The 498761-nt window shown below is 39.7% G+C and overlaps 13 protein-coding genes, 6 non-coding genes and 3 pseudogenes across 49 annotated transcripts; 16 read left to right on the top strand and 6 right to left on the bottom strand.

Moving 5' to 3' along the window:
• Positions 1-5930: 5930 nt before the first annotated feature.
• Positions 5931-10481, top strand: OR4E1 (olfactory receptor family 4 subfamily E member 1). The gene is made up of 2 exons (XM_037039795.1): positions 5931-6277; positions 9519-10481. Exon 2 carries the CDS (start codon positions 9534-9536, stop codon positions 10479-10481), a length of 948 nt encoding a protein of 315 aa, XP_036895690.1. The 5' UTR covers positions 5931-6277; positions 9519-9533.
• A 7258-nt stretch (positions 10482-17739) lies between these two features.
• OR4E2 (olfactory receptor family 4 subfamily E member 2) lies at positions 17740-25620 on the bottom strand. The gene is made up of 3 exons (XM_037039760.1): positions 25542-25620; positions 23650-23721; positions 17740-19194 (listed from the first exon to the last, which is right to left on the bottom strand). Exon 3 carries the CDS (start codon positions 19171-19173, stop codon positions 18232-18234), a length of 942 nt encoding a protein of 313 aa, XP_036895655.1. The 5' UTR covers positions 19174-19194; positions 23650-23721; positions 25542-25620; the 3' UTR covers positions 17740-18231.
• Positions 25621-49162: 23542 nt separating this feature from the next.
• On the top strand, positions 49163-50119 carry OR10G2 (olfactory receptor family 10 subfamily G member 2). The gene has a single exon (XM_037039798.1). It carries the CDS (start codon positions 49163-49165, stop codon positions 50117-50119), a length of 957 nt encoding a protein of 318 aa, XP_036895693.1.
• A 13277-nt stretch (positions 50120-63396) lies between these two features.
• OR10G3 (olfactory receptor family 10 subfamily G member 3) lies at positions 63397-64341 on the top strand. Its single transcript, XM_037039804.1, has one exon. The coding sequence runs from the start codon at positions 63400-63402 to the stop codon at positions 64339-64341; it is 942 nt and encodes a 313-aa protein (XP_036895699.1). The 5' UTR covers positions 63397-63399.
• Positions 64342-99730: 35389 nt separating this feature from the next.
• Positions 99731-105081, top strand: SALL2 (spalt like transcription factor 2). The gene is made up of 2 exons (XM_037039762.1): positions 99731-100064; positions 100466-105081. The coding sequence occupies exons 1-2, from the start codon at positions 99998-100000 to the stop codon at positions 103444-103446; spliced, it is 3048 nt and encodes a 1015-aa protein (XP_036895657.1). The 5' UTR covers positions 99731-99997; the 3' UTR covers positions 103447-105081.
• A 7475-nt stretch (positions 105082-112556) lies between these two features.
• Positions 112557-127200, top strand: METTL3 (methyltransferase 3, N6-adenosine-methyltransferase complex catalytic subunit). Of its 2 annotated transcripts, none has more exons than XM_037039811.1 (11): positions 112557-112759; positions 121866-122083; positions 122174-122245; positions 123762-123937; positions 124525-124741; positions 124966-125153; positions 125525-125563; positions 125723-125831; positions 125950-126015; positions 126184-126296; positions 126967-127200. In XM_037039811.1, exons 1-11 carry the CDS (start codon positions 112660-112662, stop codon positions 127076-127078), a joined length of 1410 nt encoding a protein of 469 aa, XP_036895706.1. In that variant the 5' UTR covers positions 112557-112659; the 3' UTR covers positions 127079-127200. The 2 variants fall into 2 exon arrangements, with proteins under 2 accessions (XP_036895706.1, XP_036895705.1); XM_037039810.1 differs by having other exon boundaries at positions 112558-112759; positions 122174-122578.
• Positions 127201-127928: 728 nt separating this feature from the next.
• On the bottom strand, positions 127929-142713 carry TOX4 (TOX high mobility group box family member 4). The gene is made up of 9 exons (XM_037039809.1): positions 142513-142713; positions 142217-142285; positions 135300-135542; positions 134155-134415; positions 133576-133806; positions 132666-132746; positions 130466-131209; positions 129046-129209; positions 127929-128365 (listed from the first exon to the last, which is right to left on the bottom strand). Exons 1-9 carry the CDS (start codon positions 142516-142518, stop codon positions 128305-128307), a joined length of 1860 nt encoding a protein of 619 aa, XP_036895704.1. The 5' UTR covers positions 142519-142713; the 3' UTR covers positions 127929-128304.
• Positions 136484-136587, top strand: LOC118982696 (U6 spliceosomal RNA). The gene has a single exon (XR_005065584.1). It is a non-coding gene; the product is annotated as a U6 spliceosomal RNA (small nuclear RNA).
• Positions 142714-142771: 58 nt separating the features above from the next.
• RAB2B (RAB2B, member RAS oncogene family) lies at positions 142772-161570 on the top strand. 2 transcript variants are annotated; one of them, XM_037039812.1, is made up of 9 exons: positions 142772-142960; positions 143184-143255; positions 145581-145648; positions 153391-153455; positions 154323-154361; positions 154547-154639; positions 158444-158555; positions 159177-159245; positions 159930-161570. In XM_037039812.1, exons 1-9 carry the CDS (start codon positions 142915-142917, stop codon positions 160035-160037), a joined length of 672 nt encoding a protein of 223 aa, XP_036895707.1. In that variant the 5' UTR covers positions 142772-142914; the 3' UTR covers positions 160038-161570. The 2 variants fall into 2 exon arrangements, with proteins under 2 accessions (XP_036895707.1, XP_036895708.1); XM_037039813.1 differs by lacking the exon at positions 153391-153455 and having other exon boundaries at positions 142779-142960; positions 154279-154361.
• Positions 149945-153380, top strand: LOC118982664 (josephin-1-like; annotated as a pseudogene).
• On the top strand, positions 155735-155838 carry LOC118982691 (uncharacterized; annotated as a pseudogene).
• A 2581-nt stretch (positions 161571-164151) lies between the features above and the next one.
• CHD8 (chromodomain helicase DNA binding protein 8) lies at positions 164152-232178 on the top strand. 6 transcript variants are annotated; one of them, XM_037039839.1, is made up of 38 exons: positions 164152-164269; positions 184973-186029; positions 186855-187223; positions 187948-188333; positions 189358-189472; positions 199855-200037; positions 200122-200190; positions 200843-200898; positions 201557-201674; positions 203446-203529; positions 206264-206401; positions 207831-207952; positions 208096-208339; positions 209360-209536; positions 210683-210826; positions 211073-211328; positions 212073-212283; positions 212525-212720; positions 213241-213408; positions 213606-213785; positions 214574-214684; positions 215012-215208; positions 215458-215657; positions 215762-215918; positions 216009-216098; positions 217512-217615; positions 219150-219279; positions 220341-220416; positions 220869-220923; positions 221106-221313; positions 223971-224179; positions 224273-224992; positions 225206-225357; positions 225637-225942; positions 227329-227442; positions 227636-227815; positions 228211-228327; positions 231201-232178. In XM_037039839.1, exons 2-38 carry the CDS (start codon positions 185184-185186, stop codon positions 231765-231767), a joined length of 7755 nt encoding a protein of 2584 aa, XP_036895734.1. In that variant the 5' UTR covers positions 164152-164269; positions 184973-185183; the 3' UTR covers positions 231768-232178. The 6 variants fall into 6 exon arrangements, with proteins under 6 accessions (XP_036895734.1, XP_036895731.1, XP_036895735.1 ...); XM_037039836.1 differs by having other exon boundaries at positions 215738-215918; XM_037039841.1 differs by having other exon boundaries at positions 164153-164269; positions 184973-185020; positions 215738-215918.
• LOC118982694 (uncharacterized) lies at positions 206871-206960 on the bottom strand (annotated as a pseudogene).
• LOC118982688 (small nucleolar RNA U6-53/MBII-28) lies at positions 219713-219822 on the top strand. Its single transcript, XR_005065578.1, has one exon. It is a non-coding gene; the product is annotated as a small nucleolar RNA U6-53/MBII-28 (small nucleolar RNA).
• LOC118982689 (small nucleolar RNA U6-53/MBII-28) lies at positions 227019-227127 on the top strand. Its single transcript, XR_005065579.1, has one exon. It is a non-coding gene; the product is annotated as a small nucleolar RNA U6-53/MBII-28 (small nucleolar RNA).
• Positions 232179-233156: 978 nt separating the features above from the next.
• Positions 233157-284945, top strand: SUPT16H (SPT16 homolog, facilitates chromatin remodeling subunit). The gene is made up of 26 exons (XM_037039856.1): positions 233157-233391; positions 251061-251153; positions 252140-252310; positions 253008-253160; positions 253677-253823; positions 254224-254375; positions 255102-255274; positions 261774-261864; positions 263538-263611; positions 263975-264087; positions 269571-269636; positions 269764-269859; positions 269944-270059; positions 270142-270295; positions 270813-270940; positions 271654-271789; positions 271893-272019; positions 272261-272379; positions 272868-272993; positions 273322-273434; positions 273710-273785; positions 274410-274579; positions 281861-281990; positions 282678-282807; positions 282947-283024; positions 283638-284945. Exons 1-26 carry the CDS (start codon positions 233326-233328, stop codon positions 283781-283783), a joined length of 3144 nt encoding a protein of 1047 aa, XP_036895751.1. The 5' UTR covers positions 233157-233325; the 3' UTR covers positions 283784-284945.
• A 97-nt stretch (positions 284946-285042) lies between these two features.
• Positions 285043-359753, bottom strand: RPGRIP1 (RPGR interacting protein 1). Of its 13 annotated transcripts, none has more exons than XM_037039846.1 (26): positions 359067-359751; positions 356178-356265; positions 350894-351016; positions 339401-339533; positions 336636-336892; positions 335384-335483; positions 334752-334883; positions 332927-333032; positions 328420-328443; positions 327404-327550; positions 326860-326933; positions 324855-325000; positions 322158-322318; positions 321549-321692; positions 320935-321085; positions 318409-318861; positions 318099-318250; positions 317308-317689; positions 315849-316033; positions 315325-315528; positions 314616-314751; positions 297031-297131; positions 291752-291944; positions 289063-289147; positions 287816-287946; positions 285043-285307 (listed from the first exon to the last, which is right to left on the bottom strand). In XM_037039846.1, exons 3-26 carry the CDS (start codon positions 350910-350912, stop codon positions 285192-285194), a joined length of 3732 nt encoding a protein of 1243 aa, XP_036895741.1. In that variant the 5' UTR covers positions 350913-351016; positions 356178-356265; positions 359067-359751; the 3' UTR covers positions 285043-285191. The 13 variants fall into 13 exon arrangements, with proteins under 13 accessions (XP_036895741.1, XP_036895737.1, XP_036895742.1 ...); XM_037039842.1 differs by having other exon boundaries at positions 314616-314754; positions 359067-359750; XM_037039847.1 differs by having other exon boundaries at positions 297031-297128; positions 359067-359750.
• Positions 302185-302326, bottom strand: LOC118982690 (small nucleolar RNA SNORA4). Its single transcript, XR_005065580.1, has one exon. It is a non-coding gene; the product is annotated as a small nucleolar RNA SNORA4 (small nucleolar RNA).
• On the top strand, positions 309664-309736 carry TRNAS-GGA (transfer RNA serine (anticodon GGA)). The gene has a single exon. It is a non-coding gene; the product is annotated as a tRNA-Ser (tRNA).
• Positions 314226-314332, bottom strand: LOC118982695 (U6 spliceosomal RNA). The gene has a single exon (XR_005065583.1). It is a non-coding gene; the product is annotated as a U6 spliceosomal RNA (small nuclear RNA).
• Positions 359754-374599: 14846 nt separating the features above from the next.
• HNRNPC (heterogeneous nuclear ribonucleoprotein C) lies at positions 374600-442022 on the top strand. Of its 12 annotated transcripts, none has more exons than XM_037039775.1 (12): positions 374600-374746; positions 375361-375404; positions 379523-379696; positions 380022-380047; positions 380655-380752; positions 406345-406620; positions 411993-412068; positions 412690-412737; positions 439569-439729; positions 440248-440361; positions 440605-440762; positions 440862-442022. In XM_037039775.1, exons 6-12 carry the CDS (start codon positions 406380-406382, stop codon positions 440943-440945), a joined length of 882 nt encoding a protein of 293 aa, XP_036895670.1. In that variant the 5' UTR covers positions 374600-374746; positions 375361-375404; positions 379523-379696; positions 380022-380047; positions 380655-380752; positions 406345-406379; the 3' UTR covers positions 440946-442022. The 12 variants fall into 12 exon arrangements, with proteins under 12 accessions (XP_036895670.1, XP_036895666.1, XP_036895669.1 ...); XM_037039771.1 differs by having other exon boundaries at positions 411993-412107; positions 439542-439729; XM_037039774.1 differs by having other exon boundaries at positions 374601-374746; positions 440602-440762.
• A 33609-nt stretch (positions 442023-475631) lies between these two features.
• Positions 475632-476708, top strand: OR5AU1 (olfactory receptor family 5 subfamily AU member 1). The gene has a single exon (XM_037039742.1). It carries the CDS (start codon positions 475773-475775, stop codon positions 476706-476708), a length of 936 nt encoding a protein of 311 aa, XP_036895637.1. The 5' UTR covers positions 475632-475772.
• Positions 476709-498761: the final 22053 nt, after the last annotated feature.

The following is a 498761-nucleotide window of genomic DNA, read 5'->3' as shown; positions in this document are numbered from 1 at the left end:
TCTTGGCTAATGTAATTATGATGTGCCTTGGTGTGTTCCTTCTTGGGTCCAACTTCTTTGGGACTCTCTGAGCTTCCTGGATTTCCTGGAAGTCTATTTCCTTTGCCAGACTGGGGAAGTTCTCCTTTATTATTTGTTCAAATAAGTGTTCCACTCGTGGCTGTTTCTTTCCCCCTTCTGGTACCCCTATAATCCGGATGTTGGAACGTTTAAAGATGTCCTGGAGGTTCCTAAGCCTCTCCTCATTTTTCTGAAGTCTCATTTCTTCATTCCTTTCTGGTTGGATGTTTTCTTCTTCCTTCTGGGCCATTCCATTGACTTGAGTCCCAGTTTCCTTTCCATCACTATTGGTTTCCTGGACATCTCCCTTCATTTCAATTAGTTTAGCCTTCATATGTTCCTCTAATTTGTGACTATAATCAACCAGTTCTGTGAGCATCCTGATAAATAGTGTTTTGAATTGTGCTTCTGAGAGGCTGGCAATTTCTTGGTCGCTGAGAGTTATTGACTCTGGGACTTTGAGTTCTTGCGCCATCTTTTGGGCTGTTCATGCCTGTTCCATAGCAGGATTGGAGCCCTAGGTGTTCACTAGAGCAGGGCAACTAAGTTGCTGGATTGTGACGTTCTATGTGGGGGCAGGGTCAAAGAGGAACAATGGCGTCCCGTCGGCTGTCTGCTGCCTGCCAGCTCCCACCACTGCAGCTACAGGTGCCGCAGCTGCCACCGTCACCAGGCCCACGCGTTTCGTCCCACTACATGCGAGTGTGCCACCGCCGTCAGCCCTCGCCCCCTGGGGCCTGTGTGGTCCGTCTCACTGTGCTCGAATGTGCCACCGCGGGCAGTCTGCCCCACACCCTGACTGGGTCCAGACCGCTTGCGCACCTAGGTCGGGGGATCTGTCCTGCCCAACCCTGTTCCGCTGCTGGCTCCGCCCCTCTTACCATCCCGATTGCATGGTTAGAAGTAGTTGGACTTCCATATAATTCAATTTTCTGTCCTTTGGCCATGTCTTTGTTCTCCAAACCTTTGTTGTATTCAAACTTGGTTGTGGGAGAAGGCACAGTGTTTCCACCTATGCTTCCATCTTGGCGGAAGTTATTTTTGCTTTTCTGTTTCCTTTAAATTACCCATTCATTTAACAACAACTTCATTTTCACCTACAACCTAGAGCTAGACATTGAAAAACATAAAATAAAACTCATGCTTTAAAAATATGAGTAATTGTTATGTGGTTCAAAACTCCAAAAGTATTTAAAAAATGTAGACTCTCCTTCCTACTCTTGCCTCCCAGGTGGCCAATTTCTATCCTCCTTATCAATGCATAAAGGTCCTATACAGGTGTTCTGATCACAAATTTCAGTGAGGAGATGGGGGCGGTTCTCCACACTAACAAACAATGGTCAGGACACCAGCTGCCTATCCTATGATTCAGCTCAGTTCTGACACTACTTACCTGGAGATAGTGTCAGATTCACAGGTTAAGGGTTCAGTTCTACAAGACCTTCCCACCTCACCATCTCTACCACTTCAGATGTCAGGCAAAAGACCAAACCCAGATTATCATGTGTTCTTCTGACCCACCAGCTATAGATTGGAAGTTCCACCAACCCTTTCCTTGGACTTCCTATGCCACTTGAAAGTTCTGGTTGTTACTTACACTATTGACTAACAGCCTATAAATCACAGATTCTCATGACTGCCCTCCACCACACACACACAACTTGGCCTTCATTAATTTGCTAGAGCAGCTCACAAAACTCAATAAATATATTACTTACTAAATTACTGGTTTATTATAAAAGGAAGTACCTCAGGAATGGTGAGATGGGAGAAATACATAAGGAAAGGTATGGAGAAAGGGTATGGAGCATAGGTTATTCTTCTGAAAATTTTGCTCTAAGGAAGAACAAAGAAATTAAGTTATGTGCTGGTTGAAGAGAAATGTGGAGTCAAAGAACGGCTTTTCAGTACTGGAGTTATTACTGCATGTTTGTAGTCCTGGAAGTAATTATTCAACGCTGGCAGAAAATTGATTATGCAGATGACAGACAATAGCAGAAGCAAAGTCCTTGAGAGACAAGAAAAAAAAACACCCAAAACAAACAAAGGATGGCATTCAAAGTACAAATGGAAGAGTTGGCCTTAGATATAAGAGGATGTCCATTATAAGAATGGGCAGAGTTTACAGGTCTAAATGCAAATCTGTGGATGATTAAACAAGTCTTTAGCTGCACCTAAGAAAGCAGGAGCTACTAAGAATTTGAGTAAAGGCAATGTAAAACAATCACCATGGAGGAGAAGAAAGTAAATTGAGTATGGAAAATGTAGAATTGCCTATGTAAAGTTATGGTCAAAAGTTATAAAAATAATAAATTCAGAGCAGAAATAACTTAAATGGAGTCTTAAAATGATACAAAACAGCAATGGATCCAAGAACTAGTTTTTCAAAAAGGTAAACAAGATTGACAAACCTTTAACCAAATTCATCAAGAAAAAAGACAAAGGACCCAAATAATTAAAATTAGAAATGAAATAAGAAAAATAACAGCTAACAGCATAGAAATACACAGAATTAAAGAAAATATTATGATTAACCCTATGCCAACAAATTGGACAACCTGGTTGAAATGGGTAAATTCCTAGAAATGCACAACCTTCCAATACTAAATCAGGAAGAATCATAGAATATGAATACACTGATGACACCCAGTGAAATTGAAGCACTAATCAAAACAATCCCAACTTACAAAAGCCCTGGACTGGATGGCTTCACAGGTGAATTTTACCAAGAACTAGTACTTTTCCTTCTCAAACTGTTTCATAATATTGAAAAGGAGGAAAGCCTCCTCAGCTCATTTGACAAGGTAATCAATATCTTAATTCCAAAACCAGATAAAGACACTAAAAAGAAAGAAAATTCTAGGACAATATTTCTTATGAACACAGGTAATAAGCTCCGCAACAAGATGTTAGTGAACAGAATACAGCAATGCATCAAAAAGATCATGCAGATGTCCAGCCAAGATGGAGGTGTAGGTAGATATACTTGGCCTCCTCACAAAACCAAAAGAAAGACAATAAATTTAAAACAAAATAAATACCCAGAACTGCCAGAAAATTGAACTGTGTGGAAGTCTAACAACCAAAGTGTTAAAGAAGGAACAGTAATCCAGACCAGTAAGAGGAGTGAAGATGGGCAGCCAGGGCAGAGAGGACTTGTGGCAAGGCAGCAGCTGGAGGACAGGGCTGTCGAGGCAGAGGCTGGAGGAATGGGTGTCCCTCCACTTGCATGCAGATGAACGAGGAGAAATAACTGCAGAGAGAAACAAACCATGCAACCCAGGATTCCAGTGCATGGAAATACAGCCTCAAAAACTCTGGCTGTAAAAACCTGTGGCATTGAGGAGGCAGGAGAAAGTCCAGTCTTATAGCAGAGTTTGTTGGAGAGACCCACAGGGTCATAGAATCAAACCCACCCACCCAGGAATACACACCAGAAGGTCCCAATTTGCTCATGGGAAGGGGAGAAAGTGACTGAAAGCTGGTAGATAGCTGGGCAAGTGGCATCGTTCCCTCTCAGACACCTCACACACATACAGCACCAAACACAGCAATGTGGGTGCTCTGCCCTGGCAAATAGCTAAGGCTCCGCCACTTACTACAAAACAAGCCTGCTGAAACAAAAAAATATATGAAGGAACAGATCACAGCTCCAGAAAAAAAAATAAAACTAAGCAATGAAGAGATAGCCAACCTATAAGATGCAGGGTTCAAAATACTGGTAATCAGGATAGTCACAGAAATGGTTGAGTATGGTAGCAAAACGAAGGAAAAAGTGAAAGCTGTGAAAAATGAAACAAAGGAAAATGTACAGTGAACCAACAGTGACAGGAAGGAAACCAAGACTCAAATCAATGGTTTGCACCAGAAGGAAGAAATAAACGTTCAACTTGAACTGAATGAAGAAACACTAATTCAAAAAAATGAGGAGAGGCTTAGGAACCTTCAGGATATCTTTAAACATTCCAACATCTAAATGAGAAGAGTACCAGAAGGAGAAGAGGAAGAGCAAGAAATTGAAAACTTATTTGACAACATAATGAAAAAGAACTTCCCCAATGTGGCAAAGGAAATAGACTGTCAGAAAGTCCAGGAAGCTCAGAGAGTCCCCAAAAAGTTGGACCCAAAGAAGAACATACCAAGGCACATCATCATGCCATTACCCAAGATTAAAGATAAGGAGAGAATCTTAAAAGAAGTAAGAGAAAGGAAACAGTTATCTACAAAGGAGTTCTCATAAGACTATCAGCTGATTTCTCAAAAGAAACCTTATAGGCAAGAAGGGGTTGGAAAGAAGTATTCAAAGTCATGAGAGGTGAGGACCTACATCCAAGATTACTCTATCAGAAAAATCATCATCAAGGAGTGATGATTAAGGAGTTCATCATCACCAAGTCCTTATTACATGAAATGTTGAAGAAACTTATCTAAGAAAAAGAAGAGGATCAAAAATGTGAACAGTGAAATGACAACTCAGAACTATCAACAACTGAATCTAAAAAGGCTAAAACTAAAACAAACAACTAGAACAGAAACAGAATCACAGAAATGTAGATCACATAGAGGGTTATGAGCAGGGAGAGGGAGGGGAGAATGGGGGAAAAGGCACAGGGAATAAGAGGCATAACTGGTAGCTGCAGATAGACAGGAGGAAGTTAAGAATAGGAAATGTAGAAGCCAAAGGACTTATGTGTACGACCCATGGACATGAATGAAGGGCAGGGGTAATGATGGTATGAGGGGGTGTGGAGGGGAATTAAGGAGGGAAAATGGGACACCTGTAATATCATAATCCATAAAATATATTTTTGAAGTGTTAGCCTCTGCTGATCAATGATAATAAACCCAAAAAGAAAACTGAGGGAATAGGAACCTAAAGCAGAGTCCTGGGAGCAAGACCTTTTGGCAACTTCTGATTCTTTTCCTCTATTACCATCTTCCTTCTCCCTACTGTCACATGGAGAAGAATCAGCTATGAGACTTGCTTCCAGCTCTACACCCTCTGTTTAGAATATCCTAATCACTCCACAGAACTATTCAGTACAGTAATTTGAACTCAAAGCATAATCTCCATCTCTCTCCTTTGAGTTCTCTCACAAACTTAAAACAATGAACTCATATATCTAAACAGAGAAAGTGCAAGGGGCATTCACACATGAAGTTCTACATTTTCATGGTTATCCAAAATAATGAATAAGTGATGCTAAAAAAGTCAGCTGGTAGTTGGTGGTGGCTTGTTTGTTCGCTTGCTTGCTTGTTTGAATGCATGTTACAAAATTATATTAATACCATAACACATTGACTAAGTGCCACACGCTTTGCAAAGAGTTCTAAAATTTTTACCAGTTTCATTCATGTTTTATGGGTAAGAAAACTGAGGCCCAAAGAAGCTAAATAAATTGCTAAAATTTACATATCTAGGACACTGAAATTCCCAGTTAGACAATCTAACTCTAGAGTCCAAACATTTGTCCTCTCTGGCAGGAAAATGATTAAAGTCTTAACTCCATTAACCTTCTCTCATCTCTGTGTTTTTATTTGAATTAAAAAAAGAAAACATGAAACCCCCTAACCTTATACTTAATACATAGTTAACAGTCACTAAATTATAGTTTATTTAATCACATGCAAATGCATCCTAAAGATTTAGATGTCAAAGTCTCACTTTTTCATTACTTTTCCTTAATGATATTTGCAAAGTCTATAACTGCAGTCCCCATAGAATTTACTTTTTCTACCTAGTTACTAAGGCAAGCTGATGTCATTGCTTGAAAGTTCCCAAGGACACAAAGCCTATATAATTCAGCAGAAAAATACCAGTGCTGCAGCTGCATTGGTCCTAATCAATTTGTTCAAGTTTGGCATTTGAAGTGTCCTGGTAAACTAGCATGGCCTGCAAAAGTGTTTGGTAGTGGCTTTTCATCCTTTCTACTCGTCACAGCAGTCTAACAAAGTACAAAAAATAAACCCTTCCTATACCACATTGGGAAATTCACTGGAAACCAAATCTAAAAAAGCTTAGTGCACAGTTACATACTCCACATATTGGAAAAAAACTCTGACAATAATATAGGTACAAAGATGTGGTTTTTGCAAAAACCCTGAAGTACCTCTGGTAAAATATCACCAAATATAGCTACTGTGACTTATTACAAAAATTGTGAACAAGACCAAAAGGAACTTCAAGGACTTTGACCTTCTTTATAGAAAAATCAAGGTAAGTGGGGGTATTTGATTTGTCCAACTTTAAATAAATTGCTATTTCTACTGGAAAATAATACTCTTGAATTTAAGCTATGAGATTGTGACAGTTCACTTTCCTTTGGAGGTGCTGAAGCATCAGGAACAACTCATGGTGAGTTTTAAAGACATTTTAGTTTTATTATGTTTTTGCTCCTGTTTTCCCCCATTTTCTGACAAATATGAGAGAGACACTAGGTTTTCTGTTTCTGCACAATATTCTCGACATAAACTAACACCAAATTTCTATTGCAGTTGGACACACCTCCCTTTATCAAAGTATTTTTCCATGGTTCCACAGAAATAGAAAAAATTATGATAATAGAACAAAAGTCTTTATGTCAGACCTACTTCTCACTCTTCATACCCTTTCCTATCTGTGCAACTAGAATTTCTCATATTGGATTACAAAGCCATGGCTCCATTCTTGGTCAGTTTTTCAGCTTTCAATTTTGTACTCATTCTTATTGGAACTTTATATATTACAAAGGTAACAGATGTAAATCATTAAATATTTAAAAGTGTTCTCTGGAGCAACAGATTTAGGTGGACACACTAGGAAAAATGTTTAAATGGCAGAATTAATCAATACTTCACATTAACTGTTACTATAAATATGAAACTAAACACTGGACACCATGAGTTTAACTGGTTAACTGAAAGAGTTCTCCTTTCCCCCAAATTCCTTCTTTGTCACAGACAAAGAACTAGAACCTTTTCTAGTTCACTGATATTACACTACCATTAGTCTTTCTCCTAATATGAGCAACAAGGGCCATTGTCTGCAGAAGTTTGGGATGATGAAATACAGGAAATATTTGAGAAGAAAGGGAGAACTAGGAGCGGAAGAGAAGTGTTGTCTTTTTTCATAAGCAATGTGGAGTTGATTTATTTATATGTAGACTTGATATCTGTGTCTTGAGAGAAGATATAAAACATGAGTCATGATAAAGATGGGAAGAAGGTAGCACCAGATGATAGGACCCAAGGAACAAACACGGGTAGCCTGCTTGGGTGGACCACCCCTGAAAGACCGTGCATCAAGGCAGCAGCATGGAGGAGGCAAGCTACATAAGAGAGGCTCCCCACAGACGCCCACCCAAGCTGCCCAGGACATCCAGGAAAGGAAGTGGGAGGTCACAGACCCACTTTACTTAACACCTCAATTATGCCTATCACCACCAAAAGGCAGGTAAGAGTACTGGTAGAGTGGAGAAAGCCTGGACTAGGAATTAGGAGACCTGAGCTTTAAACCCAGCTATTATTCCAATTCTCTGTGAACTTGGGCCAGTTGCTTTACCTCTCTGTGCCTCATTTTCTCTATTTGTAAAATTAAAAAAAAAAAAAATAGAGCCCTGGCTGGTGTAGCTCAGTGGATTGAGTGTGGGCCTGCAAACCAAAGTGTAACTGGTTCAATTTCCAGTCAGGGCACATGCCTGGATTATGGGCCAGGTCCCCAATAGCAGAGCACAAGAGGCAACAACACATTGATGTTTCATTCCCTCTCTTTCTCCTTGCGTTCCCCCTCCCTAAAAATAAATAAATAAAATCTAAAAAATAGATTTGGTAAATTCTCAAGTCCATTTAAGGGCTAAGATGTTGTGATCTATACTATATACACATATATATTTCTTATTAAAAATAATGAGCCTTGAGTCAAAGATAGATGAATATAAAAGAAAAGAAAACAACTACTTTTGTTTTACTTGTGGCCAAGCAACAGAACCAGATTTTTTAAACATCTGAGGATAAAGATCTGAGGATATACTCAAGACAGTGATGCTATTGGACCTGAAACTTGACCTCCAACTTAAGGATGAGTAAGTCAATCCTCATCTGAAGGGTGGGAGAAAAGCAAGCCTTCCTCACCCTCTCCAGAGTTTTCAAGGTTTCCAGGATTTTATCTATGTTCCTCTGCAGAATTGTTTTCAAAATGCCCAGCCACATTGCCAGTTGGCCAGTAGCTTGGAGAAAAACTTCTGTCTTCTGAAAACTAGATCACTGAAATTGCTGTCTCAGGGCATCCTGACAGAGCCAAGAGGGTAGCAAGTAATTAGGGCTAGTAGAAAATGTAGGCACAGGATTGTAAAGAAAAGTGTGCTCAAGGCCAATATTTATGTGACCTTGCACAAATTACTTACTTGGAGTAAAGGGAATTTTAATTTCTTTTTTTTTAATTTTTTAAAATTTAATTATTGTTCAAGTACAGTTTTCCATCCCCCACTCCCATTCCAACCCACCACCCACTGGATGGTATTTGTCTTTCAACCCACCGCCCTGTGCTCCCCACCTCCCTCCTATTTCCACCCCCTTTAGTTGTTCTCCATGTGTCCTTTATACTAGTTTCTGTGAATCCTTCCCCTTTTCCCCTGAATTCTCTCCCCTCTCCCCTCTGGTCCCTGACAGCCTGTTCTGAATTTCAGTGTCTTTGGTTATATTTTGCTTGCTTGTTTTGTTTAGGTTCCTGCTAAAGGTGAGATCATATGGTATTTGTCTTTCAACACCTGGCTTATTTCACTCAGCATAATGCTTTCCAGTTCCATCTATGCTGTTGCAAAGGGTAGGAGCTCCTTCTTTCTTTCTGCTGCATAGAATCCCATTGTGTATATGTACCATACTTTTTTGATCCAGTCATTTACCGATGGGCATCTAGGATGCTTCTAACTCTTGGCTATCATAAATTGTGCTGCTATGAGCATCGGGGTGCAAGGGTTCTTTTGGATTGGTATTTCAGGGTTCTTAGGATATAATCCCAGCAGTGGAATTGCTGGGTCAAAAGGCAGGTCCATTTTTAGTTTTCTGAGAAAATTCCATACTGTTTTCCATAGTGGTTGTATCAGTCTGCAATCCCACCAACATAATTTCTTGTCCTGTAAAAATCTATAACTTAAATCCAAGCACTGATATCTCACAATAGTGAAGGAGAAATAACTTGTTCTCTGTCTTCCTGTCCAAGGTTGCTTTATATATCTTTGTAAATCAAGATTCTCCATTCTGTTATTCAAAAAGAAGTGTGCACTTAGCATTTACTATATGCAAATACTTACTTAAGTAAATACTTAGCATTTACTTAAGTCCAGCATGACTTAAGATGCTGAATGGGGTTTTAAAATAAGATACTTTACCATAAATTCTAGATGCAGAGGGAAGTCATGGGCATAAAAGAAATTAAATGACCAAATAATTGATTCAGATCTATTTTTTTTAATTCTTGACAGGAGTCCAACTAAGAAATGCAACAGGCTGGCCTGCCCAATCAAACTACTCTAGTGACATATTTTCAGCTTCAAGGTTTATTTGTAAATCAGAAGGTGCAGGTGGCCATGTTTGTCATAGTCCTCATTCTCTATGTCCTGACACTGATTGGGAACATCCTCGTTGTCATAACTATTACCTATGACCGCAGGCTCCACACCCCCATGTATTTCTTCCTCAGCAACCTGTCCTTTATTGATGTCTGCCACTCCACGGTCACTGTCCCCAAGATGCTGATAGATACCTGGTCAGAGAAGAAGCTCATCTCCTTTGATGCCTGTGTAACTCAGATGTTCTTCCTGCACCTATTTGCCTGCACAGAGATCTTTCTCCTCACTGTCATGGCCTATGATCGCTATGTGGCCATTTGCAAACCCCTGCAGTACATGACAGTGATAAACTGGAAGGTATGTGTGCTGCTGGCTGTGACCCTCTGGACAGGGGGGACCATTCACTCCATAGCCCTGATCTCCCTCACCATCAGGCTGCCCTACTGTGGGCCTGATGAGATTGACAACTTCTTCTGTGATGTACCTCAGGTGGTCAAACTGGCCTGCACTGATACCCACATCATTGAGATTCTCATCATCTCCAACAGTGGGCTTATTTCCGTGGTCTGTTTTGTGGTTCTCGTGGTGTCCTACACCGTCATCCTGGTGAGTCTGAGGCAGCAGGTCCACAAGGGCAGGTGGAAAGCCCTGTCTACCTGTGCAGCCCACCTCACCGTAGTCACACTATTCCTAGGACATTGCATCTTCATTTATTCTCGTCCATCCATCAGCCTCCCAGAGGACAAGGTGTTCTCTATGTTTTTCACTGCCGTCACCCCCCTGCTGAATCCCATCATCTACACCCTAAGGAATAAAGACATGAAGAATGCCTTGAACAAGTTAATGTGTAAAAAGGAGAGGGAAGAAACAAAATAAAAATGTCTATGTCCATAAGACGTTTTGTGCTCCATTTTAAAAATGCCTGACTAAGGATAAGGTTCTTACCACATTGATCAGATTACTGTGATGTGCCACATAGCAAGCAACCCTTGGGTGGATGATGGACTGCATACAACAGTGGTCCCATAAGATTACAGTTTCCCCTAAAAAATGGAAGGTATGTGGTTCAGGAAGGCTTTTCTTCTCTGATGGAAGCAGTACTGTGGGGTTTGGTAATAGATTCCCTCACTCACAGCACCTCACTTTTGAGAGCACAGATTACATCCCAATCAGTCAGCCACTGACCCGGTTCAGCCCAGAGGTGCTGTCCCCCAACACTAAATATTCAGAGGGCACTACAGCCCCATAGAGCCAGCTTGATGGTCTTCAGAGCACATTGCTGTAGAGTCTTCACTGAGGAACTCAGGTCCTGTACGACACACAGGTCCACGGCAACTACCTTACCAAGTGTCAAGTATCACTGCCACTCTAGTGAAAGCACTCTGTGATAGGGTGCAGCCAGCCTGTCCCAGATTCCAGAAATATTTTAGGTTACAATTCTGCAAAGAGTACATTAATTTTATTTCTTTCATCAAGTCAATGCCAGAAAGGGCCTTTTGTGCTAGATAGGCTCAAAGTAACAGAAAGCAAATTTCCATAGTCAAATTACTGACTCCTCAGTTCTACAGCCTCTCTGTGTTAAACACCCTCTTTCTTTATGAATGACACAAAGTTCCTTAATATGACCCTGCACCAGCCTGTAATAGTAAAAACCACACTGCCATGACAGTGCCTGTGTTCCTTCATCTCTCCGTCTTGATTTCTTACTCCTAGTGATCCCCAGGCCACCTTTCACTCTCTCCCGACAGAGACTGTTGTTATGGTGATCTATGCTTTATCCAGACAGTTTCTCCTCAGTATCTCCAATGCAGCCCACATCCCTGTTCATGGAGCAGCATTGACAGCTTTAATGTTCAATTTCAGACCCTTTGAGAAGGAAGCAGGGGAGGCTTATGGGACAGTGCTTACAAAATTCACAGTAGTCGAAGCAGTAATGTCCTTCACCTTCACACACCACTCACTTACTGACTTACACAGAACAACGTCTGGTCCTGCAAGCTCCATTCGTGGGCAAGTGCCTGATACAGTAGTACCATTCTTTTATCTTTTTAAGCATATTTTACGGTACCTTTTTTATGTTTAGATATGTTTAAATACAAAAATACCATTGTGTTTATAGTTTTCAGTACAATAACCTGTATACAGGTTTGTAGCCTGGGAGCGGTAGCCTGTACCACAGAGCCGAGATGTGTAAGGAGGCTGCACCATCCGTGTTTGTGCAAGTGTACTCTGTGATGTTTGCATGATGAAATCACCTAACAATGAATTTTTCAGAATGTATCCCCGTTGTTAAATGACACATGACTATGTAACATTTATAACATTATCTCCTGGCCCAACATTTGACAATCATATCAAAGCTATGATTTTTAACATTTTTCATATGCTGGAAATTGTTTTAGGCACTCTGCACTTACTTTATTCTCACAATAGCCCTGTGAGATAGGTATTATACTTATTTATACATGAAGGAATCACAGCTGAAAGAAAGCTAATAGCATGTTCAAGGTCAACAGGTAGGGTGTGATGGAAGCAGGATGTTAGGCTAACAGTATCAACAAAAACTCATGCTACTTTTATTTTACTATGTCATCTCTCCCTTATTTTGTCTTAGGGAAATAACTGAAGTCTAAAGAAACCTTCAGATTTCTAGGCAGCACTTGCCTACATCAGTCATTCAGAAACTTTCCTAAACAGCCTAGCAAACACTGGCAAATCAGGCAAACTGAGTTTGCATATGACTTTGGTGACTTCAGTGGTGAACCACTGAAATTATTGATATCCTCCAGTGTTCACGAAAAGTCTGCTCTCAGAGCAATGAAATAGGGATGTCTTATTATTCTTTCATTTGACAAATATTTACCGATCATCTATTATGTACTAAGTACTAGGTTTATAGTCATAAATAAAACATACATATACATCCTTCTTCATGTAGTTTAGAGTCTCATAAATATAGAAAACAAAAATATAAATAAAATTTAATTACAGATGGTGACAAATGCTGAGAAAGGGGATAGCAGGATGCTGTCAGAGAGTTAAAGGAGAGACTTTCTTTATAGGACTTGGTCAAGAAGCACCTCTCTAAGGAAATGATCTTTCAGCTAAGGTCTGAAAGATGAAAAGCAGCTAACCATAAGAACAGAGAGGTGATGAACATTCTAGGCAGAGGAAATCACAGGTGTGAAGACCTATGCTGTGAAAGATCTTGGCTTGGTTCCAGAACTGGAAGACCAATGTGGTTGCAGCTCAGACTGGGAGGCAGCGAATGGTGAGAGACAATACTGGAGAGGTATAAACACACTCTCCTGTCCTCTCAAGATGTTTAGAATCTATTTCAGTACAGTTGGAAGTCACCAAAATGGTTTGAGTACAGAAAAGGCATGATGTAACTTATGTTCTAATGAAAGTATTCCAGTTATTATGTAGAGAATTCTTCCAACTAAGCATTTATTACTAAACACTTAATAGTCACCGAGTCTTGTATTAATTTCTGGAAGAAAATACCAAATAGAATAAAACATAGCCTATAATCCAGTATATTCAATCTACCTGTAGGAACACACATTGCAACATTGTGGAAAGTGCTCTAAGAGCACTAAATATACTGGGTCAATAGGAGATGTGAAAAGGCTAGTCCAGGCGGCAGTGTCTCGCATACCATATACCAAACACAGGACATATTGGGATCCAACCGCTCACTCTAACTCACTCAGAGAGAACGGCATGCTTAGATGCAGCTGAGATTCCCTCAGCAGTCAGTGAAGGTGTTCACAATAAGCCTATGATTAATAAACCTGTGAGTCACAAGACCCATTTCATATTTTATAGTACTTTTGCCAGGGAATGTGTTAGGAAGGAAAGTCATGCCATGCAAACCATTCCAGTTGTACAGAGACATGGTTAGAAAAGCATCCTTGAGGGTTTCTGGGTAGCACAAGTTAACTTCCAATACACAAATTTTAAAATTAAGGGTGTAGTCTCCCAAAGATGATTATTTGCATAGGATAAAGCTACATCCATTGGAACTTGTTGGTGGAATACTGACCTGAATTAGAGAATCTGTATGAAATACTTTAGTTAGAGGCAATGGCAGGCAATACAACACACAGCCTCTCGAAGAGCCCAGATAGAACCACTTTGTTCAGGAATCAGCCATGCAGAGTCACACGTGCAATGGGGCAGACAAGATGATGCTTTGTGGCAGTCCTCACAGTGGCTGCTGGTTAAACTACCATAGAATGACAATGTCCTGCTTGTTTGTTTTCCATAGTTGCAAGCAAATTTCTAATACTGCCCATTTCCCTTTGCATTAGTCCTCACTGCTCTCTGGGGAGGTAAAATAGAACACTTAGTTTCCTTTTCACACAAAAAGCTTTTAAGACTCAGAAAAAATAAAGTGTGCTTAGCTACTGGCTGAATGAATAGAAGAAGAACATGGAAATATCTTGACTCTTGGTTCTCTCGTTCACTTATTTTAAAGGAGAGACAGGGATCATTATCCATATAAAAATCTGTTCTGCAACTTTCTCTTCAACAGTTATACAAATTCCTCTGGCTACGACCATCTTCTGTGCAATAGAGTAACTAATATTGCCATAATACAAATAAACAAATAAAGTGTTGGTGATTTATTTCTGCATAAAAGATACTAATGGATACAAAAATCCATCAGTATAAAAGTCCAGAAGTAAAGGCACAATTATTTCATTTTTCTAAGTTTTTCAAGTGTGTATAACAGTGATATCTTGGCTTCATTTTAACATGAATATATAAAACTCTGATTTTGACTTTGATTTCATATAAAAATTATAAGGGGTTGACATGCTGCACTTATCTATCAATTTTTAAGCAATGGTATTTAGACATTTTTATGAACATCTTCTGGTTTATTTAATAAACCACCTCTATTTTTTCACCCTTTTGAGTACTTTCTGACATTTCAACTGTTTATTACCTCTTAGCCAGAGTTAGTGAGTCACTCATTCTCTGTTGTATATGCAGATGTCCAGTTCTCCAGAGTGCTCACAAGCATTATTTCTACAAGTTAACAGAACTTGGTAGAATAGTGACCCAAAAGCCCCAATCAATTCTCAACTTCTTTCAGAATAAGCAAAGAAAGATTTGATATATTTCTAGTATTAACTGTGCTCTATACCATTTTGTTGCCTCATTAAAGCTGGTGTTATATTAACTTTATATGGCAGCTCTCTGACCACGTGTAATGGGATCTGATCCTACTCTCTTTGGCCACAGTACATCATCATCCTCTTTACTAAGCGATGTGTCACGCACTCTTCTTGATATAGACTTGCCCATTCCACCATAAACTGATACATTTTAGTTTAATGAGTGATACTAGTTAATTCAGTAAATCAACAGCTCAAAAATTATGTAAATCCACATATCTTCTTAACCAGTTTCACCTGTTTATTTCTTCAAATGAACTTTATATATTACTGAAAAACTTATTCAAAAAATCTTGTGCTTTCTTACAAGTATATTAAATTATAAATTGTTTAAGAAGGTCCATTGTATTAACACTGTTTTTAATATCTTAATAAAATTTTATTTATTTTTATCAAATTTATTCGGGTGACATTGGTTAATAAAATTATATAGGTTTCAAGCATACAATTCTGTAACCCATAATCTGTATTCCCTTTTTTTATTTCATTGTTGTTCAAGTACAGTTTTCTGTCTCTTACTCCCATCCCAGCCCACCCCCCTCAGTGCTCCCCACCTCCCTTCCATTTTCACCCCCCTTAGTTGTGGTTCATGTGTCCTTTATACTAGTTCCTGCAAATCCTTCCCCTTTGTCCCCTAAAATTCCCTCCCCGCCCCCACCGGTCACCATCCCCCTGTTCTCTATTTCAGTGTCTTTGGTTATATTTTGCTTGCTTGTTTGTTTTATTGTTTAGCTTCCTGTTAAAAGTGAGATCATATGGTATTTGTCTTTCAATGCCTGGCTTATTTCACTCAGCATGATGCCTTCCATTTCCATCCATGCTGTTACAAAGGGTAGGAGTGCCTTCTTTCTTTCTGCTGCATAAAATTCCATTGTGTAAATGTACCATAATCTGTATTTCATACTGGGTGTTTACCGCCCCAAGTCTCCTTTCATCACCATTTATCTCCCTCTATGGTCTCGCAGCCTCCCACCACCACCCTTAACAACGTTTCTGTGCCTATGGAGGAGCATGTGTAAATCTCTATCACTCCAGGTTTCCCAGCAGAACTTTGTAGTTTTTTTCCTTCATAAGGCACATATGCTTCCCTTATTGGACAAAACTATCCCATATAAATGATCTGAATTAATTTCCTTTTCGTGCTCTAATAACAAACCACAAATTGAGAACCTTAAAAATACACAAATTTATTATCTTACAGTTCTGTTAGTTAAAAATTCAATATGAATTTCAACGCACTAAATTCAAGGAATTTCAAACAAGATGGATATAAAGAGGACCACACCAAGGCACATCATAATTAAAATGCCAAAAGATAAAAATAGAGAATCTTAAAAGCAGCAAGAGAAATGCAGATGATTACCTAAAAAGGAGTTCCTATAAGACTGTCAACTGACTTCTCAAAAGAAACTTTGCAGACCAGAAGGGACTGGTAAGAAGTATTTTTCATGACTTTTCATGACTTTTTTTCATAAAAGTCACGAAAAGCAGGGACCTACAATGAAGATGACTCTATCTGACAAAGCTATCATTTAGAATGGAAGGGCAGATAAAGTGCTTCCCAGATAAGGTAAAGCTAAAGGAGTTCATCATCACCAAGCCTTTATTATATAAAATGTTAAAGGGACTTATTTAGAAAGAGAAGATCAAAACTATGAACATTAAAATGCCAATAAAGATATAACTATCAACAATTTAACCTAAAAATCAAACTAAGCATACTAGCAGAACAGAAGCAGAATCATAGATATGGAGAACATTAGGATGGTGGCCACTTGGGAGGGGAATCTGGGAGAGTGGGGGAAAAGGTAAAGGGATAAAGAAGTACAAATTGGTATTCACAGAATAGTCACAGGGATGTAAAGTACAGCATAGGAAATATAGTCAACAATGTTGCAATAACTATAGATAGTGTCAAATAGGTACTAAATTTCTTGGAGTGATTACATTTTATCAATTATAAGAATATTTGTTTTTACATTATATAAATGTCCAAACAAGGAGCTATATACCTGAAACTAATATAATATTGTATGTTGACTGTAATTTAAAAATAAAAAAGTAGGAAAAAACTGGAACCACCCAAATGTCCATCAATATAGGAATGAATTAACAAATTGTGGTATACCCAGGCAATAAAATGTTACTCAACAATAAAAAAGAACAAACTACTGACACCACAAAAACACAGACTGACCTCAGAAACAGCATGCAGAGCAAAAAGTAAAGGAACAGAAGAGTACATTTTGTACAATATAATTTAAATGCCACTCTAGAAAAGACAAATGTAATGCTTACTGGCAAAAATCAGATCCTTGGATGCTTGTGTGGAATGGAAAGATTGGCTGAGAAGGGGTGAAGGAACTTTGTGGAGTATTGGAAATGTTCTGTATCTTTTTTTTCTAAGATTTTATTTATTTATCTTCAGAGGGGAAGGGAAGGAGAGAAAGAGAGAAACATCAATGTGTGGTTGCCTCTCGTGAGTCCCCTGCTGGGAACTGGCCTGCAACCCAGGCATGTGCCCTGACTGGGAATCAAACGATCGTGTGGTTCGCAGGCCTGCGCTCAATCCACTGAGGTACACCAGCCAGGGCCTGGAACTGTTCTGTATCTTGATTAGGGAGGTGGTTATATGGGTGTATATATGCCTTTGTAAAAACTTGTCAAAATTTACAATGAAAATTGGTGTCTTTTATGTAACTAAATTTTACCTTGATTAGGTTTATTTTAAAATGCATACTTTATATATATATATATCAACCTTGAAGTTAACCTTGAAGTTATCAAAATAAAATTACTATGAAAAGTATAAGAATGCAAAGCAGTATAAATAAGTAAAGGCTTAAACATGTTGAAAATATATTTGAGAACAAGTAACCAGAAAGAAGGGGGAGGGGGATGATGGGGGAAAGAAGGTGAAGGGTCATCAGGGAACTTATATAAAGGACCCAGGGACAAAGCCAAAGAGGAGTAGGATTGAATGTGGGCAGTGGGGATGGATAGGGTGGGGGAGATGGTGGGAAGAAAGTGGGGACAAAGTTAGTTGAATAACAATAAAATTTTTTAAAGATTGAAATCACTAAACTGTATAATATACATGAGTAATTTATAGCTTCTTAGAGTCAATAACCCACAGAACAGTACAAATCAACAAAATAGGCCCTCTCTCAATTATACCAGTTCTTTAAAATGAGTCTATGCCACAAATTGTGTTTTTTTATTTGTGAAATCAGAAGTCTTCTTTAAATGTTTCCAAGTTCTTTCTCCTTACATGTCCTACCATGGGTTTTTATTTTTCCCCATTAAATAATAGATAACAGTCCCTCTCTCTGATGCAAAACCTGCCCTACCACCTGCCATTTCACCTGTTTTTGTTTCTTTACTTTTGCTCTCTGATTCAAGATTTGGCCACAATTATATCTGCAATCCCAAGACCATCATGTACATATTTTCATGAGAAAAACTTGTCTCTGTCTGAGATGCTTCATGGCAGTTTTTACTTCCTCATTCCTCAAGCTGTAAATGAGGGGATTCAGCAAAGGGGTGACCACTGTGTAAAAGACAGATACCACCTTGTCCAGGGGGAAGCTGGTGTCAGGTCGAGTATAGATGAAGATACATGGTCCAAAGAAGAAGACGACCACCATAAAGTGAGCTGAGCAGGTAGACAGGGCTTTTCGGCGCCCTTCAGCAGACTGTTTTCTAAGAGAAACTAAGATGACTGTGTAGGAGGTGACCAAAGCCAGGAAACAGGTGAGGGAGATGGTCCCACTATTGGACACCATCAGCACTCCTGTGAGGTATGTATCTGCACAGGCTAGCTTGATGACAGGAGGCACATCACAAAAGTAGCTGTCGATAACGTTAGGGCCACAGTAAGGCAGACGAATGGTCAGGAAAGTCTGCACGAGAGAATGAACAGTGCCCCCCACCCAGAGCGCAAGGACCAGCTGTGTGCAGACTCTCATGTTCATCGCATTGGGGTAATGCAGTGGAGTGCAGATGGCCACATACCGATCATAGGCCATAATGGTCAGCAGAAAGATCTCAGCACAGGCAAAGAGATGCAGAAAGAAGAGCTGTGCAATGCAGTTGTCAAAGGAAATGGTTTTTCGCTCTAAAAGAAAACCCTCCAGCATCTTGGGCACAGTGACAGATGAGTGGCAGATGTCAATAAATGACAAATTGCTCAGGAAGAAATACATGGGGACATGGAGACGTTCAGTAAAGACTATGGTAACCATGATGAGAATGTTCCCCCATAGAGTTAGCACATACGTGGCTGTAAATGCTATGAAAAACAATATCTCCAGTACCCAGTTATCAGCAAGTCCCAAGAAGACAAATTCAGTCACTCTTGTTTGGTTTAATGTATCCATCCACTGAGTTTTCCAAAGGACCTTGGGGTGGGGGTAGAGAATAAAAACTAATTTAGCTTTAATATTACAAGAATGGAACTAACTGAAGTGATTTTTTATGCCTATCTGAATTATTTATATATATTTTAGAGTTTATGTAATTAAGACCAATCTAATAATAATTGTTGCTATGTACCCACCATGTATCAGGAGCCATACCAGGCACTTTACATCCACCATGCTATTTAACCAAACTACATTATGGCACAGGCATGAATGAGCCTGTCTCATAGATGAGATAAGTGGGTCTTATGAGAATACACCCTGGCTCGTTTGTCTCAGTGGATTGATCCTTGGCCTGCAAATCAGAAGGTCACTGGTTCAATTCCCAGTCAAGTCCCATGCCTTGGTTGTGGGCCAGGTTCCCAGTTGGGAGCATGGGACAGGCAACCAATTGACATCTCTCACACCAAAGTTTCTCTCACTCTCTTTCTCCCTCCCTTCCCCCGTCTCTAAAATAAATAAATAAAATCTTTTATTTTTAAGAATAAATAAGTTGCCAAAGCCCTTGGCCACTAACTAGTTAGCTGGCTCTTTTCATTTCAGTCTAATCCACAGATATCACTAAATTAATATTCCAAAATACAATTCCTAATAAAAATCATTTCCTGTTTGACTCTTTCTATCAAATTAAATGTACCTTCAAAGCCTGCAACAGTCTGCTGCACATTCATTTTTTCTCATGCATTCTTTTCTCCAGCCAAACAACTTACCATTCTTCAGCCATACTACCTCCACTTACTTTCCGAAATCTTTGTCTCTATCTATTCTGTTTCCTCAGCTCAGAGGAAACTCTCTAATCAAGTATACTCTTTTCACCTCATCAATGACTATTTATGTACTGTTCATTTTTCAAGTCTGTCTCAAAGATGCTCTTCCTTCAGAAAACTTCCTGACACAAGCAAATTCTATCTCTGCCCTTTTTATTTGGAACTTACCTTCAAAGGAAAATGAAATATTTGGTTTTGCTCTCCAGTAAATTGAAATTTCCTTTAAAAGCAATAACCACATATGACTTATTCCTTATAGCACATAGCATGTTTCCTTGCAAACAATAGGTATGCAAAAAATATTTTTATTTGAACTGAAGTAACCTGAAAAAGAATCCAATCCTTCCTGCACAATAGAGATAACAAGTGACTAAAGACACATCATTTTTTAAATTTTGTAATACGATTTGTCCCTGAAGACATATTATTGTATGAATACTAAAGTTATATTACCTTTAATTCTCTATACTGATTAGGTGGCTAAAAACTGCAACAGAGTTCAGGAATTAATTATGACAAATTATAAGAAATATTGATGTTCTTGATTCAGTTATTTCGCTTGTAGCAATCCTCTTAAGTATCCAAACTATGAAGAAAACTAAATGCAAGAAAATATCAATGCCCTGACCAATGTGGCTCAATTGGTTGGGCAGCATCCTGCATAGCAAGACGTTACTGGTTCAATTTTGGCTCAGGAAATGTATCTGGGTTGCAGGTTCAGTCCTAGGCCAGGGTGTGTACCAGAGGCAAACAATTGATAATTTTCTTGCACATCAGTGTTTCTCTCCCTCTCTTCCTTCCTCCTTTACCCTCTCTCTGAAAACAAATAAGTAAAATCTTTAGAAAAAAAGGGAAAAAACAGAAAATATTAATTACAGCATTATTTAAAATAACAGTCTTGCAGCTTTTCTATTTCTCATCAAAATCCCAATGGCATTTTTTTTGAAATCTGAACAAATATAGTGGAACTTGAATAGAACTATTTGCAGCTAATATTGAAATATTATGAAAAATGAAAATTGAGATAAACTTGTTTACACATTCTCAACAATTTAAAATGTATATAATGCCATGTGTGTTTTCAAAATACATATAGTAGACTAAGAGAAAATATTGCAGCCCATCTGACCAAAAAGGAACAATATCTTATTATTCAGAGACCTCTTAAAATTTGGCAAGGAAGGAGAGATGACAATTAAACATGGGGGAAAATATAAGTAGGCAAATCAGGAAAAATGCAAATGAGAAATAAGTATGCATGAAAAGATGCTTAACTTCAGAAATAAGTAAACAAACAACCAAATACTTTTGTCTCTCTTCAGACCAGCAAAGGTGAACGCAGGCTGTAGACTGCTACCGGAAGAAGGTATTACTAAGACGTTTTTGGCAGATAATCTGGCAGTACCTCTCAAAATTTTAAATGCTTATAGCTCCAACCCAGGAATCCCCCTTCTAGGACTGTACAGGGTGGGACAAAAGTACATTTACAGTTGTGAGTATGCAAAATGTAGAGTTTATTCTTATATTATTGTTTATCAATTATTGTATTACTTTCCATACAAATCAGTATAAAGCTAGTTTTGACCCACTCTGTATTTCACAGAAATAAAGAAATTGGCAATTAGGGCTATATGTTTTAAATATTTCTAGCAAACCGTGGTACTAAAAATAAACTAAATGTTTATCAATAGAGAAATAGGTAAATTGTTTTATCATAGCCTCAATATTATGTAGCCATTAATAAGAATAAGTTAGGTCTATACATATTGAAGCAGTGATTTTTAATGCTTGAGGCAGGTGGTTGTAAATTTTGCTGCCCAGTCCTCACTCCAAACAATTAATCCAGACCCATGAGTACTTTTAAAGCTCCTTTTGATTCCAATGTACAGCCAAGATTGCAAGCTATTTTCATGGAATGTCAACAATATATTCAGTAAATAGACCATATTATAGGTGGGGAGCACCTGGGGGGTGGGCTGGGATGGGAGTAAAAGACAGAAAACTGTACTTGAACAACAATTAAATTAAAAATGTTTTAAAAGTCCATATTATGAATATATTGTGAACCAGAAAAGAAGGAAGGGAGGGAGAGAGAAAGGTAGGGAAGAAAGAGAGAAAAAACAAAGAAACAGAGAAAGGAAGGGATCAAAAGAGTTTTTAACCTGGCTGGTATGGCTCAGTGGACTGAGTGCCGGCCTGCAAACCAAGGTGTGGTAGGTTCAATTCCCAGTCGGGGCATATGCCTCGGTTGTGGGTCAGGTCCCCAGTAGGATGTGCATGAGAAGCAACCACACTTTGATCTTTCTCTTCCTCTCTTTATCCCTCCCTTCCCCTCTCTAAAACTAAATAAATAAATGAATATTTTTTTTAAAGAAACCCTGCCTGGTGTGGCTCAGTGGATTGAGTGCCAGCCTGTGAACCAAAGGGTTGCCAGTTCAATTCCCAGTCAGGGCACATGCTTGGGTTGCAGGCCAGGTCCCCAGAAGTGGGAGTGCAAGAGGCAAATATACATTGATGTTTCTTGACCTCCCTTTGTCTCTCTAACAATACATAAATAAAACTTAAAAATAAAATTAAAAAAGAAAGAAAGATGCTCTGAGGTCTTAAAGAGGAGGATTGTTTGATTTTTTGTAAGATTTTATTTATTTATTCATTTTTAGAAAGAAAGAAAGTGACTTAGAAGAGAGGGAGAGAAACATCAGTATGTGCTGGCTTCTTGCACACCCCACACCTGGAACCTGGCATGCAACCCAGGCATGTGCTCTGACTGAGACTCACACCAGTGACCCTTAGGCTGGTGCTCAATCCACTGAGCCACAGCAGCCAGTGCTGTTTTTAAGCTAAGAGCTAAAATGGTGTCCTCTTCTCTGCATACAGAGCATGTACTCAACAGCATCTCTCCCACATGTTCCAAGAAAGCAGTCATGGTGAGTTATGTCCCAGAGAGTGACACAGAGTAAGGAAGCCCAGGAGAGCAGAGCTCTTGTAACTCAGCTGTGGTCTTCCATTTCTTCTCCAGAAAGGCACAGATCTAATCTGTATGCCGGCTTTCAGAGCACAGAGACCACACGCTTTCTTTGGTGGTAATAATTACAGCCTTGCTTAAACAAATAAACAAACACTGAATGACCATCTGCTAGTAGGAGAGACTTGTTCTTTCTTCAGAAGGTTGTGTCGTATTTAACATTTGCTCTATAAAGATGTGTGAGTGCTTAGCCAGAAACTGTGCTGGGGATCCAAATGCAAAGAGAAAGGAGGAAGTGCTGATCCCTCCCAACCCCCAAACCCCATAACTCTATGACTTTTTTAATAAGTAGAAAAAAAGAAACAGGTGCTATGGCAAAATCTAAAAGGTGACAAGTCAGAACCCTGGGCATTTTGAAGAATCTTGGAGAATGTGTGTATATGTGGTGTTCATTTATAGGTGCCCTCATAGAAAGCAGCAAAATGAAAAAGTACAGTGAGTTGGAAGACAAAGGAGAGGTTAAAATACTTCTCATAAGTTAAAAGGCCTTCTATTAAACTTCTAAACACCGCACATTCATGTAACATTTCAGACAAGTGGTTAAGATGGGGTCTTGCTGAACACCATGAGCATACATGCACACATGTGCAAGCCCACAACAAACATGGCAGGCAAAGCAGGTAATGAGGTGGTAAAACTTACTAGTTTTCCCCTATTATGCAGGGATAATTCAGCTGATTGATATTCTTTAACCCAAGTATTTCATAATTTCTCCTGAAATGAAATAAGGAAAACAAAATACTTTTAAATACAAAATTTTAAAAACTCCGCTTTGGACATTTGTAACTGGTTTTCTATTTAAATATCTGCACGTTTTTAATGTTGGTCCTTGGATTTTTTTAATCCTTTCATTCTCTGTAATTTTGCTTGTGTCCTTTTCAATACCTTTGTCATTCTCTGCCAAGAATGGCAGAACTAAGCCTACTTGCCATTTCTATTTTAATCAGTAATTACCATGGCACTTTAGAACTGTACTTGAACTGATTCCAAAAACACACTTATTATAGAAGAGAAGTATTTTTGTTATATAAATAAATGGCATACTTGAAGACATATGACCTGATACTAACTTTAAGCTTAAATTTCGTATCATGAAAATAAAAAAGTATTTTGAATGTGGTAAACATGTCACAATGTACACATACATCAAATCATCACACTTTTATCTTAAATATATTCAATTTTTATTTGTTAGCTGTATCTCAATAAAGTTGGGGAGAAAAGAAAATATACAAGTTTCTAAGGAGTTGTGTCAAATCAAAGCAAGTTAGTCTTCGGTTCTATTGCTCTCCTGCTGAAGTAATATATAATATTGAGTGAAGACCTATTTTGTGAGTTGACATATCTAAAATTTTGGATTCTGCTTCTTCTTCTCCTTTAATGAATACATCTATCATATCTCTGAGTACACTTGAGCAAGTCACCTGATTTTATTTTCATTAGAAAGTAGTAATAATTTTATCCCTGTAATTATGGTGATGGTTCATTTTCTTTGTCAACTTGACTAAGCCATGGTATTTAATTGTGTGACCAAATACCAGCCTAGGTACTGTTGTAAGGGTGTTTTTTCAAATGTGAAAACATTTAAATCAGCAGACTTTGAGTAAAGCAGAATACCCTACACAATGTGGGTAGGCCTAATACAATCAGTGGAAGGCCTTAAAAGAAAAGACTGAGGTTTCCAGAAGAAGGAATTCTGCCTCCATACTATATTCCGATTCACTACTGTAAGACTAACTCCTGCCAGTGTTTCCAGTCTGCCAGCCTGCTCTCAAAACTTCAGGTTAACCAGGCCTCACAATCTCATGAGCCCATTCCTTAAAATAAATCTCTCTTTCTCTCTCTCTCTCTCTTTCTCTTTCCCTATACATATAATTTATTTTGATCAATAGATTACATGATAGATAGATATAGATAGAGACATGCATAAATGATAGAGAGATAGAGAGATGATAGATAGATAGATAGATAGATAGATCCCATTCATTACCTTTCTCTGGAGAACCCTGATTACTAAAATTACCTTCTTTGTAATGATCTTAAATATAGGAATGTGGTTTAGGGTTAGGAAAGTTTAGGTATATAAGAAGACCATTGCTCTGCCCTGGCTGATGTAGCTCAGTGGATTGAGTGTGGGCCTGCAAACCAGAGGACTGAGGTTCAACTCCCAGTCAGGGCACATGCCTGGGTTGCAGGGGACCCACGAGAGGCAACCATATATTGATATTCTCTTTCTCTCTCTCTCTCTCTCTTCTTCCCTTCCCCTCTAAAGATAAATAAATAAAATCTTTTAAAAAAAGAAGACCACTTCTCCTTTATCACTCTCAAGAAATAAACTTCCTTTGAAGATTTCACTCTGTCCTCTCCCCCTCCCTCAACACCTACTTTCAATAACTAACAAAGGAGGGGAGGCAGAAAGAAGATAGGAAAATTCCTATAATCCAATCAACTTGAGCTAGTAACTATTATACTCTGGCTCACTTTTAAAGGTTTGCTTGTTGCAAGTAGATTTTCCGCTGACTTCAAACACTTACCATAAACTCCCATGCCTCCTCTAATGATTTATTTCTCCTCTTACAACATGTTACAGAAGCTTAGACTGTGAAATCGTGGAGCACAAAATTCTGCATGTGGCGGATTTCAGGCTTGAAAGCTTCAGGATTTTTATCTACCTGACCTAAGAGTTTGAATTGATCATCCAATGACTATAATTGAATTTGCCATCAATGAATACTCAGGGGTATTATTAAAAGTTTTCTGTTTCACTGAATTTCCAGTGATTAATTTCATACATTTAGCTATTTAATAAGTGGACAATAAAACCAGCAGCCTCCAATTATGGAAGAGTTCCAAACTTTGGCAATTAGCATGACATCAGTTTGCTTAACCACTGTACTAACCACTGCAATATGCCCCAGGGATTCACAGGCCAGTGGCAAGTGAAACCTTGCCCAGAAATATTCAGTAAATTGGTACCAAGCTATGAACTTCCAAAATACCAAATCTATACCCTAGAACTCACTTAATGTCCAGAAATATCTGACTAGACCCCTCCTCATTTGCCTTTTGTACAGACTGGATAAAAGTTCAAAGCAAAAAATATGTGTAATCCACACTCTACAGGCTGTTTGCATAGGGTAACCTCTTTCACTAAGGCAAAAGTATAAGGAGGTTTGTAACCAGTCAGGTTTTTTTAATTTTATTTATTTATTTTGAGAGAGGGAGGAAGGAAGAGAGAGGAGAGAAACATCGATGTTTGAGAGATACATCAATTGGTTGCCTCTCACTCACCTCCAACTGGGGACCTGGCCCGCAACCCAGGCATGTGCCCTGACTGGAATCGAACCAGAGACCTGTCAGTTTTTAAGCTGGTGCTCAATTCACTGAGCCAAACCAGCCAAAGCAAGCTTTTAAACCTCCTTAAAAGAATTTTGACGATTTAAAGCAAAAAATAATAATAATCAGTTGTGGAATTTATTTTTTAAAGATTTGTTTATTTTTAGACAAAGGGGAAGGGAGGAAGAGAGGAAAACATCACTGTGTAGTTGCCTCTCATGCACCCCTTACTGGGGACCTGACCCACAACCCAGGCATGTGCCCTGACTAGGAATCGAAGTGGCAATCCTTTGGCTCACAGGCCTTTGGTTTGCAGGCTTGCACTCAATCCACTGAGCTACACCAGCCAGGGCAAGCTTTTAAATCTCCTTGAAAGAATTTTCACCACTTAAAGCAAAAATAATAATAATAATAATACATAGTGGAATTTATAACATGCAGGAGTAAAATATATAAAAATAATTTTTAAAAGGTTGGAAAAATACTACTTTGAAAGATTCTTATATTACACTGCCGGGGTCCAGCCTCAGCAGGTCTCAGGGTCCCCGAAGGATGGACGGCTGAGGCAACGAATGAAGAGTCAGACACCCAATTGGATGCTGGAAAACAGCCTGCCTCTGTGGGTCTGCCCGAGCTCCCAGAGTTTGATTTAAGCATTATTTTTATAGAGATTGTTATATAACATTAAAGGAACAGGTGTATGGCATTATCAGTTAAGCAGAAAGAATCAATACAGAGGTAACTAGGAAAAGTACAGGAAATTCCATAGATTCAGTTATGTTAAACAAAGGTTATTTTGATCAGGAAAGTCATTAATCAGACAACTAGAAACAGCTGTATGCACAGCGTGTTAAATCTCTTATTGATGAATAGATGTTTATTAAAGTTCTTAGAATTTGGCATGGGTCAAAAGGATACGCCAGAGTGAAAAGCGGTTATAGGAAATTTATTATAAGGCCTTTGTGGTGTCTAACTTAACTATCTATCTTTTGGCCTAAAATCTTAGTTTATGTACTTTGGACTCTAACTCCTTAGCAATTGTTTTTACCTGCTCAGTCTGTAATAGTTAACTAGCTTCTCCTGCTTCTTTACCCATCTAATTCCATTGACATATATTCCTGTTCAAGGTAGAGGAGGGGCTGTTACTCCCTCAACATTTAGACATTCAGGGGCTACCCCATCAGGGGGGACTTTTGTTCTATGGCCAAGAAATCATTTTGTACAACTGTATTGGAATTCTGCAGATCATTGGGCCTGAAATACAGGTGTCTAAAAATCCCACCACCTATTAATTACAAAGACAAACATGCAAGGAGAGATAGACAAGAAATCCAGCCACAGTCGCCTCTGCTGTGCAGATGCATCTCATCCATCCCAACTGTGTCAAGGGATGGGTGTTGGTTGGCTCCCGACATTACACAGGTATGACATTATTTGATGGTATACTACGTTAAAGATATATACATGTCTGTCCAGAAGGTATCCAACCATGTAATATGAAAAAATAGAGACACTGATTGAGGAAGATACAAGATAGAAGAGACATTGCAAATAGAAAAATGACACCTCGGTCCCTTCAAAGTAGGCCCCTTGGAACCTCACACAGTTCTCCCAATCACCATCAGCTGTCCCATTGCATTTTCCTGAATCTCATTGATGTTCTGAAATCTCTTCCCTTTCAAAGGTAATTTTAGTTTGGGGAAAAGCTAGAAGTCACAGATTGCCAAATCTGGGCTGTAGGGGGGCCAAGTCACCTGCGTGATTTCATGTTTTGTTAAAAAAACTCTGTACGAGACTTGACACATGAGTGGGCACATTGTCCCTCTCATTGGCAACTCAACGAAGTTGCCAATCGTCAGTTGCCCATAGCTGAAGCCACCTGAATCATTGGAATAGTTTCTGCAGAGCACTGTTCAAGCTTAATGCAAAATTTGATGTACATTTATTGCTCTCCTCAGTCATTTTGAATGCAGGGCCACACAGTACACATGCTCACTCAGCAACGTCTATTGCCCCCACTGACTAGTACAGTGAAGTCATCATTGTTCACCCACACACATTCCTGTCCACTCTCCAGTCTGCCAGGTTATGTCAATGTCACACAAACTGTTCTGGTTATATTAATAATGGCTTGACTTTTTCAGACAGACATCAGATTCTAAATGCTAGAGAAATAGCTAAAATAAAGTGGCATAGCTAACAAGGTAATAGTAAAGATAAAATGTTTTTAAAACTTAATCCAATTAAAAAAGGAAGAAAACATACAAAAAAGATCACTTACAACTCAATGATAAAAAGACAAATAATCCAACTTTAAAATGGGCAATAGGGAGGTGGCGATGGAGTAGGATGGAGTGGATTCCATTTCCCGTACACATGGGAGAAAATCCTGGCCCATCTACAGAGGAACAGCACAAACACCCAACAGTTCCCCACCATATATGAAAATAAGAGACCAGAAATTGTAAGAGACACTGAAAAACCAGATGGTAAGGAGACAGCTGCAGGTCAGTAGGTTCTCAGGGACTGAAGAAAAGACAAGAGCAGCAGCCTCAGTCAGCGACCAGCGCCCGGTGTGTCTGCCACGGACTCTTCAGAAGCCCCAGCACCCCACGGGTCTACAGCAAACTCTTTGGGATCTTTGGGCCTGCTGCAGGGTCCTTGGGAGAGAGCCAGGTCATCAGCTTCTTCCCTCCCCATCTAAGCAAGGCTGGGCAACACCGGGGAGAGACCTTTCTGCTTGAGTTTACAGAGAGGGTAACAAGGACAAAGGGATGTGTTCAACTGCGGACTCTGTGGTCGCCAGCCCAGGAGAATTGACAGGTGCATTGTCGGGCTCTGACTCTGATAGTCACCAGTCTGGCTGGGGGTTAGGCTGTGCTGAGAGGCAGGCTTTCTCGAGAAATTTTTTGGAAAGTAAACTGAAGGATTCTCCTGCAACAGCCACTTGTCTTGCTTCCCCCCACCCCCAGCCTGGCAGCAATCCAGAGGATGGGTAGAAGCCCTTGAGTTCCCCCACAGAACTGGGAAGGACCACGCCAGGTCCTGCAGGACCCAGACAGCCTGGCTGGCGTGTGTGCGCCCACACCCCAGCCCACAGTGAGGACCCCCAGGGAAAGTGCCCTGAAAAGAACCTAGATTGCCTTTGTGGGGTGCTGGGCAGAGGCACTGGGCTAGCTCTTGGGAGAGTGCTTGCAGAAAGACCATACCAATCAACCCTCAGCTTGCTGCAGCCAGAAAAACCGGTTTGGCCAGTTTCAAACCAGCAATAGATTTTTTAAAAGTGATCTTGTATCTTTTAAATTTTATTATTGTTTTATCTTTCAGTACTTTTTTCCCCTCCTTTCTTCTTTCCTGTTTTATTCCTTCTTCCTTTCTTTCCAAACTTATCACTTTTTCCTCCCTTCTCCTGCCTTTTTTGTTTGTTTGTTTGTTTCTTTTCTTTTCTTTTACGTACAAGTGACACAAACAACTTGGAACTGAGAAAAGACCAGAGTTGGACAAAAAGAGGAGGCATCCCAACAATAGAGACAGAGAGACAAATTTCACTTTGCTATAGCAGAGAAGCCACAAGTTGCTGCATATTTGTATTATTATTTTGTTCATTATTCTCACTTCTTTTATATTTTAATAGTATCTTTGTATTCCTCCTCTTTCTGTATAGGCTTCTTTGTCTTGGCTGGTTATATTGTATCATTTGATAGGCTTCCCTGTTCTCTCCTCCACAGTGTATTGCTAATTTTCTATACTTCATGCCACTTGTGTTCCTTTAGCACACTACTGAAAGTTCTATACCCCCTATTCCTGTTATCTAGATCACATAGAGTCTGTCATATGATTGTTGCTCTAATATTATTGTAAATAACAGCTGTTCTATACCACTGTAAATACTTCACAACACATCTCCCTGATCTTAGCCCACTTTACAGTTTTCTGAATTCTATTACTATAGTGATTAACTCTATTTGCTCACATGCTACACCTAGTTACTATTCTTTACTCTCACCTTACCTCAAAATCAGACCACCCACAACCTCACTGCTTTCTAGATCCAACTCACAAGCCTTCCCTTCCCAACAAGAGATTTATCTTTTGTCCATCCTTTCTTAAAAGTGGCAAGTTGGGTTGAAGATTATGGTTAACACTATATATAGCCTAAAGGTCTTCTATCTCTTCTCTACTGGCTGTGACTGTACATATCAGAAAATACTCTCCCACTGTCACAAACAATTTAGCCTCCCCCTCCAACTGATCGCACACACACACACAAAGGAATAGGTGGAAGCAGAGAGCACCAGGATACCTGAAAAAGACTGCACCACTGAATTTCACAGGTATTCTACCACAGAAGTTCACACCATAAACCCAAGGAGTCAGAACAGATCAATTTAAGAAGCTGAGGACAACAAGAAGAGTCTCACAAACAATGGGAAGACAAAGAAACAATCCTCAAATGAAAGGAAATGAGGAAGCCTCATAAAGAATGTTACATGAAATAGAGGCAAGTCAACTATCAGATACTGAATTCAAAGCACTGGTTATCAGGAAGTTCAAAGAGCTCACAATGAGCTACCAGAAACTACATGGGAGCTACAATGAACTCACTGCAAACTATATCAACATGAAAAATGAAATAGAAACTATCAGCAAAGGCCAAGAGGAAATGAAGAATACAATTTCTGAACTGAAGAACACAGAAGAAGGAATCAAAAACAGGATTGATGAAGCAAAAGATCAGTTCAGCAAGTTGGAGGACAAAGTAGAAAAAAACTCCCAGAAAGAGCAAGAAAAGTAAAAGAGGCTCATAAAGAATGAAGAGGGATTAAGAAAATGCAAGACAATATGAAACATAATGATATCCAGATAATAGAGATATCAGAAGGAGAAGAGAAAAACGAGGGATAGAAAACCTATTTTAAAAAGTAATGAGGGAAAACTTCCCTAATTTGATGAGCGAAAAAGTCACACAAATCCAGGAATCACAGAGTCCCAATCAAGAGGAACCCAAAGAGGCCCACTTCAAGACACATCATCATTAAAATGGCAAAATTCCAAGATAAAGAGAGAATCTTAAAGGCAGTAAGGGAGAAAAGGGAAGTAACATACAAGGGAGATCCAATAAGGTTAGCTACTGACTTCTCAATGGAAACACCCCAAGCAAGAGGAGAATGACAAGAAATATTCCAAGTAATGAGAAACAGAGGCCTACAACCAACGCTACTTTACCCAGCAAGGCTCTCAATCAAGATAGAAGGGCAAATAAACAGCTTCCAAGACAAGAGAAGTCTAAAAGAATACACCTCCACCAAAAAAGCTCTGCAAGACTTGCTGAAAGAACTGCTTCAAAGAAAGGAAGGAAAAGAGAGAGACAGAGAGGAACAAAGGTACAAAAATGGCAATGAATAAGTACCTATAAATAATAACCTGAAACATAAATGGATTAAATGCTCCAATCAAAAGAAATAAAATAGCTTCTGGCCAAGATGAAGGTGTAGGTGGAAACACTGTGCCCCCCCTCACAACTAAATTTAAAGACAGCAAAGTTTTAGAAACAAAAAAGCAGCCAAAACAGTGAAAATTGAACTGTACGGAAGTCCAACAACAACAAACCACTCAGCCAGACCAGTAAGAAGGGCAAAGTCAGTGGCAGAGTGGGGTCTGGCTGAAAAGATCGTTCTGTCCCGACGACCCAGGAGCAGAGGCGGAGGCGGTTGGTGGATCCGAGGAGTGGGGTGGCGATGGGCAGACCCAGTGAGGGTGCAGGGCAGCTGGCTGACTGCAGTCACACATTTGCGCGCAGATAAACCAAGCAAAGGAGAAAATAGTGAGACAGACGGCTCAGGCTAGGGCCCCAGTGGGAATCAGAGCCTGAAAGCACCACTGGAAAGACTTTCTTGGGGTCAAAGGGCTGGGAGAGGCTCCCAGGCCGACAGAGTTTTTTGGAGAGACCCACAGGGTCCTGGAGAGTACACAGGCCCAAACACCTGGAAACCAGCAGCAGAGGGGCCCAATTTGCTTGTGGGAAGCTGCAGAGGGGAGAGAAATCTGAGAGAGAGCAGAGCGGAGAAAAGCGCCATTTTTTTTCTCTCTCTGATCCCGTCCCCAAATATAGCATCACAACCCAGCAACTGGGTTGCCGGTCCTGGTGAACACCTAAGGTTCCACCCCTCAAACATAACAGGTGCAAACAGACCAAACATTATGACTCAAGAACAGCTCAAAGCCCCAGAGCCTATAATTCTAAGTGACCAAGAAATAGCCAGACTTTCAGATGCACGGTTAAACACTGGTGATCAGGATGCTCACAGAAATGGTTGATTTTTAGCCATAAATTAGAGGAACATATGAAGGCTAAACTAATTGAAATGAAGGGAAATGCACAGGAAACCAATAGTGATGGAAAGGAAACTGGGACTCAAATCAAGGAAGTGGACCAGAAGAAAGAAAGGAACAACCAAACAGAAAAGAAGGAAGAAACAAGAATTCAAAAACAGGAGGAGAAACTTAGGAACCTCCAGGACATCTTTAAATGTTCCAACATCCGAATTATACGAGTACCATAAGGGGAAGAGGAACAGCCACGAGTGGAAAACTTATTTGATCAAATAATAAAAAAAGAACTTCCCCAGTCCGGCAAAGGAAATAGACTTCCAGGAAGTCCAGGAAGCTCCGAGAGTCCCAAAGAACTTGGACCCAAGAAGGAACACACCAAGGCACATCACAATTACATTAGCCAAGATTAAAATGAAGGAGAGAATTCAGCAGTAGCAAGAGATAAGGGGACAGTCACCTACAAAGGAGTTCCCATCAGACTGTCAGCTGATTCTCCAAAAAAGACCTTACAGGCAAGAAGAGGATGGGAAGAAGTATTCCAAGTCATGAAATCCAAAGACCTACATCCAAGATGGCTCTATCCAGCAAAGCTTTCATTTAGAATGGAAGGGCAGATAACGTGCTTCTCAGATAAGGTCAAATTCAAGGAGTTCATTATCACCAAGCCCTTATTATATGAAATGCTAAAGGGACTTATCTAAGTAAAAGAAGATAAAAAACACATGAACAGTGAAAGGACAGCAAACTCACAGTTATTAACAACCACACCTAAAACAAAAGCAAACTAAGAGGACAGCTAGATCAGGACCGAAACCATAGAAATGGAGATCACATGGAGGGGTAGCAACAGGGGGGTGGGAGGAAGAGAAGGGGGGAGAAGGTACAGAAAATAGCATAGACAGTAGGTAGAAAATAGATTGGGGTGAGGGCAAGAATAGTAGGGGAAATATAGAATCTAAAGAACTCGAGACATGTGGTTATAAACTAAGGGGAGGAGAATGGTGGGGGAGGGAGTGTGCAGGTGGAGGGGAATGAAGGGGGGGAATAGAACAACTGTAATGGTATAATCAATAAAATATATTTTTTAAAAAAAGAAATACAATAGCTGAATGGATAAGAAAGCATGACCCATACATATGCTGCCTACAAGAGACCTGCCTAAGGACAAAAGAGCAAAACAGACTAAAAGTGAAGGGCTGGAAACAAATTTTCCAAGCAAATAGACAGAAAAATAAAAGGCGGGATAGCAATACTCATATCAAACAAAATAGACTTCAAAAAGGGGGCCATAAAGAGAGACCCAGAAGTGCATTTCATAATACTCAAGGAAGAATCCACCAAAAAGACATTAACATTGTAAATATATATGCACCCAAAATAGAAGCAACCAAATATATAAAGAAAATCCTAGTGGACTTTAAGAAACATATTGACAGCAACACAATTATAGGAGGAGATTTTAACACCCCACTGTCAAAAATGGACAGATCTTCCAAACAAAATATCAACAAAGATATTGTGGCATTGAATAATGCCCTAGATGAAATGGACCTTACTGATATATATAGAGCCCTTCATCCCAAATAAGCTAAATACACATTCTTTTCAAATGCACGTGGAATATTTTCAAAGATAGACCACATGATAGGGCACAAAACGAGTCTCAACAATTTCAGGAAAATAGAAATCATACCAAGCATTTTCTCTGATCACAAGGGACTGAAACTGAAAACCAATCCCCCCCCCAAAAAAAACCCAAAACACCCACAATCATAGAGATTGAATGACATGCTATTAAACAACGAATGGGTCAAGAATGAAATTAGGGAAGAAATCAAAAAGTTTCTGTAAATAAATGAAAATGAACTCACAACAACCAAAGAATTATGCGACACAGCAAAGGCAGTCCTGAGAAGGACATTCATAGGCCTATCTAAAAAAGATAGAAACATTTCAAACAAGCAACCTAAATCTACTCCTACAAGAACTGGAGGAACAACAAAGACAGCCCAGAGCAAGTAGAAGTAAGGAAATGACCAAGATCAGAGCAGAATTAAATGCCATAGAGATTACAAGCACAATTCTAAGGATCAATGAATTGAGGAGCTGTTTTTTGAAAAGATAAACAAAATTGACAAGCCATTAATCAGGCTCATCAAAAACAGAAGAAAGAGGACCCACATAAACACAATCAGAAATGGAAGAGGAGAGATTACACCTGATGCGACAGAAATAGAAGGGATTGTAAGAAATTACTATGCAGAACTGCTTGCCAAGAAATTTGAAAACCTAGGAGAAATGGACAAATTTCTAGGAAAATATAATCAAGCTTCTTCAAAACTTTTTCAAAACTCAATGAAGAAGAAGCAGAAAACCTGAACACACCAATAACAGTAGATGAAATTGAAGCAGAAATCAAAAAACTCCGTCACACAAAAGCCCTGGACTAGATGGTTTCACAGGAGAATTCTACAAAGCATTTAAAGGAACAGATAACCCCTATACTTCACAGAATATTCCAAAATATTCAAAATGATGAAAAACTCCCGAACTCTTTTTATGAAGCTAGCATCATCCTAATTCCAAAACCAGATAGAGACACAACAAAGAAAGAAAACTTCAGGCCAATATCGCTGATGAACATAGATGCTAAAATCCTCAACAAAATATTGGCAAATCACATTCAACAATACATCAAAAACATCATACACCATGACCAAGTGGGATTCATCCCAGGGATGCAAGGATGGTTCAATATCTGCAAATCAGTAAATGTAATACATCACATAAACAAAAGCAAAGACAAAAACCACATGATCATATCAAGAGATACGGAAAAAGCTTTTGATAAGGTGCAACACCCATTTATGATAAAGGTCCTCAGAAAAATGAGAATAGAGGGAGCATTCCTCAATATAATAAAGGCCATATATGAGAGACCTACAGCCAACATCATACTCAATGGGCAAAAACTAAAAGCTTTTCCACTAAGATCAAGAACAAGACAAGGTTGTCCACTTTCACCATTTCTACTTAATATAGTATCAGAAGTTTTAGCCTCAGCAATCAGGCAACAAAAGGAAATTAAAGGCATCCAAATCGGAAAGGAGGAAACAAAACTGTCATTGTTTGCAGAGGACATGATAGTGTACAGGGAAAATCCTATAGCCTCTACCAAAAAACTGCTCAACCTAATAAATGAATTTGGCAAAACAGCAGGATACAAAGTCAATATCTAGAAATCAAAGGCATTTTTGTATACCAACAATGAATCAGCAGAAGCAGAAATCAAGAAAAAAATCCCATTCAATATAGCAAAAACAAAAATAAAATATCTGGCAATAAACCTAACCAAGGAGGTTAAAGACCTGTATGCAGAAAACTACACAACACTGAAGAAAGAAATCAAGGAAGACACAAACAAATGGAAACATATTCCATGTTCATGGATTGGAAGAATTAACATCATCAAAATGTCCATACTACCCAAAGCAATTTACAGATTCAATGCAATACCTATTAAAGTACCAATGGCATATTTCACAGACATAGAACAAACACTTTAAAAATTTATATGGAACCATAAACGACCCCTGATAGCAGTCAAAATTTTGACAAAGAAGAACAAAGTAGGAGAAATCACAGTACCTGATATCACACTGTATTACAAGGCCACTGTAATCAAAACAGCCTGGTACTGGCATAAAAACAGGCACATAGACCAATGGGATAGAACAGAGAGCCCAAAAATAAATCAAAGTCTCTAAGATCAATTAATATTCGACAAAGAGGGCAGTAATATAAAATGGAGTAAAAATAGCCTCTTCAACAAGTGGTGTTGGGAGAAAAGGACAGCTACATGCAAAAAAAAATGAAACTCAAGCACCAGCTTACACCATACACCAAAATTAATTCAAGGTGGATAAAAGACTTAAATATAAGCCATGAAACTATTAAAGCCCTAGAGGAGAGCATTGGCAGGAAAATCTCAGATAGTCCACACAGCAATATTTTCACTGATAAGTCCCCTAGAGCAAGGGACATAAAGGAAAGAATAAACAAATGGGATCTCATCAAAATTAAAACCTTCTGCATGGCTAAGGAAAACAGTATCAAGACAAAAAGAGAAGCAACAGTTTGGGAAAACATATTTGCCAATGACACCTCAGACAAAGGTTTAATCTCCAAAATATACAAAGAACTCACTCGACTCCACTCAAAGAAAATGAGCAACCCAATTGAAAAATGGGCAAAGGACTTGAACACACACTTCTCCAAGGAGGACACACAGAGGATCCAGAGACACATGAAAAGATGCTCAATATCGCTAGCTATCAGAGAGATGCAAATCAAAACCACAATGAGATACCACTTTTCACCAGTCAGAATGGCCATCATAAACAAAGAAACAAACAACAAGTGCTGGAGAGGTTGTGGGGAAAAGGGGGCCCTAGTTCACTGTTGGTGGGATTGCAGACTGGTGCAACCACTGTGGAAAACAGTATGGAACTTTCTAAGAAAACTAAAAATGAACGTGCCTTTTGACCCAGCAATTCCACTGTTAGGAATATATCCTAAGAACCCTGAAACACCAATCCAAAAGAACCTATGCACCCCGATGTTCATAGCAGCACAATTTACGATAGCCAAGAGTTGGAAGCAACCTAAATGCCCATCAGTAAATGACTGGATCAAAAAACTGTGGTACATTTACACAATGGAATTCTATGCTGCAGAAAGGAAGAAGGAGCTCCTACCCTTCGCAACATCATGGATGGAGCTGGAAAGCATTATGCTGAGTAAAATAGGCCAGGCAGTGAAAGAGAAATACCATATGATATCACTGTAATCAGGAATCTAAACAACAAAACAAACAAGCAAGCAAAATATGACCAAAGACACTGAAATACAGAACGTGCTGACAGGGTCCAGAGGGGAGGGTGGAGAGAATCACAGGAGAAAAGGGGAAGGACTCACATGAACAAGTAAAAGGACACATGGACAATAACTAAGGTGGGGGGCAGAAATGGAGGGAGGTGGGGAGCACTGGGGGTGGGGCAGGGCTGGGAATATAAGACAGAAAACTGTACTTGAACAAGAATTAAATTAAATTTTTAAAAAATTTAAAAAAATAAATAAAATAAAATAATTTTGTAACTAGAAAAAAAATGGGGAAAGGACTTGCACACACAATTCCCCAGGGAGAACATACAAAGAATACAGAGACACATGAAAAGATGCTCAATATAGCTAGCTATTAGAGAGATGCAAATTAAAACCACAATGAGATACCACTTCACACTGGTCAGAATGGCCAGCATAAACACAGGAACAAACAACAAATGTTGGAGAGGTTGTGGGGAAAAGGGGAGCCTAGTTCACTGTCAGTGGGATTGCAGACTGGTACAATCATTATAGAAAACAGAACAGAATATTCTCAGAAAACTAAAAATGGCCCTGCCTTTTGACCCAGCAATTCCACTGCTGGGATTATATCCTAAGAACCCTAAAACACCAATCCAAAAGAACCTATGCATCCCAATGTTCATAGCAGCACAATTTACAATAGCCAAGAGCTGGAAGCAACCTAGGTGCCCATCAGTAAGTGAATGGATCAAAAATAATGGTACATATACACAATGGAATTCTATGCAGCAGAAAGAAAGAAGGAGTTCCTACCCTTTCAACAGCATGGATGGGACTGGAAAGCATTATGTTGAGTGAAATAAGCCAGGTGGTGAAAGACAAATACCATATGATCTCACCTTTAAGGGGAAGCTAAGCAACAAAACAAACAAGCAAGCAAAATATAACCAAACACGTGAAATAGAGAACAGGCTGACAGGGACCAGAGGGGAGAGAGGAGGGAATTTGGGCGGGGATAGTGGAAGGGTTCACAGGGTCAAGTGTAAAGGATACATGGACCACAACTAAGGGGAGTGGAATGGGAGGGATGCGGGAAGCACTGGGGCTGGGGTGGGGGGTGGACTGAGATGGGAGTAAAAGACAGAAAACTGTACTTGAACAATAATTACATTTTAAATAAATAAAAATACAAATAAAAATCAGCAATAAATGCATGAATGTATTTTCAAAACAACTGGCCTTTAGGGAAGTCAAAATCAAAATTACAATGAGACACCACTTCACATTTTTTGTAATGACTTAACTGAAAAAACAGACAATGACAAGTGTCAAAGAGAATGTGAAGAAATTAGAACCCTCATATATTACTGACAGGAATGTAAGATGGCGCAATTTGGCAGTTTCTCAAAATGTTAAACACAGAGTTACCATAACTCAGAAAATTCACTCATGTACTCAAGAAAACTGAGCACATGTCTACACAAAAATTTGTAAACACCCTGGTTGGTATGGCTTAATGGACTGAGTGCTGGCCTGAGAACCAAAGGGTTGTAGGTCCGATTCCCAATCAGGGCACATGCCTGGGTTGTGAACCAGGTCCCCAGTAGGGGACATTCAACAGGCAACTACACATTGATGTTTCTTTCCCTCTCTTTCTCCTTCCCTATCCTCTCTCTCTAAAAGTAAATAAATACAATCTTTAAAAAAAACTTGCACACAAATATTTATTGCAGCATTATTCATAGTAGACAGAAAGTAGAAACAACTAAAATGTCTATCAATTGTCAAATGGATAAACAGAACATAGTATACCCACAAAATGAAATATTATTAAGTAATAAAGGAATGAAGTACTGAAATGTAATACAACCTGTATCCATCCACCTTTGTGGGGTAAGAGATGGAGAGAGCGTGTGTGGAGTTTGATGTCGAGGAGAAAAGGGTATGGGGGCAGCAAATGTTATAGGCCCTGGCGGGATTCCACCAATGCAAGGCAATAAATATGCAGCAGGCTCTAACCATTATAAATGCTACCAACATAACAAAGGTCCATCACACAATTATTAGAACCACAGAACAAAGACAGTAGGCAAAACAAAAAAAAAATAAGGAATGGGAAAGAGATCCCAAAGGCCAGGCTCAACAGCTCCAGCCACTGTTAATGGCTTGCTTGGGTGGGCTTAAAAGTTGGGTGGGGCAGAGCCTCAGGGAATCACCAGGGTGGAGCAAACACTGTTAGCCAGGTTGAAGAAATCTCAGATATGGCACCTGCCTGCCTGCTCCACGGCTTCCTGGGGAAAGATTCAGAAAAAGGACAATGGCCTCTCCTCGCCATTCTATCTGGGAGAAAGCTGTTCTCCAGCTCTTGTCTTGATGCCAGACACTTCACTTCTTCCCTTTATGCTACTGGTGCCTTTCAAGCTGCTACCCCAGTTCTGGAGCTCGGAGGGAGCAAATCTGAATAAGTCCAAGTGTGGGTTCTTTAAGAGGAACTGCTTGGGGCTCTGGAAGTTTCTTCCACCAACTCAGGCCCTGCTGGTTTTTGTAGCCAGAAAGTATGGGGACTCATTTTTCTGGCACTGGAATGGGGCTGGGGGGGCCTTGGGTGGGGCTGGAACCCCTCCCTCCCAAGATACCCCACCCAAATTTGTATCCATCACACATGACTGTAGCACTAGCCCATTCCATGTCTCCACCCCTCCTTCCAGTCTGAATGGATGTGTTTCCTATAACTCCGTAGTTGTCAGACATCCATTCAACTTGATTTATGAAGGTTCTGAGTGATGGTTGCTCTATACTTCAGTTGTAATTTTCATGTGGTTATGTGAGGAGGTGAGCCATATTTACCTATACCTCCACCTTGACTAGAAGCCCACACATGAGATTTTAAATGTACGTGAATTGTCTCTGTCTGTCACAGAGGAAGAAGGCAGAAGATGAAGCCAAAAGATTCTAAACACGAGAAATATTTGAAGTGCTGTTGCTACTTGAAAGATGTAGGGGGTTGCACGAGAAAGAATGCAGGTGACCTTAGGAAGCTGAAGATGCCCCAAGCCCACAAACAGCAAGAAAATGGTGACCTGAGTCCTACAAGCACAAGAAACTGAATTCTGACAATAATAGAAATGAACTTGGGCAAAGGCCCTGAGTTCCAGATAAGAACTCAGCCAGCCAACCCCTTGACTTGTGATATCCTATACAGCTGAAACTATCTGAACTTCTAACCTACAGATCTAAGTAAATATACGGGTGCTGTGATCATTTGTTACCCAGCAGTAAACTAACATACTTTAAAATGTTCCACTGATTATAACTTACTTAACACTGTTGCACATATTTTACCCTAAAAAATAATGGTACTGTACAAGCACTCCAAAGTCCAAAGCCTCTAACACTAACCCTCTTTTCTAACCTGCCTCTCTTTAAGTGGAGTTCAAAAATAGGATCATCCAGTAAACAGAATATGAATGCTTTAATGGCTTTGATTCACAACATTAGATTGCTTCTTAACACAATTATGTCCATCCAAATTCTATCTCAAAAAGTTTACCCAAAGAGTCCTGGCTGGGTGCCTCAGCTGGTTGGAGGATCATCTGGTAGAACAAAAAGTTGCAAGTTCGATCCCCATAGTAGCATGTATTGAGTAAACAGATGGATGTTTCTCTCTCACATCAATGTTTCTCTCTTTTTAGAATCAATAAAAAAAGACCTCTAATGAGGATTAAGAAAAAAGTTCACTCAAAGATAATTTTGTTTAATCTTCGATACCAAACAAATTACATATCACATGACTAACTATATCTTATTTTAACCTGAGGAGCCCTCAAGGTATCAATTGTGATACCCAAATATCCTACAATTTGACCTTCTAAGCTTTGGTCAGCTTTGTCTTGGGTGAGAACAAAGTCACAATAATAATTATTCATTCTCTAAACCTACTAGCCAGTAAGGATGTAATGTTTAATGAACATCACTGAAAATTTGAAGACAATATAAGAGAATTAGAATGCAAGAAAGGGTACTCTTAAAATAGACTGTAAATCCAAGCAGTCTCGTTCTAAAATCCCCCGTCTTAACCCAGAGCAGGCATACACTCAGGAAATATAACTTCTCACTGCCTGGCTGCCTTTGAATTTTGGTGCAGCTGAAGGGGCCTCACAGTCTCTGTGTCACTCACAGCACAGAGGTAAGAGGTAGAGTCTTTCAACTGCAGCTCCTTCAGAAGAAGGTAACTGTATGTATCAGAGCGACTAAGGAATGAGGAAAAATGACCTCTTCTCTGCAAACCATCCAGAACATGGTAAGAGAGAAACATGGGTGTTCCACCATCACGTTGTTGGTACCAGAACAGCCCGTTGAACGCAGATGTCTGGTAGCTGCAGTTGACCTGGACAGAGGCTCCTTCCATAGCTGTCACCTCGAGGGGCTGCTGAACGCTTTGTCCCACTGTGCCTATGAGAAGACACATGACTGTTACCAAGGCAGTACTCCTGGAAGCTACATCAGTATTTAAAAGGTTTGTTCCCATGTAATCACAAAAAACTGCCTTTGGTAGAAGAGTTCCTTAGATAGAAACAAACAGTGCTAAAAAAAGAGCAGGAAAAGGATAAGGACAGTGACGAGGACCAAGACAGCACCACATAAGGAAAATGTATATGGGGAAAGATTCTTTCATTAAAAGTGTGAGAAGTGACAACCATTTAATTTAGCTGTAAGAAAGTGATTTTGAAAATTTCCAGCTATGTTGCCTATTTAACTTGAGACTTACCTCCCATTGTCAGAAAGACATAAAGAAGGAAAACTCCCCACATCGGAGGCAGGACACCAGGAGCCAGACACTGCATCACGGCACATACACAAGGGGAGGAGCTCCTTTCCTGAGTGGGTGACTTTGAGCTGCCCCCTAAGCTGCTCTGGGTTCCCTTATTCAAGTGTATCTACATGCATATTTTACAGATGAATGCACAGGTTTTAGTCCAAGTGATTCTGTGAACATTGAACAACAGAATTGTGTGCAAAGAACAGAGATGAGAAATGGGAAAATGGCATAAAGCAAGGGCAGCAGTGATCAATTTGTCTATAATGACTTTCCCTTTCTACACACATTGTGTGTGTGTGTGTGTGTGTGTGTGTGTGTGTGTGTGTGTGTGCTAGTGATGATGGTGGTGATTTTTGTGACATTACTGAAGAGATGGGAAAGGTTTTCTACCACCTAAATGTATCTCCCAACAGTCAATGAGATTTTTTTATAATCTTTTAAAGATTTTACCTATTCACTTTTAGAGAGAGAGGAGAGGTGGGGAAGGACAGGGAGAGAAACATCAATGTGGGGTTGCCTCTTGTGTGCCTTTTACTGGGTACCTGGCCCACAACCCAGGCATGTGCCCTGACTGGGAATCAAACCCATGACCCTTCTGTTCACAGGCTGGCACTCAATCTACTGACCACACTAGCCAGGACAAGATATTTTTAAATATCTAAAGAAATACAATATATTTGTGGATATAGAGGAATAAATGTGAAACATCAAAGAAAACCATTAACTTTAATTACTTCAGAAGGTTGAGATTTAAAGAAAATGGGGGAAACGTCTAATCTTTTCTCACATCTCTGTTTCATTTAAGAAGTCTATTTCCTTTGCCAGGTTGGGAAGTTCTCCTTTATTATTTGTTCAAATAAGTTTTCTACTTGCTCTTCCTCTTCTCCTTCTGGTACCCCTATAATTTGGATGTTGGAACGTTTAAAGATGTCTTGGAAGTTCCTAAGCCTCTCCTCATTTTTTCTTGAATTCTTGCTTCTTCATTCTTCTCTGTTTTGTTGTTTCTTTCTTCCTTCTGGCCCACTCCATTGGTTTGAGTCACAGTTTTCTGTCACATCTTTCATTTCACTTAGTGTAGCCTTCATTTTTTCATCTAATTTGTGACCAAAATCAACCAGTTCTGTGAGCATCCTGATCACCAGTGCTTTGAACTGAGCATCTGATAGATTGGCTATCTCTTGGTCACTTAGAAGTATTGGCTCTGGGGCTTTGATCTGTTCTTCCATTTGAGCCATTTTTGGGGGTCTGGTCATGCCTGTTTTGTAATGAGGGGTAGAGTCGCAGGTGTTCAGCAGGGCAGGGTAACCCAGTGGCTGCCTTGTGACACTGTATGTTGGGGCAGGGTCACAGGGGGAACATGGTGCTTGCTCTGCTCTCTCTTGCATTTTGGTCCTCTCTGCTGCTTCCCACAAGCAAATTCGGCTTTTCTGGTGCTGTTTTCCAGGCGGGTGGGCTTGAGTACATTTTTTAAATATTCCATTTATTTATCTTTAGAGGGGAAGGGGAAGAGAGAGGAAGAGAAATATCAATGTATGGTTGCTTCTTGTGCATCCCCTGCTGGGAACTAGCCCCTGCCGGGAACTGGCCCGCAACCCAGGCATGTGCCCTGACTGGGAATCGAGCCACGATCATCTGGTTCACAGGCCCACGCTCAGTCCACTGAGCTACAGCAGCTAGGGCGATTGAGTACATTTTAATAACCTGTGGGTCTCTCCAACAAACTCTCCTATGAGGCTGGGAGTCTCTCCCAGCATCTCAACCCACAAGTTTTTCCAGTCGGTGTTTTTAGACTTTATTCCCCATCGCTGGGGCCCTAGGTTGCGCAGTTTGTCTCACCGCCTGTTTTTTGCCTGGTTTACCTGCGCACGAATGTGTGTCCGAGATCAGCCAACAGCCTTGGGTGCCTCACTGGATTTGCTCGTTTGCTCCCCAAGCCTGGGTCTGCCAACCACCGCCTTTTCCCACCGGGACCCCTCTCCACTGGCTGCCAACTCTGCCTCTCTTACTGGTTGGATGAATAATTTCATCATTGTCAGACTTTGGTACAGTTCAATTTTCTGTCTGTTCTGGTTGTGATTTTATTTCTAAATCTTTGTTGTCCTTAAATTTGATGTGCAAGGAGGTACAGTATTTCCACCTATGTCTCCATCTAGGCCGGCTCATTTACAGTATTTTTGCTACAGGAATTTATATACCTCATGGGCCCTCTGGATTGATTACTTCTATTTGCTACATACAGCACACACAGTGTAGTGCTTGGTTGTAACACAGATCATACTGCCATCTTGTGGCCAGACATAGCTTTGCAGTGTTAAACACACACACCCTCCAAATGATGGTCATCCTTTTTAGTAATTTTGAATTAAAAGGATTCATGTACTCTTTTTCCAGTTCCATTATCTTACTGTAGAGGCTCCTGAAGCTTATATCACACTCCAGGTTTAATTTCTTCACTTCTAGTCAGTTCCCCATTATTACTCAGATTAACATTAACTTTTTCTTTTGTCCTCACCTGAGGACATTTTGTTCATTGCTTTCAAAGAGAGAGGGAGAGAGGGAAACATCTACTGACCACTTTCTCATACACATCCTGACTGAGGATGGAACCCAAAACCTGGCTATGTGCCCTGACCAGGAATCAAACCTGCGAGCTTTCAGTCGACCACATGACACTCCAACAAACTGAGCCACGCTGGGCAGGGCAGACTAACATTAATTTTTATTAACATAAATAAATGAATACCCAAAGCTACTGACACTGTATGTGCACATGGATATGAGAATCAGTTTGATATCAACTTGACTCCTGGTAATTTTAAATTGTAGGTTCATATTTGAAAGCACAGCTTTTTATTTTCTGCCCACAGTGTTTGATACGTTTGGTAATTCCTCTTACTCATTTACCCACGTTGTTCTTGAGACCCTGCTCTGTGCCAGGCAAGGTACTAGTGTGGGGGATTCCACAGAGAGCAAACCGACCTCCTCTGGTGAAGCCTACACTCCAGTAAAGGGAAACAAATAATAAACGAGGTTACTCCCCACGGCCTAACTTCCAGGGATCTACTAGAAACATTCTCTCTCAAAACAAAATAATGATGATTTGGGCAGGGAAGATCTCATTAAGGAAATACTTTGGAGCAGAATTTCTCCTGAGATTAGAATTATTCTTCAAATCTCTTGACAGTGGGTTTTTTTTTTCTTTTATTCAAAGCAACAGAGGTAACGGGTGATGAAAACAAATGTCAAATATGACTCAAGCAATATAAAAGTCACTCTCTTCAAAGACCCCTGACAGACAGACACTCTCAGAGATTCTGAATATTTATTTGCCAGGTAGACTACTAAAAGCATTCTTTTTTTAATTCTTTTATTTTTAGAGAGCGGAAAGGGGGGAAAAGAGGGAAAGAAACATCAATGCAAGGTTGCCTCTCATGCACCCCCCCATTGCAGACCTGGCCTGCAACCCAGGCCTGTGCCCTGACTGGAAACCGAACTGGTGATCCTTTGGTTCCCAGGGCGGCACCCAATCCACTGAGCTGCACCAGCCAGTACCTAAAGAATTCTAAAGCCTTCCCAAAACAAACATAGGAGCCCTTCACAATACGCTAAGCTGAATCTCAAGGACATCTCTCTCTGCTGGACCATCCCTTCAAGGTAAGCCAACTTTCTACATGATTTCCCAGCTCTGTGTATAGGAGTCTAAGATGATGGAAAAACAATCCTAAGACCAGCACCTTTCAGAATGAGGTCACTAATTTTGAACCTTTAAAAATTTCTGTTATTTGGTTCAAATGTTAATTTAACCAGTCTCTTTCTTTCATCCTCTTCCTCAACTCCTTACCAAACTGCTAGAATTAATGTTCTTCCTTCAAAATGTATAGAATTTCTTTTTTCACATTGAGAAAATGACTCAAAGAAATCTTAACACTATTTTATTTTTAGTTCCTCTCGCTTTTTTTCTCTAGTGCAATGATAAAGGGCAAGACTGGGCAGTGATACAGTCATAGAGGTTGTGAAGAAGATTCTTTGGTAATTCTGTAAACACAAGCCAAATGGGTAACCTTTTCTTTCTCCAGTGAAAAGGATACTAAGTGTTTTTTCTTATGCAAGCTCTTTTTTCAAACTTGGTAGAAAGACAAGAATATCCTATAGTGGAAAGAGATAAAATGTGTCTAAGCCACCCCAAACACTGTCCATTTTCCTAACTCTGCCCTAGCTCCACCAGGATGTCTAACAATCAATGAACGTGACGGAAAAGGAATATTTCTAGCAACAGGTTTGGGTTGGATCTTCTCCTGAGAGTAAATAGCAGTCCTATCCTCGTTTGTCTCACACAACACTGGGCCAGTCTTTATCCCTCACCTTCAGGATCTCATAACTGCTCACTGATGGCCCAGATCACACAGTTCATTATAGAAATCAAACGTTTCGAATGGCTGGATGTTCTTACACCAAACTGGCCTAGATTGGGAGGGTCCGGGTGCACAGAAAGCAGCCTGTTCCATCACCCCACCACTCTACACAGTTCTCTAAACAGCATGCTTGGAGAACCAACTAAAAACCAACTTGTCCTCATCCTCTCAGCACCACCTTTCACCCTGTCCCCACAGCCTCTGCCCAGCACATCTGGGATAATTGCTTTCTAAACATGTATTGTTTATTCTCTAATGTCACTGGGCCCTTGTTTTCAGATCGTTTCTATATTGAATTGTAACCGTGGCTATTTTTGTGAGCTTTTATATTTAAATTCCAACTATTTTACATGATTTTAGCAACATCAAATAGTCTAAAACTGGGAAATTTTTAAAATACTTTGCCCTGACTGGGTGGCTCAGTTGATGAGAACATCATCTCATACACCAAAAGATTGTGGGGTCAATTCTCATTCAGGGCACAAACTTAGGTTGTAGGTTCAATATATTATGCATAATCTTAATCTCAACTCTTTCTCTTTTCTATAGCCTAGCTAAAGAAATAGGAACTAGTCTTCCCATCTATCTTCAGATAAACTGTGTTCTGAAATTCTGAATCTCAGGCAGTAAAACTCTGGTATTTCTTCTATCCTTGCAGACTAAGGGCATGCTTCACATTTTCATTTTCAATGGACCCTGAAGAGACAGTTATACTAAGTATTATCAATACTATTAATATCTGTTAAATATTAGTATAGGAATTAAGTAATCTTAGAAAATAACCAATATAAAATCTCTCAGAATTTTCTGATGGAGACTAAATTGGCAAACATGTGAATACTTACATTTTATTTGTATTTACTCTGTTACCATTTTAATTGCTTCCTAAAAATAGCCATTTAAATTGAAAAGATATTTTATAGTTAAATGACAGTGACTGTATCTCAAACCCTAGTGTGTGGATATTCAACAAAAAGAATGAAATAAGCACATTTTATTCCTCTATCTTTTCTTATCTGAATTAGGTATTTTAAATTCTTTCAAGGCATATACATCACACAAACTAAAGATCAAGGCCTGCATTAATCAATGCTTTTATAATAAACAATAATAATTCATCTGTAACTCCATACCAGAAAATACAATCTAAACCATTGGTCCACATAAATCTATCAATCAATATAAACAATATCCTGAAGCAATAAGAAAGCATTAATGTCCATTTCATTTGTTATAATAAAACTAGACACGTATTGCATAAGAATCAGATAGTCCCTTGCCAGCCAGGTGAGCCAGGAGTCTGGTGAAAAACATCAAGCAGAGAAAGAAGCACTGTGTCAGATCAGTGCAATGTGGCAACATCAGCCTTTCAGTCATTCAGAAAATAATTATCACTTATACAGTGCAAGGTGGATGACTAATGAAGGATACATTAAGAATTTAGGCAATGGCAAAAGAATGTGATACATGCTCTGGAAAGCATAAGCATGGTTCTTGGGAATCGGGAAAGCCTTTTTAAAAGAAATGTGGTGAACGAAGCATTATGTAGGTGAGGAAGCAGAGGAGGCAGCCTGTTCACACGAGAATGCTACTGAGAAAGCCCGCAGGAGTCCTGTGCCATTTAACAATGACAAAGTATTGTAAGGGGTGAGATTGATAAGTAAAAGTGATGTTCTGGAGTGGTAATGACCAGATAATGAATATTTTTGCACGCTATTGTGAAGAGATGCAATTTTATTTTATTTTATTTTATTTTATTTTATTTTATTAGATTTTATTTGTTTATTTTTAAAGAGGGGAAGGGAAGGAGAAAGAGAGGGAGAGAAACATCAATGTATGGTGGCCTGGCTTGCAACCCAGGCATGTGCCCTGAGTGGGAATTGAACCCATGACCCTTTGGTTTGCAGGCTGGCACTCCATCCACTGGGCCACACCAGTTGGGCAAGAAGAAGGGATTTTAGCTCAGGGCACAGAGGAGAAATTGCAATGATGGTAAGTGGAGGGAAAGTAGATGTAGTAATTGTGGGATACACATTCCACACTGCTCAGCCTCAACATTAGCCCCTCTTTGCTGAACACTTTTTGGTTGGAATTCTATTCCTTCTCACTCAGTTCTTTAATCTGTCAAATTCCACTTTTAACCATTTCCGCATAGATAAGTTTCCATCCATCTAGGAAACAAACTAGCCTCTTCACTGTTTCTCTCATCAAGTAAACCAAAATAACTAATGATAACACCCTCTTCTTTAAAGAAATTGTTTTAATACTATTCATTTTCTCTCAGAACTCTTAGGCATATTCATCAGACAGAAGCACTCTCTCACCACCCCCCCGTGTTGTCTTTCCCTTGTCTGACCTCACCCTTCATCTTAGCAGACTACGGAAAGACATGGGAGAGATGATGAATACATCCCTGGACACTGTGGTGACACATTTCGTCCTCTTGGGCTTATCTCATCCCCCAAATCTGAGGACCCTCCTCTTCCTCGTCTTCTTCCTCATTTACATCCTGACTCAGCTGGGAAACCTGCTCATTCTGCTCACCGTGTGGGCTGACCCAATGCTGCATGCTCGCCCCATGTATATTCTCCTCAGTGTGCTCTCATTCTTGGACATGTGGCTCTCCTCAGTCATTGTTCCTCGTCTGATATTGGATTTTACTCCTGCCAACAAAGCAATCCCATTTGGTGGCTGTGTGGCTCAGTTGTATTTCTTTCACTTTCTGGGTAGCACCGAGTGCTTCCTCTACACCGTGATGGCCTATGACAGGTACCTGGCAATATGCCGGCCCCTGCACTACCCCATGCTCATGAATGGTAAGCTATGCACCATTCTTGTGGCTGGAGTTTGGGTGGCTGGCTCCATCCATGGATCTATTCAAACTGTTCTGACTTTCCGCCTGCCCTATTGTGGGCCCAACCAAGTGGATTACTTTTTGTGTGACATTCCTGCAGTATTGAGGCTGGCCTGTGCTGACACAACTGTCAACAAGCTCGTGACCTTTGTGGATATTGGGATAGTGGCTGCCAGTTGCTTCATGTTAATTCTACTCTCCTATGCCAACATAGTCCATGCCATCCTGAAGATACGCACTGCGGATGGGCGGCGACGGGCCTTCTCCACCTGCAGCTCCCATTTAACTGTGGTCGCAGTCTTCTACGTCCCCTGTATTTTCATCTACCTCAGGCCAGGCTCCAAGAGTGCCTTCGATGGGGCAGTGGCTGTATTTTACACTGTTGTCACTCCATTACTGAACCCAGTCATCTACACACTGAGGAACCAAGAAGTGAAGTCTGCTCTGAAGAGAATAACAGCAGGTCGAGGGGCTACAAGTGAAAATAAGTAACTGCAGCCTGAGGACCTACCTACATCTCCATTGCTATGCTCTTCTTGACTAATGCTGCCATGTGGCGAACACTCAACAAGTAGATGTTAGTTTCAGCTTAATTTGAATGTAATTTTACTATGAAGACACTTCTTGCCCTGGCTGGTGTGGCTCAGTCCATTGAATGCCAGCCTGTGAACCAAAGGGTTGCCTGTTCGATTTCTAGTCAGGGCACATGCCTGGGTTGTGGGCCAGGTCCCCAGTAATGGGTGAATGAGAGGCAACCACTCATTGATATTTCACTCCCTCTCTTTCTTCCTCTTTTCCCCTCTCTCTAAAAATAAATAAATAAAATATATTTTTAAAGAAGAAGCTTCTAGCCCTGGCTGGTGTAGCTCAGTAGACTGAGCATGGGTCTGTGAACCAAAAAACCATGGTTCAGTTCCCAGTCAGGGCACATGCCTGGGTTGCAGGCCAGTTCCCAGCAGGGGACACACAAGAGGCAACCATACATTGATATTTCCCTCCCTCTCTCCTTCCCTTCCTCTCTAAAGATAAATAAATAAAATCTTTTTAAAAAGAAGAAGCTTCTGTTGTTATATTTATTCACAATAAATTGGCCAAAACTGTTTTACACTTTCTCACCCATCTCTTGGTAGAAAGCACATTCTACACAAATGTCAACTAGGAAGAATAAATGCTCTATCTAGGGGGTTACTCCACGCGAATTTGATGCTGTCTCATCTCTCTTCATCCATTTGCTTCACACCTAATTTCCCAAGCCCCTAGACATTCAGGATTGCTTTGCCCACAACAAGGAAAAACACCTGGTGTGAATTTGTGTGTGGATTGTCTATGTTTCCTTCCAGGCCCTCTCTATCCCCCGTACAGTAGTTAACCAAATTCTACTCAGGAATGTCTCTCTGGCTTCCTAAGCACTCCCCTTGACATCACCATCATCATCCATATCGCTATCAGATTTTTTTTCTGAAAACAGTGAATACTCACTGGCTCTCCACCGAATTAGGTAGATAAAGCCAGACCTCCTAGTTTGGAATTCAAAGTCCTGCATAGTCAGATCCTAATATACTTTATCTCCTAAGATATCATCTCTACCTCTTGCTTCCCTCCTAGCCCCATTAATTTACCTGCCAATTTTATTTTTTTCTCCAATTTTTTTATTTAATTATTTTTCAACTACAGTTTTCTGTCTATTACTCCCATCCCATCCCACCCCCCATGCTGCGCCCTCCCATTTCCACCCTTCTCAGTTGTTGTCCATGTATCCTTTATATAGGTTCCTCTAAATCCCTCCCTTATTTCCCCTGAAATTCCCTCCCCTCTACCCTCTGGTCACTGTCAGCCTGTTCTCTATTTCAGTGTCTTTGGTTATATTTTGCTTGCTTGTTTGTTTTGTTGTTTAGATTCCTGTTAATGGTGACATCATATGGTATTTGTCCTTCAACACCTGGCTTATTTCACTCAGCATAATGCTCTCCAGTTCCATCCATGATGTTGCAAAGGGTAGGAGCTCCTTCTTCCTTTCTGCAGCATAGAATTCCATTGTGTAAATGTACCATAGCTTTTTGATCCAGTCATTTACTGACGGGCATCTAGGTTGCTTCCAACTCTTGGCTATGGTAAATTGTGCTGCTATGAACATCAGGGTGCATAGGTTCTTTGGGATTGGTGTTTCAGGGTTCTTAGGATATACTCCTAATAGTGGAATTGCTGGGTCAAAAGGCACGTCCATTTTTAGTTTTCTTAGAAAGTTCCATACTGTTTTCCACAGTGGTTGCACCAGTCTGCAATCCCACCAACAGTGAACTAGGGTCCCCTTTTCCCCACAACCTCTCCAGCACTTGTTTGTTTCTTCGTTTATGATAGCCATTCTGACTGGTGTAAAGTGGTATCTCATTGTGGTTTTGATTTGCATCTCTCTGATAGCTAGCCATATCGAGCATCTTTTCATGTGTCTCTGGATCCTCTATATGTCCTCCTTGGAGAAAGGTCTGTTCAAGTCCTTTGCCCGTTGTTTAATTGGGTTGCTCATCTTCTTTGAGTGGAATCCTGTGAGTTCTTTGTATATTTTGGAGATTAAACCTTTGTCTGAGGTGTCATTGGCAAATATGTTTTCCCAAACTGTTGCTTCTCTTTTTATCTTGATACTGTTCTCCCTGACCATGCAGAAGCTTTTAAGTTTGATGAGATCCCATTTGTTTATTCTTTCCTTTATGTCCCTTGCTCTAGGGGATGTATTAGTAAAAATATTGCTGTGTGGAATATCTGAGATTTTCCTGCCAATGTTCTCCTCTAGGGTTTTAATGGTTTCACGGCTTATATTTAAGTCTTTTATTCACCTTGAATTTATTTTGGTGTATGGTGTAAGTTGGTGCTCAAGTTTCATTTTTTTGCATGTAGCTGTCCAGTTCTCCCAACACCATTTGTTGAAGAGGCTATCTTTACTCCATTTTATGTTATTGCCCCCTTTGTTGAATATTAATTGACTGTAGAGATTTGGGTTTATTTCTGGGCTCTCTGTTCTATTCCATTGGTCTATGTGCCTGTTTTTATGCCAGTACCAGGCTGTTTTGATTATAGTGGCCTTGTAATACAGTTTGATATCAGGTATTGTAATCCCTCCTACTTTGTCCTTCTTTCTCAACATTGCAGCTGCTATTCGGGGTCTTCTATAGTTCCATATAAAATTTTGAAGTGTTTGTTCTATGTCTGTGAAACATGCCATTGGCACTTTAATACATATTGCATTAAATCTGTAAATTGTTTTGGGAGCCCTGGCTGGTGTAGCTCAGTGGATTGAGCACGGGCCTGCGAACCAGACTATCGCGGTTCGATTCCCAGTCAGGGCATATGCTTGGGTTGCAGGCCAGTTTCCGGCAGGGACCAGTTCTCTGCAGGGGATGCATGAGAGGCAACCATACATTGATGTTTCCTTTCTCTCTCCTTCCCTTCCCCTCTAAAGATAAATAAATAAAAATATTTTTTTAAAAATCTGTAAATTGTTTTGGGTAGCATAGACATTTTGATGATGTTAATTCTTCCAATCCATGAACACAGTATATGTTTCCATTTGTTTGTGTCTTCCTTGATTTCTTTCTTCAGTGTTGTGTAGTTTTCTGCATACAGGTCTTTTACCTCCTTGGTTAGGTTTATTCCCAGATATTTTATTTTTGTTTTTGCTATATCGAATGGGATTTTTTTCTTGATTTCTGCTTCTGCTGTTTCATTGTTGGTATACAAAAATGCCTTTGATTTCTAGATATTGACTCTGTATCCCGCTGTTTTGCCAAATTCATTTATTAGTTCCAGCAGTTTTTTGGTAGAGGCTATAGGATTTTCCATGTACACTATCATGTCATCTGCAAACAATGACAGTTTTGTTTCCTCCTTTCCAATGTGGATGCCTTTTATTTCCTTTTCTTGTCTGATTGCTGTGGCTAGAACTTCCAATACCATATTGAATAGCAGTGGTGAAAGTGGACAACCTTGCCTTGTTCCTGATCTTAGTGGAAAAGTTTTAGTTTTTGCCCATTGAGTATGATGTTGGCTGTAGGTCTTTCATATATGGCCTTTATTATATTGAGGAATGCTCCCTCTATTCCCATTTTTCTGAGTACCTTTATCATAAATGGGTGTTGTACCTTATCAAAAGCTTTTCTGAGTCTATTGATATGATCATGTGGTTTTTGTCTTTGCTTTTGTTTACGTGATGTATTACATTTACTGATATACGAATATTGAGCCATCCTTGCATCCCTGGGATGAATCCCACTTGGTCATGCTGTATGATCTTTTTGATGTATTGTTGGATGTGATTTGTTCATGGATTGGAAGGATTAACATCATCAAAATGTCTATACTACCCAAAACAATTTACAGATTCAATGTAATACCTATTAAAGTACCAATGGCATATTCACAGACATAGAACAAGCACTTCAAAAATTTATATGGAACCATAAAAGACCCCAAATAGCAGCAATTTTGAGAAATAAGAACAAAGTAGGAGAGATCAAAATACCTGGTATCAAACTGTATTACAAGGCCACTGTAATCAAAACAGCCTGGTACTGGCATAAAAACAGGCACATAGACCAATGGAATAGAACAGAGAGCCCAGAAATAAACCCAAATCTCTACAGTCAATTAATATTCAACAAAGGGGGCAATAACATAAAATGGAGTAAAGATAGCCTCTTCAACAAATGATGTTGGGAGAACTGGACAGCTACATGCAAAAAAATGAAACTTGAGCACCAACTTACACCATACACCAAAATAAATTCAAGGTGAATAAAAGACTTAAATATAAGCCGTGAAACCATTAAAGCCCTAGAGGAGAACATTGGCAGGAAAATCTCAGATATTCCACACAGCAATATTTTTACTAATACATCCCCTAGAGCAAGGGACATAAAGGAAAGAATAAACAAATGGGATCTCATCAAAATTAAAAGCTTCTGTATGGCTAAGGAAAACGGTATCAAGATAAAAAGAGAAGTAACAGCTTGGGAAAACACATTTGCCAATGATACCTCAGACAAAGGTTTAATCTCCAAAATATACAAAGAACTCACAGGATTCCACTCAAAGAAGATGAGCAACCCAATTAAACAACGGGCAAAGGTCTTGAACAGAACTTTCTCCAAGGAGGACATACAGAGGATCCAGAGACACATGAAAAGATGCTCGATATGGCTAGCTATCAGAGAGATGCAAATCAAAACCACAATGAGATACCACTTTACACCAGTCAGAATGGCTATCATAAACGAAGAAACAAACAAGTGCTGGAGAGGTTGTGGGGAAAAGGGGACCCTAGTTCACTGTTGGTGGGATTGCAGACTGGTGCAACCACTGTGGAAAACAGTATGGAACTTTCTAAGAAAACTAAAAATGGACGTGCCTTTTGACCCAGCAATTCCACTATTAGGAGTATATCCTAAGAACCCTGAAACACCAATCCCAAAGAACCTATGCACCCTGATGTTCATAGCAGCACAATTTACCATAGCCAAGAGTTGGAAGCAACCTAGATGCCCGTCAGTAAATGACTGGATCAAAAAGCTATGGTACATTTACACAATGGAATTCTATGCTGCAGAAAGGAAGAAGGAGCTCCTACCCTTTGCAACATCATGGATGGAACTGGAGAGCATTATGCTGAGTGAAATAAGCCAGGTGTTGAAGGACAAATACCATATGATGTCACCATTAACAGGAATCTAAACAACAAAACAAACAAGCAAGCAAAATATGACCAATGACACTCAAATACGGAACAGGCTGACAGGGTCCAGAGGGGAGAGAATCATAGGGGAAAAGGGCATGGACCTACATGAACAAGTATAAAGGACACTAACTAAGGTGGGGGGTGTAAATGGGAGGGAGGTGGGGAGCACTGAGCGGGGCCTGGGCTGGGAATGTAAGACAGAAAACTACTTGAACAAGAATTAAATAAAAATAAAAATATTTTAAATAATAAATAAAATCTTTATCTAGTATATTTTCAAGAACAGTTTTAATTGGCTTATTATTTTTTGAATACACCATATTTCCCTGGGTTTTTATATCTCATTATTTTTTTTAACACTGGACATTTTAATCTAATAATGTGGTAACTCTGGAAATCAGAGTCTTTCCCTACCCAGGGCTTGCCAGGTTTTTTTATTGGTTTTGAGATATTTTGTTGTTGTTATTTTTGGTTTTGATTGTTGGGGAGGTTATGTGTGCGCACACACACACACTCTCTCTCTCTCTCTCTCTCTCTCTACCAAGGATCAGCCTGAAATGCAAACTTAGGTATTCTCATGCCTTTTTTGAGCCTTTCCCTGGGCATGCATGGTCATTTTCTAATTTTCCCTATGTGTGCAATTGCTTTTTAACATTCTTGTCTTAATGTCTGTCTCTTGAAAGTGTGAAAAGGAAAAAGATGAAGGTAGAAAGAAAGGCACAAGATCTTCAAATCCCCAGGAAGTTACCTCAATTGCAGAGGGAGAGGTTTGCAAATGGGGGGAGGGGCAACAACAATAGCTGCCCATTTCTGTATCTCCATGTATCTCATCAGAAACAATAAAATTGCTAATTGTGACATGAGTAAAATAATATTAGATAGGAACTAAAGTTAATGGGTATGTCTTTTGCTTATCACTGAACCTTGAGGACCTCATTATTGTTGCCAGAGGACATGAGATGCTGCGGAGCCTGTAAGATTTGGGGATTCTGTGCACATTTAATCTATAAGCCCTAACTGCACTACTAGGGATACGTGTATCATTACTAATTTAGCCAATAAACAGAACTACTAGTTTGGAAGATTTCATGGAACAGATCCAGAAGGATGTCAACTGAAACAGTGAAACTGCAGGGTCTGGCAGAAGTAAGGCCTGCTTGAGTGTGGTTGGTAGGGTAATAACTTATAGCTCTAATTTGAATATTTCACCTAAAATGTCATATGGTGAGATTGAGTGTGATATTGTTATGTTACAGAATTACATGCTTATGGCTTTATAATGAAAGATTTTATAATAAAAAGGGGGCATTGTTTGTGCTGGACCCTGTAGGTTAACTTATCAACAATTTACGAAATTATGAACCTGTACCTTTGCAGTCCTATTTCACAGAGTGCTTCCTCACACACATTCTGGTTGCAATATACAAACCTAGACCCACAAAATTCAACAGTTTCCTTTCTCAAACCTATTTCAACTGAAATTGTGCTTTCTGGAATAGTAGAATCAGCAAAATACACAAAAAGACCAGGCTGTGAAAGCTGAAACAACCTTTTCACCTGGCTCCATCTACTCACACACACACTTTTTTGGCCAGTTCTCGCTAGTTAGTCATAAGCAAGTTTTGTTTCTCCCCCTGATCACTTGTAATCCAAATTTAAATTGCTACTTGTTTTTTGTAAACCTGCAAACTAAGAAAGGGTTTTACATTTTTCTAAACAATCGAAAAAAAAGCGAAAGAAGACTAACCTTTATAAAACATGGAATTCATGTAAAGTTCAAAATTTGATGCCTACAAATCAAGTTTTATTATAACACAGCCATGCCCATTTTTAAATGTACTGTTTTTGGATGCTCTCATGTACAATGGCAGATTTGAATACATGCAACAGAGACTGTATGGTCTTCAAGGACATAAATAGTTATTATCTGTACTTTATACAAAAAGCATTCCAAGCTCCGCACTAGACACTTCAATGTCAAGATGACTTGAGAGCTATAAAGCTCACCACAAAACTTTGGGGGCAGGAGGAACAGATCATATTCAAGGTATTCTCTTAAAGAGTACCTTGAGCCCAGGCTGGTGTAGCTCAGTGGATTGAGCACGGGCCAGTGAAGCAATGGGTTGCCGGTTCAACTCCCAGTTAGGGCACATGCCTGGGTTGCAGCCAGGTCCCCAGTAGGAGACACATGGGAGGCAACCACACACTGATGTTTCTCTCCCACTCTTTCTCCTTCCCTTCGCCTCTCTCTAAAAATTAATAAATACTTTTTTTAAATGAATACTTCAACATTTGAAGAAAGTCGGGAAAGAAAGGTTCATACAGTTTCAAGCAGAAAAGAAGTCAGAACAATCTCAAAGCATTCAAAGAAACAGAACTAAGAAATATTAATACAAATCACTGCCCTGGGAGCATGACAAAATATTGTACAGGATAGTTGAATTGAATAACTTCTCCTGTCCCTCTAACACTGAGATTCTACGTTTCTCCTGGTCCATGCAGATCTATGTTAGTACCTTAGTCATTCAAAGAAATAGGAGATTTGTGAAATGTGAATGTGCCAGTTAAAGAAACACCTTTTGACCAATAACAACCACCTTAGCTTTTCCTTCCTTTTTTCCAAATGTGCTTTTGGAAGGTAAAAGAAAGCACAGACATGCCATCGTCAATAAGCCTTGTTAAGCCCCACAAACGATTATACAAAATTTAAAAAAGCTATAAATAAGGAAATTTCCCAGAAAACAAACCATAAAGATTGGTCTTGTCTTATCACAAGGGTGCTATTAGTATACTCCCCAAGCTAAATCCTCACACGTCATAATTGCCTCTGGGAAAAATAAAAGTAACAGAACACAGGAGAGGCCAGCCTAAGTAGTTATCTTCAGTGGAAGCCATAACTCTTTTTTCAGTTTGTAAGGACATTGGAAGAGAGCATCACAAATAAGCCAGCAAATAATAAATTAAGCGTCATTAGTTTGGTCCTTCATCCAGAACTGACTAATTGGATCTTCTGCCATCAGCTCTTCATAATCACTACCACTGACCCCGTGAGACCCACTGAAATTTTTCTAGGAACAGATTTATATCTCTTCTCTCAGATTGCAAAAGGATTCTGTGTGGATACTGACAACCAGGTGAAGGTGATTCTCTCTCCTCCAAGTAACATTTGCCATTGTCCTGTCCCATTTTCCAGAGTTAAATATCATCTGCAGGACTTGATCACTGATGTGGAAAGGTGCTGAAAAGAGGGACATACTCCCAAATACAGATGACCACAGAGTAAATTTCAGATATAGATAAATGTTGGGTCCAAACACTGTGCAAAGGTTTTCTTCATTCTCAGTCACTTTACCTCTCAACGTCTTTTCTTGTTTAATTATTCAATATATTTCTTTCTGCTCTCACAGAAATTTTCCTCACTGTTCTGCTGAGTCTAACAATGCAGCTGCCATTGGGCCATTTTATACTGGGATAATATATCTCCCAAGCCTTTCATTGGCCACATTTTCCTCTAAGGCTGCCCTTCTTCAGATATTCATCCACTGCCTAAGAAGGTAAGAATATCTTGGAGCTCTGCAGTGGTTCCATCTTCACTACTTGCCATTTGGTCCTTATCAGGTCCTTTCTCCCACATGTAACACAGGTTCTCTTCCCAAAATATGAAGGATAGATGTGAGTAAAACTGTAATCTGATTTCTGTGTTAATGAATATTTTAAACAGACAGTTCATTGCTAATAAGGGTTTTGTTGTTTTTTACTCCTCACCTGAGGATATGTTCATTGGTTTTAGAGAGAGAGGAGGGGGAAAGAGAGAAACATTGATGTGAGAGAGGAACATCAATCAGTCATCTTCCATACACGCCAACTCCAGGGATCAAACCTGGAACCTAAGTGTGTGCCTTTGCCTGGCAATCAAACCCACCATCTTTTGGCGTATGGAACGATGCTCCAAACAGTTGAGCCACCCACCTAGGGCATAGTTTTATATTTTAATGGAAATTATAATCTCATTTCTCAGACTTAGTAACTCAAACTTTCCTCATCTCATTGTATATATGTATATATTAATTCCAAAGGTACTTCTCTTTAGATTATCTTTGGTTTTACAAGTCTTATTGTAAAATTCAAAAAATGGTAATAGATTATATGTTTTCTGAATATTTAACATGTTTTTTATAAATTAAAGGAAAGTACTTTGAGTTAATTTTTTTTATTTTATTTATTTATGTATCTTTAAAGAGGGGAAGGAGAGAGGGAGAGAAATATCAATGTATGGTTGCCTTTCATGCGTCCCCTGCTTGGAGTTGGCCTGCAGGGAACAGGCCTGCAACCCAGGCATGTGCCCTGACTGGGAATTGAACCTCGATCCTCTGGTTCTCAGGCCTGTGCTCACTCCACTGAGCTACACCAACCAGGGCCTGAGTTAATTTTTAAAAAAATATTTAATTTCCTTCATGGCCTTTGAGATATGGATCACTAGAGTTAGGTGTTTAATTTGGGATCAGAATTAAGCAAAATTCATCTACTGAAATAGGGTCAAGCCTGCCCATGCCTCATTAGAAAAGGTGCCAAATACCCTGGCCAAACCAGTCATGAACCATTTTTAATGGTCACCATTATAGATTTATAATTTTTTGTGGTCCACTAATGATTCCCATATCTCTCTCAAACATGCTTGTACTAGATGACCATTTGTATCTGATGGAAGATCACAATTCAAAAACATACAGCACCAATACCTTCACAGTCTAAGTCCCCGTAAAACAAAAGTACAGCTAAGCACTCAGGCAATTGTCTACTTTCTAAAGAAATGAATTGGTGTGGCAGTAGAAGACAGGCCACTTCACAGAGCCATGGTAACAAAACTTCTCTGATTTTAGAACATGCACTTAGTTCTATTACGTCTAGGTTTAGAGGTAGAACAGCAACACCAGTTTAGAATCTTTGACAGAATGAACCACCAAACTCTTAAAATAATTATCAGATCATAGACAAAGCTATGACTTCAGGACACTGGTGATTAATGTTGTCAATTATTTTTTTTAAAACTTCTAACTATTTGGCAACCTAAAATAACATGATTTACTCAATTATTTTGGCTTATTTGTGAGAAGGAATGTTAACTAAAATATAAAAAGACTCCTAGACTGGAAATCGTAAAACCTAGAGGTAGTGCTAACTCTAGCACTGTGCAGCTATGGGACTCCTTTGTCATTTAACTTCTGTAAGGATCATGAGAACACTATGCATGTAAAATAGCATCACTATTTTGTGAGTTCATATCACCCTAGTCCACTGAGGTTTCATCAGTGCCCTGTTTTCTTTTTCTGCCATTCTCTCTCTCCCCATTCCCCCACCCGCCAACCACCACCACCCTATTTTTCTGCAGTTTTGTCATTGAAAGGAACTAAGTCATCTCAGAGTTACACCTAGGTTATCAATGAATCAGAGTAAGGAGAGGGGTGTTCACCCAGTGAATATTAAGTTTCATGCCTGGAGGTCTATGATAATAGCAGTGACACATGGAAGATGGTCACAGATCAAAGGTAAAAGAAATTTGCCTTGTTAATATTCATATTAAATGGGGAAGAAATTTTTTTAAAAATAAGTAGAGGCCCTGGGCTGCATAGCTCAGTGGATTGAGCACAGGCTGAGAACCAAAGTGTTGCTGGTTCCATTCCCAGTCAGGGCACATGCCTGAGTTGCAGGCCGAGTCCCCACTTTGGGGCACACGAGAGGCAACCACACAATGATGTTTCTCTCCTTCCCTTCCTCTCCCTCTAAATATAAATAAAGATAAAAATCTTTAAACAATAAGTAGAGAAAAACTTAATTGCAACTGAAATGAAATCACACCTAGTAAAGACAGTATTATAAACAGGTCTACATGCCTTCTCTCACCCTTTAAGGTGGTTTTTCTTGGGTTGAATAAAACAGGACTCAGCATATACAATCATTGAATCATTGTGTTATACATGTGAAACTAATATAATGTTAGATATTGATTATACCTGAATATTAAAAAATTAATTTCAAAAAATTTGAAGTTCAGATTCTATGAGGTAACATGTTAACATTGCAGATTTTTTTGGTAGAAAATTTATCTTCAAAGGCTTTGATTTCATTGTACTGTAATCAGTTTGACAATGCTCTAGTAACTTTATGCCAATGGTCTTTTTTTCTTTAGTATATACAAATACCCTGCTCTTCAAATGCTCTTTGAAACTTTATATTCTAATAATTTGCTCATTCTTGAGATAATAAATATTTGACATATCTTTAAAAAAAACAGATTCAGCACACTGTGTGTGGACTGGAAGTCCCTATCTACAGGAAATTTCCCCCAGAAAATAATAGTTTCTAGAGAGTAATTCAGAGAACATAGAATGCTCCCTAATGCAAATAATAAAACAGAATAAAACAATGGGAAAAATAATTAAGAAAACCCTAAAAAGTTAAGTAATGTGATGGAAAAAAAAGAAAGCCATTGGCAATAATAAAGGTATAGTAATAAAAGAAATACAGACTCAGGAAAAAATACTTAGTGTAACACTTTGTGAAGGTATCTTCACTCCTGTCCAGAAGAAAGAAAAAACATCCTATCTGAAGGAAAGATTGAAATATAAAAATACTTGTAATTTACCAGGCATAATTCATTGAGAACACTGAAGCTGAAATTCTGTGCTCTATCAAATTCCCTTTGCTCTGATTCAAAACTCAGAAATATATATCTGATTCCTAATTTGATTTCCAAGGACCTTGAAATTAGTAAATGGTTGCCCTGAGTAGTAGGCTTAACAGTTCAGTCATGGGAGTGAAATCTCCTGCTGTAGATTAACAAATTGGTTGTTTGGTTTACAAGTCATTCTCTCAGGTATTTGAATAGTGTGAACTGATTTCCCAATGGCTAATTCCTTAGAGAAACCTGACCAAATCAACATTCTAAATCTACAGAACTTAACAACAGACCTCTTCTGGTCTGCAGGACCACAGCAGCTGCCTGACTTCTCACTATGGCCATCACTCTTCACTTCCTCCCATTCTCTCTTCCTTTACCATGTCCCAAGACAAAATTATTATATACAAAGGAACCAAAATACATAGCATCAGGTAGCAACCAAACTTTACTTATACACTTACAGCCTCCAGGGCATTATTTTCTTTTAATTATGAAGAATTTGGCCCTGGCTGGTGTAGCTCAGTGGATTGAGCATGGGCCTGTGAACCAAAGAATCGTGGTTCAATTCCCAGTCAGGGCACATGCCTGGGTTGCAGGCCAGTTCCCAGCAGGGGGAGGCACAAGAGGCAACCATACATTGATATTTCTCTCCCTCTCTCCTTCCCTTCCTCTCTAAAGATCAATAAATAAAAATATTAAAAACAAACAAAAAAAACACCAATAAAAAAAAGAATTTGGAGAGTACACTTATATAGCATCAAGCACTGTCATACAAAACTAGCCATTTAATCAAAATTCTATTCCATTTTGTTTACTACAAAAAGGGAAAGGAATTTTTTCGTATCCTATCTGCATACTCCCCACTGTATATAAGTTTATGTCTTGACAGAGATAAAAATGAACCGGTGTGCTCTGGAAGTTTCCAAACTGGCAGGACATCTAACAAAACAAATACCCTTTCTCACTCATGTCATTTCCAGTAAGTCCTTGATCTTTGGCCAAGTTTGTTCTTTAGGTACAAACTTCTAAGTGCCAACGTTTTCTGTAAACGTCCAGAGAGTGAATGTTTTAAGATTGCCAGAATAAATGCAATGACTCCACTCTGCCATCATAGTACCAAAACAGCTACAGACAATACATAAGTAAATGAGTATGGCTGTGTTCCAGTAAAACTTTATTTACAAAACAGGCCAACCCTGACCATAAAACTTACTTCCTCCCTACTTGTCACTTTGCCACATAAGAGAGAAACTTCTCTGCCACTGTCCTGGATTTTTACAATCTCTTTCTCTAGTCCCTCCTCACTTTCCTCTCACCTCCATGCTAAGCCCTGCCTTGTCCATTCTCTAGGTAACAACTCTCCAGAAGATGGAAAGTGTCAACAGCACAGTGTTGACTGAGTTCATCCTGACAGGAATTCCCTACCCACCCAGGCTAAGAACGTTTCTTTTTGTGTTCTTTTTGCTGACCTACATTCTGACTCAGCTGGGGAACCTGCTTATTCTAATCACTGTCTGGGTAGATGTGCAACTCCATTCCCATCCCATGTACATCTTCCTTGGTGTTCTCTCCATCATCGACATGGCCATCTCCACCACCATTGTTCCTCGCCTCATGATGAATTTCACTTTAGGCATCAAGCCCATCTCATTTGGTGCCTGTGTCACTCAGCTCTATTTCTATCACTTCCTGGGCAGCACCCAGTGCTTCCTCTACACCCTAATGGCCTATGACAGGTACCTGGCAATATGTCGGCCCCTGCACTACCCCGTGCTCATGAATGCTAAGCTGACTACCTTACTTGTGGCTGGAGCTTGGGTGGCAGGATCCATCCATGGGCTTCTCCAGGCCATCCTAACCTTCCGTCTGCCTTACTGTGGGCCCAACCAGGTGGACTACTTTTTTTGTGACATCCCAGCAGTTTTAAAGTTGGCCTGTGCTGATACAACAGTCAATGAGCTGGTGACCTTTGTGGACATTGGGGTGGTGATTGCCAGTTGCTTCATCCTGATTCTCCTCTCCTACATACAGATCATTCAGGCTATCCTGAGAATACGTACAACTGATGGGCAGCGCCGGGCTTTTTCAACCTGTGGAGCCCATGTAACTGTGGTAACTGTGCACTATGTGCCTTGTGCCTTCATCTACCTGAGACCTGAAACAAACAGCCCCCTCGATGGGGCAGGGACTCTGTTCCCCACAACCATCACTCCTTTTCTCAACCCCCTCATCTACACTCTGCGGAACCAAGAGGTGAAGCTGGCCCTGAAGAGAATGATAGGAGGCCTGAGGACTAAGAGTCAGGTTTGAAAGTGTCTGTTACCACCTGGGGAAACCTTCATCTTTACAATTTTGTCTAATGTTTAGGTATCAATGAGGGTTTTTTCTTCTTGCTTTTCCTCTTTTAGTAGCCATATAATATCAATGCATCAAGATCAAACACAGTTGAAGGGAAAATGCTACTTTCTAGCACTTCTTTAGTATCCCTTCCACTTAAACAATTCAGTTGCTCCAAGTATGGAGAATGAAATTAAAGCCACTCAAAAGACAGCAAAATCTGGCACACATGACATCTAGAAGACTGCATACCAGAACATCCAATAGGCTTTTTAATCTCTACATTGACATTGGTCAAGACTTTATAGGATGGACTGTGTTTCTTTTGATGAGAGAATATTCTTCAATTCTGGTTCAACTAGATGTATACATTAGAGCTAGTGCTAGAAGAGAAACCATACATGCTTTGCTGTGTGCATTTTAACAGGCCTGGATTGGAGAGATTCCTGCGGCTACTATGTGCTGTGGAAAGGAACTAAAGTACTTACTCTACCATGCCTGCTGAACAAATAAAGCTTCTCTTTTTTATTATTATATTTTATTGATTATGCTATTACAGTTGTTTTGATTTTCCCCCTTTGTCCTCCTCCACCCAGCACCCCCTGCTCCCTCAGGCAATCCTTTCACCATTGTTCACATTTATGGGTCACTCGTTTAAGTGCTTTGGCTTCTCCATTTCCTATACTGTACTTTACATCTCTATGGCTATTCTGTAACTACCTTCTTAGTCCTCTCACCTCTTTACCCATTCTCTTCCTCCCCCCTCCCATCTGGCAACCTTCCAGTAATTAACTTCTTTTCTCTTGCTTTTAAGAGTTTCCTTTTATGTTTAACCTTTGGCCTTTTAATAATGATGTGTCTTGGAGTGGGCCTCTTTGCATCCATCATAATTAGGACTCTCTGTGCTTCCTGGACTTGTATGTCTATTTCCTTCACCAAATTAGGGAAGTTTCCTTCACTATTTTTTCAGAGAAATTTCCAACTTCTTATTCTTTTTCTTCTCCTTCTGGCACCCCTATCAGGCTAATGTTGGACCTTTTAAAGTTGTCCCAGAGGCTGTTTATATCATCCTCATTTTTTTTATTCTTTTTTTATTCTTGTTGTTCTGCATAGTTGTTTTTTACTTCCTTATGTTCCAAAGCATTGATTTGATTCTTGGCTTTATCCATTCTACTGTTGTTTCCCCATAAATCGTTCTTTATTTCAATTAGTATATCCTTCCTTTCTGACTGGGTTAAAGCTTCTTGTAACTGGTGATTTCACAAACTAAACCAAATTAAACAACTCAAAAAAGAGAATGCAATAAGATCATTCAAATGTCTCAATTATGAATTCCTCCACACCAGAAAGTAAAGCCTCGTATAAAGTAAAGCCTCCCATTACAATAGGACAGTTAATCAAGGCACCAGGATAATTTATCCAAATTAGTATTTCATATCAATATAGACTCATGAGATTGACAGCCTTTCAACTGAGTTAGTCCAAAACCTAAATAATGTGGGCAAATTTTGTGCAATATATCTCTATACATCCAATCTTAACCTATTATGCTTCTGTCTCATTCTCAGCTTTTTATATTAAATGCTTGCTTTATACATGGATTAAATTATGTTATCAATAAAGTCAAGTCTCCCAATCATAGCAGACCGCCAAGAGTTTACTCATATGTATGTTCACCTCCACAGAGACTCACAAGTCCACCTAATCAGTATAGAAAACAAAACACTAACCATTCTCAATTTCTCAATATCCCATTCATAAAAATCTACTGGAAGTCTACTCGCTCAACCTAAACAATTATTTATTGAATAATTTTACCATACTTAGCAAATAAAATAGTTGAATAATGAATTATAAAAATAAGCATCAATTTATAGTTGTTGAAACAAAAAAAAATTTCCAGAGGCTATCATATATCTTGTTCCTGTTTCCCCAGGTTCTTACCACAATTATTATCATAGCTCTTTTCCTAAGAATTAATAAAAAATATTAATACATGTCTATTCAATTCCATGGGTGGAGTGTTTTGGGGTTCCCGGGCTAAAGCCATAGTGATCAATTCAAACCAAAAGAATAGGATTTTGATAAACCACATAGTCTTATCTAAGAGGTACAAAAGAGGGAAGCAGTAAGAGACAAAGAAAGACTGTTGACCCTTGACAAATGTGGCTCAGTAGCTTGGGTGTCATCCTGAGAAGGAAAGCACTGTTGGTTGGATTTTCCCAGTTGGGGCACATGCCTGAGTTGAGGATTCACTACGCAGTCTGGGCACCTGCAGAAGGCAACCAGTCAATGTTTCTCCCTCACATTGGTGTTTCTCTCCCTCTATTTCTCCCTCCCTTCCCCTCTTTCTAAAAATAATTTTTTAAAAAAACATTTTTAAATGGTTATAAAAATGCTCAAGGAATTTAGTGAGAACTAGAAGAAACATAGTGAGAATTACATAGTATAGAAAAAGACATATAAACCATAAAAAAGAACCAGTCTGAAAAGAAGAATACAATAAATGAATGAAGCATACATTAGAAGAAATAAACAGAAGGTTAAATGGAGCAGAGGATCAAATCAGTGGTTTGGAAGACAAGGTAGCAGAAAACACCCAATTAGAAGAGCAAAAAGGAAAAATAATTTTTTAATGTGTATAGTTTAAGGGACCTTTGGAACAACATGAAGTGTCACAATCACAACATCACATCATAGGGTAACAGAAGGAGAAAAGAGAGGGCAAAGAATTGAGAATGTATTTGAAGAAATAATGACCAAAAACTTCCCTAACCTGGTGAAGAAAAAAGAGACACAAGTTCAAGAAGTGCAGAGAGTCCCAAACAAGATGAACTCAAAGAGGCTCACACAAAAGTACATCATAATTAATATGGCAAAATTAAAGACAAAGAGAGAATTTTAAAAGCTGCAAGAAAAAAACAGTTACCTACAAGAGAGCTCCCATAAGACTGTCAGCTGGTCCGGCCAAGATGGAGGCATAGGTGGAAACACTATTTCTCCTCGCACAACCAAGTTTAAAGACAACAAAGATTTAGTAACAAAAATGCAACCAAAACAGACAGAAAATTGAACTGTAGGGAAGTCCAACAACAAACCATTCTGCCAGACTGATAAACCAGGCAGAGGAGTGAGCAGTGAGACAGACCACACAAACCAGGGCCCCAGCGACAGGAATTAAAGCCTAAAAGCACCAACTGGAAAAACTTTCAGGGGTCACAGTGCCAGGAGAGGCTCCCAGGCTCACAGAGAGTTCGTTGGAGAGACCTACCAGGTCCTGCAGAGTGCACAAGCTCACACACCTGGGAACCAGCACCAAAAGGGCCCAATTTGCTTGCAGGAAGCAGTGGAGGGGACCAAAATCTGAGACAGAGCAGAACAAGTGCCATTGCCCCTCTCTGACCCTGCCCACACACGTAGCATCACAACCCAGAGACTGGGTCACCCCACCCTGTTGAATACCTAAGGTTCTGCCCCTCATACATAACAGGCACAAACAGACCAAAATATTATGGCTCAAGCAGAAGAACAGCTCAAAGCCCCAGAGCCAATACTTCTAAGCAACCAAGAGATAGCCAATCTATCAGATCCACAGTTCAAAGCACTGGTGATCAGGATGCTCACAGAACTGGTTGATTTTAGTCACAAATTAGAGGAATAAATGAAGGCTAAACTAAGGGAAATGCACAAAAACCAATAATGATGGGAAGGAAACTGAGACTCAAATCAATGGAGTGGACCAGAAGAAAGAAAAAAACTACCAAACAAAAAAGAATGAAGAAACAAGAATTCAAAAAAATGAGGAGAAAAAAAAATGAGGAGAAGCTTAGGAACCTCCAGGACATCTTTAAACATTCTAACATCCCAATTATGGGGGTACCAGAAGGGGAAGAGGAAAAGCAACAAGTGAAAAAGTTATTTGAACAAATAATAAAGGAGAACTTTCCCAATCTGGCAAAGGAAATAGACTTCCAGGAACTCCAGGAAGCTCAGAGAGTCCCAAAGAAGTTGGACCCAAGAAGGAACACACCAAGGCACATCATAATTACATTACCCAAGATTAAAATGAAGGAGAGAATCCTAGAAGCAGCAAGAGATAAGGGGACAGTCACCTACAAAGGAGTGCCCATCAGACTGTCAGCGGATTTCTCAAGAGACCTTACAGGCAAGAAGGGGCTGGAAAGAAGTATTCCAAGTCATGAAATCCAAAGACCTACAGCCAAGATTGCTTTATCCAGCAAAACTTTCATTTAGCATGGAAGGACAGATAAAGTGCTTCTCAGATAAGGTCAAGTTCAAGGAGTTCGTCATCACTAAGCCCTTATTATATGAAATGTTAAAAGGACTTATCTAAGAAAAAAAGATAAAAATAAGAAAAAGAAGATAAAAATATGAACAGTGGAAGGACAGCAAACTCACAGTTATTAACAACCACACCTAAAACAAAAGCAAACTCAGAGGACTGCTAGATCAGGAGTGGATCCATAGAAATGGAGATCACATGGAGGGTTAGCAACAGGGGAGTGGGAGGAGGAGAAGGGGGGAGAAGTTACAGAGAATAAGTAGCATAGATGGTAGGTAGAAAATAGACAGGTGGAGGGCAAGAATAGTATGGGAAATATAGAATCTAAAGAACTTGTGACACATGGACATAAACTAAAGGGGGGATGGTGGGGGAGGGGTGTGCAGGGTGGAGGGTAATGAGGGGGGAAATGGGACAACTGTAATGGCATAATCAATAAAATATATTTTTAAAAATAGACTGTCAGCTGATTTCTCACCAGAAACATTTCAGGCTAGAAGAGATTGGCATGAAATGTTCAACGTGATGAAAAGCAAAAACCTGCAACCAAGACTATGTAACCCAGCAAGGCTATCATTTAAAATTAGAGGAGAAATAAAGAGCTTCCCATACAAGAGAAAGGTAAAGGAGTTTGTTACCACTGAAGCAGTATTAGTGGGAAGAAATGTTAGTGGGAGGAGGAGGAGAAACAAATAAATAAAATCAGAATAGAAAAGGAAGAAGTAACAAATGACACCAGAAAAATACAAAGGATTGTAAGAAAGTATTACAGGTAACTATATGCCAACAAATTGGACAATACGGATAAATTCCTAGAAATAATCTTCCAAAACTAACCTAACCAGAGGCCCCAGTTAGGTAGCTCAGTTGGTTAGAACATTGTTCCAATATGGCAGGTTGAAGGTTTGATCCCCATTGAGGGCACCTAGAAGAAGCAACCAATGAATACATAAATAAATGAAACAACAAACTGATCTCTCTCTCTCTCTCTCTCTCACATGCCTGTGTTGTGGGCCAGGTCCCCAGCAGGGGGCACACAAGAGGCAACCACACATTGATGTTTCTCTCCCTCTCTTTCTCCCTCCCTTCCTTTCTCTAAAAATAAATAAAATCTTTTTTAAAAATAAAATAAATTCCTGCTTTGGTAATTCCAACATCCTTGCAATGACTGACTCTGATTTTAATGTTTGTATTGTCTTCAAACTGTGTTTTGTTTGTTTATTTGTTTGTGGGGTTCTTTGTCCTTGTCTTGTTTTGTTTTGTTTTTTCTTTTAGTGTATTTTGTACTTTTTTCTTGATAACTGGGTATAATATACTTAGTAAAAAGAACTACCATAAATATGGCTTTAGTAATATAGTAGTGAGGGATGGGGAGACGGTAAGCATTCTATAATCTTATAATTAGGTCTGAGTCTTTTACTCAGCCTGGGCCTGTGGGCTATGAACTTTACATGTGCTTCTCAGTGCCTTCTCAAAAAGACAGGGACAAGATGGCTAGAAGGGGCTGGAGTTGAGTATTTCCCTTCTCCCAGGTCAGTTAGGCTATGATAATTACCCAGCAGGTTAGGCTCTGGTTAAATAGTTTCCCCTAAAGGCAGGATTTGTAAGGAAGAGAAAGCTCTGCCTTATTTCGAAATGGTTTCATTTTCCCTCCTCCTGCTGGAAGCATGAGGGATTTTTCTCTGATATACTTTAGGAGACCAAGGTAGAGCTTCCTGGAGGTAAAACTCACAGAATTTGGGGGGACCCCATAACTAGATCTCCTGAAGTTTTTCTTTCTTTTTTCGAACAACAATTTAAAACACACTTATTTATTTCTTTATTTTTAGAGAGAGAAGAAGGGAGAGAAGCATCAAAGTATGTGTGCAAACCCATAATGTGTGATCCCCTAATGGGGATCTGGCCTGCAGCCCAGGTATGTGCCCCGAATGGGAATCAAACCGGCAATCCTTTGGTTCACAAGCCAGTGCTCTATCCAGTCAGCCACCCCAGCCAGGGCAGAAGTGTCTTTTTCTAATGTTAAATACACCAATTGTTTGGAGGGGTTGGGAAACAACTTGAAATGAATCAGAAAACATCTTCATATTAATCACTCCTTTCATATACTTCAAATTTGAATTTAATCCCCTTTTCCTCCTGGACACCAGAAAGAACACCTGGGTATTCTGGGAGACGTTTATATCTCTCCAAATCAATTTCTGGAAAAAATGTGTCACTTTCAAATTCCTGCATGATCCTTGTCACAAATAGTCTAACATGGCCTAGTGCTTCCCCATTATCAACGTTCCCTCTTAACTAGTGGAGTGAAATAACCAGTTTTTTGTTCCCTCTTAACTAGTGGAGTGAAATAACCAGTTTTTTGTTCCCTCTTAACTAGTGGAGTGAAATAACCAGTTTTTTTGTACAAATGTACAAAAAAAATGTACTGGTTATTTCACTCCACTAGTTAAGAGGGAACGTTGATAATGGGGAAGCTACGGATGGGGACAAGGTGTATATTAGACAACTCTGTACCTTATGCTCAATTGTGCTGTAAATCTAAAACTGGTCTAAAAAACAAAACGTATCTTTTAAGGTCCAGAGAAAAGATCCAGGGAAGACCCAAAGATATAAATAAAAGTTGTGGAAGTAGAATTTCAGCGGCAGCGGGAAGGTAAAAAAGAGCGATTAGCTCTGACCAGCGTGGCTCAGCTGGTTGGGTGTTATTCCTCAAAGGGAAAGGTCACAGGTTGATTCCCAGTCAGGGCACATGCCGGGGCTGCAGGTCAGCCCCTGGTCAGGGCACATATGGCAACAGCAATGATTTGGTGTTTCTCTCTCGATGTTTCTCTCCGTCTTTCTCCCTCCCTTCCACTCTCTCTGAAAATAAATAAATAAAATCTTTTTAAAATAAGGAGCAATTAGTCAATATATTATGGTTTTATTTCATCTTATACAGAATACTAAGATGAGACAACTGCAATTTTGTATTGTTTTATTTTTTTAATTTTAATGTGTTTATTGATTTTAGAGAGAGGAAGGGGGAGAAATATCAATATGAGAGAGAAACATCAACTGGATGCCTCCCATATGTACCCCGACCAGGGATTGAACCCTCAACCTAGGTATGCGCTCTTGTTACAGAATGGACGGGGACAGGGGAACAAGACACTATTACTGAATGGACCCCTCCCTTCTCCCGGGGTCCCTCTGTACTACGTTCGCCTTGCCTGCCACAAGGAAATTATAGCTCTCAGTGTCAGAGACTGGTGAAAAGGAAAGGCATAATTTATCAGAAGATTATACAGACTTAAGAGTAATGACTTAGTGTCTTCATTAAAATCCCAAAGTTTCTTAGAATACCCATAAACGCACACAGTACTTCCTCCCCAACTTTGCCCAGTCCAGCCAATCAGGGGTACTATATCTCAGGGGGAAAAAATAGAAGTCTGTGCCTCAGGTAGCTCCTGGTTCTTCCAGTAATCCACGCTCAACTGGCAGGCCAGCCACATTCCCAGCACCACCAGCTGTGTCACCGCTGCAACCTCCAGCTCTTAATCCAAATCCACCTGGCACCTTCTCATGGCCCAGCAGCAAGAGTCCTTTCACCCCTTTCCTTCCCGCAATGTCTCTCCTGCATTCTTCCAACCTGCTAAGAGAGCTCTACATTGCTGCTACATCTTGCTTTCCAGCTTCCTCAGCTGCATCGCAAAGGGAGCCCCAAAGCCATGTGGTTCTCCCCCTCTCACCAAAGCTGCGTGGGTCTCCCACCCTTCACAGGGCTGCCACGCCTGGGTTTAAATCCCAGCGCCAATCTTCTTCTGCATCCCATTTCCAATTCCTCCAACAATCGGCCACATCTGCCAGCATTCCCATATTTTCCAGCTTTTCTGGGCTGCCATTGTAAGTCTGGGCAGGTGTGGCCCAATGGTGTGGAGCCAATCATCTGCAAGCTCTCAGGCAGGCGCTGTAACCAGGGCTTCTGCCTCCCAGGGTAGAAGTCACTCCCATCTCCCTGGCTCAAAGCATGGCCACAGCTATTCAACATACCCATGAAACCAATTAAAAGCTACAGATGTATTAAATGATTGTGCCTGAGGTTATTTGCAAAACTGTTTCTATGCAGAACAACTCAATGGCCCTGCTCCATGTATCCCATCCCCCAGTTCAGACTTGTGGGGGTGAGGACATCATATATTTCTTAATATTTCCTGGACACCCTGAATTCTGGACCCCATTACAAATCCCTATTTGGGGGCCCCCTGGCTGCACCCTGTTACATCCTGACCTGGAAGCAAACCCCCAACATTTTGGTGTATGGAAGTCTACAGGGCCCAGAGTGTGTCCTGAGATGACCTATGGTGAGTATCCTTGACTGAAGAGTTTTTGAAGATTTTAATGTCTCCAATTTTACTTAAATTAGAAACATTTAAGTAAATGTTTAGTCTGCTCTATACATTCCTCTGTGCAACCCACTCCAAGGTCCACCCCATCACTCCTCCTCTACCTGTCCTCAGCTTTTGCTATCCAGATTTACCAAATAAATCTTCTTTCCACCCATTCCAACTCCTGCTGCTCGTCACAGCTAGTCTCTGGGCTCAGCCCCAAACCTTAAGGGGTAGTAAATGGATTCAGAGTTGGTACTCAAGCACAGATCCCCAAACACATTCCAACCAACTTCACCAGCAGGGGCAAGCCAAATGCAATTTGAAAGATTTATAGAAGAAAGTATTCCACTCTGAAGATAATGTGGATCGTGTCTTATACCTTCTTCCTGTGATAAGCCCCATAATTGCCCTCATGGGTCTGGCTATGTATTAAGGTAAGGTAATAGCTATGACAAGGGGATGGGATTGTTGTAATCTAATAGCTCTCTTAGAAGAACCCTCTAGCCTAGGTAACAGTCTCTCTTGCTGAGACAGTGTTGACCCTGAGAAAGAAAATACCCACCAAGGACTCCTTATGATTTATCTGCTCCAAACTTAAAAACAGATCTTTTTATTTTTATTTTTATTTAATTCTTGTTCAAGTACAGTTTTCTGTCTTATATTCCCAGCCCTGCCCCACCCAGTGCTCCCCACCTTCCCCCCATTTCCACCCTCCACCTTAGTTATTGTCCATGTGTCCTTTATACTTGTTCATGTGAGTCCATCCCCTTTTCCCCTATGATTCTCTCCCCTCTCCCCTCTGGACCCTGTCAGCCTGTTCCGTATTTGAGTGTCATTGGTCATATTTTGCTTGCTTGTTTGTTTTGTTGTTTAGATTCCTGTTAATGGTGATATCGTATGGTATTTGTCTTTCATCGCCTGGCTTATTTCGCTCAGCATAATGCTTTCCAGTTCCATCCACGATGTTGCAAAGGGTAGGAGTTCCTTCTTCCTTTCTGCAGCATAGAATTTCATTGTGTAAATGTACCACAGCTTTTAAAAACAGATCTTAACAGCCACTGCTAAACTGGAGCTTCTCACGCACATCAAGCTTCAGGAGAAGCCCCCTGCTTGCCTGCACTGTGTTCCTGCCATCTGAGCCAACACTTATAAAGGAGTTTCTGGGATTATATTTCAACCAGAAAGACTGAGACTTTCCCCATCCAATCGGAGCTGTTCAGCTATATCCTCTTTGCATTTTCACTGACCAATCAGAGTGTCTCCAATTATGACCAATCAAGATGGTGCTATTTGAACCAATCAAACTGAGAATAGCTCTCTTAGAAGAACTCTCTAGCCTAGGTAACAGTCTCTCTTGCTGAGACAGTGTTGACCCTGAGAAAGAAAATACCCACCAAGGACTCCTTGTTGGGTATTTCAAACTGAGAATTTGGAGTTCTCATTTGTACAGAAATGGACCAATCAGGGACCAGGGGAGGGACTTCTCTCTACCTGAGTCAGCTCCCCTCTGGCTCAGAAAGCACACTTACTTGTTTCCACCAAAGTTTGTGTTTCCCCGTGTAGTGCAGGAGACCCAAACCAGGGATATGCCTAAGTGTTTGTGATATGCCAAAACTACCACCCACAGGACTAGCAGAGGTTTTCATGCTGTTTATCACTCACACTACAAGGTAGCATGCACCAATGACATTCGGTCGGTGCAAGAGAAACCATACCTCCGGCAGTCTGAGGCTCATTATAAGGGACCCCAGACAAAGAAGGCACATGTCCTATGTGAGACTCTAAACTACATTACCTCAGTGTGTAAAAGATCAAGAAGCTGTCACAGGACAAGAAGCCACTCCCAAAAGAGGTAAAGGAAGGAGTTACAATCCATTCCCAAAATGATACTCATTCCTTCTGGCCAGGGGCCCCCTGGTCAGCCCTCAGTAGGAGTGGTAGGAGAGCCTGAAAGGTTTTCTTAGGCTCCACCGAGAAAGAAATGCCAATCAGCCATAAAATAGGCAATAAATTGCTTTATTGGGGTTTGCACACCCGGGTGAGATTCCACAGTCTGCAGGATGAGGCCGTGGAAGTCACACCCGAGCAGGGAATGTAGTGGGGTTTTATTTTCGTTGGCTCCCCGTGGGAGCTGGGGATTGGTGCCCTCTGAACAAAGAAGCAGTACAGCATTGGTGGTCTCTTCCTGGGACTCAGGTTACTGTGAGGATGTCCGTCTTGACAAAGTCCAGCCGGAGCTTCCTCCTATCCCCGCCCACCCTAACAGAGCCATGTACTGACCCCTCACCTGGGCTGAAACTGTAACACTGAAACTGGCCTAATTAGAGTTGGTTCACTGGACTGGAGTAAAGCAGAGCTATCTCACCAGAGAGGGACTGAGCTTCAACACAGGGGCCAGAGCCACCTTGCCCCAGGGCTTGCTCATAGCTGTGCTGTTCCAGGATTGAGCTATTTTCACTGAATCAAGTCTCCCTTCACCACATCCCAAATTGGAGAGTCCTGTTGGTGTCAACAACTGTCTATTGACAAAGGCTACCCCACCCCCCAATAATACCACGTAGGGAAGGCATTGGCGTCCTGCATGATAGCTACAGGAGTGCAAGGACAGCAGTACAGTCTCATGCCTGACACAGCCTGAACTTCTGCTCCCATGATGGGGCAGTAAGAATGTTAGCACTTAACTCTCGGATACATCAACAAGACTGTGGAGTAAATCTGGTTTCCCTTTGCCAGCTTACAAAGTCTGACCTCTGGAAGGGAAAGAAAGAGAAGAGACAAGCCAGCTCCAGAGTTATGCTGAATTTGTGGTTACAACAAGGTGTTTGGGTAGAAAATACCTACTATGAAGGTAGGAGATTTGAGACAACCTGATGAACCCATATTTGGGTTGGATGCAAAAAAACAAAAAACAACTGAATCATCAACATAAAGATGATATTTAAGTATTTTAAATATATCTGAGAAAGAGTAAATATTAAATGTATCACAGCTAGACACTTTCCTGGGAGAATTTCCTGCTTGTTACATCTTTTCACCCTCTTCCTTTTGCCTGCCTGCACTACAGGCTCTCACTCACCAATCTCTCCTTGGCGGTAATTTGGAATTTTACCACCAGGTGGAGATGTCTCACTGCTCTTCACTTACAATCAAAGAAAAGCTAGGTTCTTGACATTTGAAGGTTTGGGCTGGGGTCAGGTTATTTCACTCCACTAGTTAAGTGCCTTCACCCCCGGAAAGTGAAAAGAATTTGAAGAGTGAGCCTAAAAGGTCAGTCAGGACTTCCTCACATTGTTTTCTTAGTCCTTTGGTTTCCATGGGGATCTGTGTTTGAGTACCAACTCTGAATCCATTTACTACCCCTTAAGGTTTGGGGCTGAGCCCAGAGACTAGCTGTGAAGAGCAGCAGGAGTTGGAATGGGTGGAAAGAAGATTTATTTGGTAAATCTGGATAGCAAAAGCTGAGGACAGGTAGAGGAGGAGTGATGGGGTGGACCTTGGAGTGGGTTGCACAGAGGAATGTATAGAGCAGACTAAACATTTACTTAAATGTTTCTAATTTAAGTAAAATTGGAGACATTAAAATCTTCAAAAACTCTTCAGTCAAGGATACTCACCATAGGTCATCTCAGGACACACTCTGGGCCCTGTAGACTTCCAGCTGTGTTCCCACTGCTACCCAAACATATCAGTAGACAAGTGTCAGAACCTGCCTGTAGTTCTCCTGACGTGCACCTCGGTTCCAAAAGCCCTCCATAGCAAGCAATGAGAACTCCAAGGAAGGACCATCCCCTGTATTCCCTAGGCATGGCATAGTGCCTGGCACATAGTAAGCTCTCAGTAAAATATTTGTTGAATGAATGAATGAGTGAGTGAATGAATGATCCCTAGAACAGGATGACCTTAACTATCTTACTTAGTTCTAGCTTGAGATAAGACAAAGAAAGGGGTTTTTTTCTGTCTTAATATTATAAAAAGGTAAATGTCTTCATTCACAGATTAATTCAAAGATTGATTAGGGTGTTTTGTTGTTCTGCTTCAGTCAGAGGGTTTTTTTTCATACTTGCATTACTAATAGCCCCTGTTTCTAAGAATATTTGCATTTCTGTCTGTTTGGGCTATTCATTGAAGTATACATTCACAAATTGCAAATTGATCTACATATGAACAGCATTCTACCTGGAAATGGAATCCAGTCTTCTCTCTTAGTCCCTGACTCACCAGACCCACCATTCCTCCTCACTTTCTCTCCCATTATCGTGTTTAATGACTACTCTTTGTAACTACCTAACTTATTTCCTTGCATTTTTATTGCTTGTCTCCTCCCACAGGCAACAAGCTTCTTGCTGCCTTCCTCACAGAGCCTTCTACTCTAAAATTTACAGTCTAAATGTTAAAGTCTTAATTTTTTTTTTTGAAAACTCCATTTTAAGTGAATTCTTCATGGTCCTCCTTTAGCCTACTCACCCTCCCACCTTCCAATTGGAAGTGATCTTTCCTTCCCTTAAATGTGTACATATTTCATCTGCCTCTCCATTGCACTCACTCACCATTGCTGTCTATACAGGACAGCATAATAATATTAGCCAGCAAATGTAGTGAGCTTGAAAGACTGGCCAGGCACTGGGCCAAATGCTTTAACTGAGTTTTGCTAAATCTCCATCACAATCCTATGAAGTAGAAACAATTCATCTCATTTTTATATGAGAAAATCTCCCTTGGAGAAGTTAAGTAAAATGTCCGAAATTTTGCAGTCGATAAGTGGAGAAGGCAATTTAAACCCCAAAACCCACATCCCAGAATACACACAGTCGGGGGATCAGAGACTTTGTTCTAAGCTAAATGCATGAGAACTTCACTTTCATAATTCATAGCTGCACAGTCCTCAGCAAATTACTAACCTCTCTAAACCTCAATTTCCTAACTGGTAAGGTGGAGATAATCATGTCTACCTCACAAGATTACTGTAAGAAAGAATGTAATTAAAGAGCCTCATATGGCCTTGTCACAAAGAATTGGCCCATAAAGAGTGGCTATTCATATTACCTGCTTACCTGTTTTACCTCCTATATCAAAGTAATGTTTCTTCAAGAAGGATCTGGTTTTATTCTCCATGCATTTATAACATCTGGCACCGTGTTTTATACATAGTAACTAACTACGGACACTTGTTTAACAGAAAGATGGAGGAAGGGATGGGGGGTGGATTTATTGCCAGTGGACAATCAGTCAAGTTTCCCTCCTTCCCATGGAACTTTATGCATGCCTCTATGAAATTTTCTCACATCATATTATATATATGTTTTGTTTAACATTGCCCTTCTCAGGGAGAGGCAGGATCTGTGTCCTATTAACCTTTGTAACCCCGGCGTCTCAGTTCCTTTAATATGAGCATAAATATGACTTTGTGTTGAGAAATGTATTTTTTTTAATTCTACATTCCTCCTACATGCAGGTCCAGTGAGTGAAATAGGAAGTGCATTTGATAAATGTTTGTTGAGAGTACCTGATTTGAAGACCTGGCACGGTCCTTATGTCCAAAGGAAGGAAAGGATTTCTCTGGTCTGCACTTGGTTTTAAATCCTGAGGTGATTCTGCCAACTGGAGATACAGAATCATGAACCGGTAAGCTGCTTTGGGGTTTTTTTGTTTGTTTGTTCATTTGTTTTGTTTAATTTAATCTTTATTGCATTTTTTTTACATTACCTTTTAGTCCCCGTAAATCCCCTCCCCCCAGTAATTGCCACATTGTTATCCATGTCCACGAGTCCTTTTTCCTTCTCCCTCAATTCCTCCACCCCTTAACCTTCCCCCCCTAGCTGTCATCCTGCTCTCCATCTACAAATCTGTCCCCATGCTTTGGTTTTTGACTGGACTTCTTTCTGGAAGTCACAAAGATCGTCAGCAGGCCTGAGGGGTGTTGATAGACTATAATATTTTAATTAATTAAATTTCAATATACAAATTATAATTACATTAAGGTCTGCAAAAGAAAGGGAGAGATGACAATGTCAAGAATGTAGTCAATCCCACCCCGGCATTCCATTCAATGAGTACAGAGTTAGTCAGCTTTCTTGTCCCCTCTCTAATGTATGAGTGTGATTCTATAATGAGAAGTGCATATTTTTCAATTCTACCTACCCCCTAATGCAGACCAATTACATCATCTGATATGTAGCCAAAGAAATGATCTTGTGCTCCAATACCAGAGCAAAACTGGTCTCTGGTATGTTCCTTTCTCAGGGATTTTCAACTTTGACTCTAGGTGACTTTTGTTGTGAGTGATGCCTTTAGAAGCTGACCCCTACGAATTAATTATTGCAGGACCCTATGTAGAAATTGTTGCAATAGACACATTGTGTTGATCAATATATTCACATGCAAAGTGCAGAGGTCAAAGCTGGGTGAGAAAGTCATCTGGTCTAACTTAATCAGTGCAAACGAGAAAACTGAGATCTGGAGAGGTAAAGATATTTTCCAAGACAATTTAACTGGGAAGTAGAAGAGCCTGACTGGAATCTGTCAATGATTTCACCACTAAAAATGGAAATGTGTGCCCTGGCTGGTGTGGCTCAGTAGATTGAGCACTGGTCTGCTAAACAAAGGGTCACTGGTTCAATTCCCAGGCATGGTATATGCTTGGGTTGTAGGCCAGATCCCCAGTAAGGGGAGCATGAGAGGCAACCACACATTGATGTTTCTCTCCCTCTCTTTCTCCTTCCCTTCCCCTCTCTCTAAAAATAAATAAACAAAATATTTTTTTTTAAATAAATATGTGTCTAGTTGTTAAGTTGACTTTCAGTATAAGGTCTGAGAGGATAGAAACAGCATGAGGTTATGTTTACATATAATTCATTGTGCCCAGCTAGCAAAGAGTGAATACCCAATGTTTATGAAAGGATGGACAAACTATGATTTCATATAAATGTGCTTTTTATTTTGAAAAAGATATATTTTGAGAATATTATACTAAGTAAAATAAGCCAGTCAAGTAAAAGACAAATACCATATGATCTCTCCTATAACAGGAATCTAATGAACAAAATGGAACCACAGACATAGAAACAAGAAACAGACTCACAGTGACCAGAGGGGAGGCGGGAGGGGAATAATGGTGGAAAGAAGGGGAAGGGACAAGTCAAAGACCCATGACCCACGGACATGGACAACAGTGAGAGAATTGACCGTGGGAGCAGGGAGTGGGGTGGGCAGAGGAGGGCAAAGGGGGATAAGTTGGGACAACCATAATAGAATAATAAAAAATGACTAAAAAGGAAATTATATATTTTTCAAGCTCTTAGTTTTATAAGATCTTAAATTTAGCCCTGGCTGGGTAGTTCAGTTGGTTGGATCCTCATCCCAAAGCACCAAGGTTGAGAATGCAATCCTGGGTTAGGACACATATGAGAATCAATCAGTGAATTCATAAATAAATAGAACAACAAATCACTGTTTTTCTCTCTCTCTCCCCCTTCCTCTTTCTCTCTAAAATCAATAATTTTTTTCTATCCTCACTCAAGGACATGCTTATTTATTTTAGAGAAAGGAGAAAGGAGGGAGAAGAAGAGAAACATCAGTGTCAGAGAAAAACATCAATTGGCTAACTCTCATAGGCGCCCCTACCAGGGATCAAACCCACAACCCAGGCATGTTCCTTGATCAGGAACCAAACTTTCTACCTTTCAATTTACAGGACAGCACACCAACCAACTGAGCTACACCAGCCAGGGCCAAAAATTTTTTTAAAGTTAATTAAAATAAAATAAAAGATCTTACATTTAGAAGGGGTTTCATAGTGTTGCAATAGTTCTGACTGTTGTGTTTTCTAAGACTTTGAATTATGTAATGTGATTTTATTGAGCTTATTTTTTCTTTTATTAATTGATTTTTAGAGAGAGAGAAGGGAGGGAAGGAGAGAGAGAGACAAAGAGAAACACTAATTTGTTGTTCCACTTACCCGTGCATTATTGGTTGACTCTTGCATGTGCCCTGCTGGGGGATTGAACCTGCAACTTTGGTGTATTGGGAGGATGCTCTAACCAACTGAGATACCCAGCCAGGCCAGGGCTGAGTTTATTTTCCAAGGCTATTTTTCAGGTACCTTGGCCAGTGAGGGGAAGTGTTCTTCCATTCCAAGAAAATAAGGTTAATACTGGCATTTCAAGCTGACTAAATAAAGATGGACAGCTTAGAAATGATGTATGCCAAAGGATGGCTGAGCTTTCCAGTATAAAGATGGGGTAGATGATAGAAAGAGTAACTCTTCTTGAGTAATAGCTCTATTTCTCCCAAGTTTCCCTCTTTACCCTCTTTTTTCTTTCACACTTTCATCTGATTTTTTGCAAACATATACATATACATAATGGTAACATTTATTCTTTGATCTAAAGATGGTAACAGAGGTCATTAAACCAGATAGGGCAAAAAAAGATCTAAACCTCATAGAATAGAATTTGGTCATTCGAGTCACACCTCCATCATCCTCAATATCTGCTCTAAATCCAGTGATCCCCTCTCTTCAACTTTTGTATAAACATTTTTTAAAATATTTTTATTTATTTATTTGTAGGCAGAGAGGGAGAGAAACATCAATATGTGGTTGCCTCTTGAGTGCCCGCAACTAGGGACCTGGCCTGCAACCCAGGCACATGCCCTGACTGGGATTTGAACTGGCAACCCTTTGGTTCACAGACTGTTGCTCTATCCACTGAGCCACACCACCAGTCAGACAAGTCATATACACTATGGCCCTTACCATGCATTTTGATCTTCCATATATAAGCCAGTTGCCATTTACCTCAAACCCACAAGTCCAATAAAGTCAATAGTCACAGTAACCCTTCCAGTTCTTAACTCCTTTAACCATTAACTTGTTTGCCATCCTATTCCAGCATCTTTGCACGTTTAGGCTACCTGTGGGATCTTCAGGTCCTCCTGGTTCTCCTCAAGGATTCTGGTATTGATTTACCCCATCGGCTTTTCTTACTTTGAACTATCTCCTGTCATAGTAAACTTGCTCTAATCAGTTCCATGGGAACCATGTGTCCTAACTCATTTTGAGGCCATAAGACCAGTTCCAGGACTGATGAAGAGGAGCCACATCAGAAGTCCCTGAGAGTCCTGGCACAAATTATCCCAACTAGCTGATGAAGAAAGCAGCATCATTGTTTGGAAATGGAAATATCTATAATATAAAACAACAACAGAGATATCACCAAAAGACTGAAGTCCACCTTCAGCTGGTGTGGCTCAGTGGGTAGAGCACCAGCCTGTGAACTGAAAGGTCATTGGTTGGATTACCAGTCAGGGCACATGCCAGGGTTGCAGGCCAGGTCCCCAGTAGGGGGCATGCAAGAGGCAACCAACTGATTTGATGTTTCTCTCCCACTCTTCCTCCCTTACCCTTTCTTTTAAAATAAATAAATAAATATTTTTTTAAAAGATTGAAGTCCAAAAAATCTACATAATAATAATCTGGACAGCATGTATTTTATTTTCTGTTGTGTAGATATTTGTTGAACAAATGAATGTGAATGAATAAACTCTACTAAGGGCAGACTTAAAGGATCTGCACTTAAAATATAAGTAGTAATCAGCTAGGCATCCAAGAACTTTCTCAGTACTTAGTCCCTAAAGACTCCTGTTCCTGGGAGAATAGCTTCTAAAGTGGGAAAGAAATTATCTGACTGAAACAGTTTAAGGTATGAAGTTATTGAAATGGAATTAGCTTCTAAAGTACAATGGTCCCCACAAGAAAAAAAATGTTTATAATTTCCAGAGAGGAGGAAAAATTAATTTAAGATCTATTTTTAAAATTATTTATTCATGGATTTGAGAGAGAGAGAGAGAAACATCAACTTGTTGTTTTACCCATTTATATATTCATTAGTTGATTCTTACATGTGCCCTGACTGGGGATTGAACCCACTACCTTGGTGTACCTGGATGATGCTCTAACCAACTGAGCTACCCGGCCAGGGCTAAGATCTTTTTTTTTTTTTTAGTTTTTCCTTATGCTTGGTTTCCCACTCATTTTTGCCTGTTTCTTCTCCAGTTCCATAGTGTAGGAGAAAGGGGAATTCCCTGAGATAAGGTATGGTTCTAGAGAATAATCTTTTGAAAAGTCACTTAAACTCTCTTGTTTTTAGTTTCCTTATGTGAAAAGTGAGAGACTTAAAGATGATTCCTATAGCCCCTTTTGGCTCCAAAGTCTTTGGGAGTCCACTTGTTCTTTTTCATAAAGGTTCTTTCTGAAGGCTCTGTCCATGTTTCTATTATATGTTATCTATTATTCATATTTTCTAACATACTTCAATCCATATGTTCCTATTCCTCCAAAGATTTGCCTCTGTGACTTAACTCTTTTGCATCACTCTGAATTTATTTTCCTTTCTCATGGCTTGGTTTCTCTCTCTCCTAAAGTTTTTATTTGCTTATGGACTTCCGGTCAAGATGGAGGCATAGGTAGACATACTGTGCCTCCCCGCACAAACAAAATAAGGACAACAACAATTTAGAAACAACAACCAGAACTGACAGAAAATTGAACCGTATGGAAGTCTGACAATCAAGGAGTTATTTTAACTCCTCTGCACACATTCATCCAGACTGGTAGGAGAGGTAGAGTTGAGCGGCCAGGTGGAGAGGAGTCGCGGCAAAAAAAGCAGCGGCACCAGGAGTGCAAGGCAGCAGCGGGTGGACCCTGGGTGCGCAGGCGGTGGCTGGCAGACCCCGAGCACGGGGTGGCAATGGGCAGACCCAGCAAGGTGGCAACTGTGAAGCAGGGTACTGTGTGCAAGGTGGCTGGCTGACCTGGCAGTCCCACATTCACGGGCAGATAAACCAGGAGAAACTGTGGAGCGAGACAGACCGCACAACCCAGGGTCCCAGTGCTGGGAAATAAAGCCTTAAAACACCAATTGAAAACACCTGTAAGGGTTGAGATAGCGGGAGAGACTCCCAGCCTTACAGGAGAGTTTGTTGGAGAGACCCACAGGATCCTAGAACATACACAAGCCCACCCACCCAGGAATCAGCACCAGAAAAGCCCAGGTTGCTTGGGGGAAGCAGCGGAAGTGACTGAAATCCAGTAGCAGAGAGCAGAACAAGCACCATTGTTTCCTCTCAGACCCCACCCCCACATACGGCATCACAATCCAGCCACTGGGTCGACCCACCCTGGTGAACACCTCAGGCTCCTCCCCTCAATGTAACAGATGTGACCAAAAAAAAAAATGGCCCAAACAGAAGAACAGCTCAAACTCCAGAAATAATACAACTAAGTGACAAAGAGATAGCCAACCTATCAGATGCATAGTTCAAAGCACTGGTGATCAGGATGCTCACAGAATTGGTTGATTTTGGTCGCAAATCAGATGAAAAAATGAAGGCTACACTAAGTGAAATGAAAAAAAATGCGTGGGGAACCAATAGTGGTGGGAAGAAAACTGGGACTCAAATCAATGGAGTAGACCATAAGGAAGAAAGAAACAACCAAACAGAAAAGAAGGAAGAAACAACAATTCAAAAAATAAAGAGAGGCTTAGGAACCTCCAGGACATCTTTAAACATTCCAACATCAGAATTATAGGAGTGCCAGAAGGGGAAGAGGAAAACCAACAAGTGGAAAACTTATTTGAACAAATAATAAAGGAGAACTTCCCCAGTCTGGCAAAGAAAATAGACTTACAGGAAGTCCAGGAAGTTTAGAGAGTCCCAAAGAAGTTGGACCCAAGGAGGAACACACCAAGGCACATCATAATTACATTAGCCAACATTAAAATGAAGGAGAGAATTCTAGAAGCAACAAGAGATAAGGGGACAGTCACCCACAAAGGTGTTCCCATCAGACTGTCAGCTGGTTTCTCAAAAGAAACCTTGCAGGCAAGAAGGGGCTGGAAAGAAGTATTCCAAGTCATGAAAGGCAAGGACCTACATCCAAGATTGCTCTATCCAGCAAAGCTTTCATTTAGAATGGAAGGGCAGATAAAGTGCTTCTCAGATAAGGTCAAATTCAAGGAGTTCATCATCACCAAGTCTTTATTATTTGAGATGCTAAAGGGACTTATCTATGAAAAAGAAGATAAAAAACCATGAACAGTGAAAGAACAGCAAACACAGTTATTAACAACCACACCTAAAACAAAAGCAATCTAAGCAGACAGCTAGATCATGAGCAGAACCATAGAAATGGAGATCACATGGAGGGTTAGCAACAAGAGGAGTGGGAGGAGGAAAGAGGGGAAGAATTTACAGAGAATAAGTAGCATAGATTGTAGGTAGAAAATGGGGGAAAGGTAAGAATAGTATGGGAAATGTAGAAGCTAAAGAACTTGAGACACATGGACATAAACTAAAAGGGGAGGGGAATGGTGGGGGAAGGAGTGTGCAGGGTGGAGAAGAATGAAGGGGGCAGAAATGGAACAACAAAGCATAATAGCATAATCAATAAAATATAAAAATATTTTATTTACTTTTTTTTAGAGAGGAGAAAGGAAGGAGAAAGAGAGAGGAACATCAATATATAGTTACCTCTCATGTGCCCCCAACCCTGACTGGGGACCTAGCTCACAACCCAGACATGTGCCCTGCCTGGGAATCGAACCAGCAACCCTTAGGTTCTCAGGCAGACACTCAATCCACCGAGCCACACCAGCCATTGCCTCTCTCTCCCTCCCTCCCTCCCTCTCTCTCTTTTTTTTCCCCTTGGCCTTTCTCATCATGCCCCACTCACCCTCACTGTTTGTCCCTAATTTCCCATCCTTCGTTGATTTGTTATTTTTCTTTCAAATGACCGGCCTCAGGACCTCCAGAACTTTAACAAATTGTTCCTATAATGTCTCCCTTGAAAACAGACACACAGACACACACAGACACACACACGCATATACGCACTCTCTCCTCCCCACCCCATCCTAGCCTTCTCCCACTGCCAGCCGGGGTCATGGCCCTCCCCTGTGACAACCTTCGATTCCTTTTCCATTATCTTGTCCTCTTCACAAACTCTGTTTCCCCCTTTATGTAACATAAGTAACATGGAGAAATGAAGGCAAGCAAAAAGAATAAGTTCTATTTGTCCTCTTATGAATGTTTAAATTTCTACCATCCTTTGCAGAATCAACTCTGAAAAGAAACACCAGACGAGACTCAGTCTGAATGACCCTCCTTGATCTTCACTCCCTCCCTCTGCCCTGGAAACACCATGGCAACTGCCACCTGAAAGAGGCCAGGCGGAAAATCATCTAATAAGCCCATGGATTGTTTGCCAGTGCTTCCTTATTTAGTGAAGTTTTGAAAAGGGCACTTTTTCCTTACTCTTTATTGCCTTACTCTTTTAATGGGAGAAGACAAAAAACATGTGGTAGTGTATGGCATTAGAAGAAACATAGTTTGTTGCAGATATTAATTGAAGTTCTTCAAATTTTCTTTGGAAGTTGACAGTTTGTGTCACTCTCCAGGTCTCTAGCCCAAAAGTGAGGCATATAACAGAAGCAGAAATCAGCAGAATGGCAATAAGGTGCCACATTGTGGTGAAAAAACAGAAGCAAAATCAAAAGCACACAAACTGTCCAAACAGGCATTGCTTGGGCAAATTTTAACCAGCAATTTATCACCTATGAGACCATGAACAAGAATGCTGCTTTGCTTCTCTAAGTCTCAGTTTTCTCACTTGTAAAGTGGGGTGTTCTGCAAGTCTAAGGTAAGGATTGCACAATGCTTCTTTTGCAAAGCTATTTTTTAAATAGCTATTTTTTGGGTGAAGACCCAAGGATAAATCTATTCATTTTAGAGAGAGAGAGAGAGAGAGTTGGGAAGAAAGAGAGAGAGAGAAACATTGATGTGAAAGAAAAACATGGATAGGTTGCCTCCCATACCCACCCCAACGTAGGACCTGGGACAAACCCGAAACCTAGGTATGTGCCCTAACCAGGAATTGAACTTGCGACATTTTGGTGCACAGAACATTGCTCCAACCAACTGAGCCACACCAGGCAGGGTGCGAAACTATTTTTTTTATTTTTTTAAAATTTTATTCATTTATTCTTTTAGAGGGGAAGGGAAGGAGAGAAGGGGAGAAATATCAATGTATGGTTGTTTCTCGTGAGTCCCCTGCTGGGAACTGGCCTGAAACCCAGGCATGTGCCCTGACTGGGAATCGAACCACAATCATCTGGCTCACAGGCCTGCGCTCAATCCACTGAGCTACACCAGCCAGGGCATGCAAAACTATTTTAAAGATTAAATTAGATCATGTGTTGAAAGGACACACAGAACATACTTGTACCTAAGCTATGGTTACATGTGTTTCTAGATTCCTCGTTTAGTTCTTTTGCAGTTAAAATCAAACTTCTCATAGGATGCTAACTCTTTCAGAGGTAGAAGAAATGCCTCCACAATGCCGACACTTCTATAAATAGTAAAAGAGGAATGCTAAGAGCAGAGTATTGTCCTGAGAGAAGAGGCCTTGAATGAAATGCCAAAAAATGTGCTGGATCCCCATACGACTATAGTTGTATTTTTAGGGCAAAAGCCATTAGGAATTTAGAAACTTTTTAAATGAGTTAAAAGTGTATTAATCTAAACAACATCAACAAACATTCGGCCAACAGGAGTATAGTATATACATTTGAGAGGCATGTTATGTATTTGGGCTGCATGCCAGGCTTATTCCATGTGTGGCTGGATTTCCTCTGGACAGCGCCGCAGCCTCTGGGAGTCTAGAGCCCACGGTTTAGAAACCACCAGTCAAGTGCAGCTGTCTCAAACAACTGCAAAGAATCGTTTAAGAGCTTGTTTAGATGTCTTAGGCCCCACTCCCAGAGATTATGATTAAAAAGAACTGGGGCGAAGGCCAGGAATGTGAATTCTGGATAAATTCCCCTTATGATTTACTGTGGATCTAGAGGAGGGTATAGAACCCTGAGAATTAGCATTCCCTACTAGCTCTTCATCTCTCTCTTCCAAAGATCTCATTCCAATCACTTTCTCTTTGTTCCTCTTGATTCTGGGCTTCTGTATGGAGTTCTGGGCTGACATCACAAGACAATGTGCAGGAAAATCACTGAAAGTCAAACATAATGACTGGCATTCTTTTAAACAGCAACAACGTATCTCTGCTTTTTAAGGACTTAATGTTGACACTAAAAATACCTTAACATCCATTTTAAGTAATTCAGAGGCAACTGGTGCTCACAAATGAAGGATACAGACATTATGCATAAGCGGTCTGGCTTGAAAGTACTTTAAGCCATTCCTGAAGAGAGAAAATATCATTAGGCCAAAGCCAATATGGAAGCCAAGATACAAATTGTTGCTGATATTAGAAAATATACGAAGCCACAAAGCCAGAAGAAATAGTTCATCTTTACCACTAGCTCCCTGCATGTAGAATATTTTCCCTAGAGTCTCTCAGGTTCCCACACATGTGGGAAGAAACTGGGGGTAGGGTGCCAGGATCGGTCCCCTTTTCACATCCTTTATTATCTTCACTGCCCTTAAGTGTCTTTTTACCTTCTTGGGAATGAAAGTGCTTCATTTACAAGGTCAAAAGACCATGGAACATTTTCCAAAATTTAAATCACCAAATCAATTGAAACAAGTAAAGTGTTGTTTCAATATTTTCTTCTGCTATTAAGTTTCTCTCTCCCTCCCTCCCCCTCTTGCTCTCTTTCTCTCTCTATCTCTCTCCTCCCCCCTCCCTCTCATTCTCTCCTTCTCTCCTTCTCTTTCTCTGTCTCCCTTCTTTTCTCTCTCACCCTCCCTCTCTCTCCTTCCCCTCCCCTCTCCACTTCACCACACACAGAAACCCCTTTTCAAAGGGGCTTTTTTCCAACTCAGTGAAGTAAAGTCTTTGCCCCTTTGTGGTGAAGGCTCATTAACATTCCCACAGCAGCATCTCTTCAAGGATTTTACTTTTGTAACTCTGTGGAGAGGTCAAGAGGCCACAGTGGAAAGAGGTAAAAGGGGGGAAAATGGTAAATGGGGGAGGACGGAAGAAAGGAGAGGAAGGGAAGAGCCAGCCCTTCCTTTCAAAATAAGGCCAGCAAGAAGGAGGGTGGAAAAAATAGGAAAAGACAAGACAGATAAGGCCCAGGAAAGATACTGATATTGGACCCCCAAACCTACCCCTAGAGACTTCATAGACTCCTGAGAAAAAAACAGAAAACTGTATTCCTTCTCTCCTTTTTCTCAAAAAAAAAAAAAAAAGAAGTACAGTAGGATAAGAGAGTGATAATCAATTCCACTGAGAAATTCTAAGCCTCCTGGCCTCAGTGTTCCCATTTCTCCTCCAATAATAGCTTAGTGACAACTGTACCTATTTACCACAGGAAAGTTAACAGGATGAATAAAACAATGTCAGCAAGAGTTCCAAGGGTGGAATGTGAGGGAGCCACCAGGGTCCTGACCCCAAAGGACTGGGAAAATAATGGAGATTCAGTGAACTCCAAAGCAAAGATCAGAGTGCTTCCCAAATCGCTTGCAATGTGGGGACCTGCTTCATTTATCACCAGCAATCCTTCTACCATCTGTTGTCTCTCTCCCTTTCTTAGTATCTCCAGGCTGGCGTGGACTTGTGTAAGTGAAGAAATGAAAGGAACTTCAAATTTGCACCCAACACTGTGAGTTGAGCTGTGCTTTGCTTTTCTCTGAAGACGCGGCCATCAGAGATTTACATCATTCAACTCCAAAGGGGGAAATAATTCCCACTGTCTCCTGATGGTGTTTCAAATGCTCTCTCATCTCAGCCAGAAGATGGGTAAAAGGGTAAATAAGGTTAAAAGAAAAAGACCCTAGGCATCATGGCTAGAACATAGGGCCTATCTGGATATTCTATGCTCAGTGGCACGGTATTATTACAGTTCCGGCAGGAAGAGCATGGCCGGAAGTTAAAGAACAAAAAAACGAATCACCTTTAAGTGTGCAGGCAGAACAAGAGGGACTTGGTTAGCTGCCAAAGGATGTATTTTAGAAATGGAAGATATTCTTAAAAGTCCAACTTCATATCCAAAAGGACATTCTTCCCACAGACTCATTGATAATTGTTTTCAGGCTCTGTGAGAACATATTACAGAGAGCTCACAAATTCACTGGAGAGTCCATGACTCTATGAGAAAGTTCCTTTATATTGAGCTCAAGGTGCCTCATTGTTGCTTCCACCCATCTACATAATCTTCTCAGAGGTGGCCTCCCTGCAAGCTGAACAGAAATGGGAGAGACAGAAAAGCCACCCACCTCAGTTGTTATTTTAAATGAGATTCTTGAAAATCAATCACTTTAGCCCTGGCTGGTGTAGCTCAGTGGGTCGAGCGTGGGCCTGAGAACCAAAAGGTTGCTGGTTCAATTCCCAGTCAGGGCACATGACTGGGTTGCAGGCCAGGTCCCCAGTGGCAGGGTGGCAGTGTGCCAGAGGCAACCACACATTGATGTTTCTCTACCTCTCTTTCTCTCTCCCTTCCCCTCTCACTAAAAATAAATTTAAAAAAATTTTTTAAATCAATCACTTTTTTGTGTGCTAGAAATGTGTTGGCACAGTGTACCTTTAGCAGTATTGGGTTGGGGCAGGGGAATGCTACACCTACTCTCAGATGTACCTGGCTTCCAGGCCCATCTCTGTTACCTCATAGCTGTGCAATCTTGGATAGATTACTTACCTTCACTGAGCCTTTTGGTTCATCTAAAGAGAATCATCTATAAATGGGAGTGCTAAAACCTGCCACACTAATCTCAGAGTTGTAATAATCAAAAAATGGCATGTGCATGGAACATTCTAGAAATTTATAAAGAGCTCTACATACATTAGTTATTGTTATATCGACTGTTCATCTTTACTCTTTTTGCCAAATTTGTATACACCCATGGTTGACTGGAGGTATCTGACTTCTTGGCCTCATTATCAGGATACACCAGAAAGTTCATATTTCAATTTATACCCCAGAAGTAGTCACATTATCAAACAAGGTGATAGAGAATCATGAAAGAACCAGACACACTGTGAAGAGCTTGGAAGAAGAGTTAGAAAAATAAGTGAGGGACATTTTCTAAACAGACAGCATGGGGAGAGTCCCAGGCCCTGGCAGGGAGGAGAGGGTTAAATCCTTTCCTCTGCAGTACAAAAGAAAAGAGTGTGCGGAAAGATTAGGATTTTTGCTTTTACAATGGGAGCTGCAGAACCGTAGGGAAGAAGCTGAAGAAAAAAAAAGGGGGCGTCTCCCCTTTAAAGACTTGCAGAGATTGAGAAAGAGAGTCAGAGACAGAGAACCAGAGAGAGAGAGAGAGAGAGAGAGAGAGAGAGAGAGAGGGAGAGAGAGAGAGGGAGAGACAGAAGGGGAGAGAGAGAGAGAGAGAGGTGAGTCTGTCTATCTCTGGGAAGAGAGAACATCTCTGCTTCACAGTGATTTGCACTGGGGGAGAGGCATCAGTTGGCTTCAGACCCAAGGGGGAGACCAGACCAGGTCACCTCAGTTAAGACTAAGTGAGCGTCGCCCCTCCCTCTCCCACTTCTCTGTACCCGGGAATGTCTAGGCGAAAGCAGCGGAAACCCCAACAGTTAATCTCGGACTGCGAAGGTCCCAGCGCATCTGACAACGGTGGGTGCCTGGGGAGGGAGTGCGGGTGGGAGCTGTGTGTCCAAGCCTGTGTGGGTCAGACCAGGGCAAGGGGAGGGCCCCAGGGCCATGGGAAAAAAATGAGGGGAGGACATAGTCCCTGGGGGTGTTTGAAGGAGTCGAGATGTGGAGACTAAGGAGATGACCTGTGCTGGGGAGAAGCCCCACTTGGCTTTTCTCAAGATTGATTCTGTTTGTGTTTTCCTTGTTGTTTTTCTTTGGTTGAAATGGAGTTTTCAAACTGGCTCTGTCTCCCCACCCAAGAGTTTTCTCCCCAGGTCCCCCCTTTGCTCACTGGTCTTTGTGCCGTTGCTAAGTAACCTCCTCAGACCTGAAGACTGTCTCTTAGGGGTGGGATTTTCCCCCTTTTCTTTCTGGAGAGTTGGGTTGCAAGAGAATGAATTGGATAAACGTGAAGGTTCCCCTGAGGGAGAAGAGAAAAAAGTTTCTCATTGTTGAGCCTGAGCTGAGAGCAGATCAGAGCTCCCAGAGGAGCGAGCTAATGTCGGTCAGATGAAGCCAGGTTTGGGATGAGTATCCATGTCACCTGGGGTAGAGACTGAGGTCTGGGTGAGGGACTTAGGTCTGGGCTTCAAGGGAGACCAAGCTAAGAAAAATAGTATGTGTTAATACACCTGTTCATACATGCATATCATTTTGTATGGATATTATCATTTATTTTTTTAAGTAACAGATTTTCTTCAGGGGGGAAGGAGAGATTTCATATATTCTTATAACATTCCAGTAAATGACAGTAGAGGACTAGGGTACTGAGTAGTGACACTGCCCAAAGCCTCAGAAACAGAGGCATAATCGAGACAAAAACCTAGGTTTCCTGATATCCAGAGCTGGTGCTGCTCTCACTCAACTGAATCAGTTTCCAAACTTGCTTGATGGGTAGATCTGGGCTAGAGTGTGAGAATCTATATCTTCGTAAACATCCAGGTAATTCTTCGGATCAAGCTAGTATACAGGTTAGTGATATGGCTGCATATGTGCTCACTGTGACGGTCCAGAAGTCGTGGCTCAGGGGTAAACTATTTACTTAGCAAACAGTTGATTCACCCAACAATATAGTGTAGAATTAAGCACAAGGGTTCTGAAGCCAGACTTTCAGTATTCAAATCCTGACTCCACTGCGTGGTTAGCTGTGCAATCTTACTCGGTTTACTTTGCTACTTTGTGCCTCAGTTTCTTCACCAGTAAAATGGGGATGAATATACTAGCTACCTCCTTAGGTTATTGGGAGAATCAAAGTAAGTTAATACATGTACAGTGCTTGGAAAAATAACTAACATAAATAAGGAGTAAACGAATGTGAGCACTGTTATTAGCATTCTAGGTTAGGACAGTGGCACTTCCTGCAAGCGCTGAAATACAACCTAAGATCAGGAATCTCTCGGTGAAATTCAGCATTTCTTTATGAGATGTGCACCATGGAAAGCTCTAGGAGAATGTATCTGAAGTAACCAAAACTAAGTCATGAATTTGGTTTTCCACTGTTGCGGAAAAAAATGACTCGAGATCACATCAGTGCTCCATGTATTATGGAACAACCTTAACAGACATACTGTGCTTTGGGTAGAACACCTCCTCCTCAGAGTCACTGCTTTGCTGGGATCCCACTGTGTCCATATTTAGAGGCTCATGGTGGTGACATTATTCCCTCCTGGGATACATTAGCCCTTCTTAATGCCTCGGCAGGCAGGATGTTTCCTCCTCCTGCTCTACAGGAAACCTCTCAGACCCTCAGCGTTTCTTCACAGTCCTGCTCCCCTGCTGGCTTGATTATGGAACGAGGCTGAATCTCCCCCAACCCAAGAGGCATCCTCTCTCTTCTCCCAAGTCTGCTCATCCATTCTCATACTACAGCTGAGGAAAAATCTGTGAGGGAGTCAAAAGGAATCTTTAGCAACTGCCTGAGCAGTTTCTCAAGCCCCTTGAATTGTATCGCTCCCACTTGGGGCTGTGAACGCTTGGGGGCGTGGAGATGCTGCTCCAAAGCCATCCCCATAGAAATAGTGTAGGCTTAAATCCAATGTCAGAAACAAATTTCAGTTGAAATATTGCCTTTGAGCCATGTAAGTCAGAAACATAAATGTAAGGAGCAAGAAAGTAGTAGTGACATGCCCCAGTCAGGTGGCTCAGTTGGTTGGAGCATCATCATCCTGTACACCAAAAGGTTGTAGGTTCAATTCCTGGTCAGAAGGACACACACCTAGGTTGCTGGTTTGGTCCCAGTTGGGGTGCATATAGGAGGCAACCAATGGATGTTTCTCTCTCACCTTGATGTATCTCTCTGTCTCTCCCTCTCTCTCCCCTCTTTCTCTTCCTCTCTCACTAAAGTCAATAAACATATCCTCGAAAAAGTAATACTTAAGAAAAAGTACATAGTAGTAACCTCGTAAGATCTGCCTTTAAGAAAGCTTAAAGTCTTTCTGATCAGCACGGTCCTGAAGGTGAAAGGTCCTGGGGTTACATGGAGTATTGCTGGGTCTCATCTCTAAGATGTGATAGCTGTGTTTGATGAAAGCAAAAGTTCTTTCCTGCTCTTATGAGATATGTACATTTCTCATTTCCTCCTTTTCCACAGAAAGTTTCTATTTGCAAATGTGATCTTCAGGCTTCTGGCTTTTCCTTTGATCTTAGAGACATTTTCTTGTTAATTAGGTAGGGAAGGCTCTTGTTTGTGGGCTCTTCTATGTGTTCCTTGGTGCACCTGTGAAGCTATGGCCATCATTATGAGCATCAGCAGACATTTATTTACAGGCTAGGGTGCCACTGAGGTTTTCAGGAGTCTTTTGCCTTTTAGCAATGTTGCTGCTCTGTGATAAGCAAATGCTGAGCCTTTGTTGCACATTGTAAAAGCCTTGTCTCTGCAGTGACCTAAGATGTCACCAAGAAACAGTCTGTAAAACCTGTTACCCAGCCCTGTTTTTGCTCAGCTTCTTTGACCAGAACACCAAAAGTTAACAGAATACTTATTGCACATAAGTGATGAGAAGGAAATAGTCTATTTACTTAACAGCTCTGGAGAGAAAGAAAAAAACTCTCCCCTACAGAGTCTAGAAATCTGGATTAGAGAACATAAGGGACATGAATAGGGGAAATGTAAACTAGTGCATCTGGGAAATAAAGGAAACAATCAGAAACCCAGATATTTAGTGAGAAGGAGAAACCAGGACAACAGCCAAACAGATCTAGAGGGAGAAATGGAAGCCAGCTGACATCAAGAGCAGTAAAAGGGGAAGAAAGCAAAATTAGAGTTTTAAGGGCTCGGCTTTCTTTATATCTAGAAGTAAAGAGCATCATCTCTCAGGCTGTTAAGCTGTAAGCCTTTCAGCCCTAGGTACCCCTGGGTCAAAAACAGAACATTTCTAAGGGCATAGAAGTAACTCAGGCATGATGTAACAGAGAACCGGAGAAGGAAGCAGAAAGCCTGATTTTCAATCCATCTGGTACTTTGAAGCTATGTGACCTTGGGCAAGTTCTTCCTTCTCCCAGGGCTTTAGCTTTTGGCCTGTAATTAATATCACTCATCAGTAATATTTGTGGAGCATTTACTATTTGTCAGGTACTATGCTAGGCTCTTGATGTATTTCCTCTTGTTTAATACTCCCAACGACTCTATCATTACCTCCATTTAAAAAAACATTTTATTGTGGTAAAATATACATAACAAAATTTACCATTTTAACTACTTAAAGTATAAAACTCAGTGGCCTTAAGCATATTCACAATGTTGTACAACAATCACCACCATCATCTCCAGAGCTCTTTCATCCTGCAAAACAGAAACTCTATACCCACTAAACACTAACTCCCTCTTTCCTTCTCCCCCCAGTCCCTCCCTGACAACCACTATTCTACTTGCAGTCTCTACGCATTTACCAATTCTAGGTAACTCATATAATGGAAGCATTTAAAATTCGTCCTTTTGTGTCTGGCCTATCTCATTCAACATGTTTTCACGCTTCACCCATGTTGTAGCATGTGTCAGCATTTCATTCTCTTTTTTTACAGCTGTACCTCTATTTTTTTAAGATTTTTTATTTATTTATCTTTAGAGGGGAAGTGAAGGAGAGTAAATATCAATGTATGGTTGCCTCTCATGAGTCCCCTGCCAGGAACTGGCCTGCAACCCAGGCATGTGCCCTGACTGGGAATCAAACCACGATCGCGTGGTTTGCAGGCCCGCGCTCAATCCACTGAGCTATACCAGCCAGGGCTATACCTCTATTTTAAAGAAGAGAAATCCAAGCCTAAGATAAATGAAGAAATTTTCCCAAGGTCACAAAGATTAGAAGTGCTAAAACTGAGGCTTTAACTCAGGTCTTTCCCAAGGTCACAAAGATTAGAAGTGCTAAAACTGAGGCTTTAACTCAGGTCTGTTTGATTCATTGCCTGATGGAGCTCAACAAATGGGTAGGATCTCTAAGTCCCTTTCAGCTCCAAAATGGTATGAATTCTGTGGTTACTTCTGAGTCTTTTGATGTCAGAAAAAATATCCACTTAAAAAAACTTTTTGATGTTTGACCTAAGATATTCCTAGGTTGGAAACAAATATATTTGTCTCACTTAGCACCAGATGTACAAATGATGGTGCCTGTTTATCTACTGTGTTGCACAGGCCAGGGGTGCAAAGGAGTATCTGTGTGTATTTGTGAGAGAGAGGTGAGGAAGAGAAGATGGGGTGGTATCCCTTAGAAATAGTCCGTAGTAGCAGTTACAGAATCAACTCATAGTTGTGGACACTACCAGATCATGGTGGTCCAACGTTAACAGGAGCTTCAGGCAGGTGCTTACATGCTTAGCATGTTTTGTTTCTTTCGTGGCTGGAAAATTCTCAAACTCTTTGCAGAACCAAAGCCTTTCATCTTAAAGTTAGAAATGTGGTTCAAGATGCACATTTTGAAAGGCAATGCAGTCGCTAAATTTAAAGTGAGGTTTAAATCATCAAGTTTTGTTCACGGGAGCAGGATATGAGAGAGCTAAAGCACGGCTGTGGGCAGAGCAGAGCCGGTGCCTGACAGGAAGACTTACCAGTTAGCAGTTCATTGTGCCAATGTCCTCATTTTGGCCAGGCTGAGCACAGATAAGGGTAGAAGGTTTGATGGGAAGGGCAGTACTCTGATAGGCAGTGTGGTTCTCATCCTTGTCTGGGCAGTGGAATCACCTGAGGAGCTTTACAAACATCCTGATGCCCGGGTCCCACCCTCAGGGATTCTAAACTGGTCTAGGGTGTGGCCTGGCTATAGATATTTTTGAAAGCTCTCCCAGTAATTCTGATGGGCAGCAAAGTTCGAGAACCACTCTGCAATTAGACCACTCTGCTGAGCACTTTACCCACCTGTTTTTCTCTTTTTTCTCCCCAGCCTTCTCTCCCTAACCAAAAGTAGCAGTTTGATGGGCCACCAGGTTTAGAGAGCCACCTAGTTTCCCTTTCCCTTATCATTTCATCTCTTTATAGATTGAAACCATCATGTCCAGGTCTTAGGGCTTCATCCATCCCAGATTTTACATGTGACCCAGAATAGCTTACTGCACCTTATCTGCTATCTAGACACCATTACCAGCTTAGTTTATTCCAGTTTTTCTGACTTCATTCGTGTCTGCCTAAGAATCCTGCTCCCCTTTTCAAGATAGGTGGTGAGTGCAAAGTGCTGAGAAATAGAGGATTCCTCTTACAGGTGGCTGTTGATCCGTCACCTTTCACCAGGGACTAAATTTACCTTAAAGAAGAGTGCAGATCAAATTACGCATCAGAAAGCAAGTTTCATTAAAGAGCAAGAAAGGGGACAGTGTTTCCCAGGAGAAGATGAAAAGAAAAGGATTTCTTTTCTTGTCAGAAGAGCTGACAAAACAGCAACTTGATATCAAATGTTCAATGCTAATTAACAAATGCTCAGTAGAAAGCTTCCACCTGACTCCCTCGCCCTTACTGAGGCCAGAGAGCAAATGGCAGGTATGAGCCGCACAGGGCCCTTTCTGCAGCATTAGGGAAGCCACACAATGTTGCTGTGCTTCAGAAAGCACAGGGCGGGAGTCAAACCTCTGAATGCTCCCTTCACTGAATTACCATGTGGACTTGAAAAAGTCACTTAATCTCTCCAAGCTTCAATTTCCTTATGTGTAAAAATAAACAACATTGGACTAACCTGTGACTTGCGGTAATTGCAATAGACCTTCCCATTCCCTCACTGTAAACGTCAGGCTGGGAAGCACTTAGCTCATCTTTTTCAGAGCCATCATTTCCAACATTACAATCCTTATGATTATCTAATGTCTGAAAACATAATTCAGTGAGGTGTTTTCAATTTTAAAAGATAGCAGCCCTGGCTGATGTGGTTCAGTGGATTGAGTGCCAGCCTGTGAACCAAAGTATCGCTGGTTCAATTCCCAGTCAGGGCACATGCCTGGGATGTGGGCCAGGTTCCCAGTAGGAGGCGTGCAAGTGGCAATCACACATTAGTGTTTCTCTCCCTCTCTTTTGCCCTCCCTTCCCCTCTCTTAAAAAAAGGGGGGGATAGCAAAATTTCTTTTGAAAAATAGGTAGCTGAAAAGATTGTTTCAGCTCCTTCCAAAAAAGACTCCCTATCCTTGACATACGCCAATGATATTAGCCAACAGCTTACCTCTGAAATTAATTATTAATAAGCAACATGACAATCAGATCTAATTTTAGTATATGTGTATTTCAGTTACATCGTTTTGCCACTGACAATATACATTCTCTAATCCATAATATTTGGGACTTCCTCCAAATCTTAAAGTCCCTATGTAAATACTAAGAGTTTCTCAAGTTTTTGTCCCCATGATACTTTCCTGAGGGAGATAGCATAGCTACAATATTACCACTTTACAAAAAGGGAAATGATGGTACAGTGCGGAGCGACTGAGCACCATGCCTCAATTTACCAGTCAGGCAAGAATAGAACTGGGATTAGAACAACATGGGTTTACTGGTGCTCAGGCAACCACAAAACTAAAAACTTGCAGTCACCTCTTCGAAGTGCCATAAATTCTTTCAGGAAGTGGGAACTCCATTAAGACTCAAGGTAGAAAGAGAATGCAGAGTACCGGATCAAGGAGGTATTTCGTCCCTACTTGTGTTTCTCTGAGTAGGAGGCCGGGAGGTAGCCTCTGTGGCAGGGAACAGGTGTTGTCATTTCTAGGGCATTCAAACATGGGTGGAGCTGAAAGGGGCTTTAAACACTGAGAAGCTGCCCGCCTGGCAGCCGCTGCGGCATTGTTTCAGGAGGAGCTCCACCCGCCGCCCCCCACCCCCCCGCCCGGAAGTTAGAGCTAGGTGGGCCTCAGTAGGCCAGCATCTCTCCAACACCAATTGTCCTGAATAGCAACAGTGTGATTGCAGGAGAAGGACGGTGAAGGAAGAAGGGTAGAGAAGATGGTTCAGTGAGGAGATGGCTCCTTCAATGAGCACGAACTTTGTAAGTTATGTGTAAGGTGGGTGATCTGTGGAGCAACTTGCATTCAGCTACTATTCTGCAGAAGGGGCAGGGTGTGAATCGGCTTAGTGTTGTAAGCCAGGAGTCCTGGAATGACTTCCTTGAAAATTCTATCTGCAGCCTCCCACCCTAAGACATTTATTTTGTGGAGGGAGGCGAGGGTAGGGTGGTAATGGAGGTGAGGAAGACAGGGCAAAACTTGGGGTGTTTGGGGGTGGGTGTGTTGGTGATGGGAGGATGTCCCAGTTTCCCCGCTCTGCTCTGGCCTCAGAGTCTCCTCTGAGACCAGACCACCCTCTCTGGAGTCCATGTTTTCCAGGCTCAGCGGATCCTTTATGCAAAGAAAAATAGGAGAAGCCTATCGCTTTGCTCCATTGAACAGGGTTGTGTTTCCCACTGTGCCCCCTTGAGCTTGCTGGGGGGAGGGGGCAGGCCTGGGCAAAGACATCTGGAGATGGGGGGGAGCTGGCAGAGGGCAAGGAAAGGTGGACCCCCATCACGACCCACAACACCTGTTCCTGGGCCTCCGGAAACACTCCAGGGCTCCAGTTCCCGCCCCCACACACCCACCTCCGCTCCCGCCTGCTCCTCTGCCACCTCCCGCCAGCCTCACCAGCAGTCCCTCCCCACAAACTCTCCTCCCCGGCAGCTCCACCCCATCTCCCCTCTCCCAGTTCTCTCGCTCCTGCTCCTCCCACCTCTGCACTGCCTTGCTCCCCTCCCCCTTCTCCCCAGCTCCCTGCCCCCGCTGCCTTCACCGATCTCCATCTCTGCAGTCTGGGCCACTGGGTGCAGTGGCTGCCGCAGCCCCAGCGGCCACCGCCACCTCCCCCACCCCCCATCCCTTTTGTCTCCCACTCCACCCGGCCCTCCACCTCCCCTAACACCATGGCGCAGGAAGCTGGGAGAAGCTCTCTTCTCAGGGGTCCCTGCGGGGAGCCAGCGGAGCTTGGAGGTGCGGTAGGGCCCGGCCTGGGCAGCGATGGGGTGGAAGGGACACGCTGGGGGAGGGGAGCTTTCGGTGGACGGGATCAAATGCACGTTTCTCTGCATAGACCCTTCTTCATGTCCTCACAACCCATTCCTTGCGTTCGCAGGTGGCTTGCGCCGGGTTGGTCGAGGGGGGTAAAGGGAGGATTGGACAGGGGAGGGCAGAAGCTTACACGTGCCCCCCACACCCCCGTGCGGGGATTCTAGTGCCCAGGAGGGTCAAGACTGACTTCTAGCCTTTTGCATGGCCTGATGGTGAGCTCATCTCCCCACCCCCAACTCGCAGTTACTGGGCGCATAGTTAATTAGAGCCTCCATACCCATTCCAGCCGCACCACCCACGCTTTTTTCTCTTCTTGTCCTCAGGTGATGCTAGCGAGGAGGACCACCCCCAAGTCTGTGCCAAGTGCTGCGCACAATTCACTGACCCAACTGAATTCCTTGCTCACCAGAATGCATGTTCTACCGAACCCCCTGTAATGGTGATAATTGGGGGCCAGGAGAATCCCAACAACTCGTCGACCTCTTCTGAGCCCCGGCCTGAGAGCCACAATAGTCCACAGGTCATGGAGGCAGAGCACAGCAACCCTTCAGATTCTGGGTCCTCAGTGCCCACAGATCCCACCTGGGGCACAGAGCGGAGAGGAGAGGAGTCTGCAGGGCACTTCCTGGTCGCTGCCACAGGTACAGCAGCTGGGGGAGGAGGGGGCCTGATCTTGGCTAGTCCCAAGCTGGGAGCAACCCCATTACCTCCAGAATCCACCCCTGCACCCCCACCTCCTCCTCCTCCTCCACCTCCACCCCCAGGTGTAGGCAGCGGCCACTTGAACATCCCTCTGATCTTGGAAGAGCTCCGGGTGCTGCAGCAGCGCCAGATCCATCAGATGCAGATGACTGAGCAAATCTGCAGGCAGGTACTACTGCTTGGCTCTTTAGGCCAAACGGTAGGCCCCTCTGCCAGTCCATCAGAATTACCTGGGACAGGGACTGCCTCCTCCACCAAGCCCCTGCTTCCCCTCTTCAGCCCCATCAAGCCTGTCCAAACTGGGAAGACATTGGCACCTTCTTCCTCGTCCACCTCATCCTCTGCAGGGGCAGACACGCCCAAGCAGGCTTTTTTCCACCTTTATCATCCACTAGGGTCACAGCACCCTTTTTCTGCTGGAGGGGTTGCGAGAAGCCACAAACCCACACCTGCCCCTTCCCCAGCCCTGCCAGGCAACACAGATCAGCTTATCTCCTCACCTCATCTGGCATTTCCAGGCACCACGGGACTGCTGGCAGCACAGTGTCTTGGGGCAGCCCGAGGCCTAGAGGCTACTGCCTCCCCAGGGCTCTTAAAGCCAAAGAACGGAAGCGGTGAACTGAGTTATGGGGAAGTGATGGGTCCCTTGGAGAAACCCGGTGGACGGCACAAATGCCGCTTTTGTGCCAAAGTATTTGGCAGTGACAGCGCCCTACAGATCCACCTGCGTTCACACACAGGTGAGAGGCCCTATAAGTGTAATGTCTGTGGCAACCGCTTTACCACCCGTGGCAACCTCAAAGTGCATTTTCACCGGCATCGTGAGAAGTACCCGCACGTGCAGATGAACCCTCACCCAGTGCCAGAGCACCTAGACTACGTCATCACCAGCAGCGGCCTGCCCTATGGTATGTCTGTGCCACCAGAGAAGGCTGAGGAGGAGGCCACCATGCCAGGTGGGGGTGTGGAACGTAAGCCTCTGGTGGCCTCCACCACAGCACTCAGTGCCACAGAGAGCCTGACGCTGCTCTCCACTGGTGCAGGCACAGCTGCGGCTCCTGCCCTCCCTGCTTTTAATAAGTTTGTGCTCATGAAAGCAGTAGAGCCAAAGAGTAAAGCTGATGAAAATACTCCTCCAGGAACTGAGGCCTCTGCCATCGCAGGGGTGACAGAAAGTGGCACAGCAACTCGCATGCAGCTAAGTAAGTTGGTGACTTCACTTCCCAGCTGGGCACTGCTTACTAACCACTTTAAGTCCACAGGGAGCTTCCCCTTCCCCTATGTGTTAGAGCCCTTGGGCGCCTCACCCTCTGAGACTTCAAAGCTGCAGCAACTAGTAGAAAAGATTGACCGACAGGGAACCGTCGCAGTGGCCTCTACTTCCTCAGGAGTCGCCACCACCTCTGCCCCTGCAGCTTCAGCTTCAGCTTCATCTGGACCTAACCAGTGTGTCATCTGCCTCCGGGTGCTGAGCTGTCCTCGAGCACTGCGCCTGCATTATGGTCAGCATGGAGGCGAGCGGCCCTTCAAATGCAAAGTGTGTGGCAGAGCTTTTTCCACCCGGGGCAATCTGCGTGCACATTTCGTGGGCCACAAGGCCAGTCCAGCTGCTCGGGCCCAGAACTCCTGCCCCATCTGCCAGAAGAAGTTCACCAATGCAGTTTCTCTGCAGCAGCATGTTCGGATGCACCTGGGGGGCCAGATCCCCAACGGCAGTACCACGCTCCCTGAAGGTGGGGGAGCTGCCCAGGAGAATGGCTCTGAGCAATCTACAGTCTCTGGAGCAGGGAGCTTCCCCCAACAGCCATCCCAGCAGCCGTCCCCAGAAGAGGAGTTGTCTGAAGAGGATGAGGAGGATGAAGAAGAAGAGGAAGATGTAACTGATGAAGATTCTCTGGCAGGGAGAGGCTCAGAGAGTGGAGGCGAGAAAGCAATATCAGTGCGAGGTGATTCTGAAGAGGCATCCGGGGCAGAAGAGGAAGTGGGGATGGTAGTGGCAGCAGCCACAGCTGGGAAGGAGCTGGACAGTAATGAGAAAGTGATTCAACCTCCTTCTCTGCCACCCCCACCACCACTACCACCACCACCACCACCACCACCATCGTCAGGCAGCCTGGATCAAACACAGCCAATGGAGCAGGGAGGCAGTGATGTTGCAGGAGGCACTGAAGAGGGGGGCAAACCAGAGAGGACCTCGAGCCCAACATCAGCATTCACCCTCGAAGGAGAAGGCAGCAGCACCACCTTGGTGGAGGAATTGAGCATACAGGAAGTGATGAGAAAGGAGCCAGGGGAGAGCAGTAGCAGAAAGGCCTGTGAGGTGTGTGGCCAGACCTTTCCCACCCAGGCAGCTCTGGAGGAGCATCAGAAGACACACCCCAAGGAGGGGCCCCTCCTCACTTGTGTTTTCTGTAGGCAGGGCTTTCTCGAGCGGGCTACTCTCAAGAAGCATATGCTGCTGGCTCACCACCAGGTACAGCCCTTTGCCCCTCATGGCCCTCAGAATATTGCTGCTCTTTCGTTGGTCCCAGGCTGTTCACCCTCTATCACTTCCCCAGGGCTCTCCCCTTTTCCCCGAAAAGATGACCCTACAATCCCATAGACCTGTTTTTTTTTTAAAATACTTGCTGCCCTTTGACCTAGGTTGCAGAAACAGCTTTGTAGAACAGGACCTCCAAGATTTTATGAGCCCTTATTTGTCTTTTTCTTTGAGTTCTTACATGATACGTCCTAAGTGGTTTTTCTTTAGTCTCTGAACTTAGACATTGTTGTGCTCAAGCGGGGGTGGCCCTGTGAGGAATTTTTCTTCTCCATTCATTGTTCCTGAGGAAAATAGATTCTCTAGTTTTCACATTCCCAAGGGAAACCCTCTCCAGCACCCCTGGGGTGACTTCTCCCCTCTCTTCCTTTCCTCGTCCTATCCCTCTGGCAAGTGCATTGGAACACCCACATTTGGAATTACAGCACAGCCCAAAGGGGCTGGCTGCTGCGCCTGGAGGGCCCAATGCCACTCCTCTCTGGTGAGTTCTTATCCCAAGACATTCCTGCCCAGGTGGTGAGTGCGAGTCCCTTGTCATTCTGGAACCAGTGCACGGCTTTCCTGTCAAAAAGCTGAACATAACGGTGCACGGCTTTCCCACCAAGCTTGGAAGTTTCAGCTCCACCTCCACTACCTGGCACCGCCAGGGCTGTTCAGCCTAAGAACTGCGGCTGGGAATGAGCCTCCAGCAGAGGAATCCAGAGGGGCTAAGGGAAAAAGATCCCTGTTATTGCAGCCTCCTGCATCCAAGGCAGTGCCTGAGCAGCTTATAGAAGTAGCAAACTATATTCCTTCTCCTTCCCCCTCTCCACAAGGTGCTAGCAATGATGCTGCAGCAATATCTGTATCTGTAACTCAGTCCTAGGGGGTAGGGAGAAGTGAAGGGAAGACTCTTGCCAGTAAGCTCCTTGATAATCACATTAAGGCAAAGGTGGATTTGCCAAGACATCTCCGGCTTCCCATATTCCTTCATCATTCCCTTTCAAACTTAGGAAACAAGTGTATCTCTTGCCAAGAGGTCTTCTGTGGAATGTTTTGCAAACTGCGAAGTTAGTTCATATCTTTAACAAGCACTGTTGGTGAGGGTAGTTGAAGTAATGATGGACAGTTGAGTGTTGCTAAAGTATGAGGCTTTATACTGGGAACCTGAGTGATTAAGAAAGGGACGTGATGTAAGGGAGCGGACCTCGAATTCTTGATTGAGTGGATCTCATGAATGTTCTTTTGGACTAATAGTGACTTAGTGTGCAGCAGTGCACCACAGACCATGGGAGATTTCCTAGCACTAGTGTGCTTTTAGTTTTAGATAACTCCCTCCTTTATTCCCTGGCCCCTTGTATTTTTCCCATCTTTCTCTCTCAAGGCCCATTTCCTCCCCATTTTGCTTGTCCATGGACCAGGGCTTATGTCTTTGCTACTGTCTGGGCCTTAGAGTCATCCCAGACTTTAGGAGATGAGCTCTAGGTGATGTCCTCCCTGCCTCTGTCTTATAATGAGATGTAGTATTTACTCTTAACATAGGATCATTTGGAACAGTTCTGAGGAGGAGAAAGTATTGGTTCTGCTAGTAACTGACTTGAATAATGGCTTCTTCTCAGAAGGTATAGGCGTCAGAGCTTCCTAACATAGTAAAATGTGAAGAGCAGACAAGGGAGATGTTAGTGTCTTTCCCTTTTCATTAAAGGTGTTTTAACCAAATATTTGTGTGTTTCTCCTTATTTTATGACTAAATAGCCAGCTGGGGTGTGATACAGCACTCCCTAACATTGAAATTCCCTTCCCACCTACATGGCCTGCCAAAAGCTGAACATATGGTGTTAAAATATTTAATTTAGTCGGCCTTGTTTTAAAACAACCTCCAGTGATGTAATTTCCCTTTGGAAATGGACGTTGTATTCTCACAAGATAGGGAATTTGCCCACTACGTAGTTATTGCTTAGGTTTTCTCTTTGCCTAGAACTTTCCACCACCACGCTTTTGTGTTTTATTTTTTGGGGGGGTATCTTGTTTTGTTTTGTTTAAAGGTTGGGAGCTGTTTATCAGTTTTTCCTCAACTTCAGGACAGCCTGGCTGACACCAGCTAATCTGCAGAATCAAGATGAATTAATCTGTATTATCCTTGAGATCTGATATAATAAACATAGAGTAATTCAACCCTAATAATTTTTACAAACAATAAAGGAGGATTCTTAGAGGAAGTGCATTGGGGGTGGGAAGGTTCAGATTTGACTCCAAAACTGTAATTTCATAAAGAAAAGATGCTCCAGCCCTGGCTGGTGTGGCTCAGTGAATTGAGGGTGGGCCTGTGGAGCAAAGGGTTGCTGGTTCGATTCCCGGCCAGGGCACCGGCCTGGGTTGTGGGCCAGGTCCCCAGTAGGGGACACATGGGAGGCAACCACACATGGATGTTTCTCTCCCACTCTTTCTTCTTCCCTTCCCCTCTCTCTAAAAATAAATAAATAAAATATTGAAAAAGAAAAGATGCTCCAGACTTTTTTCCCTAAGACTACAATATCACTAAATCTTAGTGCTAAAGAGGTGGAACTGGTAAAATGATTTGCCCAAAGTCACTCGACCAGTTAGTGGCAGAGTTGGATGAGAACTCAAGTTGACAGAATCACAGTCTTAGTGCTACCACCTGTGGTCAGAGGCGGTGCTGGCTTCCTGCCACATCATTAAGGACTCCTGACAAGGCTGGGTAGAAGACGGAAGGGAGGAGGTAAGTCAACCTGTTCTTGGCTTGTTCAAGGTAAAGAATGATGTTTGATTCTAGTTGCCCCTACCAGAACAGTACAGGCCCTTTTAAAAGGTACTGATGAGCCCTGACTGGTGTGGCTGTTTTGGAGCTTTGTCCTGTAACAAGGGTTGCAGGGTTGATTCCCTGTCAGTGTGCTGTGTAAGTTGTGGGTTCAATCCCCATTCGGGCATGTACAACCCCGTTTCAGGAGGCAGCCAATTGATATTTCTCTCTTTTTCTCTCCCTTCCTCTGTCTCTAAAAAGCAATGATAAAATGTCCTCAGGTGAGGATTAAAAAAATAAACTAAAAATGCCCCCCTGATGAATAGGAACAGATGGGAATCTCAGGAACTTGATTTGGTGAAAAAATAGCTCCTGTCTCTCTAATTCCTGGCAAAGCTTTATAAATCTGTTTTATCTGTTAGCCTGATGGAAGGAGATGGGTCACCAATCCTTGTCATTTTCTTTACCTTCCTTACTCCTATTGGATGTAGATAATGCCATTTAACTAATTAAACTAGACTTGCCCTCTCTTTAGACGCCAGTTTTCATTATGATAACAGCTGTCAGTGAGGCTGCAGCTGATGTGTGCTTCCTTGGGCAGGTCAGCACTGAGTCTAACTTTTCACCCCCCTCTTTCTGTTTCCTTTCTATTATTTTTCCTCCCTATCCTGCTTTTTCTTTCATAGACCTCTCTTACCTGACAGCTTTTATTACTTTTCTTTTCTCCACTTTAAATTTCTTCCTTCCCTTCCTTTTTCTTTTCCATCTTTTCTTTCTTTACCTTTAGTTTCCCTTACTGCATTCTCCCTTATCACTTTTAAAAAAATCCTCAGCCAAGGGCATATTTTCATTGCTTATAGAAAGGAAAACAATTGGTTGCCTCCTATATGTGCCATGACTGGGGGGTTGAGCCTACAACCTAGGTGTGTGCCTCCACAGGGGATCAAATCTGACCTTTCGGTCTGCAAGACGACACTCCAAACCACTGAGCCACAACCCCCAGGGCATTTCTCACTCTAAATCATTTAGTCATCTTTTTGGGAGATGAATTAATTCTAACCTGCTGGAATAATTGTGTAAATAAATGCAGCTCACAAAACACTACATGAAATAAACGGTGGGTAGAATTCAAACTGGATGGATAAAAAACATCACAAACGTGAGACAGTTTCTTTGCTTATTCATTCAGTTATTTCTGAGAATTTATTTCAGAGACCAAGTTTTGAGTAGGTACAAAAGTCAAGATACACCTATGAAAGCTCAGGCTAGGAAGAGGAGAAATGTAAACATTTTTACATGGTGGTAGTAAATACTGTAATAGACAAACTGGCCTGTGAGTTCCCAGAGGGAAATAAATCAACTCGGTGGAAAGGGAAGGGTGGGAGGGCATACAGTTCTCTAGAATTTATCTTTCATAATAACCACTTTATAATATACCAACTAAACACTTACAAGAACCTAAGGACCAATGCAGTGACCATTTAAGAACCTCTACAAGCACCCTAGCTGGTGTGGCTCAGGGACTGAGTGCTGCCTTGTGAACCAAAAGGTTGCTGGTACTATTCCTAGTCAGGGCACATGCCTGGGTTGTGGTCCAGGTCCCCAGTAGGGGGCGTGTGAGAGGCAACTGCACATTGATGTTTCTCTCTTAAAGATTTTATATAGAGAGATGGAAGAAGGGAAGGAGAAAAAACAGTGTGTGGTTGCCTCTCACACATCCCTTATTGGGGACCTGGCCCCACAACTGAGGCTTGTGTCCTGATGGGAATTGAACCAGTGACCCTTTGGTTCACTGAGCTGAGTCTCCTTTGGCAGACATGGTGATGTGCTGCTTCAGAGGCATCCCTTCAGGAATAAAATGGCTACCTGCCTACAAAAAGCGTAGTTAGCTGACAGCTTCCAACTGTCCCACTCCTCACCGATCTCTGGCCAGTGTCAGAACAAGGTGGTGAGTGGTACAAGGGCCTAGCCATTCCCATAGAACATGGGACTCTAATGAACAATTTTTTTTCAGCAACTCCCCATTGGGTGGCAGAGACTTTGTCAGGTCTTCATCATAGTTTGATAGCTCTCCCTGTCCAATTTTACTCCCCACCCCTTTTTTACAACTGTTATTCCCCAATAACACTTGGACTCATTCTGTCTCAGCATCTGCTTCTCAGAGATTTCAACTTTTGTCACCCCTAGAATGGCCTATAATCTACTGACCCATTTTCTTTTCTTTTTTTTTTTAAGATTTTTTTTTAAGAGAGGGGAAGGGAGGGAGAAAGAGAGGGAAACATCAGTGTGTGAGAGATATCGGTTGCCTCTCACAGGCCTCCAACTGGGAACCTGGCCTGCAACCCAGGCATATGCCCTGACTGGGAATTGAACCAGCAACCTTCAAATGCACAGGCAGGTGATTAATCTACTGAACCATCCCAGTCAGGGCCTGACACATTTTCATCTCACACAAACCCCTGCTTCTTGCACTCTGGTTACCATCCCCAGAACTTCTCTGTAAACCAAGAAACATCTGTCTCCTGATTTCCAAAACATTTCACTGGTGTTACTCTCAATTAGGCCCAAGTTTGACTTTCCTTTACATGTCCTTTCTTGGCTTTTCTAATGTCTAATTCAATAACATTGAATTAGTGAACATTAACCCTAACCCTAGTGAACATTTTGCTTTGGATCATAAAATAAAAAATTGAGAACAAAAACTTAGGAAAAATACCCATTTGGCCAAAGAGCCTTTACTTAGTACTGCTGGTTTCAGTAATTCATTGCTATGTAACAAACCATCCCAAAACGGCCCTGGCTGGCTTAGCTCAGTGGATTGAGCGCAGGCCTGTGAACCAGACGATCGCGGTTCGATTCCCAGTCAGGGCACATGCCTGGGTTGCAAACCGGTTCCTTGCAGTTCCTTGCAGGCTAACTACCAGCAGGGGATGCACAAAAAGGCAACCATACATTGATGTTTCTCTCCATCTCTCCTTCCCCTCTTAAAATAAATAAATAAATAAAATCTAAAAAAAAAAAAAACATCCCAAAACTTAGGGTCTTAATAATTATTTGCTATAATTCCATGGATTTCAGCAGGCCTCAGCTAGGATGGTTTGTCTTAAGTTCCACATGGTGAGAGCTGAGCTCACCTGGGCAGCAGTGATTTGGGCTGGAGGATCCAAGTTGGCCTTACTTCTGGCCCCTCAGCTGAATGTCTGGAATGTTGGAGCCTTCTTCATAGATTCATCCTCCCATCATCTCCTTCCCTTCAAGGTCTTTCAATTCTAGGATCCCTTTTCTCTCTCTCTCTCTCTCTCTCCAAATGGTTTATCTATCAGGATAACGGGACATCCATGAAGGCCCATGTCTCTAAAAAGACAAAAGCAGAAGCTACAAGGCCTCGTAAGGCCTAAGCTCTGAAACTCAATCTGTCACATTCTGTTGGCCAAAGTTGGTCCAGAAAGCCATCTCAGATTGAAGAGGAGAGGAAATGAGCTTTACCTATTAACAGGAAGAGTGATAAAGTTACACTGCAGAAGGACATGTGGGATTGGAGGCATTGTGGCTAACTTGGGAAAGTCTACCACAGCAGATGTGAGGAAAAGTTAAGAAATGTAGTATATGCAGCATTCATCTGCTCATAACTAGGCTTACACTCTGGACTTGAAGAGGTCTAGATGAGGTTCCTTCCTCTCTGCAGTGCTTAGGGCTGTATATAGGCTAAGATTGGATAAGAAAGGAGCAGAAAACTGGTCATGAGGAGTCTAGAATGAATCTATGTCAAAATAAGTGGCCCTCCCGTGCTCCTAAATATTCCTAATTTACTACTGTAATAATTTACCCAAAGTGGATATGAAAGCAAAGACTTCTGGGGACTGCCCTTGATCTGGTTGTTTTTCAGAAGTTCCTGTGCTATTTTTTTGGCTTCATCTGTAGGTGAGAGAAGGCAATCCAGGACTTAGAAATCCCAAATTCTACCAGAGACTGAATTTCTTGTACTAGACAAATTCTCCTCCTAGACAAAAATGCTTATACTGTTTAGGGGTTGACCTGCAGAATTCTGACTTTAAGGTGAATCAACCCCCTTCATCTTCTGGAAGGATATATCCAGTACTCTCTTCCTCCCCCCAAGACTAGTTTTACTGCTATATAAACTTATATTTCATTTCTATATGTTCAGGACCTTGAAAGCTGTAACAAAGGAGAAATTCAGATTTGTGAACAATTAAATGTTAATTTAACAATTCTATAATATAGCAAGAATAGGGCTATCTTACTTTAGTAATAATATGTTTGTCTAAACAGAGCCATCCAGAATACATTATGAATATAAGTACAAAAGCATTCCTGGTTAACTTTTTTGAAGGTAGTTGCTAGACCAAGAGTATTAAGGAAGCAAAATCCCTTTGGTAGAGCAGTGTCCTTGAGCAGTCTTTCATGATCTCACATTAGCTAGCTTTCTCAAGACTATTACAGCTAGGGCCCTGGCTGGTGTAGCTCAGTGGATTGAGTGTGGGCCTGCAAACCAAAGGATCACGGTTTGATTCCCGGTTGGGGGCCGTGTGTGGGTTGCAGGCCAGCCCCTGGCAGGGGATGCACAAGAGGCAGACATACATCGGTATTTCTCTCCCTCTCTCTTTCCTTTCTCCTTTAAAGATAAATAAATAAATAAAATCTTTTTAAAAAAAGAGTATTTCAGCTAGGAAGATAGCATTTTTGCTTCTCATTAAATGTAATCCTGAGAACTAAATGTCCAGAGATGCTCATGTGTGTGCATATTCACTTGTGTCCTCTACTTCTAAGTTCATACAAAGCTATACATCTCAAAAGACAGTGTAAATTACATACTATATAACTTAAATTCAGAAAATAAGGTGGGAATGAATGTTTTAATCACTACTAAAACTCTACAGTATCTAGCACATACTAGTCTCTCAATGAATATTTACTGAATGGATATAACTGCCACATTTTCCCACACATCCATGTTTTTTCTCAGTAGCCTCTGTTCCTATTCACCTGATCCTTTCCATTACTATCTATAACCAGATTATCAGCTAATTGAAATTCCTGTTATCAAACACTTAGTTACAATAGGCTACTAACCTATAAGGAAGGGAACAGAGTAGGCAGCTCCCCAGAGGGCCCTGGGTCCTTTGTCTTGAGCCTTTAGATGTCTCTTACAGGCAAAAGCCTTAGGGAAGGTTTTAGGGGAGGGTTTCAGCAGAATATTCTTCAGTTTTCCAAGTGTACTCTTTCAGAGTCATGATTGCTACTGGTCAGTGCCACGGCAGGAGGTCCTTAGTCATTGCAGCTGGACCTGTCGTCACCCACCTGGTTTTGCTACTTTTCTGGCCCTGGAGTTGATACACAACTGAGGCCTAGATAGTGGTTGGCCAGTTTGTTCAGCTATCTGTCTCAGTCTCCCTATTCCACTTGCCAGGGAATTTATCTAGCTTCTTGCCTCACATCACTTACATCACCTTCAGTGGAAACAGTATGTATCAAACTATCACGAGAACTAATGATCCTTCATTAAAAAACAAAACAAAGTACATTTTTTAGATAAAGGGGGAAAGAGAGAGGAAGAGAGGGAGAGAAATGTCTGTCGTCCTGTTACAGAAAACAACTCAGCAGCTTTCGGGTGTACAGAGTGGGCGTTTATTTCAGGCACGCGGACCCAGAGGAGTCAGTTTCCAAATTCTGAGCCTTGAACAATGGGAAAGCAGTTATTCTTATAGAGCGAGGGAGGGCCCGTCCTTTGGACCGAAAGCAGGAGGCAAGTTACGGAAGCAGAAAGCAGAACGTTTCATTATCTCTGGTATGTAGATGATAAGCTAAAAGAAACAAGGTGAATCATTGGGCTGTAAAAAAAAAAAAACCTGGGCAGTAAAACATCCCCCTAATTGCTGTGCTGTGTAGCGAGTCACTCCCTAGGCACCATGCTGTATTTTAAAAGAGCTTTCAATTTCCCCTATCAGTCCTTCTATGCACCCCAATCCCTAAACCAGGAATGGAACCCACAACCTAGGCATGGGCCTTGACCAGGAGTTGAACCAATAACCTTTCTGGAGGACGTCCAACGGCTGTGCCTAAGAGCCACACTGATTAGCGCAGTGATCCTTCACTTTAAACATCTGTACTACACGTACTGTTTTACAGCACGATCTTTTCCTTCACCTGGAGACTCATCTTATATTCAACATGGCCGCATGCGCGCCTATAAGCAACATGGCCACTCTGCCAGACACCAACATGGCAACCACAGTCTCATTGCGCCCAAAAGCACTAGAGAGCGTCAAACAAACAAATCCTCCACCCTGCCAACACCTAAGATGGCTCCCGTTTCAGCGTCAAGGGAGCGCAAAACCGGAAATGGCTTTCCCTTTTAGCGCATCTGCCGACCACTTTCCGGTTAGCCTTTGGGTGTGCGTGTGAAAATTGTGTGTGTGTGTGTGTGAGTGGTTTTTTTTTTTTTTTTCTAGAGCTCCAGCTGGGAGGTGCTAGTCAGCCGCGCCTGATTCGAGACTTGTCCAGGCTGGGAAACCAGGATGTCGGACACGTGGAGCTCTATTCAGGCTCACAAAAAGCAACTGGACTCGCTGCGGGAGAGGCTGCAGCGAAGGCGGAAGCAGGACTCGGGGCACTTGGGTGAGGCGCGGGTGGCGGTCCACTAGGGTTGGTGGGAGGGAGGGAGGGAGCCCCGGAGAAAAAGATCTCAAGAGGACGCCCTCCTCCAGGTAGCTTTTTTTTTTTTAAAAAAACGCCTCGTGCATTGGTACTTGGTTTCTCCGCCCAGCAGCCCAGACGTTTTGCCTTACTGCAAGTAGTAGAGGTTCGGTCCCACTCCGGGCCTTGGTTCTGTCTGTTCATTTTCCCGGGACTAACGCCCGGGCACCACCCCGGTCCCCAGGCCGATTCTTAAGTCTCCAGGAACGTCGCGTTTGCGAGGTCTCTCAGCCTCGTTCTGCAAGCCCTGTTTCTTTTTTCCTCCCGTGGCGGTTTGTTATCCCCTAGGTTCTGGTGCTGGTTTGTAAGTGGGCTTTTCTTTGCGACTGGGCACCGTGAGAGCAAGCCCCTTACTTACTATTCACATTGCCCATCTCAGTGGCCCTAACGGAATTGGCACTCATTGTTGCTAAGTGAGTTGAGGAACTGGCATTGTTTCAGACATTTACATACCGAGTAAGAATCTGAAAACATTTGTTTTTTGTTTTTAAATTACCGGTCCTTACCACCTGTGTCACAGTCTTAAGCAAGAAACCTCAAAAGATTTTCAAGTCTTACCCACCACCTATTCCCAGCACAATCCTTGAATTATTTAAGGCAAAGCAATTATAAAGATCTTCAAGAATAGTGAATCTCTATACCACTATTGTAGTAACTTGGGTTTACTTCGTACCCAAGCTACGTGTTTCTCCGTATATTTGAATCCATCATTAAATCTTTTTTTGATACATTTCAGGTCCATGCCCGTATTTTAGCCTGTGGAACTGGAAGATGTCCTGGCAGGACTCTCATACTATAATAAACAAACAAACACAAATAAATAAATGCCTACTGCGTTTCTACAGTGTGCGTGATGAGTCTGGTTAGATGAAAATAAGCATGACATTGAGCCTACCCTCAAGGAGTTTGAAATTTATTTGGGGGTAAAGGATTGATGCTTATAAAAACTTAGCTACAATATGATGCATGTAAAATGCCAAATGTGTGAGTCCACAATGAGTACAGTGAAAGGAGTAGTAACAAAAGTTGGTTTAGTCAGGGAAAGCATTATGGAGGACTTGGCACTTGGAATTTTGTTTTGAGGGCTGTCTAGGACTTAGATAATTAAAAAGAAGGGCAGGAAGAAGTGCAGGCAAGTCCTATAATCAAGGATTAATTAGTAGACAAGCATTGGAGAAGTTACTGAATTACTCAAGAAGAATTTTTTTCTCGATATCTAAACTTCAGTTTCTTTGACCTCTTGTAGATCCAGTTTTCTCTGTTTTTCTTGTTTTTTGGTTTCCTTTGTTTCAGGGCATTTTATTTATGCATATCAATTTTAGATGGAATATGTAACAATTATATCACTGTCATAGACGCATGACCTAATTGCTTTTTTAAAAAAATTTATTGATTTTAGAGCGGGGAGGAAGAGAGAGAGAGAGAAAAACATTGATTTGTTGTTTCACATATTTATGCATTCATTGGTTGATTCTTGTACGCGCCCTGACTGTGCCCTGACGGGATGAAGTCCGCAACCTTGGTGTATGGGTGTAATACTCTAACCAACTGAGCTAGTGGGCCAGGACCCCCAATTACTTCTTAATATATCATAGGTTTATCTTACTGGGCTTAAGTATTTCATCAACTTTTTCAAGAACAACATTCTGAAAGGGTACGATTAGAGGCATTTCTGCTATATATAGGTGTGTGTTCCTGAAAAACTTTGTTGTTTGCAAAAGCCTGCATTAAAAATGGCTGGGTTTGGGTGGTGAAAAACAAACCAGTATACAGATGATGTATTGTAGAATTGTACACCTAAAACTGACATAATTTTACTATCCAATGGCACCACAATAAATTCAATAAAAAGTAAAAAATAATTAAGTCCTGGCCAGATAGTTCACTTGGTTAGAGCATCATCCCAATATGCCAAGGTTCTGGGTTCAATACCTGGTCAGGGCACTTACGAGAATCAACCAATGAATTTATGAATGGGTGGAACAACAAGTCGATGTTTCTAAAAGAAAAAAATAAGTAACAGAATTAAAAAATAAAAGTAGAGCTTAAAGAAGAAATAGGTTTAGAGCCCTTATAATATTTTACTAAAAATGTTAGCATAGTTAAATTTCCCTTGGTGTTTTGACCTATAATGAAAGTCATCCCATCCTTACAGCCTGTACTCTGGGGCTCCTACTTTTGCTTCTGTTCATCAGTCTTTTTGTTTAATCAAGAGAAATCCCTTTGTAGTTTCTTCCTCTAGACTAGTAAGTCTTCCTCTAGACAGTTAAGCTAGCTTCTCAGATAGCTTAACATTCTGCAAAATGCAGCACTTCTTTTTAAAAGATTTTATTTGTTTATTTTAGAGAGGGGAAGGAAGGGAGAAAGGAGGGAGAAAAACATCAATATGTGGTTGCCTCTCCTGCACCCCGTGAGCCACACCAGCCCGGGCAAGTGTAGTACTTCTGGAAACCATCAAATCAGCCACTTAATTTTTTAAAAAGGCATTTCTGTAGGTTTTGAGACCTTTTTTCCTTAAGGTGTTTGTATTTTGCCAATTTTTTCTTTAACTATTAGAATATTTGCTCGTGACCACTTCAAAACATAAATATGGTGAGAAAAATCATGTGTGAATCAACAAGTGTTTTTTAAAGATTTTACTTATTTATTTTTAGAGAGAGGGAAAGGGAGGGAGAAAGAGAGGGAGAGAAACATCAATCTGTTGCCCCTCTTAATGCACCCAGATGGGGGACCAAACCTGCAACCCAGGCATGTGCCCTGCCTGGGAATCTAACCAGGGACCCCTCACTTTAGGGAACAATACCAGCCAACTGAGCCACATGGGCCAGGGCTGAACCAACGACTAGTGTTATTCTGACATTGCCTTATTTACCCATTGCATATGAGCTGTTTTGCATTGAATAAGTACATTGTAGCAAAACAGATTACATTTGGGTAATGTTTGAGAGATGTGTGAAAAACATTTGTTCTGTGGAGCCTGTTGAGGATGTCCTTCAGGTGGTCATTAGGAAAGCAGCAATGGGATGTGGGCCATCCTAGTGAGTTGCTCAAACAGCAAAAAAGTAGAGAGGCTAATGGTTCTATTTTATAACTAGAAACTTGTCAGTTACTACTTTTGGACACTAGGTTATTGAGTTTTCAATGTACGTATTTCAGTAAGAGGTAATGTATGTAGTTCTGTCACCGCCCCGTTCCCTGCCCCCCACCGCCAAATTGTACATATGGATAGTCTGTTACTCTATTTTAAGTCCCCTGGGCCTTGTTTGCCATGTAGAAAGATGTGACAGCCTTGTAAGCACATTTCTTGTAGGGATAATTTTTTAATTTTAGTATAGAAAAATTTGTTTTTACATCAGCAGCAATCTGAAAGGGGGACCTGAGGATTCAAGTAGTTGTTTCCTTTAACAAAGTGATCTACAAAATTTTTCAAAAATCATGACACCAGTGTACTGCATCATTGACTACTTTGTGTTCAGCTTTATCTTTGTCATTTTTGTGACAAATGACATCTGTAGTTTTGTTAGTTTTGGTATATAATTGTTCCTCACCATACTTCTTTACACTTCATTTCTTTTTTTTTTTTTTAAGATTTTATTTATTTTACCTTTAGAGGGGAAGGAGAGAGGGAGAGAAACATCAATGTATGGTTGCCTTTTGTGTGTCCCCTGCTGGGAGTTGGCCTGCAGGGAACTGGACTACAACCCAGGCATGTGCCCTGACTGGGAATCGAACCTCGATCCTCTGGTTGTCAGGCCCGTGCTCAATCCACTGAGCTACACCAGCCAGGGCTACACTTCATTTCTAAATTCGTATTCTCTAAATGGATGATTCTAATTGCTCTTGGTCATTTTAATTTCCACTTCACTTTTTCATAGTACTAACCACACTTTGGTATTAACCAAACTTTGTGCCACATGGAGACCTAACCACTGGAGCCTTAATTTCATCCATGTCCTTGCTAAGCATGTTTAATAATTTTGATGAGATTATATTCACTCTTGAATGTAATTTTCTCTTTTTGGATATAAATACTTTTGGGCTTGTATTATATGTGGTCAAGAATCCTAATACATCCACCTAATAATATAGTTATAACTCCTATAAAAGTATTTTCAGATTGTGATTAAATATATGTTGTCTTCTGTCCCAGAGCTTTGGCTGGCCCATTTGGTACAATGAGAACAGGCAGAGATGAAACAAATTAATCCAGCCTGTCACTGCTCTTTCAGTTATTTTGATTATTCCAAAGAATAGATTTCTTTCATTAGGAATCTTAGGAAAATGTTGTGATATATATTTTATTAGTTTATTAATCAAGTTGGTATGTAAGATAACTCAAAAGATGTGCTTAAAGTTCAGATCATTCTGTTTTTTTTTTCTCACGGAAAATAAAAATTTTCCTACCACACTAGTTTTTATAGCGTTACCGAAATATCATACTTAAAATTGTTTACTACTGAGCTCAATGTTAAAAGACAAGGATATAAAGTGACTAAAATGTATCCATGTCATAAATGAATGCAAAATAGTGCAGCCAAAGAATCATTGGAAGACCTTTGTTAACTTATTTTAAAGTGCAACTTTTAAAAATTGTGTCAAAATATGCATAATATACAATTTACCATCTTAACCATTTGTAATTATGCAATTCTGTAGTTTGAAGTACAGTCACATTGTTGGGCAACCAGTCTTCAGAATATTTTTATCTTGTGAACTGAAACTCTGTACCTATTCAGCAATAACTCTATTCTTCCTGCCTGCTAGTTTGTGGCAACCTACCATTCTATGTTTTGTTTCTGTGAGTTTGACTACTCTAGATAGCTATAAGTAGAATTGTAAAGTATTTGTCTTTTTATGACTGCCTTATTTCACTTAGCAAAATGTCATCAAGGTTCATCTGTGTTGTATATGTCAGAATTTCCTTTTTAAGGCTAAATAATATTCCATTGCATGTTTATACCGCATTTTGTTTATTTATTTAGTCATTGGTAGACACTTGGTTGCTTCTGCCTTTTAGTGATTGTGAATAATGCTGCTGTCAGAATGAGTGTACAAGTATGTTTTTGATACATTTTTCAAATCTTGAAGGTATATACCCAGAATTAGAAATGCTGGATCGTATGGTACAAGTTTCTCCATTATCTGAAAGTAGCATGTTCCTATGAAACCTTTTATCAGGCAAAATGGCTTAAAGCAAAGAAGCAATTACCTTAGAACGTATCACGCCACATTCACTTTTCACCTTTTTTCATAAAAGCAAAAATCTTCTTTGGATTTCTTTTTGTTAGCAAAATAAGTACTAATGTAGGTCTTTCAAAAAAATCAAGTGGTATAAAGCAAACTTTCAAACAGCAGGGCAGCCCTGGTCAGGTGGCTCAGTTGATTGGAGCATCCCCCTTACACCAAAAGGTTGAGGGTTCAGTCCCCCATTAGGGTACATACCTAGGTTGTGGGTTTGGTCTTTGGTTGGAGCATGTGAAGGAGGCAGCCAATCAATATGTCTCTTTTACATGATGTTTCTCTCTAAAATCAATAAACATATCCTCGAGGAGGATTTTTTAAAAAATGGGGCATAACTGTAACTCTATTTTCATTTTTTTTGAGGAACCACTATACTGTTTTCCATAGAGATAAAGTATAGCTTTTTGAAATGAAGATTATTACTTTTAATAAATCTTTATTTTAATTGAAAAAAAATAGATTTGGCAAAGCTTAGCACAGGTAAATATGTGAACTGCTCAATATACTTATTTTATTAATGAGATTGAAGATTGCATGTAGATGTTGATATATTACAGGAGTCAGCAAATTAGTGGACTGACTTTGTTTTTATATCTTTAAGCTAGTGCTTTGTTTATATTGCAGTGGAGCTCGTAACCAAAGCATGAAATCAAGTATTATGTATTACTTTGCTGAACACAACACATACAGTTTTCATTAGAAGCAGAGTGTCGCCATAGTAGAAATAGTCAGTAAATACACTGAATTAATCATGAACAAATCCCTTTTGGAGTTGGAACCCAGCTGTTCTTGTTCATGTTCTGGACATTACCCCATTTTTTAAAGGATTTTAGTTATTTATTTTTAGAGAGAGGGGAAGGAAGGAAGAAAGAAAGGGAGAGAAACGTCAATGTGTGGTTGCCTCTTTTGCACCCCCTACTGGGCACCTGTCTTGCAACCCAGGCATGTGCCCTGACTGGGAATTGATGGTGACCCTTTGCTTCACAGGCCCACACTCAGTCCACTGAGCTGCATCAACCAGGGCTAGACATACTTTAAGAATGATAAAACATTGGAATGATTTCCCCAAATGTATATATACATACATATTATTATTCATGTACACACAAACATACAAAAATTTGCATGTGGCTTCATGGAATTCATAGAGTTGCTAAAGCCCATTCATAAATTGCAGCTGCATTAATTAGCTGTTAAATTTTGTTCACAACATTGAACAAGATCCCTTTCCTCCCACTAGCCTTAAAAGAGATGTTTTAAAGAGCAGTATTAAAACAAGTGATTAGACAAATTACAAAAGAGAAAAAAAGTCGATATCTGCCTATAGAGATTGGAAATGTATGTTAAAGTGGTTCATTTTATAGACTTCTTGTTCACTTTAAGAAAAATAATACATTACTCAAAGAACATCTAAATTTGGTCACTAATTGGAGAAAGTATAATGTTTATGTGATTACATCCTTAATAGAATGAGTAGGTTAATTATAAAAACACATTTTCTTGAACACACAATGAACTATACAGATCTATCTTGTATTATAAAGTTGTATACCTGAGATACAATGTTATTAACCTATGTTACCTTAATAAATTTAATTTCTTAAAACACATTTTCAATTTATTGACCCTAAACTTGGAGTAAAATCAGTATTTTTTCTCACTAAAATAATATTTGATAGGGTGTATAAAGTCTAGATTAAGAAGTATAATTTGTTTTACAAATAGCAAAATAACATTTTTATGAAAAGTTGGTAGGAAAGAAATTGAAAGCATTAATATCTGACCAAATTTACATAGTTATTTTAAATATCATAACAACAGATATAATCATGTCAAATGAATTGCTTTTTCCCCTTGAACTATTTGCTCCTGACTTCATTTAAAATAAAGTTAATGGAGAAAACATTTACCAAAAAATAATGTGGTATCATTGCATATTTAAGCCAAGTGTCTCAAGAACCAGGTGTGTGTGTGTGTGTGTGTGTATGTGACAGTAATGAAAAATAATATGGTAGTGAATAAATATGTTCCCAAACAGAATTTTGATTAGGTTATATAAATAAGAATATTTTTGAAACACTGAAAATTTGAAATCTTGGAATAACTTGGCATTTATTTTAATCAATGACACTTTCATTATTTTCTTTTAAGTTACATGGGCAAGAAACAAGCAAAATCAGTTGTGATAGGTCTTCAAAAAAGACATATAGATAGATAGACATATAGGTATATGAAAAGATATTCACCATTACTAATCATTAGGGAAATGCAAATCAAAACCATAATAAGATAATAGCTCATAATTCTTAGGATGACTATTATTAAAAAATCAAAAGATAACAAATTTTGGTAAAGAGAAAAGGGGACCCTGATTCACTACTGGTGGGAATATAAATTAGGGTAGCCATTATGGAAGACAATATAGAGGTTCCTCAAAAAATAAAAATATAGTTGCTATAAGCTCCAGCAATTCCACTTCTGGGTAATTAAAATAATTGAAATCAGGATCCTGGATCTTGGAAGATACCTGCACAGTCATGTTCATTTCAGCATTATTTCCAATGGTCAAGGTGTGAAACCACCTAAATGTTGTCACTTGTATTTAATACATATTTTTTGCTTAAGTCAGTTGCTCTCAAACTTTCTCCCCCTCACCTTCAGAGTACTTCCGTGACCCTTCTGTGTTTATAACACCTCTTTGCCAGAACAAAACAAGGAATTTTTATGAGTTCATCTGAGTTCTGGCCTCTTTAAGATTCAGCAGAACATAGAAGAATCATAAGGTGAAGAAAGTTATGTCAGTTACTTAACATTCCAGGTAATAAGGAATTTTGAAGTCTATTTTCCAAATAGGGTGTAACTTATTTTTATAAAATGTAACTATTCCAGCAAGGTGTTTGGTGTAGTTCAGCTCCATTATCCTTGGAATTTCTGAGTCAAATTTTATTAAAATCAGTTTCATTAGAGTTGAAATTTCCAAGTAACCAGAATATTTCTAAATGTAAACTAATGGCTCATTTTTATCTTATAATATTTAATTTAACAGAAACCCAGGATAGGTCCTGAGTTTAATATTTTATTTATATTTTCACTAAATAATCGTAGGTATTAAGCTTTCCTAAAGGCAATGTTTTATCTTAATTTTAGTTTCTTAAGTCTTACTAAGGTTATTATGGCTACCCAACTTATAAATTAGAAGAGTAGGTGATACAAATGCAGTCAGGGAATATTATTTTGTGACCAGGCTTCAGCAAAGTTTTGTAAGATTTTTGTGTTTCATGTTAAAGGACACATCATTTTAACCTCTAACTCTGTTATTTGATGTACCTTCTAATGACAAGAGGCTTTAATTCATAAAAATTCAAACTCCATTCCTCAAAAAGATTTAATTGCAGCTTAGGTTGTTGAAAATATTTTTAGCTTATAAATTCAGGTTGATTATATCAGTTGTCATTTAGAGTGACTTGAATGGGGATGGTATGGATATTTCAATCTACCATGCTTCTAATTTATTTCCTTTGAAGCACAGCAAGGAAAAGGAATTAGGAAAACTCTTATCCAATAAAGAAAAGACCAGCTGCTCCCACAAAATTGAGGATTATCCTGGCAAAGCAGTGAATGCTTGAACATGTTTGAGGAAAAGTTATGTAGTGTTAAATTTGGTCAGAGGATTTCCTGCATGAAATTAAAGAATGGTGTGTTGTAAATGCTGGAAAATTTGATTCCTGCGGAATATATAGACTGACAGTAATTGCCCTTTTTCAGTTTCCATTCTCTTTGTTACTAGATCTACGGAATCCAGAGGCAGCACTGTCTCCAACCTTCCGCAGTGACAGCCCAGTGCCTACTGTGCCCACTTCTGGTGGCTCTAAGCCCAGCACAGCTTCAGCAGTTCCTGAATTAGCTACAGACCCTGAATTGGAGAAGAAGTTGCTACACCACCTCTCTGATCTAGCCCTAACGTTGCCCACCGATGCTGTGTCCATCTGTCTTGCCATATCTACGGTAATGACATGATAAGACAAGAGTTGGGATTTACTATTTCCTTTCTCTAGTTCATATTCACTGTCTTATTGCCCTCTTCTCCTTCCCTAGCCAGATGCCCCTGCTACTCAAGATGGGGTGGAAAGCCTCCTACAGAAGTTTGCAGCTCAGGAGTTGATTGAGGTAAAGCGAGGTCTCCTACAAGATGATGCACATCCTACTGTTGTGACCTATGCTGATCATTCCAAGCTCTCTGCCATGATGGGTGCTGTGGCAGAAAAGAAAGGCCCTGGGGAGGTAACAGGGACTATCACAGGGCAGAAGCGGCGTGCAGAACAGGATTTGACCACAGTAGCTGCCTTTGCTAGCTCTTTAGCCTCTGGTCTGGCCTCTTCAGCGTCAGAAGCAGCCAAGGAGCCAACGAAAAAATCAAGGAAACATGCTGCCTCAGATGTTGATCTGGAGATAGAAAGCCTTCTGAACCAGCAGTCTACTAAGGAACAACAGAGCAAGAAGGTAGGGGCAGGTAGAAATGCTTTCACACGTAGACTTTGAGTTATAGCTTTGTTTGAAAGGAATTCACCTATAGGGCAAGGAGCAATTCTTAAAATTGAAGGCTTAGAGCAGTGGTTCTCAACTGGGGATCATTTTGTCCTCCCTCCTTGAAGAGGATGTGGCAATGTCTGGAGATGTTTTTTGGTTGTCACAACACAGGGGAGTGCTGTAGGCATCTAATGGGTGAGAAACAAGGGATATTGCTGAACATCCTACAGTCGTAGTAGGACAACTCCCACACAACAAAGAGTTATCAAGCCCAAAATGTCAGTAATCCCAGTGTTGAGAAACTGATTTAGAGAGTTCTTGTCATTGGAACTGTTTGGAAAAATCATGAAATCAAGAGAAGAGGAATCCAGCCCTGGCTGGGTAGCTCAGTTGGTTAGAGCATTGTTCCAATACTCTTAAGATTTCAGATTCGATCCTCAATCAGGGCGCATAGAAGAATCAGCCAATGAATGTATAAACAAATGGAACAACAAATTGCTATATTTTTTCTCTCTCTCTCTACCCCTTCCATTCTCTCTAAAAATCAATAAATAAAATTGAAAAAAAGAGAAGAATCCAAATATAGGAGTCATGGAAGGAGATGAATGGCAATGAATACTAAAAGGTAGTCATATGGACCAATAATTATGAACATTGATTAAACAATGTGAATTGACAGTACAGCAAGTCCTCAAATACAGTCTTTTCCTTTAATGCTCTTTTGTCATAGCATTGATGAGAGGCCTTAGGAACTTAACTTTTGTATATATCAATAATCCTGTGGTAAAATTGGTTTTGTTACACACCAGTTCACTTAGTCAAAGAACCTGTCGATGGTGTTGACAGCTTAACTGTATAGTGGTTCTCAGTGTAAATATTGGACCTGTGAGTTCTCTTCCATTTGCTGCTTCTAACTGGGTTACTTTGATAAGTTAATTAACTTCTTTTGAGCCTTAGTAGTCTTATCTGTAGTGTGTGGATAACCAGCGTATTCTCCTTTATAAATTTGTTGCTAAACAGTAAAGTGCTCTACATTGTGCCTTGGTTCAATACCTAAGTGGTTTTTGTAGGCATTATTGTCAAGTAGAATTTAGAGAGGTGATTTAAAGCTAATTTTATCTACAAACCCTGTTAACTCTAAGGCTTCTTGTCACAGGTCAGTCAGGAGATCCTAGAGCTATTAAATACTACAACAGCCAAGGAACAATCCATTGTTGAAAAGTTTCGGTCACGAGGTCGAGCCCAAGTGCAAGAATTCTGTGACTATGGAACCAAGGAGGAGTGCATGAAAGCCAGTGATGCTGATCGGCCCTGTCGCAAGCTTCACTTCAGGTCTTTTGGGAGGGAAATGGGTGGGGTAGGTCTCTGGGAGCTGTCATTCCTTTTCAGCACATTGTTTCCAGTCATTGGGGTTATGCTTTAACCCTGTTATTAAATGGTTTCAACGTGATTTGTCTAAGACCTCCAGACTCTGAAGTATACTTCTAGAAGTAGCGTTCTGTGGGAGTACAAGTAAATAAATGGACTTCCAAATAAATGCCAGCTGTCTTTTTTTCTAATGCCATCTCTGTGTCTGAGCCCCAATGGAAGTTAAAGCTCTTTGGAAGGAAGATAATCTTAGGAGAAACAGGACTCTGGATTCTTAGGCCAGTGTTACACTGCTATAACCAGCAAGCCATTCCTTCCGTAAGTGAGTTATATATTTGCTTAGAGAATGATTAAAACTCTTGTTCAGTATGAATTATAGATTTCCATGTCACCTGCCTTCCCCTTCTCTGAAAACTCTTAGAGGAATTTCTAAAGGTAGAAAATTAGGAGAGGGGAAAAGATAGGAAACTTTGAACCAATTTGGATTTGAACTGTGGGCTCTAACTCTGGAATACCATCTTGATCCTGGTTCTCCATTTTTATTTCCTCAGACGAATCATCAATAAACACACTGATGAATCATTAGGTGACTGCTCTTTCCTTAACACATGTTTCCACATGGATACCTGCAAATATGTTCATTATGAGATTGATGCTTGCATGGATTCTGAGGCTCCTGGGAGCAAAGACCATACACCTAGCCAGGAGCTTGCACTTACACAGAGTGTTGGAGGTGACTCCAGTGCAGATCGACTCTTCCCACCTCAGGTACCTGTCAGCTCAGAAACTTACCCCAGCTTATGGACTTAATCTAATAGGGCAGCCATACATGTAGGAAGCAGGGCATAATTAGTAATCTTATCTTGCTGATTGGGAATGGAGTGGGGTAAATATGCTTAAAAGGGAGTAGGAAAATCAAATGAAAAAGAGGGACTGGGGCCATGAATCTGAGAGTGGAGGAAGGGAAGATGACCAAATACCACCTCATGCAGTGGATCTGTTGTGATATCCGCTACCTGGACGTCAGTATCTTGGGCAAGTTTGCAGTTGTGATGGCTGACCCACCCTGGGATATTCACATGGAGCTGCCCTATGGGACCCTGACAGATGATGAGATGCGCAGGCTCAACATACCAGTACTGCAGGATGATGGCTTTCTCTTCCTCTGGGTCACAGGCAGGTAATACAGTTCAAAGATATGTAGTTATGGGCAGATATAGTACAGAGTGAGTACTGGGTGGGGATAAAATCTTGGGTTTTCCTGTATGTGCTGTTAAATATATGATTGGGTCAGCCTACTGAGACCTAATGCCTATTTATAACAAATCGTAACTTGAGTTCTACTTAACTTTTCATTTGTTCATTGAGAAAGGTAAGGCCATTAAGAATAGTTACTGTTTTATCTTTATATTCTTAGGTTGATCCTGTTGCCCTAATGGTGTTGTGCATGTAAATGTTCACTGAAGGTCTCCTGAAAACAGTATTTAACATGTATCTTGGAGAGAAAAATACAGGCATGGAAGTAGCTATGTAACTCTTCTTTCTTTCTAGGGCCATGGAGTTGGGCAGAGAATGTCTGAACCTCTGGGGGTAAGTAGCAATTGTGTTGCTTTCTTCCAAGGGAAATACATACCTGCTATAGTTGAGATGTGTGTTTATTTCTCCTATGATTCCTTGCCTCTGTAGATGGTACTACTCCTAAACTGGAAGTGTGATTAAAGCTCTAGTTCTCTTTCTTATGTCCCACAGTTATGAACGGGTAGATGAAATTATCTGGGTGAAGACAAATCAGCTGCAGCGCATCATTCGGACAGGCCGTACAGGTCACTGGTTAAACCATGGGAAGGAACACTGCTTGGTGAGCAGCAGTGGGGTTCAATTCATTAGGTGGACCAAAAAGAGAAACTGTTTTGATTTTTTGAGAAAAAGTTCAAATGCTGGATTTCCTAAGGTAATCTGTTCTCTGTGGTGAGCAGGTTGGTGTCAAAGGAAATCCCCAAGGCTTCAACCAGGGTCTGGATTGTGACGTGATTGTAGCTGAGGTATGTGGTTCCTCGGGCATCCAAAGCTTCCACATTTTAATTAGTATTAGTTATTGAGGTCAGAGGTATTCTTGTCCCATGTTTTGTCATTTGGATCTTAAACATAAATGGAAAGGGCTAGAATTGCATTCTTGGGTAACTTAGAAGCAGCTGGACTCTGTTTCCTAGGTTCGTTCCACCAGTCATAAACCAGATGAAATCTATGGCATGATTGAAAGACTGTCCCCTGGCACTCGCAAGATTGAATTATTTGGACGACCTCACAATGTGCAACCCAACTGGTAAGGTGACCAGAGAACTTGCTAGCCCTTGCGGGCAAAACTGTTAATAGTCAAGGACATAAGTTCATAGAGCTTCATATTATATTCCAGTATTCTGTAAGTGAGCTTTGGAGGGTTCATAAATCATCTAAGCTTGTATTTTAGTCTGTTTCATAGAATTCTGTAACATTCATTGGAAACCCTACAGGTTTTAGGATTCAAATCAGTATTCTCTGGGTTCCACTCTCTTACAAGCTAAAGATACTCTTCAGTTACTCTATGGATGTTTTCAGTCTGTCCCCTTGTGGTTACTAAGAATCTAATCTGTCAACAATTTTAACCTCTTTCATCCTGTTATTAGAGCTTTAACAGACAGTCTGTACTGCTAGGATTTTACTTATCCAATATTCACTGGCAGCAACAACTTTGTGAAGTAGGGCCTGGTTAGCCATCAGTTATTAACCCTTTAGTAATACAGATCCTGCCTGTTTTGACCCCAAAATCTGTGCCCAATTTCTAACTAGTCATGCTACCCCATATACTATTCTAATATTAAGGTCTTTTAAAAGAATTGGCATGAATATTTGATTAAATGATGGGCAGTCTTAATAAAAGGTATGTACCTTTTGATAATACTAAGGCCTTTTAATTCCAGGAATTTTGATTTGCTTTATCTTTCCCTTTGCTTCAGGATCACCCTTGGAAACCAACTGGATGGGATCCACCTACTAGACCCTGATGTGGTTGCCAGGTTCAAGCAGAGGTATCCAGATGGTATCATCTCCAAACCTAAAAATCTATAGAAGCACTTCCTCATAGAACTAAGCATCCATAGCTCTGGCTCTGCAGGCTGCATCTGAAGAGTTGTATTTTATACAATAGCTGTTTTCCTTATTTAAATAAAAGTTTGTATTGTAGACTTTGAGATCAAATTTTGGTTTTGCCACTTAACAGTGTGTAATCTCTTGTAACTCATCTCTCAGTATGATTCCTGATATGTGAACAGGAAATACTACCTACCTCATTGGGTTTGTAAGGGTTCAAACTAAATGAATGCTTGGAAAGCATTAAAATGTTGATTATACAGTATAGGAGGAAAGTGATTAGCAATTAGAACTACACAGAGTAACGAAGGGGATGGAGTCTCTGGGATAGCACTTCTCAAGGTAAGCTCTGAGCTTCACTTCAGATTATCATCACTAAAGCTACCAATCTTTAAACACTTTCTTATTCTATTACAGCTATGTGGCTTTGCTAGACTATTATTCTTTGGCTTATTTCCAAGAACAGTGAAGAAAGTACATTTTAGATTAAATTTTAAGTAATTGTCTAGGGTGTGCAAAGAATTAGTTTCTATATATTATGTAAGTGAAAACACCTCTGACCTATCTTTTAAAAGGTATTTCATCAAACACAAGTGAAACACAACTTCAGACTTTGTCGAGTTCTGCCTTTTACATTCAGAAACTGTGATAACTGAGATGACAGGACATTGACTACAGAAGTAATATTTGTAAAGAGGAATAAATAAGAAACTCCTGGGTGATGTATTTTCTCTACAGTCCAGTGTGCCTGTGTTCTAAAAGCAATGTATCTGTTTAATCAACCTTTTATCCCCTTTAAAATGTATGCATACAGTCATGGGCTCAAAGATGATGTGTATTTCATAATTTTAATAGTCTTTTAGACAGACTTTGGTATGACAATTATACCAAGAGGTTTCCTCAAACAACCCCCCACCACCACCCCTATGTTCTGCTTGTCCATATTCCCTTCACCTTTTCCTCTGCTATTATTACTGGCATCTCTGCTTGTACTTAAAAGTAAAAAGCAATTCCAGATTACAGCAAACTCAATGGCCGTGCTCCAAGGCCTGGCCCCTTGCTGAAGAGAGAAAAGGGGAGAAGCATGAAGGGACCATCATGGGTTGAGATCAGGCACTATCAGAAGCACAGCTTGAGTTCTAAAAGCAGGGTCTTGGACATGTTCCTGGCGGATAAATCTTCACTGGCTTGGAGAATAGGAAGGACTATTTTACAAACACCACTGTATTTGAATTTCTAGAGGCTAGCCAGGCCAAGAAGACATCCCTAAGAGAGAAAAAAGACACAAAGAATTATAATTTAGATGTAATCTTGTTTAACTGTCTTAAACAAACAGGTTCCCAGTTAATGTCCTATAGCTTCGAGGTTAGATGGAATCACTCAGTAAAAATAATAGGCAATGGGCCTGAAAGTCAGCAGTAAAAGCAATCCTAGTTTACTGAAGCAGACTTGGAACAGGAAATACCAATGCCTTGTTTCATGAATGTAGATAAATCCCAGAAAATGTAGAGAGATGGGCAAAATCTTCAGGACCCCCCCAACCCCTGCCATACTTAGTACCTTATTGTGCTAGAACCTTTGAGGTTATATTCCTTCTCAAATTGTAACTCCCTCAGTGGTGAGATTTGTACTAAGGAGGTAAGTGAAGCTATATTCTGAGTCACTAACTGCTTAATGTGTCAGCAGTTAAAAAGCATACATAAACATAAATGTAGCAGCTGAAAAGCATGAACTGCTAATTATGTGCTCTTGGCGGCAAAGTAAGCTCTATTTAAGCAGGGGAACTTTTCTGATAGCCTCTACAATCATACGTAGGTACAGCAACCTACCCTACTTAGGGTAAGGTATACCTTATCTAAGGTAACACCAGTATGCTCTGGGTTACCATGTTTTTCAAGAGTTAATTTAGCAATACCTGAATTGTAAGAATAGAAACTATAACTCACCTGCAGTGCTTCACCACACACTCATTGCTGCAGTACTCATTGTCCCAGTCCTTACTTGCAACAGGAGGGTTCTCACAACCAGACCTCACACACCGAGGCTGGGGTGAGAGTGCCACAGGAGACCCACTCACCAATTCAACATCCATTTGAGAAGGAGACTCAACCTATGAGAGGAAGAGCACCAAAAATGGATTAGATTTGCTACCTACCTTGCCAGCCACTGGTCAATTTAACTCTGGGACCCAATGGAGCAACAGGTGTTAAAATCCCTCACATATATGTTAACATTAAAAAAGAAGATGAGTTTTTGTTCTTATCCAGTTTTAGAACTTTGCCAAGCAGACTGATATGAGGATTCTTCCCATCAGAAGAATGCCGGCCATATGCTAGCATAGTTGACCCTTCAACAACCCGGGTTTGAACTGCATGGGCCCACTCAAGCATATGCATATTTACTTACACAGTTAAAGCACCATTATTTTTGATACCTAGTTGGGAATCTATGTATGTGGAGGGCCAACTAGTAGTTTTACTTGTGCATGGTGGGTCACTGTACTCTTTAATTTTAATCTCAGCCATCACTGACTATTCCACATTTGAATAATACCCCTCTGAAAATATCAAATCAAAAGTAACATGTAAATAGAGGTTAGGTCACCTCACCTCAGCTAAGACTGTGAGGGCTAACAAAAGACAATGTGCCATTACAAAGAGGGAAAAAACCTGGGAGATTCAGTTATTTCTCTTTACAGCTACTGCTTCGTCAGTTGTTGAGTTAGTCTCAAATCCATATTTTAAAATGACCACTGGTCATGACCACTGGTTAAAACTAGGGTAATGGGCATCTGTTTATGTTGCTTTGGACTCAGTGATATGAACCAACTAAATTTTTCCAGCTAGACCCTCCCATCTATCTCCACATTAAAAACATCAAGCCAAGCAGTCCAGATACAGGAGAAATAGAAACACTTAAATCTCCAAAGTTTATGATTCTTGGATAGATAACTCCAAAAAAATAACTCTAGGCTTAGGTTGGATCCTCTGGGATACCAGCCAGGCCCTCTAGAGGATGCTTCTCACCAAGGATACTGGAGTATCATGGACGGGACAAGTCAGAGTTGCAAGGAACTGTCCTTCATAGAAGCAGTCCCCAACCTTTTTGGCACCAGGGACCAGTTTCGTGGAAGACAATTTTTCCATGAACTGGGATTGGGAGGATGGCTTCTGGATGATTCAAGCACATTATGTTCAGGCTCACCTCCTGCTGTGCAGCCCAGTTCGTAATAAGCCCACAGGATGGAGACCTCTGCTTTTGGTTGCCAGGCATTAAGTGCTAGTAGCAACCCTACTTTAACATATCAACCAAAAATATTATACTTGTTTCTACTTGTCTCTAGAAAAGAATTTAAAACAGTCTCACCTCAGGAACTACGTCTGTGATCATCTCACAGATTGTATCAGGAGAGGTTTCCTCCACTGTATGGGCCTCGGGGCTGGTATTCATAGGCCGCTCGGGGCTACTTTCCACAGCTGGTGGGACTAACGTGGTCTGCATTTTCAGAGTTGGTCCAGGCACAATCTTGATCTGCAGAGGAGGTGGTTGCTGCTGTAAATTGATTCGAGCTTTCTGAGGTGGAGGCTGTTGCATAGCCTGGAGTGGGGGAGGCTGCTGCAGAATGGTCACTTGCTGCTGAGTAGGGGGCTGAGGCATCTGTTGCAAAGGAGGGGGTTGTAGTCGGGGTGGAGGCAATTGCATGGAAGCAGCAGCAGCTGCTGCTGCCTGCAACACAGACCGAGTGACAATCTGGGCTTGTTGACTGGGCTGGATGGTAGCTGTGCTGGTCTGGCCTAGTTGTATCCCCCGGGAGGTCACCACTGTGGCTGGGATAACAGTAACCATCCCTCCTTGAGACATGGTAATAGATGAGGGCAACATCTGTTTGGTAATAATCAACTTGGTGATATTAGGCTGACCCCCAGCACCAGAAGATGCCTGGTTTGCCACATAGGATGAAAGAGTGGAGTTAACAACAATGGAAGGGGACAGGGCAGGGGGCTCTGCTGAAGCTGGTGCTGGAGATGCTGGGTCAACAGTAGCCACAGGAGGTGGAGAAGGAGTCTGTGATGACGGCACTGGATCCAACTCCACTGTTTCTACAGTGGCCTAAAAGAAAACAAAAAGTCAGTTGGGAAATTTACTCTTTTCTGCAGCCTATATTCACTTTAATCACCTCCCCAAAGATACAATACATCATAGATTAGAGATTTAAAAAAGGGAGGGGGAACAGCAGCTGTAGGTCCTACCCTGGCTAAAGCAAACAACAAAATAAACTCAGGTTGTTTAGCAAGGTTCATGATGGAAACAGGAAATCATGTTATATGTAAGGTCTGTCCAGAAGGTACCCAGTCATATAATATGAAAATTAGACATTTATTGAAGATACAAATACAGGGAACGTTGTATATAGGATAATCTCACATCAGTCCCCTTCAAAGTAGGCACCTTGGGACCTCACACAGTTCTCCCAATTGCTATCAGCTGCCCTGTTGTATTTTCCTGATCATCTACAGTCTGAAATCTCCTGCTTTCAAAGGGAATTGTAGTTTTGGGAAAAGCCAGAAGTCTCAGGTCACCAAATCTGAGCTGTAGAGGGGTTGAGTCACCTGGGTGATTTGATGTTTTGAAAAAAACCCTTCCTAACACATGATGCAGGAGCAGGTGCGTTGTGATGAAGCTGCCTGCCAGTCACCAGTTGCCCATAGCTGCAGCCTTCTGAGTCATTCTAATAGTTTCCACAGAGGAATGTTCAAGTTTTATGGAAAATGTGATGTAGATTTGTTGCTCTACTCAGCCATTTTGAACACCACGGCCACACAGTATACATGCTCACCCAACAGTGCCTACTACCCCCACTGACTAGTACAGTGAAGTCATCATTGTACAGGCATGTGCATTCCAGCCCTCTCCTTTGCTGACAGGTTACATCAATGTCAGGCAAACTGTTATTGTTGTATCAACAATGGCTGGACTTTTTCTGGACAGACGTCGTATTTCTAAGCTTTTAATTCTATATACAACACTTAAGAGGTTTCAGATTCTTGGTGGCATCCTTCTAATTACTAATAAACAGCTTCAAAATTTTTTTTAATTTTACTTATTTATTTTTAGAGAGAGGGGAAAGGAAGGAGAAAGACAGGAAAAGAAACATCAATGTGTGGCTGTCTCTGGAATGTCCGCTACTGGGGACCTAGCCCACAACCCAGGCATGTGCCCTGACTGGGAATCGAACCACAACCTTCTGGTTTGCAGCCCATGCTCAATCTACTGAGCTATACCGGCCAGGGCTCAAAAAAATCTTTTTATTGGCTTAATATTCATCTACACTAACCCTCTTACCTGACATTCTTTTTTTAAAGATTTTTATTTATTTATTTTTAAAGAGGGAGAAAGGGAGTGAGACAGAGAGGGAGAGAAACATCAGTGTGTGGTTGCCTCTCACAGTACCCCCAATGGGGACCTCGCCCTCAACCCAGACATGTGCCCTGACAGGGAATCAACCGGCAACCCTTTGATTTGCAGTCCTCGCTCAATCCACTGAGCTACACCAGCCAGGGCTTACCTGACATTCTTGATTGTCTTTATAAGCAGCCAGAGCTTTCAGATACTCCTTCTTGGCAGCCTCAGTTTTTCTCTTATATACCTGAAGGAAAGAGAATATGTTTAAGAAGTCCCTATACTTCTAGAAAAGACTGATAAATCTATTCATCAATGAATGACAAGCCGTCTGAATATTAACTCCTTTAGTGAATATATTTCTGAAAGCTAGCAATCAAGACAGCCTTTATGTCAGACTTCTAAGAATCTGAAAGCTAGCCAGTCAACAAGAATATTGCCAAAATAACCCCACTTCTAAAGCTGACAGCGACCCATGCCTACTTCTATTAGCAAAACAAATCCTAACCTCAAAACGATTTAAGATAGTTTGCTTAGACTGGGACAGTGCCTAACCAGTATACTCTCCCTTAAAGAATGTGTTAAAAAAAATGTGTTAAATTATTATTTATTTATTTTTAAAGATTTTTAATCATTTATCTTTAGAGGGGAAGGGAAGGAGATAGTGAGAGTGAGAGAGAGAGGGAGAGAGTGATTGATAAGAACTACTTATCAATGTATGGTTGCCTCTTGTGTGTCCCCCACTGGGAACTGGCCTGCAACCCAGGCATGTGCCCTGACTGGGAATCGAACCTCAATCATGTGGTTTGCAGGCCCACGCTCAGTCCACTGAGCTACACCAGCCAGAGCAAAATTAGTGTTTTTATAATAATTATTAATAATTTTGATGAGTATTCTAGACTTGGTGTATGGGTGCAGCTTCTTAGACAAAGGATAATCTGCGAATGCCACTGACAAAGACCTGATATTACATAAGACCATGTAAGAAAGTTAAAAGAAAACTTAAAAGTTTTTACCCCCTTACTTAAAAACTTCTAGAACATTCATTATCCACTAGTTCCTCATTATCTGCTCACCTGTTTTTGCTCCTCTCCAAGACTGTCCCACATGGAGGCCACAATTTTTGAAACTTCCCCAAAAGTGGCATTGGGATTCTGTCCCTTGATGGCAGCCTGTGTGTCACGGAAGAACAAAGCATATGCTGAAACTGGTTTCTGCGGTTCGTTAGGATCTTTCTTTTTCCTCTTCTTTGGGGTCTTCTGCTTTTTCCCTGCTTCCACCACAATTGTCTTCTGGCTAGGGAGTTGCTGTAGGGGAGAAAAGAGAATTACAAGAAGGAAGAAGGAAAGTATCATGTCTGGAGAACTGTAAGAAAAGGACTTTTATATGGGGGAAACTAGCTACATGAGTGGAATTTTCAGAAATGCTAAAAATAGAGGCAACAGGATTAAGGTATTAGTAAAGTATGTGAGAACCAATAAAAATGGAGATTGGGAGGAGCATTATAAACTGTAAATTGAGAGGCAGGACCCCATACCCAGAAAAGAGCAGAGGAGATGGCAGGACAGGAGTAAAGATACTGAGTAGTTCTGTGTGCCAAGAGTTTTATTCCAGAATATCATGGCAGATTTGACTTTTGGCAGGGAATGCCTCACCCTCCGGAAATCCTCAACACCATCCTCATGAAGTGAACTAGTAGGTGAAGGGGTGGTTGAAAGACGATCCTCAGGTGACTGGGCAGGTGGCAGGATGGTGCCACCCCCTAAGCTCAAACCAAGTTGAGAACTCAGTTCTGACTGATCAATGGTGGTCAACTGGCTATGCCCCATCAAGCCAGATGTCATGTCTGTCATTGGTACATCAATTGTAACAGGTGGGTTGGCGCTATACTGAGTTCCTATAGAATGGTCCAAGTCCTGAGAGAAGCAGAAGGACTAATTAAACACTAAATATAAAGAACACCACTCGTCCCCCCCAACCCTGACAGGACAGCGTATAAACCCTCTACTCATCCACATTTTAGCACTGTTTAAACTTTAAATATCAAATAACTTGTCTACATATGAAATATATTAAGCTTTTCAATAAAATACAGAAACTAGTAAAGTCACTTCTTTGTATCCAAAGACCTATTCTAAAACAACTAAAAACAATGAGAGAAGTCCTACTTTGGGACAAGTTAAAGAGTAAATAAATTATTTGATAATCTGGAGGTAGTGATGACTCAAGGAGTAAAGAAAAACTCTCCCTACACCCTGCTAAAATAATGGCTTTTAAAGTTGCAATACACAGGCAATCAGAGTAAATTAGTCCAAAGCTGAGATGTTTGGCATCAACTATAAGGTGTGGAGATGTACTACTGATGAGATGTGCTGAAAGCTCAATATACTGATTTATAACACATACTAACCCACAATTAGTACATTTGGTTCAGACTGTTTTGGAATAAATCTCTCAATGTGCCTGCTGTCACACTCACATTTGAATCCTAGGATGCGAAGTCCATGTTAGAGGAGGGGGTAAAAACCCTTTTCTTTTTTCAAAAATCACAATAAATCATTTTCAATTCAGTGTTAACACTGGACATTTTACAATTATAAACCATTTTTCAAGTAAAACTGATCCAGATGATAAATTTCATTTTTCGGGGGAAATTAAGTCTTTGATGATGAGCCTTCATCGACAAGAATGAGAAATAAGTAATACCCAAGTACAGTAGGGAATAAAGAGTCACTTCTGTTTTAACTAATACCACCATGCCCATGAGCTTGGGTAAGCTTGAAAATGTCTTGCCCCTTACCATGGTCAAGCCCCCACTCAGGAGCCCCCCGCCCTGCTCCATCAAGCCATGGGTCATGCCCACGGGCATGTCCAATGTCTGGACCCCATATTGGGCTGAAAAGCTGCCATCCTGAGATGAGGAAGGGTCTGCCAGGTCATCAAAGTGGCCAACCACATCTGAGACAGCCAGTGAGGGATCAGAATCCAAGGAGATAGGTGGGATTTCAAATTCCTCATCACCCAAGCTTGGTGTATGGAATGTCTGTAGGGGGAAAAAAAGAAGACAGATAATTAGTGGGAAGAGAAGGCACTGCATACTGCTAAGGGAAGAACATGCTGGGTACTGGAGATTCGCTGGGAAGAGGAAAGTGTACTTCTTTCCATCTTGAATCCTGTTTTCATTATCAATTTCTTAGGACCTATTTAATTTTACAAATAAACCTCTTTTGGTCATATGGCCCATATAGGCAGCCAACATAAATCACAGTTCTTAATTCTTTTATCTCTTTTCTACCTTTACAATCTCAGTTATCCTCAACTATTATGCCTATTATTCCCCTGAGTGATTCTTTCAGCACCACTAGTAAGGACCCAGACTTTATAACCTGTTTAGCTATGATATTTAAAGTCTCTCTAGCCCTGGCTGGCGTAGCTCAGTGGATTGAGCACAGGCCTGTGAACCAGAGGATCATGGTTCAATTCCCAGTCAGGGCACATGCCTGGGTTGCAGGCTAGTTCCCTGCAGGCCAACTCCCAGCAGGGGATGCACGAAAGGCAACCATACATTGATGTTTCTCCCCCTCTCTCCTTCCCCTCTAAAGATAAATAAATAAATAAAATCTTAAAAATAAATAAATAAAGTCTCTCTAAAGATTCTGATAGCAGTGATTTCATGCCTACTACACCTGAGCTCTTAGACCACAGAAATTCATTGTCAACCACACAATTATACTTTGTTGTCTTAGGTTCCCTAAAAGCTTATCCCATTATGCGTACCTTATCCCCCTGTAAAGTGTATGCACTTAAGAGTTTCCTACCTCTTTTTCATTTTAGAAATCATGATGTTAACAACAACAAAACAAAACAACAACAACAACACCAAATAAGATTTCCATTTGCATAGTATTTTTGGAAAACTCACAATACCAAATAATAATAATAGTGGGAAGAAAAATGTAACAGCTACAGTCGAAAGGCAAACTGGTGCTTGTTTCGGCAGCACATATACTAAAACTGCAACTATACAGAGATTAGCACGGCCCCTGAGCAAGGATGACAGGCAACTTTGTGAAGCATTCCATATTTTAAAAAAATATTGGCAAAATGGTTTTCTAACAGTTGCTGAACATATTCCTGGTCTTGCTCTGACCAAGCCTTTCTGTAAGTGAGGAAGAAAAAGATTACTCCAGCTGGCTAAAGACTCAACTCCTTTCTCTGAATCCAAAACAAAAATAATACTCCTTCTATTCTAAATGGGGCCACCATTCATGGAGCTAACAGACTAATGGCTGACAAAGATATGTTAAACACTATGATTTCTTTTGACACTAAAAAACTAAAATCGCATCTGCAAGTAGGTTTAAAGTTGTGAGTGTGCGAAACAGGGTTTATTCTTGTACTATTATTTATTATTGTATTATTTTACATATGAACTGTAAATCTACTTTTGCCCAAACCTGTAATGCCCTCTTAATGCTCTCTCTCTCTCTCAAGAGAGACAGCATTAAGAGAGGTCTTAGATTCAAGTCCCAGCTCTACCCGTTACTACATGAGTTTAAATGATGTTTTTGCATCTATAAAATGGGAGTTGTAATGGTAATCTCCTTATATGCTTTTTACGAGGATTACTGGGATTTAATACACAAAAGGTTATAATCACACTGCTTGATACGTATACACACATTTGCTAAAGAACTGTTATTAACTGATGTTATTAATGATAATATCAATACCTGAGTTATTATGAACTTGTCAGCTGCCCCAACCAATTATCATAGGTAGTTAAAATTTTGGAAACTTTAAAGTCTATCGACCAGTCACATGGTACAGTTAATGTCAACTGATTCAAATCAAATTCAATAGACATTCCCATTTTTTTTAACAATTAATGCATTCTAAGAGGTCCTCGAGGCTTTACTAGACCCAGAAAGGGTCTCACTAATATCATTTTTATATTAATGAAAACATTGCTAGAATACTTCCAGCTAGAAGAAACTAGGAGGGAAAAGATAGATCTCTAAAATATCCAAACTCTCTGAATCACATTGGCAAACAGAAATAAGTTTCCTAGAAGACAAAAGGACATATATATATAGTTTCATTTCTAAATTTTTCTCCTCTAAGATCCTTACTATTTTACTTAGCATGGTAAAAATTTCATAGTTATTTGGGCTATGTCATGACTGTAATATAAGGAGCATAGGGGCAGGCAGTTCTTGATAGAAAAACTAAAACTCTCCCCCAAGAACTAAACTTTTCTCAGTATGCAACTCAAAATTTTTGTTATGATGTGGGAATTTTGCTTTTTTAAAAAAGATTTTATTTATTTATTTTAGACAGAGGGGAAGGGAGGGAGAAAGTGAGGGAGAGAAACATCAGTGTGTAGGTGCCTCTAGTGTGCCCGCTCAGGAGGACCCAGCCTGAATCGAACCAGCAGCCCTTTGGTTTGCAGGCTGGCACTCAATCCACTGAACCACACCAGCCAGGGCTTTATGTGGAAGCTCTTAATTTTAGGTCCATGGCACTGAAATTTCAGTTTAGATTCATGTGAGCACTTTTCTGGAAGGGGGTACAAAGATTTTTTACCAAATTCTCACACAAACAAACAAGCTACAAGGACAGGAAAAAGGATTGGAGAAGCGTTTAATGTACTAGATCAATTGTTACATGATAGTGGTTTTTCAATTTTTTTTAAAGATGCATATTGCTTTGGCAAAGTAAAAGATGCCTATTCACAACAAAAGATATTTACCACACCAATAAAAAAGCAACTCTGCTGACTTATGAAAATGATACTATTTGTTAGTGAGAACTGAAAAAGAACAAAAATTCATACCCCAAACAAGAAACCAGTGTTCTACAAAGAATCAGCCCTCACAACCTATCTGGAGTGCTCTCATGTACTAGGCTAAAAAACCAGACACACAGAGATTCCACTGTACCGAATTAACAAGGCATTCTTTCTAAGTACCATCTCCTGGAAACAGCTTTGTTAATCACTACCTGTGGGTTTAATGGTAGGGCGTTTTGTTCTTTTTTTTTTTTTTGGTGGGAGGAAGGTAGTTGTTTTATTTGTTTGTTTTTTTTCCTTAAGTATGAAGAGTAAAATAATTGCAATGGTTAAAAATAAAGGGTAGCCCTGGCTGGTGTAGCTCAGTGGATTGAGCGCAGGCCTGTGAACCACAGGATGGCGGTTCGATTTCCAGTCAGGGCACATGCCTGGGTTGCAGACCAGCTCCCAGCAGGGGACTCATGAGAGGCAACCATAGATTGATATTTCTCTCCTTCTCTCCTTCCCCTCCCCTCTAAAGATAAATAAATAAAATCTTAAAAAAAATACGGAAGGGTAAATAAGGTACAGGCTAGAATGTAAACAGATTCACTCTAAATCCCTTTCACTACAAGTGATCTGTCTGTATGATTATGGTTAAAATACAATAACGAAAATCTAAATTTATTTTATTTTAGTCAATCTACTACATAACCAGATCATACCCTAGACTGTCAAATATAAAACAAAGATAAAATTGGCAAATATTAAATACAAATGATGTAGACACAGAAGGAGAAAACACAAACATAATGGGGCTATCTTCTCACTCAGCTTTCTTTTCCTTCTCCATTAAATTCCTGGGTCTTTTAGGGAAGGAAGCAGTTTGGGAATTACAGTTTATAAACTAAGGGTACTTACCTACTGAGAGAACCAAAAAATTTAAAATATCATTTTCCTACCATTTCACATTCTCCCCCTCACCAAAACACATACCCCAGTATTTCTTTAGTTTCTTGTGTAAATTATTAATTAAAAACATGTAATCCAACATCTATTTATTCAACAGTACATTGGAACTTTGAGTTATTAAGATAACTTATTCTTAGAAACTGACACAGTAATAAAATGAACTATTCAGCCTGAAATCATTAACTGGTTCTAATGTTACAAATACTTTTTCTAATTAAGCATAGGTATATTTAAAACTTATAATTCTCCCAAAGTGCTAAAAGCATAATATCATAAGAGCCACCTTGAATGAAACAAAAAGCTTAAACTTCCTTTATATTACAGAGCTTTCCTATTTAAAGCAATGTTATAATAAATGCTAAGCTTGCCTCTCTAGACATCTACTCTTAAAAAATTATTTCTTACTTTACTTAGGTATAATTTATGTACACAAATTCTAAGTGTACAGTTTAATAATATTTTTTTTACATGTCAACATCCATTGACCCACCAGTGAGATCAAAGGTATGGAACTTTCTATCACTCCAAAAGATTTTCTCATGCTTTTTCCTAGTCAATGATCCCTCCCTTCGACAACAGATATCACTATTCTGATTTCTATCACTGCAGTTTGGTATTGTATATTCTTGATCTTCATTTAAAAATAAACTCATCTTGGCCCTTGCTGGTGTGGCTCAGTGGATTGAGTTCAGTGGCCTGTGAACCGGGGATCCCTGGTTCGATTCCCAGTCAGGGCACATGCCTGGATTGTGGGACAGGTTCCCAGTAGGGGGCTTGTGAAAGGCAACCACCCATTGATGTCTCTCTCTCTCTCTCTCTTTCTCCTTCCCTCTCCCCCTCTCTAAAACTAACTAAATAAAATCTTTTAAAAAGCCCCAAACTCATATTGTGTCTGCTCTTTTATACCTGGCTTCGGTTATGCAATGATCTATTTTTGAGGTCATCAAAGTTGCATTTGTTAGTTTGTTCTTTTTTATCACTATGTATTTCTTTTTTTTATCAATGTACCAGTTTATAGACACTTTGGTTGTTTCCAGTTTAAGTACTATGAGTAAAGTTATTGCGCACATACATGTTTTTGGTGCGCACATACATGTTTTTGGCACTCGTTTCTCTCATGTATATTATCAAAGAATGGAACTACTAGGTCACAGGGTATCCTTAGTAGATGCTGCCCATTTTCCAAAGTGGTTGAATCAATTTATACTCTCACCAGCAAAAAAAGAATTATTTATATGCTTGTTAACTCTTAGAATTGTCAGTCTTCTTAATTGTCAGTCTTCTCTTTAACCATTCTGCTGAATGTGTAATGGTATCTCCTTATGATTTTAATAGGTATTTAAAATCACCCGATGAGTGATGATGACCCTTTTTCAGATGCTTAATGGCAATTTGGATACCTTCTTTTATGAAGTATGTGTTCAAATCTTTTGCCCATACTAGACTTACTGGGGTCATCATTTCGTAAGTTATATAGGGCAGTGTAATCATTATGTTGTACACTTGATACTAACACAATATTCTATGTCAACTGTAATTTTAAAAAAAAGGAACAGAGGTCTCTCCACCACCATGTACTGCCTCCCATCATAACATATTTGGAAAGAACTCAGCACCTAGAAAGCACTAAAAAAAAAAATCCTTGCCCTGGCTGGTGTAGCTCAGTGGATTGAGCGCGGGCCTGCGAACCACACGATCCCGGTTCGATTCCCAGTCAGGGCACATGCCTGGGTTGCAGGCCAGTTCCCGGTTCCCAGCAGGGGACGAATGAGAGGCAACCATACATTGATATTTCTCTCTCTCTCCTTCCCTTCCCCTCTAAGATAAATAAATAAAAAAAAAATCCTTAACATCCACTAAAAAAAAAAAAATCTTGCCTATTTTTAAATTGGATTCTTTTACTTTGCAAAAGTATTTGACATATTCTTTTTAAAAATATTTTATTTATTTATCTTTAGAGGGGAAGGGAAGGAGAGAGGAAGAGAAATATCAATGTATGGTTGCCTCTGGTGTGTCCCCTGCCGGGAACTGGCCTGCAACCCAGGCGTGTGCCCTGACTGGGAATCGAACCGCGATCCTGTGGTTCACAGGCCTACGCTCAATCCACTGAGCTACACCACCCAGGGCAAAAAAATTAAAGTCTCAAAAGACCATAGAAAGCTCAAGACTTCAGTTTCCCAAAGACAAAGACCAAGAAATTTATTCTTGTCTATTCCATCTTTTTCTTTGCCTTACTTAAGTGATACATATCTATATTATGACAATATTTCAACCAAAACTTTTCCACGAATACTAAAAGACCTCACCATAACCATTACTTCTACTTCTCCACATCACAAGCAACTATTATTACAGCCATCTGGAGAAACTGTGACATACAAAGGTGAAGCAACCTGCTCAAACTAAGTCAGAAACACATGTTCCATTCAATTCCCTTCATGCTTTTTGGCATCTATTTCCTTTCATCCCGTCACTAGCAAAACAGGCTAACACCATATATGTAAAAATAACTATTAACTTTTTAATTTTTATCAATGAATAGCAAATTTAAATGAAACAAAGACCCCTTCAACAGAGTTTCAAGAACAAACACATGCCCATGGTTAACCCCTAATTAGCTGTACTCCTTTCCTCACCCCAATTTTTTAGCTGAAATATTCGCTTCCCTCTGTGATCCCCTAAGATCGTCGCAGTTACTTCTCGACAACTAAAGGAGACAACTCCCCTGTCATCCAATCCAGAATCACTCTGAAATAGATTAGACTTTTCCAAACTCCCACTTTTCTGATGACAGCAGCTTCCCCGGCCTCCCCTGAGACCTCATAAGCTCCAGAAGCAGCTGCCACTTTTCTCTCAATACCAATAGCGGCCTCTGGTTCCCAGCCCCGGGTCCCAGGGGTCCTCTCCTCCCCACCACCGTACCCCACCGCTGCCTCACGCGCCCCCTCCCCCCAGCATCAGCAGCTCGTGCTCACCTCGGCCCCTGACAGGAAGGGGTGCGACGGCCCTGTGATCGTCAGGTAATTGTCATTTCCTCCGGGAAACTGGAAACCAAAAGAAAGCCACGGGGATAAGTTAGGGCGAGCAGGGAGTCAGCTAGGAACGACGTATTCTCACCCCGACATTCAAACACTCCCCAAACCCCACTCTTTTTGCCGTCCTGTCAATTGCTTCTCCGCCCTGTCAACTGCTTCTCCGCCCAGCTTCCCGCCTCTGCTTCAACCAGTCAGCTGCGATCTCTTGCCAGCCTCTTCAGCGCTCAGGTTCCTACCTCCATCTTCACACAACGACTACCACCGTCTCAGTCCCCTCATCCTTCCCACCGCCCCTACAGGACTCGGCACTGCCGTCACTTCCGTAAGGATGTGCGTCCCTCTCCGCTGATTGGAAGGGGCTGGTGTGAGTTGGATTTGGAAAGGTCAAGAGGATGGAAAGACTAGCTATCGCCCCCTGGAGCTTGGTGGGATAATGGCGCGTAGTTGTGCCAGAGGGGTCCCTGGAGGCGGTGTCTGGGTACTACGGTCGCTCCAACACAGAGAGGAAATCTGGGGAGAGCAATAGAGACGTCACCTGGGCTAGAGAGGCCGGAGATGGGCGGGTTGAGTGGCTAGAGAGGCCGGAGGTAAGTGGCTGTTGAAGTCGGGCGGACCCGGAATCCAGAGGAAACAGGACCATGACTTATGCTTATCTCTTCAAATACATTATCATCGGGGACACAGGTAATCCGCGGGCGACTGCCCTCATTGCTGGGGCAGAGATCCCAAGCTCCAAAAGCAGGTCTTGGGGGCGGGGCATTTAGTAGACTGGGCGGTTAAGTGTAGTGCGGCCGGGGGCGGGGCGGCCGGGGGCGGGGCTCGGGGGCTCCTGGTCCTTAGTCCCGGACGACCAGACTCTGTACTGCTCACAGGCCTCGCGAATGCTAGAATGTGCGTCCTCTTTTAGGTGTGGGGAAGTCATGTCTCCTCCTGCAGTTTACAGACAAGCGGTTCCAGCCTGTCCACGACCTCACAATAGGTAATTGCATCCACCCTTCTGAGAACAGTAAGGAAACCTGATTGGCTAAAGTGGAAAGTTAGCAGCCTTCAGGGTTTGAGGTAAAAAGTTAGCTCTCCCTTCTTTAAAACTAGTCCAAAGTTATGTTAAATGAAAGTGACCAGTCAAATGCTGTAAATGGGGTGTAGTGTAATGGGGAGTAAATAATTGAAAGGAAACTTTAGAAATGAGGTGAGATATGAATTAATTGCTCTAGGATTTTTTTCCAAATGGAGTTTGAATGTTTATGAAAAATCCCACGAAAACATAATTACTTACTTTAGAACTCACTTTGCGGTAAGTTAGGGCCAGCCTCACATATATTTTCAAAGGTAATCATCAATATGTAGTTTTTGTGGGGGAGGGAGAAGCAAATTAAAGAGCCATCCCAGTCTTAAAATTAAAAGGTAGATTAATCTAGTAACTTCTAAGTGTATGTTAGAGTTCTAAAAACACACTGGTGATCCTGGAAAGTATGAACATCTCCCTCACATGTGTGGTAGGGCATGGCCTGCTAGGGCCTTAGCAGCCCTTCCCCATAATCTCCATAACTTCAGCTCAAACAAAGAAATACTACATAAAACCAGCCTTCTTGCCATGCAAATGCAGTGTTTGAATAAAATCTCTGACTCCCACTCTTACCATAGCACCACCTCCAAGCCCCACATTATGAAAATCTGGAGCTACTACTGCTTCTAAAGGACTTATTCAGAGCCAAGTAACTAACGTGGTTACAAAAGGATTAGAGGATAGTATCACCAGGAAAATATTTTTGGAAATGAACATTAAGTGGACACCCACACTGTGATAGGTGCCAGTGATACGGCACTTCGTTAACAAGGCAAACATTGCCTGCCCTTAAGTGGTAATTTAAAGTCTTCCAATGTAGAAGGTGGAGCTGGGGATAGATACTGTGTGGTGACAAATTTCCATTGAAAAAGGGGAGGAAAGACTGCTACCTCTATCAGGAAAGCCTGGAAATTGAAGAATGAACAGGAGTTAGGCAAAGGGGTTGAAGAGACAAAGGAAAAGTGATTGGAGAAGAGGAAATAACATGGAAAGGCTCAGGAATGACAGATCAGGCTACCTTTGGAAAACAAAGTAATTTAATGTCTAGAGCCATATTAAAGTGAAGAGTGGTAAAAGGTAAAGCTAGAGAATAAATTAGGGACCAAGTTTTGAAACACTTGAAGGAAATAGTAAATGACAAGTTTTAAGTCAGAGAAATGATGTGATCAATCATTTTTTCCCTCTGTGCCAAGATAAATAAGGCAGTTGGATAGAAAATATGTACAAAATATAAGAGTCTTTGAGGGCATAACTAGAAAAAGTTGCATAAAAGGAGACGAAGTTTTATTTTTTGATTCTTCCCCATTGAAATTCCATTCCTATTTTCCAGAAGGGGAAAAAAAGCATTAGGGACGTTTTTCACTAGCTGTCACTATTCTTGATGAAGCGGTAAAGAGCAGTAAGAAACACTTTTTTAATCTTATTGACTGTAGCACCTTAGAGTAGAGAGAGAGATTCCAAGAGTATGTATATTGTGGAATACTGAATAGGCCCATTAACAAGCTAGATCAGTGCTCTTTTTTTACTTGGAAATAACTCCTTCAGTAAAGTACTGTATAAAAATAGAAAATAGGACAAATTGTTTGACTTATGATCAAGTGTTTTAATGTAAATGACTTTCAGTTTCTAAGTTTTGTCTTGACATTACCTTGAAAGAAGATGAATGCCAGGTAAACCAAAACCTTTATTCATACTGTCAGTTTCCATATTCCTCTAAGGAGTATCAGAATTATTGGAGGTGTGAAGTATATCATTCTTGAGAATCTATTTCTTAGGTATGTTGTTTTTTTCCTCAAAAAATTCTAGGATTGAAAAAATAGAAATACTGTTTTATGTAGAGGACTAAAGAGTGACATTAAGAAAATGCTAGGAAATATTTTCAAAAAGTTTAGAAGTTGTCTAAAAAGCTATGAAATTAAATATTATCTAATCAAATTTAAACATTAACTAACATTGGTAAAAATTTATTCACCTTTTCTAATTGACTTAATTTGTTTTATCTCTCTCTCTGCTTTTGGTTACATTCCTGATATTATCACCTAGCACACAGTTTTTAATTTTAGAAAAGAAATGAAACTACAAGGAACACAAAATTAATTGGAACAAATAGGCAGTGATAATGGACTTAGTGGCACTGAGGGCAGACAAAGGACAAGTCATTAGCATAGTGGAGAAAGCCTGTCACTCAACATGGTTGTTCATGAGAATCACATTTTTTCTCTTGGTCTTCACTGACAGGTGTGGAGTTTGGGGCCCGTATGGTCAACATTGATGGAAAACAAATCAAACTACAAATCTGGGATACGGTGAGAGAGGACAAAATAGTTTACTCCCTAACTAAGATCCAACTATAACACTAAAGGCTGAATGCAGGGGAAAAGGACTTTTTGGGTGGGGCTGATGGTGGAGATGAAACTAGGGGACGAGTGAAATCAGAGAGATAGGGAGCTTTCATTTTCTTATGTCACAGTTACAAATTCAGAATGCCATATTTTTTAATTTTAATTTTAAATAACTCACATAATATGTACCACATATGATTGAGTGTTCTAGTAAAAACAAAAGCCAATAATGTGTGTAGAATAAAAAGTGATTGTTACTTTTTATACACATAAACCTCTGTCCCTCCCAAAATTGGTTTCTACTTTGCCAGAGTAAACCACTATTAATGATTCAGACTTTTGCTCTGTATTTAGATTCAGAAATAGAAACAGGAGCAAATGTATGGTAGTGGTTTTGTTTTTTTTTTTTTAGAATTGGGACAAAGTAGACCTAGCTTTGTGACTCAGGTATTTTTAGCGATTTCTATGTTGTGCAGACATCAGTGTTAATACAAATAGATCTACCTCATCTAGTTCAGCCACTTCATAGAATCATATAATGTCTCTACCATAATTAATTTAACCATCTGCCTGTTGATGGAAATTTAGGTGGTTTCCAGTTTTTTACCATTGCAGTTTCATTGCTCATTCTTTTTTTTTAATTTTTAATTCTGATTAATTTTATTTATGTTTAAAGAGAGGGGGAGGGAGGATGAAAGACAGGGAGAGAAACATCAGTGTGTGATTGCCTCTCATGTGCCCCCCACTAGGGACCTGGCTGGCAACCCAGGCTTGTGCCCTGACTGGGAATTGAACTGGTGACCCTCTGCTTCGCAGTCCAGTGCTCAATCCACTGAGCCACACTAGCCAGGGCTGACCATTTTTATTTGCCACATCTTTATGCAGGTGTTTGAAAATTTCTGTGGAATGCCTGCCCAGAAATGGAATTCTGGGTCAAGGGTTATGCATATTTTGAAATTTGACAAATGTAGTACTGCCAAAATTTAGCTTGACTTAGTGTGATTTTATCTCAATAAAATTGCTTTCATGTGCATTGTCTCTTTTGGTTTGTACTTTCCTTTTCCCTAAGAAAAATAATATTCTAGTCTCTCTTTTTAAGTTAAAGGAAGCAGACACATACTTCCAAATATTCAGCTAAAATTTTTGTTTTTATTTACTTATTATTTGATTCTGTATTTTTTCAGAACTGAGGGCTGAAGCAGTTCACAAATTTTTTCCTTTTTTCTCCCTTTTCTGTCCTCCACCCAACATCCCCCAACAGATGTCTTTGTTTTCTTTTTAATTGATTTTTTTAAAGGTTTTATTTATTTATTTTTAGAGGGGAAGGAGAGAGGGAGAGAAACATCAATGTATGGATGCCTTTTGTGCATCCCCTGCTGGTAGTTGGCCTGCAAGGAACCGGTTTGCAACCCAGGCATGTGCCCTGACTGGGAATCGAACCGCGATCGTCTGGTTTGCAGGCCCGCGCTCAATCCACTGAGCTACGCCAGCCAGGGCCTTTTTAATTGATTTTTTTAAGAAAGAGAGAGAAGGGAGAGAGAAAGAAAAAAAAAAACCCATCAATTTGAGATCAAACCTGTAGCCTTGGTATATTGGGACGATGCTCTAACCAGCTGAGCTACCTGGACAGGGCAAATGTCTGTCTTAAAAATAGTTACTTGATGCTCTGAGCCTTTTTTGCCCTGAGCCCTTCTCTGGTGGTTTCCAAGGTTGTTACCACTTTTTGGATACACTGATTGATGTGTATCCAAAACTGTGATGATATTCTGTACAGTTGATGGTTGCATTCACAAGCATTTTATTAACCTTTTGCCCTTCTGATTAGATTTTTCATTTTACTCTATCCATTTGTCCTTATTATAGGAACATGAATCACTTCACATCCGTGATAGTGGTAGCACTAGCTAGATAACCTCTAAAACTTACAGCTTCTTTGAACAGTTTTGTCTCTAGCCTTTTTCTCTCAGTGAAGCCTGAAAGGTGCTATTCTATATCTGTAGTCAAATTTAAGTTTATATATTCCTTAGACAGCTTCCAGTTGTTCCCTTCTCTTTTTATTGTAGGGGTTCTTTTTCACTATTAATGGAAGTAAGTATTGCAACTTCCCTGTTATTATCCCTGGTTTTTGTATTTCCCACAAAGATAGACTTGCCCACCTAAAGCGGCCACAGGACAGTTCTTTGGAGGTGACAAAGAATGAAAAGTCTGTAGGTCTGGTATTAGCTAGACTCTGTTTTCAACTTAAACCTCTATAATTTCCAAAACTGGCTCTTTTGATGCCAAAACACCCAGTAGCTGCCAGTTGGTGTTATGGTTGTGGTCACAAGAATGTCTTAATGTTGGCTTACTGGCACTTTCTTTTTTTCCTTAGAAAGTTGAGAGCCACTGCTCTGTTGACAGGATCCTCGAGAACCACATGGCCTGATAGTCACTTGTGATGCAGCTGGCCAAGTTCTTTTCTGCTCCCCCCGCCCCCTTTTTTTAATTCCCACCCGAGGACATATTTATTGATTTTAGAGAGAGAAGAAGGGAGAGAGAGAGAGAGAAACATCAGTTGGTTGTCTCCCACATGCACCCCCAACAAGGGATTGAACCTGAGACCTCAGTATGCACTCTGACGGGGGATCAAACTTGCAGCCTTTTGGTGTACAGGATGGCACTTAACCAGCCGAGCCACCCAGCCACAGCTCTGCTCCCTTTTAGTAATTGTTTTGAGATTAGACTAATCTTTGTTGAATTATTAAAAGATACTAGGTTTCAGAATCCTGGAGTTTCCTATTTATTTTGAAATTTTTAAGAGATTCCTACTACCTTCACCAGTATGGCTCAGTTGGTTGGACGTTGTCCTGGCAAGCAAAGTCTCCAGTTTGATTCCCAGTCGGGGCACACGTCTGAGTTACAGATGGTTGGGGTCCATATGAGAGGCAACCAATTGATGCTTCTCTTTTACATCAAAGTTTCTCTCTCTCTTTCTTCTCCCTCCCTTCCCCATAAATAAAAATAAATAATAAATGAAAACACACACACAGAGGGTCCAGCATAAATAACACCCCCTTTTTATCACAAAATCTTTTATTACAAAATCATAAGCATGTAATTCTATAACATAACTATCACACACAAGCACACCATATGACATTTTAGGTGAAATGTTCAAATTAAAACTATGAATTATGACACCATATTATTACTCTACCAACCACACTCAAGCAAGCCTTTCTTCTGCTGGACCCTGTGTGTGTGTGTGTGTGTGTGTGTGTGTGTGTGTGTGTGTATATACACACACACACACACACATAATAATTGTATATAATTATATATATATATATAATTTAAAAGAATACTCCTACCTTTAATGTGGTATCTGTCTCCTCTGCCACTCTCCAGGTAAACCTGGTATTTCTCCTTTATTGCCCCTGATTTCCTGTCCATATTCATCCCCTCCCTTGGCCTCCCACTTTGTTGACCCCATTCCTTCACTCCCAAAGCCATCCTTCATGCAAGCGTTTAGGGATTACCAGTAGGGTATTTTTAAAGAGAACAAATTATCCAAAGTAATCTGTTGTCACTGTTCTGGTTATTGATAAGGATTTAGAGAGCCATATTACTTTTTATCTTTCTTCATTCTGTATCTGTAGTTCCCCAAATAACTGTGCTAACTGAAGAGGCATTGTACTGTAGCTAATATAAAATATTTGAGTAATCTCAAATTCACTTGTATTTTATTTTGGAATGCATTTTGACTCTTAGAAAATGAGTGTATCAGACTTTGGAGGAATTGATACTTCTAAGTATATATTTTGAAATTACAATATGACCCTTCCACTTGGGAGAAATTAGAAAACTATTAATTCTCCTATTGCACTTCTATCTTAGTCTTTGCTGCTTCAGATTTTTTTATTGGAAATGGACAGAGGTACCTTCCACTGATGGCAGAGCAGCCTAAATCCAACCAGTCACTCTTTCTAGCTTATTGGCTCACAAACTTTGGTTCATGAACTAGACTGAGGAATAGGTAAAGTGATTTGATTTTAAAAGGCATCCTGGCTGGTGTGGCACAGTGGATTGAGTGCCAGCCTGTGAACCAAAGGGTCATCTGTTCGATTCCCAGTCAGGGCACATGCCTGGGTTGCAGGCCAGGTCTCCACTACGGAGTGTGTGAGAGGCAGTCACACATTGATATTTCTCTCCCTCTCTTTCTCCCTCCTTCCCCTCTGTCTAAAAACAAATAAATAAAATCTTTTTTTTAAAGGCCTTTTCTGGTGACCCACTTTAGCTGCTAAAGTTAAATGCTACTGTATAATTCAACCATCATGTGGGTCTTCCTCAAACTTTCCCTGTTCCCAGTGGGCCACGGGAAAGGAGGGTCTTTAAATGATAGAGGGGAGGAGTGCTGCCCAGATGGGGGCCCACAGCTCCAGCCTGCAGTAGGCCGCAGCAAGGAGGTGAGAGTCCACGCTTTCTGAAGGAGCTGCACCTGTGGCCTGTGTCCATGTCCTGCCAGGCCCCACTGCAACAGAATGAATATAGAGCTGCCTCAGAGGCTCCAGCAATGCCTGCAATCCCACGGTGCGGCCCTAGATAGCTGCTACAATTTTGCATTTTTATCCACCATGTAGGCCTTGTCTTCTGAGCCAGTGGTGTTGTGGTTTGAAAGAAAAGAAGCAATGTGGCCAGTTCTCTTCGGTCCTCCTGCAATGAGACCTGGTTGGCTTTCCCAGAGAGGAAAATGCAGCAAGAAAATCGTGGGGTTTTCTGGAGGGTGGTAAAAGGGAACAAGGTCTTTGGTTTTATTAGGTTTTTCAAATTCTACATTTTGATAGTGGTGGTGAAATACACTAATCCAAAAGTTATTTTTCTATTGAGAAGAGATGAATTTTTTCCTTTTTGATTCCAATCTTTTCTCCCCTTGAAAAAGCATAAATCATGGACACCAGAAAATAAGCTGGACCTCAGGAATACCTGAACGGAGTAAGAAGCTTACATTCTTCCTTAGAAGGGAAAGGTGGGGTATTTTTAGCCCTCTCTGGAAAACTAAAATGAAAAACGTGAGTTGCGTGCTATGGAAAGGAGACAAGGCCAAATCTGTGTTGGAGCTGCCCCAGGCTGCACTCCCACGAATCTACCATGAGAAACCATGTAAGGGGCCCAGGGCCCATCTTTGTGCCCTGCATGCCCTCAATAACATCTTCCAGTATAGCAGTGCGTTCACCTGGGAAATGCTGCAAGAGATTTTTCCAGAGATTGTCTCCAAACACCATGGTTACTCCTCATAAGAAGAGGAGGGATAACTGGGATCTGGCTAGCTCCTCAGTCTAGGAATCGTACTGAGTTTTTCCATAAGAAGAGCATGCTGGGAAATGGGAACTATGACATTAATCCCATTATGGCCAAAGGCTATGAAGCTGTTTGGGGGGACAAATGCAGGGATGTCATTACCATTGCTCTTACTAATGTCATGGGCTTCATCATGAATCTACCCTCTAGCCTTTGCTGGGGTCTGTTGAAGCTGCCTCTCAAAAGGCAGCACTGGATCTGTGTTCAAGAAGTGGACAGTGCCTACTACAACCTTGACTCCAAACTGAAGATGACCAAGTGGATTGGAGGTGTGAGTGAGCTCAGGAAATTTCTAAAACATCATTTGCAAGGAAAGAACTGTGAACTCCTGCTGGTGGTACCAGAAGAGGTGGAGACCCATCAGAGTTGGAGGGCTGATGTGTAACAGTTCTGCCCAACCTTCCCTCATCTCCATCCCCTAAATCCTCTGTGATGACCTCTGCCCTATACAGTGGGTCTGCCCTTGTCACTTCCCTAGACATCTCATGGGCTTTTTCTTCTCAGCTTTGACAGGTCAGTAGGATATATATGTGAAACAGTATTGTGAAAAGAATAGGTAGAATCAGAAACCCTAGGCTCAGAGTCACTGTAATAACAAGCAGAGTCCTCAGGTTAGGTGGTTATGTGCATTATGTTATAGGGACTAGGATTGTTACCTTTTTGTAGTTTCTTTCACAAATCAATAAAATATTGACTACCCCATTCCTCTTTAAATAGTTGTAGGCCACTTTTCTCCTCTAGCTTTAGAATACAGAGGGAAAGGAGAGAACTATGTGTCATACCACACTGTCACCTAAGTGGTTGTAGTTACCTCAAGGCAGGTAGACAGATGGCCTGTGTAGCCCTTACAGGTCAGTGGTCATGGCAGGCCTGAGAGCTGCCCTGCTGGCCAGACTTCTCTTCAGCAGCAAAGCCAACCTGGGGTTTGCATGTCAAACTTGACCAAGCTAAATGTATGAAGCTGAGGCTTTCTCCTCTCCACTGTGACTGGAGTGCATGTTTACACCAGCACTTTTTTCTGCACATGTATCTTCAATCCAACAAGGCCATATTTTTTGTTGAGTAATAGAGTCCACCAAGCGGCTACTGCATTACACCATCTAAGCAACTGACTTCAGTCTGTTTTGCACTATTTTCTACATCAGACCTCCTTGGCACCACAGAGAACTCTACCTTATCTCTGCAAAATATCATTCCAACCATCACCAGCCAGAAGTTTCAGCCAACCTTGTTGATTGTCACAAGTACTTTGGGCCCATTGGCACCGCCAGTGATAGATAGTAAGCCATCTCCTGGGAAGAGGAGGAAACCCTTCTCCGATCTGGTTGGGGCTGTGCAAATGGCAATCCAAAGGAGTCCCCATGTACTTGGAGTCCATAAGCCAATGGGATATGCAAAGACACTTAAACAATTTCAGGGCTAGTTTCTTTGTTCATGTCCGATTCTGGTGGTTAGGAAAGATGACCCATGCTGATGCCTGAGGGCAAAAAGCCCCATTTCCTTTCAGGAAGGGGGCAGATCTGATCCTGATGCCCAGTAAGGGATGACCCTAAGCTTTTTGTTTTTCTTGCTTTTATTCCCCACCCCCTTCTTTTTTGTTGGTCTTGTGCTTTACTGCCTATTGTTTACAAAAGCTGTATTTTGTTTAACCAAATTATTAAAAATGGAAAACTCCATATGTTAAAAAACCGTAGAAAAAAGTCAATAAGAGATAAAAGCAAAATAGGAATCAATTTAAGACATAAAACTATTAGGGAATAAATACAACTTTAAGTGAGTTCTTGGAGGGAAAACATATTTTAAATCTTAAAGTATTACTAGTATTACCAACAAGTTCTTTAGAATTATTTTTGGACTCTGAATTTCTAACAGGTAGGCAACCCAAAACATTTGCATAATTCTTTTGGGAAGAGATTCTTGGGTTGGAATAGTAACCTTAGAACTGGGTACTGGAATTCTTGTCTTCAAACTGGGGTTTAGAATATATGATATAACGACCAAGAAAACAAACTTGTGTGTGAGGATCCTAAGTTTAAGCTATGGATTCAGAATTCATAAACTGCGTGACTTTTGGCCAGTTAGTGAACTTACCGCTTTGAACCCCATTTTTTCCATTTGTGGTGTTATTAGTGTCATCACTATTATTGTTATTATACTATGAGAAATCCATTTATTTTCCCACATTCACATTTTAGTTTTCTCATCTTTAGAATATGAATGACAACCTTCCTTCCCAATCCAAATGTTAGGGGTATGAGATTAGTTGATTTCAAGAAGGTGGAAACTTTCCTAATAGGATAGATGCAATGTCCAGGGTATTCATATATTCAAAATACTATTATTTAAAAGATGCTTTTGCTTCCCCTAAGGCACAGAGAGGTGGGGAGAACTGTTCCATCAAGAAAGCAAAATTACCCATTGTGCCGGGGCATTGGTAAATTGCTTAGTTATAAATAAAACTTAATATCTTGACCTAAACTGGAAATGAGATTAGAGTGTGAACAGTTGGATTTTTCTTTTAAAGGAAAATTCTGTTCTGGACTGTGGGCTTCTTTCCCTGTGCCTTATTCTTATTTGCCATGACAAAATCCCAGCAAGGGACATTTTGGTAGTCCTGCCTTTGTTAGTAAAATATTAAAGGTCATCAGCATATGCCCAATTTAAGTGCTTTGCATCTGACTAATTTTCTACATCGATTCATTGAAATGAAACATCCATTAGACAGGGTGTTGGCATTCTAAGGTAATTTTCCTTTTTTACAGATAAAGGAATAGAAACAAGAGTAATGCTAGTGTGATGTGTTCGACATCACATTTGCACTGATGGTACAACATGCACTGAGTTTCTAGTCCTATTTCCAGTTCTCTCCTAGGGGATATTGGGAAATGTATGGAAATGTGTTTGACTGTCACACTGACAGGGATGATAGTCAGCAATTTGATAGGTGGTCTCACAGGAAGAGTTGGCCCACCCAAAATATCCATTGCATTCCCTTTCAAAAATACTGATTTCCCACCTGGGTTTCTCCCTGGGCAATCATACTTCCTTTCCAAATTCTCTTTCCTTAATCGAAACTATTTAAAAAATTAAGTCCTATTGATTTCCCTCTGGGTTTCTCCCTGGGCAGTCATGCTTCCTTTTGATAATTCCTTTTTCTTATAGAAATTAAGAAAAAATTATGGCATGTGATCAAGTCAGTTCTCTGGAAATAACCTGGTTTTGTTGGGATATTTTTTGTTGCCGTGTTGGTGGGAAAGGCTGGGCAAGAATCCTTCCGTTCTATCACCCGTTCCTACTACAGGGGAGCAGCCGGAGCACTGCTGGTGTACGACATCACCAGGTGGGTCAGAGCTGGTGGGCAGGAGGGAGGCTCCTCTCTGTGTTCTCAAAATCAGAATGCTAAGGAAGAATGGCGTCTTATTTTTTATTTACACGTGTAGCTTTTCTCCTTTTCCCGTACATTTGGAATTTCTTTGGCATTTTGAAATGGGCCTCAGACCCACTTTCTAAACTTTTCTGCTATAGGCGTGAAACCTTCAACCACCTGACCTCATGGTTAGAGGATGCCCGGCAACACTCTAGCTCCAACATGGTTATCATGCTGATTGGGAATAAGAGGTAAAATTCTATTTGAATAAATAATAAGTACCAACAGTCATCTGGGTACTCTATGGACATTGAATCACTTGGTCCCCAAACTTTTTTAGTTTATGGTGCTCTTAATATCTCTGTAAAAAATTATTGTGGCCCTGGCTGGTATAGCTCGGTGGATTGAGCACAGGCCTGTGAACCAGACAATCGCAGTTTGATTCCCAGTCAGGGCACATGCCTGGGTTGCAGGCCGGTTCCCAGCAGGGGACCCACGAGAGGCAACCATACACTGATATTTCTCTCCCTCTCTCCTTCCCTTCCCCTCTAAAGATAAATAAACAAAATCTTTAAAAAAAACTATTAAAAAGTTATCATGGTGAAATATGTATAACATAAATTTTACACTTTTAATTGTTTTTAAGTGTACAGTTCTGTGGTATTAAGTATGTTCATGTTGTTCTGCATCCATCACCACCATCCATCTCCAGAACTTTTTCATTTTCCCAAACTGAAGCTCTGTTCCCATAAAACACTAGTCTGGGTTTGACTACCCTAGGCACCTCGTATAAGTGAAATCTATAGTATTTGTCCTTTTGTGGCAGTGGCTTATTTCATTTAGCATAGTGTACTCCAGGTGCATCCATATTGTAGCATGCGTCAGAATTTCATTCCTTTTTAAGGCTGAATAGTTTTCCATTGAATGTAATTACTGCCCTTTGTTTAGCCATCCACTGATGGATCCTTGTGTTGCTTCCACCTTTTGGCTATTGTGAATAATACTGCTGTCAACATGGGCATACAAATATCTGTGTGGGTACCTGCTTTTGATTCTTTTGGGTATGCCTGGAAGTGGAATTGCTGGATCTCATGGTAATTCTTTGTTTAATTTTTTGAGGTACTTCCATACTGTTCTCCATAATGGCTATACCATTTTACATTGCTACCAGCAATGTACAAGGGTTCTAATTTTTCCACATCTTCCCCCAAACTTGTTATTCTCAGTAAATGTTCTGTGGTACCCGTAAGTCAAAAGAAATACCTAACTATTTTGTCATTAAATACTTGGATCTAAACAACATAAGTGTTTTTGTTATAACCTAGTAACTGAGGAATGAACATACATGGCACCTAAAGAGGCTAACATAGAAAGGTGTTGAGTAAGTCTCCATAAAACCCAGAGAAGAGATGGTAAAAATCCTCTTTGGATCCTATCTGGAGTCACAGCTGAACAAAAACATAAAAATAAAGAAAAATATAAATTAAAACAATTTTAAAAAATTAGTTTTTTTAGAGAGAGGGGAAGGAAGAGAGAAAGAGAGAGAGAGAGAAACACCAATGTGTGGTTGCCTCTTACGTGCCCCCCAAATGGGGACCAGGCCCGCAACCCAGGCACATGCCCTGACAGGGAATCGAACTGGCAATCCCTTGGTTTACAGCACATGCTCAATCCACTGAGCTACCCCAGCCCAGGTAAAACAATTTTTAAAACATTTTTAATTTATTGACTTTAGAGAGGGGAGGAAAGAGAGAAAAAGAGAAACATCAACTTGTTGTTCCACCCCTTTGTGCATTTATTGGTTGCTTGTTATATGAGGCCTGACCAGGGGTCAATCCTGCAACTGTGGTGTGTAATGATGCTCTAACCGACTGAAGCTACTGGACCAGGGCTAAAAGAAAACAATTTTTACTAAAAGTTTCATTCTTAAATAGCCATAATTACTTATTAATAACCTGTATGTGTCTGTTGGGTACTGCATAGCTTCTCAGACTGCGGAATCAAGATTGGGTACCGTCACTCTCACTTCTTGTTCCAAATTGATTTCTCATGGTACTCGCTTTTTATCACAGCAGCTGCCAAAAACAGCTTCCAAAGATATGAAGATACTAAATGGCAACTGTTGTGATCTAATGTTGACACTGTGAAGTATCTTAAGCTTGTAGTGAATGTGTTCTGATGTTGAATGTTGCTGTGTTTCCCTAGAAAATTTGAAGCATCCTGTGGCACCTTTAGGAGTTTATAGTAGTCCCTAAGTTGTATCATTTGAGAAATGGCCACAGATTAACTGTACTCATTTATTGGGTTAGTCAATTTTATGTACAACCTATGTCCTAGACACTATGCCAGACCTCAAGTGTACAAGGTGAAACAAAAGTAATCCATATCTCTGCTCCTATGGAGTTAGTGAGGACAAAAGATATTAAATATAAATTATTTGTATCTAATTATAAACTATGGTAAATGCAGTGAAAGAAAAAAGACTGCTATGAAAGAGTAACAAGATACTCATTTTTGATTGAGAGTGATATTTAAGCTGGAATCTGAAGGGTGGGTAAGAGTTTGGTGGGCAAAGGTTTAAAAAAAAAACACCCAGATATTAGATAGGGAGAACAAACTGTGTGAAAGCCTCTGGAAGAAGGTAAGGAAGTTATGGTACTGAGAGACACCTGGTATGGTTGGACTGAATCAGAGGGGCTGGTGCTAGGTGGGGTTGCTGATTAGTCAGGGGCCAGATCACTTGGCACTTACAGGTCTTAGTAAGGAGTTTGGGTATTATTCTAAGCACAGTGGGAAGCATTTAAAAGTCAGGCAGAAGGGTGGCTTGATCAGATTTTAAAAGGTGTCTCTGGAGGGGAGCAAAGATTGAAGTGGGATCCCAGTTGCAGTACTCCAAATGAAAGAAAATGGTGGCTTGGACTACAATGATGACACTGGAGAGAGAGAGAAAAGGATAATTTTAAGGTACATTCTGGAAGAACCTCACGGTAGGATGGATTGGGTGTTTGGAGGGAAGGAGGGAAAGGTGTTAACAATGATATCTTGGTTTTTGGCTTGTACCATTTACTGAGATGTGGAAGCTTGGGGCAGAAGCAAGTTGGGAGGAAAAGATAAAGTTTGATTTTGATGCAAGTTTGAGGTGCCTTTTACACATCAAAGAAGAAATGAAGGACAGGCAAATGGACAAACATCTGGAGCCTAGACGAGTATCTGGACTAGAAGAACAACTTTGGAGTATTGACATTTAGATGGATAGTTCTTCCCTGGTCTGCACACAGCTGATGAATAATAAATTACATTTTGTAGATTTGTTGTTCTTTAATGGACTTACTCCTTGATTTTTTTTTCATGTTTGAAAAATTAGAAGCCTCCCAAATGAAAATTTCTGATTTGAAAGGTGAAAAATCAAACAGTCCATCCTTAACATATTTTATAGCCTTTTAGCCTGTCTTTCATAAAGTTTTCCTATGCCACTCTTTATTCCCTCCCTCAGTCCTTGGCTCTATTCTCCTGACCCCATAACACCTGACTTTATAATTTTTCCTGAATCCTTCATTTACCTGATGGCAAGCTGCTATTATACACACTATAAATGAGACTACTGAAAGTGAAGTCAGCTGCCCTCCTCTCCTTGTGGGTTGATTCCAGTAGAGGAGGAAGACATCACGATGGGATGAGACTCTGACTTTTTTCCTTTTCTAATAACTGGAATTTCCCTTCAATCTTCTTTCTTTTGCTGTCACTGCATCTCATTTGAAAAAGCAGCACAGGGCATAAGCCTTGAGCCACAATGGGGCTTGCCTAACACTTTATAAACCCTGTTCTCTGTAATAGAGTAAGGTGTTATCCTCAACCCTGCAGCATCTTTCAGGGATCTGAAGGATACTTTCCAAGAGAATATAGAAATCATTAACCTTACATAAGAGAATATCATGCAGGATCTACATTCTTTATGGATTAACTGACAGTTGAAATAGCTATAGGACTCTTTCAGAAGAGTTTCTTCTTTCACTTGAATTTTACTTTAGTTTTCTCTCCAAATTAATCTCTTGCAGTGACTTAGAGTCCCGCAGGGATGTGAAGAGAGAAGAAGGAGAGGCCTTTGCTCGTGAACATGGACTTATATTCATGGAAACTTCAGCCAAAACAGCCTGCAATGTTGAAGAGGTATTATTTGAAAAAAAAAAAAAAGTAAGGAAAGCTTTTCAGAGGTTACATCACTTATCTTTGTCCTTCTATTCAGAGACGTGGGTAAGCAATGGATGTCTTGTGGTCAGAGTGACCATATGCCTTTAAAAGAATTGCCCCATTTTTTTTACCTTGATTTCTAAGGTTATATGTTTGCTTTGGGTAACGTTAATTGTAAGTTTTTAGATACCACCCAAAATATCAATTGCATTCCCTTTCAAAAATACTAATTTCTCATCTGGGAGGGAAATCAGTAACTTACTTGGGTGGAGAGTGTAATGGGTTCTGCTGTGGTCATTTCTCAGCCTGGGGTTGACTGTATCTTCAGTACCTGATTCAGAAGAAAGCCTTTCTGTTTTATATGAAGAGGGTGCCCATCTAGGAACATATGGGGCAGTACCATAATGCCATGTAATTCCTTTTTCCTTTCTGAACCTACTTTTCATGGTGTTTACAAGGACTTTGGGGGACCTTTTGCATTTTCACTTGGTTCTCCTAATGGTTCCCAATTTACTTAAAAAATTCAAATAGGAGTAACATTTGTATTCTCTTTTCCTAATTTATGTACCTAAACTTGAGTCTAATTTATGTCTCCTTTAGGCTTTCATTAATACAGCCAAAGAAATATATAGGAAGATCCAGCAAGGTTTATTTGATGTTCACAATGAGGTGAGAAAGGGTGGGGCTGGCAATTAACTTTGCTTTGTCTTAAAGAGCATGGGGAGCTCCCTGGAATGTAAGCATCCCCTAACAGTATACTATTTGAAACCATGTGGGTTCAGAGTTGGTTTTTGCATGTGCGTGCACAGAAACCTGCCCTTATTTCTTTTTTTCTCAATTCTGATATCTAGAATGCTTAACATGATTGTTACTTGGTGATCTAAAAGGCTTATACAGTATGGGAGGTTTTCTTCTCAACTTTAGTTCTTTACCATTCCAGAGCTTGGGAGAGTTGTAATTCTTAATTACTCAGCAGGGCAAATTCTGGGGCAAAACGAAAAATAATTGTATACTAATATACTACTACTACTCTTTTGCCTGCTCCTACCCTTTCTTAATCACATCCTGATTCTCCACATAGCTATGAACGTTAATTACAACAGTCATCTTAAAAAGGGCACAAAAGCCATTTCTAGTCATCTGTAATACTTACACCACAGCCCATCCTCAGATCTTCACCATCCCAGATTCTTGTTCCACAACAGTCTGGTTAGAACACATGGGTGCTTGCCAAGGTCACATCTGCTTCTAGAAAGTGTAGTTAATGCTTTTTCCTTTCATCTCTCTTCTTTCTCCCATTTACTTTAGCACTTGAGGTGGGAATGTTGCTTCTTTTTTTTTTTTTTTTTACAGGCAAATGGCATCAAGATCGGTCCTCAACAGTGTATTTCAACATCAGTGGGACCCAGCACCACCCAGCGGAACTCTGGTGACATAGAGTCCAACTCTGGCTGCTGCTGAGCACCTGGCCTGGACTCCTTTTTTTCCTTCCTGGAACAGCTTCAGATCAATAGGCTTAAAGAAAGAGGTCTTACTTTGGCTGAGAAAAGCCTATTTTCAAGGTGTGATGTTTTGCCTTTCCACTTAATGACCAGGGGAGAATTTGGGTCCTTAATGAACTGTCCCTTCTTCAGGGATGTGAGCATTACCTATAGCCTAGGGCTCTTCTTAGCCTCCTGTTTTAATTTCTAAAATGTTAGGATAAAAGTTGATTGTCATGGCAATTCAAAATAAAGTATTTTAGAAGTATACATAATCTGCTCCCCACCAGGACTTAGTAACAAGAGTCTGGGACATTCTGCGTGAGCACTTGAGATAACTGGGATCTGGCTAGCTCCTCAGTCTAGGAATCGTACTGAGTTTTTCCATATGCCACTTCGTATGAGTTCTTGCAGAAGGCAATTCCTTCTGCTTCAACTACTCAAGGATGCTGAATACTTCTCTACCATTCTATTGCTAGTTGCCCTAAGAGTAACTACGAAACTTTTGAGAATGGTGGAGTTGTTCCTGGACCTGTGGCCACTTAACTATCATTACCTAAAGAAAACATGGTTCTCTGTTTATTTGGTTTTAGGGTCCAGACCTAACATTGCAGTGTCTCTAACTGAATAGACCCCTACTGTCTCATCACACTCACTTTTTAATGAGATCTGTTGAGACTTTTTATTCTAATCAAGCTAATCTGCTTACTTACTGGACATCATATTTACTTCTACTTCTCTGCCCTTGCACATGCACTACTCTCTGCTAACATTATACTCAAAGTCCAAAACTGTTTCCTTCAGAAAGTTTTTGACTGACCTAGGAATTTCTAAACAATTATTGACACAGGACCCCTTAGCTTTCATATGTTGTTTATTCATATGTATATTTGTTTGTATTTATGTTGCTTTGTAAATATGTTTTATAGTTGTTTTGTGTGTGGAATTTGTCTCCTCACATAAGTTGTAAGCTCCTCGAGAGTAGGGACCACGTTATTCCTATACTTTTGTAAACCACTCCCTCCACCACTTCACAGTGCCTAGTGCTATTTATGTGGTCATTGACTTTAACTGACATACTTAAAGACTTGGACAAGTCTATTTTAAACTTCAGAGGAAACAGAAGTCATCTATTTGTAACTCTATCTCAGTCTCTTCCATCTGCGTACCCTCGGTTATTCTATATTGCTCTTTTCCCTCTCCTCTCTTTCCCTTCTCTAGCTCTTTGCTTCCATTCCATGCATTGTACAGTAAAGCTGCCTGCTTCTAAGCAGTCTAGTACTAAGGTGGGTGTTTCTCCAGGCATTCTCCTTTTCAAGAGCATATATAATACTATCCTAGCCAAATTTGCCTTGGCTTCCCTCATCATTCAGTCTTCTGGGTCAGTTGCTGAATCTTTTTGCTGTGATGTCCCATAGTACTACACAGTACTGAGGTCTCATGACTTTTTCTAATTTTTTTGTTGTTGGTGGTGAATTGTTTCATTATTAAATATATGCATGTATCCAAGCCACTCATATTTCATGTGTCATTTCTGATTGTATCCCAAACATAAGTGGATACTCTCCTTCTAGGAAATTATATCAAAGGTTGTTAGAAGAAGTACTCCTTGAGATACATCCATTCTGTACTGGATTCTACCCCCACTACTAGTGGTAACAGTTAACACTGCACCATAGGAAGTTGGAAGACATTTTGGGTATTGCTTTGATTATGCTTTTATTTTTTAAAAAAATACTACTTCGCCCTGGCTGTTATAGCTCAGTGGATTGAGCACAGGCCTGCAAACCAGATGATCACGGTTTGATTCCAGTCAGGGCACATGCCTGGGTTGCAGGCCAGTTCCCAGGAGGGGACACATGAGAGGCAACCATACATTGATATTTGTCTCCCTCTCTCCTTCCCTTCCCCTCTAAAGATAAATAAATAAAATCTTTTAAAAAATACTTCATTCCAAAAGGACTTTATTTGAAACTGTTGAATTTGGGGTTAGTGTATACCCTCACACATGGGACAACACTAAATATAACCCTACAGTTTCTGTACAGTTTTTCTTTACCAACCAAAAAAAAATCTTGAGTGATTGTAGGCATCACAGCATTGATCAAAGAGCATTCTGTCTAGAGCTGCTGCTTTCAGAGGTTTTAAAGTATATCATTTTGATATTTTGGAGCCTATCTCTTTAATCCAAGAATCCTACATCAACTTCTATTCTCCAAACCATTCATAACCTTCTATACTTGAGTATTTGACCAATTGTAAAATAAACATGAGAAACAAAAGTATCTGGACAAATTCATCATCTGTGTTACTTGTTACTGATGTTCTGAGTGAAATGGACACAAACTATAGAAAATGGATCTCCCACCCCTGATGAAGAATAGTAGTTATGAGATGATATGGGTGTTGGTTGGTTTTTGAAGGCCAAGACCATTGGAAATCATATAATTTAAAGCAGTCTAAATCATACTGTTATAGATCATTGCAGATAGCAGAAATTATTAGTCCAGACACATCCTTTTTTCTTTCTATAATGCTTATAACCTGTTCCTTTGATAGCAAATTCATTTACTTTTTTAAAGGATTTTATTTATTTTTAGAGAGAGGGGAAGTGAGGGAGAAAGAGAAGAAGAGAAACATCAATGTGTGGTTGCCTCTGGCACACCCCCAGCTGGGGACCTGGCCTGCAACCCTGGCATGTGCCCTGACCAGAATCGTAACAGCTACTTTTTGGGTTCTGGGGTGATGCCCAATGCACTGAGCCATAATACTCAGGCCAGCAAGTTTGTTTTGTATTAAATAAGCAGAATTAAAATAGGTTCTAATTCTAAAATCTAGTAATAATTAAGATTATATCTGCCTTACAGACAAACACATTGTTCTGGTAAATCCTAATACCCCAAATTTGATATAATGATAGGGGAGATATTTGCCAACAGATTGTTCAATATACAGGGAAATGTATGCAGCCAAGTCTTACTACTTCTGTGATAAAATTTTGACTCATGACTTTTTAAAAAAGTCTCTGTGTGACAATGCAAATATGTTATTCCTTGAGAAATCCCTTTCATGATTTGTAACGACTACTTTCACTCCCTAGTTCAAAAAACAAAAACTTGTAGCAAGTGGTTTAGACTAGGAAACAAAGGAAAATCTCATTTAGCACAAAAAGATTTCAGCCACTATAAAATTATTTCCCTTCCAATTTAATTGCAGTTATTAGAAAATTACTCTGCAGCCAATATTTTAAGGCTGTCTCATAATTGGCTTCCATCATTTGCTCCATCTGTAATCACCATACAGATAATTTGTGTCTATTGATGAATTTAGGCCTTTACAAAAATGAAATTCTATCCTGAATCCTGTTTGTTTACTTCCCATTGATTCCCAGTCCTCCGTACTGCCAAAGTCAAAACACTGGGTCAGAAGCATGCAGAATAGATAAATAACCTATGTTCATCTTCTGCTGATATCCTGAGGAATAAGGTTACCATAAAGGATTACTCCAGGAACTGGGAAAACCCACTATCTTTCTAAGAACTCACTCTTGCTTCTGTTATTTGGTAAGATCACTTCACTCCTATGTGAAGGGGTGGTGGTTGCTTGTAACCGCATTCAGCATTATTCCAGAGTTTCTCTCCATCTGCTTCTATAAAGGAGATTATGTTGGAGCTGGACCTAAGCAGTTCGACAGAACGCCAAAAAGAGCTCCAATTTCTTAAAGCATTCCCACCTCCCTCTCCCCAAGGCACCAGCCCAATCCAAGATGGCTTCCCAGAAACAGGTAACTAAATGATTTAACTTAGAGCGCCCCCAAGGGCGGGGGTTAAAAGAAATGCCAAGAATTCGGAATGCCTGTGAACTGAGCCTTCAGAGGCCAGGTACGCCAGATTTTATTTTCAGTCAGGCATATCTGAGGTTACCTATGTACACTTCCGAGCCTTTTAGGACCTCCCACCCTCGAGAGACTTCCTGGATGGCACTCACACAACCCTGCTAGAAGAGACGAGGGGTCGGCCCTGCTATTGGTGGGTGGGAGAGTCGGTGGGCGGAGCCTAGCGAGAAGGGACTACTAGCAAGCTAGATTGAGGCGAGGGCTGGCCATGCTCCGCCGGAAGGCCCCTTGTTCTCCAAAAGGGTGAGTGGAAAGGCTGGCTGGAAGGGAGGCATCGGGAAACGCTGGCTGGAAAGGAAGCATCGGGACTGGTTCAGGTAGGTTTCCCGTTCCTGCCTCTTCCGCAGTGCTGGTTGAACGGACTTTGCATAAAACTAAGCCTCTTAGAATTGGTCTTAATAACTCCTCCTCCTCCGCGATCTACCGTCCCCTGCCCGTCCGCCAGTTGTTGAGGGATCAGGTGCAGGGTGATGCTCTGGACTGAACCACTCTCCTTTGTGAGAGGCTGGGGGAAGAGGCCGGCCGCTGGCCGCGGGGCCGAGCCGCGCTGAGCCGCGAAGGGATCTGCCCTGACCGCGGTGGAGTTTTAGGGCTTGTCACTGCATTCCTGGGCGTGGCGTAGGTTTAGGGGCAGCTCCTTGTTCTCCTTGTTCTTTCCAAGGAGGGAAAACTCCCCGGCTCCTTTTGGTTACTCCGTACTTTGGACTCAGAAGCGGGAGGTTAGGGTTTTTGGTTTTTTCCCCCATTTTTGGCTTGTGTTTTTGTATTTTAATAATAAAGTTGTGTAGGAGCGTTTGGGGTAACCGTGTGCAGACCGTTATACATTATTAGGTGTTGATTTCCGTGGATCTTTGGAAGAGTAGAGAAGGCTTTTGGAGAGTATTTAGAGGTGGTGGGAAAAGAGGAGCTCAAGCCTTGGATCTCCATGGGCAGGCCTGCAGAGCTTTTTGGTTTTCAGTTGCATTATGTAAACTCTTCACTGGCAGAAGAACCCTCTCCTTCTATTTCGGAGCGAATACAATTTCTTTATTTACCTGTCTCTAGTGTCGCGGGGAATTTTCCTGCCATTGCAGCAGCGGTGCAAATGCAGCAGCTCCTACCCTTTAAGGGGCAGCCCTGAAGTGATCAAAAGTCTTCAAAGAAAAGGTGTGTAGTGGAGGAATATATATGTACAGATGTTTAGCGGACCATTCTTTTCAGTAACTGAGCAAAGTTGGGTCAAAAGTCAAAGACTTAGTACTCGATGTGTTTTTCTTTTAAAGAATGTCTCAAACCCAAGTCAGAGGAGCTGCATAATTGGTGACTACTGCATCCTAGCATCACACCAACAGCACAGATTATTTAGTTTTCTGTTCTTCTGAGCCCGTCAGTTCAGTCGGGGGGTTCTCTGACTGGGTTATTCTTACTGTCAGCTGAGGGCCCATCTGGTGTGGGACACTTTAGATACTAGGAGATGAGTTTGTGATGTGAATAATATCCTCTGTTAGTTAATTAGATAATGTCTTTTGCTGAAGAATTTCTTTTGTGTTGGTCACCGAATAGGTTGCAGAACCAATTGTCAACCTCTTAGGGTCAGAACATGAGAAGCTTCTCTTCCAAGTATTTTGGAATTGTCCCACCCCGTAAAAGAAAAGAAGAGTTATGATAAGGAAAACAACATTTCCCATTTAAGAAGACCTGGGTTGCAAGAGAGACATCCCAGCAGGTCTGCAAGGCACTGGCCAAAGACAGGGTAGGCGTGTGTGTGAAGAGACAGGCTTGGTGGGAGGTTTAAAACTGACCTAGCAAAGCAGTAATAGTTTGGGATAATGGATTTGATGGGGCATCTTGCACAATTCACCCTTCCCTAGTGTTTGATCTATCCTGTACATCTGGGCTTTTGATTTTGTCAGTTCTCAAATTGACAGCTTCTTTTAGACATGGATAGAAAATGATAGAAATCTTCTGAGCTGGTTGTGAATCACTGGGAAACAGATCTTGTAATTCTCAAGACAGCCTTCTCTGCAGCACCGCTGGGTGTTAGGGTGGGAGAATCTTGGCATTGTATTAACCACCACTGCAGAGTTTTAGTTGTAAAAGGAAATTTTGACATTGTATATGAAAGTTTGAGTTCCTAATAGGTAAGGTAGGATGGTGAGGGGGATCCGTGTTTAAAGGAAACCATTGCCCATTTCCTTTCAAAATCCCTGGCCGTATAGCTGGTTGGTTAGAGCTCTATGCTCTATGCTATATGCTCTATATGCTCTGTCGGTCATCTCCATATGCCAAAGCTGTGCATTTGATCCCTTGTCAGGGCACATAGAATCAACCAATGAATGCATAAATAAGTGAAACAACAAATCCATATTTCCCTCTCTCTATCTCTCTCTCTCAAATCAATAAATTTTTTAAAGGAGAGATTTTTCTAAGCAAAACTGTCATTTGAGATTAATTTGCAGTTGCCAAGAACTGTGCTTGCTTACTGAAAGAGATTTGATATTCTCATCTCCTGAAAGAGAAACATTTTCAGAGCTTTCAGAGAGATGCCAAATGTTTTGAAGGAACAGTTTGTCCAAAGCCCTGCAAGAGTTAAGCTATCTTCTGAGCTTACATGGAGCCTAATACCTCAGGGATAAACAGAAGACAAGTATATTTCTGGACCTTTCACCCTCACCCCTAGAAGTCAGTTCTCTTCTGGAGTTGCATTTGAGCAAATCCCTAATCTGCAGGTCTTTGCATAGCGTATCCTTATTCTACTGTGACCAACCTGTAAGTACTGTACTTGCTATTTTACCTCTAACATTGGATTCTTTGACAGGCTACTGTTTCAAGTTACTCAGTTAAACTGAGTAACAGTTTAACTTTATAGATATCTTTTATATTCTTTTCCTCACAGAGTTGGTGGTCTTCCTTTCATCCTCCCGTTATGATTTTGCTCGCTTCACTTATTTTTATTCACTGACTTTGTGCCTTATTGCTTCTGTCTTGCTGAGGCCTTTTAAGAAATGTAAAGAAATACTGATACTGAGAAATACTAAGTTCCTTTGGTACTTAGTACGCAAGTGATAATTGTATTTCTGTATAAAGCTGTTGAATGAACTGTGTACTGTTGCCGAAGCATTTATTTAACTAGTTATTACATTCTACATTTTATCCTGAATAAACCTTTTCTTCTTTTAACCTCTCAGTCATGTGTGCATATGTATGAAGTTGTAATTTAGCTCTTTTTTGTACTTTATAACTTGTTTATATTGCCTTTAAGATGTTTGTTGTATTTGTGTTGCAAAATAAGTCTGCCTCTTTGTAGTTACTGAATGTTTTAAATTTAAACCACAAAGTGTGTTAGTCTCTGAGATTTCTCATTACACTGTTCTGTAGTGTGTGTGTGTGCGTCCCTTTTACTATTCATTACTTTTTGTCCCTCACCAGGCTCTTGGTTGTTTAATGAAGCAAAATGGTCAATTTTAAAGTATCTTCATTCTTACCTTCATGGTATAGCAGGTGACTTTTAAAAGTAAAATACTTCATTTTATACCCCTAATGTATGTTACATGATAATCAAAGTCCAGCAGGCATAAACAGAAACTAGACTGGCACAGATAATTGCTGTACCTTCACTTTCAGCAGGGATGCATCCGGGAATATATTCTAAACAGTGCAACCTAGACAACGCTCCAGCCTCTTTAATTTCACACTGTCTAAATATATTCTTATTAATTTGTTTGTAAAGAGTTCCCAGAACATTAGACTCACTCCTATTCAAATAAAGATACACAAAAAAACTTCAAAGGCAAATCAAGGATTTTTCTAAAAGTACTACTCTTAAGCATAATTATTAAGAAATTACCTGGTTTGTCATTGAAAGAATGAAACATCCCTGGTTTTATTTCCTCTGTATATTTCCAGAGGAGTTCATTGTGTATGACTTCATTTTATTTGGCATTTTTGGACATTATTTCATTTAAAAAAGGTAATTAAGTGGCATGCTACTGAAATTACTAAGTAATAATTGGACTGTGCTTCTTTTCTCCCCTGTATGTTAGTACAGTAAGTGTGATAGTTCTAATTCTTTTGATAATGTCCCAATATGTTAGTAATTAGCAATTTTGTAATAACAGCTCTCTGTTTTGAGAGTCTGTAATTCTCCTAAAACTATGTCAGTAGTTTTCTGAGAAAGGAAGTATACTAACTTAATTCTTTTTAAAAAGATTTTATTTACTTTTAGAAGGGAAGGGAGGGAGAAAGAGAGGGAGAGAAACATCAGTGTGTGGTTGCCTTTTGAATACTTCTTACTGGGGACCTTGCCCACAACCCAGGCATATGCCCTGACTGGGACTCAAACCGGAGATCCTTTGGTTCACAGGCTGGTGTTCAATCCACTGAGCCACGCCAACTGGGGCAGACTTTTTTTTAAATCTGTTTCTTTTCAGAGAGAGGGAAAGGAGGGAGAAAGAGAGAAACATCCATGCGTGGTTACCTCTTGGTGCCCCCTACTGGGGGCCTGACCCTCACCCCCAGGCATGTGCTGAAATTGGGAATCAAATGGGTGATCCTTTGGTTCACAGGTTGTCACTCAACACACTGAGCCACACCAGCTAGGGCTTAATTCTTAATTTCATCTGAGAGAAAGAATTTCAAGAGCTTTAAAGTCTCAGGTTTCTCAAATTGTCTTTCACTCATTATAGAAACTTTTGGGATATCCACAGGTTTTTTTTCTCCCACTACGTACTTTGGGAATCCACTACTTCTTTGGGAATTATTCCTTTGGAACATGAGTTTTCAGAAGTACCTTGTCCCCTTAATGATATAGAAATTTCTTTTTGGTAAGTTCTAGAAGAAACCAGTGATTTCAGTAGTTGGGTTGCCTATTGAGAGCCCAAATCATAGCAGGATTTTATAATAGAACGTTTTTGTCAGATATATATCTGCCTAAATAAACTGAATGACTGGGAACATTTTTCTGGATTTTTGAATAGGGGCTACCAAGTTACATGAATACCGAACTTTTTACTCAGTGTTTTCTTCTTCATTGTTTCTACTCAGTACTCAGTTATTCTCTTTTTTTACCCCATGTCTGGGGAGTGGGGCACATGAGACTGCTGTTTATTAATGCATCAATTTTCCTGTCAAATGTAGTGCTTTTGTCTGTTTTCTGGTATGTCTCCTGTAGGGGCAATCTTTCTCATGAGGCCTTATATATAGGTAATGGTCACTTCCACTCACTGCTCTCCTGAACGCCATGGGAGTCAAAAGTTGAGGCAGCCGAATCTGGGCAGTATGAACTACCAAGGGGCAGCCTGGTTAGTTGGGAAACTGTAGGTTCCCACGAGCAGGTATTGTGAAGTAAATGGAGTAGTATGAGCTAGACACTGGCATCATTCCTGCAAAGATGAAAAATGACTAACTGAATTACCTGGATGTTGCCCTAGACACCAGGGCTGGTTGAAATCTTTTTCATGGTTTTGAGGTTAAAGGGTTGTACTACTCTCTCAGCACAGTATTGCTGGAGTTCTTTCGTCCTGCCCAGCAGTACTGCATTTGTCATTGTGAAGCTTTCACGTCTGTTTCAGTATCCCACCATTCTGTGTAGCAGATCAGCTCAGCCAAGTCTTCAAGGAATAATTTTTATTTGCCTACTGTGTGCCAAACATTGTACATTGTCTTTTAATCTTCAGAATAATCCTGAAATATATGTGATGTTAGCTTCATTTTACGGAAGAGAAGAAAATAAGACAGTGAGGGCAGGTAACTTAACTAGGAATAGGAGGACCCTGGTCTGTTGGACTCTAAGCTCCATCCATTATCCTGCCTCCCCCTACATAAAAGTTCAGTGCTGACCCCTGTGCAGAAGTGTCTTTGTCCACAACACGAGACAAGTGAGCATCCAGTAGCCTGTTAAAACTGTAACTGTGGCAGTTGTAGAAGCTTGAGAATGTAAAATTTTTTGTCTTTGTATCTTTATTAAAAGGCAAAAATAATCATTTGTTTCTCTTATTTAACTTAATTATCTTGAAGGTAAGATTATGTGAAATACTTTATGCTCCACAGAGGAAAATCACTTGGTCAGGCTTGCAAATAACTACTTTTTAACCAATGCACATCAAACTGGCACACTAAATTTTCATTAGTCCCATGTCACTAGGGTCATTTTTGTGTCTTGAGGCACAAGTGTGGTAACAGTGCTTTATGTTTCTCCTTCTGCAGCCACACACACCTTTTTAACATAAATGTTGCAAGGAACACAATCCCTCCTAAATAAAATATTTATATTTTTCTGTTAGAGTGAACAAATGTATGTATGTGGCCCAGTTAAAGGAGAGCATGTAAGAGTGGTATGCAAGGGCATAAAGAGGACCAGGATTTATGCCAGATGACCAAAAGCATCATCGTATACAAGGATATATGGATCCAGCGAGATGCTCCTCATCTGGAACCCAGAGTATTATGTTCACCTTGGTGACCATGTGCCAGAGAAGAGGAACTTCTCCAGATCCAGTCTAACTTGTCCTAAGGCCATAAGGATTAGGCTCTTATTTTCTGTTTCAGACTTAGACCAAAATTCTGAAGTTTTACTGGGGGAAAAAATCAATAATGAGTCTGACTTAAAAATAAATGCATGCTCTATTTTCAAGTCATGTGGATATAGTGTCATCCATTTGCTTCTTGCCACAGCTTGAAATTGGCCACCACTGAAGCTTTATGGGCCCAAGCCTAAAGAAGATGACTGAAATTTCCTTGCTTCCAACAGTGATTATCTCACTATAGAAAATAGTTTTTAAGTGTATTACCTGTAGCCCCTTTTGCTATATGTAAAAGCTGTGTCTGCTGTAGGTTCTAAAAAATGAAGATGCTGATGATTTTATAGTACCTCTTCTCAGTGTCCCTGGTAAGAAATTTGCCACTGCCCTTTGTTACTATGTCTGCAGTCTGGGAGAAGCCCTTACTTTTGCTCAGAAACCTCCCCATTATCTCTCCACAGCCTCACTCCCACAAACCTTTGGTTGAAAGTTGAGAATGCATCCCTTCAACAAATGTACACTGAATGTCCAGTACCACCTCATAACAAAGGGCATGTTGTAGTGAACCAGTCACACACAGCTCTTGCCCACGTGGAACTTGCATTCTGTTGTACTATGCCGGGGGGTAGGGCATCAAACAATTAGTTACTCCATAATCAATCTCTACTACAAAAAAGAAGTTATGGATGTTACAAGACAATTTATAATAGGGGCATGTAACCTATAGCCCTAATATAGAGAGGTTAAGATTGTGACTTCTGAAGCCCCACTGCCTAAATTTGAATCTGGCACCACTATTCACTAGCTGTGGGATGTTGGGCAAATTACTTATCTTTCTATGCCTCCATTTCCTCATGTATAAAATACAGATAGTTATTTCAGGCTTAAGAAAGTGAAATAGGTTTATGTACAGGATCTGGCACAAATAACGCCCCCTTGAATTACAAAATCTTTTATATTTTTATTTTTAGATTTTATTTATTTTTAGAGATAGGGGGAGAGAGGGAGCGAAACATCAATGTGCAGTTGCCTCTCTTGTGCCCCCAACTGGAGACCTGGCCTGCAACCTTGGCATGTGCCCTGACAGGGAATCAATCTGGCGACCCCCCAGTTCACAGGCCAGTTCACTCAATCCACTGAGCCACACCAGCCAGGGCACAAAATCTTTCATTACAAAATCGTAAGTATATAATTCTGTCCCATAACAGTATCGCCAGTACACCATTTGACATTTTTGGTGAAATGTTCAAATTAAAACTGCAAATTATGACATCCATATTATTTCCCTACCAACCACACTCAAGCAGGCATTACCTCTGCTGGACTCTGTTATTTGTATTGTTTAGAAGAGTAGAAGAATACCTGACATGTAATGCAAACTGCATGAATTTTGTTGTGTTTTGTATGGGAAATCATGGAAAGCTTTTTTTTGAAATGTTGAAATGACTGTTGAAGGATAAGTAAAAATTAAATAGGCAGGAATGAAAGGGAACCAGTAGAAGGTAATTGTACTAGTTCGGGGAAATGAGGATGGTAAATTGATCCAGAATGGCAATAGAGGCAGAAATGGATAGATTGGAGGGATATTTAGGAGGTAAAGGTAGGATTTACAGATATTGGATATAGGTGGTAAGGAAGAAGGTCTCTGGTCCCTGCAGCCATGACTGAATAGGAGATGCTGGAGGGTGATTACCACCTTTGTGTATATGTGTGCCTGGTGGTGGGGACGGAGGAAGTGAGACAGACTACCAAGGAATCGAACTTCCTGAGGTCATGAGTCCCTTGTAGGGAGAGCTGGACAAGTAGGTCAACCAAGGAGACTGGACAGACTACCAAGAAGAACTATTGAGTAAGTAAATGGATACATAGGTCTGGAAATACAAATGAGAGATACAAGTATATAGATAATTTGATGGAAAAAATAACAATAATTGAGATAATGAGTCTGAATTAGACATTCTTGAAAAGTATAGAATGAGAACTAAAAAGGGCTCTAGGACCAAAGTTTCATGAATTTCAACAGTTAAAGCCTGGAAGAGGAAGAGAATAGCAAAGGAGAAGTGGCCACAGAGGTAGAAGGAAAACCAGAAAAGTATGTCCTGGAAGCCACCCCAAAAAAGTGTTTGAAGGTGTGGCTGCTTTTTCTAAAATCATTATAGCCCTTCCTTGGGTCCCTGAGAATCTTTATTTAGGTCTCTTACCACTCAAAGTTGTATACTAGTGATCTAGAACATCTATAGCAGGTTCAGACTGATCAAAGCCAGTTAGGTGAGCATGATCTTTAGACTCTCGAATCTATAGTGCAGTTTTCCCGTGTGCCTTAAATTAGATTTAATATAAAGGAAGAGAGCGAGAATGTATACTTAAGTTTGTAGGAATTAGCCTGCTGAAATTAACAAATTATTTCGGAGACCATTAATCTGAGAAGTGATCCCCAATAAAGCTGATTAGGTGGACACACTGGCAAAAATTTTTTCCCAGCTGTCTATCTGGCAATATTTGTTGAGTACCTCCTAGGGCATAGTAGTTTTATGCCAAATATTGTGTTAGGTGTTTCATTAATCCTAATTAGTGGCCCTGTAACATAAGCCTCCTTTGTAGAGAGGAATGAACTGGAATCAAAAAGGTTAATACACTTGGTGGGATAAAGGTCTGAATGCACATCCCTCTGACTTGAAAGCCCATAGTACCTCCATATGCAAATATATATAAAATACAAAATAGAAGATAATTATTCTTTTTTTAAACAAAGGTTTTATTTAGTTATTTTTAGAGAGAGGAGGAGGGATGGAGAAAGGGAGAGAAACATGGAAGTAAAAGGAACACATTGATAAGACTGCCTCTTGCAAGCGCCCAACTGGGGTCCTGGCCTGCAACCCAGGCTCATGCCTGACTGGGAATCGGGCCAGCAACCTTTTAGTTTACAGCATGACACCCAGCCCACTGAGCCACACCAGTCAGGGCAAAGATGAGTATTATTTTTTTATTTCTAATAATACAGTTTATTTAGCCCAGTATACCCAGAATATTACAAATTCTTCTTTTTCGCCTTTTCATATTTTTATTTTTAATATATTTGTTGATTATGCTATTATAGTTGTCCCTTTTTTGCCTCCCCTTTATTCCCTTCCACCCTGTACCCCACTTCCACCCGCATTTTCCACCTTAGTTCATGTCCATGGATTGTACATGGAAGTTCTTTGACTTCTTCGTTTCCCATATTATTCTTAACCTCCCCTGTCTATTTTGTACCTACCATTTATGCTTCTTATTTCCCGTAGCTTTTCCCCCATTCACCTCCCTCGTCTTCCCTGCTGATAACCCTCCATGTGATGTCCATTTCTGTGATTCAGTTCCTGTTCTAGTTGTTTGCTTAGTTTAGTTGATTATTTAGGTTAAGTTGTTGATAGTTGTGAGTTTGTTGTCATTTTATTGTTCGTATTTTCGATCATCTTTTTCTTAGATAAGTCCCTTTAACATTTCATACAGTAAGGGCTTGGTGATGAACTCCTTTAACTTAACCTATCTGGGAAGCACTTTATCTGCCCTCCAATTCTAAGTGTTAACTTTGCTGGGTAGAGTAATCTTGGATATAAGTCTTTGCTTTTCATGACTTGGAATACTTCTTTTTACCCTTTCTTGGCTGTAAGGTTTCTTTTGAGCAATCTGCCCACAGTCTTATGGGAACTCCTTTGTAGGTAACTGTCTCCTTTTCTCTTGCTGCTTTTAAGATTCTCTCCTTCTCTTTAATCTTGGGTGATGTAATTATGATGTGCCTTGGTGTGTGCTTCCTTGGGTCCAACTTGTTTGGGATTCTGTGAGCTTCCTGAACTTCCTAGAAATCTATTTCCTTTACCAGATTTGGGAAGTTCTCCTTCATTATTCCTTCAAATAAGTTTTCAATTTCTTGCCCTTCCTCTTCTCCTTCTGGCACCCTTATGATTTGGATGTTGGGACGTTTAAAGTTGTCCTGAGATTCCTAAGCCTCTCCTCATTTTTTTGAATTATTGTTTCTTCCTTCTGTTCTGGTTGGATGTTTATTTCTTTGTTCTGCTCCAAATTGTTGATTTGAGTCAAGGTTTCCTTCCCATCACTGTTGGTTCCCTGTACTTTTTCCTTTATTTCACTTTTCATAGCCTTCACTTTTTCCTCTATTTTGCTACCATACTCAACCATTTCTGTGAGCATCCTAATTATGAGTGCTTTGAACTCTGTATCTGATACCTTGGCTATCTCTTCACCGCTCAGTTCTGTGTTTGAAGCTCTGATCTGTTCTTTCATTTGGACCATATTTTTTGTCTTGGCAGGCCTGTTACATAGTTAGGGGCAGAGCCTTAGGTATTTGTCATGTTGGGGCAACCTCCATGGCTGTGTTGTGGTGCTGTATGTGGGGGAGGGGTCTGAGAGGAAACAGTGCCACTTGCTGAGCTCTCCACAGCTTTCACTCACTTCCCCCACTATCCACTAGCAGGTTGGGCCCTTCTGGTGCTGATTCCCGTGTGGGTGGGCTTGTGTACATTCTAGGACCCTGTGGGTGTCTCCAGTGAACTTGCCTACGGAGCTGGCACTTTCTCCCACTGCTGCAACCCCCGCAGGTTTTTTCAGTCAGAGGTTTTGAGGCTTTATTTCTCTGCACTGGAACCCTGGTTTTCGTGGTCTGTCTCATTCCCCAGTTGTTCCTACCGGTTCATCCGCATGCAAGTGTGGGACAACCAGGTCTGCTAACCACCGCCTGGCCTGGTCCGCCAGCTGCTGCCTCGCTGGCCCCAGTCCTCCAACCACTACCTTGCTGCGAGTCCTCTCCACCTGGCTGCCAGTCTCCGACCCTCCTACCGGTCTGGATGGATGTTTCTTCTTTAAAGCCTTGGTTGTCAGACTTCCATATAGTTCAATTTTCTAGCAGTTATGGCTGTTTTTTGCTTTTAAATTTGTTGTCCTTTTTGGTTGTACAAGGAGGCAAAGTGTATCCACCTACGCTGCCATCTTGGCTGGAAGACTAATTATTCTTAAAAAGTTCTTTAAAATGCTATGAAAACTCATATCAGACTGATAACATTTGGCTTGACAATGAAAAGTAGGATCAAGAAGGTTTTCAACTATTAAATACAATGGGGGAAAAGAAAGAAAAAAGAAATCCAATAGATATTTAAAATTCTTATATTATTAGACATTTTGCTTTGTTCAATATGATTGATCACTCTTTCCCCCTGCAATGTTCTACTCTCTTTGCCTCTGTGACATCACCCCCTCTGCTTCTCTAGCTTTTCCTTCTCTAGCTGCTTGGTAGGTGTATCTTATTCTGATTCTTAAATCCTGATGTTCTCCTGGCTTCTTCCTTAGCTTTTCTCAACATGAAAAAATCTCAACAATTTGGGGTTCCAGCTAAGTGTTTTGTGTAGTCTTTATAGCATTTAAAACATTCTTTTTGATTTTTTTATTATGCAGTGTACATTTAAAACCTAGAAGATTTGCATAAAACTCTTACTTCTGGCTTTTGAAAAATCTGAAGTTCTTGCTCAACCTTAGATGTGTATTTCCATATGGCAACACTTAACTGCAGCTGATACGCAGCAACTCTTTGGAATGGACTTGGGTTCTCCAGTTCTTCGCAGACCCCAGCATTCTCTCTTGTCTCCCCAACAGTATTAATGCAGTTTTTGTATACTTGCTTTGCTCTTCACACTCCCTGGGTAACCTTTACTCTCAGAACTACCATTTAGACACTGGCGACTCTAAGCCTGTCATCAGTCAATTAGAGTTCTACACCTAACCTCCTGTTAGGTATCACGACTTAGCATAGTATAGGTAACTCACACTTGACATGGTCGAAGTCATCTTTGCCTCTAAACTCCAAATTCTACAGTTTTTATCCCATAAGTATACTTGGTTCAGTCCCTTCCTTCTCATCAATACCTTTTGAACCACATTGCTATGATTCAGGCTCTAATCATCTTGTTAGGATCCTTGTTTGCAAACCACAACAATCATCTTTTGGCTAACTCAAGCAGAAAGGGAATTTATTAGAAGGATATTGTATGGTTCACAAAATCAACAGGAATGCTAGAGTACCTGGTTTATAAAATGACCTAAAATCAAGAGAGATTAGAGAAATGAAGAACATAGTCAAGGTCACACCAGTGAACATTCTGTTTTAGAAGCTGAATGTTGCCTAACTCCTTGGTTCTGGGTCTTTGCATTACCTCTTCAAAGTCAAAGTTCCCCTAAGAAGTGTCCAGTCTAAGTAGCCTAGGTCATGTGTATACTTTGTTTCTGCCAGGAAGAGAAGGTGGGACCTCCTCCTCCACCCTCCCATCCCCTAACCCCCTGGCTCTATAGTGGGAGGTAGTATCTAGCCTCCCATTGAAGACTCTTACTGGGCCACCCCAGTATAGGTGCTTTTGGTTGCTGGGCAGAAAGAAAATCAGCAAATATCTAGTATACAACCCTTCTTGAGACTACCATAGCAGCCTCCTAACTGCTGTGTCCTCTGTCCCCTCACCCTCCAAATCTATTCGGTATCTAACAGCCACAGTTAGCTAACCAAAATGCAATTCTGGTCACGTCATTCCCTGTTTCACTGGCTCCTCATCTACCTTTAAGGAAATCCTTTGCTGTGACTGGTGTGGCTCAGTGGGTTGGGCATCATCCTGCAAATGGGATGGTTGTTGAATGGTTGCAGGTTGATTCCCAAGTCATGGCACATGCTTGGGTTGCTGGCCAGTCTCCAGTTGGGGGCCAGTCACTGCTTATCTCCTGCTCTTTCTCTCTCCCTTCCCTTCTGTCTAAAATAAATAAAGTCTCTTTTTAAAGAAAGAAAAATGCTTCAACATTGTATTCAAGACCCTCGTTGCAGGGTCTAGCCTTTACCTATCCTTTCAGTCTCATCTCTCTCTGATTTCTTCTTTATGATCTATAATTTGCAAGACTGAACTATATTAGAGCATCTGCTACATGTTTCATGTTATTTCTCACTGCTGTGCTTTGGTTTGTCTTTCCTCTTACCATGTTTGCTGTCTGAATACCCTTTCCTGTAGCTGACTTACCTTCCCTGGTAACTCTTCATCCATTAAGAAACTACTTCCTTGTTACCTTATCTTATTAAGTTATTAAGTTCCTTTCATCTGGTTCTGTGATAGCCCCCTGCTTAATTCATTGCATCTATCACCCAGTATTGTAATTGTTTACATTTGTCACTACTGTCATGATCCCTACTCTTTACCCTCTCCCCACATATACTCAAATATACTCCTACATATTGTGAGTTCTTTGAGGGTAGAGATCATGTCTATTCATCTTTGATTCTAATACTACCTCATTATTTGGTATATCACATGCTTAGTAAATGATGAAATAATAAAGAGTAAGTTGCCTTTTTCCCTAGTTTATAAGTGTATGTGTGGAAGAATCGTGGAAAATAAGACTGGAAAGGCAAAATGTGTTCTTAAGATTTATGTGTTAAGTGAAAGGGAACCTTTGAAAGTTTTTGAGACTGGTTTGGCCCTACTGTATTTTAGGAAATTAATCTGGTAACAGAATGGATTAGTTATGAGGCGCTTACACAAACAACTAAATGAATAAAGAGGAGGCAGGCAGCAGAAGCAGAAGAGTCAGAATATATGAATCCTAACTTCGCCACCTAACTTCATAGTTGAATCATTCTACTCTCTAAGCGTCAGTTTTCTCATCTGTACAAGAGGGCAGACTTCAAATGATTGCTGAAGTCTTTGCCAGCTCCAAAGTTTGGCCCCGACATATTGCAAGCATCAATGGGACTTGACAAATGACTGGATGGTGGATACAGAAGAAGGTTTCAGAGACACCTTTGAGGTTTTGAGCCTGAGTGAGTAGGAAAACAGTGTTGCAGTTTACAGGAGTGGTAATTGAATGTTCCTAGCAATAGTGGTAATACTAGGATGTTTCAAAATAGGAGCTCTACAGCCAAGTTGATCTGCTTCCTCGTTGGTGTTACAAAGTACAGAACATAGGATTTCAATGTTGAGAATGGTTACATTTCAGGGGAAACATGGTCGGGAAGTCAGCAACTGTTTTTAATAACAGTTTACTTCGGGGAATTTAAGTATGCATCATTCTGGAGTTGACTAGTCTCATTGGGAATGAGTGGTGTCAAGTGGCATTGCGAAGTGGACACTAGCTAGTATGTCAAAGAGACTGAGTTTCACCGGAAATGAGGTGGGGGGCAGACCACCAGGTTTTGAGGTGGGGAATTGGGTGTGTGTTTTGGAGGGGTGGGGGCTGAGAATTGTTAGAGGGCTCTTGGAAAGAGGTAACTGCTGCCCCCGGGTTGGAGTGTCAAGAATGCAAACCAGTATTTGGAGTTGTGGTGAGTGCTTTATCTTTTAAGAGTAAGAAGGCGCCATGTTCGTCAACTGGGCAGCCTCACCCCCATGATGAAGGGAAGATTTGGCCCCTTTCAATGGATGGGTTAAGGTGTAGTCACTACAGCAGAGGGTTTGACAGGGCTGCTAGAAGGCACAGAATTCAGGGGGAGGTAGAGTTGGCCTAGTGTGGAATCCTCCTTCCTGAGTTTATACTCTTTGGTATGCAGAATAAAGTGTAGGTGGTAGAGAATTTAATCCCTAGGACTAGTTTCTTGCAGTATGAGACCGTTCCTCTGGCCAGGCCCCCTTTTTTTTTCAAGCAAGCTGCAGGCTTGCCTCGGCCCTAGAAACCGGATAGGCCTCTCCGTGCGCTCTCAAACTAACTCGCGGTGGCGGGGGAGGGGGAAGCTCTCCCAAGTCCCACCCTTTGCGCTGTTTTGCGTTTGTGCTTTTCTCGTGATTGGCAGTGTAGTTTAGCCAATCAGGGTGTGGGGCGGGCTGGCACAGCAAGTTAGGTTGAGCAGGAGGAGGGGGAACTGGTGCTGGAGAGACAGCGAGAGGGGCGAACTGACCCCCCCCCACGCCGCTGCAGGTAAAGGCACCTCTCTTCCCCCATAGGGGTGAGGCACAGCTCCTTTTCTCCTTCAGGGCTTGTTGGCCTTCCAGTCTGTAGCTTCCGCCCTAACATTGCTCCCACCCGGGCATCCACACCCCCCACCCCCCCGCATCTTTCCGTCTTGGCCATCCCCACTCTGGAGGGCACCCCGCTAGCTCCCTCCTTCAAGTGCATGTACCTCATCTCCATCTTGGGGCGCCAGTTGCCAGAAATTACCCATCTCTGCTGTATGGGCCTTACTGGCACCAACCCCGGCAGTATGAGCAGGTAATGTACCCGGGTCCCCGCCACCCCCACCCCCCAGTCGCGTTTCTCTGTTCAAAGCCCTTGGCTTCCTTACCTTGCCCCTTCCTTTATTTCATATAAGTACATAATTTCTGTAGTTTCTTCTTTACCCCCTGAACATACGTATATGCTTTTAGTTTTCATAATTGACTGTTTTGTTTTTCTTGTTTATTCAGAAGGGCTCACTTTATCAGCCATGTTTGCCCCCAAATGTCCATACCCCTGATTGAGGTGTACTTTTGCCATAAGTAATTGGGAAAACAAAAACATGGTAGCCACATTTAGCAGTGAGAATGATGAAGATAGAGGGGATGGCCTGGGAGCTCAGTCTTGGGGGAAATCTTCTGATTTCCAAGTGGCTCCAAGTTAAAAGCTCCATTTCTAATGGTATATGTCCTTCCATCCTGATCCCTAGCTGACCCTAAATTGTGATTACATTCTCCTTGCGTGTTTGTTTCCCATTTCTTTGTAAGGTAGGATACCCTTTGGGTCTCACAAATGTCTCCACAGTACAGTTTTTAAATCCTCTTTTAAAACTATGTTGGTGATTTTCATTTTAGACCTTTTGATTATTTTCAAGGGATTTCTTGTTTAAGCTGCTTCTGAGCATCTTATGTTTCAATAACGTGTTTCTGTCTATCTGCAGCTGATCCCTCTTGAAAGGATACAGTTTCCAATAACGATTTATACTTTGAAGTAAAATAGTTTGTTATTTTCTGAATCTTTGAGCAGATAGAGGTTAAATGGTCATGGGTGGTACTTTGAAAAAGTACATATTACCAAAAAAGACCTGCATTTGTCAATATGGCATTTGTTCATTATCTTCCAAGAGGATGGGCAGTACAGAGAAATCTCTAAATGGACAATGGATGTCTGTAGTTCAGTTTATATAGATTTACCCATTAGACAACTGGATTAATCTCTATTGCAGTGCTTCTCGTCCATCATAAACAGTAACTGCTACATTTCCCTCTGAGAGTCCATAAGAAATTGTATTCCACCACAGAGCTGCTGATAATCCTTCCAAGCCAGGAATGCTGCTGCTTTCTCTGCTCCCCCATGCACCTTGTCTTTATGCATCCTCACTAGCCAAGAAGACTTTGTCCAGTGTTACTGACTATACACATAACCAAAACAATGAGGTGTGTTTTCCCTTTCCATTTGAAAAATATAAAATTATGGTATTGAATACACATTTCAAACTGCCATTCCTCCAATTCTCCAGTTGAGAATCATTGCTTTGTTGACAAGTATGGGAAGATTGAGATGGAAAAGTATATAGACTTGAATTAAAATAAAGTCTTTCATGATTAGACCAAAAAGTTGTTGAAATCAGGAAGGGTGAGGAGACATGTAAAATAAAAAAGGGAGAGTTGGAACTCTAGATTAAAAACAAAACAAAACAAGAGCTATATTGAAGGTGATAAAACTGTAGAAGAATAGCAAATTAGACTTACATGGAAGGGAAAGAGTAGTTACCCCTTTAAGAAGGAGGTGAGCCCTGGCTGGTGTGGGCTCAGTGGATTGAGCGCAGGCTTTCGAACCAAAGCACCGCGGGTTTGATTCCCAGTCAGGGCACATGCCTGGGTTGCAGGCCAGTTCCCTAGTATGGGTGTACTAGAGGCAACCATACATTGTTGTTTTACTCCTTCTCTTTCTCCCTCCCTTCCCCATCTCTCTAAAAAAAATAAATGAATAAAATCTTTTTTTAAAAAGGGGAAGTGAGATGTGGGGCAATTATATAAAGTATTTCTTAGTGTTAGCTGGCTTGTTATTTGGAGAATATAGGTAAGGTTTTGGATTTTAACCATAACTGACTAGTTTGTTCCACTTCTCTCTAACTCCTAACCCTAAAGGTTTCTGTCAGTAGTTTGGAATTAGTGAAAGTGATTAATTGCAGTCATTAAACTATTTCCTTTTGAGCATATACATATGTTTCTCTTTTGGACAGTGATATGATTCTTTATCTAGGCACTTCATTTGGGGTATCTAAGTGCTTCATGTATCTGAATGGTTAAACTCCATTTTTACTACAAAAGTTTGAAGCATGGGATAGAAGAGTGTGGTAGGATAGGCCAGATGTAGGTGGACAGAGCTAAGGTGACCCATAAGTAAGAATAGGAGGAGGAGTGAAGAAAGTTGGAGGTATGCTGAGAGAGATTTAATCTTTTGAGAGGCAAGGACAGTTTCAAGGTGGGAATTAGAAAGGAGCAGGAGACTAGGACTTAAAAATATGTACAAGACGAATGAGGTCAGTAGAAGTGAGTTGATGGGGTGAGACTGAAAAGCTGTAAAACTGGGTGGTGGGCTTTAAGTCAGTGGTGAGATTTTTTAAATTGCTGGGCCCAGACTGAACCAGGAGAAGCAGAAATTTGACCCAAAAACTGGGAAGGGAGAAAAATGATAATTACATTGATCTTTAGGAATGTATAGTGCTTGAGTCAGATTGGGAGTAGGGGGGAAATAAGGAAATATTTCAGAAACTTATCTCATTTTTTAGTGGAGAAACAAAGCTCTGTCAACATGGCTGGGTGGCTTAGTTGGTTGGTTGCTGTGTCATCCCGCACATCAAAAGATTGTGGGTTTGATCCCCAGCTGATCCCCTGTCTGTGCAGGAGGCAACCAGTGGATGGTTCTCTCTCACATTGGTGTTTCTCTCATCTCTTCCCCCAACCCCCCTCCTCCCTCCTTCTCTCCTCTCTCCTCTCTCCTCTCTGTCTCTCTCTGTCTCTCTGTCTGTCTCTGTCTCTAAAGTCAATAAACATAACCTCAGGTGAGGATTTAAAAAAAGTTTGTTCTCTGAATGAGATTGGGCTGTTGTTGAGGGAAGAAAGAGCATTTGGATAAATAAATAGCCGTGGAAAGAGCAAAATACCCCATGGAAGAAAAAGCAAGTTATAAATTGTTATCAGCATAAACTTCTAGTCAGTGGAAACTTTCATTGTAGTTTTTATGTGACACCTAACTGTTAGATATTTAGTGTAGCTTTTCTTGGATAGTGTAGCTTCTCTGCCGTTGAATAGGACGTGAAAGATACTAAGTAGCAGAGCAAGGGCATAACTAGAAAAAAGTTGATGGTAGTGTTCAGGAAGTTCATAAAATTATTGAGTCGACTTTTACTTAGTGAAGAAACATTGATAACTTTTCTGATCATCATTTTGAGTAGCTGGGGCAGGGAATTAGATAGGAGAGGCTGGAATGAGCTGATGGAATAGTTTACCCAGGAGAGGGAAGTGATAGGGATCCTTGGTAACATGTGAAGGGTACACAGTTACTGAAGCAAGGGAGATCTTGTTTAACACTGGTGGAGATGCCATGTATGCTTTGTAATTTTGACTGATGTGCCAGCTACTGATGAGTCTGGGTTTTTTTTAATCTGTTTCTGAGATATTTGCCCACATTGCTATATTGTTTTATCAGGATAACTGGAGTGGGTTAAGGAAGAAAAAAAATTTGGGAATTGTGTGGAAAACTTTCTTGAGTCAAGTCTATACTGTGTCGATTACAAGTTTCTTCTCTGGTGTCTTCTAAAAGTTAGGAGAAACAGTTTTATCAAGCAAAGCTTTCTTGGATTGTCATATTCTGATATCATATTACAAAGAACAGATAAAACATTTTTATATAGTTTAATTATTGCTGTTGTAATTCCTTTTATTTGTTTTTCCTTTTTCCAACATTTTCATGAACTTGATGCCCTAGACGTGGATTTATTAAACATACTTGCAACTATTGTAGAATAGTTTTTCAAGATGGAAAGCTTTCTACTGTCTCATCTTAGAATCAGGGAATACCATGCAGGGGTGTCCAACCTTTTGACCACACTGGAAGAAGAAGAGTTGTCTTGGATCATGCATTAAATATGCGAACACTAACAAAAACTGATGAGGGGGAAAAAAGGTTTTAAGGAAATTTATGATTTTGTGTTGGGTCACATTCATAGCCATCTGGGCCACTTGTGGGCTGAGGGTTAGACACCCCTGATTCGTGTGTGTAAGGTCTGCATGGTTCATTCCCGATACTGCAAGCAAATATATTAACCCATTAAATTTTTTTAAGTAGCTACTATATATGATACCCTGCTTGTTCTTTAGGGATCCACAGATAAATAATACATGGTCCCCCATCATCAGGAACTTTTTTGTCTCTTTTGGAAGGAGGAGCTGGGCCACCGTGTAGGATTGTGCAGGACGTGCATTGTACATACTCATTATCCTCATAGATAGTGTGACAGATTTCCAGCAGGGGGCAGACAAGTATCTTGAGCAGGCAGCTTTTTAAGATTTGCGTGAAGGAACCATTTGGGCCATCAGAGGTTATGGACAAGACACTTACGTTAGTATAATATAAATACAAGTGCTCTCGATAAGGTGCACACAGTGCTGTGCTGTTTAAAGGTGAAGGGACCAAGTCATCACAAATTGCTGTGTTAAAGGCCCTCACCTTGTAGAGGAGAAGACCTTTGAGGGTGGGAAAGATTTTACCTGGAAGAGATGTGGGGTTATGGTGGAGGTGTTCAGACAGAAGCCACGGCATAATAGGCAAAGACATACAGAGAAGAATCATATTAAGGGAACTGTGTTGTTTAGTCAGAATGAAATACAGGGTATATATAGGAAGTGATGAGAAAGTTTATATTCCCAACTTTAAACTGGAACTAAAATACATAATTCTTTGAATCCCTTGCAAGGGAAGTTTTTTTTACCTTAAATATGAGAATGGGGAGGAGATTGAGAACAGAAATACTATCTATAGATTAATATGTTAACTAGAATAAAGTTTACAAAAACTTCCTGGGTAGTTATATTATTAGCTTAGGAAGATTGTACTATGACCTTGATTAAAGATATAAGGGAAATTTATAAAATACAATATATTCAGAAACCTTTACCTACAGTCACTGAAATGCTGCTGACAAACTTAGTTCTGTCAACTTAAGAAATTTTAATAGAAGGTGAATGACCGTTAAATTACCTGATCTCTACCTAAGAACTATAATTGTAAAAAGAAATGGACAAAGATAGCTGCATGATGTTGACAGAAGCTTCCGAGTATAGAGGTGTAAGGATCTCAAAAGGGGGTTGGTTTATTTTATTACTACTTTTTTAGTTTCAGTTTTGAAGCAGAAATGTATTTTCTTCTTTGTCTCTATCCTCAGATTATTTCATATTTCCCAATTTCTTTTATTATTTTGATATAATTTGATCATAGGGTTGCACCTAAGAAGGAGGAATTTTTTCTGAGCTCACCTACTTTGCTTATTTTTCATTTGTCTTCCCAAAACAGGAGTTCCACCATCTTCCTCTGAAGACCTAGCCATCTTGCTCCATGAAGGTCAGGACAATCTGACATGCACTTGTTTCTTGCCTCTTAACCTGAAGAGTAGTCTTCCACTGTGTACATTTTTTCTTAATAGGGGAGGGGAGGGGAGAGCCAGTACCCCCCCTCCCCTTCCCTTCCTAGACCTTGGGGAAGTACCCTCCATTGCTGTCTCAAGATGGCAGACCCCATCATGGATCTGTTTGATGACCCAAATTTATTTGGCCTGGACTCTCTGACTGATGACAGCTTCAACCAGGTCACACAAGACCCGATTGAGGAAGCCCTTGGACTGCCAAGCTCTCTGGACTCCTTGGATCAGATGAACCAAGATGGTGGAGGTGGTGATGTGGGGAATCCATCAGCAAGTGACCTGGTCCCCCCACCGGGGGAAACCGCCTCCACAGAACTTCCCAAGGAATCAACAGCTCCAACTCCAGAATCTTTAACTTTGCATGATTATACCACTCAGCCTGTCAGCCAGGAGCAGCCAGCCCAACCTGTCTTACAGACATCAACGCCACCATCAGGACTTTTGCAGGTCTCCAAGAACCAGGAGATTCTGAGCCAAGGGAATCCTTTCATGGGTGTCTCTGCCACAGCTGTGTCCTCCAGTAGTGCTGGAGGGCAACCACCTCAGTCAGCCCCTAAGATTGTTATCCTTAAAGCCCCACCAAGCTCCTCAGTCACTGGTGCCCATGTGGCACAAATTCAGGCCCAAGGTATCACCAGCACAGCTCAGCCCTTGGTGGCTGGCACAGCCAATGGTGGAAAAGTCACTTTTACCAAAGTGCTGACCGGCACTCCCCTTCGACCAGGTGTTTCCATTGTCTCTGGTAATACAGTGTTGGCCGCCAAGGTCCCTGGGAACCAGGCTACTACTGTTCAGCGCATTGTCCAGCCCAGCCGACCAGTAAAGCAGCTGGTCCTACAACCAGTTAAGGGTTCAGCTCCTGCTGGAAACCCTGGGGCCACAGGGCCCCCACTGAAGCCTGCAGTTACACTGACCTCTACACCTACTCAGGTGACTTGAGTGAAAGGGGGAGGTGAATTTTGGTTTAGTAGAGGGTCCAGCAACTCTTGAGAGAACACATAAGCGCTAGCTGTTGGAAATCCTGTTTAAGTCCCATCTTTGCTTTTTAACAGTTAATATTGACATCCACATACTTACTGCTTACCAGGTGGAAACAGTTAGTGTTAACATAGTTTTTTGAATTCTTGCTGGTGCTGATGCTGATCCAGACAGCCACAGCTCCTCTGCTTATAGAGCTTTGGTCTGCCAGGCAGGATAGACGGAAATTCATAGTAACGGATGCCAGAAAGTTTTATGAGAAACATAGGATGTTGTGGGAACAAAGAATCATTTTGGGGGGAAAATATTTGTAAGGCTGAGAGAAGCTATGTGTACCTTTGCCCTATTCTTATTACTAAGATTGTTGTCCAGTTTTGCTCAGTGAAAAGGCACTCCTGTTCTAAGAAAATAGAGGCACTCACCTCTGAATAGGGAGTTTGGGAGTGATGGCAGCAGTATCGAGATAAGTAGAATTAGTAGAAATAAAGAGGTGGATTTCAGTTCAGTAAAAACTTTTGTTCTAATAGAATTCCAAAAAATGAAATGACTGTCTTAGAAGATACCCTCCCATTAGGAATTTTTCAAAGGTAGGCTTGATACCCATGGGGCAGAGGTGTTGTAGAAAAGATTCTATCAAGATAGAAAGGAGGATGAGCAAAATGAATTATATTGCCTAATCCCCCTCAGTTTTTATTTTTCAAGGATGAGGAAAACTGGTGTAAATATGTAAGGTGTATACCATCTTTTAATGTGCCTCTTGCAATTTCCTTTCTTTAGGGTGAATCAAAGCGCATCACCCTGGTCCTCCAGCAGCCACAGTCTGGAGGTCCCCAAGGACATCGGGTCGTGCTAGGGAGTCTACCAGGGAAGATAGTGTTACAGGGCAACCAGCTAGCAGCCCTGACTCAAGCCAAGAATGCCCAGGGGCAGCCTGCCAAAGTAGTAACTATCCAGCTGCAGGTGCAGCAGCCACAACAGAAAATCCAGATTGTACCACAGCCTCCGTCATCACAGCCACAGCCCCAGCAGCCACCCTCAGCCCAGCCAGTGACACTCTCCTCCGTGCAGCAGGCTCAGATAATGGGGCCAGGGCAGAGCCCAGGACAAAGACTTTCGGTACCACTCAAGGTGGTGCTGCAGCCACAGGTGAGACCTACCCAGGAGGGAAGATAGACCTCGGCTCCCTGTTACTGCCCTCAGCCACCACTCATTGTTGACTGTGGGGCCTCTGTAGATTTATACCTCTCAACTCGCATGTAGACTTATTTTTCCCCCCATGGAAATCTTGTTTTAATTATATCATGAAAAGATTTAAGGGTTTTTATTGGGTTGGGATAAGAGGTCTTTGTCTTTGAACCCCATTTATAATCTCGTGAAATAAAAATGGTTCTAAATATCCTCATTTGCAAGATAACTAGTCTTAAAGAAGTCAAGTGATTATTACTCCTCCCACCCCCCATCCCTAGGGAGGTAAAGGTAAGCTAAGAGGAGAATGAGTTTTTTTAATTTTCAGTCCAGAGAACAGTACTATATTGGTTATCTTTGGAATTTTTCTAGAATGATGAGGACGGGTATTGACATTAGGAGCATGGTTAAAGGATATTGAAGTTTAATTTGGCACAATTACTGCCCTTTTTTACCCCTTCCCACCAAATGGGGGCTCAGATAATGGGAAATAAAATACCCATTTCAGATAAAATACCCCTAAAAGCCTTGTTTTTTAAAAAATGTGTGCATGTTTAGTGAGATTTGGGCCTGATTGTTAAGGAATTAGTAAACTAAAGTTTCAAGCCAACCTGCTTCAGAGCTGGGTTTTATTTAGGCCAGTTACCTACCACATATTGACAATTTAGTATTTTCATTTCTGTAGGCTGGCTCTTCCCAAGGGGCCTCTTCTGGACTTTCTGTAGTTAAAGTCCTAAGTGCCAGTGAAGTGGCAGCTCTGTCCTCACCGGCAAGCTCTGCTCCTCATACTGGGGGCAAGACAGGAATGGAGGAAAACCGCAGGCTGGAGCACCAGAAGAAACAAGAGAAAGCGAATCGGATTGTAGCAGAGGCCATTGCTAGGGCCCGTGCTCGGGGTGAACAGAACATACCTCGAGTCCTGAATGAGGATGAGTTGCCCAGCGTTCGGCCTGAGGAGGAAGGTGAAAAGAAACGCAGGAAAAAGAGCAGTGGGGAGAGACTCAAGGAAGAAAAGCCAAAGAAGAGCAAAACATCTGGTACCTCCAAAACCAAGGGCAAGAGTAAGTTAAAGTAAGTACTACCCTTTGCTATTCTGATGGCACATTAGAGGGTAGTGTATTCATTTTTAAGTTAGCGTTGAGAGGAAATATTTGTATTTAGCAGCAATACAGTTCAAAGTGATCTGTCAGGGATGACAATAAGGCCTTTCTGTGTCAGTGCTTACTTTATTTGTTAAATAAAAATTTGCAAGATTGCATATTTTGAAAGAATCTCTAAGGCACAGGAAAAGATCATTGTGTTGGGGTTACATTTAAAAGCTATGGGTGTGTTTTTATTTTATTCTTCCTAATTTGGCATCACTGTAGCGTGAAAGGTTTCTCACTACTTTCCTATCACCCACCCTAGTAAGAGAGCTGCTGGAGACATCGCTGCCCTGTTCTTGCATCTCATCTGGGAACTAGAGATTTCAGCAACCACTGTCTATCTTAAGCAGGGCTGACAGAACCCATGGCTTGCCACGTAATTCTTGTCACAACTGAGGGTTCTCTCTTTCCCTTTCATGTCTTACAGCTTCACTCCTTTCTCCCTAGCTTCTATTCCCTAGGACTTCTCAGCATTTGTGGTGTAATTACAATAATGCTTTATATTGGTATAGGATTTTTTAGCTTTCTAAAAACAAATTTCATATCAATTATCTTATTTGATCCTTAACAACTGTCAGGCCAGGTATCTTCAGTGTTTACAAAAAAGGAAACTACTGCCCAGCTAGTGACAGAACGGGGACTAAGATAAGATCTAGTAGTTCTTAGTGTAGTATTCATTCTGCTCTCTTAACTTACCTTCCTGCAGGTCCTTGTGAATCCAGCGGTAGTAAGGTTTTGACAAATCTGGGGTAAAGGTCACCCAGTGGTTTAGGAACCTCAGTACCTTTTTTTCAAACACCCTCCTCAGTAGCTGTATATTCTACAGGTTGAAGTCTAGACACTTCTGTCTGCTTGGAAACTTCATCTGTAATGCTTTAGATTAATTACATTTTTTACTCCTAAATTTTCCTTTCAGTCATTGAAAATGGTTGTGTTTTCTTCCATTTTAGCACCATTACTCCTGTGGTGGGTAAGAAGAGAAAGCGTAATACCTCATCTGATAATTCAGATGTGGAAATCATGCCTGCACAATCACCCCGGGAAGATGAAGAAAGCAGCATTCAGGTAAAAGAATCTGTAGAGAACTTAGTAGAAAAATCAGAATAAATTCTGAGAGACAAACCAGGAGAGACTGAGAGGCTATAAGCTGATACATATTTCATCGGTTTTTCTAATTTAGAAGTCGGTCTAAAAGGTAAAAGAGGTACGATGTGGTCATGGCCATGTCTTTTAAATCTTTTTTTTCTTTTCTTTTTTTTTTTTTTAGTAAAAAAAAAAATATTACTGTAAAAACAGCAGTATTCATTTTCCTAAGTTCTAGTGATTCAGACACTAAACAAACATGAAATTATGCTGCATGATTATTGTCATGGCAATCAATGTTAGTACTTTGGTTTCTCTTAGAATTATCCAGCTATTCCTTTTTCCTACACTTCAGGGTTCTGATTCTGAACTGGGGTGCTTAAGCACAGTGTTTTTTCTTACTTTTTGAAGATGAGGGACACTGGAAGTGTGAATAAAAGAAGCCAGACCAGAAGAACTTCAGTTGTCTGTCTGGAATTGTTGCCTTAGGATACTATCTTTGGCTCAAATTTCCAACCATAGATAGAACCTGGTATAAAGATTCGAGAGACTCATGGTACTTCTGAATAGCTCCGTGGGCCTAGTCCATTTACTTAACTTTGCTGTGTCTGAATTGCTCACCTGTAAATCGAGATTTGGACTAAACAAATATTAAGTACCTCTCTAGCTAATAATGTATATGCTTCCCCTCTTTCTTAATATATGTTCAATATATTGACAAACTGATGGTTGAGTTCTTCTGGGGGAAATTAACATGTAAGAATAGCCAAGACACTTATGAAAAGGAAAATGAGGAAAAAGCTAGATTAAACAGATTATATTATGAAATAATAATTACTAAGAATTTGTAATTAGAGAAAATATAACATTAATAAAAGGTAATAGACTCTAGAAATATACATATAGTTATAAGAATTTAGTTTATGAATTAAGGTCTGATTTTAAAGTAGTGGAGACAAAGATTATTAATAAATTATGTCAAAACAGCTGGCTACCCACTTAGGAAAAATAAACAAAACAATTTCTTGTGTCACTCATTAAACAAAAACATTCTAGTGGGTAGCTTAAAGATCTAAAAATAAAAATTGAAATAAGACATGGATGAATTTTTAAAAAAATTATCAAGTGGAGTAGATCCTTCTAAGAAAGGATTTAAATTCAGAAGTCATAAAGGGAAACATTGATTCATTTGGCTATAAAAATTAGGCATGTATAACAAAATTCATAAACAGCATAGTGGTTCAAAGCATAGGCTCTGGAGCAAGATTCCTTGGGTTCTCATCTTAACTCTGCAGTTTGCTAACATTGTCACTTCAGGCAAGTTTACTTAACCTCTTGGTGCCCCAGTTTCCTCATCTCTGAAAAGGTGATCGTAATACCTATCCAGTAGGGTTATTAGGAATATTAAATATAAAATTTATAAAGCACATAGATAGAACAATATTTATAGCTCATGCCAAGAGGGTACAGTAAAAGTTACATATGTTTGTTAAATAAGTAAATACAGGATTAAATAAGGTCTTGAATTATCAAAATAAAACTGAAGGCAAATCTTTGTAATACAGGAAATGCAAAGATTAGTAAAATTTTTTAAATGGTGTATTACTTTGTTAGGGCCGCCATAACAAAACACTGCAGATTGGGTGGCTTAAACAGTGGAAATTTATTTTCTCACAGTTTTGAAGTCCAAGATCAAGAGGTCAGCAGTTAAGTTACATCTGGGACTTCTTTCCTTAAGCTGCAGATGGCCACCTTCTTGCTCTGTCGCCACATGGTCTTTCCTCAGTGCATATATCCCTAGTGTCTTTCTGTGTGCCCAGATTTTCTCTTATAATGGCACCAGTCAGATTGAATTAGAGCCTACTCTGACAGCCTCATTTTAATCACCTCTTTATTTTTATTACTATTTTTTAATTCTCACCCAAGAATATGTTTATTGATTTCAGAGGTTGAGAAAGGGAGAAAGAGAGAAACATCAATTGGTTGCCTCCCGTTTATGCCCCAGCTGGAAACCGAACGGCAACTTAGGTATGTGCCCTGACTGTGAATCAAACCCGCAACCTTTTGGTGCATGGGTCGTCGCTCCAACTAACCGAGCCACCCAGCCAGGGCTTAATCACCTTTTTAAAGCCCTCTCTGTCTTCAGCCTTAAAAAAGATTGACATCTGCCCTGGCCTATGTGGCTCAGTTGGTCTGAAAAGTCATGGGTTCAATTGCTAGTCAGGGCATTTGGCTAGGTTGCAGCTGTGGTCCCCTGTTGGGGCACTTTCTGGAAGCAAACATTCCATGTTTCTCTCACATCAATGTCTTCTTCTGTTTCCCTTTCCCTCCCTCCTTCTCCCTCTTTCTCCCTCCCCCACTACCTGTCCTGTCTTCTCTCTGGATATCCTCTAATGAGGATTTAAAAAAAAGAATGATATATTACCATTTGCAACAGTATAGATGGACCTAGAGTCTAGAGGGTATTATGCCAAGCGAAGTAAGTCAGAAGAAGACAAGTACTATATGATTTCATTTCTGTATGGAATCCAAAGAAAAAATAAAGTTGAACACTCATAGGTACAGAGAATAGACTGATGGTTGCCAGAGTAGAGGGAGGTTGGGGACTGGGTAGAAAAGGTGACAGGGTTAGTAAGTACAAATTGGTCGTTACAGAGTACTCACAGGGGCATAAATTACGGCATAGGGAACATAGTAATACTCTATGGTGCCAGGTGGGTACTGGAAATACGGAGGGTAATCACTTTGCAGAGTACGATATATGATGGTCTAACCAGTATATGATATACCTGAAAGTAAATACTTCAGTAATAATAATTTAAAACTGTAAATGAAAAATAAATTTTTTAAAGGCTAGTATTAAATTTTTTAATGAAATTGAAGCTATTCAGCAACAAAATAAAAATGAATAAAGGCCCTGTCTCCAAATACAGTTGCCTTCTGAGATGCTAGGGGTTAGGGCTTCAGTATAAGATTTTTAGGAGGGGGATACATTTCAGCCACAAAAAAATGGTATTGCCAATGTTGGCAATGGACTTTTAAGGAACAGACACTTTATACACAGTTATTGGAAGTGTTGAGACAATATTTTTGGGAAATAAGTATGTATCAAAATTTAAAATGTTACTACCCTTCAACTCATTAAGTCTACACGTAGGAAACTACTTTATTAATATATTCTCAAAAGTATGCAGTAGGTATGTATTGCAGCAATATTTTTAAATATATTTTATTGATTATGCCATTACACTTGTCCCATTCCCCCCTTCACTCCCCTCCACCCTGCACACCCCTCCCCCACCTTCCCCCCTTATGTTTATGTCCATGTGTCACAAGTTCTTTAGATTCTATATTTCCCACACTATTCTTGCCCTCCCCCTGTCTATTTTCCACCTACCATCTATGCTACTTATTCTCTGTACCTTCTCCCCCCTTCTCCTCCTCCCACTCCCCTATTGCTAACCCTCCATGTGATCTCCATTTCTATGGTTCCGCTCCTGATCTAGCTGTCCTCTTAGTTTGCTTTTGTTTTAGGTGTGGTTGTTAATAACTGTGAGTTTGCTGTCCTTTCACTGTTCATATTTTTTATCTTCTTTTTCTTAGATAAGTCCCTTTAACATTTCATATAATAAGGGCTTGGTGATGATGAACTCCTTGAATTTGACCTTATCTGAGAAGCACTTTATCTGTCCTTCCATTCTAAATGAAAGCTTTGCTGGATAAAGCAATCTTGGCTGTAGGTCTTTGGATTTCATGACTTGGAATACTTCTTTCCAGCCCCTTCTTGCCTGTAAGGTCTCTTTTGAGAAATCAGCTGACAGTCTGATGGGAACCCCTTTGTAGGTGACTGTCCCCTTATCTCTTGCTGCTTCTAGAATTCCCTCCTTCATTTTATAATCTTGGCTAATGTAATTATGATGTGCCTTGGTGTGTTCCTTCTTGGGTCCAACTTCTTTGGGACTCTCTGAGCTTCCTGGATTTCCTGGAAGTCTACTTCCTTTGCCAGACTGGGGAAGTTCTCCTTTATTATTTGTTCAAATAAGTGTTCTACTTGTTGCTGTTCCTCTTCCCTTTCTGGTACCCCTATAATTAGGATATTGGAACGTTTAAAGATATCCTGGAGGTTCCTAAGCCTTTCCTCATTTGTTTGAGTTCTTGTTTCTTCCTTTTTAGTTTGGTTGTTTCTTCCTTCTGGTCCACTCCCTTGATTTGAGTCCCAGTTTCCTTTCCATCACTATTGGTTTCCTGTGCATTTCCCTTCAGTTCAATTAGTTTAGCCTTCATTTGTTTCTTTAATTTGTGACTAAAATCAAGCAGTTCTGTGAGCATCCTGATCACCAGTGTTTTGAACTGTGCATGTGAAAGGTTGGCTATTTCTTGGTCATTTAGAATTATAGGCTCTGGGGCTTTGAGCTGTTCTTGAGTCATAATGTTTAGTCTGTTCGCACCTGTTATGTATGAGGGGTGGAGCCTTAGGTGTTCACCAGGGTGGGGCGACCCAGTCGCTGAGTTGTGATGCTGTATGTGGGGGTGGGGTCAGAGGGGGGAAAAATGGCACTTTGCTTCGCTCCGTCCTCTCTCAGATTTCTGTCCCCTCTGAGGCTTCCCACAAGCAAATTGATCCCCTCTGGTGCTGGTTCCCAGGTGTCTGGGCCTGTGTACTCTCCAGGACCCTGTGGGTCTCTCCAACAAACTCTGTGTGAGCCTGGGAGCCTCTCTCGGCCCCTTGACCCCAAGAAAGTCTTTTCAGTTGGTGCTTTCAGGCTCTAATTCCCGTCACTGGGGCCCTAGCCTAAGTGGTCTGTCTCACTGTTCGCTCCTTCACTTGGTTTATCTGTGCGTGTATGTGTGACCGCAGTCAGCCAGCCGCCCTTCGCCCTCGCTGGGTCCGCCCATTGTCACCCCATGCCTGGGATCCACCAACCACCTCCGCTCCTGGGTTGGTGGAACCGAAAGATCTTTCTAGCCCAACCCCACTCTGCCACTGACTCCACCCCTCTTACCGGTCTGGCTGGGTGGTTGGTTGTTGTCGGACTTGGGAACAGTTCAGTTTTCACTCTTTTGGCTGCTTTTTTGTTTCTAAAACTTTGCTGTCTTTAAATTTAGTTGTGGGAGAGGGCACATTGTTTCCACCTATGCCTCCGTCTTGGCCGCAGGTCGTATTGCAGCAATATTTGCAGTAACAAAAATATACAAAAAACAAGTGTCTATTTGTGGAGAAATAGTTAAGTAAAATTGTGAAAATCCTTGTAATAGACTACTACATGACAATTAAAAGCAGTGACATAGAGTAAGTAAGCTAATCTGGAAAACACTCCATATTAAATGAAAAAAGCTAGGTGTAGTAGAATAGTGTATGTAATATATGCATACCCTTTTTTTTAAAGATTTTATTTATTTTTAAGTTTTGTGTTTTTTAAAAGATTTTACTTATTTATTTTGTATAGGGGAAAGGAAGGAGAGAGGGAGAGAAATATCAATGTATGGTGGCCTTTCATGTGTCTGTTGGCCTGCAACCCAGGCATGTGCCCTGACCGGGAATTGAACCTTGATCCTTTGGTTCGCAGACCTGAGCTCAATCCACTGAGCTACACCAGAAGGGCAGATTTTGTTTATTTTTAAGAGGGAGAAAAACATCAATCTGGTTGCCTCTCACACGCCCCCTACTGGGGACCTGTCCTGCAGCCCAGGCATGTCCCCTGACTCAGGCTGGCGCTCAATCCCCTGAGCCACACCAGTCAGGGCAGCCTACCTAGTTTTAATGCACCTTGCTCTTTTGTACTCCACATATATTGCATCTTTTACAAATTGGAGCTAAGTCTCTCCACCAGAAAAAAGATGATGATGACTTGCTGAAAATTTGGGTGATAGTTAGCATTTTTTAAGCAATGGGGCATTATTTTAAATTAAGGAAGTCTACATTGTTCCTTTTTTTTAAAAAAGACATAATGGTATTGTACTTACACAATATACATGCATATATATCCATATTTTTTTCTGGAAGGATACACAAAATAAGAGTACCTATCTTTGAGGGGAGGGGTTAAAGAATAAGTGGGTCATGATTACTGTAGCTTCTTTTTTAATTTACTTTTAATCCTAATCCAAGGATATGCTTATTGATTTGAGAGAGAGAGAGAAACATCGATTGCTTCCCAAATGTGCCCTGATGGGGAATGGAACCACAATGTAGTCCATCATGTATACCCTGTTCAGGAATCAAACTCGCATCCTTTTTACTGGATAACGTTCCAGGCAACTGAGCCACCCAGCCAGGGCTGTAGTTTGATTTTTGTTTTGTTTTTTTGAATCATGAGGGTTTTTGTAAACTCCTTGACCATTTATTATTTTTTTAGGTTAAAAAATACATACATGTATGTGAGAAAAACGACAACAATGCAAAAAAGCAGACACTGAAAAGTTTCCCCGTCTAGATCCCAACCTCACAATCCCACAATTCCCTTCCCCAGAAGTTCTGTTACCATTTTGTGTGTGTGTTCTTTCAGAAATATTCTTCACTTTCATGAACACTCTACTTCTACCTGCATTCAGTATTAATATTCTATACCTGCTCTTCTGTACTGTGATTTTTTCCCCCAATAGTATATCTTAGAGGTTGATCTTTATCAGAAAAAGTAGATCTGGCCCATTCTTCCCTCCACCGTCATTTTATAATGTAACTTTTGAAACATACACAAAAATGGAGAGATTATTTAATGAAGTTTCATGTTCCATCACTCCAGAAAGTTCCCTTGTGCCCTCCTATAGTCAGTCCATACCTCCCATCATAGGCAACCAGTATTCTGATTTCTATTAACATAAATTAACAGCCTGTTTTTGAACTTTATGTAAATGGAAACATATTTACCGCTGAGTCTCACTTGTTTCAGCATAATGTTTTTGAGATTCATTAATGTTGTTGAATGTGTCCGTATTTTTTTTCCTTGAGAAATATTTTAGTTTATGAATATACCACAGTGTTTATCCATTCTTCTACTGATGGACATTTGGGTTGTTTCCAGTTTGGAGGTATTACAAATAAGGCTTCCATGAACAGTGTTAGTGTAAGAATTTTGTGGATATAAATTTGCATATCCACAGCTAAATAACCAGGAATGGAATTGGTAGATTGTAGGGTAGTTAAATACATAAACATAAGACTTTATAAGAGTCTGCCACCTTCCAAAACTTAATGTAGTTTTAAACTTCTGCCACTAATGATACAAGTTTCAGTTCCACATCCTCAACATTTGGTATTGTCAATGTACCACGTTTCTTTGATTTTTATTTTTTTAAAAGATCTGATTTATTTATTTTTAGAGAGGAAGATAGGAAGAGAAACATCAGTTGGTTGCCTCTTGTATGTCCCCAACCAGGGATGTGGCCCATAACTCAGGCATGTGCCTTGACCTGGAATTGAACCTCCAGTGTTTTGATGTGCAGGATAATGCCCAACCCACTGAGCCCACTTAGGGTTACTTCATTCTTTTTTTTTTTAATTTATTTTTAGAAGGGAAGGGAAGGAAAGAGGGAGAGAAACATCAGTGTGTGGTTGCCTCTTGTGTGCCCCCTACTGGGCACCTGACCTACAACCCATGCATGTGCCCTAGACTGGGAATCAGAATGGTGACCCTTTGCTTCTCAGGCTAACACTCAATCCACTGAGCCACACCAGCCAGGACATACTGTATTCTTTTTTTAATAGTTTGGTAGTATTCCATTTTTTATTACATTGTAGTTTGTTTAAACAATTCTCTGGGCATTTAGATTTTCTCTGGTCTTCTACTATTACAGAGATTTATACACTTGTACATATTTATCTGTAGGATAGTATTTTTGAAGTGGAATTGCTGAATCAAAGGGTGTTGTCAAATTTTCATCTGTAAAGGTCATGCTCATGTGTACTCTCACCAACTGCGTACGAGTTCCTGTTCAAATATTTGATCAAAACTCTCTAATTATTGCCACTCTGTTATGTGCAAAACAATTGGTTTCAGTTTAGTGTGCAGTTGCAATTATTTTATTGTGAGTGTAACTATTTTATTAGCATCATTTTACATTTAAAAGCCATTTGTGTTTTTTCTGTGATTTATCTATTCATGTTATTTGCCCATACTATAGTATTATTGATCTTCTTCTTAGTTCAGAAAAATTCTTTTTCTTAGGAAATGTATCAGATAGCATTTTCTGCATCAGTTTTATTATTTGTCTCACTTGTTTAGAATGGATTATGCAGATATCTTAATTTTTTAAGGTGAAATTGATCAATTTATTAGAAATATATTTTCTATTCCAGGATTATAAAAAATGCTTCCACATTTTCATTTGGAAATATGTCTCTGTCAACTGGCCAGGTTGCTCAGTTCGTTGGAGCATTGTCCCACAACCAAAAGGTTGTGGGTTTGATTCCCAGTCAGGGCATATACCTAGATTGTGGGTTCAATCCTTGGGTCTGGGTGTGTATAGGAGAAAACTGATTGATGTTTCTCTCTCTCAAAAAAAATCAATAAGAATATCCTCAGGTGAGAATTTAAGAAAAAAAGAAAGGTCGTATCCTATGTCCTGTGTCTCTGTATTACTTTTAAATCTTTGATTCTTTTGTAATATTTTTCTTTGATCCTCTAGATGACTAGCCATTTGTTTTCAATCCCGTTTATAGAATATCTACTTTTTAAATACTGATTAGAGGGGCTATTTTTTTATCCATGTTTTTAATACTTAGTCTATATTTGGGTGCTATTTCATTGACTTGTCTCTCTCTCTTTGGAAAGGTAACAGCTGTGTTAATTAGTAAGTATAGCTTTATATTGTTTTTAATATCTGCTAAGGCTCATATTTTTTCTCACATTTTTCCTGGTTATCCTTAGATGTTTATTTCTCCATTTAAATTTCAGAAACAGCTTATCCAATTAAAAATTTTACTAATCTTGTCTTATCAAATTTACGTAATTAGGGAAAACTAAGTCTGCTTATTCCAGAACAATATGTATTACTATTTATTCAAGTCTTCTCTGTGTCTGTGGATAGTGTTTTAAAGTTTTCATCATATAGATTTTATATATATTTTTTTTTCTTACTAAATTTAATCCTTTAGATAATCTCTTTGTTTTCATAGACTCATTATATTTTCTGGTTGAGTCTACGTAGGCGTACTCTTTAATTTTTTTAAAATTTATTTTATGCCATGCAGCTTCGCTTGATTTTAATAGTTCTGCTTATAATAATTCACTTGATTTTTTTCAGGTGATAAAATAATGATAAAAAAATAATTTTATTTCTCCATTTTTCCTAATTTCTTATGGTCTCCAAGTGTTACTTAAATTAAAAAATTATATCAACCACATAAAAGAATGCTGTAGATCCTAAAATATATCAATATGGAAAACATCTCCAAGAAACATTATTAACTTAAAAACTAAGCAGAAGAATGGTACATATAGGCTGATTCTATTTACTGAAACAAAAAAAACCTTGAAAACTAAAACAAGGAAACAAAATGCTTTTCCTACACCTTTGCACTTTAGGGTTGCTCCTGGTGTGAAGTAATCACATACCCTATGGGCCAGCAGTTTTGTTTCATTTCCCATAGCTTCCTGCCAGTGGTACCCAGGTTTCTTTCAGATGGATTATGGTTCTTTGATATAACAGTTCAGCAAAATAATATACAGGTTGGGACAAAAATAGGTTTACAGTTGTTTATATGGAAAAGAATACCATAATAAATAAATAATAACTAGAATAAGCTGTGTTTCACATATTCAAAACTATAAGCCTACTTTTGCCCTACCCTGTATATATATTCAGTACATAGAATAAATTACATGGTTTGACATAATATAGTTGATAAATAAGCTTTTTTTATTCCAACTTCCTTTTTTTCCAAGATTTTATTTATTTACTTTTAGGGGAAGGGAGGGAGAGAGAGAAAGAGAGAGAGAGAGACATCAATGTTGAGAGACACATTGATCGGTTGGTTGCCTTTCATATGCCCCCAACTTGTGGACTTGGCCTGAGATCCAGGCATGTGTCCTGACCAGGAATTGAACTGATGACCTTTTGGTTCGCAGGCTTGTGCTCAATCCACTGAGCCACACCAGTGAGGGCGATAAATGAGCTTTTTGTCCTTGTTTGGTTTAATTTTTTTTTCATAGGGATTTTAAAATAAAATCTCAGTATATAATAATAGGCAAATATATTTTTTAATGATTTTATTTATTTATTTTTAGAAAGGAGAAGGGACAAGAGAAACATTGATCAGTAGGCTCTTGCATGCCCCTAACTGGGGACCTGGAATAGGCAAATAGTTATAAAGGTATTCTCTTTGAGAGAGTAGGCAGTTATTTTAACAGTTTTTGCCCTTACAGAAGAGACGCTCAAACCGTCAAGTTAAGCGAAAAAAATATACAGAGGATTTGGATATAAAAATCACAGATGATGAGGAAGAAGAAGAAGTGGATGTAACTGGTCCAATAAAAACTGAGCCTATCCTTCCAGAACCAGTGCAGGAACCAGATGGCGAAACTTTGCCTTCCATGCAGTTCTTTGTGGTAAGCTGAGAACTTAAACAATTTGATAGGTTTGCCCAGAATTTGCTCACAATCTCTATTGACTGACTGCATCTCTTGCTATAGGAGAATCCCAGTGAAGAAGATGCAGCCATTGTGGACAAAGTGCTTTCTATGCGGATTGTGAAGAAGGAGGTGAGACCTTTATCTTCTTTTTTTTAGATTAAATCTATTAGAGTGACATTGTGTAAGTTTCAGGTGTACAGTTCTGTATCATTTGTATATTGCATGTTATGCTCACTGCCCAAAGTCTAGTCGCTTTCTGTCACCATATATTTGATCCCCTTCACACTCTTCAGCCTCCCCCTACCTTCTTCTCATCATATTGTGTCTGTGACTTAGTTTGTTGACTTCTGTTTCATATCCCACATATGAGGGAAATTACGTGTTTTTTGCCCTTTTCCATCTGACTTATTTTGCTTTGCGTGATATCCTTAAGATCTGTCCATGTTATTGCATATGGAAGCCTCTATCTTTATGTCAGCCCATAATGCTACATTCACAGGTTTTATTTAATGAGCACCTTTGGTTGTCAGGATAATTGCTACAGTGTTACAAAAGATGATGGAGGAAGGTTAACTAGAAAATAGGGACTGTCTCATTTCCTCTTATTTTGCTTATCTGTTTAAAATGGGTAAAGACTTATTTTCTCCTATCAGGCCTCATTTAATCCCTCAGTTAATAGTATATTCTGGGAGCATTGGTATGAACCTCTATGTATGGTTAAAATGAAATACTCTTTCTTTGACACATAAATTATTAGTAACTATAGTTCTTTCCTTCTTAGCTTCCGTCTGGACAATATACTGAAGCAGAAGAATTCTTTGTCAAGTACAAGAACTAGTATGTGATCTGTGCAAAAAACTTTTCACCCTAAACTCCGCAGGGTTGTAAAAAGTTCTCCTGTATAGTCTGTCCCGGGGTGGAAATGTGTCCTTTTTATAGTTTAAGCCCAAATTATTGTTTTCAGTGAGGAAAATGTCTATTCAGAGAGGTTCAGGAATTGGCATGGCCATTCCTGCAGGAAAGTGGAATGAGGGTGATTTCTGATAAAATCCCTTGTGATCCTCTAGACCTAGGCCTAACATTAATGATGCTAATTTTGGGCCAGCAGAATTAGCATCATTTGGGTGCTCATGTGAACTTTAAAAAAAAGATTTTATTATTTTTTAGAGAGAGTGGAAGGGAGGGAGATAGAGGGAGAGAAACATCAATGTTCAAGAGAAGTATTGGTTGGGTTGCCTCTTGCACACCTCCAACTGGAGACCGGGCTGGTGACCCAGGTTTGTTTTCTGACCCAGAAAGGAACTGGCAGCCTTAAGCCCAACCCAGACCAGGTGGTTTATGTGCAAATTCAAGTTTAAGAATTACTAATTGAAGAGATTATGTCCCCATTTAAGCATGTAGTCATTACGTCTGCCTCTGGGTAATCCCCATACCTCAAACACAGCCCCGTAGTCCCCTTCCCTACACCATGATTGACTGTTTTCATCCCTTTTAGCTCATATCTGCACTGTGAATGGGCTACCATCTCCCAACTAGAGAAAGATAAGAGGATCCATCAAAAACTAAAGCGCTTCAAAACCAAAATGGCTCAGATGAGACACTTCTTCCATGAGGTAATTAGGAATAGCTGTTGCCTGTCCTGTTTCATAGAAACATAAATTACTGGGGTTATCAGCCTTGTCTGATTCTTCAAGAGACTTACAGTTGTTTTGTATACATGGGTATATACACTGGACATTGGACTTTTCTTAATTGCCCCATGCTTAGTTTTGCCAGGTCTAAATAGTCTTTTTAAAATAAATTATAGTGTATTTTGATACTGATTTGCTCAGTATTCATGAAGTGTTTTCACAATGGGTGACAACCCAGCCTCTGGTTCACTTGAGGCGTTCTTCTTGTAATTTTAGCAGTTGTGATGGTAACTGTAGCCAAAAGCAACCATATCTTTTAAGAGACAGCATTTATTTTCTCAAATTTCTAACCCAGCGTAACTAGAAATGGTGTTAAATGAACTTTAATTTCTTATATCTAGTGTTACTACTAAACACTAGTGCATGCATAAGGGTCTCTTGAGTCATATTTAGCTCTCCATTTTGCTTTGAAAGCTTTCACCTTCATGTACTTTATGAGTGCTAAGTACCTAGAGAAGAAGGATTATTTTTCAAAGCTTCTTAGAGGTAAAGGGAAAAGGTCTAGTAAAAAAGATTGAGAGATGTAATAGTGTGTAACTTTTGCAAAATAACAGTTCTGGCTGAAAACACCTTGATAAAGTTACCTTTATACAACCAGGTTTGCCCATAAATGAATTATTTTCTACATTTCCTGGAGAAGGCAAGTAGGACCATGTAGACTTTATCATTTCATTCCTATGAAAATAATGGCAGTTGGGTTGCATTTTCATCCGTGTTCTTTTAAGGCCTAATTTGTGAATGTACCATGAAACTGTAATTGTATTCCTGCTGTTGTTAGGTGTACAATTTGTGACCGTTAAGCTAATCTCTACTAAATCATGTCATTTATTTTTTTTAAAATGACTGGTGCAAACCACTACCTTTTCAATTAATTAATTTATTTTTAATCCTCACCTGAGGGATACGTTTGTTGATTTTAGGCCAGGTGGGGGCAGGGAGAGGCAGAGAGAGAGAAGGGAATATTAATCAGTTGCCTCTCGTACACGCCCCCACAGGGGATTGAATTTGCAACCTAGGTATATAGCCTGACTGGGAATCTGTTCCACAACCTTTTGGTGTGTGTGATGATGTTCCAAACAACTGAGCCAGCTGGCCAGGGACTCTCATGTCATTTAAATCTGCCTTTATAAATAGACATTTAACCAAATTAATTATTCATTTATTCATTATGCATTATATGCTAAGTCACTGTGGTTGACAAACTAGGTGAGGTCTGTGCTTGCATGTCTCACTGTCTATGGAGGGTGATTAAAAAATAATTCAAATTGTGATAAGTGCCAGGAAATGAAGGTGGTGACGAAATGGAAACTGTATATTTACAACTCTTAGGAAAGTTTGAGTGTGAAACAACAAAAAATAGTTGTGGGGGGGAGGGGTATAGAATCAAGAGTGGTGGTTTTAAAATCTGAAGTAGAGCTATTTGTATGTTTATGGGAATGATACAGTAGAAAGGGATTCCCAAAAAGGTGAGAAGGGATGGTATCCAGAGCATATATGGAGATAATGGTCTATGTTAGGGAGAAGAGACACTTTCTCTGGTAGCAGGCAAGATGTATGCAGATGTAGATAGGTTTGTAGGATTTGGTATTATGAAAATGTGGAACTTTCTTTTGATGGTTTCTGATTTCTTGATAAATAGGTTCATCACACAGTGGTCTTTTGATCTTATGGTTGGGTTTTATAACTCCTATAGGATGAAGAGCCCTTCAACCCAGACTACGTAGAGGTGGACAGGATATTGGATGAGTCTCACAGTATTGACAAGGACAATGGGGAGGTGAGTTGGGTCTTGGAGAAACATGAAGGGCCTCTATAGGTTTCTGCTGGTCTGCTTGCCCTTCCTTTATTTTTCAGATATGGCTGAAAAATCCCTAGGATGGAAAAGGTATTTTTAATTTTTTCTGAGGTTATTCTTAGAGTGATACTGGGAAGGTAAAGGAGTAAGGAGAATGTCTAAATGGAAAGATTCCCATAACATTAAACATATGGGAGCTATATGTTTATGAGCATTGAGAGTTACGTTTGCAAGTACTCATTCACCTTGGTCTCATTTTCTCTCAGATTTTATATGGGAAACCTTGACATTCATTTGGAGGTGAGAAATGGGGCCGGGAGGGAATACTTCACAAATACCTAAATTTATGAATATAAAAATATTTGTACTGACATATAGCTTTCTCTATGTTGTTGAGAGTTATTTATTTCCTGAACTTAATATCAGTTAAAAACATTTTCATTTATTATTAAAATAGATCTACTGCATTTAAATCTGTTCTCTTAAACAGATAGCAAGGTCTCAGTGCCATAGATTTCAGATTCACTAGGTCTAGGGTGGGGTACAGAGATCTGTATTTTTAAGTTGGTTTGCCAGTGGGTTCTTACATATAGCTTGATTTGGGAATCACTGCATTAATGCTTTCTTAGATTGGGGAACAGATTTTATTTTTATTTATTTATTTTTTATTTTTTAAAAGATTTTATTTATTTATCTTTGGAGGGGACGGGAAGGAGAGAGGGAGAGAAATATCAATGTATGGTTGCCTCTTATGCATCCCCTGCTGGAAATTGGCCTGAACCAAGGCATGTACCCTGACTGGGAATCGAACCGTGATCATCTGGTTCGCAGGCCCGAGCTCAATCCACTGAGCTACACCAGCCAGGGCTTAGATTTTAAATATCCTAAAACACTTATTAATACAGTTTCTTAATCCCTTTTTTCACTTTCCAAGTAGCAGCCATATAGATCTAAGCTACCAGTGAATTCAACATTCTTTCCTTTGGTAAATTTACTTCAAATTCACTTAGGCTGTGAATTAAAGAAGTGGTTAGGCTAACCATTTTTTATAACTCTTTGTATTCTTTTCACTTTAAGTAGTTGTTGGTTTAGCTTTGCAGGGTCATATTTCATAAAAATTTTTAGTCACTTCTGACATTTACGACTTAAACAGTGACAAGCAGAAAACAACAAAGTCTTATTAAGATGTTAGTGCTAAGTGGTAAATTGGGCTTACTCAAGAGCTAAGTGACTTTCCCACGTACATCATCCTGATGGGACCTAAGAGTCGAAGTCTTCCCTCTGTAAAACCCAAAGTTTATCTAAAAGCCTGCAGGGTCACTCAGATAGAATCTTAGATGTCCAGAGCCTATTACAATTCAACATGTCTTCAAATACTAACAAGCATGTCTCAGATATCATATATTCTGCTTTGGGGTTTAGGGGTGGGAGTTACTGTTTATTTTTATTTGTCAGAGGTCAGTGGGCAATGGGCCAGTTATTAGTCAGAATGGGTTAGTTAGTGTTATCATTTTAAGGATTTCAGTCTTCTTGGCCTTGTCCTCTGCCACCATGGGCTTTTGATTAGGTCCCCGGGTAAAGTATTACAATGGGTATGACATAAAAATGTTTTAATATGCAGATACTGAAATTTATGCCCCCAACATTGAATAATAACATCATGTGTATACATTTCCTCCTCCAAATTTAATTTATTATCGTTTTTAACATCTGATCGTGGAAATAATTATTATAATAATTATTAAAGTTCATGGAAAAGTAAGTTATGATGTTGGAAATGTGTCACCTGAACAAATGACTTTATGTAGAAAGTGACATATGTCACTGCAATAAAGAAAAATGTACAGGTGCAGTTAGATTAATCCTAGGGATCCTTGATCTGTGATTGTGAAAACTTCCTGCTGGCTGTTCTATGAATGTATAGTTAGAGGCTTCTGTTGATTACACTAGGCCCAATCTAATCCCTCTTGATTCATATCAGCCAAAAATGGAAATGCAGTTTATGAAGTAGTCACTATGAGTAGTAAGAATAGGAGCCATTTGCCATTGGTCACTGCCCCCTCCCTTGTAGTGGCTTGCCTACAGAGAGCACAAGACTGTGGTTAGAACTTCAGCATTTCTGCTTTTTCTTCACTCTTATTATCTCTCTTCAGTTAAACCTCTCAGAGTTATCTCCTGGCTTTCTGGGGCTCTCAAGGAAATCGACCATCCTGTGCCTGCTCTTTGAAGTAGCATCTGCACTCAGAGCTCTAAGAACTCAGAATTCCAGTGATTGCACCCTTCTCTGATCCTATGAGTTTAACTTGTTTTCTGCTTCTAAAAATAGGGTGGTTTCTACTCTTAATCAAATTTAGTGCTAGAGGAATGGTATGGAACAGAGTAATATCTTTTAATTTCAACTTAATTCAACACAATTAGGAAAATAATTTTTTTCTCATCTTTGGTTGATGAGCATGTTTCAGTGCTTATTGTTCTAGAAACTATGGGGCAGAAATTTTACTTTTAGAACAAATTCTAGTAAATTGTCTGGAAGAATGATAAAAGCCGTATTGTATCAACAGGTAAGCCTATGGTTGGTGTTTTCAGCCTGACTTTTTCTGTACCTTTTTTAGGTGTGGACATTTTGTGATCTGATTCTGTAGTCAAATTCTTACCCTTTTACAATAGGAGATAACACAGAATCAGTGTATAAAGGCTTTGGCTTCTTCTCTCCTAGCCTGTAATTTACTACCTGGTGAAATGGTGCTCTCTGCCCTATGAGGATAGTACATGGGAACTGAAAGAGGATGTTGATGAGGGCAAGATTCGAGAATTTAAACGGATCCAGTCAAGGCACCCAGAACTCAAAAGAGTGGTAAGTACATTTGCATTTAGAGTTTAAAGTCCATGTAGGTGGTAACTTAATTTTTTTCCTATAGAAGTTTATGTTTTAGCTTTTTATTATGGAATTTTCAAACATATACAAAAGTTGAAAAAGTAGTATAATATACCCTTCACTTACCTTCAGTAATAACAAATATCCAGTCCTTTTTTTTGTTGTATTTTTTCCATTACCATTTATCCCTGCTATACCCTCTGCAACTTCCACCCACTCCCTCCCCCAGCTATCACCACATTCTTGTCTGTGTACATAGCCAATCTTGTTTCATGTATTTCTCTACACGCTCACTTCTGTTTCCCCTAATTATTTTAAAACAAATACCAGCTTTCTTTATTTTATTTGTATATATTTCAGTATTTATACCTAAAGATTATTAATTCCATTATTATACCTGAAAAAAATTAAGCATTCCTAAATATTAAAAAACTGATTTACTGTATATATTTTCCTGACTCTCTTCTAACTTTTCCTAAATTGTTTGAGTTGGATTCTAGTAACAAACTATAGAAATGATCCCTGAAAGTATAGTCTTTGAGTTGGATTCTAGATAAGGCCCATATATTGTTAGTTAACGTCTCAAATTTCTTTTAATTATAGATTTCTCTGGTTTCCTTTCTCTCCTTTACCATTTTTCTCTGAAATAAACCAGGTCATTTGTTTTCTAGGGTTTTTCGTAGTCTGAAGTTTACCAATTTGCATTTCTCTTGGAACCTCTTAACACATTCTCTGTCCCTTGTATTTCATATGATGGTTACATGTAGGGCAGCCCTGTTCATTAGCACATTGTAGAGCTCTGCTGTCCATTGTAGTAGCCACTAGCTACATTTCAAATGCAGCTCAACAGTTACATGTGGCTAGTAGTAAAACATTTATTGTAGACCATTCCATTAGATATCACTGTTCTAGAGGCTTGATCAGATAAGAGAGGGAAGCCACTAAATCTGCTTCGTAGGTGGTTCTTCTAAGTTATCTTTTGTGATATTATCAGCCATTTATCATCATTGCCTAGATCTATGTAAAGGCTTTAAAATGATGATATTTTAATTCTATCATCCTTCATTTATTAGCCAAAATCTTCTGTGAAAAGAAAGATGTTTCAGCTACTGTTTGGTTATCCTAAGGTATAGATTGTATGGGAAAGGAGAAAAAATACTTTCTTCTTTTTTTTCCCCCTAGTTTTCAAAATAATGAAGTACTTTCCTAGCATCATCCAAAAGTGACCAGTGGGCTTTTCCTCTTTTTTAAAAAATGCATTATGAACTCATGATTTTGAATATATTTAACATGTTTTAATCCAAGAAATAATGATTTTGAATTGACTTCAACTACTAGAACTACCTTGTAAGTTTGCCTAATTTTGTTAACGTCTCCACCCCATTTATTCAAATTTCCTATTTTTAAGAATCGTCCGCAGGCAAGTGCCTGGAAGAAGTTGGAGCTGTCACATGAGTATAAAAACAGAAACCAGTTACGGGAGTATCAATTGGAAGGGGTCAATTGGCTGCTCTTTAATTGGTATAACAGGTAAAGAAAAAAGTGGGCCTATAGATGGAGGCTTAGTCTGGGGTTATTTTTAGTTTCTCTTTAAATAGGTTTTTTTTTCTTAAATCATACTTTTAAAAAGATAGCTTTTGACATGCTTTTCATTTTTCACGTTGAATTTGCAGGCAGAATTGCATCCTGGCTGATGAGATGGGATTGGGCAAAACTATTCAGTCCATTGCCTTCTTGCAGGAGGTATATAATGTAGGCATTCACGGTCCCTTCCTTGTCATTGCCCCACTGTCCACAATTACTAACTGGGAGCGGGAATTCAATACATGGACAGAGATGAACACTATTGTGTACCATGGCAGTCTGGCCAGCCGGCAGATGATTCAACAATATGAAATGTACTGCAAAGATTCACGGGTGAGTTGTATTTCATAGAAATGGTACAGTTTAGAGATAGCGGGCCAAAGTACCTGGTATTTTAGAGGCTTTAATATAAAAAGAGAATTGTGGCTCTCTTGCATGAGTCATTTTTGTCTAGATTCTGCAGGGCATTTTTTTGACTTAGCTATTTTGATCAAGTGGACATTTTGAATCAGTGGATGTTTTGACTTTATGAATACATACATTTTAAATAGAATTTTACCAGAATTGATACAATTTCATCAAAAAGTACTTTTCAGAATAAAATTTATTTAGCCACTTTAATTCCTTGATCCATACAGTGATGAACTTAAACCATTTCCTTTCCTTTCTTTTCTTTTTTTGAAAGTCTATTAAAATTTTTTATCAAGATCAGTTTCTTTTTTATGTAAATCTGAAAATAAAAATTTTTAATCTTTTTTAACATCAGATTTTACAAATTGTTTTTCTGCCATTAGTTTTCTGTGATTGTTGGTTCTGCTGATCTGAGTTTATTGAAGTTATATTTTGCAGCTTTTCATTTTGAGATGATTAAATTTTTCTGTACACTTTTAGACTGTGATAAGTGCTGTGACATACTGTGTCAGTGATTTTTCACTTTGAGTTTTGCCTTGATGTCTTATCAATGCCTAGCATTTGTGGATTTCACAGTTAAATAACAAAAGATCTAGGGCTGAGGTACAAGAGCTGGACATGCCAGAGTTGAAAGTGTCCAACTTTATTTGTTGAGTCTGTCATTTTTCCAAGAAGCTGAATATGTTGAGGAGTCAGTATATCTTAGATTGAGTATTTTGGCACTGTTTATCGGGAAGATAAACAGCAGCAGAAGAGGGTGGTGGTGCAATTTTTATTTCCTAGTAAACCTTTCTGAATATAGAAAAGGGAATGTATAATTCTGAAGAGCTTCTTTTATTCTTTTCCTTTTTTAATTTTTAGCTCAAGTTTAATAGAAACAGAAGAGCTTCTTATTTGGGTACGTTTTAGGCCTTTTTTGACTTTACTACCTTCATGCCTTAGGGGCGCCTCATCCCAGGTGCATACAAGTTTGATGCCCTGATCACCACTTTTGAAATGATATTGTCAGACTGTCCTGAACTTCGTGAGATTGAATGGCGCTGTGTTATCATTGATGAGGCCCATCGACTAAAGAATCGTAACTGCAAGCTGCTCGATAGTCTCAAGCACATGGACCTGGTGAGTTCCTCAAACTGGCTTTTGGGTAGAAATGCCTGGAATGAAAATAAGCCTAATTTTCTGTGAAATTACTATACCCCTAATTCAGCAGAAAATAGAAAGGAATGAGAAATTGATATTGGGTGCTGTGGGAATGGTAGCCTGAAAGTCATGAAAATTTTAGGATTGGAAGGCAACTGTAGGTTAGTGGTTCTCAAGCAGGTGGAGAGGTGGGATACTGTTTTAGTTACTAAAACAACTATGTTTTTCATGATACTGTAGCTCAGCAACCTGGGCTGGGCTCAACTAGGTCATCATTTTGGTAGTCATGTCTGGAGTCAGTAATGCAGCTGCAGCTAGCAGTTGGTACTGGTTGTTGGCTGGAGCGCCTGGGTCATTTTCCACACGGCCTATTATCATCCAGTTGGTCAGGCTTTACTGCTTTAAATGGTGGAGTCAGGGCAGTGTTCCAAGAGGGCAAAGGCAGAAGCTGCAGTGCCTTTGAGGTGTAGGCTCTGAAACTTACGCAGTATCACTCTGCTACACAGAGCAAGTTACAAGGCAAGCCCAGATTCGAGGGGTGAACCTTGATAGGAGGGGCTACAAGAATTAATGGCGTATTTAGCCCTGGCTGGTGGAGCTCAGTGGATTGAGCGTGGGCCTGCGAACCAGATGATTGTGGTTCGATTCCCAGTCAGGGCACATGCCTGGGTTGCAGGCCAGTTCCCAGAAGGGGACGCATGAGAGGCAACCATACATTGATATTTCTCTCCCTCTCTCCTTCTCTTCCTCTCTAAAGATAAGTAAATAAAATATTTGAAAAGAATTAATGGCGTATTTAATCCAGCACAGGTACTGTCCCTAGAGGGGGACATTAGTATATCTGTGGGGAGTTGAGTGTGGAGAGGCATATGTAGTTGAAAAAACACATAGTCTCATATTCTGAATATGTCTTTGTTTATAATTTATAATATTCAAGTTAATTCAATGTGTTAAATAACATCAAAGGTTTTCTTGAATGTTTTATGTTTATTGAAAGAACAAGCAAGCTAAAGAAAAGTTAAGACAATAATCTGGTCCATTCCCATAATTTTATGGGTAAAGAAAACCCGAAAAGTCCTTTGTGATTTTTGAGTCTTCTCGGTCTTCTGTTTTCTCCATTTCTAGGAACACAAAGTGCTGCTCACAGGAACACCATTGCAAAATACTGTGGAGGAGCTGTTCAGTTTGCTTCATTTCTTGGAACCATCACAGTTTCCCTCAGAATCAGAGTTCCTCAAGGACTTTGGGGATCTCAAGACAGAGGAACAGGTAGGAAAACCTGTATCTGATGAGGTGCTAACCCCAGACAAAAAAGGTAAAGTTTGTACAAGATGGGTGTCTATTGCCATAGGCATCAAGGGCTTTTGTGATCTTATAACCTGTGCCTACATCATTTGTGGCATTGTCCAAAAATCTGTATTTTTCAGACAGTGGAAAACTTGTGTTTCTCAGTGTTTACACGTAATGTTAGAATGTTTGTCCTCATGTTATTGAATTCTTTTCTTCCTGTTTTAGGTTCAGAAGCTACAGGCCATTCTCAAGCCAATGATGCTGAGAAGACTGAAAGAGGATGTTGAAAAAAACCTGGCACCCAAACAGGAAACTATTATTGAAGTAGAACTGACCAACATCCAGAAGAAATACTACCGGGCTATTTTGGAGAAGAATTTCTCCTTTCTTTCCAAAGGGGCAGGTCATACTAATATGCCTAATCTACTCAATACAATGATGGAGTTGCGTAAATGCTGCAACCACCCATATCTCATCAATGGTGAGGAAATTTCTGTAAAATACCTGCCATTTCTGTATTAGCTTTTTACTTTCTAAATTATATTTCCCAGGAACAGTGGATACGTTGATGGATTCAGCCTAATTTGGGAGTGGAGGGAAGTTTTCCTTTTGAAACAACTCTTATGTGAAACATTTTTCTCTAGTTCTTTCTACCCTCTTGATCCTGCATAATCTCCGAAATTAAATAGGATTTGCTGTTTGGAATTTCATGAATAACCACTCAAGTCATTTTTTTCTCTGGATAAATGTCCTTACTGATATTTCTGTTTTGCTGTTTTTGTTTTGGATGCCAGTGGGGTAGTAATAGTGGCTTGCATGTCTTCATCCACACATGTACATATTTTTAAATTAATTAATTAATTATTTTTAGAGAGGGGATGGGAAGGAGAACGAGTGGGAGAGAAACATCAATGTGTGGTTGCCTCTCATGTGTCCCCTACTGGGGATCTGGCCTGCTTCCCAGGCCCACGCTCAATCCACAGAGCTACACCAGCCAGGGCTTACATATTTTTTTACCCTATTAATAATTTTAATCCTTACTTATTTGAAATATTTTGTATAACACAGTTGAAGATGACTTAGGATTTTTTGGGTGCTGAATTCTGTGTGTGTGGTATGTTGTATCAAGTCAGATTTCTCTTTGCTTCTTTATCCTGGTTAAATAACATATAGTCTTAGTATGTTTTTCTGGATCTCACCATCAAGTTTGATTTTTCTTTGACAGGTGCAGAAGAAAAAATCCTAACAGAATTTCGAGAAGCTTGCCATATTATACCTCATGACTTCCACTTGCAGGCCATGGTTCGTTCAGCTGGCAAATTGGTTCTTATTGACAAGTTACTTCCAAAACTTAAAGCTGGTGGCCATAAGGTTCTGATCTTCTCTCAGATGGTACGCTGCCTAGATATCCTAGAGGATTATCTAATCCAGAGGAGGTAAGCAAAGAGTCGTCCCTTGCTTTCTGTTTACTATATCCACACAAGGCTGAAAAAAGTAGGAACATTTAATTTTGATCAGTACTGGGATAAGAGAAGTATTTAAGACTCTCATTGTCAACTTTCTGTTAATGTTTTGGTCAGATAAAGATAGGGAGGTACTGGTATTGATTCTACTCTGCTCTTATGCTCTATGTTTCATCTCAGTCGGTTAAAATGTTTTCCTGTGACTCCCATACAGGTACTTATATGAGCGTATTGATGGGCGAGTTAGAGGTAACCTTCGACAGGCAGCTATTGACCGCTTCAGCAAGCCTGACTCAGACCGCTTTGTCTTCTTGCTATGCACCCGGGCTGGTGGACTTGGCATTAATCTCACAGCTGCTGATACCTGCATCATCTTTGACTCAGACTGGAATCCACAAAATGACCTGCAGGTAAAGGGAATCATTGTCTTAGGGACTACCTAACTTGGGAGGTTTTTTAACAGGATCAGGATCTCTTTGAAAGACTTGTCCCTCAGAGAGTATGGAATTGTTTACTTAGTTAAAGGGGGCAGTCTAGAGTCAGCAAGGAGGTCAGCAAGCTTTCTTGCAAAGACTTGTTACTAAATGTTTTAGGCTTTGTGGAACATATACTGTCTGTTGTAACTATTCACCTCTGCTCTTAAAGCACAAAAGCAGCCATAGACAATATGTAAATGAATATAAATGAATCAGTAGGGCTATGTTCCACTAAAACTTTATTTACAGAAATGGGTGGTCAAGCAGACCATAGTTTGCTAACCCCCATTTACGTGATGGGGTAAATTTTATCTTTAAATTGACTTTTGCTTTTGCGTTGATATCATGGAAACTTTATAGATGTGAAATTGGTATTTTGAGATTTCTCCTCTCCCTCCTTGTCACCCTTATTTTATGTTATTTTTGCCCTTTCCTTCCATTGTTTTATAACTAGGCCCAGGCACGTTGTCATCGAATTGGGCAGAGCAAAGCTGTGAAAGTTTACCGTCTCATTACTCGGAATTCTTATGAGAGAGAGATGTTTGATAAGGCTAGCCTCAAGCTGGGATTGGATAAAGCTGTGCTTCAGTCCATGAGTGGTCGGGACGGCAACATTACTGGAGTGAGTCCTCTTAGTCTGTTGCTAATGTTTATAGCAGGTCCTAGAGATAGATGGAGTCAAAAACTCTTTTTGTACTAGAATCTGACCACCTTATTTTGAGTCTCAATTTTTACCTCTTAAAATATAAGAAACTAAAATGTGATATGGTTAGAATATATTATTTTGTAGTCTTTTCATCTTGCTACTGGATTTTGTAGATCCAGCAATTCTCAAAGAAGGAAATTGAAGATCTCTTACGAAAAGGAGCTTACGCAGCCATAATGGAGGAAGATGATGAGGGCTCCAAATTTTGTGAAGAAGACATTGACCAGATCTTGTTAAGACGAACCACAACCATCACCATTGAGTCTGAAGGAAAAGGTTCTACTTTTGCCAAGGTGTGTTCTCTCTGTGTGCCTGTCAGAGGCTAGAGAAGCAGGGATAGACACAGGGATCTCTAGAACATTTATATATATACATAAACTTTTTAAAAACTTTTATTAGCATTTATTTTATGCTGAACTTAGCCCTGAGCGAAAAGTTTTTGTTTCTTCAGTTTCTTCTGGAATATCTTTTTCTTCTGTACAACCTCCTCTTCTGGTTTAGGAACAGTCCACTCTTCTTCAGTAAGGATCCTCATAATATGACAGGGAGAGCTTGTGTGTGGGTTAGTCCACCCATGAGCTCTCTTTAAGTTCTGCGCTGCTGTTCACCTGCATGTGCTAATGACCAGATAATCTGTATCTAGACCCTTAAGTTCAACATTACTCTGCATTTTTAAGCATGTGCAGCAAAAATTCAGCAACTCTTTTTGGGCCACCAACCCTGTGTCTGGCCCCTCTGTTTGGCCTGGGCACGCCTACCAACCCCACCATTGTAACAAAGGCATGGCAGACATTGCTTCTGTAAAGTGACATCTACCAGATACTTGGTGGCTTTTCAGATATGCATATCCTTAGCAGTTTGATGAGTGGTCTTAAAGTGAATGTGAAGATTTGAACCTCTGGATTTGCATGATTTTGTGGGGTTTTCTGGGTTGAGGGAACCATTTTCAGAGGTCACCACTGGCTGCTTTTCGGAAGGGCTAAATAGTTTTTTTGTTTGTTTGTTTTTAAGTAATTACTGTTTTCCCTCACTCAAAACAGTGGTATTGTTAACTTTACTCTGTTCCTTTGTTTCTCACTAGGCAAGCTTTGTTGCTTCTGAAAATAGGACAGATATTTCTCTGGATGACCCCAACTTTTGGCAAAAGTGGGCCAAAAAGGCTGACCTCGATATGGACCTCCTCAATAGCAAGGTGAGCTTCCTTTTTCTAGAGAGAGGAAATAGTGCAAAAGGCACAGTACTCTCAGGAATCTTTATAGCTGCTCTGATTCTTAGAGGCTGACCTTGATTTATGATGGTGTGTTATATGTAAGGGCCATTGTGAAAACTTTACCTAGTAGGCCCCAGAAAACTGCTTAGATAGTTTGCTTCCTGAGTTCTTATATTATTTTGTATGGTCTAAAAATATATATCTTTGAGTACCTACAGATATTACATCCAAGGCTATTTCAATCTATGATTATCTTAATGCCTTTCCCATGATCATATTATAGAGTTACTTCTTCTGTTCTTTGCATAGAATAACTTGGTGATTGACACACCTAGAGTACGAAAACAGACTCGCCACTTCAGCACTCTGAAAGATGACGACTTGGTAGAATTCTCTGATTTGGAAAGTGAAGACGACGAGAGACCACGCTCTCGCCGGCATGACCGTCATCATACCTATGGGCGAACTGATTGCTTTCGAGTGGAAAAGCACCTACTTGTGTATGGGTAAGAACCCACCTTGCCATCAGAGGTCGTGCATCTTCATCCTGTCAGATACTTTGTTTGCCTTTCAAATTGGAGATTTCAAAGGGGGGGATAATGGGAAAAACTTTACTCCATTGTTTTGTTACCATGTTTTCTCAAGATCTTTTTGTCTTCCACCTTTTGGGAGATGTGATTTTGGGTGACTGGGGAGTGTCACTGAGTTAGAGTCTCATGGAATATATTAATACAATTTCCTTTCTGTTTTTCTAGTTGGGGACGATGGCGAGATATCTTGTCTCATGGACGCTTCAAGCGACGTATGACTGAACGAGATGTGGAGACAATTTGCCGAGCCATCCTCGTGTACTGTCTTCTGCACTATCGTGGGGACGAAAATATCAAAGGCTTCATTTGGGACTTGATTAGCCCTGCTGAAAATGGCAAGACAAAAGAATTGCAGAATCATTCAGGTAATTATCAACTCTTTACTTTTCATCTTTCTGTAGGTTATCTAATCATTTTCAGGTCCAAAGGGTTTTCTCAATCCAAGTCTTCAATGTCTCCCCTTCCCCAGGTCTATCTATCCCTGTGCCCCGTGGACGCAAGGGGAAAAAAGTAAAGTCACAAAGCACTTTTGATATTCATAAGGCAGATTGGATCCGGAAATATAACCCTGATACTCTGTTCCAAGATGAAAGTTATAAGAAGCACTTGAAACATCAGTGTAATAAGTAAGGATAGAATTTAGCAAAGACTAAATCATTTTTCACCTCAAATTTTCTACACCCTTATTGAGCCAGCTCTTCCTTTCTCCTTTATAGGGTGCTATTACGGGTTCGAATGCTATATTATCTGAGGCAGGAGGTGATTGGAGACCAAGCAGAGAAGGTGTTAGGGGGTGCCATTGCAAGGTAAAGTTCTGGTGTATTTTTCTTCATGCCATGCCTTATTGAAGAAAAGATTACTTTGCTTATATTCGTCTACTGTTGGGTTGGCCAAAAAGTCTGTTACGTTTTTTCTATAAAATAAAAGACACATTTTTCATTTTCACCAATAATTTTATTGATTTGGATATTTTGAGTATACCAGCTATCTTGCTATTGGCTTCTGGTGGGTAGAGGCCAGGGGTGCCGCTAACCATCTTCTAATGCAAAGACAGCTTCACAGCAAAGCATTATTTGGCCAGATGTTGATACTACCAAGAAAGTTTGCAAACCACTTTTGACAAGTTCAAGCAGTCACAGCACCTTCTCCATGCACTGCACAAATCCATTTTCATTTCAGTTACATTTTTACCTCTCGAAGTAATAAAGCATAATACGCCAAAAATGTTGTACATTTTCTTCCATCTTTAATATTAAAAAGGCGGAAAAATTTACTAATTTTGGTAAGTTTTTTTTTTAACTATGCTGATATGACAGCTGTCAAAATACAGTCTAACAAAATTGTTTCAAATGAAGCTAAAGACAACTAAGCACTAGTAGAGCCACCTTATAGGAAAAATGTAATGGACTTTTTGGCCAACCCAATGTCTTGGGATTACCTGGTAATTAAAATTTATATACTAGGTTTTTAATTCTGTACCTGATACCAGTAGAAGGAAATAGGTAACTGCTTGAGCATTTAAATTAACAATAAAAGATGGTGCTTGCAGTAATCTCTCCAAGGATTTTCATTTTCCTATATTGGTGTGCTCACTCCTACCCTGTTACACCTTTTTTCCCTCAAAGGAAAAATGTTTAATTAAAAATTCAGGATTCAGCCCTGGCTGGTGTAGCTCAGTGGATTGAACCACAGGCCTGCGAACCAGAGGATCACGGTTCGATTCCCAGTCAAGGCACATGCCTGGGTTGCAGGCCAGTTCCTAGCAGGGGACACACGAGAGGCAACCATACATTGATATTTCTCTCCCTCTCTTCTTCCCTTCCCCTCTAAAGATAAATAAATAAAATCTTTTTAAAAATTCAGGATTTACATTATGATTAATGATAAGTGAAATATCCTTCTCTTGATAGTTAGAGTTCAACTTTTGCATAATTTTTATGTAACTAATTCTGCTATCTTGTTTTCTAGGCTTTTTAATTACTCCTTTCATCCTTTTTCTTGCCTATGGTAACATTAATAGATTCCCTCCCTCACAAGTTAGGATTATTATCATTAATATTTTTAATACACCCTTTAACTTTACCAGCATCTAGGTAATATCTATAATTTTCCTTCTCCCAGGTATACTGTTAGTTGTCTGTCTTCTTGGATAGAAATGTGGCATTTTATTTTTCAGTTTCCTTTTTGATTTTTTTGGTGTTACCCTCTTATACCTTTAGTGAGATTGACATATGGTTCCCAGTAGTGGATCAGCTGGAGGTTCCAACAACGTGGTGGGACAGTGAGGCTGACAAGTCCCTGCTCATTGGTGTGTTTAAGCACGGTAGGTTCCTTCTCAGAGTGTTTCTTTCCTGTTGTATGTAGATTTATGTCCACAGATAGAACATTTAGAAAAATGCTCATGACCAGTAATTGAGTTTTGTGATTGATCTTCAATAGAGTTAAATTTTAATGGGAATCTAGTTCTTAAATATCCAAAGCAGAGCAATTCATCTCTATAAAGAGGTGTTCAAGAAAGACCAGATGGATAGTTAAGTCCGCATGTAGGGAGTCTTCCATCTGTTCTCTAATAAAGTGTTACCAATCTATATATTGTGGCCTCTAGGTTAAGGCTCCACAAATCAGGGGAGGTAGTAATGTGCTGACTGTCATTAACTATGCTTAATTTATATGATTTTCCTGTGGCTTGCTGAAGGTGTTAGTTATACTTGTATAACATCTCATTTGTTTACATGTTTAGCAGTCACTCTGATGTAGGTACAAACAATAGTTTGCGTGAAATAAAAATAGAATATAAAAATGGAGAATACTCCCTGTTCATTCTTACCTAATAAATCCCAGTCATTAAAAGCAGTGAATGCTAAATTCCAGCACAATTATTTAGTGAATTGAAATATCATTTCTTTTTTTAAAATAATTTTCTGCCCTAGCTGCTGTGGTTCACTTGGTTGGAGTGTCTTCTAATAACCAGAAAGTTGTGATTTTTTTTTTTTTAAATTTTAATTTTTATTTAATTCTTTTTCAAGTACAGTTTTCTGTCNTGTGGGAGAAGGCACAGTGTTTCCACCTATGCCTCCATCTTGGCGGAAGTCCAGAAAGTTGTGATTTTGATTGAAGCTGACCTGGAGGTCAGCTAGGCTGACCTAGGCTGCGGCTTCAATCCCTGGTCTGTGCATGTACAGGAGGCAATCAGTCAATGGCTTCTCTCTCTCACATAAATATTTCTCTCTCTCCCTTCCTCTCCAAAAGCAACTAAAGTGCTGTTGGGTGAGGATTTTAAAAAAAGATAGTTTTCTGTTTACTTCTGTAAAGTAAAAGTAATGGCACTGATCCACGTGTTCTTGAAAAATATAATGGGATAAGAAAAAGCATTAGCATTTGTGGTCGTAGATTTACTTATCAGACACAGAGGTTCAGAAGAATACAAACATCCTGAAGTATGTTCATTCATTTACCATTAATCAAAAGTTCACTGTCTGCAGTACAAGTTTTTTATCCTTTGTTTGACAGTACATGACTATTCCTTAAATTGTTTTTTTTTTAGTTTCCCATCTGTGTAGTAAGAATAGTAGAAAGACTACCAGTTAAATGCTTATATATTTCTATTACCATTTTACACAAACATTAAATTCCTATCTTCAATAATTGGTATTAAAGCACTTTATAACTCTAAATTCAAATAGAAAAGTTAAATATAATAATATAACCCAACAACTGTCCAAGTTAACACTTAAACTATATTTTGCATTGCTAGCTAAGTAGCCCATACGCTCTTACTTATTCCAGCAGCATACAAAATAAGCATAAAGGCAAAACGAATCCATAATTTTCTTCAGTTTATGGCCCTTTTTTTCTAGGCTATGAAAAATATAACACCATGAGAGCAGACCCAGCTTTATGCTTCCTGGAAAAGGCTGGCCGACCAGATGACAAAGCTATCGCAGCAGAACATCGTGTGCTGGATAATTTCTCTGACATAGTAGAAGGGTGAGCATTGGTGTTTAGTTCTTTTAAAGTCCTGAGTCTGTCCTATAAAGGCTATTGGGTGCTTGTGCTAAGAGATCACACTAGCCTTGACTGGACCCATTGGTATTCTTAATGGTGGTTATACTTATGAGTGATAAACTCTTAATAAAGAGTGAGACCAGCAGAAAGGACTCCATAAACTGGCCTAAAACCATACATTGCCATAAGATGAAACTAAGGTGAAAATTAATGTTAATCATAAATGGCTTATTTGTTGTTCTATCCATTTTTCTTTGGATAGAAAAGCAGTGCTTTTCTGTACAGCCGCAGTAGTTGAGAGGATGGCTGGTTTTCTTTTGTGACTCTTATGTGGTAGAGATTCAGGAAATTTGAGCTCTGGTTCATCATCTGTCAAGGATGGTTGACCCATAAAGCATTACTCTGCCTCTACATGCCTCAGTGATGAGTTGCCATGCTAATACTGAGCCACCAGGTAGGGCAGTCTTGCCCTGGTTTGGGTGCCAGTGAGTTGAACAAAACTTCTCATATGGAGACCTGAGGGGCATGTGAAGGACTTGGCTTAAAACCCACACACCTTCATGATTGAGAGGTTTCTCTTTGATGATCACAAACTCAGTTTGCTTAGTGAAGGACCTGCAAAGGAAAGTGGGCCATTTATTCATTGCAAATCATTTATTGTGTCACCCTTCTGCTCAGTAGGCAAAGTAATAAAAATAAGTGTGGGCCATTCAAGTGAAATAATAAAAATAAATAGTTGGGAAGGAGGTGGGAAATGGGTTAAGTAATAAAAAGGGCTATGAAAAGACAGCAGGTGTGTTGGTCAGTGTTTCGTTTTCAGTTAAAGCAATTTAGAGTCCGCTTCAGTTTTCCCTGTTCTTTGTTCTGTTGATGCTATACCTAACTTACTCAGAGCTTAGGATCTGGCCTGCCATTCCTTCCAGCACAAAAAGAAAAAACTGTTCGATGCTAGAGTGTGTATTTGGCTAACTCTTCATCCTACGTTTCTCTTAGTGAAAGAAGATATATTGCTAACATTTGCTAATGCCTCTGGATAATTTCAGGGTTGACTTTGATAAGGATTGTGAAGATCCTGAATATAAACCACTCCAGGGTCCCCCAAAGGACCAAGATGATGAGGTGAGGATTGTCATTTAAGTCTATTTTCTCTGTGACTGAATAGTTAAACATTCTCCCATTCCTTAAACACTGAAGTATGTTGATTAATTTATAATACAAAATGTAATTGTCATTTGAGAATATAAAGTATTAATGGAAAGGATTATAATGCCAGCTGGGGGAGATCAGGGATGACTTTGTGGAAGAGGTGGGACCCAAGCTGGTCATTGGAAAATGTTTTTTAAATAAATTCCTTAGTCTTGTTTTCTTTAAGCCATTAGTAAGGATTGATTTTTCAGGATCTTCTTTCTTATTCTATGACTTGGTTGCTTCCAATTTTTTGTGAGGGTTCCTCAGATTTTTCTTGATCCCTTGGTGCCATAGAAGGACACACATGAGAGAGTGATTTCAGAGTACCAACTTCCCCCCCTTTCCCTCCCCCTCCATCCTGTGGGGTGGATCTCCTTCTCTAGGGTGATCCCTTGATGATGATGGATGAGGAGATCTCAGTGATTGATGGAGATGAAGGTAAACTTCTAGGTGAACTAGTACAATTTATGTGGGGTGGTGGGTTTGGGGTATTATTGACTAAATTCTGTCCTATCCTGGGATTTGCAAGAGCTTTGCCTTTGGGTGGGTTGAAATATGAGCATTATCTCTACTACTTTTCCTATACTTTCTTTCTGTTCATTTAATTTTGGTTCCCACAGCCCAGGTAACCCAACAGCCAGGCCATCTATTCTGGCCTCCAGGCTCTGCTCTGACAGCTAGGCTTCGGCGCCTAGTTACAGCCTATCAGCGCAGCTACAAGAGAGAACAGATGAAGATAGAGGCGGCAGAACGTGGGGACCGGAGAAGGAGGCGTTGTGAGGCAGCATTCAAGCTGAAAGAAATTGCACGGCGGGAAAAACAGCAACGGTAAAATATGACTGGGGATTTGGGCTGAACTGTAAGCTTGTCTGCAACTGTAGGCTCTATATTGAAAACTATCTTAGGAAGAAATTATTTGGAATTCACTACAGAGGGACCATCTTCTTTGCCCATAATTGTTACACCTCTGTGACAAAACCCTCACTTTCTGCATAATCATAACTCCCAGGAAGATCTCTTGTATAGTCATTCTCATTATTTACTCACATCATTTTTCCCCTTAGCTTGCTTATTCTTCCATGTTACGGAATACATCCTACTACATCTTCTGCTATATCCTGGGCCTCTGCTTTCACTTTTTGTGTATTCAGATGCCATATTTTGCTGTGTATAATGCACATTTTTTGCGGGAAAAATAGGATGTGCATTATACATGGGTGGTACCCGAAATACTTTGTATCTGTTCTTATTTTGTAATTGTTCCATAAAATTTCTTGTACCATAATATATTCAAAAATAAATGCTAAACTTCCTTTATAATACAAAAAACAGGTATCTAAGTATAAATAATTGAATTTAAAAATTAAAAAGAAAGATATTTTTTCCTGAAAGTTTGGACCAAAAATGTGGGTGTGCATTATACACAGCAAAATACTTTATTTTTTAATATATATTTTATTGATTATGCCATTACAGTTGTCTTATTCCCTCCCTTCATTGTCCTCCACCCTGCACACCCCTCCCCCACCATTCCCCCCCTTTACTTTGTGTTCATGTGTCACAAGTTCTTTAGATTCTACACTTCTCATACTAATCCTGCCCTCCCCCCTGTCTATTTTCTGCCTACCTCTATGCTACTTATTCTCTGTACCTTCTCCCCCCTTCTCCTCCTCCCACTCCCCTGTTGCTAACCCTCCGTGTGATCTCCATTTCTATGTTTCTGCTCCCAATCTCGCTGTCCTCTTAGTTTGCTTTTGTTTTGGGTCTGGTTGTTAATAACTGTGAGTTTGCTATCCTTTCACTGTTCATGTTTTTTTATCTTCTTTTTCTTAGATAAGTCCCTTTAACATTTCATATAATAAGGGCTTGGTGTGATGATGAACTCCTTGAATTTGATCTTATCTGAGAAGCACTTTATCTGCCCTTGCATTCTAAATGAAAGCTTTGCAGGATAGAGCAATCTTGGCTGTAGGTCTTTGGATTTCATGACTTGGAATACTTCTTTCCAACCCCTTCTTGCCTGTAAGGTCTCTTTTGAGAAATCCACTGACAGTCTGATGGGAACCCCTTTGTAGGTGACTGTCCCCTTATCTCTTGCTGCTTCTAGAATTCCCTCCATCATTTTAATCTTGACTAATGTAATTATGATGTGCCTTGGTGTGTTCCTTCTTGGGTCCAACTTCTTTGGGACTCTCTGAGCTTCCTGGATTTCCTGGAAGTCTATTGCCTTTGCTAGATTGGGGAAGTTCTCCTTTATTATTTGTTCAAGTAAGTTTTCCACTTGCTCTTCCTCTTCCCCTTCTGGTATCCCTATAATTCTGATGTTAGAATGTTTAAAGATGTCCTGGAGGTTCCTAAGCCTTTCCTCATTTTTTTTGAGTTCTTGTTTCTTCATTCTTTTCTGTTTGGTCATTTTTTTCTTCCTTCTGGTCCACTCCCTTGATTTGAGTCCCAGTTTCCTTTCCATCACTATTGGTTTCCTGTGCATTTCCCTTCATTTCAATTAGTTTAGCCTTCATTTGTTCCTTTAATTTGTGACTAAAATCAAGCAGTTCTGTGAGCATCCTGATCACCAGTGTTTTGAACTGTGCATGTGAAAGGTTGGCTACCTCTTGGTCGCTTAGAATTATTGGCTCCAGGGGTTTGAGCTGTTCTTGAGCCATAATGTTTTGATCTGTTCCCACCTGTTCGGTATGAGGGGCAGATCCTTAGGTGTTCACCAGGGTGGGGTGACCCAGTCACTGGGCTGTAATGCTCTATGTGGGGTCAGAGAGGGGCAATGGCATTTGTTCCACTCTCTCTCAGATTTCGCTCCCTTCTGCTGCTTCCCACAAGCAAACCAGGCCCCCCTGGTGCCGGCTCCTGAGTGTGTGGGCCTGTGCACCCTCCAGGACCTTGTGGGTCTCTCCAATAAACTCTCTGTGATTCTGGAATCCTCTCCCAGCACCTTGACCCCGAAAGTCTTTCCAATTGGTGCTTTCAGGCTCTGATTCCCATCCCTAGGGCCCTAGCCCGAGCAGTCTGTCTCACTGCTCACTCCTTCGCTTGGTTTATCTGCACGCAAATGTGTGACTGCTGTCAGCCAGCCGTCTTGTGCCCTCAGTGGGTACGCCTGTTCCCACCCTATGCCTGGGATCCACCAACCACAGCCTAGGCTCCTGGGTTGGTCCAGCTGATCTTTCCTGCCGGACCCTGCTCTGCCGGTGACTCCACTCTGCCGCTGACTCCGCCCCTCTTACCAGTCTGGCTGAATGGTTCGTTGTTGGATGTCCGTACAGTTCGATTTTCTGTGTTTTGGCTGCATTTTTGTTACTAAAACTTTGTTTTCTTTAAACTTGGTTGTTTGAGGAAGCACAGTGTTTCCACCTACACCTCCATCTGGGCCAGAAGTCGCCACAGCAAAAATACTTCAAATTGCACTAAGAAGTAACCAGTTTCCATGTGTTCTTCTAATCACTGTTGTCTGATTCCTCTTCCCTTTGTAGATGGACAAGGCGTGAACAGACTGATTTCTATCGAGTAGTGTCTACCTTTGGTGTGGAGTATGACCCTGACACCATGCAGTTCCATTGGGATCGCTTCCGCACTTTTGCTCGACTGGATAAAAAGACAGATGAAAGCCTTACCAAGTATTTCCATGGCTTTGTGGCCATGTGCCGCCAAGTGTGCCGCCTTCCCCCAGCAGCTGGAGATGGTGAGTGAGATTGAAGATTTGGGGATGAGTGGGGATGGATGGTGACAGAACCAGCTCTTGGTTCACTTCTCCTTCCACTGCTATCTCTTACAGAGCCTCCGGACCCTAATCTGTTTATTGAGCCCATCACTGAGGAGAGGGCTTCACGGACTCTCTACCGTATTGAATTGCTTCGGCGTCTACGGGAACAAGTTTTATGCCACCCCCTTTTAGAAGACCGGTTGGCATTATGTCAGCCTCCAGGTCCTGAATTGCCGAAGTGGTGGGAGCCTGTTCGACATGATGGGGAGCTTCTAAGAGGGGCAGCCCGCCATGGGGTGAGCCAAACAGACTGCAACATCATGCAGGACCCAGACTTCTCTTTTCTGGCTGCCCGAATGAATTACATGCAGAACCATCAGGCAGGAGCACCAGCTCCCTCCCTGTCACGCTGTTCTACGCCACTGCTACACCAGCAGTATACTTCATGCACTGCCTCACCACTGCCCCTGCGCCCAGAAGCTCCTGTTGAAAGGCCACCCGAGGAGACGGCTGCACAGGACCCCGGTCTGGACAGTCTAACTTTAAAGCTAGAGCATGAAGTGGTGGCCAGGAGCCGAGCAACCCCTCAAGTCTATGAGATGCGAGTAGCCCCCTCTGATACTACCCCTCTGGTTTCCCGGAGTGTCCCACCAGTCAAACTGGAGGATGAGGATGATTCAGACTCTGAGCTAGACTTGAGTAAGCTGTCACCATCATCCTCTTCTTCCTCATCTTCATCCAGCTCCAGCTCCAGCACTGATGAGAGTGAGGATGAGAAGGAAGAAAAGCTAAGTGAGTGCATGTGACAGTCTGTTGGGAGTTCTTCCCTATTATTCCTCTCTGCACTTTTTCCCTTCTTTTCTACATACATCCTCTGAGGGAGATTAGGATTTTGATTTGATAGAATATTGGAATTCTTTGGGTATTTATTTAAAGCCTATATAATACCATTTCTATATAACTCTGTTTTTTCGTGTTTACTCACATATTCTGTGTGATCTCTAGCTGCTGACCGGTCCCACTCAAAGCTCTATGATGAAGAGAGTCTCCTGTCCCTCACTATGTCCCAAGATGGATTCCCAAATGAAGATGGAGAACAAATGACCCCTGAGCTTCTGCTGCTACAAGAAAGACAAAGAGCTTCTGAGTGGCCCAAGGTAACAGCCTCATTCCTTGAAATGTAGAGTTTAGAAATACAGTGTAACGCAAGGGAACAAGAAACAGCTGTCTCTAGTTTTCTCTGGTTGTGTTTTAGTGCTAAAAGTTTTTTTACGAAACTCTTTCCAGTTGATTTAGGAATATGATACTGTTAACCTCCCTCTTTCTGCCTTATGGTTGTACCCATCCTGATAATGATGGCATTATTGTTTGTCACAGGATCACGTAGCTAGTACTTGGGCCCTAAAACTGGTATTGATTTCTTTTTCCCCACTCAGGATCGTGTCCTGATAAACCGCATTGACCTCGTCTGCCAGGCTGTACTCTCAGGGAAGTGGCCTTCTAGCCGCCGGAGCCAAGAAATGATAACAGGAGGAATTTTGGAGCCAGGCAACCACTTGCTAGATAGTCCCTTATTGACTCCAGGAGAATATGGCGACTCTCCAGTCCCCACACCACGAAGTAGCAGTGCAGCTTCCATGGCAGAGGAGGAAGTGTCTGCAGTCACCACCACAGCCGCAGCTCAGTTCACCAAACTGCGCCGAGGCATGGATGAGAAGGAGTTTACAGTTCAGATCAAAGATGTAAGCTTAGTATTTAGGTATTGGGAAGTGGGAAAGGAGGCTCCAGTTCTTGCTAACTAGTTTCACTAAAGTCATTTGGTTACCTAACTTTAAAAATGAGAGGAGAAAAAAAAAATTAGAGCTCACAAAGATCCGTGTAGGAATAGTCATTGCAGTAAAGAAAGGGATCTTCTGGTTTGTATCTCCTAGTCCTGAGGACTAGATTAAAAGAAACTGTACTTTTTAAAGAAGTTTAATTGACAGTGGCTTCAATTGAGTGGCTTGTTTCTAGATCCTAGATCCTAGAAACCTCGTTTTTAAAAATTTAAATTGTGGGAAAGCTAATAAAATGACACTTAAATATTATGGGCCTACTAAGTTAAAAAAGACTCATTTGTACTGAAATTAAGTGTTACTCTGTAGATGGAAATTTTGTATTTTTCCTGATCCTCTTCCATTAATGAACTCTACTAGCTGATTATTAAGTATGCAACAAGAAAAATTTCTTAAATTATTGGGTTGGTCAAAAAGTCTGTTACATTTTTTCTGTATAATGGTTCTAGTAGGGCTTATGTGTCTTTAACTTCATTTGAAATAATTTTGTTAGATTATATTGTGACAGCTGTCATACCAGCATACATTTTTTTAAAAAACATTATCATTGGTGAATTTTTGTGTAGCCAGTTTAATATTGAAGATGAAAGAAAATGTGCAACATTTTTGGTGTGTTATGCTTTATTAGTTCAAGAAAGGTAAAAATGCAACTGAAATGCAAAAAAAAGGATTTGTGCAGTATATGGAGAAGGTGCTATGACTAATCAGAATTGTCAAAAGTGATTTGCAAAGTTTCATGCTACTATTGACATTTTGGCCAAATAACGCTTTGCTGTGGGGCTTTCTTATGCATTAGAAGATGTTCAGCAGCACCCCTAGCCACTACCCACTAGAAGCCAATAGCAGGATATGGCTGGCATACTTAAAAAAATCTAAATCAATAAAGTTACTGGTGAAAGTGAAAAATGTGTCTTTTTACAGAAAAAAAATGTATCAGACTTTTGGTCAACCCAGTAGTATATGACAGGAATAACAGGATTTTGCCCCTGTAATGAGTTTCCATTGCTAGTACTGAAATACCAGGTAGGGGGTTTCACCCTGCATCGATGTCGTTGAGATACATTCTGCTTCTCTTAAAGCCACCTAATGGGCACTAGGTCAAGAAATGAAACATTTCTAAAGAAAAAGTATATATCTTTTGTTATATCTCTAATTTCTACCCTTTAGTGCCCTCTCACCATCATTGAGCCAGAAGATGACTTACCCCAGGTCCCCCAAAGCTTAATCTTTACTTTAAAAACATGTGCTGTGTGGTGCCATATGATGTCTTATGTGGGTGGGCTGTCTTCCTAGGAGGAAGGATTGAAACTAACATTCCAGAAGCACAAATTGATGGCTAATGGAGTAATGGGAGATGGACATCCTCTGTTTCATAAGAAGAAGGGGAACAGAAAGAAGCTAGTTGAGGTGAGTGGCAGAGAAAGTCTTTAATGTAATGAGTAGATAAGAGCTTTTTATTCTCAGTAATTGATGACGGCAGTTGGGATTGAGGGTCTAGAAGATGTTATAGCTACTTTATGGCTACCATTGGCTCTGCTCCCCCTCCCTTCCTGCCCCAAAAAAGAGTATCTGCTTATGGGGGTGGATTCTGGGTTTGCAGCTGGAGGAGGAATGCATGGAAGAGCCTAATCACCTTGATGTGGACCTGGAGACTCGGATCCCTGTCATCAATAAGGTGGATGGTACTTTGCTGGTGGGTGAGGATGCTCCTCGCCGGGCTGAACTGGAGATGTGGTTACAGGGTCATCCAGAGTTTGCTGTCGATCCCCGATTTCTAGCGGTGAGTGGCAGTTCCATCCAGCAAAATTTAAAAGTCATTCCCTTAATTTTTAAGCTGCGTGAGAGGGAGGAAGCATGCCATATTATGTCATTGTTTCTACATCTGCAAAATGGTAGTAGTAGTACCTGCCAGTCATCCTACCTCACAGAATTGTGAGGATCAAAATAAAATGTTAAAGTAGTTGTTAAACTGCTAGGCAAATATTTACTACTAAACTATTATACAACCACCTAAAATTTTGGAGAGATACGCTTAATGGCAGTTTTTTACTAGGACTAATGTTTTGTTTACCAATGAAATAAGCGCTTATTATTAAACTAGACACAAATACCTTAGTAATTATTCCACAGAATATTTTTATTCCTCTAGGGTAATTGATACTTTTTCTATTGCAGTACATGGAGGATCGTAGAAAACAAAAGTGGCAGAGATGTAAAAAAAATAACAAGGTAGAATTGAACTGTTTGGGAATGGAACCAGTACAGACCGCCAACTCTAGGAATGGAAAAAAGGTGAGTGAGACCTGAGGTATTACTGCTCTGTTCCCACACTAGATGTAATCAAAGAAATTATTTAATGCTATTTACCTTTTTCCAATGTATGTTTGAGAAAATGTGTCATCAGTTCACAAACAAATAAGCCAGAGTACTTTTATTGGTATATTTTTGTTTTATAGCATCATCATCTCCAGAAGGGGATTAAATTCTGAAAATTAATTTTAGCATCTTAAACGTTAAAATGCAAGAATTTGTAAAATGTGTTAGAACATTCAAGGCCTTACCTACTCTACTATTTACTGAGGGTTTTTTGGCAAATTCTTTTTTTTTTTTTTTAAGATTTTATTTATTTATTTATTTTTAGAGGGGCAGGAGAGAGGGAGAGAAACATCAATAATGTATGGTTGCCTTTTGTGCATCCCCTGCTGGTAGTTAGCCTGCAAGGAACCAGTTTGCAACCCAGGCATGTGCCCTGACTGGGAATCGAACCGCGATCGTCCGGTTCGCAGGCCCACGCTCAATCCACTGAGCTATGCCAGCCAGGGCTTCAAATTCTTTAATCTCAGTTTACACATCCTGAAAAGTGAGGGGTTTGGAGCAGATAATATCTAAAAGTCTTCTTGTGTTTTTAAATATTTTATTTATTTATTTTTAGAGAAAGGGCAAGGGAGGGAGGAAGAGAGGGAGAGAAACATCGATGTGTTAGAGATACATCCATCAGTTAGTTGCCTCTTACACGCCCCATGCCCCCAGAGACCCAGACTGCAACCCAGGCATGTGCCCCTACTGGGAAACAAACCAGCAACCTCTTGGTTCACAGGCTGGTACCCAATCTACTGAGCCACACCATCCAGAGCTAAAAGTTCTATGATTGTCTATTTTAGAAGTGATTTGGAGGCCTACTATGGAAAACAGTCATGGCATTTCACAACATATGAGGTTGAGAATCACTGATAATACACCAGTAATGGAAAAATGCAGGAAATCATGTTTTATAGTTTATCATAACAATTTTGTTGGTCAGTAAGTTATTTTATTATTTTCAGGTATACCTATGTTTTATCATGGTTATAGATAATCTGGTAGATTAAGTATTCATAATCCCTTCCACCAAAATACAGTGCAGAAAGTTTCTTAGTTATGTGTGCCTCACTTCAAGCAATAGTTGTATTTTTGAAACATATAAATCATGGTTTGGTTTGGTAAGCAATCATTTATAACGGATTAGCACTTTTGTATACTCGTTTTACCTAATCATTCCTCATTTGATCTTTTATATCCATCTTTTTACATGATTTCTCTTTTAACAAAATTGATTTCCAAATGAACAATAACTATCTTTTGTACTTAACAAATTCTGGGAATATTATTTTGCACATAATAGTATTTATTTGTGATGTGAATCTATGAGGTTTATTTTATATTAGTGAAAGTGGTTTCATGTAAATTTTGTTACCATAGAAAAATGTTTTAATTTTCCCTCTTAGCTTCTATGGGACCAAATGGGTAGTAAGCAGAATGGTTGATAAGGGAAGCTGAAGACTAGAAGGCTAGTACCTTCTCTGTCTTGAATTTATCATTCTAGAGCAGCCTGTAAAAAAGGCTTTTCCTCCTTTAATCCTAAAACTAATATTACCTGTTTTTACCTCAAGAACTTTTGCTGCCACTTTATAGTCAGTTGATAACTCTAAGAAAGGGTCATAGGAAATCACAGAAAATTATGACTAGTACAGAATTCATAATGCAGAATTGATATTGTATCTAGCACTACATACTTTATTACTGAGATCTACAGGAGTTTAGGTGCTATTATAATATTTTAAAAGTCTTTACAAATAGTTTCGAGGTGTTTGGTTTTTGCAAGATACAAAGGTATATTCTCATGTTAGGTGTTAGGCTTAGACTGGACAATGTCCAGAAACACAGGAGCCAGTTGTCTGAGTTTAATACAATGCCAGTTTACTCAGCATTATATACTTATGTCTAGCAACGCAGAGGCACTAACAGTAATAATTTCTAGCAACAGTGAACTTAACCAAAATTTAGTCAGAACATCCAAAAGAAGCAATTTAAAATTGAGCAGATATGTAAGGTTTTTTATTTTTTTTAAGATTTTTTATTTGTTTATCTTTAGAGGGGAAGGGAAGGAGAGAGGGAGAGAAATATCAATGTATGGTTGCGTCTTGTGCGTCCCCTGCTGAGAACTGGCCTGCAACCCAGGCATGTGCCCTGACTGGGAATCAAACCATGATTCTTTGGTTCGCAGGCCCGCACTCAATCCACTGAGCTACGCCAGCCAGCACCCAGATATGTAAGGTTTTTATCATTGTGAAAACTTAATTCTGTTAAATTGGGTAAGGAGCTAGCCCCAATCTTTTTGGTGTTCAGACATCCAAAAGTGTAATCTGACCTTTCTTCAGTTTACCCACTATGACTCGATAATGAAGGACAGTATTGTGAATATCAATATAGTTGTGAGGCACTTTCACATGGTAAGATCATGTGAACAACCTGCTGTCAGTAAAGTTTACTGTGCAAGTACCAATTCATTCTGTGTCTTACTTAGGCACCTCATTAACAAAGGTAAGCATTTGTGAAGTGCTTGGCTAGAATAAAAGTATAATGTAGTCATGGAAAAAGCAAAACTCTGGCTCATACAAGTATCAGTATCAATTCCTTGATCTTAGCATCAGAATTCTCCAACCAGCTACGTCCAGCATCTCCTCCCCATTACCATTAAGCCTCCTGTGACTATCCTCATATCTTGTCCCTCCTAAAGATAGCTTCAATGAAAAAGCTTTTGCAAGCTAGGACTCTGTTTATCTAGGACTCTGTTTGTTTCATTTTTTCCTTTCTTTTTATTGTCTTTTTCTGTTCCTTCCTCCCAGGGTCACCCTGCTGAAAATGTGTTCAACCGGGTTTTGCCAGGGCCTATTGCACCAGACAACAGTAAGAAGCGAGCCCGCAGGATGCGACCAGACCTTTCGAAGATGATGGCCCTGATGCAGGGTGGAGGCACTGGGTCCCTATCTCTGCATAATAGCTTCCAGCACAGCAATAGTGGCCTGCAGTCTGTGTCATCTCTGGGTCATAGCAGTGCCACTTCTGCATCTTTGCCTTTTATGCCATTTATGATGGGTGGTGCAACATCATCCCCTCATGTAGACTCCAGCACCATGCTTCATCACCACCACCACCACCACCCCCACCCCCATCATCACCATCACCATCTAGGCCTGAGAGCCACTGGTTACCCTTCTTCACCAGCCACTACCACCTCTGGTACTGCCTTGAGGTTGCCACAACTGCAACCTGAGGAGGACGAGGACGATGAGGATGAAGATGATGATGATGATTTATCTCAGGGCTATGATAGCTCAGAAAGGGACTTCTCACTCATTGATGATCCTATGATGCCAGCCAACTCAGACTCCAGCGAAGATGCGGATGACTGAAGCCTCAGCTTGGTCCCCATTGCTTGGGTGGCTGCTGTATTTTCATTTACTCTGGCCCTTGGACTATGGAAAAGTGGGAGGGGCAGGGGAGATGTGGGGAGACCCAGGACTCCCACTCCAGGAGGTGAAAAAGAAATCTTGTACCTGACTGCTTCCAAATTTGAGTGGATTGGGTGGGCAGGGGAACTCCTAAAATAATACATGACCACTTCCTCATTTCTGGGGAAGGAAAGGAGACTAGAGCAACTGAGGCGCTCACCCCTCCCTAGACACCTCCATTAACCACAGACTATGTAGCGCTGGCCCTTGCCTCTGGCAGAGCCTGTTCCTGGCCGAACTGTGGATACAGTGGGAGGGTCAGGAACTGTTACTTTCCTTCCCTTGGCATTAATAAATTTAAGTTAATCCTTTTCCACTCTTCCCTGTTCTACATTTGCTCAAATCCAATATAAATATTAATTTTAAAAGTTGCTGTTCAAGATGGGTAATTTCAACACCACTTAACTGAAGTTCGGTACTGTTCATGCAAAGTTAACTTGGATAGGGCAGAGAAGTCATTTGCACACCTTTAAGTGCAGGGTGTCCAGTTTGCTAAAGGCAAGGGATTTAAGCTAAACAGGCAAAATGCGCCATTCAAACAGGTTCTTAGAAGAGAAGGAAGAATGTCGGCAAGAACCACGAACATTGTTTCGGATTAACTGAAGTATCCATGCATTACTGGTGTTACTTTATGAACTATGGCAAGGGCACTGACGACGATGTCATGACTTGGCCCCGGGTGCGGGTTGACTGAATCATTTTAAGCCATTTGTTTCTTACGACCCTTCCCTTAACATTCCAGCGATCAGATGAAGTCTGGACATTTTATCTACCTTTCCAAGGCGAAGTCCTTCCCCCACTGCTTGGGTGGTAGGTTTGTCAGGAGATGGGTTCCCTCTCCCTGGTCTGAACACACTGCGCAGAGCCCCTGACTTAGAGTTCTGACATGGAGGGTTCTTTCGGTTCTTTTGCTTAACCATTTCTACGAGGGAAATGAGCCCACTTACGTTGTAGTCTTCCCACTTCCATCCTACGCCAGATCCCGCTCTTTGGGCTTCCCCTTCCTTTGCCGATGGGTGGGGCCGTTACACCCGCGTATGGTAGCTGTGGGGGGCGGAGCCTGCATGCTAAAGCCTCCCGCCTCAGGATTGCCTGGCCCCTGCAGCCTGGGTAGAAACAGCTACTGGAAACTGCGGCCCTCCGGCGAGTATGGGCGGAGGCAAAGCGTCACGTGATGACGTGGACTTGCGTGCGGTTGTTACTAAGTTAAGAAACCCCGCGAAAATAGACTGCACAATTTGTTCATTTCCCCTTTTTCTTCCCTCTAACCTTCCGAGGGAGGAGTTAAAAAAAAAATAGCAAAACCCAGCGCTGTGGGGACCCGGAAGCGGAAATGGCACCTTTGAGGTCGATACTTCCGGGTCACTGAAAGAGTGCGGGATTCCGGGGCCCAGAGAGGGTGGTGGAGCCGGGACCTCGCGTGATTCTCGGGAACCGAGGCGGAGCGGCGACTGTGGCTATGGCTGTGACTCTGGACAAAGATGCTTATTACCGGAGAGTGAAGAGACTGTACAGCAATTGGCGGGTGAGATAGATCCGTAATTTTCCCAAGGGAGCCCCTCTCTTACATCCCATAATAACCCCGTTTCTCGGCGCCCTACATTTCCTTTCCTTCGAGAATTCCCGGTTTCAGTGTCGCGCCCCTTTGGTTGCTCCAGGATCACTCACCAAACGCGGCCTGGAGCGCCGCTTGTTACAGGGAGTCCCCCTGCCCTGCGGCCACCACCATCTTACCCGCGTGCCGGCCGCCGTCATGCATAACAGCCACCTTTCGTAGTCTCTTCCCGCCCTAGAAGAGGCATCATCATTCCCTCCCACTTCGTGATCACGTCTTGCTGCCCGCTCCAGCAGTTCGCACACACCCACGCAGTCGCTCTCCCCTTCCAGGACCTGAGTATTCCATCCAGGTCCCGCCAAAATTACAACCATCTTCGTAAAGGGTGGATGGAGGGGCTAGGAGACTGTAAATTGGGCTCTTCACGTTAATTCTTTGCGGGGCTTTTGCTAGAGTTAAAGAATACTGTTCAACGCGCAACCGCCTCATGTTCTAGGCCCTGCCTTGGGTAACAGAAACCTAACGCTGAAAACCTGCAGGCATTAGTAGTGCAAAAAGATGTGATGCATGAAACGTGATTAGTTTTCCTGCCTGGTAGTGTCTGGGGCGTGAGTACAGAAAAAGAGCTGTTGCAGTTTCCAGTCTTTTAAAGATTGGGCAGTTTTGTTGCTTGAAAAACGTCCGCTGTTAAAATTTCTTATGGTAATTTGTCAGTTGAGACACTTGGTTGCATGCTGTGATGCAGCCTAAGCTGTCTATGATAAGTCTGGCCTCTCAACTCTGTCATCCAGGGAAGATAAGCGAATAAAGATTCTTTAAAACCTGAAAAACGTCCTGCCAAAAATGTTTAATTCTGATTTCAGCATTGTAAGTTGCCTTTCAAATTGATCTACTGAAAACTAAGCTATTAAAATTGGTCATTTCCCTGCTATTCACATTAAAGTTTCCTGTGCATGTTTCTTCTTTTGAGTGTAAATGTATTAGATAATTGAAAATAAAGTGGATTCCAAGTAACATTTCATGAAAAGCAAAAATAAGGACTCTATGCTACACAAGTGCTGAACATAAAATTTTATTTTCAAAAGTTTTTATTGGTTAATTTCTACCAAATGTTTTTAGAGCTTCTTTCACTATCACATTTTAAAATTTAAACATTATCCATGTTACAGATCCTCTAAAAGTTCTGACACTGTTCAAAGAGTATACATGCTGATGTATGGGAAATAATCAGAAGTCCTCTCTTCCACCCAAAGACCCTGAAATTATATACCTTTGATGTGGAGGTTACTTTTAGTCTTGGTGATTCAGAGTTCATCAACTTATTCATCCTCTCAAAACCATTCATGAAAGCTAAGATTTAGAGCTCAGTGTTCCCCTACGTGATAATTAAATATAAAACATGAAACTAGGGAGAACTTGGGGGCCTGAAGACAAATTGGCAACCTTAATCTCAAGTAAGTCTTTAAGTGCACAAAAACTCATTTATTAGCCCTCATTTTTAATTTCTCAGAAGTCTTTAAAATTTATGTTGGCTCTCCTTTTTAACTTGACATTTGAAGGGGGTATGTTAGATGTTGGTTAAGACCCTGGCATTATAAAATTGAGCCAAGTCATAAAATTAGCAAAATTTGTGTCTAATTACAAAAAAATTATTTGAATGGCCTTTTAAAAATAATTACATTTTAATAACTATGCCCAGAACTGACCTGTAGAATTACTTTCTGTATGCACCATCTTTTCCAGTAGAGTACTTTCATTCCGACCTGCTTAAGCAGAGATCATCATTTTCTGGGATAATTTCTGGTTGATTATCCTCTTAGCTGTTTAGAAAGAGAGTGGTATATGTAGGTACATGCTATACTGTTTTTCTTTTACACTTTTTTCCTTTAATAAGAAAAGTAGCATTGAAGAGAACTTGAAGTTAATTAACAAGTCTCTGTTCTGACAAAAGTCAACTAACTAAGAAATTAGTTTAGGCTTTACATCACTTTATATAGTCTTGGATACCTTTGAGCATGTTTCGGAACTCTGGTTGCACAAGCTAACACAAGGTAGGTCATACTCTCTTCAACTACAGAAAGTTGTAAAAAACCAGAAAGCTGCTACCATTCTCTCCACCTTTTAAAAACAAGACTGGAAGCTAATGCGGCTCCTAATCTCAACCTATCTGCAAATTGAGTTTGGGTTAGGTACATATTTTTGTGAGGCTACTGCAAATAAGATATATTATTTCTTATAATTTTCATAACCTGGCCTAAAAGCAGTTGCAGTATCACACAGTTCAATTGTTTGAGTAGAAATTTCTAAAACCTCATACCTGAAAAAATAGACTCAACCAAAAATCAAACGCGACCTCATAGTAACTAGAATTTATTGTTTTATGATTCCTGGATGTTTGAGTCTAGTATAGACCTGCCTCTTATTTTTAAATTAGAACTGCTATGAGCAGAAAGTGTTTGCAACATCTTTGTATTTCTGCATCAGGAAACCCCAGGTGGTAGTAGTGGTGGGTCATGAGAGGGGCTCTGGGCTTCTCTCCTCTGTCCTCTCACTTCAGGGCTTTCAAGCCTTTTCATGACCTTTTCGATCTTTTCTTTTGTTCTTTTCCTTTCAAATCCTCACCTGGAGATGTGTTTATTGATTTTAGAAAGGGAAGAGAAGAGAGAGAGACATCAATCAGTTGCCTCTCGTGTGTGTCCCGACTAGGGATTGAACCCACAACCTAGGTATGTGACCTGGAATCCAACAGAACCAGCAACCTTTTGGTGTAAGGGATGACACCATAACCAACTAAGCTACCCAGCCAGGGTGTGATTACTTTTAACCAAGTAATGGGATTGTGATTGCTTTTAACCAAGTAATGGGATTAGTACTGAACAGGGTACCAGAAGGGAGGTTCCACCATTCTGGGGTCTTAGCTGCTTCGAAAGCTGAGGGATACAGTATACGGGCACAACTGTAACTCTTGAGATCTACAAGTACCTATTAGGATATCCAGCTATGAGTGAATTTTGACTTCTGTCATCTGCCTTTTATCCCAAATGAATTCTGTAGAATATCAGAATAGCAGCTGTTTTCAAAAGGAATGCTGATCCAATGCATTCATTCATGTAGCTCTACCTGTCAGGACCCAGGTAATGGGTGGCTGCAACGCTAAAAAAAATTTATGTCCTTGGAGAAAACTAAGCTATAGTGTCAGTGCTTTTCTCAAGTGCTGCTCTCTGGCTGTTTGCTGATTTTTTCCAGGGACAAATTTTTTGCTCTGGATTGCTCTCCAAAACTAGACAGTTGCCTTTGGTGGATTAGGAAATATAGGCAATTCCCATGCTACTTTCAGCGAGATAAAGCTCATCTCAGTTCTTTACAGCTCCTTTATCTTTGGAGGGAGATAGGGAAAGGTTTAAATAATGCTTTGGTCTCTTGAGTAAAGAAAGAGGAGTCAGGATGGAAGTAAAATGCCTGGACAGGTTGGGATTCATTTATTCTTGCTTGACCATAAATCTTGTCTTTCCTGAAACTTCACCTTTTGTCCTTATGTAATTGTTAATGGTATACCCTTTTATTCTCAGAATTGCCTCAGTTTGGCTGGTAAGCTATGTGGGTATTCTAGCTAAAACCAGACTTCAAGGATGTTTTCTCTTTTAATGCAGTACCCATTTGGGTACTTAAAGGGATGATGTGTGCTATAGTATTTCCCCAAATTTTATCATTCATATATTACCTTCACAATTTTTGCTGATTCCTTAACCACCTATATTATTTACCTTGCACTTTAAAAATTATTTTTATCAAGTAATACATACATAGGTTTTAAAAAACCAAAGCTTTGAAAGCCTTAAGTCACCTCCCCCAGAAACCACCACTTTTAATTCTTCTCTTTCATATTTTGAAGTAATATCTACTGTCTATACTGCTAGTTCTTAATTTGTTGGTCTATTATGTTAACTGTTGTGGTAAATTAGGGTTTAAATCAAACTCATCTATGCCATCACACCTATTTTAACTTCCTCACCTCCTGATACTTTTACAATTTCTTCTTGGCACATTGTTATGAAAGATTTCAAACATACAGAAAGGTGAAAGAATTTTACAGTGAATACCCATGTACCTACCACCTAGATTATACAATTAGCATTTTATTATACATGCTTTATCACATATCCACCCTTCTTGATAAAATTTTTTTCACAATTTTTAGTAAAATCAGTAGTCAGTTTACATTGTTAATGTAAATAGTTTCACTGGTGGGTAAAGTAACAGAACAATGACCTTTTTTCCTTTTCCTCTGTAGTTTTTATTTTTCCTGACATTAATTGCCTCAATTTTTCTCCCTTTTTAAACATTGCTAACCCTAATTTTTTCCTGTAGGTTTGTCATAATCTCATCAATCTTTTATTCTAAAATTCTCACATCTCTATATATTTTATTTATTATGTCTTTGTTTTTAAAAAACCACCACCACCTCCTGCACCCTCCCAACCTTACATTATACTGCTCTATCTGTATAGGTTGCTCTCCAGATCTCTTGAACCTTGGGACTTTCCACTGTTGAGTCCCCTATGTACTATACCCATGTCTTGATTTTCTTTGTTTTGTTAGAGCATTTTCTCTTAAGAAATTCTTAAGGAGGGATACAGATATGTATTTCTTGATCCCTTGTGTTTCTTGGAAAGTTTTATTCATCATTACTTTTAGTTAATAATACGGTTCAGTGAGTATGAAATTCCAGGGTGAAAATCACTCAGAATTCTGCTCAGAATTGAAGCTATTGTTTGTCGGTCTTCAAGCTTACAGTATTACTCTTGTGAAGGCTGACATGATTCTATTTCCTATTCCACTATATATGACCTATTCTCTCTGAAACATTTAGAATCATCTCTTTATTTCTTTGTATTTTGAAATTTTACTACATTGAGTTAGGAAGAGGAGGGCCCTTTTAGTCTTGACTTGGATCCTGTGGTGCTGGAATCTTTCTTTGATGATTTTCTCCCCTTCATTTCCTGAGTGTTCTTTCTCTCTTTAAATCTGAAATGCATACTTAGTAAAGTTTAGATCTCTTGGCTTAAATTTGTTATCTTTTCCTTTTATTTTCTAGCCTTCTGTTACTGTTTATTTTACAACTTTTTAATTTTTTAATGCATCAACTTTTATTTTTAAAAATATATCTTATGGATTATGTTATTACAGTTACCCCATTTTTCCCTCTCCTTTATTTCCCTACACCCCATCCTCACCCCATTATTATTCCCCCACCCTTTGTATATGTCCATGGGTCGTACATAAAAGTTCTTTGGCCTCTCCATTTCCTATACTATTCTTAATCTCTCCCTGTCTATTTTGTACGTATCATTTGTGCTTCTTATTCCCTCTACCTTTTCTCCCATTCTCCCCACTCCCCACTGATAACCCTCCATGTGATCTCCATTTCTATGAATCTGTTCCTGTTCTAGTTGTTTGCTTAGGTTTTTTTTTAGGTTTGTTTGTTGATAGTTGTCAGTTTGTTGTCATTTTACTGTTCATAGTTTTGCTCTTTTTCTTAGGTAAGTCCCTTTAACATTTCATACAGTAAGGGCTTGACATCTGGGAAGTACTTTATCTGCCCTTCCAGTCTAAATGAAAGTTTTGCTGGATAGAGCAATCTTGGCTGTAGGTGCTTCCCTTTCATGACTTTGAATACTTCTCAGACCCTTCTTGCCTGCAAGGTTTCTTTTGAGAAATAAGCTGATAGTCTTATGGGAACTCCTTTGTAGGTGACTGTCTCCTTTTGCAGCTTTCAAGATTCTCTCCTTATCTTTAATTTTAGTATTGTAATTATGATATGCCTTGGTGTGTGCTTCCTTAGGTCCAACTGTTTTGGACTGAGCTTCTTGGACTTCCTGGAAGTCTGTTTCCTTTGCCAGATTAGGGAAGTTCTCCTTATTTATGTTTCCAATTTCTTGCTCCTTCTGGCACCCCTTTGATTTGATGTTTGAAGATGTTCTGGAGATTCCTAAGCCTTTCCTCATTTTTTTGAATTCTTGTTTCTTCATTCTGTTTCAGTTGAATGTTTATTTCTTCTTTCAGTTCCAGACTGTTGATTTGAGTCCTTCTCTTCACTGTTGATTCCCGTACAGTTCTCTTCATTTCACTTTGCATAGCCTTCACTTTTTCCTTTTATTTTGCTACCATACTCAACCATTTCTGTGAGCATCCTGATTACCAGTGTTTTGAACTTTGCATTTGGTAGATTGACTCTCTCTTTATCACTTAGTTGTATTTTTTTCTGAAGCTTTGATCTGTTCTTTCATTTGAGCCATATTTTATTGTCTCAGCATGCCTGTTACATAGTAGGGGGTGGAGCCTTAGTTATTGGCCGGGGCAGGGCAACTCATATGGCATGTAGGTTGGGGAGGAGTCCGAGAGGGAACAGTGCCGCTTGCTCAGCTCTCTGCAGGTTTTCACTCAGTCACATCCTCTGCTACCCACAGGCAAATTGGTCCCTTCTGGTGCTGATTCCCAGGTGGGCAGGCTTGTGTACATTTTAGGAGACAGGTGGAAAACAAGGCCCATGGACTGAATCTGGCCCTCCACCTTGTTTTTTTCAGCTTCGCATCTTGTTTCTACCCAGCCGCTGAGCTCCTTGCCCCTAGTTAAGGAGAAGTTACATTTATACAGTCCTAAAATTACATTTGGCCCTTTGAAGGCACCCTCAAGGCTTATGTGGCCCCTGGTGAAAATGAGTTTGACACCCCTGTTCTAGGATCCTGTGGGTCTCTCCAATGAACTCTGGTGAGAGTGAGAGTTTCTCCTGCTGCTGCAGCCCCTACAGGTTTTTTTTAGTCAGAGGTTATGAGGTTTTATTTCCCCATGCTGGAAGCCTGAGTGGCACTGTTTGTCTTGCTCCCCAGTTGTTCCTCCCAGTTTATCTGCACTCAAATGTGGAACTGCCTGATCCACCAGCCACTGCCTTGCCAAGCATCCTCTGCATCCTGGCTGCCAGTCTCTACCCCTCCTACCCATCTGGATGAATCTTTCTTCTTTAACTCTTTGGTTGTTGGACTTCCATACAGTTCAATTTCTTGGCAGTTCTCGTTGTTTTTTGTTTTAAATTTGTTTTTGTCCTTTTTTTTGGTTGTGCAAGAAGGCAAAGTGTATCTACCTATGTCTCCATCTTGGCTGGAAATGTATATCAGCTATTTTAAATTTCTAAGAGTTCTTTCTTATTCCCTGTTTTCTTGTTTCATGGATGTACTTTATTTGTCTCATGGGGTTGTGTAATTTTTATATTCCTCTGCCTTGTCTGTTTCCTTGGGTTTATTAGCTTTCTCTCTTACCTGTTGGATACCTAACAATTCAAAATGTAGCTTCCTTATAAAGAAAAAGGCATTAAGAAACTGGTCAGAAGCTCTGCATGAATGGGGTGTCAACTAGTAGGGTTTAGTCTAGAGTGAATAGGCTGGCTTATTCTATTGAGGACTCATCCTGAGTGTCAATATCTGAAGTGTTTTCTCTGAATTCAGTGAAGGTGCACAGGGAAAAATCCTCTAATTCTTTTCTTTGGGTCTTTTGTTCCCAAATGTCATTCAAAATACAGACTTTTATTTAATTCCCCAACATTTAGCCATTGCCTTGTGCTGAGCCTAATATCTGAACCTAGAGCCTTTCTGAGTTCAGTTCTCCAGAGAATAAAGCAAGTCCTTTGTTAAAAGATTTGTTGTCTGATGGTTTCCAAGAACTGGCAGGGTCCATCTCTTAAGCTTTCTGACCAGATCGTCTCTTTTTATCACTGAACTCATTCATGTACAATAAACCTCATCCCCCTTCTGTGATACTTGGTGCTTCCTGAATTCTGAGCCCATTTACCTTGCCAATGAGAAGACTTGTCAAGCACTTAGGGTGTTGCTACCCCAATTCTGCTTAGTTACTTGCCACTCTCTCCTTTTCCGCTTCCAAAACTATTCAACTCTTCAAACCTAAATACATTCAGAGAGGATGCTTCACTGTAAGTGAAAAATTGCATCACTTTCCAAAAATAAAACATAGCTGTTAAAAAATAAAGATAGTGTAAGCACAGCTGCATCATTAAATTATAGCAGGTGTTAAGGGTTAGCATTACATTATATTCTTCGTGTAATCAAGTATGTTAAAAGAGAATTTAAAAGTATGTAACTTTTTTGCTCTGTAATTGGATATTTAAAGCCATATCTGAATCACCTAAAGTCATCTCTTGTGTGGATTGTACAGTTTCAGAAAGTCTGTTGTACTGTACATATTCTGTATTGATAATGTATAATCAACAGCTAATCTTTGATGTCAGTAACAGTGGTGTGCTACAAAGTAAATTTTTAACAAATGGCCGTTTCAGTCTTTAGTGATACAGGCAAACAGCAGTTACCATGAGATTAGTACTGTCCTAAGCACTTTTTATACATAGCACTTTATACACACTTAACGGTCAAGGAGACCAACACAGAGGTTCATGGTGGGTCAAGGATTCAAAACCAGGCAGTCTGTCTTCAGAGTGAGCCCTTGGTAGGTATTACTGTCTCTAAATACAGAATGACTTGATACCTTTTGCCTACAGTTGCTGGAAAAAATTTTTCTGGTAAATTTAAGAAGTCATCAATACTAACATCTTACCTAAAAAGTTTGTCAAAGACCCGAAGTCTTTTTACCTTACAGATAAAAATCAGCCTTCCAAAGGAATTTACTTTTATCTTTAGGACCTTAATGAAAGCATTCCCTTATCTGACTTGTTAACTGATAAACTTAGAAATGGTAGGAAAAGTATAACTTTACCTGTTATTCTATAGTAATGATATTCTAATGAAAAATAGCTATTTTATTTATTTTTTAATATATTTTATCGATTATACCATTACAGTTGTTCTATTCCCCACCTTCATTCCCTTCCACCCGCGCATTCCTTCCCCCACCATTCTCCCCCCCTTAGTTTATAACCACGTGTCTCAAGTTCTTTAGATTCCATATTTCCCCTACCATTCTTGCCCTCCCCCCTATCTGTTTTCTACCTACTGTCCATCCTATTTTCTGTACCTTTTCCCCACTTCTCCTCCTCCCACTCCCTTGTTGCTAACCCTCCCTGTGTTCTTCATTTCTATGGTTCCACTTCTGATCTAGCTGTCCTCTTGGTTTGCTTTTGTTTTAGGTGTGGTTGTTGATAACTGTGAGTTTGCTGTCCTTTCCCTGTTCATATTTTTCATCTTCTTTTTCTTAGATAAGTCCCTTTAGCATTTCATATACTAAGGGCTTGGTGATGATGAACTCCTTGAATTTGACCTTATCTGAGAAGCACTGTATCTGTCCTTCCATTCTAAATGAAAGCTTTGCTGGATAAAGCCATCTTGGCTGTAGGTCTTTGGATTTCATGACTTGGAATACTTCTTTCCAGCCCCTTCTTGCCTGTAAGGTCTCTTTTGAGAAATCCGCTGACAGTCTGATGGGTACTCCTTTGTAGGTGACTGTCCCCTTATCTCTTGCTGCTTCTAGGATTCTCTCCTTCATTTTCATCTTGGCTCATGTAATTATGATGTGCCTTGGTGTGTTCCTTCTTGGGTCCAGCTTCTTTGGGACTCTGTGAGCTTCCTGGATTTCCTGGAAGTCTATTTCCTTTGCCAGACTGGGGAAGTTCTCCTTTATTATTTGTTCAAATACGTTTTCCACTCGTGGCTGTTTCTTTCCCCCTTCTGGTACCCCTATAATCCAGATGTTGGAACGTTTAAAGATGTCCTGGAGGTTCCTAAGCCTCTCCTCATTTTTTGAATTCTCATTTCTTCATTCCTTTCTGGTCGGATGTTTCGTTCTTCCTTCTGGTCCATTCCATTGATTTGAGTCCCCGTTTCCTTTCCATCACTATTGGTTTCCTGTGCATCTCCCTTCGTTTCAATTAGTTTAGCCTTCATATGTTCCTCTAATTTGTGACTATAATCAACCAGTTCTGTGAGCATCCAGATAAACAGTGTCTTGAACTGTGCTTCTGAGAGGCTGGCAATCTGTTGGTCGCTTAGAGTTATCGGCTCTGGGACTTTGAGTTGTTCTTGCGCCATCTTTTGGGCTGTTCGTGCCTGTTACATAGCAGGATCGGAGCCCTGGGTGTTGGCAAGAGCAGGGCAACTCAGTTGCTGGGTTGTGACGTTGTATGTGGGGGCGAGGCCAAAGAGGAGCACTGGTGGTCCCGTCTTTGCCTCTCTCCGCTGCTGCCGCAGGTGCCACCTTCATCAGGACCCATGCATTTCGTCCCACTGCACGCGAGTGTGCCACCGCTGTCAGCCCTCCACCACTGGGTTCACCCCCTGAGGCCTGCGTGTCCTCTCTCACTGTTCGCAAACGTGCGACCTCAGTCAGTCTGCCCCTCACCCTGACTGGGTCCGGGCTACTTGCGAGCCTAGGTCTGGGGATCTTTCCTGCCCGACCCTGCTCCGCTGCTGGCTCGGCCCCTCTTACCAGCCCTGTTGAACGGTTCGTTGTTGTAGGACTTCCATATAATTCAATTTTCTGTTCTTTGGCCATGTCTTTTTTCTCCAAACCTTTATTGTATTCAAACTTGGTTGTGGGAGAAGGCACAGTGTTTCCACCTATGCCTCCATCTTGGTGGAAGTCCCTCAAAAATAGCTATTTTAAATGTAATATGTGCATTTTAATTAGACATAGTATCTTTGTTTTTTCTGCCTAAATCATGAGTGAGAGGTCTGCCTATATATTTTTGTGGGGCTTTTGGTATTTTGGTGGCTTGTTTTGGCATTTTGAATATGATGACGTATACTACACCTGAAGTTTTATTGTAAGAATAACATAATTGCAAGAAGGCACATGCAGAAAGGAGCTTCTCGATAAATACTGTTATTCCCATCTGAAACACCTGTTTCAGTTAGACTTGGGTGTCAGGTGGGCTGGACAGACTGGAGGGTGGCAGAATTTGGAGACAGAAAGCAATTAGTGGATGTCGAGAGTCTATGCATAACAGGGGTCACTACGACAAGGTATCTCATCTAGAAAGGGGATTACAGGGCTGCACGTCCAGATTTGATAAGGACTCCAGTCTGAGTCCTGAAGACCAGCCTAAGTGGAAGAGATCAGGTTGGAATCTGGGGCCTTCTGAGCAGCAGAGTTGAGCCCCAACCTCTTTGAATAGCTGGGCTGGCATTTGAAGGTGGCTGTAGAGCTGGTCCTGGGACAAAGGCTGCAATGCTAGCCTTGGCACTTTATTTTTTAAACTGGTCCCTTCCACTCCAGTATTTCAAAACAAATTGTAGGTATTTAATCAAAATATGGTAGTAATAGGTAAGTTTCACATACAGATTATTTACAATCTCCCAGAGTTGAAGAAGACTTTTTAAATGTAGTCTATATAAGGCATTTATACACTGCATAAGGTTTGAAAATACAAAATATTACCAGTGTGTAAATGAGTAGAACAACAAATCAGTGTTTGTCTTTTCCAATTTCTTCTCTCTTTCTAAACTCAATAAATAAAAAATTAAAAAACAAAACAAAATACTGTTTCTGATTTTGTTGTCAAAATATTTGGTTTAATTGTAATCTTTTTCACTGACTTAACATTTTAAGAAAAAATTTATCCAAATTCATTATCTTTAGATACTCTAAATTCTGGTGTTATTATATTTCTTTCTTTTAGGGTTAGAGTCCATCAGTTTTTGTAAAGAATCAACCAAAAATACTCTATGAACTGGTTGGAGCAGCTGGGTTTCAAGAATGCACATATGTGCATTTCATTAAAATGCACATATTACATTTAAAATAGCTATTTTTTAGGGACTTCCGCCAAGATGGAGGCATAGGTGGAAACACTGTGCCTTCTCCCACAACCAAGTTTGACTACAACAAAGGTTTGGAGAAAAAAGACACGGCCAAAGAACAGAAAATTGTATTATATGGAAGTCCGACAACAACGAACCGTTCAAATTGTTTTAAGATCCCTTTGGATGATTTTCCCATATTATTAATAATTAAGTTACATGATTGTACTCTGTATACTTTTCAAAAATGTATTACTGTGTGTTTTGACTTTGTTGAAAAATTTTGACTTGACCAAGATTACAAGTGTCAAAAAATAGTAAAAGAGACCTTTTGGTTAGAGTCAGTGGTGTTTTTTATGTCTACGACACATAAGCATTAACTATTAGGAAGTGCCTGTTGCTAATTTTGAGACATTATCAAGGTAACATTAATATTATTGGCATAAAATTCATGTTAAAGAATTGGAGTGTACAGCCCTGGCTGGTGTGGCTCAGTGGATTGAGTGCCAGCCTGCGAACCAAAGGGTCGTGAGTTCAATTCCCAGTCAGGGCACATGCCTGAGTTGCAGGCCAGTTCCCAGCAGGGGACTCAAGAGAGGCAACCATACATTGAATATTTCTCTCCTCTCCTTCCCTTCCCCTCTAAAGATAAATAAATAAAATCTTTAAAAAAAAAAGAATTGAAGTGTACATAGCAAAACTTCGGGGAGAAGAGAATGTTTGATGCCAAAGTTAATGTGGATAAAAATATGTCACGGGAATTATATAGCACAGTGGTTCTCAAGCTCTTGGATATCTAGACCCTTTACATTCGTATTCTTAGATTATTCAGAACCCTGAAGAACCTTTCTTCCCATAGGTTATATCAAGTGTGTAGAGGAAGTACGCCTTCGTATACATGCAACTGGAAAGGGTGGGATATTTAATAGTCTTTTAAATGATTATCAGTATTCTTTATTACTCCACTAAAACTCAAGAAGTGGTAATCTCTTAAAAAGATAGTTGTAGTGTGGAGTCTGAAACCACAGCAATGCCTTTTTCATACTTAAGTTTTGGGTCTGTATTGCACCTTGGATCCTTTACCCATGGAAGATGACTTTGTGACATCAGGTAGTGTTTATTTGGAAAGTAGTGGTTTCCTTGGTTGTACAGATCTTCTGAATGTTACATATCTCATTTACAGTGTACAAGAATCATACATGTTAATATCACTATTGGTCTCATCAGAAAAGTCAGGTAGGGAAGCTGTCAGTTCACAGTGGTGGGTATAATTTTTTAATATTTGCCTGAAAACTCAAATTTTATCATTGACAGACATATTTGTCACTTATTTTCTTGAAGTAACAGACTCATTTCAGTTATTTTCAAGAAAATGTATGCCAGATACCCAGGTCTGTTAAATGGCTAATTCAGCTTTTTAGTCAAATAATTGTACAGGTCCTCTTCCTTGAGACAACCGTCATACTTCAGTGTGCGTAGAGCAGTGCTTTGTACTTCCCACATTTTACACAGAACATTTGTTAAAAAACGCATATACTCAAGAGTTGAAATTTCATGATATTAATCATTTTTACTGCATCAAGGATGTTCTTTAGTGAGATTGGCTTTTTTTTTCTTTCTTTCCATAAGCATGTTTTAGTGAAAAACTAGTTTGGTGCCACTGCCTTGATTCCTGATAAGAAACTACTAGTGTTAACTACTAGTTAATAACTAAATAGTACTGAACTACTACTAATAGTTAAACAGATGATAAAATTTTACCTACATGAAGAAAGACATTTTCTCACTGATAATGGTGAGATACGTACAGTTTCTGTGTAGTAACTTTGGGTTATATGTTAATGTTGTAGAGAAACTCAACAGAATCCTCGGTTGCTATTATTTGGATTCTTTGGCAGCTAGAACCCTTAGAATGTGGAGAGCCGCCCTGGCTGGTGTGGCTGGGTGGATTGAGTGCCCGCCCGCCTGAGAACCAAAGTGTTGCCAGTTCAAATCCCAGTTAGGGCACTTGCCTGGGTTGCAGGCCAGGTCCCCAGTAGGTGGCGCTTGAGAGGCAACCGCATATTGATGTTTCCCTCTTTTTCTCCCTCCCCCACCTCTAAAAAATAAATAAACAAATATAAAAATTTTTTGCTGTGGAGAGGAGTGGTTTTGTTTTTCGTTTTTTTTTCTTTTTTTTTAAATATATTTTATTGATTATACCATTACAGTTGTTCTATTCCCCCCATTCATTCCCCTCCACCCGCACACTCCCTCCCCCACTATTCTCCCCTCCTTAGTTTATAACCACATGTCTCAATTTCTTTAGATTCTATATTTCCCCCACTATTCTCGCCCTCCCCCCTATCTATTTTCTACCTACCATCTATGCTATTTTCTGTGCCGCCTTCCCCCTTCTCCTCCTCCCACCCCCCTGTTTCTAACCCTCCATGTGTTCTTCATTTCTGTGGTTCCACTCCTGATCTAGCTGTCCTCTTGGTTTGCTTTTGTGTTATGTGTGGTTGTTGATAACTGTGAGTTTGCTGTCCTTTCACTGTTCATATTTTTCATCTTCTTTTTCTTATATAAGTCCCTTTAGCATTTCATATAATAAGGGCTTGGTGATGATGAACTCCTTGAACTTGACCTTATCTGAGAAGCACTTTATCTGTCCTTCCATTCTAAATGAAAGTTTTGCTGGATAAAGCAATCTTGGCTGTAGGTCTTTGGATTTCATGACTTGGAATACTTCTTTCCAGCCCCTTCTTGCCTGTAAGGTCTCTTTTGAGAAATCCGCTGACAGTCTGATGGGTACTCCTTTGTAGGTGACTGTCCCCTTATCTCTTGCTGCTTCTAGGATTCTCTCCTTCATTTTAGTCTTGGCTAATGTAATTATGATGTGCCTTGGTGTGTTCCTTCTTGGGTCCAACTTCTTTGGGACTCTCTGAGCTTCCTGGATTTCCTGGAAGTCTATTTCCTTTGCCAGACTGGGGAAGTTCTCCTTTATTATTTGTTCAAATAAGTTTTCCACTCGTGGCTGTTTCTTTCCCCCTTCTGGTACCCCTATAATCCGGATGTTGGAACGTTTAAAGATGTCCTGGAGGTTCCTAAGCCTCTCCTCATTTTTTTGAATTCTCATTTCTTCATTCCTTTCTGGTCGGATGTTTCGTTCTTCCTTCTGGTCCATTCCATTGATTTGAGTCCCATTTTCCTTTCCATCGCTATTGGATTCCTGGACATCTCCCTTCATTTCAATTAGTTTAGCCTTCATATGTTCTTCTAATTTGTGACTATAATCAACCAGTTCTGTGAGCATCCTGATAAACAGTGTCTTGAACTGTGCTTCTAAGAGGCTGGCAGTCTGTTGGTCGCTTAAGAGTTATTGCCTCTGGGACTTTGAGTTCCTCTTGCGCCATCTTTTGGGCTTTTCGTGCCTGTTAGGTAGCAGGATCGGAGCCCTAGGTTTTCACCAGAGCAGGGCAACTCAGTTGCTGGGTTGTGACGTTGTATGTGGGGGCGGGGTCAAAGAGGACCAATGGCAACCCGCCTGCCACCTCCCCCTGTGGCCCCTACCGGTGCCGCAGCTGCCACCGTCACCAGGGCCCACGCATTTCATTCCACTGCACGTGAGTGTGCCACTGCCGTCAGCCCTCCACCACTGGGTTCATCCCCTGGGGCCTGCGTGGTCCGTCTCACTGCGCGGGAATGTGCGACCTTGGTCAGTCTGCCCCGCCCCCCTACTGGCTTCGGGCTGCCCGTGAGCCTAGCGCCTAGGTCAGGGGATCTGTCCTGCCCGACCCAGCTCCGCTGCTGGCTCCGCCCCTCTTACCGTCCCCATTGAACGGTTCGTAGCTGTTGGACTTCTGTATAATTCCGTTTTCTGGTCTTTGGGTGTGTCCTAGTTGTCCAAAACTTTTGTTGTAGTCAAACTTGGTTGTGGGAGAAGGCACAGTGTTTCCACCTATGCCTCCATCTTGGCGGAAGTCTCCGAGGAGTGGTTTTGGAAATGTTTTTCTTGACTTCATAGAAGTCAGAGGTTTGACCTTATAACCAACAAATGATTACTAGTCTCTTGGTCTTATATTGCTGTTCAAAAGTGCTTAATGGTTAGAGGACTCACATTTAAACTCCAATTTCAAAAGGTATACAAAGCTGCAGTCACTAAAACAATATGGTACTACTCTAAGGGTAGACATGCAGATCTCTAGAACAGAACTGAGAATCCAGAAATAAACCCTTACATTTACATCATTTGGTTTTTGACTATGGTGCCAAGACAATTCAGTGGGGAAAGAATACTCTTATTCAACTTATGGTGCTGAAAAACACTACTTATCCACATTCAACAGAGTGAAATTAAGCCCCTTGCTCACATCATACAGAAAATTAACAAGACAAACCATAGATCTTAATATAAGAGCTAAAACTATAAAACTTATAAAGTATAATGTATGTAAGTCTTTATCTCCTTGGTTTGGATAAAGTCTTAGATGTGACAGCAAAAGCATAAGAAAATAATTTGGATTTCTTCAAAATTAAAACTTACTTCAAAGAATATCATTAAGCCCTGGCTGCTCTAGCTCAGTGGATTGAGCGCGGGCCTGCGAACCACACAATTGCCATTTGATTCCTAGTCATGGCACATGCCTGGGTTGCAGGCTAGTTCCCAGCAGGAGGTGCATGAGAGGCAACTGTACATTGTTATTTCTCTCCCTCTCTCCTTCCTTCCCCTCTAAAGATAAATAAATAAAATCTTTTAAAAAAAGAACATCATTAAGAAAGTGAAATAACTATGTCTGATAAGAGGCATATCTAGAATATAAAAAGAACAATTGCAATTTAATAGTAAAGCAATAACCTAGTTACAGAATGGGCAAAAGATCTGAATAGGCACCTCTCCAAAAAAATATACAGTGGTCAGTAAGCACGTGAAAAGGTGCCAGACATCATTATCCATCTGGGAAATTCAACTCAAAACTACAATGAGATACTATAATACTTCACCCAATTGGATGGCTATAATAAAAAAGGCAACAATGTTAAGCATATGGAGAAGTTGGAAATCTCAAACGTTACTGTTGGGAATGCAAAATGGTTGCATTTTGCAGTCACTTTTGAAAACAATCTGGTGATTCCTTAAAAAGTTAAACGTAGAGCCCTAACCAGTGTGGCTCTGTTGGTTGGGCATCATCCTACAAACAGAAAGTTGCCAGTTTGATTCCCAGTCAGGGCGCGTGCCTGAATTTCAGGCCAGGTCCTTGGCTGGGGGCATGTGAAAGGCAACAGATGTTTCTCTCCCTCCCTAAATAAATAAAAACTTACTAAAAGTTAAACAGAGTTGCCGTGAAACCCAGCACTTTCTCACTTAGGCATGTACTCGTGAGAAATAAGTCCACACAGAAACATATGAGTGTTCACGGAAGCATTATTTATAATTGCCAAAAAAATGGAAATAACCCAAATGTGCAGCTGTTAATGAATGGATATAATGTGGTATATACATATAATAAAATTTTTTGGCAATAAATAGGGAGCACTGAAACTTGCTACAACATGAATGAACCTTGAGAGCATGTTAAGTAAAAGAAGCCAGACACAGAGGCAGCATGGTTTTTGTTCCATTTATATGAAATGTCCAGAATAGACAGAACCATCGAGACAAATTAGATTAGTTGTTGCCTAGGGCTAGGGGAGATGGATAATGATTGCCATGGGTTTGTTTTGGGAAGGGGAAAATGTTTCAGGGTGTGGCAATAGCTGCATAGCGTAAGTAATCAATGGTTGTGAGGTTATCAAGTAAATATGTACCTTAAACTTGGAATTTCTTTGAGGAAAATTAAAGTTTCTTCCTATTTTGCTAGTGTAAAAAAGAAAATGACCAAATTACCTAACTTTATTTTTCAGAAAGGAGAAGATGAGTATGCTAATGTTGATGCCATTGTTGTATCTGTGGGCGTTGATGAAGAAATTGTTTATGCCAAGTCAACTGCCTTACAGGTGAGGGGTCACAACAACTCTTAGCCCTGACAGCCTTTGAATCCTCAACTGCACTGTTCAGTAGAGTAGCCACTAACCACATTCAAAAGTTAATTCCAGAGTCCCAAGTCTCAAGTACTCTGTTTTGGCTACCATATTAGAGTAGATACAGAATATTTTTTTTATTGGCACAAAAAGTTCAGTAGACAGTACTGATTTAGAACAAAAGGAAAAGAAGTACATAAACTGGGATGGTATTAACTGTGTATATCAAAAGAATCTAAACAGTGGGTTACACAAATTTTTTCCTTTTCTCTTTGATAGCCTTCAGGGATCTAATTTTATTTTCCATGTCTCTCCTCTAACATTCATAGAGTTTAGCCGTTGTACTCACAGTACAAAAATTGCTAGAGCTGTAGTCGTTACATTTGCATTCTCAGCGAGAAGAATGGAGAAAGGGAAGAAAATGAGAGCTCTTCCCTTTTTAGGGAGACTTGTTTGAAGAGCCACAGAATACTTCCGCTTATAACTTACTGGCCAAAATTTTATCTGTCAGCCATATGTAGTTGCAAGAAAGGATGGGAATAAGTCTTCATGCTGAGCAGTATACCCAGCTAAAAACCCCGTCCTTTTGAGAGAGAAAAAATGAATAACTGGTGCACAACTACAGTCTTTGGCAGAGGTAGAATGCACAGTTTTCTAGGGTGCGCTTCTGTTCTGGACAGCTTGACAGTTTCTGTAAACACAAATTGTCCAAATGATTTGATGGTCTATGTTATGAAACACTTCAAACATACAAAAGGTGATAAAACAATAATATTTAACTCGCATTTACCCATCATTTAATTTCAGTAAATTGTTAGCTGGGTAAAACTCATTTGTCCACATTCAGGCTTCCCCACCCCAAATTATTTTGAAGTTAATTCAACGTAATCTTACAAATATTTCTATATAAGTACATTACATTTTTTTTCTGGGAATACTGTTGTCATTGTCTTTCCCCATAGACATGGCTCTTTGGTTATGAACTAACGGATACTATCATGGTCTTCTGCGACGACAAAATCATTTTTATGGCCAGCAAGAAAAAAGTGGAGTTCTTAAAACAGATTGCCAACACCAAGGGCAATGAGAATGCTAACGGAGCCCCTGCCATCACACTGCTGATTCGAGAAAAGGTTAGAACTAATAAAGAATGTCGTAAATGTGAAGAAATATTTCAAAGTGATAAACAGAAATGCCTTCTAGGAATTTAAAAGAATATGCGGGGAAGATTTTAGCCAATGGTGGCTATAATTACAAAGTTTTGTCGCATCTTCATTGTTAGGAAGAAAAGAGTTCAATAACCCTATCAATTTTCTGGCAAAACAAATAGATTGTGGAATTCTGGTGTATGCTAACTTAATCTGTCCATTCTCAAGGACACTGTCTGCTTAATGTTTGTTTCCATTTGAGTACCTTAATTGGAACAAATAACTTTAAATATCTGTAAGGAAATTTAGACATGCCTCAGTTCGGGTTTTTACTAAATGTGATGTGTTTTTTTGTTTTGTTTTTTTGTCATACTGCTCACCTGACAAAGGTTTCTTTTTCTCGTAATATTGTTTATCTATGTGTTTGAGTTTCTTAGCTGCTCGGGGGGGGGGGGGGGGAATGTTGTCAGCTTGTAGCACTCCCTTAAGCATACTAAAATATCCAAAGATATTTTGTATGTTAGAATCTCCCCCAAAGAAGTAAGTAGGTAGGGTGAAAGGGTAGAATTGATTCTTTCTAGGGTTAGAATATGTGTTTCTGCCTGTTTGTTACTGGCAGAACGTAGATGTCTAATTCTAAAACCAATTGACAAACCCCTCTTCTTCCCTCTGACATTGGTAGAATGAAAGCAATAAGAGCAGCTTTGACAAAATGATTGAAGCCATTAAAGAAAGCAAGAATGGCAAGAAGATCGGAGTGTTCAGCAAAGACAAATTCCCTGGAGAATTCATGAAGAACTGGAATGACTGCCTCAACAAAGAGGGCTTTGACAAAGTAAGAACACTCCTGGTAACAAGGCAGATTGAGAGTTGAGAAGGTGAAAGCGTGATGGGCTTCCATTAACAGATAGTGCAGAGAATATAGGAAAACTACATTCATTCACATTTCCAGTTTTCACTCCTTTTAGCTGAGCAGTAAGCCAGTTGTACTTCTCTGTCAGGAGTGAGGCATTCAGGAGATGGTTCGGCTACTTGGAAAAGTCATTTGTCCCCCCAAAATTTTGTTTTTTCCTTGATCTCGTGCCTTTCTTCGGCCTTTACAAAAACCTCTGGAGAGGAATATTTACATTAAAAATGGTACATTAGTTTAGCGCCTCTTAAAATATTCACAATGACCTGGTAAAGAGCTGTTTCGGATCTTTATTCAATCCAAGAAAATATTTAGTTCTGCAGACTACTGATTATTTGCTAAGTAACCTAATATGACTTAACAACATTCACATTGGGAGAGATGCATTTCTTTTGCAAGTCTGTATCTGCATGTTAGAAGCTCTTATCACTTTGACTGCAGATAGATATCAGTGCAGTGGTGGCCTATACCATTGCTGTGAAGGAAGACGGGGAGCTCAACCTAATGAAGAAAGCAGCCAGCATCACCTCTGAGGTCTTCAACAAATTCTTCAAGGAAAGAGTCATGGAAATAGTTGATGCAGATGAGGTAAATGGAGAGGGGAAAGTCTTTACCATTTAAATGAAGCAGAAATCAGTCCCTACCATGCAGTGTTTTGATATGTGTTCAGCCTCCTTTGAAATTAATTAAGCCTTTGACGATTAAGTTGGTGGTGTGTCATTGTGCCACAACTTCTCTTTTAAAATAACTATAAGCCTGCACTACAGTCTCTTGAGGTTACCTGGCATTTTACTTGAAAATTCCTTGAATAGCTGTGAATTCCACATACTATTCTCTAAATTTGCTTTAGATGTATACCATATATTCTCTGGTACATAAATCATTTCTTCAGACTTTTATAGCATCTTAAGTGATACCAGGATAAATCGAAGCACCCCTTTTTGCCACCCTTTAGTAAGTGTTGTTTCATTTCTGGGTATGCTTACAGAAAGTTCGACACAGTAAACTAGCTGAGTCTGTGGAAAAGGCCATTGAAGAGAAAAAATACCTAGCTGGGGCAGACCCCTCTACTGTGGAAATGTGTTATCCTCCTATCATTCAGAGTGGTGGCAACTATAATCTCAAATTCAGTGTGGTGAGGTAAGTATGAGAACCTCAAAATAAAACAACAGCCAGAGTATTTCAGCCTTTATCCTATTTTTCCTTTCACTCATTCTGGAATTCAGAAAAGTTGGAGGAGACAAAATAACTATTAGTCTGCCTCGTGCATTGTCTTCTTGTCATACTCCATGCATATTTCTATTTTATTTCACATAGTTACTCATTTCTTGAGCGTTTGATTGTAAGCATTTTTCCAGGTGATTAAAAAGGCCTGGCAAAAAATTGCAAAACACACCACCGTCTGAAAAATAAAAATCTTTATATTTATAAAGATTGTAATTATAAAACCTACTAAGATTTTATAATTTAATTCCCCTTTTAATTTGTAAAAATACTGTAAAAAATGCTTGTTTTCTTGGTTAGTCTGAAGGGACTAATTCAGAGTGAATACTGCAGTTCCTAGTGCACTGGTGGATAAGTGACTCCTCACTACCTCACTGTTAGAGTATCAGTAAAATGTAGTGTTTCCTTGGCACATTTAGGACACAACTCAACTTTTCTCTGAATTTTTATGCTGAAAATTTGGGTGTCTAATTTTACTCCAGAGCCTTTATAAATTGATTTATTTTTTAAAAAAATGTGTCCTTCTGGTTCAGCTTTGGGATATAGCAGGGGAAGTCAGAGTACAAATGTTCTATGTCAGTGATACTCGGGACTTCCCTAGTTTGGGTAATGAATGAAATGTTTTCTTCCCTTGGTCTCTAGTGACAAGAATCACATGCATTTTGGGGCCATAACCTGTGCCATGGGTATTCGCTTCAAATCTTACTGCTCCAACCTTGTTCGCACTTTGATGGTTGACCCTTCTCAGGAAGTTCAAGAAAATTACAACTTTTTGCTCCAGCTTCAGGAGGAGCTGCTAAAGGAATTAAGACATGGTGAGGTACCTTATAAAAGGTTTGGAAAATGTTATTAGTGTTTATGTGAGCTTATATCCCTGAGGCTCTCATACTAAAAATAGAATTAGATTTTACTAACGTCTGATTATCCTAGCATTTAGTTCTTGAATCTACTTTTCTTTTAGGCATGAGTGGATATGTTTTTACACTGATGTTTAAAAAAACCCTTTAACTGGTTACACTTCTGTGTCCAGATCTTCATAAAATATTGTGGCCTTATTACTCTTTAGAACTTTAGAAAGTTTTTTAATTGAGGCATAATTAACATACAAAATTATATTAGTTTCAGGTGTACAACATAATGATTCAGTATTCATATATATTGCAAGTGCTCACCACAGCAAGTTTAGTTAACATTTGTCACCTTACACAGTTTTTTTTTGTGATAAGTGGGAACCTTTAAGATTTACTCTCAGCAACTTTCAAATATGCAATACAGTATTATTAACTGTGGTTGCCACACTGTACATTACATCTCTATGATTGACTTACTTTATAACTGGAAGTTTGTACCTTTTGACTCTCTTCACCCTTTTCACCCACTTCCCACCCCTGCCTGTGTCAACCTCCAATCTGTTTTCTCTGTGAGCTTGGCTGGTTGATTGATTTACTAGGGATGGCTCAGTGGATTGACCTCTGGTCTGAGAACTGAAAGGTTGCTAGTTCAATTCCCAGTTAGGGTACATGCCTGGGTTGCAGGCCAGGGCCCTAGTTGAGGGTGTGCAAGAGGCAAACAATTGATGTTTCCCTCCCTCTCTTTATCCCCCTCCCTTCTTCTCTCTCTGAAATAAATAAATAAATAAAATCTTAAAAAATATATAGATTCCACATATAACAGGGATTATATGGTGTTTGATTTACTCTCTGTCTCACTTAGTATAATGCCCTAAGGTCTATCCATGTTGTTGCAGATGGCAAGATTTCATTTTTCTTTTACCCCTTAATACTATTCCTCTGTGTGTGTGTGTGTGTGTGTGTACACATAAACAATTGATCCTTGAAGAACTCGGGGTTTAGGGGCACTGACTTCTTTCAAAGTCAAAAATCCACATACAACTTTGGGCTCCCCAAAATTTAACTAATAGCCTGCTGTTTACCAGAAGCCTTATCAGTAACATAAACACATATTTTGTATGTTATGTACTGTATTTTTCCAATAAATTAAAGCTAGTGAAAAAATGTTATGAAGAAAATCATAATGAAAGTACATTTGTAGTAGTATTTATTGAAAAATTCACATGTAAGTGGACCCATGCAGTTCAAACTGGTTTTGTTCAAAGGTCAACTGACCACATTTACTTTATCCACTCATCTGCTGGTGGATACTTAGGCTGTTCCCACATCTTGACTTTGTAAATAATGCTGCAGTGAACCTGGGAGTGCATATATTTTATCCCCTTAGCGTTTTCATGGTTTGTTTGTTTGTTTGAGTAAATACCCAGAAGTGGACTTGCTGACTCATATGGCAGCTCTATGTTTAATTCTTTGTGGACCTTCCATATTGTTTTCCATGGTGGCTGCACCAACTTAAAATCCCACCAACAGCACTCAAGGGCTTCCTTTTCCCCACATCCTTGCCAATACTCGTTATTTCTTGTCTTTTTGTTAATAGCTATTCTAACAGGTATGAGATGATATTATGGTTTTGGTTTGCATTTCCCTGATGTTTAGGGATGTTGAGCATCATTTCATGCACCTGTTGGCCCTTTGTATATTTTCGTTGGGAAAATGTTCAGATTTTCTGCTCATTTTTTAATAGGATTATTTTATTACTATTGAGTTTTATGAGTTCTTTGTATATTTGGGATATTAACTCTTATTAGATATGTGATTTGCAAATATTTTCTCCTGTTCAGTTGGTCACCTTTTCATTTTGTTAATGGTTTCCTTAGATATTCAGAAACTTTTTATTGTGACAAAGTCCCACTTACTGATTTCTGCTCTTAGTGTCAAATCTAAATAGTCACTGCCAAGTCTGATGCCAAGATGCTCACTGCCAGTCCTGGCTGGGGTGGGGTACTCAGTTGGTGAGAGTCTCATCCTGGTACACTAGGGTTCTTTGGTTCAGGTTTTGCATTCAAGTCTGTAGTCCATTTTGAATTAATTTTTTTGTGTGTGGTGTAAGATACTGGTCCAGGTTGACTTTTCTGAATGTTACAGCTCAGTTTTCCCATCACCATCTAGTAAAGAGAGGTTCTTTCTCCATTTTATATTTTTGATTCCATTATCATAAAATAATTGATCGTGTGTGTGTAGATTTCTTGGCTTTCTTTTTTTTAAATATATTTTATTGATTATACCATTACAGTTGTTCTATTCTCCCCCTTCGTTCCCCTCCACCCGCATACTCCCTCCCCCACCATTCTCCCCCCCTTAGTTTATGACCACGTGTCTCAAGTTCTTTAGATTCTATATTTCCCCCACTATTCTCGCCCTCCCCATATCTATTTTCTACCTACCATCTATGCTATTTTCTGTGCCTTCTCCCCCCTTCTCCTCCTCCCACTCCCCTGTTGCTAACCCTCCATGTGTTCTTCATTTCTATGGTTCCACTCCTGATCTAGCTGTCCTCTTGGTTTGCTTTTGTTTTAGGTGTGGTTGTTAATAACTGTGTGTTTGCTGTCCTTTCACTGTTCATATTTTTCATCTTCTTTTTCTTATATAAGTCCCTTTAGCATTTCATATAATAAGGGCTTGGTGATGATGAACTCCTTGAACTTGACCTTATCTGAGAAGCACTTTATCTGTCCTTCCATTCTAAATGAAAGTTTTGCTGGATAAAGCAATCTTGGCTGTAGGTCTTTGGATTTCATGACTTGGAATACTTCTTTCCAGCCCCTTCTTGCCTGTAAGGTCTCTTTTGAGAAATCCGCTGACAGTCTGATGGGTACTCCTTTGTAGGTGACTGTCCCCTTATCTCTTGCTGCTTCTAGGATTCTCTCCTTCATTTTAGTCTTGGCTAATGTAATTATGATGTGCCTTGGTGTGTTCCTTCTTGGGTCCAACTTCTTTGGGACTCTCTGAGCTTCCTGGATTTCCTGGAAGTCTATTTCCTTTGCCAGACTGGGGAAGTTCTCCTTTATTATTTGTTCAAATAAGTTTTCCACTCGTGGCTGTTTCTTTCCCCCTTCTGGTACCCCTATAATTCAGATGTTGGAACATTTAAAGCTGTCCTGGAGGTTCCTAAGCCTCTCCTCGTTGTTTTGAATTCTCATTTTTTCATTCCTTTCTGGTGGGATGTTTCGTTCTTCCTTCTGGTCCATTCCATTGATTTGAGTCCCAGTTTCCTTTCCATCGCTATTGGATTCCTGGACATCTCCCTTCATTTCAATTAGTTTAGCCTTCATGTGTTCCTCTAATTTGTGACTGTAATCTACCAATTCTGTGAGCATCCTGATAAACAGTGTCTTGAACTGTGCTTCTGAGAGGCTGGCAATCTGTTGGTCGCTTAGAGTTATTGGCTCTGGGACTTTGAGTTCCTCTTGCGCCATCTTTTGGGCTTTTCGTGCCTGTTAAGTAGCAGGATCGGAGCCCTAGGTTTTCACCAGAGCAGGGCAACTCAGTTGCTGGGTTGTGACGTTGTATGTGGGGGCGGGGTCAAAGAGGAACAATGGCATCCCGTCTGCCGCCTGCCACCTCCCACCGCCGCAGCTACAGGTGCCGCAGCTGCCACCTTCACTGGGCCCATGAGTTTCGTCCCACTGCATGCAAGTGTGCCACCCCCGTCAGCCCTCGCCCCCTGAGGCCTGTGTGGTCCATCTCACTGTGCACGAATGTGCGACCGTGGTCACTCTGCCCCGCACCCTGACTGGGTCTGGGCCACTTGCGCGCCTAGGTCAGGGGATCTGTCCTGCCCGACCCTGCTCGCTGCTGGCTCCGCCTCTCTTACCATCCCCGTTGAATGGTTAGATGTAGTCGGACTTCCATTAATTCAATTTTCTGTCCACGCCCAATTTTCAATTTTGGGTGTGTCTTTGTTCTCCAAACCTTAGTTGTATTCAAACTTGGTTGTGGGAGAAGGCACAGTCCACCTGTGCCTCCATCTTGGCGGAAGTCCAATTTCTTGGCTTTCTGTTACATTGATTTTTGTGTTTGTTTTTAATGAAAATGCCTTGCTGTTTGATTACTGTAGCTTTGTAATACAGTTTGAAATCAAGGAGTGTCACGCCTTTGGGTTTGTTCTTTTTTCTCAGGATTGCTTTAGCTGTTTTGGGTCTTCTATAGTGACATACAAATTTTGGAATTTTTTTCTTCTAATTCTCTGTACGATTATTGGAACTTTGATAGGGATTATGTTGAATTTGTAGATTTCTTTGGTTGTATAGACATTCTTCCAATCTACGAGCATGGAATATTTTTCCATTTCTTTGTGTCTTCACTTTGTTCATCAGTGTCTTACAGTTTTCAGTACATAGGTCTTTCACATCCTTGGTTAAATTTCTTCCTGGGTATTTTATTCTTTTTGATGCAGTTGTAAAATGGGACTATTTTCTTAATTCTGATAGTTTTTTATTAGTATTTATAAACTCCATAGATTTCTGTATATTAATTTTATGCCCCACAACTTTACTGACTTTATTTATTCTAACAGGTTTTTGGATTTTCTATATATAATATGTCATCTTCAAATAGTGATAGTTTTGCCTTTTTTCTTTCCAGTTTGGATAATTTTTATTTCTTTTTTTGCCTAATTGCTTTGGGTGAGACTTTTAATACTATGTTGAATGAATGTGGGAGAGAGGATATCCTCATCTTCGTGATCTTACAGGAAAAGCTTTCAGCTTTTCACCATTAAGTATGGTGTTAGGTGTGGGCTTGTCATATATGACCTTCATCGTATTGAGGTGCATTTCTTCTGTACCCACTTTCTTGAGAGTTTGTTGTAAGTGGGTGTTGATTTTTTTTAATCCTCACCTGAGGATATGTTTATTGATTGGGGGGAGGAGAGAGTGAGAGAAACATGAATGTGAAAGAGAAACATCAATCTGTTGCCTCCCCTATGTGCCTCCACTACTCACAGCCTAGCTATGTGCTCTGACTGGGGCTCAAACCCACAGCCCTTTGATGCACTGGATGATGCTCCAACAAACTAAGCCACCCAGCCAGGGTTAGGTGTTCAATTTTGCCAAGTACTTTTCCTGCATCTATTGAGATGATATATGATTTTTATCCTTTATATTTTAATGTGGTGTATCATTGATTGACTTATGTGCGTTGACTCATCCTCACATTCCTGGAATAAATCCCACTTGATTTCAGTGTATGATCCTTTTAATGTAGTTTTGAATTTGGAAGAATCTTAGAGTGTTCTGAGAACTAGTAGTGTCTCTACCAACAAAATGTATAATGTTAATTCTACATTGAATGGATAGAAATAATCTTAGTGTAAGAGCAGAACTAATAGCAACCCTGCTCAACAAGAAACCACGTCTTGCTAACTGGCTAAATGGAACTTTCTATTTACCACCATGAACCCACTTGGTAAGCCCATTCGTGTTGCCCAAAGCTTCCAGACATCATTTCTTCATGATATCTCAAGTCAGTTTTGAGAAATCCTGCTGGTCATGGCTTGTTTAATGAGGGTAATGATCCCTCTGAGGCTACCATATCTAGACTACTCTGGCTTGAAATATCTATTTATACCTAAATTCTGAAAAATCAATGCCAGAGTACTTCTGTAGTCCTGTTTTTAAAATGTATAATAACTTGAATGTGTTGCCATTTACCCATACTTTAAAAACTTTCTTTTTTTAAAAAAAGTATATTTTGTCGATTATGCTATTACATTGTCCCACCTTTTTCCTCCCCTTTATTCCCCTGCAACCCGCCTCTCACCAGCATCTCCCCCACCTTAGTTCATGTCCATGGGTTGTACATATAACTTCTTTGGCTTCTCCATTTCCTACACTATTCTTAACCTTCCCCTGTCTATTTCGTACGTACAATTTATGCTTCTTATTCCCTGTACGCTTTCACCATTCTCACATAAAAACTTTCACTGAGACCACCTGGTATTCCAGTCTTTCAGGTCAGTGATTCTCAAATAGCATAGTTGAGAATGACAGGGTGGATTGTTTTTAAAAATACTAATTTCTAAGCCTTCACATTTCTGAAAGGAACTGTATTCCTTACTTTACACCTTGAGAAACACTGCTTTAGGAAATATAATAAGGGGAGTGGAAATGTTCATTTAAAAATATACTTTGGGCCCTGGCTGGTGTAGCTCAGTGGATTGAGCGCAGGCCTGTGAACCAGAGGATTGAGGTTCGAGTCCCAGTCAGGGCACACGCCTGGGTTGCAGACAAGGTCCCAGCAGGGGACTCACAAGAGGCAACCATACATTGATATTCTCTCCCTCTTTCCTTCCCTTTCCTTCTAAAGATAAATAAATAAAATCTTTAAAAATATATATATATATATAGTTTTGTTTTTTAATTTTCTGGAAGATACTCATGTTCTCTTTCTGGATTGTCATTAGGTGTGAAGATATGTGATGTATATAATGCTGTCATGGATGTTGTTAAAAAGCAGAAGCCCGAACTGCTGAACAAAATTACCAAAAACCTAGGGTAAGATGCCATGGATATACGTTGTTGCTCTGAGTCATATTTCATGACTGGCTGTGGTCAGGCAGAATATTCTTAGATTGATTCAACCAACATTTATGGACTGTTACGGACTAGTACACTTAACTGTGTGCCAGGCACACAATGTTACCTGAAAATGTGAGACAGATTTAAGTTCTGCAACGAGGAATGGGGTGGAGATTTCTCTAGACTGATATAGTAGATGCCAGTAGGTATTCTAGGCTTCAGTTACAAATGTTAGAAAGCATTACATGCTATATTTCCTCTCTCGGAGCATCTCACCTCACATTTGAAAATTAAATGCTATGAGCCTTATAACCCTGTGATTGCTCTTCTGGGCATATATCTGAAGAAACCCAAAACACTGCTTTGAATATACTCACCCCTATGTTCATTGAATAGCCAAGCTATGAAAACAGCCCAAGTGCCCATCACTGTACAAGTCAATTAAAAAACTATGGTACCTACATAAAATGGAATATTACTTGTCTGTATAAAAGAAAAAATCTTACCATTGGCCATAGCATGGATGGACCTAGAGAGTATTATGCTAAATGAAATGAGTGAGTTAGAGGAAAACAAATACCATGTGATTTTACTTATACATCGTCTCTAACAAACATGAAAACAGACACAGACTCATAGATACAGAGGATAGACTGATGGTTGCCAGAGGGGAGGGCAGTGAGGAATTGAGAAGTGCAGATTGGTAGTTAAAAATAATCATGGGGACACAAAGTACAGCATGGGAAGTAGGAAATATAGTTAGTAATATCGTAAGTGTATAGTGTCAGTTGGATACTGGAAATAGAGGGAACACTTTGTAAAGTATGTGATTGTCTAATCACTATGCTGTACTTGTTTAAATTTTTATTTCATCCAGTGTTTTGCAAGTGTATTTGACCATTAAACACTTAGAAATAACTGGTAACATCTTAATAGAACCAAAGACATTTTGGGAAACAAAAGCTCTAGGCAACCTCCTTAGATGGAAATTAGCGTGGGGTATACAGTTACTTTCGGGATTCTCTAATGGACAAGAGGAAATGTATTGATTTGATACTAGGTCTTGGCCCAGGTGACTTAAGGAGTCTGGTTATCAGCATTCCACTACAATAACCTCTCTCTTTACCCAGTTATTACTGTGTTAATAATGTGCCCCTTAATAGTCTCTGCTAAGCGGAAAGGAAAACTCCCTAACTTGATTTCAAGGTGGAGATTAAAATTTAAATGTGAGTGTATAAGCTAAAATAAATAACACGATATAATAAATGTTAAGTGGAGTACTTAATTAGGATATTATTTTCAACTTAAAGTGCAAAGACTTCTCTAATCTTCCTTAACTGACTGATGAGCAACAGCAAATCACTCAACATGTTTGCCTGCCTTCTCTTTAAAATTAAAATAGGATGTATTTTGGGAGCATTTAAGATCTTGCTCCCTGGCATTTCTTGTCAGTTTGGCTCAAATAAACTCTTACTGGGGAAAAAAAAAAGATTGCTCTGTCTGTGTTGTTGCTCCTCCTTGTCCTACTGCTTTACTAGTAAACTCTTCCACTTTAAACTAAAAAAAAAAGGAAAGAAAGAAATAGCATATATTGCACGTGACCTGTGTACAAGATATAGCCGATTGCTGAAGTGTCTCTTCTTTTTTAGGTTTGGAATGGGAATTGAATTCCGTGAAGGCTCTTTAGTAATTAATAGTAAGAATCAGTACAAACTGAAGAAAGGTAAGTTACATTCATGCAATAGGAAAATACTGTTTTGTTTTAATTTTTTCTTTATTTTATTTATTTTATTTTTAGACAGGGAAGGAGAGAGAGAGGGAGAGAAACATCAGTGTGTCATTGCCTCCCATGCACACCCTAGTGGGGACTCAGCCTGCAACCCAGGCATGTGCCCCGACTGGGAATCAAACCAGCGACCCTCTGGTTCACAGGTCTGCACTCAGTCCACTTAGCCACACAAGACACGGCAGAAAAATACTGTTTTGAATAATTTCCTTTAGCTTTGTCTCTCCCTCTTTTCTACATAAAATCTACATTTTTCTGTCCTTTCACAGTCATGGTCTGATTCCTGTTTTGCTATTTTAGGGATGGTTTTCAGCATCAATTTGGGATTCTCAGACCTGACTAACAAGGAAGGGAAGAAACCAGAAGAGAAAACGTATGCCCTATTCATTGGTGACACAGTGCTTGTGGATGAGGTATGTATGCTTCTTAAACTTTTGAGTGCTCATGAATTGACTTTTGAGGGACATTTTGTACTTCTTAAAGGTCTTTGAGGGGAGATGACCTAGCCAAAGGAACAAATGCATGTGAAAGCCTGACCGAATACAGCTAGGAGTAGAGATTGTACTTCAAGTACAGGGAATGATTTAAACCAAATTTACACATTGTGGCTTGAACCGTGATGGTATCAGCTAATTCTAATAATGGAACTGATTTCTTTTTTAAGTAATAGTTTTACTGAGTTTCAATTTATATACCTTATAATTCACCCACTTAAAGTGTACAGTCTAGCCCTGGCTGGTTTGGCTGAGTGGATTGAGTGCCAGCCTGTGAACCAAAGGGTCACTGGTTCAATTCCCAGTTGGGGCACATGCCTGGGTTGTGAGCCAGTCACCAATGGGGAGTGCATTAGAAGCAACCACACATTGATATTTCTCTCCCTCTCTTTCTCCTTCCCTTCTGTATCCAAAAATAAATAAAATCTTTTGTGTGTGTGTCCAGTCTAGTGATTTTTATTATATTCACAATTGTTCAGTCATCACCGCAATCTAATTTAGGAACATTTTCACCTCAGAAAGAAACTCTGTACCCATTAGCAGTCATTCCCTGTATTCCCTTCCAAGTCCTCTAGGCTTAGACAATGACCAAACCGCTTTCTGCCTTGAAGTATTTTCCTGTTCTGATTATTCGTGGTCTTCTGCGACTGTTTGTTTTTGTTTTGTTATGTTTCGGTTTTTTTGCTTAGCTGGAAGTGATTCTTGATGATGGTGGTGGGATGATGATACCAAAAATTTCATTGTTCTTAAAGAACACATGGACAACAACTAAGGGGGGTAGAAATGGGAGGGAGGTGGGGAGCACTGCGGCGTGGGCTGGGATGGGAGTAAAAAACAGAAAGCAGTACTTGAACAATAATTAAATTAAAAAATTAAAAAACTTTTTTTCATTGTTCTTATAAGCTAAGCACTTTGATTCATTAATTTATTGATGCATTAATAGGGTTATCCTGACAGCTGTAATCCTATTAAGTAGATACTCTCTTTTTTCTTTTCAATATATTTTATTGATTATGCTATTACAGTTGTCCCATGCCCCCTCTCCCTGCACACCACCTCCCTCACCATTCACCCCTCCTCCTTAGTTTATGTCCATGTGTCACAAGTTCTTTAGATTCTATATTTCCCATACCATTCTTGGCCTCCCCCAGTCTATTTTCTGCCTACTGTCTATGCTACTTATTCTCTGTACCTTCTCCCCTCACCTACTCTTCCCACTCCCCTGTTGCTAACCCTTCATGTGATCTCCATTTCTGTGGTTCTGCTCCTGATCTAGCTGTCCTCTTAGTTTGCTTTTGGTTTAGTTGTGGTTGTTAATAACTGTGAGTTTGCTATCCTTTCACTGTTCATATTTTTCATCTTCTTTTTCTTAGGTAAGTCCCTTTAACATTTCATATAATAAGGGCTTGGTGATGATGAACTCCTTGAATTTGACCTTATCTGAGAAGCACTTTATCTGCCCTTCCATTCTAAATGAATGCTTTGCTGGATAGAGCAATCTTGGATGTAGGTCTTTGGATTTCATGACTTGGAATACTTCTTTCCAGCCCCTTCTTGCCTGTAAGGTCTCTTTTGAGAAATCCACTGACATTCTGATGGGTCCTCCTTTGTAGGTGACAGTCCCCTTATCTCTTGTTGCTTCCAGGATTCTCTCCTTCATTTTAATCTTGGCTCATGTAATTATGATGTGCCTTGGTGTGTTCCTTCTTGGGTCCAACTTCTTTGGGACTCTCTGAGCTTCCTGGATTTCCTGGAAGTCTATTTCCTTTGCCAGATTGGGGAAATTCTCCTTTATTATTTGTTCAAATAAGTTTTTCATTCATGCTGTTCCTCTTCCCCTTCTGGTATCCCTATAATTCAGATGTTGGAACGTTTAAAGATGTCCTGGAGGTTCCTAAGCCTCTCCTCATTGTTTTTGAATTCTTATTTCTCCATTCTTTTCTGTTTGGTCATTTTTTTCTTCCTTCTGGTCCACTTCCTTGATTTGAGTCCCAGTTTCCTCTCCATCACTATTGGTTTCCTGTGCATTTACCTTGATTTCACTTAGCATAGCCTTCATTTGTTCCTCTAATTTGTGACTAAAATCATCCAGTTCTGTGAGCATCCTGATCACCACTGCTTTGAACTGTGCATCTGGAAGGTTGGCTATCTCTTGGTCGCTTAGAAGTATTGGCTGTGGGGCTTTGAGCTGTTCCTTTTTTTTTTTTGAATTTTATGAACAATGGATATTTTATTTTTTTTATTTAGCTCTTGTTCAAGTACAGTTTTCTTTCTTGTATTCCCAGCCCTCCCCCCGCCCGCCCCGCCCCCCCCCTCCCCCAGTGCTCCCCACCTCCCTCCCATGAGCTGTTCTTGAGCCATAGTGTTTTGGTCTGCTTGCACCTGTTATGTATGAGGGGCAGAGCCTCAGGTGTTCACCAGGGTGGGGCAACCCAGTTGCTGGGTTGTGACGCTATATGTGGGGGTGGGGTCAGAGAGGAGCAGTGGTGTTTGTTCGCTCTCAATGGGATTTCTGATCCCCTCTGCTGCTTCCCACAAGCAAACCAGGCCCCTTGGTGCCGGCTCCTGGGTGTGTGGGCCTGTGCACCCTCCAGGACCCCGTGGGTCTCTCCAACAAACTCTGTGAGCCTGGGAGCTTCTTCTGGCACCTTGACCCTGAAAGTTTTTCCAGTTGGTGCTTTTAGGCTTTAATTCCCGTTGCTGGGGTCCTAGCATACATGGTCTGTCTCAGTGCTCGCTCCTTCACCTGGTTTATCTGAGTGTGAATGTGTGGCTGTGGTCACCAGCCGCCTTGCGCCCTCACTGGGTCTGCCTGTTGCCACTCCACACCTGGGATCTGCCAACTTCCACCTATGTGCCTGGGTCAGCTGGCCACTTTTTCCTTTACAACCCGACCCGGCTACGAGAGCCACTGACTCCGCCCCTCTTACCAATCTGGCCGAATGGTTTGTTGTTGTCAGATTTCCGTACAGTTCAATTTTCTGTATTTTGGTTGCGTTTTTGTTACTAAAACTTTGTTGTCTTTAAACTTCATTGTGCAAGGAGGCACAGTGCTTCCACCTACGCCTCCATCTTAGCAGGAAGTTAAAGTAGATATTCTTACCCTCGCATACAGAAAAGGAAACTGAAGCAGAGAGAAGTTTAATTAATTTGTCAAATGTTACATGGCTAGATAGTCATTGTGCCAGGTTTCAAATCAGGCCTGTATTCTTAGTCATTATTCTGATGTTGCCTCACAAATTATAGTTCCTACTGAAAGGTTGGGACCTCAGAACTGTATTTACTATTTTTTAACAAATACATTTTATTGATCATGATATTACAGTTGTCCTATTTTCCCCCCTTCACTCCCCTCCACCTTGCACACCCCCTCCCACCCACATTCCCTCTCTTTAGTTTGTGTCCATGTGTTGTACATATAAGTTCTTTAGCTTCTACATTTCCCATAGTATTCTTGCCCTCCCCCCTATCTATTTTCTACCTACCATCTATGCTATTTATTTTCTGTACCTTTTTCCCCTCTCTCCTCCTCCCACTCCCCTGTTGATAGCCCTCCATGTGATCTCCATTTCTGTGGTTCTTTTCCTGTTCCAGTTGTTTGCTTAGGGTTTGTTGTTGTTGTTGTTTTAGGTGTAGTTGTTAATAATTGTGAGTTTGCTGTCATTTTACTGTACATGTTTTTTATCTTCTTTTTTTTAGATAAACCCCTTTAACATTTCATATAATAAGGGCTTGGTGATGATGAAATCCTTTAACTTGACCTTATCTGGGAAGTATTTTATCTGCCCTTCCATTCTAAGTGAAAGCTTTGCTGGATAGAGCAATCTTGGATGTAGGTCCTTGCCTTTCATGACTTGGAATACTTCTTTCTAGCCCCTTCTTGCCTGTAAGGTCTCTCTTGAGAAATCAGCTGACTGTCTGAAGGGAACTCCTTTGTAGATGACTGTCCCCTTATCTCTTGCTGCTTCTAGAATTCTTCATTTTAATTTTGGGTGATGTGATTATGATGTGCCTTGTTGTGTTCCTCCTTGGATCCAAGTTCTTTCGGACTCTCTGAGCTTCTTGGACTTCCTGGAAGTCTATTTCCTTTTCCAGGTTGGGGAAGTTCTCCTTTATTATTTGTTCAAATAAGTTTTCCACTTGTTCCTCTTCCCCTTTCCCTTCTGCCCCCCCCCCCCCCATAATTCCAATGTTGGAATGTTTAAAGATGTCCTGGAGGTTCCTAAGCCTCTCATTTTTTTGAATTAAGTTTCTTCATTCTTTTCTGATTCGATATTTTTTTCTTTCATCTGGTCCATTCCATTGATTTGAGTTCCAGTGTCCTTCCCATCACTCTTGGTTCCCTGTACATTTTCCTTCATTTCACTTAGCGTAGCCTTCATTTTTTCATCTAATTTGCAACCAAATTCCACCAGTTCTGTGAGCACCCTGATTCCCAGTGTTTTGAATTGTGCATCTGATAGGTTGGCTATCTCTTTGTTGCTTAGTTGTATTTTTTCTAGAGCTTTGATCTGTTCTTTAGTTTGGGCCTTTTTTTTTTTTTTGTCTTGATGCGCCTATGTAGTGAGGGGCAGAGCCTTAGGTATTCTCCAGGGCGGGGCAACCCAGTTCCTGGGTTGTGACACTATATTTGGGACAAGGGTCCAAGTGGGAACAGTGGTGTCTGCTCCGCTCTCTGCCAGATTTCAGTCACTTTCCCTGCTTCCTACAAGCAAATTGGGCTCTTCTGGTGCTGATTCCCGTGTGGGTGGGTTCATGCATGTTCTGGGACCCTGTGGGTCTCTCCAATGAACTCTCCTGTGAGGCTGGGAGTTTCTCCAGGCACTTCAACCACTGTTTTCACTCAGTGGTTTGAGGCTTTATTTCCCTGCACTGGAACCCTGGCTACTGCAGTCTGCCTCACTCCCCAGTTTCTCCTGGTTTATCTGCAAGTGAATGTAGGACCACCCAGCCTGCCAGCCACCATGTGCACTGCACCCCTTCACAATCTGCTGCCTTGTTGGGTCCCCCAGCTGCTGCCCTGCACTCCCAGGCCCACGCTAGCTGCCACTTTGCCCTTAGCCCTCTTTGTCCCAGAGCCCAACTCCACCCCTCCTACCAGTCTGGATGAATGTGTCTAACTCCTTGGTTGTCAGACTTCTATACAGTTCAATTTTCTATCAGTACTGGTTGTTTTTTGTTTTTAAATTGTTGTTGTCCTTATTTTGGTTGTGCAAGGAGGCACAGTATATCTATCTACCTATGCTTCCATCTTGGCTGGAAGTCCAGAACTGTATTTATTCTTTATTATCTTTGATAAAGATACCGGTCCGAAGCATTGCTGAGGTACGTACTACTTTAAAAGGCGAAAGTGTTTCATTTAAGAGTTCTTATAGATATCTGACTTCTCCCTATTACTCTAGGATGGCCCAGCCACTGTTCTCACTTCTGTGAAGAAGAAAGTAAAGAATGTGGGCATTTTTCTAAAGGTAGGTGGCATAGGAAGGTTGGGTACAGTGATGAAGATAAACAATAATTAAAATTAAAAAATTTTTAATTTAGATTTTTGCTGAAAAATTAAAACCCAAATTTCTGATTATAACATTTTCCCCAAAGAATGAGGATGAAGAAGAAGAGGAAGAGGAGAAAGACGAGGCTGAAGACCTGTTGGGAAGAGGTTCTCGGGCAGCATTGCTTACAGAGAGAACACGAGTGAGTTTGCTGTTTTAGACTGCATTGATCTGATGTCTGTCATGTGGTTCACATGTTCTGACAGTTTGGGGTTTTCTTCTCCAGAATGAGATGACTGCAGAAGAGAAGCGAAGAGCACATCAAAAAGAACTAGCAGCTCAACTCAATGAGGAAGCAAAGAGGCGACTGACTGAACAGAAAGGAGAACAGCAGATTCAGAAGTAAGTTTGCATTGAGCGGTGAGGTGGTCTCAGGATTATGTACGTGATTGAAATTTCTCATAAAATTTTATCTCTACTCCAGAGCTCGCAAATCTAACGTGTCCTATAAAAACCCATCTTTGATGCCTAAGGAACCACATATTCGGGAAATGAAGATCTATATTGATAAGAAATATGAGACTGTAATAATGCCTGTGTTTGGCATAGCAACACCTTTTCATATTGCCACGATCAAGGTACTAACATTGAATTAGGTTTTCTACATGCTGGTTCTTAAAGTAGATTATTGTTCTGTCTAAATGATCTGTCCCACTCTTCTTCAGACTCTGCCCTTCTCACTTATCTCCTGCTCTCACTTTCCTTTCTTTCCAGTTTTCATCTTTGTAGAAATTTAAATGATCTAGTCTAGAAACATAACTTTTCTCTCTTTCCTTGAACATTTTTTAAGCATTTTTTAACCTGTAGTTTTACACATAGCATAAGGTACTTGGAGAACTTGTGATTCTTTTGGAAGCACATTTGGTCATGTGAGAAGATACGTGAAATATGTAGTTTATTAGATTGATTGAATTTATTGGGGTGACATTGGTTCACAAAACCATACAGGTTTCATGTGTTTATTACATTTACGTTAAGGTTTACAGGCAGGTTTAGCAGTCAGCTTGTAACTCCTAACTTGATTTTAGCATTCTAATTTTTATCAAGAAAATAATCCTGTTTGTTTATTTCAATGGTTTTTCTTTTCTTCAACAGAATATAAGTATGTCGGTGGAGGGAGATTATACTTACTTGCGAATTAACTTCTATTGCCCAGGCAGTGCTTTGGGCAGGAATGAGGGCAACATTTTTCCTAATCCAGAAGCCACTTTTGTCAAGGAAATGTGAGTCCCCAGGGAAACAACCATCCCCAAATTCCTGCTGGCTGGGGCAGCTCTCTCAGAAATACCTCCTTTTCTGTGCTGTGTCCACCCCTTCTACTGAATGGCACAGCGTCCCTCAGTGGCACTTGTTTAGGATCACCTTGCTGTGTACTCTCTTGAGAATAGTACATAATTTAGAACCCTCATGAGATGGGTACAGGATTTATCTAGATGGTCACTTAGTAAGTTATTTAATGTCTAATCACTGGGGTATACATCTGAAAGTAATTTAATATTGTATGTTGAAATATATTGAAACATAAAAAACGATTAAAAAATAAACTTCTAAAACTCAATTTACAAAAAACATACTGTCCTCATGAAAATATTTTATACTAACTGCATATATTTTGCAGTAGAATTTCAAGGAAATGTGTGCCATGTTGGAGTCTTTTCTCTTGTGGTGTGGAATGGGATAATTTGGAAGGTTATGCCAGGTTTGAAAAATAAGTGTGATTGCCCCATCCAGCGGATTAGCCATTCAGAACATTCTCTGTTTAAGAGAGAAGGAAGGGAGAGTTATTTATTTATTTAGCTTGCCAGGTGTTGTCTCACCCACCATTCAGTGGTACTGTTTTCTTCTAAAAGCATTAAGCCAGTTACAAAATACATAATGAGTGCAGGTCACCCATCCCAATGAAGAAACTTACATAAATGCTTCCCCCTGTCTACAGTACATACCGAGCTTCAAATATGAAGGCACCTGGAGAACAGACAGTACCAGCCTTGAACCTTCAGAATGCTTTCCGAATTATAAAAGAAGTACAGAAGCGTTATAAGACTCGGGAAGCAGAAGAGAAAGAGAAGGAGGTAAGCCTGGACGTAGAAAAAGCACCTTTCTGCAAAAGAGTACATGGGTTTTGGGGACATGTAAAGATACATGAATGTTCACATTGATTTTCATTCTGCTTAGGGCATTGTGAAACAAGACTCCCTGGTGATCAATCTAAATCGGAGTAACCCCAAACTGAAAGATTTATACATTCGCCCTAACATTGCCCAGAAAAGGATGCAAGGTTCACTGGAGGCCCATGTCAATGGTATGGATGATCTCTCACGGGCCTGGGACATCAGGGACACATGTGTAGGAATGACAGATCAGACAGTCCAGTATGAGAGTCTGGGAGGAATCTACTTAAATTGCTGTATGCACAGAATGAAAGGAAAGCTCTCTGTACAGTTGTTGGTATTTCCTTTGACCTTGTTCAAATCAGTCAGGAAAGCTTCAGTGACTTTTGGCCAAACTGTTGGTGCTGCTTGGTAATTAGCTGCTTCCCCCAGGCTTCCGCTTCACATCTGTTCGAGGAGACAAAGTGGATATCCTGTACAATAACATCAAGCATGCGTTGTTTCAGCCCTGTGATGGAGAAATGATTATTGTCTTGCACTTTCACCTCAAGGTATACCTTTCTACTTACCAGCTCTGTGATCTCTGTGATCTCTGTGATCTTTCTGTTAGCCTCTGTCCTTTAAAGTAGTGATGAAATTGTCGCCGATCACATAAGGTCATTAAGAAGATTGAGTAAAATAATGTTTATAAAGTTCATGGTGCCTAACATCTAGAAGGTGCTAAGCATGGTGTGATATATAAAGACCACGAAAATAGAAGGTTTCCAAATTCCTCTTTCTGAAATAGAAAGTTTTTGCTTTAGAGACAATTATTTACCAACATAATCTCCAAAGTTCATTTTAATAAGTAGGGGTACTTTTTATACCTTACACTCTTTCACATTCTCCAATATTATTTTATGGTGATTGCAGGAATGGTTTAACTACTTAAATGTTGTTGTTTATATATTTTCACATTTTGTTTGTTATCTGGCCTCCTCGTATGTAATGTAGACTAAGTCTTCTGACTTTTTTCTTATTCTTTACCTTATGCCCTCAGAACGCCATCATGTTTGGTAAGAAGCGGCACACAGATGTACAGTTTTACACAGAAGTGGGAGAGATCACCACGGACTTGGGGAAACATCAGCATATGCATGACCGAGATGACCTCTACGCTGAGCAGGTCAGTGAAATTCAGTATTTTATTTGTGGGGTAGTGAGCTAGGATGTGGTTCAAATCTAAGCTCAGTAATTGTTTTATTTTGTAAGCAACCCCTGAATCTGTCTACAGAATAACTCAGATACCTGCTGAGCTGGTGCGGTCCAGTGGTTTATGGATTAGACTTAGGTTGCAGACTCAGCTCTACAGTTAATGGTATGGTGGCCTTTAATTAGGTGTACCTATTAGTATCACAGGTGTGACTGCCAAAGCACTTCAGACTTTTTGAAAGGATATACTATTAACAAGTAAAGTGATGGCTATAATTAACTTGAATTTATTTCTTCTGCAGATGGAACGAGAAATGAGGCACAAACTGAAAACCGCCTTTAAAAATTTCATTGAGAAAGTAGAGGCTCTAACTAAGGAAGAACTGGAATTTGAAGTGCCTTTTAGGGACTTGGGGTAACATATCCCAACTTTTGGGGGGGCCTGGAAAGTTTCACTTTTAGAAAAATGGTTATTCTTCCTTTTTCATGTAACTGATAACATTTCTTTCCTCTTAAAGCTTTAAGGGGATGGGGTGAGTGGCTAAGACTGAGAGGCATCTGCTAGAAATAAGTCTATACCGAGTATGCTGGAGTTGTTGGGAATGGGAAAAGGAAGTACGTTTATTGGTGGCAGTAGCAGTTTCTCTTGCATTGAGTTTAGTCTTGAGTTTCTTTTCTTTTCTGTTTCAGATTTAATGGAGCTCCCTATAGGAGTACCTGCCTCCTTCAGCCCACTAGTAGTGCACTAGTAAATACTACAGAATGGGTAAGTATTTCTACCTCCTTTTAGTAAGAAAAGTATTAGAGAAAAAGGGAAGTGGGTATTCTGAGAACTAGATCCTTGTTATTTCTTATGATTTTCACTTTTGATATTCACTTATCTTAGATATAATACTTAATGAACAAATGGTTCTTTAAAAGCCTTTCTAAATAGCCCTGGCTGGTGTAGCTCAGTGGATTGAGCTCGGGCCTGTGAACCAGAGGATTGCAGTTCGATTCCCAGTCAGAGCACATGCCTGGGTTGCCGGCCAGTTCCCTGCAGGCCAACTCCCAGCAGGGGACCCACGAAAGGCAACCATACATTGATGTTTCTCTCCACCTTCTTCCCCTCTAAAGATAAATAAATAAATTAAATCTTTAAAAAAAAGCCTTTCTAAATAGTTTTTTTTTTCATAGTTTCTTTACATTGTTTCCTTAAATTCTCTTGAGAGCAGATTTTGATCTTGCATTTTTTTTACTGGAGTTTCTTAATATGTTTTACTACTGTTGGTCTTTCTAAAAAACCAGTTTAATTATTTTTTATGTAGTGATTCAGAGTCTGAAAGTATTTGAAAATGCTAATGCTTAGGAAAAGTATTTATATGATAACGATCCATTTCTTCCTTGACAGCCACCATTTGTGGTGACACTGGATGAAGTGGAGCTGATTCACTTTGAGCGGGTTCAGTTTCACCTGAAGAACTTTGATATGGTAATTGTGTACAAGGACTACAGCAAGAAAGTGACAATGATCAACGCCATTCCTGTAGCCTCTCTTGACCCTATCAAGGAATGGTTGAAGTAAGTAAATCTGCCGGCAATGTCCCATTTACCCCATGAGCCCTATATAAGTATGGTTTCTTGTACATAAAAATCTGATATACTAAAAACGAGACTGTCATTGGGTTAGGGTATAGAAAAATTTGGGATCAGAGCTCTGGACTGTTTCTGAATACCCAGGAATAATTTATAGATACTACTTAACACAAGGAAAATCAAGGTCAGGTCTTTTCTGACCCTGTATGAGATCATACATACATACATACATATATACATACAATTTTCTATACACATTTATAATAATCTTTACAAAAAGTGGGGCCCTGGCTGGTATAGCTCAGTGGATTGAGCACAGGCCTGCAAACCAGAGGATCGCAGTTCGATTCCCAGTCAGGGCACATGCCTGGGTTGCAGTCCAGTTCTCTGCAGGCCAACTCCCAGCAGGGGACACACAGAAGGCAACCATACATTGATGTTTCTCTCCCTCTCTCCTTCCCCTCTAAAGATAAATAAATAAATAAAATCTTTTAAAAAAAAAAGTGGGGAGTGTTTCTTCTATCTTTTTACTGAGTTGACAGATAAAATTTTTTTAAAAATTTTTAGCTAATGCCCTGACTGGTATGGCTCAAAGGATCGAGTGCTGGCCTCTGAACCCAAAGATTTCTGGTTCAATTCTCAGTCAGGGCACATACCTAAGTTGCAGGCCAGGTCCCCAAGTGGGGGTGTGTGGGAGGCAACTGATCAATGTATCGCTCACACATTGGTGTTTCTCTCCCTCTCTTACTCTCTCCCTTCCCCTCTATCTAAAAATAAATAACATCTTTAAAATAAAAATAAAATGAAGTTTTAGCTGTTGACACCATATACTCACACATTAGCTAAAAGTATTTCTAATGGAGGTACTAGAACCCCAATAAATGAGATGTCCGTTACTCCACAGGTAAAGGGTGAAGCTTGAAAAGCCATGAGTATAGTTTGCTCTGCCCCTAAACTTCCCCCCACCTCTTATACTCCTGGAAAAGTAGGTGCTATAATTGTAGTTTCCTCTTAAATATTTTGAGAGCTTAGAAATAAAATGAGAAAAACAGAAATTTATGGTTTTCAAAATGATTTTCCTGAGAAACATGTAGAGGTAGGTGGTATAGGACCACAATGTGTGTGAGTGCATATGACTTTTTCAAATTGGCTTTATTGAGGTATAAGTTGTAATAAAATTTAGCAATATAAGTATATGATTTGATGATTTTTAAAAGATTTTATTTATTTTTTAGAGACAGGGGAGGGAGGGAGGGAGGAAGAGAAACATCCTTGTGCAGGAGAGGGACATCGATCTGTTGCCTCTCTCACACCCCTAACTAGGCCCCTGGCCTGCAACCCAGGTATGTGCCCTGACTAGGAATCAAACTGGCAACCTTTTGGTTAGCAGGTGGGCTCTCAGTCCCCTGAGCCACACAAGCCAGGGCTGATTTGATGAATTCTAAGAAACGTATACAGACTCATATCTACCATCATAATCAGGATAGAGAACATTTCCTTCACTCCTAAAAAGTGCTCATACCTTTTTATAGTCGATTCCTTAACCCCATTCTTGGTTTCTGTCACTGTACATTTTTCAGAAGAATCTAGAATTCTACATAAATGGAAATATACAGTATGTAATCTTTTGTATCTTGCATTCTTATCATAATGCTTTTGAAATTTATCCAAGTTACTGTGTAACAATACTATATTCCTATTTTATTACTAAGGAGTATTCCACTGTGGATAATCCGTATTTAACCCATTACCAGTTAATAGACAACCAGTTAATGGTTGTTTCCATTTGGGGACTATTATGAATAGCTACTGTAATAACATGTCTTTGTATAGACATATGTTTTCATTTCTCTTGGGTAAGTCACCTAAGATTGGGATTGCTGATAATATGGTTTAAATGTATGTTTAATTTTATAAAAATTATAAAGTCACTTTTTAGAGTGCTAGAAATCCCGCAGTGTATAAGGATTGTAATTGTTCCATATCCTCACCAGCACTTGTTGATACAACAATCTTTTTAATATTAGCTATTACAGTGTGTGTGTGGTGCTATCAATTTCATTGTGGTTTCACTTTGCATTTCCATGACTAATCATGTTGAGCATTTTTTCATATGCTTATGTGTCATTCTATACCTTTGATTATCTTCATAGTTTTTGCCCACGTTCAAAATCAGTTACTGATTTGGAAGAACTCTTTATTTTTTTCCTTCAAAACAATATAAATGTATTCTTTCACAGTTCTGAAGTCTGGAAGTCGAAAGTCATGGTGTCATCAGGGTGTGTTCCTTCTAGAGGATTTGAAAGAGAATCTGTTCCATGACGTTGTCCCAAGTTCTGATGGCTACAGGCAATTCTTGGTGTTGGCTTATAGACGCATCTGTGAGGGAAGAAAAATAAATTTCCTTCTATCCTTCTAAGTTTTTCTGGCTGTCCTAAATCAAATTGACATGAGACAGATTAATAGGAGAAAATTGCCAAATTGATTTTATATGTGCATGTAAAGTATATACAGGGCTCCATAAGAATATGAGACCCTGGAACAAATGGGATACTTACATCTTTTTTCGTTTATTTTAAAATATAGTTTATTGATGATGCTATTACAGTTATCACAATCTTCCCCCCATGCCTCCTCTGCCTGCCACCCCCATTCCCTCCAGTAGTCCCTTAGTTCATGTCCATGGGTAATGCATTTTTTTTGGCTATTCCATTACTCTTATTGTTCTTATCATATCCCTGTCTATTTTGTATCAGATTAGTTGTTGATAGTTGTGCATTTGTTGCCATTTTAATGTTCATAGTTCTAAACTTCTTTTTCTTATATAGTTCCCTTTAACATTTCATATAATAATGGCTTGGTGATGATGAACTCCTTTAGTTTTACCTTGTCTGGGAAGCACTTTATCTGCCCTTCCTTTCTAAATGATAGCTTTGCTGGATAGAGTCATCTAAGTTGTAGGACCTTATTTTTCATCACTTTGAATGCTGCTTGTCTGTTCCTCTTAGTCTGCAAAGTATCTTTTGAGAAATCAGCTGAAGGCCTTATGGGAACTCCTTTGTAGGTAACTCTCTGCTTTTCTCTTGCTGCCTGTAAGATTCTCTCTTTATCTGTAACCTTTAGCATTTTAATTATAATGTGTCTTGGAGTGGGTTTGTTTGGGACACTCTGTGCTTCCTGGGCTTGTATGTCTATTTCCTTCACCAAATTAGGGACATTTTCTTTCATTATTTTTTTTCAAATAAGTTTTCAATGTCTTTCTCAGAAGAAGGAGCTTCTTCTGGCACACCTATGATTCGGATGTTGGTATGTTTATAGATGTCTCCTAAGCTCTTTATTCTGTTCTCAGTATTTTAAATTCTTTTTCTTTATGCTGTTCTGATTGAATGCTTTTTTTCTTCCTTATGTTCCAAATTGTTGATTTGAATCTTGGCTCTATCCCTTCTATTGTTGGTTCCCTGTAAATTTTTCTTTATTTCACTTACTGCAACCTTCATTTCTGCCTGGGTCCTTTTATGCTGTTGCAATACCCAGTGAGTTCCTGCAGTATCCTGATAACCAGTGTTTTGAACCCTGCTTATCTCCATTTCATTTAGTTCTTTTCCTGGAGTTTTGTTCTGTTCTTGTGTTTGGGCAATATTCTTTGTCTCCTTAATTTGGCAGCCTCCCTGTGTTTTTTTATGTGTGTTAGGTACAGCTGCTTTGGACTCCATCTTAGTAGTGTGGTCTATTGTAGAAAAGGTAACTGTAAATTGTGTGGGGCGGAGCCTTAGGTAATTTCCCATTTCACCACTTTGTGGATCTGTATAGAGGAGGGCTCAGAGAGGAGACAGTGCTACTTCCTGGCCTCTGGAGGTTGCCTCGGAGGAAGCTCTCATGGCACTCACCCGCTTGCCAGTCATTTCACTTTCTCCCTGTATGCTGCCTGTGCCCTTCCAGCTATTGCCATGGTGCTGAATCTCAGAGAGAGTGGGTCTGTGTAAGTTCTAAATCTGTGTGGGCCCTTTAAGAGGAATCTCCTGAAAATCTGGCAGTTTCTTCTACTGCCCCAATCTCAACTGTTTTTTATAGCCAGAAGTTATGGGGATTTATCTTCCTGGCACTGGAATCCTGGGCTATGTGTTCTGGGGTAGGGCTGGGATTGCTCACTCCCAAGGTATTTCTCCCAGTGTTTATCCACCACCAATTACACCACCTCGCCACGCCTGTCAGTGCCTCTGCATCTCTGCCCTTCCTAACCGTCGGGATGACTGTGGCTTCTCTAAATCCTTGGTTGTTGGACTTCCATACAGCTTGATTTTCTGACAAATCTGGGTGTTACTTGTTTTGCAGTCTAGTTGTAATTTTTGCTGTAGTTATACATGGAGGTGAAGCATGTTCACCTATGCCTTCATCTTGAGTTGGAAGAATTCTTTAGGCTGGATACAAGTCCTTCATCAAATACTGGGTTTTGCATATATTTTCTTCCAGTAGTTTCTTTGACTTTTCATTTTCTTAAATGTCTTGTAGAAACTGAAAATATAACATTTTCATGAAACGTTGAGTCAACTCTTTCTTTATAACTGTGCCTTTATATCTTATCTAGTAAATTTTCTTAACCTAAGACAATAAAAATTCTTCTGTTTTCTTCTAGAGTTCTGTAGGTTTAGACCTTATATTTAGGTTTGTGATTCATGTTAATTTTTTACTGTGGTATAAGCATTGATTCATACTTTGTATGTGTATATGAACATATGGAACATATCTCTCCAATTCCAGTGTGAATTGTTGAAATTATCCCTTACCCATTCATTGAATTACCTTGACATCTTTGTCCAAAATATTTTTAAAAAGACCATGTAGGAGAGGGTCTATTTCTGAATTGTGTTCTATTCGTCTGGTATGTGTGTGTCTTTATACTGATACCATACTGCCTTGTTTATTGTAGCCTTACAGGTAAGTGTTGAACTCAAATAGGCAGTCCTCCAACTTTGTTCAAAGTTGACTATTATTATTTTAGTTGTTCCATATAAATTTTAGAATTATCTTGTGTCTTTGAACAACCTGGTCTGTTTCATCTGAGTTACGAACTTTAGTATTTGTATAATCTATAATGCTGTCCCATTTCATTCCTAGTATCGATCATTTGTTTTCTTTTTGTATTGGTCAATCAGACTACAGGCGTGTGAATTTTATTGATTGTTTTTATCATCATGAAATGTCCTTCCTTATCCTAGAAATGTTTCTTATTTTGCAACCAGCTTGGTGTAATATTACTTTAGACGTTTAGCTTTGGTTAGCCCAGCCCGTCTTTCTTCTATCCTTTTAACTTACTTTATATTAAAGTGGCTTACTTGTAGAGAGCATACATCTGGGTCTCAGTTTTTTTAATTCATTCTGAAGATGTTTATATTTAATGTAATTATCAGTGTGGGTGGGTTTAAATCTACCATTTTGCTATTTGTTTTCTTGTCTGTGTTACGTTGCTTTTCTCCTTTTTATGATTTCTTTTAGATTCATTTTTTGACTGTATTTTCATAGTTGGTGACTAACTACACCTCTTTGTTTTACTTTTATAGTATTCGTTCTAAGGTTTACATACATGTCTTATTACAATCTGCTTTCAAATAATACATCACTGCTGTTGGAAAGTTCTTATGCTTGTTTCTTCTGTCGTTTCTGCTATGTGGCATTCTATGAATGCCACAATTTGTTGTCATTGTTTTAGCTTTAAAACAGTTATCTTTTAATTTACAAAATAAGGGTGAAAGTCTTTTGTGTGACTCATACTTATCATTCTCAGTGCCCTCCATTCCATTGTGTAGTTCCAATCTTCTATCTATAGCCTTTTGCCATAATTTTCCTTTCCCTCATAAACCTTTAGCATGGTTTTCTGTGTAAATTGCCTCAGCTTATTTCTTGAAAGTATTTGGCTTTCATTCAGAAGGTATTTTCACTGGATATAGAATTCTAAGTTGATGGCCTTTTCTTTGAATATTTAAGATGTTGCTTCTTGTCTTTCAGCTTTCAGGATTTCTGATGAGATACCTGCTGTCATTCTTTGTCCTTCTCTTTTTTTCTCAGGCTGCTTTAAGATTTTCTTTGTCATTGGTTTTAAGCAGTTTGATGAGTAGGTGTTTTTTGGTGTGGTTTTCTTTATGATTACTCTGCTTGGTGTGCATTGGGCTTCTTAGGTCTGTGCGCTTTATTGTTTTCATCATATTTGGAAATGTTCTGGCCATGAATATTCAAATATTTTTGCTGTTTCCTCAGTCCCTCCTTTTTTTTTTTCAGAGAGTAAGTACACAATTTTTTTAACTCATCTTCAATTTCCCTCTTCTTTCTTGAACATATGGAATATATTTATAATTGCTTTTTAACATCTTTATTTGCTACTTCATCCATCATCTTTGTACTTTCTGGATCTGTTTTTGTTGGTTGAATTTTCTCCTGCTCCTTTTTATGCCTGGTAATTTGTGATTGGTTCCCAGACATTGTGACTCTATGTTTTGGGGTGCTAAGTTTTGTTATTTTAATTTTTTATACTCTATTCTAAGGTACAGTTGTTACTTGGATTCTGTTTGATCTTTCAAGAGTTGTTCTCAAATGTCACGAGTGCTGGACCAGAACAGCCCTGAGTCTGGGGCTAATTGGTCCCGTTGCTAAGGTAACAATCTTCTGAGAACTTGACTGGGTTCCCTGTGTGTCATGAGGTCTTTGCACTGAAGCTGATGGGAGCAAGAATTATCTCCTCCTCTGTGTGAGATCTGGGAAGTGTGTGGCCTATCGCTTCCTGGTGCTTTTTTGCCCAATTCTGATTAGTGCAGATCATGCTTGTGCAGAACAGTCCTCAGCCATAGAATTGAGGGAATCCCTCAGCAGATATCCAGAGCTTTCCCTGTCACTCTGTGCTACCCACACATTCTAGCTGTGTCAGCTTCCCCACACCCTCCTATCTTTCCCTCAATTCCAACAGCTTACCAGGTTCTAGTTAGGTTCTTCTTCCCTGAAGAAAATGGAAAAGAGGGGGATGAACTCAGACTTACTTAGTTGAGAGACAGAATTTGCTTCAGTTGGAATGCTGCTTTGATGTGAGGGCTAGTGCTCTGGGAGCCCAAATACCAGCTGTCTGGGGCATAGTCTGGTGGTACAGTGCAGAGAGTACCTGTTCCCATTCATTTAAGAAACGGTTATTTGCTCTTCAGAGATCTAACCACCAATCTGACACTGGTCCTTCTCAGAAAATGTACAGGATTGATTTTGACTTTGTAATGTCATTTCTCCCAGTTCTTGTGACATAAAGTATACAGAAGGCGTACAGTCCCTCAACTGGACTAAAATCATGAAGACTATTGTTGATGACCCTGAGGGCTTCTTCGAACAAGGCGGCTGGTCTTTCTTGGAGCCTGAGGGTGAGGTGCGTGAGTGTGGGGTTTCTCTTCTGCTATGTAGTTGCCCATTATTATTTGGGCAGTTAGAATAATGCCATATAAGTAGTACCTCAGAGACCAGAACAAGTGGGAAAATCTCTGAACACATCTTGGTATTATTGTTTCTCCAAATTAGATTTACATGTAAATGATAAATTAATTATTGGTAGCCATTGACAAGATTTCCTTGAAATTACAAAAACTGTTCTTTCAGTGAATTTCTTAGTATTTAGAGAAAATCTTTAAGAAAATTTTATGAGAATTGTTTTCCAAAAAATGGTCCTCTTACCTCTGTGTAATGCATTATTACTAAGAGTGTCTCTGCAGTTAATATTCCTGGGCAAGGAAGAATGAAGTGAATCTGTAAGAAATATTACTTATGAACTAGCCCTGGCTGGTGTAGCTCAGGAGATTGAGTTGCTGGCCTGTGAACCAAGAGGTTGCTGGTTCGATTCCCAGTCAGGGCACATTCCTGGGTTGCTGACTGGGTCCCCCATTGGGGGCGAGCAGAAGACAGCCAATCGATGTATCACTCGCACATTGATGTTTCTCTTTCTCCCCCTCTCTAAAAGTACATAAGTAAAATCTTTAAAAAATAAATACTAATTATGAGTTAGATATTTAGGGTATCTAATAAAACAGGAAATAATATTATTCTTTTTCTAATTCCCCAGGGTAGTGATGCTGAGGAAGGGGATTCAGAGTCTGAAATCGAAGATGAGACTTTTAATCCTTCAGAGGATGACTATGAAGAAGAAGAAGAGGACAGTGATGAAGATTATTCATCAGAAGCTGAAGAATCAGGTTAGTCTTCACAGAGAAAAGTTTTCTGTGGCTTCCTAATCTAATGTCATTTCTAGAGACTACTTTTTCAGAAGGGAAATATTCTATCATTTCATTTCATTTTAGTCTAATGACAAATGCTTAATCAATTTTATTCCAGACTATTCCAAGGAATCATTGGGCAGTGAAGAAGAGAGTGGAAAGGATTGGGATGAACTAGAGGAAGAAGCCCGAAAAGGTAATTTTTTTTTTTTAATTTTTAAACTTTTTTTTTGTTTTTTGAGGCACAGATTTCTAACATTTTAGTCCTTACCTACCAGAGGAAAAACAAGGCCTGGAATGTGTGTATATTCTCCAAGAGGCGTGACTGCATAAATGGATGCTTTTTTGATCTCCTCATGCCCCCAATGGGCCATTGCCATGACTGCCACAAGTCTTAGAAGGCCCCAGAATTAGGCCACTCAGTTTCTAAATCTAAGTCCTATAGTAGTTTAACGTTCCAGGCCTCTCCAAAGTTAGGAAAGTTTTTATAGTGCCAGTTTAATTACTGTGAAACCAAATGTCAAATGCAAGGCAAAGATGAAAGGAAATATTATCTACTGTATTCTAAGTATTAATGGGTACTTTGCATAGATTACTATACTTAATCCTAAAACAATTTTTCATTTTGTAAAAAAAACCAAGGCTCAGAAATGTTAAGGACTTGCCCAAGGTCACACAGCTGGTAAGTGACTAAGTAAAGATTAAAATCTTGGACTAACTCCAGACATGTTGTATTCCATGCTATCTAGTAGCATTTAGCTACCTAAAGCTAACATATCCAACTAGGAATACCTCTTTCTTCTATTCAGCGGACCGTGAAAGTCGTTATGAGGAAGAAGAAGAACAGAGTCGAAGTATGAGCCGGAAGAGGAAGGCATCTGTGCATAGTTCAGGCCGTGGCTCTAACCGTGGTTCCAGACACAGCTCTGCACCCCCCAAGAAAAAGAGGAAGTAACTTCTGAACTTTGGCCCTCAGTTCCATTCTTCCTCCAGCCAACCCCTGAAAATTTTACTGACAGAAACTGTATTTTTCCTTTATTTTCTTCTGAAGTTTTGCCATTTGTGTTTATGGGTTTAGGGGCCATTTGTGTGGACCAATTTACTCGGGGAATTCCAGGCCCACCAGGACACGTGCCAATGGCCCCATCCAGCTGGCAAGACAGTTGTTGTTCTTGAAGAAGGGCAGAGGCTTCCGCTGTTAATAAATACCGTTTCATTCCTCTCTCTTCCTGTCGCCTTCTGCCAGGATATCAGTGGCTTCTGACATCTTACTCTTTGATGTCTCAAAGCTATATATTTCCAAGATGTTGGTACAAGGTGACTCTTAACTAATTGTACCACGGTTCTTGACCAGCAGATTCGATCCTCCACCCTACGCTACTGCTATGACCTTCCTCATATCTCTTTAAGTTCCATCTTTTCAGTACTCAAGAACAGGTTCTTAGAATTTGCTAATGATTGTGATAAACCATCAACTTCAGTTAGTGAGGGAGGTCAGGTGGTACTTCTGTCTGGGTTTTCCTGCTTTCTTGTCACATGCAGATTCTGGGATATTTCTGCTGCCTTGGAAGACATAAGAAGCAGTGACACTTGTGGGTTGGTTTCATCCTCCTTTCAAATTCACACATGATACATTGGTAGAAACAAAATTATTGTTTGTTTTCTGATATACCTGAGTAAGATGGTGTATACTGCTTCTAGTAAAATCTAGAAGGAGGCTCAAAAGAATCAACATGTAAATCTGGAAGGGGCAAGAGTCATGCCTTGGGCCTAGAACACCCTGATGAGAAAAGAAAAAAGGAAGGGAGGCCACACCCAGAACATGACCCCTCTTCACTGCTGCTTCTTATTTTATTTGTCTTGCATTGTCCTGTATTTATCACAGGTTCTGTTGAACAGCTTTTTAAGTATTTGGGGAGTTTATCTTGCCATCCTCCCCCTCCTGGTTCTCTGCATCCACCTGTTCCACTGCAGTTCATTCTGTGTTCTGTGACTTTAAGAGAGGAGGGGGGAGGGGACTCCGATTTTGTTTGTTTGTTTGTTTTTTCTCCTTAGCAGTAGAACTTGATATTTTCAATTTTGGAAGAACTAAAAGATAAATAAACTGTGGTTTTTTTTGTTGTTGTTTTGTTTTTGTATAATTTAGCTTTTGTTCTTTTATAGTTCTTTTATAGTTCCTGCTAAGGCATTAGAAGGTAATGCCTTTATTCATCTAGTATCATAAAAACAAACTTTCATATTCTAAACTTTCATGATTAGATTGAGAGATCACAGTAAACCAAATTCAAGGTATAACAAGTTACTTTATAAGAGACTTTTTACAGTGGTTCCCTCACAGAGTTTAGAATGGAATAGCACTTGTTCTATCGCGAAGACAAATCTGTAGTCATCTCCTCGTAAATAGCACGGAGTGCAGCAGCAGCTTGAAGGGACACCTTCAGACTTCCTATTGGGGTAGCCTGATCTGCGGGGCTAACAACTGTTGGGAAAGGAAAAAGAACTGTCAGGCAGGCGACACCATTATTCAATGAAAAAGTCCCATGTTGCATGTTAGGAACACTTAAGGATTTACTTCATTTCTTAGGGGGACTCAGTCTAGTGGAAGACAGGAAAACATAGTTATTACAGTATAGTAAGTGCTATGATGAAAACTCAAGGTGCTTTGGGAACTCATAGAAGCAGCACCTAACCCACAATGGAGGAATTTGAAAAGGCTTTGTAGAGAAAATCCCTGAACAGTCTTTAAAATATAAAAGATTTTAAATGTACCAAGACATGAGAACACAGCAAGTTGAAAATTGCAAGGAGTGACGGCAATGAAGCTATGCAGATAAGCAAGGGCCAGATCATAAAGGGCCTGGTTTATCTTCCAAGGAATTTGGTTTTAACTGATGGTATTAGTGATGATTTTTATTTTCAGTTCTAGAAAAATGGCTCCATTATTTGGGTAGTATATACAAGGGTACAAATAGATCAGGAAGGGCAGTTAGGATGCTGTTGTGGTCATTCAGGAGAGAAATTAAGGGGTCTGAAGTATAACAGTAGTGAGGTAGGGACAGTTTCAGAATATTTAAAGAGGTAACATACAATAGAATTTTGTGATTGAATGTTGGGGAGTGAGGGGAAGGTTGGAATCAAGAATGACCATTTTAAAAGCCCTGGCTGGTGTAGCTCAGTGGATTGACTGTGGGCCTGCGAACCAGACAGTTGTTCGATTCCCAGTCAGGGCACATGCCTGGGTTGCAGGCCAGTTCCCGGCAGGGGACACACCAGAGGTAACCATACATTGATATTTCTCTCCCTCTTTCCTTCCCTTCCCCTATAAAGATAAATAAATAAAATATTTAAAAATTAAAAAAAGAATGACCATTTTAATTAGAATTAGGATAACAAGGTGAATGGTGGGTTAAGAGGGAACATTAAGGGACAAGGTTGTAGTGGTGGGTGAAGTCCTAAGGGCATTCAAGTAGTGACTGTTTGCCTTTAAGTCTAAATTGTATTAAAAACCTGGTATAGAAACCTGGATTCAAGATCATTTCTAGGTTGAAATTAAAATCCTGAGAGTGGATGCAAACACCTAGGAAAGGGTATGTGGAGAAAGAAAGGCCAAGACGACCCAGGGGAATCCAACATTCAAACTCAGGAAGAGCCTGCAAAGGAAACATCTCCAGGGAGTGCTATGGACCATCAAAATGGCCTAAAAACCAAGGGAGATGAGTTTAAAGAATGAGAAATTTCAAGTAGGATGACTAGAAAACCAGCTGGATTTGGCAGTAAGGTAAATTGGTAAGAACAGAATCCACAATGTTTGGATGGAAACTTGATCTTAATAGAATATAGGAGATACCAAAATAAAAGTATTGTGGACTGACCGACCATTCAGCAAGCATTTCATGGAGCTGAGTTTTGAAGGGATAAGAGAATCTAGTTGCAGAGCTAGAAGAGTGGAAGCCTGAAAGGAAGGGAAACCATAACAAGGAAATTACTGTGAAATTTTCTTTTGATTAAAAGGAAAATTGAGCAGCATTCATTGGCTCTAGGGATTGTGAGGTCACTAGAAAAGGCTTAAGAATATTTCCTTGGTGTACAAAGGCATGGAAACCAGGAAGAGCATGGCACATTTAGGAAATGGGAACAGGAATAGAAATTGGGAGCAAGAGTTGGAAAAGTAACAGACTTGCCATGTGCCAAGCATGTTCATAAGCACTTTAATTATTCTTCCCTTAACCCTTCACTGAAGTGCTCCCTTAATCCTCATGGCACCTGTTGTGAGACAGGAGCCGCTATTACTCTATAGTTGAGGAAACAGGCACAGAGTGGTTAAGTAACTGGCCCAATATCACAGTTAACTAGGGGGATTTAATGGAGAATCTTGTGTACTAGTGAAAGCTTGAACTTTGTAGGCTTTAGTCTGGAGAGTTTCCCTTGAAATTCAGTATAGTTAGTAATAATTTTATGTCTCAAGCATGTACATAAGTTTCACAAAATATTTACTCTGTGCAATGTACTTTGATATTTGGAGGGTTTTTCCCTTCAAATTCTGACTGAATTTAATTAAACTACCCCCTAAAGGGTTAACTTTTAGTGAATGACTGGCAGTTCAAAAATCACTGGTCTAGTGGATAGTCTTTTTTTTTTCCCCCTCCTGCCCGCCTCCTCTCTAGTGGATAGTCTTAAATGCGTGCCTCTTACAACCTAGCAGCTAAGGTAAGTGTGTAAAGTACCAGGTGTATAAGGTAATGGAGCCGTGAGGACTGGACAGAGCAGGCTCACCTAAAGGCATTCAAATGCAAATATTTTTAAAATCTGTTGGTCTTATAACAAACAGTCTTAAAAAAAGATTTGAGAAGCATATAGTGATCAAATGTATAGAAACACTGTAGTAGATGGAAATGGGATGGGAGGAAAACATGAGAAGTATTCATCATTAGGATGATTTCCTTAGAAATAAGTGGAACTGAGGACCACAAAAGAACGGATTACTCACTGTCCAGCTCTTGCTCTAGACTGTCTCTTCCTGATTCCATGATCGGCCACAGTTCCAGATATGCATATCCTACTTCTTGACATTCATTCTTTTCATCTTCCATAGGATCACTCACCACTATAAACTTTAAACTAAGGAGGTGGGGAGCAGAAATTACATTTAACTTAGTGCTGCTGATACCTTTAGGCCTAAAAAAAAAAGTAATGCTAAAAGTAATCAAAACTTAGACAGTGTCTTCCTTGAATCATTTTTTTGCCTGCATTTTACAAAACTGTAACAGCAAAGCAGGAGGACTTGGTGTAATTTAAACTAGCAACTGGCTTGAGAAGGGACTATAAGACTCAAGACATACACACATGGAAAGGAGACAGGGTTGCCAGATTTTGGAAAGGAAGGAAAGAAGGAGGGAGAGTGGGAGAAAACCAAAACAGATGACTACTTAAATTTTAACTTTAAATTTCAGCTAAGCAATGAATAGTATTTTAGGTATAAGTATATCCATGTGTTTCAGCTAGAACCTCTCAAAGGAGGCCTCCTCAGATTACAGGAATAATGATGATTGACTTCTCTAAAATTTACAGTAGACCTAGAATTTACTTTAGTTTTACCAAAGTATTTCTTGTAAAGAAATAATATTTAAAATCTAAATACAAAATTAATATTATAAAGGCATAATATTTGGTAAGCTGGCAATGGTTCTGTGTTTGTGAGAAATAAATAAATTATCTCAAAATGCTGAAGCAGTTTGTCCATTCCCTATAGTGCACTGTCAGTAATTAAATAAATTGCTGCCCCATAAAAAAAAAGTACTTAGGTGCTAGTATGGGAGAGAAATGAACTAAACCTATGAGATTTTATACTTTATCAAATAGTTAGCCATGGCCCTGGCTGGTGTAGCTCAGTGGATTGAGCACGGGCCTGTGAAGCAAAGGGTCGCAGGTTCAATTCCCAGTCAGGGCACATGCCTGGGTTGCAGGCCAGGTTCCCAGTGGGGGACCCATGAGAGGCAACCATACATTGATGTCTCTCTCCCACTCTCCTTCCTGTCACCTCTCTCTAAAAATAAATAAATAAATAAATAGTTAGCCATGAACACAAATTAGACTCAAGTAGATGTGAAATTCATTAAGAGTAAATTAATGTAAAAGAAGTTGTTCAAAATATTCAATATCAGCACAAAAGCAAGCAAACACTTGGGTTCCCATGGGAATATCCCCTGCCTTCCAAAGTGGAAAGTAAATGCTCACCGTCCTTGCTGAGGACCTTGTCTATTCAGCATGGCGAACAGAAACTGCCTTCGGCCTTTCTGCTCCACTGGGTCCAGGTCTATCACTGTGTTAGTGTAAGAGGAAAAAAAGTAAATATTGTACACTTTTGCTATTTAGACACTAAGGCTTCCATAATTAATACATATAAAACAAAAGTTGGAAAACTAGGGCCCATCGGCTGGCCACCATTTTCATAAATATGATTTCATTGAACATAGCCATGCGTATTTATTTAAATATTATCTGTGGTCGCTTTCTAACTACAATGATAGAGTTAAATAGTTGTAATAGAGACAGTTTGGCTTACAAAGTCTAAAATACTATCTGTCCCTTTAAGAAATAGTTTGTCAACCTTTGATATAAAGGAAGCCATACAATCTGCACTGAAAACCAAGACAGATGTGCTCCCATCACTTCACTGGCAGAAAAATTCTGGGGGATATTTTCTTTAAACCATCTCGAGATCTGGGTTTTGCAGCAATTCAACTTAAGGTGCTTGTCTGAACATCCATTCCTCCCTTTCCTCCTCATTTTTATATGGGAATGTTGCAGCCTCCAATAAACTGGTCTATGTATTCCAGCCTCTTCTCCGGCTAGGTTTGGCCACATGATTAAGTTCCAACCATTATGTTGTATGAAACCTGCCTAATGGTTCAGCTGGGAGGCCTTTTTTCCTTTCACCAGCAGCCATTAAAGACTGTGGAGAAACTGAGTAACTAAAAGTATGGAGGACAGGCACCTGGATGGTAAGAAGGCACGAGAAGTTTGGACACCTGATGGTAGCACAGAGCCTCAGCCCTGAACTGCCTGTGTCTGAACTCACTTGACACAAGTGTGAAATAAACTTCTATCTGGTATTAAGGAGAGGATATACTTTTTTAAAAAAAAGGTACAGAGAATAAGAAACAGTTCTTGTAAATTTAAAATATCCAGTCAATGACTAGAAGATAAAATTAAGGAAATCTCTCAAAACGTTGAAAAAACAGAGGTAGAATTATAGGAAGAAAATGATAAAATTAAAGGATCAATTTGGAAGATCCAAATTCTAAGAAAATGAGAAAATGTTAGAGACAAAATTATCTAAGAAGTGCAATAATACTTCCCAGAACTAAAAACCACGAGCTTCCAGATTAAAAGAGTGCACAAAATGGCCAGAACAATTAAATAAAAAATATGCACATTACTCTAAATTTTAAAACACTAGCAGTAAAGAGAAAATGTTAAAACCTTTTGGGGAGGAAGGGGATAGTTTTCGTATAAAGGTTGCATGGCTAGAAAACCATGGACCAGCTGTTTTGAAATTCATAATAAAAATATTTTCAATATAGATGTCTATACTAGGTCCAATTATCAACTAAATATATAGGTAAAATAAAGAAATGTCAAGCATGACTGTCTCAGAGTATTTACTGGAAAGTATGATCCATTAAAAAAAGGAATTAAACCCTGGCTGGTGTAGCTCAGTGGATTGAGCGCGGGCCTGTGAACCACACAATCGCGGTTCAATTCCCAGTCAGGGCACATGCCTGGGTTGCAGGCCAGTTCCTGGTTCCCGGCAGGGGACGCACAAGAGGCAACTATACATTGATATTTCTCTCCCTCTCTTCTTCCCTTCCCCGCTAAAGATAAATAAATAAAATCTTTAAATTTTTTTTAAAAGCAATGAAATCAGATGAGATGAAAAAGGATACAGGAGACAGGACATCCAACAATGGAGAGAACTGAATAAATGTTCTAAATGGCAGCAGTGGTAGTAGCCAAACTGTAGGCTAGAAAGGAACAAGAGAGTGAAGAGAAGTCTTCTGGAAAAAATAGATAAATTATTTGACAAGTCTAATTATTGCAACATTTGGAAAGGCTGATGGAGGATATGAAAAGAATTACAACAGTTATAATAAAAATAAGGCAAATGAAAAGTGGGGGCAAGTAAAAAACTAAACAAGAAGGAAATATAATCATGGTGTACCCCTTGGTTCTGCAAGAATTAATATTTATATATCTATAATAAGGGAGACAATTAACATTTAATTAAATAAAAAGTATGATCCAATTATATGGGAGGAAGGGGACATAGGTGTGATGTGACAGAAATTTTATGTTCTAAGATAGGAAGCCAGAAGATAATCTCTAAAGTTGGTGAATCAGGAAACTGCAATGGAAACATCACTCAGAAATATGGAGTCAAATAGCAGAAGAAATAACAGAAAAAGTGAAAAGTGGTATGGTGGACTGAGGGCTGAGGGCTGAGGGAGTGATTTTTAGAGGAGTAAGGTGATGGACTGTTTACTTAAAAAAAATATTTTATTTATTTATTTTTAGAGAGAGGAGAAGGAAGGGAGAAAGAGAAAGAAACATCAATAGGTTGCCTTTGCACTCACCCAGTGGGGACCTGGCCCGCATCCCAGCCAGGTGCCCTAACAGGGAATCGAACCAACAACCTTTCTGTTCACAGGCCATACTCAATCCACTGAGCCACACCAGCTAGATCTGTTTACTTTTCATTTACAATCTTTTAAATCTATTTGATATGTTTAAATATATGCAAATACCATTTTGATTAAGGAAAAGTAGTTGGATTCACCCCCATCAGAAGTCCAGAATAGTTCTGACTCCTTGGTCTCAACGTCTATCAACCCCCTCTTTCTGCAGACCACAGGGGATGCCTCACCCTTGCTAAAGTGGAAGTAGATCTCTTCTCCTGCCCTTGGTTTCCTCAGGGATACTGGAGTCTCTGTCTCTGACAAGGGTAGATCGTAGAACTTGTACTCCACATACACCTGTTTTACATTCTCATCAGACATCACTTCAGCTTCTGAGTAGAAGGCCAGGCTGATAATTTCAATGCACATTTTCTCTGAACCCTGATAAAAAGACATTTATTTCTCATATGTTAGTGATGCTCCAAGGAAATATATTCAACTTAACTAATACATTACTCTCTATCAATCACAGGCATTGTCCATCTACTCTATTACTCTTTGAGAATCAATTTATAGGTAAAACTTGGACCAAGACAACTTGACTGAATTGTCCCCTAATGTGTCATTCTATCCCTAATCCAGTGACTCATGTCCTCAGACCAGCCTTTCTCAGCCATCTCCACAGACAGAAAGAATCAAGAAACTTTCTAAGCAGATAGCTTTCCTTCAATTTTCTTAATGAAGACCAATCCAGCATTCTCCCAAGATTAGCTCCTAGGAGATCTGCTGGCTGATACTGGAGATTTAATAGCTGTTTTAGCCACTATAGCAAAGTGCTTCCTAAGTGCAGGCCACAGAGGAGGCTATCAGACCATGCTGCTCTCCCGCAGCAACTCCAGTACTTTCAGTTCCACTTCAGGGTCACAACCACCACCATTGTCCTCCCTTTTAATGATCCCTGTGTCTACTTTCACATTAGAGATGCCAGGAGGGGGCTGACATCTCTTTAATTTCAGGAAGCTGAGGCCAGTGTAAATCCTTTCCTCCTACAGTGTTGCAGCAAAGATCCTTGGCTCTGAATTCTTTAAGGGAGAGGGGTGTAGGGTCTCTTCTGTGCCTGCTTCCTGCTGAAGAGGATCAGCGATTTCCTTCAGAGCTAAGTGATCCTTGCTCTCTGTCACAGGGACAATGAGGCCTGGGGACAAAAGGAAGTTGCCAGGGTGTATAAAGTGGGCAATGGGCACTATTTCCAGAGTATGAGTGCGGCTTATAGCACTTTCAAAAGACACACTTCTAATGAAGTATGGCATTCATTAAGAGCCCCAAATCTACTTTTTAGTTCCTCCATTGCCCAATTTATACTGGGGCCAGGCTGTGTTGCAAAAGATTAGCCTTTTTTTTTTTTTTCTTGAGGGACTCAGGGTCAAATTTCTCCCATTTGGCAAGTGTTGCAATTATTTTTAAGGTGTGAATCCAGTGCTGTAGTCTCAAGAAAAGTTAAGCAGAATTTCTCAAGGTGTGTCTGAGGAATAGGTATTTTACAAATAAATGGTTCTGTGATCTCTATCTTACCAAAAAAAAACCCTCCCATAATTAATAGGGATGAACATTTTCCCTATAGTTCATAATGAACAACCACAAGACTTTAAGTTTCAGTGTATGTGTATCTGCATGTGTGTGTATAAAGATCACTGAAATTAAAGTATCCTGAAACAATTCTTAACCTTACTGTGTGTGATGTAAACTGTTCTTCTGTATTCTAATCTATATATCGGGGTTTTGTTTTTCTTTAGTGCTGGCTGGGACCCCACTTATTTTGATTACATTCCCTGTTAATAGATGCCAGTTCACAGTTGAAAAACATTGCACCAGGGTTATGGGATATAACACTATAGCCATTTGCCACATGTGGCTATTGAGCACTTGAAATGTGGCTAATCTGAATTGTGATTGGCTGTCAGTGTGAAATTCACACAGGATTTTGAAGACTTTGCATGAAAAAAAATGAATGTAAGATATATCAATAATTTTTCCTATTGATTTTATATTGAAATGACAATACCTTAGATATTTAGGTTATATAAAATATATTTTTAAATTTATATATTTAAATTTTTTGTTTCTTTTTACACTTTCAATATGGCCACTAGAAAAATTTTAATTACATTTGCAGCTCTCATTATAATTCTGTTGGAAAGCACTTTGTAGACTGTATTTGGAGATGGAGCCTTTGAGAGGTAATTAGATCATGAAAGTGGAGCCCTCGTGAGTGGGATTAGTGCCCTTACAAGAAGAGGTCAGAGCTGGCTTGTTCTCTTTCTGCCATGTGAAGGTACAGTGAAAAGTTGACAGTCTGCAACCTGGAAGAGGGTTCTCACCACAATCTGATCATGCTGGCACCCGGATTTTGGATTTCAAGCCTTGAGAACTATGAGAAATAAATTACTGGGTTGGTTTTTTTTTTTTAAGAAGCAACCCAGACTTTGGCACTTCATTGTAACAACACAAGTTGGCTAAGATACAGTTTGATGTTTCAGTTTGATCCAGAATCCTTTACATGAGCTAGTTCCATTACGTAATTTTATTGGGACTGACTAACAACAAAAAAAGTATACAATTAGTAATATTCAATCACACTAACTATTGTATATACTAACTCGTTTGACCTTGATGGCAGAAACCCTAATAGCAGTTAGTTATGCAGCATTAGTGCCAGACAGACAGCTCCCTTCAGCTCGTTAGTTCAGGATGCTAGCTTATGTGGCTGGGGGATGGAGTTGCTAAAATTCATTAACTAGCATATATAAGGGGTCAGGACATCCTTCATATGTGAAATTAAGAGTATAAGAAAAGAGAACAAACTTTAAGGTTCTTGATACACACTAGAGCTAAAAGACAGTAACCTGAAGCCATAGAGCAAGTGGAAATGATTGCTCCCTTACCATTAGAAGCTGTTAAGAAGGGGAGGCAAATGTTTTCTACGGTCCACTCAGAATGGGAGATTGATTCCTGGGACCAGGAATTGGACTTCATCTGGAGGAAACCATGTTTGGACTGAGAGAATTTCTTGGGGATTCTTAGAGGGAAGATAAGCACAGAAGGCCTTTAGGAACCCTGTGCTGATGAATAGGGCCTCCAGAATGGTCCTACACACATCCTATGAACACAGGAACTGTCCTAAATAAGGACTCAAAGAAAGGCTGTTAAAGATTGATATGTATTGTCATTGTGTAACTTTACTATCAGTATAAGAGAAAAGCATTTTTGAAGGATCTTTTTGAAGTTATACTGCTCAACTTATTCAATTGACCTGGCAGGCAAAAGAGAAATGAAGCCTGCCCAAGTTTCAATCCCCTTCCCTTAGGGCCTGGACCTTCTTGTAGGGATTACCACCAGATTATAAAAGCTTGACCTTGAGAACTAGAATATTTCAGAGAGGATAGAATGTTGCCATCATCAACATTGTCATCACTATCACTTAGGGCTTAAATTGTCTCCGGCATTGTACTAAACCCTTACCACACATTACCTTATTTATTTATTTATTTATTTATAAAGATTTTATTTATTTATTTATTTTTAGAGGGGAAGGAGAGAGGGAGAGAAACATCAATGTATGGTTGCCTTTTTGTGCATCCCCTGCTGGTAGTTAGCCTGCAAGGAACTGGTTTGCAACCCAGGCATGTGCCCTGACTNTCTTGTAGGGATTACCACCAGATTATAAAAGCTTGACCTTGAGAACTAGAATATTTCAGAGAGGATAGAATATTGCCATCATCAACATTGTCATCACTATCACTTAGGGCTTAAATTGTCTCCGGCATTGTACTAAACCCTTACCACACATTACCTTATTTAAATCTTGCCTCATCACTGTAAGGTAGACACACTTAACATTAGTGCTTTACAGATGAGGAAACAAAGCCTAAGAGACAGTAAGTAGCAGAGCTGGATCTAAACCACTTCTGCCTGAACCAAATCTCCATGCCCTTAAACCTACCCTGCTTTGCCTCTCCTATTGTCTGGGCTGACTCAAGGCAGAAGTAACAACAGAGCTGAAGAGTTGTATCTGGGCCGTCAGCTCCTTTAACCTTTCATGCCAATTTTGAAATACAATCATGATTGAGTGTATACATGTCTGTCTTTTTTTTTTACTTTCCTTTATTGATGTTCAAATAGAGTCGTCTCCATTTTAACATGTCTGTCTTGTAAGTTTAATTTGATAATAATAACACTAATTTTTTGCTAAGTAGGCTTAGTTTTCATAGTTTCTCAGGTAACATTTTTGGGCACACATAGGTTTTCTAAAATTAGATCTTAGTTAGCTACCTTTAATTTAGAATAATATTTTTAATGTAATCTGTCTACCTTCTAGTTGAAAAATTTGCTGACCAGCTGGCTGGGTTTTTTTTTGAGTTGGTCTGAGGCGGCATGGTTTAGAAAACTTGATTGGAGTTCCAGCTCCTTCACTAACTAGCTCTGTAATCCCAGACACATCATTTAATCTTTTTCACCTTTATGATCTCTAAGGTGTTATTGTCTAGTTCTTACATTCAGTGGCTCTGCTCTGTCTTGTAAACATTTCTCGATATTACTTACATGTCTAAAAAAGATATGACTGGTAAATTTTCAAAAATTAACTATTTGCCATATTAACTGTTTAAGTCTACCGATTTTGAGTTGTTTCTCCCACTCCAATATCCTTCATTTTCCTGCAAATCCTCAGTACAGATTCTGACTTTCAAAGAAGAGTTTTTTTCCTCTACAAAAACAACAATAATTTCCCTTTTCTGAATTATTAAAAACCTTAGAATTTATATCACATTACCTGCCCACGTGATTCTAGGTCACCTGTGCATTTCTTTATTGTTTCTAATAAAGTTCATAATTCTCAATTATATTTTAACCTTCCATTCAGTCACTCACACAACAAATATTTACTGAGCACCTACAAACCTGCAGGGAGCATTTTAGTGGCTTGAGAGGATGATTGTTTTCCACAGCATTTATAACCTCACAAGATCTAATACAACGACTGTTGAATATACCTGTGAATATTTATTCATATATATTTAGGTATGTATCCCCTATTAGTTCCAAAAAAGAGCTGAGGGTGAAATGTTTAACAAATAATTGTAAAGACAGGTTTTAAAGGTTGGGTCAAAAGCTTCAGAAACTGAATGCTCCCTCTGAGCCTTCCCAGGAAGAATCCTTTCCTCTCTTCCAGCCTCTACTTCTTCAAATAAACCTGCTCTCCTTACACAATGAAGAAGGCAAGTAAGGAATCCAAACAGGAGAGAGAAGTGTTGAAGCAAGTCCTCACTTTTACCACATCAAGAAAATGATCCTTTCATCAGACTACATCGACAGACTTCTATTCACTCTCAATGTGTATTTAACTAAATTAATTTGAATTTCCCACCAGGTTCATTAAATTTGGATTTGAACTTCACATACATGGTCATTAAGCACACTGTTATTATTTACATTCTTGTCACAAGCTTAATAATCACACCAATGTACTTACTGCCTTAGGACTTTTCTGAGGTGCCGGTATCACTATGTCATCACTGTCTGTAGTTTGTGCTTCACTGACTTCAGAAGCCTGTTCACAGGATTCTTGATCTGCTCAGGAAGAGGCTGGAGTTACAGAACTGTTTCAGACTGCCCTGTCTAGCCCAAGAAAAGACCCAGTACCTACGTCCTCAATCTACTGTCTGATCACTAGTTCTGAGTACTTAGATTCTGGCTGCATTTATCAAGAATCAAACCCTCCTTTTCAAAGGTTCACTTATTCTGAAGCTTGCTGAACACTCAGTGTTCACTTGAAAAAAGGGGAAAGAAGGAAGAGTGGAAGGAAGGAAGGAGGGAAGGGAGGAAAGGAAGAAGGAAGGGAGGGAGGGAGTGAGGGAAGAAGGAAGGAAGGAAAGAAGGAAAAAAAGAAGGGAGGAAGGAAGTTAATGCATCCTTTTGTAGAAGCTGAAGAAAATGACCAAGCCAAGGAAAAGAAGAGCAATCAAAGTGTGGAAGATTGCATTTTCCAAAGACAGCTTCAAACAATACCTTCTATCCCACATGGTCTCTTTACAATGTGATTCTTGACACATTTGGTGGGACATTTGAATTTCCTCTTTGTAGAGAGCATTTCAAATCTTTTGCTCTTTTTCTGCTAGCTTGTTTGTCTTTTTTTCTTATTGATTTGTAGGAGTTCTGTATATTTTCTGAATATGAGCCCTTTGTTGGTTACATGTGTTGCAAATGTCTTTTTCATTCTGTAGCTTGCCTATTTAATTGTTTACTGAACGGAAATTCTTTTCTTAACTTTTAAATATATTTTATTGATTATGGTATTATTGTTGTCCTATTTTTTCTCCCCTTTATTCCCCTCTGCCCTGTACACCCCTCCCTCCACCACTTCCCTCACCTTAATTCACATCCATGGATCATACATATAAGTTCTTTGGCTTCTCCACTTTCTATACTATTCTAAACCTCCTCCTATTTTGTACCTACCAATTATGTTTCTTATTCCTTGTGCCTTTTCCCCATCCTCCTCCCACCCCCTCCACAATGATAACCCTCCATGTGATCTCCATTTCTATGGTTCTGTTCATGTTCTATCTGTTCACAGTTTGTTTATGCCTTTGGTTTTTTTTTAGGTTCAGTTGTTGATAGTTGTGAGTTTGTTGTCATTTTACTGTTCATATTTTTAATCATCTTCTTTTTCTTAGATAAGTTCCTTTAACATTTCATATAGTAAGGGCTTGATGATGATAAACTCCTTCAACTTGACCTTATCTGGGAAGCACTTTATCTGCCCTTCCTTCTAAATGATAGCTTTGCTGGATAGAGCAATCTTGGATGTAGGTCCTTGACTTTCATGACTTTGAATACTTCTTTCCACCTACTTCTTGCCTGTAAAGTTTCTTTTGAGAAATCAGCTGATAGTCTTATGGGAACTCCTTTGTAGATAATGGTCTCCTTTTCTCTTGCTGCTTTTAAGATTCTCTCCTTCTCTTTAATCTTGGGTAATGTAATTATGATGTGCCTTGTTGTATGCTTCCTCAGGTCCCACTTCTTTGAGACTCTCTGAGTTTCCTGGACTGCCTGAAAGTCTACTTCCTTTACCAGGTTAGGGAAATTCTCCTTCATTATTTGTTCAAGTAAGTTTTCAATTTCTTGCTCTTCCTCTTCTTTTGACACCCATATGATTCAGATGTTAGAATGTTTAAAGTTGTCCCAGAGGTTCTCAAGCCTCTCCTCAGTTTTTTTGGTTTCTTCTTTCTTCCTTCTGTTCTGGTTAAATGTTTATTTCTTCCTTCTGCTCCAAATCATTGATTTGAGTCAAGGTTTCCTTCCCATCACTGTTGGTTCCCTGTAGATTTTCCTTTATTTCACTGTGCATACCCTTCACTTTTTCCTCTGTTTTGCTACCATACTCAGCCTTTTCTGTGAGCATCCTGATTACCAGTGTTTTGAACTCTGCATCTGATAGGCTGGCTATTACTTAGTTGTATTTTTTCTGGAGCTTTGATCTATTCTTTCTTTTGAGCCATATATCTTTGTCTCAGCGTGCCTGTTACATAGTAAGGGGTAGAACCCTAGGTATTCGTCAGGGCGGAGCAACCCACTTGGCTGTGTCATGCTGCCGTCAGTGGAAGAGGGGTCTGAGAGGGAACGATGCTACTTGCTCAGCTCTTGGCTGGCTTTCAGTCATTTCTGCCACTACCCACAAGCAAATTGGGCCCTTCTGGTGCTGATTCCTGGGTAAGTGGTTTTGTTTACACCCTAGCACCCTGTGGTTCCTTCCAATGAACTCTCCTGTGAGGCTGGTAGTTTCTTCTGTTGCAGCAACCACCACAGGTTTTTTTCAGCCAGAGGTTTGAGGCTTTATTTCCCTGCACTGGAATCCTGGGTTGTGTGGTCTGTCTCGCTCCCTAGTTGTTCCTCCCAGTTTATCTGCCTGTAAATGTGGGACTACCCATTCTGCCAGCCACCACGTCACCCACCCAGGTCCTCTAGGTCCTCCAGGCACTGCCTTGCCCTGTGTCCTCTCTGCCCCTTCTGCCCATTTCCATCCTTCCTACTGATCTGAATGAATATTTCTTCTTAAACTCCTTGGTTGTTGAACTTCCATACAGTTCTATTTTCTGACAGTTTTGTTTATTTTTTGTTTTTAACTTTGTTGTTTTCATTCTTTTGGTTGTGTGAGGAGGCACAGTGTATCTAGCTATGCCTCCACCTTGGCCAGAAGTCCCAGAAATTCTTACTTTTAAGGTAGTCTGATTTATCAATATTTTCTTTTATTTTTTAAAAGATTTTATTTATTTACTTTCAAAAAAATATATTTTATTGCCCTGGCTGGTGTAGCTCAGTGGATTGAGTGCGGGTCTGCAAACCATACGATTGTGGTTCGATTCCCAGTCAGGGCACATGCCTGGGTTGCAGGCCAGTTCCCAGCAGGGGACTCATGAGGGGCAACCATACATTGATATTTCTCTCCTTCTCTCCTTCCCTTCCCCTCTAAAGATAAATAAATAAAATCTTTAAAATATATATATATTTTTTTATTGATTATACCATTACAGTTGTTCTATTCCCCGCCTTCATTCCCCTCCACCCTGCACACCACTCCCCCACCATTCCTCCCCTTCGGTTTATGACCAGGTGTCTCAAGTTCTTTAGATTCTATATTTCCCCCACTATTCTTGCCCTCCCCCTATCTATTTTCTACCTACTGTCTATGCTATTTTCTGTACCTTCTCCCCACTTCTCCTTCTCCCATTCCCCTGTTGCTAACCCTCCATGTGTTCTTCACTTCTATGGTTCCACTCCTGATCTAGCTGTCCTCTTGGTTTGCTTTTGTTTTAGGTGTGGTTGTTAATAACTATGAGTTTGCTGTCCTTTCACTGTTAATATTTTTCATCTTCTTTTTCTTAGATAAGTCCCTTTAGCATTTCATATAATAAGGGCTTGGTGATGATGAACTCCTTGAATTTGACCTTATCTGAGAAGCACTGTATCTGCCTTTCCATTCTAAATGAAAGCTTTGCTGGATAAAGCAATCTTGGATGTAGGTCTTTGGATTTCATGACTTGGAATACTTCTTTCCAGCCCCTTCTTGCCTGTAAGGTCTCTTTTGAGAAATCCGCTGACAGTCTGATGGGTACTCCTTTGTAGGTGACTGTCCCCTTACCCCTTGCTGCTTCTAGGATTCTCTCCTTCATTTTAATCTTGGCTAATGTAATTATGATGTGTCTTGGTCTGTTCTTTCTTGGGTCCAACTTCTTTGGGACTCTCTGAGCTTCCTGGATTTCCTGGAAGTCTATTTCCTTTGCTAGACTGGGGAATTTCTCCTTTATTATTTGTTCAAAAAAGTTTTCCGCTCATGGCTATTTCTTTTCCTTTTCTGGTACCCTTATAATTCGGATGTTGTAATGTTTAAAGCTGTCCTGGAGGTTCCTAAGCCTCTCCTCATTTTTCTGAATTCTTGTTTCTTCATTCTTCTGGTTGGACGTTTTGTTCTTCCTTCTGGTCCACTCCCTTTATTTGAATCCCAGTTTCCTTTCCATCACTATTGGTTTCCTGTGCATTTCCCTTCATTTCAATTAGTTTAGCCTTCATATGTTCCTCTAATTTGTGACTATAATCAACTAGTTCTGTGAGCATCCTGATCACCAGTATTTTGAACTGTGCATCTGAGAGGTGTGCTATTTCTTTTTTTCTTAGAGTTATCGGCTCTGGGGCATTGAGTTCTTCTTGAGCCATATTTTGGACTGTTTGTGCCTGTTACGTATGAGGAGCGGAGCCCTAGGTGTTCACCAGGGAGGGGCAACTCAGTCACTGGGTTGTGACGCTGTATGTGGGGGCGAGGGTCACAGGAAAGCAATGGCAGTCCCCTCTGCCACCTCCTGCTGCCGGGACCATGAGGTCCTTCCCACTGCTCACTCCTCTGCTGGTTTATCTTTGTGGAAATGTGTGACCGCGGTCAGCCTGCCCCGCACCCTCACTTGGTCCATGCTGCTACTCCAGCTGTCTGGGTGCCTAGGGTTGGGGGGTCTTTCCGGCCGACCCTGCTCCGCTGCTGGCTCCACCCCTCTTACCCATCCCAGTTGAACGGTTGGTTGTTGTCAGACTTCCGTATAGTTCAATTTTCTGTTGTTTGGCTGCAACTTTGTTTACTAAACCTTTGTTGTATTCAAACTTGGTTGTGGAAGAAGGCACAGTGTTTCCACCTACACCTCCATCTTGGTGGAAATCTATTTATTTACTTTTTATTAGAGAGAGAGGAAGGGAGGGTGAAAGAGAGGGAGAGACACACCAGTGTGCAAGATATACATCAGTTCATTGCCTCTTATGTGCTCCCAACTGGGCAACCTGACCCACGACCCAGGCATGTACCCTGACTGAGAATGAAACTGGTGACCCTTTGGTTTGCAGGCCAGAGCTCAATCCACTGAGCCATACCAGCCAGGGCTCAATGTTTTTCTTTATGATTCATGCATTTTATTTCTAATTAAAACTTTCCTTATTCTGAATGATGAGTAATGCTATTATGAGTATTTGTGTACAAGTCTTTGAGTACAGAAATGTTTTCATTTCTCTTGCGTAGATACCTAAGAGTAGAGCTGCTGGGTTGTAAACTCTTTGTTAGCATTTTTTCTTTTTCTGTTTTCTATGTAATGCAGGCTACAAAATAGTAGTGAATTATATGTTTAGTGATATAGCCCACTGTGGAATGTGGTTCTCTTTAACCTCCCAAATAGCCTAAGCTGGTAAAAGTTCTTTAAAAATCCTCCAAAAAACTCTTTAACTTTTCAAGGAACAGCCAAATATTTTTAAAAGCGTTTGTACTATTTTACATTCTCACCAGTAATGTGAGATTCCAATTTTTCCACATCTTCACTAACACTTGTACAGTCAGCTTCTGGAACATATCAGTTCTAGTTGGTTTGTACTTATGTCTTGTTGTGGTATTATTTTATATTTTTTCCTAATGACTAATGTTGTTGAGCATCTTTTTGTATGCTTATTAGCTATTCATCTGTCCTCTCTAGTGAGAGTCTATTCAAATCTGTTTATGATTTAAAATTATATTATCTTATTATTGAGTTGTAAGAGTACTTTATAGATGATAGATTTAAGTTCTTTATCAGAAAGATTTGCAAATATCTATTCCTTGTCTGTAACTTATCTTTTCATTTTATTAATGGTGTCTATTGAAGAGCAAGCATACATTTTTACTTTGCTGAAGTCCAATTTATCAATTTTTATCTTGTGGATCATGCTTCTGCTGTCATGCCTAAGAAATCTTTGTCTAGTCTAAGGTCAAATGTATTATCCTATGTCTTCTTTTAGTAATATTATAGTTTTGGTTCTAATATTTAGATTTATGATTTATTTTTATTAATTTTGTATATAATGTGAGGTGAGAGTCTAAGTTTTTGTTTTCTTTCTGTATGTGGATATCTGATTTCAGTACCATTTATGGGAAAGATTAGATTTCCTCACTGAATTGCCTTGGAATCTTCATGGAAAATAATTTGACCATAAATTTAAGGTTTTTCCCTGGCTGGTGTAGCTCAGTGAATTGAGTGCAGGCTTGCAAACTAAAAGGTTACAGGTTTGATTCCTAGCCAGGCCACATGCCTGGGTTGCAGGCTAGGTCCCTGGTTGGGGGCTCATGAAAGGCAATCAAATATTGATGTTTCCCTCCTTCTCTTTCTCCCTCCTTTCCCCTCTCTCTAAAAATAAATAAAGTGTTTTTAAAATAAAATAAAATCAGTTAATATAAAAACATCAACTTTGTTCTTCTTTCACACAATTGTTTTTGGCTATTCCAGGTATTTTGCATTTCTATATAAATTATGAATTTTCCAATTCATACACATGGTATATTTCTCCATTTGTTTGAATCTTTCTTAATTTTTCTTTGCAGTGTTCAGTATACAGGCCTTTCGTTAAATTTATTCTCATTAAATATTTTATTGTTTTGGATAATATTGTGAATAACATTGTTTTCTTGATTTCATTTTTAGGTTGTTCATTGGTAGCATACGGAAGAACAATTGATTTTGAAGTACTGATTTACAACCTGCATCTTGTTCACTTGCTTTCGGTTCTAAGGGTTTTTTTCAATTTTTGTAGATTTCTTATGATTTTCTAAATACAGGATGATGTCAATTGCAAATAAAGACAGCACTACTTTATTTCCAATCTGTATGATTAATCCTTGCAACCTTATTGCAATGATTAAAACCTTCACTACAATGTTCAACAGGAGCACTGAAAGCAGTCACCCTTTCTTTGTTCTCAGTCTCAAGGGAAAAACATTCAGTCTTTTACTACTAAGTAGGTTAGCTACAGCCTTTTTTGTCCTTTATTAGTCTAAAGCAATTTCCTTTTATTCCTACTTTACTGAGAACTCTTATCAAGAATGGGAGTTAGCCATGGCTGGTGTGGCTGGGTCAGATGGAGCATCATGCCATATATCAAAAGGCTGCAAGAATCAAACCAGCAACAATGCCCAACCAACTAAGCCACACCAGCCAGGCCATAATCTTTATTTTTTTATAGGTAACTATTGATCTTCTATTTCTTCTTGATTCAGTTTTGGTAATTTGCATCTTTCTAGGATTTTTCTGTCCCATCTAAATTGCAAAAAGTTGTTCATAATATAATTTTATAATCCTTTTAGTTGTAGGATCTTTAGCAGCTGTACATTCATTCCCGATTTTGTTAACTACTGTCTTACCTCTTTTTTTCTTGATTAACACACCAGTTATCAATTTATTGCTTCTCAGCTCAAAATAAAAACTTCACTGTCTGCTCTGCAATAATGGAGGTGGACCCTGTAAATATTTCTTCTTTGCCAGCTGGCACTGTGTTAAGTTTTGTCAGTAGAGGGCATTGAAGGATCACTGGAGAAGAGATAGATTTCTCTTCCTGGTTCTGTTGTGCTCACTTGGGCAGGTTCCTGCAGCAGGTGTGGACTCAGCAGACCAGGCTCCTGCAACTGAGGGCCTGGCTCCAGCAGCACACATGGTTTCCTGGAGAACACAGTTCTAGTAGCACATGGGTTCTGCAATACCCAGTTCCAGCAATTCCCAGTGGCCAGTAGCACATGAGGTTCACAGTGAAATGCCACTGGCTTGACACCCATCTGTGAGTGGTTTACTGCCAACTTTCCAGAGGGAACTTGACAGTTCGTCTGAATTCTGATGTGGAGCCACAGCAAACTTCTCATGACTTCATTTCCTCCGGTGAGATCTGGATTTCAGCCCTGAAGGAGGTTTTCTACCAGATCCATATGTTATTTGGTACTGTATTTCAGCTCCCAAGGAGAATCAGGGATTTGTGGATGCTTTTTACATTGGCTATTTGGGTATTCTTTGGAGTTCTCTGTACTTCTTACTAGTCAGTCCTCATCCCTCCAGTTCAGTCCTCTGTTGTGGTTTAAAATTCTTTATATTAAACTCTTGTTCAAATTACTATGCAGTTTCTGTCTCATGGTTGGATCAAAATTAGTGTGGTCATTCTAGATAAAGACATATCAAGTTTGTCGATATTCCCAAACAACTTTGGCTTCATTGATTTTCTGTCTCTTTTTTTTTCTGTATTCTATTTCACTGATTTCTGTTCTGATCTTCATTGTTTTCTTCTTTGGATTTGACTTTATTTTTTCCCCTAGCTCCTTGAAGTACAAGCTAGGCTATTGACTTTAGATCTTTTTTTTCTATTTTTATAAGCATTTCAAGCTATAAAAATTACCTCACAAGCACTCTTTTGGCTGCATTCCATAAGTTGTGGTATATTGTGTTTTCATTTTTATTCAGTTAATATATCTTCTAATTTTCCTTAGCAGTTCTTCTTTGATGCAAGTGTTATTTAGAAGCATGTTGGTTAATTGTGAAATATTATTTAATTCCTGAATTACTTTTCTATGGCTGCTGTCAGAAAATGCCACAAATTTGGTAGGTTAAAACAATAGAAGTTTGTGAGAAATTTTTGTCCTGGAGCCAGTGAAAATGTCCATACTGTCACCCAGGGATATGAGACACTGATCCCATTCTGTAATCCTAAAATGTTTGCAAGGCAATTTCCACACACAGTGGAGTTGTACAGCCCTGCAGGCACTGGGAAAATCACCCTGGCCAAGAAGTTACTGCTGGACAGGCTACAGGGAAATCTCATAAAGACATTCAATTCCACCTTCTATCTCAGCTGCAAAGAACTGGGCCACAATGGGTCATGCACTTTTGTAGAGTGGTTCTCTAAGAACCAGCCCAAATTTCAGGATGGTATTCCAGAGATCCTAGCCCAAGTACAGAAAATCCTGTTCATTATTGATGGTTTCAAAGGGCTGAGAGTCCCCTTGGGGGCACTTATCAATGCCCTTTGATATGGTGAACAAGAGAAGCAGAAGCTGGTGCCTGTCCTCTTGCATAGTTTTCTGAGGACACAATTGTTACCCAACACCATTTTACTGATCACCACATGACGACGGCTCAGAGATCACCGACTCTTGGTTAAACAACTCCTCTTGATAGAAATGAAGGGGTTCTTAGGGCTGGACAGGAAGTCATAGTTCTTGAAATACTTTAAAGATGAGGATCAAGCATTCTGAGCTTTCAACTTGATGAGGAACAGTGCATCCATGGTCCATATGGGTCTGGCTCCCTCCACATGCTGGATCACTTGCACCTGTCTAAAGCTGCACATGGAGAAGTGGAAAGGATTCTGCCCTGACTTGCCAAACCACTACTTTGCTCTCGCTGTTTCCTCTGCAGCTGGTTCATGCAAGCACCTGGCAGCTGTCTCAGTCAGTACCTCCAACATCCAGTGAAGGCTCTGTGTCTCCTGGCTGCTGAGGGCATGAGAACATAGACATCTGTGTTTGATGGAGAAGACCTCAGGAGACTTGGGTCAAAGGAGTCTGATCTCTCTCCTTTCCTGGATAAGAATATCCTCCAGAACGGCAAAGACTGTGAGGGCTGCTATTCCTTTATCCACCTCAGGGTTTAGCACTTTATGGGCATTATGTTCTCTGTTTTGGAGAGTGGGGAACAGAAAAACTGAGACAGCCTCCGGTGGGACATCGGTGATGTGCAAAAACTGCTATCCAGGGAAGAAAGACTAAAGTTGGGTATTTCTTCTTCAGTCTCTCAAATGAACAAAAGAGCCAAGAGGTTGGGACTGCAAAATGTCAATGGAGATCAAAAGGGACTTATACTAAAATTCAAACAAAGCACAATCCAATGAGCATAAACACTTCTGCTCAGTGACGGACATGAATGTGGTTTTTCACTGTCTTTACAAATCTCAGAAGGAGCAGCTTGTGAAAGATGCAGTGGACTAGGTCAAGGAAATTTCTCTGCATTTGAAAAATGAAACAAACATCATGTACTTGTTCTGCTTCAAACATTGTCAAAACTTGCAGAAAATTTTGCTGCAAGTAGAAAAAGGAATACTCCTGGAGAAAGATACTGCGTCAGATTCAGTTGCTCAGGGTAAGAGGTCCCCAAAATTGCTTCCTTTCTGGGTGGATCTTGTTTAGCTTAAACAACAATCTAATATTTCTGGACATTGGTCAGAGCTTCCTTAGTACCTTGTCAATGAGGATTCTTTGTGGGAAAAATAGGCTCTGCTACCTGTAATCCTCAAAAATATTTCTCCAGCTGATGCTTATCAGAACTTCTGCCTCATTTTTGGTAGCCATGAGACTCAAACACATCTTGCCCTTCAAGAAGACTATCAAAGCCCTATCTGGCATAGATCAGTGGATTGAGCAGGGGCTTCAAACCAAGGTTTTGCTGGTTCAATTCCCAGTCAGGGCACATGCCTGGGTTGCAGGCCAAGTCCCCACTTAGGGACACACAAGAGGCAACCATACATTGATGTTTCTCTCCTTCCCTTCTTCTCTTGCTTAATAAAAATAAAATTTAAATTGTTTAAAAAAAGAAAACTATCAAAATTATTTGCTTTCTCCACTGTGTGAAGTCTTCAAATACCCAAAATGTAATCGGCACTATCCCAGGTATGTATATTGTTCTGTCACAAGTCATCAGTGAGCTGATCTCTCCTCCTCCCCCCAAAATCAACCAGTCTGACAAATGTTTTTTTTTTTACAGTTTCCTGTTTTATGACTAGGAGACATTGCAGTTCAGTGGGGACAGGTTTGACTGTTCAATAAATAATTTGGGGTCAATTGAGATCATATAGGAAAAAATAAATTCAATCCTTACTCCATATATAAATTCAAGACGAAATTAAACTTGATTAAAAGTAAAACTTCCAGAAGAAAACAGGAATATAGCTTCACAACATTAGTGTAGGCAACTTTTTGTGAAATAGAACAAAATCAGTGACCGTTAAGTGACCCTGGCTGGCGTGGCTCAGTGGATTGAGCACAGGCCTGCGAACCAAAGCATTGCTGGTTTGATTCCCAGTTAGGGCACATGCCTGAGTTGCAGGGCATATTCCCAGTATGGGGTGTGCTAGAAGCAACCACACATTGATGTTCCCCTCCCTTTCTTTCTCCCTCCCTTCCCCATCTCTCTAAATAAATAAATAAAGTCTTTTTTAAAAAGATTGATAAATTGGACTTATTAAAAGTTAAAACTTCAAAATACAAAATTAAGAGCACTGAAGGCAAGCCACGGACTGGGAGGAGATATTTGTGACATATACATTTGACAAAGTACTCTACTCACAAGATTTAATGAAGTATAAATCTATATTTTTAAAAAACTGGCAACCAACCTAAATTTTAATGGAAAAAAGCATATGAAAATATATAGAATATCATTAGTCATCAAAAGATACAATTTAAAATTCTAAAGCAATATCACTACATCCTAGTCAAATACCTAAATTAAAATGATTGACAATACCCAGTATTGACTAGGCTGTGAAGCCATCAGCAGCCCCATACATTGTTGTTAGTGGTATAAACTGGTACATTTATTTTTGAAAACTGTTTAGCAGCATCTAATACTGTTAAACATGACCCAGTAATTACATCTATCTATCTATCTATCTATCTATCCATCTATAATCTATCATCTATCTATGTATCTGATAAATGAGTGTTTATGTTCAGCTACAGCCATGTACAAAAAAGCTCAGTGTTTTTTTAAAGATTTCATTTATTTATTTTTAGAGAAGGGGAAGGGAGGGAGATAGGGAGAGGGAGAGAAACATCAATGTGTGGTTGCCTTTTGTGTGTCCCCAACTGGGGACCTGGCCCGCAAACCAGGCATGTGCCCTGACTGGGAACCTAACTGGTGACCCTTCAGGTCTCAGGCTGGCATTCCATCCATTGAGCCACACCAGCCAGAGCAGCTCAGTGTTTTTTATAATAACCCCAAATTGATAACTATCCAAATGCCCATCAACGTGGAATGAATAAGTCCATTGTCGTATATCTTTTAAATGGAAGTTGGTGAACAGGAAAAAACTGCTTTTACACATAAAAATATAGATGAATCTCAAAGATAATATTAAGCGAAAGAAACCAGACATGACAATGAAGATTCTAGTTGATTCAATGTAAGTTAACTTCACTTGTATGTGGAGTTAAAACAAGTGCCATTCCATCTAGCAAACAAGTTTGAAACAATGGCTCATTTTGGAGGGTGTCAGCTGGGAGCTGGTGGTGGTTACACAGGAATAAACTTGTAAAGTTCACCTAGCTGTACACTTACAGCCTGGGTGCTTTACTGGATGTGACTTATACCTTAACAGAACAGAAAGGGAAGGAATGGAAACACTTAAAAGAATAAAATATATTTGAGAACAGAAGTAGACATGATCCCAAATGGTGGTGTTTTCAATTCTAAGGGGCATCCACTCCAGCAGGAAGCTCTGAACCTCCACAGCCCTGCAGCCAGCCAGTCAGTACCCTGAGGAACTACACGCAATGTCCTTTTATCATTTGTTTTTTTCATTCCTCCTATCACTCAGGAAACTTTGAGTGGGTTTCCCCAGTTCTATGTTATGTTGATACACTTATTTTTTAAATAGGAAAGGTGATATTTTTTCAGGAAACAAGACAAAAATAATCTTAATTTTTCTGAGATATGACATCTGAAAGGGAAGGTAAGAAGCTAAAAAAAAGACTATTTAAAAGTAATTGACAAGAACGTCAGCAGTGGCCCTGACCAAAATAGCTCAGTTGGAAGAGTGTTAGACTGGAGATCTAAGGGTTCTTGGTTTGAGCCCAGGTTTCAGTAGGGTTGCTCCTCATTTTGTGAGAGCTGCTGACATTACTAACTTAACTGTGCACACATGAAATATTGGCTTAAAGATCTTATTTTAATGGAAATGGGAGAGGGTGAAAAGTATAGGAAAAAAGCCCTTTTATTTTTTTAAATTTTACATATTCATTTTCAGAGAAAGGGGAAGGGAGGATGAAAGAGAGGAAAAGAAACATATATGTGTGAGAGAAACATCGACTGGTTGCCTCTTACAAGCCCCCATCTGGGGACCTGGCCCACAACTCAGGCATATGCCCTGACCAAGAATCAAACCAATGTCAAACCAATGACATTTCTGTTCAAAGGCCAGCACTCAATCCACTGAGCCACACCAGCAAGGGGCCCTTCATCTTCTTTCAAACAGTCCTTCCTCTGTCCTCCCCTCTTAGGACTGTCAGTCTATTCTGTGATTCTATGCCTGTGGTAGTATATTGGTGGTTGTTTATTTTGTTCATTAGAGTCTTCTTATTAATGAGATCATATGGTATTTGTCTTTCACTGACTGGCTTATTTCACTTAGCATGATAGTCTCCAGTTCCATCCATGCTGTCACACAAGGTAGGAGTTCCTTCTTTCTTTCTGCTGTGTAGTATTCCAGTGCATAAATGTACCACAGTTTTTTGATCCACTCATCTACTGATGGGCACTCACACTGTTTCCAACTCTTGGCTATCATAAATAGTGCTGCTATGAACATTGGGGTATATAAGCCCTTTTGAACTGGTGATTCAGGATTCTTAGGGTATATTCCCAGCAGTGGAATCTCTGCATCGAAAGGTAGTTCTGTTTTTCATTTTTTGAGGAAATTCCATACCATTTTCCACAGTGGCTGTGCCAGTCTGCATTCCCACCAACAATGCACTAGGGTTCCCTTTTCTCTACATCTTCACCAGTACCTGATTCATTCACCAGTTTGCTGATTTATTAATGATAGCCATTTTGGCAGGTGTGAAGTGGTACCTTCTTGTAGTTTTAATTTGCATTTCTCTGATGGCTAGTGATGTTGAGCATTTTTTCATATGTCTATGGACCATCTGCATGTCCTCCTTGGAGAAGTATGTATTCAGGTCCTTTGCCTATTTTTTAATTGGATTGTTTGTCTTCCTGGTGTTGAGTCATATGAGTTCTTTATACACCTTGGAGATTAAACCCTTGTCCAATGTATCATTGGCAAATATGTTCTCCTACATGATTGGTTCCCTTTTCCTTTTGATGAAGTTTCTTTAGCCCTGCAGAAGCTTTTTAATTTGATGTAGTTCCATTTGTTATTTTTTTCCCTTTATTTCCCTTGCACTAGGAGATATATCAGCAAAAATGCTGCTATGTAGATATCTGAGATTTTCATAGTCTGTGTTGTCTGTTAGGTTTTTTATGGCATCATGACTATATTTATAAAGTCATTTTCCCTTCTGAGTTTATTCTGCTGTATGTTATGAGTTGGTGATCTAGTTTCTTGTTTTTACATGTACCAGTCCAGTTCTCTTAACACTATTTATTGAAGAGACTATCTTTACTCCATTGTATGCTTATACTCCTTTTGGAAATATTAATTGACATGGGTTTTTTTCAGGGCTCTCTATTCTGTCCCATTGATCTGCATGTCTGTTCTTATGCCAGCACCAGACCATTTTGATTACAGTGGCCTTGTAGCGTAGTTTTATATCAGGTATTGTGATTCCCTCCAACTTTGTTCTTCTTTCTCAAGATTGCTGAGGCTATTTGGGGTTTTATTATTTGGGGGGTTCCATATAAATTTTTGTAGTATTTATTCTACATCTCTGAAAAATTTCATTGATATTTTAATAGAAATTATGTTGAATCTATAGATTGCTTTGGGTAGTATAGACATTTTAATAATGTTAATTCTTCCAATCCATGAACATGCTATATGCTTCTATTTATTTGTATCTTCCTCAATTTCTTTCTATAGTGTTATATAGTTTTCTATATACAGATATTTTGGGTCCCATTCAATTGGTTTAAATTTTTTTAAAAAAAATATATTTTATTGATTATACCATTACAGTTGTTCTATTCCCCCCCCCTTCATTCCCCTCCGCCCGCACACTCCCTGCCCCACCATTCTCCCCGCCTTAGTTTATAACCACGTGTCTCAAGTTCTTTAGGTTCTATATTTCCCCCACTATTCTTGCCCTCCCCCTATCTATTTTCTACCTACTGTCTATGCTATTTTCTGTACCTTCTCCCCCCTTCTCCTCCTCCCACTCCCCTGTTGCTCACCCTCCATGTGTTCTTCATTTCTATGGTTCCACTCCTGATCTAGCTGTCCTCTTGGTTTGCTTTTGTTTTAGGTGTGGTTGTTGATAACTGTGAGTTTGCTGTCCTTTCACTGTTAATATTTTTCATCTTCTTTTCCTTAGATAAGTCCCTTTAGCATTTCATATAATAAGGGCTTGGTGATGATGAAGTCCTTGAATTTGATCTTATCTGAGAAGCACTCTATCTGTCCTTCCATTCTAAATGAAACCTTTGCTGAATAAAGCAATCTTGGCTGTAGGTCTTTATTTCATGACTTGGAATACTTCTTTCCAGCCCCTTCTTGCCTAGAAGGTCTCTTTTGAGAAATCCGCTGACAGTCTGATGGGTACTCCTTTGTAGGTGACAGTCCCCTTATCTCTTGCTGCTTCTAGGATTCTCTCCTTCATCTTAATCTTGGCTAATGTAATTATGATGTGCCTTGGTGTGTTCCTTCTTGGGTCCAACTTTGGGACTCTCTGAGCTTCCTGGATTTCCTGGAAGTCTATTTCCTTTGCCAGACTGGGGAAGTTCTCCTTTATTATTTGTTCAGATATGTTTTCCACTCGTGGCTGTTTCTTTCCCCCTTCTGGTACCCTTATAATCCGGATGTTGGAACGCTTAAAGCTGTCTTGGAGGTTCCTAAGCCTCTCCTCATTGTTTTGAATTCTCATTTCTTCATTCCTTTCTGGTGGGATGTTTCGTTCTTCCTTCTGGTCCATTCCATAGATTTGAGTCCCAGTTTCCTTTCCATCACTATTGGATTCCTGTGCATTTCCCTTCAGTTCAATTAGTTTAGTCTTCATATGTTCCTTTAATTTGTGACTAAAATCAACGAGTTCTGTGAGCATCCTGATAAACAATGTCTTGAACTGTGCTTCTGAGAGGCTGGCAATTTTTCGGTTGCTTAGAGTTATCAGCTCTGGGACTTGAGTTCTTCTTGTGCCATCTTTTGGGCTGTTTGTGCCTGTTACGTAGCAGGATCGGAGCCCTAGGTGTTCACCAGAGCAGGGCAACTCAGTTGCTGGGTTGTGACGCTGTATGTGGGGGTGGGGTCAAAGAGGACCAATGGCAACCCGCCTGCTGCCTCCCACTGTGGCTCCTACAGGTGCCGCAGCTGCCACTGTCACCAGGGCCCACTGCACTCAAGTTCCACTGCACGCAAGTGTGTCACCGCCGTCAGCCCTCCACCCCTGGGTTCTCCCGCTGGGGCCTGCGTGGCTCGTCTCACTGTTCGAGAATGCGCGACCTCGGTCAGTCTGCCCCTCACCCTGACTGGGTCTGGACTACTTGCGCACCTAGGTCTGGGGATCTTTCCTGCCCGATCCTGCTCCGCTGCTGGCTCCACCCCTCTTACCACCCCATTGAAAGGTTTGTTGTTGTCGGACTTCTGTATAATTCAATTTTCTGTTCTTTGGCTGTGTCTTTGTTCTCCAAACCTTTGTTGTATTCAAACTTGGCTGTGGGAGAAGGCACAGTGTTTCCACCTATGCCTCCATCTTGGCGGAAGTCTGGTTTAGATTCTTTTAAACCAAAATGTTTTTTAAAACTTACAATATCAATTTTCATAGTTCCAGTTCCCTGCTGAAATTTTAAAGTTCAGTTTTATCTCCATGAAGCTGGTAAACACAGTTGTTATGCAGGTGTGTCTGACAGTCCAGTATCTGGTGTCCCAGCCACACTGAGTCAGCCCTTGTCCCTCTCATCCTGCAAGTGCCCCACGCATAGTTCTGCCTCTCAGAGCAGAAACGGCTCAGAAAGGGGCTGCCTCCTGAGGTCCTAGACCAGGGTGGGAAATTCTGCCTGGGGCAGACACCAGAGTCAGATGACATCCCATTTCCCTAACCCCAAGTCCACCAAAAGCATGGTTTTCTCTCTCCCCAACTTCCTCTAGACCAGCAGTGTCCCAGGCCTGAAGAAGTTCCAGCTCACCGTCTCTGAGTTCCAATCACTCCTTGATCTAGGTTTGGTCATTCTTCCCTCTCTTATTGACTCTTTAATGCTTTTAAGAAATATTAAGATTTTAAAAATATATATTAACTGTAGCTTTTTAGTTGTCTTCAGAGGGAGAGTTGGTCTGAATGACCTAGTCTGTCATACTATAACCTGAAATCATGTCTACTTCTCATTGTAACACAAAAGTCTTGCCTTAATTTGCAAGAACATCACAAATGAGCCCATCACACTCTTCCTATTTCTTTTTCTTATTTAAAATATGGAATGCTCCACAAATTTGTGTGTCATCCTTGCACAGGGGCCGTGCTAATCTTCTCTGTATAGTCCCAGTTTTAGTGTATGTGCTGCCGAAGCAAGCACTCCTCCTATTTCTTTGTAGCCAAAATTCACAAAGACCCTGGAGTGAATTCACATCTTATAATTGCTAGGTAACTAAACTTATTATAGCTAGCTTTAAGTACATAGAAAGCTACTTTTTTTGAGAATTCCAACTTTAATTGGCCTAACCAGCACACTGAGACTAAGGTCTTCAGCACTAATTTTCCATGAAAAGTTTAGCAACGAAGATGAATGAATAAAGTAAATGTCTTGATAAAATAATTCAATGATTAAATAGGAAAATAAGATTTTAAAAAGACAATACCATTTACGGGATGTAGGGCTTCATTTTGTATCAGTGCTGAAGGGGATGATGTCATTTCCTCTTCCTTTTGCTGACTTTTAAATTCATCATCTATGGAGATTGTAAGCCCTGAGAACTTCCATTCAGTGTAGCTCACCTGCTTCAGAATATAAACAACAAATAAAATTACATGTAATTATGGTGTACAAGTATAATAATTTAATAAAATTAATAATAACATAAATTACACACTGATATATAATTAATATAAACTATTATAACATACTAATGTAATATGTAATTATATAATTATATAATCATATAGTACATGTTTACAATCTTATACATTCATACTTCTAGGTGCTACATAATAACTTTAATCCAATTTCCTATGAAGAAAAAGCAGTATCAAGTGTGTAGTAGATGTTCAATAAATACTTGTTCTTTAGTTTATTTTGATTACAGTTGAAGTGGACAGGTTAAACCTGTGGCATTAAAGTCCTAAGGATAAATTGCATATTACATAATCTCTTGGATTAAATTACATTGAAATGAACCGTCCAGAGGTATATTTAACTACTTGTGTTTGTGAAAACACAAGAAAGCCATGTAGCCACAGAAAGCCATGATTATTGCTTATCTTCTGTGTCTACTTCCACTTCTTCTGAGAGTAAATATTTGGGGATACTACAACCTGCCTTTTAGTTCCTCAGGGTTTCTAAGGCCTTACCTGTAGTGTATTTCCATTTAAGATGTTCCGACTGAGATACTCCATCCTGTTTCTTCCTTGGAGATCTGTTCTTCGGCCATGTTTTCTTCTTGAGTAGCCTGCAACCTGGTGTTCCCTTTCCTTTCTTTCTCCCACATGAGGAGGTTTTCTCTTAGCTGGATACTGGCCAGCTTTAATGGGAATCTCAGCAGATACCACCTGGTCCTACATAGAAGGATTAGAGACAGCCTTGTAAGACGATAGTTTAACAGCCTTGGTACTTCAGAACGGAATTTGTAGGCTAACATTACACTTCATTTCTCTCCTGCCATAGAGCTGAGAGATGCCATCTTTCTCTTCTCCCCACAAACCGCCCCGTGCCCCCCTCCCCGGAGACTGGCTCCATCAAAAACCTCACAGCATTATGAGGGATGCTGATTAAGTCTTCAGAACATGAGACTTTCACAGAAGGAAACTTCTTTTCCTCCAGTTTTAATGCTGTTTTATTCAAATACGTTCCACAGGATTGGGGGAGGGTCTGCTACCTGGGTAGGAAAGGAAGCCTTGTCCTCATCAGACAAGATATCTAAACTCTTGTCCATGCCATTCTCCTCAATCTGAGCTTCTGGTTTCAGGAAGTTTTCTGGAGGTAGGTAGCAAGACTTCCAATCCAGTTGTAACTGAATTGATCCATTGGGTTTCCCCACAGGGTCAGTGAGGTTAAAATCACCTGAGAGAGACACAGACATTACTAAGATCTAATCAAATAGGCAAATAAAATAGGCAAGTGAGCATTTATTAGCACCTTATCTATTCCCCTATTTTTGAATTTCACCATATTTTGTTTGTAATTAAACCTTTGTCAGATAATCATAATGATAATACCTTCAGAATTAATATAGAATGGCCTTGCATATTCAATCCCCATAGAATATTTACTTCTATCATTCCTTTAAAATGTTTGTAGGAAAAGATGTATATCTCTGAGTTTCAGGAAGGATAGTTGAAGGACATATGGAGAGGAATAGCTTGCTTGTCATCAGCAGTCACCCAGTCAATAAGCAAAATCACATTATTGTTACTATTACCAATACTTGCTACACCTTAGGCATACCAACAAAACCATTGTCTTCACTCAAGCAGTCCTAATTTCTGAAATAACAAAAGACAGGAAAACTTAAGCAAATAGCTTTCCCCAAATGCCAGACTTTTGATTTGTAACCCTGATTAGTATAATAGATGACTCACATTGTCTCTCCTCTTTGGCAAAAGATGAGTTGTGAGCAGAAATGTCAGCTTTTTTTTTTTTTTAAGCACTGTGGTATTGTGATGAGAGGGGTCTCACACACTTCCTGGAACATCCAGATGCTTGTTAAACATGGTCAGTGTACTGGCTGTCCCCAGCCACACTTCCTAATGAGAGCATGGATACCCCTGCATCACCCTTCCAGAGAGTTTACCCTTCCCAGTTGCACCTCACAACCCTGTGTTTGAAAATGAAGTAAGGTTGTAGGAAGTTAAGCTCCGTGTTGAGGGGAAAAAAATTCAAGAAATTTCCCTTAGTTGTGGTATGGCATGGAAATCTTTCTAACTTCTGTCTAATGTAAAGGATGCAAGAGAAGGATGGGGGAGTGTTAGAGACACAGTTCATAATCTGATATCTAGTTGTGTACTAAGAAACAATAGGCCTTAAGTAAAGACAAACACTAGGAAGCACTACACAATCTGAAAATGTTTGTTCAGAGATAAAGGTATAGACTTCAGGTTGGTGGGTCTACCCACTCGGGAATCTTGCTTTAGTTTTTGAAAAGAAGCAGAAGAAACCAATGTTTCCATGTGATTAGGGAGGTTCTCAGTCTGCTCTATTGCTTTTGACAATATGCTAAAATCCTTTCAGCAGGTTTTAAGAAAGACTGTTCCAAGCAAGTAATCAAAGAGTAGAATTAGGACAGAAAGACAATACTGGGCAGAGACCTTAAAAATGCAGCAATCCTGAACTCCCACCTTTAATGGATTTGTTTTGTGCAAGAGGCAGCAAGGGCACTTGAACTTTGCCAAGGTATGAGCCAGGCTCTGAGTCTTCATCATCAAAAACATAAATAGACAGGGCCTCCCGCCTCAGATACTGATCCAGGTCAGCGGTCACAAGCACTGAGAATTGAGCCTGATCTCTGAAGTAGGGATTGTTACTGGCTGGAATGATGGCAGTGTCATGGTCAGAAAAGGTGAAAAAGCGGTACATGGCATACGGACTGGGTTGGCTTCCCAGCCATCGACTCTGGAGGTCACGGCATCTGGTGATTTCTACCCGCAGCTCATTCTGATGCTTCCAAGTCTCCGATCTGGACTGGAGAGATGGGGGTCTTGGATAGAGGAAAAAGGCAGCCTGAAAGAGTTGTTGTAGGTGAAACCCAGCACCCCGAGGAGCAAGAGCTATGACCTAGAGAACTGTCGAATCCTGACTGGGTCACAGAGAAACCTAATGACTTTGCAACCTGCCTGGGAGCTGGCTCTGGCAGATGGTTATCTGAGGGAGATGCTGGCACTCAGGCCTTATCTTGGAGAATGGAACAGAGAAGCTATTTTGTTCACAGCAGGGAGAAGTAGCTAACAACTTCAAGGGCATGGTTTTATTTCAAACTCAGGCTTGACCGAGGAAAGAATCTGGGTTGGTTGTGATGTGACAGTTTTTCTCTTTCATTCACATTCAATGTGAGAACAGGAGAATGAGCAGTTCTTTATGAGCTGTGTGGCTGAGGCTCCTTTGAGTTGCATGGGCTCATCCTTTTTCTCACCTCATTCTCCTGGGCCCTCCAGGCTCCACACACATTGGCTGACAAGTAGGCCTGAGCTTTCTTTCGTTTATTGTATGCCTGTAGGCTGGATCTTATGGGGAAGTGCAGCCTTATCCAATATTCTAGCACCCCAAAGTCTTCTCCACCAGCTCCTGGGTAGCAGAAAGTATGAAAGGCATGGAGGATACAGATGGTGTGGCGAAGATCAAGAATAAAGGCAGAGGAAATGGGAAAGCACTAGAAAAGTAACTATAAACTTTGGGAAATCCTACGTTAGTCCCAGGAGCTGTGGGAAGCTGACGGCACTTACCAGTAAGTGTGGCAGAGCCATGGACTCTCTCCACAGTCTCCAGCACCCTGTCAAAGTAAATCCATCCAGCTGCAAGGGTGTGGTGCTCACTGGCTAGCACCTGGTAAAGATCAAGCTGGGCTGAAGCCCCTTGAAGGTAGTGCAAGAAAAAGGAATCTGTCTCTACCACATACTGGGAGGTGAAGTCATAGAGTGGCTGTGGCCCCACAGCTAGTGGGGTACAGTGGGTTTCAAAGTCATAGAAGGAATAGGTGCAGAAGGTGGTAGGTTGAGGGTCTTCAGCCTGAGCCAGAGCAGCAGATGTCAGGAAGGCCTGATGGATGTGCAGCTCAAAAAGATTCTCACTCTGATGCCGCAGAGGAATGTCCACTTTATCCTCATCTCTATGGGCTGGCAGTGTTTCCAGACATAGTGACATCTGTTGGGTACCATAAGCCACATCTTTGAGCTGTTCTAGAAGGGAAAGAAAACTGCCTTTCCATTAAAGGGCAGGGAGCTCTCTCAGAAAAAAGGAAGGTAGACAGAAGGAGAACAGGAACCATGCTGGAAGTCCAAGTTGTGATTATTTAAGAAACCATGTGATTCAAAAGGAAAAGCAACAGAATGACAACCAGGAGCTTTCAATTCCGATGGCTAAATAATCCAACGTCTCCTTTAGAGATATGATTCAAAGTGAGTGACTGGAAGGTAAACACTAAGCTCAGGAAAACACTGGGGGCACAATTTCTTCTATGAATGATGTTTTGGCTTACAGCAAGGTCCTATGGATTCATTGGTAATTCCATCAGAGAAGCACTAGAAACAGAAAACGTATTTCCAAAAGTTCAGGATATTGGCCGTGGAAAGAATAGAATTTACAGTCACAGTGGCTATTACATTACAATGGACCCCACCAAGGAATGATTCCCCTTCTTCAGCCACGTCAGTCACGAGAGTCTTCATTCTGTTAAGAATTCGGTTTTATTACAAAAAGGCAAAAGAAATTCATTTTAAGTTAAAGAGCAATGGAGTTAACGTGGACTTAAGAGCAATGGAGGACACATTGGAAAGGGGTTGAAAATATTGGCAATGGAATGCAAAGATACATGAGGACAGTCTACCAAATCAGTGCATTACCTCCCATGTTCAACCAATCAGAAACTTTGATATCGGGCAGTATTTGAGTCTTCAGTGTGTTGATGGTGCAGTTCCCATTTAAAGAGTTAAGGTGGTAAAATAAAAATATCTGGATACATTAGAATTTCTTCCTGTCCCAAATAAGTGGAATACAGAAATTGACACCAGTTTCTTAATGGGTAAGAATAATGTATTTCAATACAATAAATTTTAAATTTTGCATTACATGACACAGGGTTAACAACCTTAGCACGTAAAGAAATTCTATAAATCAATAAAATACTATTAAGAAACAGATAAAGGACAGAAACAGGCAATTCTCAAAAGAAAAAATACAATAAAAATGATGTTAAAATGTTTAAAAATTTTAAAAAGAAATAATACAAATAACTGGTAAACATATGAAAAACTCTTTAGCCTTACCAATAATGAGAAAACTATAAAGTTAAAGCAAATGAATCTTCAGAAGTAGATAAGGGTATTATCCTGCCCTGTCCCAGGAGAAAGACCCTGAATCTGAAAGACATGAGAATTTTAATCCAAGGCAGGATTTCCTGTATTATATGACAGTGACTTTGTAACAGACTCAACCCGGCATGGATAAATCATGCCTCAGAAAGTCCCACCTCCCTTTACTCTAGTTCCAGCCTCACTAAGTAACCTGCTCATGGGCTCTGCTTGCCAGGGAGAGGGCAGGGCTGCCCTGAACAGTGATTCCAGATATGCTCACGGCATCAATGAGCAGCCACTGTCCCTTAGACAGCAAACGAATGTTCTGGCTTCAATATCAGTCTTCGATGAATTTTGCTTAATCAGATCTCTCACTACTGGATATAATAACAAAACCAATTTTCTTGACATGGGAGGCTGAGACCAGATCCTGGTCAGTAGTGACTGTACTGAATATAGGAAGTTCCACATTATGAGATTTGCCTCTAAGTGCCAGCCTGCTGCCCTGTTATGCCGACATCCTCAAGCTACAACAACAAATTTAGAGGCTTTCAGAGAGAAATCGTGTGAAAGGATGATGAGAGATGAGTGGTGAAGCTCTACCTCTCACAAGAACTGCTACATAGGTCTGGGGTGAGGGAACAGCCTTGACAGAGGTAGTGTCTACACCTCCCTGAGGGCCGGCGGTGATCTGCTCTCATTCTCCAAATGGATTCAGCAATTGCTGGGTCCTGTGGAAACTCTCCAGAGAAATCAGAAAGAGGCTGATGTTAGCAAAAGAAGCTGCTAACCATGTATTAAAACAACAAAGATGGTAGGATAAAGGTAGGATAAAGAACAGGAGGGGTAAGTTATATGCCAAGGATTTAAGTGGCCTTCCAGACAGATACACAGAGGTGAGCACAGACATTAGCAGTGTGACAGGTCCCAGGGTAAGGAAAACAAAATACTAAGACTTGCCAGTGAGTGGGAGGCCATGGCTTCTTAAAATACCTTCCAGCTGCTTGATACGATGGTTCTTGAGGTCTAGGAGTTGATTCAACCTCTCCAGTTTTTCTTTTTGATCTTTGTTGTCATTATCAGCTTTTGTCATCATTGCCTCCAGTTCTTCCTGAAATGAAATAATAATGTCTGAAATTTTCTGTCTCAGTGGCCCAGAACTAAAGAGTCTAGATAAAAGCTGGTATTTGCTGGGTAGAGGAGATTCCACTGTGTCCTTAGCAGAGCAAATTCATCCATTAGGAAGAACTTGGATGGCTCACGGACCCCTCCAGGACCGGCAGTGCTATTAGTGCCACAGGGTAGCATTTTCCTGGAACTGGAAAAATTTAAACCCAGGAGGTTCACACCTGCCACTTTCATGAGCTATCCCCTTCACTGGCTTCTGTTGCCAGGTGTCACAGGGATGTGTGAGACCTCAAGTTTTTCAAAGGACAGCACTTTCTGTGTTTGCACAGGACAATGTATCACCTTGCATCAGCCCTGGAAACTCGGGTCCTGCTTCATCCCCCATCTGTAAGTGGTTCCCATGTGCCTATTTATCTATCCCCGTCCTGCACCATCTTTTCTTGCACCTGATAACACACGTTGATTTTGTGCTGCAGAATAAGCATTTCTCTGGTCTTTTCTAGTTCCAATGTGGTTTCTGCTTGTGATACTTGCAATTCACTTAACATCTGGGACAGTTTCTTTTCTTCTTGGTTTTTTGGTTCACAGAGCTATAGAGGGAAAACAATGGTAGAATGGAACATAAATATAATAGGTACAACAATAAGTATTCTCCATAAAGCAGTTGTTGGTAATAGTGAAATATTAGCAGCAGAATCTACTCTGAAATGTAAAAGAGGACTTGTGTTAAATTCACAAGTGCTCTCTCTCCTAGTTCCTCACGCTCAGTAGCAGCAGTGAGGAAGGTATACGGTCTCTAATGGCTGTTTGCTCTTCAGCAGCTGATTTCAAGTCCTCATCTGGAAAAGATTAAAAACATTTAAGCTGTAAAGTGTAGGGAAAAATGTGTGGGGTTCATGAAGCTATCTTCATTTTCAATCTTCTCATATTCTTCCAAATACTGTCCTCAATCAGGACAAAATATTACTCAGTGTTCTGATCCCTTTATGTTTTCTAGGGATATTTTCCAGAGATCCCTCTGTAGAGGGGGCCTGCTTGATTTAAAATGCACATACCTCTATCTGAGTAGCCTCTTGGAATGGAGCCGGATGTGTGGCTGGTTCGGATGGCCTGTCAGGAGATTGGGAAATTGTGTCTTTGTTTTGGAGGCTCTCTACTTCCTGTTTATGTTTCTGAAGCAGGTTGGTGACTTCAAGCCTCAGATCCTTGTTTTGAGCTGGAGGAAAGGTAATCCAGAAAGTGAAACTCTGTAGTTATCAGTAACCATGGTCAAAGCTGGACCGGTATAAATAAAATTTCCCCTCTAATGTTTAATTTATTTTATAAATTTGCCCTTAGAGAATCAGTTCTCTTCTATTTCTACAAAGGAGTTCTAGCTTATTAGCCCAGTAAATGGAGTTGAACTTTGGGCTTCAAAAACAAAACAAAAAACACCTGCAGACCTGTAGGGTGAAAGGGAGAACAACAACAAACAAAAACAGAACCACCTGACTGACTGCAACAGTCCAAACTTTTCTGACAGCACCATCCAAACCAGTATTGCAACACCTTCTCTCCAAATCCATTCTGAGTTCTGTGCCATTGACTCTTTGTGGCACCCTCTCCACACCCTCTCTAATCTGGAGAAAGAGTGGGCATCCAGGCATCTGTGTGTAAGTGGGTACGTGCTTTAGGGAAGCAAGGTCTTCATTGTTCAGTGTGATAATTCCATTACCATGCACTAAACAGGGAGTTAGATTAGATTACTCTAAAGTCTTTACAAGACTTCACTTGTACTTCATATCTACTACAAACCCTCCACATGTTCTCCTAGCTTTATCCTTTTATGGTTCCTGCCTCTATTTTTTTCAATTATTTTTATTTTTTTAATCACACTTTACATTCAATATTATTTTGTATTGGTTTCAGGTGCACAGCGTAGTGGTTAGACAATCATATACTTTACAAAGTGATCCCCTTGATATTTCCAGTAACCAAATGGCACCATATATAGTTATTACAGTATTATTGGCTAATTCCCTATGATGTACTTTAAATCCCCATCACTGTCTATTTTTTTTTCAAATACAGCAAAACTTTATTTATTATTTTTTATTTTGGGGGGGCTTGTGTATTTTTTATTTTTTCCAAGTCTATTAATATTCTCAGTAAAGTGAAATGTTTTCTAGATATAATTCATAATCATGAGCAAAATTTTAATTTATTGACATAAAATTCATATAATAGAAAGTTAATCATTTTTAAATGTTTTTTAGAATTTAATTGGTGTTCAAGTACAATTGTCTCTATTTTACCATGCCCCCCACTCCAGCCATCCTCATCTCCCACCCCTCCTTGGCTTAGTCCATGTGTCCTTTACAGATGTTTCTTTAAAGTTTCTTCCCCACTTTTCCCCCATTATTTTCTCCCACCTCCCCTCTGGTTGCTGTCAGTTTGTTCTTTTTTTTTAGAGTTTATTATTTTTTTCTTTTTAATACATTTTATTGATTATGCCCTTACAGCTGTCTCATTTCCCTCCTTCATTCCCCTCCACCCTGCACACCCCCTCCCCCACCATCCCCCCCTTTAGTTTATGTCCATGTGTCACAAGTTATTTAGATTCTATACTTCCCCTACTATTCTTGCCCTCCCCCTGTCTACTTTCTACCTACCATCTATGCTACTTATTCTCTGTACCTTCTCCCCCCTTCTCCTCCTCCCACTCCCCTGTTGCTAACCCTTCATGTGATCTCCATCTCTATGGTTCCACTCCTGATCTAGCTGTCCTCTTAGTTTGATGTACTTTAAATCCCCATCACTGGCTCTATTTTTTTAATGCCATACTTCTCTTCCTTCACTCTCCTACGTGAATATACTAGAATATGATGAAATAGAACTTTGATAAGACTAACTATCAAGGTATAGGCTAACAAAAAGAAGTGAAGCAAAAGTCTTTTTGATAGTATTTAAAAAGCGTTGGGTCTTTTTTTCAAACTTGTTTGTTTCACTTTTAAGAGATACTGATATATGCATGCTACAGTAACAAGTATGTGCTACATCTCCATGGCTTACCACAACAGAATTAAAGTGTGTGCTCCAGAAGTCCAGTATGGCTCAAGAGGTTCTTTTCCATGTGAGTCTTGGGGATTAATCAGCTTTGGTTTTTTGGCTCTAATATTTTGACATGTGGCCTCTGATGCAGCTTATACAAACTAAGCAACTAAAACAACTCAGCCAAGAGGACAGGATGCCGAGTCACTACCCTGCCTGCCAATTGCCTCCTCAGCCAGGAAACACAGAACGTGCTGTTCTCAGTGCGGTAAGCCCCGAAAAATCTCTGGCATGGCTATCTACTGTGATCCAAGAGTTAGAATAGGGGGAAATGGTAGTGGTAACAAAGAGCAGTAATTTGTTTCTCAATTTCAGGTATCAGATGCTTAAAAAAAGGCTGTCAGTCACCTCTAAAGTGATTAATAAGAATAAAAGGCAGGGAACTTCATTTTCCATCCTTTCAATAAAGTAAATGTTTAAAAACATAGTAAATTAACAATTGGCATCCTTTCAAAATAGAAAGTCCTTATGTAGGAACAAGTGTGCGTGTAAGGTAGGAAATCATGCTTTCTAGATTGTAAACCTGATCTGGTTGCTGGTGTGCGTATTTTAGTTATCCGTGACCCCGTGGGGGATTGGAGAAATGCTGGTCCACATTCCCTTCTCCCACACCAAATGTAGGGGATACCTCATTAGAGACAGCTCTTCAGCACCCGACTTACCTTTCTCTCTGGACAGCTGAAGTAAGACTTTTCTCTTCTCCTCCAGCTCAGCATCCAGCTGAGCCTGCAACTGAGAGACTTTTTGCTGTAGCTGTTCTCCTACAAGCTCATTGCTCCAGTGTGGCTGATTACTGCTGTCCAGCATGCTGACCATGGGAAGCAAGTAAGGAGGGAGGGGGTCTTGTCAGATGAACACTCGAAGGTGTTCGATAAAATGTCTTTATTATACAGTTTCTGCATCTCCTGGGCCTAGTTCATCATTCATTCCCCTACATGTTTTTCTGCCCCTCCTTTGACTCTAACAGTCATTTACCAACTGCCTTGGAATTTTGGGGTCCTATTGAATTCTTTAGTATCACTTCTATTTAGGTCTCAAATATCCCACTGTGCAAACAACCAAGTCATATCTATTTCTCCAGTGTGGTGGCTTTCTTCAGTCAGGGAACTGTGTACCAAGACATTCTCAGGTCTGCTAGGTTAGACATGGGGAATGAAATGTTCCTCTTTTCCTTACTTCATTCCTCCAGGTACCATCACCAATGGCTGGTTTAGAGAATACTCACCTTTGAACTACATTCTGGATCACTACACTAAAGGGCAGGAAGCAAAACTTTCAACTTTTCAGTGGCTGTACCCTGCACACAGTATAGCTAACTATCAGGGCAGACACATTTTGAGAGTAAAACACACAAAGGCAGCCCTTGATTGCTCACACAAGTGAAGTGATATCAGTAATCAAACTATTATTACTACTTATGTCTTTTTTCATCATTTTAAGAAATATGGTCTAAAAACAATTTGCTTAGGCTAATATCAAGATTTCTTGGTGCATCTTGGTCATACATTACATGATGATCCAAGAAGATAATGTTGTGAATGATAGAGGCAAGAGGGCAATAATAGTGTTTGTAACGGGGAAGCTTCAACGTGGATAACCTCCAGACTAATTCATTTCATTGAGTTGAAAAACATCAGCTGCCTCTAGGATGCTCCCATACAACCTCCCCAATCTGCCCTCTGCTGCCTTCAACTGAGTACATTCTATTTTTTTTTAATTCTGCATATTTTTAATTGTAAACTTAATAAAAAGTCTCTTTCTGATTAATTAGAGTAATGAAATCCCCCAAATTCAGGTTCATCTTCATGTAATGTGACAGCAGAACTTAGCCAACTAAATCAAAGTTATTGTGTCATGTAATTTCTATTAAGACAAATGATACTACGACTGTTATCGGAAGNGCAAGAGGGCAATAATAGTGTTTGTAACGGGGAAGCTTCAACGTGGATAACCTACAGACTAATTCATTTCATTGAGTTGAAAAACATCAGCTGCTTCTAGGATGCTCCCATACAACCTCCCCAATCTGCCCTCTGCTGCCTTCAACTGAGTACATTCAATTTTTTTTTAATTCTGCATATTTTTAATTGCAAACTTAATACATGAATATATGTATGTTATAAAAACTAAAATGATGTGGAAGTATGTAAAATAAAAATAAAGGTGCCTCTTTACCCTACACTAATGCTTTTAAGTCAGAGTTAATAAATTTTGTTGCAACTTCATTTTTTTGTTTAACCACAGGCATACAGATCTATCTCATTTCCAACAGGTTCATCATGTTTTATTGTGGGAACAAAACATGCTTTATTTAGTCAATCTCTACCAAAAAAAATGGATGCAAATTACTTTTTACTATTACTAACAATGCAGTAATTAACATTCTCAATTTATAATATATTTGCATATATATAATAAGATTTCTTTAGTTTTGATTCCAAAAAATGGAATAGCTGGCACAAAAGATATACAAAGGTTTGACATTTTGATAGTGTAAAATTCTCTTCCAAAAAGACTGTGCCAATTTATATTCTATATAACAGTGTTGAACAGCAATTTCCTCACATCCTTATCAACAATATATATAATTTTAAAAAATGGAAAGGCACTTTTCTCTAATCACCCTTTATAACAAACAGTTGTCTGGAATGCAAACTTGGTACTCACTTTTCTAAGAGTTTGTCATAATTGTCATTGAGCAATTTTCGTTCTTTTTCCAAATCATCAACTCTTTCCTGAAACTAAGAATGATAACAGATTGACTGAGATAAAATTTAAAAATCTATTGCCTTGCACAAGATTTCCCTTTTCTGTTGCAGGGTGGGGATTGGGTGGGGGTTTTTCTACATCCATCTCCCATGTCTGTGAAGAGTTACTCAACTTGAAAAACTTGAACCAATTAAAGGTGGGGTAGAAACTTTTCTTGGAATTAATGAGGATTCTTATAAGTAAATTAACATGGTGTCTGAGTTTCTAGTGTTAGGGAAGCAGAAAAATACCAAAAAAGAGCAAAGACTTTGGAGAACAGATGTAAGTATAAATCCCAGTTTTTCTCGTAATAGTATAATCTTGAGCAAATTACTTAACCACTTGGAGCCTCATTTTTTCTTGCAATAAAACACCCATAGTGTTGTTAGGGTATACTTTTTAACAATCCTAAAATTAGAAAGTAACTTACAATTGATGGAATCTTTTCATTATTATTATGTACCTCCTTCAGCGTTATCTGCAGAATGGACACATCCTCCAATTGGCTCTTCAAGCTCACAGCCTTCTTTCTCTCCTCCTTCAGCTCAGCTCTGAGTTCATTCACTTGGCTGAGGAGGGCATCATGGGCTGCACTCTGCAATCCCTGTTTCTGGGGCAAACGGAAATTGCTCTGGGAATAGTCACATCACTTACCAGGAGTGGACTCCAGATACCAGCCACCCTTGCATTCAGTAGTGCATGTAACAAAGAATGGCCTTGATTAATAGTAAGTTGCATTTGCATTGTAAATTGACCTTGTTTTTCACCCTAGAATTTCTCAGAACATATTGCTTCCCAGTTAGTGAGGATTTCCCACTCTGAGAAACTTTAATTTATAATCAGAGTCTCAATTTTCCCAAGGTTCAAATTAAACCCTGGCTCTAGGGGAAGTGCCACCTCTCACAGCTGTCTTTACTTTCTAAGCTACTGGAGTGCTTTTTATGATGACATCCTCCTCCCTTTGCATCCAGCAAAATGACATGTTACCTGTAGAAGTTAAGTGGCATTTTTCTGGTGGACACCTGTGATGAGAAACTATAGTGACTGAACTCTGCCACATTAACTCATAATCATGGACATTCATCCAGCTTCACCAGCACCCCACTCACAGGGGTGAATAGGGACAAATATTTAACAACACCAGAGATCTGCAGACATTGTTATGTCTCATCAGCTCACACATTAGAAGAATGCTGTTAGGAATTTTTGAGCCAGTGCTGCAATTCTCTGTAGCAATGGGTTGAAATATACTATACTAAATAGTTCACAACTCAGATCTAATATTTCAATTTTTATGAAAACAGTATAATAAGTAGCTTCCGATAACAGTCGTAGTATCATTTGTCTTAATAGAAATTACATGACACAATAACTTTGATTTAGTTGGCTAAGTTCTGCTGTCACATTACATGAAGATGAACCTGAATTTGGGGGATTTCATTACTCTAATTAATCAGAAAGAGACTTTTTATTAAGTACCTTTTGGAGCAGAGTTTCATATGCCTGAAAGAAAAAAATAAACATTACTCTATTGATATATCAACTTGATTATTATTTTGATGTTTATAATACAAATGTTTAAATATTTACTTTATTTATTTTTATAATCTTCATCCAAAAATATGTTCATTGATTTTACAGAGAGAGTCAGGGAGAGAGAAAGATTGATGTGAGAGAGAAATATTGATCATTGGCCTCCCATACAGACCCTGACTGGGAATCAAACCCATAACTTTTGGGTATATGGGATGATATTCCAACCAACTGAGCAACCTGGCAAGGACTAAATATTTATTTTAAAATACATTATTAAAATTTCCCATAAATCAACTCAATCTGAATACCTACTTTCTAATTAATTGCTGCTGCTATTCCTTAGTGCCAGCTTGCCAGAGTCTATGAATGTAATAGACCACACCATTTCTTTTTTAAAAAAATGAAAGGTCTTTTATTCGAATTTGTCTTGCACTTGATGGGTTATCCAAGGAAAATATTTATTTTCAAACTATGCACTATTACTTAGCATGCTTCAGATCTCTTTCCAGTTTTAGAAATAGAAAAGAATAATAATAACCAAACTAGCAACTGCTACTATTGGTTGAGCATGTTACTATGTGCTTCATTATATGTTACATTATGATCATTATAATTGTTTCACATATATTATCTCATTTAATCCTTACAGCAAATCTGAGAGGTAGGTAGTGTTGCCTAAACTTGAGAAATGAGAAACCCAAGCCCAGAGAGCTAAGTCATTTTGCTCAGACTCCAGGGTCTGTGCTATTGACCATCATATTTCACTGGGGAGGGATTAAGAGAATGCAAACCTGTTTTAGTACATGTGTATGAAAGCATGATTAGAAGGAAAATTGCTAAAGAAAAACAAATCATAAAACCTACATTTTAAAAATTGTGGATGATTATTCACCATTAGGTTGTTTCTACTACTACCACGGACATAGGTAAGGACATTCAGTTTAGAATGGCTTTCTTCCTCTTTTCTTTTTTTTTTAAAGATTTTATTTATTTATTTATCTTTAGAGGGGAAAGGAGAGAGGGAGAGAAACATCAATGTATGGTTGCCTTTTGCGCATCCCCTGCTGGGAGTTGGCCTGCAGGGAACTGGCCTGCAACCCAGGCATGTGCCCTGACTGGGAACTGAACCGCAATCCTCTGGTTCGCAGACCTGTGCTCAATCCACTGAGCTACACCAGCCAGGGCCCCTCTTTTCCTTTAATGCAATAGAGGAATGCATAGATGTTATTAAAACCTAACCCCACAAATACAGGTATACCCTGCTCTTTGGAAGTTCTCATTCTGCCACTGAACTCTTACAAAAGAGCTATTATACACCCGTACCTGTTTTCACTAACTGATAGAAATCCAAAGAGGATTTTTGCTTTTACAAAGAAAGATGAAAAACAAAAATGGCATTCAGTGTTTGTTTTGGATGAGCCTTTACAGAAGCAGCACACGCTGGAGCACAGCAGCAGGAGCGGTACTGCCAGGCTCCTTCCTCAGTACAGTGCTTGGCATCTCAGCAACCCGCTGCCGGAGCTTGAACGGTGTCTGTGAGCATCTGTACTTTACCTTGATTTATTTTGTGCTTCCATCAGCGAGATGTGTCCCAAGGTATCAGAAAGGCCTAAGGAAGCTCATCAGGGTGTTACACAGGATGAAACTGGGTGTAATTAAAACGTTTCAATGGTGGTGAATAAAATAAAGATACTGTGCGTGCTTTGAACGTGCCTGCACCAACCATTCATACTATTTACAGGCAGAGAGGGAGAATCTTGAAAGCTGCACAAGCTTTGCCGGTAGCAAAGTGGTCTTTTAGTCAGCACCCAGTTAGAGATAAAATGGGAAGACTATTGCTTGAATGGACTGATAGGTGTGTAAAATGTGGTGTATATCATATCATTCTTGCATTTACATGTTAGTGTTATTTTATTTTACTTTATTTTTGTACAAAGTGCCAATATTTATTTGAAGGGCACAAATCCAAGAAAGCAACAATGAATAGTGTATAGATTCAACATGCAGATGCCTCGTATTAGCACAATTCATCTTGGATTTCAGGGACTATACTAATGCAAACTGGGATGTTACTGCTATTGGGTATGATGTGGTAGGTTATTCTGGGGGTCTTGGAACGCTCACGAATTTTTCTATATAAATTTATGGTAATTGCCCCTCTGCTTTAGGCCATTTCAGCTTATAGAAGCCTTATAAGAACGCTATACTTTCAGATAGCTGGGCAACCTACACAGCTATTTACCCATACAGTTTTAAATGATCCTCCCTCTCATATTTCCACATCCTTTAAGTGCTACCAAAATTAACCAAATCAAAAGAATACAAACATATGTCTGTATTATTCTCTACAAACATAGGTTTGGAGGCTGGCCTTGTAAAGAAGCTTTTCGTCTCCACCAGAACATTCCAGGGGCAGTACTAACTGCTGTCACTCTTGATCGATGACACCACCATCATCTAATCACCCAAGCCAGAGACCCAGGCACCATATTTCATTTCTCTTTTTCCCTCATCCACTCCCCTTGGTGATAAACTCCATTATTCTGCTTTCCAGACTTCTCCCAGTACAATCCTTTTTCTGCAAGCCTCTGTCACCACCTTGGTTAGGACCCTTTCTTTTCTTCCTTGGGCCACTGCACTCCCGTTTTACCTGATTTCTTCACCTCCCATCTTAATACCAGCCAGCCTATCATCACGGTGCTGTCAAATTATCTTTCCCTGTAGTTTTGTAATTTTTGAGAAGTTGAAAATTTCAGAACAGTATAAAGATTATAAAAACAGTCATCTATAATCTTACTACCCGGAATTAATAATTATTAGTGCTTTACAGTAGTTTTCAAAGGTATTATTTTTCTAAGATATTTCAGACATTATAAAAAAAAAGGTACAGTGATTTCTTTAGAGAAAAACATTGGTCATGTTATCAACTTGCTTAAAACCTCTCTGCAGCTTGCCAAAGTCTACACTCCTGACAAAGCCTCCGAGACCCGGTGCCTGACATTTCCCGCCTCCGTGCCTTGGCCTACCCCTCTCCTGCTCTGGAAAGCCCTTTCCTCTCTTGCACACTCGGTAACACCTGCTAATCTTTCAGTATCCCAGTGTTCAACTCACGAATATACACCTTTATGAATCCTTTTCTGATCCTGCACCCCATCTTCTGATAAATCTGACTACTCTTTCTTTTGTGTCTCCCCCCCATCCCCTGGATGTGGATAATTATACTCATTCACTTCTGGCTCCTGTACATTTCTCGAAGGCAGGAGGTATCACTCATCTTTGCAATCTTTGTATCCCAGTACTTTGCACAGTTCCTGGTACTCAATAAATATTTTTTTCAATTAAAGAATGGTGCCAATCTCTTAGACCCTTGATGCCCTGCTTCCACCATTCAGATAGGAGTTTCTATTGCATAGTAATGAGAAAAGAGAATAAAGCGATCTTGCTAGATAAGCCTGGACCCAAAGTCTGCTCTGTCCCTTACTTACCATCTACATGACTTGAGCAAGTTACTTAACTTCTGTTAGGCTCAGTTCCTTCATCTGTTAAATGTATTTACCTTGAGGGTTGCCAGGCTTAAATGAGATTACACCTATAAGTATCTAGTATGGAGTCCAGCATACAGAGTACTCAGTTAAAGCTGTTCTTCTGGCTGATAGGGTCCAGAGGGGAGAGGGGAGAGAATCATAGGAGAAAAGGGAATGGACTCACATGAACAAGTATAAAGGACACATGGACAATAACTAAGGGTGGGGGGTGGAAAAGGGAGGGAGGTGGGGAGCATGGGGCGGGGGGTGGGCAGGGTTGGGAATATAAGACAGAAACCTGTACTTGAACAAGAATTAAATAAAAATTATATTTTAAAAAAAGCTGTTCTTCTCTTCCTCTGTCACTGCTCTTGGCTTCCTAACTTAATTACATTCTGCTTGCAGCTCTTGCCTGCATCCTTAACCCTGACACAAATTAACACCATTTAATTGCACCTTATGGGGTAAGGCTTGAGCCTTTTTCTTAATAGAGAGATAATGGGAAGTAGTGGAAAAAGAATGGACTCTGAGTTGCAAGGCTTGGGCTTAAGTATCACCTGTAAGTTTTGTGACCTTAGACGAGTGACTTGGTTTCTCTCAATTGTGGTCTCCTGTGTATAAAATAGAGACAACGACATTTATCTCTCTATCTCTCTCCCTCTTTTAACCCTCAGCCAAGGATGCGTATTTTTTAAAATTGATTTTAGAGACAGAGGAATGGAGAGAGAGAAACATCTATCAGTTGCCTCCCTTACACACCACAACTGGGGATGAACCCAAAACTCCGGTATGTGCCCTCACCAGTAATCAAACCCTTGACGTACGGGATGATGCTCCAACCAACAGAGTCACCTGACCGGGACAATACTCACCATTTAACTAATTGTTTTTCCCCCAAAAAAGCAGAGATGATGATGGCAACTCACCTTCTGAACTTCCGTTAATTGTGCTTTTGTTGCTACCAATGTGATATTCCTTTCATGTAAGAGCTTCTTTAGCCGAATCAGCTCTATGTTCTCCTTAATGGAAGTTCTAGAGAAAGAAGACAGTGCTAAGCTATACTGTGTGAGAATGGACAAAATTAAGCATCTTTCCCCCTGATTTTGCACCAATAAAAATCTCTTCTTGCTTTGCGCCTGCCTATCTCCCCCACAACACACCAGAAATAGGAAGTGTGTACACACTCCTGTAATAATCTCCTTTCTCTCATTTCCCCTCACACCAGTTGAGACTTGAGAGACCACCAACCTTAAATTCCGTGTTGTGAGAAAACATAACAGCTGTTTTTAAAAATTATGATGCTCACAGTTTCCCATAAACCTTGCAAAGAGCTACCAAGTCTGAGCTGTGTTTCCTTGGAGAAACCAAAAAAGTATGGCTATGAATGGGAGACACAAGGGAAGATTATACTTTCTGAACCTAGGAGATCATGTTTTCTTGACTGTTTGGAAAGTATTGGGAGGATTTGGGCTCACTAAACTCCGTCTTAGTGATTTACAGTTCTGGCTGCTTATTAGAATCATTTGGAAAAATCTTTAAAATTACACTGCCTATAGTCAGGAGTCCCCAACCTCCCTCCTTTCCATCAGTAGAGGGAGACGCATTACCGCCTGAGCTCTGCCTCCTGTCTCCTCCCAACACTTACCCCAGTCTGTGGAAAAATTGTCTCCTATGAAACTGGTCCCTGGTGCCAAAAAGGTCAGGGACCGCTGCTAATCCACCCCCAAATAACTGAAAGGGAGTCTGTGAGGTGGGGCCCAGGCACCTGCGATTTAAAAAAGTCTCCAGTTGAAAACTCATGGCCACATGAAAACCTGCACATAGATGTTTGCGGCAATTTTATTCATAATTGCCCAAAACTTGGAAACGACCAACTTGTACTTCAAAAAGTGAATGGGTAAATAAATTGTGGTACATCCAGGTGATGGAGCATTACTTGGTGCTAAAGAGAAATGAATTAGTAACCAATGTCACCCCAATAAATATAATGAAAATAATAATAAAAATAAAGAAATGAGCTATCAAGCCATGAAAAGACATGGAGGAAACTTAAATGCATATTGCTAAATGGAAGGAGCCAATTTGAAAACACTACATACTATATGTTTCCAACTACGTGACATTCTGACAATGACAAAATCATAGACAGTAAAAAAATCTGTGGTGCCAGGTATAAGGTGGTAGGAAGGAATGAACAGTGGAGCACAGAGGGTTTTTAGGGCAGTGAAACTACTTCGTATGATACTATAATGGTGGATACATGTCATTACGCATTTGTTCCAAAGAATGTACAACACGAAGGAAGAGTGAACCCTAAGGTAAACTATGGCCTTTAGGTGATAGTGATATGTCAGTGTAAGTTCATCCATTATATCAAGTGTACCGCTCTGGTGTGGATGTTGACAGTGGGGGAGGCTGTGTGGAGGTGACAGGGGCGTTAATGGGAAATATCTGTACTTCCTGCTCAAATAAAGTCTAGCTCTGGCTGGTGTAGCTCAGTGGATTGAGCTCAGGCTGTGAACCAAAGGGTCACCAGTTGGATTCCCAGTCAGGGCACATGTCTGGGTTGTAGGCCAGGTCCCCAGTGCGGGCCATGTGAGAGGCAACCACACATTGATGTTTCTCTCCCTTTCTTTCTCCCTCCCTTTCCCTCTCTCTAATATAATAAATAGATAAAATCTTTTAAAAAAAAGAATCTCTTGCTTTTTCAGCTCACTGTGGCTTGAGGCATGGAAGACCACACACTCTTACCGAAGCTCTGTGGCTTTCTCAGCACACTCCAAAGAGCCTCTTTGTTCAAAATCTTCATCTTTGGACCATATTTTCTCAGGAGACTTGGGTGGTTCTTCCACTTGCATAGCATTGCTGGTCATAATGTGGACACTGTTAGGCATGCATAAACCAATGAGTTTAGTCATAATTATGACTTTGCTGAAATAAATTATACTTTTAGAATTAGGAACATTAAACACAAATAGAAGAAATAGAATTTGCTGTACATAGAATGAGAATTAGGCTCTCACATAGATAAAAAAAGAGTAGTTAGTAATCTTGATATGTGTGGAAGATAATCTGACTAAATATAGCTTTTAAGTGTCAAACAAATATAAATTAATTATGATCTAAGGGACAAGAGTATAAAGAGAAAAAGAAGCAGTACCTTCAGTTAAGGAAAGGTTTTTATTTTTCATTCCTTGGAACAAGAGAGATGCTTATTGTCCATTTTTAAACAATGAAGTTAGAATTTGACCTATGGTTGACTTTCATCTTCTCTGGTTATGCTGAAAAGACTTGAAAACACCAACATTTGCTTGTTCCCTAAATGATGTATTTTCATTTAAAGCTGAAAGAGTAGCCACATGAGATCAATGAAAAGAACTCACAGCTTGCGGGGTTCACTGGATATTTCACCTCTGGTTTTTTCATCTGTCATGTGCTCCTTGAAGGTGGGAGGGGCTGTGTAGCTCAGCCTGTCCCTTGACTCTGAAAGTTTAAACAAAAGATGCAGATTCTGGCAACAGATTTCTCTAGAATACCAAGTGCTAGTGCTGAAACACCAAATGCTGGAAGCAGAGAGCCTTGAGTCTGGGGAAATATGACCACTGACCCAAACGGAGAGGTTCTCTGTTCTTACCCCTGCATACACATGCAACTGCAGGTTTTTAAGTCAACAGGACACAGACTCTCAAAGTAAGTGAGTATAAAAGGCAAGAAAGTACAAGCTTGTCCAGGCCTGGTGTATAATTGGTACTCAATAATGTTGAAGTTAAATTGAACTGAAATTTGAAATTTCTTAGTTTTTCTACTTTTAGCTGTTTTTGCAAAGATTTGGTTGGCTCAAGTAGGGAGCTTAGAAATAGAGGAGCATGCTAAACAAAACCTAACATTGAATCTCAGGGTAAAGACACCCATTTCTATGGATCTAACTCAGAGCTGAGTAGGCTAGGAGGAGGAAATTTACACCAAAATTTTGTTTAATCCAATGTTGTGTTTCACAGCAGCCAGAGAGTCTCAGCCACTTGGAATACAGGAAGAGGAGAAATTGTAGCTCCTCACTCACAGCCTGACTTTTGGCCTGGACTTCAGGAATGGACTTTGGGAACCTCTGAACCCACGAAATTGTATGCAAAGTTTCATCTACGTGTTGTGCATTTTTCTTGGGAGGAGGCCTCACTTCGATTGATTATGTTTTCAGAGGAGTCCACTTCCCGCAAAAGGCTAAGAGCTCCAGTTTTAGAAGCACAGTCCCAGAGTCCCAGAGTTCCAGAGTCCCAGTAGAGGGATCTATGTTAAGATCACTGCGGCTCACACCTTAAATGGGAGGAACATCAACGTTCTCTCTACTGTTTTCTAGCCCCACTGCAGGACTTCACTAGCAAATTGCCGTTCCGGTTGTCTGATTGTCCTCTGAGCAGTTCTTCAGGGTGAACTGAGAATTTTGAACCTGACATCCCACTCAGGGCAGAAAATAAACCCCCAACCTTTCAGGGAGGTAGAAAGGAATGCAAATGAGAGAACAAATAACAAAATGGGGTGGCGGGAGGAATGAAGCAGTGAGGAGGGAAATGTGGCTGGCAAATGAACCTTCCGCAGTGTTCCAGCCTTGTCGGGGACACAGGCCTGCTGGAGCCTCACCTCTGTTTGGTTTCTGCATCACTGGCGCACCGGCGCTGTGGAGCTGTCTCTGTCTCACGTGGGACCGAGGCTGGGTGCGGCGGGAAACAGGGGGGCCCTCGCGCTGGAACTGCTGTTGCAGCCCAAACGTCGGGGGACGCTGCCGCCAACCCGTGCTCCGCCACCGCCTAGCGGGCTCCGAGGGTTGCTCCAGAGCCGTCACCTCTGCCCTCTGGCCCCGGCCCACAGCGGTCAGTCGCAGCAAGGCTGTCCTCATCCTATGTGCAAAAATAGAATTCAATGTATGTGATCTCTGTGACGGTTATTTCTAGAGTTTATTTGGTGGCAAATCACCTGAATTGATCTGTGATATAAATGTATCTACCATAGTCCATTATTTACATTTAAAATTTTTATTTTCTAAGAAAAAAAAATTCTGTCCCCAGTACATTGTAACACTTTGAGGGCAAGGACATAGGGTTCATTCCATCTTTGCCCATTCTGTTGCAGTGATCGCAATATACTTGTGTATATTTATTTTTTAATCATGGGCATTTACTTCTATACTAATAAATTATGGCCATTATAAGCATAAGCAACATACGATTTTTAATGGGGGATAATTCCATACAAGTAGAAATTTTAACATTTACTTCTCCCATCCCAGTTGTCCGCACACCTGTGTATATGTGTCCAACCCTGAGGACTAGTCTTCTACTGCCCCTGGCATACACTAGGCCTTATCCATAGCAGATAGTCATCACTCTTTACTGTCTTCACCTAAAATCATGCTTTTTACTATTACCATCAGATTCTGTGGTCCCACTGCCTAGCAGTCCTGACATTTACTGCCCATGTGTCCTTGGACATGTCATTAAATTTTGTGCTCAATTTCCTCATCTATGAATAAAGATAAAAACTGTACCTGCCCCATTAGATTGTAAGGAGGATTCTAAAAAGTTAATATACGTAGAGTGCTTGGGACAGTGATGGTACACTGTAAGCATTGTATGAGTTAGCTATTATTACTTATGTTTATATCCAGATAAAGAAATCAAGCCCTGGCTGTACCGCTCAGTGGATTGAGTGTGGGCCTTCGAACCAAAGGATCGCGGTTCAATTCCCAGTCAGGGCACATGCCTGGGTCGCAGGCCAGTTCCCAGCAGGGGATGCATGAGAGGCAACCATACATTGATATTTCTCTCCCTCTCTCCTTCCCTTACCCTCTAAAGATAAATAAATAAAATCTTTAAAAAAAAGAAATCAAGGCATAAAATAGCTCGGTAACTTGCCTACAGGGAAGGAGGATAGAACCCAATTTAGCCACTTAATATCTATAATCTCAAATACTATTTGTTTAACAACCAAGAAGCAAGATTTTTTGACCTATGCAACATTCTGGCTTCAGATTCTTGGGTTCTCCACAATATAAAAGAATCTCCAGCTCTGAATAGCACTGGTTTACAGTGGAAACCTGCAATTTTGTGGATTCTAAATGAAGTTCTGAACCACTATTGGGCATTACGATAAAAAAGCAAAAAGCTGCTCTTGACATTGGGGAATTGGTCTGACACAGGTAGTCCTCAGTGTTGTTTGAAGTTTTCCTAGTGCTTACAACCAGGCCCTTTTATTGTCCTGTTTGGCACAATCTCACAGAATACAATTATCAGACAAGGCCATTTGAAACCAAGGAAGAATGATACAAAATAAGTCCACTGTATAATTTTGTCTAAGCACAGATGAAAACACAAGGTCACTATGCCACCACAAAATACCCAACAACCCTCTCTCCTAGCTAGTATGAGTGACTGCTACTTTTTTACCTATTAGAGATATAGCCTCACTCTCTCACCTAGCTGTAGATGAGATTTTTAAGATATGCAAACACAAAAGTGTCTCTACTGTCTGAAATTTTCAAATCTGGAGCAAACTCCTGTCACCTTGGACTCTTCTCCAAATCACTCAACTGAAGCTCAAATCCTATAATAGGTTCTTTCTAAAGAACATTTTAAAACATTCCTACTGAGGTGGATACCCGTGGTGTGCATTTTTTCTAGCTGCAATGAGTGACAAACTCAACTTGCTCAACTATAGGTGTGTTCCTGTTGGTCTTTGCCTGGAAGGCACTGACACCAATATCTTCAAAATATGTCCTAGATATATAATCCTGGAACTTTCATTCTTCCCATTGGTTTATCTACCCATTCTCCATCTCAGATTCCTCTCCAGGTCCCTGGTGTACTTTTGAAAGCCAGCACTATGAGGTCACTGTACATAGATTTTTGAGTTAAGAGCTTTCAGCTCTGCCATTCACTGGCTGTGACTTAACCTCTAGGTTAAGTCATATAGTTAATACATATAAAGCACTTACAACACACTTCTATGTAATAAATTATCGATTTAATTTTTGGTTTGTTTTATAAATTTTAAAAAAAGCCTTCTCTTACTTAATCCTACAGTCTTTGTTCCCTGAGATTTTGGCTATTCCCCCTGTCCCTACCCCGTCTTTGGTGGCTATGGCATGATCCTGTCCAGGATTTTGCTCTGTGAGTGAAAATAGCTCTTGATGATGCTTTGTGGCCTATGGCCACATCTATCGACCTGTTTGGCATGAAAACCAAGTAAAGCAATATTGCTTTCAAAAATTATTTTTGAAGTTAACCACCATTTTTGACATTTGAATTATTTTCTGGTGAAGACAACTCAGGAAAATGTGTTCTTTTTGGTTTAGTGTGGTATAGGCCTGATGTAGATACAGCGTTTAAAGACATAGGAACTCGAGGTACCTTTTGATCTCATCCCGTTGCTTCCAAGAAAGCTCCTTCAGCAGCATGTGCTCTTCACGAAGACGAAACAAACTGTCCTCTAATTCTGTCCGGCTCATCTTGCTCAAAGTTGCTTGAGTTTTCATTTTCTTACCTACAGTCCCAGGCGAGAGTAAACAGAGATTAATTTTACATGTAATTTTAAAAACCCATCAGGTCCCTCATCACATTTTTTCCAGAGAGCTTAAGTCTTTCTTGAGTCAAATATTTAAGAAGAAATGAAGAAGTATATGAAATGTGTACTAATGGACCACTTTATCATTCCATGTCACCCTTAGATGAGGAATATCATTCCATATCATTCTAAAATGAGGCATGACTCAACTTCCTGTCTAGCAAGAACATTCTCAAAAAATATCAAATAGAGCTATTAGTGTACCTGATCTGTCTTTTTAATTTAACTTCTATTTTTCTCCTTATTAGATAATTTGGGCCTGGACAAGGATTGTGCCCACAACTGTCTTTAAATCTCTCATAAGAAAAAGGATAGAAGCATTTCTTTTTTTTTTATTGCTGTTCTATTACAGTTGTCCCAATTTCCCCCTCTTTGCCCTCTTCTGCCCAGCCTACATTCTGCTCCCACAGTCAATCCCCACATCGTTGTTTATGTCCATGGGTCATTCATATCTTTTTTTTAACTAGTCCTTTCCACCATTATCTCCCTCTTCCCTCCCCTCTGGTTTCTATCATTCTGTCCATGTTTCCATGTCTCTGGTTCTATTTTGCTTGTTAGTTTATTTTGTTCATTAGATTCCTCTTATAAGTGAGATCGCATGGTATCTGTCTTTCACTGACTGGCTTATTTCACTTAGCATAATATTCTCCAGTTCCAGTCATGCTGTCACACAAAGTAGGATTTCTTTCTTTCTGTTGCGTAGTATTGCAGTGTGTAGATGTACCAGCTTTTGATCTAATCATTTACTGATGGGCACTTACACTGTTTCCAACTCTTGGCAATTATAAATAGCACTTTTAGGAACATAGGGGTACATAAGTTCTTTTGAATTGGTATTTTAGGATTCTAAGGGTATATTCCCAGCAGTGGAATCACTGGGTCAAAAGTAGATCCATTTTTAACTTTTGAAGAAACTCCATACTGTTTTTCAGAATGGTCACACCAGTTTACTTTCCCACCAACAGTGCACTAAGGTTCTCTTTTCTCCACATCCTCACCAGCACTTGTTTGTTGGTCTATTAATGACAGAAATTTTGACAAGAGTGAGGTGGTATCTCATTGTGGTTTTAATTTGCATCTCTGATGCCCAGCGATGCTGAGAATCCTTTCATATGTCTCTGGGCCCTCTGTATGTCCTCCTCGGAGAATTGTCTATTCAGAACCTTTGCCCATTTTTTGATTGGATTGTTTGTCTTCCTAGTGTTGAGTCATATATTTTTGAGATTAAACCCTTGTCCGATATATTATTGGCAAATATGTTCTCTGATATATTTGGTTCCCTTTTCATTCTGCTGACGTTAAAAAGCTGTGCAGAAGCTTTTCAATTTGATGTAGTCCCATTTTTTTCTTTCATTTCCCTTGCCCTAGGAGATATATCAGCAAAAATATTGCTATGTGGGATATCTGAAATTTTACTGCCTATGTTTTCCACTAGGACTATGGTGTCATGATTTATATTTAAGTCTTTTCTCCATTTTGAGTTTATCCTGGTATATGGTGTGAGTTGGTGGTCTAGTTTCTTTTTTTTTTTTTTGCATTTACCTGTCCATTTATTGAAGATAAATGGATAGGTAAATGTCATTTATTGAACACCATTTATTGAAGAAGCTATTTTTACTCCATTGTATGTTCATGCCCTCTTTGTCAAATATTAATTGCCCATAGAGACATGGGTTTACTTCTGGGCTCTCTGTTCTGTTTCACTGATTTATGTGTCTGTTCTTATGTCAGTACCAGGCTGTTTTGATTACAGTGGCCTTGTAGTATAGTTTTATATCAGGTATTGTGATTCCTCCAACTTTATTCTTCTTTCTCAAGATTGCTGTGGCTATTTAGATCTTTTTTGGTTCTGTATAAATTTTTGGAATTTTTGTTCTAGATCAGTGGAGAAACAATTTTTTAATTATCAAGAGTAATCTCATTTGTTTCTGTGGTCTGGAGAAACTGTTCCCATTAAGTGCCTCCTTGGAATAGAGCCTCTGCTTGCTCTAAGCAGAGGAAACTAGAACATACTTTTCAGCGTGTTAGTTTTCACTGGCCCAGGGTCAGCTCTGCTCTCATGGGAACCATTCTGAAACCACAGAACTCAAAATACAGCTCCTTCTCTAGAAGAAAGGGAGCTCAGAACTTCAGTCTCAGAACCACTTCAGCCACCACTACCACCTCTCTGATCCGTCCTTTGGAAATGACGACTAATAAGTTTTTTCTAAACAACTTTATTGAGATATACTTTACATGTAATATACTGAACATATTTAAGGTGTAAAATTTGATAACTTTTTGCATATATATATATATATATATACGTAACTGCGAAATCATTACAATTAACATAAAGACACACATGCCTACATATCTATTTCCACATGCTGGAAATCACAAGTTCACTCTGATACCTCCATTCAAGATCCAAAGTCATATGGTTTATTCTAGCCTTCTCCCTTTCCATAATTGCATCTCTCTCCTTAGTGAGAAGCCAGCTCCCACCGTCCTCAATATATTTACTTATTTGCTCAATCCCTTTGAACGAAACTAGTCTCTCAGCTATGTGAACTATCTTCTTATCGAGGACACTGTTGAATCACTCTGGCCTGTATAAAATGAGCCACATCCCCCCCCACTCCAACCATGTGGCCTACTGATTCACACTTGACTGCAATGGCAGAGAAGTACCCCATCAGCCCTGTGGTACAACTGCCAAAGTTTCTTTCTTTTTTTCACATTATATCGTGTTATGTTCTTTCTCTGTCTTTGTTTTTTTTTTAACTTTATAATGGCAACATTTTTAGTAGTATAGATAAACCTAATAAAATTGTTGCTACAAACATGATTATTTCCCTTTGGAATTGGTGAAATTAAAAAAAGACATAATTTTTGAAAATGTGCCAAAAATATTCCCTTAATGTGGTCATATCTGTCTATGGCATCAAAAGATTTTCTTCTCCTAAGTAAAGTTTCTAAGATAAATTTAAGATTACTTAGAATATAAACAAAAAGAGATACAACTTTTAAACCAATCAACTTACAAAATGATGTAGCTAATTGCTAAATATACTTAGCTTAACAAAAAGACTTGTCACTAAGAAGAAAATTTGTAACATGACTACAAACATTTATAAAAGTCTTAATTAACAAGCACTTTTCTTCATTTACTTTCAGGTTTTTCATAACTAACAGAAGGGAAATTGGGCACAGTTTGTGATAAAACCAAAGTTTCTTTTTTCACAGAGCAAATGTGTAAATCCTTCACTTTGCTACCGTGTTCTACAACTCTTTAATTGTGCTGAGGAAATATTGAGTCTTGTAGATTTTTGGTTGCTTGGATGGCTTCCAAACTAAGTAAATTCTCGAGGTGTTAGTTTCTGTACAGTTAGGTCAGTTCTATGATTTTTACAACTTTAAAAATTATCTCAGCCAATTCATTTTCATGTGCTTTGTTTGCAGAACAGTTAAAACTTTGAGAAGCCTAAAATCCCCAAATCTGCATTCCTAAAAAGCATCAGGGACAGTATAGATTTTTCACTATAAAATTTTATGAACTCATTAGCATCAGGAATTGAATAAGCTCTAGAAATTACATGGATTTTGCTACCTCTCAGCTTGACTAGGTCCTACCGTGGGTCCTGTTTTTGTTTAATATCCCCTGTTTCTGACTGGATCATTTTTTATGCTGTTGACGTTCTCACTGAGTTCCCTAAACATCTTTAAGACCTCACTGAGTTCTCTGAACATCTTTATAACCAGTGTTTTGAACTTTGCATCTGATAGCTTGCTTATCTCCATTTCATTTAGTTCCTTTTTCTGGAGTCTTTATCTGTTCTTTCATTTGGGCCTTGTTTCTTTATCTCTTTGCTTTGGCAGCCTCCCTGTGTTTATTTCTATCTATTAGATAGATCTGCTTTGACTCCATGTCTTTTAGTGTTGCCTAATGTAGTAGGTGTCCTGTAAGGTCAAGTGGCACAGCATCCACTATCACACAGGCTAGATTATTGAGGTGTGCCTTTTGTGTGGACTGAGTAAACTTGCACTTGTAGTGACCCTTTAATTGCTGTTGGCAGGTCAATTGAGTGATATTTACCCAAGCCAGTCAGCTGCAAGGACTGGCTGTGACTATTGACCACCAACCTCTGTCCTCTATGGACGATCAGCTGTGCAAGGGCAAGGTGGTCTGCAGCTGTTCCCTGGATGTGTAGGCTCTGGGGCTTCCTGGTGGTACAGGCCAAGATCAGTCCCTAATCTGTGTTTTGCCCAGTGAATGGTAGCTCTACCTTTAACATTATAAGGAACTGTCAAACTATTTTCTAATGCAGTTGCACCCTTTTACATTCTTACCAGCAATGTATAAAAGTTCTAATTTCTTCATATTCTCACTCATATTTGTTATTGTTATTGAAGTAGTATCTTGTGGGTTTTTTAAATTTATTCTTTCTCTTTGTGGTTTTGATTTGCACTTCCCTAATTAATAATCACAATAAACATTTTTCATGTGTTTGTCATCCATTTATATATCTTCCCTGGGAAAATGTCTTCTTAGCTCCTTTGCCCCTTTTCAGTTTGGGTTATCTGTCTCTATATTGTTGGTTGTAAGAGTTTTTTAATGTATTTTAAGTGCAAATCTTTTATCAGATACATTGCAAATATTTTTTCCAGTTTATGGCTTGTCTTTTCCCTTTCTTCATTTCATCCTTTGATGCACAAATATTTTTTTAAAGATTTTATTTATTTATTTATCTTTAGAGGGGAAGGAGAGAGGGAGAGAAACATCAATGTATGGTTGCCTTTTTGTGCATCCCCTGCTGGGAGTTGGCCTGCAGGGAACTGGACTACAACCCAGGCATGTGCCCTGACTGGGTATCGAACCTCGATCCTCTGGTTCGCAGGCCCGTGCTCAATCCACTGAGCTACACCAGCCAGGGCGATGATGCACAAAATTTTTTAAAGATTTTGATGAAATCCAGTCTACCTGTTTTTTTCATCACTTGTACTTTTGATTTCATGTCTAACTTCATAGTATAATAATCAATTTTATAGTTTTAAGTTATTGTAATTTTTAATATGACATGAGGTAAGAATCCAGCAGCATTGTTTTGCATATATCTATCCAATCAGTTGTCCCAGCATCATTTGTTGAAGATACTATCTTCCCCATTGAGTTTTCTTGGCATGTTTGTCAAATACAAACTAACCGTAAATGTAAGTTCATTTCTGGACTTTCAATTCTATTCTGTTGTTCTACATGCCTATCCTATACCACTACCATGCTATCTTGATTACTATAATTCTATAGTATGTTTTGAAGTCAGGATGTGTGAGTCCTCCAATTTTGTTATTTTTCGAGATTACTTTTCTATAGAGGGTCCCCTGTGTTTCCGTACAAATTTTAGAATCATCTTGTCAATGTCTGTAAAAGAAGCCAACTGAAATTTTGATAGGGTTCGCATTGAATGTGAACACAAATTTTGTCAGTATTGCTATTTTACCAATGTTAAGTCTTCAAATCTATGGGCATGTGGTTTCTTTCTATATATTTAAATATTCTTTAATTTCTTTCCATGATATTTTATAGTTTTCAGTGTACAAGTTCTGTACTTCTTTGTTAAATTTATTTCTATGCATTTTATTCTTTTTGATGATATCATAAGTGGAATTATCTTAATTTTATTTTTAGTTCATTTATTTATAATATATAGGAATATCTTTGCTTCTTAAACCTTACTGAATTTATTTATTAGTTCTAATAATTTTTAATGCATTTTTAAGGATTTTCTGTATACAAAATCATGTGATCTGGGAATAAAGATAGTTTTACTTTTTTGCTTACTAATTTGGATCCTTTTATTTCTTTTTCATGCCTAACTTCCAAGGACAGAACCTTCTTTACAATGTTGAATAGCAGTGGCAAGAGTGGACACCCTTGTCTTTTTCTGGATCTTGGAGTGAAAGCTTTCAGTCTTTTACTATTAAGCATAATTTTAGCTACAACTTTTGTAGATAACATCAGGTTGAATAAAATTTCTTCTGTTAGTAGTTGGTTGAGTAATTTTATCATGAAAGAATATAGGATATATTAAATGTATTTTTCTGTGCTCATTGATATGATCATGCATTTTTTGTCCTTTATTCTATCAATATGGTATATTACATTGATTAATTTTCATATGTTAAACCAAACTTGCATTCTTGGAATAAGTTTCATTTGGTTATGGTACATAATTCTTTTTATATGTTGTTGGACTCAGTTTGCTATTATTTTGTTGGAGATTTTGTGCCTAAGGTAATAAGGAATATTGGTCTATAGTTTGTTTTCTTGTGTTGTCTTTGGTTTTGACCTTATGTAATAAATTGGGGAGTGTTCTGTCTTTAATTTTTTGGAAGAGTTATCTACAGCCAATGTTGCCCTATCCAGCAAACATATCATTTAGAATTGAAGGGCAGATAAAGAGCTTCCCAGACAAAAAAAATCTAAAGGAGTTCATCATCACCAAACCATTATTGTATGAAATGTTAAAGGGACTTATTTAAGAAAAAGAAGATGAAAACTATGAACAATAAAATGGCAACAAATATATATCAGTCAACAATTGAATTTTAAAATCAAACTAAGCAAACAAGAAGAACATGGACAGAATCATGGATACTGAGAGCATTTTGGTGATTGCCAGATGCAAGGGGGCTATAGAGGAATGGGTGAAGAGGTGAAGGTATTAAGAAGCACAGATAGGGTCTTGGCTGGTGTGGCTCAATGGATTGGGCACTGGCTTGAGAACTAAAGTGTTGCCTGTTGGATTCCCAGTCAGGGCACATGTCTGAGTTGTGGGCCAGATCCCCATAGAAGGTGCTGGAGAGGCAACCACACATTGATGTTCCTCTCCCTCTCTTTCTCCCTCCCTTCCCTTCTCTAGAAATAAATAAATAAAAATATTTAAAATAAAAAAAAAGAATTACAAATAGTGCCCTGGCTGGTATGGCTCAGTAAGCACCAGCCTGTGAATTAAAAGGTTGTCGGTTCAATTCCCAGTTGGGGTATTTGCCTGTGTTGTGAACCAGGTAGTTACAGAATAGTCATGGGGATATAAAATACAATGTAGGAAATGAAGTAGCCAAAGAGCCTATGCATGATCTATGGACATGAACAATGGTGGAGGAATTGCCTGGGGGGTAGGAGGTGCTCAGTGGAAGGGAGCAAAGGGGGAAAAATTGGGACAACTGTAACAGCATAATCAATGAAATATAATTAAAAAATAAAAAATATAAACATAGAGCTACCATATGACTCAGGAATTTCACTTGTAGGTGTACACCTAAGAGAAATGAAATCATGTCCATACAAAAACATATACATAGATGTTCCTAGCAGCATTATGCAAAAACTGAAAACAACCCAAATGTCCATCAATTGATCAGTGTATGAACAAAATGTGGCATGCCCATACAATGATATTTTATTCAGCAATAAAATGGAAGGTAAATGCAAGAACACATATGAACTTTGAAAACAGTATGCTAAATGAAAGAAGCCAGACCAAAAAAACCTATGTATTATATGATTTCACATAAATAAGCAAGGCTATAGAGAGTGAAAGCAGACTAGAAATTATCAGAGACAGGGCCTGAAGACACTGTGAATGCCTGCTATAGGGTTTCTTTCTGGGACAATTAAATGCTCTAAAATTAGTGGGGATGTGTACAATTCTGTAATATAGTAAAAATTACTGAATTGTATACATTTAATGAGTGAATATTATGATATGTAAATTATTCCTAACAAAACAGTTATTTATAATATACAAAGTATATCCAGAAAAGTCCAGCCGTTGTTAATACAATGAGAATAATTCACGTGACATTGATGTAACCTGGCAGCCAAGGGGAGTGGACTGGAATGCACACGCATAAACAATGATGGTTACACTGTACCAGTCCATGTGGGCAGTAGGCGTCATTGAGTGAGCTTGTGTACTGTGTGGCTGTCACATTCAGAATGACTGAATGAATGACTAGAGCAACGAATCTGCATCAAATTTTGTGTTAAGCTTGAACATTCCTCTGCAGAAACTATTCAGATGATTCAGAAAGCTTTCGGGGATGATGCAATGACTGCAGCGCAAATGAAAGTGTGACACAAACCTTGCAAAGATGGTGGAGAATCTGTTGAAAATGATTCATATTCTGGAAGACCTGTAACAAGCAGGACACCTGAGAATGTTGAACATGTACAGGGTTGCAATCAACAAAGGTGGGAGAACTGTGTGAGGTCCCATGGAGTTTACTTTGAAGAGGACTGAGTTGTTATCATCCTATGTACAATGTTTCTTGTATCTTGTATCTTCTTCGATAAATGTTTCTATTTTTCATATTACATGGCTGAATATTTTCTGTATTATGTACAACATAAATTATATATGTGTAATATAATCATGTTCATTTATATGTTATTATATTTATTTTATACATATAAATGAGGAAATAAAACATGAAGAATAAAATATACACAAACAAATGCCAGCTCAAGAAACAAGAACAAGACTTCCGCCAAGATGGAGGCATAGGTGGAAACACTGTGCCTTCTCTCACAACCAAGTTTGAATACAACAAAGGTTTAGTAAACAAAGACACAGCCAAAGAACAGAAAATTGAACTATACGGAAGTCCAACAACAATGAACTGTTCAACCGGGACCAGTAAGAGGAGCAGAGCCAGCAGCAGAGCAGGGTCCAGCAGGAAAGATCCCGCGACCCAGGCATGCAGGCAGCCAGGGTAGCAGTGCACAGGCAGCTGGAGTAGCACCACGGACCCAGGGAGGGTGCAGGGCAGGTTGACCCCGGTCACACATTCACACACAGATAAACCAGCAGAGTGAGCAGTGAGACAGATCGAGCAGGCCCCAGTGGGCGAACCCAGTGGCGGAGGACTGACTGCGGTTGCACATTCGAGCGCAGTGGGACAGAACACAAGGGCCCTGGCGATGGTGGCAGCTGCAGTGGTAGCGGTGGCAGTGGGAGGCGGCAGATGGGACCGCCATTGCTTTCCTTTGACCCTGCCCCCACGTACAGCATCAGAACCCAGTGACTGAGTTGCCCTGTTCTGGTGAACACCTAGGGCTCTGCTCCTCAAACGTAACAGGCACGAACAGTCCAAAATATGGCTCAAGAAGAACTCAAAGCCCCAGAGCCAATAATTCTAAGTGACTGAGAAATAGCGAACCTCTCAGATGCACAGTTCAAAATACTGGCGATCAGAATGCTCACAGAACTGGTTGATTATAGTCACAAATTAGAGGAACATATGAAGGCTAAACTAATTGAAATGAAGGGAATTGCACAGGAAGCCAATGGTGATGGAAAGGAAACTGGGGCTCAAATCAATGGAGTAGACCAGAAGGAAGAACGAAACATCCAACCAGAAAAGAATGAAGAAACAAGAATTCAAAAAAATGAGGAGAAGCTTAGGAACCTCCAGGACAGCTTTAAACATTCCAACATCCGAATTATAGGGGTACCAGAAGGGGAAAAGAAACAGCCACGAGTGGAACACTTATTCGAACAAATAATAAAGGAGAACTTCCCCAGTCTGGCAAAGGAAATAGACTTCCAGGAAATCCAGGAAGCTCAGAGAGTCCCAAAGCAGTTGGACCCAAGAAGGAACACACCAAGGCACATCATAATTACATTAGCCAAGATGAAAATGAAGGAGAGAATCCTAGAAGCAGCAAGAGATAAGGAGACAGTCACCTACAAAGGAGTTCCCATCAGACTGTCAGCGGATTTCTCAAAAGAGACCTTACAGGCAAGAAGGGGCTGGAAAGAAGTATTCCAAGTCATGAAATCCAAAGACCTACAGCCAAGATTGCTTTATCCAGCAAAACTTTCATTTAGAATGGAAGGACAGATAAAGTGCTTCTCAGATAAGGTCAAGTTCAAGGAGTTCATCATCACCAAGCCCTTATTATATGAAATGCTAAAGGGACTTATATAAGAAAAAGAAGATGAAAAATATGAACAGTGAAAGGACAGCAAACACACAGTTATTAACAACCACACCTAAAACAAAAGCAAACCAAGAGGACAGCTAGATCAGGAGTGGGAGAACTGTGTGAGGTCCCATGGAGTTTACTTTGAAGAGGACTGAGTTGTTATCATCCTATGTACAATGTTTCTTGTATCTTGTATCTTCTTTGATAAATGTTTCTATTTTTCGAAATAGAAACAGGGAGAAAGGGGAAAATGGTGCAGGGATCAAAAAGCATAATTGGTAGGAACGAAATAGACAGGGGGAAGTTAAATATTGTGCAGGAAAGGGAGAAGCCAAAGAAACTACATGCAGGACCAATGGACATGAACTAAGGTGGGGGACTGCTGGAGGGAAGGGGGTTACCAGGTTGAGGGGCACAAAGGGGAAAACATTGGCACAACTATAAAAGCATAATAAAATATACTAAAAATTGGAGAGAAAAAAAGAAACAAGAACATTGCTAGTACACTAAGAACTCTCTAAGTTCTTCACCCATACATTCCCTTTTTCCCACACAGGTGACCACCAGTTTGAATGTTGTATTAATAACTGCTTTCTACTATCTATAACTTGGTAAAAAATTAAACTTATTATAAAGAAAATAAATTTATTATTTTATTTTATGAATACATATCAATGTATATTCATTTTCTGATCAATGGACATATATGTTATTTCAATCTTTTACTACTATAAATGATGCTGCTGTGAACATTCTGGTATATGTCTCCTGGTACACATATGCAAACGTTTCTGCCCTAGACAGGTAGCTGAGTTGGTTAGGATGTCATTTCCTTCACAAGCCAAAGTTCTGGGTTAACATCCCAGTCAGGGCACATACAAGGATCAACCAGTGAATGCATATATTAGTGAAACTACAAATCGAACTACAAATCGATGTTTCTTTTTAAAAAAAATTTTTTAGTCTTTTTAATTTAATTTTATTTTTTATTGAGTTATCTTTAGAAGGGAAGGGATGGAGAGAGGGAGAGAAATATCAATGTATGGTTGCTTCTCATGCATCCCCTGCTGGGAATTGGCCCCTGCTGGGAACTGGCCTGCAACCCAGGCATGTGCCCTGACTGGGAATCGAACCACGATCATCTGGTTCGCAGGCCCGAGCTCAATCCACTGAGCTACACCAGCCAGGGCAAATTTCTGCAGATTTTATACCCAGATGTAAAATTGTGTGTTCAACATGTCTCACAGCAACAGAGCATGAGCTGTTTTAATTTTAAAAGGCAGCCACCTTAAGGCATTCTATTTACCTTTTGATGGTGGTACCATTGGGAAGTATTGAATCTATGCCCCTAACAGGTTCTTTACTGTATTGTTCATCAAGAGATGTGATGTCGTCTCAGTTCACAAGCTGTAAGAGATCCCAGAGGACACTGAAATAAAAAAAACAAAGTGCAGCTAATTACATGCAATTTTCGAATATCTTCTGCTATACTTAAGGCTACACCTAAGTTGTAGCAGGAATTTCTCAATGCTTTCATGATGGTATATGACACTCATAGTATTTCAGTGGTGGTATGAGACCACACTCTACACCAAAGAGCAAGACTAAGCCTATAGTAATAATGACATCACTTTTAAAAATGAAATCATTTTTTTCTGATTTTAGAATTGATGTATTTCAATTTGAATCATTCATTAAATGTCTTCTCAGCCTGGAAGCCAATGAACATCCCCTTTCTCTGGGACAATCCCCTCTCACCCGCACTCTATTTACAGGGACTAGATCTCCAGTTTATACTCTATGATCCAGTCCCCACAGTCACTGTTCATCGGGCCAGCGGTAGACAAGTGACCCAAGCTGGGCCAGTCAGATTCTATTTCTCAGTTGGTTGCAATGGGGCTGTGAAATGGGGCCTCAGTGGATGACTAGAACTATTATGTAAAATTGGGAGGTCTAGGGTGGTAATATTCAGCTTTGTAGCCTGATTTACCAGGGAAATCCTATTTGTAGAGTCACCTTATACCTTGGTCAACACTCTTTTTCTGGATTACAGTCTCTAATCTCCTGGCTTTAAATGCTGTGTGTGTGTGTATGCTGTTGTTTCTGAAATTTTTACCTCCAGTCTTTCAAATTTGTTGATCTTCCTCTGTTTTAAATATTTCCTCTTGCATGACCACTAGGTATTTCAAACTCACCTGTCTCACACAGAAATTTTGCTTTCTCTCTCAAACATGATCTCCCAGTCTTTCTTTGTCTTTATAAATGGCATTACTAACCTACCAGTTCCCAAAGCCTTGATTTCTCCCTTCTGTCATTCATTACCAAATCTTCTAGGTACTTTCTTAAAAATACCACCTTATCGCCACAGCTATCACTACAATTCAAGCTACCTCTGTTTCTTACTCCAGCTTTAATACCATGTTTTCCTAATGTTCCTCCCATTTTCTGCTCCCTATCCCTCTCCTATTGAATCTCCCTGAAATACCAGATTGACCTTTATAAAACAAGTAATTCATTGCATTTCCTGCATAAAATTGTCCAGTGGCTTTTCTTTACATTTAAAATAAAATCTAGGCCCTGGCTGGTGTGGCTTAGCAGATTGAGCATGGACTGAGAACCAAAGGGTCTCCAGTTCGATTCCTAGTCAGGGCACATGCCTGGGTTGAGGGCCAGATCCCCAGTATGGGGAATTCAAGAGGCAACCACACATTGATGTTTCTCTCCCTCTCTCCTTCTCTTCTTCTCTCTCTAAAAATGAATAAATAAAAGCTTTAAAAAATAAAATAAAGTAAAGTAAAATAAAATAAAATCTAAACTCCTTATTGTGGCCTACAGAGCTCTCTACCATCTGACTTTCCTCCTGTTTCTCAGATCACACCTTCTAGTTCACTGCACCCCATGGCTACTGGCCTCCTCTCAGCTCCCCCAGCCATCAAGCTCCTGCTTGCCTCAGGCGCTTTGCAGTTTGCTCGAATGCTCTTTCCTTGCTCTTTTCAGGGCTAGTTCAGTCTCTCAGGATCTTTTCTTCTGCCAAGCAGACTTTTTCTGACCTTCATGACTAAAGTGAGTCCTACTGTCATACTGCCCTATTTATTTCCCATGTAACATTTGCCATACTCAGAAACTACCTTCATTTTTCACACATGTTTATTGTCTGTCTGCTTTCACTAAAACATAAGGACTTTGGAGGGAGAAAATTGGTTTATACTGTTAACTTCTATTTCCCAGTACCTAAACAGCTCCTAGAACATATTAGGCACCCAGCAAATATATATAGAATACATGAATAAATGAATAAATAAACAAATCAAGAAAGAATTATATTGAGTGGCTTAGATGAGTCCAAATGTGTGGAAAGTTTTCTGTTTTTGATTTCCGTCTTTTCCATAGCCTGTCTCTGATCCTGCCCTTAGGTTCTATAGGAGGGTCCTGTATTCTATGCAACAAATTCCCCCTTTTTTCTGAAGCCAGCTTGACTTGTGAGCTGAGAAGATTGTTTAGAAGCTTGTTTTAAACAAACAGAGAGATATAAAGAAGAAAGTAAAAAATATGATATTCTATCACCAGGAGAAAACATTAACATTTTGTTGATCTACTTTCCAAATAATCTAACTTGAACTGGGTCATTTATACTCTGTTCTGTAATGTTTCATTTTTTTAAAGTCCCTGTAAGTGGAGAACATCTTTCCAGTGGTTTGATTTTAAATGAGTCTATACAGATTTTAGACATGCTACGTCTAAAATAGATGTAGCATGTCTATTTTAAGAAAGCTGAACAATTATCCAAAAGTTGATATACTTTCACTTGTTAGATGATAATCCTAGAATTAAAATGGAACGGAAGCAACCAAGGAAACCATTTTGTTTTCTAGGAAATCTCACATTTAATTTAATCTCACATTTAATCTCACATTTTGCAGTTTTGCTAAGTTACTCTGTCTTCCCAGCTTCCTTCTGTAGAGAAGTATCATGATGGAGAAAGGAGAGGTGACTGCATTGCAGGCTTGGCTGAAGCAGGCTCTGGGTCTGAAGCCATTTGCAAAAGTGGAGTGGTAGTGGAGAAGAGATGGAGAAGAGATGCTGTAGTTCTTTAATATCTGGGCCCCAAGAAGACACTTTTGGTTATAACCCTTCCAAAACATACCACCAAAGCTGTATACTACCGTGAAGCAGCTGAAAAATACCACTAACACGGAAGTCAAAGAAGTTCTAAGAATGAAGTGGAGGTTATAAGAATGTCATAAAAGGAAACTCAGGAGAGACTGTCAGTGAAGGTGTGTTGAAGAAACATCCAAAATCCAACGACAGCTAGATTTAGTCTCTCAGGGGAAAAAAGAGTGGAGAGCAGATGTAAGAAAGGAGGATTCATCAGTTATGTTAACTCAATGGAATGAAAGGCTAAAAGAATTCCCTTGCAGAATTGATACTCAAAATTGCAGTGCCCTGGGACAAGAGTAGGTGAGTGAGGGTGAAGAGTAACCCTTTACTAAGGATATAGGCATAAAGCCAGCTTGATGACACCAGCAATTAAAATTATATAGCCTTACTCTGATTTTATATGCACTTCTACTTAAATGTGAAGAGGATGAATTGTAAATAGTGGCTGTGACCAAGAGCCCAGGAATAAGAAAGACACGGATTCATATCCTTCCTTTGCTGTGTGACAATGGACAAGTTACTTAACCACCTTTTAGTTTTTTAGCTATTCAACAGGGAAAAATACTCACTTTATATAATATTGATGAGGATCAACTGAGATAATGCCTATAAAAAGCTGAGCGTAATGCTTGGCACTTCATAGAGGCTCCATACTAGCTAAATGCTAGCTAATTTTGTTGTTTCCACTGAACTAGTCTCTGTGAATTGATAATTCTATGCTTTATGTATCAGTATAAGTTAATGGTTTGTATTATTTTATACTATATGTTTTTTTGTATGTATTGGTTAATATGAGTCAGTTCTTTATAGTGCTGATACATTGTGTGGTCTCTTTACTAGTCTATAAGCCTTTTGAGGATATCTTTGTATAGATAGTACCCAGTACAGTACCTCATACCTGCAGGTACATAATAATTTTCAGCAGATATAGTATTATAACATTGGACTGTGATAGAAATTGTTTTTCTTTTTACAACTGGTTTTAATTACTTTACAAAGTTTTGAATCAATCCCTCCACCCGACAAGAACACAGATTTGAGTAGGAGAGAGGAGAAGAAAAAAAAATCAGGTGATAAATCTGCTTAAATGTCAGTAGTATTTTAACAAAGTATAGGAAATAATACTGCCCAAAATATTTCTATCTTTAAAAAATTCAAGGACTAAGTTGGCCTGTGTGACAAAATGTAGAAGTACACTTTTAACATTTTAATTTAACTAGGAAATCAAATCTACTGTATAAGGAATTAATGTTAAAAGTCCCAATAAATACTCAAGTCTCTGAAAGGGAGACTGCAGTTGGGCTCCTCCTAGTCAAAGTTCCAGGGGAAGAAAGAGACAGATTAGGAAGAGACCCCTAAAGAACATGGTTTTCCAGTGAGCCAGGGAACTCAGGCGGAGCCCACCTTACAATGAGAGGTTAGAGGCAAATACAAGGTAAGCACTGAGGGAGAAACTTGGAGTAGAGCTGAAGAGAAGCTTTGGGGAGTAGAGCAGGCTCTGTAATTGCAGCGTGCATTGTATGAATGCTCCAAAGGGATGATAAGAACTCCTGGAATTTGGACTAGACTTAATTTGACAAATATTACTATGTGTCTATTTCTTTTTTAGTTGCTACAGGAAGAAAAATAGAGTCCTTGCTCTAGGAAGTGAATAATTAAGAGAAAAATGAGAAAAGCACATGTTTATCTATAAGACAAATATATATATATATAATCAATCAGAGAAGAACAAAACAAAGTGTGAGTGGAAAGGAAGACTGAGATTCACATTCACTTGAAGGATCAAATGAAATATTATGGAGGGACGGTTGTAGTCTGGGAAAGAGTGTAGCATGTGGAAATACTGAGTGTTCCATACAAAGAGGACAGTTGGAACAGAGTCAGGGATGGGGCAAAAATTGGAGTGGTCTTGCATAATAGCAAGTAGACACGATGAGTTTGAGAAAGAGTTGTGAAAATTTAAGTGCACGTTTTGGAAGACCTTGCATTTATATTAGAAGTGTTTTATTTATTCTGTCAAAATGGCCAGGAAATGTATACATTTTGAGCACAAGAGCACTAAAATTAAAGCGGTGGAAGAGCTTCAGGAAGATTCATCTGTGATTAACGAGTTAGAAATACAGGCACAGAGGAGGAGTGTTCAGGGGATAATGCCATGATTCAGGGTCTTTGAATTAGAAAGGATAGTGGCTGGGGGATGGCAGAGTGGGACGGATCACAGAGACCCCGAGGAAGGAAAAGCAAAAGACTTTACAGGTAGTTGGATGTGGGATGGAGTAGACAGTGACAGGATTAAAGATGACATAGTAATGTGCCTGATGCCTGGGATACTGGTGGTACAATACAAAATTAATACACTTATTTCACTCTTCTCAAAAACATACCATGGAAAGAAATGAGAGACCATAAATATGTATTAGATATAGACTTACAGTTTTTTGCTGCTCCCAGAGAGCTCTCTGTAATTCTTTTCTCTGACTTTTGCGGTGACCTCTAGTACTATGGAATCCTCTTGTCTGCCTGGATTATTAAGAGAGGAGTTAATACAGTTCTCTTTAGCTCTTAAGATGTTAACTCTTTGTAGATCAGGGCTTGAAGGCTCTGCCTTTTCTCTATGCATGTTGTTGGAGAAAACAGCTAAAAGATTCCTTAACATACCAACTTCTCAACTAAAACTAAAGCTGAAAATAGATTTGGTTCATTTGAAATTAATAGAAATTTGTTGGTATTGGGCAAATTATCTTTATTTTTTTTAACCTCACCTAAGGATATGTTTATTGATTTTAGAGAGAGAGGAAGGGAAAGAGAGATAAATCAATCAGTTGCCTTTTGCATGCACCCTGACTGGGACTCCATGACCTGGGGATGTGCCCTGACAGGGAATCAAACCCACAACCATTTGGCGTGTGGGATGATGCTTCAACCAATTGAGCAACCTGGCCAGGGCAGGAGAATGATCTTTAAATCAATCCCTGAAGGGTAACGACAGGAAGAAATTTTCTGGAGCCCTGAGATCTCTCTGAAGAGAACAAACCCTGTTCCATTGGTGGGATCAATGGGTCTACTCAATCCACATGTGTCAGAATCCTCTCAAGTAAAAGAATGTGTATGTCCCATTTTACTGTAACTATCGTTTCTAAACCTAAAATTGGGATGTAATTATGCCACAATAGGACTTGATATTTGAAAATTAGTTGTTCTTTAAAATCCTGCATTGCTAGTCACTGCATTCATATTATGTATTAAGTGGAAAATGTTCTCAACTGTTATTTGAAATTCTCTCTTTCATGGATTCCTTGTGTGCATTGGGAAAGTTCCCATTCTGCTTACTGACAGGAAATGCAGGGCTTCCCAGGAGGGTGAAAAATTATTTAATGGACCCTGTTTGACTTCCCTACACCATGTCAAACAATAAAATAAAATAAAATAAAATAAAAAATGGAGGAAATGCCCTGGCTGGTGTGGCTCAGTGAACTCAGTGCCAGCCTATAAACCAAAAGGTCACCAGTTTCACTTTCAGTCAGGGCATAGGCCAGGGTTATGGGCCAGGTCCCCAGTTGGGGGCATGTAGAAGCAATCAATTACACATAGGTGTTTCTCTCCCTCTCTTTCTCCCTCCCTTCTATCTAAAAATAAATAAATAAAATCCTTTTTTTAAAGTGAAGGACACCGTGCTGGCTGGTGCATCTCACTGGATTGAGCATTACCCGATGGATTTCTAGTCAGGGCACATGCCTGGGTAGTGGGCCAGGTCCCCAGTAGGGAGAGTATGAGAAGCAACCACACATTGATGTTTCTCTCCCTCTCTTTCTCTCTCCCTTCCCCCCTCTCTCAGAATAAATAAATAACATCTTTTTTATTTTAAAAATGGAGGAGATTATTAGAAAGTATAGAAATCATCCAGAACACAAGTTTCCTAGAGAAAGCATGTAAACTCAATGTAATATTTTCCCAAGTCAAAGTGACAGAGTTATAAAAACTGGCCTTTTAAAAAACAGTTTTATTTATTTATTTTTAGAAAGAGGGGAAGGGAGGGAGAGAGGGGGAAAGAAACATCCATATGTGAGAGAAACATTGATCAGTTACCATTTGTACACCCATAACCAGGGACCTGGCTCACAACCCAGGCATGTGCCCTGAAGGAATTGAATTAGCAAACTACTGGTGTGTGAGACAATGCCCAACCCACTGAGCCACACCAATTAGGGCAAAACTGGCCTTTTTTGCACCCAAGATTTCTTCTTGCCCAAGCTACTTTATAATGAGTCTTGGGTCTTCTTTCCAATAAGGTTTATTGGATGATCTAAGCAGAGATAATGTTACAGAGCAGACCGGGGCCCATTCATGGGTCGCCTTGGAGTAAGACCAAACAATTAATGCTGGAAGGAGCAGGTCTTTATTTACAACATTCCAACCTTGGGAGAGGTTAGAGCACCTCAGCTTGGAGTCCTCCTTTCCCACTAGACCCAGCACTTCCCAAGATCTCCTCCAGGCTACTAGCCAAAATGTGGTGTGACTTTCCTTGCAAGTACCCCCGTGTGCCACAGATGAGAGTAAACATGACTGAGACATGATGTGATTTGCTTGGGGAGGAGAGGTTGCCAGTTTCTCAGGGGAAAAAGGCCAGCAGCAGCCAGTTTCTCCGAGGAGAAAAAGGCCTCAAGACCCCTCCTCCAGGGCCTTTTATTGGGTTCTAATGCACAGGAATACAGGACAGCAAAGATCAAACAGTAGATAACATTTCAAAGAAATCTGAGGGCTAGTATGAGTCAGAGTCTGTCAGGAACAGAGTTTTAGGGTTTCCTGCTTGAACCCTTAACATATGAATGAAAACACTCTCAGCAAAGCAGATGTCACAGGTTTATCAGGAAGTCTTTGTGATGCCAGATTTTTCCCCAGGACACACTCTAGCAAGGCAAGGAGCTGCACCTCTCCCCAACAGGTATTCAGGCTTAAGGGGATTAGAGCCAGGAAGCACTTCTCCCAGAGAACATGGGGACTCAGGCTATGTCAAAACCAGGGGGTGGGAGTCCATTGCTCTTTGTTGCAGCCCCCTGAGTCCTTCCATGAAGGCCTCCCAAGTGATCGAGTCTGGCTTAGGTTGCCCCCCGCTGTGAGGGGTCTTACCTGTCATTGACTTCCGACCAAGCTTTGGGGGCAGAGAGAGGAAACTGAGGCAGCGTTTGCTACCTGAGACAAGCTTTGTCTCCTGCAGCTCGCATTCCAGAGATGTCCCTTGCCCTTAGCCACAAGGGGTCGAGATACAATTCCTAAAATGAGGCAGAGTGGTCTACAACACAAAAACATCCCCAAAAGTTTACCATGTTCTTATCTGATCTTAATCTAGCTGCACAAACAGTTCTCCAGTCCCTCTGGGAGGTACCAAAATCACCATCCTCATAGAGCAGCTCTCTCCTTCAGGATCTGGGGTATGTGGTCATCAGCCTTAATGTAATAGTCCAGAAAAGGCACAAGTCCCAAGAGTCCAGGTGAAATTCAGGTGTAGCCCGTCAGGATCTTGCAAGGAAATCCTTCGGAGCTTCAGAGTCGGCTAAAGCAGTAATGATCACAGAAGCAGCATCTCTTTTCTTATTAGTACAGGCCACATGGCCTCCTTCTTCACTATAAACTATATAGCTGCTTCCTTATATAGTTTAAGCAAGTCCCTTCTCACTTCTCTCTTTCAAATGGCATGGTTAACTCCCCTTCACCTTCCCAAGCCATGTGGCAGAGCAAAGAGAGTGAGAAAGCGAGAAAGCCTCTTGGCTGGTACATCATCCCTCCCTCATGGCTCTTCTACTCCCTTGCAAGCTGCGTGGCATAAATCCCTTACTGTAGATATCATGCCATCTCCCTCACTACTACTCCCCTTGTGGCCAACAAAGTGAACGACTTCCCTGCCTAGTTCAAATCCCCGCCCTGAGCTTCCAGCACAACCCTATTTCCAACTCCTTCCACAATGGGCTACATCTGCCCATACCCCATATCTTCTGCCTCTTTCTGGCTGCCATTATTAGTCTTTACTGGCGTGGCCACATAAAGCAGAGCAAACTGCCTCCAAGCTCTGGTGCAGGTGCAGCAAGCCCCTAGCTACATCATGGATTAAAGTAAAGCCCATCTCCCTGGTCCCCAGCACAGCTATTTAACATAACTATGAAGCTAGCCAGATTGCCATAGGTAAGCAAAATCTCCCAATCCCTAAACCAGGTTTATGGGGAATATTCTCTGAACACCATTACAATAGTGCTGCCCCAAATTATGAAGTAGGCCAACTTTGTGCTTGGTAATCTTGCTCTCTCTTTTCTGAATCTCCGATTTTTGTTTATTTTTTAAACATTTCCTTTTACCCCTTATAGGCAACCAGTTCCTTCCTATTTTATCCTTGACTTTGTCATGACATCTTAGAGTGAGTGGAGAACATTTCATATTTTTTCCACTAGGCTTAATGTACTTTATAGGGAAGCAAGGTTTGCCACATCAAAATGTATCGCTCTGGAATGAGAATTATTTTATTTTATGTTCAATTTTTAAAATTGTATTAACTTTTCTGTTACATTTTTAGTATATTTTATTGAATATGCTATTACAGTTTTCCCATTTTTTTCTCCCCTTCATCCCCTTCCACCATGCACCACCCTCCTTCCAGCATCCCCCTGCCTTGGTTCATGTCCATGGGTTGTACATATAAGTTCTTTGGCTTCTACATTTTCTATACTAGTTTTAACCTCCCCCTCTCTATTTTGTACCTACCATTTATGCTTCTTATTCCCTGTACACTTTCCCCCATTCTCCCCACTCCTCCTCCTCACTGATAACCCTCCATGTGATCTCCATTTCTGTGATTCTGTTCCTATTCTAGTTGTTTTCTTAGTTTTAGTTTTTGTTTTATTTTTAGTGTGGTTGTTAGTAACTGTGAGTTTGTTGTCATTTTATTGCTCATAGTTTTGATCTTCCTTTTCTTAGGTAAATCCCTTTAACATTTCATCCAGTAAGGGCTTGGTGATGATGATCTTTTAACTTGACCTTATCTGGGAAGCACTTTATCTGCCCTTCCATTCTAAATGAAAGCTTTGCTGGATAGAGCAATCTTGGATGTAGGTCCTTGCCTTTCATGACTTGGAATACTTCTTTCCAGCCCCTTCTTGCCTGCAAGTTTTCTTTTGAGAAATCAGCTGATAGTCTGGTGAGAAGTCCTTTGTAGGTGACTGTCCCCTTATCTCTTGATGCTTCTAGGGTTCTCTCTTTATCTTTAATTTTGGGTGATTTAATTATGATGTGTCTTGTTGTGTTCCTCCTTGGGTCACACTTCTTTCGGACTTTCTGAGCTTCCTGGACTTCGTGGAAGTCTGTTTCCTTTGCCAGATTAGGGAAGTTCTCCTTCATTATTTGTTCAAATAAGTATTCAAACTCTTGCGCTTCCTTTTCTCCTTCTGCTACTTCTGTGATTCATATGTTGGAATGTTTAAAGTTGTCCCAGAGGTTCCTAGCCTCTCCTCATCTTTTTGAATTCATGTTTCTTTATTCTATTTCAGTTGCATGTTTATTTCTTCCTTCTGTTCCAAATCATTGATTTGAGTCCTGGTTTTCTTCCCTTCACCATTGATTCCCTATATTTTTCTTTATTTTACTTTGCATAGCCTTGACTTCTTCCATACTCAATCACTTCTGTGAGCATCCTGATTACCAGTGTTTTGAACTCTGCATCTGGTAGGTTGGCTGTCTCCTTATTGCTTAGTTCTTTTACATGAGTTTTGACCTGTTCTTTTATTTGGGCCATATTTTCTTGTCTTGGCACACCTGTTATGTTGTAAGGGGTGGAGCCTTAGGTATGTGCCAGGGCAGCACAACCCACTGTGCTGTGTTGTGGCACTATGTATGGGGGAGGGGTCAGAGAGGGAACAATGCCACTTGCTTGGTTCTTGTCCAGATTTCAGTCACTTCCACAAGCACATTGGGCCCTTCTGGTGATGATTGCCTGATGTGGGGGTTTGTGTATGTTTTAGGACACCATAAAAATGCAGCTCCCTAAAAAGAGTCCCAAAGGACTTTCCTGTGAGACTGGGAGTTTCTCTCATTGTCACAACCCTCTCAGGTTTTGCAGTCAGAGGTCCTGAGGCTTTAGTTCCCTGCACTGGAAGCCTGGGTTGTGTGGTCTGACTCACTCCCCAGTTTTTCCTCTTAGTTTATCCTCACACAAATGTGGGACCACCCAGTCTGCCAGCCACTGCCTCACCTGCCCTAGGCCTCTAGCGAAACCTTGCTGCACATCCTCTCTGCCCCAGCTGCCCTCTCTACCCCTCCTACTGGTCTGCATGAATGTTTCTTCTTTAACTCCTTGGTTGCCAGACTTCCATATAGTTCAATTTTCTGGCAATTCTAGTTATTTTTTGTTTTTAAATTTGTTGTTGTCTTTCTTTTGGTTGTGCAAGGAGGCAAAGTGTATCTACCTATGCCTCCATTTTGGCCAGATGTTCTGCATGAGTTCTATTTTGGTTTTTATATATGTTGTATTTTATTTATTTATTTATTTATTTATTTCCTCACCTGAAGACCTTTTTTTTTTCCCCATTGCTTTTAGAGAGAAAGGAAGGGATTAAAGAAGGGAGAGAGAGAAACACTGAGAGGGAAGCATCGATTGGTTGCCTCTTGCACATGCCTAGACTGGTATTGAAACTGCAACCTAGCTATTTGCCCTGACTGGGGTTCAAACCTGTAACCTTTCAGTTAGGGGACAATGCTCCAACCAACTGTACCACACTGTTCAGGGCTATATGTTGTAGATATTTTAAAACAACATGGAAAAGTTTTATGTCATAGATCTATGCTGTTCAAAACAGTAGCTATTAGCCACATGTGATTTTTAGACCCTTGATATGTAACTAAGGGATTGCATTCATAATATTATTTCCTTTTCATTTTTTCTTGTGGTTTTAAAAGACAACCTTATCGAGGTATATTTTACACATACCCGTTTCAAGTGTAAAATACACTGATTTTTTTTTCGTAACCTCACTGACTAATGCAACTATCACCATAATTCAGTTTTCAGACATCTTTATCCTCAATTTTATTTGCTTTAAACTTAAATTTTAAAGGGGGATGGGGGCAATAGGAGAGGGTAAAGGGAGGATAAATAGTGACTGAAGGAGTCTTGACCTTGGGTAATAAAAACACAATACAATATACAGATGATATATTATAGAATTGTACACTTGAAACCTATTATAAATTTTATTAACCAATGTCATCCCAATAAATTTAATAAAAAATTTAAAGAATAAAACCTTTCTACCATTGCATTATTTTAATAATTTAAATGTTAATACTAATACTTGATTCAGTTATTGAAAAGCTTTGCTCACAGGAGTTTAATAAGGCTTTCTTTTGCTCTTCAAGGTTCATTAGAAGGAAAGGGACTTAATGATCTCTTCTCATTTTTTAAATCTGCTCATTGAAATGCAAGCTACCATGTGGTTTACCTTTCTTTGTGATATTATTATCCCGAATTCTACATTTCTATACATTCCCAAACTTTACAACCCTTTGACCTTTTGCTATACCAGAAGGGAGTGGTAGTAAGGGTTCTTTGGACCTGAGGTAGTGAGCAAGAGAATTCTGAGGTTTTAGGCATCTGTATATGCAATGAGATGACAAAAAAGCAGTATTCTGGGTGGAAATGTGGAATAGGTAGTAACAAAAGATGAGTTATTCTATTGAAAATATTTCTCAAACATTAAGATGGGTCTCCAAAATTATGTATAAAAATGACCCTGTGTATAATGATCAGTCATGTGAAAGATAATTACTATATGAAATGTAATTTCATAGTTGAAAGACTCTGGGCCAGATAATTTATACATTATTTTTATAACATTTATATATTTACTCAAATGATCAATTTATTCCATAATAGTAAAATAAGCATTAATTATGAAATGTAAGACTTATCAACTGAAAAGCACTTTGTAGCTTGTACAAATATTAGCATAATGAAAAATGACCCCAGGATAAAATCTTGTGCTTCAGTGCCAGAAGGAGAACAGATGGCAAGTGTGTTTAAGAAGGCTTAACCTATAAGAAACCAGATTTAGGTCATTACTAGAATGAAAATTAAAAGGTGAACAAAGAGACAAAGTTAAAAATGGAGAAAAAACACTAGTAGTGTTAACATAAGAACCATCCAAACCTGTAAGAATTTTCACGAGTTTCTTTGAGCCAAACTGACAACATTTTCTGGGAAGCATAATCTTAACAGATTTTGAAAATGGCAGTTTTACCATTTATTTTGCACATTAGAATCAGAGAAGAGTATGTAAGGGGGTTGCATGAAATTCATTGGTGATACACCAGAGAGGCAGGAGAAAGCAAAGCAGGGAAATTTATAGGATTGGATAAAAAGTTAATGGACATGTACCCTTCTCACAATGGTGGATACAGGATAGGTAACAACGAATATTTATAGCACATAGCCTTCGCCAGGTAGCTCAGTTGGTTAGAGTGTGGTCCCAATATGCCAGGGTTGCTGGTTAGATCTCTGGTCAGTCATACACAAAAATCAACCAATGAGCCCTGGCTGGTGTGGTTCAGTATACTGAGTACTAGCCTGTAAACTGAAAGATTGCCAATTCAATTCCCAGTCAGGGCAAATGGTCAACGTTTCTCTCCCTCTCTTTTTCCTTCCCTTCCCCTCTCTCTAAAAAATAAAATAAAATATTTTTTTACAAAAGAATCAACCACTGAATGAATAAATAAGTGGAACAACCAATTGATGGTTCTCCCTTCCTCTCTCTCTCAAATCAATAAATAAAAAATATTTTTGATAATTTGCCACACAGGAAATGGGATGAGGGAGAACGAGATAACAGTGAGGGGTTCTGTGGTCTCCAGTTCTGGTTGGAGATTGTGCCCTGAGGGGTCTGGAAAAGGGGATTATTTTGATATTCTAAAGGTATGCTGTCTTAGGTGAGAAAGACAATAGACAAGCTAGGTTAAGGTAAAGATTGGACACTGTCAAAATAGATAGAGACCCAGGACTAACTATCTGACAGGACCTGCTTTTATCAGGAAGTTTCAATTTCAGACCATCCTCTGTTGCTACTTTCAGTCTCTGAGTTTGTAAGGCCTCTGAGCTTGTCAGATTTAGTATGTGGCCCCTTTTTCATTCACAGTAGGAAGGGGTAAAAAGAAATTGAGAAAATAAAGAAATAAGAAGTCTTTTCAAGTGACTTATTTTTATAATATCTCTTTGAAGGGACGGGGGCCTATATTGTGTCTCAAGGCACTGAGGGAGGAACAAAAGTTCATCTACCCTCAAGGTTCTTCTGGCTGGTCTGATAATCAAATAGATAGGAGAAAGATTAGCAAGAGCCAGTAACTAAATTTAATACATGCGTGTGTATACTATGTAAGACTGAATGTAATGTAATATGGATGTTACATTATAGTTGCTTGACTTCTGATTAAGGAAGACATTTTTTTAAGGAAGACATTTTTTTTAAAGATTTTATTTATTTATTTTTAGAGAGGGGGAAGGAAGGGAGAGAAACATCGATGTGTAGTTGCCTCTCACATGCCTCCAACCAGAAACCCGGCCCACAACCCAGGCATGAGCACTGACTAGGAATTGAACCAGCGACCATCTGGTCTGCAGGTTGCACTCAATCCACTGAGCCACATCAGCCAGGGCTTTATTTATTTTTTAGAGAGAGCGGAAGGGAGGAAAGAAGACGGAAAGAAACATCAATGTGCAAGAAAAACATCTATCAGTTGCCTCCCACATGCCCCCAAGTGGGTACCTGGCCCACAACCCAGGCATTTGCCCTGACCAGGAATCAAACTGGCAATCTTTTAGTTCACAGGCTGACACTTAGCACTGAGCCAGACCAGCCAGATTGGAAGGCATTTTTTACAATAGTTTGTTTCATATACGTTTTGCTGTTGGTGAAACTCTCTGACCCAGTCAAATACATAAGTAAAAAATACATTTGATTTTTCCATTAGTTTTTAACTAAGCAATTGAAGACAATTTGTTCTTATGTATCCTGAATATACCTATTTGCTTGTGCCAGAAAACATTGTATATGTATGTGATTGTGAAATAAGAAAAGATTTTAACCATGGGAAGAAAAATAAGTAGGATTTTCCGCTTGGGAAAACCTTATATTATTAATAACTGTGTAATGGTTACATGATGCACTTTAAAATTAGACCTCCTAGTGTCAGACTATTTAGTCCTGCTAGATGCAGTGACCTAATGCAAATTAGTTTACTGTGCTTTCGTTTCCTCATCTTTAAAATGGAGATAATAAGACTTAAATATTAAGTCATGACACCATAAAAGTCCTAGAAGAGAATACAGGCAGTAAAACTTCAGATATCCCATGCAACAATATTTTCACTTGTACATCCCCTAAAGCAAGGGATATAGAATAAAGAATAAGTAAATGGGACTTCATCAAATTAAAAAGCTCTCCACATCTAAAGAAAACATTAGAATAATGAAAAGGGAACCAACTATATGGGAAAATATATTTGCCAATGATACCTTGGACAAGGGTTTGATCTTCAAAATATATAAAGAACTCACATGACTCCACACCAGGAAGACAAAAAGCCCAATTTAAAAATGGGCAAAGGACCTGAACAGACATTTCTCCAAGGAGACAGACAGAGGGCCCATAAACATGTGAAAAAATGCTCATCATCACTAGCCTTTAGAGAGATGCAAATTAAAACCACAGCGAGATATCACCATGCACCTGCCAAAATGGCCATCATTAATAAATCAACAAATGAAACCTGCTGGCAATGTTGCAGAGAAGAGGGAACCCTAGGAACTGTTGGTGGGAATGCAGACTAGTGCAGCCGCTGTGGAAAACAGTATGAAATTTCCTCAGAAAACTAAAAATGGAACTGCTTTTGGACCCAGCAATTCCACTGCTGGGATTATACCCTAAAAATCTTGAAACAACAATTTGAAAGAACCTAATCACCCCAATGTTCATTATTTACAATAGGCAAGTGCTGGAAACAGCCCAAGTGCCCATCAGTAAATGAGTGGATCATACAACTATGGTACATTTACACAGTGGAAGACTACACAGCAGAAAGAAAGAAGGAGCTCCTATGTTTTGCGGCAGCATATATGGAACTTGAGAGCATTATGCTAAGTGAGATAAGCTAGGCGGTGAAAGACAAATAAATACCTTATGATCTCATCTATAAGTATAACCTAATCAGCAAAGCAAACAAGCAAGCAAAATAGAACCGGAGAATCAGAAATAAAGAACAAACTGACAGTGACCAGAGGGGAAGGGGGAAAGAAGGGGATGGGTCAAGTCAAAGAATATGTATAAAGGACCCATGGAGAAGGACAATGGAGAGAGGAGGTGTGAGGAGGGGAAGAGAAGGATTGAATGTGGGAGGGGGACTGGACAGGGCATGGGAGAGCAATGTGGGGAAAATGGAGACAACTGTAATTGAACAACAATAATTTTTTAAAAAATAAAATGGGGATGATAAAATTACCAAATAAACTAATTTATGTCAAACACTTAGAAAAGTGCTTAACACATGGTATTTCCTCAATGAAAGTTATGTTATCTTTATTATTATTAATATGAGGTTGGTCAATACTACTTACAATCAAATACTGCTCAACCTCAAAACCACTAAATGGATGTCCTGATTCAGATTTTTTTTTAAAGATTTTGTTTATTTATCTTTAGAGGAGAAGGGAAGGAGAGAGGGAGAGAAATATCAATGTATGGTTGCCTCTCGTGAGCCCCCTGATGGGAACTGGCCTGCAACCCAGGCATGTGCCCTGACTGGGAATCGAACCGAGATCGTGTGGTTCTCAGGCCCATGCTCAATCCACTGAGCTATGCCAGCCAGGGCTTCTGATTCAGATTTTTTAAACATTCTAATTTTTTAAAGCTTTGTAAATAAAGACTTCTTTGCTTGTTTAATTTTTAGTTCTTTTTAAAAAAGATTTTACACATTTATTTTTAGAGAGAAGGGAAGGGAAGGAGAGAAACATTTATTCATGAGAAAAACATTGATCGGTTGCCCCCCAACCAGGGACCTGGTCTGAAAGCCAGGTATATGCCCAAACTGGGAATCGAACCTATGACCTTTCGGTATGGGGTGGGATGTCCAAGCCACTGTGCCACAGCTGTCAGGGCAAGCTTTTTGTTTTTAAGCTCAGAGTTTTGGTCATTAAGAGATGAATGCTAATATTGTTCACAGTTCTTCTGTCTCATTGAAGAATATCAATGTTCAGAGAAATTCTGATAACATGTAGTTAATTTTTAGCATTCATAAGGTGCAGTTATAGAGGCCCTATATAAATCACTGTCTTCCAAAATATCAATTGATAGAAATATTTAGTACTCCCAGATAGGAGTTTGCATTTCCATTTAAAAGTCAATGAGATTGAAAAGCAAAATTCAGATATAAACAATCGCAGACTTCCGCCAAGATGGAGGAGTAGGTGGAAACACTGCTCCTTTTCCCACAACCAAGTTTGAATACAACAAAGGCTTAGTAAACAAAGACACAGCCAAAGAACAGAAAACTGAACTATACGGAAGTCCGACAACAACAAACCGTTCAACCGGGACAGGTAAGAGGGGCAGAGCCAGCAGCGGAGCAGGGTCTGGCAGGAAGGATTCCCCCCCCACCCCCCCACCCCGGACCCAGGCGACCCAGGTTCGAAGGCAGCCAGGGTAGCATTGCAGACCTGATGAGTGTGCGGGACAGGCTGAGCGCGGGCACACATTCGCGCACGCACACATTCCCGCGCTCAGATAAACCAGCAGAGGTGTGAGCGGTGAGACGGACCCCCACAGGTCCTATCGGCAACCACGCAGGCCCCAGCGGTGAACCCAGTGAGGGTATGGGGCAGGCTGACCTCGGTTGCACATTCGAGTGCGCGCAGATAAGGCAGCAAAGGAGTGAGCAGTGAGACGGACCATGTGGCCCCTGTGGCGGGAGGAGGCAGAGGGAACCGCCATTGATTACCTTTGACCCTGACCCCACATACAGTGTCACAACCCAGCAACTGAGTTGCCCCACCCTGGTGAACACCTAGAGCTCCGCTCCTCGTACCTGACAGGCACGAACAGTCCAAAATATGGCTCAAGAAGAACTCAAAGCCCCAGAGCCAATAACTCTAAGTGACCGAGAAAAAGTGAACCTCTCAGATGCACAGTTCAAAATACTGGCGATCAGGATGCTCACAGAACTGGTTGATTTTAGTCACAAATTAGAGGAACATATGAAGGCTAAACTAATTGAAATGAAGGGAATTGCACAGGAAACCAATGGTGATGGAAAGAAAACTGGGGCTCAAATCAATGGAGTGGAACAGAAGGAAGAACGAAACATCCAACCAGAAAAGAATAAAGAAACGAGAATTCAAAAAAATGAGGAGAGGCTTAGGAACCTCCAGGACATCTTTAAAAGTTCCAACATCCGAATTATAGGGGTACCAGAAGGGGAAAAGAAACAGCCACAAGTGGAAAACTTATTTGAACAAATAATAAAGGAGAACTTCCCCAATCTGGCAAAGGAAATAGACTTCCAGGAAATCCAGGAAGCTCAGAGAGTCCCAAAGCAGTTGGACCCAAGAAGGAACACATCAAGGCACATCATAATTATNAGCACAGCTTTCATTTAGAATGGAAAGACAGATAAAGTGCTTCTCAGATAAGATCAAATTCAAGGAGTTCATCATCACCAAGCCCTTATTATATGAAATGTTAAAGGGACTTATCTAAGGAAAAGAAGATGAAAAATAGGAACAGTGAAAGGACAGCAAACTCACAGTTATCAACAACCACACCTAAAACAAAAGCAACCAAGAGGACAGCTAGATCAGGAGTGGAACCATAGAAGTGAAGAACACATGGAGGGTGAGCAACAGGGGAGTGGGAGGAGGAGAAGGGGGGAGAAGGCACAGAAAATAGCATAGAGAGTAGGTAGAAAATAGATAGGGGGGAGGGCGAGAATAGTGAGGGAAATATAGAATCTAAAGAACTTGAGACACGTGGTCATAAACTAAAGGGGGGTGATGGTGGGGGAGGGGGTGTGCAGGGTGGAGGAGAATGAAAGGGGGGAATAGAACAACTGTAATGGTATAATCAATAAAATATATTTTAAAAAATAAACATAAACAATAAAAAAAGCAAAATTCAAGGGGGTGTGCAGGGTGGAGGGTAATGAAGGCGGGGGAAAGGGACAACTGTGATAGCATAATTAATAAAATATATTTTTTTAAAAAGCAAAATTGACCCGAGTAATATCTAATTGGCTTTGTTAAACAATTCACAAATGAGGCAGTGCCTCCCGCCCATCAACTGGAAGGGCTTAAGGAGGGGTTGTGCAAAATGGACGTTTTTATAGGAGAATGGCTGGGGCAGGGAAGCTATTAAACCAAAAGAAAAGAATGGATAACCTGTGAGCTGGGACATCTTTTCTTTGGGAAGAGAAATCCGGAAGGGTTTTTATCATGCAGATGGCCTCTTCCTTTTATGGGGATGGAGAGGAACCCTGTGACAGATTACTTTACTGATACCTCAACAGGATATTCCATACTGGATAAGTAAGATTATGTTTCTTGGAGAGGCTGAAATTGCATTTAGATCAAATATTAATTCTAGGGTTGGTATCAGGCTTTTAAGCACAAGTGACATCATTTTGGGTCTTTGTGGTTTTCTATTTTATTTGATTTTATTATATATATTTTATTTTTAAAGATCCAATTGGTTTTATTGAATGTTTTCATTAATTGGGAAACATCCCATCAAGTGATTAGAAAAGTGTTCTTAGGTGTTGTACAAAATGTATGTGTTGGTGGTGAAATGTCTGTGGTTTTCTCTTTAATAAGACAATAGTGAAACCCTGGCTGGTTTAGCTCAGTGGATTGAGTGTGGGCCTATGAACCAAAGGATCACTGGTTTGATTCCCAGTCAGGGAACATGCCTGGGATGCAGGCTGGATCCCTGGTTTGGGGCACGTGAGAAGCAAACACACATTGATGTTCTCTCCCTGTCTTTCTCCTTCCCTTACCCTCTCTGAAAACAAATAAATAAAATCTTAAAAAATAAAAGACAATAGTGAAAAACTAAAAACAACCACAGAGGATGGGTATTTATTTTTCAACTTTTAAATTTCTCTAGCTTTTAAAATTTATTTATTACACTATTGTTATTATTTTTTAACTTCATCCGAGGATATTTTTTTCATTGCCTTTAGAGAAAAAGAGAGAAAGGAGGAGAGGAAGTGAGAGAAAGAAACACTGCTGTGAGAGAGAGGCATTGACTGGTTGCCCTCATATAAGTGCGCTCTGATTGACTGGAGATCAAACCCACGACCTATGTTTGAGCTCTGACTGGGACTCAAACCCATGACCTTTCAGTCTATGAGACAATACTTCAACCAATTGAGCCACAATGGCCAGGGCATATGAAATACTTTTAAGATAAACTGCAATGTAGCAACTGAGCTGAGCATTGAGCATGTTAAGAATATCTTCACTTTGATTACTTTTTCAAAGTTGACAATTTGAAAAATAAATAAAAGCACAAGGAAAAAAAAATCACATGCATCACAGTTTGATTCCCAGTCAGGGCCCATTCCTGGGTTGCAGGCCAGTTCCCGGCAGGGGCCATTTCCCAGCAGGGGATGCACGAGAAGCAACCATACATTGATGTTTCTCTTCCTCCCCTTCCCTTCCCCTTTAAAAAAAAAAATCACATGCAGTTTCCCCACCAGGAGAGAACCATTATTAACATTTTAGTATACTTTTTCTTACATGCTTTTCACTTCTGCTATTTAATTTAGCCTAAAGCAATACTCACAGGCACGTGGCAAAAACAAAACAAACAAACAAAAAACCCAAACCCAATAACAGGGTAGAAAGGCATACAACTGAAAAAAGTTGTTAGCCAAGTTCACTGCCACCAATCCAATACCAACAGGATGCCCACATTTGGGGTGCTGTGAAGGGGAATTTTATTCACGTGAAGCAGCTCAAGTGTTACAGCTTTTGCATTACAGCCAGAGCAGAGGAAACAGAGTTTAAAGAGCACCCACAAAGACCTTGGGGAGGCTGACTTATATAGAATGAAGGTCCTGCCTGTGGTCCCTGATTGATACATTTCTATGCAAATGAAGCCTCCAAATTCAAACAATTTGACTGGTCCAAATAGGACTATTTGTGATTGCCCATTCTGATTGGCCATTATTGGGCTGCTCAGATTAGTTTTTATTGATGCAAATAAGAGTATAGCTGTGAAGTTCTAATTGGATTGAGAAGATCTTAGTCTCATTGGTCCAAAAACAATACCAGGAGCTTCTTTGTAAGGTTCAGCTCAGAGGGTTAGGAATAGAGTGCAGGAGGCTTGGCAGCTGTCTGTGACTTTTCCCTGAAATGCAATGTGGAGTCCATGAGAGGGCCCCTGTAAACAACAGCTGCTAGACTCTGGTTATAAATTTGGGCCCAGTTAACCATAAGGAGTTCTTTTTTCTTTAAAATTTTTATTGATTTTAAAAATTTTATTGATTTTAGAGAGAGTGGTAATGGGGGGAGAAAGAAACATTAATTTGTTTCACTTATTTGTGCATTCATTGATTCATTCTTAATGTGCCCTGACCAGTTATTGAACCCACAACCTTGCCATATGGGGATGATGCTCTAACTAACTGAGCTACCCAGCCAAGACCACGGAATCCTTTTGACAGATAAATTCCTTCTCAGGGCTCAATTAAGTAAATGTTTCACCCCCCCAAATGTATGTTGAAATAAATTTGTAGGCTCAAGTTGGAGCTACTCCTGTCAGGGTGTCCCCTCAGCAAACCTGAGTTTCCTCTGCTTGGCCAGAAATCCAGTTCTGTAATCACCAAGGGCTACACAACTCTGGACTCTTAATTGTTCCTTGATTTTTCTAACTAAGGTCAGATAATCAACTCCAGACATCATACCCTGTTTCTGCTTTGCCCTTTCTTTTTTAAAAATTTATATTTTTTATTTTAATTGTTCAAGTACAGTTTTCTGCCTTTTACCCCATCCCAATCCACCCCCCAGCTCTCCCCACCTCCCTCCCATTTCCATTCCTCCCCCTCTTGTTATTGTCCCTGTGTCCTTTACAGTTGTTCCTGCAAACCCTTCCCCCTTTCCCCTCTGAAATTTCCTCCCCTCACCCCTCTGGTCACTGTCAGCCTGTTCTCAATGCCAGTGTCTTTGGTTATATTTTGCTTGTTCCTTTGTTTTGTTGATTAGATTCCTGTTAAAGGTGAGATCTAATGGTATTTGTCTTTCGCCGCATGGCTTATTTCACTCAGCATAATGCTTTCCGGTTCCATCCATGCTGTTGCAAAGGGTAGAAGCTCCTTTTTTTCTTTCTGCTGCATAGAATTCCATTGTGTAAATGTATCATAGTTTTTTGATCCATTCATTTAGTGATGAGCACCTAGGTAGATTCTAGCACTTGGCTATTGTAAATTGTGCTGCTATGAACATTGGGGTGCATAGGTTCTTTTGGATTGGTGTTTGCTTTGCCCTTTTTAAAGCTCTACAAAAGTTGCTCTTGCCTGAAATCCTTAAAGAAGAGAGCCCCACTGCTTCCAAGGCACTATACTCCACCAATCAATCTATGCATTGTTTTCCCTTGAATAAAGGTAATCACACTCATTACTAAGTTGTTTTTGTTTTGTCATTAGACAAGTATCTGATAGCTTCCTTGTGAATCTGTCTAGAATTTGTAACATTCAAAACTAATGCATCAAACTGTACTCACATATACATATCTCTTAAAGTATATACAGGTATATTTGCATTATCAAGTGTTCTGCACCTTGCTTTCCCTAACACAGAGAAATCTCCCTCATTCTTAGTAGAGCTGGTCCTAATTCCACTGCCTGTACATCTGCTATAATATAACCGGAGGGACTAGCAGGGGACGATCTGAGTGAATTGATCCGAGACAAGCCATTTCAGGATAAAGGAAATCAAGCCCTTAGATTGAGGTGGGGGAAGGGGGAGACAAGAGTAGGCCGATTTGGTTGCCATGTATCAGGATGACGGGGCCAGAGGATGGGTATTTCAGGCTAGCATTTTAGACTTGCTTTACTTTTTGTACTGGAGAGGAATAGGGAAGTTAGTAGGTTTGGGTGAGATATGGGTTGTCTTAAGACGGGCTTGACAGGCTAAGTGAAGTTGTCCATGAGGGAGTCTAGAACTGAGAAAAGATGAAGGCAGAAAAACTGCAAGGCTGATTAGTTTTCTACACATGGCTGTGTCTTCACCGTTCCCTCCTCGCGCTAAGAAAACTCTTTATCTACACCTAAGGAATGGAAGATTCACTGGGTGATTCTCTTAACTCCTAGGCCCCAGGCTAAGGCAGATCCTTCACGAACCTGCTACCCACAAAAAAACCCCTCCCTCCGTCCCTCCCAGCACCCGCGCAGCGGGAATTCCAAGATTTGGGAGGCCCTTCTACAAAGCGCTCTAAGGAGCGAAGATAGGACACGGCAGCCGCCAATCAGACCTCCCGGATACCCGGATGTGAAGAGGTACACGATACAAAGGCGAATTTCCACCCAGCTCTTCCTCAAGTACAGTGGCCAATAAGCATTTCTTAGGAGATGAATGACAGGAAAAATAACCAGTTATAAACTGGTTCTTCTCACGCATGTGGAAATTCTTTTGCTTAGTCTAACCCACTACTGGTTGTGATTGGACAGAATTATGAAGAGCGGTATAATTGTCTAATTAGAAGCGGGAGCTAGAAATAGCGAAGCCAATAGGAAAATTCCCAGTAGTGGGGCGGGGATTAGGCCTTCTCCTCGGCGGCAGAGGAGATTCGGGGGCCATTTTGTGAAGAGACGAAGGCCGAGCGGTTGTGGCCGCGTTTCTGACCTCCATCAGCAGTCGTCTATTCCACGTAGTACCCGGGAGTAGGAGATTCAGAATCGAATCTCTTCTCCCTTCTCCCTCCGGGTAAGTGGAGGAGACGGAAGCAGGGGAGACGGCCTGAATTTCTTGGGGGGGGGCGCGCTAGGTGGTGTTCAGGGAAGACGAGGGAACCTTCCCCTCGGTAATCAGGCCTCCATTTATTCTGTTTTGCAGTAGGAGATTAGGTCTTAAGCGGGAGACAGTTTTGAAGGCCTCAGCCCTTGTGTAGAGTTAACCCAGTGTCCTCTAGGCCACCACCAGTAGGGGAAATGCCTTTTTTTCGTTCTCTATATTAACGGCTACTTTTCTTTCGTGTTCGGCGGCCATGAGGACTCCAGAGAGATCACGAAAGGGAAGATCGAGGTGCTGGTTAATGCAGTTAAAATTCACGTAGGGCCGATGCCAATTTAAAAATTGGGCGGGGTTTGGGGAAAGAATTACCAAGTAGACGTTGCACCGCAAGCCTCTAAATTCTGGAGCGTACCGCAGGGCATAAGAATAATACTACAACAATAGATGTAGGTATTTTACTGATGGATTTTTATTTTACTTCTGAGAAAATGATGGGCCTCGAAGTTATTTTCAATTCTATTTTTCAAAATATTATAATCTAATTTCTATATTAACAGTAATAATTAAAGCTGACTTTTTATCTGCAGGTTACAAATCTCTTGAAACATAAGTTAGTGGAACTTTGCTTGAGGTAGGTATTACTATCTTTCTAAGACAGAAACTAAGGCATAAGATTGTTGGTTGCCAGGGTCGTATTAAATCAGTAGCAGAACTAGTAAGGACTGTGACCACTAGGTTAGTAGTTTTACCCAACTGTTGGAATGCTAGGCACTGAAAGTACTGTATTTGAATCCTTCCAAGAACCTAATTACAGCAACCACTGGCAGTGAGTGGAAATTCCCAAACTGCACTTGGGAAAAATATTTATGAGAGTTGTATATATTAGTATAAGGTTCTAAGATGATAAGCTTAAAGTTTATTTTCAAGATATTTTCGCATTAATTTTCAAAACTACCTAAATTGGCAAGATTCATAACTGTACTTCTAATTAAGCAAGTATCATAGTGCCTATTTGCTAAGTCCTGAAACTCACTAAAATTTTTTGCTAAGTTTATAAAAATTAGAGGTTACCAAGTAGTATCACATTCCCTTATCCAAGAAATCGCTTTAAAAAAATCATTGGATAAGATTAAGTTGATTCTAAGTTTCGTGTCTTAATTTCATAAATAATGTTATTAAGCACAGTGTAAACCAATACTGCAAAGTAAATTCACCCCTTATAAAACAACTCGATAAGAAATAAAAGTACCCTTTCTCTAGATACCCATGCTTTTGTTGATTCTTTACCTTGTAGATAATGTAATAGGGATCAAAAGCATTTCTTTGAGCCTCAACATGTATATTATTACATAGGCATAAAACTAAAATTTATTACTGAAGAATTGTTAGAAATCAGATAAGGGCAGTGATTGCTTAATTTAGGTAATTGTTTACCTAATAAAAATGTTCACAAATACAGAGTAATGCCAGGAATTAATATTTAAGAGCAGTTATTGATGAGTTGAAATTAATTGAAGGGTACTTGACTTGCCTTGCTTGAGGTGTTATAGCAAAGTGTGTACCAAGGTAACAATTCCTTTGAGTCATTGTCCACCTGGAATGATTTGGCCACAGACTTAATATCTGAAACAATTGTTGGTGTTTTCAAGTAGGTATGCATTAGCAACATTTACGTGTTTGATCTAGAGGAAGGGTTTAAGAAGGATGACTGAATTAAAGGTCTCGTGACCTTTCTGATGCCATGGGAATGCTTGGTGGTGTTTCCTATTTCTGTAGAGAATTCAAACAGCTTATATTTGTAATTAGATCTCTAGAGGTTTTCAGATAGCATGTAACCTTGTGGCTGGAATTACTGTTATAAACAATCAAGGAATAAATTGCAAAACAATTACGATTATTCTAATCATAAAGATTATTTTAGCTGGTGAAATTGTGAGATGTTAACTGGGAAGTGTAACAATTGAAGTAGTCGAGCTAGGAGTTAAGAGACTGGATTTTATTCCTCCCCTGATTATTATATGTTGGGCAACTGAGTTAAACATTTTTTGGGGATTTCAGAGATGGATGGATAGATGTATCTGACACAAATGAGTTATAGGCATAAGAAATTAAAATAGAAATCTAAGTAATTTCTTTTTTAATTTCTGGTTTCTGTAGCTCGTTTGTTGCCAGAAGGCTGGAAAAGATATGAAATAATTAGCTACTAAAGGCAGTTTTTGTATGTCATTAATACTAACTGCCTTTAATAAAAGTATTTCAGCCTTTACTTTTATTAGTTGTGTTTGGGACAACTTTCTAAGTGTTCATATGTAATATGTATATGCATTCATTCTCATTGGGATCAGGGAAGATTATGGTTTTGTACATAATTTGCTAGACAATGGGATTGGTGAGAACCAGAATTACTAGATGAATAACTGCATGTGTTCTTTCAGATACTAGAAATTTGGGGGTTATATAAAGCGGAAAAGGATTACTATTGGTGTATTTACCATGATAGGTTATAATTTTCTTGGATTTATGTTAATAGTATCAGGAACACATACAAAGCCTTGGTGCCCAAACCTGCTGTCAGTACACTGGAAGGATAAAGCACTTTGTTTTGTTTATAAAGAATTGGTCTTTAGGTTAATAGAGGTTCCTCGTTAAAGTCTTTGCAGGTCTTAAACATGAGCTGACATCAGAATCAGCAAGAGGTTAAAATATTCTGGGCTCTTTAGCCCCAGAGTTTCTAATTAAGTCAGTCTGGAGTGGGCCCTGAGAATTTGCATTTCTAATAAGTGCCATGTGATACTAGTTGGCAGACCTCCCTTTGAGAATACCCCTTTAGAAAGGATCCAAACCTTCCAGAGGATTTTCAAAGTACAGTATAACTTAGGTATACTGTTATTTACAAAGCACTTGGAATTATGAGCTAAAGTAGGTTCTGTTTTGTTTTTTCTATTCTCGCCTAAGGATACGTTTTTAATTTAATTGTAGAACAACAGGAAGGGGGAGAGAAATATAAATTGGTTGCCTCCCATATGCACCCCAGGGATCAAACCCAAAAGCTAGTGTGTGTCCTGACTGGGAACCATACCTGCAATCTGTAGGTATAAGGCATGACACTCAAACAACCGAGACCTCTGGCCAGGGGAAGTAGTTGGGTGTTGGGTTTTTTTTGTTTGTTTTGTTTTTGTAATGAGTGATAGCTCATCAATTTATCATAACATCTTAGGAGACATGTTCTTGACTTTGAAAGATGTCAAAATTTTTTAATATTAACTGCTTTTTAGGTTTATGACACTTGTGACACATGTGCAAAAGATTTGTTTGTGGATGAGCCACAGAGTGAGTTTACATATTATGAAAATTTTAAGTACCTGGTTCAGGCTATGACTCCAAGAAAGACCATTGACTAGACATTCCGAACACTAACTTGAAGGAGTTGACATTCAAAAGAATGTACATTTTTCTACAACTTTTTCTATAGCTTGTACATTTCCAACCTAACACATCAATCCAAGTGTAAAAGTAACATGTCATTTCTAAACTGGTCTGCTTTTAAAAAATTCACAGTTAAAATTTTAGAGTTACAATACCTATTCCATTTCTGTAGTTACTGATACATAGTTGACTCATGGAACACTTTTAACTCAGCTTAAATTTAAAAAAATATATATATATATTAGGGAAGGGAAGGGGAGAGAGGGAGAGAAACATTGGTGATCTTTTGCCTCTTGTACACCGCCTGAACAGGGACTATCTCCTGACCAAGGACCAAACCCACAACCTAGGCACATGCCCTGACTGGGAATCAAACTAGTGACCTTTCACTTTGTGGGACAACACCCAACCGACTGAGTCATACCACTCAGGTCTCAGCTTATAATTTTTTAGTTTACTGACATTTGGAGATGAGAATAAAACCTCTTGGCTACATATTGAAATGTGAGTGCAGGTAGTTCATTCTTATTTACACAAAGGCCTACAATCTAATTGTATGTAAATCTTGTTTTCAGTGATGACACAGCCAGTCTGTCATGAATGAATGTTGTCTTGTAATTCATTCTTGGAATTAGCTACATATACTAGTCTGTAATAGTGGTACCACAGAAACAAGAAATTTCTTAAGGAGCATAATTTATTTTTAAAATGTTTTATGACATTAAATATTTAGTGGCCATAAAGTTTTTTTCCCCTTTCATCTCTGGTTTTTCATTCTCTCAGGGAGTTGGATATTGTGCTCCTTGTTTAAAGCATCTTGTTACTGTAGAACCTATCAGGTATTGTGGCTTGTTCACTGATTGGATTTGAAACTAGATGGTATCTTACGCATCTTCATGGTAGGCCATTTTCCTTCAGTCTATTGTAGGGAAAACTACATGAACTTAAAAAAAAACCCCGTGAATTTGCTTACCTTCATGATTCTTGATAAGCTCACTTCTTTATTTCTGTCGGCCTATGTTTTTCTATATTTCCCTTGCCCAAATTCAGATCAAGATGAATGTGAACTAAGACTTTATATAAGACCCTTAAGGAAATACATGCGCCATAATTTAATTTTAGTTACATACTTACTGATTTTGGAGACTTGTGGAGACGTTCCCTGGTAGAAGTGATTCTGTAGAGGCTCTCCCCATCCCAATGAATGTCATGCTTTACCAAAATGTGTTAGATGCAGTCAGTGGACAGATATTTCTGTCTTGGGGTTTAGGGCACAACATTTCTGAGGAACTCTGACTCAATCTGTCCCTTCTCCTTTCACAGGGCAGCAAGGCGAACCCCATCCCTACTCACTGGAGCTCAGCTTTGATTTTTAACCTCCCTACCCCACCCTTCCAGAACACACACATTCCCATTCCAAACTGATTTTATTAAAAAAACAAAAAACCATTTTAAACATAATGATGCAACTTGGTGTGCACTACGGCAAGTTTACAGGTGTTTTTTTTTAATTGTTTCCAAAAACGAGACTTGGATTTAAGATGTAATTTTTAAAATTTCTATTTCTATTTTTCTGCAGCAGTTGGGTTAGAGGAGGAGTCTTTTAGCCTCTCATAAACTGACCTCTCTACTTCCTCGTGTATTTTTAAGATTGATTGATGATGTGGAAAGGGCTTTGCTTGTCTGCTACTGAGAACTTTACCCTTGCGGTTTTTGTGGAAACTGCTTTTGGAAAGAGAAAAGAAATGAACTTTACTGACTTGACATTTTTGCACCTCCCGTTTTTCTAATCTGGGCTATTTTTATTTTTGTTTTTTTACAGTGAGATTTTTTTGATCTTCAGCTACAGTAAGTTATTCCAATTTTTTTTTAACATTTTTCCTGACTTTCCGCTGATTTCCTTTTTATTGTTGTTACTAGTTACTATTATTTATTATTATTATTATACTTATGATGGTGGTGATGATGATGATAATGACTGATGATTTTTAACCCGATTAAAATCCAGTTTTTCTGAATGTTCATAAGAATTTCTCCGGCCTCCTAATGACTTTGGAGTTTTGCATCTTGGGAGAGAAAGTGAAGGCATTAGCATTTTTAAGTGGATTGATCACGTAAACCTTTTCTCTCCCAACCCCACCCTTGCCCTCATCCCCTCCCCCACGCTCGAAAGAATTTTACTGGCTGTTTAAGTCTGTGATCTTATTTTTCCTGATCTTTAACTTAACTGTTTTAGAGCATCTCTGGACGTCTGTATTTTTAATTTTTTTATTTTTGTTTTTTTTATTTTTAATCTTTCATTTGTTAAATTTTTAAACTGTGCTTCAATAAAATGTGTGTGGTACTACTTGACACCTATGAAGGTGATGGCATTTTCCCAGAAAGCCATCTTCCTCCTGTTTCCCTTGAAATCCCATCCTGATTTTCCTGTACACTCCCCCTCACAAACCACAAGCTGCAGCAACATGGATGCCCAGCCTGGAGCAGCAGCAGCCAGGATGACCTGGAGCCAGGGGGGCCTTCGGAACAGATGCACACCCTTCCTGGGTGATGGTAAGAGGTGTGAGGTCCACTGGTTTCATTGTGAAGACTGGGAAATACACCAGTGTAAGTTTAGTTGAGGTATAGGTGATAGCTTCTGGGAATGTTGGGGTTAATCCCTGTGTTCCTGTGTATCTCAAGACATGTTTCCTAGGGAGGCCACTACAGTTTTTTGTAAAGTAATGGAATTAGTAGTATCTAGGTAACTTAGGCTGACTGAGAATTTTGGATAATTGAAAAAAGCAGCTGCACGGTTACATATACTTGTTTTCATGATTAGTAACAAAGTGGTTCTTTAATGTCTTACTGTTGCAAATTAAAAATTTTCTGTCATTTAGAGTATTTCTTGGGTTTGTGACAACAATTTTGGGTTGTGTTCTATTGAGACTACTTTCTAAAATTTAACATGAATCAAACCACAAGCTTGCTGTAATATTAAAATGCTGTCTCACTGGCAGTTTTTTTAAAAAAAGGATAGGAAGGCCCTTTAACCTCACAGAGCAGGAAAATCTCTTTAATCTTTGTATACAAATCTAGGAGGATCTAGGATTGACCTCTTTCAGTAATGACTTGTGGCCTAGCTAGATCCTGGGCAATAAAGTGTGTTCCTGAGGGTGATAGGAAGGAGTGAATTTGGTCTATTCACAGGAGTAATGTAGAGATTAGTAAGAATGTGGATGGCCAGAGTTAAGAATTTTTGTAACCAGTAGTATTTTACTGACAACAGTGGGCTATTTTGATAACTAATAGATTTTGAGGTGGGGCAGAATGATTTTTAAAGGCATATTCAGTGCTGTGGTACTAGAGTCATGTACTTCCCTTACTCATACTGAAATGGTAAAATCTAGTTAAAGTGAACACTGAAGGCAGCCTTAAAGACATAATGGAGGGAGAAAAAGGTAAAATTTCCTGAGGTTAACTGGAAAAGGAGTGGAAATTTATCTTTTATTAGGACCAACTTTTATTAATGCTCTCTATTCTGTGAAATCCGTTTAGCCGTTATCTGTTATTGTGTGGCTGCTGTCACTATAGGTTTAGTTTAATTTATTCCTTTCTAATTCTACCAATGCATTATTTTATGGGTTATGTTCTTCTGGCCTTTTCTTCTGGTTTTGGAGAAACAAAAGGCGTAATAGTCTCATGGACTCAGTCCTAGGGAGGGAGACAAATGAATGAGATTTGTTATATGATTAGAGAGAGGTAAGTACAGAACCTATAGAAACATGCAAAAATGGGTACCTAATTATTAAGAGGTCAGGAAACACTAAGAGAAAGGGAGCTAAAATGAGTTTTAGAGAAGGCCAGATTATAAATGTTTTAATGTCATGCTAAGGAGTTTCTATTTTAACCAGGAACCAGTGATGAGCTATTGAAAGATTCTAAACTGGGGAGTGACATTAGGTATTTCGGTGTGGAAATGGCTTGGAGGAGAGTGAGATTGGAAGTAGATGTTAAATAAGGAAGATATTAAACTACAAGGAAGAATAATGATCCCAAAAGCAACTTCAGGAGGATCTGGTGGTGGGTGTGATAGGAAGAGTCGGGGATTTGGCTTGATGGCTAGGGTTCGAGCTGGGGTGAGGATAGTTGTTAGGTAAGCAAAAGGGTTAGGGTTAAGAGTAGGAGAAAGCCATTTAAACATTGATCTTTGAGATGTTCGTGGACACTCAAGTAGAGATGTTCTATTCATTAAATATTTGAGTGCTTATTAAAATCACTAGAGATGACCAAAACATACTGTCCCCTGCCCTCGTTGGTATTACAGACCATTGGGGAGAAAAATACAGTAAACAAATAGCACTTCCATAATAATCTACTGTATTTTGCCATGTATAACACCCACCTGTGCATAACACACACCCACATTTTGGTACGCATTATACACAGGATTATTATACCCATGTATAGTGTGCGTCCTTATATTTTCCTCAAAAAATTGGGCAAAAGTATGCATTATACACAGCAAAATACAGGTAGTTCCATGAAATGAAAGAACGGGCTGAAATGATGGTAGGGGCACCAAATTTACAATGCAGAGGATGTGAGTTTTCCACCAGTGAAGAGACCTTGATGGAACTGTTGGAGAAATTGAGATCTGTGAATGGATTACCATATCCGAAAGCATATAATGAGGAAAACAATTAAGCCTCACTGCAAGAAACACTACCGGAGAGTAGTTACTAAAAATGCATAGGATAATACCAGGCAGAGTGTACAGGTCCTAGTCAGGTCCTGTTTTAAGATCTAGATTATCTGTTGAAGGACTTGGGAGAATGGAGAGATCTGACATTTTTGGAATTTACTTCTGGCTGTTTTCTGGAGAAGGTTGGTAATAAGGACAAAGTGCAAGTATTCCTGTAAATTAGAAGACCTGTTGGAGTAGTTGATCACTTGAAGAAAGTGATCCTAGTCGAGAGGTTACTTGCCCTTATTTTTCAAATGAGTTTTCTTTGTATTAATGAGCGAACATAATTTGTTTGAAGAGGGTCAGTTGGTCAGGCTGTAGGACATTATTATTGGTTATCTCCGTTAGGGGTGTCAAACTAATTTTCACCGGGGGCCACATCAGCTTCGTGGTTGCCTTCAAAGGGGCGAATGTAGAGCTCCTTGCCCCTAGTTAAGGAGTAGTTACACTTTACACAGTCCTAAAATTATTTCAGCCCTTTGAAGGCAACTGTGAGGCTGTTGTGGCCCCCACCCCCTATGTGAAAATGAGTTCGACATCCCTGCTCTTAACTTTTGTTGGATCAGGCATGATGTAATTGTTTCCCAATAGAAAGGAAAAATGGAGTAGAACTTGAAATCCTTCCTTTTGGATGTAATAATCTGGACATTTCACCATATGTTAAGTTAATCTGCATAACCTTATGTAAATAATATTCACATTTTGGAGGTGTGAATGTTGAAGCACAGAATTTTAATTATTACATTAAAATGGTAAAACATGGGTTCAGCCCAGACAGTTAAGCCTGGAGATTTCAATTTTCAATCATACTAGATTGGCTACTTTACATATGAAGTATTCAGTACTCCCCAAAAAGAAACTGCTTTGGACCTTAAAAATTTTTTAAAGGATTTTAAACTAAATATTGTATATTTTAATTCACAAAACTTTAAATGGCATGAAGAAGTGACAGTTGATAAATTATTGAGGTTAAGTGTAGCTTTGTGGTACAATTTTATAGGATTTTTGGATTTGACAGCATTCTTTTAGGGAAGTAAATGTATCTAAAAATTTCTTTAGTTAATTGTATTTATGGATTTTTGCAACAACCCCAGAGGGATGTCGCTAAATCCAGTGGTCATTTTTTAATCCTCGTCACACTTGACCTGTTTGTGTGACTTAACTAGTCAAGCCACTTTTCTCCTTGAAACATTTTTTACCTTCAGGTTTTTCTTCTGTTCCTTCTCCCACGTTGAGTTCCTTCTGTGCTTCAGTACTTCCACTTCTCTTTTTTGTTCACACTTCTTGGGTCATTTCATTCAGTCACATGATTTCACATAATGTTAAGTATATTAACTTTAAGTCCAAAACTGGAACTCCTCCTCTTCCCTCAGACCAATATCTTCTGCATTGTTACCCAGTTCATTTCATGAAACTGCAGTTTTCATGACATTTAGGCCAGACTTTGGTTAGCCTTGACTTTTTTTTTGTCTGATAACCTTATCTTTGGCCTTGTAGAAAATCTTGTCAGCTTTTCTTTTAAAATATAACCAATTCACCACCTAGACAGCCATTACTTATTCTGTTTCCAAGCCACCATTGTCTTTTGTGCATGTTGCGGTAGATTTGTTTCTTTTGCCTCTCCCCACCAGTGCAGATCAATCATGTTAAAATGGAATGCTTGAAGTTACATAAATAATGTCTAATCACTGTTGTATACCTGGAACTAATATAATATTGAATGTTAGCTGTGCTTGGGGTGGGGGGAGGTATTACTTGCAAAATGTATTATCTGAAAGAGTTTTTGCTTAAAACTCATGTAATAGCTGCCTCTTTCAGCCTTAAAGTAAAAAATTCTTATTGTGATTTACAAGACACCCGATGTGTTCTGTTGTGCCCCTCCTCCCTTACTGAAGTAGTATTTTTTGCCCCAGCCGCACTGGCCTTTTACTGTATCTTGAACATGCTAGATGTTATCTCAAAAGCCTTTCCTTGGGATTTTCTTTCCCCAGACATTCATAAGGTTAGGTTCCCCAATAGCTTTTAAGTTCTTACTCAGAAGTTATTGGTGATATTTTTCCTGATAGCCCTTCAAGCTTGCCCCTCCCCTTAAATGCACTAGCTCTGTCTTTTTTTTTTTTTTAAGATTTTGTTTGTTTTTAGACAGGTAGGGAGGGAAAAAGAGGAAGAGACACATTGGCCTGCAATCCAGGCATGTACCCCAATTGGGAACCTAACCCAGTGACCTTTCGGTTTCCAGGGCTGCTTTCAATCCACTGAGCCAGACCAGCCAGGGCTATACTATCTCTTAATAGATCACCTCTTACAGAACTTTATTTTCTACTATGTAAAGGTGTAGAGCAATATCTGGAAAGATAAATGGGAAACAGCGTTGATTACTTCTGGACAAGGGGAAGGACTTAGGAAGGTGGAAAGAAACTTGCTCTGTGTGCTTAAAGATTGATAGATACTATAATGAGCAACACAGTGTTATTTTGCTTCTAATTTAAAAACTTGCAGAAATATTTCAATTCTTTTAGTACTCTGGGTAGAAATAGTGTAACTGCAGGCTCTGTCATATGGTTTAATAGCAGGTTTGGTAGTTTAAAAATAACAGCCTTAAACGAGGTTTGGCTGTGATGAAATGAGTTAACTTCTGAGGACATAGGCTGCTGTGTTACATGTGATGGGGCTATAATCAAAATTTGGATGAATTTTTATCATTTTTAGAAAATTACATTTGCCATTGAGAATGCACAGCTATTTCTAAGAGATAGCCATAACAGATCAGAAGGACATCTGACTTTTTCCTTCCTACCTAATCTGATTTCCAATTTCACCAGTCTGAATATTCCTTTTCCCCATTTAGAGTAACCTATGGCTTTTGAGTTGATTTTAGAAATGAAATACTATAACTCTGGGAGTTAATGGAATCGGTCTTCGACTTTTCTGACTAGCTCTGATTAAAATTTAGGAATAGGTTAGTGGAGTACATGTTAAATGGAATTTTTCTAGTCCCCTTACTAAAATTCTGTATTCTCCAAATGATATAATATTCTTAGTGCACTATCATTCCTTGTATTAATCCTTTAAGCATAGTCATCTTCATGTATTTTTTTATTTTGTTATTAACTTTAAAAACTATGGCTAAAATCAGGGTAGGAGAGTGCCTTCTGAAGAAAAAAATTTCCCATTTTCCCTGAAAGTGTGTTGGCTTCTTAAAATTGGAATTACGCATTTATTTGTGCTTTAAGTTGTAGTTTTATAAACAGAAGACCAAGTGACTGTATGATGTGGGGTGTTAAGAGAAAGTATCCCACCTTTATTTTACCTTTAAATTAAGTAAGCATGCATGCTCATACGACATTTAGAAAATGCAAACCAGCCACATAAAAGGGACCTATTTCAACCAGGCAAAAATAAAAGTTGTGGGGTTTTTGCATATATAGACTTTTTTAAAAAGCCACGTCATACAAAGTAGCATTTTTTTTACTTAGTATAAACACAATACTAACCTAAGGTTTCCTAAACTTTTAATAGCTACATAGTATCATGTTGCCTACTTGTACAATGTTTTACTTAACCAAAAATCTGTTGTTGAGTCCTTACAGTTTCCCACAATATTTCCCTTTCATAAACAATTGTACAGTCTTAAAATGAAAATTTGTAAATATTACTATTTTGTAATTAACCTCCAGAAATATCATTGCTCAAGGTCATGCATGTTTTAAAAACTTCAGTATAGGTTGCTCTCTGAAAAGGTAATAATTTTATGTATTTATTGGCAGTGTGACTACTAATACATAATTTTTTAAGTTGAGGGGAATAAACTTTATTTTTTAATTTTTATCCTCACCCTAGGACATGCTCACTGAGTCTAGAGAGAGGGTAAAGGAAAGAGAGGGAGAGAAACACTGGTGTGAGAGAAATGTTGGTTGTCTCTTGTACATGCCCTGACAGCGAATCAAACCTGTAACCCTTTGGTTTATGGTATGGCGCTCTGACGACCAACTGAGCCAGCCGTACAGCCAGGGCATTGTAATAATAATTATAACTACTAATAATATCTACTTTTGTGAATGTCCTGGATCTTTTGCTTATATTTCAGGGTTGGACACTGAATTTCAGTGTCAGTAGTGTTTGATAAGTACAAATTTAAGTATAAGAATGTTTTATAGGTAATAGATTTGCTAAATGAAAAATTGCTGCCAGGTTGAGTGTATTTCTATGGGTAGTTTGAGATTCACATTTAATTTTTATTTTCAGATATGTATGTGCATATGTTTGGTGATACCTTATTTTATTGTGAAAAATTTCCAAACAAATGAGAATTTTTCATTCTTTAATAAGCCCTCAGTAATCTTGTTTCATCTATACTTGCATCTGCCCCTCATATTTTGAGGTAAATCCTTCATATATTTCATCAGCATTTCAGTATGTGTCTTTAAAAGATAAGGACTTAAAAACATAACCACAATCATTTAACACCAGAAAACTCCCAACATTTAATAAATACATTGTAATACAATAATACATTGTTTTATTTTGAGGATTGAGTAAGGCATTCCCAATTGTGTTTTATTTCAGCAGGAGTGGTAATATGGATAATGATGGTTTTTTGCTTACATGGTTTTTACTTAGTCCTTTCTGGAATTTGGGGAGTTTTGTTTACTAGAGATAAGCTTTTAAATAATTGAGAAAGAATCCCTGGCCAGGTAGCTCAGTTAGAGTATTGTTTGATATGCCAAGGTTGAGGGTTTAATCTCCAGGCAAGGCACACATACAAGAAGCAACCGATGAATGAATAAATGAGTGGAACAAAAAACGGTTATTTCTTTTAAATTCAATTTTTAAAAAGTGAGAATTTTGGCACTGTTGTCTTCATATTGGTAGATAAAAATCAAGTTCAGGCTAACAAAAGATAGGATTCTGCTATATATGCACTTTACTATTCAGAAATTCAGAATATAATCATGTTTTGGCTGCTTAGGTCTGAATGATGGGAAAAAAAACAATAGTTTAAGTTAGATTTACTTTTTAATTTTTTTCTTTTTAGGGTGGGGGAGAGAGGGAGAGAACATCGATCAGCTGCCTCTCACAGGCCTGTCAGGGGCCTGCCACACACCTAGGCATGTGCCCTGACTAGGAATTAAACCAGTGGTGACCTTTTGATTTGTGATACAGTGCTCATCCCAATGAGCCACACTAATCAGGGCTGGATTTACTTTTTAAAATTATTTTCTTTTAAAGAATTTACTTTTTTAGAGAGGGGGAAAGGGAAGGAGAAAAGACATTGAGAAACATTGATTGGTTGGTTGCCTCTTATGCACCCTGACCAGGTATCAAACCTGCAACCCAGGCATGTGCCTTGACTAGGATTCAAACTGGAGACCTTTGGCTTTGCCGGACAATGCCCAATCAACTAGGACAAACTAGTCAGGGCTCCTTATAATATTTTTTGCTGTTCTGGTCCAAAATCTGTTGTTGTTTTTAAGATTTATTTATATTTAGAGGGAGGGGAGGGGAGGAAGAGAGGGAGAAACATCAATGTGTGATTGCCTCTCACACACTCCTGACCTGGGACCCAGCCCACAATCCAGGCGTGTGCCCCAACTGGGGACCAAACTAGTGACCCCTTCATTTGCAGGCCACTGAGCCACACCAGTGGGGGCACTGGTCCAAAAATCTTATTCACAATTATGAAATTTAAAAATATATGACAACAAAGTTTTTCATTAGTCTAATAGACGGGGTGATCAAACCTGACCTCAGGTGATGTGAGATTTACATTTTAGTGACCGTGCATATCTATTATGGAAGTGTTAATGTAATTGCTTGATTTGATAGCTGGGTGCTTCTCCAATCCCATTTGGGTGTTACATAGCAAAAACATAATATGACCTTTGTAATCATGAAAAAAATCCTGATTTTTTTCTGAACATGTCTCCAAGGCACCATGTTAGACTGGAAAAGTATACATTGTTGGAGCTGAATACTCAGTTTAAAGTTTACTGATACGGTTAAAGCTTTCTATAAGATGTTGTTAAGTATATAGATGTGTTGTGAATAAGTATTGTCAACTTTTGCTACTCAGTGTGGTTTGTGGTCCAGCAGCAGCAGCATCATCATCACCACCATCACCACCATCACCACCACCTGGAAGCTTCCTAGAAATACAGAATTTCATACTTTATCCTGGAATTGTTATAGACACATTTAAAGAGAAGCACTGGTCTAGGCCACTTTGCTCCTTTTTATTGATTACTTAGGAATTAGAAATTTTGGTGGACTTCCTGGCAGGAATGTTTTTGATGTTTGAGTGAGGAGATTTACAGGATCAGAGTGTAGCCACATTTTGTGTAAATTTGAACTAATATTATACAATATAAAAAGACTGTTTTATATGCAAAATTTGAACTAATGCCTTTCCCCAACTTACAGGTAGAATTAAGAATTAAGTAATTTCAAACAGGCACACTGGATAAATGGTGATGACACTTAAGCTACTAATTGGGAATACATGCCATGTTAACACATGTGTATTTTGAATGTTCTGTGCTCTTTGGCAAATCATATACAGTACCTGGTAAAATGTGATCATTTATAATTTGGTGATAAATGATAGCTGGAAAGATTCACATTTGAAAACTAATGTTTCAGTTGAAGTTGTAGCTGTGACTATAACAGTTACGACCATTTTTCCTTTTCTCTAACTATTTAAAGAAAATTATCTAAACATATAGAACAGTATAATGAATTCCTATGTACCTTCCACCTAAATTGCCATGTTCCCCTCCCCCCCTTTTAAAATTTTATCTGTTTTAGAAAGGGGATGGAAAGGAAAAAAGAGGGAGGGAGAGAAACATCAATTGGTTGACTCCTGTATGCATCCTGTCCAGGGACCAAACCTGCACCCCAGGTGTGTGCCCTGACCCGGAATTGAACCAGCGACTTTGTGGACAATGCCCAACCAATTGAGCCACACACTGGTTAGGGCTGCTTTTCGATGTATTTTGCCGAACCGTTGAAAGTGCTAATTTAAGACAAAGACCTAAATTTTTATCCTCACCTAAGGACAATGCTTATTAATTTTTAGAGAGAGCAAAGGAAGGGGCAGAGAGAAGGAGAGAAGTATTGCATTGGATTCTTTCTCTTACTCTTTCCAACTGGGGAGTTGAACCCTGCAACCTTTCAGTTTTCAAAATTTTGCTCCATCCAACCAAGTCACACAAGCCAGGGCAAAGAACTAATTTTTTTTTTAAATCCTCATCTGAGGACATTTTCAATTGCTTTTAGACAAAGATACATTTTTGTGAGAGAGAAGCATCAATTGTTTGTCTCTGCAAACTAGGCATGTGCCCTTATGGGGAATCGTGATGTGCCTGCCAACTGAGCCACAACCATTAGGGCCAAAGACTTAATTACTTAGCCATGAATCTCTAAAGCAGCGGTGTCAAACTCATTTTTACCAAGGGCCACATCAGCCTCTCAGTTGCATTCAAAGGGCCGAATGTACATTCAGCTTCTTAACAATTGAGTAGTTAACATTTATACAGTTGTAAAATTATTTTGGCCCTTTGAAGGCATCCATGAAGCTGATGTGGCCCCCAGTGAAAACGAGTTTTGACACCCCTGCTCTCTAAAAGAGACTACTGTTTTCTTGAGTAGGTGCTTATATTCTATTTTGTTACTCTCGTTACATGTTTCCAGTTATATTGGAAATTATAAATCCTTCATATATTTTTTGTTCACAATTATAAATTGTGAATAGATCCTTTTAATTTCCATTAAAGATTTATTGGTTTTCCTGAAGTAATTTTGAAATGTTGATTTTAGGGGATTTTTTCCCCCGTGAGAAGCAGGAAATTTTACATGTTTCTAATGTTTGTTACTTTAGATTTAGATGTTTGTTGATGGGGAGTTTTACTATATAGAAGCTACTCTAGTTAAGAATTTGATGGACTGTAAAAATGCTGGGGGTTTTTTCCCTTAAGTCTGATGCAAAACTCAGAAACAGGTAACTAATCTTTAATGACTGCATAGTTGATTGTGAAGTTTGAGAATGTAGAGAGAAATAGCTGTATTTGTTGGGACTTTAAATAAATGAGAGACCCCAAATTATTGAATACAATATACAGTGAAATTTTTGGTGCCCTGGAGATAATGATTTTCTTGATTTTGTATAGTTCCAAATTGCTTTTGAGGAAGGGAAGTAAGTGCTTGACTTTTCCACCTTCTGTTTAAGAGTTTATAGAAAAGCTTTGCAGACTGTAGTCCAAGCTATTTCTCATCATTACATTCCAGGGTAGCATTAAGCTGTCTTTGCATAGTGAAGAACTGTAAAAGCAATATGTCATTAAGGAAAAATTTGGGAAAATGAGCACTTAAACTTCACAATCCTACCACATCCTGAGATATCTAACACTTTAGTGTGTAATCATCTAGATAACTGAATATTATTGCATGTGCTCTGTAACATCTTGAACATCTCTCAGTGTTATATGTTGTTATTTAAAAGTAATTTTTGCTATTAGTACACAACAGAATTGGTGTGCTGAAATGAAATTAATTTAGCCAGTCCCATTGTCATGCATGGTTTCTCATTTTTTATGGTTAATATGGCCATGTCCTTGTTTCTTTCAGATGAGTTCTCAAAAGTGAGATTATTGAGTTAAAGAATATGCACAGTCTTTAGGCTTTTGATTTTTAAAAAAGTTCAAGTGGCCTGTGAAAATATACCAGTCCAGACTCTCAGAAATAATGTATGAACAGGACCATAATACTTTAAAATGGTTTTATTTGGTAGGTGAAAATGGTATTAGGTTTAATTTATATTTCATTTATAGTGATGTTGAATTTTTAAAACTCCATAAGCTTTCAGTATTATTTGTTAGTCACCTATTTTTGTCTCTGGCCCACTTTTTGTGGTATGTACCAATAATAGTAAATGATCTTAGTAGTAGCAGCAACAGCCGCACCACTTGAGATGTACCAGGCTCTGTTTATGTCAGGGTTTTCGGTACCTTCATTTAGACCTCATACCTTATCCTGTGAAACAAATGATACTCATTTTACAGTTGAATTATCTGATTTTTTAAATTTTTATTTATCTTTAGAAGGGAAGGGAAGGAGAGAGGGAGAGAAGTATCAATGGATGGTTGCTTCTTGTGCATCCCCTGCTGGGAACTGGCCCCTGCTGGGAACTGGCTTGCAACCCAAGCATGTGCCCTGACAGGGAATCGAACCACAATCTTTTGGTTCACAGGCCCGTGCTCAATCCACTGAGCTACACCAGCCAGGGTTGAATGATCTGATTTTTGATGGGATTGACTTGCCAAAGGGAAGTGCACACTGAGGTGGATGAGCTTGGAATTGAAACAGTTCTGTTTGACTCCAAAGCCTCTGAACCCTTAATTGTAAGGACGTATTTGTTTAATTTTTTAAAAAAGATGTTATTTATTTTTAGAGAGGGTAAGGGAGTGAGAAAGAGGGAGAGAAATATCAATGTGTGGTTGCCTCTCATATGTCCCCGAATGGGAACCTAATCTGTAATCCAGGTGTGTGTCCTGACTGGGAATTGAACCAGCGACCCTTTGGTTCACAGGCCCACACTCAACCCTCTTAGCTACACGAGCCAGATATGTTTAATTTTTATATAAAGTATTAAGGGCTTGAATTGTGGCCAAACATATTGCAGACATTGATCAATTTTTTTTTCAAAATTTGTGGTGTATTTTAGTGTGCGAATGTTTCTAATTCTTTTTAGGACCTTCTTGAGGTTAGTCACTTGTAAATGAAGTTTGGTCAGGTAGACATGGCTTGAATTTGCAGGGATAGGTAATTTTGTATCTACCTTTTCAGTTTCATTTTTTAATAGGCTTTACCTAAACTTTTGTCTTGCTTCATAATTTTTTACATGTTAATCCAGGTCCTGCTCAAAGCTAATCCAGGGTAGACCTTTTCACAGTACAGAAAATGTGCAGACATAACATGAAAAAATCTGCTATTGAAGGAAAGTTGTATTGATCAAATTTAATAAAAGTGACTTGGGTGAGATTCCTAAGAGTATCTCGATCAAATCAGTAAAGGATATATAATTGGGAGAGACTGTTAATATTACACACAATAAAATCAAAGTCTGGAATTTTCTTTAGGCCAGAACCAGGGAATAGGAACTAGATATAAGATAATAAAATAGTATTGGAAATGTAAAATCCTGTCCTGTGCTTGAAGTAAAGAAACCCAACAAAATAATTGTCCAAATGCAGGAAGTTAACATATTAATAACTGAACAAGAATTAGAGGTATTACTTAACAGTGAATTCTGCATGTGTTGACAGTGCCAAAGTTGGCAGAAATAATAGCATTTTGATAGTATCTGGTATGTGTTCCACTTCTGTAAGAGCAGCCACAATCAGACTACTTTGTTCGAAAGGACATTCATTAACAAATGAAATAAGGTACAATATCTTATTTTCATAGAAAATGGTCAGGATAATGGACCGTTGGAATGAGATTTAAACATAGGAAAAACAATTCAATCACTTATGGTTAAAGAGAAGAGCTAAGGTAATAAATAAGTGAAGAAGAGCCAATTAAGTTTTAGAATTGAGTATTTTCAGGTTGTGAATTCCTTTACTTTTCCTGGCATTTGAAGAGGCTTGATCATTGGTGAGTGAGCAGTGATGTTTTAAGGGAAATTTAATGTTCTTTGAAGAAATTAAAAGGCACTGAGGTACATGATTTAGTTTTTGTGTCATTGAAATTCTGGGAATATTTTTTGTAAAGACCTTCATTTAAAATTTTTTCTTGCATTATATTACCCATTTTTACTTTGAAAGGAAGAAGGTCTTTGTTTTGTTTCATTTTTTGGTTTTTAATTACAGAAATGCTCATTGAAGAAAAGTTAAACCTGCAGATAAAATATTTACTTAAAACCTCAGCACTATGCCCTGGCAGGTGTGGCTTGGTGGATTGAGCGTCACCTCGTGACCTGAAAGGTCAGCGGTTCGATTCCCAGTCAGGGAGCATGCCTGAGTGGAGGGCCAGTCCCAAGTTGGGGGTGTGTGAGAGGCAACCGTTTGATGTTTCTTTCCTTCTCTTTAAAAACAGACATAACAAAAAAAATTTCAGCACTGAGAGATTACCATTATTAATATTTTGAGGTTTTGGTCCATTTTTTTCTTTCTCCTGGCTAAATGTTTACTTATTAATACATTTTATGCTATTTTTTCCTAGTATGGAATTATTACCGTATTTGTTTTAGAGCTTATATTGTAAACATTTCCCACTTAGGAAGTTTACAACATGTTTCTAAGTGGCTTTCAAATATTTTTTTGTCATGGGATTTACAGAACTTAGAGTTATATTTTCTCTTTCTATGCCAAACATAGAATCACCTAAAATTTATTTAACATCGTCAATTGCTTAGTTAATACAAGTAAGTAGACCTACCTATTGTTTGGCACTTACCCTCTAAGAATTTTTGAGTGAACCTACAGAAATGTGTACTGCTTTACTTAGTTACAGCAGTGGAAGTGCCAGTTCCCTTCTGCACCCCATTCGATTGTCATTCTTTGTTAGCAAATTTGACAGAAAAAAATGAAATTTTATTGTTTTTTAGGAACATAGTAAATTGTGTAACCTGACATACATCATTTTTTCATTTGCTATAATAGGATCTTTAAAAATTATTTGAACAGGTAATTTATTATATGTACATATGTAAAATAACACCATCTACCTTTCAGCCTCCCTATTTTGGTAGCAACTGTGTCTAGGTTGGTGTAATTGCTCTCCATGCCTTTTTTTTTCTTCTGAGTGGTTTTAAAGTTACAGTCTTAGTGTTTCACTTAGGTGCTTCAACATGGCTGTCCCTCTTCAGGTAATATCAAAACAATGAAAATTAACATTAATTCAGTATTATCTTGAATGCAGTCCATGTTAGAACACTCTAGTTGTCACAAAAAAAGAAAAAAGAAAAAGGTTTCTTTTCCTTAGTCCAGTATCCAGTCAGGTTTTATGTATTGCTTTCTTAATCTAGTAAAAGTCCCCTGCTGTTTTTCTTTGAGGAATTGCAACCACTCATGTTACATAATGTCTCCACAAACTTGAAGTTGTGTGTTTTGGGTTCCCGTTTTCTTTTTTTTCTTTTTTTTTTAAGATTTTACTCTTTTAGAGAGAAGGAAAGGGAGGAAGAGCATCACATTACATGTGACAGAGAAACGTTGATCAGGGCATTGCTGCTTGTACATGCTGTGCCCAGGTACCAGATCCACAACTCAAGGAATGTGCCCTGACAGGATTCAAACTGGTAGCCTTTAGCTTTTTGGGACAAGGCCCAACTAACAGCTACACAGGTCAGGGCTGAAGTTGTCTGTGTTCCTGTATGTATAGTCAAGTCAAATACTTTTCCAGATATTGCAGAGGTGGAAAATAATATTTCTTCTTATTTTGTCACACCAGGAGGCATGGGATGACCTCCATGTCCCCATTCAATTTTTTAATATATTTTATTGATTATACCATTACAGTTGTTCTATTCCCCCCTTCATTCCCCTCCATCCACACACTCCCTCCCCCACCATTCTCCCCCCCTTAGTTTATAACCATGTGTCTCAAGTCCTTTAGATTCTATATTTCCCACACTATTCTTGCCCTCCCCCCTATCTATTTTCTACCTACTGTCTATGCTATTTTCTGTACCTTGTCCCCCCTTCTTCTCTTTCCACTCCCCTGTTTCTAACCCTCCATGTGTTCTTCATTTCTATGGTTCCACTCCTGATCTAGCTGTCCTCTTGGTTTGCTTTTGTTTTAGGTGTGGTTGTTAATAACTGTGTGTTTGCTGTCCTTTCACTGTTAATATTTTTCATCTTCTTTTTCTTATATAAGTCCCTTTAGCATTTCATATAATAAGGGCTTGGTGATGATGAACTCCTTGAACTTGACCTTATCTGAGAAGCACTTTATCTGTCCTTCCATTCTAAATGAAAACTTCGCTGGATAAAGCGATCTTGGCTGTAGGTCTTTGGATTTCATGACTTGGAATACTTCTTTCCAGCCCCTTCTTGCCTGTAAGGTCTCTTGAGAAATCCGCTGACAGTCTGATGGGAACTCCTTTGTAGGTGACTGTCCCCTTATCTCTTGCTGCTTCTAGGATTCTTTCCTTCATTTTAATCTTGGCTAATGTAATTGTGATGTGCCTTGGTGTGTTCCTCCTTGGGTCCAACTTATTTGGGACTCTCTGAGCTTCCTGGATTTCCTGGAAGTCTATTTCCTTTTCCAGACTGGGGAAGTTCTCCTTTATTATTTGTTCAAATAAGTTTTCCACTTGTGGCTGTTTCTTTTCCCCTTCTGGTACCCCTATAATCCGGATGTTGGATCGTTTAAAGATGTCCTGGAGGTTCCTAAGCCTCTCCTCATTTTTCTGAATTCTGGTTTCTTCACTTCTTTCTGGTGGGATGTTTTGTTCTTCCTTCTGGTCCATTCCATTGATTTGAGTCCCAGTTTCCTTTCCATCGCTATTGGTTTCCTGGACATCTCCCTTCATTTCAATTAGTTTAGCCTTCATATGTTCCTCTAATTTGTGACTATAATCTACCAGTTCTGTGAGCATCCTGATAAATAGTGTCTTGGATTGTGCTTCTGAGAGGCTGGCAATCTCTTGGTCGCTGAGAGTTATTGGCTCTGGGACTTTGAGTTCTTCTTGTGCCATCTTTTGGGCTGTTCGTGCCTGCTACATAGCAGGATCGGAGCCCTAGGTGTTCACCAGAGCAGGGCAACTCAGTTGCTGGGTTGTGACCCTGTATGTGAGGGCGGGGCCAAGGAGGACCAATGGGGTCAGTCTCCTGTCTGCTGCCGTGGCCCCCACAGGTGTGGCAGCTGCCACTGTCACCTGGCCTGCGCGTTTTGTCCCACTGCATGGGAGTGTGCCACTGCCATCAGCCCTGGCCCCCTGGGGCCTGCGTGGTCTGTCTCACTGTGCACGAATGTGCGACCGTGTTCAGTCACGGTCAGACACCCTGGGTCCGGAACACTTGAGTTCCTAGGTCTGGGGATCTTTCCTGCCCGACCCTCCTCCGCTGCTGGCTCCGCCCCTATTACTGTCCCTGTGGAATGATTAGTTGTAGTCGGACTTCTGTATAATTCAATTTTCTGTTTTTTGGCTGTGTCTTTGTTCTCCAAACCTTTGTTGTATTCAAACTTGGTTGTGGGAGAAGGCACAGTGTTTCCACCTATGCCTCCATCTTGGCAGAAGTCCCCATTCCTTTATAATCAGTAATTTGTTGTGGGTAATAACTTTGAGATCATGTAACTTGCTTCCATGCGTCAAACTTTGAGTCATTGATTTTTAGCATTGACATTGACATTTGCCTGAATCAATTGTTGATGTGATCTTTACCAAGCATTTTTTTAAGTGGTATTTTTAAATCTTTTAATTTCAGTATTTTTTTCTTAAAACAACTTTTTGTGCTTATGATTTGTTTTTTTTTCTGCCTTTTATCTGTTATTCCTGTGTCTTTGGGGAGACTCTTGAGATTTTTTTTAGGTTTTAATGTGTAATTTTTTACATTTAAACTTTGATCCATCTATAAATGATTTTGGTGTACAGAGTAAGATTTGATATTGGTTCCCCACCACCCCTCCCTTATTTTTGGATGGCTGCCTGGTACCATTTACTGAATTAATCATTTCCCCTGTTTATAATATTTTGAGTATTGTCTTAGTTTCATTTAAACTTTTAAAAAGATTTTATTTACTATAAGAGAGGAGGGGAACAAGGGAGAGAAATATCAATATGCAAGCAATTGCTTGCCTCTTGTGCACCTCCAGCTAGGCGCCTGGCCTGCAACCCAGTCATGTGACCTCACTGGGAATTGAACCAGTGACCTTTAGGTGCACCAATGGGTACTCAGCCCGCTGAGCCACACCAATGAGGGTGTAGTTTTAATTATTAAAATTAGCAGCATAATTTATCTAATAATTGCCAACTTGGGGGTGTGTGGCCTGAAAATGTCCTAAAAATAGAACTGTGTGCTGTTTTCTCATTGTGTAGTCTTAGCATCACAGTCTACCTTGAGCTCATGTCTGGGGTTGTTGGGTTTTGTTTTTTTTTTTGATATCATATCTATGTTTTGGTGAATAATAAGCTTTGAGGATGAAGCAAGTTAATGTACCTTTTTCTTTTTGTAGACATATAGGCAGATCATTGTTGGCTTCTGTGAAGAAGCCAGTAGGAAATAGTTGATGAGTGCAATAAAGACATGCATAGACTTGGCTGGTGTAGCTCAGTGGATTGAGTGCGGGCTGCAAACTGAAGGGTTGCCAGTTCAATTCCCAGTCAGGGCACAAGCCTGGGTTGCAGGCCAGGTCCCTAGTGGGGGCCACGTGAGAGGCAACCACACATTGATGTTTTTCTTAACTATCTCCCCCCCCCCCAAAAAAGAAATAAGTAAATAAATAAATTTTAAAAGATGCACATAGAGCCCTGGCTTGTGTGGCTCAGTGGATTGAGTGCTGGCCTGTGAACTGAAAGGCCATTGGTTCAATGCCCAGTCAGGGCACATGCCTTGATTTCTGGCAAGGTCCCTGGTAGTGGGCATGCAAGAGGCAACCACTCATTGATGTTTCTCTCCTTCTCTTTCCCCCTCTCTAAAAATAAGTAAATAAATCTATTTTTTTAAAAAAATTATATACATAGAGAAAAATTGTGGGCTATATAAATATGAAAGTAGTATGGGAAAGGGTACCAAAAAGGATTTAAATGGGCAAAATAAGAACTTCAAGTGTCAAAAACAGCTGAGGTCAGATGATGATGCTGTAGGTAGGCAGAGCAAATACAGTATCTAAAAGCTTGACAAGAAATTGTGAAAGACAGTAAAATAGAAAATGTTTGGAATCAAAGATTCAGACATCTTTTTTTTTTTAATGGCCAACTCATTGCTGCCATCTAGTGACACTTTTAAATTCTTCAAAGATAGGTAAGAAATGGATTAGGCATATGGCAGTTGCATCTAATTGGAATTAAATGTAGCGTCTAGTTTAGGTTTTAAGAAATAGTAATAACCCTGGCTGGTGTAGCTCAGTGGATTGAGCGCGGGCCTGCGAACCAGACAATCGCGGTTCGATTCCCAGTCAGGGCACATGCTTGGGTTGCAGGCCAGTTTCCGGCAGGGGCCAGTTCCCTGCAGGAGATGCACGAGAAGCAACCATACATTGATGTTTCCTTCCTCTCTCCTTCCTTTCCCCTCTAAAGATAAATAAATAAAATATTAAAAAAAAAAGAAATAGTAATAAAATTATAAGGTAGGATTCTAAATTTCCTAGTCTGGCAAGTTATTACATTTTTTGCTCAATACTTAATATGATTTGACATCTGCTAAAAACCATACTTGGTGCCATCTTCAATTTCTTTTTTTGAACCAATATATAATGTTATATGAGTAAGTACAATGTAATTAGTCTAGGAATACGGTGAACAGATAGAAAACTGGCTGAAGTGCCAAGAAGAGTCATCTTGGGGCTTGTTTTGTTATTTTTTTGCTCCCCCTACCTTGCACTAAATATTCCCAGATACAATATTGAACACAATATAACTAAGTGGCACTGTTTTGTCAAGTGTTTATCTTCCATCCCCTCAATCCATTTCCACTAAAGAATGGCATTCTAATTAGTGGCCAGTACGTAAAGGCAAGGGAGCTGAAGGCTTGATTCCAACTATAAATTGACTTGGCCCAGCTCCTAGCAAATTCCAGGACCTTTATAACTTGTATTTTTGGACCGTGTATTTCTTACAATTGTCAGTTCAGTCTGCCTTTCCTACTACCTTGCTTGGTACCTCTTTCTGGCAGAATTTCTTGACATTTAATGTAAACTTAAAAGAGAAATGGACTGGTTGTTACAAATATTTCCCAAATGTTTAGCTAGGTTAACGGTCAAAGATGGGGTTGCTTTTCTTAAGAGGGCAGTCAGAATAACTCAAACTTCAGAATGAACAGCTGAAAATAGAGTTCAGAGTTTGCTTGCATCCCAGCCAGATGTAGGTTTTATTTATGTATTTTTTTGTTTGTAGGATATGACTGGTATGGGAGAAGGGTAGGAATCAACACATTTCTGTATCCACTAATCTTGTCCTTAACACTATCACTAAAATCTGTTTTTATTGCTTTGGCATAAAGTATATGATAAAACAGGCACATAGATCCTTTGGTGTAATAAGGCAGTAAAAGTAACTAAATATTCCTGGGTTTTGACTTTTACTCTCTTGGTAAGAAAAGCTTTAGTGTGAATCCTTTGATGATAAAAATCATGGGAATAAGAAACTGGGATGAAAAAATTTATAATAATACAAATGCATGCATGCACATTCAAGTACAAGGGACTTTAGTGCTGCTGTTCAGTAACCTTTAGGTAAATAGTGTTCTGTCCCTACCCCCCCCCCCCACCCCCCCATTTGTGCCCTGGTAGAATTCTATTTTTCCGGAAACCAGATCTTGATATCCACAAGTGAATTAAACAGCATGTAGAATGACCAAGGACCATTTTACATATTGGCTTTACTCAACTAATTTTAAGAAAGAAACATTCTGTCTTTTTGATTCTGTACACTTTAATATTGAGTTTAAGAAATAATGAATTTGTCTTAAAATGAATTTGACTTTAAAGTGACTGCTGGGAAAACTTAACGGCTGTAACTAGACTACTTTAATCTTTGAGGAATTAGAGTGTGTAGGATGTGCAAGAAACTTGGGATAACTCAAAAAGTGGGAGAAGTTAGAATTAATATGCTAGAACTGAACTGTACATTCTCCATCAAGATACTAATGTTGGTTAAAGTCAAAGATTAACGTCATCTCATTATTTTAAAGGGTTATTAGGCTGTTAGTACATATATCTGTACATTTCTCAAAACATTTGAATGGTTTTATAAAACAAATTCTTAAGGCTAGGATTTTTAATAATTGTTAATAATTAGCCAGAAGCAGCATACCTACAGAATGTTACAAAATTTTTCTACCCTGTTTCCAAAGCACATAATTTATATATACATCCTGTTATGTATTATACAACTGTTGTATACTGCTTTCTGACTTAAACATTTTAATCATAATTTCCACATTTAAAGTTACTTGTAGGTTTTCTAAAGACTGCAATTGCTGGTAATTGGACTGCTGAATTACTAAAAATTTATTTTTAAAATACGTGTGTAGAATATGACTGTGCTACATTATATATATCTATATAAGATACAAAGCAAAAATTGACCCATTCCTTCTGCAACTTGCTTTTACACTTGAAATGTGATGTATTTAAGACTGCCATTTGGTTGGATTTTTAAGCTGATTACAGCAGTCTCCCATTTCTCCCTTTCCTCATACTTTAAAAAGTTAGGAGAAATTGACTTGACTTCCTTTGTTAGGGCAGATTATTCCACAGTGTAAACCTTTATGACCCATGAAGTAATCTAAAATATATTCATTTAGATCTGTACCATTTCTATTAGTCTATTTAAAAAACGCTATTGAGTTATTATAAAGTAAAAACCCATATAACTACTACTTAAGTTGGGAAAAAAATTGAACTTTGCCAGCAAGGTTTACACTTGTGAATGATCCTGTGAAAGTCCAGAAATAAATGGCAGACACTGAAAGAAAGGAAATGTGATCCAATGATTTTATACCCAGGAAAACCGATTTACAAAAATAAGGAACCAAGGCAAACTAATAACATGCAAGAACTGAGAAACTACTCTTATGAGTTCTTTCTAAGTAATATGTTTGAGATAAACTTGGAACATCATGGTCCCTATAAGGTAGAACTTAGAAATACCACAAAAAGGTATGTACAGAAGGGTCACACATGAATCTAAACAAGTCCTTTGTCCTAGATTCCTATGTCAGGATATACAGATGACAGAAAAAAATATGTGGAATTGTTCCAAGTATGAAATTTCTGAAAATGTAGACTGGGAACTGCAGGTCAAATGCTCTGGATTCTTAAGTTAAAGGGAACTTAAGAGGGGTTTTAAAAGATATCAAATGTTTAATGTTGAGATTGTACTGTCTAGGAGTACGCATTCGTATGATAGAATTACTTAAACAGGAAGAAAGGGATAAATAGGAAGTAGTTACTTTTGGGGGGAGAAAAGGGATTGAGAATGAAATGATGGATATGGGGCTTCTGTTAAGTTTGAGATTACAATTGCAGAGACTAAGCTGTTCTAGTACCATCGGACCTTTTTACTGTAGTACCTTGTACTCACTATTGAAACAGGCAAAACACTCCTTTTCTCAAAATTGGTTCTTTCCAGTAAATACTAGCGGGATACTTTGGGACTCCTCAATTTCTAGGTCTTTTACATTCTTGGTTGCTTCTTCCTCAGTGATAAACTGTGCATATTGGCTTGTCCTTACCAGCTTGCATTTTGGGAGGTTCATTTGAGATACCTTGACACCAAAATTTATTGTAAATACTGTCCATGGGTTTTTGGCTTTACTTTGTGGTTGCTTTTATGTAAGGATTCAGAAATATTCCAAAACTATGCCATGCTGTTGATGCTTTCTTTTAGGAGTCCCAGTAGTTTATGCACATTTAGGGTATTTACCATTTTTTTTCTCCCCTTAGTAACCAGAGGTAGGGTGAAGTATGACCCAAAATAATTTGGTTATCTCTAAAACTTTTGGAAATCTGTTCTTTCTCTTTAATGAAAATTTAAACAATAGGACCACCCTGACTGGTGAAGCTCAGTGGGTTGGGCATCATCATGCAAACCTAAAAGTTGCCAGTTCAATTCCTGGTCAGGGCACATGCCTGGGTTGCAGGCCAGGCCCCCAGTTGGGGTTGTATGTGCAAGAGGCAACCAGTTGGTGTTTCTCTCCTTTCTCCTTCCCTTCCCAGTGCTCTGTAAATAAATAAAATCTTTAAAAGTAAATAAACAGCAGTACCACTGGAATCATCTGTTCCTGTTTGCCCCCTAAAGTGGCTCTGGTGCCTGGTACTTAGCAGATTCTCAAGAAGTGTTCAATGAAAAAAGAGTACTTTGTAGTAACTCTTGTTTAATTCTTTAGGAGGATGTGTTCCTAGGAGTGGAATTAATGGATCTTTGGTGTTCACCTGTCTTTACGGTTGTTCATATCGTGATTAATGCTTTATAGTAACTATGGGCATTGAAAGCTAAACTGTTGACTTTAGCCCAGCTTTTGAAACTGAGATCATTAAATTATTTTTTCATTAACAGTCCGTGATTTTTGTATTGAATTTAGAAAGCACACATTATCAAAGAAGATGAGAAATAAAGACCTATCTTTAAATTCAGAAATGACAACCATTGTTAGCACCTTTTTATTTTGCTTTGTTTATATGGCAGAGAAACTCATTTGTTCCACACATTTATGCATTCACTGGTTGATTCTTATATGTGCCCTGACTGGGGATCAAACCCAGAACCTTGACGCATTGGGACAATCTCTAACTGAGCCTGTATCAGGGTTATTTTGTATACCTGGATGTCTCTGTACCAGTTTTTTCAATTGGGGTTCTTCGAGATAATTGAGCCCTAATACATTAAGGCAGCAATTTGCCAAAGCATGCTGGTGTGCCACAAGAATTTTTAAAACATGAAATACCTGACTATTTAGTTGGGGGTACTGGCCTCAAATCACAGTAGCCAGCACAGTAGCCGTCCTGTGTGAATGAATCAAAATTATCAAAACCTTTTTTTGTTGTTCAGATTGACTAAACTTTTTTGGTATGCCACAGAATTTTAGTAATTAGTTTATATGTGCCATGAGATGAGAAGGTTGAAAATCACACCCTAAGGCATTTTTTATATGTGATGAATATTGTTCTGTATAACTTGGTGTTAGCAGTGTAGCATATTTGTGGAAATTGAGGAAATAGTTATTTAAAGCCATTTTTTTAAAGATTTTATTTATTTATCTTAGAGGGGAAGGGAAGGAGAGAGAGAGAAATACCAATGCATGGTCGCCTCTCATGCGTCCCCTGCCGGGAACTGGGAACTGGCCTGGGAACTGGGAACTGGCCTGCAACCGAGGCATGTGCCCTGACTGGGAATCGTACCGCGATCACGTGGTTCGCAAGCCCACGCTCAATCCACTGAGCTACACCAGCCAGGGCAAGCCATTTCTGATTTGTAATTCAAAGAAGTATATGTGAAGGGGATGAGTATACATGAAAGGGATATAAATTCAGTGTCTGTTCTTTGCTGTTTTCACTTTATGTTCAGTATGCTGGTGGCAGGTAGAACTACCCTGTTTGGCAGGTTCATATTTTAATTCTCAATGTTCTAAGGGTTTTGGGCAGTCATACTTAGGTTTAAAGGCTGTGGGTGATTCTCAGTGCCTACTGTGGGTAAATTTTTTATTGTTTAGTCTAAAAAATGATTAGGAACCACTCTTTATAAAGCTATAGTTTAGAAACAAAATAGATTTTGTTTTGAATTTCAGAAAAGACAGGGAAAAGCAGTTCTTTAATCTTTTAAATTAGTACTGCTTATGAAATGACTAGATATTTTAAGGATCAGAATGAGAAGGGTCATGTATAATTGATGTTAACTACTTATATGTATATATGAAACATTTTAACATAATCCATGAGAACTAGTTTGTTGTGATTTCTCTTGAGAATTGGAAAAATCATATTAGACACTGGTATCTTTAAGCTTAAATACTGTTACTCTAAATCTAAGGTGGATCTATCATAATAACTTTAAAAATATTTTTAAAATTTAATTATTGTTCAAGTACAGTTTTCTGTCTTTTACTCCCATCCCCGCCCACCCCCCACCCCGCAGGGCTCCCCACCTCCCTCCCATTTCCACCCCCACCTTAGTTATTGTCCATGTGTCCTTTATACTTACTCATGTGAATCCTTCCCCTTTTCCCCCCAAAATTCTCTCCCCTTCCCCTCGCTCCCTGTCAGCCTATTCTGTATTTCAGTGTCTTTGGTCATTTCACTGTCTTTCAGTGCCTTTCAGTGCTTGTTTTGTTGTTTAGCTTCCTGTTAAAGGTGAGACCATATGGTATTTGTCTTTCACTACCTGGCTTATTTCACTCAGCATAATGCTTTCCTGTTCCATCCATGCTGTTGCAAAGGGTAGTAGCTCCTTCCTGCTGCATAGAATTCCATTGTGTAAGTGTACCATAGTTTTTGGATCCATTCATTTACTGATGGGCACCTAGGTTGCTTCCAGCTCTTGGCTATTGTAAATTGTGCTGCTACGAACATTGGGGTGCATAGGTTCTTTTGGATTGGTGTTTCAGGGTTCTTAGGATATACTCCTAACACTAGAGTTGCTGGGTCAAAAGGCATATTCATTTTTAGTTTTCTTAGAAATTTCCATACTGTTTTCCATAATGGTTGTACCAGTCTGCAATCCGACCAACAGTGGAATAGTGTCCCCCTTTCCCCACAACCTCTCCAACATTTGTTGTTTGTTGCTTTGTTTATGATGGCCATTCTAACTGGTGTAAAGTGGTATTTCATTATGGTTTTCATTTGCATCTCTCGGGAATCTATTACAATAACTTTGAGTTTAGGGGTTGAGTGGCAGGGAGCAGCAGACAGATACAAAAGCTAAAAGAACACCAAAACATTAAGATTTTTTTGTTTCAAAATAGCCTGTGGAGATTTCTACTCTTTCCTTAGTTCTTCTGGTCTTTTGACTTTATGCTGTGTTTATTATCACCATCCAGTATTATTAAATGTCCCGGTTATATTTTGTACACTATTATATTAAAAGGAAGTAAAGAGACACCACATTCTATAAAAAGATGATACTATACTTCAGGTATCTGGCATATTGTAAATCAGTTGAAGTACCTGCAAGTAAATATTTGCAGAGTGAATGAATTGGTCTGTTTATTGCCTTTTTCTAGTAAGGTTAATTATACTTGTAGGGCATAGTGTCAGTTGTCCACATTAATCTAGCTAATGGTTTGTGGGCAGAATTTGGAGTTTTTGTAATATCTTTGGGAGAATGAGTGAGACTCATTTTAGTAAAAGCAGTGTGCAAGAAAATGGAATTATTGATAGATGGCAAGCAATGGTTAGATTAGCATGACTGGAAAGGTGAAAAGTGAGTAGAAATTGTTAGTAGAGAACTTAGGGTATTCTAATTTGCTTGAGGCCTTTAAAACAGAGGGGTCACTTAGAATTAATGTTTAAAAACATTGTGTTGCCAAGAGTCAATGAAGATTCTTTTTGTCCCCTTAAAAGGATGTAGTCTAGTACTGTTCAAATAGACTAGAGAAGGGAAAATTGAATTTATATAAGGGAATATATTCAGGGGATCTAAAATGTGAATAGTAATAGACTGAAGTTGACTGCTATTGCACTCCAGTCACAGTGGTTCAAAATAAGAGTAGAAAAATTTTTATCTTGTTTTTAGCATCTTTTCACCTTTATGCATTTTCCCTTCTAGTTTCAGCTTTGTGAGGAACCTTATCATCAAAGACAATGGCCAGCAATGTTACCAACAAGACAGATCCTCGCTCCATGAACTCCCGTGTATTCATTGGGAATCTCAACACTCTTGTGGTCAAGAAATCTGATGTGGAGGCTATCTTCTCAAAATATGGCAAAATTGTGGGCTGCTCCGTTCATAAGGGCTTTGCCTTTGTTCAATATGTTAATGAGAGAAATGCCCGGGCTGCAGTGGCAGGAGAGGATGGCAGAATGATTGCTGGCCAGGTTTTAGGTAAGATCTGGGTTGAGTTAATTTTTTCATTGATTATATAATTCAGATATAAGAACTTTTCTGTTAGTGTTGTTTCCTCTCCCATGCTATCATTTTAATAGCCTGAAATATTCTGGATGTTGTGGCTGACTTCAGTGTAATAAAAATATTAGGTTTAAAGATAGAATGGGCTAAATAGGGATTTTATTTGTTATGCCATGTTGAGTGGTTGAGACTAGATAACCCTCAGTTGGTAGTCTTGAGTAAGATAGAGGAGGTAGGAATGCTATTTCATAAGGTACAGTTGTGCCTTAATAAATGGCTCTGCCAACTGCTTACAGTGGACTAGATGAAGACTGTATAGCCTTGTCACTCATGGGTTCCAGAGTCAGATCACCTGGCTCTGTATTGGGGCTTCACATTGTATATTGGGCAGCTTTTGTAGCTTGGCTGAATCTTAAATCTTAAATCTTTGATTTTTAGAGAGGGGGGAGGGAGGGAGAAAGAGGAAGAGAGAAATATCAATGTGTGGTTGCCTCTTGCATGTCCCCCACTGCGGAGCTGGTTCACAGCCGAGTCCTGTACCTGACTGGGAATCGAACCAGCGACCCTTTGGTTTGCAGGCTGGCATTCAGTCCACTGACCCACACCAGCATATTTTCTCTTATGTTAAAATGGAGTTAGTAGTGATAATACAATTTGTGAAAAGCTTCTAGTAGAAGTTTAGCATGTTTTAGCAGTGTAAACTCTGGTTGTGTAGTTTTAGATAGTAGTTCTCCCAGTAGGGGGTCTTTTCTCTAGTATACCATGTTCAAATGTCGAGAAATGATCTGAGCTCTACTTAGATAGTTTATATTCTAAACTTCAGACCTCAATACCTGTTAAAACTGTTAAAGATCCTAAGTATGTTTCTAATGATTATAGAATTTCATTTTCTTGAATTTTTTAAAATCCTCATGCAAGGATATGTTTTTGATTTGAGAGAGTAAAGGGGTATCAGTGCAAGGTAGAAACATCAATCAGTTGCCTACCATATGTATGTGCCTGGACCAGTGATTGAACCTGCAACCTTTTGGTGTATGGGAAGATGCTCCAACCAACTGAGCTACCTAGCGAGGGCTCTAGAATAATTATATTAATTGCTTATGAGTTTCTAGGATTTGTTGTCAGTTGTATAATTTGATACAGCTTATTATTTTCTGCGATGTGAATATTACGGAAGCCAAAGTGTTTTTGTAACAGAAGTCCATTTCTAGTCTTTGGAATACTGTGGTGGCTTCAATTTTTGTTTTGTTTTCTACATTTTCCAGGAGTTTGTATTTAATGTTTTTTGTTTGTTTTTTAGATTTTTTATTTATTTTACTTTTAGAGAGGAAGGGAGGAAGGAGAAACATCTATGTGTGGCTGCCTCTCATGTGCCCCCTACTGGGGAACTAGCTTGCAACCCAGGCCACTGTATTATTCTCAGTTACAACTGCTCTTATCTTAAATGTTAAGGATTATAAGGTTCTTGCCCTGGCTGGTGTAGCTTAGTGGATTGAGTGCCAGCCTGAGAACTGAAAGGTCACCAGTTTGATATCAGTTAGGGCACATGCCTGGGTTGCAATATACTGCCAGTGGGGTTTTTAAAAATACGGCATTTGAGCCCTGACTGTTGTAGCTCAGTGGACTGAGCCCTGTTAATGAGCCCTGACTGGGAATCGAACCACAATTGTGTGGTTTGCAGGCCCGCGCTCAGTCCACTGAGCCACACCAGCCAGTGCTCAAATGCTATATTTTTAAAAACCCCACTGGCAGTATATTGCAACCCAGGCATGTGCCCTAACTGGGTGTCAAACTGGTGTGACGTTTCATTTCTCAGGCTGGCACTCAATCCACTAAGCCACACTAACCAGGGCAAGAACCTTATAATCCTTAACATTTAAGATAGAGCAGTTGTAATTGAGAATACACAAGAAATTTTTATTATCATTTGTCCTTCACTCAGAGTACAGGAAAACTCAATATATAAAACTTTGACATTTATAAAATTGTTGTGGTAGGAATGAACTCTAAGACAAGTGTTGTGAGACGTCTGAAAATAAAGCCAGGTTTTTAAAATTTCTAACTGTCATAGAAATTTTCTAACACCAGAGCAAGAGAAGAATGAGTCTGTATGTTATGTATATCTCACTTAGATGAACAGATACCAACATGTGGCCGATCTTATTTTTATCAGTCTTTTCTGTTTTTACAAAATTTTTTGTTTAGTGTGTTTAAGACTTCAGTATATATCTAACAAATGAAGACTTAACAAAATGCAAACCTCACTTCCATATACACTTTAAAATATTTGTAGTAATTTCTTAATAACATCTAATATTTGATCCATATTCAGAATTCTTTTTTCAGACTTTTTATAATTTGGCATTGCTCAAATCAGAATCCAAGCCATGTCTATGTATGCTTTTGATTAGTAGCCTCTTGATGTCTTTAAATTTGTTAATTTCTCCCTGTTCCTTTCCCATTTAAAAAATTCATGACATTTAATCTGTTGGAGAAGTCTCTAGTATTTTCCCACAATCTGAACTGATTGCTTCCTTGTGACATTTTTTTTCTGCCCCTATTTTGTGTAATGATGAGAAGTGGTGCTGTCCAGTAGAAACAGTCTGAGCCATGTATATGATTTTTAAATTTGTGAACAGCTATATTACAAGAAAAATAACAAGTGATAATTATTTTAGTAATATACTTGATCCCAGTATACCCAAAATATTGTCATTTTATTATGCAATCATTGAAAAATATGATTGGGGCATTTTACATTCTGTTTTCATATAAAATTTTGAAGTCCAGGATGTATATTTGGATTCAGACATAATGTATTTCAAATGTTCAATAGCCACATGTGTCTAGCAGCTTAATGTCTTAGAGTCTGCAAGTCTAAAGGCTTGATTTAATTCAGATTCTATTTCATTTGCTGAAAATATTTAATGGGTGGTGTTATGTACTTCATACTGTACAACATCAGATGGCCTAACATGATTTATCCATTTTTGGTGATATTAAGAAAAATTTATCACCTGTCTGTAATGAAGTTCCCCATGCTTAGGTAATTGGGGGGTCTGTAATGAAAGCAAGTTTCCCATGCTTTCATTGGGCAGTTTCAAATAGTAGGTTTTCTAATCCCTTTTGTACTTATTAACTGTAATTTTTATAAACTGAACAACTTCTTGTTAATATTTGATTTTTCAGAAATATTCTTCAGCCCTGACTGGTGTGGCTCAGTGGATTGAGCATCAGTCTACGAACCAGAAGTTCACTGGTTTGATTCTTGTCAGGGCACATGCCTGGGTTGTGGGCCAGATCCCCAGTTGGGGGCATGTGGGAGGCAACCAATCAATGTTTCTCTCCCTCACTTTCTCTCTTCCTCCCATCAAAAATAAAATAAAGTTTAAAAGGAAACAAAAATACTCCTCAAATTGGAAAGGCAGGATAAATCTTTTCAAATTTTGGTGTAATAAGTTGATGCTGTAGCATCCTTTAAATATAGTCATTGCTTTTGTTTAGTGTCATGAATTCATGTATTTTAAATAGATTTGCTTTTAGTCTGTTGCAAATCAATCTTAGGAGCTCAGAATATTTTGGCCAGTGGATCATCTTTATCTTGGTCCCTTTATCCTTGAGACTTTCCCAATGGAATAATGTATTACTTCCTTGTTTTCTGGCACCACAAGATACTCCAGGTCGTATGGTATGTATTTTCACCTAAACTTGGAATTTGCCACTTTTGTCGAAGAGCCTCGGCTCCTTTTAATGGGGATTATTTAGAAACCACTATCTGTATATCAGGAGTGTTTATTACTACTGCACTTGATTTGCTACTGGCTAGACTCAGTGAGCAGACTAAGCGGCACTTAACACTTTTTGAGAAAACATAATTGTATGTGTACTTTATGCCACAGTTTTAAAATAACCATACCTGTATTTTTACTAAACTAAAATTACTAAATGCAATTTATATATGACTCAGTACTATAGTTTAAAATCACATTAAATAATTTCTTTTTATTAGATTGTGTAATCAACCTTGATACAGTTTAATTGTTTTCATTTTTTTACACCTTAAAATTATTTTTTTAAAAATTTAATTCTATTTTTAATGTTATAAAAGTTTATGATTTCAAAGTCAAAACTGTAAAAGCAGAGTTTTTATAAACTTTAGATACGAGTTTAGTGGACCAAGAAATGAAGACTTACTTGTTTAGTAAGCAAATAGACAATGTACTTAACATCTTTTTTAATTTGTCATTTGATGAACTGAGTTTTGGAGAGCTAGCCTTTGGCTAGTAATTAATTAATTACTAGTAATTAATTAATTTTCAGTGAAATGGCCTCCTTTGTTAAGGAAGAGGGAGTTGAACTCTTCCTTGGTAGGCATTGGGTGGTAGGGTAAGTAGTTGGCCACTGGCATGGATATTTTAAAAATCATTGTTGCATATGGAAATCAGGATTTTCCCTGTTTTTTTTTTTTATTTCCCTTTTCTCTGTGGTTTTGAACATGCATATATAAAGGGTTTTTGTGTTTCAGTCCTCACCAGAGAATATGTTTGGATTTTGAGAGAGAGACAGAGAAACACCAGTTGGTTGCTTGCCATGTGTGCTCCAACCCACTGAGCCACCTGGGCAAGGCTGCATAATCTTAACAAGCATTTTTTTGTGCCAGTTTACAGCTGAGTATTCTTGTAAGAAGAATAAAGATTTTCCTTCAGGACTTTTAAGGGTATAACATGAGCCATATTTATTAATGAATTGCCATACAAAATCTCTCATTCATTCATTCCTACAAAGGCAGCTGTTAGTTATTAATACTTTTCTGCTGTGATAGTAACTGAGTGAAGAGAGTGGGGAACTCTGAGTGGTGATAGTTTCATTGAAGTAGGATCTGAGGGGAGGAGGTACCAAAGACAATGTGTTACATATAATGAACACTTTTTTGCTAGAGAACAGAGGACAAAGGGATGGAAGATTAAGTCTTAGCCTTATAAAAATTCTTGTTGTTTTTTTTAATTTTTATTTATTTATCTTTAGACAGGAAGGGAAGGAGAGAGGGAGAGAAATATCAATGTATGGTTGCCTCTGGTGTGTTCTCTGCCGGGAACTGGCCTGCAACCCAGGCATGTGCCCTGACTGGGAATCGAACCCTGATCGTGTGGTTCGCAGGCCTGAGCTCAATCCACTGAGCTACACCAGCCAGGGCGAGTTTTTTTTAATATAAGGAAAGATGACAGTTTTAGACTTTTGATTTGTATGACTTATGTACACTTTAAAAAGCTGTTTTATGAGAACTCCCTTACCACCAATTTATATGAGTTGTCACTAAAACTTTTTGTTCTTGTTTTTTATTTTTTCAGATATTAATCTGGCTGCAGAGCCAAAAGTGAACCGAGGAAAAGCAGGTGTGAAACGATCTGCAGCGGAGATGTACGGGTCAGTACCAGAACACCCTTCTCCGTCCCCTCTACTCAGGTCCGGAACTTTATTGTTTATAACTGCATTGTGTCCATCAGTGGGCATCTTCTCTATCTGTTTTTCTGGGTGTGGGGAGGGTTAACTGTCATGTATTTTTCTGAGTAAAAGTAATGCTTTATTAACTTCTTGTTAATATACCTCCTTTTTGCCCATTTCCCAGAGAATTATTAGAATTCTCTGGTATTTTATACTATTGAAGAGTAGTTTGGTATTTATAGCACAAATTAAATTATTTAAGAGGAGTTTAGCTTCTAAGAAGCTGGGGAGTAATAAAGGGAAGAAGGTGGCCTAAAAATGTTTAATTTACTATTGTAATTTTCAGTGTTCTTATTTTAGCAATTATGCTATGTGTTGGAATTTTAGTTAACTTTTGCCTACATTTGCTATTTGGCCACTGCATGTTCATTGGCTTAAGGTACTTGAAATTTAATGATGTTGTTTGGATGATTGTATGTTATTCCATGCTAATCTGTTGATCTATTTGTTGTGGTTGGTTTGACATGGGTTTTTTTCCCATCTGCTGTTGTGAATTGACATTTAACAGCTCCAAATTAATACTTTTTGTTATTCATTTTTCAGCTCCTCTTTTGATTTGGACTATGACTTTCAGCGGGATTATTATGACAGGTATGTTCAAAGTGTTTTGTTTTATCTATATTGGTAAAAAGCCACCTAGTGAGAACCATTTTATTTTTTTATTTTGTAGTGATGAACATTCCCTTTGTAGTAACAAGCAATACAACAAAGTCCCCTCTTTCTGGCAAAACAATGAAAATACTTCCCTGTAAATTGTCAGAGGTAGACTAGGCAAAGTGACATTTCTCTTGATTTCAAAGAATCAGTATATCTTTCATATTGGAACATGTCCAGTTTTTCTGGGCTGCTGACACAGATTTGTTTTGTTTTAATTTGTATGCCAAATAAAAGGACTAACTGAACTTGCCTAATGATGAAATGGGACTTAAATAGTGATAGTCGTTCCATTTTCTCTTCATTAATTCCCTATTGCATACTTGCCACTTAACTTCGCATTGTCTGGCATTACAGCAAAACTAAACAGTTATTCCTAGCCTTAAATATTTTATAGTGACCTTTAAACAAATCAATTAATACAAAATAGGATACAATCACCATGTGTAATAAATTAATACAGATTTCTTTAGGAGTGAAAAAAGTGTTAAGATTTGTATTAGAGAATGGAGAATGTGGTAATACAGTTTTAAAAGGTAAAGGGTTTGGAATAATGATTATGATTTCTTCTTGTGCCTTCTGAACAGTGTTAGTATTTGTTGGAGAGTCCTGAGAAATAAAATTAGATGGGTAGGGATAGGTTATGGGTGGTTTTTGAATGATGGATTTAGATTTGATATAGGAATTTTTGAGGAATGGCACGTTATGCAAAAAGGGTTGATATGACATTGGCATTCCGATATATTGATCTTCATGGAATATTAAGGAAACATTAGGTATATTTGGTTTGGTACTTTTGAAACTTCATTATGTGGAAGTATTTGAGCATATTCATACATTTAACTTGATAAATGAGCATGCTTTTCCTCTCTGAGAAATACCACACAGACTATGGTAGTTATTAAAAAAGGACAGAAGAATTAAGATGGGTAAAATTGTTTGAGTCTTCATTGTATAATTTGAATCTCTTTCATACATCATCAAGTGATTATTTCATTTGTCCTTAGAGATTTCTTCAGATTTTTTATGTTTGAACACATTTTGAAAAATAATTGGATTTGTACTTTGAAAAATAATAAAATATAAAAATGGCAGAGCTAACAGTTGAAAGAACAGATACGGGAAAACTTGCACTGGTGGAGAGACTTGAAGGCTCTGAAACCTAGTGAGTGTGTCCGAAGCAGCTCTTCTTTACTCCACTCCCTTCTTGCAGATAGATCTCTTGGCCACATTTAAAAGATATTCATGCTCAGTTACGACTGTAGAGATTTATATACAGCTGTTCTAGGTAGGCTCTTTATGAGTGTATTTTTTAAAGCCCCCAAGAAATTATGTCCAGGTAGGGTTGAGAATCATTGCTAGCAAAGAAAAGGAAGTTTGACTTCTATGACTTTTACCCTATTTCTTTATGTCATGGCTTCTTTTAGGAAAATTTTAATACCCTCATTTTTTAAAAATATAATTTCTGGGATATGATGGAGTCTAGCATAAGAAACTCTGTGTTTAAATTCTGTGTATAGAAATTTTAACCCTAATTCTATCTCCATGAGAGTGGTCTTTTGAAATTTTTCTTTTAGTTGTCTTAGTAAGGCAGCAGAACTTTGTCCCCATCATTTCACTGTAAATATGTTTGGGGAAAAATCCTTTTCAGTGGGGAATTTCACAAAACTTACTAAAGAGGATACAGCAAGGAATAGTGAAGAAACTGAGATGCTTGCAGAACAAAATCTTCGCATCTTACCACTGCCTTTTGGTTCTAAAAATTGGTGGCAGCACACTTAACAGCCTCACTCTTCAGTTTTTAAAGGAGCAAGAGAAAAATTTCTGAAGGCTAAATAGAGCAAGCAGGTAGTAGCTGGTAAAGAGCTGATTCAAGTACTGTTATCTGTGGTGGGAAAATGAACAGGTTTAGTGAAGAATGGAAAAACTACTCGGGAGAATGGTGTTTGTTTCCTCTCAGAAGTTGTTTTGAAGATATTCTATTCACAAGTTAAGGTTAAGATTTTTGTTGTTCTACTGATCCTAAATCAACTATCTAGGAGTCTTTATTAAAAAATGGGAAATTGTCTCTGAGATAATGTTAAAAACCTCTTGAGTCTGGCTATGTTAATGGGGATTGAATCATTGTCTACTTAGTCGCTGTGGTTCTAAGTCATGTCCTTAAGAATATGAAATTCACATACTAAATATTTAAAACAGATTTGGCTTTACTTTAGATTATTTCTTTATTCAGCTTTCTGTAGTCTTGCAATCTAATACCTATTGTTATGTTTGTGAAGGCAACTGGTATGGAGTGAAGAAAATAGCACCTGAGAAATCTAGGGACTTGTCATTTAGCAAAACAGATCCTGACCAAAGTCATAGGAACTGTATTTTTCAGACTATAAGATGCACTTTTTTTTTCTTTCTCCCCCCCTCCCCAAATTTGGGAAGAATAGTAGTTGTTAATGCTGCTGTTGAGTTCTGTTTACATTTACACTGCTGAAATACTGTGTTACTTATGTCATTAAATATTTCACCACATTTTTGGCTTCAAAAAATTTTTCTTATTTTCCTCTAAAACTTAGGCGCATGTTATGGTCTGAAAAATACAGTAATCTGATTTTTTTAGTGCCTACTAATATAGCTGCTATGGAGACCGAAGAAAACATGAAAAATGAGAAAATTGCACTTTAATGACCCCAAAATATTATTTACAATCAAGAATTCCCGATCATTTTAGAGCATGAGGATTTATGTTTATCAAACGCTCCACAGATTCTTAAATGCAAATGTTACTGCAAATCATACTTGTGAGTTAGTATTTTATTAACCCTATTATTAATACATTATTACTACTACATATTTTGTTGACACTAATTATATATCAAAATGAAGGGAATCATGGTCACCCCACCACTCCTCCCCCCAAAACTAACACCTTTAGCATAATTAGGGTTCTTTTTGTGTGACAGCAGTTTGTTTGTTTGTTTGTTTTTTTAAGATTTTATTTATTTATTTATCTTTAGAGGGGAAGGAGAGAGGGAGAGAAACATCAATGTATGGTTGTCTTTTGTGCGTCCCCTGCTGGGAGTGGGCCTGCAACCCAGGCATGTGCCCTGACTGGGACTCAAACTGCAATCCTCTGGTTCGCAGGCCTGCGCTCAATCCACTGAGCTACGTGACAGCAGTTTTTTAAAGTAATGCATAGTGAAATGAAGACTGGTTGGCATTTGTTTTCTAAACATCCTTTTTAGTAGTTATTTCATTTTTATTCTATTATGGAACATTTTCAATTCAAATATATAAAAGAATAGTATAGCAGTAAAAGATAAACACTTTTCATAAATAAACACTATCATTTACACTTAAATAATAAAATCCCTTAATGTGATCAATTTTGTAGACTTGTTTTTGCATGTTGTATTTTGTGTTGTTCAGCATGTCCCTTTACCAGCTGTATTTCCTATGAATTAATAGCTAAATTTGGAGGCTTGATCAAATTTGTGTTCTGTTTTCTTCTTTTTATTATTATTATTATTTTCTCTTTTTTGGCATAGTGGAGTTGGGGGGAGTAGACCAGAATACTTCATAAAGGTATTATGCCCTGTAAACATTAGCCTGAGTTTTGACAGAAACTTTAAGAATGTAGGCATTGTTTTGTGAAGAGAAATAAATTTTAAATGTAAGGAAAGAAGTTATTAATGATCTTTTGTTAGGAGAATTGCAGTGATTTGTATTTTTGCTTGGATATTAATGGGTATTAGTAATTAACTCCCAAAGATTGCAAATAACTTTAAAACTGGAGGATAATCAAATGATAAAACTTAAATATGAGTTGCTTGTATTTTAATATGCTGTCTTCTGAGAAGGAGACAACAGGATTAGATTCTGCTTCTGTTTGCACCTGCAGTAAGGTTATTGATTTTCAATGGAGAAGATTACCTTAGTTTGAACTCTGGCTGGTACAGCTCAGTGGATTGAGTGCTGCCTGCAAACCGAGAGTCACTGATTAGATTCCCAGTCCAGGGCACATGCCTGGGTTGCAGGCCAGGTCTGCAGTAGGGGGTATGGAGCATGAGAGGCAACCAAAAATTGATGTTTCTCTCCTTCCCCTCTTTAAAAATAAATAAATAAAATCTTTTTTTAAAAAGATTACCTTAGTTTGGAAGAATTTTTTTATGAAAGTTTTTGTTATTACCATCTTGTGGAATTTTGAATTCTAGTTTTTACAGCCATTCCTCATGTTACAGGTGTGGAAGTTACGAATTTTAACAGAAGTTGTCAATGAATGTGAAACTACCATTTTAAATGGATTTTTTAGTATCTGACCCTCAAATGTACTGTCAGCTGTTTCAAATATTCTATAAACTCATGTAGTTTATAATTAATTACCCAAAGATTAATTAACAAACGTAATTTTTATTTTAAAAATTTTTAAGATTTTTTATTTATTTATCTTCAGAGGGGAAGAGAAGAAGAGAAATAATCAAAGTATGGTTGCCTCTGATCAGTCCCCTGCTGGGAACTGGCTTGCAACCCAGGCATGTGCCCTGACTGGGAATCGAACCACGCACGTTACAACAAATGTGATTTTTTTGTGTGTGTGGTAGGAATATAAGCTCAAAGTAGCCTTTGCTTTTAGGTTGAATATTCATGGGGGTTATATTAAAATGGGAGAGTTACATAAGTCACCCTTCTATTCAAAACATTATTTATTGAAGTTAAGTCTGATAAATCTAGAAGCTCCTGACAAAGATCCAGTTCCATTTTATGTCTTAGTTGAGAGTCTTGTTGCTTCTAGAAAAATTGTTATGGGGAGAGAACTTCTGTAAGCAGGTGCTTTGAAATACTTTGCATTAGTTTCTTTTTTAGATTCTTAAATTTCTGTAGTTAAAATCATTTCACATTAGTTTTCATTTATTCACTTATTAATCATTAGAAGGCAGTATAGTATTATAGGTGGTATAGTATATGCCAGCTCACCATGATTAGAAAGGGGAAGGAACTATATCTGCTCAGATCAAATATGACATGTAAATAAGTGGCCAGCAATATAATATACAGTGAGGAATGTAGTGCAAAATTAACAGGGGCTGTTATGTGTCATGCATTGTATAGGATTGTCTCATAGAAAGATTAATTGTGTTATCCTTTGGGTAGCAATAAGCTTCCCTTTTGAGATTCAAAGTGCCCCATGTAGTTTCACAAAGGGCTATATTTGAACTTGCCTTTGGTGTAAGAAGTAGGGGGCTTTTAAGCAGAAAGGGTGAGGGTACAGCTTTAATTAAAGCTGCGGAATTGTGAATATCTTTGGTGTATTTGCGAGGCAGCCAGCTGTAGTTGGAAAGAATTGAGGGTTGTAAAGGGCTACATATGACATATTAAGGAGTTTGTATGCTTAGAAACAGCCCAGTGGGTAGCAAAGAGAAACTGGAGTCAGGGAAGGTGTAAGTATTGCAGTTATCATTGTGATTGTTGGAATGGAGAGGTAGACTGGACTTCCTGTGATTTATTGGGTTAAAGTTTTGCAAGTGGGTGCTTTGGGGAGAAGAGTCAAATACAGCTGAGGTTTTCTTTTATGGCTAGAATTATGCCATTAAAGGTTACATCAAGGAAGGTTAGGGGACTTGAGTTGTTAAGAGGGAAACCAAGTTCTTATTGATTATTGCCCTGCAAGTCTTTTCCAGGAAGGTATACTGATCAAAAATAGAGAAAAATAGTTTGTATAGTGGTGGAAGAATTTCCATTGAAAAGGCAGGATGGGTGAAAGAGCTAACTATCCTATTCCTTAAACTAATACTCGAGGCTTTATTTTGCTCTAGGCACACAAAGTTTTGTTTATTTTTAATGTTTATTTTTGCATTTTTATTTTTTAAAGATTTTATTTATTTACTCTTAGGGGGAAGGGAGGGAGAAAGGGAGAGAAATAGTAATGTGCAAGAGATGTGTCTGTTGGTTGCCTCTCGAGCGCCCCCCAGCTGGTGGTGACCTGGCCTGCAACACAGGCATGTGCCATGACCGGGAATTGATCAGGCTACCTTTTGGTTTGCAGGCTGACACTCAGTCTCCTGAGCCACACCATCCAGGTCACAAAAGTTTTAGGTTTTAGATTTTAGATTAAACCAATTTTATTGGGGTTAGAGGAGCTGTTATCTTTTACTCACCCCCACCCCTTTACATTTTTCTGATATTCCTGAGCAGCATTGGACTTGGGTGGAAAGCCATTGGATTGGGGAAGGCAAGAGGGTTCTTGCCTACTTGGAAAGGCTAAGCGATGCCTGTCTATGTGTCACTTAAAGTGACATTTTAAATGTCACTTTAGGCATAAGGTAAAATTTTACATTTGCTCAGAGCCCCTTTGTTGGTTGTATCTTTCTTGTGGGAACCTGATCATGTTAGAGTTAACAGGAGGATTTTAGATGAGGGCATAGATTCTTTCAATGTAAACTGGATTATATATGAACTTAAATTTTTGACAGTGATATGTTCTTTATTTCACTTAGCACAGCTCTTTTCTTATTTCTGTTCTTTCCTGGATTCTTGTAGTTGGGAGACATTTTTTGAAGGGTATGGATTTGAACTTCAACCAGAAAATCTGCTATATGGCCCTGGTGTTCTGGTTATATTAACATGTAATTCAAAGGTAGCCTCTGCTGTTTTAGGAATCTATTGTATTTTAGGACATTCTTTCATCCAGTTAGACTTTGTCAAGCTCTAAGATGTTATATACACCTCCCCCCCTCCAACCTCTGATTTTTAAAGATTTTATTTATTTATAGAGAGCAGGAAGAGAGGGAGGGAAACATCCATTGATTGCTTCTCCTATCACCCTGACCAGGGACCAAACCCTCAACCCAGGCATGTGCCCTGATTCCCACCAACTCCTCCCAAACTTGGCTTTCTTGGAATAAAATTCACATACTATTATAAAAGCCATTTTAAATGATATAATTCAATTTAGAATATTCAGAGTTGTGCAGTCATAACCGTGATGTAATTTTAGAACATTCAGTATGTCTTTTGTGACTGATTTCTTCCAATTAGAATAGTATTTCATGGTTCAGCCATATTGTACCATGTATTTGTACTTCCTATTACCGAGTTACATTCTATGATATGGATGGTACCACATTTTTTTATTTACTCATTAATTTCATGGACACTTGAAATATTTCCACATTTTGAATAATGCTGCTATGAATATTTGTATATACATTTTTGTGGGGGCATATGTTTTCATTTCTCTTGAATATATACCTAGGAGTAGAATTGCTGGGTCTTAAGATAATTCTCTATTTAACCTGAGGAACTGCTGTACTGTCTTCAAATATATCTGTAACATTTTATAGTTCCATCAGCCATGTCTGAGAGTTCCAATTTCTTCACACCATCGCTGACACTTGTTTTATTATCTTTTTTACTTAAGCCATTCCAGTTCAAGGATTAATATGCCATTGTGGTTGTGACTTGTGTTTTCTTAAAAACTTGATGCTGAGCATACATGTACTCAGTGGCTATTTGTTTATTTTTGGAGAAATGTATTCAGATCCTTTGCCTATGTTTATATTGGGTTGTTTTTGTGTCATCAAGTTGTAAGGCTTCTTTATATACTCTGGATATAACATATTTTTTAAATTTAATCTTTACATTTCCATTACCATTTAATCCCCTTACACCCCCACCTCCCCTCAGCAATCACTCACTGTTCCTGTCCATGAGTCATTTTTCCTTTCTGCTCTATCCTTCCACTCAGCCTCACCCATGTAACTTTTTGGATACGATATCCGGCACAGTTTTGAAGTTTATTACTGGTTGTTTTTTTTTTGTTGTTTTTTTGTTGTTTTTTTTTTTTTTAGTTTTTTATAGTTTTACCATTCTGCTTTGTGATCCTAGGAGATATGTAACTATCAATTTATACTAAGGACATTAATTTGGTTTGTAAGGATTATAGGTTATAGATTGAAAAAAAATACGGTCTTCTAGGTGCTCTTTGGAAATTACCTTGAGGCAGTAGATAGATGTCTTTGGAAGCAACAAACTCTAGAGCAATGCTGTTTACAGTAGAACTTCCTGGTGATGTAAATTCTGTATCTGCACTGTCAGTATGGTAGGCATTACCCACGTCTGGCTGTTTAGCACTTGAAATGTGGCAAGTGTGACTGAAGGACTGAATTTTCTATTTAATTTACCCACGTTAGTAGTGACTACTCAGGTCTAGAATGCTGGAATGTTAGTCTTATTGGGTTGAGTAAATTGCGAATAATGTTCAGTATGAGAATTGTAATGACTAAAGACTGCCCTTCAGGCAAGAAGTTAGAGAATCCAGACTGCCTTTTTGGAGCACAGCTGACAAGGACTTTAAGATGGTATCCAGGAAACAAATGGGTTTTTTTTCCCCAGGAAACGGAGAAGGTACAATTCAGATAAATAGGATAAGATTGCCCCTTTAATGAAGTGTGCATGTGTCAAAAGAGTAGAGGAATGAATTGACAAATGGGTTGATAGTTAAATCATTCCAAGGAATCAGAAACAAAATCTACTGAAGAGAATTTGACTTATTCTTACAGTGATCTGTGTATTATTACTGAGGCTAATGGAGTTTAACACGGAGGACAGATTATTATGGTACTAACAATAGCAAGATAAATTAATCTGTGGAAATTTGTGTTTGTCATTTTCCTCACAAGAAGCGGGATATTATAATAGTCTGAAGTCACATCCATTATAGATACAAGGCATGATTTTTATTTTGCAGTAAATACCTTGAAAACTGATCCAATTTTATGTAAGATTATTTATCTGGCTTATTTTTTCTGAGTTTTCTAAGGGTAAAACTCCCAAGAGTCTTTATACTAGAAAAAAGGCAAACTAGTCCTCCCAGCAATCCAGCTTAGGTTGGGTTTATTATCTGTTATTGATAATGTAATCTGTAGTTAATTCTTTTTTAGAAGTCAGTTTAGGAAATCACTTATTTTCTCAAATGTTTGTTAAGACCTGGCTTGTGTGTCTCAGTGGTTTGAGCACCAGCCTGCAAATGATCAAAGTCGCCAGTTTGATTCCTGGTCAGGGCATATAGCCTGGGTTGCAGGCCAGGCCCCAGTTGGGGACGTTTGAGAGGCAGCTGATTGATATTTCTCTCACACATCAATGTTTCTCTCCCTCTCTTTTTTCCCTTCTTTCCCCTCTCTCTCAAAATAAATAAAATCCTCCCACTGCCTCCCAAAAACCCACTGAATATTTATTAAGAACTTACTGTGAGGCATTATTGTGTGCACTAGGGGTACTATAGTGAAAAATAGATGACCTATGAGAAAATGAATGGGTTGAACACAGTACTTAGAGTATGTTAAGCTGTCTTCAAGTTTTCATCTGAATAAGATGAGAAGTCACTGGTGACTTTTGAGCATAGGATTGAGGATCTTTTTTGTATTTAACAAAATTATTCTGAGAATGAGTGACTGATGAAATTATCTAGGCAAACATTTGAGGGAGGACCAGAGAGTGACAGGAGTGGTGAGAAGTGGTTGAATTTTGAAGTTAAGGTAGATATATTTGCTTACAGAGTAGTATGAGGGCTAAAAAGATGAGAGATGTCATCAAAGTTTTGGACTGGCAAACTAGAAACTTGGAATGTACAGACACTGGTGGGGGAAAAACACTGAAAGAACTAGACTGATAGGTAAATCAAGTGTGGATGTGTTAATTTAGGTTCCTTATTAGACATTTTTAAGACATGTTAAGGAAGCAGTTGTTTCAGTTTATATAGGCCATGCAATTATAAAGATGAGTACAGATGGAAAAGAGATTATGACAACTTTACAGACCAGGGAGATAAGGAATAAACAAAGATGGCTGAATCATGAGTGTCCTGGAAACTATGTGCATATGTGTCTAAATAGTAGACGGTTAATCGTTTAATGTGAAGATTTAGAAATGTCTGTTTGTTCTAGCAATTTGGAAAACATGGGTGACTTTGACAAGAGTAGGTTTTAATAATGGTGGGGGCATACACTTTACAAGAAGATTCAAGAGAAGAGAATGGAAATACAGAAAATGGAGACAACACAAAACTTTTATGTACAATAAAATACATGCTTTCAGTGTACAATTTTGATGTGCATAGCCATGTACCTGCTGGAGAAGTTAAGTTACAGATAGTTCCATATCTCCCAAAAATTTACCACAAAGCTCCTTTGTTGTAGTCAACTTCAAGAAGGACCTCTCTTGATAAAAGAAGAATATAGGAATGAATGGGCTTATATGTTCTTGATATGATCTATAAGTAATATTCTTCATAAATACTTCTATAAAATTGTAGCTTTTTAAAAAAATTGGACCACTCTGTTTAAGACGGTATCTTTGTACAAGATCCAAAGTGTGACATTTTGGAGAGTGTGTGTTGAAAACATNTTGTAGTCAACTTCTCCCTCTATTCTATTCCTTGGCAACTACAAATTTGTTTTCTCAGCTCTTCAGAAGAAATTTTCTTATAAATGAAATGAAAGAAGGACCTCTCTTGATAAAAGAAGAATATAGGAATGAATGGGCTTATATGTTCTTGATATGATCTATAAGTAATATTCTTCATAAATACTTCTATAAAATTGTAGCTTTTTAAAAAAATTGGACCACTCTGTTTAAGACGGTATCTTTGTACAAGATCCAAAGTGTGACATTTTGGAGAGTGTGTGTTGAAAACATCATGACAAATGAATGATGTTATAAATCATTGGAAATTTGAGGAGCCAAGAAGAGATTATTACCTGGATGGAAGGTTTTGTAAACAGAAGCAAAGCCAGGAATTTTTAAAAATTATGTTTCTTAACATAGTCTTGGGTCCAGTCTTCTTTCTTTTAATTTTTAAGAATTAATTAATTTGTTTGTTTGTTTGTTTGTTTATAGAGGGGGGAGGGAGGGAGGGAGGGAGAAAGACAGACAAGGGAGAGGAACATCAATGTGTGGTGGCCTCTTGAGTGTTCCCTGCTAGGCACCTGGCCCTCAACTCTGGTGTTTGGCCTGACTGGGAATCGAACCAGCAACCCTTTGGTTCATAGGCTGAAGCTTAATCCACTGAGCCACACCAGACATGACCAGTCTTGTTTCTGAAGGGATTGATCCTAGGACTTAAAACAACCTGCGAATTATCACCCAGATAATTTTTGTTTAGAAAGCTTTCAGCTGAATTTTCAAATTATTTTCTTATGAAACATCTAGTTTCACATTAACATAGCTTTCCAATGACTCTATCAAGACAAATCATTGTATTTTCTTAAAGATGCAGCTTTTCATTTTTTTTAAATTTGTAAAATTTTATGCATCTTCAAATGAGTATACACATTCAACATTTCTTTTCACTTTTGTGGACAGCTGTTGTAAATAAATCAGTGGGACAGTTTTTAATCAAATGTGTCTTTGAATTAGCAAAAATACCTTTCAATATTAATATCAACAATTCTTTCTGAAAGAATTGTCAATTGACACCATTGGTTCTACATCATTTGGGACTATTGATTCTTATTCTTCAAGGAGTACATGTTCCTAAACCTTGATAATTGTTCTTTGGGTAAGGTTCCTAAACCTAGTCAGGCATTAGTAACCTCTATTTCTATATGTATTCTTTAGTTACATTTTTTAAAGATAGTTTGGGTGACCATAATATGGAATTATGATTCTGTACTTTACATCATACTGATTATCACTTAGTCCCTTTATCATTTAATTAAGCAGTACTTGCTGTTTTTAATTTAGCTATCATGAAGATAGATAATCTATATCCTGAATGCATTATTGGGTAAAGGCAATACACAGTTGAAGGACATAGCTCTGGCTGGTGTTACTCAGGGGGTCGCTGGTTTGATTCTCAGTCAGGGCACATGCTTGGGGTGCAGGCCAGGTCCCCATTGAGGGGGGGTATGTGAGAGGCAACCACACATGGATGTTTCTCCCTCTTTTTCTCCTTCCCTTTCCCCTCTGTCATAAATAAGTGAATAAGATCTTTTTTTCTTTTTCTTGTTCTTTTCCTTTTTTAAAATATCAATGTATGGTTGCCTCTTATGCATCCCCTGCTGGGAACTGGCCTGCAGCCCAGACAAGTGTGTGCCCTGACTGGGAATTGAACCATGATCCTTTGGTTCACAGGCCCACGCTTAATCCACTGACCCACACCAGCCAGGGCAATAAATAATATATTTATTGAAAGAAAAAAAAGTTAAGGAACATAAAGTGCAACTGCAAATTTACCTTGGCAATTGGCACTCCATCCATAGGTCGCATTAGCAAAACGTGTAACTTACGAACAATTGTTTTCAGTTTGGCTTCTGAGGGCTCAGCAGGGCAGCGTATTTGTGAAGCCATGCTTCAAAATATCATTGGACATTGGTCTCTTAATTTAGGGGGAGAAAAGCACAAATTATACAGTTTCTGATAATTCATTTTTAATTCTTTTTTAAAAGATTTTTATTTATTTATTTTTAGAGAAAGGGAGAGGGAAGGAGAAAGAGGGAAAGAAACCTCAATGTGTGGTTTGCCTCTTGAGTGCCCCCAGCTGGGGACCTGGCCTGCAATCCAGGCATGTACCTTAACTTGGAATTGAACTGGTTACCCTTTGGTTCCCAGGCCTGTGCTCAATCCACTAAGCTGCATGAGCCAGGGCAAAAAAAAAAAAAAAAGATAGTTCATTTATTTATAGACAGAAAAGAATTTCAACTACATCATGAAAACAGGGAGCATTGGGTCCTATTTTGACATGTAATTTTGTATTTGCATTTTAATGTAAACATGTCCCATAGACCTTTTTAGCACATTTTTTCCTTATTTAATAAAGGCAGAGTCAGTCTATTCACTTGTAAGATAAACCTTTGAGATTTAATAAAATAAATACTATTGAAATTATATTAGGGGCGTGGCTGGTGTAGCTCAGTGAATTGAGCACGGGCCTGCGAACCACACAATTGCGGTTCAATTCCCAATCAGGGCACATGCCTGGGTTGCAGGCCAATTCCCAGCAAGGGACACATAAGAGGCAACCATACATTGATATTTCTCTTCCTTTCTCCTTCCCTTCCCCTCTAAAGATAGATAAATAAATAATTAAATAAATTATATTAGGGGGAACTTCAAAGTTTCAGGGTTTTATTATTTTGTATGTTAAAAAGAATTTTTATTATGTTCAAAGATACCAGTTATTGAAGGTGTTGATACTTGAACAGTTTGTTTTATCCTCACCTAAGGCCATGCTTATTGATTTTAGAGAGGGAGGCAGAGAGAGAAACATCGATGTGAGGGAGACACATTGAGAGGAGATGGGTTGCCTCTTGTATGTGCCCAGACTGGGGACCAAACCCCACATCCCAGGCATGTGCCCTGACCAGGGATCATGCTTGCTACTTTTTGATGTGTGGGACAACACTGAGACACACCAACCAGTGTGACATTGGAACAGTTTTAGAACTCTGATATTCATGAGTATCATAAGCTGATACTCTGCTCATGCAGTATAACTACTTATATTCAATCCACACAAGGCCAGATATAAATAAAAATGGAAACTCCTTTTCTGCAAAATTATATGATGTTATATAAAGGTTGTGTTCTAAAGGTTTACTCTGAATGACATTTTGGGAAATCTATCCCAAAATATGGGATAGATTGTTGTGGATTGTCACAGATTGTAGTGCATCAGCTGGAATCAAACTTAGGAAACTTTTACAGTAGCAGGTCTTCACTCAGTGCTTTAGTTTCATTTCAAACTTTTAAAAAATATATATTTTATTGATTATGCTATTACGGTTGTCCCATCCCCCCCCCCCTGCANCACACCCCCCCCCCCCCCCCCCTGCATTCTCCTCTACCCTGCACATTCCCTCCCACCCACATTTCCCTCTAGTTTATGCCCATGGGTCATATAGGTTCTTTGGCTTCTACATTTTCTATACTATTCTTAACCTCCCCCTGTCTATTTTCTACCTACCATTTATGCTACTTATTTTTTGTACCTTTTCCTCCCTCTCTCCCCCTCCCACTCCCCTGCTGATAACCCTCCATGTGATTTCCACTTGTGATTCTGTTCCTGTTCTAGTTGTTTGCTCAGTTTGTTTTAGTTTTAGGTTTGGTTGTTAATACCTGTGAGTTTGCTGTCATTTTACTATTAACATTTTTTATCTTTTTCTTAGATAAATCCCTTTAGCGTTTCATATAAGGGCTTGGTGATGATGAACTCCTTGAACTTGACCTTATCTGAGAAGCACTTTATCCACCCTTCCATTCTAAATGAAAGCTTTGCTGTATAGAGCAATCTTGGATGTAGGTCTTCGGATTTCATGACTTGGAATACTTCTTTCCAGCCCCTTCTTGCCTGTAAGGTGTCTTTTGAGAAATCTGCTGACAGTCTGATGGGAACTCCTTTGTAGGTGACTGTCGCCTTATCTCTTGCTGCCTCTAGGATTCTCTCCTTCATTTTCATCTTGGGTAATGTAATTATGATGTGCTTTGGTGTGTTCCTTCTTGGGTCCAACTTCTTTGGGACTCTCTGAGCTTTCTGGAAATCTATTTCCTTTGCCAGTTTAGGGAAGTTCTTTATTATTTGTTCAAATAAGTTTTCAATTTGTCCTTCCTCTTCTCCTTTTGGTTCCCTATGATTTGGATGTTAGAACGTTTAAAGATGTCTGGAGGTTCCTAAGCCTCTGCTCATTTTTTTTGAATTCTTGTTTCTTCATTCTGTTCTGGTTTGATGTTTTTTCCTTCTGGTCCACACCATTGATTTGGGTTCCTGTTTCCGTCCCCTCATTGTTGGTTCCCTGTACATTTTCCTTTATTTCACTTTTCATAGCCTTCATTTTTTCATCTAATTTGTGACCATACTCAACCAGTTCTGTGAGCATCCTGATTACCAGTGTTTTGAACTATACATCTGATAGGTTGGCTGTCTCTTCGTCACTTAGTTGTATTTTTTCTCCACCCTTCTTGGCCTTTAAAAAACTTTTTTTTTAATTTATGCATCTCTTACATAGTAAGGGGCAGAGCCTTAGGTGTTCACCAGGATGGGGCACCTTATGTGGCTGCTGTATGTGGGGAAGGGGTCCAAGAGGGAACGATGGCTTCTTGCTCCACTCTTATGGTTGTCAGTCACTTCCACTACTTCCCCCAAGCAACTTGGGACCTCCTGGTGCTGGTTCCTGGGTGGGTGGGTTTTGTGTATGTTCTAGGACCTTGTGGGTGTCTCCAATGAACTCTCCTGTGAGTCTGGGAGTTTCTCCCCCTGCAGCCTCAACCTCCACAGGGTTTTCAGTCAGAGGTCTGAGGCTTTATTTCCCTGCGCTGGAGCCCTGGGTTGGGTGGTCTCTCTTGCTCCCCAGTAGTTCTTCCTGATTTATCAGCATGCAGATGTGGCACTGCCCCTTCCACCAGCCACTGCCTGGCTGTGAGTCTTCTCCGCCTGGCTGTGAGTCTTATTCGCCTGCCTGCCTGTTTCTGCCCCTCCTACTGATCTGGATGAATGTTTCTTCTTAACTCCTTGGTTGTCGGACTTCCATACAGTTCTATTTTCTGGCAGTTCTGGTTTGTTTGTTTGTTTGTTTTTAATTGTTGTTGCCCTTCTTTTGGTTGTGTGAGGTGGCACAGTTTGTCTATCTATACCTCCATCTTGGCCGGGAGTCTAATTTCAAACTCTTTTAAGTGAACTTTTAGTGTGCTGGTTTCTATCTATACTTGGTCATACTGATGGCTACAAAGTTTGTGGTGGGAATCTATCATCAGTTAGGAGTTTACATTGGGAAAATCTACACTTTTTGCTCTTAAATTTTATTAACTTTTGCAGTTATGTCACATTGTTTTCTTTGGTTCTCTCTGTATGTTCCACAGATTACATTGTGCTCTCTCTCTCTTTTTTTTTTTGTCCATTGGAATTATCTTAACTTTCTTAAAATCATCTTTTGAGTCTTACCATGAATTTGTACACATTTTTCTCTGTACCTCTCTAAATGTAAAGTATAGTTCCCAGAAGTAAGCACATTATGTTTTATCTAGATTTGGTCCTGATTAGCTCATATAGAATGAAATAGTCCTTTTGTTTGTGTATTAGTGGTTTTTGTTTTGTTTTGTTTTTTAACATTTTATGAGTGAGTACATTCGTGTAATTTTAGCATACAATTTCAGGGATTCTCAGACATTCTAAAGTTCAAATAAAGTAGCCTCTAACAATAGTCCCTTTTCGAGGATCATCAGAGGCAGGCAGTAATAAAATCAAATGCATTTTAAAACTGAATTTGATAAATTAGTAAGTACTATACTGGGAAGAAAGTAATCTTACTAGATTGCTCTCACCTATAAATTATTTCATGTGTTTTTTTGTAGGCAATAATATCTGACAACTAGTTTCTTGAATTACCTACTTGATAACTAATATACCTAAAACTTTTTTCGGTTTTTTTAAATTTATTTTAATTGTTCAAGTGCAGTTTTCTGTCTTTTACTCCCATCCCAGCCCACCCCACCCCACCCCCCAGTGCTCTCCACCTCCCTTCCATTTCTGTCCCCCTTAGTTTTTTGTCCATGTGTCCTTTATACTTGTTCCTGTAAACCTTTCCCCTTTTCCCCTGAAATTCCCTCCCCTCTCACCTCTGGTTCCTGTCAGCCTGTTCTCTAATTCAGTGTCTTTGGTTATATTTTGTTGCTTGTTTGTTTTGTTGTTTAGGTTCCTGTTAAAGTTGAGATCAAATGGTATTCATCTTTCACTGCCTGGCTTATTTCCCTCAGCATAATGCTTTCCAGTTCCATCCATGCTGTTGCAAAGGGTAGGAGCTCCTTCTTTCTTTCTGCTGCATAGAATTCTATTGTGTAAATGTACCATAGTTTTTGGATCCAGCCATTTACTGATTGGCACGTAGGTTGCTTCCAACACTTGGCTATTGAAAATTGTGCTGCTATGAACATCGGGGTGCATAGGTTCTTTTGGATTGGTGTTTCAGGGTTCTTAGGATATAATCCTAGCAGTGGATTTGCTGGGCCAAAAGGCAGATTCATTTTTAGTTTTCTGAGAAAATTCCATACTGTTTTCCCTAATGGTTGTACCAGCCCGCAATCCTACCAACAGTGAACTAGGGTCTCCTTTTCTCCACAACCTCTCCAACACTTGTTGTTTCTTTGTTTATGATGGCCATTCTGACTGGTGTAAAGTGGCATCTCATTGTGATTTTAATTTGCATCTCTGATAGCTAGTGATATTAAGCATCTTTTCATGTGTCTCTGGATCTTCTGTATGTTCTCCTTGGAGAAGTGTCTGTTGAAGTCCTTTGCCCACTTTTTAATTGGGTTACTTGTCTTCTTAGAGTGGAGTTGTGTAAGTTCTTTAGAATACATATAAATTATGATAAAATTTTATGAGGTTTAGAGCACATCAGTATTCTCTTTATTTTTTATTGAATTTTTGGGGGTAACATTGGTTAATAAAACCATACAGGTTTAAAGTGTACGACTCAATAAAACATCATCTTCATACTGTATCATGCCCTCCTTGCCGAAAGTAAAGCCTTTTTCTATCCCTATTAATGCACCCTTTGCCTACCTCTACTTCCTTCCATCCCCTTTTCCTCTGGCTATCACCATACTGTTGTGTCTCTGTGTGTGTGTGTGTGTGTGTGTGTACATTATATATTGTATATATAATATATATTATATTATATATATATAGTGCTTAATCTCTTCATCTTTTTTCACCCAGCCCTCATACCTCCTCCATTCTGACAGATGTCAGTCTGTTCTATATATCATTGCTGTTTTAATTTTTGACTACACAGCATCTACATTTTTCTTCATAATAAACTCCTAATATTTTGGGGGGTGTGGAGAATTACTTCCTCCCCAAAGTGTTTAGTTGTTATTAGCATTCTCTAGAGAAACACAGTCAATAAGCTATGTATGGTATAGTTACAGTCTGAATCCAGAAGACGGAGAACCAGCAAAACTGATGCTGTAAGTTCCAGTACAACTGCTGGAGAAGACTGATGGGCCATTTCAAAAGCTGTCAGGCCAAGAGTGAATTCTCCCTTACTCAAGTGTCCCATAGATTGGATGATGCTTGCTCACATTAGATAAAGCAATTTGCTTTACTCAGTCAACAAGTTCATATCTTAATTTCACCCAGAAACATCCTCACAGATACACCCACAATAAAGTTTAACCAAATATCTGGGCACCATGTGACCCAATCAAGTTGACACAAAAAATGATCCATCACAGTAGTTTTGGCAGAAGGGTTATTCCAAGACCTGTATTATGGAATTAACAGAGACCAGAAATTTTCCTTCTTCTGCCTCTTTATAACCAGGGTATGGAGTGTAAATTCAATTTATGGCCACCAGGTGCTCCCTCTTTGGTCTTTAAATTGTTAACAAAATATGTAATGTAGCGAATGGTTGGTCATCATTCATAACCATAATGACAGCAGCAGAGAGAGCAACTCTGATCCACCTTGGCTGGAATATAAAGAATTGCTATGTTGTCTGCTTCTTGGTCCTTTGGAGTTTCCTTAGTGCCTGTACCACATTGCAGAAGGTAGAAGATAAATCAGGGGAAACAATGTTAACGGTAGAGAAGTGAAGTCTCAGTTAAAGCAGGATCTGAGCCAGAAGATGTGGAGTGAAGATATGGCTCTGCCACTAATTTTTCCATCTGAAACAAGGGACTGCTCTCTTTGTTTCTTTTCCCACCTTGCATTTTTTATCACAGCCACCTGTTGAATTTTCCTGTAGGTTCCAGTCGCCACCATGAAATTAGGTGCTAGAGGAGTCCTCAGTGACAGAGACCTAAAATAACTTTTAATATATCCAAAATTTTAAGACAGGAAACATCTATGGTATGTTAAATAAATGTCCCCAGGAGAATATAGATTTTTACTAATAAATTGATTATAGTTGTTCATTGGTAGTGATTGAAATATACTATTATTAGAGTTTTTGAGATCCAAAGATCATTGTTGCATCTAATTTAAGAAACTTTGAAAACCTGTGTTTTTTACTTAGTGGGTTTTTATTTTTATTTTTATTTATCTTTAGAGGGAAAGGAAAGGAGAGAGGGAGAGAAACATCAATGTATGGTTGCCTCTCATGGCTCCTGGAAACTGGCCTGCAACCCAGTCGTGTACCCTGACTGGGAATCGAACCACGATCATCTGGTTCTGAGCTACACCAGCCAGGGCTTATTTGGTTATTTTTTATTCCAGAGACAGGGAGGGGAATGGAGGAGGGAAAGAGGGAGAGAAACAGCAATGTGATAGAGAAACATCATTTGGTTGCTTGTTGCACATGCCCTAACCAGGGTCCAAACTTGCAGTCCTTTTGCAGGGTGATGCGCAAACTAACTGAGCCACACTGGCTAGGGCAAAAACCTGTGTTTTTAATAAATGCCTTGTAATGTTTGTTTTACCTTGGAGAATAGCATAGAGGTTCTTTGACTTAACTGTTCAGATAATAAGTAGCTAATGTGTGTCTAGAAATGGTTTGTTTCTTTTTTTAAGATTTTATTTATTTATTTATCTTTAGAGCAGAAGGAGATGGAGAGAAACATCAATGTATGGTTGCCTTTCGTGGGTCCCCTGCTGGGCGTTGGCCTGCAGGGAACCTGCCTGCAACCCAGGCATGTGCCCTGACTGGGAATCAACCGCGATCGTCTGGTTCGCAGGCCCGTGCTCAATCCACTGAGCTACGTGCCAGCCAGGGCCAGAAATGTTTTAATTTCTTTAAAATGGTATTTTAATAACCTTCATTCTGACTAGATTTTATACCAATACTTAGTTTCCAGATTTCTCATTTAGTATTGCAATCATAGTTCTCTTGGACATTGTGTGTGTTCTGGTAGTAACAAAATTTTTATGAAGACTTTTTAATGACTTGGGCTCTGTCAATAAGGGATCAGCAGCTGCTGCTTTATGTGGCTGGCTTACTACTGCATGGCTTTCTCATGGGGAAAATGTTGGTTACTTAATTGGTAGCTGGTTTTGAGGCTGTCACACTGAGCTTGCTATTATGTATCCCTAAAGGGGTTATCACAGTAGGTACGGTTTTTCTCTTTGTGTTTTCTCAGCCTTATGTTTTCAGAAACATGCAATTCAACATTTTCAAGACAAGGTCAATTTAAACTTCTGTGAAGCAGCAGTTCAGTTCTGCGCACCGAAAGTCCTTCAGCATTACTGGTTGATCTTTTTAAATATATTTTTCTTCTAAAACCTGAGTGTTTGACTCCTATTTGTGTTTTTGGAGTCTTGCACAGACTCAAAACTACATTTTGTGCCTTGTAGGGTTTTTTTAAGTTACACTTTATTGATTATATTGTTATAGTTGTCCTGATTTTTCCCCCTTTGCCCCCCCCTTCACCTTGCACAGCCAGTTCCCTCAGGCAAATAACCCCACCATTGTGTGTGTATAAGTTCTTTGGCTACTCCATTTCCTATGTACTGTAGTGTACATACCCCTGGCTATTCGATACCTACCTGTTTGTACTTCTTTACCCATTCCCCCATGGTTTCCTTCCATTTGGAAACAATGAAAACGCTCTCTGTATCCATGCTTCTGTCTCTGTTCTTCTCGTTTGCGTAGTTTATTTTTTAGATTTCAATTTTTGAAAGATACGTATTTTTTGCCATTTTTTGTTCATCATTTTGATCTTTTTCTTTTGTGTATATATATATATAATTGAAATTTTATTTTACTTTTTAAATATATATTAATTATGCCATTACAGTTGTCCATTCCCCTCTTCATTCCCCTCCTTCCTGCACAACCTTCCCCCACCATCCCCCCCTTAAGTTTATGTCCATATGTCTCAAGTTCTTTAGATTCTATATTTCCCATACTATTCCTGCCCTTCCCCGTCTATTTTCTACCTACCATCTATGCTACTTAGTTTCTGTACCTTCTCTCCCCTTCTGCCCCTCGCACTTCCCTGTTGCTAACCCTCCATGTGATCTCCATTTCTATGGTTCTGCTCCTGATCCAGCTGTCATCTTAGTTTGCTTTTGTTACAGGTGTGGCTGTTAATAACTGAGTTTGCTGTCCTTTCACTGTTCATATTTTTTATCTTTTTCTTAAATAAGTCCCTTTAACATTTCATATAATAAGGGTTTGGTAATGATGAATTCCTTGAATTTGATCTTACTTGAGCACATTATCTGTCCTTCCATTCTAAATAAAAGCTTGGCTGGATAGAGCAATCTTGGATGTAGGTCTTTGGATTTCATGACTTGGAATACTTCTTTCCAGCCCCTTCTTGCCTGTAAGGTCTCTTTTGAGAAATCCGCTGACAGTCTGATGGGAACTCCTTTGTAGGTTACTGTCCCCTTTTCTCTTGCTGCCTCTAGGATTCTCTCCATTTTAATTTTGGCTGGTGTAATTATGATGTGCCTTGGTGTGTTCCTTCTTGGGTCCAACTTCTTTGGGACTCTCTGAGCTTCCTAGATTTCCTGGCAGTCTATTTTCTTTGCCAGATTGGGGAAGTTCTCCTTTATTATTTGTTTAAATAAGTTTTCCACTTGCTCTTCCTCTTCCCCTTCTGGTACCCCTGTAATTCGGATGTTGGTACGTTTAAAGATGTCCTGGAGGTTCCTAAGCCTCTCCTCATTTTTTTTTTTTTTTTTTGAATTCTAGTTTCGTCATTCTTTTCTGTTTGGTTGTTTCTTTCTTTCTTCTGGTCCACTCCCTTGATTTGAGTCCCAGTTTCCTTTCCATCTTTGCTGGTTTCCTGTGCATTTCCCTTCATTTCAATTAGTTTAGCCTTCATATGTTCCTCTAATTTGTGACTAAAATCAACCAGTTCTGTGAGTATCCTGATCACCAGTGCTTTGAACTGTGCGTCTGATTGGTTGGCTATCTCTTGGTCGCTTAGAAGTATTGGCTGTGGGACTTTGAGCTGTTCTTGAGCCATAATGTTTTGGTCTGTTCACACCTGTTATGTATGAGTGGCGGAGCCTTAGGTGTTCACCAGGGCGGGGTGACCAATTGGTGGATTGTGACGCTGAATGTGGGGGCAGGGTCAGAGAGGGGCAATAGCATTTGTTCTACACTCTCGGATTTTGGGCCCCCCTGGTGCCGGCTCCTGGGTGTGTGGGCCTGTGCACCCTCCAGGACCCTGTGGGTCTGTCCAACAAACTCTCTGTGAGCCTGGGAGCTTCTTCTGGCACCTTGACCATGAAAGTTTTTCCAGTTGGTGCTTTTAGGCTTTAATTCCTGTCGCTGGGGCCCTAGCCTGCGCTGTCTCACTGCTCATTCCTTTGCCTGGTTTATCTGTACATGAATGTGTGACTACAGTCAGCCAGTCTCCTTGTGCCCTCACTGGGTTCGCCCGTTGCCACCTCACACCTGGGATCTCCCAACTGCCACCTGGGACAGTGGGGCCGCTTTTTCCTGCCACAACCCTGTTCTGCCAGCCGCTGATTCCGCCCCTCTTACCAGTCTGGCTTAATGGTTCACTGTTGTTGGATTTTCGTACAGTTCAATTTGCTGTGTCTTGGTTACATTTTTGTTACTAAGACTTTATTGTCTTTAAACTTGGTTGTGCAGGGAGGCACAGTGTTTCCACTTTCGCCTCCATCTCGGCTGGAAGTCCTGATCTTTTTCTTAAATAAGTCCCCTTAACATTTCATATAATAATGGTTTGGTGGTGATGACCACCTATAATTTTTTCTTGCCTGGGTAGATCTTTATGTAGACCTTTTATCAACCAAAGGTAGACCTTTGATTCTAAATGACAGCTATTTTCATTAGAGCAATCTTGGCTGTTGGTCCCACTAACTTCTCTTGTTGCTTTTAAGATTTTCTCTTTATCTTTAACCTTTGGCATTTATGATCTGTCTTGGAGTCGTCTTTTTGCATCCATCTTGTTTGGGACTCTCTGTGATTCCAGGTCTTGCATGTCTGTTTCCTTCACCAAATTAGGGAATTTTCGTTCATTATTTTTACAGATAGATTTCCAATTTATTACTCTTTCTCTTTTCCTTCTAGCACCCCTGTGATGCAAATGTTGGGCCTCTTGGAGTTGACCCAGAGGCTCTTTATACTATCCTCGTTCTTTAGATTCCTTTTTCTTCTCCTTATTCTGATAGGTTGTTTTTTGCGTCCTCATGTTGCAAATCATTTATTTGGTTCTCAGTTTCATCTGCTCCACTGTTGTTTCCCTGTAATTGTTCTTTATTTCAAACAGTATCTTTCATTTCTGACTGGATCTTTTTTATGCTATTGAGGTCCTCACTAAGTTCCTTGAGCATTCTTAAAACCAGTGTTTTGAGCTCTGCATCTTATAAATTGTTTATCTCCATTTTGTCTAGCTCTTTTGAGAGTTTTGTTCCTGTCCTTTCATTTGGGCTATGTTTCTTTGTTTCCTCATTTTGGCAACCTCCCTGTGTTTGTTTCTATGTATTAGGTAGAGCTGCCTTGACTCCATGTCTTGGTAATGTGGCCTAATGTAGTTGGTGTCCTTACAGGGTCCAGTAGCACAGCCTCCCCTATCACCCAAGCTGTGTACTTGAGGTGCATTCTTTGTGTGGGCTGAGTATACTGTCTTGTAGTTTTGCCTTGATTCCTGTTGGCAGGTCAGTGGGAGGGCTTTACCCAGACCAGTCAGCTACAAGGATTGGCTGTGACCACTTACCACCACCTCCACCCTCTGTGGAGGATCAACTGTGCAGGGGCAGGGTGGTGGTACTCCTCTGTGGTCTGTAGCTGTGCAGTTGGTGCACTAGCCTTGGGGTTTCCTCAGTGGTGCAGGCTAGGGTCATCTCCCACCTGTGTTTTGCTTTAGGCCACCCTACCTGGCTGTACAGCAATCTGAGATGTCTGCTACTTGTGCTGGGCTTGGAGATTTCCAGGTGAAGCCGAGCTGTGAATCTAGGCTGGCTACTGCTAGTGCCAGGCCTGGGGCTCACAGAGTTTGAGAGGATTTAGGAAGTTGTGAAGTATAAGCCAAGACCAGTCATTCATGTTGAAAAGCAGCTTGGGTAGGACAGAGTTGCTGGGGATCTCCAAGGAGGGTCAAACAGGATTAGCCAGGTTGCTGGAATTTCAGATACTGCACCAGCTTGCTGGCTCTGTGCAGGGAGAGTTTAGAGAAGGAGCAGTGGCCTCTGTTCACCTTGATGCCAGAAACTTCGGTTCTCCCTTCATGCCACTGTGCCTTTCAGGTTACTACCCCAGTGCTGGAACTTGGAGTGAATCTGAGTAGGTGAGTCTGTGTGTGGGTTCTTTTTTAATTGGAACTGCTTGGGACTCCACCACTTTCTCCCACCAGTTCAGTCCCCATTGGTATTTGCAGCCAGAAGTTGTGGCAATTTATCTTTCTGGCACTGGAACCCAAGGCCTGGGGATCTGGGGGTGGATTGAGACTCCTTACTACTAAGATACCTCTCCCAAGTTTTTTTTTTTTTTTAATCTGCTACTGTTCATGGAGTGGATACCATTCTGTCGCTGTCAGACTTCCATTCAACTCTGTTTCTAATTGTTCTGAGTGATGGTCTAAATTTTAGTTGTAATTTTGATGTTGTTATGTAAGGAGGAGGCAAGCCATGTCTTATCTACACTGCCATCTTGACCAAAAGTCCTGTGCCTTGTTTTTATTGTGGCTTTGTTACCCTTGTCAGGTGAAATAGTATGGTTCGAAAGGGAATTCCAGTGCCATGAAGTATAGGGAATCTGGAATGGCTAACTCACTGGTTTGGAGACTGGTACCAGTGAGAGAGTGAGTGGATTGGGGGAGGTAGGTTAGTTTAAAGTTTAGATCTCTTAAATCCAGTAGGACTGGGGCATGACCTGTTTCATGCCCCAAAATCCAGATAACTAACTCACTTTCATTTACTTCTAGAAATTATTTTCAATGTATTGTTTTGCACAAAGGGAGAGTACTTTCTGAACACTTGCTATTTTAGTTTCTGAGTCATTATACTCAGGAGAATTTTAGATTAAAAGAGGAAAAGCTCTCTGAAAGATAGAAGTGATAATTTGTGTTAATTTCCATAAGTTGATTAAAACTGACAAATTTATACCCTGGCTGGTGTAGCTTAGTGGATTGAGGGGGGGCCTGCGAATCACACGATCGCGGTTCAGTTCCCAGTCAGGCACATGCCTAGATTGCAGGCCGGTTCCTGGTTCCCAGCAGGGGACACATGAGAGGCAACCATACATTGATATTTCTCTCTCTCTCTCTGTCTCCTTCCCTTCCCCTAAGATAAATAAAATCTTTTTAAAAATACTTGTAAAAAAACCTGACAAATTAACAACTTAGTTGACAGTTATCTACTGAGGAGAAATTATTGTAAAAATGTCAAAGCCTTCCTGCTTTTGAATCACAAAATTTCTTATTTCCTGGGCCTCAAACTTAAGTATTCATTATTGGATCTTTAAACAAGACATTATGTGAAGGTTTTCATAACCTTCTACATCATGGATTCTTTGGCACATGGCAAATTAATTACTGTTTGGTTTCAAGGGGAAAGTGGTTGGTCAGTGCCTAAAAACTGCTTAAATGAAGGTTAGTAAATCATTTTATCACTTGTTTTGCAATGTATATATGCTCTTTCTTAAGAAAATGTTCCTGTCACAACCACTCCTAGAAAAAGATAAAATATGGCTGTGTTGGAACAGGATGGAAACCTTTTAGATTGGGTTGAGGAGAATACAGAATTATCTATGGTTCTCTGCCTGTAACAGTTTCAGAACTATTGAATATATCACATCTTTTCCTTAAAATGTTTGAAGTTAGGTAGAGAAGCAGTTGGCAGATGGCTTTTACTTTATGGAATACCTGGGCTTTGGAGTTCAGTTACTAACTAGAAGGTACAGACGTAGAGAAAGATTTTTTTCCCCCTTACTGGTGTCTTAACCTTCTTGTGCTGCCACACGCTTCTGTAGAAATGACATGGAATGTAGATGCTGTCTAGAACTGGTGTCCTTGTAAGAAGCTTTTGGTTAAACTTTGAAGTTTCTCTTTACCAAATATACCAAACTGTAACTTGGGAACTTGGGTGTATCTTAAGCAATTGCTGGGATTCTTACCAGTGGAAGCAGCAGTTCAGTAACCAGTGATTTTTTTTTAAAAAAAATTTTTGAGAGCTAAATTTGTGCTGGATAATGTATTTAGGTATTAGTGAGTAAGACTGACAAGATTCTTTTGAGTATTGGAGCTGAGTAGAGCTTATGCTTAAATGTTGTTAGAATTGGTAGTGATACTTTATACCCAGCTAACACACATGAGATGGCTTTTTGTTTTTATAGACCAGAAATTGATGATACTGGCAAGCTTTTATATGGTTGACCCTAATAATCACTAGCAGGGATGATTTTATGCTTCTATGGTGCAGAGATCAGGAATTTAGCTAATAATATGTCTGTTCACAGACTCAGTTAATTGCAGTCCCTTTTATGAGTAAGTACTTTTGCTTACATGAACTGTTTATTGTAGCATATATATGAAAAGAATAAGGTCAAGATAAAGGCCATTCACTGTTAAAAAAATAGTAGCTTTGTTAATACTATAGAGGAACCTTTTATGTCCACTGCATAAGGCCATCCAACCATGTCATTTGGTGTTCGTGTACACCATGTATAGCTTTGCCTTTTTTTTTTTAGAAAAGTAGCTTAGGTATTTAAAATATCAAAGGAAAATTTTACTGGCCTTTTGAATGAAATTAGTAAAAAAGAAATAATTTAGACTATATAATAGACATTAATTTATTTTATAAGTCACTGCTCTTTGGATCTTGCTGACTTAATTTAGTTGTGAAGGCATTCTGTTTTCTTCTTATCCAATAGGATGTACAGTTACCCAGCACGTGTTCCTCCTCCTCCTCCTATTGCTCGGGCTGTAGTGCCCTCGAAACGCCAGCGTGTATCAGGAAACACCTCACGAAGGGGCAAAAGTGGCTTCAATTCTAAGAGTGGACAACGAGGATCTTCTTCCAAGTCTGGAAAGTGTACGTATTATTATCACACCTTGGTGGTGTTTCTTCTGTGTTGAAATGGGGGAAATAATGCCATTAATGTGCAGTTTTGTGCAAAAGCCTTTGCATAATCAAAATAATAAAGGAGTAGATAGTAATTGAGGGAGTAGTTCTAGACTACCTTCTATCCTTACCACCGTGGTGATTTGAATGAAGTTATTAGACTTAAGGGAGTTGAAGCACCTGTTAAATTTATCAAATATATGTCAGTAAAACTGCACTGAAAATGTATTTTAAAAGGGAATTAAGGTCTTTAGCAGGCCGACAAAAGTGAGAATGCTGCTGGTAATGGAGTAAGCACATTAGATTCCGTTTTCCTTTTTCAACAATAAAATATCAAAGGTTCCCATTAATGAGACAGTCTGACACTGGTGCTGTTTCTCCCCAGGCATCTCCTGTTGGCTACTAGTGTATAATCTAGTGGGAATGTGTTTGATTACTGGTAACTTCTGGTACACTTGATTCTTACCTATTTTTATTTATATTAAAAGTGAAAGGAGATGATCTTCAGGCCATTAAGAAGGAATTGACCCAGATAAAACAAAAAGTGGATTCTCTACTGGAAAGCCTGGAAAAAATTGAGAAGGAGCAAAGCAAACAAGGAGGTAAATGTTACTGCTGCTTCTAGGTATAGAGTTGGGTTCGTACCTAAGAGAGTCAGAAGTATCTTTTGGAATAGTGGGATATAAAGCAGTTGAATATGAAACATGGGGAATTTAATTTGGGAAGGGCATTTGTGTGGGAGGATTTATACTTATACTGCAGTTCTGTGATTATTAGTGGGGATTGTCTACATCCTGGGGACATTACTTGGCCCTAGACAGACTTGTCCTTCTCATCCCCAGTAGAGATGAAGAATGATAAGTCAGAAGAGGAGCAGAGCAGCAGCTCCCTGAAGAAAGATGAGACTAATGTGAAGATGGAGTCTGAGGGGGGTGCAGATGACTCTGCTGAGGAGGGGGACCTACTGGATGATGATGATAATGAAGATCGGGGGGATGACCAGGTGAAAACCACGGGAAAGGAAAGAAAGAGGTGGTGGAGGGGGGATCAGGGACACATGGAGTGCCTCTAACTCCATCCTATTTGTGTCTGTTTCTCACAGCTGGAGTTGATCAAGGATGATGAAAAAGAGGCTGAGGAAGGAGAGGATGACAGAGACAGCGCCAATGGCGAGGATGACTCTTAAGCACATAGTGGGGTTTAGAAATCTTGTCCCATTATTTCTTTACCTAGGCGCTTGTCTAAGATCAAAATTTTCACCAGATCCTCTCCCCTAGTATCTTCAGCACATGCTCACTGTTCTCCCCATCCTTGTTCCTACCATGTTCATTAATTCATATTGCCCTGCGCCTAGTCCCATTTTCACTTCCTTTGACGCTCCTAGTAGTTAAGTCTTACCCTGTAATTTTTGCTTTTAATTTTGATACCTCTTTACGACTTAACAATAAAAAGGATGTATGGTTTTTATCAACTGTCTCCAAAATAATCTCTTGTTATGCAGGGAGTACAGTTCTTTTCATTCATGTATGAGTTCAGTAGTTGCTTCCCTAACTGCAAAGGCAATCTCATTAGTTGAGTAGCACCTTGAGAGCAGCTTTGAGTTAGAGGTGTATGTGTTAACCCCATGTGTGTAGCATACGTGGGGCTCTTCAACACAAATGTAACAATGTATTTTTGTGAATGAGAGTTGGCATGTCAAATGCATCCTCTAGGAAAATAATTAGTGTAATAGTCTTAAGATTTGTTTTCTAAAGTTGATACTGTGGGTTATTTTTGTGAACAGCCTGATGTTTGGGACCTTTTTTTCTCACAATAAACACGTCCTATTAAACCAGGAATTTGGAGAGAGAAAAAAAACCTGGTTTTTTATTTTTGTATTTTATAATTGTTTATTTCAAATTCTTTTGTTTCACTGTGGCCTCCACAAAACCTCTAGAATGTGTGTTTTTCTTTGAGTCGTAGTCACTATTATACATACCAACACACACTGCTCAAATTATACTTCATTGGGATGGGTGTTGTATTAAGGAGACAAGGAACTTGGGTGTGGAGTGGAGAGTCTTGGAAAATTGCTTTTATGTCCTAATGGAAAAAGTTGGGAAATACATTAAGCCTTTTCATCAATGCTTTGTGGTCTAGTTGGTGCCCTTTTTGAGATTTTTGTTGTGTACTAAATTGTTTCATCCTTAAATAGATGAGGTTCAAACATGTTAAGATTTTAGGGAAATTGAAATAACTGGAGAATAAAACTTATTTTCTTCCATTTTGTCCTTTTAATTGCTACTTATCAGCCCTATTTACTTTCTGGATTCTGAGTCTTTTCCTTGGTGTTACTGAAAGTAGAAAAGTTCTTTCCCAGGTAGCTATAGTGAGGGTTATACATTTATTTTACTTTCAATTAGTTCAACCCATATGAACTAATTTTTTGCCCCTCTCAATTAATTTTAATGATTTTATATTAACAGGTGATAAAGCAGAATAGAGACAGGCTGTACTATGGACTACCCTTAGATCTGAGATTCATAGGATAATAGTAGCTTGTGTGTTAATTTGGTCAAAAATACTTTTACCCACCTTGTCTTCTAAATGTATTGTTTCATATGCTACACAAACTCACTTTCAGTGCATAACCTACAAGAAAATATAACTGGAAGCTTAGAAAAGGTTAAGGTTCTAAAGCGCTAATAAAACCTATTTAAGATTAAGATTATGTTAGCCATTGGTATCTAAAAGATACTAGACCAGTTAGTCCAGGCATGAAAGCGTCCAGTTTTAATTCCACTTGAATAAAATACTGGAAGGAACTGGGGAAAGGCTTTTTTTTTAATAGCTAGAGAAATGGTTATATACACTCTTAGAAAAATCTACATGCACACAAGATTATTGATAAAGTACCAGGGTGGGTCTAGGTTGCCTTGATGTGGAAGAATCATTTTGTACTCTGGATTTTGGGCTATTAATTAAGCTAAATGTCTTAATAGTGGAAAAGAGGATTCCCAGTATATTTTAGTTGAGATGTTACCCCAACATCTGAAACCTGCAAAGATTATAAGATTAGTGCCAGTCGGTGCAGGATGTAAAGCCTATTACAGAGGGAAGTAGGTATAACAACAAAAGAAAAATATTGCCAACAGGAACAAGAAGATTGTGGTAAATTGGAAGGGAATAAATGAGGATTGAGAATGGAACAGAAGGAGTAGAAGAAAAATGGCTATCCTTTGATCCATACAGTAACCATAAAACGTTGAAGGAATCTATCAGACATTTCAGCAGCAAAGTTCAGGGCTATGCCAAGGAAAGTAAAACAACAGATGACAAGCTGTACAAGTAACTAGTGTTTAGGTAATATAGATGAAATGGCGGAGTGCATTATAAAAATACTTGGGGAGTAGGAAATAGCTATGTATTTAACAAGAGTGGTTGAAAAAATCACTTTGTTCCGAGACTATGTAGCTGACCTGTGATACACTTAATTTTCAGGAGAAAACCACAAAGTGTCATGATGAACTGTGACCTGGGAAAACGAAGGACTCAGCCACGTAAACATTCCTACTGACACCTGACCTTTTTATTTAATATGAGGAAAATTAACTGCACCAGCAATTTTCAACCTTTTCCATCTCATGGCACACATAAACTAATCCCTAAAACCCTGGCACACCAAAAATATATTTTTTGCCAGGCTGACAAAATTGGTACAATTTTGATCATTCATACCGATGGCTATTGTCATGTTTGTTTTCTTTTTTTATTTTTATTTGACAATCGGTGGGGGGGAAATGTCAGGACCCACTGACTATTTAAATAGGTGTTACGTGTTTTAAACATTATTGCAGCACACCAGTTGAAAAAGGCTGAACTACAATAATGTCGAACAGGGTTTGAATTTTGGGGCCCTGGTTCAGATCACTTTGACCAAGAATATGCATTTCAGTTGAATTTAGCAGGATTAAAGAAACAGCACCCAATAAATAAAGGAAACCAGTTAACAATAAAACAGCTATGACAAGTGAGTGGCCAGTAAATAAGTTACATGTAATGTGCAGAGTATGAACTGAATAACTAAAAGTACCTCAGTTTATTGGTGCTGAACCTTACAGAGAACATCATTTATACTGTGGCATTTGACTAATAAATGGGCACTGTATTGGAGAGTTTTTACTGTTTAGAAAGAGTGGTGTAAATTTAAAATGTAGTCAGTTAAACTATAGAGGAAGGGCTGGATACAGATTTATTACCTGAACGGTATGAGAGAATTCAGGTATTTAGAGATTAAATTAGGGGTGTTGGAAAATTCCAAGTTTGGGTTTTTGTTAAATTCATTCTAATTGAAGTAAACCAAGGAGAAGGCTTGAAAACAGTTTGGTTGTATCAGTGACTTTAGAGTTAACAAAAAAAAATACCCCAATTATGAAGAGCAGAATCTGTTTATAAAGAGTTTTAGAAGTTAGTGCTCTTCACTTCCCCACTGCTTAAATTAGAAGTACAAGACAATGGGGAGAGAGAAGGGATAGTGTAATGGGATAAATGACAACCAAAAACTAGGTACCTAACGGGAAGGAGTTGAAGCACAAGACAAATTAAGGAGGCATGGTTCTCTCGGTTCCAGTCCTGAGCATGCCATACTTTTTTAAGGTCACACAGGAATAAAAGAGCTTGAGTGACGGAAATTTACCTGTGCAAATGTAATTCTTACAGGCCTTTCACAAACCTAAAAATTGTAATTAGAATGATTATTAGTATTCTATCAAATTAGTTGTTGAGTGGTTCTCAATCTTGGTTGCGCATTGAAATTACCAAGGGAGCTTTAAAATCCTGATTCCCAGGTGTGTGCACCAAACATTAAGTCTTGGTCATTGGGACTCTGGCATCATCATTCAATTGCTGTAATTTCAGTTTGCTACCAACATGGGGAACCACTGCACCAAGAGGCAAAACTTTGTGCCCTTTCTGTGGTAAATATAGTAGAAGGGAAGAATTCAAAAAAGATAGGGCTTTCAGAGAGCTTGTCTGTGGGTGACTGCTGGTAGGAAAGTAAGTAAAAGAATGCCCATGTAATGTGTGGAGTGGGTTAAGACAAGTGCTTGCAGTAAGAAGAAAAAAGGCATAGTGATGTGTGTTTTTTTTTTTTAATCTGTTAAAAAAGGGTGAGAGTATCTGCATTGGAATTCATGGCCAAATATAGAAAGCACCTAGGGAGGCATGTAGAAATGAGTAAAGGCTAGAAAGCTAAGGCTAGAAAGCTAGTGTTGAGGGAGAGACAAAAATCCTTACTGTTTGTTGGAGGTTGCAGGGAAATGTTCAAGCCCAACTTGATGGGCCCACCACTCTTGAAACTACTGTACTTCCAGTACAATTTTCTGTGATGATGAAAATGTTCCATAATGCAGTGACCAGTGTAGTTGGTCTTGTGGGTAGTGTCACTGAGGAGTTGGATTTAAAATGGTATAAGCAAACACAGAGACTACTAATTCAAAATTACACGAACAAATGTGACTGTTTCCAACGTAATTTTATGTACTGAGTACATTGAAAACTTCTAGGACCGAGACCTTAATGGAAGATTTTACTAGTGTGAGGACATCTACAGCTGCAGGCTTAGTCCATGTTGGTCACACCTTCATAACAATTTAAGTGGGAATCCATCTTGTCAGGTGGCTGCCTGAAACCCACGGCAGGTATTACCATTTACAGAAGGTTTTATAATATGTATCCAGTGTGACGCTGGGTAAGCATTTAAACTAACATTGTACATGTAGTCTTGAGTCTCATATGGTGTCCTATTACAGATGTGTGGGAGTAGTAAACAACTCTCAACAATTTTCAGAGATTACCTTGTTTAAAGCCCCATAGTTATTAAATGGTAGCACCAACATTTCAATTTATGGTCTGATTTAGGATTTTGCACCTTTGAAGGAAATGGTGTGTTCTCTACCCACATCCTGAATCCTAGAAAATGATGGTAAGACCCTAGGATACCAGCACCTTCTCAAACTTCTAAAGATTCTGGTCATTTCTGTTAACGTACTAGAGTGGTTCATAGACCTAACAGCTGCAAAAACCAACCAACCAACCATTGTCTAAGAGCCGAAATGCTATTTTATGCAACATTTTATGCAGTTGGGCTTTAGAAATGTAGTGGTTCAGAGAGTATTAGTCTCTTCCATCCATTTTCCTTAGCTCTTCCTGGGGCACTAAGAACTCCTATTTTGAGCCATTTCTTCTACCTAAAACAACATAAGCTTTCCAGCTGTCTTGTAACAATCCCTCTATTGGGACAATACTCACATCACACAACTTTGGCCTTACAGCCTTGTGGCCTGCGTGGCCCATTAGAAGCCCCTGGCAGTGTCATTGCAAGAAAGTCCTAAAAAAAGATTTATCCTTATACTGAAAGGATTAATCAATGGGAGAGTGGTTCAACGTCACAAATTGACTCAGCTTGCTACAATAATGAATTTCTAGTGTGAATTTGAACAAAAGGGGGTGGGGGGGTGTGAGCCTGAAAACCTACTTGTTAAATGACAAACATACCCATTTTCTCCCAGCTTGGTCCTTGGTTAACATCTTCCGAAGAGGCTACTTGCTCCAGAGAGTTGTGAGATAACTTCAAAGCCCCTCTTAGTCCTTGGGGAGGGCGGGGAGGAATTAACCCAGCCAGGGCACTTAGTGGTCCAAGTGGTCTGCTAAGTAGCCAGCCAGAGCAAAATACCAGTGCAATCCGCAGAGTATTTCTCTCCCTACTTGGACCCTGTTAGTACTTTTTGTCAATTTCTTCATCCAGCCAAACCTACTCCTTACCTAGAACTTTATCTGAGCTCTCCACAAAAGCTGTTCGGTAGCAGCAGCTAAGTCATTCCCAAGGTCCCAGTAGCCACTGGGGTTTGGTTGCCAGAAAGTTGACTACATAACTCCTGGAAGTGCTGTTGTGGTCTGCTCTGTCTTCGCCTGGTCCCCATCCTGGACTGACACTCAGCAATTTTCCTGCGTTCTCTGTCTCTCTGCCTTGGGCTAAAGGAGAGAGACAGAAGCAGACCACAATGGCACTTCCAAGAGTTACCTAGTCAACTAATGTACATAGTTATGTAGTCTTCTAATCTTAAAAGCAGCCCTTGGTAGGGCTGTCCCTCAGCCCATGGATCAGGCATGTGGTGGCACTCCTGAAGTTTATGCTAACTTAGCCTCTTAAGTACTTCACCTGAATGAGAATATAGAATAAGAATATACATCTCTCCTTCAAAATATTAATCCCCCCCACAAGCAGAGTCCCTCACTTTGCCAAAGAGTCTTCAGTCTTCATGTAAGTGACTCGAAGTTTCATTTTCCCTACATCTCTACAGACATTGGGAAGCATCATCTTAGCTTGGGTGTGTCTTGAGGAGTCCTGTTTTAACTTACTGCCAAGCATCTTGCTGCCCGTACACTGTTTTTTCCGTTTGTCTTTGCAATGCCTTTTGGGTATTTCTTCACTGGTCATTCCATAGCCCTATCCCCTCCCCTGTACCTTTTTGCAACTTTATGTCAATTTTCAATTTCATTCTTCAAAAATTTTGTGCTTAGCAACTTAAGGAAATTTCCAGGCACAATTCAGTTGCTACATGGCCACACACCTTTTTCCCTAAGAAGAAATGGGCTAGTGAAACAAGGCTAACAACCAAGGTTAACAAAACACATTCTCCCGTATCTAGCTGAAGTGAACACACAAGTATACTTGCTCAGGTCAGAAATAAAGATGACATGTTATATTTTATAACTGTGATTAAAGTTGGTTCATGTGCATTCTAAATAACTTCAATTATTTTCTCTTCATCTTGACTGCCGCCACCCCAGTCCAAGCTACCAACACCTTGCCCCCCAGCTTGCTGAAGTAATCTGTATGTCCACATCCACGGTGATCTTTTCCACTCCTCACAAGAGCCATAGTGATCTTTTCAAAACACACAAGGCACTTCTCGGCCTAAAACCCTCTGGCTTTATTGCTCTTAGGATAATGACAAACTTTAACAAAGTTTAAGTGGCCATAAATGGCTTCCCTTGCCCAGCCTGTCTAACATATGCTCCCTCTTCCAAACTGTATTAGACTTTTCTTTTTTCCCTCTTTCTCTCTGTTTTCTCCCCCTCCACCTTTGTTCACCCATCTGATTTCCTAGTGACTTCTATTCATCCTTAGAGTTGAGCTCAAGTGTTGCTTCCTTCAGGAAGCCTACCGCACCTCTCTTAAGTAGGTCAATAAACTATGCTAGACCCAGGAATCTATAGCACTAATACTATCACACTCACCAATTTGTATATTTGATGTTTTCCTTAGAGTAGAACTCAGTAAGCAGGAACCACACCTATTACTGTTCATTAACATCCCAAATACTTAGCAAAGTGTCTGAAACATAAATGTATGTTGAATAGGAAAGGGGAAGGAAGAAGAGGAAGGCTAGCCCTGGGTGAAACAGTCTTGGAAATAGACCACAGCAGGAATGTCAAGGCTGAAGAAAGCCAACTTACAAAACACGGTGGTGTAATGCCTTGTGCCTGTCTCAAGGGGGTGCATTCTTACAGGTGAATTTCAGTGGCCCTGTTTTCATTGTACTGTAATTTCACAGTCCTCTCCCAAAGTCAGCTTCCAACAAATCCCTCAGTAATTTGTGTCTGATGCCAAGAATGAGAGAGAACAGACATTATCCTAAAAAGGTGATGTGCCCATTGCAATTCACCTATCTTTCAAATGCCTTTAAGTCCTATTTCCCTTAAGAGCCACTTTCCCCTTAGCAGCTCTCCTCATCTCAGTTCCTGCATTGTATAATTTTAAAAAATATTTTATTTTCAGAAAGAGGGGAAGGAAAGGAGAGAGGGAGAGAAATATCAATGTTCGGTTGCCTCTCATGTGTCCCCCACTGGGAACTGGCCTGCAACCCAGGCATGTGCCCTGAATGGGAATCGAACTGCGATCCTTTGCTTCACAGGCCCGCGCTCAATCCACTCGGCTACACCACCCAGGGCTGCATTGTATAATTTTTTAAATTACAGTATACATATAATAAAATGCATATACTTTCAGCACATAGCTCCACAAAAATTTACAAAGTGAACATGCCTGTTTAAACACCATCCTGCTCAGGGTAGAGAATGTTACCAGCACCCCAGAACCCTCCTTTGTGCCCTTCCCACTTGTTGCCCCACTGGCAACCCCTACTCAGACGTCTGTCACCATAATAGGTTTTGCCTGTTTTTGAGTTATATGGAGATGGAATAATATTTTATTGTTGATGTTTGGGCTCCCCCTGAAATGGAGTAGTTTATCTGGGGCATGATTCCAGGAGACAATGAAGAGGTGAGAAAAGTGAGCCAGTTTTGGAGGGAAATCCAATGTAAGGGTTTGTTATTGAGACTGGGTACTAATGCTTCCCAGAATTGTCTAAAGGATGGGAGAGCAGGAGGCCAGAATGTTTATCCACTGGCTCCTGTTCCCCATTGACTGAGAGGTGCTGCCACAAGGAGGTCAGCTTCCCTGCAGTGCTGGGCTGTAACTGATCTTAGAAGGCTCCAGCAGCATCGAAGGACATTTGGATTGTTTTCAGTTTGGGAAAATACTTCTATGAACATTCTTGTACATGTCTTTGGAGAACACATATGTACAGTTTTCTGTTAGTTATATAATCAGATGGGATTGTTGGGTACGTGTATATTCAGCTTTAACATTTCCAAACATATTCCCAAAGTGATTGTACTAATGTATATTTTCAGTACCTGTAAATGAAATTTTAAGTTGCTCCACATCCTTGCCAGTGTTTGGTGTTGTCAGTCCTTTTACTTTTAGGTTTCCTAATGGGTGTGTAGTGGTTTCTCATTTTGTGTGTGTGTGTGTGGGGGGGTTGGTAAATTTTTCATTGCAGTATATTTTACATACAGAAAAGTACATAAATCATGTGTTCAGCTGTTACTTTTCACATGTCGAGCACACACACACACACATAGCAAGAAATCAAGAATTGGAAGATCACCAGCACTACCGAAGCCCCATGCATGTGTGCCCTCTCCCCACCACGACAGCACCATGCCAATGACCTCCACTATCCTGACACCATAGGTTTTTTGGCCTGTTTTTGAACTTCAAATAAATGGAATATGTACTTTTTTCTGTGTGGTTTCTTGACTCAACACGACATCTGTGTAATTCATATTTGTTGCATGATGGGGTTTGTTCGTTCATACTGTTGTGTAGTATTACATTGTATAAATATACTGCAATTTATTCACTTTGTAAATAGGCATTTGGACTTTTCACTTTTGACTATTATGAATAAAGCTGCTATGAACATTCTACAGCATTTTTTTTAAATGTATGTATCTGTGTCTGCTGGGTAGAAACGTTAGAGTGAAAGGACTGGGATATAGAGTTTTACTCCGCACGTCACCTACCTGCTATTTTCTCCCTTGTAGCCATTCTCATAGTGGTGTTGCATTTTTAAAAAAATCTTTGCTTTTTTAAAAATAAGGTTTTAAAAAAGATTTTAGTTTTTTTATTTTTAGAGAGAGGGGAAAGGAGGAAGAAAGAGAGGGAGAGAAACATCGATGTGTGAGAGATATATAGATCAGTTGCCTCTTGGACACCCCAAACTGGGGACCCGGCTAACATCCCAGGCATGTTCCCTGACCAGGAATCAAACCAGCAGCCTTTTGGTTTACAGGCTGGCACTCAATCCACTGAGCCACACCAGCCAGAGCCAAACATAAGTTTTGATGTTGGAATAATGCTAGACTTACAGTAAAGTTGCAAAAGCAGTAGTAGAGACCTCCTTGATTACTCATCATTCAGTTTCCCCTGATGTTAACATTTTAACACTACCATGGTACACTTGTCAAAACTGAGACACCAACACTGGTACATTAACACTGAACTGCAGACCCTACTTAGATCTCACCAGTTTACATGTGTGTCTGTGTGTGTGGTTCTGCACGATTTTATCACATGTATAGATTCACGTAACCACCAACAATTAATATGCAGAACTGTTCCATTGACACACAAGGACCCTTGCGCTATTTATTGGCACACCGCATTCTTCCTCTCAATACTGTTCCTAACCCCTGGAAACCACTAATCTGTTCTTCACTATAATTTTGCCATTTCAGCAAGTTATGTGAATGTCATCAAACACTATGTAACTTTTTGAGAATGACTCTCCCCTACTCCCACAGAATAATATATGCCCTTAAACCATCATATTACATGAATTATATTACATTGTTACATGTATCAATTTTTTTTATTGTGGATGTACCAGCTTGTTTACCCATTCGTCTGTTGAAAGACATTTGGGATGTTTCCACTTTGGGGCTATTACAAATAAAGCTGCTATGAATATTTCTGTATCAGTTTAGGTAAGTTCTTACTTCTCTGGCTGTGGTGACTGGTGAATAGCGTATTAAGTATATGCTTAATTTTATAAGAAACTACCATTGTTTCCAAGTTGCTGATATTATTTCACATCCTCACCAACAGTGTATAAGAAATCCCAGTTTCTTGACATTTCTTGCCAGGATTTGGGATTGTCACAAATTTTTATTTTTACTTTTCTAGTAGGTGTAGAGTGGATTTTTGTTTTGTTTGTAGTTTTTGTTTGCTTGTGTTGCATTTCCCTAGTGGCTAATGATGGTCATTTTTCATGTGCTTATCCATATAGCTCTTTAGTGAAATGTCTATTTAGGCTTTTTGTCAATTTTATAATTAGATTCTTTTTAATTGTTGAACTTTAAGAGTTCTTTAAGTGTATATTCTGGACACATGTTCTTTGTGAGACAGTTTGCAAATGTTTTCTCCCCATATTTTATTTTTTTTAATTTACTTATTCATTCATGCATGTGTGCATGCGTGCACGCATGCATTCAGAGAGTAGGGAAGGAGGGAGAAGGAGGAGAGAAAAATTGATGTGTGAAAGAAACATCAATCAGTTGCCTCTCACACAACCCAAATGAGGACCTGGCCTGAAACCCAGGCATGTGCCCTGACATGGACTTGAATTGGTGACCTTTTGGTTCAAAGGCTGGTGTTCAAAGAGCTGAGTCACACCAAGTGGAGGGGAAGACCCATTTTATTCTTAACAGAGCCTTTTGTAGAGCAAAAGCTTTTAATTTTGATGAAATCCAATTTATCATTTTTTAAAATTGTATGGGTTATTACCAGAAACCTGTCTGCGTGGCAGTGGGGAATGTAGCCCAGCCTCTCCCTGATTTGGAAAACTGACAAGTGAGTGAGTCGGCACACAGGAGCCAAACCCATGGATCGGTTTTCCTGTGGGAAATCAGGCTTGCATTGTACCTAGGTTGCTATGAGACTTGCTTTTGCTAAAACTCCCTTACCCTGGATTGAGGCACAAATGTTTAATGTGAATCTCTAAAATAACTTCCTAAAGTCTGTGCTAAACCTCCCAAGTATGGAGTATAACCAGTTCAACCACTTTTCCCCTTGATCTGCAACATCCTTCTCTCTGAAATAATTAGTGACATTCTTTCTTTTGTTTGTTGTAATCACCTACAACAAACTTGTGCATAGTAAATGAGGACCATCCTCGATGTGATGTGCCCAAAAAAATAATAAAAGCTTGTCCAGGCAGGGGTCCCGGCCCTCTCTCTCACTTAGAGAGTGGCCATGCTGTCCCTTTCTTTCCACAGGACTTCTGTAATCCATGAGAATTTGTTCATGGCAGCCACAACACACGGACCCCGCAGGCCGGAGTCTGCATCATTATATCTTTACTTTTTTTATTGTACTTACTGATTATGCTATCACAGTTGTCCCAGTTTTTCCCCTTTTATCCCCCTTCACCCAGCACCCCGACTCAGGCAATCTCCATACCATTGCTCATGTCCATGGGTCATGCATGTAAGTTCTTTGGCTACTCCATTTCCTATACTGTGCTTTACATCCTTATAGCAATTCACTAACAACCTATTTGTACTTCTTAATTCCTTCACCTCCCCACCAATTCCATGATACACAGGTCCCATTTGTCAACCATCGAGATGCTCTCTGTATCCATGATTCTGTCTCTGTTCTTCTTGTTTGCTTAGTTTGGTTTTTAAATTCAATTGCTGATAGATATGTGTTTGTTGCCATTTTAATTTTCGTAGTTTTGATCTGCTTCTTAAACAAGTCCCTTTAACATTTCATATAATAATGGTTTGGTGATGGTGAACTCCTTTAGTTTTTTCTTGTCTGGGTAGCTCTTTATCTACCCTTTGATTCTAAATGATATGTTTGCTGTTTAGAGCAATCTTGACTGTAAGTCCTGCTTTTCATGACTTTGAATATTTCTTGCCAATCCCTTCTATCATGCAAAGTTTCTGTTGAGAAGATAGGAGTTCCCCTATAGGTAACTAACTGCTTTCTCTTGTTGCTTTTAAGATTCTCTGTTTATATTTAACCTTTGACATTTTGATTATGATCTGGAGTGGGCCTCTTTACATCCATCTTGTTTGGGACTTTCTGTGCTTCCTGGACTTGCATGTCTATTTCCTTCACCAAATTAGGGAAGGTTACTGTCATTATTTTTTTCACATAAATTTCCAATTTCTTGCTCTTTCTATTCCCCTTCCAGAACTTCTATGATGTAAGTGTTGGATTGCTTGAAGTTGTCCCAGAGGCTGCTTACACTAGCCTCATCTTTTGGGGGGGATTCATTTTTTTCTTGTTCTGATTGGCTGTTTTGCTTCCCTATGTTTCAAATCATTGATTTGATTCTCGGCTTCTTCCTCTCTACTATTGTTTCCCTGTAAATTGTTCTTTATTTTAATCGGTGTATCCTTAGTTTCTGACTGGATCTTTTTAATACTGTTGAGGTCCTCACTAACTTCCTTGAGCATCCTTATAACCAGTGTTTTGAACTCTGCATCTGATAGGTTGCTTATCACCATTTTGTTTAGTTCTTTTTTTAAAAGTTTATTTTATTGATTATGCTATTACAGTTTTCCCAAATTTTACTCCTTTATCCCCCCTCTGCCATGTACCCCCAACCCTTTAGCATTTCCCCCCTCTTAGTTCATGTCCATGGGTTGTACATATAAGTTCTTTGAATTCTCTGTTTCCTATACCATTTTTTTTACCTCTCCCCATCTATTTTATGCCTAACAATTATTTTTCTTACTCCCTGTTCCTACCTTTCCTCTCCCCACTGAGATCCCTCCATGTGATCTCCATTTCTCTGATTCTGTTCCTGTTTTAGTTCTTTGCTTAGTTTTTATTTTCTTTGTTTTTCTTTTTTTTGGGGGGGGCATTTGTTGATAGTCGAGTTTGTTGCCACTTTACTGTTCATAGTTTTGATCTTATTTTTCTTAGATAAGTCCCTTTTACATTTCATATAATAATGGCTTGGAGATGATAAACTCCTTTAACTTGACCTTATCTGGGAAGCACTTTATCTGCCCTTCCATTCTAAATGAAAGCTTTGCTGGATAGAGCAATCTTGGATGTAGGTCCTTGCCTTTCATGACTTGGAATACTTCTTTCCAGCCCCTTCTTGCCTGCAAGTTTTCTTTTGAGAAATCAGCTGGTAGTCTTATGGACACTCCTTTGTAGGTAATTCTCTCCTTTCCTGTTGCTGCTTTGAAGATTCTCTCGTTACCTTTAATCCTGGGTAACTTAATGATGATGTGCCTTGGTGTGTTCCTCTTTGGGTCTAATTTCTTTGGGACTCTCTGGGCTTCTTGGACTTCCTGGAAGTCTATTTCCTTGGCCAGATTGGGGAAGTTTTTCTTCATTATTTGTTTAATTTTTTTGCTGTTGTCCTTCTCCTTCTGGCATCCCTATAATTTGGGTACTGGAATGTTTCAGGTTGCCCCAGAGGTTCCTAAGTTTCTCTTCACTTTTTTAAATTCTTGTTTCTTCATTCTGTTCCAGTTGGATGGTTATTTCTTCCTTTTATTCCGAATCTTTGCTATGAGTCCTGGTTTCCTCCCTGTCACTGTTGGTTTTCTGAATATTTTCCTTTATTTCATTTTGGGTATCTTTCATTTTTCAGACAAGCTCAATCAGTCCTGTGAGCATTTTGATTACCAGGGCTTTAAATTCTCCATCAAATAGGTTGGCTATCTCCTCATTGCTTAGCTCTCTGAAGTTTTGCTCTGTTCTTTCATTTGGGCCCTATTTCTTTGTCTCGCAGCAACTCTTAAGTTGTAAGGGGCTGGGGCCTTAGGTATTCACCAGGGCAGGGCAACCCTCCTTGCTGCACTGCTGTGCTGCCTGTGGGGGAGGGGCCACAGAGAGGGAACAATGCAACTCGCCTGTTCCACTCTAGCCCAATGAACTGTTGTGTAAGACTGGGAGTTTCTCCCACCACAGCAACCACCATAGTCGACAGTCAGCCCAAGTCTGTTTCCTGTTCACTCAGCCCCACCTGTACAGTCCACCAGCTTGCTGAATGTTCTCTCCATCTGCTGTCCTACCAGTCTGGTTGTTCTGGTTGACTGTTTCTTTAATTCCTTGGTCGTCAGAATTTCATGCAGTTTGATTTTCTGGCACTTCTGGTTGTTTATTGATTTTAGATTGGTTGTTATCCTCCTTTTGGTTGTGCAAGGAAGTGAAGGGTTTCTACCTATGCCTCCATCTTGGCTGGAACTCTCTTTAGTTCTTTTTCTAGAGTTTTGATCTGTTCTTTCATTTGGGCCATGTTTCTTTGTCTCATTTCATCATCCTCCCTGAGTTTGTTTCTATGTATTAGGTAGAGCTGCCATAACTTTCTGTCTTAGCAGTGTGGCCTAATGTGGTAGGTGTGTCCTGTAGCATCCAGTTGCAGAGTCTCCCCTATCACCCAAGCTGGGTACTCAACATGCACCCTTTGTGTGAGCTGAGTACATTCTCCTCTTGTAGGTGAGCCTTGGTTACTGTTGGCAGGTCAATGGGATGGATTTATTCAGGCCAGTCAGCTTTAAGGACTAGCTGTGACCACTGACCTCAAACCTCCACCATATTTGGAGTATCAGTTGTGCAGGGGTAGGGTGATGGTGCTCCAACATGGTCCGTAATTGTCCACTGGGTGCATAGGCTCTAGAGTTTCTCAGTTGTGCAGACCACGGTGAGCCCCCCTTGTGTTTTGCCCGGGGCCAATCTGCCTGAGCTATAGAGCAATCTGAGATGGTACTACTTGTGATGGGCTTGGAGATGCCCAGGTAAATCCAAGGTGTGAATCTAGGCTGGCTGCTTCTGGTACCAGACCTGAGGCCACTTAGCAAGAGGTACAAGGGATGGGGACTCACTGAGGCTGGCTGTTGCTTGTTTGACAGGATTTAGAAAGTTGTGAAGCATGAGCCAAAACCAGCCATTCAGTTGGAAAAGTCACAGTTAACATTTTGGGTGGGCCTGTACATTTGGTGGGTCAGAGTCTCAAGGCATCTTCAGAGCAGGGCAAACAATGTTTGCCAGGTTGATGGAGTCTCAGATATGGCACCCACCTGCTGTCTCTGTGGCTTTATGGGTGGAGGACTCAGAAAAAGGACAATGGCTTCTGCCCACCTTTCTGTCTGAGAGAAAGCTGTTCCCCAGTTCCTGCTTTGCTATCAGACACTCCAGTTCCTCCCTGTATAACACTGGCGCCTTCCAAGTTGCCATGTTGGTTGTGGAGCTCAGAGGTAGTGAGTCTGAGTAACTTTGTGTGTGGTGTCTCTAAGAGGAACTGTCTGAGACTCCAGAAGTTTCTTCCACCCACTCAATCCCCACTGGTGTTTTGCATCCAGAAGTTATGGGGACTTACATCCCTGGCACTGGATCTCTGGGCTGAGGGGCCTGGTGTGGGGCTGCAACTCCTCACTCCCGAGATATCCCACTCAAATTTCTATCCACTACATATGGATGTGGGACCAGCCTGTTCCACATCTCCACCCCTCCTACCAGTCTGATGGAAGCATTTTGTTTAATTCTGTAATTGTTAGACTTCCATTCAACTCAATTTCTGATGGCTCTGAGTGATAGTTCTACATTTCAGTTGTAATTTTGATGTGGTTGTGAGAAGAGGTGAGCCATGTTTACCTATGCTGCCATCTTGACCAGATGTTTTATTATGTGTTTAGTACCATTTCTAAGAACTCTTCACCAAGACCTAGGTTCTGATGATTTTGTTTTGTGGTTTCTCTAAAAAGTTTTATAGTTTTACATTTTACATTTAAATCTATGATCCATTTTTAGTTATTTTTTGTATAAGATTTCAGGTTTAGACTGTTTTTTATTGTTATATTGGTATTTGTTTTTACCTATGGCTGTTCAATTATTCTAGAGCTATATGTTGGAAAGACTAACCCTCTCCCACTACATGGCTTTGGCATTTTTGTCAAAAACTCAATTGATCACCCTGACCAATGTGGCTCAGTTGGTTGCACATTATCCCACAAATTGAAAGTTCACCAGTTCTATTCCCAGTCAGGGAACATACCTGGGTTTGGGGTTCGACTCCCAGGGGGGCACATATGAGAGGTAACCATGTTTCCCACTCTTTCTGCCTTCCTTCCTCTCTCAAAAAAAAGCAATTGAGCATATTTGTATGGGCTATTTCTGGATTCTCTATTTTGCCACATTAATCAATGTTTCTATCTGTCCATATTACTCTTTCTTAGCTGTAGCTATATAAAGAGTCTTAAAATTGGGTAGGATGATTCCTTTCAAACTTGTTTCAATTCCATCTCCATATATATATTTTATAGTAAGTTTGTCTATATGTAAAAAATCTTCAATTATGATAGTAAACATGTTAAATCTATAAATTAATTTGAGAAGGATTGATATCTTTACTATGTTGCATCCTCTAGCCCATGAACATGGATGTCTTTCCATTTGTTTAAATCTTTTATTTTTTTCAGTAATGTTTTCAGTTTGTAGTTCTGAGCATACAGATTCTGTACAGGTTTTTCTAGGTTTACACCTAAGTATTTAGGAGCAATTGCCAATGGTATTGTGTTTTAATTTCAATTTTTACACGGCCATTTTCAGTACATAGGAATATTTCTTTTTTATTTTTTCAATTACAGTTTACACTCAACATTATTTTGTATTATTGATAGTTTCAGGTGTACAGCATAGTGGTTAGACAATCATATACTTTACAAAGTGATCCCCTTGATATGACCAGTACCCACCTGGCACTAAACATAGTTATTACAATATTATTGACTATATTTCCTATGTTGTACTTTACATTTGCATGACTGTTTTGTAACTATCAATCTATACTTCTCAATCTCTTCACCTTTTTCAGTCACCACCTTTCTCTCTGGTAACCATCAGTCTGTTCTCTGTATCTATGACTCTGTTTCAATTTTGTACGTTTGTCTATATTGTTATTTAGATTTCACATATAAGTGAAATCATATGATATTTGTCTTTCTCTGGCTGACTTATTTTACTCAGCATATAATTCCCCCTTTTTCTAGAAAGGGGAGGGGAGGGAGAAAGAGAGGAAGAGAAACACTGATTCTCTTCCTCTTTAGAGAGGGGAAAGTGAGAGAGAAACATAAATGTGTTGTTGCCTTTCTTATGCATCCCAATGAGACTAAACCCACAACATAGGTATGTACTCTGACCAGGAATCATACTGGCAACTTTTCAGTTTGTAGGACAATGCCCAACCAACTGAGCAACATGACCCAGGGCTATATAATTTATTTTTATATTTTGATCTTATATCTTGCAACCTTATTGAACTCTCTAATTCTACTTTTCTTTTTTCCTTTTTGTAGCTTCATTGAGAAATAAATGTTCTTTATACTTTAAGAATTTTGTAGATTTAGCTATCAAGACCTTCATGTCATCTGTAGATAGGGATAGTTATAGTTCATCCTTTCCATTGTGTATGGTTTTCATTTCTTTTTCTTGCATTATTGCACTGGCTGGGATTTCTAGTACTATTATACATAAAGGCGATAAGATCAGACACCCTTGCTTCATTCCCAATTTTAGGGGTGGAGTATTCAAATTTTTACCATAACTGTGGTATTATTTGTAGGGTTTTGCAGATGCTCTTTATCAATGTGTTCACCAACCCAGAAACTCATGAACCCTGTTGTTTAGAGAGTTTTATGGAGGTTTCATAACTAGGCATGATTAATTTAATCATTGGCCACCAGTGATTGAATTCAATATCCAATCCCTCTCCCTTTCCCCAGTGTTAGGGGTAGGACTGAAAGTTCTAACACTAATCACCTTGTTAGCTTTTCTGGTGACCAGCTCCCATCCTTAAGCTGTTTGGTCTCGTGCCCTTCCACGAATCATCATATTTACACACAAGAAGCACTCTTTTCACTAAGGAGATTCCACAGGACTTAGAAGCCCTGAGTCAGGAAGTAGGAACAAAACCCAAATATTATTTTATTATATAAAATATACATAATTATATATTATGTAGTGTATAACATAATATAATATATAATAATATCATATATATATACATATATATATATCCAGATTTTGTTTATCTATTTATTGGTCAGTAGACACTGGGTTGCTTCTAACAAATGACTATTGTGAATAATGTTGCTGTGAACATGTGTATATATATACAGGATCCAGGGTCCAGCACATATAATGCTCTTTTTTATTATAAAATCATAAGCTTGTAATTCTGTAACATAACAACATCACACTCAAGCTCACCAAATGATATTTTAGACAAAATGTTCAAATTAAAACTATAAATTATTATACCCATATTATTACCCTGCCAACAACTCTCAAGCACATGTTACTTCTGCTGGACTCTGTTCATGTGTATTTCTTTCTCAACTTCCATTTCTTGTAGACATGTACTTCAAAGTGAAAATGCTGGATCATATGGTAATTCTGTTTACTTTTTTGAGGAATTGTCGCACTATTTTTTAACACCATTTTAAATTCCCACCAGGAATGCCTGAAGTTCAAATTTCTCCACATCCCCATCAATACTTCTTTTACTATTTCTCCTCCTCCTTCTCTTCCTCCTCCTTCTTCATCTTTTCCTCTTCCACCTTCTTTCTGTCCTCCTTTTTTTTTCGGTTAAAAACCATCTTATTAGGTATAAAGTGGTATTTTAATGTGGTTTTCATTTGCATTTTTCTAGGATTTTTTCTTGTGCTTATTGGCCATTTGCCTGTGTTTTTCTTGGAGATGTCTATTCAAGTCCTTTGCCCATTTAAAATTTTTAAAAATTTTTATTTATTTATTTATCTCTAGAGGGGAAGGGAAGGAGAGAAAGAGAGAAATATCAATGTATGGTTGCCTCTCATGAGTCCCCTGCTGGGAAATGGCCTGTAACCCAGGCATGTGCTCTGACTCGGAATTGAACCACAATCTTGTTGTTCACTGGACCGCACTCAACCCACTGAGCTACACCAGCCAGGGCTGGCCATTTTTTGTGTTGTTTGTTTTATTGTTGTTGGGTTATAGGAGTTCTTTATATATTCTGGATATCAATTCCTTATCATCTGTACGACTGTCAAATATTTTCTCTTATTCCATGGGTTGCAGTTTCACTTGTTAATAGATTCTATAATGTTTTTTTAAAAGATTTTGTTCATTTATCTTTAGAGAGGAAGGGAAGGAGACAAGGAGAGAAACATCAATGTATGGTTGCCTCTCGTGAGTCCCCCGCTGGGAACTGGCCTGCAACCCAGGCATGTGCCCTGACTAGGAATCCAGCCGTGATCATGTGGTTCACAGGCCTGAGCTCAATCCACTGAGCTACACCATCCAGGGAGATTCTGTAGTGTTTTTAGTGTAACTATTTTTATAGTTATTTTTAGTGGTTGCTCTAGATATTACATACTATATACAAAACTGATCACAGTTACCACTTTGAGTGAAATTCTGAAAACTACCTGATTTAGATAATGTTGTCCTCCTTCTTTGTAATATAATTGCTATAAATATTACTTCTATGGAAATAAAGAACCACATCAGACAATTTTATTTTTGCTTCAACTATCAAACAAATTTTATTTATTTATTTTTATTTTTTAAAATATATTTTATTGATTATACCATTACAGTTGTTCTATTCCCCCCTTCATTCCCCTCCACCCGCACACTCCCTCCCCCACTATTCTCCCCCCCTTAGTTTATAACCACGTGTCTCAAGTTCATTAGATTCTATATTTCCCCCACTATTCTTGCCCTCCCCCCTATCTATTTTCTACCTACCGTCTATGCTATTTTCTGTACCTTCTCCCCTCTTCTCCTCCTCCCACCCCCCTGTTGCTAACCCTCCATGTGTTCTTCATTTCTATGGTTCCACTCCTGATCTAGCTGTCCTCTTGGTTTGCTTTTGTTTTAGGTGTGGTTGTTGATAACTGTGAGTTTGCTGTCCTTTCACTGTTAATATTTTTCATCTTCTTTTCCTTAGATAAGTCCCTTTAGCATTTCATATAATAAGGGCTTGATGATGATGAACTCCTTGAACTTGACCTTATCTGAGAAGCACTTTATCTGTCCTTCCATTCTAAATGAAACCTTTGCTGAATAAAGCAGTCTTGGCTGTAGGTCTTTGGATTTCATGACTTGGAATACTTCTTTCCAGCCTCTTCTTGCCTGTAAGGTCTCTTTTGAGAAATCCGCTGACAGTCTGATGGATACTCCTTTGTAGGTGACTGTCCCCTTATCCCTTGCTGCTTCTAGGATTCTCTCCTTCATTTTAGTCTTGGCTAATGTAATTATGATGTGCCTTGGTGTGTTCCTTCTCGGGTCCAACTTCTCGAGTCTTTGGGACTCTCTGAGCTTCCTGGATTTCCTGGAAGTCTATTTCCTTTGCCAGATTGGGGAAGTTCTCCTTTATTATTTGTTCGAATAAGTGTTCCACTCGTGGCTGTTTCTTTCCCCCTTCTGGTACCCCTATAATCCGGATGTTGGAACGTTTAAAGATGTCCTGGAGGTTCCTAAGCCTCTCCTCATTTTTTTTGAATTCTCATTTCTTCATTCCTTTCTGGTTGGATGTTTCGTTCTTCCTTCTGGTCCATTCCATTGATTTGAGTCCCAGTTTCCTTTCCATCACTATTGGTTTCCTGTGCATCTCCCTTCAGTTCAATTAGTTTAGCCTTCATATGTTCCTCTAATTTGTGACTATAATCTACCAGTTCTGTGAGCATCCTGATAAACAGTGTCTTGAACTGTGCTTTTGAGAGGCTGGCAATTTCTCGGTTGCTTAGAGTTATTGGCTCTGGGACTTTGAGCTCTTCTTGTGCTATCTTTTGGGCTGTTTGTGCCTGTTACATAGCAGGATCGGAGCCCTAGGTGTTCACCAGAGCAGGGCAACTCAGTCACTGGGTTGTGACGCTGTATGTGGGGGTGGGTCAACGAGGAGCAATGGCGTCCCGTCTGCCGCCTCCCGCCTCGGCCCCCACAGGTGCGGCAGCTGCCACTGTCACCTGTGCCCGCGCGTTTAGTCCCACTGCACTCGAGTGTGCCACCGCCATCAGCCCTCCACTGGGTTCGCCCCCTGGGGCCTGCATGGTCCGTCTCACTGTGCATGAATGTGGGACCGTGGTCAGTCTGCCCCACACCCTGACTGGGTCCGGGCCACTTGCGTGCCTAGGTCGGGGGATCTGTCCTGCCAGACCCTGCTCTGCTGCTGGCTCGGCCCCTCTTACCATCCTGGTTGAATGGTTAGTTGTTGTCGGACTTCCGTATAATTCAATTTTCTGTTCTTTGGCTGTGTCTTTGTTCTCCAAACCTTTGTTGTATTCAAACTTGGTTGTGGGAGAAGGCACAGTGTTTCCACCTATGCCTCCATCTTGGCGGAAGTCTCTCAAACAATTTTTAAACAACTCAAGAAGAACATAGCAGCTTTGGCTGAGCAGTCAGTTGGTTAGAGCATCATCCTGATATACCAAGCTTGTGAGTTAGATCCCCAGTCAGGGCATGTACAAAAAGCAACAAATTAGTGGATATATAAATGGAACAACATAGTGATGTCTCTCTCTCTCTCCATGATTAATAAAAAATTTTAAAAACCTTATTCAAAAAGGAGTCAAGATGGAGGCATAGGTAAACATGGCTTGCCTTCTCACAAAACTACAGCAAAAATTACAACTAAATTATGAAACAGCCCAGAATCATCAGAAAATTGAGCTGTATGGAAATCCAACAACCAAGGAACTAAAAAAGTCACATTCATCCAGACAAGTAGGAGAGGTGGAGCTGCAGAAACATGGAATGGGTGGTCCCATACCCAGATGTGGTAGATAAAAATTGGGAGGGATACTTCAGGAGCAAGGAATCTCAGTCGCACACCAGACCACCCAGACCAGGATTCCAGTGCTGGGAAGATAAGTCCCCACAACCTCTGGCTGTAAACACCAGTAGGAGTCGGGACATCAGAAGAAACTGTGGGATTCTCAGGTGTCTCCTCTTAAAGGGCCAGCAATGGTCTTAGGACTTATGCCTCCTACTCCTGCTGGGCTCTAGCATCAGGACAGCAGCTGGGAGGGCACAGTGGTGTATGGGGAGAAACAAAAGTGTCTGGCATCAGGCTGAGGGCTAGGGGACAACTTCCTTCCAGACAGAACTCCGGAGGCCAGGCAGTGGCCATAGTCCCTTTTCTGAGCTGTCTCCCACACAGAGTCACACAGCAGTAACACCATATCTGAGACTCTATCAATCTGGCTCACACAGGTTGCCATACCCTGGCAATTAGCCAAGGCTCTGGCCCCATCATATATGTGGGTTCGTTTTTCTATAATAGACCATATTACTAAGACAGGGGATCAAAGCAGCTCTACCTAATACATAGAAACAAACAGGGATGCTGCCAAAATGAAGAGACAAAGAAAAATGGCCCAAATGAAAGAACAGATGAAAATTCCAGAAAAAGAACTAAACAAGGAGATAAGCAATCTATCAGATGCAGAGTTCAAGACACTGGTTATTAGGCTGGTCAAGGAACTCACTGGGAACCTCAACAGCATAAAAAAGATGCAAGCATAAATGAAGGTTGCACTAAGTGAAATATAGAAAAAATTGCAGGGAATCAACAGTAGAGTGGCTGAAGCCAAGAATCAGATCAATGATTTGGAACATAAGAAAGCAAAGAACAACCAATCAGAACAAGAAGAGAAAAGAATCCAAGAAAACAAGGGTAGGGCAAGGAGCTTCTGGGACAACTTCAAATGTACCAACATTTGAATCATAAGGGTGCTGGAAGGAGAAGAGAAAGAGCAAGAAATTGAAAATTTATTTGAATAAATAATGAAATAAATCTTGCCTAATTTGGTGAAGGAAATAGACATACAAATCCAGGAAGCACAGAGAGTCCCAAACAAGATGGACACAGGGGCCCACTTCATGGCACATCACAATTAAAATGCCAAAGGTTAAAGATAAAGAGAGAATCTTTTTTTAAGATTTTATTTATTTATCTTTAGAGGGGAAGGGAAGGAGAGAAGGAGAGAAGTATCAATGTATGGTTGCTTCTTGTGAGTCCCCTGCTGGGAACTGACCTGCAACCCAGGCATGTGCCCTGACTGGGAATTAAACCACAATCGTGTGGTTCTCAGGCCCATGCTCAATCCACTGAGCAACGCCACCTAGGGCTAAGAGAGAATATTAAAAGCAGCAAGAGAAAAGCAGCAAGTTACCTAAAAATCAGTTTCCATAAGACTGTCAGCTGATTTCTCAAAAGAAACTTTTCAGGCTAGAAAAGGAACTGGCAAGAAGTATTCAAAGTGATGAAAAGCAAGGACTCACAACCTAGACTACTCTATCCAACAAAACTATCATTGGGAATTGAAGGACAGATAATATCCTTCCCAGGTACAGTAAAGCTAAAGGAGTTTGTTACCACCAAACCATTATTATGAAATGTTAAAGGGACTTATTTAAGAAAAAGAAGATCGAAACTATGAACATTAAAATGGCAACAAATTCACAACTATCAACAACTGAATCTGAAAAACTAAACAAACAAGCAGACAGAAACAGAATCGTAAATATGGAGATCAGTTGGAGAGTTATCAGTTGGGAGGTGGAAGGGGGAGGATGGAGGAAAATATTCAGGAATTAAGAAGTACAAATTGATATGTACAGAATAGACAGGGGGTGTTAACAACAGTATAGGAGATAGAGTAGCCACAGAACTTATATGCACGGCCCATGGACATGAACTAAGGTGGGGGCCCATAGCCAGAGGGAATGGCAGGAACCAATAGAGGGGAGCAAAAGGGGAATAATTGGCACAACTGTAATAGTGCAATCAATAAAACATATTTTTTAAAAAAGAATGTTTAACCATTGTCCATTCTTCATTACTAATGTTCCCAGATATCTCCCTTATTATTTTCTTTCTGTTTCAAGAACTTTCTTTATCCATTTTTTAGGGTAAGTTTGCTAGCAACAAGTTTTAGTTTTCCTTCATATGAAAATGCCTTTCTCTTATATTCCTTCCTGAAGGTTATTTTCCCTGTATATATAATTCATTGTTGACCAATGTTTCGGCATTTGAAAAATGTGCCATTTTTTTCTGGCCTCCATGGTATACCATGAGAAGACTTCTGTCATTTCAATTGCTGTTCCCCTTTAGGTAATGCATCTTCGCTCTCAGGCTGCTTTCAAGATGTTCTTCTCATTCTTAGTTTTCAGAAATATGATTATAATGCTCTAGACATTGATTTCTTCAGATATTCTTGTTAGGTGTTTATTAGGCTTAGGCTTCTTCAGTCTCTAGGGTTATGCTTGTCACCAAATTTAGGGAAAATTCAGCCATTATTTTTTTTTATCCTCACCCAAGGACCTTTTTTATTACTTCTAGAGAGACATGAAGGGAGAGAGAGAGAAACATTGATGTGAGAGAAAAGGTACCCAAGTATGTGCCCTGACTGGAAATTGGACCGGTGACCCTTCTACGAGATGACACTCCAACCACTGAGCCACACTAGCGAGGGTTCAACCATTATTTTTAAAAAATTATTTTTGTTCCAATTCTACTTCTGTTATCTTTTGGAGACACTAGTCACACAAANATTATTTTTTTTTATCCTCACCCAAGGACCTTTTTTATTACTTCTAGAGAGACATGAAGGGAGAGAGAGAGAAACATTGATGTGAGAGAAAAGGTACCAGTGAGTTGCCTCCTGTATGTGCCTTGGCCAGGAAGCAAACCTACAACCCAAGTATGTGCCCTGACTGGAAATTGGACCGGTGACCCTTCTATGAGATGACACTCCAACCACTGAGCCACACTAGCGAGGGTTCAACCATTATTTTTAAAAAATTATTTTTGTTCCAATTCTACTTCTGTTATCTTTTGGAGACACTAGTCACACAAATGTTAAATCTTTTGTTATTGTCTCACAACTACCTGAGAATTCTTTTCAGTTTCTTTTATCCCAGTATGTTGGCAAAATAAGGTAATTCCTGTTTTCCTATAGAATATTTTGTTCACACATTCTTTTCTCTGTCGTCTCTGTATACTATTTAGCCCATCCAGTTAGTTTTAAATTTCAGTTATTATTGTAGTTTATTTATTCATTTTTAATTATTTTATTGCTGTTCAATTACAATTTTCTGTATTTTCCCCCAAACCTCCCCCCCACCCCCTCCAAACCCCCCTCCCTCCCTTGCTTCCACCCTCCCTTTTGGTATATGTTATTGTGTTTTTAAAATACAATAAAATTGTATTCTAAAATTGTTATTTGGTTCTAATTTATATTTCCTTTATTTTTACGGAGATTTTCTATTTTTCACTTGTTTTAAGCACATTTGTAATTGCTTATTGAAGCATTTTCATGAGGGCTGCTTTAAAGTGGGCATCAGATAATTCCAACCTTTGTGTTGTCTTGGTGTTCGCATCTGCTGCCTCACTGAAATCAAGGATTTCCTTGGTTCTTGGGATGCCGTTGATTTTTTGCGGTACCCTGGACATAATGAATATTATTTTGTGGCTGTTTTACGGACCTTCCTTAAATCTCACATTTCAACAGGCCTACACTGACACCTTGCTGCCGGGAACAGGGAGGACACCTCTCTCTACCACTAGGTGGGACTGCAAGTCCGTGCTCCCCACTCAGCCGCTGCTGTGCGGGGAGAGAGGCTTATCATTACTGCTGGATGTAGGTAGAAGCTTAGACTCCTGATTCAGCCTCCACCACCACGGGTACAGAGCAGGGGCACTTTGCTACTGTCGGGCAGGGATGAAGTCAAGACTCTTCACTAAGCCTCTGCTGATGTCGGGGGGAGAATGGTGCCTCATTAGTGCGAGACGGGGTGGAAGTCTGTCTCCTCGTTCAGTTCTGCTGACTGCAGTTTTTGCCTTAGCAGTTTGCTGATGTAGTGTGACTGTTATCAGACGTTTTTCTACCCTACGAGGCCACCCTTTGCCAGTCCTTTGGCTTAAGAGAGGATTTGTGGAGGGCTTCTTAAAAAACACCTGCCACAAAATTTTTAAGTCAGCTTGCAGCTTCTGGGATTTTAAGTGGAGCTGAATGGAATCTATAGATCAAAATGGAATGAGTTTTTATAATTTTGAGTCTTCTAATCTTTAAAAAAATTGTCTCCATTTATTAGGTCTATTCTAATTGTTTTAATATTACTTAGTAGTTTTCAGCATAGAAGTTATACACATCCTTTATTAGAATTTATATATTTTGGATACTGATATACATGCTATCATTTAAGATGTTTCATATTCTAATTGTTTTTCCAATGACTTATTTTTTAATGTGCTGACTTTGTATTCAGGTCCTTACTAAGTTTACTTATTAATTCTGTAGATTCATTTTGAATTTTCTATGTATATAATCATATTGTCTAGGAAAAATGGAAGTTTTATTTCTTCTCTTTCAATACCTCTATGTTTCTTCTTGCTTTATTATATACTATTGAATAGAAAAAGTTCAGTTTAATGTGGAATCAAAATAGTGATAGAGGCCCTGGCTGGTGTGGCTCAGTGGATCGAGTGCTGGCCTGGGAACCAAAATAGTGATAGAGGGTAACACTGCTTCATTCTTTTTTTTTTAAGATTTTATTTATTTACTTAGAGACAGGGGAAGAGAAGGAGGAAGAGAGGGAGAGAAACATCAATGTGTGGTTGTCCCTCATGTGTCCTCAACTGGGGACCTGGCCTACAACCTAGGCATGTGCCCTGACTGGGAATGGAACCAACCATCTTTTGGTTCACACAATCCACTGAGCTACACCAGCCAGAGCACACTGCTCCATTCTTGACCTTGAGGAGAAAACTTTTATTGGCTTTAAAAGCCAATAAATAAAACATTTTCTCTAAGGTTTTTGTACTTTTCTTTTGTTAGATTACAGACATTTTTTTAATCATTAGTTTGCAAAAATTTTTAAAATCATGAATGGGGTCCTGGATGGTGTAGCTCAGTGGATTGAGTGTGGGCCCGTGAACCAAAGGGTCCCTGGTTTGATTTCCTGTCAGGGCGCATGCCTGGGTTGCAGGCCAGGTCCCCAGTAGGGGGCACATGAGAAGCAACCACACATTGATGTTTCTCTCCCACTCTTCTCCCTCCCTTGTCCTCTTTCTAAAAATAAATAAATGAAATCTTTAAAAAATAAAATAAAATAATTTAAAAAAAGAAAAAATTCTAATAAGATTCATAGAAGACTCTCAAAGTGGTAGAACCACCAGCATCTTGAACTGTAAGGCAGTAGAAATTGAAAAGAAGCCTTTCAATCCCAAAACTTCTCAGGCCTGAAGCCAGCTGAGACTACTCAGCTGCAAACACGGACTTGCTTTCACATAAGAGGAAGGACGATGATAGTTCAGTGGGGCAGACCCAGGATCTCAGAGGTGGAGCTAAAAGTCACAGACAATCGTTCCCAGGACTCGAATGCTAATCAAAGGATTACCAACAAATACCCTAGTGGATTTCAAAATTTTTATTTTTCAATGACTATTGTCTGCCTACCTTGCCCCTCCCATTTTTCCCATCTTATGTTGTTTATCTTATACCTGTCCTGGCATTATATGTGTGCATGTAGAAGCCAGATGTAACTTATAGGTTTAGCTGACTAGTTTTATGATTGAGAGAAATTGTACTGGAGAGACTCTGTGTAAAAAATTGTACCTGACAAGCTTTCATCCATACCTGTACATGTTTAGATCACGCGATTATGGACCTCGAGCTGATACTGTAATGGGATGTGACTTTTAGGGGTCTTGGGAGGGGGTGAGTAAATTTTGCATGTAAGGTGAACATGCAGACTTCAAGATGGCCCCTCCTGATACTAATGCTTTTGTATAGTTTACTCCCACAGTTAACAGAGCTGACCTGTGTAGCTAACAGACTATTGCAGAAGTTAGACTATGTCACTTCCACAAAGTATAAGGTACTAAGTGTTTATTAATTTAAAATTCTAAAACTTGGGATAATTTGTTGTGTCAATAAATCATATATTTAATTTATTTAAATTTCATTATGAACTCATGGATTAAGCATATTTGATAGACTTTATTAAATCAAATATGATTGTTAAATATTTAAAGATAGCTACTAATAGAGAGGAATCACTAGAAGGGAATATGTGTGCAATGAAAAGCAGAGAAAACTTATCCAAAAGGAATCAGGAACAGGGTCAGAGAGTGAGAGAAGAAAGCAAATTGGAATAATTATGACAAATGGAAAAATCGAAGTGAGTTGTAAAAATAAGTTTAATATATCAGAAAGCCCTCAAAATTGTAAAAATATGAGGCAGAGAAAGATGAACGAGAATAAGAAGGAGGAAGAGGAGGGAGGGAGGAGAAGGAGGGAAAGGAGATGAAGAAAAGAAAAAAAGATGGTCCCTTCCAAAATAAGTCCATGTCCTTATACCCAGACCCTGTGAACGTTACCTTATTAAGAAAAAGAGCCCTGGCTGGTGTGGCTCAGTGGATTGAGCATCGGACTGGGAAACAAAGGGTCACCAGTTTGATTCTCAGTCAGGGCACATGCCTGTGTTGCAGGCCGGGTCCCCAGGAGGGGGTGTGTGAGAGGCAACCACACATAGATGTTTCTCTCCCTCTCTTTCTTCTTCCCTTCCCCTCTCTCTAAAAATAAATTTAAAAAATCTAAAAGAAAGAAAGAGAGAAAGGAAGGAAGGCAGGCAGGCAGGAAGGAAGGAAGGAAGGAAGGAAGGAAGGGAAAGTCTTTGTAAATGTAATTGAATTAAAAATCTTGAGATGGGTCATCTGAATTACTCAGGTATGCCCCAAATCCAATAAGAGAGAAAAGAAAAGGCACACACACAGAGGAGAGGCCACGTGAAGACACAGAAAGAATGAAATGATGTTGCCACAAGCCAAGAATACCTGGAGCCACAAGAAGCTGGAAGAGGTGAGAGAGGATTCATTTCCTCCTAGAGCCTTTGGAGGGACTATGGCCCTAAAGACACCTTGGCTTTGAACCTGTTCCTTCCAGAAAAAAAGTCCCATGAAGAAATAAATTTCTGTTGTTTTAAGTCACCGACAATAAAAATGTTTAAATAATAATGATATATATACAGAAAAAAGCCAACCCTCCAAGTCTTACCTCCATAAAAAGAGATATTCTGATTAGTTAAAAGAGAAAATTCTAGATATATGCTGTTTACAAAAGCCACACTTGAAACTTTGAATGTTGGCTCCCAAAATGAGCTTAATGTGAAACAAGCTAACAGACACAAATGAAGGACACAAATTCCTTTACCATACTACATAAAAGACATGAAAAATTAACTGCATAAAGATAGTGGCTGCATGGAGAAAAAGACACAGCTGCACTTTATCAATGTAACAATTACCCCTGTTCAGATCTCCACAGTCCTTCAGTCTCCTATTGTACCATCTGACTGGGATGAGGACCCCATTCCAACCTTTCCAAAGTTGCCATTCACGAAGTTTGCTTGACTTCTGTCTAGCGTATGCCAGCTCTTCTGCTAAGGCCCCTGAGTTTTTACTGTGTCACAAGATAGATCTGAAGTCCATATTCCAGGCATATCATTATCTTAGAACACCCAGATTTCAGGTCTGCTTGGGGAAGTTTTGCAAACACAATGGCACAGAAAAGTTGAAAATAAAGAGGTTAACAGTAAAGAGATGGAAAAAATACACTATGCTAGAAATAATAAACATAGAACTGTAGTGATAATATCAGAAAATATATTTCAGAACAAAAAAATAGCAGGTATCAAGAAGGTCATTTTATAATGGAAAATGGGTAAATTTATCAAAGAGGACTGACAAGAAAAAAATTCTGAGATGTCTAAAGTAAAATTACAGTGGCAAGAGAAAGAGACAAAACAGCCTGTGAATAGCTGTGGACCAGCTCTAACAAAAGACTGCTCACATCCCTGTATATCTGTTAAATTTAGGATTAGTTTCCAGGTGGCTCTTTCTGTGATTATCCACAAAAAAGAATAGCTGGGTGCAGTCAAACTACAGGAGCCTTTGCTTCTTATTCACACGTGAGTTTTGGGGACATTGTTGTGCCCTTCCCAGAACTAGTTCCTCTTCAGCTTCTCCCATCCCTGTTGTCTATAGCTGATGTAAATTCTTTCAGAACAGCTTACATCTTTCTCTCCACTACTTGATGTATAAAAACACTCGAAGACTCCTGGATGTTGAACACACATCCTTCCTATTTAGCCATGTTGCTGGTGGTTTAGACTCCATGCCCCAGAAGACTGGTCTTCTCCTTCTTCTTTTGCTAGGAATGGCTTAATAAACCCTTTCTTTTTGGGAGACTTTCAGCCATGGAAGTTAAACATTTTTGTTTAACAGGGCATAACAATCTTAAGTGTTTATGTACCTAATAATAGAACTTCAAAATACATGAGGCAAAATCTGAAGAACTGGAAGGAGAAATAAACAAATTTACAACTATAGTTAGACATTTCAGTACACTTCCCTTTCAGTGCTTGATAGAACAAGTAGGCAGAACACTAGAAGGGATACAGTAGATGGACATGAACAACATGACCAAGCAACTTGACCTGACTGACAATTCTAGACGACTCCACATGAGAACAGAAGACCACACATTCTTTTCAAGTGAACAGGGAGCATTCACCAAAATAGCATTGTGGGCCATGAAACAAGTTTCAAAAACTTCAAAAGCATTCCAATTATACAAAGTATGTTCTCTGACCACATGCTATTAAATTAGAGGTCAGTAACAGAGCAATCTCTAGACAATTCTCAAATATTTGGAAACAAAATCACATGCCTCTCATTTTACTATGATGTTGATAGGTGGGTGAGGGTCTCAGCTATCATTTAGGTCACAGCCTAAACTGGCTAACTGGCACAGAAGAAAGGAAAACTCTGGAAACTTGGTTTTCCAGTGTAGAGAGTTGAGTTGGGAGTTAAGGAAGAGCAGTCCTTTGGGGCTAATCAGCAGATTGGCAGGGATCTGGTGCGGATCCATTCCCTTCACTCCCAGTCTCTCAGTCCCTGATTCCCAGGAGCAGAGACTCTTGGAGATGCTAATCATTTTGCACACACATTAGTGGGTCTACATGGGGCCAATTATTCTGACTTCCTCACCTGCTTCCTAAACTCTCCTCAGTGAGTCATCCTCCCCATTGGTGAGCTGCTGGGCTGGCTGCTGCCCAGGGGAAAAGATGACTCTGGCATGTCTCTTGCCAGAGGGGGACCCGTTGTAAGGACCTTGCTAGAGTGGCACTGCCACACTGACCTCGCCACCTGAGCAGTTAAAATCGGTAGCAGCAGGCTCTGATCCCCAGACTGTATCTTCATCATTTTTCTCACGAGGGACTGATTGTGTTCTGACCCCCAGAGCAGTAATGGGCTGCCATCAAGTAATGTGCTGTTGCTGGAATTAAGTGGTTTGCTTAAGAACATCTCAAGCAACTTTGAAGGAAGAGATTCTCTGGTATTGGATGTGTTTATCATCAGGTAATATTCAGATTCTGGGAATTGTTAACTACCGATACATATTCTGGAAGGAAGAGAATGTCCAGGACAACGATACTCCCTCAGGCTGTTTTTTCCAGGCCATGAAGAATTTTAGCAAGTTTTTTATAAAGGACATTTACATGAGGCTCAGGAAGATATGATTGCAGAGGTATTCAACTGGGCCACACTGTAAGAAGAGTTGTCTTGGACCACACATTAAATACACAAACACTAATGAAAACTGATAAGCCAGAAAAAAAAAAGGTTTTAAGTAAGTTTACGATTTTGTGTTGGGCCGAGTCCATAGCGATCCTGGGCTGCATGTGGCCTGTGGGCCGCAGGCTGGACACCCCGGAGCCTCACTGAGAAACCGCAGTGTTCCTCAAAGTGTGGATCAGAGACCACCTGCTTCAGAATCACTAGATTTGGGGGGCCCAGCTACAAATTTATGGGAATAAATTTGGAACTAGAAGGTCTAGTTCCTTCTTCAGTGAACCTTAAGCAAGGCACTTTAAGGTATAAGAACTCTTGTTTGGGATCTTTGTTGTTTAGAGACCTTGGCTTCCTCTTTTCCATCTGTTCTCCCACTCTGCTATCCCAGGAAGGAGGCAAAGAGACAGATGTAAATAAAGTTTATTCCTCCCTCATCTACAGGTCACTTATGTTTTATTTTTGATTTTAGAGAGGGGAAGGGAGGGAGAAAGGGAGATAAACATTGATGTGAGTGAGAAACATCAATCGGTTGCCTTCCTTGCCTTCCCTACGTGCCCCAATCAGATAGGACTTGCAACCCAAGCATATGCCCTGATTGCTAATCGAACCAATGGCCTTACAGTTTGCGGGAATATACCCAACCAACAGAGCCACACCAGACCACACCATACCCTTATGGGGTTTTTTTCCCCTAGTTTTTATTCACAGGTACAAACTGCAGCCAACAGAAATAGCAGTTATTCCAGCATCCTTTTAAAAAAGTGTCAGAGATGTCAATTTCTCCACAGTTTCTTGCTTGACTAATTTTATATTCTGAATAATTTTTAATTTAGTGAAGATTGGAGAAGAGTGATGAGAGAAAAAATTAGGGAGAAAGGGAGAGACTGGATTTAAAGCAAGTGACACATCTGGAGGATGTGATAAGCTATCCACTGTGTTACCCACCACCCTACACTGTCCCATCTCACCTCCCCACCTCACCTTGAGCAGTGGTGGCATGTTTTGTTTTCTCTGCTTTTGTTTCCTCTTTTAATCTACAGAGATATTTGCAGACCCATTACCCACACTGAAGCAGTCTATTGTGGGAAGAGGATGGAAAACTGGGTCTCACGAATTTTTACACCACTCTTAACCATTTCTCAACTTCTTGAATTTCCTGTAAATTATTCTATTTTGAAATTTTTACACTCATTTTTCTGAAGTGGTTGTAATTTGCCTTAAAGCAGAATTGGCTGTTGACACCAAGGAGGCCAATGACATTTGCAACCCAAATCTACAGCTGCCGTATCACTGCAATAATGAAGTTTACTATAAACTGGCAGCTGTTGGGTTAAGAAGGACTGAATGTTATACCTCAGAGACATCAAATATATCAGAGTTATGCTCCATATGCTCTAAAAGAAGTTACCAATGCCCTGTATCCAAGTTTGCACTCATATTTAGAGTGTTTCTATTTTATTAGGGCATATCACCTCTCTGGGCAACACAATGCTGTATTTCTTGTCACCATTCACAAGGTTCTATCAGGCCACAGTGCCTTTGTTACCTACTTGACAGCTAAAATGAGTTGTCTGTATGTCCAGCTCTTTCCCTGCACTGGCCGTTTGCTGATTCTGGAAAACACACCAGTGGGACTACCGTCTTTGTCTGTTCAATACAGCTCTTTCTTCTCTGGAATCCTCTCAACATCTTTCACAGTTGTGTCATTTACTCTCATGAGGAGAGGAGGAGGGGGCTCATGAGTGTCTTTTTCCATCCCAACCCAGTCACACCTGCTGACTTCAAAGTCTTCACATTGCGAGTCTTCACCAAAGAGCATAGAGTCCTTACCCAACTCTAGAACCCAGGGGGAATTCAGGAACATGGGTGGCAAAGTGACCAATAGAACAGAGGAGAGTGTGGTATGTAGGTGATGCAGCTACAACCTTGTTCATTCTTTGAACAAAGAAGGCATTTTTACAGAGCCCCAGTCCTTGGGTGGGGCTGTTTCTTCTCCCGTGGCCACAATGGCCCTTGAGTGCAGTGTGATTCTAGTCACTGGAAATGACTGTGCCTTTGTGAAGAAAAGGTGGCTCATGCTCCTGAGTGCAGGGTCTCAGCCCTACCTCATCCCCATCTCTTTACACCCCCAGCGCTTATCACCTTTAGAACCTGCAATAGTGCTTGGCTTATGCTGAGCTCACAGAGGCAGTTTTATCACTCAGCCAAAGAACCACCCTTAATTCCTCTAGAACTGTCTGAATTCCTGTTTAGTCACTCTTGCTTAGAACCTGTGTCTCTCTCCATCTTGTTTGGTCATTGATTGCTTGCCTAATTTTGTTGTTTCATTTTATTGATTATGTTTAATTATGTGTTGTTAGGTCTATCCCCCCAACAAGAATAATCAAAGCTGACATTCTTTGAAATTTTCCCATGTGACAGGCTTTGTTTAAGTGCTTTACATGGATTAACTCACTGAAGTTTTACAATGTTTTGAGGTTAAAGCTATTGTCCCCTTTTACAGATGAGAAAACAAACTCAGACAGGTCAAACAATATTCCCAAGATAACACAGATAGTTTGTGGCAGCGTTCCGACTTGGAACCTTGGCAGCCTGACACCAGAGCCCGTGTGTTTAAACATGAAATATACTATCTCTAAAATACAAGCTTCCTGAAGTCAGACACTCTTGAATTCCTGACAGGGGAACACGGAGCTACGTGTATGGAAAGCTGTCAATATATATTTGGTAAGTAATTGTTCATTATTTAGAACTTTTTAAGATCCCTGAGAGACTGTATTTTCCATTGCCACTCACGTAATGCTTCCTAACTAATCTTCTCTACGACAGAGTTCCATCTACAAAACCAGACTTCCTCAGTAAGACCAATCTTCAGAAGGCTGTCTGCAGGCAACACTAAACCCAGGGACACTCCTTGGGTGTGCCACCTCATTTCTGTGTTCACTTTCCACACACCAGAGCACTTGAGAAAGATGGAAGGGGCAAACCTGAGCCAAGGGACTGAGTTTGAACTCTTGGGCCTCACCAGTGACCCCCAGCTGCAGACACTGCTCTTTGTGGTGTTCCTGGGCATGTACATCGTCATTCTGTTGGGGAATCTGATTATGTTCCTCCTGATCCACGTGAGTGCCACCCTGAATACACCCATGTACACTCTCCTAAAAAGCTTGTCCTTCTTGGATTTCTGCTACTCCTCCACAGTTGTCCCTCAGACACTGGTGAACTTCTTGGCCAAAAGGAAGGTGATCTCCTATCTTGGCTGCATGGCTCAGATGTTCTTCTACGCGGGCTTCGCCACCAGTGAGTGCTACCTCATTGCTGCCATGGCCTATGACCGCTATGCTGCTATTTGTAACCCCCTGCTCTACGCTGTCACCATGTCTCCTGAAGTCTGTGCCTCTTTGATTGCAGGCTCCTATAGTGCAGGATTCCTCAATTCTCTTATCCACACAAGCTGTATCCTCAGTCTGAAATTCTGTGGTGCTCATGTGGTCACTCATTTCTTCTGTGATGGACCACCCATCCTGTCTTTGTCTTGTGTGGACACCTCGCTGTGTGAGATCTTGCTCTTTATTTTTGCTGGTTTCAATCTTTTGAGCTGCACCCTCACTATCTTGGTTTCCTACCTCTTCATTCTCATCACCATCCTGAGAATGAACTCAACCCAGGGCAGGTTCAAGGCCTTTTCCACCTGTGCTTCCCACCTCACTGTTGTGTGCCTCTTCTACGGCTCAACACTTTTTATGTACCTGCGCCCCAGGTCCAGCTACTCCCTGGCCCAAGACCGAAGCATTGCAGTGATCTACACGGTGGTGATCCCAATGCTGAACCCCCTTATCTACTCTTTGAGAAACAAGGATGTAAAGGAAGCTTTAAAGAAGGTTTGGGGCAGGAAAATAATGAAATGATCTTCTCAACTCATTATCACCTATCTTTAGGAAGCCAAGGGCACTGTATATTATGTCATGCTAATCTGAGCATGGTTCCTACGCTCACCCAGTAAATAGTGCACATGCTCTCTGGTCTGCAGGTGTTTCTGCATCAACTGCTGGCCTGCCATACAAAGAGTTGGTGGTGTCATAGAGACTAGAAAGAAGTGAAAAGGGAGTGTCTGCTTGTTGCATAATTGAACTCCTTGACAAGATTTAGTCATGCCTTTGTTCAGATGATTCATTCATATCTCTGTATTTATGAATATTTTGTTCCATTATTAAAAACTGACATTTATATTCTTCATAAGAAAGTTTCCCCTTAACTAATTTGAATATCTTGGCTGCTTAGGGGAATCCTCCCCGTGTTTTACAATCTCCCTTTGTGAAAAATGACTCCTTGGCATAACATTTTTTTGAAATTCTTTTTTTAAAAAGGTTTTATTTATTTAACTTTAGAGGGAAAGGGAAGGAGAGAGGGAGAGAAATATCAATGTATGGTTGCCTCTCATGCCTCCCCCTCTGGGAACTGGCCCGCAACCCAGGCATGTGCCCTGACTGGGAATTGAACCGTGATCATCTGGTTTGCAGGCCTGTGCTCAATCCACTGAGCTACACCAGCCAGGTTGAAATTCTTGAATTATTTGAATGATACTGTAACAACAGCTTCAAAAGTTCACATGATGTTTGTCTTTGTTGACTTTTTCCCTGGCCAAATAGCCACTTGGTCACTTTCAAATTGTGTGAACTTGGGCAAATTACTTAACTTTTCTGAGTCACAGGTGTCTCATCTGTTAATTGCTATGAGTATTAAATCACTCAGTTAGATATTGCAGGTAAATTATTTAGCATGTAATAGTCATTCATATGTTCCCTTGCCTTTTCCTTTGTACCAGTGCCCTTAAGTTCTCACAAAGTGAGAAAGATGACATACTCTGCTTTTTTCAAAGTCTTGTTTTTCCTGCTAATATTCTGTTCTTGGTAGTTTCCAAGTTGTGATTGAATTGAACTAAACATTTTTAAATAAGAGGAATCAGGTAGAGGGAACTCAGTGCTGAATAATATTCCTGGGCTCTCTGTCCTCATTGATAAACTTGAGGAAAATAAACCAGGCATGCTTGGCTAGTCCCCTCACAAGGAAAGACCTGCCCTGGCTCTATGAATCCATGTCTCAGTCAGCAAAGTCTGCCTAACTCTGGGGTTCGGTTTCATAAAGACCATTTCCCCCAGATACAATCCATGAGCTTTATTAAGCCTTTAGCAGTAACACAAGTGATATTTTGCTTTCTATCTGATTATATTTTATCCTTGTTCTAAATTGTTCAGAATCAGGAGGGAAAGAATGGTGCACCCAGGAAAAAATCCTGAAACTGAACTTTTCCCTGAATTTAATAGCCATTTCTTTTGTTATCATAGAATTTACAGTTAGCCTTTAATAATTAATGTTGATCATTTTTAAGTACAGTGATACTCTTTGGGTACTAATTAGAGATTTGATTAGAGGCAATGTGGTATGGCTGAGAAGGATGTGGGCTCCAGAGCTACACTCTGTTGGTTTAAATCCTGACTCTGTCATTTCTACATGTGTGACTTATTTAACCTCACTGAGTTTCAGTTTTGTTTTTTGTAAAATAGAGATATAAGTAATGATAGCAATACAGTTGTTGTTAGGAAAGTTAAATAAGGTAATGGAAGAAAAGCCTTTGGAACAAATGCCTGGCACATATAACTGTTCTTATTAAAAATGCCTGCTGAATCTTTATCAAATGGCTTTTTAATAACTCAATATAGTCATGCAATCTTCCTCCTTTATTGTGTTTGTGGTAAATCGAAGACATACATTTCCTTATGTTAAGCCATTATTGAAAACTGTGACTTCCGCCAAGATGGAGGCATAGGTGGAAACAGTGTGCCTTCTCCCACAACCAAGTTTGAATACAACAAAGGTCTGGAGAACAAAGACACAGCCAAAGAACAGAAAATTGAATTATACGGAAGTCCGACAACAACTAACCATTCAACCAGGACGGTAAGAGGGTCGGAGCCAGGAGCGGAGCAGGGTCCGGCAGGAAAGATCCCCCAACCTAGGCGCGCAAGTGGCCGGGACCCAGTCAGGGTGTGGGGCAGACTGACCGCCGTTGCACATTCGCACACAGTGAGACGGACCACGCAGGCCCCAGGGGGCGAGGGCTGACGGCGGTGGCATACTCGAGTGCAGTGGGATGAAACACATGTGCCCAGGTGATGGTGGCAGCTGCCGCAACAGTGGGGGCTGCGGGTGGGAGGCGGCAGACGGGACGCCATTGCTCCTTGTTGACCCCGCCCCCACATACAGCATCACAGCCCAGCGACTGAGTTGCCCTGCTCTGGTGAACACCTAGGGCTCCGCTCCTGCTACGTAACAGGCACGAACAGCCCAAAAGATGGGGCAAGAAGAGCTCAAAGTCCCAGAACCGATAACTCTAAGCGACCAAGAGTGGAAAACTTATTTGAACAAATAATAAAGAAGAACTTCCCCAGTCTGGCAAAGGAAATAGACTTCCAGGAAATCCAGGAAGCTCAGAGAGTGCCAAAGAAGTTGGACCCAAGAAGGAACACACCAAGGCACATCATAATTACATTAGCCAAGACTAAAATGAAGGAGAGAATCCTAGAAGCAGCAAGGGATAAGGGGACAGTCACCTACAAAGGAGTACCCATCAGACTGTCAGCGGATTTCTCAAAAGAGACCTTACAGGCAAGAAGGGGCTGGAAAGAAGTATTCCAAGTCATGAAATCCAAAGACCTACAGCCAAGATTGCTTTATCCAGCAAAACTTTCATTTAGAATGGAAGGACAGATAAAGTGCTTCTCAGATAAGGTCAAGTTCAAGGAGTTCATCATCACCAAGCCCTTATTATATGAAATGTTTTTAAAGGGACTTGTCTAAGAAAAAGAAGATGAAAAATATGAACAGTGAAAGGACAGCAAACACACAGTTATCAACAACCACACCTAAAACAAAAGCAAACCAAGAGGACAGCTAGATCAGGAGTGGAACCATAGAAATGAAGATCACGTGGAGGGTTAGCAACAGGGGAGTGGGAGGAGGAGAAGGGGGGAGAAGGTACAGAAAATAGCATAGAGAGTAGGTAGAAAATAGATAGGGGGGAGGGCGAGAACAGTGGGGGAAATATAGAATCTAAAGAACTTGAGACACGTGGTTATAAACTAAGGGGGGGAGAATAGTGGGGGAGGGAGTGTGTGGGTGGAGGGGAATGAAGGGAGGGGAATAGAACAACTGTAATGGTATAATCAATAAAATACATTTTTTTAAAAGCCATTATTTTTTCTTGGAATCCTACCTCATTATAAAAGGATTTTTTTAAAAGAAATACACTGTTGGATTTGATTTTCAAAGATTTTATTTAGTCTTGGCATATATATTAAAAAATAAAGTTGGTCTATGGTATTTTTGTATCACCTTTATTATGTTTTAGTATTAAAGGTAAACTAGTTCTATTAAATTTAAGTTCTTCTTTTCTTATTTTTTAAAAATATATTTTATTGATTATGCTATTACAGTTGTCCCATTTTCCCCCTTTTTTTCCCATCTGCCCTGCATACCCCACCCACTAGCATCCCCCCCACCTTAATTCATGTCCATGAGTTGTACATATAAGTTCTTTGGCTTCTCCATTTCCATTACTATTCTTAACCTCCTTCTGTCTATTTTATACCTACCAATTATGCTTTTTATTCCCTGTACCATTTCCCCCATTCTCAACCTTCCCCTTCCCCACTGATTACCCTCCATGTGATTTTCATTTCTGTGCTTCTGTTCCCGTTTTTGTTGTTTGCTTAGGTTTTTTTTTAGGTTCAGTTGTTGATAGTTGTGAGTTTGTTGTCATTTTACTGTTCATATTCTTTAATCTTCTTTTCCTTAGACAGTCCCTTTAAAAACATTTCATATAATAAGGGCTTGGTGATGAAGAACTCCTTGAACTTGACCTTATCTGGGAAGCACTTTATCTCCCCTTCCATTCTAAATGATAGCTTTCCTCGATAGAGTAAATTTCAATGGAGGTCCTTGCCTTTCATGACATGGAATACTTCTTTTTAACCCCTTCTTGCCTGCAAGTTTTGTTTTGAGAAACCAGCTGATAGTCTTATGGGAACTCCTTTGTAGGTAACTGTCTCCTTTTCTCTTGCTGCTTTTAAGATCTCCTCCTCTTTAATCTTGAGTAATGTAACTATGATGTGCCTTGGTGTGTGCTTCCTTGGGTCCAACTTCTCTGGGGCTCTTTGAGCTTCCTAGATTTCCTGGAAATCTATTTCCTTTGCCAGATTGGGGAAGTTCTCCTTCATTGTTTGTTCAAATAAGTTGTCCATTTCTTGCTCTTCCTTTTCTCCTTCTGGCATCCTTATGATTCAGATGTTGGAATGTTTAGAGTTGTCCTGGAGTTTCCTAAGTCTCCCCTCCCTTTTTTGAATTCTTGTTTCTTCATTCTGTTCTGGTTGAATATTTATTTCTTCCTTCTGCTCCAAATGATTGATGTGAGTCGAGGTTTTCTTCCCATCACTGTTGGTTCCCTGTACATTTCTCTTCATTTCACCTTGCATAGCCTTCACTTTTTCCTCCATATGCAACCATTTCTGTGAGCATCCTGATTACCGGTGTTTTGAACTCTGCATCTGATAGGTTGGCTCACTCTTCATCACTTAGTTCTATTTTTAGAGCTTTGGTCTGTTCTTTTATTTGGGCCATATTTTTTTTGTCTTGGCGGGCCTGTTATGATGTAAGGGGTGGAGCCTTAGGTATTCGCCAGGGTGGTGCAACCCCCTTGGCTGTATTGTGGCGCTGTATGTGGGGAAGGGACCAGAGAGGGAACAGTGCCACTTGCTTGGCTCTTGGCTGGCCTTCAGTTTCCCCCACCACCCACAAGCAAATTGGGCCCTTCTGGTGCTGATTCCCAGGTGGGTGTGTTTGTGTATGTTCTAGGACCCTGTGGGTCACTCCAGTGAACTCTCCTGTGAGGCTGGGAGTTTCTCCCACTGCCACAGCCCCACAGATTTTTTTCTGCCAGAGGTTTTGAGGCTTTATTTCCCTGCCCTGAAAGCCTGGGTTTCATGGTCTGTCTTATTCCCAAGTTGTTGCTCCCGGTTCGCTTGCATGCAAGTGTGGGACTGCCTGGTTCTCAGCCACTGCCTGGCCTGGTCCACCAGCCACTGCCTTGCCACAGTCCTCTCCAGCCAAGCTTCCCATCTGTACCCCTCTACAGGTCTGGATAGATGTTTCTTCTTTAACTCCTTGGTTGTCCAACTTCCATACAGTTTGATATCTGGCAGTTCTGGTTAATTTTTTTTGTTTTTTTTTAATTTGTTGTTGCCCTTCTTTTGGTTGTGTGAGGAGGCAAAGTATATCTACCTACGCATCTATCTTGGCTGGAAGTCCTAAGTCTTTCTTCTTTTCCTCTAGTGTAGAATAATTTAAATAAAATAGAAATGTCTGTTCTTTTTCAGTTTTTTTTTTTTTGAGAGAGAGAGAGGGAAAGAGAGGTGTAGAAACACTGATGTATCAGAGAAACATTGATAAGCTGTGTCTTGCATGCCCTCAACTGGGAGCTTGCCTGCAACCCAGGTATGTACCCTGACCTGGAATCTGACCAGCAACTTTTCAGTTTGCAGGTCAGTGCTCAATCCACTGGGCCACACCAGCCAGGGCAAAATGTCTGGTTTTTAAAAATGGTATATACTGTACTCAGCTATAAAACCAAAAACCATCTTGGACTGGTACTTTTTTAATGGGCAGCTCTTTAATTACCTTTCTTATTTCTTATATAATTCTTGGTTTTATTTTAGTTTTCTTCTTGTTTATTAAATCAATTTAATCATTTGTCATTTGCTCAAAATGTATTTCCTTCCTCTAGATTTTTGAATTTATTTCCATGAGTTGCACATAATATACTGATAATTTTAAAAAAGATTTTGTTTATGGCCCTGGCTGGTGTAGCTCAGTGGATGGAGATCAGGTTGCAAACCAAAGGGTCACTGCTGCCATTCCCAGTCAGGGCACATGCCTGGGTTGCGGGCCAGGTCCCCAGTGGGGACCTCGTGAGAGTCTACCACACATGATATTTCTCTCCCTCTCTTAGTCCCTCCCTTTTCTCTTTCTCCTCTTTTTAAAAGTTTTTATTTATTTATTTTTAGAGAGAATGGAAAGGGGAGAGAAAGAGAGGGAGAGAAATATCAATGTGTGAGAGAAACATCAATTAGTTGCCTCTAGCAGGCCCCCAACAGGGGATTTAGCCTGCGACCCAGGCATGTACCCTGAATGGAAATTAAACTTGCAAACTTATGGTTCACAGGCTGGTGCTCAACCTACTGAGCCACACCCACCAGGACCAGGGTTATACCCTCATAATTTTTGTGTTTATTGTCTAGCTCAGCACCATCTATGCTGACTCCTCTTTTTAGGGCAATGTGAAAAAAATCCTCTTCCATAAAATGGAAGAGAAATAGATTAAGCATTCTGTAAGGGTCTTCTGGACGTTAACATTTCATGAAATGAGAATTTAAGGAAAGGCAATGTTGAGAACTTACTCAACACATGTACTGAAGTGCTAGACTGCCTGGATTCCAGCCCCAGCTCTGTCACTCACTGCTAGCCTTCTGACTCTCTGTGCTATAGCTCCTTATTTCATCTGTGAAATCAGGAGAGCAATGAAGTAAATGACATAACACTTGTGAAAATTAAATGACAATATCTAACACTGTGCCTGCCACAGAGGGACTCTTTTGTATTAGCTACTTTCATTTCTTTTGTTTATATCTGTGGTTATATTGCCATATATATTGATTGATTGATATGAGAGAGAGAAAAAACATTGATTTGTTGTTGCACTTATTGCATTCATTGGTCGTTTCTTGTATGTGCCCTGATCGGGGATCAAATCTGCCGCTTTGGCATACTGAGTCGATACTCTAGCTAACTGAGCATCACTTAGCTAGAGGCCCCTCAAGAGGCCCTTGGTCAGAGCCTCTTCATATTTGTATTTGTTTTCTTTTATTTCCCTTAGTAATGTTTGACAGAGGACTCTATCATCCTTTTAAAACATTCTGTTTGAAAACTGTACTTGAACAAGAATTAAATAAAAAACAATAATAAAAAACATTCTGTTTTATGGTTTTCCTTATTTCTATAATTTATCAGTTTCCCATTTCATTAATTTCAGATTTTTCTTTATTAATGCCTTCTTTCTGCATTTTTCCGTTTATTTTGCTTTTTAAAAGATTTTTATTATTTTTTTTTGAAGAAAGGGGAAAGGAGGGAGAAAGAGAGAAAGGAACATAATGTATGGTGTGTGAGACAAACATCGACTGGTTGCCTCCTGCACAGCCACAATGGGGTCCTGGCCCAAAACTCGACATGTGCCCCAAACCAGTGACATTTTAGTTTGCAGGACAATGCCCAACTCACTGAGCTACACCAGTCAGGGCTACTTTGTTTTTCTTTTGTCAAATTGTTATTAAACACTGAAAATCGACAAAAGAATATTTTAATATATTTGTGTCTGCCTATCTATCATATATCATTAAAAATAAAATGCAATCACTCACAATCCAGCTAAGGAGAAAATACTACTAATCCAGTAGCAGTATTAGGAACTGTTCCTGTTTTATCTTCTAGGGTGCTTATTCAATATATTTTTGTTTTTTAATTTGTACAGTTTTTTGTATGCTGAAAATTGATATTTTGTTGCTTAAATGTGTCACAAATGCCTTCATAGTTATGCATTTTGAAAATGTAATTTGTTTTCTTTATGATATGTTGATTAACAGGAGGTCTTAACTTTAATAGCAGCTGATGTATTAATCCTTTTCTTTCTGGTGTGATTATTTTGAATGGGTGTCTTAAGAATATTTTCCAACTAAGATCATAAAAATAGTCTTCTATGTTTTCTTCTAAATGTTTTTTTTCAATCCTCACTTGAGGACATTTTTTATTGTTTTTAGACAGAGAGGAAGGGAGGGAGAGAAACATTGACTCATTGCCCCTTGGACGTGCCTGGAGTGGGAATCAATCCCTCATCCTTTTGGTTACGGATGACACTCTAACCAAATGAGCCATACTGGCCAGGACCTTCTAAATAAATAAATAAATAAATAAATGCGCGCGCGTACACGCGCGCGCGCGCACACACACACACAATTAGTTTTGCCTTCATATTGTTTTGCTGTTAGGGTGGGATTAAATTTCTTTTTGTTCAAAATGGATACCTAGTTGTCCCAGATTATTTCTTGCATAGGCACTCAATACCCCACTGATTGCAATGCCAGTTCTGTCCATAGATCAGGTTTTTACACCTGCATGAACCTTTCTCTGGGTTTTCTATTCTTTTTCATCAGTCCATTGTATTTCTCTGCATCAGTACCACACTATTTTAATAACCATGTCTCCACAATAAATCTGTACCTCAATGGGCATATATGTCCATTTTGCTTGTGGGTGGTGGGGGAAACTGAAGGCCAGCCAAGAGCCAAGCAAGTGGCACTGTTCCCTCTCTGGTCCCTTCCCCACATACAGCGCCACAATACAGCCAAGGGGGTTGCACCACCCTGGCGAATACCTAAGGCTCCACCCCTTACATCATAACAGGCCCGCCAAGACAAAAAAAATATGGCCCAAATGAAAGAACAGATCAAAGCTCTAAAAATAGAACTAAGTGATGAAGAGTGAGCCAACCTATCAGATGCAGAGTTCAAAACACCGGTAATCAGGATGCTCACAGAAATGGTTGCATATGGAGGAAAAAGTGAAGGCTATGCAAGGTGAAATGAAGAGAAATGTACAGGGAACCAACAGTGATGGGAAGAAAACCTCGACTCACATCAATCATTTGGAGCAGAAGGAAGAAATAAATATTCAACCAGAACAGAATGAAGAAACAAGAATTCAAAAAAGTGAGGAGAGACTTAGGAACCTCCAGGACAACTCTAAACATTCCAACATCTGAATTATAGGGGTGCCAGAAGGAGAAAAGGAAGAGCAAGGAATGGACAACTTATTTGAACAAACAATGAAGGAGAACTTCCCCAATCTGGCAAAGGAAATAGATTTCCAGGAAATCTAGGAAGCTCAAAGAGCCCCAGAGAAGTTGGACCCAAGGAAGCACACACCAAGGCACATCATAGTTACATTACTCAAGATTAAAGAGGAGGAGATCTTAAAAGCAGCAAGAGAAAAGGAGACAGTTACCTACAAAGGAGTTCCCATAAGACTATCAGCTGGTTTCTCAAAACAAAACTTGCAGGCAAGAAGGGGTTAAAAAGAAGTATTCCATGTCATGAAAGGCAAGGACCTCCATTGAAATTTACTCTATCCAGGAAAGCTATCATTTAGAATGGAAGGGGAGATAAAGTGCTTCCCAGGTAAGGTCAAGTTCAAGGAGTTCATCACCAAGCCCTTATTATATGAAATGTTTTTAAAGGGACTTGTCTAAGGAAAAGAAGATTAAAGAATATGAACAGTAAAATCACAACTAACTCACAACTATCAACAACTGAACCTAAAAAAGGAAAACAAGAACATAGTAAGTAAACAACAAAAACAGGAACAGAAATGGAGATCACATAGAGGGTTATCGGCTGGAAGGTGGAGAGGGGACAATGGTAAATGGGAAATAGTAAATGGAATAGAAGCATAATTGGTAGGTATGAAATAGACAGAAGGAGGTTAAGAATAGTAATGGAAATGGAGAAGCCAAAGAACTTATATGTATGACTTATGGACATGAACTAATGTTGGGGAATGCTGGTGAGAGGGGGTTGCAGGTTGGAAAGGTTATAAAGGGGAGATTAAAAAAATGGGACAACTGTAATAGCACAATCAATAAAGTATAAAAAAATGTTTAAGTCCTAGGAAGCACAAGACTATACAAACACATTTTCTATTAGTCATTAGAGTGATGACATCAGTATACTTCCTGTACCTTCTGGAAAATTCCTCTGTATACTCATAAGAGAATGAGGATGAAAGAGGAAAACATCTTTATATTATTAGGGAAATAGTTTTGATATCTTGAACTTCCTTTGGGAATCACAATTGGAGGGGCAACACAGGAGGTATGACATGATGGTTAAGTCCGTGAACTCTAGAATAGGGCTTGTGGGTGTAAATTGGTTCTTTCACTTACTGGCTGGGTGATACTGATATGTAACATTACTCAACCTTCTTGTGCTTCATTTTCCTTATCTGTGACAGGGATAGTAGTGCCTGTTCTTAGGATTGTTGTAAGGATTAAGTGAATTAAAAAAAAACTGTAAGTGTTTCAGACAGTGTCAAGTACACAGTAAACATGACAAAGGTACATGTAAATATTATTAGACATGAAGGCATTATTTATTACTATTAAGTGCTACATGATTGCTTATAACTGCTATTTACTCAGGCCCCCGTTTTTATTAAATTTATTGGTAACAGTAGGTAGTAACATTACATAAATTTCAGTTTTATTATAAAACTTTATAATACAATATCTGTATACTCTATTGTACATTCACTAACAGAAGTCTAGTCTCCTTACATCACCATGCATTTGACTCACTGTACCCTCTTTATCCCCCCCCACCTCCCTCTTTCTCTGGTAACTACCATCCTATTGTCTGAGTTTCTATTCTATGAGTTTGTTTTCTTACATGTTTGCTTTGTTTGTTCATTTACTTTTTGTTTTATATGAATGAAGTTACATGATTCTTGTCCTTTTCTGCTGACATAGTTCACTTAGCATAATGTTCTGAAGATTTATCTATGTTGTCACAGACTGCAATATTTCATCTTTTTAACGGCTGAGTAGTGTTCCACTGAATATATGTACCAGATATTCTTTATCCAATCATCCATCAAAGAACACTTAGGTTTTTTCCATGTCTTGGCTATTATGAATAATGCTGCAATGAATATAGGGGTACATATATCTTTGTGAATAAAGGTTTTCAAACTTTTCAGGTAGATACTCAGAAGAGTAAATGCTGGAACATCCTGTAACTCTATTCTGAATCTTTAGAAGAACCTCCATGCTGTTTTTCATAGTGGCTATACCAGTTTGTATTGCCACCAGCAGCACATGAAAGTTCCTTTTTCTCCACATCCTCTCCAGCATTTATTTCTTGTCTTATTGATAGTAGTCATTTAACCAGTATGATGTGGTATCTCATTGTGTTCTTTTTAAATTTTTATTTTTCAATTATAGTTTATATGTAATATTATTTTGAATTAGTTTCAGGTGGTACAACATTGTAGTTAGATAATCATACACTTTACAAAGTGTTCCCCCCATTGTTTTCAGTAACCACCTGGCACCACACAGTTATTACCCTATTATCAACTGTCTTCCCTATGCTGTACTTTGCATCCTGTCACTATTTTGTAACTACCAATATGTGCTTCTTCATTGTGGTTTTGACTTGCATTTCCCTTATAGCTATATCTGTTATTTCCCTTATAACTCTGGATCAGGGATCTGTTGTTCAGGTCCCTTTTTATGAACTTGAACCCCTGTATCCGGCGACCCAGTGTCCAGCTGTAGTCAGAGATCATGAGGTACAAGTTTTCTAATTCCTTCTCTGAATTCTTTTAAATTCCCTGACACTGTTTGTTACAATATATTACAAATGCAACTTCTGGTCTGTACCTCTTAATATGACTTCATAGCATCCTATTCTCTTTGCTTGCCTTTCCCTTTTTGAAGGGTATTTCTCCCCTACCATATTTCTTTGACTCTGTTAGTCACGTAAGAGATTTTTCTAAGTACATATTTACTCATCTCTCTGAAATTCTCTTCCTCCTTTACTTTAATAGTTTCCAGATTCTTTTGGTGTTATTTACCATTAAAACTCTAGCTTACCATTTCTCCCCCAACTAGTTTCCATTTAAGAAGAGTTTTTGGCTCAATATAAGAATAGCCTTTAAAATATATTTAGAAGCCAAAATTCCTCAGTGAAGACATTTTGAAAATGTAGTTTTCCAAATCTACTTATAATCACCCCACTGAAATATAACCGTTTAATGTAGGTTGGCACATACACTTCCATGATTTTGTTTCCTGTGCAATTGGTGTTTTTTTACAATGACATTGGGATCATTTAAATATACTGTTTTGATTTAATAAAATATGACTATATGATAAGCACTCTTTTATTTCATTAAATATTATTCCACAGCATGTTTTAAAAAAGATTCAAGTAATCCAGGATTATTGTAGAATCATTAGAATATCAGTCCTAAATGGCCACCCAAGGGACAATAGAGTAATTTGATATTTATCCCCCTATCATATAAAATGTGGGCCTTTTGTCTGGCTTCTTTCACTTAGCATAGTATTTTCTGGGTTCATCATTCATAGCACAGTGGAATAAGAAATATTCCATCTTATGGACATACACCACATTTCATTTATCTGTTCATTGGTTGATCAACATTTGAGTTGTTTCCACCTTTTGGCAACTGTGAATAGTGCTGCTCTGAATATGTATGTGCATTTTTTTTGTTTGAACACCTGTTTTGTATGTATCTATGAGTGGAATTGCTGGACCATATGGCAATTCTTTGTTTAACCTATTGAGGAACTGCCAAACTAATTATTCTCCACAGCAGCATTTTATATTCCTACCAGCAATACATGAGAGTTCCAATTTCTCCACATCCTTGAAAACACTTGTTATTTTCTATTGTCATGTTTATAGCTATCCTAGCAGAGGTGAAGTGGTAGAGTGGTATCTCATTATGATTTTGAATTGCATTTCCCTAGTGAATAATGATGTTCAACATCATTTTCATGTGCATGTGTATCAAGCATTTGTAAATCTTTCAAAAAAATGTCTACTCAAGTGTTTTGTCCACTTTTTAATTGGATTCGGTGTGTGTGTGTTTTACTTAGAAATATGCCATGGACATCTTTTACTCCTTGTTATTATTTTTTTACAAAAGTTTATTTTTAAATGTACAACAGACTGCAAGACAAAACTTCATTCTAACTATAGGTGACCACAGATGTTATGGCAGGGAATCCAGATGTTAAAACTGGAATGGAATTAAGGATTGCCCCAGGTACAATGAACAGCTCACAGCTTTTGTGAGATTTCTTAATTCCACCTGTGGCCAGGGGTCTTTCACTGTGGCCTTTGCTTTTAGCTCCTGAAGTTTCTTCAGTTCCTCTTTTTGTTTCTGCTCCAGTGCCTTATCTTCATCACCCATCTCCTTGGCTTGCTTCTTGGGCTGCTTCTTATAATCTTTGTGTGGGGCCAGACATGGCGCCTGCCACTCGTTACCATTTTTGTGCCAGTATATTTCATTCCCTAGGTTTATTATACTTTAAATATCAATTCCTTGCTTTTATTTACAGTTTGCACTTATAATTTTTAAAATTAATGCTGTAATAAATGTTTTAATAGGTAACTTCTTACATATCTAAGAATATTCCTGAGAAAAATTCCTAGAAGCAGAATTGCTGAGCCAAGGGTAGGCAATTCTTTTTTTTAAATTTTATTTATTTATTTATCTTTAGAGGGGAAGGAGAGAGGGAGAGAAACATCAATGTATGGTTGCCTTTTGTGTGTACCCTGCTGGGAGTTGGCCTACAGGGAACCGGCCTGCAACCCAGGCATGTGCCCTGACTGGGAATCGAACCGCGATCCTCTGGTTCGCAGGCCCGCGCTCAATCCACTGAGCTACACCAGCCAGGGCTGAGTAGGCAATTCTTTTAAAAAATCTTTTAAAAAAAATGTATTGATGAGAGAAAGAGAGAGAGAGAGATTTGTTGTTTCACTTAGTTATGCATTCACTGGTTGCTTCTTGTATGTGTCCTGACCAGAGAGCAAAGCTGTCACCTTGGTGTATTAGGATGGTGCTCTAACCAACTGAGCCACCTGGCCAAGGCAAGGGAAGACAATCCTTATCCTGTAGATATAGTAAATGGCTTCCCATTATGGTGTACCAATTCATAGTCATAAGCAAGTGCCTATAAGAAAGTGCCTATTTTAAAAAACATGTTATTTATTTTTAGAGAGAGGGGAAGGGAAGGAGAAAGAGAGGGAAACATCAATGTGCAGTTGCCTCTCGTTTGCTCCCCACCAGGGGATGTGGATCTGGCCCACATGCCAGGCATGTGCCCTGACTGGGAATTGAACTGGCGACCCTTTGGTCTGCAAGTGGGCACTCAATCCACTGAGCCACAATTACCAGAGCAGAAAGTGCCCATGTTTGTGTGTGTGTACTCAACAATTGGTCTTATACATTTAAAATGTTAATAATGTGTTCCTGGCCAAGTGGCTTGGTTGGTTGGAGCATTGTCCCCTACTCCAAAAGGTTGCAGATTCAATCCCAGGTCAGGGCACATACCTAGGCTGCAGGTTCTATCCCTGGTCAGAGTGCATACAGGAGGCAACAGATCAGTGTTTTTCCCTCATATCGATGTTTCCCTTCTTCTCTATCTAAAATCAATAAACCTATTTTTTAAAATGTTAATGTGATTGGCACAAAATGACATCTTGTTTTAAATTGCATTTAACCACTATAAATATAAATTATCTTTCATAGATTTATTGGCCATTTAAACTTATTTTTTAATTGGCTTTTTAATATCAATTTTTCTATTCTTTTTAATATTAATACTAATAATATTTTAGCTTTATATTGCTGTCATCCTTCCTTAATTTTTCACTTGAACTTTACCTTTATTTCTTATAATTTTTTGGATGTAAAGTTTAAAATTTCAATGTAAAATCAATTGCATTTTTAATCTCTGCCAGTAGTGTTATATTCAGAAAGATCTCACCTGCCCTAGATTATGTAAATATTTACTTACATTTTTCTCATATTTTTATGGTTTTGATTTGTTTCTATTTTAAGTCTCTGTCTAGAATTTATTTTAGTGTGTGGTATATGGTAGAAATGTAACTTATTTATATGCAAACAGTTATGTAATTGTTCCAGCACCATTTATTTTTTTAAAAAGATCCATATACACAATGGATTATTACTTGTCTATGAAAAAGAATGGCATCTTGCCACTTGCAACATCATGAATAGACCGACCCAGAGGTTATTATGTTATGTGAAATAAGTAAAACAAGGAAAGACAATAACATATGATTTTACTTATACATGGAATATAAAAAAACAAAATGAATGAACAAACAAAATAAAAACCAGCTCATAGATACAGAGAACAAATTAAATCAATGGTCACCAGATGGAAGGCAGGTTGGCAACAGGGGTGAAAAAGTAAAGGGATTAAGAAGTATAAATTGGCAGTTACAAAATTGTCATAGGCATGTTAAATGTAGCATACAGAACATAGTCAATATTATAAGAGCTATATATGATGTCATATGGGTACTAGACTTATTGGGGTGATCACTTGGTAAGTTATATAACTGTTTCATAACTATGTTATTCACCTGAAACCAATGTAATATTGTATAGCAACTGTAATTCCACTTTTCTTAAATGTAAAAGAAAAAAATCAGCCCTGACTGGTGTGGCTCAGTGCACTGAGTGCCTGCCTGCAAAGCAAAAGGTCACTGGTTCGATTCCCAGTCAGGACACATGCCTGGGTTGTGGGTCAGGTCCCCAGTTGGGGTGTGTGAGGCAAGTGATTGATGTATCTCTCTCTCTCTTTCTCCCTCCCTTCCCCTCTCTCTATAAATACATTAATAAATTAACTTTTAAAAATAAGTATTAATTTACAATCAACTAATAAAAAAGTGGCATTAAATATATGTTAAATCTTTGAATATACTTGAGCTCTTTTTTTCCACTATTCTATTCCATTCATCTATCTACTTATTCTGGTGCCTATACCACAGTTTTAATTTTTATTTATAATATGTATTAGTATCTGACACACTTAGATTCACCTTATTATTCTTCTGGTTAGATCCCCTTTTCTTTTTGAAGATTTTATTTACTTTCAGAGAGTGGAGAAGGAAGTGAGAGAGAGAGAGAGAAATGCAAGAGATACATGGATCAGTTGCCTCTCACATGCCCCTACTGGCGATCTGGCCTGCAACCCAGGCATATGCCCTGACTGGGAATTCAACCAGTAACACTTCTATTTGCAGGCTAGTACTCAATCCACTTAGTCACATAGCCTGGGCAGGTGCCCTTTTCTTCTCTTTCCTTTCTCTCTTTGTATCTGTTATCATTTGGTTATTCTTCCAAATGCACTTTAGAATAACATTTGAGAACAAGGTAAAAAGAACTTGAAGTAGCAGCTGTGCAAATGAAGAGCTGCCATGAGTAGTATTATGGTGTAGCTTTTAGGATCCAGATGCAGTTTGAGATCAGGAATTTGTTGTGGCCCCATGTTTGAGTGATTTTCTCCAATGACACCACTGTTGTGAATGTTTCAGCAAAGACTGAATGACTGTTAAAATGTCCCACAGGAGTTCCTCTGTTGAGTAGGATGCCTTCTAAGGTTCCTTCTGACTTAGTCTATTCTCATTCATTCAGTAAATACTGAATGTCTCCTATACGCCCTTCACTTGGCTAGGTTCTGGGGTTATAAAGATGTATGAGACACAGTTCTTGCTTCAGAGGTGGACATATGATAATTTCAATTGCATAAAGGAAAAACTTGTCTTTATTCTCTTAGGTTTAGTAGCTGGAGCTCAAAAATTGACAAAACCCAAGTTAACAGGAGAAAAGACATATGAATTTTATTTGACATTAATGTTTTAATTTTTATATGCACAGAAGGTTCACAGAAAACAAATAAAGTCCCCAAAAGGTGATTAGACACAGGAGGTTATATACTATTTTAATAGAGGATGAGAAATTGTGAAGAAGTGACAAGACAAAGGAAAAGGGGTTTGGGCTTCTAGGGGTGGAAAATTGTGGGGAAGTAAATATATGGGGGAAATTGATGGAAGATAAGGGTTATTTCAGTGCTGACCCTTCACAGTGCTGACTCTGTCTGCTGTGATAATGATTGTTTTTCTTCCTCCTGCTATGGGAAAGGAGAGGGGGAATACCTCAGGGACACTTCGCCAAGCAGATGAGGATTGAGCAGAGCCTGGAAGGAGCCATGCTGATAATGATATGAAGTGCTGGTGTGGGGCTAGCACTAGACCCCACAGCTTGATATAGGACTGGGTGTAAGTAACATTTGTGCCAAAGTGAGATGTTTCGACTTAACCGTTTTGACACGATATAGTTTTGACATCCTGTTAGTGTTTTAATTGTCTTAACTTCTCACTGCTGTGTGCAACAAACAGCCCTGACACCACCCCTGTCCAGCCCATCACAGAGTCAGGGTTGTCATCATAAGCATTCTTGGGCTACTCAGAAAGAAGAGGGAGAGGGTGAGGCTCAAAGATGGGGTGAAGTGTTTATCATATGTATTAATACTTAAGCTTTTTTTAAAAATATTTTTTATTTATTTATTTTTAGAGAGAGGCGAAGGGAAGGAGAAAGTGGGAGAGAAACATCAATGTGTGGGTGCCTCCCAAGCATCCCCTACTGGAGACCTGGCCTGCAACCCAGGCATGTGCCCTGACTGGGAATCGAACCAGTGACCCCTTGCTTCACAGGCCCATGCTCAATCCACTGAGCTACACCAGCCAGGGCCTTAAACATTTTTTTGAAGGCTACATCCCACCTTCCTCTCAGATTGCTGTCACTGAAGAGTTACATGCAAGTAAGGGGATGTGGGAGACGACAGTGGAATGACAGGCAGGGGCCAGATCACAGAGGTTATTACACCATTTAAAAGGTGATGGGGACCAATGAGGACTTTTAAGTGGGGAAGCTAGTGGTCACATTTATGTGGCCAATGTGAAACATGTATCTGAGAAGGACAAGCCTGTCGGCATAAAAACTATTTAGGAAGTTTTTTTGTGGTCTCAGCGAAAGGTGGTAATGAGGACAGGGCTGATTCAAGAGTAGGAAGAAAATCTATAGTAGATGGCTAGTAACTGGCTATGGGAAATGAGGGAGATGAGTTATTTATAAGCAGCAGACATTTATAAAACTTAGGAAGTGATCCCCTAATAAGTCATTAATATCCATGTGGCACCATACATAGTTATTAAAATATTATTGGTTATTTGAGGAAGAGGACTTTAGCATCCAGCTTGTGTGACCAAGTGATAACACTGTGATAACAGAAAGAAAATTCAGCCCTGACTGATGTGTCCTGGTTGGTTGGGCATTGTCTAGCAAACTGAAACACTGACGGTGAAATTCCCAGTCAGCGCACATGCCTGGGATGCAGGTTCAGTCCCCAAGAGGCAACCAATCAATGTTGTTCTCCTTCTCTTTCTCCCTCCCTTCCACTCTCTCTAAAAATAAATAAATAAAATCTTTAAAAAATAAGGATAGAAAATTCAGAAATGGGAGTAGGGGATAGACATGGGGGTGGAGGAGGATTTCTAGTTTTGGATGTGTAATATAGATGGTTTGTATAGGTATCTAAATACAAGAATCTTGGAGAAGTTAGAAATTAGGTTCTTGAAATTTTTCTGATTATATCTCTCTAAGGCCCTGGTATTTGAGGAGGGAGGCTATTTAGCTCTAAAGGGGAAATTTACACATGCATGGAGATTTCTGACTGTCACAACTGGGGAGAAGTTGTGCTACTGGTCTCTAGTGGTTTGAGGCCAGGCATGTTGCTAATCATTCTACAATGTACGTGACTGCCTTCCAGAACAAAGAATTATCTGGCCCAAATGTCAGAGTGCTGCAGTTGATAAACTCTGTTCTGGGGACTAGCAAAACACTTCACACCTTACTTTAGAATTTTGCTGAGGGACAGTCATTTACATTAGAGAATATGGATGGGTCAACTAAAAAACATCACCGCTGCTAAGAAACCAAATCCTAGTGTTGGAGAAGATGTTCAAGGTCATCTATTTCAACCATTCAGCTGATATGTGAATACAGGCTTCAATAACCTATCAGGGCAGAAGTGCATCCACGAAATACCTCTAGCATATCCAGAGGTTCAGAGTCCAATTTCAAAACAGCTCATCTTTGGAAAAGCGTTCAGTTTCTTCTCTCTCTCTCTCTTTTTGTCTCTATAACAAGTAACCATTGGACCCAGTTTCACTTCTTAGGTTCACAAAGAACTGTTTCTCTTCATCATAATTATCCTTGAGATTTATAAAGACATTTATAAACCTTATAGTTTCCTCTACGTCATGACTTTGAGTCCACTTGCTTTCCCTAAAGGATACGAGTAGGTGCATAGCATTTTCTTTATACTAAAGGAAACACATAATTTTAAAAAAGCAAAATAAATTAAATTGTACCTTGGAATTTGGGACTTGGGGAAAAATATTTTAAATAAGAAAACTTTACAAAGGCAAGGTAAAATAGATAAGAATTAACAAAGACAACTCATTAACTCTAGACAGAACATAAGTAGTTTCTGATAAGAAAAAAGTTTAAGATGATAAGTGGAATCAAGAATAACATGCAACATAAAATACATAAAATATAAATGAAATAAGGCAGGAAAACGTAGGCAAAGAAGGAAAAACAAAAGAAACAGAAGACCACTTCCACTAAATAGATAGCATCTGAATTTTAAAGAGAAGCAACACGCAGTAGCTTGGTACCAGGCTATGTCTGGCCTGGGGGCCCCACAAAATTATACAAGGAGGCCCTGCCCTCTGAATTTTTATTCAGGGGAAAGTAAGTTAGAACACCAAAGGCAGTGGTTTCCACTCCTCTGCCACCCATCCTCCTTCCTCCTCCTCTTCTGGGGTTAAGAGTAAAGGGAATGGTCGAGTCAGGGCTCTCCAAAACAAACAAACAAACAAACAAACAAACAAACAAACAAACTGTAAAATGTACAGTCGAAGCTAACAGGAGGGACAGTACTAAAAATTTGCTTTAGCAAATGGAAAGTTTTCAATGCACTATTATAATTCCAAAAAAAATAGCTTCAAGTAAAAATGTTTTCCAGCCTTTTCTCCTGTGCTGAGTCACTGCTCAGTCATCAGTAAAGTAGATCAGCTCAGGGCAGCCGCCCCAGATCCCCCGTGCTCTGAAGAGGGACCTCTGATAGCTTCAGTGCACACAGACCCTGCATATTTGTAGGAAACACTGTCTCACAGCGACCACACTGCCACTGTTCTGCTCATCAATCAAATATCAAACTTGAGTCAGCACTGGTTCGGCAAGCCAAGATGAAGGGCGTGGACACCGAGCAACACACAATGGGCCTTAGACAAGAAAGTGAAATCCAGAAACCCCACGGAGTAATCTTTTCTCACTGAGATTAAGAACATTCCAGTCCCAGGTGGAGAGTGGTGAGTGGCTACCGAGCATTCATCAAGCCAAGCAGGAGAGGTCAGCTCCAATTACTCCTGGGTAGATGAGTGATTTCCGTGGCGTGACTCATCTCCAGGATTGCATAACAGACAGAGGCCCAAAGGGGAGAGGATGAGTCGGAAGGGCCCCGCGCTTCACGCCAGCTCGGGATGTCTAGGTTCTGAGCCAGGCTGAGCGTGCTGCTTCTCTGGTGGACTCATTGCAGAGGAGGGACCCAAGGACTGCGCCGCAGCGCACAGATTCTTGCCCCAACTAGGCAACTGTCACACGCCATAATTCTGCGGAAGGCTCTTTGTGAGACCTCAAGGCTGGCGGCCGAGAGGCCACGAGATGGCAGCAGAGGACATAGGCCACAAAACCTGAACCATTTGCAAAAGCAGATCATTTCATTCGGGATCATATTGTTAGTTGTCTATGATCATGTGCTCAAGGCCAGAATACATGTCTGAAGTTTTTTAAAATGAGGGTAAAGTTCATCAACATGGAGAATTTCCCACTCTTTACAGAACTCAGAAGCATATGCAGCCATATGAATTGGACGTTTTTTTACTACTCCAAGTTAGGTGTATGGGTGAAGGCCTTTAAAAACTAACATCAGCAGGAGCTTTAACGGTCACGTAGCAGCAGTTCACCATATTTTGCTGTGTCCAATGCGCTCCCTTGTATAGTGCACACCTATGTTTTTGTCCCAAACTTTCAGGAAAAAAATTTTGTTTTTTAAATTGATTTATATTTAGAAACAAAACCGATAAGCATATTCCAGGGTATTATTTTGTACATGGATATTGTTATTGCTTTCTAAAGTTACGCTTTTAATGGATAAGCATAAATAAAAGAATTAAAAACATTTATATAGATATGGAATTAGTACTATCCATGTATAATGCACATCCTTATTTTTCCCTCAAAAATTCGGGCAAAAATTGCACACTGTACACCGCAAAATATGGTAAGTGAAATATGAGTGACTTTCACAGAAACTGCCAAACTGATGAAAGGGTAGATACTTTGCCGGGAAGCACTGTAACAAAGAAGAATGCTTTCAGGGAACAGCATGCTTTCTGGCACCAGGCATTGTGGAGGAGGAATAATGAGGATCACAGGACAAGTCTCAGGCAGTCTTCACTTACAGGTGGCAGGATAATGCACAGGAAAGGGACATTAGTAGTACTGGGACTAAATCTGAGATCTGACTTATCCAATGCCCTTTTTGTTACATATCTGCCCCTCCCCCAGTTGTTACTACCAAAAATATCTCTAAAAATTGTCAGATAACCCCTGGGGCAGGGTGGGGATGGGGGTGGTGGAGATACTACTTGAGAACCAATGTCACACAGGGATTTGATTTTAAAAAGTTTTAAGAACATGTTAAACATCTCCAAGACTTGAATTTCAGAAGTGAACATCTAAAATCTCAATTCTTTTTTTTAAATCCTCATCTGAGGATTTTTTTATTGCTTTTAGGGAGAAAGAGAGAGAGAAACATCAATGCAAGAGAGAAGCATTGATGGGTTGCCTCCTGTCTATGCCCATACAGGGGATCAGGAATTGAGGATTGAGCCTCCACCAACCTAGGTATATGCTCTGTCCAGGAATTGAAGCCTCAACCCTTTGGTTACAGGAAGACGCTCCAACCAACTGAGCCACACCAGCCAGGGAAAACCTCAATTCTATATTGTAAGAAACATCCAAACTTGTTAAGTACATTTGTGAGT

This window comes from Sturnira hondurensis, unplaced genomic scaffold (genome assembly GCF_014824575.4).
Source record: "Sturnira hondurensis isolate 20B ecotype Veracruz unplaced genomic scaffold, ASM1482457v3 Scaffold0025484, whole genome shotgun sequence".
NCBI lineage: Eukaryota > Metazoa > Chordata > Mammalia > Chiroptera > Phyllostomidae > Sturnira > Sturnira hondurensis.
This window is presented reverse-complemented; position numbering and strand designations above follow the sequence as displayed.

Excerpts from the sequence above, each read along its gene's own strand:
- RPGRIP1 (XM_037039842.1), bottom strand. Across the intron at positions 336,893-339,400 it reads CAACGGGATGAGATCAAAAG|GATGAGGACAGCCTTGCTGC; the intron begins GTACCTCGAGTT and ends TTTTGCACATAG. Across the intron at positions 316,034-317,307 it reads ACAAAACAAATCCATTAAAG|GTGATTTTAACCTCACTGAC; the intron begins GTGGGAGTTCAG and ends TGTCTCTCTCAG.
- OR5AU1 (XM_037039742.1), top strand. The coding sequence starts at position 475,773 with ATGGAAGGGGCAAACCTGAGCCAAGGGACTGAGTTTGAACTCTTGGGC.
- OR4E1 (XM_037039795.1), top strand. The coding sequence starts at position 9,534 with ATGCAACAGGCTGGCCTGCCCAATCAAACTACTCTAGTGACATATTTT.
- CHD8 (XM_037039836.1), top strand. The coding sequence starts at position 185,184 with ATGGCAGACCCCATCATGGATCTGTTTGATGACCCAAATTTATTTGGC. Across the intron at positions 206,402-207,830 it reads ACCCAGAACTCAAAAGAGTG|AATCGTCCGCAGGCAAGTGC; the intron begins GTAAGTACATTT and ends CCTATTTTTAAG. Across the intron at positions 228,328-231,200 it reads ACTCTAGGAATGGAAAAAAG|GGTCACCCTGCTGAAAATGT; the intron begins GTGAGTGAGACC and ends CCTTCCTCCCAG.
- SALL2 (XM_037039762.1), top strand. The coding sequence starts at position 99,998 with ATGGCGCAGGAAGCTGGGAGAAGCTCTCTTCTCAGGGGTCCCTGCGGG. Across the intron at positions 100,065-100,465 it reads GGAGCCAGCGGAGCTTGGAG|GTGATGCTAGCGAGGAGGAC; the intron begins GTGCGGTAGGGC and ends TCTTGTCCTCAG.
- TOX4 (XM_037039809.1), bottom strand. Across the intron at positions 132,747-133,575 it reads TTGGAGAGGAGCAAAAACAG|GTATATAAGAGAAAAACTGA; the intron begins GTGAGCAGATAA and ends TCTTTCCTTCAG. Across the intron at positions 128,366-129,045 it reads TGTGTGGTGAAGCACTGCAG|GGATGTCTTCTTGGCCTGGC; the intron begins GTGAGTTATAGT and ends TTTCTCTCTTAG.
- OR10G3 (XM_037039804.1), top strand. The coding sequence starts at position 63,400 with ATGGAAAGTGTCAACAGCACAGTGTTGACTGAGTTCATCCTGACAGGA.
- OR4E2 (XM_037039760.1), bottom strand. The coding sequence starts at position 19,173 with ATGGATACATTAAACCAAACAAGAGTGACTGAATTTGTCTTCTTGGGA.
- METTL3 (XM_037039810.1), top strand. The coding sequence starts at position 112,660 with ATGTCGGACACGTGGAGCTCTATTCAGGCTCACAAAAAGCAACTGGAC. Across the intron at positions 112,760-121,865 it reads GCAGGACTCGGGGCACTTGG|ATCTACGGAATCCAGAGGCA; the intron begins GTGAGGCGCGGG and ends CTTTGTTACTAG. Across the intron at positions 122,579-123,761 it reads AGGAACAACAGAGCAAGAAG|GTCAGTCAGGAGATCCTAGA; the intron begins GTAGGGGCAGGT and ends TTCTTGTCACAG.
- HNRNPC (XM_037039770.1), top strand. The coding sequence starts at position 406,380 with ATGGCCAGCAATGTTACCAACAAGACAGATCCTCGCTCCATGAACTCC. Across the intron at positions 440,362-440,601 it reads GGAGCAAAGCAAACAAGGAG|TAGAGATGAAGAATGATAAG; the intron begins GTAAATGTTACT and ends TCTCATCCCCAG. Across the intron at positions 440,763-440,861 it reads AAGATCGGGGGGATGACCAG|CTGGAGTTGATCAAGGATGA; the intron begins GTGAAAACCACG and ends TGTTTCTCACAG.
- RAB2B (XM_037039812.1), top strand. The coding sequence starts at position 142,915 with ATGACTTATGCTTATCTCTTCAAATACATTATCATCGGGGACACAG. Across the intron at positions 153,456-154,322 it reads CCCATTGTGCCGGGGCATTG|GGGAGCAGCCGGAGCACTGC; the intron begins GTAAATTGCTTA and ends TTCCTACTACAG. Across the intron at positions 154,640-158,443 it reads ATGCTGATTGGGAATAAGAG|TGACTTAGAGTCCCGCAGGG; the intron begins GTAAAATTCTAT and ends AATCTCTTGCAG.
- OR10G2 (XM_037039798.1), top strand. The coding sequence starts at position 49,163 with ATGGGAGAGATGATGAATACATCCCTGGACACTGTGGTGACACATTTC.
- SUPT16H (XM_037039856.1), top strand. The coding sequence starts at position 233,326 with ATGGCTGTGACTCTGGACAAAGATGCTTATTACCGGAGAGTGAAGAGA. Across the intron at positions 253,824-254,223 it reads AAATAGTTGATGCAGATGAG|AAAGTTCGACACAGTAAACT; the intron begins GTAAATGGAGAG and ends GTATGCTTACAG. Across the intron at positions 270,060-270,141 it reads GGAGAACAGCAGATTCAGAA|AGCTCGCAAATCTAACGTGT; the intron begins GTAAGTTTGCAT and ends TCTCTACTCCAG.